At 40.8% G+C, this 563,006-nt stretch overlaps 17 protein-coding genes across 37 annotated transcripts; 6 read left to right on the top strand and 11 right to left on the bottom strand.

The window, feature by feature from the left end:
* The first annotated feature begins 1,068 nt into the window (after positions 1-1,068).
* On the top strand, positions 1,069-3,845 carry bloc1s2 (biogenesis of lysosomal organelles complex-1, subunit 2). The gene is made up of 5 exons (XM_082524001.1): positions 1,069-1,346; positions 1,576-1,692; positions 1,853-1,972; positions 2,072-2,176; positions 2,767-3,845. Exons 1-5 carry the CDS (start codon positions 1,097-1,099, stop codon positions 2,796-2,798), a joined length of 624 nt encoding a protein of 207 aa, XP_082380127.1. The 5' UTR covers positions 1,069-1,096; the 3' UTR covers positions 2,799-3,845.
* A 99,593-nt stretch (positions 3,846-103,438) lies between these two features.
* On the bottom strand, positions 103,439-132,162 carry plpp3 (phospholipid phosphatase 3). 2 transcript variants are annotated; one of them, XM_082524600.1, is made up of 7 exons: positions 131,536-132,162; positions 118,821-118,978; positions 115,788-115,880; positions 114,986-115,173; positions 114,830-114,887; positions 111,132-111,308; positions 103,439-105,525 (listed from the first exon to the last, which is right to left on the bottom strand). In XM_082524600.1, exons 1-7 carry the CDS (start codon positions 131,672-131,674, stop codon positions 105,397-105,399), a joined length of 942 nt encoding a protein of 313 aa, XP_082380726.1. In that variant the 5' UTR covers positions 131,675-132,162; the 3' UTR covers positions 103,439-105,396. The 2 variants fall into 2 exon arrangements, with proteins under 2 accessions (XP_082380726.1, XP_082380727.1); XM_082524601.1 differs by lacking the exon at positions 118,821-118,978 and adding an exon at positions 119,360-119,514 and having other exon boundaries at positions 131,536-132,159.
* Positions 132,163-134,855: 2,693 nt separating this feature from the next.
* On the top strand, positions 134,856-148,392 carry prkaa2 (protein kinase, AMP-activated, alpha 2 catalytic subunit). Its single transcript, XM_082523753.1, has 10 exons — positions 134,856-135,046; positions 136,253-136,394; positions 138,208-138,301; positions 140,467-140,611; positions 142,164-142,251; positions 142,450-142,674; positions 143,069-143,231; positions 143,403-143,741; positions 143,873-143,999; positions 145,004-148,392. Exons 1-10 carry the CDS (start codon positions 134,947-134,949, stop codon positions 145,252-145,254), a joined length of 1,674 nt encoding a protein of 557 aa, XP_082379879.1. The 5' UTR covers positions 134,856-134,946; the 3' UTR covers positions 145,255-148,392.
* A 298-nt stretch (positions 148,393-148,690) lies between these two features.
* LOC309700278 (uncharacterized protein) lies at positions 148,691-158,335 on the bottom strand. Of its 3 annotated transcripts, XM_082523752.1 has the most exons (21): positions 158,261-158,335; positions 158,069-158,158; positions 156,543-157,711; positions 156,261-156,430; positions 155,205-155,393; positions 154,825-155,107; positions 154,602-154,720; positions 154,447-154,475; positions 154,298-154,332; positions 153,967-154,135; positions 152,096-152,255; positions 151,840-151,963; positions 151,703-151,737; positions 151,539-151,614; positions 151,385-151,419; positions 150,615-150,684; positions 150,474-150,533; positions 150,347-150,366; positions 150,113-150,158; positions 149,472-149,564; positions 148,691-149,372 (listed from the first exon to the last, which is right to left on the bottom strand). In XM_082523752.1, the coding sequence occupies exons 2-20, from the start codon at positions 158,075-158,077 to the stop codon at positions 149,474-149,476; spliced, it is 2,889 nt and encodes a 962-aa protein (XP_082379878.1). In that variant the 5' UTR covers positions 158,078-158,158; positions 158,261-158,335; the 3' UTR covers positions 148,691-149,372; positions 149,472-149,473. The 3 variants fall into 3 exon arrangements, with proteins under 3 accessions (XP_082379878.1, XP_082379877.1, XP_082379876.1); XM_082523751.1 differs by having other exon boundaries at positions 149,448-149,564; positions 158,069-158,298; XM_082523750.1 differs by having other exon boundaries at positions 158,069-158,297.
* A 2,737-nt stretch (positions 158,336-161,072) lies between these two features.
* dab1a (DAB adaptor protein 1a) lies at positions 161,073-394,008 on the bottom strand. Of its 8 annotated transcripts, XM_082523995.1 has the most exons (18): positions 393,608-394,008; positions 256,528-256,584; positions 215,093-215,376; positions 197,688-197,827; positions 195,924-196,022; positions 183,474-183,605; positions 178,703-178,822; positions 178,207-178,245; positions 177,698-177,760; positions 176,269-176,322; positions 171,842-171,988; positions 170,062-170,124; positions 169,847-169,943; positions 168,585-168,991; positions 167,769-167,964; positions 167,518-167,666; positions 166,020-166,116; positions 161,073-163,056 (listed from the first exon to the last, which is right to left on the bottom strand). In XM_082523995.1, the coding sequence occupies exons 3-17, from the start codon at positions 215,160-215,162 to the stop codon at positions 166,036-166,038; spliced, it is 1,857 nt and encodes a 618-aa protein (XP_082380121.1). In that variant the 5' UTR covers positions 215,163-215,376; positions 256,528-256,584; positions 393,608-394,008; the 3' UTR covers positions 161,073-163,056; positions 166,020-166,035. The 8 variants fall into 8 exon arrangements, with proteins under 8 accessions (XP_082380121.1, XP_082380119.1, XP_082380120.1 ...); XM_082523993.1 differs by lacking the exons at positions 256,528-256,584; positions 393,608-394,008 and adding an exon at positions 243,795-244,082; XM_082523994.1 differs by lacking the exons at positions 256,528-256,584; positions 393,608-394,008 and adding an exon at positions 219,055-219,157.
* Positions 331,611-335,976, bottom strand: LOC309700421 (sterile alpha motif domain-containing protein 3-like; the record flags this gene model as incomplete). The annotated part of the gene is made up of 5 exons (XM_082523936.1): positions 331,611-334,715; positions 334,948-335,154; positions 335,445-335,609; positions 335,700-335,784; positions 335,969-335,976. 5 exons carry the CDS (start codon positions 335,974-335,976, stop codon positions 334,413-334,415), a joined length of 768 nt encoding a protein of 255 aa, XP_082380062.1. The 3' UTR covers positions 331,611-334,412.
* Positions 394,009-437,582: 43,574 nt separating the features above from the next.
* oma1 (OMA1 zinc metallopeptidase) lies at positions 437,583-448,037 on the bottom strand. The gene is given in 9 exon segments (XM_082522804.1): positions 437,583-438,979; positions 438,981-439,084; positions 441,058-441,207; positions 441,616-441,690; positions 441,835-441,963; positions 444,825-444,932; positions 445,038-445,211; positions 445,387-445,615; positions 447,334-448,037. Coding segments are annotated over 9 exon segments (1,539 nt in total). The 5' UTR covers positions 447,672-448,037; the 3' UTR covers positions 437,583-438,747.
* Positions 448,038-449,019: 982 nt separating this feature from the next.
* On the bottom strand, positions 449,020-454,777 carry mysm1 (Myb-like, SWIRM and MPN domains 1). The gene is made up of 20 exons (XM_082525544.1): positions 454,655-454,777; positions 454,408-454,480; positions 454,262-454,332; positions 453,815-453,889; positions 453,638-453,722; positions 453,397-453,495; positions 452,675-453,197; positions 452,361-452,595; positions 452,150-452,280; positions 451,965-452,068; positions 451,795-451,872; positions 451,624-451,706; positions 451,478-451,532; positions 450,781-450,831; positions 450,613-450,687; positions 450,325-450,513; positions 450,089-450,221; positions 449,788-449,893; positions 449,600-449,657; positions 449,020-449,485 (listed from the first exon to the last, which is right to left on the bottom strand). Exons 1-20 carry the CDS (start codon positions 454,708-454,710, stop codon positions 449,189-449,191), a joined length of 2,577 nt encoding a protein of 858 aa, XP_082381670.1. The 5' UTR covers positions 454,711-454,777; the 3' UTR covers positions 449,020-449,188.
* A 1,550-nt stretch (positions 454,778-456,327) lies between these two features.
* suco (SUN domain containing ossification factor) lies at positions 456,328-498,536 on the bottom strand. 6 transcript variants are annotated; one of them, XM_082523086.1, is made up of 24 exons: positions 498,279-498,536; positions 479,089-479,203; positions 477,215-477,316; positions 475,823-476,142; positions 474,908-475,048; positions 474,358-474,544; positions 473,295-473,406; positions 472,757-472,884; positions 472,439-472,506; positions 472,227-472,334; positions 470,701-470,806; positions 469,299-469,319; positions 469,008-469,063; positions 467,902-467,993; positions 467,569-467,634; positions 466,357-466,440; positions 464,321-464,390; positions 462,813-464,204; positions 462,575-462,662; positions 462,330-462,434; positions 461,219-461,373; positions 460,909-461,000; positions 460,081-460,136; positions 456,328-459,631 (listed from the first exon to the last, which is right to left on the bottom strand). In XM_082523086.1, exons 1-24 carry the CDS (start codon positions 498,329-498,331, stop codon positions 459,065-459,067), a joined length of 4,284 nt encoding a protein of 1,427 aa, XP_082379212.1. In that variant the 5' UTR covers positions 498,332-498,536; the 3' UTR covers positions 456,328-459,064. The 6 variants fall into 6 exon arrangements, with proteins under 6 accessions (XP_082379212.1, XP_082379213.1, XP_082379214.1 ...); XM_082523087.1 differs by having other exon boundaries at positions 460,081-460,133; XM_082523088.1 differs by lacking the exon at positions 469,299-469,319.
* A 1,015-nt stretch (positions 498,537-499,551) lies between these two features.
* tmed5 (transmembrane p24 trafficking protein 5) lies at positions 499,552-503,810 on the top strand. Its single transcript, XM_082524351.1, has 4 exons — positions 499,552-499,883; positions 500,859-500,956; positions 501,044-501,224; positions 501,848-503,810. The coding sequence occupies exons 1-4, from the start codon at positions 499,683-499,685 to the stop codon at positions 502,064-502,066; spliced, it is 699 nt and encodes a 232-aa protein (XP_082380477.1). The 5' UTR covers positions 499,552-499,682; the 3' UTR covers positions 502,067-503,810.
* A 2,880-nt stretch (positions 503,811-506,690) lies between these two features.
* pigc (phosphatidylinositol glycan anchor biosynthesis, class C) lies at positions 506,691-508,778 on the top strand. Its single transcript, XM_082523749.1, has 3 exons — positions 506,691-506,804; positions 507,434-507,665; positions 507,761-508,778. The coding sequence occupies exons 2-3, from the start codon at positions 507,438-507,440 to the stop codon at positions 508,415-508,417; spliced, it is 885 nt and encodes a 294-aa protein (XP_082379875.1). The 5' UTR covers positions 506,691-506,804; positions 507,434-507,437; the 3' UTR covers positions 508,418-508,778.
* Positions 508,779-510,448: 1,670 nt separating this feature from the next.
* On the bottom strand, positions 510,449-531,082 carry dnm3a (dynamin 3a). The gene is made up of 21 exons (XM_082523524.1): positions 530,277-531,082; positions 526,695-526,768; positions 526,140-526,289; positions 525,833-526,036; positions 525,096-525,194; positions 524,131-524,291; positions 523,912-524,054; positions 523,696-523,831; positions 523,230-523,297; positions 523,002-523,140; positions 522,815-522,901; positions 522,638-522,708; positions 522,482-522,542; positions 521,855-521,881; positions 521,048-521,161; positions 516,328-516,437; positions 513,583-513,694; positions 512,780-512,941; positions 512,280-512,503; positions 512,035-512,184; positions 510,449-510,838 (listed from the first exon to the last, which is right to left on the bottom strand). The coding sequence occupies exons 1-21, from the start codon at positions 530,435-530,437 to the stop codon at positions 510,805-510,807; spliced, it is 2,487 nt and encodes an 828-aa protein (XP_082379650.1). The 5' UTR covers positions 530,438-531,082; the 3' UTR covers positions 510,449-510,804.
* Positions 531,083-531,277: 195 nt separating this feature from the next.
* On the bottom strand, positions 531,278-535,860 carry mettl13 (methyltransferase 13, eEF1A lysine and N-terminal methyltransferase). The gene is made up of 9 exons (XM_082523085.1): positions 535,604-535,860; positions 534,051-534,323; positions 533,501-533,969; positions 533,214-533,413; positions 532,926-533,115; positions 532,520-532,684; positions 532,201-532,413; positions 531,970-532,101; positions 531,278-531,754 (listed from the first exon to the last, which is right to left on the bottom strand). The coding sequence occupies exons 1-9, from the start codon at positions 535,754-535,756 to the stop codon at positions 531,462-531,464; spliced, it is 2,088 nt and encodes a 695-aa protein (XP_082379211.1). The 5' UTR covers positions 535,757-535,860; the 3' UTR covers positions 531,278-531,461.
* Positions 535,861-535,968: 108 nt separating this feature from the next.
* On the top strand, positions 535,969-539,728 carry itpa (inosine triphosphatase (nucleoside triphosphate pyrophosphatase)). The gene is made up of 8 exons (XM_082523031.1): positions 535,969-536,065; positions 536,317-536,374; positions 536,465-536,529; positions 536,606-536,679; positions 536,771-536,802; positions 538,915-539,027; positions 539,108-539,184; positions 539,381-539,728. The coding sequence occupies exons 1-8, from the start codon at positions 536,003-536,005 to the stop codon at positions 539,514-539,516; spliced, it is 618 nt and encodes a 205-aa protein (XP_082379157.1). The 5' UTR covers positions 535,969-536,002; the 3' UTR covers positions 539,517-539,728.
* Positions 536,813-538,366, bottom strand: LOC309699849 (uncharacterized protein). Its single transcript, XM_082523032.1, has 3 exons — positions 538,032-538,366; positions 537,834-537,951; positions 536,813-537,702 (listed from the first exon to the last, which is right to left on the bottom strand). The coding sequence occupies exons 1-3, from the start codon at positions 538,137-538,139 to the stop codon at positions 537,560-537,562; spliced, it is 369 nt and encodes a 122-aa protein (XP_082379158.1). The 5' UTR covers positions 538,140-538,366; the 3' UTR covers positions 536,813-537,559.
* An 8,824-nt stretch (positions 539,729-548,552) lies between the features above and the next one.
* rangrf (RAN guanine nucleotide release factor) lies at positions 548,553-550,078 on the bottom strand. Of its 3 annotated transcripts, none has more exons than XM_082525490.1 (2): positions 549,973-550,078; positions 548,553-549,847 (listed from the first exon to the last, which is right to left on the bottom strand). In XM_082525490.1, the coding sequence occupies exon 2, from the start codon at positions 549,832-549,834 to the stop codon at positions 549,253-549,255; it is 582 nt and encodes a 193-aa protein (XP_082381616.1). In that variant the 5' UTR covers positions 549,835-549,847; positions 549,973-550,078; the 3' UTR covers positions 548,553-549,252. The 3 variants fall into 3 exon arrangements, with proteins under 3 accessions (XP_082381616.1, XP_082381615.1, XP_082381617.1); XM_082525489.1 differs by having other exon boundaries at positions 549,952-550,000; XM_082525491.1 differs by having other exon boundaries at positions 549,965-549,989.
* Positions 550,079-551,245: 1,167 nt separating this feature from the next.
* Positions 551,246-562,365, top strand: vamp4 (vesicle-associated membrane protein 4). Of its 4 annotated transcripts, none has more exons than XM_082522991.1 (9): positions 551,246-551,472; positions 552,160-552,297; positions 553,091-553,192; positions 557,342-557,388; positions 557,702-557,752; positions 558,664-558,764; positions 560,428-560,507; positions 560,923-560,974; positions 561,071-562,365. In XM_082522991.1, the coding sequence occupies exons 2-9, from the start codon at positions 552,295-552,297 to the stop codon at positions 561,094-561,096; spliced, it is 462 nt and encodes a 153-aa protein (XP_082379117.1). In that variant the 5' UTR covers positions 551,246-551,472; positions 552,160-552,294; the 3' UTR covers positions 561,097-562,365. The 4 variants fall into 4 exon arrangements, with proteins under 4 accessions (XP_082379117.1, XP_082379116.1, XP_082379118.1 ...); XM_082522990.1 differs by having other exon boundaries at positions 551,246-551,529; XM_082522992.1 differs by lacking the exon at positions 552,160-552,297 and having other exon boundaries at positions 551,246-551,529.
* The last annotated feature ends 641 nt before the right edge of the window (positions 562,366-563,006 follow it).

Raw genomic sequence — 563,006 nt, 5'->3', positions numbered from 1 at the left:
AACAATAATTTTTCACATTCACCTGGTCTTACAAAAAAATGACGTACTGTAGTAAAGAAAGGAAACCCATCAGTGGGATGGGTTACTTTAGTTGTGGCATGGTAAGTAAAATTATATATATATATATATATATATATATATATATATATATATATATAGAGAGAGAGAGAGAGAGAGAGAGAGAGAGAGAGAGATATGTGTGTGTGTGTGTGTGTGTGTGTGTGTGTGTGTGTGTGTGTGTGTAGTAAAAAGTTCAAAATTCCTGGACTCCTTTTTGCGATGTTTACATTCCCAAGCCATGCAGTAGGCCAGTTCATTTGACATCCATTCTCAAACTGTTTAACAATAGTGTCATTTTCACTGCTGGTGTAATTATAATGTATGGCCGTCTATTTTGATTAGAAAGTAAAATAAAAATGAAAAAAGACGTTCTTTTTTTTCTAGAAAAATGAGCATTGCAACAAAATTTGAGAAACCACAGAAATATTATAAAGTATTAACAATCTTAAAATTTTGACCTACCGTGGTTATTTTCACAAATAAAACTTTTCTTCGATTAAATTTGGTGTAACCTTCTTAGGGATCAAAACACTTGGTTATAATCATGGGACGAAACATGATAAAAGGGCTATATGTAAGTTTTAAAATGGTGGCAGCTGAAGGAACAGATAATTAATTGTGAGGATCAGTTCAGATCAGACATCAGCTCATACCACCAGCACCTTACTCTGAGAATGGTTTAATTAGAAAAACCCAAGCCCAGGTTAGTTTTCTTTTGTTTTGTTCAGCAAAATGCTTTCAGACATTAACTTAGACTTAGACTTAACCTTCTTAACTGAACATTAACACGTGAGCAATGAATGTTTGAAGATATTGCAGTTTATAATAAATTGCTGTAGTTTATAAAAATGTATAATAATTTAGTTTTGTTAAATAAATAAAATAAATATTTTTTCAGGCATAAGTGCCTGATAAACCATGTTATTTAAAAGTCCAACTTTTTTTTTACATTTATATTAAAGCTACAGAGGATACCCTTTAAATACCGAAGAGCCGTTTACTAATGAAGGGCGTGGCTTTGCCATAGAGCGCGAGAATGGGAGCGGCGGCTGTTGGTGGCGGGCGTGCGTCACGTGAACGCTCGGCTCATGTGACAGGGGAAAATCAAAACAGGAACAAAATGGCAGCAACTGGAGACGAAGCCGCTGCCATGGACAGCATATCCAGGGCACCATCGACTCATTCGGCGACTCTGAATCCGACCGCAAGTGATAGCGGTCAAGCAGAGGGCCCGGGGGATGCAGCGGAAAGCCTCGCAGCCGCTCCGAAAAAACACGGCACAAACAGTGAGTCCTGGTTTCTTTGCACTTCCCTAGCTAATGCTAATATAGCATACAGTAATCCAATTATTTAGTTTTCTATTTGTGGGTCTTACATTGTCTGCTCTACATGGCATCCTTCTTATTTGTGTAATGTGATTGTATTTTGCGTTATTTCATTTATATTGTGGCCACATTTAAGTTTGCAACTGGATTTAAAAGCTGCGCTGTGTTAATGCTGCTGCATTGTTTTCAGGTGATGGTGGTGTGGAGACAGCAGAGGAGGCTGTGGAGCCTGCAGAGCCCGATATAAACGAGTTGTGCACCGATATGTTTGAAAAGATGGCCATCTTCTTGCAAGGAGAACTAACAGGTCTTATTTTTTGAATATTGGAAACACTCGCATTTTCTTTTCAAAGAATGAAACAGTTATATTCTTAAATGTCAAAGCCATAGGGCCAGTTGCTGATGTTCTTTGCTACTCGTATTCATTCTTACCCATTTTTCTCTAAATGTTCTCCCAATCTCCTTAGGCACTTGTGAGGATTACCGTCTATTGGAGAACATGAACAAGATTACTAGCTTGAAGTATATGGAAATGAAAGACATTAGCATTAACATCAGTCGTAACCTACAGGATCTTAACAACAAGTGTGAGTACAAAAAACTAAAAAAAACTAGCCCCATAATTTTCATCTGTTACTGGAACTTGTAATATAAGAAGACTTGTCTGGTGTGCATGTTTTCTTTAGATGCAAGTTTACAGCCCTACTTGGACCAAATAAACCAGATTGAGGAGCAAGTATCTGCACTTGAACAAGCTGCTTACAAATTGGATGCATACTCCAAGAAACTGGGTAAGACAGTTAATGACAGAGGTGTAAAAGTGTTTGTTCTGCACAGAGGACAGGATATCTTTTGACACAACATAACTGAATCAGAGTCAAGGATGTTCTAAAAAGCACATCTTAGGTTAATTAAAATCAACAGCTGAAAGCAAAACACATTTGGGGCAGTGTTATCCATTCTTTACTATTATAATTTTTAGATTTCACTGGTGGCTCTACATTTTTTATCTTTAAATGTAAAGTTACTTTAGGAAAGTAACTTTGTCATTGTTTGTTTTGATTTCACAGTACCATCTTTCTTTGTTTTAATTTGCTATGCCTAGTGAACATTATTTTTTTGTTGTGTCTTTGAGAGCACAGTCAAGGTGACAGTGTAGGCTCTTTCTGTATCTGTTGGCTGTTGAGGTTATTATTTATGGTAAAGTCAGCACAATCGTGTTGGCAGCTTCCATGCCAATAGATGGCGCTGTGTCACCACAAACAATTCCTGACCTAAATATTGTAATGTTAAGGTCAAACATTATTTGATTGTTCAGTTATAGTGCAATGTATTTTTATTACAGTAGAGTGAGAAGTCATCCCTTTCTTTATCTTTATAGAGGCCAGGTTTAAAAAACTGGAGAAGCGATGAGGGGGAAGAGGCGGTAGACTGAGAGCTATGGTGCCTTCCCTTTCACCCTGCCTTGCATTCTGTTTTCCCTGCCAGTGGAGCCAGGACCTGCAGGGAGGATGTGAACTGAGACTGAAACAACAAACAGTCAGAGACACTTTGACACGTAGAAAATACCAAGGAGGAAGCAGCTGAATGCACATGAGTTAGTAATCCAGTGTTTGACTTAGATTTGACTCCAATATCACGCAGCCAAGGTATACAACGTATACCCAAATCCTTTTGCAGATTTTTTTTTTTTTCTTTTTCCCCTTTGTAGAATAAAAACTCTAAATAGACGGGCTATAATAACTGCGAGATGGAGGATATATTTATTACTAATCAGATAGAAATTCAATGGAGTATTCAACAGCAATGTTATACACAATTTACATGGCAAAGCATGGTCACAGATGTGTTTTAAGAATGTGTTGGAATCCCAGTCTCCTTCCTTGGAAATTGTCTGATTACTGAGCCCTGAAAATTTCATTTGGTAGTTCTGATTTAAAATGAATGGTATAAAAAACCTTTTACACATTCACTAAAGACTTCAAGATGTTTACCAATGATGAAGCTATTGTATAGAGGGCAGTTGATAATGATGACACTTTGACCATGGAGTTTGAAATCTGGAGTTTAAAGGCATTTAATATGACTGGCTTTTTTTTTTTTTTTTTTTTTTTTTTTTTTTTTGGAATAAATTATGATCTGCATATCATTGCTTGATTGATAATACTTTCCTTACAACGGTACTTATTATTTTGCTTTATAAACATGTACATGAGGTGTGTATGTTTTGGGTGTTTTTGTTTGTTTTAAAGCTAATGTAATGACGAGGGGAAGGGAGAGGAGAGGTCCTCTTCAAACTGGTGGAGAGCAGCTTAATAAAAAAAAAAAAGTGATGGTAGCCAAGGAATACAAAACTCAAGTGTAGCAGTTTATTTTATTTTTTACAATAAATAAATGTGGAAAAAACAAGCTAAAGTCCAACTATATATTATAAGTATGGGTGCAACAGTCTTGAAACAAATGCTCTAGTAGCAGCCATCGGAAACCAGTCACCTGTTCTGTCTCAGGACCCAGTAAAAAGGCCTTCACCTACTGGTGTTGGCCAGAGGGGCCGATGGCGAGATATGGCAGCCTCGCTTCTGTCAGTCTGCCCCAGGGCAGCTGTGGCTACAACTGTAGCTTACCTCCACCAGTGTGTGAATGTGGAATTGTACAGCACTTTGAGGGCCCCGAAAAGCGCTATATAAAATGCAATCCATTATTATTATTCAAGGGTAGAGCTCCTTGGCATACATCTGTACTATCGATCCTGTTGGTCCCCTTCCTCTGCTGAAGCTCTGCTGTCTTCTTCTTTGTGCCTCATATGCACCTGCTCTCTTGACTGTCCTCACCTCCCATCTTTTATGCAGAGTGTGCACTGTTGATACTTTGTTTAATTAGGAAGATGTGAGAAGAAAGTAGAAACATTTCAAAACAAAAGCATGCAAAATATGAAGGCTATAAAACATTAAATCTTTCACCTCATGACATAAACAGTGAAAACAGGTTCTCAGATGAAATTTGTATTGACAGCAGATGGCGGACTTGTACCATGATAATGCTCTAAACTAGTACATTGTTGACAAATTAGATATAGTAAACTGTAATTCTGGAAAAACTGACCCACTCCTGAAGGAGGTTTGAGTCACAAACTTCTCAAATGAACTCTGGGAAAACCAAGACCAACAGAGGGAAATGGATGACACACACTTGATAATTCAAAGGAAAGGATGAATGCGTGACTGAAGATGTGTGTGATGCCCTCTGCCTCTTTTGTTTCCTCCTTTAAATTAGCTCTCCCAGAGCCGAACAGAGCCATGTTTGCCATAGGCAACAGATTATCCAAACTGATAGAACCTCCCTCTGTGTGTTGTTTCATGCACACATATTCATGCGTGTGTGTGTTTGTATAAGGGCTAATCTAAAACAGGTCTCTGTCATTAGTCCAGTTGAGGCCCTGGCGCAGAGGGAGCCCATTATTCAAACTGTAATGTTATTTACTGTTGCACTGTGATCCTTCCATCTCTCCCTTTCCCTGCCTTTATCCAGGACCCTGGGGCATAAATTCACCTCCCCTCCCAAAGGCTCTCAAATCAGGTCTATTAGATGATTGAGAGTTGTTTTCTGAAGGCTAAATGTGAGTGCCAACAGGCAGTCAAGCATAGAAAAGAACATACAAATCACGAACCTTATAATATTAAGTTTGTAAAAATATTGTAAAAGCTGGCTGTGCTATAACATCATAATTTGGGTATCACATGTTCTGTGCTAAATGTGTGGATTTAAGACTGGACAGACATAGCATACAGAAAAAAAAGAATTCATGTAATGTGGTCAAGCATATACCCTAGGCGTGACTCAACCATCCCCATCCATTTTCTTCTGCTTATCCATGGGGATAGCATCGTGGGGCTGGAGGTAATCCCAGCTGTCACAGGGCAAGAGGGAGAGAACACCCTGGACAGGTTGCCAGGCTGCCATAGGGTTAACACAGAGAGATAGATAGCCAGTCACGCTTACAGCCAATTTAGACTCATCAATAAACCTAACCACACTACCTGCATGTCTTTGAACTATGGAAGGAAGCCACAGAACATACAAAACTCCACCCAGCAGCTTCTTGCTTTGAGGCAACATTGCTAATATCAACCAGTTAATTAAAATGCAAAGGAATTAAGGAACAATTATATCACATTTATATTTTCCAAAAAAAAAGAGCTGTTATTCCAAGGTGTTGCCTTAGGAAGCAGTAAAACAAAAATATCTGACAATATTTGGAAAATGGTAAGAATAAATGGGTGAATGTGTAAGAGCCTCATACTTGTAATAACTACATTTCAAATTCTTCTCATCTTTGTGGACACACAAATACGCATCCATGCAATGCATTTAGTGCAATCAAACTAAATGTATGTGCAATGTAACTTGTGCGAGATGTTGGTCAGTATAATAAAGGATAAGCTTATAATAATCCATTTACATGATGACTTACACTGTTAGTTGCAGAGTTAAATGACTGCATTGATAATGCCCCCGCATTATATCATTCTGCTAAATATAACGCTACAGCCAACGAATGGTTAGCTTATCATAAAGAATAACATGAAAGAGAAAAAGGAAGCCTGGCTTGTCCAAAGTTTGCAACATTTGCCTGTAAGCACTCGCAATATAACACTCATTAGATAACAAGATCAGACTATTATGAATTGAGACTTGAGGAGATTAGTGCACCTGAGTAGCAGCCTTGCATTTATCCAAATATTACAGAACAAGTGTCTGTTTCTAAACCTTTTTTCAAAAATCAGTAAAATGTCTTTTATTTTTTTCATCCCACCTTTAGAAGTGCATATTGTGTTACATATCGTAGGTTACTTCAGGCAGGCCATAAAACCGCATTCAGTCAGCTAATCTCATTGCCTGCATAAATATGATCACAGTTCAGCTGATACCCTTATACTCGTCCAATTTGCAAATCTCTCATAATGACTTCCAGCACATCCTGGGTAGTGTAGCTGAGTGTCAAGCGACAGAGATGACATTTAGCACCTTCCAGTGTGAGGCCATAGCTCTCGGCCGGAAAAAGTTGAGATGCCTCTGGGTTGCTCAGGGGTTGCGGCTCCAAATAGACAAGTTAAAGTATCTTGGGGTCTTGTTTCACAAGTGAAAGTAAAATGGAGTGGGAGATCGACATTTGGATTAGTGCATAGTCTGCAGTGATATAGATGCTGCGCTGATCTGTTATAAAGAAGAGCTAATCATGAATGCACAGCTGGTGATTTACTGATAATAGCAATAAGATCCCAGATAAAAGCAGCACCAATGAGCTTCCCCCACAAAAGTCTGGGCTCAGCCGCAGAGACAGTATGAGGCGTTGGGTGTTCAAGAGGCGCTCGAGACCTAAGAGCTGCCTGGGCTGTCCTTAGGTGAGGTATTTCGGGGGGAAGAACCAAGGGCAGAGCAGATATGCTTGAGTGATTATAGCTGGCTTGGTAATGGTTTAGATGGAAGGATGGATGATTGAATTGCATTCTAGTCAGAACACAGTGGCTGCACAACTGCAAGCCACTTTGCAACCCATCTTACTTTTAGCTTCTTTTTTTCATGATGTCATCATCTGTCTTCTTTTTTGGTCTTGCTACTCACTGTATGCCTGTGGTGGAGGATGAGGCTTTTAGGGCTGCAAGGTTCTAGAACAGAACCATGCAACCAGGTAAACATTATTGCAGATGGAGATAACAATCTTCTTTTGATTATAGTGAATAATAGTGGGGGTTTTTTTTAATACAGAGCCAGGTTTGCTCTTTCCCCTACTTCCATTCTTTATGTAAAGCTGAACTGATACTGGTTATAGCTTCATATTCATTGTAAATACTTGTCAGTAATATAAATCTTCTCATCTAACTATCAGCATTATATTTTATCAAATGTCAAACTCATCATTTAATTGCTGATTTTAGACATGAAATTATCTTGACACTCATTGCTGTTTGCGTTAGGTGACCCTCTTATATTTACAGTGTTACTCAATAACTCAGTCATGTGTTTTGATCAGGATTTTACTCCATACAGGTCCAGAGTGAGTATCTTTTACTACATGCTGTGATGGGCTAACTCATACTTTATTAGATTATTGTAACAGCAAAACACATGCTTTTAATTTTTTTCACAAGAAAACATCTCTTTTCATTCTCCTTCTCTTTTGTGATTCCCATCCACAATGTAAATGCCGATTCCCAGAGTTGTAATACACCACAGACAGCAGGGGACATGGTGCAGACAATGAGTCCTCAAAAAATATGCTCTAAAATTGATCTTGCAAACCTCACAGCTTTTCCAGCATGCAGGGCTAAAACAATGCATTACAGATGTCTTAATATATGCAACCTATATATCAATAGAAAAGAAACATAGAAGGATTTTTGATTGAATTACATATTAGTAAGATTTAATCCATTTAAAATATTGGTTACACAATACTGGAATTGTTCAAATTCATATCTTCTGAAACGATATGGCCTCAATCTGAAAGATCTCAAGAAATTCCCAGAAATGTGCCTGAGAAAGCATCAAACATATGTCCATCATCAGCTGAAGCAAAGGCGCTGTTTTCTCCAAGAGGAGATTGGGCAAGTTAACAATAACAGGGCAGGATGCCACACCACAGTGTTGTGTAACTGACAAGCAAGCACAAAGTTTGGGAAATGTTGCCTGTGTTCATGAATGAGAGTGAACAAGGACACTCAGAAAGTCATTTTCAAACCACATTTGCTCTTTGTTTTTAGGCCTTGCTCAAAGTTAGCATTCGGCTTAATTGGGCAGTGTCAACAAATTTACTAGTATTGAGAAATGTAACTTTATCCCTTTGGCTTTTGCTTACTTTCACACGCACACTCTGATGAGATAAACAGCCCCCCATAACTGCACTGCAAGGCGTTTAAATACCCTTCTATGCTGCTGTAAAGCAGACCCTTTAAAGTCAGCCAGCTAGCTGAAGATAAAGAGTTTTATGTTAACATTCATTTCAAAAAATCCAACAGATCTGGGAGGTATTTGGGTGCAAATACAAGCCACATGTGAGATGTGAGGGACTGAGTCAAACTTCAAAAACCTTCTACCAAAAGGGCATGAAAAGCCACATGAGGTCAACGTTTGGCATTGCAATCATTCACCTACTTCTGCTGCTCACACCTTTGTCATATAATGTGCACATGTGAGAATGCAAAGGGAAAAAAACACACACAAAACCTACACATGTCACATCTGACCTCACTAAAATTCAACTCCAAAAGCCAGTGTCTGTCAGGTATGTAGTTCTTGGAAACACACCAACCAATGCTAGACAAATGCAATCCATTCTGATTAGACCAAAAATGTCCACGCTATCCTTCCATTATTGCAAATCTAAAATGACACCAGATGCGACTGTTGCACAAAAACATAGCTGCAACGTTGTTTTGAATGTGAGGCAAAACCCAGCTGTTCTCAGTAGGTAGGAGACTCATGTTGTCAGAATCTGTTTCTGGCGTCAGATCACGCATTGCTCCTGGCAGCATTGAAAGGAGGACCGAGAGAATCTTTTCCCTGCAGGGCGTCATAACTAACACCACCTGAGGACAGTTTGATTTAATCCTGCTCAAAATGTGATGTTAGTTCAGTCCTGGTGCACTGACGTTGTTTGTGTTCCTGTTTTGACTTTCTATGAAGAGTCTTCCTTTCATGCTCACTGTGTTCAACACCATGTCTAAATTGATTGAGCGCCTTTAAAGCACCGCTCAAACTCTTTGGCAGCACAGTGTTTTTCTGTCATTTTCTGCCATTTGCACAAAGCCCACACAGTCATAGCAGGGTGGCATTTGATACACAAAACATGTCAATCCTTTGTATTATGACATTATACATTCTTATCACAATCTTTGCACCCTGTAAAAGAATTTGAAACAATTTCATTCACCACTAGAAAAGCACATACAATTCCACAGACTGGTATTTTGTACCAACTATGGGTCAAATGACTACATATAATCTAAAATAGTGTTAATCAGAGTGATTAATCTACAAATAATTATGCCCTAATTCAGTTCCTCTAAGCTCTGTGGACCCTTATGATTCACCTCCATGCTGTTTTGGTGCAGCCTTACCATTCCCACCTTCTTAATTTTTAGCTGGACAATTTGTAGGAAAGACTTACTGCCCATTTGTGTTTAGCATCAGGTGACAGACAACGCTTCAGTAAGAAACATCAATATAAAATTGAAAGGGTTTAGACAGGAAACTGTTTATTAACACGTCTCAATTTTACAATTATGTCATTATTGTTCTTTTTTTATCTAAAAAGTGACTTGGGGTTCTAACTTACTGTAAATCTCAAAATGTCAGTTTGTGCTTGTTGTTATAGCCTTTGCATCATTATATTGACTGAGACATCTAAGACCACTGTGGTTGAGTAATAAAGAGGGTTTATGGCAGACAGTGGCTTTCTTTAACAAGTCTCATCCTGTTTATCCAAATTACAACGTCAATAGTTCACAGTGTAAAGGTTTCTCCAAAAGGGCTTTTGTGTGTGCGTGTTTTGCTTTCAGCATGTGTGCATTAGCTCATCCAAATGAGTAATAAGTGTCCAAAAGCCATAAAAGGACATTGTTGACTCATCTTGTTAGTGGAGTGCTACAGGCTGTCCCAAAATGAGACATTTGGAACCAGAAAATAACTTCCACGCAAAGACCTGCTGCTCTTTCTGTCCAGCACAGGCACATAATAAAACGTATCCATTACAGTATAAGCAGGACTTATTTTGCACATACTTAATCTACATCAACCTTTGTGCAACCGTTAATCAGATTTGATCTGATCTGACCCAGTTTCCCAGCTCTCAAATTAAATGGGTAACAAATCGCATACATACCACAGTGCGAAGTGACTGCAGAGAGGCCAAAGCAGAAAACCGTCTTTGTGCCATACATATACTTCAGAAAGAGCTTTAGCTCGTACAACTGTGAAATTAATATTTTTTTCTATGTTTCCTCATCAATATCACTGATGTGTGGCATCCCATTCAGGGTCGTGGCTGTGAGCTTCGTAATCATGCTCCATCAATTCTGTCCAAGGCCAGCTGGTTGTCATTCAGTCAAAATCTTCAAAAGGTAAATTTCAGTCCAGCATTTAGAGTGTTAAGAGAGTTTCCTTCAAGTTATTAATGACTTGAAAAAGATATAACTCCCTGGATTATATGAATCATGGTTACTTCAATGAAATTGCCTTATTTTGTTTTTATTTTGTTTTGTCATGCAATATTATACCATCATTTCTGATCATTCTCTTCATCCATTTTTTTCTGTTTATTATTGTTATCTTCTGGCCTTCAGATCTGAGATTATTCACAGAATTTAAGGTCAAGGCTTAAGAGACCCAGTTACTCCTGCTATTTTCATTGAATTTCACAATTGCATAGATAAGTGGCTGGCACACTGGCAGACTGTTTATCAGTGTTGCTTCACTGCAAGAAGCTGCCCGGCTCTTGAGCGTGATGCTCTCCCTGTGCCAGCATGGGCTTGCTTGTGCACACCAGCTTCTTCCTACAGTTCAAAGAAATACATGTTAGGTCAACCGGTGATATAATACTGAGGTAGACAAAGTGTTTGTAGGGTATGGAATGAAGCACTGTATGAAGGTATGGTCAAAAGGGGACTCTGAGTATTCAGTAAGACTAGAAACAACAATATATAAATCCAAGTAGACTATATTAACAGGCTTAAAATCAAAGGTGGTTCGGTCGCCATTGTCTCTCCACTTTATTAAGTACTGGTTCCAGATAGTTGAAAATCATGTTAAAATCTTCTTTGTTTTTCATCAAACATCCCTTCAAATATCAAAATATTTCCTGGTATGCAGAGCTTATTTTTCTCTCCTTTCAAAAAAAAGAAAAAAAGAAGATTTATTTACATCCGAGAAACCAAGACAGTGACCAAGGACAAAAAAATTTTCTGTTTTGTGTTAACTATGAGTGCATGCAAGCAGTGTGTGAGATAAATTCAACAGAACAATGAATTAGACATGCTTTTATTTCCCGTTTCTTATGAGGAACATGAGCAGTAACTGAGAGAGAAGGCCGGTGGACAAAGTGTACAAAAACACAGAGGCTGTGACGAGAGGCCTTTTGAAATATATACTTTAAGGTAAAAAAAAAATCAAATAATTAAGCAGTTAAATCAGATCTTACCCTTGTTATTATTTTTACCAGAACATAATTTGTTTAAATTATATGCATCAGTCATCTGAAACTACACTGATCACTCATCTCTCACCACTCTGTGTGAATTAGCTTTGGCCATTTGTCCATGCTAAGTGCACCAACAGAGCAGAGTTAAAGGTATCAGGCTGCAATAATATTTACCTTAATTTCTCAGAGAACAAAAAACATAACTGTACCTGGCTCAGCTGGGCTACCTGGTCAGTTCTGCTGTGTGTGTAGTTCTGTAGCAGGTGGTGCTAGAAGAAGAAGAAAGTGTGTACATTATTGTACTTTATTGAGCCCCGTGGGGAAATTGCTCTCTGCATTTAACCCATTCACTCAGTGAAGCAGTGGGCAGCCACTGGGCGCCCGGGGAGCAGTGTGTAGGGACGGTACCTTGCTCAGGGGTACCTCAGGGTAGCTGTTAAGGGGAATCGAACCCCCGACCTGCCGATCATGGGGCAACCACTCTACCTACTGAGCTATCCCTGCCCCCCATCCCTGCCCTACAGTAACTGTGCTAAGGTCATGGTGGAGTCAATACTAGTCTGCCAAAAAAATCAGGTGGTTTCTTCTTGGTCTGCCTCTCCCACTTTCCTAATGGATTTTAAATAGTTTTGAGACATCATGTGACACAAAACAATCAGCCTGTGTGTGAGTACTGTCTCCTTTAAATCGTCAGTGTCATAACAGCTCTAATCTAAATATCATCGCTAATCTGTGTTTAACAGACTGACATAAAAATAACAGATATAGCTGGTAATACGTGATATTCAAACAAGGCCTCTTCTAGGGAACAGTCACAGCAATCTTACCATCATCAAGTTACTCCAGTTATTTAAGAGGCTTTGTTTAACATGTCACATGGCAGTATAATGTGACTGTGTTTTTGAAGTGTGGTTTCTTGGTTCCTTTGTTTATTGCCCCCAAATCCCCATTATCCTATCAGAGACTGCGAGTACATGGGGAAACTGCTCACCACGTTCAGTTAGGAAGAGTTAGGCCTTACATCTGGATCTGTGATACTATTAGCTTTGAGCATTTGTGAGGCTGTGCAACAACCAACACGTTTCATCCTGAAGCAGTTAAATCGGCCTTTGCAAATCACATGTAACTAAATCTCCTTATTTACCCCCATCTAGAATCTAGCTTACCACAAGTTATTATTACGATAACAGACAATAACCGCCTAAACTTCGATATATACAGCCAAACTGCCTGTAGTTCCTCTGTTCTTTCTATTTTGAGAATAAAAAGGCTTTACCTTTAACGTTACAATAAACACAAACTTTTCCCCCATTGTTGCCTCAAGTGTCATTAAAAGAGAGAAAAAGCAAGAGGGAGGTATGATTGATGGCTTTACCCCCACTGGTTTTGAGATTCATACTCTCTGTAACAGATCTAACCTATAACAGATGTGTGAGCTGTGTGTATCTGTGTGTGGATGTGTGTCTTCACAAATGAGAAAAAGAGAGAGACCAGCCTCTCTAGGCCTTTCTGTATTTCCACATCACCCGTTCAAGGATAGGTTTAGAACTTTACACAACTTTCTGTCTGATTTAAAAGAAAATTCAGGCAGACATATGCATATGCTTCTTCGTCCTCGTAAGATTGCTTGTTTACTTGCTACCTCTGTAACAGTCCTGGCTCTGTGTGAAAAAGAAAGCAAATAGGCATTTTTCAGGAAGTGTCTGACTGTTTCCTTAAGTTTTGTTTAGAGTAACCAAACTATCACAAGAAAATGTAAGCCCCTTGGAAGCTAATGATTTGAACAAGAACAACGATTGATACCTTTTTATTAAAGGCGATATACTTAAATAAATCAAGCTGACACTACATGGTTGTTTTCATCATTTAAAAACAATGTGTCAGTCGAATTGAAAAAGCAAATAAACCTCGATATTAAGTACCAAATCAATAAATTTAGAAAAAGGGGTTCCAGATTGAGAATACTACAGCCAATGAGCTTGACTTTCTCTGGACGTGACGGGAAAAGACTGTATTATGTAACCCGTTGACATGTAGTGTCTGCTGAGGTCTTTGCTATTGAGGCTTGCAGAGACATTTTGACAAAATCTAAAGAGTTATTTAAGGCCTCCATAAAACTAACTAACTAATCCCTATCCCAATATAACAAAATCCAAAAAGGTGTTCCATATTTCAAATGAAAATTTTGGCCTTAGACCAGAAACTTGGCTTGTTATCAAAAGAAGTGTTAGAGAAGCCCAAAACTTTATCAATGGATCTGCAGGTTTAGTTAGTTGTTGGTGTCAGGGTACATGCGTCTACAATGAAAAAGCAATTGGCTGAATCTCAAAGGCATACCAAAAAAAATATCTTATCCTAAAAGAACATTAGAGTGACAACAAAGTTTGGCAATGGACATGAACTTCAAGAGCTCTTGGAATAATGTGCCCCAGACAGATGAATCAAAGACAGAGTTGTATGGCCACAGTTTTGTACAAATCAAAGAGTGTCACGGTCTGGGGGGCAGACCGTGGGGGATGTAGGAGAAATAGGACCCAAACGCTGGACTTAATGGAATGAACAGTGGGTTTATTTACAGTGAGGTAATGGTACACCACACATTGAATCTCCAAAAGTGCTCCCTCGACTCCCGTGACGTGTCTTCTCCCAAGTGCTGGTATCCCGTGCTCTCTGCCCCTGTGCCTTCACACACCCCGTGTGTCTTGCAGTCCTGTGTTCCGCTGTCCTCCTGGGGAAAAACACAGACACAGCCGTTATGGCACCAACTCCGGCAGGCATACACTTTAACAACACTAGAAACACTGACATGGAGTCTAACTCAACGATCCTGCGCCGGAGGAAGCTCCATCGCTCTGTTAAGTAGCTCCCCCGACGATCCTGATCAGAAGCAGGTGTGTGGTAAGCTAGGCGTGACCAGCAGCTGGCAGGGCCACACCCATCAGGCCTGCAGGTGGCTGTCCTTCATCCTCCAGCCTCACACACACACACACACACACACACACACACACACACACCAGCATGGAACACAAGAGCACAGTGCAGCAAACGTACATCCAATACACTAATAACAATAAAGGTCCACACTGTTCACGAACCCCGAGTCCCCGGCACCGGGTCCGTGACAAAGAGAGTTTTTTAGGGGAAAAATCCCATACCAACAGCAAAGTATTGTAGAAGAAATGTTATAGTTTGGGGTTGCTTCACTGCCGGAGGGATGGGGCAGCTTGTAGTCATTAATCCAACCACGATTGTTGCATCATATCAAAGAGTTCTCGAAGGTAATGTTGAAGCTGAAATTGAAGTATCTAACTAGATTGTGCAAACAAAGGGATTGCTCAAAAAGAGCATTACATCAAGCTGAACTGTTGCAGGTGTATTTTAAACAGGCATTACATGCAATAAAACTCTCAAACACATCACATTTGAATGGACTCCACATGAAAGAGTGGTTTGAAATCAAGCCAATGATACATGCTGGTGGACAACTATGGAAGTTTCAAAGAGGCGCAAATGTTTCCAAATATGTCAAAAACTTCGCATTTACATAAAGATTTTCAAAGTTATATTTTTGGACAGTTTATTTTTACTGTGTTTTATTCTGTTGGCCATTCGCGTAGCCGAGATCCATGTTTAGATGATGAAAAAGTGGGTTTGTTGTTTGATAAACACTTCCTGTAAACACAACAGTATCCCATTGGAGAGAAATATGTTGTAATGAGCATGTGGCACATGTGGATTGTAATAATTTCCAGGTTAATATCTGCCAACAATCAAGCCATTTCCACTGCAATGCATTTAACTATTTAAGTAGCTAGGACAGAATTATTCCTAGCATGTTATCTCATCTATTATCACAGGTTTCCAGGTGGATCACGGCAGATAATCAAAACATCCCTTGATAAACCACAGTGGATTTCTGGTAGATTATTCTGAAGGAAAGACAAAGTGGATACCAAACATCCTTATGATTCTAATATCAGCAAATAAGTAGGGAGACAAGGAAACGGCTATTTTGAGAGCAGCTCAAAGAACCTTGTTGTGTGTGTGTGTGTTAAAATAAGATTGTTTATGTATGAGACCGTTCCATAGGTGTGTCCATTATGCCACCGGTGACCCTCACATTCCCTCCTGTGCAACATCATGTCACTTCCCTTCTTTGTTTCCCCACTCAAGAGGACCTTTCTAAAAATGTCTTTTTGTTTAAAGAATCTCAACAGCCCTCCTTCCTCCTTCGCTTGGCAGTTTTGCGTGTATGTGCTTGTGCTTCTACATTCACTGTACCACATATAGTTGGTCCCAAAAACAGGAACTGTTGAGATGCAGATGAGGATGCTGAAGGGTGTGTATCTTCCTCTTGGGTTTCTACTTATGTACAGTTAAGGATCTACATTCAAGATTTAGACACCAGGGACCTGAATATCCCTACAGCCTTTATTTAGAATGGCATTCATGCTTTAAACATTTTGTACCTCGCACCTCAGATGATTCATCTTTACACAGGGTAACCTCTGGTCCTGACCACAGCATTGGACTCCAAGTGTCTCTTGAGACCTTTTAGCAACTGTTCATTTAATTTGGATAGATATGATGTAATGGTCTCTTTGGGATCCCCATGCCTATGTTGAGGTGTTGCAGCAACAGCAGAGTAAAGCTGTATTAAATTGCCGTGGGATTTCATCAGTTAAGGCTGGTCACATTTGAAGAGACTGAGCCCTCTCATAAGTACTGAAAATACACAAAAACACACTCATTTATTTGAAGTCAGAGAGAGGAACACATGTGTTTCTCTTCAGTGGAAAGTGGCACTTGTCCAGGTAAATTTGTCACTTCCAGTCTTCCAACACCAAAGCATCCCTCTTTGTAGTAGTACAACAATAAGAATCTGTAGTGGTTAGGATGCACCAGGCTGGCGGCGCTGATAAGCGGACCTCAGGGGACCGGTCTGGCATGGATGAAGCAATTCCGTCTCCTACCCTCCCCAGAGGGACTGCAGCTTCACAGGGAAGAGGACATGAAGATTATAAGAACCCATTGAATATGGATCTTATGAATTTGTATGTATGTGCATATTATAGCTTGTTATGCTTTGATTAGGATTAATTGTCTTTTAGCAATTCATTTGAGTCCGTCTTTAAATGCCACTGTTTACCGGGCTGTGATTTTCTGAATTCTGCAGAACTTTTCAAGCATCTTTAACTTTTTACTCTACATGACCTGCTCAGCAACCAGTAGGCAAATAGAGCTAGCTAAACATGCATGGCCCTGAGGGGCCAAACGGACTGCAACTTAAGAAAACACCAGCAATAAAAAAAAGCGCTGCAAAAGCACACAAAACACAACGGAAATAGGAAAAACGACAATGGAAATTGTATGAATCATGACAAAACACACCTACCATGTTTTGGGTTCCTGCAACTGGTCCGTCGGGTTATTGTCTCCTATTTCTGTTTTGTTTTTTCTTATTTCCGTTGTGTTTTGTGTGCTTTTGCAGTATTTTCTTATTTCTGCTGTTTTCTTAAGTTGCAGTCCGTTTGGCCTCTCAGGGCCACCGTAGGAATACAGCTCTTTTCACTTCCCACAATTCATGCGCCCATCAAACATAGCTTTCCAGGGTAAAGGTTCTCTGCTAAATTTGTTGCACCAAAATGTCTTTTTCACTCCTTATAATACAAATACTACTCGTCTGATCTATTTTGAGAAGATCCAAATCTCCTGTAACAAGCAATTTTCCAATGTCTGGAAGTAGAGACCAGAGGATGTGCAATAGTCTCCTTCTCAGACCACTTAAATTACAAAATGCTGATAGGTTTTCATGGATTTCTTTTTTGTCCAATGATGTTAAAGACATGTTGCTTACCCCAGCTATCTATGCTGAGTGATGTTTTAAGACACAGGATACAGTTTTCATTGTCAGTGTCACCTTGTTGACCCAACCATCCAGCAGGGCCTCCATGTTAAGATGTTTTACAGCACCATAATGTTATGCTGCTTCCGCCTTTGCCTCAAAAAGAGAAAAGTCACGATTGATTTATATTTATGGTTGCATTTTGCTGTTGATTGTCCTACACTTGGAAATACTCTGTACTGTTTGCTGGAAAATCATTCATTCAACTCAAACGAACACTTCATCTTTGTAGATTTGTATTTTCTTAGAAGTTGGAAGTATATGCAGAATATGTTGACAATGAAAAATGTACATGTATTTTTCTGCCTTTAAAATGACAACATTCAAGTATTCAGTACTTAAAGATACTGTAACTTCTGTTTCTTGATCGCCTCTATCCTTTGTCCCTTCCTCTTACCACTTCAAGTCATTTCAAAACATCTTGCTTTCTACCCACTCTAAGTTGACCTCCCACTCAGCTTATTAAAGGACATCACAGTCCACTGCTCGAGTTGCAGGCTTGTGAGTTTGTTTTCCGGTATCACAGATCTGCTCTGTCAAAGAGAACGGTAGGAGCCAGGGAGGCACCACATTTTGCTCTTAATACGGATGTCTGCTTCAAAACCGAGTGACAGTCCCACAACCAACTATCATATTGAATACAGAATGAGAATACCATATGGTCTGCTACCAGGGATGAGAGGAAATGAGGAGGGACACAGACAGTAGGGAAACAGACAGAGGTAAAATGAAAATTAAGGGAAGTGAAAGGCGGACTGAAAGGAGAACACTTTTGCTGTGTGGAGTCTTTTTGAGTTGAACCAGCAGAAGTCTGCTTTGAAGAGAGCCCTCAGGGGCTTTGAGTGCAGATAAAGGGAAAGGAGAGAAGAGGAAATAAGTGTGTTTATTCTGTGTGTGTTTGTTGTTTGAAGATCAGTTCAGAAAGCCAATTTGACACATCATTGAGGCTGTGCTTCACTTGGCATTTGAAACAATACTGAATCTCACGGTTTGGGCCCTAAAGGACCCCAGCCAGTGAACTGACCTCTTGATCAAACCATTTACTACCACCCACTGCACTCAGATCAGTTACTTGAGACCCCCACTAGGCCTCTTCTAGCCAGATAGGAGTGTTTCATTCCCTGGCAATCTGCTGTTTTACTTGTCAGTCCAAACTAAACACATTTCAAAAAGCAAGGCCAGCACACAGGCATTGTCACACACCTCACATACACACAGTTTTTGTTTGCCTGGCTGTGGATCAGAGCACATCAGTACTTCAGCACTAATACAAGCCTTTGGAGAAAATAGCATCCTGTGGCAGCACTGACTCCAGCCCCTCCATCCACAGCAGTATGATAACTCCAGGCAAGAACCCAGATATACACAAAAACACACACAACCTATTTGCACATAAACACAGCCACACATAAAGCTAGCAATTGGCTACCATACACCTCAACTCTCATAAATACAGAGGGCCCCTGGGCTTTGATCCTTCCTGGCCAACGAAAGACTGACTAATGACTTAACAACAGAAACATGCGTTAACAGCTTTTTCTGACTCTTCTAATGTTTGCCAGGTTCTGGTAGTCATTGTGCTTCAGAGGGCGAAACACAACCAGGAGACTCCAGCAACATGTAGCATACTCTTAGTTCAGTATTTCACCTGAGTGTCTTAGTATAGCACCCTCTACTCTTATTACACACTTTCAGGCAGTGGGGCTGATAGAAAATTGTTTGAAAACTCTGCTGTCATTGTTTTAAAATCTGTTATGAGACTGAGACTTGGAAGGAGGATTTGCCAGATCACAGATTGTGGTTCATGTCTAGGGATAAGGAAAATAGTGTCAGGTTTGGCAGACAAGTCGTTACTTGAAAATAATCTTTGCGGAAAAAGGAAGAAACTAAGTCATCTTATGGGATCTGTTCATCCAGATCTTTTACTCTCTGTGGTATTTCAACCCAGGTGCTGAGTCGAAATGACCACTATTTTTCAATATTAGTAATTAATTTTTTTATACAGTGCTAATAATAATGAAAAACTGCATTTGGACTAATTCATGTGATTATATTGCTTGTGCTCTCTGTAGCACCTCTGCTCTACTCTCTTCACTTGTACTCTTTTATCACTCTGTTCTTGGCATGATCGAACAAGTCGTTAACCTTATCTCACAGCTCTCTGGTGGTTATACGGCTCTGTGTTTTCTCTTCCAGTACTGTTCTGTTGAAATCTCTGCAGATTAATGTTATACTATTTATTGTCTCTCTATGATTTCATTTTCTTTCTTTGCTGTCCCCTCCCTAATCAGACTCCCTAAGTACAATTCTGTCAGAGGTTTCCTTTTGTTCCTTTTGGTGTCACCAAGTGCTGGCTTATAGAGATTCATTGGCTTTATCTGTTTATTACTGTAATGTCTTTTTATTACACTGTCACTGTCATTAATTATTGATTTCAACTGGATTTAATTAGTTTGCCAACACCAGCGTATCATTAATCCTGTCAAGTAAGATCTATATTCATAGCTCTAGAAAGCAGCTGGAATCTTCTATTTTAGAAGCACCTCCATCAAATGCCTCATATTTGTAGTTTTTTAGTGTGTGTGTGTGTGTGTGTGTGTGTGTGTGTGTGTGTGTGTTGGGGTGGAGTGGGGTGGGACAGGACAGTTCTTCTTGTTGTTTTGGGTGGAGGGGGGGAAGCTGTGACTCTGGGGTCAGGAGTCTGACGTCACTGCTTTGCTGGTGTTTGACAGACAGGATTTCCTATCAGCAGGTTGTTTACCTGGTGCCCCGTGTGTCAAAGAGGGCAAGACCAGCACCTGAACCCTGGAAATTATAACCCTGTGCAAGGCATCTGGCCTTTTTTGTGTGTACATCCAGAACCACTGAAATACTGGTGAAAGAGTTTAAACACAGTTTGCTATCTGTTACTTTAATTTTCTTAATGCTGGTAAAATATGTTCTTTTTTTTCACTCTTTAGTGAGTTGGGAAAAACAGAGAAGAGAAAAGTAGAAGTCTCCCCTCCTCTTTTCAAGCTTTGCACCCCTACCTCAGCCCTTTGGTACCAGCAGCAGTTCAGCGCTGTCACTCAACATAGGCAGGAGTCCTCCATGCACACAAACACCACCATGCTTCCCCTCAGCGCTCACATTGCATACACCTGGTTTAAATTTGTGGGGTCAGAGGTGAGGCATAGATGGATCATTATCATAGGTCAGACGTGAGGCAGGCAAAGAGAGTGGAGAGGCAGCTACATAACAGAAACACATACAGTGGATCTTACAGAAGTTATTCCAGGCTCTAGGGCCACTATTTTGATTGATCCTACTCAATTAGCCAGCATGTACAGTGGGGCAAAAAAGTATTTAGTCAGCCACCGATTGTGCAAGTTCCCCCACTTAAAATGATGACAGAGGTCAGTAATTTGCACCAGAGGTACACTTCAACTGTGAGAGACAGAATGTGAAAAAAAATCCATGAATTCACATGGTAGGATTTGTAAAGAATTTATTCGTAAATTAGGGTGGAAAATAAGTATTTAGTCACCTCAAACATGGAAAATCTCTGGCTCTCACAGACCTGTAACGTCTTCTGTAAGAAGCTTTTCTGTCCCCCACTCGTTACCTGTATGAATGGCACCTGTTTGAACTCATCATCTGTATAAAAGACACCTGTCCACAGCCTCAAACAGTCAGACTCCAAACTCCGCCATGGCCAAGACCAAAGAGCTTTCGGAGGACACCAGGAAAAGTATTGTAGACCTGCACCAGACTGGGAAGAGTGAATCTACAATAGCTTGGTGTGAAAAAATCAACTGTGGGAGCAATCATCAGAAAATGGAAGACATACAAGACCACTGATAATCTCCCTCGATCTGGGGCTCCACGCAAGATCTCATCCCGTGGGGTCAAAATGATCATGAGAACGGTGAGCAAAGATCCCAGAACCACACGGGGGGACCTGGTGAATGACCTGCAGAGAGCTGGGACCAAAGTAACAAAGGTCACCATCAGTAACACACTACAACGGCAGGGAATCAAATCCCGCAGTGCCAGACGTGTTCCGCTGCTGAAGCCAGTGCATGTCCAGGCCCGTCTGAAGTTTGCCAGAGAGCACATGGATGATACAGCAGAGGATTGGGAGAATGTCATGTGGTCAGATGAAACCAAAGTAGAACTTTTTGGTATAAACTCAACTCGTCGTGTTTGGAGGAAGAAGAATACTGAGTTGCATCCCAAGAACACCATACCTACTGTGAAGCATGGGGGTGGAAACATCATGCTATGGGGCTGTTTTTCTGCCAAGGGGACAGGACGACTGATCCGTGTTAAGGACAGAATGAATGGGGCCATGTATCGTGAGATTTTGAGCCAAAACCTCCTTCCATCAGTGAGAAATTTGAAGATGAAACGAGGCTGGGTCTTCCAACATGACAATGATCCAAAACACACCGCCCGGGCAACGAAGGAGTGGCTCCGTAAGAAGCATTTGAAAGTCCTGGAGTGGCCTAGCCAGTCTCCAGACCTCAACCCCATAGAAAATCTGTGGCGGGAGTTGAAAGTCCGTGTAGCCCCAAAACATCACTGCTCTCGAGAAGATCTGCATGTAGGAATGGGCCAAAATACCAGCTACTGTGTGTGCAAACCTGGTAAAGACCTATAGTAAACGTTTGACCTCTGTTATTGCCAACAAAGGTTATGTTACAAAGTATTGAGTTGTATTTTTGTTATTGACCAAATACTTATTTTCCACCCTGATTTACGAATAAATTCTTTACAAATCCTACCATGTGGATTCATGGATTTTTTTTTTTCACATTCTGTCTCTCACAGTTGAAGTGTACCTCTGGTGCAAATTACTGACCTCTGTCATAATTTTAGGTGGGGGAACTTGCACAATCGGTGGCTGACTAAATACTTTTTTGCCCCACTGTATATATATTACTCATCCTTTCCTATCATCAACTGATAAGACATCTCCCACTGAGGGCATTAGAGTGTTGATTCGTGGAAATGTTGCAACAGTACGTATCACGACGTCACCTCCCTGGTGACTAAACTTTTGGCAATGAGTGTTTAATCCTGGAGTGGGCAAATGTGAGGGACCAAGCAGCAAAGGCATAGAGGACACAGGAAAAATGTTTTTAAAATGGGCTTTTTAAAAATTTTAACCCCCCAAAAAGTTTAAAAAGATAAAGTCCAAAATATAATTAGCGGGCCGATAAAAGAGGTCAACTAAATATAACTCTGTGAACTTCCAGAAACTTAACCAAACAAAGAAGACACAACTTAACTCACAAACTGACCTAAAAAATAAAGACACAGGAGGGTAACTTTTATTGGCCAAACCATTTACACACAATAGGGGGAAACAAAACCAAAACAAATACTAACTAAGCACAAAATAACATAACTAAACCTAAAACACTGACAAGCACTTGGTTGGTCTGCTGCTGAGCAGGCATTGTGTTTTCAAAGTCCTCAGCCCTTGGCCACACCTTCTGCCCAGACAGGAAACAGCCACCTCCCCAAACCAGGTAACTCAAAGAAACAGAAACATAATTAATATAACAAAAAAATTTTTTTAAAAACCACACAATACTATTATGTGCGTGCTTCATAGTATCACAGTTAGGTTTAAGTGAAGACATATTACTGAAATAACTGCAAACGAAACTAATGAGGTGAATGTATGGACTGATTTTACCCATGTGTGGCTGATGCCATCACAGCAACAATGCCCCCCCCCCCCCCCTCCTGTAATTTCCAATGGTAATTCACAAATGCAGGCAACCACATGGACTACCTGATAATATCACTAAACAAACATGACTGGAAAAAGGGAATAAGAATTATTTCACAACTTAAAAGGTTTTGTTTTTGATTTAACCATATACTGGCTAAAAAAATAACATACATGGTATCATGTGCCTTTGTTGGAAAAGTTTGGATGAGTTTTTTTCCATGCAACAATAACTGAGGGATGTTCCTGGTTATCTAGATCTCATTGTGTGGATTAGTTCTTGCCAGAATGATCTCATAAAGAAAGCACTATTTCTGTATTTATTAGCTTACATAACTTGTGTAACCTTTCCAAGAGCACATGTGTGTTATTTATTTTGTCTTTTGTCTCTATTACAAATGTAATTCAACCCTACTCAGCAGGTTTATGGAGACTCAATCCCAAGGTCACTTCAATCCATCAGTTCTTGTGTAAGAGCTAATGACAGCACCACAGCACTAGATCACTAACTTGGCTTATTCAGAAGGTTGTCATTGGAGTTCAGAAATGTTTCAAGATCCTATAATAATAATGATGAATGTGTTTGTATTGATGCAATGAAGCCACACAAACTTAGCAAAAAAAACAAAAGGGCACATGTGGCCGTCTTACCTGTAGATTTATCTGCATATAATCTAGACCTCCCGTCATTTCACTCATAGCCTAATGTAGCTATAACTTTTTAAAAGTGAAGTTTAAACTACACCCATTTTTTAAAGAGATTTAGGAGGTTAGAAATGAGCCAGATGATGGAGCTTATTCACTTGTCAACCTTTTGTGTTGTCTGCACAGACTCAGTGCTGTAAAAAAAGAAAAGTATTTGCCTTCTTCCTGATTTCTGGAAGAAATTTGTCACACTTACGTGTTTCAGACCATCAATAAAATTTCAAGAATTAGACAAACATAACCTGAGAAAAATACAAAATGCAGTTTTCAAGTAATAGTTTGATTTATTAAGGGATAAAACCTTTCCAAACCTACATGGCCTTATGTGAAAAAGTAACTGCCCCCTAACTGGTTGTGGAATGAAATAAAATGTAAATGTTTCTGATAAGCAGTGCTGGTCAAGTTACTTGAAAAAAGTAATCAGTAACTAATTACTGATTACCTCACCCAAAAAGTAATCCTGTTACTTTACTGATGACTTATTTTCAAAAGTAATTAATTACTTAGTTACTTTTTAAAAACATGATTTACAACCTGAATAGGTAATAAAGCAATAGATCTTTCAGCCCAATTCTACTTTTTCTACATAATCCATCATACAAAATGTAATCAAATGGAAAAGTCTCTTTTTAAAACTTGTTTTATTAGTTTTAATCTTTTAACTTTATGCATCAAGCAAAAATTTAATTATATGCAACATTCTCTGACTGGAAGAAATTTGTTTAACATTTAAACCTATTTTCTGCACATTCCAGCACATAAAATAAAATAGTTTTTTGTGTTTACACTCACCCTTTCAAATAAATGCAAGTGAAACACAGCAGAAAATAAATAAAATCAAAGACTAGCAGTCCTGTTGCTCTATTTTCACCTGTATAGCAGGAGTGGGGCAGGTGGATGTTTGCCCTGGTGCAGATGTGCCGCAGCGGTCAGTGGAAGAATCCGCGAGTTTCTCGGTGAATTTCACATTCCCGTGGCAGCGTACTTGGTGCTTGCTTGGAAGTTTAGGGGGGGTGGGTTTTTCGCTGTAAAATATATTATCCATTGTTGATCTTCACACGGCTGTTGCCACAAACATCGCACTCGCTTACGTCATTGTCATGAGACACTCTCGCAAAAAAAAAAAAAAAAAAATCAAAAATCATAGTTTTAGTAACGCAGCACGCTTATGGAATAGTAATCCCTTACTTTACTCGTTACTTGAAAAAGTAATCAGATTACAGTTACAAGTAACTGTACTGTTACTGCCCATCTCTGCAGATAAGTGACAATGAGTCTTTCACATTCCTTGCTGATTTGTTTTTCTCAGGCACACAGGAGGGTTTTTTAGCATGAACGGCCAGTTGAAGGTCATGCCAAAGCATCTCAATCAGGTTTAAGTCTGGACTTTATAGGCCACTTCAAAACCTGAGAGCAGGAACTGATGGCCGGGCATTTTCTTTCAGGATTTTCTGGTAGACAGCAGAATTAATGGTTCCATCAATTATAGCAGTTCTCCAAGTCATGAAAGTTCAGTATAGCACAGTATCACCACAAGATTTGACTGTCGGTATGATGTTCTTTTTAATGAAATGCCAGGTTAGTTCAATGCGAGATGGAAAAGGACACAAACCTTTAAGAAAGGTCAACTTTTGTCTCATCTTGTCATGGCTACTGAACGGACTCACGCGCAGACAGTTCTTTCTAAGAGAACAAAAGGAGATTTATTTACAACAAGGATCACCTCAGTGCTATATATATGTACAGTGAGTTGGGAGGGGGGTCCAGGGCTCCAGGGAGAGAAGGAGGGGGGGAAATCCACACACACGCTTCCTCTTCCCCACAGTCACCGCCACAGCTCCTCTGCACACACGCACTCCTCTTCAGCCGCACTCGCTCCAAAACTCCACACACGCTGCCACACCCGGGCAGGTCCCGTGATTTGGTCCAGAAGAGGGATATCTACGCACAGAAGTTAACGTTAGTTCCACAGCAAAATACATACAGTGGATTCTTTTGAAAATGCCAAGAGCACGAACTCAGGAGGTTCAACGTTCCAGCGGTGAGCTGCTCTGTGCCACTGCCTTAAATAGCAGCTGGGGAAATCAGCCAGATCAGCAGCAGGTGGACACAATCACACAGGTGCGTCGGCCAAGAGCAAGAGCCCGTAACGAGCTCCATCCAGGCAGAGAGGAGGAGGAGAGACAAAGAAAACAAAAACGAACAACAACAACAACAAAACCTGTAGCCAGCGTGAGCCAACCAGAGAGACACGGGGACCGTGACACATCTGTCTAAAAGTCTTTAAGTTCATCAAAATATTTATTAATAAATGTCAGACGAGCCTTTATGTTCTTTTTGGTCGGCAGTGGTTTTCACATTGGAGCTCTCCCATGGAGGCCATTTTTTCCCAGTTTCTTTCTTATTGTTGAATCACGAGCACTGATCTTAACTGAGCTAAGTGAGGGATTCCTGATTGCTGTTCCTGATTTTATCCATTTGTGGATAATGGCTCTCAGTGTGGTTCAGTGGACTCCCAAAGGCTTAGAAATGGCTTTGTAACTATTTCCAGACTGACAGATGTCATCGAATTCATTTCTCATCTGTTCTTGAGTTTCTTTAGATTGTGGCATGATGTGGTGCTTTTTGAGATCTTTTAGCCTGCTTCACTTTTTCAGTCAGGTTTTATTTAAGTGATTTCCTTATTTCAGCAGGTCTGACATTAATCAGGCTTGAGCAAAAGTGAACTCAGCTTTCCAAAAAAACGTCTTAAATCACAGTTAATTTATGATTTAACAAGGTATCCATCCATTCGCCTCCGCTTATCCTCTTCAGGGTTGCGGGGGACGCCAGAGCCTGTCCAGGCTACACCCTGGACAGGTCGCCAGTCTGTTGCAGGGCTAACACATAGACAGAGACAACCATTTACGCTCACATTCACTCTCGCATTCACACCTATGGGCAATTTGGTGTTTCCAATTAACCTATCCCCACTGACTGCATGTCTCTGGACTGTGGGAGGAAGCCGGAGTATCCGGAGAGAACCCACACAAACACGGGGAGAACATGCAAACTCTACACAGAAAGACCCCGGCCTGATGGTGGAATTGAACTCTTGCTGTGAGGCAAGACTTGCATAATGTTTTTCCCCCTAATAAATGAAATTATTTAAAAACTGCATTTTGTATTGACTCATTACTTAAAAATACCCACACTGTGTGAATGTGACAGATGAGATATATTAGACAGAAAAACAACCCCCCATTTAGCTATCCTGACACAGTGATCAGGTTACCTCTGACCTCCAGCTGGATCGTGTGTCCGGTCCAAATTATCCTGACCTCATCTTAACCTCATCCTGGGGTTTCTGTTCGGCCCTCATCGGGACCTCTGACCTCCCTGTGGTACAGTATCTTATCTCATGTTTGGAAGCCCTTTTCATTTATCTGTTACAGTCCTTATTACATGATACAGTTATGCTGCAGAGACCATGATGGAGGAATAATGGTGTATAATTACACTGTGTGCCCAGTGAACAGATTATCTCATAGGAGATGAGTATATAGCAAGTTAATACCAGCTTTCTATGACAACAAGAGTTCAACACCAACAGGCACATACCCATATCTCCTATGACAAATTTACAAACAAAATGTATATTTTTCCCTCTTCACACTCTCACCTCTGATCTGTATAATCATCTGTTCATATAAAAGGCGTGAGTTTAATATAACTTTGGTATAGTTTACAAAACTTTAGTAAATCAACAGAATGGGAGAAAAGGACTAATAAAAAGTGGAACAATGGATAGTGAAGAATGTGAGGAGGGAGATGAACATTTAGGGAAAATAAGGAGGAGGAGTAGAATTGGCATCATGACAGGACGCAGGTGTGTTTACACTATGAGGCAGTGTTTCTGTGAGATTAGCACACTTTGGCAAAGTATATCACCAACAAAGCCTCAATAGCACTCACAGTTCTGACCCCTAACTGGCTGACACCTCCACTGGGACCACACTGCTGGGAAGCCCAAGACAACTGGCTACCCCCCATGTGTGTATGTGTGTGTGTGTGCTGACATGAAGATAGGGAGAAAAGACTATAAAACAACATATGAAATCATGTTGACTCCCTAGCTGACAAGTATTTTATCACATACAGCCTGAGGCCTGTTACACTCTGGCTCTTGAGAGGGAGCCCGCAAAGAAGGTAACACTTAGTTTGCTTTGCTCATTAATGCGACATAAGAATAGGGCCATTAGATTTAATCACCTCAACATGTGGAGTGGAAGTCATGTCATGTTTCTCGCCATGTGGCATTATTGTGTTAAAACTTCAGGACATCATTACAAAGGGTACCATCTGACTATGGTTATGAAGCACACGTTCTGTAAAGCATGCCAGCGTTGTGATGAAAGCATCACTACATCAACAAGAGCAGCCAAAGACTACATACCCCCACCAAGGCTGAAAAATCCCCTTTCCACCAGTCTCCAGATCAAAAGTCTGGCGCCACATTTGTTTGGGACATTGTCTTGAAAAAAATCAACATCGTATGTTTTTTGATATGAGCATATGAAAAACTGGACATTTCGCCTGTTATTTAATCTGATATTAATTTTAATCAACCAGAAAAGTACAGAAGTAACTGTCTATGGTTTTTGAGTAGTCCTGCTAAGAGCTAACCCAATATCTAAGCTTTCTTAGAGGAAATTAGGAAAAATAAGCTGTTAATTTCTGAATCCAATAATAAATAAATCATAAAAACATATCATCAAACTAAGATAACTCAAGTAAATATGAAATGCCATTTTTAAAAAGATAATTTCATTCATTACGGAGAAAAAATATATCCAAACCTACCTAGTTCACTTTCACCAGCCACACCCAGGCCTGATTACTGCCAGACCTGTTGAATCAAGAAATCACTTAAATAGAAACTGACTGACAAAGTGAAGTAAGCTAAAATATCTCAAAAGGCACAACAGCATGCCACGATCTAAAGAAACTCAAGATGCCACTGACATCTACGAGTCTGGAAAGGGCTAGTTCTAACCCTTTGGGACTCCAGTAAAAATGATGACAAGCCACAAATGGAGAAAACTTGGAACAGTAGTGAACCTTCCCAGGAGTGGCCAGCCTACCAAAGTTACTCCAATAGCACATGAACGACTCATACAGGAGGTCATAAAAGAAGACAAAACGACATCTGAAAAGCTACAGGCCTGACTCGTTCAAAAATTGCATAGTCAAGAGAGTTCCAAGGCAAAAACAAGTGCTGACCAAAACGTATACAAAGGGTTTTCTTACATTTGCTAAAAACGTTTTGATAATCCTCAAGACTTTTAGATTGATGAGACAAAAGTTGACTTTTCTGAAAGATTTGTGTCTCGTTAAATCTGGTGTAAAACACACATATGGCATTTCATAAAAAGAACATCATGGTCAACACCCAAACATGGTGGTGGATGTGTAAAGGTCTGGGGCTGCTTTGATGCTTCAGGACCTGGGTGACTTGCAAAAACTGATGGAACTCTGAATTCTGCTCTCTACCAAAAAATCCTGAAGGAGAGTGTCTGACTATCAGTTCACATCCTGAAGCTCAAGGACATGGACATGGATTAAGCAGCAGGACAATGATTAGAAACCCACCAGCAAGTCCATGATGATTTTGGAGTGCTCAAGTCAAAGTCCAGACTTTAATCCAGTAGAGATGTTTGGCATGAACTTAATCCAGCTAATAGTTAGAGTAAATGTTGTAATTTGGATAATTTGTCATGTTAGCCACAATAACATTATGTTGGCTAACATCAAGCATTTTATATTTTAATGCATTACTTTATGTGATCTTTTTTATTGCCAGAGTCAGATCAAATCAGACAGAATTATTTTGTGGCACACCCCCTCAACTTTGATTTCCCATTCAGAAAGTTGTAGCAGACCAACAAAACCAGTTGGCAATCCAAGATGGCGGCACTGAACATAAATGGTTGTAAAACTGTAAACCTTTAGTCTGTGCTGCCACTGTTGTGCATTTTTGACTTACTTTGACTTACTGACTTACTCGAGATCCAAGTTCCATGGTAACTGGAACACAGCGTAATTCTTACAAAATACAATGTTGGTCATAATCATGATTATATGGTGGACGTGAAATAGAGTTAGTGCGTTACAAAAAGGGAAACAGTTATTGGTGTAATTGGTCAGTGAAATATCAGGACATTCAGGGCATGTGCAATATTGGGGTTTATCCAGTATAACTGATATTGTCCTCTGTTGTCCATTCTTGTTGTCATTGTTTGTTCTAATATGATGTGATCACTGTTTCTGTCCTTTTCTCTATATACATGGTCTGTAAATAGTGTCTCTGTATGTTTTTACTAACTTCTGTGTTACACCAACCTGCCAGAGGGTCTGCAGATGGAAATTAGCCAAAGGCTATAATCTGGCATATTTACATTTGTTAAAAAGTTCATTTTCTATCATCTACTGATTTTGGTATCAAGAATTGTGAAATTTCCTTTGCACAGCTGTAATGTGCTGTGAAATCCTCAGTGTTACAAATGGAGCTTTATTGCCGGACAGACTAAAGTGGTATGGTTGCTGTTCTACATTGAGCATTCCTTTAATGAGTGACCATTACTTTTTTACCATTTTGTTTATACTTTCTCTTTATGGATAATAAATCCATCCATTTTCTTCTGCATATTTGTTCAATCAGTTTGAAAACACTTTTGATATCAAAATAGATATAATCAATCTTCCCATCATGTAAATGAATGAAAAGTTTGCAGGAGTTTCTGCCACACAGAGGGATGCAGCGTGTGTGGGGAGTCAAGTCCACTTCCACAGCTGCAGTTTATATCTAAGATATTTCCCTAACCAGAGTTACCTTTGAAGTACAGCAGGAAGCTTACAGGAAACAATCCCACTACTTTGTTAAAATCTTACAACACAGGCTTTCCAAAGTCCCTGAGCTCATTTGCAGAAGTGAGCTTGCTATAGAGAAATACTCCTACTGATGAAAGCATGTTTCTGCCATTGAGAAAATCATCAGATGTATAAATTTGATATACTCCCACCCGGTAGTTCATTTGGTTTGGAGTGGAAATCTTAAAGGGAGAAAAGAGACAGCTCAAGAGATCTGTCAGTGAACTCTGCATCCTGAGTAAAACTGTTGAGTCTTTTATTGAAGCAACAGGAAAGCAACAAGCGAGTAGGAGACAGTTTGTCCCAGAAAGAGAACAGTCAGCAGTTTGTGTTAAGGAATCAATGGGGAATCTCTGTAATAGTAAAAGACCTCCGCTTACATCGCTCTTTTTAACCTAGCAGCACTATAAAGGGCTTTACAATATATGTCCCACTTCCCCATCTGCACACATGCTCGTCAACTTGAGATTCAATGTCATGTTCAAGGACACTTTGATACGTGGTGAGGCAGAGGATTGTACCAACTCACGATACCACCCGAGCTACAGCCACCCTGCTCGATTTCCTTTCCTTCTCAGTACCTACCCCTGAGGGCTGAGGTTATGCCACATCTATACACGTATTTTCTTACAAAGCTAAAAGACTTTTAACTTCAAAGTTAACTTTGATATCAAAGAGTCACACTCAGTATTTTTCGAATTTTCTTGTAGTTTCAGTTTGGTCATGCAGAAGAATTCGGTAACCTTCTTGGAGATCTCAGCAGGCAAACTTTTCTTTCCTTTTGTTTCATGGGTGTGATTATAAGAGGGATCTACAAGATTTCTTTCTTTGCTTCCAGGCAGCAGAGACTAATACGATAGAACAAAGGGTGTAAAGTTGCTTAACAGTTAAGTGTTAACGGGTTCAAGCTGAATATGAATCTGTTATGCAGGATAAATTGGTCTGCTCTCAATATTAAAGTTGCTAAACTAGTTATGACCTTCAGACAAAAGATACAATTGCTGCAGAATACATTGACTCAATAAGATAATTGCTGAGTTGCAGTTAACTATACAGTGATTGTTTTAGCACTGTTTTTTTGATGATTGCACAATGAGCAGCTCATTCTATAGACAGACCTAAACAGTGGTTGTCTTTCTAGTGTGTTGACTGTGCATCTACTATGTAGAAATTTAAGTGGAAAGATGTGACTGAGAGAATTTTTACTGCTTCTTGATCATGTGATGCAGTTTGTCTGTTTAACTGTGACATAATCACTTCTGGACCTTTCTGCGTTAACCTGGCCTGAACTCAGGAATGTACAGTTCTCGTTAAAACGCGTCAACAAAAAGAGAGCACAAAATTATCACGGACTATTTATGGAAGTAAACACATGTGCACACAAGTGTTTTAACTCTGATTACATTGTGCCTGCATGCATTCAATCTTGTTTTCATCACAAACACATCTGCGCATAGGTGCCCGAACGCTCACTCAAACTCATCTGCATGCTGATCCAATCGCTTCCTGCTAAAACACACAAACAGCCACACACGCATGAACAGAGCTTTGAGGCTTCAGGATATGGCCTCTCCAGGTTTAAAGCCTGGGTTGTTTTTCTTGGCACTGGTTACAGCAAAGCCTGCTGGGGGATATGGAGCAGCTCAGTGGCGCAACAGAAATGGCCCTAGGTTCGGTTCAGAAAACACAGAAATGCACAATCGATGTTATTCAGTCCATCTTCATCTGTAAAAGGCTGAAACAGAATCAGACACAGTGCTAATGTGTGGATTGAGTTTGAAGAGGAAGGACACCACATTACTGCTCAAGGCCACCCAAACCTTCCAGTCTTTATGTTCTTGTCTGTTGGCAGGGGTTAATCCCAGTCCTGTTAGTACAACTCTGTCTGACACATATGAGCTTGATGGTAGGAAACACATGGATAGTAAGACAATAGACAGTGGCAAAAGAGTCAGACAGACAACAGCATAACTATTCTCTGCTGCGTCACAAAAAGAGCAACTTCCCTCCTCTCTTTTCCCCTTTTTGTTTTTTGCCTATTGCCTAATGCTTACCTATTTGCTTGCAACTTGCATACCTGCATACCTATAATGATTCTCTGTACTCTGTGCACCTTTAGTTTATCTTTCTGCATCCTACCTTATCTTTTTCTTTGTGAACAGTCTCTTGGTGATGACAGTCATATATGTAAGTTATTCTGTGTGTTGCACTTGACTGGTTCACTGTGAATGAAGGTGTGTTTATTTTGTAACCAGATATGCTAGCAGTATGCATAGTGACTCATATTTACAGCTGGAATCCCATATATGTTCTCCATATAACAATGTATAAAATGATGCATTTTATTTCTAGAGACAGGACATTCAGTCCTTCTGTGAGTTTATTCCAGATGCAAATGCATTGTTTTAATTTGCAGTAAAATGCCTACAAAAGTTTGACAAAATTCTTGTAGCTTAGTGTCTGATCTATTTTTAATGCAAGTATGCAGCCAGAAAACATGTGAGCCATTCATGATGTTGCACTGCAAGCTGAACAGCAAAGGTTTATGACAGTTTAAACTGTGTGGTAGCCATCAAAAATACTTATAGTAAAGATTTGGGTGAGTAAGTTTACTGTCAATCAACTTTGCAAATGCATAGTAGAAGTACATACATTCTTGAAAAAATATTTACATTTAGGGCAAAGACAACAAACTTCTTAAATCACTTTCAAAAAGATGTTTGTCTGAATGCATTTATGTCTTGTTGTCCATTAAAATGAAATGCACGGCTCTTTCCTTTCCAAATAAGTGCTGAGTGGTAGGACTTGCTTCTAGAAGGATCTTGACTGTTACTGTTCAGTGAACTGGTGAATTAGAAGCAGCCTAACACAGCCCTTTTAAGCAGTGCGTGTTAGAACCAAGAGAACTCATTAAGAGAAATAAAACAAGGCATGAAAGTAGCTGCCACTATTCATAAATTACCCCCTTATCTCTCAGTGGAGTTCCTGCGAATCAAAAGCTACCGGCCGCTCGCTGATTGACTTTTGAAGCACTCCCCTCACTAGCAACAGGTCACTTGGCGTCCTTACCGAACATAGACCTTTGACATTTTCAGCAGAAGGAAACCTTTAATGGACTTGAAGTGCGGTTTGTAAATTGATGAGAACCTTAATCACAGCCATGACGCCAGCAAAGAGCAAAACAAATCTCTGATTCATCTTCAGTAGTCCTGAAGTAATTGTTTCAGAATGCTTTGTCCTTGAGCCAATGAACCCAGGTTGAATATATATTAAAAAAAGAGGCAAATGTGGAGCAAACATAAGTCCTTGTCTGGATATAATATGTGTATATGATTGAATAATCTCATCGCACCTTGTGATTGTTTTGAAAATTATAGTGTTTCTTGCGTACGTATTTATGGAGGCTTGTTTGTGTGTGCTTTTATTGAGCAAGTGTGGCTGCAGGGTGTAAGAAAACTCTAAACTTTAATAACTAACAGGCCTGTGTAGCTCGTGGCAATCGGGGGAATGTTTATTTTGATGGATAAGCCAAGAGCGACCAGCTGGTTTTAGTTGGGAACAATACTGGAGATTCAGCCTACATGTGGTTTTGATTTGAGCCTCCCTCCTCTTCATATTCTCAATCCCCTTTTCTCCATCATCTGCCTCTCTCTCTCCACAGGCCACTCTTGCTTGTGTCTTAATTTCCTGAGAATCTTGCCACCCCCCTCTTTACCATCACTCTCTGTTTTTTTTTTCCTGTCACTTTTTCTTGTCTTTTTTTTTTTGCTCCCAGAAACGGGAGAGCAGGTAGGATACCATCTTGACCTTGCTTATCTGTCTGGAAGCTAATGACCTTGAGTGAAATGAAAAGTGAAATAATTATTGTTTTCATAAGAGAGAACAGAAAATCTACTATCTGCCTAGGTTTCCACATTTAATTGTTTATAAAATCAAATATTATGCACCACTAAGCTCCTTTATGCTTATACATTCACTGCCCATTTTAACCATCCTATTGTGCTACAGTGCTGGGTGTCTGACCTGCTCTAATTTCTTCTGGTTCACCGTGCAGCCTGTGGTCATATTCCTCTCACGCTGTGGTCTGCCTGTGGTCAGTGGTCTCCTTAAACAGGATCTACTAAAATGCTTTCCCCCCTCCAATTTCCTGTTTTAAACCTACAAGCACACAAAGGCACAAACATGTAAACACAAGCCTGCATGAGGACATGCATGCATGCATGCATGCACGTCACATATGGCATGTGAGGAAATTTGATTCTGCGGTAAGGCCATTATAAAACAGGGTATGTCAGACATCAATTAAACAGCTTCAAGATTTCCACCCTTCTTTTTTGAAAATCTACCTGTAAATTGAATGGCCCACCAGTTTGTTCCGCGATAAAATATCAGATGTTCATAACTTGAGTTATTTCTTTATTTTTCCTCACTGTCCAATAGGTTCATATTTGTGATTCTGGGTTAAATTTTTTAAGCAATTATTGGTTGGACTGAACCTTTTGAATGTTTCCTTGAGCTTCCATCAAAATAAGTTACAACCTTTACAACTTTAGTTACATAACACTGCAGTTTTCATACAAACCCAAATGTAGTCACCAAACTAGAACTAACTCAGCAGAGAAGATCTTGTTAAAGAAAACCCATTCCCTTAGTGTCCACCTAATTCTGTATGGGCATCGAGACTGACCAGCAGGAGTCACTACATTAACAACAAGAGCGCCAGCTTCAGCCCAAAAACCCCAGTGGGATCCATAATTACTCAACAATAGGTTTGACATTAAAGTTTGTGCTGACAGATACATTCTGACAGTTTCATGTTGAGCAGGAAAAGCTCTGGCAAAGTCTGAGCCATAATCCTCCACACACTTTTTGATAGGCGTGCATGCATGCATGTGTGTGTGTGTGTGTGTGTGTGTGTGTGTGTGTATGTGTGTGTGTGTGTGTGAGAGAGAGAGAGAGAGAGAGAGTGAGAATTTGAACACCACTGAAGGTTCAGCTCACCCTTACTGTACGCACCTTTGGGATTGGAGAATTAGGTTTCATTGGAGCCATATTTGTGCCGTGAAATTATTGCTCGAATGTTTTAAATTAAATTATATTTTGGGTCAAGTTAAGCCACGATAGAGTGAAGTCAGACAAACAGCCTCTGGGTCCAGATCACACACACATAAACACACACACACACGAAAAAAAGTCAAAAAATCAGATTACGGTATGTCATGTTGCTCAATCTGTGTTGAATTAGTTAAGCATTCATTACTGAATTAAGAGTCAAAATGAGAGCAAGCAAGTTTACAGAGGGAAGAAAAAGAGGGGAGATATGGGGTGAGTTCACCTCTGGTGTATTTCGTGAGAGCTTATTATTTGGCTGAAAAAAAGCACAACATGAACTGCTCCACTATTTGTTTATGTTCTTGGCTATGCCTTTGCTAAGCCAGTTTAAATACCACCCTGCCTCTAACAAAAAATAAATAAATAAAAAAAAATCATGCACAAATATACAATATATGCTCACATACACTCGTGGAATTTAAGTCTTTTAACTAATGACTAAGTTTATTATTAAGCAATCAGATTGAAGTTTGATTGATTCTCTTTCAGTGTACCAACAAACAAGAATTTGATTCTGATTGAATCCAGATTCCATGTGGATAAAACAAATATCTTCCAATAATGTTTCCATTTTGTGGCTTTTTTTTACAATTCTGAAGAAGATATCAAAGTGTGTTTTAATAAAAAAGAACATCTGTAAAGGATATGCAGCACTTTCTATTGCATTCATGTTAAACATAACACAGTAAATAACAGCAATAATTTGTAGCTTTCATCTTTACATTTCATGTTGGAAACACTGTTATTGAATCTTTCCTAACTATATCAAGAGAATCGCACAACTTAAATGTTCCAATAATCATTCCCTTATTTGGTTTCTATAGCTGAAGGCAACTCTTTAGTTGTATTTCTATGATTAGAGCTAATATGTAGGATTCAATTAAGTGTCAGTTAAGTGGTTCACCTTTAAAAATGGATGTAGTTGGTGCCTGCTTGGCCTTTACAAACATCACAACCAACAAAGACACCAATAAAATCCCAGTCAAATTATTTTTTAATGGTAGTATTTGCGATTGAAGTTCTCTCTTTTGTTTAACATGTGTAAATTGACTCTGCATAGGTTTCCTATTATAACAGCAAGTTTGCTATATGTGTACCTTTGTAGGTCTAATAACATGCAAATGATGCTGGCACCTTTACAGGAAATGGTGTTAATCCCCAAAGCATTAAATATATAGCTTGACATTTGGAGACGCATGTTTATTCACTTTATTGCGGAGAGTGGAAATAAAAAGAACCACTTGTATGTAAGCTTATTATGAAATTAAAGGCTGCAGTTACAGTAGTCTAATAACCTGGAGTCTTCCTGTACAGACGCCAGGAAACCACGGTGCACAACCAAAAAATATCCAGGCATATAACTGCAATTGTAAATTCACAATATGCTGTTTATTATGCTTAATTTTTGAAAAATGTATTAAACAATAAATATAAAAAGCTTTAGTGATGATGACAGGTGGGTGTTGTTTCTTCTGGACCTGGTTAGCATTCTCTTTATGCTTCTATTTTTTGTGGTGGCTGCTGATAGCTAAATGCAAGAATTATCAGATTCCATTAGTTCAAAGATTTATAGTTACTTTCTGAATAGTTTATTCAGCTTGTCCAAGTGTAATTGATCATGTTGGTCAGATTCAGTGTTGGGAAAAATGTACTGAGATTATTTTTATTGCAACAAGTAATGCGAGATGTTAGTTTTGCAAGTGAAGTGATCAAACGCAGTCTGTTACTGTTAAAAGCTGAGCACATGAAAAGGGAATTTGTTCTTAATTGCTTGTACTTATTGGCAGTATAAGAGGAAGGCACCCAATCCTGTCTTTGTACGCTAGTAGCTCAGCTAGTAAAAGTATATTTGCAATGTGATTTCTCCATTATCTTGAATTTGTAGCTGTAAAGTATCAAACCCACTGGAGTGAAATGCAGTTATATCTGGTGATAGCACATTTCCGTCAACTGTAATGCGCTTTACTTCAGAGTTAATGAAGCACCTGCAAGCACCTGCAAGCTAAGGCCAGCTCCACAGCACAGATGGCAAAGAGGAGAATGGTGACCCAGCTTTTGGTTGACTCAAGGCACCACTTAGGGGGAGCTGTGCGAGCTTCTTTTTGGTTACTTTATGGAGGAGATAACGCCAATATCCACAAAAGGTAAGGTCTGTATATTACAAAATGTAAATGTCTGGCTTTTCCAAAATTGTAACCAAAATGTGGAATGAACTGCCCGGTTCAAATGCACTTCAGCGGGTCAGTAAGTGAACACAACCACAATCACAGGGTCCAGATTCCAGTTCTGCTTTACTGTCTTCAGTCAGTGATTTGTTTATAATGTTCCAGGCTGAGCCGTTACTTCTGTACAAAACAGTTGATCTATGCACTTAATGTTACATTTGCAGCAACACGTTATTTACCAAAAAAGTAAACACAGTAACAATACTTGAACGTTCCCTTTATATGACTCATTTTCTAATGTGTATTTGTTGTAGTTTTGTGTTAATAGTTTATTGTGCTTTTATGTCACTGAATGCTGTAAATCTTGTTTGTGCATTTAAGAATGTAAAAGCCCAACAAGGGTTGGAAATTAGCTTTAGAAATAAAAGTTAAGTGCAGCACATCAGTTTCATGCTCTTTTTTGGAACTAGCTCAAACTGCATTGTCCCTAATAAATAAACAGAAATAGAAATAAATCTGGAGGCTAACCAGGTTGGGAGACTAGTCTGAACCTGCTGATTCAGAATTGTCCGTTTACACTAAAGATATAATAATACAGATGTTTTTCCTACATACTGAACACCCCTGCAGCTTTATATTGAGCACACAGACATTATAGTGCTAATGACTCAGCTCAGAAATAGTACCAAAATATTCCTAAAAGTGTGTTACATAACAGAGAGCTATTGGTCACTCTCCTGCAGTGAGTGGATTATTAAGTAACCACAGACATAATTAGAGCACAAAGACTGTACAAACAAAATATTATACTGGCCAGACATAAAGGCCAGTCCACATTCGACTGCTTATGCATGGTCTAAGTTGCCCTGTTTTGTATAATTGTTTCTGCTAGCGTCTGCAGTAAATCAAGATGTTTTTGTAGACATTTATTCACGCAAATCAGTGAAAGCTGACTAAGTCTTTGCGATCACCCAAGTTAGATAATCAATCATTTTTGCACCACAGGAATATTGTGTTCAATAGGACATATAATCCCCTAAACATGTTGTGTCATTAAACTTAATAACCATGGATTTTCAAAAGTTAGCTGTTATGAAAGATTGATTTCAGTCTGAATGTGGAACCACTGATGGTGTTTAATGTAGAATACATGATGTACCTTTGAAATAAGCTGAAGATAATGTAACTGGGCAGATGTCATGGGAAGAAATAAATAACACTAGCGTTGGTTTAATCTGTGCTTCACAATCAAAATGTGTTTCATGGGAGCCACATGTCACGATCTGGTACAGGGATTCAACGCAGAGCGGTAAGGTATCTCCAAGGTGTGGTTTATTTACAGTGCAGTGCAATATATGTACAGTGAAGGGATCCAAAAACTCCGGGGGGAATCACAGGGTAACTCGCTCACGTCTTCTCCGCTCACACTCACACACTTTCCCGTAGCAGGGAGGTCGCAGGTCCGGGGGGGGAGATCTGAAGCAGACGAGAAGGCAGGTCACCAACAAATCACAAGTCACGGATATGAAGCACAAGAGCTGTGAGAACACTAACGTTAGGGGTACAATCATCCAGCGACGAGAGGATCTGTGTTCCAGCCTCAAATAGTGCTCCCGGTGATGATGGGTGAGTGTTGTCAGGTGTGTGTGTGGGCCAAGGGCGGGAGCCCACAGTGAGCTCCGCCCAGGCAGAGAGGGAGAAAACAGCAACAGCAATTGTAGCCTTGTGGGGCCGACCGGGCAGGCACGGAGACCATGACAGTACCCCCCCCTCAACGGGAGCCTCCCGGTGACCCACCAGGCTTACCTGGATGCCTGCGGTGGAAGTCCCGGAGCATGGCAACATCCAGGACAGCAGCTCGAGGCACCCAGGAGCGTTCCTCTATCCCGTAGCCCTCCCAGTCAACCAGGTACTGAAAACCCCGACCCCGGCACCGGGAGTCCATGATGCGGGTGATATTGTAGACCAGCTGACCATCCACGAGCCGGGGGGGCGGCGGGGCCCTGGAGGGAGGGCACAACGGGCTGGAGAGCACCGGCTTGACCTGAGACACATGAAAGACATTGTGAATGCGCATGTTGCGCGGCAGCTTGAGGCGGACAGACACAGGGTTCACAATGGCCTCAACGGGAAAAGGGCCAATAAACTGAGGAGACAGCTTCTTCGACTCAGTCCGTAGCGGCACAAAACGGGTAGCCAGCCATACTTGTTGACCGATGGTGTACACGGGGGCCGGTGTCCGGCGACGGTCAGCGAGGGTCTTGTTCCGCTCCTTAGTACGGAGCAGGGCAGCCCGAGTCGTCCGCCAGGCACGACGGCACCCGCGGAGGTGAGCCTGTACAGAAGGAACGGAGTGCTCACCTTCGATGGCCGGGAGCAAAGGTGGTTGATAGCCCAGGGACGCTTCGAAGGGAGACTTGCCCGTGGCGGAGGATGTGTGGCTGTTGTGGGCGTATTCGATCCATGGAAGCTGTTCACTCCAGGTCGATTGGTTGTGCGAAGTGACACAGCGGAGGGCAGCTTCCAGCTCCTGGTTGGCCCGCTCCGATTGCCCGTTACTCTGTGGATGGAAACCGGAAGACAGACTGACCTTGGCCCCCAGTGCGGAGCAGAACTCCCTCCAAACACGGGACGTGAATTGCGGCCCCCTATCCGAGACGATGTCCTCGGGGATCCCGTGAAGACGGAACACATGGGAGGTGAGGAGCCGGGCCGTCTCCAAGGCCGAGGGGAGCTTCGGGAGGGCGACGAAGTGTGCAGCTTTGGAGAAACGATCGATAATGGTAAGTATGGTGGTGTTACCAGCGGAGGGCGGCAGGCCCGTGACAAAGTCCAAAGAAACATGGGACCATGGTCGAGCTGGTGTAGGGAGAGGCTGCAGAAGACCCGGTGGAGGGCGGTTCGAAAGCTTATTCCGGGCGCAGGTCGAACAGGCGGCTACATACTCCTTGGCATCCCTAGTCATAGCAGGCCACCAGAAGTAACGTCGGAGGAACGAGCAGGTGCGGAGGACCCCAGGATGGCATGAAAAGCGGGCGGTGTGAGCCCACTGGAGAACCTGAGAGCGGACAGCTGAAGGAACGAAGAGGCGACCAGGTGGACCAGTGCCAGGATCCGGTTCGGTCTCCAGCGCCTCTTGGATGAGCCCCTCGATCTCCCAGGAGATGGCTCCAATTACGCAGGCGGCCGGGAGGACAGGCTCAGGGTCCGAGTCCTCCCCAGTGATGGAGAATTGCCTGGACAGGGCGTCTGGCTTTACGTTCCGTGTTCCTGGCCTGTAGGTGATAGTGAAGTCAAAACGAGCGAAAAACAGTGCCCACCTGGCTTGCCGGGAATTGAGACGTCTAGCCGAGCGCAGGTACTCCAGATTCTTGTGATCCGTCCAGACGATGAATGGTTGTGCTGCTCCCTCCAACCAATGTCTCCACTCCTCCAGGGCCAGCTTGACGGCCAGAAGCTCCCGGTCCCCGATGTCATAGTTACACTCTGCTGGGGAGAGACGGCGAGAATAAAAGGCACACGGGTGCAGCTTACAGTCCATCTGTTGAGACAGAACTGCCCCAACCCCGGAGTCCGACGCGTCCACTTCCACAACGAACTGCCGTGTAAGGTCCGGTTGCCGGAGTATGGGAGCGGTGGTGAACCTGTCCTTGAGCAGGGCGAAGGCTCGCTGAGCGGCAGAATCCCACTGGAAGGGAACCTTGGGAGAGGTGAGTTTAGTGAGAGGGAGAGCGATTCTGCTGAAATCACGAATGAACCGTCTGTAAAAGTTGGCGAATCCCAAAAAACGTTGCACTTGGCGGCGATCAGGAGGAGTAGGCCATTCCACCACAGCTCGCACTTTCTCCGGATCTGTCCGCAAGTCCCCCTTCTCGATAATGTGGCCCAGAAAACTCACAGACGACACGTGGAAGTCGCACTTCTCCCCCTTCACAAAGAGCCGGTTCTCCAGAAGGCGTAGCAGGACCTGCCGGACATGGACCTTGTGCTCCTCGAGCGTCTTAGAAAAGACCAAGATGTCATCTAAGTACACAAACACACAACGGTTAACAAAATCACGAAGGACATCATTAACCATCGCCTGAAACACCGCGGGGGCGTTAGTCAGCCCAAACGGCATCACGAGATACTCAAAGTGGCCCCGATGCGTATTGAACGCGGTCTTCCACTCATCCCCCTCCCTGATGCGCACCAGGTGGTAAGCGTTGCGCAGATCCAGCTTGGTAAAGACGGTCATGCCCTGAAGCAGTTCAAAGGCGGAGAAAAGCAACGGCAAAGGGTATTTGTTCTTAACAGTGATCTGATTAAGGCCCCGAAAGTCAATACACGGCCGCAGCGAACCATCCTTCTTATCCACAAAAAGAATCAACCCCGCCGCCAGCGACTCCGAGATGTAGCGCTCCATAGCATCCCTCTCAGGCCGGGAGAGGCTGTACAGGCGGCTAGACGGCAGCGGAGCTCCAGGAAGAAGATCGACGGCACAATCGTACGGGCGGTGCGGGGGAAGGGACCGCGCCCGATCCTTACAAAAAACATCCCGCAGATCATGATAAACCCGCGGAACCATCGAGAGGTCCGGGGCGTCCGACGGCGAGGCCGTGGGTGGGAGCGAAACGGGGGAAGCCGCAGCCCGGAGGCAGTTCATATGGCAGGCCACACTCCAACCTAGTACGGCACCCTTCTCCCAGTCGATATGCGGGTTGTGGAGGACAAGCCAGGGGTGACCCAGAACCAGCGGAGTGAGAGGAGCCTTAAACGAAAAAAAACAAATCCTTTCTGTGTGATTGCCAGAGAGAGATAATGAAAGGAATTCAGAAACATGAGTGATGTCAGGCAGGCGCTGGCCCGACAGTGCGTGAACGCGGAGGGGGCGTGACAGAGGCTCCAAGGCGATGTTCAGTTTGGCGGCGAGTGAGGTGTCAATAAAGTTCTGCTCAGCCCCAGAGTCAATGAGAACGGAGAGAGAATGAGAAACAGTCCGAACACGCAGAGTAGCCGGTAAAAGAAGTCTGGGGAGAGGGCTTTCACTCGACAGATCGCCCACCAGCACCCTCACGATCACTGGTGAGCGCGCCCTTTTGCCAGCGTTGGGCAGGAGGAGACAGAGTGGCCTTTACGGCTGCAGTAAACGCACTCACCGGAGGCAAGGCGGCGCTGGCGCTCCGCGGGCGACAGCCGCGAGCGCCCAAGCTGCATGGGCTCTTCCCCATCCCCGGCGTCGGCGTCACACAACCCATGGGCCGCAGTAGGGGTCCCACAAAAGTCCAGCGGGGCATGCCCCGAACGCGCGCGTGCGCTCCGATGTGCGCGCACCTGATCGTCCACCCGCATACACAAAACCAAAAGCGCATCCAGGGAGGAAGGTAGTTCTCGGAGCATAAGTTCATTCCTTATTTCCTCATTAATATTAGTGAGCAATGCACTTTTAAGGGCCTCTTCCCCCCATTTCGCCTGTTCAGCCAAGGTAGAAAAGTCAATAGAAAAATCAGCCATGCTGCGTTTACCTTGTTTAAGCGCAAGCAAGCGCTGGCCGGCGGTGGCAGTTGTGGCTTTCCTGTCAAACACACCTTTAAACTTAGTCAGAAAGTCAGAAAAGGTGATGTCCGGCTCCGCCTGAAGCGCAGCTTGAGCCCAGGTTAGAGCACGGTCCTGGAGTAACTGGACGATATAAGCGATTTTAGCACCATCAGTAGAAAAGGCTTGCGGTTGCTGGCGAAACTGAAGGGTACACTGAGTGAGAAAACCAGCACATTTATCAATCTCTCCCGTGAAAGCCCTGGGAGTAGGGAGGAATCTGTCAACGTGAACAGGTGAGGGAACAGGTGGCGCGACACTTACAGCTGGAACTGGCGCCTCCAACGGAGGAGCGGCGACCAGAGGAGCGGCCGGTAGCGGTGTTAGCTGAGCCACGGCCTGTGTGAGGTTCGCGAGCTCTGCTCGAAGGTGAATGAACATCTGCTCGTGGCGTGCCAGCATCGCGGCCAAAGTGGCGAGGGTGGGAGTCGAGACCGCTGGGTCTGCTGAATCCATTTCCGTGGCTGGATGATTCTGTCACGATCTGGTACAGGGATTCAACGCAGAGCGGTAAGGTATCTCCAAGGTGTGGTTTATTTACAGTGCAGTGCAATATATGTACAGTGAAGGGATCCAAAAACTCCGGGGGGAATCACAGGGTAACTCGCTCACGTCTTCTCCGCTCACACTCACACACTTTCCCGTAGCAGGGAGGTCGCAGGTCCGGGGGGGGAGATCTGAAGCAGACGAGAAGGCAGGTCACCAACAAATCACAAGTCACGGATATGAAGCACAAGAGCTGTGAGAACACTAACGTTAGGGGTACAATCATCCAGCGACGAGAGGATCTGTGTTCCAGCCTCAAATAGTGCTCCCGGTGATGATGGGTGAGTGTTGTCAGGTGTGTGTGTGGGCCAAGGGCGGGAGCCCACAGTGAGCTCCGCCCAGGCAGAGAGGGAGAAAACAGCAACAGCAATTGTAGCCTTGTGGGGCCGACCGGGCAGGCACGGAGACCATGACACCACAGAAGGTTCCTATTTCTGGAGAGGCTTCCATCTCTTGCTCTGCTTTCAATAATGGAGTTTTCTTGGCATGGATTACTTACTCCTAGAATCTTGTCCTCTCTGTTTTTGTTCTCCACTTGCTTTTGCCCCTTTGTCTCTGCTTCTGCTGCATGGACAGAGAAAGCGGAACGGAGCGAAACAGTAACAGGACAGAACGTTCCCGATGGTGTTGCCAGCTCTCCGAGAGGCCTTGAACCTCTATGTGGGGCCGTGATTTGTGACTAGGGGTGGGTTTTGATAATCGATTTATCGATTAAAATCGATTCTGACTTGGATAATGTGATATCGATTCATTAAAATCCTGAATCGATTTTTTAATATAAATTTATTTTGCCCAAAACGCCAGAATCTCAGGTTAAACCTCACAAAATTTAAACAACCACCAAACAGCTAAAACAGTAAAAGAGAGCAGGTACACGGATTCTGCACAAAGACAAAGCGTGGATCAGAATCAGTGAGATGTCGCCTTTCTCACCCGACGGCACGGACACAGTCGGGCCTGAAAGCCGACAGCTCGCTGATTCCGATGTTTCGGCGGGTCCACGCTTTGTCACGGTCCTGGGTCTCCTGACCCAGCGTTTTTAGTTCTTTGTGATTTTTGTATTATTGTACTTGTGTGTGATTTATTCTATGGCTTCTAGTTTTGATCCCTTGCCCTTCATGTCTCTCTGTGTCCCCTCTGTTCTGTGTAATTGTGTGTCTTTGCATGTTTGAGTTTCTTGTTTTCTGTCACTCTGCATTGTGCATTATGTTCTCATGGTTGGTTTTTTGTTACTCTCTCTAGTCTAGTCTCTTGTGTTCCCAGCTGAGTATTTCCCTGTGTATTTTGGTTCTTAGACCTCTGCCTTATGGTTTATGTCTCTGTATTTCTTAGTTGCTGTCTCCACTGTGTCAAGTTCGCGTCTCTGTGTGATACTTCCTGTTTTACTTTGATGGTCCGTGTCTCATGTGAATGCGTCCTGCTTTGCTTGTCTCGTCAGTCCTGATTTCTCCCAGCTGTGCCCTCCTTCTGTGTCTCATTCCCCTCGTTACTTCCCAGTGTATTTAAACCCTGTGTTTCTCTGAGTCAGTGTCGCGTCGTCCCTCATGCTGTGTGTGGATCTCCCTGTGTCTCCCTGTGAGTTCTTAGTTTATGGTTTCCCAGTTTAGTCTAGTTTTGTATGTTTGTTCTACCAGCAAATAAAGCTGTGTTTTGAGTTCACCTCCCCGAGTCTGTGAGTCCTGCATTTTGGGTCCAACTCCTGCCTGCCGCACAGCGATTCATGACACGCTTTGTGTTTACGGCCTTTTGCGCTGATTCTAAAGCTGTTAGTTTTATCTCTCTCCAAACAATATTGACCGAACCAGCAGCAAAAGAAGATCCAAACTACGCTTCACATAAACATCGTCATGAATTCCCTCTTAGTTTTGCTGTTTTGCTTCCAACACGATAAAATCACACTTCATGCACATCTCTCTCTCTCTCTCTCTCTCTCTCTCTGTGTGTGTGTGTGTGTGTGTGTGTGTGTGTGTACTTCAAGAACAGTTTTCCGTCTAAAAATCTGTTTTCTGCATTATTCGCTTGCTTGTTACACACAAGTCTTCCGTTGTTTACTGCGCTGTCGGCCGCTGTTTTTTTCCCTTTTACCTACTTCCGTAAAGAAAACCTAATTTCTGCTGTTCAATAGGCTTCTGAACAAATTAAAACTTTTTAAAATTATACAAAATGCAAAACGCTTAGCCGTGTCTCTAATAAAACCGCTGTAACTTCAGAGGTAATGTTCATATGTTGATTAATGGTTTTCTTTCGTTTTTGATGTACTGCAGAATATTTTTATAAAATCCCAGGCCAGGAAAAGCACCTTCATGTTTTTCTGTGTTTTATCTTCAGCTGCTTTGACACAAAGGCATCTGCTGTGATGCTCACACCTTTGATAAAGACTTACAAGTGTCAGCTTCCTTTTTATAGATACAAAATATGTAAATGTACTGATCTGAATTATAATATTTCTGACTGTCTGAGGCAAAATTTCCCAGATTCAAATCGAATCGTGGATCGAATCGATTCGGGACCTTGTGAATCGGAATCACATCGATTCTAGAAATCAGTGACGATACCCAGCCCTATTTGTGACCCCTTAGTGTTTGGCCTTTTACTATACATGCATGCATTAAAGCTTTATTTTCATTACTGATGTGTACTGTGCATAACCTCCACCCCCTCCACATGCATTCACAGTATTGCACTCACATTCCTAAAATGATTTAGCCTGTATAAATTAGTGGGTCAGATTTATTGCTGCAGGCATGTATGCTCAGATGCCAGGGGTCAGGCACATTAACATATAGACACACAAAAATACATTCCAGTAATTGCTGAAGCTCAGGAATTCATGATATTGTCATTTGGGCCGTGTCCACTAATAAAGCCAAATCAAATTTTCAAAAGTACTGTCAAGAATATTTCACTCAGATCGAGTGGCATTCATGGAAACCATGGTTAAGTACTGACATATTAACAATAAAAGAGTGTGTGCAGGTCAAGTTTGCGCTGACCTGCGTCTGTGCAATATTGCATCTATTTGTTGTGGGAGTCTGGATTTATGTGTGAAAACACGGGCAAATTCTCTCTTACAAAATAATGCATAAATGAGAAAGGTTAATAAAATAAGTCAACAAGGGAAGTCAGGTCTGCAGGGAACAAAAAATAGGGACCACATTTAGGCCTTGAGGTTGAGTAACATGAGTGGTATGTATGAACTCTTAATCTGTCAGTTTAGTAAATGTTCAGGGTTAAATCAAATTTAGTACCTTTCCTGGGGTCTCGATAAAGGGGGTTTGCCTGGGGCCACCATAGCACAAGTTTCATGTTGGGAAAATTGCATTTGGATTGCTTTTCCCCCTTCTGTCAGATTTTTGGCCATTCATTTTAAAGACACTCGTGTCTATGTTCCATATTTTTTATCATCACATAGTGAAAACAATGGTTAAATCCTTCTGTACTTGTACTAAAATCTCCTATACATTACTTGTTACTCATCTTAGCCTTTGAAAAATACTGTAGTCTTTCAGAATGTAATTATTGATTTGACACATATTTGCATTTCATGTTAACAGAATCAATATGTACCCCTTTTTTTGTTTAATGAATTAACTATTTAAGCATGTTTTGTTGCAGTAATTGGGCTTAACAGTTTTGTCTTCTGCCAGCTGCATCATGCCAGCAGTTTCTGTAGCTTTAGGCTGCATGACTGTTGTCTGATCAAAGCCTTCCCAGCAATCATGCTTGAAAAGGTCCCATTCTCTGTCTCCCATGAATCACATAAGCTTGCAGGGGACAATAATCACACTCATGTGTAAATATTTGAAAAATCAATGAAAAACCAAATGGTAAAAGGGATAAAATCAAGAGATTTTACCATCTTTCATGAGCATTTTGTGAGTGCTTTGTTCTTTGTGTTTTGTGGAGCCTGTCAGTATTTCAGAATGCCATTTAAGAACACAACTTTGCTTTTCAGACATTTTGGTAATCGAATTTAAATAGTGCATGTTTTGAATGAAAGAAAAACAATTATGAAGAAGATTTCAAGTTTAAACCTATGTCGAGCTACAAAATACAAAATCTGAGTTCCCACACAAACATAACATAGACGAAAAGTATTACAGTGCTCCAGAGACTGGGACACAGCTCAGTTTCCTGTAAACTGATACAGATTTTTACAGTTCTTGCTTTAGAACTTAACAAATCTCAGGTCAGCTCTAACTTTAGTCTTTGATGGTGATGTTGCTGTGCAAAGTTGAGGATGATTTATGGGCAATATTTTAAAAAATGGTATGACTTCTTGAACTTTCCATGGCTCTTTGCATTTTCACTTACACAAAAACTTCAGGCGCACCTTTTTTCACACTCTCTGAGATTCAGCCCACCTTGCACCTCTTTACTCTCTACTGAAATTAGGTCACGACTACAAAAGGAGAACTCCTCCAAGCCAGGAGGCTTTTATCACACATATTTATATTTCCTCTTTGACTGAACACCTCTGGCTTCAAAAATGAAACTAACAATAAGCCTTTCTAAATTCATTAAATATTACATCGCCTTTCCATGCACCCCCCTTTTACTTTTTTTTCATGCTTCGAGATCAACATCTAAAAACCTCCACTGGACAAATAAAACTATGCTTTCCCTGTAAACCTGTTGAACTCCCAGCATATTAAGGAAACGTTCTCCAGAATCACAAATAATCAATGTTTCAAATGCCTATTTAACTTTTTAGTTAACTGAGACTTCCATTGCATTACAATGTGTATACTCATGTATCACAAGAAAGGTGCATGAGTGAAGGATTCATCTACAGCATAATAACTAAGGTTTTCAGGCAGCAAGAGTCCAGTGGCTAGAGTCCAATTAATTGAAGCCAAACCTCAGTCTTATATGCAACTTGTTTTTGGTTTAGTGTTAGCAACCACAGTTGTTGTAGCTAAATGTCACAGTAAGAGCAAGGAAAACTTTCTCATGAAATATCAGTGGCATTTCAGCACACTTCCAAACACTAGAAACAGCATAAGCCAACACCTAAGGCTCAGTTAAACAGCTAGATCCCTGTTAGTCTGCTGCCACTGTGGGAAAAAGGATGGGAAGCAATGATCCATGGTGATCCGCATGTGTGTGTGTATGTGTGTTAGAGATAGACAAACTGAGAGAGAGAGAGAGAGAGAGAGAGGGGGGAGAGAGAGAGAGAGTTGTGCATAAAGTGGATGACAAACACTCATTTTCCGCCCTGATAGTCAGAGCAGTGGGAACTTCCTGTCAGCGGCACACTCACAGAGCAGCTAATACCCAGAACCAGCCGCCTCACACACACATACAGCCCAAGAGGCCACTTAGCACCCATATAGGAAAATCTCCAATTAACAGCTTTTGTAATTGCACTTACAATATTCTGATTTTAATACAGTGCAGCACCCCTAACTGTAGCATACATTATAATTACATTAATATGTCTATACCATGATTCTCTGTTGTTTTTGCCTGTGTGTTTATTCCTTGTAGACTTCCTGACACCACTCTGTCACACTTCACCTTTCCCCCATGTAGTATTTTCAGTTTCTTTCTTTCTCTTTTTGTCATCATACAGTTTTTTTCTGTCTTATTTTTTAGATTTGCCTTTTTGCTACACTTGGTTAACAGTTCATTTGCTTTCCAAGCATTGCTTTAGTTTACCGTGGTCTCAGAGCCAGACCATAACACCGTGTAAACAAAAAAAATAACTATCTTACAGACATAAAACATAACAGTGGCGTATGTCTGTTTCATTTTGCCATCCTTAAAAATTTCCACATTGTCCAAAGCTATCCAGTGTGTCAGACTGGAATATGAAGAGAGTGTTGAGTAAATGGTAAATACATTGGTACTTACATTAGCACCTTTCTGTATTCTGTATTCAGCTGAGCACTTAAAACTTAAATTACACACACATTTGTACAATATATGTACACCTAAGCGCTTTCAATCATTCACACACACTTATTCACAGTCTGATCGAGACCCTGGGATACTTTGGTATGTGGACTCGAGGAGTCAGGGAGTGATCCACTCTACCACTCAGTAGAGGGTTTGAGATGCTGGTGCTCCAGTGTGACACACGGTGGTTCTGAATGTTGTTTAAATCGTCTTTAACAATGATTGAAATGGTGCCTTGACTCACTCAACTGCAATAACATCGGACCAGAGCATGTCTTGACGAATTTGAGACTTGTCTTGGAAAAAACAGCATCAGTGTGGAAATTCAGCTCTTTGTGGGTGAGTTTGGATGACACCCAGTTGTAAAAGAAAGAAGGTGAGTGGGGCAACGATCATGTGTAATTTCCCAAGCACCCAACAGTCGAAGTAGCTGTGGGTAGTATTTTGTAAGCTTGCTCTCAGTGGAAGACTGTAAGAGCACATGGTGCATTATATCATGGGCTGACGCAATTTATTGGTGGGTGGTGATGCTGTTTTGGGTCTAGACAGACGGGTTAAGCAAGGGGGGAAATCAGACCCTGCTGTGTCACTCTAGGATCAATGTGTCTGAAGAACTAAAAATAATGAAATCACTTAAAAAAAAAATCTGGCTCTGATTTGATGTTTTCTCTGATATACTGTGTGAATATATACACACACACACAGTATGGCACACCACATGCTTACGCTCCAAGTCTATAGGGGGTGATTCAGCATAAATCAGCGTCAACTCATGATGAGTCTGTGTGAACCCGTTTCCACACCAACCTGTGTAAAAAAAAAAAAAAAAGAAAAGAAAGAAAAAGATCACTGCTGCTGTCTTGATATTCCTGAATGTTATATTTGATCATCCAGCTCTGTATTTAACTGACATCATGCAGTTACACATGCTGTTTGTGTTGTTGTGCATCCACAGAAACAACGTAGGAACATAAGGTATGGAAAAGCTCTCTGGCATCAAACTTTACATGAACTGTTTTATACCTCCAAAAGGTTTAGTTGCTGAGTGTGGAAAATGTAACTATAAAACTGAGAAAAAAAAATGTAATATTCCATTTTAGACCTAACGGTCCAAATTCTAAACCGGACTGTGTCTAAAATATGGATTGGCCTCTGGGTTCACTTTGAAATTGTCTGAGCCATGCAGTTTTTCTAGTCGGCAGCAGGGAGTGGCTCCTCTTAAGGCCAAAATTATAGAAGACTATATTGAAAATGACCTAACTTTTCATCTCATTTATGAGCTCCTACTGAATATGGTCCCAAGTATTAGTCTTAAATCTTCTTTTCAGAAATTATGATTCCAGTTTGAGGAAAATAAACAGCAGAGGTTGATGCTATCCTGTGACACACAGGTAAGCGGCAACCTCTGCAGTTCTTTGAATGGCCACTGGAGGCTGGCTACAAAAGCAAGGCAGTCATCATAGACTCCTGTTAGTTTAAGTAAGTATTGAAAAAGCGTGTTTACTGACTGATAAATTTAAAATTGATTTATAGTTACGGGTGTGGTAGCTACAAACTGGACCTCTCGTTAGTGGTTGCACGGTGGCCCTGAGATGCCAAACGGATTGCAACTTAAGAAAACACCAGCAATAAAAAAAAGCTGCAAAAACACACAAAACACAACGGAAATAGAAAAAACAAAAAAAGAAATTGGAAAAAAAAAACAAAACAGCAAAAGCACAAGGGAAGTGTTTCTGGGGAGACAATAACCAGTGCTTGTGCTTTTGGAAATCAGTTTTTTCTCTTTCTGTTTTCGTTTTTTCTATTTCTGTTTTCTTTTTTCCTGTTTCCATTTCTATTTCCGTTGTGTTTTATGTGCTTTTGTTGCATTTTTCTTATTGCTGGTATTTTCTTAAGTTGGAGTCTTAAGTTTGGCCTCTCGGGGCCACCGTAAATATGGCAGTAAATATGCATCCATCGTGATAAATAAATATAAATATGTAATAAAAAAAATCAGTCAGCAGCAAACAAACTTTTTGAGCATAATGCTGAATTACCAGTTGTACCTATGGCGCCAGATGTTCACTCTCTCCCCTGTTCTCAGCCTCTCTTATGGGGAATGTATATATTATACCTGCATATGTATCACTGCGCTGGGAGCCACATTCTCTCCCAAAATCCTCTCACATGCTCTTTTGTCACACTGAGCTCCTGCTATGAATTTTTGCACTTCTGGGACCGCAATTTATGTGTCTACGCATTCATTGTTATTTAGGCCAAAGATTGCCACGTTCTTTCCATCATCTTAGGTGCACATTCACACATGCCTGCATAGACAAACACACACACACACACACACACACACACACACACACACACACACACACACACACACACACAGAAGTCCTAAGTATTGGATGGGAAGAGTTTGGAGTCTCATAGTCGGGCACGGTAAATCCATCACTTGTGTTTGTAAAAGCGCCCCTGCATGCGTGTGCGTTTTGTGTTTCTTGATATGAGGTGCTCTCTTGCTGCGCACATACACACACTGAGTTTCAATCGAGTCCAAAAATGGGAAATGGTTTTTTTTTGTTGCGGAGCGAGTTGCAGGTATTTTCCACTCCGGTTTCAGGCAGATCCAGCTTAGTCTGCTGGATGGCCTGATAAAGGCACTGTGACCCACTTAGAAAGAACTGATGGCAAACAGCCTTTGTGTTAGTGCTGCTCCTGACACCAAGCTTACTGCTCAGTATATAACTGTAGCAGCAAATGTTTTGAATACCCATAAGTATTGTAGCAGGCACAGCCCCAAGTGCAATAGGTTAAAGAAAAACATCTGCAATCTAGGTCGTGTTGCAAGCACAAATTGCAAGTATACAAAAAAACAAACCAAAGAAACAAACTTAAAGGTATTTGGTCAGTGTCGTATACCTGAACTATATTATCCAATATGGGTCTATGTCTTCGTGTATTCAATTTTTTTTCTCTATATCACAGCCAGACACTCACATGTGGGAGTGTTAAAAACTGACTCTTCCTCTTACTCTGCATCATAGACATCAAATTGGTACAAGTTTGCTATTAAAATGATGAAGCCATGTTACTGATGAACAAAAAGTTTCATTTAAGCTTGCGACACTTGGAGTGTGTGTAACGTTGATTTGCGTGCAGTTTGTACAGACATCAAACATGTTTTTCAGCTCTTAAAATTTCTTGTGGCTATCTCTTGTAGTTATGAAGTTTTGGGAGCTGGTCAGGCAGAAAGCCTTGCACTATTTAAACTGTTTAAAATAATCAAAGCCATTTAAGAATAATAAAGCCAGAGGTATTTCAAACATTTAAAGCTTGAATGTGACTGTCAATATCAAACGGTACCAGTAAACCTGCTGCTACCACTATACGCTACTACTATTACTAAGTGGAGCAGAAGGAATAAACTGTTTTCACAGTTAAGACCCCCACTAAGGCTACTTTTGACATATGAAATACTGGTGGGTTACACCACAATTATTTTTTTCAATTTGTGAAAACATTTTTTAAGAAAAACAGTCCCTTGCCTTTCTGCCCACTGTAATATTTCTCAATCTCCCTCTGTGGGGCCTTTTCTCACACATTTACACTCTGAACATTTGCTTCCTAAAGGTTAACACTGAGAATATTCCCCCCCACAGCTTGTGGATTAAATTAACACATGGCATGCTACTTTCACCAGTTTTTATCCTCAATTCGTCTCCTGTTCTCCAAGTTGGAGAGCAAATGTGTTTGGATATAATGTCGCGTAACGAGGGTAAACAGCACTGTGGCTTGAATTTACAATTTCTGGATGTCTGAGGTCTGAGCTCGGGCCATCTTCTGACCAGCATATAGTGGAGCTGTGTTAATTTGCCAAATTCATTTCATTAATGAATACGTGGCCTAAAGTTGCAAGTCAATCTAAAATTGAAGCGCACACAAAATAGTTTGGCATCCTCAGGGATAAATACCTATCATGTCATCCGCTCTAAACAATTTTAGACAAGAATACCAGGGCTGTTTTAAAAGAAGCTTACAGAGTCCAGTGCTGGAGAGAAGAGAGCTATGCATAATCATAACTCATGACCACCCCGGTCACAGAGTCACAGAGGAGCAGTTATATCCCTGCTTAGACATACCTTAGGAAATGTGATTTAGAGTTATTAGCTAATATGTATCATGGGACGCCACAAAAGGTGCTAAGAATGTGGAAGGCAGTGAGTCAAGCAAAGTTATAAGTAGAAAAATCACATGCAGGGTGTCACAGCTTTTTAGAGGGATTTAGGGGAAGTCCAACTCTTTCCCCTTGTCTCATTTTTCCTCCCTCCCTCCTCTATCCCTTTCTTTCAGCATCCACAGTTCAGAGATACAGCTTGGTCAAATATTTACAGAAGAATCAGATGTACGTTTTCATGTGCTATATAGTATGGTGTGTGTGTGTTGCACGTGTGTTAATGCACAGCCCCCCACACACAGGCCCAAGCACACTTGTTCAATCCAAGTTTCACTAATGTGTGTTTTTCTAACGGGCCTCAGAGAGGTGAAGTCATTACATGCGGCTGGTGGTCACTGTGTGAAGTCAGGTCATGAGAGGAAATTTCAGCACCATATCACCTAGACACACGTGCACACATATATATCTGCAAGTCTTTGAAGAAATGTCTGTTGAGGAAAGTCTTTAAACCTTAAACACAGTCGGTACTTTGGTAGGTGTGTGTGTGTGTGTGTGTGTGTGTGTGTGTGTGTGTGTGTGTGTGAGAGAGAGATAATTGGATTTGTTATATTACTTCAGGGTGTAAGGGAAGCCACTTACTTAGCAGTTTTTCAAATTTCAGTGCCACACTTTCATCCTCACCTTCCTTTGTGAGTGATGTCCAGGAAGGTGCATTAGAGATGAATGCACTTTTTATTTTGAAAAGCACACGCACACATCTCAGGTGTGGCTGCAGGGAAAGATAATAATCCTCAAGTCCAGCGTAAGAAAAATAGACTTTTCTTTTCCTGGCAATTAATTGCATAAGGGCACTTAATAACCAGGCATGTGTAAAACGTCAAATCCACTTTGGAAATGGAAGACTCATAAAAACATCTCTCTGGTATGATGTGGCCTTTTAGATAATATTCTCTCCTCGCTTCTTTTCTCCTAATTTTCTTCACAAAGCTTCTTTGTGTTTCTTCTCATCAGAGAGGGATGCATTCCCTGCTGGCCTGAAAACCTGCGTTGCCCCTCCACCACAACAATCCACACATTATTGAGCCATTAACACTGACCTCTGGCTTTATGGACGACCCAGACCTCTCATAGGCCAGAGGGGGGCTTAGGGGATGAGAGTGGGGGAGATAACACAGTAGAAGCTTTGTGAGATAAAACAAAAGCTGTGTTCAATTAAAAATCAGCTGAGCATCATTGCTGCTTCTTTGCTCTTTTAAAGTGGCTATGGAAGTTTGCCAAAGCAGTACTGTATTGTGCTAAGAAACAATCTGATTGGCTGCTCGTTTTTCTTCTTCTTCATCTTTTTTGGCCAGCTTTAAAAAGTGATTTAATTCATTTAAAAAAAACCTTTTATTTAAAGTTTAAGAGTTGATAATGGTGTCCTTCCCAGCCCAAGAAGATCCTGACCTGAACAGTTTTAGGCCAGATGTACTGATGTGTCCTTTGTTTTAAATCTGGCAGACCTCAAGCAAACGCTCCAGTTTCTAATGGGTAAAAGAGCATTCAGGTCAGAGGTCAAGGGTGATGGGGTCAGAACCTTTACTGTGGGAATTATTGCCATGGGAACTGCAATGTCCCAAGGGCTAAACGATTTCCTGTTTGTTCTGGAGCGTGTCTGAAAAGACAGGATAGACATAGTGATCTAAATCGCTAAATTCTGTTTTGAATTCACCTCCAAACAGGAACTGGATCAAACCCTAAGCTTGATGCTCCTTTGCAACCCACCCTTCAGCAGGGAGACCAACCCACCAAGCAAAGCAGCTGTACTCAAACTTTATCACTGTTTAAGACAGTAAAGTAGTGAGAAAACTACACAACCATGCAACAAGAGGAAACAGTGGTTTGGAATATGAATGTAAGCATAATGTGCTTTTGCATATTTAAAGTATGTGTGGTATTCTTCAAGTCATCAAGGCAGAGGAGAGCTGTATGCATCTATCCTGCATTTACTTCCCGCAGAAAAGACTACAAAAGAAAAGCTGCTGATTCAGAATAATTTAGGCTGATTGGTGCATCCATAGTGATATCACATGATTGGACGATTAATATCTGAGAACCATAATTGATGAAACGCCACTTTGATAAAGTCTAGAAGTCAGGATCAACAATTGAATGTGTTAAGTACTTGCACTGCTAAAAGCATTAATGCATCCAGGTCGAGTTCTCGTTAAATGACACCGCATACACTGTTTGTGGTGGTCCAAAGACTACAATCTAAGGCTAGAAGCTGATTTAGCTGAAGTATGGAGTACCACTGACAATGGGCAGAACACATCCTGTCATCACATACGAAGTGAACATACAGCAAGCATGCATTTGCGTTCCCCTTCTTTGATTTGGTTTATATACTCTGAGTTTTTGTGTTGGGAAATTGAGAGGAGGATTTGTTTTTGTAGTGTGAGTCACATGGACAAAAGGGTAACCAAACACAAAACCTCAGTGAGGAAGTCTTAAGACACAAATGAGACATTCCAGCATAGGTTGTTTAATTGTACATTCTCATTTCAGTGCACTGCTGTTGCCAACTGCCTGAGATGTTTTGCAACAACAATGATGGATTTCCCTGACCAGCAGCTGGTGTCCATGCTTAATCTTCCACCTCTGTGTTTAGATAGCAGAGTTATTGTGAAACTGGGAAAAATTCTGAACATAGTCTTCAAAAGCCAACAAACACTACAAAACATGCTGGCTTTAATTAAACTAGAGTGGTTGTAAAAACGCTGCACTGTCTGGTCAGTGAGATTTGAGAAGATCCTGTCTCAAATCTCACTGGGGCCCACTGGGGTTTCCTCAGGTAAATGTCAGGGTCTCATTTTTTGCTGTGTTTAGGAAATTTTTACTTCTGGGGTTTTAGGTGAAATCCTGTTTTAAAGATTGCACAGCTTTGTGAGTGCAGAGGACAATGCCTGTGTCTAGATGCCTGTGCACAAATTAGTACACACACTAAATGTGCATACACATGTGGATGTGAATGTGTATTGTTTTCCTCAGTATGAAAGTCTCTTATTTGTTCAGTTACAGATGCCAGAGAATAAGGATTGGCATTGTCTTTTAGCTTAAATTGTTTTAGATGTGCACTATCCCTGTTTGTCAAAAATGCATTAGGCCTGTCATTTCCTGTGAATTCAGCCCACAATTTTATAAATATTTAATTTATTAATTACCTTAATTTATTTACCTGTATATTTATCGGTGCAGGAATACCTTTCATTATTTGAAACTACGTTGCAAATTCAGCATTATGCAGCAGCAGCCATGCCTGATACATTAATTTTAATATGAAATGGATGGCATCAATACTAATTATTTTAAGATGATGTAAAGGTTTTATTGATGCCCCACAGAAAGACTGATGGGCTGAATTAGTGTTTAAAGGCCCGCTATATATTTATGAGGTTTAAATGAGGATCCAAAGCAAACTGCCTTGTGCACTTATTTCCAGTAGACGCCACTCTGACTCACACACCAGCAAGTTCCATTCATGCTGCCTTCAGGGCTCATTGACAGGTGCAGATGCACACACACGCATGCACACATGCACTGCAAGCTCAGCTGTTGCAAAGAGCAGTGGTTTATGTCAGTCAACATCGTCTGCAGGCATTCATTCTAGAAGGCATTCAATTCCAAGTCACTCTTGGATTGCTCTCCTTGGAGAATTTTAGTCAGCTCAGCCATCAAACCTCATTCTGACCCATGTGGAAATAGCTCATCAATAATCCTGAAACTTCTGTCACTGAAGGGAATCCAAGGTCCATGCATGCGTAATCAAGAGTGTTCGACACACCTATTTACCTCATCTGCTCCCTGAGTGTCATGACAGTAACGGCAACAATGTGTGGCTTGGACTATGGGCCAGGTCTCCTCTGAGTCACCCCATGGACGAAATCATAGTGTCTCCTGCAACCATCAAAAACACATTACTTTAGATCCAGGGTGACTGCTGTGATGTTGTATTCATGTGGACTGATTCTGACAGATTCAGAGTCAGTACAGATCCAGATTGTATGGACTTAAGTGTGCCAGGCACGCACACCTTCTCCACTTACTCCTGGGTTAAAGTTCAGTAATGTAGGCAATGCTTTGATCCTCAAACCCGGTCACTATAAATGATAGTGACAACGACTCCTCCAAATCCTGCCAGCCTGCAGTGTTGCCAGGTACAAGTAGCAGATACTACGTACGCTATAGCTACACACCTGTCTCCCTGCTCATTGAGTGAAACAGGATAATGTTCTTTCCAGTATGATTAACGGCTGCAGCCCTAAACTTGGTGTGCATCTATTTTTGAGAAGGGAGTGGCTGAATATGTGAAGAGACAAACTAAGAGGTTAAGCTAGAAGTACTGTAACAGAACTGCAATTAGATCTGTCCTCTCTGTATCTTTTAGCTTATTTGTGTTCATGCAGATACTTAAAGTATGTGTTTGGAGTGATCCATCCATCCTCTAAGAAAACTTCTTCATGAAAACATGAACCAGTTTTGTTGAAAAAACTGACAACAGCTGGAGCTGGCACTTGAAGCTGGTTCCAAAAGTCAAAAGTCAGTGACCACAGAATTCATTGTTAAAATGCTTTACTAAAAAGAGTTTATTGAAAAAGCCCTTACACAGACTGGTACACAAAATCAGTTTTGGTCTTCATGCATAAAGTTAGATGGGAAAGTGATGGAAGGTACATTCATTCAGCCTCATCATCAGCCTAGTAGTAGTTCTCACTACTTTATAGTTTACTGGCAGTGAGGATAGTTCCTGTGAATCAACTTTTCCCACTCAATAAGATTTACAAGCACAGAAACCATACGTAGAGTACTAATGAAAATAAAGACTGTTACAAAAAAGTGCTTTATCACCAAGTTTTACCACAAAAACACAAAACGGTGAAAAGTCCATGACCCAGTTTTCCATAAAATATGAGGAGGAGGACAAAGAAGCCAGAGATCAGCGTAAAGCCAAGTGAAATCATGCCTAAGTTCCTTTGGCATGAAGTGGTCTAAATCCAAATCCAGCATGTGGATTGATTTCAATACAGGCATCACATATGTTACCATGTCTGTGTTATGCATCTGATTTCAGCCTAGCCATTCATGTATCCATCCTTTATTTATTACCCATGCACTGATCATGTTCAGGGTCACCAAGTGGGTTGGAGCCAATCCTAGCATGCATTAGGTGACAGGGTGAGTACACCCAGGATGGATTATCAGTGAGTCTGAGGATGTGCATATAGAAAGTGCCACATTAGATCACTGCTGGGCCTCAGCAGGCCTTCTGCGTAGAGTTTGCATGTTCTCCATGTGTTTGCATGGGTTTCTTCCAGGTCCTCAGATTTCCTCCCACATGGAGGTTTAGTGAACTGGAGACTCTAAAATATCCTCCTGTAGGTGTGAACAGAGCTCCCAAACATTACGCTGAAAAGTTAAACCAGGTCAGTTGCTCTTCTGAGAACTAATTAATTTTCACAAACATTGGTGACACAAATGTGCCACTGATGAGGCCTTGGTCAGGGAATGGCCATGATTCCCGTAAGTGTTTTGAAACCACCTGCTGCTGCCAAATATCCCACCACCAAAGACAGCTGTGTGGATGTGCAGGCCTTACCTATTCATGTTTATGTGCGTGCATGTGGCTTTGCACTTGCTTTTGTGAAAGTCTGTCTAAGAGTATCCAGCTCACACATTCCACTTAGATAGAGTCAGTGCTTTGGAGGAGACCCTGCTGCCTGGACTATCGAGTGTGTCAGAACTGTGAGGGAAACAAGAGAAGAAAAAAAGAAAGTGAGCGAGGCTGGCTTTCAGTGGAGCAGTTGGTCATATGCCACACACACACAAACATAAAGCCCCCCTACAAAAACTTAGCTGGATCCTGGAGGCAATTTCCTCCTTTGGTTTACCCAGAAATCATGTAATAACTAGAGGACAGCCATTATTTGCCTCTGACACATGTACAGGTGGACTCCCCCACTGAGGACCCCCAGCCCTGAGCCCAGAGGACTTCTCTTGAAAACCTCTTTCTGATCCCATTGCTCAAACCAGCGTTGGTCTCTCAGAAGCCCTTGGCCTGGGAGGCCTGATTACACGCTCAGAAGCGGATAAAGGGGCTGGATCTCCAGTATTATTGTGTATGTGCATGTGGTAAACTACAACACTGGTCTCCACATGTGTTCATAATGAAAGATTCTTATTACCTTATTACATCAAGGTCAGCATTCGTCATTATTTTCAGCTTATCTGGAAAAATCACATTCATCCCCAACAATGTCAAGCAAAGCACAGAAGCCACAGAAAGTGCAGCTTGCACTGTAGCAATATAGGGATCAGAGTCACAAGATGTTAAGTGAAGGACACGTTCATGGGGATTCTACGTCTATAGTAAGACTTCCTGACAAACTTGCAATTGATCACACTCCAAGCATTCAAGCGATGTTGAGGCCTCTGAAGTAATGAGTCCCTGGGTGGTTGGCAATCCAGCTTTCACCCTTTCAGAGTGCATTTGGAGTTTAAAATGTTCAGAGCTGCACAGCCAGCCTGTTTCTGAACCCAGTGGCATTAGCATAATGTTGAACGATTTCAGCATATCTGAAAAGTCAACAGGGATTTTTCAACTTATAGTGAACTTTTGAACTCTTGTTACCTTGAATTTTTCTCCTATCCACCTCTGGTTGTGTGTGTGCGCACACACTTATTCACGCACATTCACAAACTCTGGTTTCCTACCTGCCAATTGACTCTCCAACATCTAACCAAAGAGCCAAACCGCAGCACAGCAGCACGTTCTCCTCCCGGGAGTGTTGGTCTTTGATCTGCATGTTGTCGCAGCTCATGGGGAACATAGACACAGACAGAACCCAGAACAGGATTTTTCTTCATGTTTTTACAGCCCTGTGAGAGAGACAGGATTCTTCCAACATCAGTCTGCTGCTCTATTATAAAGCATATGAGTATGACACCAAAATGAATTCCAGTTAAGTTAGAAAACATCACAAAAGTCAAATGTAACTATATATCAGAGGACTATGTCATATTCATTTCCAGTTTTATTTCACACATAAAGTCCACTGTTCCTATCACTTCAGTCTTTTATCCTCTTTTATTGGTTAAACTCAAGTCGTAAATCATCGGTTAATTTGCAGACGCAGATTTCGTAACATTACCCTTAAAATAAATTTTATGACCTTTGACCATAAAGGAGAACCGAAAGGAGGACGATAAATGGCATCAAATTATATATTCTGAATGCTTTAAGTGTAACTTAATGCATCTAGGCTTGAGGCTCCTATGTTGGACATTACATCACCTAATTAATATGGGCGAAACCGTGCTGCATGCTCACTAATGTGACAGCTTGATGACTGTGTTCATGCATGCGAGTTCTGGGTGTGTCGAGTAGATTGGCTCCAGCTGAGACCTTGAGTGCTACAACTTATATAATACGGTGGTAATGATGTTATTCATATCATTGATCTGCTCAAGTTTCATTTGAAAGTGAAATTTTAAAAAAGCACGAGTATCTTAAACTAATAAAAGGCAGGAATCGTGACGTCTCACAAAGACATGTTTCACTTTGGATGGTTTACAGTGCCGTTTTTTCTTACAGAGCTCATCTTAAAGTTGCAGTTAAATTCAAAACAACTTCAATTTGGATGGAAAACAGACTCATACTTCTTGGAAGTCAATTACACTCTGTGACCCTTTTTTGCATTTCCCCCTCCATCTACCCCCAATATCCTTTTACCCACTAAACCTCCTGCTTCTTTTTCTACTCAGATACTTACATTTCCCCCCTTTTCACCCTCCATGCACCCCAATGTTTTGTAAAGATTGCCAACACATGTTTCAGAAAGGGATACTTCAACATGCCTGGAAATAGTGCCTCCGGCTGAGATACATGCTGAGCCTCTGTAGGTTCGTGTAGCCTTGGCAGCTCCACCTCCCACTGATCAGTGCTTTACCTTTACATCAACATGACAGTAGGCCAGCCTCACCAGGAGATCTCTGCTTTCTGTCTTTTCACCTCATCTATCCATCCCTCTCTCTTCTTCTGCATCTATAGGCCTTGGATGATCCAAGTTTATTTTTCTCTGTATGCACTTTCACCTAAAAAATCCACCTTCCAGTTCTGTCTCCTTCCATCATGGCATTCATCCAAAAGAAAAATCCAAAACTAAAATGTGAAGTGCAAATAATTCTCGTTTCAGGCGTTAAATTTCCATCATCTAATTGTAGATGATTGCGTGTTGAATCCCATGGAAGACTAGAGTTACAGCAAAGACATTTGTTCCTAGTTAAAATGATATCAAACAGATCGGTGATCATGGATGATATACTTTCCAATTCAAGGCACAAAAGATATGCATATACTGGTTTGTTTTAAGTTTTCAAAGTTAAACAAGTTTTGAAGAAATCAGTAGATATTCTTGGAAGGTTGTTGATGCGAACAGCTGGTTACACTCCATAAGTTGCCTTTCATTTGCCTCACAGTGTCAGTGAAGAGAGGAGACTGGGGCAGATGAATGGGGCAGATTATCCTATGAATTACTGTTTGAAACAACTTAATGTAATTATCTTTAAAACTGTAATGGCACCAAAGAGGGCTGTCTATCTAATCTTTCAGAACTTCTATTGATCATAGTCCGAGTACCTTTGGAACATCATTGTTGGTAGCATGCAAATGTATTTACCTGGTCAGTTAGGGTCCATTAAATATAAATACTTAAAGGTACATAACCTTTATTGTGTATTGGCTCGTTAAAAGAGAACAAAAGTAGTCTTGTATTTATGTTTGGAATTTATCTTGGTGAATGATGTAGAGACTGCAGCACAGAACAGCCGATGAAACACTGCCAGAGGAAACATTATCATCTTGTCTTTATTTTGTTTATTTATTTATTTAATTATTTATTGGAGGATGCTAACAAAGCTGCCTCTTTGTTTAAATTTTGAATAATAGTAGTTCCGTTTTGTTGTTTCTTTAAAAAAAGATTTACTTTCTTAGCTTTGATTCAAAAACTTTTATGCTTAAGCGACTGACGATAATGCGGCTTCGTTTTATAAATGTTTTCTATTAAATCTGTAATTAATCCGCAATATTCACTTGTTTATGCAAGTTTATGCACTACCAGGGCGTGTTTGATAACCACCCATGGTTCACTAAAAAGACAATCATTGCTGAAAAATGATAGAGAAACAAAAATGTAATTAACAATTTGCTATATTAAACATTAGAGAGGCCTCCATCCCTCCTTTATGTCGTCCACCCCATTGCAGCGTCACGGCAAAGGATTCAGTTAAAGCAGATTTTACCTGCATCAGAAGCTCATGGCTGATTTGTTTTGCTTTATTCCATGAGCTTCTCCTGGCGTGAACGCTTCCGAATCCGCTGAACAGCACCAGATGGAGTCATATGAGCTGTGATATCTGAATGACACAGGATGAGTCATTGATAAATGAGAGACCTTGTGTTGCTCACTTGCACTCTCTGTGTTGGTTTCCAGTTTTGTGTGTGTAAAATTTTTGCCCCTGGTTTGAATTAAAGACTTCCCAACACAATTGAAACAATGCAGAGTTCCAAGCCAAAAATGTGTAACACGTCCCAGTTCTTGATTTCAGCAACACACAGAAACATACACGTGCGCTAGCGGCCATGGTACATTGGTTTTATATTTTACAGCTGATTGCAGTTACCTCTTGTTAGCGTGCCTTAAAAGAACAAAGAGAAAACAGAACAAGCGCATATAATTCAGTTTAACATGTAACCTCTAATGGAGTTGACTCAGGCTTTTTCCATTTTCCTCCTTCACATATCATTTTGCCAAAAAAAATAAAGTTGCGAAACTGAAGGTCATTTACACTACTCTCCATCCAATAATTCACGTCTCTGTTTTAGATCACTCACATATCACTTTACGTGAGCCTTTTATTATTTTATTTATGTATAAACCTATGGTGGATATGGGAAGCTGTGACACTCAGTAAGGTAAAGCCTAAATGGGCAACAGACACTGCCGATTATCCCTTGTGGAGATGAGGATAATATTGTGTAATATAGGCAATAGGTTGTTGTGGCACTCCAGACATACGGTTAGGCCCATTATTTCTGGTCTTGCTAGCAGTGTGGCCTAGATCTAGCAACATTAACCTTCTTATAGCGGGCCAGTTCGCATCTTTGGCCTAAAGAAGGAAAAGCACATGTGGAATTAATAATGTCGTTGATAGCTTTATTCCATTTAGGTAAGCCCAATCCAAAATCTGGTAGGTCCAGGTTTCCTGAGCTGCTGCATGGAACAGGCTCATTCTTAACACTGGTCACTTTAATTGTCCTTTTCCTCCTTGTCATTACTAAATGTTGTGAAAAAGGCCTCTGTTCATGAAAAAGGGTGCTCGGAGGATGAGTCCGAATTTCTCGTACTGCCACTATGAACTTCCATTTATGGCCACTCTAGACAGAGAATCATGAAATTTGAAAGATGCAGTTATTATCCCATCTGTATGAGTTTTAACAACGCTGGCGACCTTCTCACTGTTCATGGATACAGTTTATACCTGGCAAAACTGGACAGCTCAAAGTCCTTCAACAGATACTTAAAATACATCTTTATCTGTGTCTCAAGTGATCACTTTTAATCAGATCTTACTTCCCCACACTATATGTAAATCATTTCACTTATAATTTCTATTTCCAAAGGCCAAATGTGATGTTTTTTAATGGCAAGAGGCAGCAAATTCCCAGAAGAGGAAACTGAAACAAACTGGGTCTACTCTTTGGCATGTTCCAGGCAAGCCACAATGCCAAGATGTTCATATCTCCATATATCTGGGGTCTTTTTGAGATGTAAGATATCCAGTTAAGTAAGATACACATACACAGTGCTAACAGCAATTGGACACATGCAGTCCAGACCACCTGCTGATGTGATCTGAGAGGTTTAACCTCCTAGGACCTGGCGTCCACATATGTGGACATCACATTTTGGGTTATTTAGACCAAAATACTCAATTTTGCTCTTCAAGGGCCTGATATCTACTAACGAGGACATTATACTGCTACTGTTCTATTGAAATTTTAAACGAATATCCTCATATGTGGCTCTCATTTTTCTTTGAAACAAAAATTAGGTTAAAAAAAAAATCTGGTAATTCTTTGTTTTTACATTCATCAGGTCCCAATCAGCCCAAATATCAAAGAGAAATTAAAAATGTATGCCATGGAAGAGTTCGGGTCTTAGGAGGCTTTAATCTTCGATGCATCATCACCGTACTTGTGATGAGATCTTACAATATGTTAATACTCGGTTGAACCCGACATTTCGTACTCAGGAAATGTACGCAGGATATCTACCACTCTATGCGTCATCCTTTTATTTGTAAGCTTTAGCACATTTTTATGGTTGTTTCATCCAGAAAAAGAGGCATTCTCATGATACTGACTCACTGTTTTGTAATGTAGCAATCCCAGATGTTGGTCCAAATGTTTCACTTACACACTGAATCTATGTCATGGGTAGAAATCACTGTTTTTTGTTTTAAAATAAAGTTGCTGTACCAGAATTCAGTACAGAACAAATATCAGACAAACTCTGCTGGAGCAGGAGCTTTGTGTTTAAGCTTAGTATTACCTGTGCAATGACGGCCTGGTTAACAGAGTATGGCCGTAAAGAAGAAATACAAGTTTTCTTCCCTCATTCTGTTGGGATTTTTCTTGGTGCAATCTTTCAGGATGTCCACATTGACCAATTAAATTCACCTCAAAGATTTACAGGACATGCTGCTATGGGGAAGGTTCAGCAGAATTGCATGCATGCAACAAATTTACACAGTTGTCAGTGTAATCTATGTCTGATGCTGTGTGAATAATCTGTACAAGCTGTTCATGGGACGGGATCCCATCCCATAGAGATGGTCGTGTAGCATGCTGGTATTTTGACAAACTGTGCATCACTAAACGTTCAATCAGCTATTCACATGCAACCCACTTTACTCCCATCCCAATCTTTCTCTTGCTTAAATGCTATGACTTCAACCCCATCCACCACCATTCTCCACTATCAGCTGCATATCTTGGTGCTCATCATAACTTTGCCCCTATAAACCTGAGAGATTAGACTGGTCGTTATGACATCCAGCCATCATCACCTCTGTTTGTTTAATCTCAGTTCTCCTCCCAGAGCTCCTCTCTGTCTCTCTTTCGCCTCTCGCTGTCTCTCCCAGGACTCGATCTTTGACTCCTTTGTGGAGGTCTGCAGCACAGCCCCTCTAAACTCTGCAAAAAGACACCACAAAAACAGAAAGCAGAACAACACACATACAGACTAGGATAACCAACACACAATGTAGGTCTTCCCAGAGGATTCAGGATGTTCTGGCTGAACAAACACATGCTTGTTTATGCTCTGAGGTGGTGGTCAGCAGTTTTGAGAGATTCAGTGACTTTTTTTTTTTGGTCTAAAAATGATTTTGATGGACAAAAAGCTGAGTGTTAAAGCAAAGCAGATCAAATGGGTGTTTGAAGCCTTTTTTAAACCAATTTGTCCACTATATACATAATACAGTTGCACAACTGCCGGAATCTGAGACTGATATGACCATATCAGGTGCTGACCAAATGGTCTGTGCTCTAGGGTGCAGAAACATTACCCAAACACAAGAGCTTCCGGCCTCCCAGAACCCAGAGTAGAGGAGTGAAGAAAACAACCAGCATCTGAGCTGGGAACGTTCCACAGCACAGATAGTGAGGACAGTTTGATCTGTGACATCTGCAAAAGACATCCTGCAGACAAATTCCAAAAAACAAACAAAGAGAAGAGTGATGCAAGGGCTGTGTGACTGCAGAAGAAACATACTAAACAATAGTAAGTCAACAACATTAAGATAAGTGCATAATGCACTTCCGTTGTATACACACACACACCCACGTGCAGTCATTTGCATAAATATTGTATATACACACTGAGGCACCGATATCAAGCAGCAGTAAATCATCTGCAATTTGGTTTGACTGGTCTAAACCAATATAGCTGGAGCCAGAGAGACACTGTGGTTATCCCCATTGGAGTTATATTCCAAGTAGTAAACATGGGGACATACCACACTCCCACAGAATGACCACCCACCTCTGTGTCCTCCATCAGGACACTGAAGATATAGAATACACAACAAACTGCACAGTTTTGAGCCTTTCTTACATGAAGCCTCTGTGTTTCTGGTGTATATCATTTACAGTACTGTATATATCAGATTGCCAGAAGGTAAAGGCTGAGAGAAATGTAGCAGGTGACCATGGTGTGACCTAATGCACATACTTTCTCTTTGAGGCCCTCGGTCACAAATCATATAAAGCTCGCTCTTTCTCCTCCTCCCGACCAGCCTGTCTGTCTTTCTGTCTAAGAGAAATGGAAAGAGTTTGGCCTCAGTGCTGGCAGACCATGAAAGCACCTGATTGCATGGTGATAAATTTTCCCAGCTTCCCTTTTTGAGAACCTGCAATACCTTTTTTTTTTCACTCTCACTATTAAGATGAGTTTGGATAAGATTTAATAAACTGTATGGCAAAACTCTAAGGCAAGAGTTTGAACCGAGACATTCCAGAATATTTTGATATGTTCATTAAAGGCAAAGTAATTCATCCAAATGTTTTGCTAATGTGCTAATGCATTTTGACTTTATAGACAGCATTGCTTTTAACCAGAACTTCTAACTGGATTGTTTTATCTTTACAAAGAATCATTCTGGCTTGCACTAAATTATGCGTAATGTAGATGTAGTCTATAAGAGGATCAAAGATCACACCGACCAGATGAAAGACCAGCCAGAAACAAAGTCATTTTCAACATCTGCCAATTGTTTGCTTCTTACTTTGAATGCTCACATCTTGCCAGTGGCATATGATTCACCAATTAAACACAACACATGTTTTTTGTTTTAACATTTCCAGTAAGAGCTAACACTTCAATATCAGCATAAGCTTAAAAAAGTAGAGCACCTTATGTAAGACGACTTGTGGAGAAAGAGGAAACTGATAAGCTGGAGGTATGTAAATAAAAGTATGAGTACATGGGAAAAAAATGATGTAATATCAAAAAATATGTACGGTTAAAAATGACCATTGCTAGGCATGCCTCTAAAGGTATGCGTGGATTCCTGTCTCTGGTCTGCATCAAGCCTAAATCTTTGACTACTTGTAACAAGCTTAAAAGACCACTGGAGCATTCTTGACTTTATATATTCATAATGATAACTTTTATTCATTAGGTTGCATATAAGAGAAAACAAAATATGTTCTTGTTAGTAGCTCCATCAATATGTGCCATTGTCGACAATCCACAGAGGATAATCCAGGTCGTCAGCCTGCAAGCTCTGAATAAACATGGAAAAGTCATGTATGCTCACGGATGCACATGGACGAATGCAAAGCTATATCCCAGACAACAAATGATTTATGTGACAGCTACAGATGTAAGAAAACCACACATCCAATATGAGTCACAGCACCCGCCGACAGGAAAAACTAAAACTAAAGGAGACATGAAGAGGAAGCTGACGGCCATCAAGGAAGAGAAAGAGGATGTACCCCCGCCAGTCAACTGGCACAGCCATCAAACCTTCTCACAGTGCCAGGAACTATGCAACTGCCTTCACTGGTCATCCCAGGACTATGTCCCCTCCTCTCTATAAATAACCCTGTCTATGAGTCTATTGTTCCTGGAAGAACCTTCCCATGCACCCCCTCACTAACAAAAAGAGAAGAGCAAACTTTCACCCCACTGACTGGCCATGTGTTTGCGCACTTGGAGCGACAGTGTGTCTGCCCTGCAGGTGGGAAACTAGAAGTGGAAGTGTGTCTGAGTGGAGTTCATGAGGTGGAGGATTTAGCAGATAGTGGGAGACAGACCAGAGAAATGAATCTGCTTAGGATGCTTCCAGCAGGGTCAGGTGGATGATATTACAGAGAGGTGTTTGCTGCGCAAATGATAGCTGCCATACCACAGGAGTCTTTCATAGCAATCATGCCTCTACAGCTTTCTCTCCTTCTTTGCATTTGCCCAATGTAGAATGTATACATCCTGCTGCATTCTGTCCTCCAACACAAAGTGCTGAGTTTGCTGACTTTATTTTCCCATTAGTCTTAATGGCAGGCTCAGAGAGACATGCCTTCCATTAACTTGGTTCAGGATATACCCTAACACTTTAATAGCTGTTTCTTAGATCTTATTGAACAGTTGAATTTCCCCTTGTCCTAATTAGCTGCCATTCAGAAGATACTGAGCGTCTTGCCTGGTGTATTTATGATGCCATCCACTAGATGGGGTGTTCTGGCCTTGCAGTGCAGTTATTTATTAGTCCAGTGATCAATAGAAGATTTAAAAAAGATAGTACAGTGGTTGACTTACAATATCATCAAACTAAGCTTTTAAAGGAAACATTAATAAGTGATGGGATATTACTGAATTATATAACAAATAACAAACAAATAATAACAAACCTACCTAGTCTAGTCTACCTGTCACAAAGGACACATTGAAAATATTTGAATGTTGTAAATAACCTATTCTGTAAAGCTGGAAGTGTTTTGTGGCGTATCTGACAACACTGTGAGGAATCTAAATTACTGCCACATTTATTATAATTTCCCTAACCCACCCACTCCTCCTTTTTTTGTCTCTGTGTAAAGCTCAGAGAACTGAGATTGAACCCTGTCACATAAGCCAACTCGGATTTCTTCAGATCCACTCATGCTGTTGTTTGTGTTTTATAAGCAAATGTCCAGCTCAATTCAGGGTTCTTAGATGTTCTTAAGCTCTGTTCTGTCTCCTCTGGACTCCTTATGGTTTGCGAATGGAGGCCAGGATGAGGCATACATCTGTTTGTAGGAGTAAGAATCCGGCCAACAACTATGAGCAGTTCACTTTTAAAAAATGCATTGGAAGCACATTTGTAGCCTCTATATGTGTGCATATACAGTTCTAGCATGTCTGATGTGTTTGCATATAAAGTACATGTGAGTCACATTGTGGGTGTGGGTATGTAATTTCAAGCCTGCATGTTCATTCTGTATTCTTGTATGATTGCAGACTCTTGGTTTGGGGTTTGAGTTGTGTTTATAGCATGTGGTTCCCCTTTTCCCAATCAACCAGAGGTCTTTACACTGACAGTTTTGGATTCATGAGCCTATTAGCCACCGCACTCAAACTGATTATCCTAACTCATCTTTAACACTCAGAACCTCAAAAACCCTGCACCCCTTAATGCTGGGGCCTTAATTTAGGACCATAAAACATGGTGTCCCCCAAAACCAGTGTTGATATCATGAGAACTGTGAGAGTCAAATGAGGCAAATGACAAAAATGTTAAAATACCACACTTGTATAAATTGATTTTTATTGCTTGTTTGGACCACCTTCTTCTGTGATCTGATTCTTTTTCTCTTCCCTGGCAGCTATATTCAGCATCCTTTCCCCAAAATATCCACTATCTGTCCAAACCTTCTCCGTCCTACCTCTCTAACTTTGTCTCTAAACCAGCTGTCCCTGTGATGTACTCTTTTCTGATCTTGTCCATCCTGTTCACTCACAATGAGGATCTGCAGCTCTGTCAAACCATGCATCATAGCAAGTGTCACCACCATCTCGTAAACCCTCCCTTTCAATCTTGCTGCTATCCTTCTGTCACAAATGATACCTGTCTCCACTCTCTCCATCCTTCCTCATACAGTACCAGCTTCTTTTCTTGGCATCCTGTTATATGCTTTCTCTAGAGCTACAAACACACTCACAAAGCAAACATTGTATCTGTAGTGCTCTTTCTTAGCAAGAAGCCATAAAGCTGCTTGCTGATCATCTTCTTCTTTACCTACCTTCAACAGCTCTTTCCCGTAGCTTTGCCAGATCCATCTCTCTGTTTAGTCAATTGATACAAATCCTTTTCTCCTTCCAAGCCTCCAAGTACTTCTGTCTTTGCTAACCTCTTTCTTTAAAGACTTTCTTGTACTTCCTATTTCACCACCAAGTTTTCTTATCCTCTGTCATTCTCAGTGATCCACATGTTTGTTTTTGACAAACATTTTACACCAGATGTCCTTCCTGATGTAACCCCCAACTGTGTGGGCTTGAGACCAGCAAGTTAATATTTTCAACACCGAAGGTTCACCAAACCAGATACAGAGGAGTAGAAGGAGAAAAAGCATGTAAGTGCGGGTACAAGGTTACAGGACATGCTGAAATATAAATCTGAACTGTAAGCAGTCTGAACAACACTAACACACGAAGAAGGTTAAAAATCAGATGGCAAGTGGTGATGAGAGCCAGTTTTAAATACTGTCACTGACTGGAGATGGGAAGCAGTTATGCCTGCCTGGATCCTCCTTGGAGCATGCCCAAGAGGAGACAAAGAGCAGGTAAGTCTGGAACTGCAACAACAAACTGGGGGCCATGATGTGTTGTTTTAAAATGTCCAGCATCCTGTTCAGTTTATCCATTAGGCTGATTTTACTTTAAAGTGACCATCCCATTTAATATCTCAATAAATTATTATTTGGCCTTGTTAACCAAGTCTACTGATTAGTACCAGTGTTATCCAGCCATCTAAATATCCAACAAAGTCAGTTTTAAAAACAAAAATAAAACAAGGTGTAAATGGCCAGAATACCAAATTCAAAGCTTCAAGGCTTCTGTCAAAAAAAGCAGCATTTCTGATCTACATATAGCAACTGTGAGCCACTGTTAAATAAATAGTATCGACTTTGGCAACTTCAATTTAAACAATTAAATGCAGGAGAGCTTTGTGTGTTTTAGACCTTTGCAGAGTTGGTGCATTTCAAAACACACCTAAACACACCTGCCAGTGGAAATTCCATCTCTGTTAAGCAACCTGAGCCGACACCTCTATTTATGTGTGGCTGTCACACATAGATCAAAGTGAGAGAGTAGGTGGAGAGAATGTGCCAGGGTTAAAGAGCCTGTTATTAATACTTACACATGTCAAACTACAGAGTCAAAGGGAAGTAGTGACGCGAACAGCATGTGTGAGATCAAGAAATGTTGAATGTTGTGCAGCTATTAGCCTGAAGCATGAGGATTAAACATTTAGATCCAAACCATATTTTAGCTATGACTCTAATAGACATTCTCCGATGGATAAATATAACACATATGTATTTCATTTCCTAGAACACAGGAAACAGGAAGTTCCAGACAGGAAGATAGCGTGATGGTCTTTATCCCGGGTTGAGTGCCCAATCCAAAAATATAAAGTGGCCGGATGTTGTGAGCAGACCTCTCCAACCAAGAAAAGAAAACTGTGCTTCTCATTTTCTCTTCAAATTTATATCCATTTTATGGTTTGCTGTGACCTAAAACTAGAATTTCATAAAGCTAGAATCACATACAGTCCCTAATTTGTTCCTTAATCCAGTTGTGCTATAACTATTTAGAATGTACTGAGTGAACAGGAAGCATTAATGTGCATCCCACCCCCTCAGAATGAGATTATCTCTCGCTTTGTGCCATCTATTCATTTTTCCACCTCCACCCACATAGCCTCATGATTCTTAGCTCTGCAGCAGTCCTTAATATCATCCCACTCGTGGATGTAAGCATGCACGGAACTGTCTTAACTGGTTAACGTCTACTTCTTTTCGCATTCAGCTGTATTGAAATCTTTTCCACTTCTTCGTTTATCTTTGCAGTTTTCCACCCCTCTGTTTTTGTTCACCCACTGTGGCTCAAGCTAGCACTCAGAAAACTACCGGTGTTAAAGTTTTGTTAGTTCACAGCGGTCACCACACCCCACATCTTTCTCCTTCTCAGCCTCACTCTTTTCCTGTGGAAATGGGATCGTTTAGTAAGAGAGGAGATAAGCTGAGTGGATGAGCTGAGTGAAGGCCTTTTGTGCAAAGTGTGACGCACACAGAGCTCCTTTTTCCTGACAGCACCCCTGTGCTCTGCTAGAGGAGAGTTCACAGGTCAGATTAAGATTTTCTTTTCATTTATCCTCCTGTCCGTCTCTGTTGTCTTTCCCCTTGACTCTGACATCTGCATTCAGTATCTCTAATGAAATATCTTGATGATTGCAGGGCTGCAGATAGACTGCCGTCTCGCTATCACTCCCACTGATGCCCTTTTGATCTCCAGTGCATAGTCTGTCGAGGGAGGACGATGTTTCCTCAACACCTTTATCTGCCCTCGCCATTTTCTGAATTTATCTCACACTCCCCCGTATCCTCTCTTCATCACTCATACAGTCGCTCTTGCCTTCCCATATTTTTCATAATATTTTTAATTTCTACAAGGTAATTTTCCTCCTCGACTAAGGAGCAGTTTCTTCATAAATAATAACTGGACTGGAATTTTTAATCTTGCTTCGTGGTCATGGTCTTGAAACAGGGGGTGGGAAGTGAACTTCGACATGCTGCATACTGAACCTTTGCCAGCTAATTTAAAAAAAGAGAGAGAGAAAAGGATCTTGACAATATAATAGATTTTCATAGAGATTTTGAGAGGTTGCATTCTCACACCACTTTGAGTCCGTCCATCCATCCATTTTCTCCTGCTTATCCGGGGCCAGGTCGCGGGGGCAGCAGCCCAAGCAGAGAAGCCCAGACCTCCCTCTCCCCAGCCACCTGCTCCAGCTTGTCCGGGGGAACACCAAGGCGTTCCCAGGCCAGCCGAGAGATATAATCTCTCCAGCATTTCCTGGGTCTGCCCCGGGGCCTCCTCCCGGTGGGACATGCCCGGAAAACCTCACCCAGGAGGCATCCTTGTCAGATGCCCGATCCACCTCAACTGGCTCCTTTCGATGTGGAGGAGCAGCGACTCTACTCTGAGCCCCTCCTGGATGGCCGAACTTCTCACCCTATCTCTAAGGGAGAGGCCAGCCACCCTTCGGAGGAAGCCCATTTCCGCCGCTTGTGTTCGCGATCTCGTTCTTTTGGTCACTACCCACAGCTCGTGACATAGGTGAAGGTAGGGGCGTAGATCGACCGGTAAATTGAGAGCTTCCCTTTTACACTCAGCTCTCTCTTCACCACAACGGACCGGTACAGCGTCCGCAGCACCAATCCGTCTGTCGATCTCCCGCTCCCTTCTCCCATCACTCGTGAACAAGACCCAGAGATATTTAAACTCCTCCACTTGGGGCAGGAACTCGTCCCTGACCCGGAGTGGACACTCCACCCTTTTCTGGCTGAGGACCATGGCCTCAGATTTGGAGGTGCTGATTCTCATTCCCACCGCTTCACACTCAGCTGTGAACCATTCCAAGGCGAGCTGGAGGCCATCACCCGATGAAGCCAACAGACCCACATCATCTGAAAAAAGCAGAGATGAGATCCTGAGACCACCCAAGTGAAAGCCTTCCGCCACTTTGCTATGCCTAGAAATTCTGTCCATAAAAATTGTGAACAGAATTGGTGACAAAGGGCAGCCCTGGCGGAGCCCATCACCCAGCAGGAATGAGTCCGACTTATTGCCGGCTATGCGGACCGAGCTTTTGCAACGGTTGTATAAGGACTGAATGGCCTGTAGCAATGGGCCAGACACCCCATACTCCCAGAGCACCCCCCACAGGACCCGAGGGACACGGTCGAATGCCTTCTCCAAGTCCAAAAAAACAATGTAGACTGGTTGGGCAAACTAACTAACTAACAGGTGCACCAAATCTCAGGGATCCTGGTATTCATGTTACTGTCATACATACCACCCACCTAAGCGCCACTGATAGCAGTCCTGCATTGCAGAAGGACAATGCTTCCCATCATACTGCTCAGGAACATCTCCAGGAACACAACAAAAAGAGTTCATCCAGACACAAGATGCCAGAGGTTCTAATTGAACTGCCTGAATAAGCCTGATGCGATATGAACACATGTTCATATATCAGAGTCTAGAGTCCATATTCATGCTTATGTGTGACATTTGAACTTTCTCATTGATGAGGAGATATGTCCAGGTCATAACAGCTGTTTATCAGCAAGTGTGTGTCAGTTTTGATGTTAACTTGTCATTCTTTTGGTTGAATTATATGTTCCCATGCATGGCATGCCAGTATCATTCTTTCTCTTCTTCTGATGCCCACCCATCTGTGTAAAATCTCCCTCTCCTTGTCCTTGTCTTTGCCCTCCTTTTCCATCTCCCCCTTCTCTTTATTCACACAGGAATGTGTAATATGTGGATCAGTAGACGGGGTGTGTAATATTCCCGCTGAGCACCGGAGAGAAGGCCAGACGAGGGAGAGGTGGTGAAAAACAACCCCTCTGCCACCTCGACTTATGTATCCCTCATCACCTCGCTCCCTGATCCTGTGATCATCTAGCAGCACCAACTTTTATTGCCTTTTTCCTCCATGCAATCAAAGTCACAGACAGGTACGCTGTACAGCAAAATACGCAAATGGTCTTTTTTTGACCAAGAGTATCTGCTCCAGAGACTGTGTTACTCAGGGGGAATGTGTTTTACCATTTCATCCACGAAATCACTTTAAAATTGAAACGGGATGTGTTTTTGATTTACCGGAAGATAACAAAGGGCAGGACTTCGGGAAACAGGGATTTATAGAGCGATAGGATGGAGGAGAATGCTAAGAAGGAGCAGTTGTTGGCTCAGTGAGTGGATCGTTATGGTCAGAACACACCTCAGGTCTGAATTTCTTTTTTTTTTATTAAGTTACACATAGGCAGTGTGGAGCAATTGAAAGTATAGACTTACCATGCAGGCCTTGCAGTCCCATGACTGAGAGGGGGAAACTAAAGGAGGGGGATGCTAGAAATGAAAACGAAATTTCTTCACAGTTTGGCAGCCGTGCAGATAAAGAAGAAGTGAGAGAGAGCAAAGAGGTACAAATAAATGAGGCACAGAACTGGGAGCAGAGCGTGCAGCTGAAAAGCTTGGCATGTGTTTCTGATAAATTATCACTCACCTTTGAAAATACACCTCACATATTTTACCCGTACAAGGCTAGATGGTGTTTGATGCATGTATATTTGTGCACAAACGACTTCGGCAGGAGGCCAGTTTTAGATTTTCTTCTTTTGTGAAATTTCGACCAAGTCTGTTTTGTGAGGTGTTCTTTGGACTTCACCTCTCAAGCCCTGCTAAAATTACAATGACTACATGAGCCACAGTGCAACTATTAACGTTTTAACATAGGAGTATGTTGATGTACTTAACCTTTGAATATAGAGAAGTTAAAGTATGACAGAAGTTTCATTTCACATAAACTACTCCCCAAAAGCTTGGGATCGCTTAGGGATGTCCTTGATTTTTAAACAAAAACAGATTTGTGTTCATCAGATATATTCAAATTGATTGAATATGTTACAAATGACAGTTATAATTGATTTAACCATTTCTCATAAATAACAAGGATGTTAATGGAATATCCATTTAGACTAACAGAGCTCTATTTTCAATATTAATCACATGATCCAGCACCATGCCCTGTTACCTGATGAAAGTTATTATGTAGAAAGTATAATAGGTCTTCATTAAAAAAGAAAAAAAATAGTAGTGCAAAGTAGCATAACTGAAAACTGTTGTCATGATTAAATAATCCAATTAATTTGGTTAGCCGTGGATTGGTAATTGGCCAAAGAAAATAAAGGTTCTTGTCATGAAATGCAATGTGAAGAGTAAAGCACATGAATTCAGACTACAGAGGCTTATTTGATGAAACAGCAAGCCAGCAGATTATCTGGCTGATAAAGTCCAACTTAAGTCCAAAACAGTAAATATACATGCTGACAGGAGGCCAATCGGGGAGGAGTGGAAATAACTTTAAGGCCGGAATCAGCTGGAACGAATCAAAGACAACAGTGGAAGTAAAACAAAATACGAGACACAAATGACTGTCAAAAGCAACAGGAAGTACCAAACAGACATAATCTAATAGAGACTTGACAAGATACAGGAAGACACTAGGCTACTAAAACACCAAGCATCAAAAATAGAAATAATTGAATATCTGAATATTTAAATAGAGATAAGATAAGATAAGATAAGATAGAACTTTATTAATCCCTCGGGTGGGTTCCTCTGGGAAATTCGACTTCCAAAAAGCACAGCAACGACCGAAGTTACAGTTACAGAATTGTTATATATATATATATATATATATATATATATATACACACACACACACACACACACACACACACACACACACACACACACACATATATAAATACAGAGACAAATATAAATAAAATATACAAAGGGGATAAATAGAATAAATAGGAATAAAAAATAAAAATACAAGTGAATTGCACATTTCAAGTATTGAGTCTATTGCACTGTTGACTATTTACAAAAAGTATTGCACAAGGTATTGCACAGTGAGGTGAAGAGGCACTACAGCTTAGTTGTTCCCCCCTCCTTTGTCCTCCTGTTTCCCCTCCCTCTCCCCTCCAGAGAGGAGTTAAACAGTCTGATGGCGTGTGGGACAAAGGAGTTTTTAAGTCTGTTAGTTCTTGTCTTGGGGAGAAGCAACCTGTCACTGAACAGACTCTTCTGATTGTTTATGGCCGTGTGCAGAGGATGCCCAGCATTGTTCATAATGTCCATCAGTTTCTTTAATGTCCTTTTCTCTGCCACTGTCACCAGAGTGTCCAGCTTCATGCCGACCACAGAGCCAGCCTTCCTGATCAGTTTCTCCAGCCTGCATGAGTCCTTCTTTGCTGTGCTGCTCCCCCAGCACACCACAGCATAGAAAAGTACTCCAGCAACCACCGACTGGTAAAACATCCTCAGGAACTTCCTGCAGATGTTAAAAGACCTCAGCCTCCTGAGGAAGTACAGTCGGCTTTGGGCTTTTTTATACAGGTGCTCTGTGTTGCATGACCAGTCCAGTTTATTGTCCACCCACAGCCCGAGGTACTTGTACTTGTTGACCACCTCCACCTCCTCCCCCTCTATCTGAACCGGCAGTGGACCTTCTCTGGACCTCCCGAAGTCCACAACCAGTTCCTTAGTCTTTGAGGTGTTGAGTTGCAGGTGGTTTGTGTGACTCCATGCGACAAAGTTCCTCACCAGACTTCTGTACTCCTCTTCCTGATCATCCCAGATACACCCCATGATGGCCGTGTCATCTGCAAACTTCTGAATATGGCATAATTCAGAGTTGTAGCAGAAGTCAGAGGTGTACAGGGTGAAGAGAAGAGGGGACAGCACAGTTCCCTGTGGTGCTCCTGTGCTGCTGACCACAGTGTCAGACGTGATGTCCTTCAGCCTGACGTACTGTGGTCTGTCGGTGAGGTAGTCGGAGATCCAAGCCACCAGGCAGGGGTCCACCTCCATCCTGTTCAGTTTTTCCTGAAGCATACAGGGCCGGATGGTATTAAAGGCACTGGAAAAGTCAAGAAACAGTATCCTGACCGTGCCTTTTCCCCCATCCAGGTGTGAGTGGGCTCTGTGTAGGAGGTACAGGATGGCATCCTCCACTCCGACACCCGCCTTGTATGCAAACTGTAGTGGGTCCTGGGCATGTTGTACCTGTGGTCGGAGGAAGTTGAGGAAGAGCCGCTCTAGAGTCTTCATAAGATGTGACGTCAGTGCCACCGGTCGGAAGTCATTCAGCTCATTGGGCCGGTTCTTTTTGGGGACCGGGACGATGCAGGATGTCTTCCATAGGGCGGGCACTCTCCCCAGTCGCAGACTGAGGTTGAAGACTCGTTGTAGCGGCTCCCCAAGTTCAGCAGCACACGCCTTTAGCATCCTAGGACACACCTTGTCTGGGCCTGCTGCCTTTCTGGGGCGAAGCTTCCTCAGTTGCCTCCTGACCTGATCCACTGTGACACTGGGAGATGTTTGGGAGGAGGGGAGGGGGGGAGATGTCTTGCTGCTGAGAGAGGGATTGGAGGAGGGGGGTGTCATGGTGTCAGGAAGGGGGGGAAGCGAGGGAGGCAGGAGAGTGGGGAGATGTATATATTATATGCACTGAAAAAATATACATAGAATGTGTGCTATGCTTTCTGTACCACAGTTTTTGCACCATGACAACGAGACAAATTCCTTGTTTCAGAATACTAAAGATATGAAACTCGGGTTCAAAACTCAGGACCACAGAGTTGGCAGTTCTTGGAAATGAAGGTTATAAGCTGAAGAGTTCATACACAGGCATGTACTATTCTCTGCATGTACTGCATGCGTTAAATTTTGGCTGTTTCCCATCAAAAACAGTTTTTATTTCTTTCAAAATAAAAGAACACCAATGACTTCTAAAAAACTGATTTAACGTCATTTATTCTTGAGCTGCAGAACTCAGATAATTCAGACATTTTAGTAGCTAAATGCACTGATTCTTCAATCAGCAAGGCAGATAACATAATTGCTAATAAAGTTGCTAAAACAAATAATCAACTTTTTAAATGTGATCTTGCATTAGTTATTAATTATTCCATTAATGATTTGTGACAAATGATTCCATTTTTCATTTTTTGTCCTTTACTATCTTTTTAATGTTAAATTACACAAATGGTTGAAACTCATGAAAAGTTGTATAAAATCCCAAAATTTGGAGACGTTGTGTAGTTCCCGTTTAACATTCTAACTGTGACATTTGATCCGGAGAAGGTGAAAGGTCATAGATAAACAGGGGTAAATGTCAAACAGGGTAACTTTAGTTTAACTAATGGCCAACAAACAAAAAAGCTTTGACAGTGAGCTGACCACAGCTCATCCCAAACAGTAATCTGTGGGTCATGGCTCCCCCTCCCTTATCTCAAATCATAAACCACAGAAGCAATTTAGACAGAATAACTCATCCACATGAACGAGTTATTGGGGGGCTCTGAGATTTACTCTCACTTAATCAGATAAGGATAAAAAAAAAAAACCACACAGCCTCCTCTGGAACTTTCAACATCTTTACTGATTTAGAAAACAGCCAAGCACATCAATGAAGTGCTGTTACTGGGTGAAATCATGAGTTCTGCATATGTCCACAACCTCAGCCACCATTAAAATATCCTTACAGTAAACACAGTAACATGCAGGTGGAAGTCCAAGATGTAGGGACCTTTAAAAGACTAAGAAAAAATGTAGCCATAAAATGATATCTGTTTGCCTGTCTTAGACTATCACAACACACTATGGTAGCACTTTTGGCAAGGTTGGACTATGAATGATTTCACAGAGTTTTCCTGGTAATGTGATACTGCTCACCAATGGCAAGGTCAGAGAACGAGCGCAGCGTTTTCCCCACAAAACACAAAATACAGAGAAAGGTTTATAGATGTAATGCTAGAGCGGCTATAAATAATGGAATTCTGGCATTTGTGATCCTTTGGTCTGTACTTATGTCAATATGAAGAATAATGACATCACTTTAAAATAACAGCAAAATATAAATAAAGCATTAGGAGTAAAATTACTCACAATGCAGAAAGGCACTTGCATAGCATTATAACTGAAGCAATAATATGCTTTGTTGTGTGAGATGGGGCTGATTCTAATTAAATTAACATATGTTAAATTATGAAGTCTGCATATTTATATCTTTTAAATTTGTTGCTTTTACTCCATAATTGGTTGAAATATTGCGTATGTACTGGTGGGTGGTTTTCTTTTTTTTGTTGTATCAAGTATCATAAATAATCAAAATAATATCTACAGTTGTGAAATGAGTTTGAAGTAATATGAAATAGTAACGCGCATAAAACTGTAAAATACATTAAATGAACTGTGAGGTTCCACAGCTGCTATTGTGCTTTCTTCTGATTTGAAGATCAGGTCACTGATTTATTAGATTTGTTTTTATTTAAATTCTTACGCTTGTTATTTTATTGTTCTGTAATCGAGACAATGAATTTCTTTTTTTGCCTTTTATTTCAAAAAGCAAGCCTGTAATAATTAATTGCATGAGATGATCCCAATGTAAGTGTGGACTTCCCAAAGTTTGGGATAAAATTCACCAGTCATGCAACAGGAATTCTGTCTTGGCTGAAGAAAATGTGTCTGTCTGATGCACTCCTCCGGGTATCTGTTTAGTCTCAGTCTAAGCAATCTGGCATGATGATGATGAACTCTTACACACTGAAGGGTCAGATGTATCAGCGTAATGACGGTTGCTGAAACACGCATCATGATTCCGGCTCACTTGGTGAATGTTTTGTCACTGTAACTGATGAAAACATTTATGGTAATCGTGGATCCTCGAATCTTTTAGATGGCCTTCTTCAGACCGGAAAGTTCCCTCGACGTACAGTAAGTTCTGTAAAACTATGTGAGTTCAAACTTCTGTGTTTACTCTGTTCGCATTTTTCTTGTCATAATATTAGCCAAGGCCCTTTAGGAAAACTTACTGTGACTTCTTTCCTTAGTTTTCTGACCCCATTTTACCCCCCAGTGTTCAGAGGATGACCGGGACAGGGAGACAACGTACTGCTGTTGTTTCAGTTCCAAGTTCATCTCATGGTATTCATTTGCCCGTCTGGTCCTTATTACGTGCACTCGCTTTGGCCTGCAAGGTTTATTATATTGTTGTGTTTTAGTAAGATGTCTTTAAGTAAATTGGAACTAAATGACATTTGCGTGACTGTGTGTATGTAGGACCACAATCAGAAACCCTTCTCTCCCTCCCAGCGCCCAGCCTCCTCCACCTCCCAGTGGAACCCATCTTCTCTTCATCATTAATAACAACGGACACTTCTCAGAAACTGGAGAGCCACATTTCTATCCCTCTCCCATCTCATCCTTTCTTTCTCTACTTCTCTTTAATAGCGTGAGAGGGTGCTTGAGTTAAGTTTCAGTGTTGGGAAAGCTTGCTTGTGCCAGATCGAGTTTAACACTGAGCTAATCTTGGAGGTTTCAGAGAAGGAGCAGCGAGAAGAGACTGTTTGGAAATTGCAGCACAAACTTCACAAAACACAAAAAGACATAGTGTAAGTGAAGCCAGAGAAACGCGGAGGGGTGAATACGAGCGTGGTTTTCCCAGGCTCTGAGTGTCAGAAGTAACAAAGTTCTGGTCTTCACCACAAACACGGGAACCGCAAACACATGCAACAAACACAAAGAAGCAAAACTATTCAAACACTGGTAATAAAAGAAAAAGAAAAAGAATAAGTAAGTAATATAAAAGTGTTTCTAACAAATAGTTTGATTGCGTGCAAGTTCTGCTGAGGATAAAAGTGCAAATGTCTTGTTAAACAGAGCCGCTTAGGTCACTAGGGTGGTGAACTTTTGAGGTCTTTACACAGCGACTAGTTTCATCTACGGTCTGAGTGGTTTGGCAAGTAACCGTTGTGTGTGTTTTCTTGAGTATTCGTATCAACAGGAACCATCAAGCAGCTATTAACGGTCTAATTACACAAACAGACTGATGCTGCAATATTTACAGTGGAGTAAACTTACACAACACCCTCACACGTTTTAAAGGAATGTGCAGTGACAGCTCCTCCTACTGTAATTAGGCCATAAACAGAAGGATTACCAGACCCAATTAAAAGTAAACCTCAGTCTCTGTCCGCACATTCTACAGCTGCTCTGTGGCAACCCGCAATTCAGACAGGAAACACTTAGTGTACGAATTCTAGAAGCCAAGTAGTTTCATGTGTCGTGGATGTTCTCACAAATGAGGAACCCTATCTGCTGTGTGTAAAACGTCTCGCATGCAAGACATGTTCAGAGACAGGCCTGTTTTTAATGGTGCAGTTGAAGTTCGGGTGGAGTTTGATTGATGTTTCTGCATGTAGAAATGCATGTATTTACATGTATTTAATTGGAGAAAGTGTCCCATGTTAGAAGGCAGTTGTTTACCCAGTCAACATTACGGTTTTTAGTTGAGCAGCTAGACAAGCTAGGTTGTGCAAATGATACCAGTACAGTCATGCAAACATGGCACCACACACTTTTCAGCTCTAAGATTTTAGATTTCATGTTATAAGCGTGTAAAAGGTTTTAAATATCAGGATATATCAGTGTCTCACATCACTGAGGAGGAAGTTTGGTCTGCCTTTGTTTACAAGGTTGCTTCAGTTCACTGAAGTCTGTTGTAAGATTCTGCCACAGTGTTTCAGTCGGGTTCAGGTCTGGACTTTGACTTGGCCATTGCAACACCTTCTTCTTTTGTTTTTCAGATATGCTGTTGTAGATTTGCTGCCACGCTCGCTGCCATTGTTCTGTTGCATGATCTAGTTTGTGCCACGCTTTAGCTGTCAAACAGATGGTTCACTTTTGATTCTAGAATTGTTTGTTATACAGCAGAGCTAATGGTCGATTCAGTGAATGCAAGGTGCCCAAGTTGTGTGGCTGCGAAACAATCTCAAAACCTCAACCCTTCACCACAACTCTTTACCAACTGCTCACAGTTCAATAAGGATAGATCAATAGAAGAAACTGGACTTGAGTTATGATGTACAGAATTCATTTTGAGGTATTTGGTTGTTAGACCCCGATGGCCCAGAACAACAGAACAGAATCTCAGTGGTGATAGAGATTAGGGCAGGATCCCCCGGAGTCTAGATGCCGGTGGTGGAGATGAAGATGGAGGCTTGAATGGAGCCTGAGTGATGAGAGGCGGTGATAGGGAGGAGGTGGTTGTACGGTGCTGACTCCAAGGAAGAATGACAGATGGGTAGTGAGATTTAAAGTACACAGAGTGAAGGCTGATTGGCCTAAAGAAGGCTGGCAGAAAGCTGATTGGACTAGACCAAAGGTGTCGAACTCCAGGCCTCAAGGGCCTCAAGGGATATCACCCTGGGTCAACACACCTGAATCAAATGATTAGTTCATTACCAGCCTCTGGAGAACTTCAAGAAATGTTGAGGAGGTAATCTAGCCATTTAAATCAGCTGTGTTGGATCAAGGAAGCATCTAAAACCTGCAGGACACCGGCCCTCAAGGCCTGGAGTTGGACACCTGTGGACTAGACCCATGATCTCACAATCAGCTTGACAGCGTGGCATGTTAACACACACCTGAATCTTCCAGACCAGCAAACTTCCAAACCCTCTGTGTTTGTAGAGGTGCTCGAGCTTATGAAAAGTTAGTCAAGTGCATGTGCTTATCAGCACCTGTCTGCTTTCTACATACCTTCTTACTTCCTATGAAGGTAGTAATTGTTTACTTAGTTTGTATGAAGTACTTCTGTATTTCGGCTCAGTGTTTGTTAAATAAATAATGGCACAGTGTAATATGTCATGTGCCTGAGGTTGCTAATACCAGATAAATTATATCCTCATACCCAAAAACAAGAGGACTGAAATAGGGTGTACTTTCATTTTAACATGACTGTATAATCAGATACAGTTTAAATAAACTTAAGATGAGCTTAAGATGTTATTTACTGAGACTGACATTAGATTTTTATCATTAAACAGCACAGACACCACATATTAACAGAGAGAAAGCTAGTATAACGAGGTTCATAGAAAAAAATAACTTGGTTATGTAAATAAAATAAGATAAATGTTTTAGAAGAAGATCTCGTCACCAAACTAAGCAACCCATAGTCTGAGTTTGTTGTGGCCCTCACTGTTCTGATGAGTTCTGTAAATAAATGTAAATCTATCTCATTTATAGATTATTGGTTTTAAAGATTATGAATCCAGCAAATGTGCAAAAATGGGGAAAAGAGAGCACACATCATGGAAAATGTTGGCTTTTTTTTTTTTTTGACATAATGGCATGCCTCAACATCTGATCGTCTTTCATTTCGGGGCCTGTGGAAAAATGTGGTATAACCGAATTCATTGCTGGATCAATAACTATAAGCAGCATTGTCCCTGAGACAGTGGAACATCCCCAAACCACATTTCCACCATTGTGCTTCACAGCTGGTATGAAAAGGTTATTGTCTGCCTTTGCCTGAGACAAAAATATCTGCTGTTACTGCAGCCAAAAACCTTTGTCTTTGATTCATCTGTCTAGAGTTCACTTTTCCAAACAGCCGGATCTTTGGCTGTATGTTCATTGTCAAACTTTGGTTTCGCTCTCATGCTCTCTAAGGTTTTTCCTGGCATGCCTCCCATGCCAGTCAAATGTGTCACTTTCAGACACATGATCTTTGACACCAACAGATGCGGCTTTACCTGCATGATGATGAAGTTGTATTTCTTTTTACATTGCAAAAGGCCTGCTTTTATGTTTTGGGGGGCATGCCAGTCATGGACAAATTGGCAGTCATTTGAAATTTCCACCACTTTTAGATAATTTTCTTTACATTGGAAAGAGTTATTCTATTATATTTTAGGACATATTTTTTTGGCCAATTCTTAGGTAGTTTTAGCCTCCCTTTTTCTGAATGTCTTACAGCATGATGGCACCACCCACTTCACTAGACAAGACCCACAGCAGTTTAAACAAAATAAGACTTTTACTTGTGAATTATTGCCACCTAATGTGGAACCCAATCTCCATCCATTTTCTTCTACTTATCCTTTTTTTTTTTTTTATTATTTATTTTATTTTATTTTCACTTGCTACACACTGGACAGACATGACTGGGGGAAAGAAAAGGGAGAAAGAAAGAGGGAAAGAAAAACAGCGGGGAAGAGGAACGGTGATAAAGGGCAAAAAACAAAAACCAACAAAACAAACAGACAAAAAATACATATATCAATCACCTGGATCACCTGTTGAGAAAGAAAAAAGAGAAAACAAGCAAAAAAAAGAGAGCAATAACAACATCATCGCGATGATCTATGTGAATATAACAGTAAATACTAAATATTGAATATTATTGTGCAGCACGTAACACTGACAGCGCACAGTGTGCTTTGAGGTAGCAGCCAAAAAGGGTGTAGTTTGTGTCTGTGAGCACCCGTGTGTACACCTGTGAGCATGAACACACTTGTTTTTAAAAGGTTCCTTCATGTAATGATCTGCTAGAGGGTGTGGGGAGGCCATAGCCCCATCCTCCAGCGCATGAAGCAGGTATGGAGAAGATCCAGGCTCTAGACATCCAGAGGCCCTCAGAGCACAAGAGACCAAGGAAGACCAACAGAGGGGCAACTGTGCCACTCCCCCAGAAAGAGCTGAGGAGAGCCCCAGATGAGGGGTCACTCAGCAGCTGCGGAGCAGAAGCCAGGGGGGGTTGCAGTGACGTGCCCGTGAGCTCCGCCAGCAGCCAGCTGTGCCAGAGTGACCGAGCCCCAAGCCAAGAGGCCGAGGGCACCCCACCCCCAAAGGGGTCCAAGCGAGCCCCAGGCTCCAGGCCCCGACAAGCAGCCACCAGGAGTGAGCTGGTGCGTACCTGGACGCCCATCCCCGGACACAAAGAACCACCAATGCACCGATGTCTGAGGGTGTCTGCCACTGGCAGGGGAAATGGTGGGGGGAGATAGGCCTCCATACCTTAGAGGGCCCGAGATGTTCCCAGAGAGGTGGCGTCTGATACCCGACCTGACATATAGACACAGACAAACAGGCACACACAGATACAGACATCCATTCCCACCCTCATGCACACATATACAAACACTCAGCACTTACCCAACATGGAGACAGACATAAATAGACACTGTACACACAATCACACTCCCCAAGCGTACTCTATACCCCAGCTCTAGGTACCCTTGCCCCTGGAGTGGGAAACTGCACCCAGACCCAGGTAGTGTTACCCTCTTCCCTGGGGTGGAGAGAAGCAGACCCCTCCCCCTTCTACTTATCCAATTCAGGGTCACCGGGAGGGCTGGAGTCTGTACCAGCTTTCTGTGGTGAGAGGATGGGTATACTCTCGATAGATCATCAATCTGTTTAGGGCTAATAGAGGGGCCAATTAAGAATCGCCACTCAACCTAAAATGCATGTCTTTGGGCTGTGGGTGGAAGCCAGAGTACTGAGAGAGAACCCACAGGGGCACAGGGAGAACCCAGGAACTCCTTGTCGTGAAGTGACAGTGCTAACCACCACAGCACAACTTAATGTGGAAACCTTGATTATAATTTTCAAGATTTCAAGGTTTGATAAATGTAGGGGTGTAGTCCATGTATTTTTAATATATATAATAATAAATTATGAAAAATGTTACAAGCACTGTTTCAACATTTAAAAATGTCCTCAGATATGAAAAAAGTTATCCTCTTCTGTTTGAACATATTTTTTTCACATCACAGGAGATAACTGTTGAGAAATATCACAGATGTTTTATCTTAAAAAATACTTTTGCTGGAGTATGTGTTTGCCATATGTTATACTTCAGTTGACAGGGACAGTAAGTACATGATTTGCAGTACGGTTAAATGGCGCTTCTCACAATACAATTGTCATCAGGCAGTCAGACAAACAAATGTCGAAATGTTTTACACAATTTAAATAGACAGTTTGTCTGGAGAGGCATTTTGCTCAGACAGTTTGTTGCTATCTTGTTTTATGGCCAGCTGCAAGAAAAAGGCAGTGACATTCAGATGTGTTTAAATCACTCTGAGCCATGAGATTCAACAGACTTACTGCAGATCGCATTCATATTTCACCTCGCCGGTCAAGCTGTATAAATGGTGCTTCTGTGAATAAATATTAAAAAAAAATCAAACACACACTCTCTCCTGGGAACTTGGCCCACATTCTGCTTGAGTTTAGCTGCTCTCCTTGTCAGAGCTATGTTTCCCAGCTCGAAGGCCCCTGCTTCTGTCTCTCTGTGTGTCTCTGTGCTTCTGCGTTTGCTTCTCTTCCTTTAGGTAAGAGCCACGAGAGCTCCGACTGAGTCCTGCATATAGAAACTGCATGTCCGTATGTGAATGAAGGATTGTGGGTTGGTGACCAATGCTGCTGCAAAACGGGGTAAAGGAAACAGGACTTTACCCAGCTGGATCTGGGCCCTAACCTGGACACACACTCAGCATAAACCTTCAGATTCCTCAAAATGGACACATGCTGTTCTGTGTCAATCCTTAGCAAAAGCATCCACCCTTCTTTCTCTCTAACTTTCGGGTCCACATCTTATTTCCTAAATTTCTTATTTCCATCAATCAGATGCTTTCCATATTGTATTACACTATGGATAAAAATCTGACAGTACATTTCTGTGTTCATAATTCCATCAACACCACTGGCTGAAACACAAACCCCGAACGATTACAGAACCTCGGCTATGTTTTGCAGATAGACGCTCACTGTTGTACCTCTCTTCTAAAAATCTCTGTAAATACTGATGACAAAAAATTCATGTTTAGATTCATCACTCCATCAGACCTGTTGTCTCAAATTTTTAGTACAGTTCTTGTGTAATCTGACAACCTCAGTCATTTCTTCCCATTTCTCTTCATTAGGAATGGCTTCCTGACAGCCATCCTTCAAAGGAGATGATGAGACTTCAGCAATGGATGGATCAGCTGAAGAGCCAGATGCATATGTCAGGTCCTGTGTCAGGTAGATTAGTCACTCTTTTTTAAGGACATGACTTTCTTCTCTTTTTTGTTTGGCCTGCAACTATTTATTTTTTCTTCCACTCATTAAGTTTTCTCAAAACTTTCAAGGACACATTGCAAGTCATGCTAAAGTATGTCAAGCTTTCAGCTTAAATCTCGTTGGTAATCATCTTGATGGTGCAAAAGTACTGTTTTATGCCTGTTACACTGTTTAATCTTTTCTATTTAATGAAGATTTATGTTAGATAAATGGGAAGAACCGCCTGTGTTAAGTGCCTTAACCACTAAAAAATGAAAAATAAAAATCTGAAAATGGTTAGGTACAAGGACTTCACTGGAATTTTTTTTTTCAAGAAGCAGAAAATGTCCAAAGAAAACTTTGAAAGACCTCCAGAAAGCCTGGAGAACTGTTGCTCAAGACCACTTAGAAAAATATTCCAAGAAAATCTTGCTGCTTAGAAGAAATATATAAAGAAATGAAAGGTGGGTCAAGAGTTTTACACAGTACTGTTGAAATTTTCAACTGATTTTCAAGAGATTTGGTTTGTGACAAATGCTAGACATGTGTTCACAATAAGAGGTTAAAAAATGAGGGTTTTTCTTGTCTCCAGCATTTCAACGAGTCATCTGCTTGGTCATGTCAAAGTTTGAGTTGAAATGAGAGACGCAGACAATTTATTTGGCTTCAAACTTTTTCTCTATGCTGTGGTCCCTGAATGAGTTCCAACTTTTGACTTACAAAGGAAGTTCATCTGAACAATGCTGCTGTTCAGTTTTTTTCAGACACAAGTTCAGCCCCGTTTGTGGTCACTCATACGTCGTCTCACCCTCCAACTGCACAGTCACCATTTTAACACTGGCACCAAGGGAACAATGCAGCATTCTCCAACAGGTATAGAAACAACAACATCAGAACAATGGGTATCTCCACTCAGACACGGTTTGTATCAAACTAGAAGTCAAGCAAAGAAATCGAAACAAGGTTTTTTGAAAGTTTTTTCCCGAATGTCTCATCTTTTCAAGCTAATGCAACATCTCTGTTTGTATAATCTGGGCTTCTCTGAGAACCTATACTGATATACAGTATCATTGATGTAGTGTTTGAATAACAATAATGCCTTGCATCCCAGCCATGTCAGCTCGCACCAGACACTGATGGTTGGTAAAAATTGGCCTTTACTCAAAGTTGTGCTAGTGTCATGAAACACAAAACTCCAGATTAGGACCACTTGACACATACAGCAATGTAGCTAGTTGAGAAATATAATTTTATTGGATTTTACTGATATATTGCCTTAATTAAAATGTTAATCTTTGTCTGACATAAACTTGTGTTAGCCTAATTTTAGTGTCCCTGAATATTACTACATATTAAAAGGAGGATTATTTATTGTAATAAATTAAATTCAACACATTGGCGCCTGTTCAAAACTTGAAAGCTGCTTCATTAAGTTATATTGTCCTGCTGCTGCTCCGCTGCGTTTCAAACAGAATGCGTTTTAATGTGCTTAAGATGACAGGAAAATCACTTTTCCCCCCTTTCCCAAAATAAAAACATACGTTTTCAGAAATGAACCTCCTCAAAGAATGCTCATTGTGTCCAACAAGAAGATAAGTGGGGTGGCTGTAGCTCAGGTGGCAGAGCAGGTCAGCCACTAATCAGAAGGTCGGTGGTTCGATCCCAGGCTGCATCCTGGCTGCATGCCAAATATCCTTGGGCAAGATACTAACCCCATGTTTGCCTACTGGTGGTGGTCAGAGGGCCCGGTGGCGCCTGTGTCCGGCAGCCTCGCCTCTGTCAGCGCGCCCCAGGGCAGCTGTGGCTACAATGTAGCTTGCTATCGCCAGTGTGTGAATGTGTGTGTGAATGGGTGAATGACTGAATGTAGTGTAAAGCGCTTTGGGGTCCTATGGACTAGAAAAGCGCTATACAAATGCAGGCCATTTACCATTTACCAAGATAAGTCTCTCGACATCCAAGTTGAAAAAGTAAAGTGACATAGCTTACAAAGAATTGGGTGCCAAGTCCATGCAGCATCCACACGAGTGAATAACTAATACAACACAGAATGATAAGTAATCATCTCAGTACAGTTCAGCCTACCAAAATATGGATGTTTAGTCACATTCAGACATGCTGGATACCTTTTGGTGTCATTTTTGAACATGTAGGGTTAGTCATGATAACCCTACAAGTCATGATAATTTCCTAAACTTAATCAGCTAGTTGTCATTTAGTTCTGATGCCTAAATCCCCTTGTTTAAAGTAATGACAACTGTTTCTCTAGCCAAGAATAATACATTTATAACCGTCAGTGGTGGGATGTAGCTCAGGACGCAGCAGGTCATCTACTAATCCCAAGGTTGGTGGCACTTCATTATGTTATGTTGTCCTCTGCTGCTTTTACTTTTCTGAATCTGCCTCTTGCTTGCAAAAACACTTTAGGGAAGGGCAGCACTAGAAGGTTCTATCACCGGATGAGACACCGTCTGTATTGTGTTATATGTTTTGTTGAATATTTTGCTGACATAGCAACAATGAATGCTAAGCTAAAAAAAATATTTATGGGTGTTGAGGACCCAAACAGTGGAGGGCAGCCACAGACAGAGACAGACAAAGTGACAGACAATAGATAATAGACAGAGACCTGAGGGGAGGAGTTGGGTCACAGCAGGAAGCCAAGACAGACAGACAGACTACTTCGACCAGATAATGTAGGTCTGCCCTTTCTCTGCCCTCTTCAGCAGCAACAGCCATAAACAACTCTTTACCTTTTATCCCACTGCTCTCTGCTCTACCTGTTAACCCATGAGCTCTAACATATAGTCTTCCATCGTGATCTCTGACCTTTTCTCTTTAAAGGTCATGGTCAGTGTCCTGCCGTTTGTCTCCACTCATTTTGTTTTTATTTCTTTAACTTTTCTTCACGCTCCGCGGGGACTCATATAAAACATCATTTTATTTATGACATTCTGATACAAACGTTTGTAACCCCCAATCCATCCCAAGATTCTTGCTTAACCAAATCTTTCATTAAAGGTTGCTGGGAAATGAGCAACACAACGTCACAGGGAGACGGAGGGGATTGCTGTTGATGCACCACTTACGTTCGCAATCTCAACAGAGATTGAAACCAGATGTCAGGAAGACAAGTGGGAGTAAGGAGGAGGAGGAGGAGGAGTTAAAGGACCAGCGCTGAAGGTAGATGAAGGGCAGGAGGAAGAAATAACAATGTGTAACCCGTGAGTGGCCTGTTTTCAGTCTCGAATACCATCTGCATCCTTGAAGAAAGCAAGGGCGGGAGATCAAAGGAGAGAAATCTGCCACACTTCATAAATCTGCACATTTTCCAGGTTTTAATAATTTTCTAGTTTCATAACATGAAACTTCAGATCCTTTGAACAGTTGTTACCACACATCCCATCGTTTTAACAAATTATCTCCCTTAGTTTTGCTCTTCTTCCTCTTGTTTACACCATCTCTTCTTTACTTTGTTGATTTGGCTTGGTTTCTATTTTCTTTTCGCTGCAAAGACAACTGCGTGCATGTAAGAGAGCTGATGTTCATGTAACTCGTTCAGCACAACAACACACTGCAGATGTGATTCCTGGCTTCTGTGGACTAGAATATTTTCTTGGGAATTACATTTTTTTTCTGTAGAAAACAAGCCACCTAATGATGGCTAAATCTTTTAGATGATGACATAAATAAGGTAGTCAGGCTTTGGATACTACTACAGTTTTACATGGAAACATACAAACTACTGACCTTCCAGTAAAAAAGACTGCCTGTGGGATAAGCTGCTTTTCAAATAGAATGCTTTTTAATCTGCTTAAGATGACAGGAAAATCCCTTTTTTCCCCCCTTTTCCCAAATAAAAACATACGTGTTAAGAAATGAACCTCCTCAAAGAATGCTCAGTGAGTCCAACAAGAAGATAAGTCTCTCGACAACAAAGTTTCCACCCTCCTAGTTGAAAAAGTAAAGTGACATGCCACAGTAAAGTGGCATCCACACGAGTGAATAACTAATACAACACAGAATGATAAGTAATCATCTCAGTACAGTTCAGCCTACCAAAATATGGATGTTTGGTCACATTCAGACATGCTGGATACCTTTTGGTGTCATTTTTGAACATGTAGGGTTAGTCATGATAACCCAACAAGTCATGATAATTTCCTAAACTTAATCAGCTAGTTGTCATTTAGTTCTGATGCCTAAATCCCCTTGTTTAAAGTAATGACAACTGTTTCTCTAGACAAGAACAATACATTTATAACCATCAGTGGTGGGATGTAGCTCTCTACAGAGCAGGTCATCTACTAATCCCAAGGTTGGTGGTTTGATCCCTGGCTGCTCCAATCTGCATGCCAAATGCCAATAATACTAAGCCCAAGTTGCTCTCCAGTGCATGTACGGGAGCCTCAATGTGTGTGAATGTTACAAAAAAAACCAAACATTTGTGTAGAAAAAGCATAGAAAAAAAATGCTTGTATGAATGAGTGAATGAGGCAAGCTGTACCGAATGCTTTGAGTGCTCTGGTAGAGTAGAACAGTGCTATATAAGAACCAGTTTATTTACTGGTGTCCCTAAAGACACATTGTGTATATAAAATAACATCAGACTTGCTCATTATCTATGTGATGAGCGACAAGATTAATCAAACATTTTGCAGGCTTGCTTACCATAAAATTACTTGCCTGTTACACAGTTGGTAATAGGCAAGCAAGTTGAAGCTCTGTATTTTTTTTTAAACAGCCAAAAATCATTTTCCCATCAACAACAAAGATAAGACACATCTGTAAAGGGACGTCAGCAACAGCTGGGTTTTACTCTGTCTATAGAAATGTTTATTTTTAAAACCATGGGCAGTTTGGATTTGTAAGAATTTCTTAAAGCGATGAACAGTGATTTTTAGATTCGTGAAACATTCAGAGTAATAATAATATGGAATCTGACCAGTTGCTTAAATTCTTGATTTAATTTAATTGATTGACCTTTATTATTATTATTATGTATTTATTTTTATTTTATTTTCAGTTGTTTCAGACGGGACAGACATGACTGGGGGATAAGAAAGAAAGAAAGAAAGAAAGAAAGAAAGAAAGAAAGAAAGAAAGAAAATAGAAAAACAGAGGGGATGGACAGTTAGAAAGGGCACTTAAAAAAAATCACCTGGATCACCTGTTGAGAGAAGAAAAAAACAGAAGAGAAATTTTTCAGTCGTTTTGTACCGGGCCGCGAGAGTTGAGGCTCGGGTGTGAAATATATGGTCTTCAGGGTTTTTATCGGTTTTCATCGTTATTTTTTTTAATCGTTTTTATCATAAACTCGGTTTCGGTCTTTTCCCGTGCGTTATGAATAAGTCTTTTTTGGGTGCCGGTACTGGTTTTATTTTGTTGTATTTATCCGCGACACCTTGGAGGCCAATCCAATATTGGCGGACATAAACCGGTCCGTGGCGCACGAAAGGTTGGTGACCGCTGCTTTAAGTAATAATTTTTTTAAATGGCACATGACCAATTGAGGCAGTGAGCTATCCGTTTTTTATTTTTCCTAAAACCAACTGAAATGTCTCGTGTAGACATGCGTGTTTTGCTTTAAAATGTAGCTGGGTTTGGTTGCAAAAGAACAAAACACACATAAATACACAGAGAGAAGAATGTGTGAAGAATGCATGAGAGAGACGAGACATGCTATTGTTCCAGCACAAACAGAGCAATTAACAACATTCTGTTTGTGTCAGGAAGAAATAGTGCGGTTTAACTTTGAGGGGGAAAGAAAACAATTGAAATAACAATTATCTCGAAGTACATTCTCATTTGTTTACAATAATTACCACTATTTAATTATGCCTATCAATTTGACAGCAATCATGCTACTGCTCCTGACATACATGTTGCAGTGTAAGCATTAACAGCAAAACACAGAAGGTAATAAAATTCACATTTGGAAAGTATGTCTACTTAATAATATATCAGCCTGTCAGCAGTCATGGCATCGGAGGAGTAGACTATTTTTCTCACTTAGAAATCGAGTCGTTCAACATGTGAAGGCAATAAAGACATCAATGACATTGTCTCTCAGAGAGGCCATAAAACACTCATTGACAGTTATTGTTCAGGCTCTCAGAGGAGACATTATCTTGTTGCTCTGGAGGCCTCAGAAAGACAACAAACCCCCATTTGGCTGTGGACAGTTTACAACCCTGTACCACACCTCAGGATTTCTGTAGCTGTGTTCAATTAAAGTCTTCAGCAGGGATGGGGAATGTGCAGTGAAAATGGTGTCTCTTTTATCTTTCAGTTTGACTCACTCTGTTTTATTACGTGTAGCATCTGCACACGTCAGGGGGCATATGCAAGTGTCCTGTCCTTGTGGTTGAACTATTTCTTGTAACTCAGATACGTAAGCTGTGGTTTAGTAGTTACGGGGGGGAAAAACCAAGCAGAGACATATGCAAGCTGACGTCTACCTAATCTCCTCTCTACTTCCATACTCCTCACTTGATCTGCATATTTTGATAAGATTTAAGAAACTGTCAATTGGCCACCGCAATCCTGCAATTTTTTACCCTGGCAGTCACTACGAGGCATACGTGTATATGAAAAAACAAAAACACTTTACATCAAAAACATTTGGAACCCCTTTGAGCAAACAGTCTTAATCACATATGTTGGGAGAGTCATCTCAAAAAACTTCACCAATTTTCAGAGAAATTCAAAAATGACTGTTTAGCCAAGCTATGAATAACAATACATACAAGCAAACATACTCATGCATGTGTGAGACCAGATATTCATCAGTGTTAGAGGACCTGTGGGAGCTTTCCCAATTCTGTCCCAGTCTAGTGCATTCCAAATCTTAACTCATCTTTGTTGCCCTGTGTCTGTAGCAGAGAAAGACATATTGATACTATAACTGGGTCACAAGCTACTTTACGGTAAATGGTCAATTACAGATTTCACCCTAAAGACACACATATTCCTGTAAATTCCTGCAAGAGAATATCACAGCTTTATGAGTATGATGGATGGACCAAATGTCTGGAGCAGGTACTCAGCTCTTTGTCAGCAAGATGCATGGTCCCTGGGCGCTGACCTCACAGTTGGCTCCTAGCAGGATGACACAACAGATACAAAAATGCTGCACAGACGCACACTAACACGGATGACCAGTAAATCAGGCAGCAGCCTCTGGATCACAGCCAGAGGTACTGAGCTATGTTCTGATTCCTAATAAGCACCCCGTGGCTCCACACCGCAGGAGAATTCCTCTGTGGGTTCTGTTTTTGTGTGTGCATGTGGCAGCACACACACATACAATGAAGCGTTTATGGGTTTCAGCAGAGTGTTGCGTGAGCAGGTGAACTGTAAGGGTTTAAGCAAGTTTGGCTGTATGACAAAATTGTTTTTCTGGCAACCTTGAAGAGAGAAAAAGGCTGTTAGCCTAATTCTATTTTGTGCATTTAAAGGATTATAAAGGCATGCATCTTAGTCATCCAACCCCATTTCCTTCTCAGTATTCACTCGTCTGCCTTCCTCCTCTCCATTCTTCTCCATCTCTTCAATCCTTCTTCTCTTCTAAAGACACTTGACAGGTGAAAGCTGATTCTTGGTAGAAACCCTGCCTCTGCATACACTAGCTGTCTGACTGCATCAGAGAGTGTTTGCCTGTGTGCGTGTTTGTGTGTGCGTGCACGCTCATTTTAAAAGGCCAAGATGTCAGTATGTTTTTCCATTTAAAGTTTCTCCACCAGTGTTTGGTACAATAATTTCTGTCTCACTAAGAAAAAAATGAAAGTAACGATCAATAAAACTTTTTCAGCTGTAAAGATCATGTCTTGTAAAAAAGTTCAGAGCAACCAAATCCCGCTGCTCCTTTTTTGACCTGTCTATTTGTCCACATGGGCCAAGAAAGGGGGCAGATGGGAGGGGGAAGATGTGTTTTCCATACAGTGTGTCACAAGTGGAAGTAAGAGTACTAAGACAGTGGCATTTAGGTTAGGAAATAAGGCCACATTTTTAAGCGCAAACCTAGAAATTGGGATTTGTAAGGACGATGAGAAATGTGGCTTTCTAACGCATGCTGAGAAGAATTTTGGATGAGAAACAAGGAGCAACAGGGGGAGGAAGACACAGAGGCCTTTTATGTGAAGATGACATAATCACCTGTTGCCTCCATGTACAGCTGACATCTGCGAAATTTATTAACTTTCTATCCTACCCTCTCCTCACGCTCTTTTTCCATCCAGCTCCCTAACCGGGCACAGACGCTATCTCACATAAGGGTAATTCTATTGTGTGCGTGAAAAGAGCAGATACTTTCATGTCCATGAAAAAGTGACATTTTAGAAGTAAGACAGAAAATTACAAATGTGTGTTTTAGAATCTATTATAGTCAAGTGTGTTGACAGTTGCAGCTGACAGCCATAGACCTGGGGGCTAACATGTTTTCAGTCCAAATGCCATTAGGACTGAAATGCCACATGCATTTAAAGCATGTTTAACACCTTCACAGCATACCTGAGGACTGTATTGTGAAGTGAGTTAAACATGCCCACAGTATTTAATCTGGATTCGCTCAGCATTATGAATGTGTTTTATAGGAAAAGCACTGCTAAAAGTGTGTGCTGTAAGTGTTTAGGTCAGTAAGACTAGAAAAGTCATCAGGATTATTTTATTATTATTTCATTTAGACAGAGGTGTGGACTCGAGTCACATGACTTGGACTCGAGTCAGACTCGAGTCATTAATTTTATGACTTTAGACTTGACTTGAAAAAATGTTCTAAGACTTGGGACTTGAATTGGACTTGAACCGGTTTACTTGAAAAGACTTGATATTTCACCCCAAATATAAAATTTAACACGCATATTATATAGAGATTGAAAATGTGACGTCATTCACGGGTAGAACCGCAAAGGATTCTGGGAACTCGTGGCAAGAAGTACTAGCGCACGCAGGCTTTCAATTAAAATCAGTTACACAGCGATAAAAAGAAACACAAAAATGTCAAGAAGCTGTTGTATTATTAACTACAATAGCCGGTCGCATGACAGCCACGGGAAGCCGACGGGTAAAGAGATCGGTTGTTATCGGATTACGACGTTTAAGAGAAATTGTTCATGTTTCCGAAGTGACAAACAGGCGACGGATGGCCTGGATTGCAGCCATTCAAAGATCAAATATAACGTCCCAGAACACTCCAGCTCACAGGTTAGTCTGCTCCAAGCATTTCCACAAAGGTCAGTCTGCTGTTGTAGTTAATACGTCATTTTCATAACATAATTGGTGATATAGGTTACAAGCAAGTCTGGCGCTGAACAGAAATTGTCGCGCTATGCTCCTTTGTTTATTGTGCATAAATAGTGAATTGTCCTGACACAATATTGCGTTTCGCTTCTGTTATTATGGTACATTGACAAAAACATATACTTTTATTCACAGGATAAAACAGGTTTTTTGTATCACTAATTGCCCAGTACGATTACAGCATACAATATTATTGTCACTGCTACATTTCTGTGATGCTACCAGAAATTATTTCCACTACTAATTAATTACCGTTGAGCTCAAAGGTCCTATTAATAAACGGTTAACGAATGTGTATTTATGAAGACGATTTGTGAGACTGGTAAACTTATGATACGTACGATGGTCTTTACGTTCTACACGGTGCATTTCAAGGTCCTGTACCCATCCGGCGGTAAACTGTACCTGGGCTTGTTGCAGTGACCGGAAGTTACTAAACTTCATGAGTGTGTGCACTCACTCCAAGAACCGTATGCTTATAAATATGCATATAAATATGCTACGATGAGATAGCTGACTTCATCTAACTAGCAAATGTTGTCCAGGCTACGTTGGTGATGCAGTTTTTTTTTAATGTGTATGATATTTTTGTCATGCGATTTTAAAGCCGGTCCTACAACCGCATCCAAGAATAACATGCAGCTTATCTCAGAACTGTCGGTGAAAATTATTCTTGGAGCTAGGTTTAATTGAGCTGCATTCTAAAGAGGTGCAATTTCACAATTTGTGTATATTTTCTAAGTTCACTATTTTGTCATGTGTTGAGAAAAACACAGATTTAAAAATTACATGGTCTAATATTTACATTTAGCATAACTGCAACATGCTTTTTTTCGTTTTTTTTAATGACTCGAAAGGACTTGAAATTCAAAATTTCAGACTTGTGACTTGACTCGGACTTTTACACCAGTGACTTGAGACTCGACTCTGACTTGCCTGACATTACTTGAGACTTGACTTGAGACTTGAGGATAAAGACTTGAGACTTACTTGAGACTTGCAAAACAATGACTTGGTCCCACCTCTGCATTTAGATACAGGAGAATCTAGTGGATTGTTCCATCAGCAGCAGCCTTGGTGATGTTTAACACCCTGAGACTATTAAATATAATACAAGGAACATAAACAGAAAACATGAGAAGCAAGAAGAAACAATCTCGTGAGCACAAAGAGGGACCTACACGCTAAAGGCTGATTAAATACTAACAAACAGAAGGTGAAGGAGACACAGGTGGAAGCTACTGAGAACAATTAGGGTAGGGCGGGCAGTCACAGAGGAAGAAGTCGCACTAATGCAAGACATGAATGAAAACCAGCCTTGAAATTAAACAGGAATTAACCAAAAGACAAAATGACTCACGTGGGGGAACGGGCACTAACAGAAAAATGAGATAAGGGATGTCGATTTAAGTAAAACTAAATCAAGGTATAAACCACAAAACACAGGATTGCAAAACTGAAACCCATCACTGTAATGACAGTAGTAGCAACAAAAACCATACCATGAGACCTTAGCCTGCCTGCTGTAGCTGTGCATTTGTGACTGGTTTTGCAACCCCCTTCAAGACCCGCTTCTGCTTTCCTGTTTCTGTCATAATGTCGTGACTCTCCGCCTCCTGAATGTATGCACGAGAAAGGGTGGGGAAGTCCCAGAACAGAGCTGTGACACCCACTGTACACTGCTGGAAAAACCAAAACCCTTTCTTAAGTATAGCTGTTTTCATTAATATTAGCAATTAAGAGAAAGTACAGCAAAAAAATTCTGAAGGAAACCGAATGTACCAGGGTGATGACATATTACACTTAAACTCACAAATATGGGTTCAGAGGAAAATACTCCCAAAGTCACTAGGATTCATTGTCTGAATGCCTGAGTGTCAGTGAGGTATTTGAGATAAAGGTCAGACAGTCTCAAAGTAGTGTGCAGTCTGTACATAATATGGAAACTCAATCACTGTTGAGATCTATCAGTCTGGACCAAAGTTGTGGCTTTACTGGCAGATGGATGTTTTCATCAAGGCTAAAACCCTGTCAAACACAAACAAACTGAATATTTCTCAGCAGAGTTATGCACTGATTGCCCATATATTGCACACTTATCTAAAACCTTAAAAACTGGAGCACAATAAATAGGTTAATCCATTCTTCCGGTCTGTGTCAATTAATGCCAGAATCACATCGAGCTCCATTTAACACTCACTGGATTGAGGTTTCATCAAAAAAGTGTTAAATTATCTCCCCAGCTGAGACAAAGACACAGTGTTCTAGTCTAGGATCATCATCATAAAAACAGGGTATTAATCCTAGATATTAATCCTCATGCTGGCTCCACATGTGCCTATTGAATGATAGCTTCATCCTTCACTCCACTGTGGCCTTATTTTAATCAGTGATATGCATGTAATATTGTAGATTTATGAAAAACTGGGTTAATGCTTCTTCTTGTCATTTATTTAGAGGCTGCTCCATTTTGCCCATTATCAGTGTTTTGGGGGGGGGGGGGGGGGGGGGGGGTTAGGAGATATTTGTTATGAGAAGCTGTCTCTGGCACTGAAGCGCAGGACTGGCAGGTAAAAAAGAATGTTGTTGCTAATGTACTGTCATTCATTTTCTTATGTTTCAGAATTTTTGGAGGCAGGAAAGTATTCCAATAATCATTTTCAACTCAGTGCAGTAAAAACTCTTAGCCCTTTCTCTTTTTTATTCTTTCTTATACTAGTTTCCCCTATGGGTGTGTTATATTATGTCTACACGCCTCACGTGTGCTTAAAACCTGCAAAACAGACACTGCCTCAGTGTAAACATTTGGCTGCGGGGAGTCCTTTACATTTACCTCAGGGAAGTGTTGCCCAGGTCGCTCTTCTTTGGCCGGTCAGCTCGTGTGTTTCCCCGGACTCAGTTCCCTGCAGAGAAAAGACCCTCTGAGCTCCAAGCTTGCTCAAGGCACTCCTGGAGGTACCACCCTCACCGCAGCTCTGCTCCATCGCCCTCACACACTCTCTTGAAACATTCAAACCAAACCAAAGCCACCTACAGTAGCGCTCTTGTTGTGATGTGATGCTTTTTATATCATGTGTGTCAGTGGCCATTTTGCTCAGGGCATTTTGACTGTGACCACTTGATTGCAAGAAAAGAAGTCTGTTAGTAAGCCCTGCTTTGGATAACCAGTAGAAAGCCACTATAACCACTTTTACACATTCTGGTTCACAATTATAAATTGAAAATGATTTCTCTCACATTGCTGCCTTACTTTACCTACCAGTAAACTGCTTTCAGTGCGTGATGTCTTCTTTTAGTCATTCAGTACACTGCATGTGCTTGCATATGTTACCAATCTGTTATAAAGGAAAGGTTCTCCACTTCAATTACGCTGGAATTTCTAACAAGGTCCAGCAGTGCAGAACAAAGCTAACTTGCTCCTGGCAAGTGCCAGCAAGCAAATAACTCTTATTCTCCACATCCAAGTGTATCCAAATATAGTCTAATTAGCTTTATAACTCAAACAGGTTTCATATTCCATCATTTTTCATAATTCCCTGTATCGATGCTGAAATCTGTGCATCATTGAAGTATAAACCTTTTGGAAACGGTGGAGGGGGAAAAAGCCTTGTTTTTAATACAGCCACCACACATTATTGAGTTTATCCAAATTAGGTTGTGAAAAGCTTTTATAAGACATTGGGTGGAGATATTTCTCAGCCCACAGAGGAAGACGTAATCCATTTAACAAGAGTTACAATGTCAACATTACCAAAAGGGTTTGACGTTCCAACAGTGATACAGAATTGTTCGCGTTTTAGAGGAGAGTGGGCGTATCAGTGATTACTTACTCAAGTAAAACAAGAGTAAAAAGCACTTACTTATTATTCATGTAAAACATGAGTAAAACATGAGTAATAAGTAAAAGTAAACAGAGCAAGAAGGATGTACTACAGCTTGCCATGGTGAGGTGACACACACCCAGCACACTGAGAGAGAGGTACAGATCTGTGTAATGCCTTGGCCTCCCTGTGACAGCCCTCTGCCAGTTCTGCAGTTCTGCTCTGCTGCTGCCAAACACGACCACAACATGGGCCTCTTCGCCTCAGCAGCAGGCGCTCTACTATTACAGCCATGCATGGCTGACCCCAGGTCTACCAGCTGTTCACCAGCAGTATCCATTTGGTGCTATATTCTTTACAACCGACCTCAGACCAGCTGTAAGACAATACTTTACAAGACACTGAGGGGGGGAAATGCATGCCACAATAATGATGACATCAGTCAAGTGATGGCTCTGAATAATTGCTTTTCAACACTTTGGTCTCATTTAAGCACCAGTTATGCACTTTCTTTCTTTCTTGTTTTGTTTGTTGGCCATGTTGTGCATGAAGAAATCTGTAGCCTTTGCATTAAACACATATTTCTTCTGTCAAAAGCACACAGTGTTCTGCTCTACTCTTTTCTCTTTTTGCTTTGGAATAAACACAGACACGCACACGCACTTGATGACGCCAGCCTCTGAGGTCATGAACTCACAAGCACTTCTTCGGCCTTTTCTCAGCGTGCATTTTTATGTTGTGCCTGCATTCATGCAGAGTTATTGGCAAAAGAAAGTGGGCCAATGGAAGATACTGAGTATAACCTTAAAGGTGAGTCACTGTCTTACTGTGCACCAGCATTGATGAGCAATACCTAAATTGGTGGTGAAATACTATTTGCAGTAAATAAAAGTGACATTATGAAGTCACAGAGAGTTGGGGGATGGCTGCAATCACAGCATTGTGAGGCAATTCAAGCAATTAAATATCAGATTTTCCAATTATAGGGACAGATGGGTATCAGCTTATGTGTGCTGGCATTGAGATCAGCTATAATTCATGTAGCAGGACTGCAGTTTAAGGCAATTCATATCAAAATCAATAAACTAATTCTTGGTTAAACTACTCATTATCAGTGTCATTCACTATTATTATATATTACATGAATTGCTCCTGACTTGTACTTATATAGCACCTTTATACTGTAACCAAGCAGCCACTACTACAAGCCTCATACTCCCATAGATGTCTTGGAAGTAATTTGGGGTTCAGCATCTTGTACACTTAAGTACATGGAGTGGAGGGCCAGGGATCGAACCACCAATCTTCTGATTAGTAGATAATCTGTTCTACCCCCTGAGACGAGTCTTCCTCTAAATGTGTTTTCACTGACAAATTAACACTTCAACAGCTTCTTTTCTCATGGCTGGCCTCTCTGAAATGCACATGGTGACCCAAATCTTTACATAATTTTAGTTTATAGTCTAGTGAATGTCCAGTTCTGGGATACATCAGGAAATAATGGAACAGCTGACTCACATAGTTGCCTATGATGGATGCAGGAGAAATTGGCAGGTGTAAGAACTTGAGGATGGCCAGATGACTCAGTCTGGGCAGATCCTAAATGGCAAGCCTTGTGAACTGCCAATTTCAAATTAAAAAAAAAAAAAACATCAAATCCATCTGTCAGGGAAAACATACCAAACTCCAAAAGTGTGTTCATATGAGCTGTTTTTTTTATTGAAAAGCACATGTAATAAAGCAAAGTACATATAGCAGAAAAAACACCATTACTGCTATTTATTTTGTACAAAAGAGGACAAGACAATACAAAAATACTATGAATTTTAATACAAGTAGGGGGTGTATTTTTTAGCATATTACAAATGTAACTATTACAATCTACAATAGTTTATTTATCTAAATACAAAAATCTGTCAATCGATGCTTTTAAGCAGCATTTTGTAAAGAACACAGGTCTGTATAGTGGATATATCTAAACATGTTAAGAAACAATATCTTACAGGGTTAATTTTAGTGATCTATACATTATTTATATATTTATAAAAAAGAGAGAGTAAAATGATAGGACGGACTATACAATGAGAAAGATGTGCAACATGGCGGAGTGTGTTGTTGGAGGATATCTGAGTTGGCTGTAAATAAAAAGGACTTCTGTATGCTGTACTGTACAACTGTTAGTGATTACACAGGACAGGCTATAAACATACAAGGTTAAAGATGCTTCTTAGCAGAGAATAAAAATATTAGATCCACAGTTTTTATAACTCACCTGCTCTCAGACATACAGTGGAACACATTCACGCTTGTCATTTGACACAGTTTATCAAGAGGGGGCTCCTTTTCACAGGGCACATTCAAACGAACACACGCAATCACACTGACAACAAGCACAAGCATACCAAGATAAGAATGCACACGCACATGCAAACACTCGCACACACACTTTGAGAGACAGACATCCACTGCCAATGAGTGATTGAGTGGGTGAGAGCCCCTCCCTGCCAGCGGAAAGAGCCCAAATCATCCCAAAATAATGTGCCAGCTTTGCTGTAAATCACCCTCTGTGCATGGTAACAGACCACACCCTTTCATTCCACCCACCTATCACCTTCTGGTTTAGGAAGCTACAGAGAATAGCCCCATCACCAAGAAGTGGTGGCACAGCCACGCCTTTTGTACAGGCAGGCGGGTGCTGTGAGGTCTGCCCCCATCCTTCCATAGAATTTAACCCCCTTTACTTCATCTAACTCTCAAAAATGCAACATCCCGGGCTTGGGCCACTCTGAAATCCACTAAAAAAAGCTTGATGTGCTGATCTGGAGACAGAGGTCAATGAGGTCAGAGGGCCTGACTTTCCAGGGCCTAAGATTTGAAATAAAAGGACTCCTCTGTAGCCTGTTATAAAGGCCTACTAAGATCAGTGTGTGATCCATACAGTGGACTGTAGATACAGAGTTTCTATTATGAAAACTATGTTTCCCCCACATATGAAGTCTAGTATGAAACTACCAACCTGGGTTTGTTTTGCTTCTCGGAGTCAATATTTCTGTCTCATTATGTCAGCATGATCAAGATCTTTTCAGACAGACATCTCAGGCAGCAAGTGGTGATAATGGACAATGGAGTTAAAACAGTGCTATAAGTTATATTTTTCTATATTGTTATCATTTCTACGCTGCTAATTATTGCAGTAATTTCCTTCCCTTAGGTAAGGAAGTTGTTTTCCTTTGCTGTTCCAAGGCCACAGAGAGTTTGGGGAGGAAGCTTCACTGGAAATCCCTCTCTCCCTAGGCAGGGGGTTTGCCTTTTTTTCCACCCTTAGCTCTGTCTATCAAGTTATCATCTTCTTAATTAATTTTGTCTTTCAGCTTCCAATTCTTTTTTTTTTTTTGTGCTCAAAAGGATGGGCTCAAATGCTGATTAGTAGTTATAGTAAATAATAAGTCTGGATAGTGAGAGTGGACTCTGAAGTGCAAATCTCAAATCTGATACCCTAGTCCACAAAGTGCCTCCAGCTGGGGCACTGCAAAAGGGCGGAGGATGCCATTCAACAAGCAGCAATTGTCTCTTGTCGCTACATTCTACTGTCCGATGGGAGGTGAGCAGTGCTGCGATTGGCTCCTCAGTCACAAGACGATGTGGGCTCCCTCACACCATGTTGTGGTGGTTGTTTCTCTCAATGATGTCAGATGAAGGGAGCAGCTCCTTCTTAATCGGGGAGGGCGGGGGTGTGGCCGGCTTCACCCTTGGCTTGAACAGGTCTGACACATAGAACACCTGGTGGACACAAAGTGAGATAAGATGTGAAAAGAGAACTAAACAAAGATTGGATTGTGTGCAAAAAAAAGTTTCGCAGTGCTGGTTTAATGCAAATGGCACACAGTGAAGGACAGCCAAGTTACTGTTTTAATTTACATATACCGTGTTTAACTTATCTCATTTGATTTGACTATGCTTTAGTCAGTCTTACAGAGGCATTTCAAGGATGTCTGATTCCAAGATATGTGTGAAGTATTACATTTTATTGTACAGCAGAGAAGTCAGCCCTCTATTGGTCGGATTAAGTTGTAGAATAGTTTCTAAAAGTGTAGATTCTGGTACAGGACCTGAGCTTGAAATATGGGAATGAATAAACGGTCTGGCTTGTAGATATCTGAAAAAGTGTGATGCTGGTAGACTGTATTTATTACAAAGCTGTTCAAATTATTCTAGTTTGGCTGACTATTCCACTTTTGTGACACTCCATAAATATATTATCCTGATAGAAGGTTTAAAGACATGGACACAAACAGGCTAAGAGGGGAAAAGTCATGGAGATGTGGAGATGGGCGACTTTAAAGTGGCAGTTGGAGGGGTGAAATTAAGGAAAAGGCTGTTAAAATTCACGCGAGCAGCTCATTCCTACATCTACTCTGATCACATGCTGACCGGAAGCTGGATATAAATATAAATGTTTATTCTGGTCATAAACAATTGCTTCAGTGGGGACTGGTTACTTCTAGTTCTAGTTCTGTGACAAGTGGCATCATCCCAAGTAGAAAAATAAAGCATATCAATCCCCGCACACATCATCATGCTACTGTCAAACAACCAGCCACAGGGTAAAAGACAGATTTTTACCAAAAAAAGTACCTGTAGCTTTTCAAAACTTTACAAGGAAAAATTGCTTTTATAACCCACTAGCTTAAAAATTTTAAGTGCTAAAGTTGTGTACCACTAGTGCTGAGACATTTGAGTGACAGGTAGGGTGCTATCCAGGTCCCTAGCTGTCTTTAAGCTTTATCACAGCTAATTCAAGCCTCCAAACTGAACCTCTTGACTGTGTTTGTTATTCTGGTGCTTTCTATTTTCATTTGAGTTCAAGGCTCCAGTTTTGGAGACTGAAATTCTAGTATTTAGTTTGCATGTAACTTAGCATGAATTAGCAGGTATCTATGTCTGTGCAGTGCACGCATACAGTCTATGTATGCACCTTAGAACTACATCCTTTCATTCTTGAAATCAAGTCTTCAAAAGAGGTGTTCTCGAACCAGTGACTACATACAATCTATGCTCGATACAAGAATATTAACATGCACATGTATTTTCTTATGGGCGGGATGTTCTTGAGAAATGTTAAAGTGAATTTTGCATTATATCTTGATGTCCCAATGAGAAGTCAGGGGTATCTGCAGAATGCAATGTGGGCATCGGCTAGAAGATGATCTGCTCCTAAACCCAGGTTTTTTCTTTTTTGTTGGATGAGGAATGCCCTTTGTGGTTAAAAAGCATCTGTAATCTTGATACTTTTTAGTGACAAGGAACTCCCTTCTGCATTTCCTCCACCATGTTCAGTCCCAGACTGGCAACACTGAGTAATCTGACTGAAGGAAGTGATCTTAGTATTGCTCACTCTAATATAGGAGGGATTTAGGAGGGCAGGGATAGCTCAGTAGGTAGAGTGGTTGCCCCATGATCGGAAGGTCGGGGGTTCGATTCCCCTTAACAGCTACCCTGAGGTACCCCTGAGCAAGGTACCGTCCCTACACACTGCTCCCCGGGCGCCCAATGGCTGCCCACTGCTTCACTGAGTGAATGGGTTAAATGCAGAGAGCAATTTCCCCACGGGGCTCAATAAAGTACAATAATGTACACACTTTCTAAAAAAAAAAACAAAAAAACAAAAAACTAATTTGGTGGTGAATAAAGGAAAGGAGAAAAAAAATAAGAAAAAAAGCTTTTCATAAGATCACAATGACATCATATGCCAAACAGGAAAATGGGGCAAGAGTGGACAGGAAGTGGGCCCATGGAAACTCTAGCCCACTGTATCAGTGGATTACCGTTTCCACTTACACGGAGCAGAGGTCAGTCATGAGCAAAACTGGCTTCAGCTGTGGACTAACACACACAAATACATGAAAGCACACACACATAATTGGCAGGTACAGCAGCTTTTCCTTCCATGATGCCAGTCCGGGCCGAGTGAATGGCCTGTGCGATGGAGTCCAGGGGGGAGAAGCTCCCATCAACACTAAACTATGTAAAAGGGAACCTTTACTGGGAACCAGCAGTACAAGGAAATAAAATGAATATTTCCCTCAGGGATTTTACATGGATTGGAAATGATGCTGTCATATGGAAATTGTCTCAAGGGACAAACAGTAGCCAGTTTAGTGTTCATCTGGGTTTTCTGCCCAAAATACTTGACATGCAGTCACTGATCTATTTATAAAACAAAAAGTGTCCCATTCTCCGCTATTTAAGCTTGATATTTCCAGACTATAAGGACACTTAGCGACATTTGATAGAAGGGCGATATGTAGAATGACACCTTCATAACAGATGGGTGCTTTCATGGACTTTAAATGGCCCTTGGTGTATACAACAGTTGGTTTGGGCACTGTGTCTTAAATGCCATATTATAAATGCTATGACTCATAGAGTGTTAATGGATATGCGGCCATACAGCTGAGGTGACTCAGAGATATGGGAAACTTTCCATACTTATCATGGGGATTTCTCATGGCCAGCTACATCAGGCCCTGTTGCTACATGATTCAAGACCAATCACACTTGACCTTGACCTACCCTGTTGGAAGGCTTATCATGACCACACCACTTCCTTTGCATAATATACACTAATGCACCTAAAGCATCTAGCCCCATTGTGCTGTATAGTGCATACACAGCAGTTTGGTGTTTTTTCGTGACAACTGCATAAAAAAAAACTTTTGTACTTTTAATCGCATATCTTTACACACAGTTAAAAGCAGAGTCACACAGGAAGTTAGCTAAGTCAGTGTCTTCTATTACTTAGAAGAACCTGACATATATAAAATGTTTTTTATTAGTTTGCATGCACATGAAATCAACTTTAATTATATTATAACCACACATTTTCCATTTACACCAGAAGAGTTCGGAGGAGCAGCTACAGCTATTATACAACTGCATAATTCTAAGAATGTTATCAGTCAATGGCATCGTCTCACACTTCAAGCACGTATCTTACTGTAAATGTCCCTGAACAGATAAAAATTACAGTGTAGGCTATCTGGTGGCACAAATAGAATTCCAAATTTACATTTAGGTTATATCTGTTTACTTCCTGTTTCTATATGAGTTCATCGGGACCACACAAAGACTGCTTCGCTCTCTGAGCGCCTTGGTTTGTTTTTTCGGGGGGAGTTTTATGCCTGACCTGACGCCTTTTCGCAAATGACAACGAACTTAGAAAAACAAATAAACGCTGCCCCCTTCTTCCTTCCTCATCACAGCTGGTTCTTGTTGGATTCAGTCGCCTTGACCTTTATTACAACTCATATTGAAAACTGGGTCACTGTGTCTTATAGTAAGTACCAGGTGAGACAGTAATACTTCCTGTTGTGGTATTTTTAAAAACTATGGGTGTATTTAACTCAGAGACTTTATCTGTGTGCACAGACAACAGGGTTTAAAGCAGCACTTTACTTACAGTAAAGCACAAAGTAAAGTCTACAAAGCCACAGTATAACACATCACTACATCTGAATGTGTCCATAAACATTTGAATTGTTCATTTACCGGCAATCAGTGGGGGTGCACAGCGATGAAAGAATTAACTGTAGCCCATAACAATAACGTCCCGGCACAACACACATCTTTGCAGTGAGTCAGCTAAATTTATTTGGAAAGGAAGATGCTGTTTCACAGTATAACAGTATAACAGACTAGCAAGAAAATCCACTAATTCGTCTCATTTTTTCTTCACTTCATCAAGTCAGACCTTTGCGTATCATGAAGTGACTGGAAAATCACATTTTCATGTTGAAAGGTTCAGACTGGATTAATGGACTGCATACCATGAAACTCCTAAATTCTTTTACCTTCTTCATCATGATTATTCTTCATTTTACATTTACAAAAAATGATTAAACTTGTGTAGTTTCTAACTTAGAATCTAAAGATCTTAAAACTTTCTGCTGGCATCTGAAAGCCACACAGGCTTTACATCTTCTCTGTCCTGCCTCCACTCATCTCCTATCAGGCGCTTTCTGCTCCACTGCTTACTGAGAGGCAGAAAGCGCTGAAGTAAAGTACTCACAGATGTGTGTTTCTACTAAAACCTGGCAAATCAGAAGAGGCGTCACGGATTGTAAAAGTAACCTCACTGCCTTAATCGGCAGGGGTTTGACTGTGTGCGCATGTGTGTGTGTGTGTGTACATTATATGTGTTGTAAGTATATGGACATGAATAATGTGTCTGTACGTCTGGATTAAGCTGTCTCTCTTCATGCAAAAGCAGAAAGTTTGTGGGATAGTTGAGTTGGATTAAACCCATGCTCATCCCAAGCCAAGATGTCAGACAAGGCTCTTCTCTAGTCACTTTCCTCCCTTCACTCCTCCCCCAAATTTGCCAATTCAGAGTTCAATGCGTATATTTCTAAAAAACATAATTTCTTTACTTGTCAAGGCTGATGTCGTCAGAAGGCTGCTCCCAGCTGGAGGAGAACTGGTTTCGCCAGGCCATTACAGTTATTGTTTTACTTGCTGGTTTCTGCTCATGAATTCTAATCCAGGTATTGAAGGACTGTGTGTTATTCTCTGTGTGTGTTTGTGTGAGTGTCTTTGTACATTTTAGCTCTGCCAAGGTCTGCTAGGCGCCACTACTGAGGTCTTGCTCAATCTTATGAACCTAACTTTCCACTTTGATGATTTGGATCCTGTCGAAAGGTAAGTGTGTGCGTGCGCGTGTGTGTTCACGTCTGTATTTTTGCCACAGGCAACAGAGTTTAGCTGAGTCCTGCTGTGCTGATAGAACCAGAGCCACCAAATAAAAAACCCAAATAATTAACAGCCTCATTCCTGTTTCAAAGGCTAATCCTCTCTCCCCTCCCCTCTCTCTCTTTTTCTTTTTACACGCCCCCCCCCCCCCCCCTTTTTTTTTCTTCTTGACCCAAATTCCATTTTCCTTGGCTCCATCTAGCTTAGTGTAATGACGAGGGTTATGAAAATCATCTGGCAACTCCTGTGACAATATGTCACTAAAGTAGCAAGAATGGCTGTAGAGTATGGAATCCCACCAAGAGGCAAAGATTCACTCCAACACACACACTCACGAACACACTTCTTAACTAGGGCTTGGCTCCAAGCAATGTGTTATTCATTAAAGGGAATCAGATTGTCCTCACTTCATTGCCTGCTCCGTTTCTCCTTTTACCAAAAGCAGAGAGAAGAAAAAGTGGAATAAGGAAGATAAGTTGAGGCAAACTTTATTTGAAGACTGCTTTGGTTGTAGGATCCACAATGATCAGTTATAGAAAAGGTGTAAATGTCAGACACTCTCCCTGTTTCTAATTATGTAGCATTTCTCGTATGTCTCAAATCGTTTGAATGTATTGTGTGGTGTTGTGTGAACTCACTATGCAGTAGGCCACCAGGGCTCCCTGCACAAATCCTGCCAGGACATCGGTCGGGTGGTGCTTGTGGTCGGACACGCGTGATAGGCCAGTGTAGAAAGCCATCATCAGCAAAGTGAACTGGAGCAATGGGCGGAGGAGACGAGCGCCACGCCATGTAAACCTGGACTGTATGTAGAACTGGAAGCAAGGAGGAGAGAAGAGAAGAACCAAATTTAATATGCAAAACTGTGCACATGCTCTGACATAAATTCCCTTCGACAAACAGAAAATGTTCTGTGTATTTGGTGTAAAACATATAACCTAAATTATCAGAAGGCAGTAATAAACCCTCACACACACCTGACTAGTTTTCATAAAAGACACTAAACGCTGCCTTTATAACCCTGCACCTGTGGTGTCTGTGTGTGTATATTATTACTGTCTGAGAGGTCTAGACTGACTCAAAGTGGGCAGGCGCTTGCCAGATCCGTAGAGAAATACATACTGTCTTCTGAAACACACACACTTGACTGCATGAGACCCGGACATGACTGATTCATGGTTCAAGATCCCAGCTGTAAAAACAATACAACCACAGTATGCCACTGAACACACACACACACAAATACACACACACACACACACACACACACACACACACACACACACACACACACACACACACACACACACGCATATATATATACATACCATGCCATGCATGCTTCAACACTTGGGATGAACTCTTTACCCTCTTATAGTGCAAACAGAAGACAAAACGGATGTACCCCCTTACACTCCGCCTGCAGCCCATTTTCTGGGTCATGATGAAGACAGGGGAGAACCAAAACAGGAAAAACTAAATCCAAGGCCACTTTCAGTCACTTACACAAGAGCAAAGTCATACACGCTCTTGCTCTTTTTTTATCCACTTAACATGCACAGCGGTGAGGTCAGCCCAGGTTCCTCAGACATCCTGTGTTTCTCCACCACTCATACCCCTGACTTCCTGTCTCTCACAACCAGAGACAGAGGGCCTGGGAGGGCGAGCCTCAGCCAAGGTCTACCCAGCCTAGACCTCCATACTTGTGTCCTATAATCAGTCAGTCTAACAATTCCTGCAGACAGTGCCGGCCTGCAACCCCCAACCACTAGCCCTGGTAGGTGTGGACATAAAGCTCTCTCACATTTCCTCTACGACACCCTATCATTGTTCTTATCCTTACGATAGCTGAGGAAACGATCCCTCCCATCCCTTCTGTTCTTGTTCTCCTCCTCGCTGGCAGGGATGTTTAGACTTCAGGCTTCCTATACAATGGTTGTCAGGTAGTGAGTTAGAACTACTGATAAGAGCTTTTGACTGACGTAATGCACCTATGAATGAAACCTAGCTAAAAAAAAAAAAACAACTTTGCACAGCCTGTGAACCTTTTCAGTTTAACAAAGTTTTAATGAAGGATGTGGGAACAATAATGAAAACTTGAACTTAGTCAAAACATGAGATATTACAACCTACCAGTCAGTGTGCCCATATCTAATTCGAACACACTGAGGTAACCCAAATAAGCCAGTCCAAGCCTGGTTCAACACACTAAGTCACACAAAGCATGTGAAAGCATTCATGATCATCTAAAATAAAGTTCAGTGTCTCGTCTTTAAATCCAACATGACCTCTGCCTTTTTAACCGAGTCTTGTTCCCAGAATTTGTCTTGACTAGTTAGATATGAGGAAAATACCAACAAAACACAACAAAAGGAATAAATTCCCATGACAGATGGAGCCAAAAGCGACACAAAGTCTGGTGGTTTCTAAAGGAATCCAGTAAGATCTTCTCGCCTTGTCCCTCTTGCACCAATTCAGAGTGAATGTTAAATTAAAAAAAACATGAACAAACACAACAAAGTGAGAAAGAATTAGAAAGCAAGGTCTCGCTTTACATGCGTGCCCCATTCTCCTCTTTTCTTTTGGTTCACACCATGTTGTGGCACATTAACACAGCTGTGGTTAGAGCCATTTTTAACTTGAATACAAATATTGTCTTTTATTTAACCACCAACATGCATTCTGGCCCAGAAACAGTGAGATATCGTATAGTCACAACTAACTCACGCAAACACTTCGTTTTCTCATTCTGAGAATACGCAGATGTTGAGTGTGCATTAGCCAAAACAAAAGATAGTTCAGTGGCACACACAAATGCACGCATATGCTTGTTTTCTGTGGCTGTGGTGTTGCTGAACAGCATGCCATGTGGTCTGCGCCAGTTATGGGTGTGCTGTCTCTGAAGCCTATGATGCTGTTAAGGCACAGCTCAAACCACATCAGTCAGAGATGCAGCACTGAGGCATGCTTGTCAGGAAATTAAGTGCTTCAACTTCACTAAATGCCAATTAGCAGATGAATTGAGGTTGTGAGAAAGAGGACGAGGTGGCAGCCCCAATGTGGAAATGACACTTTCAAAGTGGAAAGCGATGAGTGAGCGAAAGCACCAAAGAAAAGAAATATGTATGCCACTAGAGGCTTTGATGAGGAAAAAGGCAGCCTTGATAACCTATTTTCACTAGAACGGTTGTGCAAAAAGCAACATTTGCATATGAAGCTGTTCCATCTTCTATTTATATTCTATTTATTTAATTGTTTTAAGTATTGAGTATTAATCCCTGACATTAATTCTTATTAGCTACCACGTGTCCTCAACTGTCAAACTTCTATATTCTTCATATTCCTTTGGTTTTAATTTAGAGTTTGGCTCTTAGTGACGTCTACAAGAATGCATATTTAGGCAGACTTCAAGAGGGGACTTCTTTGAGTGGAAAAGCAGCAGTTTCCTTTTACCACTGCGTGGGCCTACTTTGTGGTCTTTGTTTCAGGACGGTTTTGTATTCAAAAACATCAACTACAAGCTGTTCTGCCTCTTTTCAACTCCATTCATATTTGGACTGATGCTGGCAGTCCTGAGTTTACCACAGCTGGAACATTGGTCTTTGACTAGTGTGTCACTGTGTGGTCTGGATGCAGCACATCTCCATTCCCTTGCTACTTTCCCCCTGCGTTTTATGCAGTTCTTTTCCTTCGTCTGACCAGAGTGCAGCTGTAGGTTCACCCAGAGGCTGGGAAATACCCACAGCAACCTCTCACTGCACTGCACTGCAATCCACTATAATACATGGGATATTCAAGTGTCTTCACTCTGAGAACCAAGACCACCTGGTAACCAGGCCAGCCAAATCCAAAACACTGACTCTATTCTTAAATCCCTGTAGCATACAAGGGACATTAAAATTTGTGGTCTGTAAACAAAGGAAGAAAGGGAGATGATTGGGATGTGTGTTCGTGTGTGTGTGTAGCTTGAAATGCCTCTGGGGTGCTAAACCCTACCAGACACCCACAACAGGTGGACTGAGAGAAAGATGTGGAAAGGGATGAGTGAGAACAGGAAGTATGCATGCAACTGTTTTGAAGAAAACAGGTGGAGTGCATCCATCCTTCTCCCCAAGGAATTAAAAAAAGAGTATAAAAATGAGTGAGGAGATGAAGAAGAGGAGGTGGAGCAGTGGATAAGAACAATGTTTTTCTCTTTCTTCAAGCAGTAAATCCCCTAATCAGAGCCCAGCCTTGTTTCCATAACTCCATCTATGTGCAAATCATTGTTTCTCTGATTGTCAGCATATGTGTGCCTGCATGAATGTTAGAATATCAGAGCTTGATGGTTACTTACACACAGGTAGAGCATGGTGAATAACGAAAACGAGGCATGTCCTGAGAAGAAGGATTTCCTGTGGAGAGAAACCGTAACTTTTAAACTCTGAAGGAGTACATTAATAAACATATTATATTCTGTTCATACTGTGTGTGCATCGTTGTTTACACAAACCTAGCTTCCTGTACTTCACTCTCTTCCCCAGTGCAGGTATAGTTGGTGATGTACCCCAATGAACAGTTAATAGTGGAGAAATTTGGTCTGCAAACATCTAAGAAGTGGGGTCTCATCCGACCTACAGACACCTTGGCAATGTCTGTGAATGACTGGCTGATGGCGCAGCCAAAGAGAAACACACCTATCTGCAAGATGACACACAACAGTGATTAGATAAAGCAGATGACTGTAACTGATTGTTAGATAAGAACTGTCTCCATTACTGTTGCTATGGTTTTAAGACTTCTACACTTACACAGCACAAGTACCTAAAACAATAATGCTGGCAGATTTATCGTACACAGGATATGAGTTTTTAAAATGTAGCATGCTATTCTAAGACCAAAAATTTTGTGGCTGATGTAAACGTTGTATCGCTAACAGATTTTAACAGCTGTTACTAATTATGTCTTCTGAGTAATTCACTACACTCAGTACTGTTTTTGACTTCCTCAAGAGGCTGGTCCAGAGACCACAGAAAGGTCTCATATCACTTCAGTTATATTGCACTGAAGGTTTATAATATTTTTTTGTGTTGATGCAAAAAACATGTTTCCTATCCCACTTTTGAGATAATGTTTTAGTTCCTTCAAAACATTCAATAGCTGTTATTAGAATTTACAGTCGACTATGTGCCTTACATAAAAATTACATACATACAATGTTAGGTTTGGCAATAAAATTGAGATGTTTAAAAAAATGCTTTACTATGTAAGAAATTATTAGAACACGTATGATGCCAGTCAGATGCAGAGCTGACCTGCTTGTAGAGAGCTGCAACGTAGGGATTCCCCACAAATGACTTGGTTCCTTGGTGCAGCTGGTGAATCCTGTAGCATTCTCCAATCACAATCTAAAAGGAACATTTTTTTCAGATACAGCACACAACACTCATTACAATTTTTTTAAGACGTTGCCGAATCAAACAGCACTACATTAGTTTCAGACACATAAAACCATGCAATAAAATTGTAACTTTTGAGTTATCATGCAGGAAATCTAACTCAATTCCAGGTTGAAGTAACAGAGAGATTATGAAGGATGTAACAGACAGGAAAGACAGGACAATAAATGGTGCAAAGTCACACATAAACAAACATAAAAGATGAGCATGGCCTGCCTTTCCCTCAGGCAGTTTGAATATGATGTGAATGTGAGCAAAGGTTCAATGATATGATCCGGTCTTCCACGTCGGATGTAAAGAATAAAAAAAGAAAGTGAACGTCAATGAAAAAGGAAAACAGGTATCTATATAATTTTTTATGGAGCTTTAGTCCAGTGAGCTAATTGTGAGTCCTGTGGTAGTCTAACCAGGAAATGCTGAGTAGAGGTAAGGCCCATTGAAAAGACCTCATCTATACTGAAGGGGCTTGCGCGCCAAGTCATGCCTTGAGGCACAAAGATGTCAATAAGTCTGTACCACCTGGGTTCCTGGACTAATAGACCAGTTGCTCTTTCCTTCTTCTTCCCACAAAAGGCTTTAGTCTTCTGATTAATTTCTTTAAAAAGTATTTACCTGCACATCGTTATGCCTGCAGACATTGTGAATGTAAACAGCACTATGTGCACAGATGAATGTGCACACATTCACACTGCCTATGGCAGTCTTTCCACACAATGTACCCTCGTATTATTAGCTTCTTTTACTGTGTACATGTACTCTTTGTGTGTGCTGTTAATCTTGACAAACACATCTATTCTGGGTATTAGGTGCTCAGCTCAGCTCACAGCCAGGCAAAATAAACGTGGTGGTGTACTGTATGTTTGTCTGTGCTATTGTCATTGAATTACTCAGATCAGAGGTGGAGATTAAAACCACAGGAGGCTAATACAGGCCACAATTGTTTATTTTTGTTGCCAGCATTCAAATCTCTTCTCTTGTTTCTACCCCCTGTCTTAGTTTATATATCTGCTTGTATAGAGCATCTCTGAGTATCCCAGAGAATCTAATCTTTTTTTTTTAGATCATCGTTATGCATGGTAACTCATAACTTCTAACTGTGGAAACAGAGTCTGCCAGACATGAATCTGTCTGACCAGCAGGGCTATTGGGATTTTCCTTTCAACAGAGATAAACAAGAGACCCAAGTGGAATCTGCTACCACTGCATGTATATATGTGCATATATGCGTATCCATGTGCCTGTGCCAGCATGGGAGACAGCGCGTGTGTTACAGGAATGGTGTCGGCATGGCAGTAGACGCCACTAATGGAATACAGCTGTGTAAGACACGCCAGCTTTGCCCACACGTGAACATGTGAGGGAGCTAACTAACACAAGAACAGGGTCCTGGATCCAATAAGCAGAAGAGCTGAGCTGGTCCAGCGTGTACGTGCGTGGGCGCCCACTAAGTTGATGGCACAGAGGCGACAGCGAAGCAATGTTTCAGTCTGGGAACTTATGAGGGGGCTGTGCCACATAGGAGTCTGGGGGCTGTAAAGATCATTTAGCTTGACCACGTGGCAGTAATTGTCATGCACCCCACCACAAGTCATTATAACATGTTTCCACTAAACTTGACCCCCTCTAATCTGCTGGCACAACACCAGAACCATTCCCGTTTTCTGGAGCACGGTTCCAGTCATGGGAATTTCATGCTGTTGCTAACTAGTGAGACGCTCGAGGCTACCAGTGTGGTAGCGAACAGAGCGCTGACATATTTACCAGTAGTAATGTACAGGGCACAGAGGGCACGGAGTCAGCCATGAGAATGGAGTAAGAGCTCATAAAATCTCTTTGGTATTTGGCATGCAGGCATCAACACACATATACACCAATATACACTTCCTAATATCGCTTGGGGGGCCTCTCACTACCGACTGACTCACTCACTTAGTAAAGTAATAAAATGCAGGCCATTATAAATGGCTTGGAAAAAGCTCCTGAAGAATGAAGTATTAAGAAGAAAGCATTATAGAATGGAGGGGGAAACAAAAAAGCACATTTAAAGGAAAAAACTGGAGAATTTTAGATAACACTGCATGATAAAAACAAAAATTTGATGAAGGCTCTATGTTAGGTTTGGGACTATGCATTTTGGTTTCTTAATGATCGTTTTCTTTTGTCTTATGCTTTAAATCCAGCTTCTGTCTGCTCTACCTAAAACACTGACTCACTCCCCACCAAGTTCAAGAAGATCCCGTGTTAAAAGATGTAGATATTTTGATGAGTCATCTTTATATAATCTTCATTCCAATATTGACCAAAATGCATTATTTGTTGCAATAAATAAGCAGCCCCACCGATCTCTGTACTTACTGGGGATATTAACCGGATATCAATTTTGCTCCATAGGAAGGAATCCACACCTTGAGACATCTGGTGTATGTTCTTAGCTCTCCAGTTGACATTGTGAAGCTACAATCTGCACGATTATGACTTAACAAGAGAATACCGCCTATTTACTATTTACAATACTGAAGCAGCGCGGAACTTCCGTTGGTCTCTGATAGCTGCCTATGGCTCTATGTGAAGAGCCACTTGTGACAGGGCCAAGGTGCTAATCCGGTCCAGACGATCTGATTTTTCTTTACTTTCAAAGATCTTTAGTGAAGATCTTAGTTCAGTTAAACTATATTCATAGATTAAAAATCCACTGAGCTATAAGACCTTTTGCTTTTTGGAATGTCAATAAATGTATGATGTTTCCAGAGCCAAAGTTAAATAATTTAGACCTCGACGTTAACCAAAATAGCCATAATGATGATTTTTGTCACAATTGAGTAACCCTACTATGACGTATCTAAGAGTTTTACAAGGATTAAACCAAGGGAGGTGTAAAGATCGACTTACGGAGAAGATGCCAATAAGAATGCCAACACCACAAAGCACAGCATCACTAATGGTCTCTCCCTCTTTTCGCGGGTACCGGATGGACTCGTCCGAACAGTAAAACCCGCGCTGGTACGGCTGTATGGTGCTAGTCTCAATGATCAGGAAAGGCAGGCTAGCTACAAAAGACACAAAGAGAGAAGGACAGGAAGAGGGAGAGAAGAAAGAAATAATAAAAGCACCAGGTCAGTTACACAGACACAAACAGGAGAGAACGGCGGGAGCACAAGGAGCATGCCGGCACTGGGGATCATGGGATAGCAGAAGTGGTTGGGGCTTAAGGAAGTCAGATGGACAGCTTAGAGCAAAGGAGTGACTGTTTTCCAAAATCAGATGCACTTGCAGCTTCAGAAAAAAGTTATATAAGCCTATCTAAACTTTGGTAGAGCTTATGTAGCAGAGTCACTCCTTCACAGCCACCTTCATAAACCTCGAGCCCTTCCTATTTCCGCCTTCAGAGTTTCCCATCGCCAAGTGCTTTTTATGTCGGATGGACTTACGGACACCGCAGGCAGTGTCAAGCCAACAGAAATGAGGACTGAGGAAGGTACGGTGCTTCTCTTGTAGGGGTAGTACAGGCTGGAGTCGCTGCAGTAAAACCCCCTGTGGTAAGGACGAATAGCGGTACGATGGAGTACCAGGGCTGGCAGCATAGCTACACACAGACATACACAAACACATGGATAGCTGCATGAACCTATGCAAATACATGAGCTGACTCACAGTCACATCTAATACGGGGAATCATACTGTCACATAGCTCAGTTTACTTACCTGTAAGCTGAAGAGAAAGTATCATTAGAAAACAAATTAGAAGACAAAAACCTTTCACAGGTGTGTGTGCTCACAGTAAACAGTCTGTTTACTCGACAAACTGTCTCCTGCTGCTCTAGTTGACAGTGCGACAACAGGCCATTGAGAACTGAGCTTTATCCTGTAGCTTCACTCATTCCTCACAGAGCAAACACACACTCACACTCAAGGCTATTGGTTCATTATTAAAGAAGAAAGAAACCAATCAACAGGGGGATATTGTCAATAAAGTTTGCATAGTTTTAGGGAAAAGAGTTTCAAAATATCTAGTAAAGAAAAAGAAACATTTCTGGGACATCCCTCTTGTACTACTCCTTTAACACTCCATAACAATCTAAAGAATTTCACAACTAATAACAATGCAGGGCCATGATTAGCCATTAGTAAAAATTCATTTTGATGTCTGCTTTCCTAACCAGTCTCACACACATGGACTAATATACTCCTGACAAGGGGGAAAAGAAATACACATCTCCAAATCAAAGCAATACAAATATAGGCGTGTAAACGCTGGCTGGGACTTTCAAATTCTTCTTTGAGGGATTTAAAAATGTGTGAATACCAAGAAAAACAAAAGAAAGCCCACCCAAATCTGGAACATTTTTTGCATAAGAACATGTTCTCATGCAAAATGTGAGCTATGTGTTCACAGTTACTCATAAATAGAGAGAAGTCAAGACAAGAAGGTGTCCTGAAGACCCACATCCAGACACACCAACATATACATTCAATGTCAGACTGCTCAGAAAGTAGTCCCACATGTGGTTCATGTGGTTAGCTCACATCATGGTTTCCTTTGATGTTTTGGTTTAAGATCCAGGTCTACTCATGAATGCTGCTGAGAGCCACAGCTGTCTTCTCGCCAGTGATGGGTGATGAAGATCATGTTACCGGTCTGTACTGAGGAGCACAGCACTCAGATGAACTTCACGCAAACCTCAAAACACACATTCTTGTGCATGCCTCCGAGAGAAGCACACTCAGCTTTCAGACTTGCATAATGAAACCAAAAGAAGACAGTGTTGTCTCAGGTGCTCGCCAGATCAATGTGTATATGTTTAAGCCATGTAATATAGCTACAGTCAAGAAAAAAACATTTTTTCTTGATTTTATGCTGTTTTGCTTCCTCTGAAGACAAATTTTGCCAGCAGAGTTTAAAGCGTTTTTGTATTATTATAGCTGATTTTAGTGTGAATTAAGCTCTTTTTCTCATTGACTCTCTTTCCACTGGTCAACATAGGTCAGCAGATGTAATGGTCACTGAAGCAGACACCTGCACAAACAGCATGCAGAATTCATCAGGGCACTGGTGGGCCCACACAAGGCTAGCCCAGGCTACAGTGGTGTCTGAGAACCATGTTGTGCATACAACAGGAAGAAGGAGATGTGGGTGAGCACAGAATTGCCCAGGCAAGGCAGGGCGGGACGATCAACACAACTTAAGATGAGGAGATTCCAGCGTGTTTCTGTTCATACAAGACTTTCAGCATAATCTGCCTGGGAACTTGGCTACAGATACTTTAAACAAAGTGAGAACCGTCACATGTTAACTCTAGGCATAAACTGGGGTGTGTTGGGTAAACAGTCAGCCTGGAAAATAAAACATTTCCAAAAATCAGTTTCTGGTTTCTCTCACAGCATTCCCTGTTTTTCCTGGGGTTTTGCGTTTTTCTTCCCCCTTCTTTCCTGTCTTTCTCCATCCTTCCATGCTGGCCTGCTTGTGGAGGGAGGATTCACATGCTAATGAGGAGGCATGAAAGAAGTTCATGGGCTTAACAGACACTCAGACAAAAACACACAAGCTAACCAGTGCTTAAAGGCTAAACCGATGGGAGAATACCATGGGAAACTCGGGAGTTGACCAGCTGAATGACTGAAAAAGTAAAGCGAGATTGAGCAATTGAACACCTCGACACTACCTATTGAGAAGTCATGAAAGCCTCTCTGTCTGCCCGCTGCACAGCCTTGAGATGCCAGGCTCTTTTGCGCTGCCCACCCACCCCTCCATGCTGTCGCCCTTAAAGCACCCTGTATGTTGGCATTCTCCTCATACCACAGTCAGTCCATGAAACTCTCAGCACAAATTCAAAGGCGCACCAGTGTTAACCCTATGTCACATCTGAACCTCCTCTACAAACAGTGGCGTGAAGATATATGACCCCTTTTCCCCCAAGAGCAAATGACCTTCGGGAGACCTGCTGACCCACAGAGAGAGGAAAAGTGGTGGAGGAGTGTCAGAGGAGGGAAAAACCAAGACAGAAGGGAAGGAAACAGAAAGAAGTGGGATGGGCTTTAGCAAAGACCTGTGGTGCATCACTGAATTAAAAAAAACAACTGCTTTACAAGTTCTGTCAAGAGGTCGCTTTTACGCGACGATGCAGTTCATACTTCAACTACCGAAACAGAGGAAACATTCATTTGAAGAAGTTGTGTGTGTGCTTTGATAGGAAATGAGCCTTACACACTATTAAGCCAAGGAACTGTTTTTAGCACACAAACTGGCATGTAAAGAATAATTGGGGTCTAAAAATTTCCTCAATGGCGAGCTAGAGAAAGACAGGGAGGGTCTGAAAGTATGAAGAATTCAACAGGGGAAAAAAACATAAATGCACTCACACACACATAACCAAAGTGGGTGGCTTAGTGAGTTTGGGAACAGTTCTATTTGTCTTATCAGATCCTGTCATGCACTTCTCTCTTCAGAGAACCGCTACAGACCACTAAAGACTTACCGCAGGTCAGAGAGAGAGAGAGAGGAATTCCTTTGGCTGGTTGAATCTGTGTTTATATGCAGAGGTCATGGCAGGGCCTGTGTATGTATGTGTGTGTGTGTGTGTGTGTGTGTGAGTGAGTGAGAGAGCGAGTAAGGGCACTGGACTTATTTTCCATTCGTAAATCCACTCACATGCTCACGCTCTGCTGCCTGCTGGAAATGACAAACACATGATAAAAATATGTCCACGTGCGTTTTGGTTGGGTTGGGGTTTTTAAATGTATGTATGTAGTTTTCTTTGTATGCGATCGAGTGTGTATGTGTGCGCATTTGTTTATGTGACTGAGGTTATCCTTCAGGCGTCCGTTTGATTGGCTTTGGAGCTAAATTTGGCGTAGTCAGCGAGAGCTTCGATTAGCAGGGCTAAGACTGATTTTTTTAGTAAGAAAAAAAAGGATTTACTTTATCAAAATGTTACATAGCTAAAATGAAGAATTTAGGGTTTTTAAACAGTCTTCTTTACTATATGTCGTGTTATTCAATTATACGCGGGTCCACTGTACGATTCATAACCACACTTTATTTTCTTGTTCTTGCTCTGCCCCCACATAACATAACATTCTCTACAGAAACACACCGGTCTCGCCCTCTAGCTGCCATCAGCCTAACTACACTGACCGGCTGCATTAACATCTACTGTACAATGCAATTACACCACACTATACAGTTCAAAGTTCCTTGAGACTGCAAGGCAATGATCATGAATTTGCTATCACTTTCTTTTCTTACCTTAAGCCTGGCTATACTTGGCACAACAGGAAACAATTGTTATTCCAGTGCCAGCTAAAGCTCTACATTGCTTAAAAGGTTAATACCCTTTGACATTGCACTAATATCCCTGTAGAACACCAGCGTGTATGTCGAGTCCATGGTAGTGAGGTTCCCGCATTTTGGTTCTCATGACTTTCTCACCGTTCTGGGTTTCTATTGATATTGTAATAAGTTTTCATGGCTTTCAGAAGCAAAATTAGAATGATATCGTTATTTTAGTGAGTGATGCTGATTGTCAGCAGTGAGTGTGAGAGGTAAATGGGAGGCGGAGCAGGGCAGAGGAAAAGGTATTGTAGTCTGCACTAATGGAGGATTTCCTCCTCCTGTCTCTCAATAAGCAATATGTGACTCGTTCTAAGAAGGAGTGGGAACAAGGACAATTCAGAGGAGGGTTAGAGAGGGCCGGGTCTATAGTGTCTATAGTGTCTATAGTGGGTTGTGACTCTATAGACTGAACAGTCAATCAAACTGTTTAGTCGCTTCTTCTCTGATTTTTCTCACCTCTATTTTAGCAGATCAGATAGCAGCTCCGCTCACTTCCGTAGCTGAAATCTGCATGTCGCACCAATTATTGCAACATGCCAAGTGCAAAATGCAGTCTCTAAATATGTGGTTAGATTTACATGGATTCTGCGATAACAAATTTTGGACAATTTAAGCAATCTGTGACATTTTGAGCAAATTAGTAACAGGTTAAAATGTTTTCTTTTCTGTTAAACTAAGTGGAACTTTTTAAAAACCTATAAACAACATGATCTTTGCCTGTGTGGACATGTCAAAGCATTTATATTTTTCAGGCTACTGAAGAAACTCTTAATACTTTTATAATTCTGATTTGTAAATACCAAACGACATAATCTGCATTTGTAAAATGACGTTTTAAAGTGCCCTACATTGCTAAAGAGAAGTGTGGAGAGATATTATCTTGCGGTTATTTGATATGTGTGTGAATGAGAAGGAGTGTCTTTCTTTATGAGCGTCCTTTAGTCCGGGATTGTTGATGAATGAATGCTCTCATCCAGCTGCAAGTGACATTGCAATTACACAGTGTGCATGTGCACTATAAATGGGAATTGTGTGTGTCAGTAGTGAGACTGTGTTTGTAACGCACACAGTTTGTCATAGTGGCAAATTTTCTATTAAAACAGTGGTACATAGTGTATTTTTAACTGTTTCTATTAATTTATTTAATAGTAATTCCAGTCTCAATCTTAAGCTAAGTGTTTACAGAGGACACATATTCATTATCATTTGTACTGTCACCCCTGAGGTTTTAAAAATGGCATGCCAAGCAGATGCCTCGGATGTTTTGAAATTTGTCACACATCAAACACTTTACAGTTAGGCAAGCCCACCCAGTTAGCCCTATCTTAAGGTCACTAAAGCCATGAGCAAGACTATGTGAGGCTTTCCACATATTTAGAGATAGTGTGCATACATTCAAGACAGATCCCGGAAGAGCAAAAGGTCATAGGTGAGAGATGTGACATAACTCTAGGATTATACTATAGCCTACAGGATCCAAATGTCACTGTGACGCTGTGTATTGTATCTTCGAGAGTGTGCGGTTGTGTGTGTGGCTATGTGGGTGTGAAAGTGGATTACTGTGGTTTCACTGGCGACTTCAGCCAACTTCTTTCTGAAAAAATTTTAAGCCGTCGACCACAAAGGGCTTTAAAAATGTCCTCGCAATCCAAATAAACAAACTCGGCTCCATATAAACCACCCGTGCTTTTACCATACACATAATCACTGTTTAGGAAACATACGTTTATAAACGCGTGCACAAACATGCACCGATACAGATGTTTGGCTCGAGATATTAGTTTCTTTGTTTCCACAGGTTGCTGATGTGTCTCACGCATGTACAAAGCTCACAATTACACAAACACAGACGCACACATAGATACACAGGAGTGGCTGAGGTCAGCAGAGTGGTGCGCAGAGTGAATCCCTTTTTCCCCCCCTGTGTGAATGCTGTAGCGACCGGGGGGCCGCTGGCTGAAGCATGTGCTTACTCAGAGAGATTTTATTCACAGGAATAAATGCCTTTTTACACACAGGCATCTGTTGGGACACACTCTAGGGTCTTTTACCAGCAGGCACCTGTGTGGGCAACTTCTGAGTGCTGCTGCTGGCCCTGTGTTGCTTTTGGCTTGTAAGTGCATTTGTAGAGATGAAGAGAAATTCACCTTTGGTCCACATCAGAAACTAGGGAATGCGAGAGGATATTCATAATTTGTTTTAAAAAGATCAGTTAAAAGTCATGGAGACTTATTTAATGCTTGGCTGCACTGTCAGCAAAAAAGACAAATGCACAGCTGCTCCAATGAAGAGAAACATGAGCACCGTCCAGGGCCAGATCACGTTATCTGGCTGGTTGGTTAGATGGCTGGCTAGGCGTTTCTCAACGATTGCCATAATGGCATTATTACCCCTTGGGACAAAAGCCTGGCTGTGCAGAGGAGGGCTATGGATTCTCTGAAACCTGATGCTTCTATCTCTGGGTAATGCTCCCCTGAACTTAACACAAGACTGTCTTCTCATTCCAGCTCACCTCAGCTTATACCCCAGACCATTTTTTAATAACTGTGTACACAAGATGTTAAACTGCTGCTACAGTACAAATGTAAAGCATGATGTTTTCTAGTGTTACATGGATCCTCTTCAGCCAGGGGGCTGCTCTGTATGTAAACAGGATAGAGCTCAGTGGCTGCAGCTTAGATAAGGCCTGTGCCATTAAAGATGCTGAGCTGATTACTACACAGCTCTGAGCAGATAAACACTACAGCCCACAATCCAGTCAACAATAAAGCTAGAAGCAGCAACAGCCATAAACCACTGATAGATAATAAAGCGACCTTGAGTACCCAGTAAGAAGCTTCTTACGCCCTCTCATCTCTCCCTCATTCACTTATTACCCCTCCCTTCTATTTCATCCTCCTTCAGTCTGCCACTGGTCTGTTGGTCCCTGTTAACGAAACAAAGAGCGCTGAGATGCATCAAAAGGGGTATTGTTCTCTCCGAAACAGAGAAATCGCCCTGACCCCCATCCCTGGATGCACACAGCACACACACAAATACAGAAGACTGTATATGCAGTAAGAGAAAGTGACAGACAGAGGGGCCTGTGTAACAGCAGGAAGCAGGCCCAAGAAAGGATATTGTGGGGGGGAAAGAGATTTAATGAGGCCCATAACTTCAGATCATCTGCCGCTTGCGCTCTAATTTACATTAAAGGGCTAGTGCCATTGTTGTTCATCACATGTTGACTAATAGAAGTAGAAATAGGGTCTAGAAAAACACTGGGTTAAATCAAAAAAGTAACTGTGGAAAAAGTAGAAAGTCTAAGAGTTAATATTTCCATGGGTGTAATGGGCAAGTAGATGTTTGTTGCCCACATGCAGAATTCTGTGAAATATACATTTACATTTCTTGGTGAAGGCTAAAACACAAGTTTAAACACATTCAAAATTGACTGCTAACAAAAGCTTATTGTAAGGTCCTGCCCAGTAATCCAAAATGACTTAAATAAGCAGTTTGAAAAGTGTTTATATGAGAGGGATATAATCATAGATGAGACATGAGAATGAGAGGCATTACTACACTATTGTTGTCAAAGCGTAAACTACAAGCTGGTGTCTTTGTTTTATTGTGCAATTTGTGTGCCAGGATGGCGACAGTATAAAAAAAGGTAAAGGAGATGAATGTGTCTGGTTTGTATAGCAGTGTGAACAGCTACAGGCAAATTGGTCAAGCTTATGCCTTCAGCTTGCCCACGGGAGCCACATGGGACACAGGTCTATAAATCGAGCCACACATGCCTCACACATGCTACCCACAGAGTGAATACAAAATGCTTCACCCTTCAGGCTATATGGTCCATTTAATGACAGCTCTGGGTGCCCTCTCTCTTATTCCCGAATCCCAAAGGACACACATGCACACGCTCACACCCACGCACCTCTAATCACAGCCCTGCTAAGGCACATACCCCAGGGGTTTGGTGGTTAACTCTTGCACCAACAGAAACCCACCGCATGTCACAATGACAGTCGGAAAATGTTGCAGACCTGTCTGGCATTGATGCCACTGGTGCTCTTCATCTCAACATGCACGAAAAACATAGATCTTCCCAAAAATGTGCACTTATATTAGCATCTTATCTAGGAGAGATAGTAGCCCTAGGCTTCTGTTGTCAGGGACATCTGCTGATCTTTATCTTCTGCCAGAGGACACTCGTCACCTCGTCACCTTCTTAAGAGCCATAACCTCACCTTGTCCTGAAGCCGCCAACAAACACTCATCACAGGCTGGGCACAGATAACATTTAGATATCATAACGACAAAAGTATAGTCGAGTAATCAAGCTATGTTGTGTTATGATGTGCAAAGTGTTCTCACAATAAACACTCAATCTGATTACTGTCAAAACTAAATCCTGAGACATATTCTTCTGTGCATGTCTATTAAGTGTCTGCTGTGGGTGACACATGAGTGTAACTAATGTCACACAAAGAGCATTGCAGATATTGATCATATGTGAGTCTCTTTTCTTTCTGACCTTTCACCTAATGTCTTAAACAGATCCCAATAAATCCCAGCCAAATATATTTCTAAGAACATGTTCATGGCTCCCACCTCTGAAAGACTTGTGCAGAATCCCTGAGAATATTTACCCTTGGATTAAGGTCAGCATCTTTGGATTGGAGCCTGTGTTTCAATTTCTCTGTGATAGACTCACATGCTGCTTCAATGTAGTTTTCTAACAGACACAGACTGTATAATCCATGCATATCAATATTCTTCTAATATTATTTTGTTCATTATTGATCTTTCCCTTGTTATTCTGAGACTATTATGAAGACAGAAGACTGGCTCCGGTAGAGAAGGAACACGGGGAAGGAATGGAGATAGATGTGGAAATGGACTAGGAGGCAAAAAAAAGAGACAGGATTTCATTTCACAACCACACCCACCTCCGACCGACACTACCTTTCCGTTTCCCACCCTTTCCTGAGCTCCACTATACACACACACTCTATATGCCCCCTGGTTCACTTACTCCCAAAATTGCACCAGATGTCCCATCCAGAGGCTTTGGGCACAGAGCTACAGCCAGATGAAGAATTTGTGAAATTCTCAAAAATATTTGTAGAGCGGCTCAGGATTGAAGTGGCTGAGGCCTGGAGAGGTGGAGGTTAAACCTCTCTGACTTTAATGAGAGGCTGTGTGACTGACTGCTGTAATGTTATAGCAGCTGATGGGAACGCAGGAGTCGAATACAGAAGGGTTAACGCTCCGGGGCCAGTTATGAAGCTGATTCCTCGAGGCCAAAAGGTTACGCTCTTCTTGGCTACCTGTCTGTGATTTGTGGAAAAGCAGACCGCTGAACACCTGACTGTATCAGAGCTCCAAATTTTGCAATAAACACATAATTAAACGTTTTAAAACATTATATATATAGTTTTTTGCCTCACAGATCATCATAAGGAGACAGATCGTGATCCTTTAAAAGAAGCATATATAGAGTCAATGAATCCATGTTTATGTTTTACAAAAAGACCGCTCCATCCCAAACCAGTTCTGCAGAAGCAAACACATAAAGTATAATCCCCTGTGCATTGTGTAAAACTTAATCATGGTTTAAGTGAGACTACTTTTGGATGCTTGGGTTCCAGAGGGCTCTAGTCTGCGTCTCGTTGCAAAGTGTTCTCACAATAAACTTTTTTTTTTTTCAAACAGCCAAGAGAAGACTATTGGGCAGTGAGTCGCCAAAAGGGAATACGAAATTCTGCGGTCGAGTTTGTGTATTTATAGTGAGTGTATACTGTTTGTGTGCACGCTCCTTATAGCATTGCTAAATCAACTCGACTGCTCTGTAGGAGTGGAACCTGATCCAGAGTGAAATCAGCAGATGACGGTTGCGCTCAGCTGCCAAAACTATATGCCGTAACCCTGGTCTTGGTAGTTGAGTGCTGGAGAGAATGTGAGTATGCTTTTTCAATGCCTTTCTAATCTTGCTGTACTTTTGCATTATCAGTTTTCTTCAGCAAAACCAACTGGGATGGCTTCTTCATTAAACATTTAAAGATGTTTTCTTTTGTCCTTGTGTGCAGCTATAGATGGTCTCAGATGTCTTTTATGCAGACACTCATTATCTGCGCCTAAGGGTGTGTCAGTTGGGCACATTAACATCCTATAGGAAGATGTAACTGCAGAGACTCTGCGTGTAGAGCCCAGCTGGCAGAATAGGAACTAATTAAAGGTAATGAGATACTTATCTATTTCCCAGTTTTAGTAGTGTACACTACTTTTTAGCCATAAACAGGCTCAGAACAAAAGCTATCAACCATTAAGCATTCCGCTGAGCTCTTCGACAACACACCCGCATTCCTCCTTCCTCATTCAGGATGCCCTGATAACCCTCCCTTTCTACTGATCTCTTCTCCCTCTCTTTTAACCCCCTCCCCAGTCACCCCCTCGCACCAAACCCACAACTCCCCCCAAACCCCTGAAGTGGGCCAACCAATCATCACTGAGCAGCCAGATTGTGTTTAGCATAACAAAGGAGAATCTTTGTAACCATTTGTTACTGTGTTCTTACATGCATTGTGTGAGTTTACAGGCATACATGCGTGTCTGTGAGTGCGTGTGTGTGTCCTAACAAGGCAATGGAGAACTGTCTGTAGAGCTTTAACCAATAAAGGAAGTTGGTTTGTGCAGGAAATTCAGTCCACATGTGATCAAAGCTCATCTACAGTTATATGAGTGCAGATGAAACAGTGTATCTCTGTCTGGGGTTCTTTAATAAGAAAACTAGTATAAACCCAATGGAAAACTTTGTCTGTCAGCGAGCTTTGCTTCTACCTCACAGCACTTATGTGGAGTTAATGTGCACCATTTGTAACATACTGGATGATACAATCCAGCTCCTGTGTGGTAGTGTTGCATACTTCATCGGTACTTTACTGGTTCCTTTATATTGTGCTATTGGTGTGTCTCCCACCTGCTCCTCTAAAGCCCGGTCAGCCACTGGTCCCACTTTTCGATCCCTCACTCAAATTGGAGAGGCCTTCCCCTACCACAACACATGCTTAAGCAATTATTCCACGCATTCCCCTGGACAGAGAGGGAGAAAGAGAGCCAGAAAGAAAGAAAGAAAGTAATTTGAAGTGAAGAGATCAGGGGCAGCTGGCCAGGGATTGGCAAGATTCTAGGAGTGAATGTGTAGAAGTTAAGCAGAACTCCCGTAATCCTTTTCCAAAAAAGAGAAAGGGGAGATGGGGGGAATGAAAATAGTGTGAAAAGAAGGGGGGGGGGGGGGGGGGGGGGGTTACTGGCGCTCAACACTAAAAGGACTGGGCTACAGTGACAACAGCCAAAATCAAACCAGCAAAACAACACACACACAGACACCAGACACACATACACAAAGGCAGCACACTGAATCTGTATGGGATGCCCACTGAACTTAGAACTAACACACATTAAAATTTCTGTGGGAGCAAATGAGAGCTAATGCAAAAAAAACCCTGATGTGACATTAGCTTTGGGGAATGTTTTGTGAGCTGTTAGTCAGTATTTTAATTACACTTTGATTTTTACTTCAGTCACCTTGCAACTCAGCCTATGGCCAGCTTTAGCTGGACTGATAAACATGTTCATCTGATTTGGGGTCAGATGATCATCGTTATCAGAGAACAGACTGGGGGAAGTGGTGGGTGTTGTCTGGCTATTTTTAAGGGCAGGTTAGAACACTTGAAAATATTTATGCCCAAGGCATGTTGACAACTGATCAATTACAGTGACACTCCATGGACTTTGAAATGATCAGTATATTACCCGGTGACAGTTATCTCCGATGAGAGAAGCTAGTCACCTGTCTTGACAACAACAAAGAAAAGAAGTTTTCTCTTCTTCTCAGTTTACAAACTGATTGTGATTCTGGGGTGAATTAAAGAAAATTAAAAGTGCGAACTCCTGAAATGTTGTTTGATTTTTTTTTATTCGGCACTTCCACTGCCCGGGGGTGTTGCGTTGGTACTGGATGATAAGGGGATGTAGCAGCTGAAGTTGTTTTGCAGTTACAGATAACGGGCAATACTTTTAAAATGATAATACTCTTATTGGCAGACTTGAGAAAAGGCGGGCACCGTTTATCTATTCTAAAGATGACTTTTATTGTGAGTGCAATGTGCAGAAGTTTCTGTCTTCACTTTTTTTTTTGCATGTACTCTACAAAAGCTGATGTGAGATACGCAGTTTAAATGGTAACAGAGAGGAAAGCATCGTGTAAACATATCTGTGTGAACTTACCAAGTAGAAGGCAGAAGACATCGAGCACTATTAGCACCTTCTTCTTACTGTTGTCAACACCATTGTTGTTATTTAACGTAGAGGTTCCTCCGTTCCTTGTTTCTTGAGCCATTGCTTTCTCATACATGTAATTTTGCATTTGATGAGTCCCCGTTTCAGATCAAAATCCCACACCGCACGGTCTATGAAGAAACTGTGTCAGGCTCTCAAGTCCTTGGAAGAAATGTCATGCAAAGCAACGGGAAACAAACTTCCCAACTCGCAGCTCTCTCGGAGTTTCTGATCTGTTTATGACTCGCTCTCTCGTATTTCAGTTTTACAAAATAATTAAAAGTCAGATGAGTAGTAGGCTAAATGGAGAACTGACCCGCGGCACGAACTTAGTTTTAAAAAATTGCCTGCACTGGTACTGAATGGAAAGCCCGCTCCCCTTTATCTGTCTTGTTTCAAAGACTTGGAGTGAGACTTGCGTTGCGCATCGACAGCCGCTCTTGTTATATCAATCCTTCTTCTCCTCCTCCTCCCCCCGCTCTCTTAGTTCCCACAGCAGCCCTCCTCCTCTCTCTGCTAACGAGTAATCGTCTCCATCCCTGCTTGAAAAACTTGGAAGAGTGGAGACCAGCAGTGGACTGACCACCGTTGCGGATAAACTGGTCCTAGCGGTTACTCACGGTAACAGGCGCAAAACAACCGAAGCGCTTTTGAGTTGAGACTATTAAAAATCTTTGTTCTTGGACAGACAAAATAAAGAGAATATGTTCCAGTATATAGTGCTAGAGTTTTTTTTAAAATTTTCAATAAAGTGTTTATTTTAAAAGATGAACAAAAATATAATATTGCAACAATTAAAGTTCAAATGTTAATTAAAATATTGATATTTGTTTTTCATGTGAAAAATGTGTCGAAACCTTATATATATTTGTCCAGTCTCCATACAGAGACAAAGACGGGAAGTCTGTAATTCGTGATTTTAATCCTTTTTAACTTCAGGAAATTTCTGTTTCCAGACGATTTTATGTTTAATACAAAAAAAAATCTTATAATATAACATAATGTAATATAATATGTTGGTGAGCGAACACTATTTGTTGTCCAATTTGAGAAGCTCGAGCCTTGTGTTTTTTTGTGTATTTTCATCGTATTCCCGTTTCCTCTTTTTTCACATTGTTGTTTTGTCCTAGATTCCTTTCGATGCCGTTCTTGTCCGGGCAAATGGCTATATAAATAAATATTGCTTGCTTGTTGCGTATGTTTAACAATAGGAGTAGAAAGAAATCCGAAACTCATACCAGGTATTGAGTATTGATGAATCATACGTATGCTGCCATCTAGTGGTGAACTCCACATTTTGCATTTAGGAATAAAGAAGAAAAACCCATACTAGTAATTACTCACGAAATATGAGTAATATATATATATATATATATATATATATATATATATATATATATATATATATATATATATATATATATATATATATATATATATATATATACACACACACACACACACACACGTGGGGCAAAAAAGTATTTAGTCAGCCACCGACTGTGCAAGTTCCCCCACTTAAAATGATGACAGAGGTCAGTAATTTGCACCAGAGGTACACTCGAACTGTGAGAGACAGAATGTGAAAAAAAATAAAAATCCATGAATCCACATGGTAGGATTTGTAAAGAATTTATTTGTAAATCAGGGTGGAAAATAAGTATTTGGTCAATAACAAAAATACAACTCAATACTTTGTAACATAACCTTTGTTGGCAATAACAGAGGTCAAACGTTTACTATAGGTCTTTACCAGGTTTGCACACACAGTAGCTGGTATTTTGGCCCATTCCTCCATGCAGATCTTCTCGAGAGCAGTGATGTTTTGGGGCTGTCACTGAGCAACACAGACTTTCAACTCCCGCCACAGATTTTCTATGGGGTTGAGGTCTGGAGACTGGCTAGGCCACTCCAGGACTTTCAAATGCTTCTTACGGAGCCACTCCTTTGTTGCCCGGGCGGTGTGTTTTGGATCATTGTCATGTTGGAAGACCCAGCCTCGTTTCATCTTCAAAGTTCTCACTGATGGAAGGAGGTTTTGGCTCAAAATCTCACGATACATGGCCCCATTCATTCTGTCCTTAACACGGATCAGTCGTCCTGTCCCCTTGGCAGAAAAACAGCCCCATAGCATGATGTTTCCACCCCCATGCTTCACAGTAGGTATGGTGTTCTTGGGATGCAACTCAGTATTCTTCTTCCTCCAAACACGACGAGTTGAGTTTATACCAAAAAGTTCTACTTTGGTTTCATCTGACCACATGACATTCTCCCAATCCTCTGCTGTATCATCCATGTGCTCTCTGGCAAACTTCAGACGGGCCTGGACATGCACTGGCTTCAGCAGCGGAACACGTCTGGCACTGCGGGATTTGATTCCCTGCCGTTGTAGTGTGTTACTGATGGTGACCTTTGTTACTTTGGTCCCAGCTCTCTGCAGGTCATTCACCAGGTCCCCCCGTGTGGTTCTGGGATCTTTGCTCACCGTTCTCATGATCATTTTGACCCCACGGGATGAGATCTTGCGTGGAGCCCCAGATCGAGGGAGATTATCAGTGGTCTTGTATGTCTTCCATTTTCTGATGATTGCTCCCACAGTTGATTTTTTCACACCAAGCTGCTTGCCTATTGTAGATTCACTCTTCCCAGTCTGCTGCAGGTCTACAATACTTTTCCTGGTGTCCTTCGAAAGCTCTTTGGTCTTGGCCATGGCGGAGTTTGGAGTCTGACTGTTTGAGGCTGTGGACAGGTGTCTTTTATACAGATGATGAGTTCAAACAGGTGCCATTCATACAGGTAACGAGTGGGGGACAGAAAAGCTTCTTACAGAAGACGTTACAGGTCTGTGAGAGCCAGAGATTTTCCTTGTTTGATGTGACCAAATACTTATTTTCCACCCTAATTTACGAATAAATTCTTTACAAATCCTACCATGTGAATTCATGGATTTTTTTTCACATTCTGTCTCTCACGGTTGAAGTGTACCTCTGGTGCAAATTACTGACCTCTGTCATCATTTTAAGTGGGGGAACTTGCACAATCGGTGGCTGACTAAATACTTTTTTGCCCCACTGTATATATATATACACACATCTATATATTTAGACCGTGAGGGTTAGTATTTGACTGGGCTACTAAACTCAACATAACACCCTGTTGGTTGCTCCGTGCAGGGTAGGTGGGAGAGCGCGCCTGGTTCTTGGAGGGATAATTCGCGTGCGTGCGCGCGTTTTCCGCCGTTGGTGGTTCTTCACTCTGAAGTGCCCCGCCCCCCTCTTCCCCGCCCCCCGTGCGCTGCACAGGCCAGGCAGGCAGTTCTCCCACCTCACCGAGCGAGCCAAGCCGTCGGTAACGGAGAAGATGGCAGAGAGGCAACAACAGAAACACGAAGGCAGGGTAAAGATCGGCCATTACATCCTCGGCGACACGCTCGGAGTGGGGACATTCGGCAAAGTGAAGAGTTAAGTCCTGTTTCTGTGTCATGCCAGGCTTCATGTGTACGTTTGTGCCTTCAGTTGGAGTAGTTAATGCCAAGTAGTCGCTGTGCCCCCACTCCCCTACCACCCCTTTAACGCTTCGTGTTCAACTTGCTGGTGGTCAGTGAAGCAGTTGGCGTAGTTGAGCGGTTTAACCACGGCAACAGACTGGATTTTAAACGTACTGTAGTCTGAGAATCTGACCGCTTCAAAGTCAAATTCTTTCACCGAAGCCCCCTTCAGTAGCTGCTGTTATCAGCTATGGCAGGTGATAAAACCTGGATGCATAGAGATGCACAGTCACACTCGCATTATTATGGTATATCGTTAAGTAATAAGGACTGTGCGGTGGTGGCTGTCCTTTGCCCTGTCTGGCGACAAAGGACGATTGAAGCTTACCGTTTGACCCACCGTGGGAACCTAACGTTGAACTGACATTAATTTTGCAAGCTAGTCCGATGTGTTATTCTCTGCTAGCCGGTGGTAGCTTGTTAAGTGCTTGTCAAGTCGAGCAAACCCTAAACAATCTTAAAGCTTCAATAGGATGCGTATAACAGATTATTATTAGGGTAGCCTTCGCTAGTTCTCTGACACTCAGCATGACCTTGTGAGCTTTAACTCTATGCTCACCCCGCCTGTTTCTTGCGTGTGCTGCTAAAAACATTTGCTACCATGGCTATTTCTGAACATCATCATCAAGGAAAATGATTTTGCTCACACTCCCAAACCACTAGGAGAAAATCTGTGTAAAGTCATGTGTGAAAGAATAAAAAATGACTGTGTGTGTGTGTATGTAATGCTTGCTCGTTTCAGGTTACTGCTTGTGTGTTAGTTGTGGAGCAGTTCATGCCCCAGTTCGTATCTGACTCTGAGTTTCGTGTGCAGTGTTTGGCAGCTGCAATAACAGCTTGGTTTCAGAGCCTCCAGCAGGCAGATAGCTCCAACACTATAAACAAACGCATGGAAAGAAAATAGGGGTTACAAAAGAGAGCAAAAGCTCAATATAACAAACGCAGTTCATTCACTACTTTGTGCAAGCTTCCTACGCAACAGGACTCCAAATCAAAGTGTAACCCTTTTAATCCACACCAAGCTGCTTATGTAGTAGGTTATGTGATTTATTTATTTTTTATTAATTTTTTTAGCCTCTGTGGTCTGTCTCTTTCATGTCTGTATTCTGTTGTTTTTAGTTGGCGAGCATCAGTTGACAGGCCATAAAGTGGCTGTGAAGATCCTGAACAGACAGAAGATCCGTAGTCTCGATGTTGTGGGGAAGATCAAACGAGAGATCCAGAATCTTAAGCTGTTCAGACACCCACACATCATCAAGCTGTAAGTACAGAAAGACGACACATCCGTCTGTCAGATTTAAGACTCAGACTCAGTGAAGACTGACAAGCTTTGCAGAGAGATAACTGGGCTCTCTTTTATTATTGCTTGTTGTAACGTGGGTTCTTTGCTGTGTGTTGTGGCATGCTTTGCTTGTTTACATGTGTTTCCTAGAGCTGTACTCTACTGAGCATACCCACAAGGGTCACAGGAGGTAAAACACACAAACATACCAGTGCATGCACACAAGCTTGGAGCTAGATAAAGAAATGTGCTCTGGCTAGGACAAATCTCCAGTTAATATGCTGGATATTGTTGTAATGAAGGAGCATGTCTAAATCCCTCTCTCCTCATGGATTTTTCTGTGACTTTGTTGTCCTTCTTTCTCTTTCCTTCTATCTCCCTGGCCTCTTTCCCCTTGTTAGTCCATGTCTGTCCGTCCCTCTCAACATTGTTTGTGATATTTTTAGTCTAGGGTTATGGTTAGTCCACTGTAAAACTCTAAGCAATGGCAGATATGCGAGTTGTCAGGTCATAAGCTGGAGTGCTGTGGAAGTCAGTGTCAGAGACGTATACAGTAATAAACACATGCACACTGTGTACACTTCTTGTACAGACGTGGAAGCAGTTTAACATACTGACCATGACTATAAAAGCTGCCACACTCTCAACTGTTAGAAGAAAAAAGTTATTTGTCTTAATGTTTCTCCTCCCATAGTCCCTGTGGTGTTAGGCTTCACCCAGCTTGACAGTATTGAAATAGATTGTGATAAAGTTTATATTCTACCACCGGCAACCATTCATGAAATTGTGCCTGCAATTTAACATACCTGACCTTTATGAAAGCAACCCAATATCACAGCCTTGCTGTGCCTTTGTTTCTGTGTACTAATGCTGTGTATTGTTTATGTAGACGATATAGGTTTAGACATTCCGGTTCACCCATCTGTGTCTTTGTTTTGAAAGAAAAGCACATTTGTTCTTATTTCCAGTAAATTAATCAGAAATGTCATGAATGACAAATATGACTGACTGGTGATTTTTTAATAGCAACAATGACTCCTGTGTCCTGTTGCACAAGTTACAAAAATGATCATGAGAAGAAACCTCTCCAAATATGATAGCACATCTGATAACTGCTGTGTTGATTAAAGAAACAGTTCATTTAGTTAGCTGAGTTACTGGAACATCAACTCTTGCCTGCTCGATAACTGAAGATGCCATAGGAAGGTGTGTCCTACCCCCTACATAAAACCACAAAAACTTGAACCTAAATAGAAAGTGGAATGAGAGGCCTGCAACACAGAGCAAGGAAACAAATGCATCAGATACTCTATTTTGAGAAACAGACACCCCATGGGTCCTAAACTGGCAGCTTCACTAATTGGTAACCACAAAATACTATTTCTGGGATCAGCAGTGAAGAAGCAGCTCCCGGAGACCTCCCTTGTAGGCAGAGTTGCAAAGAAAAAGCCATATATCCTTCTGCTAATGTCTTTTGCCCATCATAATCTTTTCCTGATATACTCAAAAAACTGGACAAGCAATTCAATTAAAAACATGTAATTTCTAATTAACGATTCCATTACTGACTATGTCAGGTACAAGAGTTTTAATTATTTTAATGTTATTTTGATTAAAAATTAATCTACCTATAAAAAAGGGACATGTCTAAGTGATCTCACTTTTTAATTTTTGAGAATAAAAGGTGAAAATAGAAGATAGAAGGTGAAATCAACTAATAAATGTATTAAAAGTTCATTGTAATACAACATTTTTTTTTTGTTGTTGTTTTTGTTGTTGTTGTTGTTGTCAGGTACCAGGTCATAAGCACCCCGACAGATTTTTTCATGGTTATGGAGTATGTGTCGGGAGGTGAGCTGTTTGATTACATCTGCAAGAATGGACGGGTAAGATGACATTCTTCTATTATCTTGCTGGTAGATTTCAGCCTGGCTGAGTACAGTGGTCAATGAATCATCAGAAATTCTTTTATTATCCAGTGGCATGGTTAGCTGACTAAACAGAAGCCTGACTGGTTAAACAGTTCTGACAGTTTAAAAGCAATTGTTGCATATATTTGGTAAACATATCAAGCAAAAATCTGATGATGGTTTTTTTCTTGGGGTTGTGCAGTAATCCAAGTAGACTTGCTGTTAAAAATAGCTGAGTGTATTTATACTTAACTTTGTGTTGACTGTATTTTTTCACATTATTTAAATCCACATCCTTCACATTATATATATTATAAACTGTATGGTCTTGCTTTAGCTTTAAATATATCTTCTTACTACTGTCATTTTGAGTAGGTATCTATATTTTAATTAACTTATAATGTACATTTAAACTATGTTCCTAAACATGTGCACTGTTTTCAAGTGCAACTTACAACGTCTCTCCTTGTTTTGTCATGTATACATTACATCGTATTACACTGTAATAGTGGATGCTCATGTTAAACATGGGCAAACTTTAAAAAACTTAGATGAAGTCAATTTATGTGAAAGTAATTCCTTTGAGCCAAAGTTTCATGCTTTAGATTCGTCTAAACATTTAATTTCAGGCAGTTTTTTCTGCCCTTAGCTCTGTGGGTGTCAATGAAAGCAGATGTCTCTAGAGCACAAAGCTCTACCTGTGAGCATAAAAAACATTTCTTAGATTTTCTGTTTACGAGGGGCAACCATCCATCCATCCATCCATTCGCTTCCGCTTATCCTTTTCAGGGTCACGGGAGCCTATCCCAGCTGTCACAGGGCGAGAGGCAGGGTACACCCTGGACAGGTCGCCAGTCTGTCGCAGGGCCAACACACAGGGACAGACAACCATTCGCACTCACATTCATTCGCACATTCACACCTAGTGACAATTTGGATTTTCCAATTAACCTATCCCCACAAGCTGCATGTCTTTGGACGGTGGGAGGAAGCCGGAGTACCCGGAGGGAACCCACGCAAACACGGGGAGAACATGCAAACTCCACACAGAAAGACCCCGGCCTGGTGTTGGAATTGAACTCAGGACCTTCTTGCTGTGCGGCAACAGTGCTAACCACCGTGCCACCGTGCTGCCCGAGGGGCAACTTTCTTCTGATTGATTGAGGGGCAACCAATCAGAAGAAAGTTGGTTTAAAATGAGGGTAAAGATGGCTAAAATGGCTTGTTTCAGACATCATATTAACTGATAGGTTCCACAGGCCTAGTATGACATAAATATGGTTTATTTTGAACTGCGAGTCACGAAAAGCTGCCCTAGTAAAGTCTAGTAAAGCCATTCATAGTTTTCTATTGATGTTTATGAACTTCACCTTTTGAAATTGAAGTAGCGTGACTCTTAATGGACTGCATGGTTATGCATTAGTCCTACACAGCACCTACACACAGCTTTGCAGAACGTTGCATGTCTTACCTGGTTATGTCGCCAGGGTCAGAAACATCCAGAATGTGCACTACTTCTACTCTTGTACATGTTTGTGCTATTGTTGGTCCTTTAGTCCTGCTTCTGCCAAGGAGAGCGAGCCAAAGTCACTCATTATAGTGAAGTGAAACTAGTGTTAAAAGCAATGAAACTGTCCACTGTCTTTGCTTTTATTGCTGTTTTTTTTAATCTTTTGATCTTTTTTGTGCTTCTTTCTCTTTTCATGAACTCTGTTGTCACTACCTTTTGTGTTAAAGCCCATTATCCACTAGTCCGTAGGCAGCGTTCTACAGTTTAGAAAACCAGACTATTTAAAATCACTAGCTTTTTACATTTAGCATCCACAAAGCTAGCTATTCCCTCAGGTCATTAAGGGCACTTAAAAGAGATAAATGGGCTAATTATTATTGATCTTAAATTAATTACATGCATAGAAAACACAGTCTGAAATGTTTTCCATTTCTAATAAATCAGTAAATGAATGTTTTCCATAATAACTCTAAATGTTAGTGCTTTTTTTTTTTTTGCACTGGCTCAACAAAATCTGCTAGAAATGTTTTTAAAGTTGGGTCCTGTTGCAACTGACCCAGTTGCATACTTGTAGATCAGAGGGAACATCATCACTCAGATCAGTCAAGTCCATTCATTTTGTGTCTTTCAGGTGGAGGACACTGAAGCACGCCGCCTTTTCCAGCAGATTATCTCAGCTGTAGACTACTGTCACCGGCACATGGTGGTTCACAGAGACCTCAAACCTGAGAATGTCCTATTGGATGCCAATAAGAATGCCAAGATAGCAGACTTTGGTAAGAAAACAGTTATAGCTAGAGGGGGAGACATAAAAACAAGCTTGACAATAGAATCTTTTGTAAATTCATGATAAGAGGACAGATAAAATACTGAGGTTTGTTTAGGGTGACAGAGTAAAATTACATAGTTTAAATAAAGCCAAGTGACAGCTGTTTATGATTCAACACATGCAGTAACTTTGTTAACTTGAAGAAAAATGTGAAATATAATTGTGCACCTTTTAGCTTTATTAAATGATAAGGAAAATTTCACTTGAGAATGCCTCTTATCAGTTAAGGCCTTAATTTTTGCAATTTAAGTTAAAAATCCTGATGTAATATGACCATGAAAGAGAGAAATATTTCAAAAACACACAAGGGCCCTTATGCGCAGCAGGGCGTGTGGGGTGGAGAGACATCCCTTAGCAACGGCAAGGTTTCATATCAAGTCTGGCAGGAAGCCTTGAGGCCCAGTGTCATCTGATAGGGAAGGAATCAAGGGGGGGTGTGGCAGTGGAGTACAGCAGGAGAAGTGTTTTGGCTGAGAGCAAAAAATACTGGCAAGCAGAGCAAGGGAGTGTTAAGGGACCAGGGATAAAAGATAAAGGGAAGGTCAGCACAACACAAAGGGTCTGACGTTTAATGTTTGGCAGAGACCCTGGTAGGCAGAGAGAGGCTCATCCAATTAAACGAGCTGTGTGTTTAGAGCTTAGTGTCTTGGAGAGTAAAGAAGGATAAAGGTCTCAGTAGTGTCCGCAGTGTGTAACTCCCTGTTGGGCTATGTTCAAATTTAACCTGCAGACAGGTGACAGATTAGGGGAAAAACCTGAACCCTTGACCCGTGCGAGGAGGGGTGCTGGAGATCTGTTGTGTTGTTGGGATCTTTTTGCTGGCAGGGTTTGACTAGCCCTTCTGTTCTGACCTTTTAGAGGAAAGGGTCACTAGAAATCAATGCCTTATTACTTCATCCTGGGATGAAACATTTCTATCCTGACTCCTAGAGTTGTCGCTTTAAGGATTACAGTACCCTGTTTATAGGCCATTAGTGGTCACTGACTGGATTCATGAGGATGGAAAACATAGTCATATACTGTGCTGTTTTGGGTCTTTCTGTGTGAAGTTTTGCCTCCAGAGACATGATTGTCGGTTAATTTGTGATTCTAAATTGGCAATAGGGGTGAGTATGACTAGTCTTTCTCGTTGTGCCAGCTCTGTGCTGGACTGGCACTCTGTCACAGACATGACAGATAGACAGTGATAGGTTTCACTCCCTTGAAACCCTAAGTTGAATGGAAAGAAGAAAATATATCTGTCCATTATTAGAAATTAAGAAAATTGATAGAATGATATAGGTTCACTGCTCTCCACCCCCCATCTCCACCAAATGATGAAATATCTTTTGAGGGTACTTGAACACCTTAAAAGAGTTCTAAAGCTGAAGCTGTTCTGGTGGCAGCTGGTCGCTCATCTCCATACTAAGATGCTTTGTTGTTGTTATGCTTGTTACTGTAAGAATAAAGACGGAGAGATATTAATGTTCTCTTGCCATTTAACTGGGATTGTCCGACAGGACTGTCAAACATGATGTCAGATGGAGAATTCCTACGAACTAGCTGTGGCTCACCCAATTATGCAGCTCCAGAGGTCATCTCAGGAAGGTTTGTACGTCTATTTTTTGTGTGTGATCATACAACCAACTATTTTTTTAACTGCCTCATGGGATAAGTCATAAACAAACCATTTAACCATTAACCTATAAATCACTGTGGAAAAAAAGCGTTTCTGGTGGTTAAGCATCTGGCTTTTTTTTTTTTTTTTTTTTTTTTAACTGTCACATCCTTTCATCTCTCTGTTAGACTCTATGCAGGCCCAGAAGTTGACATCTGGAGCTGTGGTGTGATTCTGTATGCCCTGCTGTGTGGCACCCTGCCCTTTGATGATGAGCATGTCCCCACACTGTTTAAGAAGATCAGAGGAGGTGTCTTTTACATCCCAGAGTATCTGACCCGCTCTGTGGCCTCGTTGCTGATGCTCATGCTGCAGGTGGATCCTTTGAAGAGAGCCACCATCAAAGACATCAGGTACTGATCCCACTGTCTTGAATCCAGAGGCCTCCTTTAGCTATATTGTTAACACTTTTTTATTAATATTATACTGTATGTTTCTCTTCATATATCATTTTTTTTCTTGAAAAAAAAAAGAGTTCTTTAACTAATGTTGCCACAAAAGAAAATGCCATAGCTTTATAACTCAAGTTATAGCTTTATTTTCTTTCCTCAATATGTCAAATATTTAGTTCCCTGTCCACTCTTTTATAACTGTTAGCTCTGTAATGTGGCACAGGATTATTTTATTACAGACTCCTCTGTTTGATAATCCAGCTTGAAGCAAGCTAAAAGTCATACCTTGCGTGTCTGATAATGTCAGTATTGAGTTTGGGATGAAGCGTTTGAGTTGATCAATGTTTTTTGATAGGGAACATGAATGGTTTAAGCAGGACCTACCAGGCTACCTTTTCCCAGAGGATCCATCATATGATGCGACTGTTCTGGATGAAGAGGCTGTCAGGGAAGTGTGCGAAAAGTTTGAATGCACTGAATCTGAGGTTGTGACCAGCCTGTACAGTGGAGACCCACAGGTGCTCATTGTCTTTGTTCTAGTACATGTTTTCTATGTTTGATAAACTTAACCTGATATATTATGAAAGCTGTAAACAACGTTTGTAGGTTTCAGTAGTATAATGGTCTGTTGGGAGTGAATTATCTTATTGGTCTTCACTTTATTTTTCGTCATCCTTCTGTTTACGCAGGATCAGTTATCCGTAGCCTATCACCTCATCATAGATAACAGGCGCATCATGACCCAGGCCAGTGAATTCTATTTGGCGTCCAGTCCTCCACAGGGCTCCTTTATAGAGGAGGGAATGCCGTTGCCCCCTGGAGTTAAACCTCACCCAGAGAGGATGCCTCCGCTCTTGGCTGACAGCCCAAAGTCGCGTTGTCCTCTGGATGCTCTCAACACCACTCGGCCTAAACCACTGGCAGTGAAGAAGGCTAAGTGGCACCTGGGTATCAGGAGTCAGAGCAGACCCTATGATATCATGGCTGAGGTGTACAGAGCTATGAAGCAGCTAAACTTTGACTGGAAGGTGCTTATACATACATAAAGCACATCACTGCAAAGAACCCCACACAAACAGAGTCTCTGTTTTGGCTGTTTTTAAAATATTTATTTATATATTTATTGACTCTTTTGTGTGTGTGTGTGTGTGTGTGTCAGGTGGTGAACCCATACCATTTGCGAGTTCGAAGGAAGAATCCAGTGACAGGCAACTTGGTGAAAATGAGCCTGCAGCTCTATCAAGTGGACAACAGATCCTACCTCCTTGACTTCAAGAGCATTGATGGTTAGTAACACATTAAGCAGGTTTCACAATCTAGTCACAATCAATACATGACTAATTTAAAACCAAAATAAAATACACATTTTCCAAATCATAAAACATGCGTGGCCTTTGTGCAGGTGTAAAGCTGCTGATGTTTGTCCTTAATTTTGTCATTCTAAAGTTGAGCTGAAATGAATAAAGGCGTGAACTGCACTTCACAAGGTTGTCTAAGAAAATTGCAGCTGTAGTCACAAAACATAAAAAAAAGAAAAAAGTTGTTTTATGAAAAAGCTCCTTTTTCATGTTAAAGCGTTGAGAGTGGGTTCAGCAATCCTACAGCCTGAGGAAAGAAACCGTTTTGAAGTGTGTTGGTACTAATGTATTACTTGCAAGATGTCTTTTAGTATCCTTTCTGCGTAGACACCTCACCTCACCGGTGCCTTTGATGCTCAGTAGATGGGTGTCTGTGATCTATTATTTACATTTAGACCATTTAAATCATCCACTGCAGAGATTTCTGGTCTTGGATTGTGCATATAATATTAACTCTTTTTGTCAATAATGAGATTAAATCTTCTTCTGAGGATACGTAACTATATTTAAAAAAATTTAACAGATTTAATATCACGTCATTTGAAGCCTAAAATATTTTAAAAGGCTATAAGAAACTTCATACATCCAATAGATGACATTATTATTTAGATGACAGATATATATTTTTATGGTTATGCAAATCAGGTGAATGAGTCATCTTGTACTTGCTTTAGCACAGAATTGCACTTCAGGAAGAGAGGACCACTACTTATTAAAAAATGCATTGACATCGTTTTTAAGACAAAATGTACCATTAGCTTTGTGTCTTTTGTTTTAAATGACCTCTTTTAGCATTTAGCACTGGTTCGAAATAGCTGGACTGATTTGTGTACTGTCTCACAGATATTTCTCACAAAGTTTAATAAAACAAAAGTTAACGTAGTAGTTACTTTATGAATGACTACTAATATTTGCTGTTGCTGTGCTTCTAGATGACATCATCGAGGCAGTGGGCTTTAAATCGGGCTCATCCACTCCTCAGAGGTCAGGTTCCACAGCCGGTCTCCACAGGCCCAGACTGAGCATTGACTCGGCAACCCCAGCGATTGATCTGCCCCAGCTCAGCTCCTCTCTCCCGGGATCCCTGTCTGGTAGCTCCCATCTGCTCACCCCACGTCAGGGATCACACACCATGGACTTCTTTGAAATGTGTGCCAGTCTGATCACTACGCTAGCACGCTGAGCCCTGCTGACTTGCTTAGGTCACTGTAACCTGGATGTCAGTGGGGTTTTTAAGCTAATCACAGATCGAGGATGTAGGGAGTGTAGATGTTTGGAGTGACTTCTTCTTTCTGTCTCTTCTCCATCTGTTCTGTTTTACTGGATTGGGGGAAGCGATTGGAAATGTAAATGGCAAGGCAGGTGTGGCATTCGCCTCGGATGAAGAGAGAGAGAATGAGGGGGTAAAATAGTGGGGGTTATTATTTCTTGTTTTGACAGTCATTGGGTCAAAGTCTTGATGTCTTACACATCAGGCTGCAGCTGAGGGGAATCTATGAACTAGTGGAGGCCTGTAAAGTGAGAAGCGAGTGGTCAGAGTTCAGCAAAGCTCAAGCTCACTGTCACTTCTCCCACAAACATCTTCGGCTGATTATCAGTTGCTGAATTTCCTTCACCCACTGTACCACCGATCAAAGGTCAGATTTGCATCTGGTCTTAAATCTTCACTGAGGCAAAGTTGTTAAACTTGACATTAAATCGTGTCAGAGAGAGTATCGCAAAATGTAAAATTCTATTTTTTTTTATTTATGTTGTTTATGAGGAAGATTTTGTTATCCTTGTATTATATTTATATTACAATCATTATGTAGCTGAAAAGTTTGACAGAGAAATACCAAATAAATTACTTTATACATCTTTAAGATTTATATTTTAGCGGTCAGACCCATATTTATTTTTAAGAGGTTTTTTTAGGCATTATAGTTTTTTAATTTAATTACTACTTCAACATAGTTTTACTTGATTTTGAATTGATTGTAGATGAGTAGCGAAGCTCTTTGAGACAGCGGGATAGTAGAATGATGCTCTGCATGACGCCGAGTATGTGTTGCATTGGTGTTGAAGACAGATGCAGACCATCTTACAAGAGTTTGGGTTTTTTTCGGGGGGATATCCAGATATATTTCAAAGCATTCAATCACCCTGCTATTTAAAGCAGTCTTTTATATGCAACACACCCAACAGATCCCTTTACATGCAAGTCCCTAATGAAGACACTTAGACACTTGCTTAGTTATCATAGGGGTGTTCAGTTCAGTCACATATGTAGTAAGCTGAATAAAGACAGGCATTATAGCTGTTTTTAGGTAAAAACTAACATTTTGTTTTATTATTATATTATTAAGCTTTTAAATTAGGCAGATACCCCTTAGAAATTGAGACAGATGCTTAATGTGAGATCTTAAAACTATTTTTATTGGCTGGTGTGGCCAGTTTTTTTTTTCTAACTTGTTAAAATACTTAAGTAAGCCATTAAATTTCAAAACAGAATGACACTGAGGAGGGCAAAAAATAGATGTGAGACGGTGTGTATCTGTTGCACAAGTGTATAAGCCACATGAACTTTTCTACAGTTGCCTTAAACAATGCAACGCATTAATTGGTATGGAGTGTGTTGTGGAAGTTTTCCATACAAGTGTGTGTTTGTGAGCTCAGATAAGTATGGTACTTAACACTGGTGTGTTTAAAGGCTCTTCAGTATAATTGTGATGTCTGGGATGTCAGAGAGGTGACAGAATCAGAAAAGTGAGTGGCGAGAGACAAACCATGACGGTTCGGCGTGGTGCAGCTGTCTGAGCTGTTATCTGTTTCAATTAGTCATTGCTGTCCAGTCTGCACTGTAAAACTCATTTGCTGTGGCCGACAGTTTGCACACTTACTGTTTACTGCACTGCAAACTTTACTGTAACTGTTGTTGCTGGTTGCTATTGATGCACGCCACCGTTCTGTAATGTCCTGTCAGATTTCCATAGTGATGTTGTGTATTGCTATAGTCAGGCATAACATTATATCAAAATCATTTATGACTGAATGTAAATTGAATGCTGGTGCTGCTAATATAAATCCTTTTCTCTCTTTCTCTCACTATGTTCTTCTGGTTTTAAACCTGCTGTTTTGATGTGGGGATACTGGACCGTTGCCTTTCTACTGTTTGCAGTAAGACGTAGAAGTCAGTGGCACTGAGGCAGTTACTGTTCTGCAGAGTGGTGTCACAGAGATTTACAAAAGTGTAAATACAGCACTTAGAAATATACACTGATATAAATATGTGCAGTAAAAAAACGAAATAACTGAAACGACAGAAAAATATTAAATCTGCAGAAATCTTTCAAAATAAAGTTGTGGAACTTCTTCTCCAACACGTCAACCCTGTGAGATGAGCACAGACAAATGCACATTTGTCTAAAAAGTGCTGCCTTTTCGTTTCACATTGGATTCAAACACCACGCTTTCCCAGATCAATATCGGGTCGCTTTTCTCACCTGGTTCTACTTGGTAGTAGACCGAGGTCTGGTTGAACCAGTGAAAGCCACTTTCTGCTACCCTGAAACCCTTTATTTACATGTTCTGTGTATTTGTTCTGTCTGTAAGCTCATACACTGCTCATTGTTCTTTGTCAAGGAGAAATTGTGTTCCCTGCTCCAATATGCTGCTGCATATACACCTTTGTAAACACTAGTCCACAGCCTTTGTCAGCCATCTATTTTACACTATTGCTGTGTCTTAAATTACTTCTCTATTGTAAGCATCTTCAGTCACATCAATATATAATATATGGGCCTTTATGCTTTAATTCCGGGTACTGATGCTCCTAAAAAACACTTGCAAAAATATGTATGATTGAAGTACTATCCAGCAGAAGTCATGGGTGAGATTTAAAAACTCCTCTGACATAACCAGTGTTTACTGTCAGGTGTAGTCTACCATCACAACTGTATGCAAATACCAGTGGCATGATAGTCATGTAAGCTAATTTGTGTTTAGTGCCAGAAGAAATGCTAAAGGGCCTAATTAAATACAAATTTCACATGTTGTACCAAAGTGAGTATTTTCTGTAGTGGGGTTCTTATGATCAGTGTAACCCTAAATACCACCGTGTGTGTGTGTGTGTGTGTGTGTGTGTGTGCGTGTGTGTGTTAGGTATGTGGGTGCACGCTGGTTGTTGTGATTGCCTGTATGCGTGCGTGTTGATACTGTCTCTATATGTCTTTCTGTCTGATTGAGGTTTGGATTTCTCATGTTATGCGTTGCATGATATTGCTGTATTGATTTGCACTTTAATGAATATTTATTGGAAAAAAAATAAACATAAAAAAAATTCCGTCTTAACGTGCTTTCATAGAGTCACACAAACTCACACCCACTACAAATGCCGGTTGCAAATGACCTCAAGTAATCATCACATTATGTTGTTTATCTATAATACTTATTCATCTGTTTATAGGGAACTGTTAGTGTCAGAGGCAGGTAAAAGCTCTATAAAAAGTAAAGAAAATTCAGTTGATGGATATCCCTCTAGAAGTTGCAGCTATGATCAATACAGAGCAAATGCTATATTTTATACCTATTATATTACACAGCATGCTGGTTATTTGGGTCCAATGAAAAAGAAGTCAAACTCAAAGGTCATATGTATTGTAGCATGAGTAGTCACATAGTCCCTTCCAAATACCACAGTTGACACTGAAAACAATAATGAGTGTACAAATTACAAATTAGCAAAAGCTTATGTGCAAAAAATACAAACACTGTTTTTAAATGCTGGAGTACTGTAGATAAACATAAACCAGGAATATTACTGGTATTAGCTCACATTACTTGCTGCTTACAGCTGGTTAATTGTTTCTAATGGATGCATCTTAAAACAAATGAAGCTTTTTCCAGTATTTCTTAGCTACACACACTTCCATCTGATAAGAAAAACTGCTGTTTCCATTCCGTTGTTCTTTCCCTTATTTCCTCCACTTTAAATATATTTTCCAATCTGGTTTTTGCACAGAAAGCAGTTCATTGTCCCTACGAGAGTTTCCAGGATCACATTGTCCACAAATACTGTGTGTGTCTGTGCAACGCAGTTCACCGTGATCACTTAAAGCAAGCAGATCAACTGTCCCATGCTGGTTCCACATTGCAGCATTTGAAAGAACAGAAGAAAGATTTCCGTTTGCCCAGATGATATAATTCTCATTGTTGTTAAATGTAATTCTACTTCACGAATGCAGTCATTGGATAAATAAGATCATAGTCCAGCAGGTAATGCTGCAGACAAATGCAGTTCCACCTGGGGGAGTTTCTGTTCAGCTGTTAAGACAGAAAAACATCATGTCATCATGGCATGTGCACAGTGATGGACAGTGAAGAGTGATTCATCCTTGCCTTGTTGTATGAAGGCCACTTTACCTTCACTCCACTCCATCGGCATACATGACAGGAGGAGGTAAAATGAGTGTATCCGGAACAAAATCTGTATCTCCTGCTGACACAGCCTCAGGCCTGTAGAAAAAAAACATGAAAAAAACTCAGTCTTTCATCTATCACCTTATATTCTTAACCCAGTAACTCATTCTTCCCTCGAAGGGAGGTAGTATGTAATTGGTTCTATTTCAATCAGCTCGAGATGATTTTATTTTGGTGAATTTCTGGTCAAGGTCAAGGTCACACCAAATGTAAAAAGTAGTAAAAGCTTTATATTACCCATGGAAATATTGGGTATATTGAGTATATGCAATATACTCTTCTGTGCTCTTCTCTTTAAGTGCTCTTGTTATGTAAATGCTGTCTGTTGCACTAAGCACAGAGGAGGGACCTACTTGAGAATTAACAACTCATTGTTCTGTCAGGAGTCAACCTGGCTTAACTTCCTGGTGGCGTTAAGGTGGAGTTAAAAGCTTTCTTTCTCTCAGAGATTAAAAAAAAGGAAGACATTTACTCTTTTCATGCTTATCAAGCTGTTCCAGGCAAAAAGGAAGGAACCCTCTCCGTCTACAGGTCGGACAGCATGTTTGACATTTTTCTGTGTGCGTTATTCTTTCTGTACTTACGTGTGATTTGCTTCTTGTGCCGCATTCACAGAACCTGCAGTGTAACCTGAAGATGTATTGATATTGCAATTTAGAAATCAGTTTATAAAAACTTTATGATAATACTTTATGAATGTTTTTTTTTTTAAATGCTTCTTCCAGCATAAGTGTATTGCCTGAAAGTGCATCAGCATTAGGTTTGAAAAAGTAGTACATTAGTGACTTTTTAAATGTGATTTTTAGGGCATTACTTACTCATTACTGGTTCATCGGTGCTGTTAAAAAGAAGAAAAAACATAAATTGAAAAGAAGCTCTGGATGTGTGTGTACATGCACGCTCGTGGATGGACAACATTGTTACATTTTTCTCCACCATGCCTACCTTGCAGCTGGCTCTACATTTTTTTGTGAATGGAAAAATGTGGACAACCTCTGAAGTGCTCTATAAGGAGAAATAAAAAGAATTATATGAGTCTGCGCGTGTCTGTATGTGTTTCTGTAAGAGTGAAACAGGTGAACTCACTGGTTGTGGGAGCTATCATGACCCATGTCACTGTGACTGTGCTGGTGGTTCACGCTAAGGTCTTTGTTTCCTAAAGACGAAATCACACAAGCGACAGATAAATAACTGTATACAAGTAAACATACAACAGTTACACCAAGGAAATAATTCCTAAGTTACCAGACCTAAGATTAGCCATTACATATTTTACTAGCAGCTTCCTGTTTAAGCACCTGCTTGTCTAATGAGTCACATTGCAGGGAATTAACGTTTAAAGAATGCCGTAATGAAAAGTCCATTGTTCATTAAAGACGTTTAGAAGGGTGCAGTTTTGTAATTTCGGTAGTTGTGAAGAAATTATAATTGGATAGAAACTTGATACAACATCCAGAACATCAGTAAGTCCTCAAGGACTTGTTTATGGACTCAGATTGAGTGTTTTTTATACTGAGGGCGCTCACACACTCGCAGTTGTGTTGCAACCTCACATAAGCCTTCCTGTGTTTCTCTGAAACAGCTGCTGCAAAATATCAAGTCTGTAGTATCTTTGTTTACTGTATCTGTTAACCCACATCAAGATAACAAATTGAGGAAATCAACATGACAAACACAAGTGTCCCATTTATTTTTGTATTGTACTGAAAGGTGACTTTTAAGTGAGTAATTCAGTAAGTGATTCATTATGCTTTGTTTAATGTATGTTTCCAGTAAACAATTAAAGATCTTCCCAAACTTGTTTTTTTCACAAGAGCTGACTGGGGAATGGTGCTGCCTAAGTTGTTATGTCTTACCCACATCTGGCATGGAGAATGTCCGGGTATGACCTCTGCAGGAAAAAAGAGTGCCAAAAAAACTGTTAATAGCAGATTGATCACCTTAACTCTTGTCCTCAATAGAAACAAGCAGTAAACACCAAAAGTAGAGCATAATTGAGCATTTACTCACAGTACAGCCTGTGTACTTGGAGAACCAGAGGGAGGTTCATCATCATCACCGCTCCACTCCTCACTGTCGTCTGTGACTGAGCATGTCAACATCAAAAATATTAAACTGCTGCTGAATAATTTCACTGTATTTTGTTATCTTGGGTAGAAACGGGAAACACTTACAGCTTTCTCCTGGTAATTGATAATGGTTTGAGTCACTGGGGGAAATAAAAATCATCTGTAAATAACTTTTTAACTTAAAGGTAATAACAGTAGTAGAAGGTTACACATGATAGCTTGTTATTGGATGAAACTCTTACTGTGAAATCATGCGGGCACCGTCTGGTTCGATAAAGTTATTGTTTGACCCGGGATGAGTTTTCCTTCCCAGCTCTAACATCTCCTTGATGTCCAGTTCCACATGGTCAACGGCGACATACCCATCTAAAAACACATTCACATGGTCGTTATTCAGTCATTTCAGATGTCATTTCAGATTATAGCACTTATGTTTCAAAAACAGGTTCTTGCATCCTTTTATCCTTTTAATCTTGATTGTTTATTTTTTTAACTCACAGCTGTTGGTGCTGTCTCTGGCCAGCCACTTTCCTTTGGGGCAGTTTGCTGTTCGAATAATGCTGATCGTGTCTCCTGCTTTGACGGGGAGATCAGTCTTTCGTCCCTTTGCAGTTACAACTACTCTTGCCTGGTAAAGGGCATCCTCCTGTCCTGTGATCTAACAAACACAGTTACATGTTAACACTGAATATTCCTCCACTTGCACTCAAATAACCTCAATAAACAATATTCATGTAGCACTTTTGAAAACAACACTACAAGAGGCTTTATACCACAAAACAAATACATGTGTTCACTAGCTGGATGGTGGGCTAATCGTGTAATTTATTCTATTAAAGAGCAGTCTCCTGACAAATAGTTTGTTGTTGTGCAGAAACACTGAGATGACTCCCATTTGCCTGATGCATGCTGTTACTCTTCATTTTAACAGTCAGAATTTACAGACCTATAGTAGACTTCTTAAGTGTCAGAGTGGGAGGAGCAGTTTATCTTTAACCTGCTGTTATGTTCACAGTACTTACTCTCGATACGTGATTTTGTTCCTGATAAGTAAGAAATGTGTATTATTTTTTACAAAGGCATCTTTCTCAAAGCCAACAGGCTTGCATTTGCTGATCTGAAGGTATTTGAGTGACAAGACTGCCATCTAACTGCCCTGTGGATGCCCAATATAATCTGATCAAGAATTGGAGAAATGAGAAATGGAGTGATGATTTACTTGAATTCCATCATCTGATTTGGGGATTGTTGTTATTGTTGTTGTTGTTTTCTTCTAACTTCTCTCTTTCTCTTTCTCTCTCATTGATCGGAGGATATTTTTATGTCTTCTGCAAAGGCAACAACCCCATCACAATTTCTCCACAGTGCACAGTCTCGTTATGAAAGGATGATGATGTCATGATTGTCAACGAGCAATCATGAGTACTGATGATACAAGTACAATTAGGGGTAGACTGCCTTTTGCAGATAGGACTTGGACCTATCTGCAAAAGGTAGATTAAAAGATTTTATACTGTACAACAATACTGTCTTTATTAGGAAAAAGCACTGTTTCAAAAGGGACATAAGTCCAGGGGGGATATGGGTAAGATTTAAAATCAAAGTAGTTCCACTGAGAATTGCATAGGAACACAATCTCAGCAAGGTAACCATTTCGCACTAATCACAAAAAAAGGTTTGACATATCAAACCATTTAGTTGCCAGATGTATGATATTTACCACAGCTAAGCTGTAAGACTGTCAAAGCATCAGCAGGAGAGGCACCAGGCTTTGAATTGATATGATTATTAAAACTGTCTGTGTTTTATCAATAGAGGAATAGAGCAAAGAAGCAGCACATGATGACATAATAAATGTTGACGTGCTTCTTACATGTACAGTACTTACAGCGTGTGACAAATGTGACATTAATCTTGTAATCCTTGGGTTTTACACTTAATGATATTAACTGGGCTGCTGGCATTTACTCCATTTTTTGTGTTTCTGGTAAAGCCAGCTGCCTGTTGTGTTAAAAAAAAAAAAACAGAGCTAAAGTAGACACAAAACCGCATTTATAGAGTTGTTGCATCTTTTTTGGGTTCATCCCTATGTTAATTATTACAACAGTTTCTGCTACAACACAAACATTAATCAGAACATGTTCAGAACAGTAATATTGTAGAAGAACATGCAGAAATAAAGAATGGCCCATAGGTGTTCTGTCAGAAATATCACAGACAAAACAAATGTTTGCTCGTATTCTGTTTGAGCTTGCACATGTTGCTCACTTCAACTCTTCCACTGCCAGGAATGAATCCAGACAGGTTTGTATGCCCGAACATATACCCCACCCTCCCCCGATGTTTCTTAACCTTCCGTGTTCACTTACCTTGAATTTCTTCTTCATCTCGTTCTCCCTCTTTTCCCTCTCTTTCTGTTCTTTCTTTTCCCGTTCTTGTTTCTCCTTTAGCTCCTTCTTCTCCTTTTCTAGCCGCTGCTTTTCTTTCTTTTTCAGCTCCTTCTCATCAGGCCCCTCTGCAGCTGCTTTCTTTTCACTCCTGAGGAAGGCAGAATGAAGAGGATCATCCAGTTAGAAAAGGACTACTGGTTAATAGCAGAGGAGAATATGAGTGAAACAAAAGCAAATCACACTCTCATCGCTAATTCCCCGGGGATAAGAGAAATTAAAAAATCTCTGGATAAAAAAAATTAGGCCTTACTTGCCAAACCTCAACGTCTTGGTTTTCTCTTGAACCTATAAGTAAGAATAAAGAATGTGGATTAATTAACTTTGAATTAAAATTGCATAAAGAAAGCTTATCTTTTTGAATGAAGAAAAATAAAGTCTTGATTTTACACTGCAGCTTACCGTTACTGGCATTGACTCAACATATGGATCTGTGGTTTAAAAAGAAGGACACAGTTATGTACAATACCAAAGATGCAACCCTTCCAGGCAGTTTCTAATATTACTGTATTAATTTGAGCACAATTCCTATTTTTCTAGTATAAATAGTTTCTTACTCTTTGGCTCTTTGCGTTTCTTGACTTTAGTCTTGACTTTTTTCTTGTCACCATCAGGTGTGGCGATATACTCGTACGCATTTTCCGTGTTCTGATAAACATCGTCTTCTGGTTGGGGCCTGCGTGGGACAAAAAGTTGAACAAACACTAATGAATACTAACTTGTCAGGGATTAAGAACCATTTTAATGAGAAATAAAACAGATTAAATTTGCATGTCTTACTCTGACGCCTGTTGTAAGTCCTGACTGAGAGCATGAGATGATTCTGGTAGTGGATTATTTTGGGATATGTCTCCATATGGTGTCTCTGTGTGGATCTCGGTTTGCGGAACATTACTGTGAGCCTTTGGCGGGTCATAACCGTCTGGAACATCTGCACCTGGGTACATCTCATACTCCAACTCTGATCCCTGCAGCTCGGGAATAGGAATGCCTGAAGCCACATTGTCAACCTCTGGGACATCAGGGGTGTAGGTCTCTGAAAACTCAAGTGGAGCAGGGATATCTGCAGAAGAAGCATAAAGGATTATGACGCATTACAAGAACAGGCCACTGAAGTTTAGCTTTTCTCTAAATTGTGAGTCTAGCACTGGTGACCACACCATTAACTCCCATGACAGGTGGAGGAATGAATTCACTCAAGTTGGCAGAGTTAGGTATGGCAGGTTCCTCTACAGAAGAATTCAGAAGCCCATTATCTGAAATAGTCATCTTGGGTGGAGGCGGGGGAATCGCCTCAGGGACAGGGTCAGGTCCCTCAGTGATTTCTTGCAACAATGGAGAGGGCTGTCCTGGAAGGAATGACATTACATATGAACATATAACAGTTTAGAAGGTTATGACTAGATATGATTGCTAAAAGATTTTGAACTTTAATCTCATTTAAGTCAAAAAGAACCATTCAACATCAAAACTACATCTGAAAGTGAATTTTCCAACACAGAAATAGAGATAGGGCAAGAAAAAGAATAAGAATTGCATATGTAAGGAAACAAAACCAGTCAAACCCACTGTGGAAGTTGTTCTTGTATAACTCTGTAGAGCAGAGCTAATGCATTTATAAGAAATGTGCAGTATAATTCAATTTTGCTACTTTAATTAAAATAAAAAACACATCTCTAGAAACTTGCCCGCTAGCTGCCTTTTGAAGCTGTACAAAACTGTTTGCTGTTGCAGAATAAAAGATTAGAAACCATGTCAAAGGTACTCATCTGTAATTTGTAACAGTAGACTTCATCATATTAAACGAGCTTGACATAAAAACCTGTATGCACAATTTCAAAAATGCAATGCAAATGAAACAGAGCAGCAGACTTCCTGCTCTTTCTGCACTGTGCTTAACAGACGTTGAACTGTTTGTCACTGCATCTCTGACATAGCAAACATACCTCTGCAGCTCTGCCCTGCCTTCTGCTAAGTTGTTTCTGGCACAAAAGAAGAATGTCACCACCTGAGGCGACCTTGTGGCCAGGTATTTTCTGCAGCTAAAACTCTAAGCTATTAAATTATGTTTTGCAGGCCTACAGCACATACCTGATGATGATGAGATAAATTCTTCTCAACTTCTTTTGAGGTGAAGTAAATCCACGGAAAAGTAAGAGGTGGGGAAGAGAGAGGGGGGAGGGGAGCTCTACTGTGGTTATGTTAATTAGACTTACGGTGGTCAATGCCATTGACTTGTGCTGGTTTCGATGGGACGGCATTGCCTGTTCGATCTTCATAATCAATGGGTGGGAGTTCTGGGAGACTTTCAGTGGGGCTCTGACACTGGGAAGATTCCTCAGGTGGAGGGGTAACAGAATAGGAGTGGATGTCACATATCAAGGGGCTAAGAGCAGGTGAGAAATTACATCTTGTTAGTGACTGAGCTGTAAACAGAGATGTTTCTTCGTAACTGCTGGAATGAAACTGTGTGTGTTCCTGCTGTTTGTGTTCTTTACCTGTTGGTCTTCTTGCGTGCATTCTGTAGAGCATTGAAAATCCTCTGGTCACCTGGTGGTGTTCTTTTTCCAGGACTCATATCCTCTGCCCTCTCCAGGGCAGAGAGTGCTGAGACTGGACGCTCTGGTTTGGGAGATGGTGGAACAGATGGAGGGTTTGTGGCTAGAGAAGGAAGTTTCTCCACAGCAGTTATAGAAATATCATCTTTCCCAATCTCAGATGTAATCTCAGGCTCGGCGGGTGATGGAGATGGAGAAGAAACCAGGGAAGGAGAACCAGAGATGACACAGCTGGGTGGAAGAGGTGGAGAGACACTGGGTGGACTGGTAATAGCTTCATCTTGGCTAGAAACAGGAAAAGTGGGATTTTCTATTTCAGGTGGGATTTCACTGGTCAAGATTGGGATTTCAGGTGGTGGGCTCTCAGGTATGAGAGGAGGAGGTAGGTTGAAGGCAAAAGATTCAAGAGTAGTAGAGGTTGGGGACATTTCTACATCAGCACTGTGATCTGGTAAGGTGGGGTTGTCTGGTAGATGGGGCTCTGATGTTGAATTAGGTATTGTTTCCCCACCAGATTCAGAAGGCACTGGGACGAGTGGAGCTAGTCCAGCAATATCTGAGCTTGGGGTGTCCAGAATTGGATCAGCTGAGATCAACACTGAATCTCGTTTTGACTTTTTGAAAAGACTGAAAGGCTTCTTTTTCTCTGTTGTGACTTTAGGTGGGGGTGCGGCTGGCACCAGCTCTGCAGTACTCTCTTTCTGAGTTACAGGGACAACCGAAGGAAGCGTCTTGTCTTTCTTATTAACTTTCTTTTGATCCACGGAATCTTTAAGAAGATTCTCCCTGCTCCCTTTGAGTGTTTTGTGCTTACCACCTTTCCGTTTCCCTTCACTTTTGTCTTTATCGTCGATGAGAGGTTTTTTGCTCTCTTTCGGATCATCTTTGAAGACCACTCTTGGGGCAAATAGTGCCTTTCTTTCCAAGTTCTCATTAATGGTGGTCAGCAGGGAGGGGCGTGCACCTGAAGGGAGGTAATGACTGGGGCTCTGGGGAGGAGAGACCACCTTTGACTTCTCTGGGAGAACAGGTTTTATCTTGGGTTTCTTCAGTATGAATTCTTCTTGTTGAAACTTGGCCCTTATGGCCTGAAAGTCAATCTGTTCCTCCTGATGAAAGTATCACACAGTACAATAGTCTCAATACAGGACCTAAATAAGGTAAATTTTATTTCTCTAACATATTTGGAGTAAGAACAAAATCCCAAATCACTTATTATTAAGAGGAGTTTAGTTCTGGTCTTAATCCGGTAAGATAAACTATGTCATCATTGTAGTAACAACGTTACAGCGTACAGAGCTAAAACTCTGTCTCACTTTACTTAATGTTGTTGTAAGCTTTGATCTTTTTTTTCTTCAAATGTCAGTTTACAGTATTGCCAGGATTTATGTCTGCTAACACAACTTTAAATATATCAATAGCATATTATCCAATCATCATAATGTTACGAGCGTCATGGGACATACCTGTTCCATTGCGCGTTTTAATATCCACAGAAACGACCAAAAAAAACCTCCTGTACGAATAGAGATCGTTCTCTTATTCAGCTTCTCATCCTGTGTCCGTTGGAAAAAAACAAAGAAATTAATTTAAAATAAAAAAGGAAGAAAGAAACTTTAAATAGTGTATTCACTGTTCCAGGTTCCTGCGTGCGTCACCTCTGATCGAGACAAATCTGCGTCCCATGCGCACCCGAGATGGTTTCAGAGGAGGAGTGCGATTGAGTAAAAAACAGTCAGGCTCGTCAAACTAGTCCTGCTGAGCATTTTACGCCACAGCACGATGACTGTCAACAGCTCTTGGATTCTTCTCCCTCTTCTTCAGGAATGTCGCCCGGCTGGCACGACGTGAGTCACTCTCATGAAACCAAGCGGATGGAGATTTTTTTTGTGTTTATTTTCAAAGTGACTCATTTTTTTAAGAATGCTAATCTCTCTTATAAGAACAGTGTATTTTGCTGTTATGAGAGGATGTGGTATAAAAGTTTAATCTTTGATTTATTAACTGTCGCCTAAACGAATCATTCAAATTAAACGTAGAGAAAATGAGATGACCGAAGAAATGTGTCAATAATGTGACATAAATACATTCTGTAAGCGTTGTCTTTATTTGGCAGCTTTGTAACTGTAGCAGACTATAGTCTCTCATACGCTTAACTCACTACCAAGTTGTGTACACTCACCGGTCACTTCATTAGGTACACTTTACTCGTACTAAGGAGGATCTCTTTTTGTCTTAATTCTCACAGATTCAACAAAAGTGCGGGAAACTTTCATCAGAGATTTTGGTCCTTACCAGCATGACCGCATCACACAGTTGCTCTATTGGACTGAGATGTGGTGACTTTAGAGGCTATTTAAGAAACCACTTTGAGATGATTTGAGGTTCGTGACATGGTGCATTCCTAATGGGAGCAGCCATCAGAAGGTGGGCACACTGTGGTCATAAAGGGATGGACAACAACAGTACTCAGATTGTACTGTAGTTTTTAAACAATGCTGACTGAGTTTGTACTAAAGAACCCAAAGTTTTTGAGATATCCCACACACCATTATACCAACACCGCCCCGAACTGTTGTTGCAAGGCAGGAGAAATCTATTTTTGATGCTGTTTGTTGTTGCAGAAATCCAGACTCATCAGTCCAGGGAATGTTTTTTCAATCATCCATTGTCCAACTTTGGTGATGTAGCCTAAATTTCCTGCACGTGGTGCCACTACTGCTGTAGTGTTTCAAGGAGCACTGTGTTCAGAGATGCTCCTCTGCATACCCTGGTTGTAAAGGGAGTTATGTTCTTTTCCTTTTAGCTCAAAACAGTCTGGCCATTCTCCTCTGATCAACAAGGCATTTCGCTTACTGGATATTTTCTCCTTTTTGGGCCATTGCTCTATAAACCCTAGAGATCGTTTTGGGGGGTAAAATCCCCGTAGAGCAGCAGTTTGCCACGTTCACTTAAATCATCTTTCTTCCTTTCAGATGCTTTTTTTAAACTTCAGGTCATCTTGATCATGTCTACGTGTCTAAAAGGAGTCAGCTTATACAATGTCCCTGATTAGCTCTGTGTGTTAACTATTAGTTGAACAGGTTTAATTAAAGAAGTGGTCAATGAGTGTAGATTTCAAGCTGTTTGGTGTACATAGCATGTCTTTGCTCAGTCTAGTGGATAAATAATATTCTTCATTCTATAAATAACAGAATGAAGTCTTTATTTTGCGGCCTTGTCCTTTGAAATGTATTGTAACTGGTGCATGTTTAAGGTGATCGTATTTGCATATTTAAATAAAACATTCCAGAAAATTTGCATTACAGAAGAATTAAATGATTGTAGGTAATCTTGTAAACTAAAAACAATTTTTGTTTTTGCAATTTTACATTGGATACCTTTTAACGCCATTTCTTTCTTTTTTTTCAGGGAAAGATCTAAGTTTTACTCCCATCTGTATGTGGAAGGTTTTTACCGCATCCTTCATTCAAAAAACTTTGAGTATGTGATTCATGGTGCATTCTATTCCTAGAAGCATGTTGAAAATCTTATCTTATCTGTTGACAAAATTTTCTCAAGTAAAAAAAATGAGCTACTCAAAATCAGATCTGTAAAAACATTTCACATAGCTGATACATTTGATAGTTAAAGATAAGGCTCATCATGTATAATAAAACGGTTGTCTTGATAGCGTTCGGTTTTTTGTTTATTATTAACCTGTAGCATCTGCCTTTAAACATGTCTGCAACTTTTTGGTTTCTATGGAGAAGACTATAGCTGTGGTGCTCTCTTGAAAAATACATAAAGATGGTCAAACTGCTGCTCATCTTTCCAGCACAGCCTGCTGCTCATCTTGGACAATTTGCAGATGTCAGTTTTGACAGCTTTCACAGCTGAAATGTTCTCAAATAAGCTGCACACAGTAGGGTTTATAGATTATGGAGTACCCAGGACACTGTTTGAGGGAAGACAAAAGCTGTCAGATATAATTTTTTAATGTTTAAGGAATAACAAGGCAATTCCATTCACCTGCACAGGTGTCAGAAATCCTACAGATAAGCATCTCAAATACCTAACTAATCCCACAACCAAATAGCACAGTGACAGCATTTTGTGTGTAAAATGGTTCATTTAAAATGTGTAAAGTTCTAGTTCAATTGAATTTACAGAACAGTGCATTAAAGGTGTACTCGTGTCTGAACCCTTTCTGTGGGTAGAAAGTGAGAAACAGAACAAGAGTAGGAAGGTTAGAGTTCTTGTTTTGCGGTTGCTTGCTAATAAAGCTTATGACAGCTTGCAATAGAGTGTAGCAGAATGTGACAGGTCATTAAAGCAGTGTTAAATTATTGCAAAATGCTGTGGCACTTGATGGTGGAGGTGGTGTGTGTGTGGGGGGGGGTCACCTCTGCTAGGCACACACCATTAGGCTCACTCTTTCTTGCTCGCACACAAAAGCAGAGGCATAAACACACGTATTAGTCATTTGGGATGTGTTTATTTGTAACAGTAATACATGGTGGAATACGTAAATCAAGATAGAACCAAAAAAATCATCTAAAAACCCACTGTAGAATGTCATATTCATAAAGATAAAAATAATGTGTCAATTTACATTAAGAAACTGTTAGCTGAGGTAAAGTTAAAATAGGTCTAGAAATGTTATGTACTCAAACAGCAACGTTTCCCTTTTTATTCAACGTCTTTGCTCATCATCTAGTTCTCAAAGTTTTAAAGTTAATCAGCTTCATAGTCCAAAAGAGTTCTCGAATGATATGGGGACTCTGGCCATAAAATAGGGAGTCATTGGCATCACAGTTGATGTAGTTGTAGCAGAGGATGCTGCAGTCCACACTCAGACAGCAGCAGTTTGGCACCTGACCAACAGACAGACAGATGGGCAGAGCATCGCTGTTATCTTTGAGACTAGTCTGGGAGAATGTGATGGAGGAGAGAAGCAGTCTGGGCTACAGTGAGTGAGTGAGACCCTGACTGTTGCCTGCAACATAAAAATGATAGTCTTGTGATACAAAAGCTCAGGACCGCGATATAGTGTTTTTGGGTGGGAACTCAAGAAGACACAGCAGGGCACGGTGCAGGCTTTAGGGCTGGAACCAGAGTAATTAATGGTTCACAACATCTATGCACAAAAGAGGGGGGGTGAGGCGAATGAAACAGACAACAGGAAAAAGAAAACATATGTTGGTATTGCTTGGGTTAACGTCAAGAGTTGCATAACTGAAGCCTTCCTATTTTATGGCACAGAAGTCCAGTGGACAAAATGGTTGTTATCATTATTTACAAAATGAGTTTGGCAAACCAACGATCAGATGCCTTAAAGCCATGTTGACTCTATATCTCCTATAGAGCTGACCCCAGCGGCTTGATTGACTTATAAAATAAAAATTCAAATTTTTCAATTTCTTCTTCTTTTTTAATCAGTATTGTACAAAAGCTATAGAGAATGAACAGTTCAATCACAGAATCTGTTTAACTTGCAGCACTTCCCTCTCAGTGTCTTTTCTTCAGCATGTCTGGTCCTCTGGCCTCTGTATGAGTCTGTCTGCGAGGAGAGACGTTTGGCAAATTACTGTGTGTATGCATGTCAGAGAAGGTGGACTGTGTGTATGTGTTTGCATGTGTGAGAGTATGTAAGCTGATTCCTGTGTGCAAGATGTATGTCGTTGGTGTGTGAGTAGCTCCCAGAGAGTCTGTTTCTGCATAGTGATCCAGCAGACACTCACAAGAATGGGGTTAAACTCCCCGAACCAGCCAAGCAATCAGAAGCAGTGATCCCAGTAACGGGCCATCCCTGATAGGCCCATTAATAGTCTAGCTCCTCCTATGGGATCTCCTCACTACAGATGCAGATTCTGTCCATTAAAACAAAAGGTGATCGTTCTAATCCCGATGAGCGTGCGTGTGTGAGGGAGTGTCAGAGACGGGGAGGCACTGCATGATTCAGTCCCTTCTTGGCAGCACAGTCTCTGGCCAGACACAGGAGGCAGAGGAAAGAGAGCAAAGGAGGAGGAAGGGAACGGGGGGGCAGAGAGGGGAGGAGCAGGTTCTATCTGTAAGGCTGAGTGTGAGTCGCCACAGGGAGAAGGGAGGAGAGGAGAAGACTGCGCAGTGGAGGGAGAACTGGATCCGTCTCAGTGATTGATATCCCTTCCTGCCTGGAGTGAATGACCAAGAGGGCTCTCCCCTCTCAGGAGGAGGAAAGACTGCAGACAGGAGGAGGAGGAGGAGGACTGTGGGAGTGTGGAAGCTCCTCCTGGGAGGTTGTTAGCTGAAGGAGAAGAAGAAGGGCTTGGCCAGGCGGGGATGTGCCAGACATGCACGCACACACGCACTCACACAAACAGAGGTTAAGGGTTCTCCTCCTGTTCTCTCAGTGCTGGTCAGGTCTGTCTTCCTGTGTGTCTCTTTATTTCTTCCCTTTGTTAATCTGGGCATAGAGAGGGTCCTTCCTCTTCTGTCAATGAAAGAAAAAAAAAATTACCACATTTTTACTTTCCTTTGTTTTTTTCAAAGGCTTGCTATATCTGTAATGTCAGTGTCTGGCCTCTGTGTTTCATCTGAGTGTTACATAATAAAAAGGGAGTGCCCGGATTTATGATTCATTCTCTCAACTGACTGAACTGCAAGTATCAGCAACCTGCAAGCCCTGACAAGTTAGCTCTAGTTTTGCAGTGGTTTGCAAGTTCCTATAACTGACATCACCACCAGGTGGCAGTAGCACACTGCATTGAAGGAGACCTTCGGTCACTTTTCCTCTTACCTCTTAGGCCGTTCATAGGTCCATCACTCTCAAAGCCATTTGTGTGCGCGTGCCTGCCTGTGTTGTTATCACAGTGTCCATGTAAATGCATATTTTCTCCCACCTCAAACTCCCTCCAGGACCAGCAAGAATCAGAGGTAGTGCCTTGAAAAACCAGTTATGAGTCATCATGTCTGCATTTCTCTCCAGCTGAGCTGGAAGACAACAGTGGATGATGGAACACCCTGCTGCAGTCACTCACAATGGGGTCGTTATTATTGTACACATAATTATAGCCAGCCACTCAATCTGCCATGTAGACAACTTGATTGGAGGCTACTGACTTTCCTATTATATTCTGGGAGACTTCTCCAGAGCAGAAAACTCATTTAGAGTTTGGGGCTGCCCACAGCTCCCCTATTAGAAGAAGGTTTAGTTGAGCAAACTGCTCGTAGTTAGGTGTGTCTCTGTCACAGTATGACTCAACGTTGGGCTGTTCTGTTTTGGAGGCTCAGCTAGATAAAAAGAAGTCATTAAAATATGTTAAACTGGGTTCTGGAAAACCATTATGTTTTTCTTTTTTTTGAATATGCTGTTTGACATTTTATAGATAAGCAACGAATGATTGAACCTCTCACTTCTACTTGTGCTTAAACTTACATAATGCACAATCTGCAACAGCTTTCATCTAAAAAAAAGAATACTTGGGTTGATGCTGGGAGGGCTGCTTTAGTTAAGGCTTTGGTCTTTGGCATACAAAGCTGTAACTGCAGGGCTGGCCAAGGCCAGACAGTCAGCAGAAAGTAGCTGCCAGCAGCCCCGAGAAAGGTGACAAAGAGGCTGAGACAAGCAGTGACAGCAAGCACACACTGCTCAGCCAATGCACCAGAGCCACAGCCCAGCGGTGTCACCCTGCATCATCTAACAGGCACTGCCATCTGAGGCGGCTTCAGCTCCTTCATCCCCAGCCGAGAGAGCGAGTACAAGTCCTCGGTGGAGGTATGAGGGATTTGCTGGCGTGGCAGCAGCCTCAAGGCCAGAATATCCGGCCTGGCTGGTACATGTGTGGACATATATGTGCATGCGTGTGGTAGGCCCTCGGCAGGGGGAGCAATGTGAGATTGGTCAGTGAACCGTGGAAGCAGGCCATTTCATGGCTGAGACTCGGGAGCGTTCACTGGACATGATGAAATCACCCCAGAAAAAACACTTACACTCCCACTAGCCTGAACACATGTCTGTCGGAGACACGCAGTGGGAGGGGGAGGACAGGACAGGCGGTCATGGCCAGCAGCAACACACTCACACAAGCACACGCATATTTTTGGCTCCAATATGAGCACAGGTGGTGACAGTATCGATCACAGGTGTGCTTGTCCAGGGAATAGCCGGGACTACTGCACAGGTGTGTGTGTTTGGGAAGATGTCTAAAGCCGATGTGATCGAGCAAGTAAACACCATATGGGAACAGCGTAATTGGACCAGGACCAAAGCAGTCCACCTACTACAGAGGACAGACTAGAAGCTTCTGGCCATAGCTGCTAGATCATAACCAGATTTCCTGCTCAGTATTCTAAAATTCGTTCTCGTACTTAAGTGCCACATCCACCTGCTGCCATGCAGCTTTCATAGCGTCTGAATGAGGAGCAAGGCCAACAGGGGAGGGAAGCTGCTTTGCCCCCCTCCTCCTCTCCCGGAGTGGGGAAGGACTTGAAGGCTCCTTGGGTTTTAATTAATGCCAATTATATCGGGGCAGTCATTAATCTTGGCGCTCCAGTATTAGCTGATGAAAACAAAACCATCACATTTTTTTCTGGTGTGAGTGCCAGCAGCTATCATTAAGGAGCCACAGTCGGGAATTGTGTGGGAGAGGACACCGGGTAGGGAGGCAGGGATCAAAATGGCTCTTTTTCTTGGAGTGTGTGTGTGTGTTTGTGTGTCATTGAATAGGCAAACCGCATATTGACATGCTTCTCATAGAACGTTCAAGCTTATGAAAGTTGTGAATTTCACTGTAGAACAAAGTGCAAAAAGTGTGAAAACATGCCCGTCATCAGTGACTGCCTGTCTATATCGCTCAACGGTTAACATTGGTGCCTGGTGCTTAAGTGACATTGCACACTGTATATAATGCATAAAATGTGAGCATACATCCTGATCAAATTAAGCCAAACAACTGAGATCAGCATATTGCACACAAATCCCAAAAGACATCCTGCTCACTGAAGTGCACAGTTTCTGATTGGCTGTCACACGCTATTGAATTTCCAAGTGAGACGTGTGCTATTTAGAGAACTGAGCGTGATTTAGGTGCACATCAGAATGACAGAACACAATGAGAGCACTATGGCCAAAGTGATGTTGCGTGATGAACTTGTCACACACTGTTTCCAATAAGTCACACATGCACAACACCTTCATCATCAACAGATACTTACAAAACAAAAAATTCCCACACATGATAAAGCATTAAAACCAAACCACACGTGTGCCATCCTTTGAACTTGTGTTAACGAGGCAATGAAAACAGGTAAAACAGTGAAAATGTAACCACTGATGCAAAAAAACAGAAAGATGCAACACACTTATGTAAGGGAGGTGCAACAGTAAATGAGAAGAAGAGATACATGCAGAGAGTTGAAGGAGTTAAGAGGGGAAGGAGAGGTATTGATACCTACCTTGCCCTGCTGCTATCTAGCTCCCAGCCTCTGGACTGGCCTGATCTGGGCTGGGCTCTGCTGTCTCGCTGGGGCAGGGCGACCCAGAACCACATGCCTAAAGAGTGGAAGACGGAAAGGAAGGAAGAGGAAAGGGTGGAAAGGAAGGTCCATGGAAGAGTATAAGAAGGAAATAAAGGGAAAACAGACAGAGAAGAATAAATCTGAAGGACAGAACGCTTGATTGATAAACTACAAGAACAGAGCAAACAGGAAGCAAAGAGTAAAGCTGTTAATGCTCTGAAGGAGGAACACAGACACTTAGAGTAGAAAACCACAGCCCATCGCAGCTTTTCCTTTTATAGAAACTTCTTTGCAAATACACACAAACAGTAAACATGCACTCATTTACAGTGGTGTGTTATGAAAACCTTTGTGGAGTTACTTCTATTGATCCACTGCTTTTTTTCCTAAAACACTTCTGCTTTTTGCACCTCAACCCACAAAAGGGTGGGAGGTTGTTTTTCTGCGTTTGCTCCATCTTTCCAGTCCTCTCGCTTTTTTTTTTTTTTTTTTGTAACCTTTTCGCCGCACTCACTCAGTGTCGCCACCAATGCACATGTCTTTGGGTTGGTCAAAGCTTCTGTGTCTTATTCAGGGCTGGTGACATTTTCAGCAGTGTGAAAGTCCTCTATTTTTTCAATAATAGCTGGATTGGAGGCATAAAACTAATGTTTCACGCCTGGGGAGTGAAGGACGAGAGGGAGGAGAGAAGCAAGCTTGAAAGAAACAAAAAAAAGAGTAATTGGAAGACAGGAAGAAAATGGCAGGGAAAGAACTAGAAAAGTCTTGCTTCTTAGAAGGTCACAGATTCTACAAGGACTTTGGTCAAAGGCACTCCCTAAGAATCTGACGTTCTATCCTTCTTTCCCCCATTTTCTTTCGTTTTATCTTTCTATTTTCTCTCCATCTTCTCACTCCTCCTTAATTTCACCCATTTTTCTGCCCCAGATTAAGGTGCTACAGGTAAAATAAATATTAATTGCCCCTGGAAGAAGAATTGGGGCACTACGCTTCCTATATCTCACCACAGATGAGTCTGTCCACATAGAAGTAATGATGTATGGATGCTACCTTGCTGGTATTAATAACAGCTTAATGATGTCTCTGACAATTTCACCAGCTAATTTAACGCTGTGTTGACCATGCACACACTCAACCCAATACTCATGCATGCTACTGCTCATTTTTCCACAGTAACCCACACTGGACGTGCACATTTTCATATGCATTGACACAAACACCAACACACACTCTCACACTAAAGGACACAACAGCGTCGGCCCCCTAATCAGCGAGAGTGATTACCTGGCCCGCCAACACGGCTACAAAGGCTATTTATCAGCAGATCTCAACAAGCTGTGCAGGTTATAGCAGCATAAGAAGTGACTTATTAAAAAGGCGCACACACTTGGCTTACTCCAAAAATTTCTCACACACCAAACCACACCACACTTACAGCATCTTCCTCTCCACTGCGACTGGGACTGCCCTCTGCCTCGCCAAACGAGTCGTCGGTGGGGGGGTCTGTGGCGTCGGTGGGGGGGTCACTGACGTGAGAGGCTGAGGATTTTGAGGGAGAGCTCTGCCTGGGAGCTGGGGTGGGTGCTGCAGAGGAGGACAGAACAATTAAGGCGTAACTACACGCTGGATGGTGATAAGAGAAAAAGCGTGTTACACAGCACAGACAGACACGGAGAGAGCGCTCACGGGAGTTGGTGGATGGTGTTGTGGAGGTGACTGGTGTCAGATTCATCTGAGAAATGTCAAAGTCATCACAGTCATCTGTGTCCTGGGCAGTGCCCACACGGCTGAAGTAAGTGCTGAACGCCTCTGAGGTTCCTGTTAAACTGGGCTGATCAGCCTTCTTCGAAGGCATGGCCGGAGGCTTCGCCAGCTGAAAATCCTAAAGGAAGACAGAGACTGGTCAGCAAGGTTAACATTGAAAGTGTGGACAATCAATTAGTGACCTTTGTTTCAGGTTACTGTACAAATCACTGCCTGTTTTGCAGCCTTTTTATTGATGAAAACACCACCAGATTGGGGAAATATGTTCTCTCATAGATGAGATTTTACAAGTGAAAAATTCTGATATGAATATGTATGTATTTACACTACAGATTAGTTGAATCCGAAAAAATGTGCATTTTTGATGTGTTTATATGTGGCCTAACTATGTGAACCAAAATGTATTTCCAAAAATGTAATTTTTTGGAAGCCTTTAAAGGGTTAAATGAGGCTAATTTGCTCAACATAGCTAAAATGATCAAATACAACCCAAATATGTATGACTGTCCATTTGTATGTCCCACTTTTATGACTCTTTGCACCCTAAGGCTTGTTTCAGACTTACCCAAGCAATTAAAAACTGGTCCCAGACATAGTGCAACTCTAAAAAAATACTTAAATTAGAAAATTAACTGTGATAAATTATTCAAGGAGCAAAAACTAATATTTAGTTTTTATTTTGAATGGGACTATGAAGACTATTTGTAAAAATCGTCTCTGTATTCATCAGTTCCCCACCTTGAACATCTCCTTTCCCATCTTCTTTCCTCTCTCCCCATGCTGTGGACTCGAAGATGCTGAAGGGGAAGGAGCTGAAGCGCTGGCTCCAGTGCTCGAATGGCTCTCGCCGGCTGGAGTCACAGTCGTGACGGGGGTGAGAGTCTGGAACATGGCGGCGGGCAGGGTGCCCACAGGCTGGGCTGGGAGGTAGGCTGTGGGGGGGAAGGCTCCTGCTGCCATGGCTGCCCACTGCTGCTGGGTGGCAGGGAAGATGTTGGCCTGGCCCCAGATGAGAGGCTGGCCACCTGGCAGCACCTGGGCTACCGGGCCTAGAGGAGATTGGACCCCGAAGGCCAGCGGAGTCTGGGCAGCAAAAGCCTGCTGGGACCAGTGGCCAGGAGGTACTGCTCCCATCGTCACATAACCTGGTTGTGAGTGGATTGAGATAAGTTATTTCATTTTTTTCTGCGCCATTTTAAAAGAGTAAGAAAAGAAGACAAAAGAGAAAGTGATTCGAATATCCACAGTGCATAGCCTGCTTTTCCACACACAAACCTGCACATGCATCACCAAAGAGTGCTGCCCTACTTTTGCCCGCGGCTAATGCAGTGTCTCTTAATGGTCATGGTGAACTATTATAATTACCTCCAGAATGAGGCAGAGTCATTATGAAAAGGTAGAACTCAACACACTCATTAAAATCACTCAGATTCATCAGTAAAAGCTGTTTCGTATTTCACACTCACTAGTCTCCTGGCTCTAGTCTCTGCTTGCTAACTACAGTGGAGAAAGTTGACATTTAACCTTGGCTGCTCTGACACATGCACAGAGAACTGAAAAGAGGAGGCAAGCAGAGGTGATGAGGGGAGTGAATAAAGAGATGCAAAACCTTTATACCAATTTCTAAATACACAGTAGCTCTGTGCACAAAGAAGTCTTCACTACAATCATCGCGGCATGTTTTATTACTTTCCCCCGTCTGACGCAGTTGGCTCAGCCACAAGTAAATCAGCAGCATCTGAGGCCGCGGGATAATAATGCTTTTCATATTCAACACACAACCAATGCCACCTTTTCTCCTCTTTCTCTCGTCTACGTTTCGCTTCTACTCCATCGCTCTATATTTATTTCAGCACAACCCCTTTTCTTCTCTTCTTCAGATGCCCCCTGCATCTGAATCTTCTTAGTCTCCAGTTTGCCTTCATGTCTCTCCTGCTGAGCTTGTTACCCACTGGCTTTTAGAAGCCTTGTATTTAAGCAGAACGTAAACAAGGTCTTACCTGAGGGCACAGACGCAGGATTGAAGGGAGCAAACAGTTCCGTGGGAGGCTGCAAGCCCTGTGAGGGGTCCAGGGTGTTGGCTGGAGAGGCGGGAGTCTGTGCAGGTTGTGGTTGGAGGTCAGGCGGACAACGAAAAGGAGACAACTCAGTGGAGATGCCGGTATTATTTCAAAAGATGTAAATCACAGACTGTGTATGTATAACGGCTACTCACAGATGGAGAGGTGATGTCAGGAGGCGTAGACATGTCTCCAAAAATTTCTAATTGGTTGATATTCTGAGAATTAGAGAAAGCGCATAATAGCAGTCAGGCACAATCGTGGGAATATTAGACTACATGCAATTTCTGAATCGCTCTACATTCCAGTGCAACGTGCATCATACACCGCATGCGACGCGACATTAGCTCGGTATGTTAGAGCTACCTACCTGAGGACTTTGGCAGCAACAGAAGAGGTAAAAGAGGGGTGTGGAGAGATGGGATAATGAGATGAAATGATTGATTATGATGGCATACCTACCAGGAGTTATCACAATCTTTGTCATCTGCTTCAGATAAAGATTCTTTCCATCAGTGGATCTAAAAGCAGACTACCACACCCTTTAATATCATTATTGTAGCAGCGTCGTCTTTTGGACAAGTCATTAATGTTTCCTTCTTGTGGAAGATATGTGGCATGTCCCAGAGGGAATAACTATCGGAGACAGCAGCCTTTGTATTCAATCCGGATTGGTTCTGTACCGCTCTGTTTCCTTTCACAGTTTCACATGATCCTTCACTTTAGTATCTGCCTCTTTTTTTGCACATTATTAATATCTTTAGGCTGGTGGCAAGTGAAGGATAGTCTATTTTTAGTTGATAAAGGAATTTAAGCCTTGAACACATGGTCAGAGATTAGCATAAATCATGGATGCAGATAAATTCTTTAGAGATAATGAATGTTCTTAGAATATCTTCCCTTTTGTTCACTCTCCTGGGTCACGCATAGACCACAAAGTTCTTTTTACACGTATCAGAAAATGGATCTGTGAGCATGGTGTTTTACATTATGAGTCTAGAAGGCTTTTTTTTTTTACTAAGAGGGATAGGAAGTTGTAATATATACTACGGCTGCAGCAGAGTTTAGCAAAGCAGACAAAATGGAATCAACAAGATAAGCCAGATATCCAAGATAGACAAAATAGTGCATTCACAGGCACTGATAAAAGGATTTCCACTCACAGAACACATTTTAAGAGTTTTTCTAACTTTACAATAAATTTCCTCTGGCATTCATCAATGAATCATTCGTCAATGACAGAGCCCGTGCTGATGTTCTTTAATGTGAAACCACATGCACGGGGAAAATGTACTGCAGAGAGTGTTCAAACAGCACAGGAAGTTGAATATTTATAGACCTTCTGTCCAGTTTCCATTCGCTCAATATTCTTTACGTGTGCGGCGGCGGGTTGGTGAGGTCAGGTTGCTGTGATTATCATAGTGTTATGAATGCTTTATTAATGTGCTCGGAGCCGCGATGACCGCTGCTGTCGGCTAACCCTGCTGACCCCCACACCAGTTCTCTGACAGACACTATGACCTTTACGTCTACTCCGCCCTTAAAGGACCTCCGCTCTGAGCTAAGTGAGAGTTTTTCTCTCTATTCCATTGGCTTGTCCTCTTTCACACATGGACACCACGGCGGCATGAATGCATGGGTGCACCCATGCGGCTCTTGACTTTACTCCTGCCTGAACCTGGTTACTATGGCAACAACAAGGTTGCATGTTTTATTCATAAATGACAGAGGTTAAGAGTTGGGGTCACTTATGAGTACAGAAGAACAGAGTTGGAGGTACAGACGAGGATGCGAACACCAAAGATCATCTGAGGACGTGATTAAAGAGTAGTTCACGGCAACTAACGCTCAGGACAGTATGTTCCCTGTTTAGAGCTTTGAACATTGCATTAGTTTGAACTACAAAGTGCATGTTAGTATACTGTAACAACTTACCTGAGTCACCATATCCAGGTCTAAGTCTATCATATGTGACTGCGACTGCTGCTGCTGTTCGGTTTGTTCTTGGTGAAGGGGTTGTTCATGAGAATGATGATGTTGATGATGGTGATGGTGGTGGTGGGGTTTTCTTTTATGTCCATTCTGCAATCACAACCCCAGAGTTAGATGGCAGGTGGGATGAAAATGTTCTCGCACACAAACATGTTAGTTATCTTTCATACACGCTGAGAGAAAGAGGAGGACAGAGGGAGGTGGAATGAGTCTCTTTAAAGAGAGGAACATGATGGATTGCAGGTGTTCTAGTGATGCACACACACACGCACGCACGAACGCGCACACACACACACACACGCAGTCACAGAACAGTGTTCTTCTTGTCTGACTTAGACCAAGTGAAGATTTAAAGAGGTTTAAAGATCATCCCTACCTTTTGTCTAAACTACAGCACTGAGCTGGGGTTTAAACCCTATTTGTGTTTCTGTAAAGCCTGCTCCCATGCGTCAGGAACCACAGTGTGAGACTGACAAGCAGGCAGACATAGAAAACAGAGCTGGTTTAACTAACATGCTTCATGTGAGAGCACAGTGAGGGAGTACATAATTGGAAAAAGCCCATTTGCCATTAAAAACCTATAGCCGGGGAAAATGTGAAAGGGTCATACCAACACACTACTCCCATGTATTTTGCACTCCAATCTGATTGCACAAAACAACTACATTTTGTAGGCTACAGCACAGTGATGGGCTTTGCGGTTCCTTTCACCAACACTGGCACTAAAAAATGACGTCAGATTGGTCTGGCAGAGCTATAGTATTCACTGAATGACAGCAATCGTGAATGTATTATTTTCGTTGCAGGAAAGCATGAGATATGGCCAGCAATAGTTGACAGTGAAAAGAACAATAACAGATTGCTCAATACTAACCATATTAATTTTTATTAAAAATCTAAATTTTAATCCATCTGATGTTTTTTGGATGGGTGGAGCATATTTTAAATCATGCAGGCTCTGCTGTGTTCATCACTTAAAGCTCCACTCTGCTGCTGCCTATTTCTCTCCATCTTTCTTCCTTCACTTTCCCAGTCTGACCACCCTCTCTCTCTTTTGCCCTGCCAATTATCCCTCTGCGCCCATTATACACTCTCGCCATCTCTTTGCCTGGCCCTTTATCTTTATCAGTACTGCCGCCACCTATCAATTAGCCGTCTCTAGGGAAACAGTAATTACCTGTGCACATGTGTTCTGCATACAATTAACGCATCCCCTTTAATTAACACCACCTTGCTGATCCCCTGCCGTGTGACTGATCACATTGGCACGCACCAAAAAAAAAACCCTGCTGACCTGCCACACGCAAAGCCACACACACACACAACGAAACTCATAACACAACCGGACACACAATGGATAACAATAACTAATTTTTAGAGCTCTTTTTCTCCCTTTCTGTCTCACAGGCCACCACACACACAAACACACACAATGTAATTTATAGAGCCCGACCAATATGTATGCCAGTATCAGTTGTTTGGTGATATATAAATAAAGAAGGCAGAGAAGAAACGCCCATCAACCGTGTTATGAGTGTTGCCATTGGATAGTTTTTCCATCATCTTCCCTGTTGGGAATACTTGTTCCAAATGCCACAAAATCAACAACAAGCTAAATATTTGTGATGATGTCACTGATCATGCTACTGAAGCCAATGCATGAGTGCCAATATCTGCAGTTCTGCAACTTTCAAATTCAGGTTGATACCAAAGTGAGTCAATCTCCTTAAAGTCCAGTGTTAAAATACCCAGTTTTAACACTGGAATAAACACATTCACAGCCTTCTACTTCGGGTTTCTATCACTCATTTCCCCCTTCATAATAACTGCAATTACCTAACAAAAAATATGCCTTTCTGTGTGCTTAACATACAAACAGCACAAAGTCTGCACTTCAGTTTTATTAATGGCAATCTTGTGTTTTACTAATAAGTCACCAAGTAATCACTTGTCCATCTTTTATAAGCAGTCTACAGTCATATTCTATTAAGGTAGTACAGTGTTTGAGTTGGCCATGATGTGTGGTGGAAATACACTGACCTCTGCATGTGAACTCTAAGGTGTTGAGGGCTGCTGTTGATTCAACAGACTCGCTCAGGTCCCAGAGGGTCAAGGGCTCAGTAGATTGGAATCGCTTTATGTGTGCGTGTGTGTGTTTTATTGATTTGCCATCATTTAAGACGGTGACAGATTAAACAAGAGAAGAGACTGCTTTAGACAGGAGGTCACATTTCAGCCGATGAGATCATTTCATCTAGGTGTACTGTGTACATCGATGTCATGTTGCACTGTTGTCTACTGTCAGTCCCTCTGAGAGGACGGTGAATTTCTATTGTCAATAAAATAAATATTGAATCCACTACAAATAACAAACCTGCTGCTGTGTCTGGTCACTCAGCTACCAACATTTCTGCCATAGACAGCAGAATAAGAAGATTACATCCTAATGTCTATGTTTACACATTATTTCAACTTTATTTTAGCAACACTGAAAACCAAGTTGTCACTTCATATAACCATAAAGTTTCCCTTAAATTCCTTTCACCATAATAACTCCATATTTACCAAACTGGATCTGTAGATCCACAGGTAGAGCTCTTTTTGTGATTCCACGTACCCATCTGAAAACTAATGAGAGCTGTAAACTCCAAACCTGTGGAACAGCTTACTTCTCTCAATTTGCACCCTTAACTCTGTGGTATCCTTTAAAAAAATCATATTCAGACAGGGTCATGTTTTTGTGTGTGTTACTTGATTCAGATGTGTTCATTTTGACTGTGTTTTTAACACCTTAATGTCTTAAAAGTGCTATATAAATAAACCTTACTTGGACATCAGGAGCGTGCATATATTTACAATATGATAAGATGGCTAGAGTTTGACTTCTGGTGTCACACTACTGACTGAAGAGCAACATGCTCGAAACATTTAATCCACAGAGAGATCAGCGCAGCAGCACTTTTTAACCCTTTGATGCCCGGATTTTATTTTTAATTTAAATGAAAGTATCTGCAAATTACCCTACAAGTTGTCTGCCACAAAGGAAATTAAAAAAAATTCTCTGGTCCATTTATATTTCTGTGATCTATGCTCACATTCCAACTGACTGGGAAGCACAAAAGACTTGAATCTGGTTTATTTAAGCCACAATGGACTGACTAGCCCAATTGGTTGCACAACAAGAGAGAAATATTGGATTTGTTCACGTTCAGACACCTGCCAACACAAAGGCAATCCAAATAACAGCATGTGTTGTGGGCTGGGTGAGGAGAGAACAGAAATACTATAGTGCCTGTAAGCTTCTTACTAAATCTGGGGATAATATACAGCCAGAAAACTGCGAGACTGATTTCAAGACTACCAAAATTCATAGAGTGAGATCGTCACTGCCAGTAGTGACGTTGAGGAGTCCAGTTTAGCAATCTATTACAGCAGTGGAATACACAAAGAGATTTCAGGCACTGGTGGTGAGCTCTACAAAATAATTAGAGCTAAATGGGAGTGTGTGTTCAAATAATATAAGCTCAAATACTCATAAACCAAAACACACACCAGCAGATCAACAGCTTGATTATTGTGAGTGTGAAGATTTTAGTAGATTAAATCAGGCCGCAATATAACTTCCATCTTTATGGGCAGATAAAGAGCAGCTGAGGTATAGCACAGCCTGACAGTGGTCAAGGTCATCTTTCATTATAACTACCGGCAGTGTGAACAGAGGCTTGCATGTACACACGCAAACAGGAATACAGATTTCCACTGCAAACATTCACTCAAAAGGCACAGACAGGGTGAAAAACTGCTCAACAAAGCTCAAGTATATTTTAAATATATGATGTCATGCACATTTACAGTCAGACGTAATAACATCATTTTTACGAAAATATAACAGTGACAAAATACGTGATCAGTGCAGTCTGGGATAACATCATGCAAGCTTCATGACTGGCCAAGCCACAGCCAAGCATGCTTCACTGAGAAAGCTGACATGACACAAACATCCAAACACACACATTATCCCAGTTAACCATAAGGAGCAGGCACCACGGGGCACGAGGAGAACGGCACCAGCCACCATAACTACAGCACAAGCAGTACAATAGCACAGCACACTGCATGAGGCACTGGATCCCAGCAAACCTCTCAGGGGAAAATTAGACATACTGATCACTGTGTGGGAGATATATTAAAAGGAAGTAGAATAAAATGCGAAATTAGAGCTTCCACATGACCGCATGATGGGAGAGCGCTGAAGCAGAAAGGCTTTCCACGTTGAGTAACACGTGGGACAGCTGAGAGGTTTGTCTGAGAGGGGGAGGCAGGCTGAGGGGGGTGGGAGGTCGGGCACGGGCATACACACGGTCACTCACTGGGTGTCGCTTTGGGACGTCATAGACCCCTTCCTTCTGCTGACTGGTGGGAACCTATACAATCGACCAATAGATTCAGAGAACAGCCAAGAGAGCCTGTTACCTCTGGAGTAATTAAGCAATAAAACTTTACACTTCATCACTGTTCCAGCACTGCGACAAACTGGATGCCAACACAAAACCCTGTAACCTGCCTCTCCTGGAATCATATCAATCACTAGTAAAGTGTTTGTGTGTGTGCAGGGATAATCAGAATTAAAATCTTTTGAGTGAGAACTCATTTACTAGGTTAATCAGAAGACTATCAGCCTGTGGCGATGGTCTCTCTCTCTCTCTAATAAAGAATGGATAAGGCAGCTTATCACATCCACAGACATGTAATAACTCACATTGTCACACACATGGAGACATGTAATATTTCTATGTCACACAGTCAGATAGATCTGAGTCTGTGTGTAATGAGAAGAAACAATGAGCAGCGATAGCAAAATGCTGATATGTATGAATCCTGAGATTCCTATGGTTTGATTTCTCCTACAGTGGCACAAGGCTTGAAACAAAGTTTTATTCTTCCCCAGCTGGATGTGCTCTAATCAGAGTGGTAAATGAAAAACAAAAAATAGCACAGAGGAAAAATGTGGATATCTATCTAGCACAGCCTGTCCCATTCTTTCTCCTCCTTTCAATGCCTTGTTTACTTCTTTCACATGTTTATTTCCAGAAGCTGCCATCTTTATTCATACATTAGTTCCTCTGTGGCTGGAGGCTGGCTGAGCCGCACGTTTTTTACGCATGATGTGTGTGTGGGGGTTTGTTTGTACGTGTATTTGTTTGCGTACGATTGTGCACACGCCAGCGCTCCCTCTATTTCAATCCATTTTATTTAAAGATCAAACGAGAGGCTGGTGATTAATCTTTCTTTCCCCCGCTTTCTTTCATCTTCTTGGGAAAAGAGGGAGGGGAGGCGAGAAAAAGAGGAGGGGTCTTCCTTCCACACACACAACAGGAATAACCTCCACATCCCCTCCACGCGCACCCAACCCTCCCCCTCTTTATCCCTCGGAGGTCTACCCACATCTCTGAGGAGTGCACCCAGAGAAAGCCTCATCTCCCAGGAGTAGCTAGCTTTAGCTATCAGGGCCCTCTGGAGAGTGTTGGCTGGTTGTTTGCCTCAGATTCTTAAAGTCTTTATTTCCTGTATCTACAATTGCTGTTTTCATGTGTAAAAACGGCAATTAATTCTATGAGCAGGCCACAGTATATTTATCCCATTAAAGAGTAATGCAGCTTGTACCGATTGGACAGTAAGTAGGTGATTAAATCTCTGTAGCTTAAACGCTTTTAGGAACTCCCTGTCAGCAGATTAACCACAGTAACTGTAGTTTAAAGCTACATAAGACACAAGCAAACAAGATGAGCTTGTGAGTACCTGATAAATGCTCTCTTCTGATTGGTCACGGATGGGCTCGTGTCCCGCCTCAAACACAATGTACTACAACATCAGCAGCACGGGAAAGAGAGGGGGGAAAAAGAAGCAGGAGGGAAATTGGAAGATAAAGAAACTGAGAGAAAACTGCAGAGGTGATTAGTCAAACAGCATTGTCAATAGGTTCTCATTAAAAAGCAGTTGAAGAAGAGATCCCAGTGACACACGGAGGAGGCTTTAAGCAGTAATAAATACCCAGAGCAACTGAGAAAACAAACACATCTCTCAGCTAATCATGCACCCACAGCTACAGACTCACGAACACACAGATATGAGTGCTTCCTACTGGCTCTTTGTATACATCGGCAAACCCCTAAACAGCGTGTGTTGTGCTTATTACGAAGATCTACCCAAACAGGAGCTGTCTCCCCACAGTGCACACAAAGAGGAGCAAGCTGACTGGCTAGAAATGCAGCAGGTGACAGCAGCAATGGGATTGGTCAAGAAGTTACCTGGTAGACAGGGTCCTCCAGATCCTCCTCCAGTATTGTCTGCGGATGAGCGGCGGCAGCAGGAAAGAGAGGGAGAGATCAAACGGGGAGGAGAGAGGAGCAGGGGTGAGAAGACAGAAGAGAGGGAAGAGGCGGAGAGTTAAGCCGGTGAAGTAGAGAGAGTAGGCGGAAAGCACAGCGAGACATAGCGGCTTCCCAGCATTCAGATAATCATTTGGCAATCATCAGAGAACGAGCGAGACAGAGAGATAAAGAGAAAATTAAACAGGAGACGCACAGAAGACAGAACAGAGGAAGGTGAATAAGCACAATGGGCAGATGGTACCACTGATGAAACCTGAAAGTGGGTGCTCCGTATGTTACTCTTTGATGTTTTTTTAAGTCTTACCTGACTCATCTGTCAAGAGTCTCTCACATGAACCTCATCATACTTATGGCAGATGATTAAGGAAATTGTTTAAAAGAAAAAAAAATACCAGAGAGTTGAGAAGAGTACCTGGTACACCGCCTGCTCACACTGCTTGTCTTTTTGGGCCTTCTTCTCCTTCTCCTCTCTCTGCTTTATGTCATAGATAAGCTGGAACAAGTCCCGCAGGTCCAGAATCACAGGTTCAGCCTAGGACGAGGACACATTATCCAACCATTAACACAGGCACACACATTAACAGGAGCACAACACCGATCAGAACTCAAGAACTGCATGTTCATTCTCGTTATGTGATGATTAATTTCCCTGCCCAACTTCACGACAGGAGTTTAAGGCCATGATCAGACTGACATGAACAGTGCGGAAAAAGATACCACCTCATTCACTTTAATGATGCAGAGGCCTCAGGCCAAAACATTTAATCTGTCCCATCTCACTGTCACTTTATCACACACCCTGCTTTAAATTCTAACAAGTGCACATTTCTCTTCAACTTTTTTAGTAAATTCTGACTTTTAAGACAAGTAAAGGTGATTCTGATCATTACCCTTGCAAGTTTTTCAGATTTGCATTTGCAATTTGACAAACATGCACAGAGAAGAGGCCTCTTCTGTGTCTCTACTGAGCTTTCTTTTTGAGTTATGAAGCTTTCCGTGAAGATGTGAGTGAGTTTGACATGACCCATTAAGAGACCCTGATCGCTGACTGTGACCCAAATACAGAACAGCTGTTTCTGGAGTAAAAGGTGGAAGAAAGCACATCAGTCAGGAGTGTGACCAAGAGCAGGTTCTGCTTTTTACCTTCACAGGGTTGTGCACTCTGAGGTAATCCTCCAGACTGAGGCTCTACTGTAATGTCTTGAACCATGTGAGGGACAACACTCACCGGAAACACCTGAATTGTGGTGCCAACTAATTAGATGTGGTTCCCCAAGACTTATCAAAGGGCCACCACTTCTAGACACTAGAGGACATCCAGTATGCATTGCAGGAAAACAAGCACAACTGGTTAGAACAGGACCATAGAGTGATTTAACTTAAAAGGAGAAGTCATCTAGGATAAAAATCAGGTTTCTTTGCATTTTACAGACAGAGTCGTGCAACATTTTAAATGCTCCTTGTAGATTTAACTTGTAATTCTGTAGATACATAGTAGAGATAAAAAAAAGAAAAAAAAGAATAGGCATTAGAAACTGCTGTACGGGATCTGACAAGTTTTCATTCTCAAAGATATATTACACAAAGTGCTCTTCTTTGATTATACTTCAACTTCTACCTACAGAAAGCTGATCCAGCAGAATACACCCTCATAATTTAAATTGCCCAAATAAAATTGTAACAGAAGAAAGACTAATTGTCTAGCTTTTCAGGAATCTTTTCACAGTATAAAAATAAGAAAAAATGTAATTCAATTTTGTTCATCACAACATCAGTCACTAGTGCTGTGGGATACTGCAGATTTTAGTATCGATCCGATACCAAGTAAACCAAGTGCTGATACCAGTACCGATACTTTTAACCTGTAAAGGCAGCTTATGTTCGGGAGACAGTGTGTGATGACTTAAGAGACGGCTCATCACCACTAACTCACTCTGATTTTTACGTTCTATAATACTTAGTTATCACAACAAAACACATCTTCCAACTTCTCTAAAGCGTTTTGGGTCAAATTCTGTTGTTTGACATGTTTCATAGTGCGTGTTTGAGGTGTATTGTTTAATTCCCCCAAAATCTATAATTTAACACAATTCAGTGGGCTACTTACTGAAACAAAGTATCGATCCTATTTGGCTAGTATCGATCCGATACCAATACCAGAGTTGGTATCGACACTATCGATATTTGGATTGTTCCGCCCACCTCTAACAGTCGCCTCAAGGCGCTTTATATTGTAAGGTGGACCCTACAATAATACAACAGAGAAAACCTCAACAATCATATGAACCGCTATGAGCAAGTGCTTTGGCGACAGTGGGAAGGATGCCAAAAATTCTGTGCCACTTTTTTTTCTGTGCCACTTCAAGTAATTAAACACTGACCTTGAGGCGTAAGTGACGTAACTCAGAACACGTAAGTATGTTTAAGACATTGCTGTCTGCACACTTTCATGGAAACGGGCAGGGGGTGAACACAGTCACTGCATGATCTATTGCTTCACGCAGCAAAAATTGTAGCCTTGTGTTACCTTTGTACCTCTTTCCTCGAATGAACAAAAGTGGTGACAACAAACCAGCGAGATGACTCACAACCTATAACTACTGTCACAGCGCAATAACAAAGAGTCTTATAGTACAACGGTCTTTCAAACCTAATCAATTATTGACTGGAGCTATGCGGAGTGCAGCCAGAGTTCATAGACTGAATGTTGTGCAAAATGTAGTTCTATTTTAGTGTTGGCTTTCTGCAAGATATTCTGAGCCGAATAAGGCACATGACATACACGCTGGGGTAAACTTCTCTCCCGCTGAGCCAACACTGAAACATACTGTCACTCTTTTAAATTCAGATCCGTTTTACATTTGACAATACGTGCTCTAATCCTCACTTTCTCTTGTGATTTCTCTCCCATTCTTTTTTGCTTTTCCTCGATCAAAACCTCAAGGTATGAAAAGAGAGTGAGCAGAGAAAATCACTGAATTCTAAAAGTGCTAATGCAGAAAACTTTGAGGAGGAGTGGCCTGCTCATAGGACCAGAGAGATGAGATAACCTCAGTTCAGCACAGATGACTAATTCATAGCCTACGGCAAACCTGATAAATGATTCCAACAAAAAGTAACGATAAAGACTTTTACTGCAGACACAGTTCTAATAAAATCTGCCCGGATCAGGATTTTAGAGCAGAAGATGAGTCTCCAATTCTACTAAATATTAATGCAAGAGATTCACTCTCATTGCCCAAATTGAATTCTGCTGTTGGTTGTTAGCGGAATATCTTGAGGATATTCCTGAACGTATTTCTTGGTGAACTGATTTTTGTTAAACCTGTCTTGTCTAAATTCAATTCAATTATTTCTGTTTTATGAAATTCAGAAAATCGTTAAATCTGGAAGTCATGTTGAAAACCTTTAGGAGAATTTACACGAGGAAGCATGTGCATTAGAAAAATGATCAGAAAAATAAAAACGAGGATGTGCAAAAGTGGACTACTTAGAGAAAAAGACTCATGTTGTTAACTTTGTTTAAATAATTTCTATGGGCTCAAAATAAAGGATTTACTGGCTAAATCTGTTACTGTGTCATAAATTATGTAATACATTAAACTACATTTGAACTCTCTGTAGCCTCTCTACAAATTGAAACCTAGGTTTTGAAACAACAAAGCGAGTCATGCTAATTACAGCTGCAACTTTTTTAGAAAAGTTATAACAATGACTGACAATCCTCTATTCACAATTAGAGTCTTGCTATCTTCACTAAAACTGGCTAAATAAAACATGTCTTTCTTGTCCTGAGACTTTGATTTGAGTGGTAAGCCAATTACTTTTGAACGCGACCTTAAATTGGCCTGTTCGGAACATCTTTAAGTCTTAGTCTTCATGACAACAGAGACACTTTGTTAAGTCACATCAAAGCAGTTACTTTCCAATTACAGCCTCGGCCATGAGCTCTGTGCCTCCATCCCTCTTATTGTCTGCTCCACAACTAATAGTCTGAGTGTTAGTGATGGCTGGTTCAAATCCTGAAAATGGAAGTAAAACATAATTATGACCTTTCCTCAGGCACACATCAGGCAAAAGGCAGCGTAGCTGACGGATGAGAACTTACCGTTGTGCTTCACTGTTACGCAGGGTAACATTTTCTGAACAACTGTTTTTTAATGGAAATGCGGCTGCTGTATTTGTGAGTGCAGACTGGCGCATATCTGTCTCAGTCAAAGAGCCACGGTTCATGGCCCTAGGAGGATGGATATGCCATTAGGGCTGGTGACACACACTCAAACCCTCATCGACTCACTATGGGAAATCAATATGGCTACAGAGAGAGCCAGCTGAATCCAGACGAAACAAGCCAGGCGCATACAACAACAGCAGCAACAATCATAAAAGGTCTGAAAGAAGTACTCAATATTATATAGAGTATGCCGACGCAGAACCGAAGCTGCGCTGTTCTGAACACACAAAACCTAAAGCTGCAGATCTACTCGGTAAACAGTTTGTTTGATGAACAGCACAAAGCGACATGAGCTGGTATTCAAGGGTCCTTATCTAAATGTCAAGAGGTTCATGTTACTGAGCAAAGAGCCTGATGAATCATAAATTAACCTAAACACAAAGAGAGCTGGGCTACACAACGTCTTTTTGTGTCGTTGGATGAAAAATCCATAAAATACCATATTGTTATTCATGCGGGGTGAGAGGAAACTATACTGAACATCCTCTGGGCTCTGTTTTCAGTTTTAGAAAATCTAAATCATGACCAACAGTTCAGAAGCGCCAAAGACTTCAAGCTATAACAGTGGAGTAGGACTGTAACATCAGCACTGGCCAGCATCACTTATTTACTATGTTTAGATTAGTGCCGTCAGCGTTAATCTCATTAAAATGACATTAACGCCATAACTGCATTAACGCGGCAAATCTCTATTAGCGAGTTAGTGCTGATCGCCCCGTGCGTGGGGCTGCAAGGCATCAATGCATTAGCGCGGTTAGCGCGGTTAGCTCGTTAACGCGTTAGCGCTGTCCAGCCCCATTCACGTCATTTTAACGAGAGTAACGCTGACAGCACTAGTTTAGATATTTCCAAATGTAAATGTCGGAAGAGCTCAGAAAATGGTGAAGGTGAAAGGTGGGGGTTTGGGTTCATTTTCCGCTTATTGGACTGAATGTACATAAATACTAACCGACTGCGCGGTTTTGATAGCCACAAAGCGGTGGTTCCCTTCTTTTCCACAGACATAGCCAAAGGCTCGGTGGTCCGTGATGTCCTTGGCAATGTAAGAGATCTCATGGACAGCATGGTGGTGTTGGAGGACCTGTAGCAGGGAATGACATAATGATACAGATGAGCTTTAAATTGTAAAGATGCAAACAAAAAGCCCTGTATTTACATATATATATATATATGTTTTAAAAACACATAAGAAGCAAACTGACTCTACGTCTTTATAAAAAGCAAGTTTATTTATTCTTTGTTAAAAATTTAACTGTCTGCTCCAAACCAGTAACTGAAAGTTAGGATGCACTCATCTATACTTCCAAACCATGTGGGAAGCATAATCATCTCATGTAAACCCCCTTAAGTATATACTCACAAAAACACACAGTCACACGGAGACCTTGTATCCTACATTAAATTGTTTCTAGCTCCCCTGCCCTCTCTAGTTTAGTCTGGGTGGGGAGTGCCAAGCTGGCATTGCCTGTGCCCCGTGGCAGATGGCACTGTTTTTTCCGAGGACAGAGGGGGGGATCAGTGACAATCACAGCTCGGCAAGCTGTCGACTTGATCACTTCATCTGTGCCCTCACTCACAACACGCACAAACACAAACACACGCTCACAATTCACAGCATAATATGCAATAGCCCCTCTGTTAGTCACACTAAATGTCTGCTTTGTTGTTATTGTCTATGCCAGATGCATGCTGGGAGCAGAGACACAGCGTCAACATAATAACCCAGTAGCCCTTGAGTGCATGCTAGGGGTTGGAGCCTTATACATCAGAGGCTAAACACACACATCTGCTCTCTCTGAAGCTACTCCAGAAGTGCGACATGGCAGAGTTGAGTCAGTTTTAAGCAGTTTGATTTGTATGAGCCAAAAATGACACGGGACCTATGACACACAAACACACACAGAGAGACACCAACCACCTCAGCAGAAACAGATAATCATTCTGTGAGTCATGTCTTCTAAATTTAATAATTGGAGTAATGATTGTTATTATCACCTCTGATTGACCTGAAATTGGCAGCTAAGGATGTACATGTGCACACACACACACACACACACACACACACACACAGCTCATTTGCAGAGGTTATTGAATTATCTCTGGGTGGGTGGTGCGGTGACAAAGAGGGACTCTGATTCAAAGAGAGCAGAGAATTAAATGACTGCATAAATTCAATTGCTTCACTTTGTCTTGGTAGCAAGTAGAGCTTAGACAGTAGAAAAATACATATAATCAATACCAGCTTTTTTAATAAAAAGCTGAAAACGTTCACAGAAGCTTTGGTCTAGTTAACGTCACTTTTTTAGCATTAAAAACATATTACTGACCTCCCTTTCTGGTTTTAGGTTCTCTGTGTGCTTGACATCTAAGACAAGTACAAAGGTGAAAGTGCCACCTTTCAGAAGAAAATTTAGTGCAATGGGAAGACGGCTTCCTCCCACCGTCCAAATGGACGGATGGGAAGATTCAATAAGTTATGATAAAGTAGCGGACCTCGGTTCTATCTGACATATCTGCCAAACTCTAATTAGAGTAGAAAAATAAAATCAAAACTCTACTCACAAAGGTAAAACAAGTTAAGATGCTGGTCGTGGAAGGAAATGACAAATTGAACTTTACACATATAATTTCAAATTTTGTCAAAACACCACTGAAGCTCCAAAACTAATGATGGAAATATTCAACACTTGATTTCACTTCATGAGACATTTATGCCAACAAGACTGTTACTAGCATTTTTATGGTGGTTTGAATGTTTTTGTAGTGTCATGCTAGAGAAAAGGGTAGAAAAAACAATGTGACAATGCTGCTTAAAAGCATTGTTTTCTTATCACAGGTAGTCGTGGATTACTTTGTCCAATCTGCCTGACTCTGCATGGATAAGCTGGATGTGTGTTGCCATAACTGTCCTCTGGTGGATAAATTACATAACGTGTGTTTCTCCCATTTCTTTAATTTTTCATTTTCATTTATCAGCTTATATACTGGCTGATGTCATCTAATGTTTTGAACATGGCCTGCTTTAGTTGGATATAGATGCTCAAACACTGCGTAAAAACAGGTGGATTCAAAGAGTTGACACTGGGTCTGAGGTCTGCTTTTCTCGCTGTTGATATGCTGTACCAGTCTCACAATCTTTCACACACAGCGTCGGTGTCTCTGAGGGACTGTGGACAGCATGCCCTTCAGCAGTTGCTGGCCACTGAACCAAGATATTCCTTGTTATTCTGGGAGTGAAGAGGGGAAACAGCAGGATACTGTCTCTCTAATATCTCCGATCGTCACATCTCTCTCTCCTGGAGGGGAGACATCATCAAAGGGCCTGTGGAGGCCATCCAGCCTTAAGCCAGTAGGAACAACATGATGGGAGATTAGCAGTTAAACTTAAAGATTTAATTAGCTTTTTTTTTATCAGATTCAAATCAGGTCTGGTTATTTAACCCAGGTTTCTTTATTTCTTGCTTTAATTCTGTAATATACGTGTGTGAAACAATATTTGAACTGAATTAAACATGGAAATAACTCCATTAGCTTGTCTTTTTTTTTTTTTTATGGCCTGTCCCGTTTGGCTCTTTTGCCATCAGAATTGTTGTCTAAAGGCAAAGAAAGATGCCCAACGGATTTACTTTACCAAACTGACCATCCCAGCCTTGCCGTAATGGTCCATTTGATTCACCTTTTATTGTTTATTTTATTTTCACTTAATGAATACGGGACAGACTTGACTGGAGGAAAGAAGGGGAGAAAGAAAGAGGGAAAGAGAAACAGCTGAGAAGAGGGACGGGGGAGAAGGGCAAAAGACAAAAACCAACAGAACGGGCAGAGAAAAAAAAATGCATATATCAATCACCTGGATCACCTGCTGAGAAAGAAAAAAGAAAGCAAGCAGAAGAGAACAAGAGTAATAGAATAAACAACATCACAATGATATATGGGAATATGACAGTAAATACTAAATGTTAAACATTATTGTGCAGCACATAAGATCAACAGAACACAGTGTGCTTTGAGGTAGGAGCCAAAAAGGGTGTAGTTTGTGGGTGTGATCACCCGTGTGTACACCTGTGAGCATGGACGCGCTTGTTTTTTGTTTTTTTAAAAGGTTCCTTCATGTAATAATCTGCTAGAGGGTGTGGGGGGGCCACAGCCCCGTCCTCCAGGGCGTGAAGCAGGTGTGGAGGAGATCAAAACTCCAGACATCCAGAGGCCCCCAGAACACAAGAGACCAAGGAAGACCAACAGAGGGGCAGCTGCGCCACTGTCCCGGAAAGAGCTGAGGAGAGTCCCAGATGAGGGCTCACTCAGCAGCCGCGGAGCAGAAGCCAGGGGGAGTTGCAGTGACGCGCCCGTGAGCTCCGCCGGCAGCCAGCTGCGCCTGAGTGACCGAGCCCCAGGCCGAGAGGCCGGGGGCACCCCACCTCCGAAGTGGCCCGAGCGAGCCCCAGGCTCCAGGCCCCGATAAGCGGCCGCCAAGGAGTGAGCCGGTGTGTACCTGGACGCCCATCCCCGGACACAAAGAACCACCAACGCACCGATGTCTGAGGGGGTCCGCCACTGGCAGGGGAAGTGGTGGTAGGGGGAGATAGGCCTCCAAACCTTGGAGGGCCTGAGATGTCCCCAGAGAGGTGGCGCCTGACACCCAACCTGACATATAGACACAGACATACAGGCACACACAGATACAAACATCCATTCCCATACTCATGCTCTCATATGCACTTACTCCACACTCAACCAACGTGGAGACAGACATAAAGAGACGTTGTACACACGATCACACTCCCCAAGCGTACTCTACAAACCGGGTCTAGGTGCCCCCGCCCCTGGAGGGGGGAACTGCACCCAGACCCAGGTGGTGTTTCCCTTTTCCCTGCGGTGGGGGGAGGCAGACCGCCCCGACTCCGCAGCAGCAGGAAGGCTCCACACTCCAGACCGCAGTCGGACGGCCAACTCCTCCTCCTAGTCCTAGCCCCCCTGCTCCAGCAGGTCGCAGAGAACGGGGGTGAGAGAAGACTCCGAACCTCCCTCCACCCGCTCATTGTAATGTTGATGCATGTGTGTTCTAAGGTGCATTTAAAACCCAGGAGGGCATGGAGCTACCTGCCAGAGAGCAGCAGGTAAGCGCATGGTCCCTCCTGCTAGCCCTCAATGTCTACGTGTATTTAAAATTGAGAGGTGGGCAACGATGCCAGGGGTGGGGTGTACACCCTGATGGTACTTTGGACTCCGTGTATCGTGCCCACCCCCAAGATCCTATATGTATGTGTAATGAGAGTGTGAGTAATGTGAATGTCTAAGTTGTGGGATAAAATTGAGGCAGAGGCAGCCAGAAGGGGACAGGGGGGGGGGGGGGGGGGTAGCCTCCTCTGCACCCTGGTGACATACCCCTACTCCAAGGCCCTGCATGTGTGGGTGGTTGTGGTGGAGCGGGAAGAGGGAGGCAGCTGGAGATGGGGAGGGAAGGAAGGGAGGGGCAAGTGACCCCTCCCTGGGGCCAGCTCCCCCGCTGACCCCAGTAGGCACCCCCATACTCCGCGACCCGCCAGGGAAAGGGGGCCCAGGCCCATCCAGACCGGGCCCAGTGCAGCAGCGCCGCCCCGCCCCACAGAGCCCGGGACAGTCCACCCAACCCCACCACAGAGAAAACTGCACCCACCCCACCATCCACTCATCTTCCAGACTACATAAGACAATAAACACCCAGGCTGAGATCTTCCTCCACCTCTCCTGTATCTCCCCCTCCTGCAGAGGGAGCTCCTGAGGAGAGGAAAGCTCCTGCAAGATGTGACAATCTCCCTCACCAGTTGAAGAGCCCCCCAGGTGGCTCGACGCACCGGCGGCACCCTGCTCCAGGGCTGGGCCCCCATGCACCCACCCACCCACAACACACCAACCAGGACCCAAGCCCCCGAGGCCCGGTCCGGGTCCCAGCCCAGAGACGGAGCGCCCCCAGAACCTCACGCCCATCCCGGACCCACCCAGGGGCAGCCAGGCTACCAGGTCAGTAACTAGGGCTGAACGATATATCGCATTTGCGATAATATCGCGACATGATCAAGTGCAATTTTCTAACCGCAAAGGCTGCGATTATACTGCGATTATAAGGCTGTCCAAATTACTACCATATCCCAGAATTCATAGCACGGCCCAGCCAAACTCCAGTTTCCAGCAATGGCGGCCGCTACTAAGTTTTAAAATTACTCATACTAATCTTTCTGGGTCACAAAATAAACTTTTAACATATTTTCAGGCGAGAAAGTAGTTGTGTAAACATCAAATATCTGCTCGGTTTATCAAGATATCCCATATTTGCAAAAGTGCTTCGACGTTTTCAGAGGCGTCTGCTACCCACCAGCTCGACAGCTAGCCGGGAGCTCGAGGATTACTGATGCGGCCGAGAACGGCACAACTCCCGGCACATCATTTTCAGATCACCGCGGAGTTTCGCTGCTCGGGTTAAATGTAATATATAAGTCACTTAGACAACCTAAAAATGTTATTGTTGGGCTTTTTTCAGTGTTTTGTTTGTTCGTGAGTAAATCGGTTTGGCTGAGATTAAAGTTATTAGATTAGATAAAATAAAACTTTATTAATCCCCCGGGTGGGTTCCTCCTTGGTTTTCACACAGCTGACTAAACGTCAAACAGAAAACTTATTAAACAGAAGTATGAGACAGTCGAGAATTTACACCAGTGTCTGGTTATATTTTAGATAGCAAGAAGCAGACGGCCGAGTTTATTAAACTCCACCGAGACAGTGGTGACGCTAATCAGAACTAGCCTTCTGATTAGCTAATCAGAAGGCTAGACCGTCCAATTTCACGCCTTTAAACTTTAAAGGCGTGTTTGTGTGTGTGTTTATACAATTGCTATTATGTTTGCACTTTATGTGTAATGTTACTGACTGCAGAGATCAGTAAGATGTGTGTATTTTTTATTTATTAGTTTTATTTATTTAATATTATTTTTTAATTGAATGACTGTCTAGTAGTTCACAGATGTCGAAAAACTGAGTGTGGTAAAGCCACTGATTTTTTTTTATGTATATTTCTGCAATCTGCACATTGTACTGACTTTCATTTTAATGTTTACACCAGGGTTCCTTGTCAGCACTTTATGCTCAGATGTTTGTAAGCTAAAAATAAACTATTGTGTATGTTCAAATATACTGTTGTGATTGAAGAAGTTAAATAAAAATGTCAGTCATCAATTCATGCATCACCTCATGTCATCATAACAGAGGTCTGTCTTCCAGGAAAGAACAGTTTAAAATTAATGTAATATAGTATTGGCCATACTATATGATGTATTGCTTGTCTTTGTTTAATAATACAGAAGACAAAGACCTTAAAAAATAATCGCATATCGCATCGCAATCGCAATATTGGGGCAAAAAAATCGCAATTAGATTATTTTCCATAATCGTTCAGCCCTATCAGTAACCCACGTCCGTCAGCACAGACCCTCCCCTAGCCCCGCTGCACGCAGCCGCGAGGAAACAGTCACCGGAGAGCCAACAGAGCCCCTAACCGGACATGACCGCTACCCCGGGTTGAGCCCCCCAAGGAAGATGCCTCCGGGGAACCCCCCGACGCCCTAAGCCTGTCCCTACCCCCACACCAATCACAACAGTGAAGGCGGGACCAAACTATGACCCCCCACCCCCACTAGGTGATGGAGCTGATCAAAGGAGCCCAGAGCAATTGATCTGATGTGGTGGCAGAGGCTGTATCAAGACTAATGTAATCTAATAGATAATTTCTATATTGGTTAGAATTAAGATTATTTTTATTTTTCCAGTTCATGAGGACAGTTTTCTTGGCTATGCATAGGGCAGTGAAAACCATATGGGCGATATTCTTTTCTGAAGTGACATTATCTAAGCTGCCCAACAAACACACTAAGGGGGAAGTTGGAATGTTACATTTCAGACACTTCGATAAGTCTTCACATATCTCGCGCCAAAACTTCTGAACTGGTGGACAGAACCAAAGAGCGTGGATATAATTGTCCGGTGAATTGGTTTGGCAGTGTGAGCAGTTGTTGGTAGACGTAAAGCCCATCTTGAACATCCGATGACCTGTATAGTGCACTCTATGTAATATTTTGTATTGAATTAATTGAAGACTGGGATTTCTAATTAGATGAAAGGTTTTTAAGCAAATCTGAGACCAGAAGTTTAGGAGTTTAGCTTGTCTATATAGAATAAAGTAGCACACTTTTTACTTTTTGAGCGTATTTTTTGAGAAAGGCCATTATTTTTCCTTTGTTAGACATTAATCACGGTGAGCTGACTTAGGTTAGCATGGTCTGAGAAGCATGCATGCTGGGTTAACTGGTTAGTCTTGTGTGTGGATCTTTGCGTGTGAGTGATTGTCTGTCTCTCTATGCTAGCCCTGTGATGGACAGGAGTTCTACATCTCACCCTGTAACAGCTTGGGATAGACTTCAGCTATTCCACAACCACCAAGTTGGACAAGTAAATAAATTGAATGCATATAAATCGTGTAACTTTTATTTATGTATTATTTTGTAAATTCAAGTACATTCTGAAGATCTGGCGCCATGTTATCTGGCCGTAGCCATGCACCTGCACTACTCTGTTCATAATAGAATAAAGGCTGAAGCTACAGCAGGAGATTGAAATGATCAGAGCACTTGTGGCCTCTCTGTAGGTGTGTTTAAAAAGTGCTGGCGGCTAATATTAATAAACCAGAGCACAGGGTGTAGCAAACTTTCATTCGCAATCACTGGTTTAAGGTCACTACATCAGAAAACTGTATGAATATAGAATCAAAGAAAGAAGCATGATACTAATTTTAATACTATATACGCACAGTTCATCATGCATTGGCTGAAAATAATGGATCATGTAAGTGAAATTAAAAGGACACAATACTGAGGTGTTTTTTTCCTCAACTAAAGGCACTAAAGATGTGACTATAACCATATTTTATGAAACAGATTTTGAACTAAAAATCTGTAATACTAATTAGGTCAAAGTATTACTTCCCTGTTAACTCTGACTATATGTCAAAGTAAAACTAATTAGGTTAAGATATGCTCTGACAGACATAACCCCTCTAATATGCTAAAATCAGGCAAGCTATGAATTAACACTGGTGTGTGATTTGTGATGTGTACCCACCCCTGGCCAGTGTCAATCAGATCACATATAATCCTTAATGTGTGTAAGGATTTCCCTTTTTTCTAATCTTTTCCTAAAGTACTTTTTAAGATTAAAGCATAAACCTACATGTCTTTTTCTATTTTTTGCATTTGATTAAAAAATAAAAAGCAGCGTCCTGTGCCCACCTCTACACTGTAGATCAAGAGAGTCCACTGTTTTAAATAAAAAGAGTTTCCGTCAGATGAAAAATAATTGCATACTTGGAATTTCAGAAATTTTGATTATCACTGGTGGTTTATATTTCTTTTAAATATTTGTTTTTAATCAGCTACATTTATTATGGGAACTTCATATTAAACATTAAATTGATTTAAAAAGCACATCTGCAGTGATTCTTTAAAGTTTTGGAAAAGCATCTGAACATCAAACATAAAATAAATGTATTTAAATTTTAATTGTAGAAGGAAAAGAGGGATGATGATGATATAACAAATGTGATTTTCTGTCTGAATGCTTGTTTTGAATAGATTCATTGTGACATTTATAAATAGGAGCCCACTCGTAGAATATATTATTATGTAAATGTAGTATATGTTTAGCACAAATGTAGGGTATTTGTGCCAAACACAAAGACAAATCAGTACAGAAGGATGGTGGATACGTGATATAGCTGGTGGCATATCAATGACAGCTTAGAGCACGAGTCCAGTTTATTTTCAACCCGGCTTAGTTTCCATTGTGGCTCCTGCTGAGTCTCCTGCTAACTTTGCATTTGTGTACAACGAATGCATGAGTGAGGATAACATGCACTCTTGTTTGGCCTCATTCTTAATGGTGAATTAGTTTGTAGTTACGTTGTGACCACCTGGCTTCTCTCCAACAAGAAGTCAAGGACCATTTACGCAGACAATGTTCAACTTCCACGTGAAAGAGTCTGGATGTGAAAAGGCTGAGTTGTGTTTGACAAACAGATGCCAGAGCTGTTGGAAAATAGAGTTCAGGGACACAGAAATTGCTTTATCAGACCTGTTCGCTCTTTAACCACACTGACAAGGTTTTAAGGCAACAGTGGGGAAAGATGGTTGCATACCATGTTTAAAGATGTTCGTGATAAACATCAGAGCAACAGATCTGTTTGATTTCTTAGGCACAGTCTGACCTAAAACTTGATCTAACCCTCTGCCTTCCAATGTAAAATGGGCCAAGTTCGAATTCCAATTGGTGCTCACAACCTTCCTGGTGTTTTGCCAGTGGAGCAGTTTTCTTACCGCATGCTTAAAAATGATCGAATACCAGCTTAAGTTTGGTAACATTACAAGGCTATAGGTCTATTTTCGTATTAAAACCTAAAAAGAATTTGTCACACATCAGTCAGCACATGTTCATAGATAGTTGGGATTTAATACAAATTTTGATGTCAAAAATCACATTCCTGTATCCCCTGTTTGCCACCTTTTCTCATCCTTAGTGTAAAACGATTAATGATGAAACTTGTTCATTGAAAACAAGCACTGCTTAATTCACAGCCACCCCCCCAAGGCTCATCCTATGGCCTTCTCTAATTTCAGCCCCTTTCATTCCTCTAGCCCCACAGACCAAATAATACTATAAATTGGGTAGGTCCATTCAGTGACAATATATCTGATAAGACCCAAATGAAATTTATTGAATTGTCTGGACGCCAGTTGTTTGTAGTCTTTTCTACTGGCAGAAAAGTTGATCTTTCTGATTTCACTCTCTGAGGAGCAGCGAGCAAACTAACCATTTCAGCAATTCACTCATGCTAGTTTTTCATCTGCCTTGGTATTGTCTCCTTTCTGAGACTTGGCCAGAGGGGTTGAAGAGGGTAGTAATGCACAAGTGTCTCTATGTATATGCACATGTGTGTGTTTTAAGAGAGAGGCTGACAGGAAGAGAGGCATGCTGGCCTGCCCTCTGTTAGATTAATGTCTCCCCTCTTATTCTCCTCCATCTCAAGCACCACCTCCCTCCATCCTGCACGACCTTCCCTACTCCAAGAGAGAGGCCATCCATCCATTCGTTCACCCATACATCCATCCGCCCATCTGGCTGACTGATGCACAGGAGGGGAATGAGACTGTCAAGATCCCTGAACCTCAGCAGAGTCATTCTCTCTTTCTTCCCGTCTCCCTCTCTCCCTCCCTCCTTTGCCATTAGGAGTGGTTGAAGGGCTGATAGTAAGGACAGCATATCTCTATAGTTAATATTAATGTGCAGAGACAGAGGACAAGGTCTCCCTGTAGAAAGCTTTACTTTGACATATGCTTACTGATTCTCCACCTATCCCTCTAACTCTGTTTCAGTCTGCTTCTGCTCCTCAATCACGCGCTTCCTCTATTTATCTTTTTCACATCCTTTTTTCCCCTCCTCCTTCCCCTTGGACTTTTCTTGCTTCTTCTCCTCCCAACTCTAGCTCTCTACTTCTGCATCTATCACTCACTTTTCTATTTAGCTCTTGTTATCCTTCAGTGTCTAAATTTTGAGCCATCAAGAAGAGAAATACGATAAGGATTATGAGTGTTATAAGAAGAGGTACAAAGGATTGAATGTGCTTGTATTCAACATGGCTGCCACGTGGGTGGTCGTTGTTTACTGAGTCTTGCCTGTCTAATACAAGGTACTTTTGAATCACTGCTGGGTACACACACATACAGTGTCAGCTCATTCCGGCTCCCGACAAAGTGTAAATCTTAGGCTTACCGTGTCACCCACTAAAGCTCGGTATGGAGCGGCGAGCTTTATATTCTATCTAAACCAGTCTACATTCACAATCAGACACACTCAGAGCCAGACAGTGAAACAGACAGCTCACGCTGCATATGTACACATCAAAAAACAGTTGCTGTATTATGTTTAAAAAATAAGCCTGGTTTTCTGGAGCTGCCAAGATGAATATAAAAACAAACATATGGAAAGAATTGCTGCAGCACAACTCAGCCAAACACCTCAAAATAACAACATTAATTCGTTGGGACAGATTTTTACACGCTTATAGAATTTAACTCTTTTCCCACATAAAGGCAATATTTGATGACTTCCTCTGGACCCCTAACGAAAACATAAACAAATATCAAAAAGGATTTGGTTTGACAACCACTGCAATATTTTCCCTGTTTTTCCAAGGGCAGACACCACCCTCATTAACTTTTGATGCAATATGAGAGAAACTTCTTTAAGGGTTACTCCTAGTAGGCTTTCAAGGGGTAAAGAGTTAACAGGGAAGTAATTCTGCATTATTAGACACAGAAAACAGGGGAAAAAGGCCACTTTAGTCACCAGAGGACCCATATTCTTGGAAAGGTAGATATTATAGTTCTTGATTAAGGATACAATGACAGGTACCACAGGTTTGAGCCTAAATAACACCAATCAAATAATCCTAAACAAGCCTGGTCATTTTCCCTGATTTACAATCATATTTACTCTGCAATGGCATTTAAAGAACCCTGTGTAGGTTATAGGCATTACCTATTACCATAGATGGAATATGGTAGTCATAATTATAATAACCTGCAACTATGTTTTTGTATGCACTTCCAAGGAATCCGTTATGTGCAACGGCCTTGTTTCTACAGTAGGAGTAGTAGATTTGAGCTGGGAAGCAAGAGGAAGGAAGGTCCATTAAATTTGTTCCAATGCAAACCTCCACTAGAAGCCACTAAATCCTACACACTGGCCTTTCTATAACTACATTAATCTTCTTCTCTACTTGCGTCTGCTTCAAATTTATCTACGGGTTGCGGGTACTTGCCAGTAAATTCAATATTACACTTCTTGTTTTATTGCTTTTTTGCATGGATTTAAGTAAGTCTTAGATCTTATCAGCCACTGGGAAAAACGCCTAGCAAATTAAGTGATAGAGGGAGAGTCAGGGTCAGTTAACAGACAGTAAACAGAGCTAAAAAATGAACCAGGGGATTGACTGAAAACAGTCGATGAAGTCTGGACAGATCATATCGGTTAACCAAAGAAGAAGCCATGTAAGATGGAAAATGCCTAATCCTGGGGCATAATATAAAACCAGTGTAGTTGCTGTTTGCACACAGGAAGACAATGGGACGGCCATGTTCTCTCATCTACTGAGGCCTTGTTCTCAGGGTTTCAATTAGGGCCTCCTGATTTCCCCAGGGGCCCCTCCCTCTTATGGAGATGCCTCATTAATAGATGAAACACAAGTGCACGGACACACAAACACACACACAAACACAGACCCACAAGTAAAGAGAATCAAATTTGCTTCAGAACTTACCCCTGACTTCTCATCAAAGATTTTGATCCCTCCAAAGGAAACGGTCAGGAACACCTTCTGTTTGTGTTCTCCTTTAGACCGTGCTGCTGCAGCTATTCCCTGAGGATGCACACACACAGAAACACAATCCATACAACCATGTCAGAAGCAGTATAGAAATGTACATGCAGTTGCCAACAACTGTCAATAAAGGTAATAACTATGTGTTTGAAAAATCAGCAATGAGTTTCATATACTGGCATCAATTTATAATCTTTAAATTATTTGTGGCAGGTTTCTCATTTATTCTCATCCAACAAACAACACTTTACTATATTGTGTACCAGGGCACCATGCATTCTTTCTACAAAACGACTAGGGATGATGTGAAAGGAGATCGATATCAATTACTAGTTTATTGAGAATGTCAGAAATGTTATGATAGTTTTTATTTAATAATAAAAAGTTGCTTTGCTTAAAAATAGCTTGCTGCTGAATGGAACAACTTAATTTATATAACTTGTTTAAAAGCTTTGGGAACGTGCTTTTAACACAGTACAACTGCTACGATGCACTCAGCATACAGTCAAACGACATACTGATTATTTATAGCTGTAAGTATATGTAAAGGTTTAAGTTTCTCTCCATTTTCACCTCGTCACCATTTGCATAGGCGAGTCACAAAAAGAAGACAGGAGAGAAGCAGGATCACAAAAACGACAGATTCCGAATAGAAAAGGGAGGAGCAGTATGAAAGAAAAGGTGGAGAGATCAGAGAAAAGGAGTTGATGGATTTTCTGTCTGAATAAATGAGGAGGAGGGAAGCTGTTTGATCAATGAGCTGTCGGTCCTCTTCTCACCCTTACGGGTCTCCGCTGGATAGAGTTTTCACTACACGTAAACAAAGCGTAAATGTAATTTTCTCAATTCAAATATCTCCTGCAATATGATTTAAAGGGAAATTAATAATGAATGAGGCACTCTTCACTCCGACAGCGTTTTCAAACTCTTTCAGCATACATTTGTAGAGACAAGATGCAAAATCTAGGTTTTGTTTAAAGATGCGACTTCTTGGGGAAAAATTTCAACATTTTTTATGTAACAGAATTTCAAAGCCTGTTTTTCATAATTCTGCAATCAATTATTTCAGAAAACAAGGTCGTTCATTAGGCCTGAATAGAAAATGGCCTATTTTTCTTCATCTTCATCCTCACTCATGTCTCTCTTTCACCTATCATCCAAATGATTCCCCTCCTATATGCCATCTCCTCGCTGCTAACTGCCCCATCTGTCTACCCCTCCCTCTAATTGTTTCTGTCCTTGCAAATGAGACATTCATCCCAATCCCCTTCTCATCCATATGGCTAACCTCCTTTACTTCCTCTTGCACTGATCATCGTCATCCCTATAAATTATAACAACCCCATTTTCTATCCTTCCTATTCAACTTCTCGCTTATAGCAATTTGCATAGAAAGACGGCAACAAACTCTATATGCATCCGCACACCGTCAAAAGCGCAGTAATGCTATGATGAACAAAACATGCATATTTAAATGTTGAACTTCAGAATATGCATGAAGCTGGCAACTGATGTCTTTTGTGGGTCACAGAACTACATGCAGCTGCAGGCTGTAATATAACATTAATTCTGGGTGTTGACGTCCTCTGGTTTTTTTAATTGCTCGCAACTACCGTGGAAAGTTTGTTTTAACAGCGAGTTTAAAATGGTACAATTAATTTGTAATTTGAGACAGATCAAGAGGAGGAGAAATACTCTTCTTACCTTGAGCTTCATCATCGAGTCCTGGCAGAGTTTGTCTCCACGGGCGGCGGTAACCTCGTCCAGGCCAATGAGCTTGGCCTTGTAGCGGACGCCATCGCCCTTAAAACGCCTGATGAGAGCTGTCTCGCTGCGATCCTGCCCTGCAGACACACATACACACTCACTTTGCAGTCTACAGTACATCTTCAAGTCAAGGACCTCAATCTACCTCAGACCAGTGCTATTACCTCAGGATCATCAATCACACAAACCCCAGAATACTTCAACAGTAAAGAAAAAAAAAACCCAACTATGGTATAGTTTAAAGCCACTAATGTCCAAAACTAACTCAGATCACATGCACTGAACTGTGGTATCATATGAATGATAATGGGCAGTACACTCATTGACGCTCAGTGTTTGGCAGGATTAGACGAAACTCTGACTGTTCACATCTTTGGCCATTTCTCATACAAAATAATGGTGTGACATTTCCTCCTTATCTCCCCCGTCTCCAGCAGTCCCTCGTCTCTTCTCACTTGCTACTGTGTACCAGATTGCCAGCACTGTGCGCATGTATTAGTAAGTGTCAGCGATGGCGTGCATGTGTTGACCTTGCTCTTGTCCAGGAAGTCTCTGTGTTATCTCCTCCAAACCTCTTTACACACAATACAGAGCACAGAGAGAGGGAGAGAGAACAGTTACTCATAAGGACAAACTCTTTTGTGTCATACTCTCTCATTCTTTCTTCCTCTCAGTTTCTATTTCTCTGACCTGCAGCGTGCACGCACACACCAAAAGTTGTACAGACAAACACCAGAGCATCTCTGCATGTCTCCATGTTCTGTTTTTGAGTGTGTATATGCGAGACTTTGAGTGTGATTCTGAGAGAGAGGCATAATGATAATGCAGCATATTCAGATAATATATTGAGGCATTAGTTCTGTACTCTATAAGAGCGTGACTCTTGGAAGGTCACAGCCGGAGTGATGGAGAGGTCCCACTCCTCCTTTCGTCTTTCTTTCACACTCCCTCCATTCACACCGAGTCCCTACAGCGTTGCAGCATAAGAGAAATGTGCCCTTTTAAGACCATCACGTTACGTGCAGCTATTGAATCATTTTTGTGCAACACAAACCTCCCACGACTTCGTTTGTGTGCCCTGACGCGAAAACAAGCGAACACGAGTATTTTTTAAATCTGCATTTGAATCAATCAATCAAATGATTTAACAAGTTGGAAAGTATTTGAGGACAATTCAATATAAGGCCTCGTTATCACACGATGGTCGGTTAGCCTTTGTATTAATAACCCTGCTTTGTTAAAACCGCAAATAGAAACGTCCAAGGCTGCCACAGATTATTTTGTGAATATTAATTTGTCTAAGAAGCTTCATCCTATGGGAAGAAAAACTTGACAAACTACAAGAAAGGAAAAAAAAACCCCACTTACACTTACTATTTTCCATTGATAAAAAAATAACATACACATAGAGAGACACACACTCAAAGGCTGCAGATGAACTCATCCCTCTGAATCATTTAACAGACACACTCAGTCACACTGCTACTTGGAGTAAATCACAACTGTCTGTCTCATAGTCCTAAGAGACAAAAGAGCCGAAGAATATCAGTCCTTATTTTGAGGAGAGTAAGAGAGAGCAGCTCTCTCTACTGTGTCACGTCTCAGCATATCTGAGATCAAAGTAAGTGACTAAACCTCTGCAGGACTGTGTTGTTCAACAAGGAGATGTTCATTTTGGAGACATTTAAATATTGCCTTCATTAAATATGAAACGATGCTGTAAAACGAGCGCGCACACACACACTCATATAAGTATGTTGACAATAATACTCTGGTAGTGTGATGGCAACCCCCAGATTTCCACACCCACTAGTTCCACATCATCTCTTCTCACTGTGACAATGACATGAAACATACTGCACGAGCTGTCTGTCAGGAAACATTCACAAAAAAATCGCTCCAGATCTCAAAAAGTGTCAAAAACCTTTCTTCACTGTGCAACAAACTAACAACTCTCTGAAGCTGAGGTTTGATTAATACAATTATTTTTTTAGAGGGGGAAAATAACAAACAGTGAAATAAAACACATTCTTTTTACTACAGGACTAATTACTTGATCACAACTGCCCCATGAACAAACAATAAGATTTATTTTCAATTCAGCGAATAAACTGAATAATATTCAAACACTGACATGCTCTAACAAGGCCCGACACTCTTGTACTTGTTTGTGTCGTGATTCTGGTCACAGTTTCAGATTTTTAACACCTCTAATCCAAACCTTCAATTCCAGTAAGCAAAAGCGTTTGCACTGGTAGGAAACCAAGTACACCAGGCTGAATGTGAAATCCATAAAGCGCAATTTAGAAAACATCCACAATATTCCCACTTCATGGCGTGTTCACAAAAATCACTGAATCCTAAAAAAATGTAGCATGTGTGTTCCTGACAGAGAAAGTGGGGTCAAGTTCAAGAATATAAATCACTTATCAAAGAAAAAGGTGGCACTGCAGCAAAAGCTCGAGTTTAAGTATTCCTCTATGTAATCTCTAAGTAGATTTAATGAAGAGCCGGAACAAGCTCATAGTGAATATTAAGATGATTTAGCCAATTTTAAAGCCCTTAAAGGAAAAATAAAAAGGGGTTCAGATGAGTTTTATATCATACAATTAGAGCAACTTTATTCATTTAATTATAAACCAAATAAACTTGATTTTAATGTTTCAGTGAGAGGATTAGTGAAAAACACAATTTGGTATTTTATCTTAATTTAGACTGTTTTGTCAGATACTGTATAATTTGATTGTACTTTTTATGCCCTTCTGAGGATCCATTTGTTCATTGTTATAGCAGTCCACACTGTGTAGGACTTCATCTGTGTGTATTTATATGTATGAGAGTTAAATAACACTGGTTGTGTCCAGATGACTCTGTCTCACTGGAACAGTGATTTTCATTTGAGTTTGACATTTAAGACATGCTTGCTCCATCTGCACCCATCACCATTACTGCTGCTATACTTAGCTCACAATGAAAGGACGAGTGAGAGAGTGAGATAGACAGAGAGTGAGAGTGAGAGAGAGAAGTTGAAATAAAGTCAAGATGGGAAAAAAGAAAGGAAAAGGTAGAGAGGGGTCCAAGGTTACCACTCCTGCTGAGTGGTTTATAATATTACCTTTTGGGAGCATGTTCCATGAAAGACCTCCCTCTGTGTGTGTGTGTGTGTGTGTGCCTGTCTGTGTGCCTGTGTGTGTGTGTGTGTCAGTCAGTGGGGGAAGCATTCAGTCTGCTGTAATTAAATGTCCGCTGTTTCTATGACCCTGCTGAGCTTCAAACACAACTAATGAAAGAATCTTCCATTTCATCTGTCACGGCTGCTCCACAGACACACAAACGCAAACTTGTGTGCCTGCCTCACACTCGCACACAAAGCACTTACAGACTCACGCTCACACGCATCCCACCTACCATACCATAACACTAATGAAAGAAGCTTTTGGAACATCAATCACGGCTGCTCCACAGGTCAACAAACACACAAAAACATGCAATCTTTTCTCAGATCTGTGCAAACTACACTGCAGTGCTACGCTGCTATCGCAATATCTGGAATTCAAGTTTTTACGCTACAGTCAAGCGCTGCGTATCGAGTGTACGTGTGTGTTTGCGGTAGCACTTGGTATGCAGGGTTTGTTCATAACTGTCTGTCTGAAGCAACAAGCAGAGAGGGAGGGAAGGACATAAAGCGAAGAGCAAAGGATGGAAAAACGTGATGGATGGATGAATGAGCGAAGCCTCCATTGGATAAATGTCAGTCAGGTTTAGAGCGATATGACAGGCAGAACCTCCCTGACTCACACACACACACACACACAAACTTTCACATGTGATAGATGGCAGGTGACTGCTGGTACAGTGCGTCTAGCCCTTCAGGAAAGCCCCTAGCATCGCCCCTGGCAACTGTAACCTTTCGCCTCCTGTGCGCCCGTCCATCCCCGTCTTCCCCCTTTTCGCCTCTTCTCCCAACCCTTCTTAGTCTCTGCGTAATTCCACCTCTTTACATGGGTGACATATTGAAATCTTATTTACTTAAATATTTGCCAATGTCTTTCTTCCTGGCAAATCAGGTTATTACTGATTTTTTTGTAGTTTTGGCTGTCACTCATTTCAATTATGATGACATTTTACTTACCAGAGCGACTGTCTGGATTTAGAAATCATAGCTAGAATGAAGTCTGACAGGTCCAAGACAACACGGATCATCTATTGTAATAACAACACCATATAAACCCAATGCACCAAAATCATGATACTGAATCCTCATCAGACAAACTGTGCGCAATCAAAGCTTCTTAAGTGCGCACGGTCTAAGTGGACCACAGCCAGATTACCTGTGGGTTTGTTTACAAGTTGCCTAACTGTCTGTCTTCTAGGTACTTCTCACTTTATCAAGCTGTATCAAATGTATGTTAGACTTACAGATTGATGCAGATACATTCTCATGTATCCAGGCCTGTCACAGATGTATGCAGGGCTCTCCTCAGCAGTGCAGATTTTCATTCAAAAACATTCTGATCATCCAGGCTTAAGGCTGGCAATGAGTGTATAGGTTTTAAGTGTAAGGCCAATAAGGCATAACAGTCTAGTTCATTAATTTCATTAGACGTTAGAGACAGAGGCTATTAGTTTGAGACCACTGAGTAAGAATATGGGAGAGATGCGGCACCTCAATAGCAAAGAAAAGTGAACTCAAGACTTTATTTGATTTCTTGCTGTAAGAGGAGGTTTTTTTGGGCATCATGTCATCTGATATTCCTCGGAAATTAATTAGCTACACAAATGTTGTTGCCACTATCACGCATTTACTTTCATAAGGCCAGCATTGTTTGCAGTGGCTGGTAAAGTGTGGAGCTTGATTCACTGTGCTCCAGATGAAGAAGCACCCAGAGGCTCTTAACTGCAGCTGGGATGGTTCCCAACAAACACTCAACAGCACATGAGGGAACCCGGCAGTTACTCTCCAATTAATCCTGCTTCTAAACCCTGCCGCTGAATGTCTGTGTGCGTTTGTGTCAACACGTGTGGGGTTTTGTGCTTTCCTTACCTATCAGAGACTTGTTCAGATGAAGCGCTCACTCATACCCAATCTCAGACAGACTCTTTTAAATCCACAAAACAGTATGTGCCAAGAAAACAACAAGTTTCCCCTTCAGCTCCATGCTTAATTTTGGCAGATTGATTTGGCACACAAAAGCTCACACTTGACTGAGTATGCACATAAGCGCACGCTACAAAAACACAACCATAGTAGCTGAAGTGAAATAGCAGCTGTAAAATGAGATGATGAAGCACTGCGGCCACTCAATCAAATAAATGAGCGCTGCGCTTTTGCTCATGTACGTTTTTCGGTCCCATTTCCAACACGACTGCGGCTGTGTCTGCCAAATGAAGTTGCTTCTTTGAACCGTTCGTGTTGCGAATGATCTTGATAGGACTGATTTGTGTAATCAGTGTGACTAACTTAGCATCCATTCTTGAAGAGAGCTGCTGCTCACCTGTTGACTATGAACCACAATCATGAAAGGAGATTTCAGAGGGAGCAAATAAGATTAAACAGGTAGAGCGGTGTCTCCCCCCCCCCTTTTATCTGAATTCCTTTTTTCAGGGTCCGTTTTGTGCTTCCTTTCCCCCACTCTCACCTCTCTCCCACCCACCTGGATGACAGGGACGCAGTCAGAGACCTGAGCTCCCTGCGCATGTGTGTTGCTGCACATGTGTCCTGAGGCATCCAGCCATCCTCGCTGGCAGAAAACACAGAACAAATTAGAGCTGAAAAATAAGTTAGGGACAGACGGAGCACATTGCCCATTACCACCACACAGTCAGACACTCACACCTTCTGTCAAGGTGACTTTTGGAAAAGCAAACAGAAAAAAGTTTTGACTCGATTGTATGGTGACAGTTGGGAAAGACACATGAGACCTTCAGATAAAATCTTATTTTTATGGCACACTTTATAGACACATTTATGGTAAGTTTACTTATTTAATTTTTGAAGATCATTTAAATCTGCTGTATTTACTTCTGTAGGGGTTGGTATAATGAGGTAATCCCATATTTCCCCTATCATCATTTCTATAACATGAAACATAACATTGCTGAATTTATCAAATTTATTAGACCACAAATTGTTTTTTGTTTTTTTTTAGAAATCTATCAAAAGCAACTAAATTCACTCAATTGGATTTATATTTTACCTATATTTGAACCAAGACACTGGACTTCTCTGAGAAGTCTAGTAGAACATTCAGCCGCATACGTTTCAGTTTTTCTATTTAAGAATTCAAGTAAATTACTGCAATTTTGCATCTTATTAAAAATAAATAATGATGTGCTTTGCAATTTTTCAGCTTTTTTTGTAAAACAGTAAATCTGAAATAACATAGATAAAAAACAAAAACTATATTGATGGCAGCTTTGACATAAGCATTTCATTGGTAGTTGTCTAATGACTTCTAATGACTAGTGTCTTTTGACTGGATTATTTATTAACTAGAAAATACTTTTGTAAAATATTATTTTGAAACCATAGTTCTTAATTCTATCACACAGTGTTTGGGTTGTTAAGAAGTGTTTTCTTTTATTTGAGCACACTGTCCTTGGACTAAAATGTTTTTTTATTTGCTTGTTTTTTTAGACCATTGAGCTTTTTATAAAGCCACATTGTAAATGCATCTACCTGACTACAGTTAATTTCACTCAAGGTGATATAATCAACAGAATGAGAGAGACGTGGAAGGAAGAGTTGAGTTGCATACAGGAGTATCAACTATTAGCCGTGATGTCCTTCAAATCTCAGGACTGTCTTTCAAATTTATAAAAAAATATTTTTATAAATTTGCTCTCATGTGATGTCTCTTGTTTTTGTCATCTCTTATTGTTTTCTAATTAATGGTGTGTTATTTATTCTCTTTTCTTGAGAAATTCTTTTTGTGCCAATTTGTGTTTTCGATTTTTCAGGACAATGGGTGTTTGTTTTTTTTTACGTATTAACTTCTTTAACATTACTCAGTTTTAATTCAGTTTATTATCTCTCACTTTCTGTTTGGATGTAGTAATCTGTCAAAGCACTTTGTAAACCCGGTTTCAAAAGGTGTTATATAAATATTTTATTTTACTTTATTAGAAATACTATCTGGACATTATATGATCAGGAAAAATGGACAGGCCCTGACATCACCTCATCTACTGGGACTATCCCAGCTTGACTTTGTTTCCTACCGGAAACTATGGTATGCTCAGTTTTTACACTCGCTTGCTACTAAAGCAAAAATCCAGGAAAGCTATTAATACACTAAAAAATAGCAAAAGCAGCACTGGTCTCGCCTCTATGTTCACAATCCTGTCAGGATGATTGCATGCTTACTGACAAACCTGTGTTTTAGGTTCTTTGTAATCCTAAAAAAGTATTTAACTCTATGTACTCACTATGCTGATTAGAAGTTCTCACAGATCTTCCTTACCGTTCATTTTCACCTCAACCTTCTCTATTTTCTCCCTGTTATGAATTAATATGATACCTAAACTAACATGAGGCTATGAGTCTTTTTCCTTCCCATATCTCAGTCTCTTTTCCCAACTATCCAAGCAGTCCTGTGTATATCTAGAAATCTTGGTAGTCAAGCTCTTTTCTCTCTCTGGCAGTAATTAGAAGGTAATTGTTCTCGCAAGCAAAGGGGAACCTGAAAATGTGCATGAGTGTGTGTGTATGTAACTGTGTCTGTGAACATGCATGTGCGTGTATGTTTTCTGATATCTGTGTATCAGGGGTTGGTGTGTGTAAACATGCAGCTAGCATCCTGTCATGTGAGATGTTGAAGCTGTTCCACCCACAGAGTGCTTCAACGAATGCACCTCAGCAGCCGCTAATACACAAGCAGTCGATTCCACGAGTGCAGAAATGTTCACATCCTGCTGCAGAAGAACAGGTAGCTCTCCAAAGTCCTGCACTATGAGCCTCCACAAAATACCTCCTTTTATCAGAAGAAATAGAGAAGGCACCACTTACTTTTTTGTCATTGTTGTTCTCCTTGTCCCTTTCGTGAAAACACAGACACAGGTAGGGATGGGTATCGAAAACCGGTTCTTGTTGAGAACCCGTTCCCACTGTTTCAATTCCTTGGAATTGTTTGCCATTTTTGCAAACGATTCCCTTATCGATTCCAGTCGCCCCGAATGACGTCACCACGTTGCGGAGCATCATTTACCTGGCAGGGCGCCTAAGCGGCTTAAACGCTCAAAAGTTTGGTTATACTTTACGAGAACGGATGACTACAGGGCAACTTGCAATACTTGCAAAGTAGAGATTTCATTTAAGGGAGGAAACACTACGAATATGCAAAAGCATTTGCTCACAAAACACACGATGACCTTAAATGAATGTCGTGTTTTTAATTCCGCTCTGGACTCGTGAAACTCAACCCAGCAGCAGCGGTAACGTTTGCACGTCCTCTCCCGTCAATGCGGCAGGTAAATAATCAACTAACAGTGCATATTATGTTAGCGCGAGCTGTCTTATTACAAAACCTGCCATTACTGTGCATTTAGGTGACCATGATGAGACAGACAGAGTCTGGCTCAGATGCTGGCAGTTGTCGCTGCAGTCTGCCGGCAGCGTCTCCTTTCAGGATAGATGAATGTCACCGAGCAGTGACTAAGTTTGTGGTAGAAGGTTTGCACCCATTTGCCACAGCAGATGCCACGATTTTCGGTAAGTGAATGTGTTTAATTGTAGGCAGGGACATTACTGGATATTCTTGTGTAATTGCTACTGAATAATTTATGTTATACTTTGTTATTGCTACAGAAGAATATTTATTTTATTATTTGACATTTACAATTTTTTTTTCCTGGGGACCCTGTGACACCCCATTGAAGAGCCGTAGGCTGGATCTCTTTAAGATCTCACTGCTGGGTTTGTAAGGCCATGTTACTCCTAAATTTCTATTTTGTTCAAAGAGAAGATATAAAACAAAGTTCTAAGCTAATCAACCTTAGTGTTCTCCTTTTTTAAAAAGAATTGATAAGAGAATTGATAAAGAATCGAATCGTTAAATAGAATCGAAAATGGAATCGGAATCGTGAAAATCTTATCAATACCCATCCCTACACACAGGTCAGTGAGTTCAAGCACTAAAAGACAAATCTAAGTGAAAAGTGGGAAAACTACTTGTTTCTTAAATTCCGCATTCTGTGTGAACAGGAGGCGTGTTTGTAGGAGGATTGTGAACATCTGTGTGTGTGTGTGTGTGTGTGTGTGTGTGTGTGTGTGTGTGTGTGTGTGTGTGTGTGTGTGTGTGTGTGTGTGTGTGATTGTCGCTACTGCTTTCAAAGCATTAGGAAACACAGGTAACTCCTCAAAACACAGCAGTCTTCCTTTCATGCCAAAACGAGGGTGCTAGAACAAAGCCTTCTCTCCTCCCTGTGATATATCCGCCAAAATAGGGAATCACTTGAAGTTGCTGTCCTTCCCCTCTCTACTTTTCTGTGTTGCATCTTGCTTAATGAACCCTCTCCTTTAATTCTCTCAGCCAGAGTCCTGGAAGAGAGGATGGAGTAAAAGAAGACTGGCAAACATTATTCAGCCTGAAAAAGGAGAGGAAGTTCTCCCATCTGTTAGATTGTTTCTATTACTGTGTGTAATCTCCTCACGTTGTCATCAACTCTTTTAAGTAAAAGAAGATTTCTTCTCTTTTTTAAAACTAAATGACATGTTTTTCCAGCAAAAACAGTAGAAACAGAAAGGAAATTTTAATTTTCTATTTTTTGTCAGATACATTAACAACAAAGAAACATGTAAGGAGAGATCTAAAAAAAATGCAGCGACTGTGTAGTTAGAAAGTATGCATCTGCTAGCATTAAACTTCAAATGTATCAGATCATCTGATCACACAAATTTCAGTCTCTTATGTGACAAGATATTTAATTTGCATGCTTCGTGTACACTGGGATTTAAATGTTTCAATTGCACTTCGTATTATCCAGGAGTATATACTTAATGAAATTGCAAACAGTAAGAGACTAGTAGTGATGTGGCACCAGAGAGCATTGAAATTTGAAATCTAGCTACCTGTAGAGACAGGAGTAAAAACTGCTCATAATATAAAGCTGGTGGGTAACAAAGTATCAAATGCCAACTCTGAGGTGAATATCAATTAAAGCAATAACCAATGGGAATGTAGGCTACAACTAACACACATATAATGGAGCAGGAAATGTATAAACAGGATTACCCGCAAAAACACAGCCAGGAAAGTCTACTAGGAAACTGTTACAAAGGAAAGGCCTATAAGAAAGGGGCTTTTTTCCATGTCGTGCTGCACCTTGGCTTGAAAAATGTGCTTCAAAAGAAACATTAATGGAATGAAAAGTGCACAAAGTGATAAATTATGCGGAAAAACACCAATGCATAGTACCCCAAGCTATTTAGCTGTAAAAAACTTAAAAACTTACCCAGCTCGACCAGTTTAGATGATATCACTGTAACTAAAACATCTTAACCAGCAGAAGTGAATACACTACCAAACTGGTACACCAGACAACCTGCAATCAAGTTGAGCTGAAGAGAGATTTTAGCCATATCTCCAAGGTTGTTTTGTCTTTCAGTACAAATCAAAATGAAAATAATAAATGTGACAACACTTGTTCTCTTAAATTTCCTTTAGAGACACAAAATGACATACAGCGTTAGTAGGAACACACTGTAAGAGGATTACATGTACATGCACCTTTTGCAAAGCAGATTTTTCAAACCCATATTCTTTACATCTGCTTGTCTTCAACCCTGTGTTAGCTGCTGATGTGGTGCGTGTCTTGCCGTATACCACCACCAGTTGATCAGTGGAATAATGCGAAATTACTCTCAGGATAGTCGATTATCTGGTTTGATGGAGTGTGCAGAAAGTCAAAGACAAACAACACGGGGACACAAACATGCTGCTGTGCAACAATAAAAGGTCAAGAACTCCATAGCAAACCTTTAGCTCACTTATAACCCCTACAAGAGAATGAAGTGACTGAGTTATACTTTTCAAACAAAGTAATAATTTACAGCATAGATTTAGCTATATTTTACAGCATGTCTCTTAAATGAGCCTTAAACACACTGCGTTATGAAAATGGAAATAGAAAACAGCAGCCTACCAAACCTCTAACAAATAAGAAATGCCCTTTCAGCACACAGTCCTTAAACCAGCACAGCAGGGTGAGACTATCGGCCTCTATTAGAGCCTGTGCGACATTGGGACATTTTCCTTTTGTGCAAATTATGAGCAGGGAGCAAACTGTTGCTATGGAGACAGTAGTTAGTGATGCGGTGAGCAAAGCCACACCAACTTGTGTGGAGGAGAGGACTAAGCTGAACATACTGTGAGGATCACAAGCTCCTGCAGCCACACACACACACAGTCCAAGACTCAGGAAAGCAAATAAAAGGCTTTTACCGATATGTAATTTTCTTTCTGAGTCAGGCATTCTGAATGATAATTTGGTGTGGTCACATCTTAAACCTTGGATGAAGCTTTTTGAACACTCAGGAATAAGGGCAGAAGAGCGTATCATTGAAGCTGCTGCACAGTTAGAGGATGTGGCTTTGCTGAGAGGAATGAGACACCTGCTTGGGAAAAAAAAAAACCAGATCACATCTCACCACCCTTAGTGCCCCTCTTAAGTTATTATAGGGAAGAAAAAAGTGGATGGATAAATAGAGCACACGTTTTCCAGGGATAAAATGATGAGAGGGGATGACAGGAGAGGAGATAGAAGAGGCAATTACCTCTAAATATAGTTTTAGTGCAAACTGAGAGAAAGGCCATGTTTGCAAAGTGTGTGTCACTATGTGAAAGTGAGTGTTGTTTTTTTTGTCTTATATCCCCAAGTATTCACTATTGGCCTCCAATGACAACCACAACAGCAGACAGCCAATTCAATTCAATCTCTGTCTGATTGGAGGGAACAGATCTGATTACCTCTCATAGAAGGCACACACACACACTCAAAATGCCGTTGTTTGTGCTCTAAGATTCCCCAGGGAAAGATGTTAGAGTAAATGGCTGCGGTGATTGTGCCAGATAGACTGGATGTGTGCATAATATCCACACGAAGAAGATAATGTGTTTGCTAATCGCACACCAGAGACAAGCAAACACACACCCACACAATCCACACACACTAACACAAAGGCTAACAGCTGCACAGCTATAACCCTTAACCACTCTTTTCATGCCGGTGGCTGCCAGCTACACTGTAGAAACACCCTCCCACACATCCAGCCAAATCCCGAATCGTGATTTTTCAAAGTTGTGATGACTGCGAGTTTTGACAGCAGCGGAAGTTATTATAACTTGATGTCGCATTAGGAAAGACAGACATGCACTAGTCGATGTTTTATTTGAGCATTTGATAACGTTATGAATGCAATACCGCAAATGAAAATGACAAAACTCTGTATAAGTATAAAAGTCAGTTTTGTAATGTTTACATGTAGCGGTTAGGAAACGAAGCACAATCAAATCATCCAAATGATTGATGGTTACGTGCCAATGCGACTGCTTTTGAAAGACAAGCTTAAGAATGACAGTAACAATTTAGCAACATTTGACAAGCCGCAAACGTTCATTCACGAATCCGACAATGACCACACTTGTTGGAACAACAATACGGGCACAACGCCAGCTTCAAAGAGAAAACCAGAGGGTTTTTTTACGATTTTAAGTTTTTCTTCCATTTAGCTTTATCAAAAGGCAGGAGGCAACATGAAAATTGATGCTCCATCAACTGTGAATAAACAATGCAGACAATTTGTTTTTGTTCAATGTTATACGAGTGACTCAACCTACTCTTGTTTTGACAAGAAACTTTAGATCCTCTGGTGGGTGAACCAAAAGCATAGCATGCATTCAGTACCCATTTACTAACAGCTTAAATCTATTCAGTAATTATTTTAACTGCACTGCATTTTTCACAACTGCATCGTTGTTGAAAGGCTACAGCGATGTAATGTCAGAATGATTTGCGGTAAAAGGCGAAAATGCAATTCAAAGATTCTCCAGAGTTCGGCAATGGTACATCACACTTCATTAGCAGGTGGGCGCTGAAATGTAAAAGTTTAAAGTGGAGACAAAACTGTCTGCAGCTGTTGGCTCTTCACAAATGTCAAATTGGCTTGCTGTTCTAATTTGACATTCACATAAAAGTGTTTGTACTGGCAGACTGTCAACTCCATGTTTTATTAATAATGAAGAATATCAAAATGAGTTTCTTAAAAAAAAAACGTTGGCATACTACTGGAGTCTGCTCATCCCCTTAACGTCAAGGTTGGAATCAGCAGAGAGGGAAATAAACAGCGTGCAAAAATGTGATACAAACAGAAGAGGAGGGAGGCGATAGGAAAAAAAAATCAGAGGGGAATAGCAAGGTGGAAAGATCCAATCTCTCTGGATTTATTAGGGCTTAATAAAGACAATTATGTCTACTTCAGGGATCAAGTCTGACCAATAAGACTGACTAATTTACTGTTAGAGTATCACAACTTGGCAATTATTTCACTACGGTCATGTAAATGCTAAATATCAAAGGTTATCTCTACCCTGTCATAGTAATTCAATAAAACCTTCTGCTAGGGAAGAAAAGAGCTCTTAGAAAAGTGACCCCTGAGCTAGCAATAGAAGCGTAACTGCACTTGTACAAAAAACACATGCGCACAGACCCACACACCGATCACACAACATCTGTGATAAATGTATGACACATAGCAGTCCCACAGTCTTTTTCATTACATTCTTCTCCAAAGAACTCAGAAACAAAGGCCCGAGATTAAACAGCTCTCATTCGCAATGACTCATTAGTCTCACTCACTCCTCACTCTCTTCATGATCAGTCTCTGCTCTGTGTCTCACTTATACAGGACAAGGTCATTTAGGAGTCTGTGGAGTGGGAGAAAGAACGATGAGAACGGGAGAGGAAGGACATTAGAGGAGTAAGGAACTATCCTTCAGGGATTTTCACTACAACAAAACCACTATTTACACCCTAATGACAACCATCTATTCTGTGGATCAATTTTCATTTAAATTCAGCCACTCCAGAGGGACAGAAACCAGAGGACTGGACAAAAACATGTATATGTTCTGCATAAACACAGGTCTTACACATGAAGCACATTAAGGTTTCCTATTCCAAAATCATGCCCGTTGCTTGTGTGTGGTATATGATTGCATTTGACTTTCATCACCCTGCTGAGAGTGTGTGTGTGTATGTGTGTTCATGTCTGTTTGTGTAGATTGGGTGTGCTTGTGTCTGCCTGTTTAGAAGAAAGACCCAGATCAGAAGAGAGATGAATGAACCAATCTCAACAGGTCTGTGGCTGAGCAAATTCTACATCCCATTTGTAAGAGAGACATACAGATAGAGACGAGTTATAAGGTGAGATATATGTACAACTCTGTGTGTGTGTGTGTGTGTGTGTGTGTGTGTGTGTGTGTGTGTGTGTGCGCGCGCGTGTGCGAGAGAGAGAGGGAGAGAGAGAAAGAAAGTGAAAACCCTTAAGTCTCAATGCTGAAGGCAAACCATTCATCTTCCCTCTCATATGCTCTTCTGGGCTTCAATCCCAGTCCCAGTGTGTGTGTGTGTGTGAGTGTGTGTGTGTGTTCGCATCTTCCAAATATGGAGAGCAGTCTGAATGATGAACATGATCTCCATTGCAGCAGAACAATACTATTTCTAAATAGGACATGAGAGGCATTCAGTGTTCCCTCATACACTGTGTATGGGGGAACCAATGCTTGTTTGCAGGGGCTCAGGCGCACCATGTGCAATGAGGCATCTGCTGCAGGTGATAGCGAGTGTGTGTTTCTGTGCAGTTGCGTGCATCCATTAAGTGTCATTCCCAACGGCGTCCAAAGTTTTTGCTACATCAATCAGATGCTTATTCAGAGAATGCTGGGCGTCACTCTTACAGTCGGGCAGGTGGCACCGAGCAGCTGGGTGATGGCTGCCAGCCTGGCCCCTGGCATCACCTCTGCTCTGAGACCGCCCAGGCTTGCTCTCATACACCTGCTAGCTACCTGCCTCTGGAGCTTTTCACACCTGGATATTTTTGCTTCTCACCAAACACAACATCCCAGCACCTGTTTAGTGGAAGCCTACTGTGCTACACCACCTGTTAATTAACTATGAACGGCAGCAGCCCTGCATTCTGTATCCTAATCCACAAAGACACAATTAATAAAGAGAAAAAAGTAGCTCACAAAGCTGTGTTTGCATGTATATGAGTGTGTGTATAACAATCATTTCTAGTCAGGGCTGCAGGTACTACCTTAAAAAGTAGTGATTTATTAAATTCAGAGTAGTCTGAATAATAATTAATACGAGATTAAAAGGTCACCTTTTTTCAATTCTAACATTTTACATATCAGGGCATAATAAAATGAATCATCTGTTCCTTCCCAGGTCTTACATTTTTTTTTTAAATGTAAAAACAGCACATAACAAAATTGCATCATGTCATTATTTATGTCACAGAAATGAACCCAAAATGCAGAAGCCACATGTGGAAAAACTAAGTACACCCTTTACTTTTTCTTGTCGGTTGATTCCTGTAGAAACAGAAAGTACTGCTAATTAACTGCACCTCATTAACTGATAATCAGCAAGTGTGATCCTCTCCATAAAAACAGAGGCTTTGGCAGTTCGCTGGTCTGGAGTATTCAGATGTATGTTAACACAACACAAAGAAGGAATGACATCAGTAATGACCTTAGTGAAGCAATTGCATCACCACATCAATCTGTGAAGGGTAATAAGGCCATTTCCAAACAATGTGAAGTTCACAATTCTATAGTGAGAAAGATAATTCACAACTGGAAAACATTCAAGACAGCTGCCAGTCTTCCCAGGAGTGGACGTCCCAGCAAATTCATTCCCAGGTCAGACATGCAATGTTCACAGAAACTGCAAAAACCCAAGAGCCACATCTCAGACTAAACATGCCTCAGTGAGCATATTAAATATTAAAGTTCATGAGAGTACAATTAGAAAAAGACTGAATGAGTGAAGTGTTGTCAGGAAAAGGCTCTTATCTCTAAAAGATTGGAAAAGCTGCATCTGAATGGACTCAGGAACAATGTCCTTTGAACTGAGGTAGTGATCTCTTGCCATAATCCACAGCACCACTTTTTATTAAACCTGAAGCGTACCAGGACAAATGCCTACTGTCAAGCAAGTGTGGTGGAGAAGTAAAGATCTGAGCTTGTTTTACAGCCATATGACCCAGAGTAAACCATGAACTTCTCTTTATATCAAATTATTCTAAAGTCAAGTGTGAGGAAATCTGTCTGGCGGCTTAAATTTGGCAGCAAGACAATGAACACAAGCACACCAGCAAATCTATAACAAAATGGCTAAAAATAAAAGAAAAATTAAAATAAAACACCAAAAATCAATGTGTTGTAGTGGCCAAAGTCCAGATCTCAACGACATTTGTTTAACAAATGGATGGGATGTACTTAACTTTTCACACACTTCTTCTGAATTCTAGCCTAGTTTTTGTTAAAAAAAAACAAAAACAAAAAACAAAAAATAAAACTTCAACATATTACAGCTATTAACTGTACATAAATCATGGACCAGTCACCATACTGGGACACATTGAGGTCATACGCTGTTTTTTTGTGGATTCCTGTTTTTAAATCTCAAGTTGAGCATTTGAAAACAGACAGGTGGCAGATCTGATCCAAACACTCAGGACAACAGAATTTTAGCAACAATAAGTCACTAGATAGCCATTCTTTATGCCATACCCAGCTTTACCACATTTTACTTTAAATGGGACCAGAACACATATTATGGTGTATTCGATAAAACTCAAAACTACCAGCTAAGATCAGAAACTCACTAAGTAAATGCCTACTGAGGTATTAAATCAAACCCAAAAGAGAAAAAAAACATCCTACACTGTCTGACTTCTTTTTATAACCAGAGAAGTCACCCACTGCTGATGATTATAGAGAAAGCAGACTGAAAGCACCTCCGCAACGGTCTTACTTTTCAGAACCTCGGGCTATGTCTATTTTTTATATACAGTCTGTGGTTACTTGGCTGCCAGTATTGTGCATGCTGAGTCACTTTCATTGTGCTTTTTTGACTTTAATGTCAAAATGCTGCTATGATGAGGGATTTCTCTTGTGATGTGAAACTACTTTCATGTCACAAGAGAAAAATATTTTTTCTCTCCTTGCAGAGTAATCAGTGAATTAACCACATTACCCTTTCAGTTACTCATCAGTTAAATGATGAGTAAACAGTAATATCTTCAAAGTTGTTCCTGACTTTGATGCTGCACTTACCTTTCCTCTTGGAGTCCCGTCTTACGCTGCTGGGCCTGACCGCTGGTTGTAGCTCTGTCTCTGTTGACATCCTCAGGCTCCAACTGGTTTAGACTCCGCTCCGCTTGGCTCAGCTGGGATCGGCTGGGCTCCGAGGGTCCAGTTCACAGCGTCAGTGCCGGCTGTGCGTGCGTGGCCGCCGGGTGTGTGCGTGGAGGCGCCAGGTGTGTGTGTGGGCACACAGGCTCATGGGAGAGGGATGGGCTTTAGCCCTGACACAACATCCTACACACACCCACAGAGAGCTGGAGGAGAAAAGACAGGGAGAAAGAGGTTGGCGTCGGTGAGGTTGCGCTTACTCTTGGCAGGTGAGACCTAGAAAGAGTTCTCAGCAGGCATTAGAATGACTTCGTCTCTGATCTGCTTTGAGAAGATGTTGCCAATGGTAACAGACTAGAGAGACCTCCACTACACTTTCTGCTTTCTATCAATAATGTGCCTCAGCAAGAAATTTTCTTGAGAAAATGTTCTTCCTCTTGAAGCCAGGTAACCAGGAGTCAGATTTAAAAGTACTAATAATGCATTCAAACGTTTACACATGACGTAATCTGTTAGATCATTATTATGTTGGTTTTATCTTCCTATACTCCCCAAATGTTTGGCTATGACATGGGAAGTCACTAACCTAATGTCAGACAGGGTAAGAAACACAAGTGTTTTCAACAAGCAGGTGGAACCAGCAAAGTAGTATCGACAGAATATCTATACCGCTTTATTTGCAGGTAAAGCCAAGCATGAGTTCACCTCCAACATGTTGCAACAATCTCTTATTGCACAGGAAAACTCTGTTTGCACAAACTAAAGGTTTCAGGAAGAAAAATTGTTAGACCCGGTGCCTGTGATAGCAACATCTACCTGCCATACCGCATGCCGCAAAGATAGAACAGTAGAGCAGCATTGGCGCTGCTCTCGCTACTTCTATGACAATGACACAATGCTGCTGGTGAGAGGAAAGAAAAAGACTCACTGGGGATTTTATTTCTCACTTTGAGTCTGAACCAAAAGTAACAGGAAATAACAGCAGGGGAACACGGTTAACCTTGTTTACAGCTATGAACGATTTAATGACCATAAGTGGACCCATACTTGCTGAACAACAAAAGATAAAACAATTATAATTCACAACATTTGCTTTACTTCTTCATAGTTCTGCTAAAGCTTCCAAAGTGTTTTTATTAGCTTGAAAATAATATGCTCGGGTTGAAACATTGCTACAGCACCCTACAGAGCTGAACCAGGAAGTCGAAACAGTGATAGAGAATTATGACAGACAATTTGCTCCCTTTATCTTTTCTAACAGGTCAATTTTTTTAATATTTATGCATTCTGTATCCTGACAGCAATTATCTGATATCTTAGCAATTAACTTGAGGGTTCCGGTGTTATTATTACGAGCACGAACAGAAGCTTAAACTAACAAGACCAAGGTTGTATTAATTTCTTTTTAATGCTAATTCCAGCTGCCCTTCTTAGGACTGACAGGCCCCTTTGGCCCCAGCATTTTGTATTTTTCCTGCCCATCTGCTGCTACTTATTCCTAAGTGTTGACTGGCAGTGACTACCATAACTTAGCAGCCAAAAACACTCAGATTCACACTTTAATGCTGTTGTGTGAATGCATGAAAGCACGCTCATTTACATGTGCACACAAATCCAGAATAGCTTTTTTTTCTTACTTGGAGATGGTAAAGCACAAAGACGGGCAGCTGCAAGCTGACATGCTACATAATGAATCTGACTACCTTCTGAGCTGCTCTTCCAATCTTCTTAGAATATAAGTCTTGACCTCTCTTTCCTTCTCCGTCTCCATCTAACAGTGGCCGAGTGCCGATTTAAACAAAACCAAAAGACTTGTGCTTCTTGGGGAAGAGGGAAATCTCTCTTATTCTATTCCTCCCCCTCTCCACGGTGTTTTTGTGTGAATAGGAGGCCCCTGTAAGCCTTGGGCAAGAACAGATGAATTGAGAGGCTTTTAATTTGCTGCAGACAGAACAGAACAGAGTCCATTTAATTCTGCCAGCAGAGGCCATGTCGGCAAAATGCTGACAATATTCTTTATCTGGTCCAAACACACTGGAAAAGTGTGAGTCACTCCAATTACAGGCATTATCAGCAGCACTGTTCCACCAAATGGATGGAGAGAGAGTGAGTATGAAGAGAGAAGGGTTAGAGGGAAGAGAAACGAACAGAGTGGAAAAAAAGTGAGGGGTGAGGAAACATAGAGCGGGTGAGAAAGACAATGAGCGAGGGGTAAAAGGGGAGAGAAAAAAGCCCAAGGAAGTAAAATCAGAAAAGAAAGGATGGGGTCTGAGCAGCTTCAGCTTCAACCCTGAACATGTCCCCTGTCCGTCTCTTCTCCTTCCTTTTTTTGTTCTCTGAATTTGTTCTCCTCCTTCTAGCTGTGAAGTCTTTCATGAAGCATCTGGAGCTTGTGTTTAAAAAAAAAAAGAAGCAGTCTGTTAATCCTCAAACTGGACCAGAGACGAGGCAGTCCAGCAATTCTCACTGCACACGCACAATCTACAACCAAACGCACACACAAATAAGACCTCGTAGACAAGTTTCTGTAGTGCAACTTTGATTTCACAAACAAATTTAGACCAACTTTAAACTGTGAAATGGGTTCACAGTTTACATCCTGTCTGCAAAATTACTCCTGTAAGAGAACAACTCACTTATTTAAAGATGTTCTACCCATCCAAGCATTACAAGCAAAACAGCCACTACTTCACTGGTGAAAATGAGCAAGAAACAGGATTGTGAGACTGAAAATGAAAAATCTGCTGCAGCACAGCTCTCCAGACATATGGTTGTTTCTCTAGAGACTCGGCGAAGAGTTCTACATCTTAAGCTACCGTCCCTGGAGAGGAGAACAAGCTAATTTCTCAAAACACAGTCCATGTCTAGCTTCAGCTGTACAAATTCCCTGCCTTGAAAGCACGCACAGATAAAGTGAAGGAAAGAGCAGCACCATCAAAAGCCATCGTGAACGCTGTAGTGGTGGTTTGACCTGGAATCAGCGCGCAAGCTAAATGTAGCAGCAGAGCAGGATGTGAACATGGCTTAGTGTGTCTGGATTTAGACAGCAATCTGAAGCCACGCCAGAGGAGAGGCATAGTGCAGGCAAGGAGGAGAAGGGAATGAGCAGTAAATTGGACGTCCGTAAATGGGGCGCTGCCAACAGGCGCTAGCGGGAGATGTGACGATCTGCATGTGTGTGCACGCGCTTCACTGTACTGTATGTGTGTATGACTTCATAAACAGGATGCTGCCAACAGGAGCTTAATGCCCAGAAATCATCTGCAGCTACAGGAAAGTATGCCAAGTTAGTGGAAAGAAAAAAAGAAAGGAAGAGAGAGAGAAAGGGCGTGCTCTCTCTATCCACCTCGCCTTTCTCCCACCTCTCACTCTTACAGGGTAATTGTGTTCCGTCCATCAGGCTCAGAGTTAGATTGCTGGCTCCACTCATTCGGCTCTCCTGCCATCTCAATAATGAATAATCATAAAGACCCCCTCTACACTACTCGCACACGCTGTTCTCAATACTTGTGCTCTGTCCAGCCTACGCGCACACTCACACTTTATCAGTGCTACCTTTGTATCCTGACACCATTGCACCGAGTCCTTATCAGCAGCACGCTTCTCCTCTGAGGTGTATTCGTTGATGAATAACAATGTTGGTACTAAAGGTCAACCAAGTTACATTCTGCTAGGTTTCAGATGTTTTTACAGTGAATGAACGGTGTTCGTTTTAACCATATAAAACAAACAAAATCACATGTAGTTTTAAAGACCCAAACGGCTACATACACCTTTTAAATGTCAACTGACAGAGCACACCATCAAGCCGAGGAGAGAAATAAATGTCAATAAATTTCTGTTCTGTCCAGAAAAAGTATAAAACTTAAAGATATAAAACCTACCAGTTCATGAGCCTTAGCAGATAAAAATATATAGTGTCCACTCAACTTCGGTAGTCCAAAAAGCTCAGGAAGACGAGGCGAGGAACAAAACAGTGGAGCAGAAATGAAGGAAATGAAGAGAAGGAAGGGTAAAAGATCAACTAATAGAGGTTAGAAGAGAAGGCGTGCCTATTGGTGTATGATATAAAAGGTTGTTTGCACTTCTGTAAAAAGACTGGGAGAGTGTGGGATTAAAAAAAAGAGCAAAAAACATGAGGTCTGGACTAAAGTCCAATGCTATGCAAAGATGCTGCATATCACTGCACTTTGTCCAGCATATAACAATAAAAGAAGTGTACTTTCCACAATCTAATCTCCTTTTTGATGAGGGATTTGTGCAGACAGATATAAAGCAATGATGAAAAGAAATGCAATTTCCTGATAAATTTTGTATCAGGGTAACTTCATAGATAATAATCAATAAATCATTAAATGCTTTGGACATGTAAAAGTTCATCTGGCAATGCAGAAGTAATGCCAGTGAAGTGGTTGCAGGGATAGTTGCAGAGGCATACTGCACCGTGAAATCATCTGTGAACTCCTCAATGATCAAATTCTTATCATGAAGCAACTTTGGCACTAGGATGTTTTATCAGCATGATGACATTTTTATTGATCTAAAACAAGACTGTAACCTTTAGCTGATTAATCAGTAACAGCATTAGCCGTTTTTGTACTTCGTTTTTATAGCATTATCTAGTGATGGATTTTCACATCAGGAAAATGTTCCCTTTTTGTCTCATGTAATAGAAACCAAAAATATTTTGGACTGTTGGTTTGGCAACATCACCACCTTGATACTTTGAACTATTGAAAATATGGTGAGGATATTCAATATTTTCTGACATTTTATAGGCCAACCAGAAATTCATAAATATGATGGAAATACTCTTGAGCGACAGCCTTGATCCAAAATTACCCCAATATCATCAAAAGATGTCGATTTTTAATTGCTTTTTAAAAATTAAAGCTCACTCTAGCTACTTGTGCAGCCACATATTGCATTTGTTAGCATTATCCATCCCTGGTATCATGGGTCAACACAGTTATCACACGCTGAGAAGCAACTGTCAAAATGCATGTGATCACCGCTCACCACGTCATAATGAAGCTAAAGTATTATATAGCAGCTGCGTGGTAAAAGGGCATTTTTGACATTGATCTAAATAGCCAGTCCACCCACGCTGCACATTAGCCTAGCTGAATTTCTGAGAATTCCTTTTGGGGCTGGGGGAAGAAAAAGAAAAATTGCAATTCCAACAGCGGTTACATGACAAAAAAGAAGGCCTCAAAATTGTTACTGCAGCTGTCTAGTGGCTGAAACACCAGCCTGGAGTTCTATAAGAACAAGTGTGCCTCTAGTTCAGCAGGCAGTCAGCCAGGCCACCATTCAGCACAACAACACATTGCAAGAGACACGGGTTCTGAGCTGCTCTAGGTGCTCCACATGGCTCCCTGCCTGCATGAATGACTAGAAGGAACATTCAGTGGGGGTCTCATCAGGAAAAGGTAAACATACACACATGCACACAATCACACACACACACTTTCCCACCCACAACCTCTTGCCAAAAATAGAATACCCCACAAGATGACAGGCTCACTTGCACGTGCATATCACAATTTAACACAAAATATACACATACGGATACAAACGCGCACATCATCTTAACCTAACCTATTTACAGACACAGGGCTGTAGATATCAAAGGGTTGTGCTTTCTTTTGGGATTTCCTCCTTTCTCATGTTTTAAGGGGAAATAGATGAAAACGAATCCCGTTCTCCTTGCACCTCCCCTGTGTATGTGAGTGTGAGTGTCTCCTCTGACTTGTTAATGTGCTACATTTTAAATTGGTCCTGCTAAGCAATGTGTGTAAGACTGTCTTTTTCATGCAAAGAGGAACCAGCAGCTTTTCCGACAGACTGTGGATATGCCTTTATCACCAAACCTGCACTCTGATTCCACCTCTGTGTCTGCATGTCTGACTGACTGATCCTCTCACTGCCTCCTTCATCTCTACTCCCTTGTTCTACTACAGCAACCCACATCATTCTCAGCTTCTCTATTTACACATGCCCAAACTATTTGCTGATGTGTAAGGTTGGATTTACGGTGTGACATCGTTTAGTAATGCATCCTTTTATTTGGTTGTGCTGTGGCCTTTCTCCTATTTGTCTCTGAAGCGGTATGACTTCAGATGGCCTTCACACAGGCAGACCTGCTGGATGTTATTTCCCATTCCCAACACTAAGCAACATGTGGAAGTGGAATTGTAGCTTCATCCCTCACAGGAATGATTCAGTGATTTATGGTTGCTTGTAGTGAAAAGAAACAGGCAATTGTCAGCAATATGGAAATGGATTTTCACGAATGACGGAGCACAGTGCAAACATACACCATACCCCGTGACTACCATTTCCCTGACCCCTCAGATACAAAAAAATATATAACTTTTATTCATTTTCATGGGGTCTTTACCTATTTAATTTTATGCATCAGTGGTGGGTGAATGAATAAATAAATTGTGTATACGGAATGACAGAAGGCACAATAAAGAAGTGCATAGGAGGTTTTGCAATGGAGGTAGAGAAATGAACCATGCTTGGCTAAATACTGGCATAATTTAGAGTTTGGCCCGTTGCAGTCAGAATATCCCCAGCAGCTCTAAAGCCAGAGGTCACTCTTTTTTTCTACAAAACCATCATCACTGCATTCTGGTGCTGGCCTGGTAAAAGTGTCTACTCAATATGATTTAGATCCCTTACAGCCCCTCTGGACGCCCATCAGCAGAGCCTAAAGTGAGTGATGGATTTGCTACATATGTGGAGTGGAAGAGAAGAGAGGAGGATTCTGGTGCATAAAAATAGAGCCAGAGCCTGCTGGAGCACAAGAGTAAGACTTAATGAGGGATGCAATCATCAATTATTCAAAACACTTAATCATGGTGTCGCACGGTGCTGTTGCACAAACACATGTGCGCACACACACACACACACACACACACACACACACACACACACACACACACGGACATACCACAGGCTTGTTAAACTGTGCCTCTAAAGGCAGACATTGAGAGAGAGATTGATGGATGTAAAGGGGAATACAGACATGGGATTACTGTTGCTTTATTGTGTATGTGGACATTTTCTCCTACAAATATTACACAATAAAAAAAATAGGATGAAACCTCTCCCACTGCTTATATACAAGTTTTATTATAATGACAATTATCTCTTTAGATATAATCAATAAATTGGTCTTAGTACTGTAATTGATTCAATATATTAGTTATAATGTATTAGCTACTAAAAATCTGCTGTAGTACCAGCAAGTGCCAGTAGCTGGAGACTCTTACTCTGACATGAAAAGAAAAAACTTATCTGACTGCACTCCAGTTGAGCTATTTGAAGGAAAACATCTATAATGCTAATAGAAGCCACAGCTGAATATATAAGTTGCAGATGTCTATGGGGGATTATTTTGCAGATGCCCGCGCAGAGTCAGTCGGACCAGTTGGACCAGTGGATACCTGCTGATGTGTAAACTGTAACAATCCTGTCAGAAAACTGAGAGCTTATGTTGCAAATGTTCACATCAACTTTGCCTTAATTTCACCCATTTCCAACACTTACCATTACCAGCACAATAATGTGATGAACTACCAGAGACATTGGCCCGCTTTGTCTATGAATACATTTCAATGGAATACTGGAAAAAATTGACTGACAAAGGTTGTGCGATATTATTTGTGGACATCTGTTGGATCTGAACAGCTGTCTCCAGCAGCTGTACTGACATTAACTATGATAAACAAAGCACGATCCCATCTTGCAGATACCGTATGCATATTTTATATTAACAGTTAAAACTATTTGATGTGAAGCCATGAGGAGAATACAACTTGAGCACTTCATCACCATTAATAGATTAAAAATGGTTCTGACTGTAATTGTTAGATATGGCCAACAAATCTAGTCAGATCTAATTTATATCCTCCACTGAAGCCATAAAGTTGTGTAGCCATTTGATTTGATGTCATTTTTTTCTTGTTCAAACTATGGAAATTGCAGACATTTTGCATACTCTGTTCAGAGGCACCTGCCAGCTGGTTGATTTAACATTAACCTAGCTTACCCCTGCTACATGCTGCTCATCTCTCTAGGTATTTCAATCGAGTTGACTGAAGTACAGTAAGAGATTTTCAAGTTTGATTTATGCATCCATAGCCACTTTACAGGTTTTCAATAACATCAACAACACACAGACTCCTGACAGATTAAACAGTAAGTAAATGATTGCTATTATAGTGTTAGATGCTTGAGAAATTAGCACATGTAAAGAAGTAATTTTGATACATTTTGAACAGTGCTCCTGGTTGGCACTGGTCTGATCCATGATGCTACAATATGCAACTTAAAGGAGTAACTAATCTGCTAGTAAGTATCCAAGTATCGATTGTTTTTTAATAACCCAACAGGAAGCTGGAGCTACTGCGATGGACTGCAAAGAACCAAAAACACATCGGGCATGGTCATAATTAATGTGGATCATTACAGTATTTTCATATGCCCAGTAGTGGTACTCTTTGTAGCATCTCACGAGGATGTTTTAGTTCTTGTAGGTGTAAAATCCCAAAGTTCTGCCTAATCTCTCTACTTGCTTTTGAGTCAGAAAGGAAAGACAGGATACAGAGAAGGGAAAGAACTAGATGTTTGCAGAGCAGAGAAAGTAGAGACTAAAAGAAGCTAAGAATGCTTCAGGCTAGACCTTCAAAAGTGACATCCCAAAACTTCTTCAACTGCAAGCCGCTGGCGAGCCTTAACTCAACAGCTCACTGCCTGCAATTCGTACCAAGACACACATCTGGAGAATTTTACGAATGTCTATGTCAGTCAATCTGTCAGAGCAGAGCAGCAGGAACAGATTCTCCACCTCTGGTCTCTGAGGCCAGTTAGTGCGCTGAGGGAATGCCTAGGTTGAACCCCAGGAAGAAATTCCCAAGGGGGTAGAAACGCATCTCCCACCTAGCACTCCCCTGTGCTACCTTGTACCGCTAATGGCCATCAGTCAGTTACAGCTCCTGCCTCCTGCCCGTGTGTCTAATCGCCCACGCACACTGTCACAGTCGCCTGCCCTTCCAGTTAATACAGACAGCCAAACAAAATCAATCTTAACCGAGCGTCCGTGTTTGATAAGGCCTTGTTGTTTTTTATGGACTCTGACAACATGATCCGCTCCCACCCACTTCACATGGGAGTAACAGCTCCAAATCTAGCACAGCAGGTTGGCTATTTAATACTTTCATATCTTACAGTTGTTATGTACTTTCTGGAGATCCATCCATCTTTCTTTCACAAAGACAGACATGCACATGGCACACCAAGCCCAGATAAAGAATACAGCATCCACTGATGTCATCAGCCTGAAAGTGAATCACAGCAGGATTGTCATAGTCAGGACACAATTTGCATAATTTCCTTCTTTGAATTCCCAACTCTTTTGAACTTGTGGGCAACCATTTCCAGCCAAACACACACACAAGTACACAACTATGACAACGTGCAAAAATCTCTGTGAAAGTTTCCTGGAGGTGAAAACTTTCTGCCAGCTCTTGAAATAGCCCCTTTTAGCACCCCGTGGTCTATTGGACTGCTGGGCTGTCTGAACACTCACAGAGCGGAGGGGCTATTGGCATTCACTTCCCCACGGGGCTCGGAGTCGATACAAAGCTCTTAAAACTCAGAAAATGCTGTGTGTGTTTCTGAGAGTGAGTGTTTGTATATGTGTATATGAGACCGAAAACAGAAGAAAGAAGGAAGGGATGTTAACATTCATGTAAAAGTCATGCAAAAGAAGCCGTGCAATAGTTAAAGACAGATGTTCAGCTACACACACAGACAGTATCGGTGCGAAACATCCATGCTTGCTTCTGTATGTGCAACCATTTTCACACAAACACTTTGATGTCCTTTTTCACTTGAAGCACACAACAAGAGACGGACTACTTCCGATGAATTCTCACTATCTACAAGACTCCATTCAGTTTAGATGATGGTGCTACCAGGGTAGCAGGTAGAAGAGAATAGAGGAAGCAGTACACACGACACCCACTGAGTGATTTCACAGTTGTTCTCATACTGGTAGAACTGGGCATAATCTGATATCACACAGGCTTTATACCAATATAGCTGACAGGCTAAGAGACGACTGATGTCCGATCCAAATGCATCGGGCGTTTGCATTCTCACACGTTTCTCTGTCACGTCTTGGTAAACATCTAGAAAAGTTCAGGTCTGCAAGTGCACGTGTGAAAATGGCTTATGTGTATGTGGCACAGGTAATTATTGTGTGCTTAAACAGAGCTCCACCCCACTGGGCCTCAGCCTCTTAGTGTCATCCATCATGGTGATGCTGCTAATGATACCAATACATACACCAGCACAGAGGGAAGAGGTGGAAGGAAAGCAAAAGGGGGGGCAGGGAGAAAAGAAGAGGAGAGTAAAAATGGTGATGCAAAAGGTAAGGGAACAACAAGAATTCTAATATTATTATTTTTATGTCAGTTGGGTTACATAAAGATCATTGTCACGCAAATAAAGCGAATTTTAATTTACATTTTCATTTGAGAGGGAAGGCTGAAGAGGAGGAGGAGGGAGAGGAGAGAGAGAGTGCTGGTAGAGAAGAGGCAACCAGCATGAAGAGGGAAGGAAATGTGCTGTCACAGGCTGAGAAGTGGAAGATAATCTGTGTGACTGGAATAGGCAATCTGATTCTCCCTTTCCTCCTCCTTGCTCTCTTTCTCTCTGAAACACACACTAAAACACAAACACACACAGTGTATACACAACACTGCCCGCTGCCAAACTCACAGAAAAGCTGAGGCTGACTGTGTGCCCTGCATGAACTCCATTGCATCTGTGTGGATTAATATCACAGCCAGTAGATTCTACTTCAGGAATAAGACACATAAAATTAATTGTAGCATTTGCTTCTATTATGAGAGAATAAAATTTGAATGGAAACGTGAAGAAGAAATATTCTTATTTTTAGGATTTTTGCACCCTGAAAATACTACCAGTGCTAGATTGGACTTTTTTAATGTCTCACTGAATTTATGTGGTTAAACAGGAAAGAACACCTACATTCATAAATGTCTCAAAATGTCACATTTAAGTCTTACAACGGCAGAGCTACTGAACAAGAAATTAATGTTGGAGTAGTGCATTTGAAAGAACAAAAAGATAACCACTCAAGGATTTCTTTGACTTGCTGGAATACAAATGTGATTATTTGATCAGTTAAAAGGCTTTTTTTTTGTTTAATTCTACTACATTCTTAAAAAGGTCTCTCAAATCATCACAAATGTTTAAATATTTAAAGTTATATAAGCATCATAATACTAAAAATTTGGTTTTACAGTATTTAAATAAATACATGCATCTATTGTGCATGGAAATCCCCTCCATAGCATCATAACAGTATATTTTTTAGGTCAATTTTGATTGAAAATTTGTATTTTCCAAACCACCTCGACTACCTCACTCAGAATTCAGCTAGATTAGTCATGAGAGAGGCTGTGAGGAAAAAGGCTGGAGTATTTCTTTCTTCCTTCTCATCTCACTCCCAAGACACGTTGTCCTCTTCACTTCCAGGAGCAGGATGAAGGCCAGCGGGGGTTTTAAATTAGCCTATCAGATGCCTCCACCAGCTAAAGGAGAATTCTGAATATACTAATAGATAGGAGATTAAGATATGTAGCTTGGGGCACAGCCACATCTCCACACACATTTATATTTTACAGACACACACACACACACATTCATATACTCGCAGACATACACTAAAACCTTTTTATTCAATGATTACAGAGGACAAAATGATCATTTCAGATCTCAAGAGCAGAGGCAGCTTTTCAGAATGTTACGGTGTCTTTGATAAGGATATGGGTAATGATGAGGATTATTTCTTATGTGAAGCTGGACGAGAAAAAGAGATAAAAAAGATGCAGATGTGAGTATGTATAATGATATACAGAGAGCATAGAGAGAGGCTCACTAGATTACACAGTACTATCTGCTCCAGGCAGAAAGCACAGGTGAGGAAATCCCTCCTTTTTTTCGCTCCTTCCTCTTATGTCCTCCATCTTTCCCTCAGCCCTATTCCCGTTATCGCAGCTGTACACAAACAGGTACAGCTCCCCTGACCCGGCAACACCCCCTAAATCTCCCTGTCCTCGATCTGCTTTAACAATCTACCCATGAAAAATATCATTCCTCCCTCTTCTTTGTCTTCTCCTCTGTGTTTCCCTGTGTGTCTGATTGCTCATCTTTCTTCATTGCTCTGCCTGCCTCTCTCCCAGGGCTTGCCATCTGTACAGTAACAGGTGTGCTGTGTATGTGACTGATGTGTTTGTTACCTGTAGCACTGCCTGCAGCCACAGCCTGCATGGAGAATAGCTGCTTCTATCTGACCTACTAGGTAATGCTCTGCTCTCTTTTCACTAATCCTCCTCCCGTGACTCCTTCGGATGGCGACAGAGTAAAGAGAAGAGTAGGAGACGAGTGCGTAATGAGTTAAAGAAGCAACGGCAAGCTGTTGTGTATTTGCATACGCATTTCAATGAGGCTTACCAGTTGTGCTGTGGCAGTGTGTTCACCGTAGTAGAGTTTGGGTAATTAGTCCCACCAGTCTGTGGGTGTGCATGTACATGTGAGCACATATGGGTGTGTTTGTGTGGTGTGGTCTCATTAGTCACACAGGTGAGTGATTAAATGCTCTGCAACACCTGGAATTGTTCCTCGTTTCTTCCTTCCCTCCCTATTCTGCTGTTGTCTTAATTTACAGCAACACCCTTGGGAATCTTCCTGCCCCAGTCACAAAGCACACTTGAGAATGGCTCCACAAACTTAACGACAAACACGTCAATGCTTAAGCCATCCGATGAGGTGTGGCTGTTTCAGTATGAGGTGTTTCAATAATTGCCACAGTCTTAATCGTCCATAAAGAAATCATCCATTTATATAGTCCAGATCACCACTTGAAAAATGGCAAAAAAAAAATCATATTTTGAATGGTTGGATCTTCACAAGGTTCCAAGTAGAGCTTCAACATGCAACAAGAAGAAATGGGAGTGAGACAAAACGTTTTTTTTGAGCTTGCAGTTTATTGAAAATAACACTTAAACTGAAACAGACCGTTTTACAGCCGATCAAAAGTTTAGGACCACATGCCTTTAAAAGGCCAAATCTGTGCAAAAATGTGGACTCATTGTCATTTCCTGTCAGATAGTCATACTGTCATGATGTTTTGATGGCATAGGTAAAAAAGCTTTCCCATTCTAAATGTGGTTGGGTTGTTGAACTGAATAAGCAGGGTGTCTACAGTAAGACAGTTATTTGGAATTTCTTAAATGATCCTAAGTGTTTTGGAACAAAGAAGTCAAGTGGAGGACCCAAAAAAATTTCACCAGCACTGAGCCGGAGGATCCAATTAGCTGTCTGTCAAGACACTGGACGATCTTCGACCCAAATTAAGGCTGACTGTAGCCCCATAACCATCAGACGCCATCTGAGACTGAAGGGCTTCAAAAAAAAATTAAAATTAAAATTAAAAAATTAAAAAAAAACTCTTCAAAGCCCTCGTCCCTTTGAACACCACAGAACTGACGGTTTGAACTTTCTTCCAGCTTTCAATGTCCCATGTTTGGTGCTCTTTTGCAAAGTTTTATTCTCTGATGAGAAAAGAATTTAACATTGATGAACCTGATGGTTTCCAACGTTACTGAAATGACAAGGAAATCCCACCTGAGATGTTTTCTATGCGCCACAGTGGTCCCCAGACATAATGGTCTGGGGTGCTTTTTCCTTCAGTGGAACAATGGAGCTTCAAGAAGTGCGGAGGCATCAAACAGCTGCTGGCTATGTCCAGAGGTTGCAGAGAGCATCCCTCATGACTGAGGGCCCTCGTCTGTGTGGTAACGATTGGTGATCTAAATCCACTTGAGAACCTTTGGGGATGGATGGCAAGGGAAGTTTACAAAAATGGACAACAGTTCCAGAGAGTAGATGTCCTTTGTGCCGTCTTCACCACTTGGAGAAATGTTCCTACTCACCCCGTGGAAATGCTTACATCAAGCATGGCGCAACAGATTATTGAAGTGATCAACAATAAAGGTGGAGCTACTCATTACTGAGTTCATGTCTGGAACTTTGATTTCTGTGTTGGTGGGGTTATGGGTTTTTTTTTGGACATGTGGTCTTAAACTTTTGATCAGCTGTAAAACAGCCTGTTTCAGTTTAAGCGTTGTTTTCAATAAATTGCATGCTCAATGCTTAAAAAAATGTTTCGTCTCACTCCCATTTCTTTTTGTTGCATGTTGAAGCTCTACTTGGAACCTTGTTAAGATCCAACCATGCAAAATTAATTTTTTTGCCTTTTTTTAAGTGTTCTTAAACTTTTGATCGGGACTGTCTTAAACAATACCGTGTAAACAGTGTAGTTTTTATAAGAATTTGTTTTCACAAGTGTGGAATACAGCTGTAGAAATGAAATCATATTTTAACCAATCTGTAATAATGTCCATCTATCCTTTAAAGTTTGGTACTTTAAAATGATACTCTACAGGAACTGACTCAGTTTTGGAGCCAACTTCATGTGGCCAGTAAATTTCACTTTTACATTGGCTTTATATATTTATATCAGCTACCGTGATATCACCCACTGATTTCTGAAGGGTTGAAATAAATGTTTCAACTATTTCTATCTTGGTGGCATAAAAGCAGAAGTGATAACGAAGGATGGCTCTGACTGTGAGGTTATCCAACACCGAAGTTGTTTTGTTACCGTTTGTGCTTCTTCACTGCAACATTGTACTCAAATCGCTTTAGTGTTTAGCTCAGTAATTTGCTGAACTTCAGCTGTTTCAACCCCCCCCCAAAAAATAAAAAAAAGAAGAAGTGCTTTCACTTTTCTTTTAGGCTGCTGGAGTGATGTAATATAAACTTAGTTTGCAGCGGAAGCTTTAATTAATGCCCACGGTGAGCTCAAGGGTTCTCTAATAAATGTTCTCATCACTTCCATAATTTATTAGCTGCCTATTTTATACAGTCCAGCAGCGCTCAATAAGTGTGGCTCTGATTCAGTTCCTATTTGCAACACATGTGAACTCTTTTGTAATTTGTATCATAATCAAATGACAAATAACTATGGCAACAGTGAATGATCATTTTTTAAAAATGATTGTGTCTGTGAGAACATTTTTACACGTGATATAAGAAGCTCCCCAGAACTTAAAACTGGGTCATCCTAGTTACTTCTTGGTTCATTAGCCCTGTGTTACCACAGCCTTTAAAATAATGTGATAGTATTTAAGACTTAATCCAAGCTGAAGGTGTTACAGATTACTGTATGCCTTTTATGAAAAACAGGATTTGGGCTATTCATGCATGAAATCAACATATTAAAATATCACTGTGTTAGATGATCTGGTGGAAGGTTTTAAGAAGCAGCATACACATTAAGTTGGAAAAATTGGGTAAAAGCAGCTGTGATTAGAGAGAAGGTGAAGGATCAGGAAGGAGTCCTTCAGGATATTGATGGGGTTATGGATACTGGATCATACTCTCAGCCTTACGTCCCGAAATTCTATTGGAGCACCAGAGAACCAGAGCACACGATCAGCTCTACACCTAAGATTTATTCTCATATGAACTTTGGAGAATTATGGGATATATTGTTTATGTGACTGAGTTCTCCGAGTAACCGTCAAAATGGAAGGACACATTCACTTCAATTTTATACAGCGCCAAATCACAACAACAGTCGCCCCAAGGTGCTTTATATTGTAAGGTAGACCCTAAAATAATGGACTGATTCTTATATAGAGCTTTTCTACTCTCCCGGAGTACTCAAAGTGCTCTATACAACATGCCACATTCACCCAATCACACAAGCACTGTTTTCTAAAGTTCTTAGTGCTTCTTAACTACCATTCATACACATTCATACTCCGATGGACGCATCAGAGAGCAATTTGGGGTTAGTATGTTACCCAAGGATACTTGGAATGCAAACTGGAGGACCCAGGGATCGAATCACTAACCTTCCAATCAGTAGATGACCTGCTCTACCTCCTGAGCTACAGCCACCACCAATAATACATACAGAGAAAAACCCAACAATCATGTGGCCCTCTATGAGCAAGCACTTTGGCGACAGTGGGAAGGAAAAACTCCCCTTTAACATGAAGAAACCTCCGGCAGAAACAGGCTCAGGGAGGGGTGGCCATCTGCTGTGACCGGTTGGGATGAAAAAAAATGATGCTACTTTGCTAGGAGTGAATGTACCAGACCTTTACCTGTCTCTTAGACACTGGCACAAGACCTAACACAGACCTTATACTAGGGAGTGGGCAGATTACAGACCTGTTCATCTCTGAAGATCTGTGTTTTTGAACCACTGTTGTGCGACGCCTAGAAAAGTTCCGGATTACGCACACGTGTGAAAACAGCTTAAGTCGATGTAGGATGAAACATGTTGAACAGAAGATCACAAAAGGAGAAACCACACAGACAGTCATTTAATATACCATGCAGGGATCCACAGCAGCAGGAAAAGAAGTCACATGGCCAGTTGTATGTGGCTGCTCTGATATTATTATTGCACAAGTGTCCCTGAGGGCTGAGGTGTGATAGATGTGTATGTAATAAATTGCAGGGGTCAATCCACTCTGGTGAAGAGGTCCGCACTCATGGAAGGCCACCTGATAGACAATACAGGTTTCAAATATTCCCTTCAGAACACATTTCCATTCATTCCTCTGGCCTGTGTTCATCAGACAAGGGATCATTAAATTGTTCCCTCAAGAGAGCTGTCATCCAAGGCAATGTGAGGGGATCACGGTAAGAACTCATTTGAGGGGCGATTTACACCAAAGGCCAAGGTAAGCGTCTGTTTTCTCTAGGTGACCACAGTCTCCAGAGAGAAGGGAAAGAGAAGGATGAGACTGTAGACTCATCACCGACTCTAAAACCCATGTTGTGCTTTATGAAGTATGAAGCAGTAAAATAGCCCTTCCATTCTTGGTCTGCCAGCTTACATTTATAACATGGCACAAGAAAGTATAAGAAAGAAAGATAAATGAAGAAATCTGTTTATAAGTACAATCTATTCTACAGTACCAGTGCTATTACCAGCTGGCACAGAAGACTGGGGCAATGTGAAGCTGCCAAGTGCAGGAAAAATCATGTGTGCTTTTGTTAATGACAGAAAACCACACACCAAATATGGTGGCACACTCATTCTCGAACAAATTAACAACTTCTAAATGAGTCTCTGTCAAATATTCCTGTCAGGTCCCACCACGGCTGGCATGGCTGTGTGATTGAAACCATCACCTTTACGGTGCGAGTTTTATGAGCTCACGTGTGCATATAAATACACACAGTCACACACTGTGAACTTGACCTCAAGGCTGAATGGGTGGTCTTTTAACATCCTCATTACCAAAAATTACTTATCATACTCACCAGCCATCAGCTTCTATTGACAGAGAAGTTATTATCTATAAGCATATCCAGCTAATTGAAGGCTTCCTATCTAAATGCTCATACTGAGAATGGATGCAGGGGGGGAGTATGTGTAAAAATGAGCAGGAGAGTGAGATAGATGGAAAGAAGGGTCATGGCCTAGGGGTAAGGGAGCCATGAAATGCACCATTATATTGAGATATATATATATATATATATATATATATATATATATATATATATATATATATATATATATATATATATATATATATATATATATATATGGGTGTGTCTGTGTGTATGTGTCCACCAGTCCAGTCAAGTGTGTCTCTCTGATAGATGCTCAGTTCAATTCGATCAAGAAGCACAAATGACCTGTGAGCAGGTGATTGAATCCTCCATTCGTCCTTAAAGAGGGTCCCTGACACAGGCACGCACACACACACATACACGGTTGCAGCATCACTAAATCTGCTAAATTCACTTTCGGTGCATATTTACTGCTAATACTTATTCACTGGATCTTACATCCAAGTCCAATGCTTGGTTCGTTTGCCGAAGACACTTTTTAAATTGACAGTGGATATGCTGAGTATCTGTTAGATAAACAGATTGGCAGTCCCACTAATTCCTCTGAAAGTAAACACCTAAATCTGTAGTTCTATACACCTTTAAGCAGCTTTTGCTTTACCGATTTGATTTACTGGTCACACACATAAAAACTATGCCAGTTCATATAAAGCACTACCAACCCACTAGTTCACACAAGATGTTCTTTCCCTGAGTTCAGTGTGAAATTGAAAAGCCAATACCCAGCCAAGGAAATACTTGTTTTTCTCAGCAGACCAGTAAATACTGGACTTAAATTGCACAGGTGGAGGGGAGACTCAAATGGGGTGCCCATAGTGCTCTGTTTCTGTTGGAAAAGAATGCAACTGTTTACTGACTGCCAGTGGCTTGGCCATAAGAAGTTAATATAATATCAAAGCTCCTCCCGTCAGACTTTTTTTAGGGTCTCCTGGCTTGCAGTTTTTTAAAACTGCTTTATGGAGAATTAAATTCTTTTAGCTTTCATAAATTAAGAATGCATCTTTGTTTTCATTTATTGTATGCTTGTAATGAATTTGCACACAGTCACTAATACTAAACCACAGCTTATTCAAAAGCACAAAGCCATACTAACTGGCTATAAGCTGATTTGAGCTGTAAATTTCAGCAGTCAAGTGAGGACTGCGTCATTTCATCTCTAATGTGTATTTATGTGTCTGTGGGTCAAATCCTCTTACACGAATGCCTGTAAACAACATTTAAAAGTGGATAAAGTGCAAATTGTGGTATTGGAGGGATAATGTTTAGTCATTAGAAAGGGGGCTGATGTTCCACGTACAAGGGAATTAGCAGCTTTATAGATCATAATAAAAGTAATAAATCTTATGTACAGGATACTTTTTGGGGTACTTAAAGACACAAATAAAGATTAAGGTGTAAACATGCATTACTGCATTGTTTGTGAACTATAAATTATACCTACTGAACATAATATAATAGTGACAATGCTGCAACTATAAAAAGTATACTTTACTGATTTTTTTGTGTGTGTGTGTGTGTGTGTGTGTGTGTGTGTGTGTGCCAATACTGTCTGACAATATCACTGTTTGCTCTAGTTAAAGTTTATAGTTGTGCTGTGATTGGGGATATATTTACATGTAAAGTGATCACTCACAGAGATGGAACAAAACATCTCTTACTTATTTCTCTCCCACAGTGCACAGATTACAGTCTGGGTGCTGCTTGCTGGTCTGTCCAGTCAACATTAAATCTGCTTTGATACAGTGGTGTAAAGCAAAGGTGATATACTTGAATAAAATAACATAGTATGGCTCAGAAGCCAAACACTGACCAGTCTTTAACATTCTTAGCTTTCTACACTACAGTTTCATAAACTGTGTGTTTTAAACTCCCTCAAAATATGTACATATGTTTTTCTTGAGCTATTACATTGGGTTTCAGCAGTACTTAAGATCTTCATACTGTTAAAAGGTCAACTTCCAGTTCAATTTAAATCTTCATACAGATGAGGATCATCCCCTGAAAAGCTCTTTTTGTTTACTGTTATTGTGGCAAATCAAATCTATCTTTTATTTATCTGGTTAAAGTACGTTATTCCCAAAGACCTGGTCTTTCATAAATGTTCCACGTCAGTTTGACGATAAGCTGTTCTTTTTAGAACAGCAAGGGCTTTTTTATTGCACGCCAGCCCTGCGGGTCAAATTTTATGTAATCCAATTGCAAATTAGGGGTGAGAAACTGTCAAAAAGATCATATGAAAATCTTTTGGGATAGAGGACAGATGTAATTGTGTCACAACTACTCAAGCCTTTGCTTAGCGTTTGTTAAGTACGAAAGTTTAGTCTTATTTACATGAGGCAGGACTGTAAGGTTACCCACCCTTACTGCAGATCCATGTATTTTGATACCAACAACTGTAATATTTACAGTCAGTCAACAAAACTGCACTACTAAATCTGCCAAACGTCCTTACAAGGGAATGGTTTCTTCCAAATATGTTGGAGATCTTTAGATCTGAGCATAATAACACTACACACACCACACATCCTTGACCTCTGATCGGGATTCCTGATTCTTATGATTTAGATTTGAAGGTGCAAAAACTGCACAGGTGAACTTATTTTTCCAAATGTATGAAATGTCATTTTTAGTTACTTAAATCATTCAAATCAATTCAAAATATCTATTTTTAAACGTCATTTGTTTGATCAGATGAAATGTTTGCTTGTCTATGTTTTTAATCTGTCTAAAATAAAGATTTCCACTTACTATTTTTACATGACTGCTCAATTTTTTTTCCAATCTTTCTGGAACATTTTATCTATTTGGATTCACATTTAAACTGAAGAAATTCTGACTGAGCGGCAAAGAAGAACTGATTAATTAGCACCACTGGGTTAGCGTCCGTGGGTGGTGCCAAGTGTGATATCTCAAAAAAATAAAAGATTTCTACATTATCGAGCTCCGCTTTCTTTTTGCAATAAAATATAAACTGCCTTTTACAGCCTCAGTGATATGCATGCTGCAAATCTCCAAAACTCGAAGCCACCAAGACAATCCTAATGACATGGCAAACCTTAAGGGCCTAAGAGTAGCCACACGCTATGATTCTGTCACATGATGCCCTATTTCAGTTCAAGTCATTATAATGAACTACAGTAGTATGCAAAGATCAACACAAGAAAAAGCAGCATAAAACATGCAGTGATTCTTTGCGATCATTATTGGCACAATATACCCTCTACTGACACGAGTATTGTTTTAAATTTACCCTACTTCTTTAGTTATACTCTGGTTGCACCCCCCCACTCTGTGTGTGTGTGTGTGTGCGTATGCGCGTGTGCCTGGTTGATGAGCAAAAAGAAAAGCAGCATGCATGGATTAAATTGGGATTTGTTATGGTGAAGTGGGGGCTTAGTGGGTTCAGTTTTGGAACTGGTGCATGCGTGCTCAGGAATCAAGGCAAAAATATTTCTAAAAAAAAGAAAAAAACCATACATTTAAATCAGATCTAATTAATAGATGTTAAAGAGCAGGCCTCTGATAGAAATCAGCCGCTGTATGGTCTGATCTGCTCTGAATGTGGCAGTGAGTATAAGAGACGGCTGATTATAAAATCTTTCTATAAGTTCACTCTCCCGTGCGGCTCCCAGTTAGCTTAATCTAACAGTCTGTCTCAAAATAGGCCACATTTTGTTAAATGTATATAGCCAATGTTACAAAAATAAGCATTTTACATCTTACAGACAGTTATTAACCCTTTTACTCATAGTGGTCACTACAGTGGATAGCTGTTTTCTTGTATTTGTGTCAGTGTTGATGGTATACTTGCACATAAACCACTACATTGGACACTGATGTGTCACTCCATACCCTGTCACCCACTGGTCAGCCAGTGTTGTCCACTTAAGTAGACATGTAAAAAACTCTTTGAAAAATACATGGTTGAAAAATGAAGCTCCAAAATCTTTTTTTCATGCATAGAGATGAATAAAAATATTTAAGAAAAAAATGAAGATTGAGGTTGTCATAATTCATACATGAAAGGGTTAAACACAAACATATTTAAGTCACATTCTGACCTATTTCACTCCCTACCTTTCCATCCATCCATCCATTCCCTCCGTTCAACTGACATAAAAGAGGCAGAACTAGCTTAACGGGGCGACCGTGGCTCAGGGGGTTGGGAATCGCATCTGTAACCGGAAGGTCGCCGGTTCGATCCCTGGGCTCTCTGTCCTGGTCGTTGTGTCCTTGGGCAAGACACTTTACCCTACTTGCCTACTGGTGTTGGCCAGAGGGACCGATGGCGCGATATGGCAGCCTCGCTTCTGTCAGTCTGCCCCAGGGCAGCTGTGGCTACAACTGTAGCTGCCTCCACCAGTGTATGAATGTAAGAGTGAATGAATAGTGGCATTGTAAAGCGCTTTGGGTGCCTTGAAAAGCGTTATATAAATGCAATCTATTATTATTATTTAGAGAAACCACCTGAGAGCACGAAGGCAAATCCTGCAAAATATCCCATAACTGCAATTTGCAACATTTTCACTCTACATTTGCAATTAACCTAAGGTTGTAACACTTAATTTTATTTTTGTACACAAGGTCAACATTGCAAACCCCTCAAACAACTTTTTTTCATTACAAAATGAAAAAGTAACCGATAGCACATTTTCTACAAGTCTGTTTGTTCTTAGATGTACAAGTTGTTGATGAGTCAGCACAGAGGATAAACCGTTAAAGCTATGCAATTAAATGACCACTCACAGCTCTGCAGAATCATTTACACTAGTAAGCTTCACCCAACCTCCTCTGAGCTTCTTTTCTTTGATGCTTCAGTTAATTTTTTTTCATGAATAAACATTTTGTCTGTTATCATGATTTTTTTTATGAGTTTTCCTATTGAGTAGTATCTACAAACTGAAACGATTTTTGCAAAAGATTGGCTATAAGTACAACACATAAGTGAGAAAAAGACATAAAAAAAAACACTGGAGCAGTTTTCCTGCTGTGAAATTAATACTGTATGCAAAATCCAAATCCAATTTTGATCATTTTTATGCCTCCACTTGAACTGAAACTGAACCTGGTTTATGGGTTGAGCAGATTTCATGATCCATGAAACTAGATAAGACTCCATTCAGTGTTTACAAATGTGTTTTTGTGAAGCTGAAGTGCTGAGCTCCATGAGCTGAAGCAGGAGGTGCATGTGTGGCACGCATGAGTATATGCTAGTGTGGCAGCATACTTCAGTTTTAGCTCTGCAGGCTGAACGCAGGAGCATCTGGGCACCCACCCTCTCCTCTAAGCCCAGCAAGCACTATATGAGCCAGGCACCAGGTGCTCCAGGGAAGCAGCCAGTGCTATGGTTCCAACCCAGAAACAACTCTTCTGTCCTAGACACAGATGCCAGACTCTACCTCCCATTTCATCTACTTAGAACAGATGTTTAGCACGCAAAGCAATCCTAACATGTCCTACGAGGAATTTAATTAGGTTACCAGCACTTTGTCTTTCAGACAGGGTCAGACAGGATATAGCACCTTTACATGACTGGTACACAGCTTCCTGCTTTAATAAGTAAACATGCTATGAAACATCACTGTGAATTTCATGGAGGAGACGGTGTATGATGATGGATATTGAATTACGCCTAATCTTTACAAACACCAACAGTAAGAGAGAAACAAAGAAGAGAATCATGGGACGGTTAAAAATTCATTAGTGAGCAGCAACAGAAAAGCGCAGATGGAGAGAAATCATGAGAAGGGAAAAGAGAGAAAGAAATAGGAGGAGAAATACAAAGAGGCAATTCTCTGAGGAAAACATCTTTCCACTCCTGTCTTTGTCTATTTCTTTCTCTAACTTTGTTGCAGTCTCCCAGTGAGTGTGGAAGTCAGTGGAGCCGATCCACAGGGAAGAGTCACTTGCAACCCCCCTCAGCAAATCTAAGGGCCCACTCCCATGCTCCCTTCACACCATAGACGCATTCATTATCTATTGTATTCTTTGAATAAAGAATATTGTACAAAACGAGGCATCTCTGCTCCTTTGTATATGCCTGAGTAAAAGGCAAAGCATCGCAAATTAAAATGTAATTTGCGATGCTTTGTTTGTTGTGCTCTCTCCAGCACCTAAAATGTCATAAGGCGCATGTAATACTGCTGGGGTCTGCTGAGGCATAGAGCACCGTACATCACTGCTGTGTGTGTGTGTGTGTGTGTGTGTGTGTGTGTGTGTGTGTGTGTGTGTGTGTGTGTGTGTGTGTGTGGTTTGAGGGAAGGGGGTGGTCAGGGATCTTGACTTCTGTGGAAATTAGAATGTAAGGCGCTGAATTAATTGAAGTGTTAATGTGCTGTGACTTCAGTCTGTGTGTGTGCCCGCGCCCCCATGTGTATGTGTGTCTTCACCTCCTGAAAATGCCTCCTATAAAGTGCTTTTGTTTGCTGTTAAAACTCATTAACAACGTGAACACCTTTGTGATTTTACCCCAAAGTGGCACTCGCTGGAAAAAGAAAAGGAGGACCGATGTGTAAATCAAGGACGGGACGGGGGGGATTCAATGTGATAATGATGCTGAGAAATGCTAATGTCGATGTGAATGTAAGCAGGGAAAAAAGAGGAACTCAAGAGCCTTAGTTCCATAATCAGCATCTTATCTGAAACAAGAGGATCCCTGAAGCTATGCTACAGAAAGAGAATGATGGAGGGAGAGAGAGGGAAGGAGAAATAATGAAATACAGACTGAGAGATAGGGTAGACCCTGAACAGGGCAGGGATGCAAAATCAAAAACAGATTAAGAAAGGACGAAGTAATGATAAAGAAAGGGTTAAAAAGGACTCGATAAGATTCACCAAAAAGGTTAATAGCATGGTTGTTCAGTTTTTTTGAAGCAGAATATGTTTTGTTGGTCTGTAGGAGTGACTCTGTGGTTCATCCTGGACTACAAACTTTCCTTGTGCACTTTAAAACAGGTCAGTTTTACAAAGAAAATGTGTCTTTGTTTCCCCACAGCAAGCTATTGGTGTGAAAAAACCTCTAAGCCTACAGATATGCATTATCCCAACTGACCTGTAACAGGTACGATCCAACCCATACAAGTAAAAAGCGGAAATAACAGACAGCATTCTTTTTTCCTACTGATCCCATTTCAGAGCAAAGCAGAGGATGCTAAACCCATAAAGCAGTCTTTTTGTGGTCAAATATAAGGACAGTGAAAGTGCATTGTTGTCTCTGCAGATGCTAATCCCAGTGCTGTGGACAGATTGCGAGTGTTTTAAGAAGATTACAGACTGCAGAGGCAGATTAGTTGGCAGCTTAATCTGAACCTCTGGATGGACTGCCCTGCTCACTCACAGGCCCTCTGTGGGGGTGTGCATACGTGTAATGTGCTTTAGTGTGGCTGTTTGTGTTCAAAAGGTAGTCATGATTGGTGGTAATGACAGCTTTGTGCACATACGGCTTAAAAATGTGTTTGTCTGGGTGGATATTGATTTGTCAGACACAAACACACTCTCAGTTTTCTTCATAGTTAATAAATGGCAAGAAATAGGGTACATACGTACACATAGAGTCCCAGTGGGCTGTAAAGATATTCTCAATGCTAATTAAATGAGACTGCGATCACACACACACACATGCAGAAAGTGGATCAATGAGAAGGGCACCCAGCCAAGAGCCACTCAATTCTCCCCCCTCCCTCCATGTGAAACAGTGGAAGCCCTACTGAAAAAATACCCTTACTTAACATGTTGCCACCTGTTTAATATACCACAGAAAAGTAAATATAAGAATGAGCAGGGTTTTATTTTATTTAAGATTATACCTTTGACAACGGTTTAAATCTAAGAAAAAGGGAGGAGTTCGTCTTAAAGTTCTTTCAAACATAATATTAGAAGCTTATAGTGTAAGGAAATCAAACCCGGCTTTCGGCACTGAGATACTCCAATGAACTTGACTTAATTTACAGTTCTACAGGTGGAAAAGCTCCAGTGACCGTAATGCATTAATTGAAAGGCAGTGGCTTCCTAAGAGAGAGGCTGTGTAAGTCCCATCTGGGGTGTTTTAGACAGTCTAAAAGCTATCAAAGGAAAACTGTTTCCTTTGGCAATAGACAAAAAGACTTGAAGAAGAGCTGTGTGTAAAAGCTGGCATTGCTTTGGGAAAGGTCAAACACAAATTTCATTTACACAATTTCACCTTTGAACTGAATAATATATTTGTTTTTGGGATAATCTACCTAGGAAGCAGACCAAACTAGTACATGCATATTAATTTTACTACTACACAATCTTAAATTCTAATGAAACTGTCCCTTTTTAAACATACTGGTTCAAAATAGACCCAAGAGTAACTAAACCTGAGTATGAACTAGTCCTAAAGACAATATAGAATTGGGAATTATTTTGTGTTGTGACATAAGATATAAAGCTGGGGGGGGGGGAGACACTCCCCTCAAGTTTCCAGGTCAAACAGGAAAAGAAAATAATGAAGGCAGGGAACTTGATGAATGTTAGTTATCTACATGCACAAGTATAATTCCACTGCAGCTGCCAGCTCATTGTTTTCGCCACAGCTAATTTAACGAAATGCCACTGAGACACACACAGCCTCTGTCACATCCAGCAGGTAACTTGAATAGGCTGTCACTTTATTGTGATGTTGAATTGTATCCATAGCAACAAGTGTCACTGGGGTGCCTCAGCAAAAAAGGCAACAACGTGAATTATAAGTCAAGCTCTGTTCATTACAAAGAACAAATGGACTAACATACTGTATGCTATATTACCTTTACTCCTTTCACCTCTCATGATGGTGCTTCAGTATAATAATGTGAAACATAACTAATTAAAAAATACCTCACTATGTATTATTTTTTGGCCAACACAAAAACTTTGTGGTCTACCCGCCTGCAGCTAAAAGCAAATTAAGTTGTACTTGAACTAAAGCTCAGTGATCAGCAAACAGCCAGGTCTACACAAAGGCCTCAACATTTCTCTGTGATAGCAGTCGTACCATTTAAACTTCACACGATGCACAGTTAAAGCAAGACCTTGAGCTCATTGCAATCCTTTTTAGATGGTGCTTTATTTTCTGACAGTTTGTGATTTTATGCAGTGATTTACATGGTGTCGCTAGAGTTTCTGTAGATCACAAAACAATGGGGTGAAAAGAAGGTTTTCCAACTGAGATACAAAATCAGCTACAAGCCAGCTTTTACAAAGGCAGTGAGACGCTTTAGGAACAGAACAGTAAGCTCCAGCTTCCAAAGATTTCATGACTTCAAGACTACATAAACTTAGAGAACCCTTTTCTCTTTAAGATTTAGTCCAACATTCATTCAGGAGCGTTGTCTACCATTATCGAGTACACATAAAAACTAAAATTGCAGGACGCAGCCTGGGTTCTGAAAAGTGACTGAGAATAGGCAAAAGGGAGGCTGTACATGGGACAGACGGAGCTGAGAATTGAAAGAGGAAGAAAGAGAGCCTTCAACAGTGTTTTCTTTGAGTTTCCTCACAATACTCTGAGGGTTTCTATGACAACCTGGAGTCGCCAGCTGGGTCTATACAGGCAGAAGTAGGTCTGTTTGGCAGAAGAGGAAAAAGTATCCAAATCCTTTACTCAAATCGAGTAACTCCAGTAAAATAGTCTGTCACTCAAACGTTTAGAGCTAAAAGTAGCATGTCGCAAGTTTTATTTAAAAATTGGCACTGGTCTGGTGTGGGCATTTTATCTGTGAACTAACAACAGGTATCAGGAGTGGCATAATAGGTGAAGTGTTTCCATCTGAAATGCAGTACAGCAGAGCACCATAAATTCAAAATACTCAAGTAAACTGACAGCACCTGACAATAAAAGAGCAGTTGTTGGGTAAACATATACACGGAGATGGGCTTGGGTTGGACCAACCATGACGCACTGATATTACCATATCCCTAATGACTGTATCGCAAGAAAAATATAATCTGAAACATGGGTATAAAACAAGTATTCACAATGGCATAAACCAGTTACACGAGCTACATCAAAGCAATACACTACGATGTATATAAAGCTGATGCAGCTTGTGCGCCAGACAGGGAGAGAGAAGAGAGTGAGGGTCTGCAGAGCGCCACGGTTTCATGATTAATGCGGCTTTTAGCTGCAGCGGATCCTGCCCCCCCCCCCCCCCCCCCCCCCCCCCCAAAGCAACCTGACCGGGTTGCCCATTCAACTCTCCTCCCCTGGATCTGTCGCCCTCTCTCTTACCCTATCAACCAAAACCTAGTGATTGAGGACCATCTGTAGCTCACACACCATTGCATGGATTTCTACACTTTCACTTCATCAACAGAATCTCATCATGTTTTGCGTTTCAGTACATTTCATACCCCTTCTATTGTGAGACAGCCCTCTAAAACGTGGACAAACGCCAATACATCAGAAGACCTCCATACACAAAAGAGAATTAAAAAGTTTTTTTTTTATAAACTTGTTTATTTAAAAAAAAAAAAAAAAGCTCAATCACAGTAAGGTCACAAAAGACACGTAAAAAAGCTATCTTCAAGAAAAATCCCACAAAGTATAATACGGTAACTATAAAGTCAGGGCACTCCTATGTCAAATTTTGCCCAAGTGGGGTAGGAAACACGTGTGTTTCAGAGAGAGAAAGGAATAAAACTTATGGTTTCGACACTTTATAGTCGTTAAGCGCGTAAATCTGTTGCGGAATCTCCGAGTGTGGGGACGCCCCGTAAAACTACACACGCCAAATGCACCAAACCGCTGTCTTCCCTCCCGCTTTACAGCACACACACAGCCTCCCTCTACTATTTCTCTGAGAGGGTCACTCCCCCCACAAGCTTCAATCCACACACACACAAACACACACATACATACATGCGCTAAAATCCCGATGCAGCAGCAGCAGCAGCAGCAATAGATAATTCATTGCAGTGTCAGTGGCAGAGCACACAGAATCCACAGGCTTCTGATCACATTCAACTATCACACAGCGATCTAAAAAGTACACGCTGGCAGGACCTTACGCACAGGACGAAATTTGCCACTTGTTCTGTTCGTTTCCATTCGGGCTGTTTGCATTGACGCACTTACCTTTGCACTACTGCGAAAAAGAGCACTGTTAGTTCCCATTTTCAGAAAAGGCTTTAGTCTCCATTCATTCCCGTGAATCCCCTCCTGGTTTATTCAGACATCCACAGTGTGTTTCAGCAGGGAGAGTAATCCAGTTTTCCATGCCGGAGAGAGCGCGTGCGAGCTTCCTTACATCTTTTCCCACAATCCTTACAAAACTATGCCAGGCTTCTTTCAGCGCTTTTTTTCTCCGCTCCTCGGTCCTATGCCCCCCTCTTCTTTCCTCTCCCTCTCTCTCTCTGAGGTTGCCTGGTTACCTCTATCTGTAGGCTGGTTCAGACCGCCGGCCTGCAGCCAATCACAAGGCTGGGTTCATCTTAACCCCTCCGCTGCTGAACTGTCCTGATTTCCAGCTTTCAAGGAGTAAGGGGAGATGGGAGGTAGGAGTGAAGAGGAGAAAAAGAGAAGCACTGGGTGATGGTGAAGGATTTAAAAATGTCTATTACAGAACTATAATGACCACAAAAAAAGAAAGAAAAAAAAGTGGATGAGTGTGGAGGAGGAGCTTACTGGTGGATTTAGGTTTAAAATGAAGACACGTGGAAACAAAGTCCTTGTGAATGGAGAGGCTGCATCACTGTTGGAACAGACAGCACTGGATGTAGCTTAGAGGCAAGTTTTAAGATGACTGTACTGTCCAAAATTCACCATCATCACACATCAACTCTTTTTCTGCACACCAAGTATTGCTGGCATACAAAACCCACTCACCGAAACATGAATGCACCAGCCAGTCATCACCCAGTCATTCAGTACAGACTATTGATTGGTTAACCACCCACAGTTAAGTCATGCAGCCCAAATCATTTCTGAGTCATGCACTTGGCAGATTCACCATGGTGTCTAACCTTCCTGCTCAGAGAGTGGGAGCACACACTTAAAGTTTTCAAGTTCAAGTTCAAAGTTTTGAAGAAATGAAAGAAAAGTGTCCTAAAGACAGAAAATACATCTTCCTTAATGTTGTTGATTAATTAGTATAAGAATGACAAAAAAAATGTAATTATAAGAGTGATGCAACTATACTGAGCTGACTGAATCATATTTTTCAGCTGCATGATTTTCCTCCAGTCTCCCATAAGCCTTAATCTTGTGCAGCCTGTCCTCATTTAATCCTTCCCTTTTACTTTTTTATTCCTGCACCTCATCTTCTCTCTTTCTCCCCCAGTCTCTGGCCTTAAATCATCATCCCCTACTCTCAAATGTGTTGCGCTTCTGTGGGGAGTTTAGGAGCTTCAGCACGGACACGATTCCTCTGATCTCTGCAAACACTGGAAGACACTCGGCACTCCTCCACCTAAAATCTCTTCCGTGTTCAAACAAAGATAGAGGTCTTTATTTTAATGTAAGAGTATGACACGAGCATAGTGTGGAATATGTTAAAAATACTACTTAGGAATAAACAAAAAGGTCTAAAAGTATTTTTTCCAGACAAATTAATTTCAGAACATCTTAGCATTAGTTTTTGCCACTTCATACGTCATGCGTAGCATGATCTTGCCATGTTTCGAAAACATTCTTGCAATACAAATAATGCTAGCTTTTATCAAAGTAACCCAGTTCAGAGAATGATCAGGAGACTGCCAGTTCCATGATGCTCAGCATAAATATGAACCTACATCACATAGAAACAAAGCAAATGGCAGAGCATTCACTCACTCAGAATGTAATCCATCCAGTGAAGGTGAATGTTTCCAACAGCATGCTTAGACATGGACACCCATGCGACGAAGCTCACGGTGCCCAATTTCTGTGTTGATGTTAACGCTATGAGACTTTTGGAACTCAAAAGTCATCAAAGTGTTGGCGACTGGCCGGGCCTCGGGGGCTTGGGTCCTGGTTGGTGTGTTGCCGGGGTTGTGGGCGGGTGGGTGCATGGGGGCCCAGCCCTGGCGCAGGGTGCCGCCGGTGCGTCGAGCCACCTGGGGGGCTCTTCAACTGGTGGGGGAGATTGTCACATCTTGCAGGAGCTTTCCTCTCTTCAGGAACTCTCTCTGCAGGAAGGGGAGATACAGGAGAGGTGGAGGAAGATCTCAGCCTGGGCGTCTATTGTCTTATGTAGTCTGGAAGATGAGTGGATGATGGGGTGGGTTCAGTTTTCTCTGTGGTGGGGTTGGGTGGACTGTCCCGGGCTCTGTGGGGCCGGGAGGCGCTGCACTGGGCCCCGGTCTGAATGGGCCTGGGCCCCCTTCCCCTGGCGGGTCGCGGAGTATGGGGGTGCCTACTGGGGTCAGCGGGGGAGCTGGCCCCAGGGAGGGGTCACTTGCCCCTCCCTTCCTTCCCTCCCCATCTCCAGCTGCCTCCCTCTTCCCGCTCCACCACAACCACCCACACATGCAGGGCCTTGGAGTAGGGGTATGTCACCAGGGTGCAGAGGAGGCTACCCCCCCCCCCCCCCTGTCCCCTTCTGGCTGCCTCTGCCTCAATTTTATCCCACAACTTAGACATTCACATTACTCACACTCTCATTACACATACATATAGGATCTTGGGGGTGGGCACGATACACGGAATCCGAGTTACCATCAGGGTGTACACCTCACCCCTGGCGTCGTTGCCCACCTCTCAATTTTAAATACACGTAGACATTGAGGGCTAGCAGGAGGGACCATGCGCTTACCTGCTGCTCTCTGGCAGGTAGCTCCATGCCCTCCTGGGTTTTAAATGCACCTTAGAACACACATGCATCAACACTACAATGAACGGGTGGAGAGAGGTTTGGAGTCTTCTCTCACCCCCGTTCTCTGCGACCTGTTGGAGCGGGGGGGCTAGGAGGAGTTGGCCGTCCGACTGCGGTCTGGAGTGTGGGGCCTCCCTGCTGCTGCGGAGTCGGGGCGGTCTGCCTCTCCCTACCGCAGGGAAAAGGGTAACACCACCTGGGTCTGGGTGCAGTTCCCCCCTCCAGGGGCAAGGGTACCTAGACCCGGTTCGTAGAGTACGCTTGGGGAGTGTGATCGTGTGTACAGTGTCTCTTTATGTCTGTCTCCATGTTGGTTGAGTGTGGAGTAAGTGCATATGAGAGCATGAGGGAGGGAATGGATGTTTGTATCTGTGTGTGCCTGTATGTCTGTGTCTATATGTCAGGTTGGGTGTCAGGCGCCACCTCTCTGGGGACATCTCAGGCCCTCCAAGGTTTGGAGGCCTATCTCCCCCCACCATCACTTCCCCTGCCAGTGGCAGACTCCCTCAGACATCGGTGCGTTGGTGGTTCTTTGTGTCTGGGGATGGGCGTCCAGGTACACACCGGCTCACTCCTTGGCGGCCGCTTATCGGGGCCTGGAGCCTGGGGCTCGCTCGGGCCACTTCGGAGGTGGGGTGCCCCCGGCCTCTCGGCCTGGGGCTCGGTCACTCAGGCACAGCTGGCTGCCGGCGGAGCTCACGGGCGCGTCACTGCAACTCCCCCTGGCTTCTGCTCCGCGGCTGCTGAGTGAACCCTCATCTGGGACTCTCCTCAGCTCTTTCTGGGACAGTGGCGCGGCTGCCCCTCTGTTAGTCTTCCTTGGTCTCTTGTGTTCTGGGGGCCTCTGGATGTCTGGAGTTTTGATCTCCTCCATACCTGCTTCATGCCCTGGAGGACGGGGCAGTGGCCCCCCCACACCCTCTAGCAGATCATTACATGAAGGAACCTTTTAAAAAAACAAGCGCGTCCATGCTCACAGGTGTACACACGGGTGATCACACCCACAAACTACACCCTTTTTTGCTCCTACCTCAAAGCACACTGTGTTCTGTTGATCTTATGTGCTGCACAATAATGTTTAATATTTAGTATTTACTGTTATTCCCATATATCATTGTGATGTTGTTTATTCTATTACTCTTGTTCTCTTCTGCTCTTCTGCTTGTTTTCCTTTTTCTTTCTCAACAGGTGATCCAGGTGATCGATATATGCTTTTTTTTTTTTTTTTTTGCTGCCCATTCTGTTGGTTTTTGTTTTTTGCCCTTCTCCCCCGTCCCTCTTCTCAGCTGTTTCTCTTTCCCTCTTTCTTTCTCCCCTTCTTTCCTCCAGTCAAGTCTGTCCCGTATTCAGCAAGTGAAAATAAATTAAACAATAAAAGGTGAATCAAATGGACCATTATGGCAAGGCTGGGATGGTCAATTTGGTAAAGTAAATCCGTTGGGCATCTTTCTTTGCCTTTAGACAATAATTCTGATGGCAAAAGAGCCAAACGGGACAGGCAAGAAAAAAAAAAAAAAAGTGTTGGCGACTTTTACGCATCGTGTGCCTCAGCAGTCAGCAGCCCTCCTCTGTAATTTTATATGTTCTATCACTTTGTGGTTGAGTTGCTGTGGTTCCTAAACAATTCCACTTTGCTATAATACCACTTACAGCCACTCGAGGAATATCTGGAAGGGAAGACGTGCAGCAGTGACATCCTCTTACAGTACCACATTCAGATTCAATAAGCTCTTTTAAACAACCCAGTCACTATGGTTGTCAGAGCAGACTGCATGGCTAGGTGCTTAATTTTATACATCTGTGGCCATTGGATTGAAAGCCCCTCAACTCAAAGATTAAAAGGTGTGGACCAATATTTTTCTCACATAGTGTATCTTGCAGCATCATTGTTTCTCCTGTTAATCTCTGTAAAGAAAGCCTTCCATTGCTGTACCCTTCTGTTCCAATTCATTAACAAACTTTTCCAATTATCTACTGTCACTAGAACAGTTAAATAGGGTTTGGCCTTTGTTTCACCTCCTGAGAAGGACTTTAGCGACTGCTGCTTATCCCAGGAAATCATTACTGAGTAGTCTTCTCTTTACAGGACTTTCAAATGTGCTTTTCTATCTCTGCAAAAGGCTTATACACATGATATTGTGGGTAACGTGGTTTGCTTGACTGTGCTTCGGATAGAACTGGTGCAGTTTTCACAAAGTGTTTTTTCACCCAGACGCATACCCCTTAGAAAACTTCAGTCTGGCCGGGATCAGATGCAGAAAAAGTCCTTTTTGCTTAGAATAACAATTTAGCTTCAGACTTCTTCACTCTTCTTCCTTTAGTTCTTAATATCACTGTTCCTTTGAAAAGAGATATATACCCCACCGATGCCTACACATAGATTTACACATATACTAACACATATATTTATTTAAGTGCAATAAATTCTATATCTTTTTGGATTATTTCAAAGTTTTCTTCAAAACATGCAAATTAATGGTCTCCTCAGATAAAGAAAAATCTATTCTAATATTTTTGGATCTAACTGTTTGAGAAAGTGAAGAAATAGAGAGGACTGCTTTATCTGTTAGATCAACAAAGAACGATTGGATTACTCTCAAAGTATAACTACAGCCATTACTTAAGATGTGTTCAGACTAGTGTGAGACTAGCAGAGACTAGCATTAATAATCTAAATTAGGCCAGAACAAAGGTACAGATATGATGGTAACAGAAGAGTCTCCTAAAAGAAGAAAAAAACATGGATATATTAAAATGCATATTCCTGGTACAATACTTGGATTCTATTTTTGGCTATTGCCATGAAATATAAATGTTATCACCATCCACAATTGTTTTTTTATAGCCACTGCGCAAGTTTTAGCTTCTAAAAGGGATGTCAATCGTATTTCATCATCTCACAGAAACCTCAAGTAACACATCCCCATGAACGCGACACCCTGTGTTTTGATTTTGGGGTTTTTTGTCGTATATTTTGTTGTCTCATTACTATCAATCCTTCATGTTCTTTCTATGATTACTGGTTAGATCTTCAAGCCAAGAGATACTGACATTTGACCAGGAGTGACAATGTGATGCTGAGTGACTGAATATCGTGCAAGCTCTGTGGTTATAAAATGGGTAAAATGTTAGTAGCTCTCATGAAGTTCACAGGGACATATTTATATTGTTCATAAATCTACTCCTGTGCTTCTAAACCTCATTTGAATAATAAATACTCCTTCTCCACCTCACATTTCTCCCTAAACTTTTCACCCCATCATATAACCTCATGCAGTGCCTCACCACTCTCTCCTAACATCATCCTTTCGCTCCTTGTGCTAACTGTAGTCAGCTCTCTCTATCTATGCAGAGCCCTCCTCTCTATCTCCTTCCCACACTTCAGTATCTCTGCCCGTTTTGCCGTATCATCCTCCCTCAGTATCTCTTCTCTCGCTTACCTTTCTCTGCTCTCAGTCTCTGTCCGTCTGTCTCAGCTTGGTTGAACAGATAATTCCTCATGTGGGAAGTGCTGGGAGTGTTACTTTAAAATGTATTTCAGTACATATTGCAGAATATATTCATTTAAATGCTATCTTTAATGTATTGAGTCAGATTGCTCAAAGTGAACAACATATTTAACGCTTTGAAATTTGTACTACACTGATGCCAGAAAAAGAGTTTATCTAATGACGATGTTTTGATTAGCGTTTACGTAGCACCAAGTTCCCATAAAAACCAGATAAGATAAGAATTAAACTAAATTTATAGTTCCACAGAATATTTTGCTTTCACTTTGCTGCATTACAAAAATTAATCTTAAAATAAAAATATCAAAAGGTTACTGGCCATTGAACAGAATACAGGTTTAAGGTACCTCCTAACTGGCTTCACCTTTCAAACTCATCACAGCTTATATAGAAGAACAAAAGAAAGGCAACATATTTTTTTTAATCTGGTACAGTATATTTTGTCAAACAGTTGGGGAACAGTATTTCTTTCAGCTTGCAAAAGTCACTGCATGTCACTAGTACGCAGTATAAGTAGGTGCAGTAGCAATAGATAATTAGACCTGCATTCAACTAAACTATAAGTATTCTTTATGATGACAGCAGGCTTTAAAAAGTAATAACTTCATGTACTCTGTTGATTGAAGAATGTAACTGTCTGTTAATTACTAGATATTTAGATTGTAACTTTGACTCATATTTTGTATTCTAAATTCATTTGACTTGTAGTGTACCGTGCTACAGCCAAGCACTGGATGTTGCTAAATCAGTAGATAGCTTTCTCACCTTCCACTAACACCTGTCACATACTCACGCACACACACATAACCATTCATTCCCGTGGACACATACAACTCTTTTAGGGTAATCCATGGGAATGTCCAGATGGATATAATCTGACAGTCAGCTCCAGTGTACTGTTCAAAAAGAATATTTATTTCAGAGGATTAGGATTTCTCTAATTCACACATATTCAGCAAGGGGACAAAGAAAGAGATAGGAGAGGAAAAAAGAAAAATAGGGACAGAGACCAAAAATAAAAAGGGAAAGAAAAAAAGAAGCGCAGAAAGAATGGAAATTTGTGCATATTATCAGCAAAACTGGTCAAACTCGTTAAAGGCAACAAAAGCAGCTCTCTAATTGCCTGAGCATAGTTCTGCAGAGCTGAACTGATGTAAACGCTACACAGTACAGTGGTACTATGGACAGTCAGTTCAGCAAAAGCTTGGGTAGAACCTTGAGGCCTCTAACATGTTGACCTGCTATAATTCAGATTCAGGGTTAAACATAAGCTGTGACTGGGGATATTTCTGCATAGAAGGTCAAACCATATCTTATCACAACTCAACAGAGATGTGATGTCAGTGGTGTCAGTTATAGATGCACTACCATCGAGATGGAATAACCCAACCCAACAGAAAAGGAGTTGAGTGATTATTATTTGTGTGTCTGCTGAACACAAGTTGTTTCACTTGTTAAAGAGCCAATTGTAGCCATGTGTTCGAAGTCTTGTACCTCTATACTGCAATCAAATATGCCCACTGTGGTCACATGACTATACAATAAAACTGTTACAATCACTTGACACCTATGAATGACACAGTCTCCTCTGACAAGGCATCAATATGTCTGGAGGTGAATTTGAGAGACCCATCTACACAAGATGGGTCTCAACAAAACAAGATTAAGTGATGAGCCAAACGTACACACAAGGATACAATGACCTATCTCATCAACTCTCTCCTGTATTTCGCCACACATCCAGAGTTGTGTGCGTGCGAGTGTGTGTGTGTCAGAAAGAAGGAACTAAAAAGTGAGAGGGATAGCAGAGGTTGATGGCATGGAGATATGACACTGGAACCCCTTCTGAAGATGAAATATCACAGTTCAACTGCAGCTATCAAAGCATGCCACTCTTCAATAACTCAGATGTATCAGGATATCAAACACCTGACAGATGTGAAGGGAGGAAAAGAGCATGTGGAGATGAGGAGAGATGGCTTTTTGAGATGGAAAATAGATCAGAAAGGAATATATATATTGACTGTTATAGAAATATCCTACTAATGGTTGGTAGGACCGAAAAACAGCGCAGAGGCACTAATCATGGCAGCATAGAAACAAGCTCTGAGCATGAGATCAACAGAGGCTGGGGTCTACCACACCAAGCAAGACCCCAGGTGCAGGCGGTGCAAAGATACCCTTAAGATAATTCAGCACATAACAGCAAGGTGCACGATGCGAGTAGGCAAGGCATACGTGGAATGCTATAATAAAGTGGCTGGTATAGTATACATGAACATCTGTGCAGAGTATCAACATGGGAAATGCCCCCTAGAGTGGTTGAGAGAGGAGCTTGACAAGAAGTGGAAGGTGAAGTGACCGGTGGTGTCTGTGGTAATCTGAGCACTTGGGGCAGTGACCTCAAAGCTGGGTGAGTGGCTCGTATGTATTCTCATGCACTCTCAACACCAGAACAAGGTTGACTCGAGTAGTTGACTTGGGATGATTTGGTTTGTGTGTGAGCGCGTCTGTGCATGTGCACCAACCTGCAGGGGGTTAAACACAACAACGTGAGGCAGAAATGTCACACATTTATGCTTTTATCAGGATGTGTAACTTTGAGGGCTTCTGCCTCTGAAAGCTTCCATCATATTTCATCATGTTTCATTAAAACATTTGCATATACAGACATGGGAATCTACACACATAGATGCCCTCTAGCTACCTTGAACGAGGGGGGGGAAAGGGTATCCCATCCCTCTATAATAACAGCTATGAGCCCTACCACCATCCTAAACTCACTTTACTTTCAGTCTAGACACCCTAAACCAGGTTTTCAGATTAGTTTATATCTGTGATACTAATGTTATGTTATGGATTGATACCAATTCACCAGTTTTACTCGTGGTGGTGGTGGGGGCTTTATCAATAGGAACAGCTGCAAAACATGTGAAAAGACAGTTAAAAGTACTTCATATATTCATGTACTTCATATATTCTAAAGTTGTTAAGTGGGCCAGATTGGAGTCTTTGGCAGGCCAATTTTGGCCCCTGGGCCTTATGTTTGACACCCCTGCATAAGAGTTTTCAAAAAATTAGAAAATAAGCACAGAAATACACAAACCCCATGCTTAAATATTATATGCATGTATATATGTATCATAATAGGAACATAATTTGGGCCTGGGAAGTAATTAAAGAAGGTTATTAGCAGGAAAAGATTAACAGGATTTTAAGTGACAGGCGCAGTGGTGATAACATTACCAGCAACATTAGCATGAGCTGATGTGTTTTGTCCATGAATTAAGTTGTCAGTGAAGCTTTAATTTCCATCAGTTTTGTAGACTGTTTTGCAGCTCTGATTTATTTTTCTGTTTATTTGTGTTCATGAAAATTATTCAAGAAAAAGCCTTTTATTTGATTTCTAACTGAATATGGAGCAAACATATTAAGCACCTGCTAGTCAGACATTCTCCTATACTGGCAATGTGTCTACTGCTGTCTGCTATCTCAAATATTTCTAATATACACACAAAAACAAAAGCACATTTATAGATATTGTGTTTTTAATGCAGTTTCTGATAAATATAAAATACTAATTTATGGTTTTTACATTACATGCTTTTTTAAATACTGACAATGAGCAAATATATGTAAAAAAAAAAATCGTCAGTTTTTATACCATTATATTGGCATACGATTGCAACCTCAAGCTGTACTGAAGAGTTAAAATGCTCACTTGTTAGTGAGTATCCTATTATAACAGGTGAAGTTTGGATAGTCAAGCTGACAACAGTTTTAGTGCATGCTCAATATTGTAAATAATGCAGAATAGGCTGAGTCTCATGGATGTTGTCTTCATTCATTTTTACTGGTTCAGTTACACAGTAGTACTCAAGCTTTCTTTGCTTCCCTCTGTGCTTGATAGCTTGTCCAGTATGTCTGGACATGTGCAGATGTAGGCATGCAGGCGTGTATTTAATGTGATAAACACACCTTTTAGTTGAGGTCACAAAAAAACAACAGGTTAATGGTTTGCTGCTAATTGCTTTTTGATTGCCGAAGTTAATTACTAGACACACACTTCAGAACAGGTTTCCTTTATAGCACTGGTATTAACCCCACAGTGTCTTTCTCACTCTTTTCTGTGTGTCAGATTCAGAAAAAATGTCAAGTGACTTTATAGATTAATATAAAATTTGCTTACACTGTTGAATTAAAAAAAAATGCAAATATTGTGCTTTGTGACAGTAATGAAAACACATCCCAAAGTTGTTTCAGGATTATGTCTCTTGATGGCTCTGCTAAGACTGCCTTGTCTCTTTTATTTATAGCATTTTCATGTTGCCTAGGTTTACAAACCTAGGCAGGTTTAAAAAATTGCAGAATAGAAAATGGTATTGGTTTTTAGAATGCCTTTTCCTTTTGATGCTGTGAAGCACAATGCTGAAAGCAAGGACACAGCAGGAACTCCAGTCCTCTGTGTTTTCTGAGGCTACACACTATTGCTAACTGCATTACTTTAGTAGATATGGCCAGATACACAGCTGATGAAACTCTGTACCCTCCACCTCAACTTTAACTCAAAACACATGTATACTTGTGTTTCAGGGAGAAATTGTGTTTCTGTGCCAGTGTGAGTCAACGTGTACTTTGGTTAGTGAGTGAGGGATGCCTGGGGCTCATTGCTCATCTCAGTGGGTATAAATAGAAAAATTGAGAGCCAGGAATATAAGGGCATCATTGTGTGTCTGAGGGGGGTGAGAGAAAAAAAAACATCTAATCTGATAGCAGGTGGATTCAAATCTAAAGAAATGTTAAATTTAACAGCAGGTATAATTTGTCTGATTGAAACTATATTCAAATTGGCACCAGCTAAATAACCTGGGTCAGTATAAAGTGTAATGTTAGCATCCAGAACTAATTTTTCAAAAGCAGGCTCAGATTTTTTGCAAAAGGTGCCTTCATGACACTTTTTCCCCCTTCCTCTGGGTTTTCTTGGGTCATTCATTTTTCCTTTTTCTTTTTTTTTTTTTTTTTGCAGCAGCAGACTTTTGGGAATTGGCCACCACCAACCCAGCAACAGCTCCTTGAAAACAGTCCAGACATCTAAACAAAATAAAGATTTAGTTAAAAACGTGAAAAGAATTGAGACATTTTTGCAGGACACTGAAAAGATATTTAGAAAAAGACATTCCTATGTGTGGTACAGCATGTGAAAACCTAATTTCAAAACTTCTATGCTTTGCTTCTTCTTATTAATTTTTATGCTTCCAAAAACTTTGAAACTTCTAAATTAATATGTAAAAAACAGATGCGATTTATCTAACTTTGATTATTTTTCATGAATTCTTTTCTTGAAGATGTCAAACTATGTCTGTTCTTTGAATTATCATATTGTAGCACATTCGTAAACAATTAAGTGTTGATTAAAAGCTCTATGAAAAACTAGGTTTACAAGAAACCGTCAATGGATCACATTAAATACAGCATCATCGCGACAGATTGAAAAGCCGTCCGCATTAACATTTTGCTGGCTGGCTATCCAGGTTGAACTCCTCTGCATGTGTGGAGTACTGAGGGAGGGGAATGTTTTAGGATGAGGACCACCTTCACTGTGCTGTTTATTTACAGTTTCATGTATCAGAAATTGTTTGATAAACAGCATTTTTTGGTTTTAGTATTGAAAGATATTCCATTGAAGTTGAGATAAAAATGGGAAATGATGGAACGTTGTTCTTAAATACATGAGTTCTTCGCCGTCTCTTTGGCTGATTTTTATCCATGCGACATCAAGTATGTCATATGACACATTGCTTACCAGTTCACCACTGTTCCACCTAAGCATTTGGGAACAACACTTACGTGTACTTTTCATAGTTGAAAAAAAGATAAGCTGCCATTAGTAATATTTGTACGTGTACCTGGAGCCGACATTGTGTGGATATCAGATCACAACAATTCACAACCAAACAAAATAAAAAACAACAACTAGTTGTGTTCTGTACACATATTAAAATTTCAGTTTTGAAACAATGTTTAACCCATTTCTGAAAGCTTAGTACCATTTAGGCATCTTTCAGCCCTATAATCAATGGAAAATTACTGTGTGTAAGCATGAATTTATGGTTAAAATTATAGTTCTGTTTAGGTCTCTGTCAAAACTCTTCACCTTTCCATTTACTGCCACATTTAAAAGCAAAGGGGCATATTTTTAAAGACTGTGAGTGGCTGACCACATTTAGTCCAGACAACAACATCCATGGATGTCTGATGCTTTATTGGGGTACTAATTTGTCTATAGCATTTAGTATGAGTTTACACTACTGTTAGCTTCACACAGGGTATTGTATTCACACAGACACTAAAGTGTATTACACAGTGCATAGCGTTCTGTCAAAGTGTCACATTTTTGGTCAACTTTCTGAATAAAAGGTAGAATTGAACAAATAAGATGAGAGGGCAGCGCCTCTCATAACGTGTTAAAAGCACACAAGTGTGTGTGCTCTCAGAAGTGAATGCATACCTTAGCGTCACCACACCTGGTGTCCATATCACTGCTCCTCAAAGAGGGAAAATGCACCTGTAGAAGAGAGCGAGGGAGAAAAAAGGAAGGGGGGAGAGAGGGATACAACATTAAGAAAAAGCACTTGTCAGGTAACCCATTAGAGTACCATTACAATACCAATCTCTTTTCCACATCTTTCCCTTTCACAGTGTGTGTGTGTATATAATTCTCCTTGTGTGCCTCCAGTCACCAACGGGGATATGAGATCATTACCTGTCACTGCGAGGCTAATGTCATGCACAGCCTCAAAACACACATATACACACATAAGCGTACACACAAGCAGACTAAAGAGAATAATGTGACTCTGCCTCAGTAACAAAACTACGGTGACCGCAGGGCTCGTCTCCATTTGGATAAGGCACGCTGTTTTACAACCTGCTTCCAACACCGGCAGATGAGAGAAACAAGAGGATAGAGAGAAGAGGGAGAAATGATAGAAACATGAATTGAGGGGATTCTAATTGGAGACATGGTGGGAACGAATAGCTCGCTCTTTCTGATGGAGAAAAAAAAAACAGATGAGCTGCACTAAACCGGGAAAAAGGTACAGCTGCAGACATAATGTATGCCTCAGAATACGCTCATTAGCAGTCGTGGGAATGTGAATGACAGATGCAGATGGAGATGATGGGAGGGGTGGAAATGGGTCAGAAGGTGGAGATGACTGTCCTGGCCTCTAATTAACTTTTCCATCAGCCTATGGCTCTTACTTCCTATTATCACCACTTGCTCCTTTACTCCTACTGCAACCATATGACAAGAGTATGTAAAGGAAAAAAGGCAGGAACATGTGTCTTTGTCTACAGTAAAGAGACTATTCATTTTCATACAGAAATATGCCTTTTTTAACTCTAATATTCAACATCATTACAGGCGCAGAGCAGGGATTTGAAGCACAGGTTAATGATTCCAGTTCAGATCAAGAGTTTCCATCCAAACTTCCCTCACAAAGAGAGGCTGGGTCAACTGGTCAGCTTTTTTTGACATGCAGGTCCAAATGCAACATGCTGACTTCATCACCATAAAATATTTCTCTGCATTAACCTGTGGAGACATTTGTATGTACCATATTTTTCGGAGTATAAGGGCGTACTTAAAATCCTTTAATTTTCTCAAAAATCGACAGTGCGCTTTATAATCCAGTGCGCCTTATGTATGTATTCTGGTTGTGCTTACTGACCTCGAACCGATTTTATGTGGTGCATAAATATGTTTTAATACGACATTCGTAAGCTACGAAGCCGCATCGCTTGGTGGATCGTCGGAGCATTACAGCTACCGTAGTCAGGAGCCTCGCAGAGTAATCTGGGACCAAAACTCTGTCCGCTTCAGGTCCCAAAGTCAAACGAACACTGTGGCATCACTGAGAGTTAAAAACTGTCTAAATCCTTTCATCTTTAATAAAATGATCAGCGTTGCTGCTTTACCAGGTGTAACAATTAAGTTTAACATCCAGGCATCCATGAAAACTGAATTTATTAAATTTAACGGAGTTAGAAGTTAGCAGGAAGTTAGCTCGCTAGTGTCCACCTAAACATGATATACCATGTTCTGACTGAGAGATTTTTGAAAGAATTAAAACATACAGCTCTGCTATCACTTCCAACATAAATGAAGACAAAAAAAACAAACAGCAGTGACTTTTGTAGGGTTACTGAAGATGGACTAGGTGGTCTATAATGATGTGCTACATGATCACTAGCGACACAGCTATGTTAGCATAACATAAATACTGAAGCTGGAGGATGAACGCTAACTTTTGTCCACTCGACAAAAGTTAACGTGAGGGTTCTCGATGGTTAGGCACAAATGCAATTGCATGGCAGGCTGCTGTAAACGGACCAAACTTCAGTCAGGAGAACAACTGAGATAATCTATCCACAAAACACGGTTAGTCATTAATATACTGCAACAACATGGGAATAGAGCAGCTGCAAGAGAATTCAAAATTAATCAAACAATGATACGGAAGTGGAGGAAGCAAGAAGAATGAGTTGAGTAAAGTTTGATTTATCTGACTGTTTTATTTCGCCTAATGCGCCTTATAATCTGGTGCGCCCTATGTATGAAAACAGAGCCCTTCATCGACAGTGCGCCTTATGGTCCGAAAAATACGGTATATTCACACAAATACAATTACTACATACACCTTCAAAGGGAGGCATGCGTGGGACTTCCATCATATAATTTTAGTGTAGAATGATGAAGCGTTTTGAGTCTTCAATTGCTTTGTGAATCTGGCAAATTATACTATTAATACCCAATGACTTCTCAGCATGCTTATTTTAAGATTTCAATTATGAACAATAACATAATTTCAAGGGTAGTATTATTAATTTATATGAAATCTGTAACTCTCTCTTTATCTCTGTGTATGTATGCATTCAGCCCGTTATTGAGGCCAAAAGAGTAATTCACATGATCTACAATACTAAACTATATAGTTTATTTTCTTGCTGCTAAACTGAAAAAAATAAAGACAGATAGGTTTATTCTATTTATTCTTGCATTGTTTAGATGCACAAACAAAAAAAACTGTGTCAGGACTTGTTTCCTCCCCCACACTGAACTACATATGGTAATGCTGTGATTCCCTCTCTCCTCAGAGTCTTCTTCTACTCCAGTCATCTCCTGTTCCCATTTAATTGTCTCTTTCAATCTAATTTTGTTTTCAATTTCAATTACTTAAACGTCACATTAGCAACACTGCACAGACACAAAGAGTATTAACAATGCGATTCACAGAACGTATGATTTCATTCTGTCTCCTTCACACTCTCGCTCTCTCGCCTCCCAAACATGCACACCGACTACGTGTCTCCCTCATAATCATGTTGGAATCATGAGGAAAGACATAGGAATATAAAATATTAACTGCACATTTATTCTAGGCAAGCAGAATATGAAATAAATTAATCATGGCGTACAAGGCTGTCTAGATTCTTATCCTTTATTCTTATCTGTCTTCATGTGCTGTGATGTGCGTCGCAGGAAATTAACAGTGGCCAATGACAGCGACCAGTGTGTGCACCATATGTATATATGTGTAAGTGTGTGTGTAAAATGATCTAACCATTTCATATCTATTACTAAATGCAGCAGCGCCACTTGTTCTTCTCACATTTTATCTACGTGCAGCGATTTTTCCTGTCCCCCAACCGACCCAAACCAGTTAAATCAGTAATGCAATGCCTTCTGTGGTTTGAGTACCTTTGCAACACCTGAGAAAATTACTCTGATAACGGCATGGTGGTTTCTTCCTGTTAAAAGGGAGTTTTTCCTTCCCATTGTTGCCAAGTGCTTGCTCAAATAGGGTCGTTTGGTTGTTGATGTTGGCGGCACCTGGTTTGCATCTTCCATGGGGTGGGTTCCATGTGATGGCGAGCTTAGGCAGTCAATGTGGGGGTTGACGTAGAACATGGCCTCCAAAGCGCACACGCCGCTCAGTCACAATGTCCTGGAGGGGACGTGTGGCAGTTTGACGGTGTACTTCTTCGTTGGTGACATGGTCGCAGTAGGAGACCCCCAGGATCCATCTTAGCCATAGCTGCTGGGCCACATTGAGTCTTTTGGTGATTCTGGCTGATGTTTTCCACGTCTCACAGGCGTAGATCGCGGTAGGTATAACGATGGAGTTGAGCAGGCGAATCTTCGTCGCCAGACCGATATTTGAGGTCGACCAGGTCGTCTGGAGCCGCTGAAAAAACGCACCCGCTTTTACAATTTGACACGTAACCTATCCTCATGACCTTGGTCTTGTTTCCATTGATCCGTAAGCCCACCTTGGCTGCCTCTTGCTCCAAGCATGATGTCATAGTAATAATGTTTTTCTGGATGTCGGCCAACAAAGCGATGTCGTCTGCGAAGTCGAGGTCATTCAGGCGTGTTGGTGGATGCCAGGGTATCCCAAAGCCATCTTGGTCCATGGCACTCCGCATAACAAAGTCAATGACAAGAAGGAAGAGGAAGGGAGAGAGGATACACCCTTGCCTCACACCGGTCTCGATGGTGAAGAAATCCGTGTAGCCCTCCTCTGTGCGAATGCAGCAACTGGAATGAAGGTATAGAGTTTAGAATATTTTGACAAACTGCTCAGGGATGCCATATGACCGGGCAAAATTACACAGGGAATCTCGATGGACACTATCAAATGCCTTTGTGAAATCGACGAAAGTAATTGAGAGGCGGAGGTTCTGGTCCACCGCTTTATGGAGTCTTCGGAGGAGGACAATGCTAAACACTTTGCCTGGAACAGAAAGGAGTGTGATTCCTCGCCAGTTGTTGCAGTCTGCCAGGTTGCCTTTTTTGGGGAGCTTTATAATGACTCCTTTTCGCCACTCTTCTGGCACTCGCATCGATGACCAGGATGAATTGAAAAGGTCCGTTATTTCATTGATGAGGCACTGTCCGCCGTGCTTAAGCAGTTCCGCAGACACTATGTCCAGACCTGGCACCCTGCCATTTTTAAGGAATTTGATAGCAGCTGCTGTTTCCTCGGTGGTTATGGCCCTGAATCAGTACCACCCACCCCCACCCCACTAGCTCATTAGTCTTTAACACTCCCGACCAAGCCAACGACTTAGACATGAGGACAGATGCCATAACCACTGAGGAAACAGCAGTTGTTGTGATTTAGTGCAATATAAATAAAACTGAATTGAATTGGAAAGAATCCCTGTGTTATTTGGTTTTAAATAAAATACTGTTTTAACTGTTAATTAGCGCAATTTTTATAAAGTTTCTCTATTTTTACAGACTTGAAATTGATCAGACAAATAACTGATAAGCAGAGGTGGAAAGTAACGAATTACATTTACTTGTGTTACTGTAATTGAGTAGTTTTTTTGTGTATTTGTACTTTTTAAAGTCATTTTTCAAGTCTGTAATTTTACTTTTACTTAAGTATATTTTTTATAAAGTATTGTAGTTCGCTACGTTTTCAATCACACCCGTTACTGAGTAAATAAAAAAAAAAAAAAAAAACATTGCGCTTCGGAAATACTGCAGGGAATGATGGGTAGTAGAACAAATTGGCGCTAAGGTCACGTTAAAGATGGAGTCTTGACATCGGTGTTACAGATCCAGTGAAAAAAGAAGCCCCGTCGAATTCTGCTGACCCTGAACTCGAAGAAACGGATGTGAAAAAAAAAACACAAGGTATATTGGTATAATTTACCAGCGGTAGCTATGTAATGCATTGATGTCTTATTAAGGATATCAAAAAACTTTCTCTCAAACTTAACACTGGCCTGCCTGCCTCAGCTGCCTTCGAACGTCTCTTTAGCTGTGCTGGACTACTGTTCACTGCAAAGTGAGCAAGGATGAACTCTACTAACTTTGAAAATCAACTGCTCCTCAAAATTAACAGGAAGTTCAGAGAGTAACACTCTAGGATGGATACAAAGGAACTTTAATCTAGAAGTACAGTAGGGCAGGGCCATGTTTAAAAAATTAAAAAACATTTTTAAAGCAGCTGCCGTTCAGTTCAGGATTTGTTCTCTTATTTGACAGTTTAGAACACATTCTCATGTGAAGTAATGATATGGTTTTGTATTGAAAACACTGTGATACCTGACAGTTTGGTTGATTGGTTTGGTGACCATTATCCATTTTCATGTATAGACTTGCAGTTTAACTGCCACTGCACTTTAATTTGTAAAGTTTTTCTTTTCACTAAAAAAGAATTACTTTGAGATTTATATCCCACTGTCTTTTTTTGCACTACTCGGAAGCGGCTGTCCTCCTGCTGACAGAAAACTATGTAACTTTTACTCTGAGTACATTTTAAATGAGCTACTTTTTACTTTTACTTGAGTACATTTTTAGACAGGTAATTTTACTTGTACTTGAGTAAAATTTCAGCAAAGTAATAGTACTTTTACTTGAGTAAAATATTTTAGTACTCTTTCCACCTCTGCTGATAAGCAGATTCATAGCCAGGTGTCACCTTTCTTTTTCCATTACAGATTGAGTTGAATATGCATTAAGGATATTCACTGTTCACATTAACTCTTAATATACCATTCCAAAAGTGTTGATGCAAAGAAAGAAGGCTAAAATAAAGCAGATCTTTTAAAGAACTAGATGAAACTTTATTTATTTTTATAAAGAATGAATGCACTGAGCACACCAGAAATACCAAAGGAACCTAAAGACAACAGAAGACAAGTAAAGCGAGGACCACAGAATTATTTCCTTGGTGGGGGAAAAATATTCACCAAGTCATGAACATTCTAAGGGAAGCAGGGCTATTAATAATTTACTACAGGTAACCAGTGTTGGTCAAGTTACTTGAAAAAAGTAATCAGTAACTAATTACTGATTACTTCCCCCAAAAAGTAATTAATTACTTTTCAAAAGTAATTAATTACTTAGTTACTTAGTTACTTTTTAAAAACACGATTTACAACCTGAAGAGGTGATAAAGCGATAGATCTTTCAGCATACAAAATGTAATCAAATGGAAAAGTCTCTTTTTTTAACTTGTTTTATCAGTTTTAATCTTTTAACTTTATGCATCAAGCAAAAATTTAATTATATGCAACATTCTCTGACTTGAATAAATTAGTTTAACATTTAAAGCTATTTTCTGCACATTCCAGCACATAAAATAAAATATTTTTTGTGTTTACACTTAGTCTTTCAAATAGATGCAAGTAAAACACAGCAGAAAATAAATAAAGTCAAAGACTCAGCGGTCCTTTTGCTCTATTTTCACCTGTAAAGCAGGACTGGGGTAGGCGGAGGTTTACCCTGGTGCAGGTGTGCTGCGGTCAGTTGAAGAATCCGCGAGTTTCTCTGTGAATTTCCCATTACGTCGTTGCGCACTCGGTGCTTGTTTAGGGTTTTTTTTCGCTGTAAAAAGAAGTTTTCTTCCCACGCACAATGGACGCTAATGGTTTTGTCACTTTTTATGGAATCAAACTCAAAGTAAGGTCAGTACTTCCATGCTTTAAACGCTGCACGCTCATACTCTCTCCCACAATCGATATGTGATCCATTGTTGATCTGCACACAGCTGTTGTCACTAACGGCGCACTCGCTTACGTCACTGTCGTGAGACATTCTCGCAAAAAAAAATCACGGTTTTAGTAACGCAGTAACGCAGCGTTCCTATGGGAAAGTAACGGTAATCTAATTACCGTTTTTGCAATAGTAATCCCTTACTTTACTCGTTACAAGTAACGTGTTACTGCCCATCTCTGCAGGTAACACTCAAGACCGAGAAAGGCTAGATTCCTCAAAACATCTAGAATAAGAGTCTTTGGACAGACATAACTAAGACTAATTTGTACCAGAATGAAGAAGAGAAGGGTGCAGAGAAGCAAAAGATGTGCTCATGATCCAGTGAACCAAATAGTTTGCCAAACCCAGAGGCAATGGGCAAGAAAAGCTGCGAGTGGAACCCAGCTGCTGGTGATTTTTGGCAGGTATACACTCATAAAACTAGAAGGATGAAGTGTACAAGGGGTGGCTGTAGCTCAGGAGATGGAGTAGGTCATCTACTAATCAGAAGGTTGGTTATTTGATACCTGGCTGCTCCACACTTGGGAAAGATACTAACCCTAACTTCTTCGATACATTAATTGTAGTGTTTCATAGAAACTTTGGGCAGCTTCTAGTGATCAAAACAGTTGCAAGGAGGTTTTCAGTAACCCTTTGCGATCATTTTCATTTTCTCAACAACTGCAGTTTTCCCTAGCAACCACTGGTTATCAGGGGGTCCAGGGGGGTCGATGACCAGTCTCTAGTGCTGCATGACTGGGGCTTTAGCAATTGATTTCACTGCAAATTCCAGCGACCAATTGCAATACTCATTTTTCCCTCATGACTGTTGTCATCAACTAGTTTGTCTGGCTGGGGTTTTAATTCTTATTTATCCTCATGCCGCAGTTCCCGAGTTTATTCACTGACTAAAAGAAGTCCTTTTAGTTTCTCTTCCTTTAAAGGCCATTCCTACTTTAATAACTTCTGAATGACTGCTAAGTGTAAACAAAAGACTTAAATAGATGGTGGGTGGGTCCGGTCTGGTCTCAGTGACATCATACAGAGTACAGGGTATCTTGGTCTTCTTTCTTCACTAAAAATAATTTAAAATGTTTGTGTACAGAGACAAAGTTAAAACTGTATCATCCAACTACTTAAGTCCTCATCATAAATCTAACATTATTCATTGTCTTCCCCAAAACACAGTATTCATAGCAACAAAAGTTTGTCCAAAATGACAAAAAGTATCCCGAGGAGCAGGAAGCTACTTCATCATAGCTAAAGTTCTGTTCCAGCAATAGTTTGCTTTAGAAATTATTCACTTTTAACCATTTTCTCTGTTTTCATTTCTTTGCTGCCTCTATCTCTCTATCTCTCACGCTTGATGGCCCCCCTGCATGCTCCTAATAACCCATGATGAGTCCTCCACACTTGAGCACCCTCCCATCAGACACCCGCTGAGACACACACAGACACACACACTCTACCCCTGTGTGTCAGACTTAGAGGGGTGTGGATGATGACAGCCATCAGCGGGGCAATTAATGGCCCCATTCCCTGGTTACAATACAAACAAAAAAAACAACATTAACCAGTATGGCTTGATCCTAACGGAATAATTATCCAAACATGCTGCTCTCCACTTGGACCTGGAAACTCAAAAGCCCAGTCTGCAGTGAAGCAAGACCATGGTGATACAAACAGACAAAGAAGTGTAGAGAGATATAAAACAGTGAGGGAGTAGAAGAAAATACACACAATTTATAAATAAGAAGGTTGAAAATTGCAAAAAAGATGAATACACAGCAGTTGGGCTAGCTAAAACGATTGATCTGATTGTTTTACACTTAGAGAAGGAGCAACCAGGAACAGAGAGAATACTAGAGCCCAGTTTGCATGGAGAAAGTGGTGCAGGTAAGATGTAAAACCGAGAGGGAGGCGTAAAAGAGAGATGGACGAAGGGAGGGAGAACAGAGAGGTGTAGACACTGGATCATGCCTGTAGCATACTGATGCTGCTTTAAGGCATGCAGTCAGCGTGGCCTTGGCTAAGCAACCAAGCATGTGCTGCAGAGGTCTGAGCTGCCTCATAACTGTGTATGCACTTTTGTGTATTGTTGATTATCGTGTGTGTGAAATAATATAGGAGGAAAAAGACACACCAGTGCGCTTCTGACCTTGTATGTACGTGTACATGGGTGTAAATGAGTGTATGTGCACCGTGTGCTGCAGTGGTGGTGGGTTGTTCATTATGCTGTGCATGTCTCCTCCTGCAAAGCCTCTGTTATCACAAGGGGCCACAGCAGCTTTGTTACGATACCAGAGTCCCATAAGAACTGCTATGGCATATTCTGCTCCCCAAGCATTCTGGAGCTCCAACAGAAACACAGACCACCATAAACATCTCACACAGCTTCATGCAGGAGCTCCTGCTGAACAACATACAAAGACATAGAAATTTCTCTGTTATTGTTTGTATTTTTATAAATGTTAATTAGCAAGAATCTTAGGACTGCTGTTTTTCATATATTGTTTATTTTACTCAAAGCTTAATAATAACTGACTGCCTATACTTAGGAGGAAACAAAACACGGGCAATAGTTTGCAATATATATATTCTGATAACTGGAAATACCCCATAGGGTTTAGGTGAGGAGACATACCTGGGAAGTGTTTGCAGGAGGACTTGGACAATAATCTGCTCTATTCACACATGAGTACAATCACACATTACATCAGTTTTGTGTAAGACAGTTGGTAGGGTATAATATTTGAATATCCTATCTGACTGATTCACACATTTGTGTAAAGGTTTGCCGGTTAATGTCTCAGAGTTGCAGTGCATATGTGAATCGAGCAGCAAGACAAAAATGGGTATTGGGGTGGGTTGGTTGTGGGGGTGAATCGCATGTATCTATGTCATTCCATGTGCTAACATCAATTTGAATTTGAAATTATCTGTAAAATGGGAGGAACTCATATCATACTGACTGCTCCTCACTGGAAAGCATAGCCAGAAGGCTGTGTATTTGGCTCTGTCTGGGAGAAAACGGGAGGCCTGTTCCTTTGTGTCTCACTCGATCCCTCAGCTTCACCCGTCTCTCAGAAAGTGATCCAGAAATGGATTTAATTCATTAGCAGACATGATAGCAGCTTGCAGGGGGCAAAAAAGTGTATTTCTTCCATTTCTAAAAGTGTGCCACATTTTGGAAAAATAGAAGGAAACTATAAAAGAAAAGAGAAAATGCACAGCAATGTTCTCCTCCATGTTTAATGAAAGAGAATGAGAGGAGCTGTCGCTCTATGGCTCCCACCGCTCCTCCACAACCTGATTACTGTCTGATGATGATGGCACTACTTCCTGACATCTAATTGAAATAATTGTGTGTAATCACTTTAAAAGACTGGCAGGAGACATGCAAGCAATGAGAAGTAGTTAAGAAAGGCAACGGCATTTTAATTGAATCTTCCCAGATGCATCTGATTACATCAAACAAGTGTAAAGCCACCAGGAGAAAGCCAGAGACACAACAGTGGCACAGTTCAATTGAGAGATGAATAGTGGAGTAATGGGTTTAGAGGCTGAAAGAGAGCAGGGTTTAGGTGGATATGCTTCAGCCATTCTTTGGTACTCGCACACTTTATCCCACATAATCTGTAAGAAATCTTCAGAGTACCGCACTGTATCCAGGTTGACTTTCCTGGAAACTGATCTTTAATACAGTATTTCACATAAACACCAACGTGAGGGGGATTCTAAAAAAAAGAAGAAAATTCTCTGAGAGCACCCAAAAGCCAATAGCTTGTGATGACAATTTAAAGATGCTTGGGAGGTTTTGTTGTAATGATATTACAACTAAAACGCAAAGTCCAGACCTATATGTGGAGTCTTCACTGCTTTGTGGGCATGTGCACCATGGGGCCACTCTGTGGATTTCTCTGGGCCCATAACACACCAAGAGCCCAGGCTGGGGAGAGCCTGTCCACAGCCATTTCCCTACTCTTTAATCTCAGCAGCAGACTGGAGAGAGCAGCGCTGCACATTCCATTAATGTAAAGTGGGGCTTGAAGGCCCGTAATTTATTGGCTCTGCAGACTCGCCTCCCTTCATCTCACTCATACTGGCTCCCAGCCACCAAATACTCCCCCTGATACCCGCCAACATGCAGCACCCTGTGCTCAGCGTTTTACGCTATTTCACCTTCTTTCTCCCCTTACCTCTCTCTCTATAGCCATTTTCCCTTCACCTCTTTATCTGTCTCTTTCACTCTTCTTACACCTTTGCCTTAGTATTTCTCAATGGCTCTCTTGCTTTACATATCACCATACATTATACATGTACAGTAGAGATTTGCTCTGGAGAACCTTAGTCAAGTTTTAAAACTGTCATTCTACACTTGCTCCAAAAGAATTTTCTGTGAAAGGGAGCCACGGATAATTCCTTTATCTAGATCTGCATCAGTCATTCAGACGGTTAGTTTAATTACCAACAGTCGAATCACAGAGATATCTGCAGAACAGAAGAACCCTCTACTGTGAGAAATTAAGTGTGAAAGAAAGAAATGTGGAAAAAAACCCCAAAAAGACAAGAAGCAAAAAATAAAAATAAAAGTGTTCCCACTCATTGATTTTCCTCTTATTCAGCCCCACAACCCCGCTCCTTTCCCTATTTGTCACGATCTGTGCTGCTAGAGCAAGGATGTCCTCCTGACCATTGAACTTTCAGAATGTAACAGAGCAGCAGACTCTGCCAGCGGAGACAAATAGGTCGAAATCGGGGACAGGCACTTGAGTGAGGGGATAAAGAAGAGTTGAATAGCAGCCTAACTTTATGAAAATGATGTGACAGGTTTTTCTCAGTGAATTAAGAGTTGAACATGATTTATGCAACTGCTATGCTGACACTCGCACACAATAAGAGAGAAGGAGAAAAAGAAACAGAAGCCATTTTCAGATATTGGTAAGATTGCTGGTTTCTTTATTCTTCCTTACAGTTTTATTTAGATATGCCCACCACACCAATATCATGCATTATAGGCAAAATGTGGCAGTACAACACATAGTCAAAACTTTCTTACCTTGTTCCCAATAGTTTAATAGTTTTTTTGATAATTAAACAAGTTAGATTTTATATGTAGCTATGGCTATGGTGTGTCCACACACACTTTGTACACTTTTGAAAAGAAATCAGGTAAACTGTAACTCCACCCTTCAGCCATCTCATCTGTCCAAAAGAAGGATTGCAGTATTATTTGGAGTTAGAGCCTGTCTTCATTTTGTGGCAAATTCTTTAAAGGTATATAGGTAATTATAATTAAAGTTCCTGCTTCATAATTACATATTTACCAAATGGATCTTGCCATTGTCCGATGCAACAGTTAGGTAATTAACTCAGGAAAAAGACTTCTCTAAACAGCTGGAAGAAACAAACAAAGTTAGATGCCAATAACATTATGTCAAAATTCAGAATACACTCCTTATCAGTGACTCTTGTTAACTTTATGCAGCTAAAGACTTAAAGTAGTATTTTAATTTGTTTATTTAGGTCTGTAATACATTGTGAGTAAAAACTATATATATGCAATGTTTTAGTAACAGAGGAAACTACAGTGTTTTTGCTTTTGCTAATTGTGTTTGGTCATTTATCTTTAATTAAAATCAATTTAAAATTTATTATTTCAACATTAAGCAAGCTGGTTCTTTGCTAAACTAAAAGTTGTCATTATCTACAAGTAGTTTAGGGTAGCCCTAAACTGTAGTTTACACATTCTGGGTGTCTTTGTGGTGGTGCTTTTGGCTTCACTGAGCCCTCCGTCAGACCTTTGATGAGCTAATCTGTTAATTCTGAAGCTCTGATGAACAGTTTATTTCTAAACAGACAGGGAACACTGCACTATTAAACTTTAACTGCCAGCTATCCATCTGCTAATTTCATGGACACTCTTCTATGAGATGAAGCAATGGATTATGGAGGTAAATTCATTATGGACTATTTGAATTGATTTCTAAGTTAAACTAATTGTTTTGCATTTTGTGTGTTGAATGTAAAAAGTCTCTGGTGTCTATTATATCACTTAAAAGTTTAGTGTCAATTTGGGAAATGTACCATCTAATTAAAAAGCCAACTTTTATGTATGAAGAAAATCAATATGTTGATAGTGAGTTAAAGAACTTTGGCAAGCTATTTAATGAAGGAATTTCAGTAGTGCTGTTTGTAGATGCATGTTTATTTTACTATAAGAGATTTGTATTTACATCAGCCAATATAACATCATAGTTAGGTTACCTTTTGTCATGTTTGGGGTCATTTTATATATCCTAAAAGTGCAATGCAATAAGTGTGTGCACATAATATTAACCGTTTTTTTTACTCTCTTGTAAGAGTCCAAAGAACAAAATGCTTTCAATCTTTAGTCTTTGTTTTTTGTGAAAACATAGCTGAATTTGTCTAACATTTATATACTTCTACAATGGGTGATACACACAATAAACATAAAAATGTGTAAACATAGTCAAAAGACAGCTCTAACACTACCTTTCTGCCAGTTTTTTCTACTTTTGGCTCTTCAGAATATCAGATGGGATATCCGAAGACCATCACAGCTCTGGCTGTAGCTTGTTTCAGACAGTGGATGCATTGAGGTGCTGCATCATGAAAAAAAGTCCTTTTAAGCAGTCAATCATGCAAAACAATCTCATGGAATCCAAGAATAAAAAAAATGACACTGGAAACAATGGAAATGAACAATTCCTTTAAGCACTGTCCACATATAAAGCAAATCACTTATTGTGTTGTCTCTTCCTGGGAGGAGATACAAATTCCTCGTGGTTGCATCAGAAAGGGCATCCAACATAAAAATCTGCCAAATCCAATACGCAGAGTTACCTGCTGTGGCGGCCCCTTGAGAATAAGTGAGCAGCCAAAAGTAGCTTCATTTTTTGGCCATTATAAACTCATATTTGGTTGCTAGTGGCCATTTCAGGCTCTGATTACATAGGTAATCCTCTTGTACATTTCTGATCTCATCATAGGGTCATCGGTGATGCTCCCAAATGCATTGTATTGCTACCAATTACTTCTAATCATTACAGTTTGCCGGATTTCATTGACATTCAGCGGTCTCTGGTCGGCACATCGCTGCTAGTCTCCCTAATCTGTCTGCAGCTCCCTTTAAAGTGGACCTCTTATGTTTTCCCCTATTTCCTTTGATGTTGATATTAAGCATGGAATGTTTACCACAGAATGTGAGCACAGAAGCTCCAGCCACCTGCTGTTCAAACCTATTTGTGAGGTGCAGCCAATCAGAAGAACGTTCAATTAAAGCGAGGGTTAAATAGCTTATTTGAGATAGTGGATGAACTGTGCAGCTGCACCAAAATGAAGTATAATATGAATAAACATTACTCTGAACTCTAAATCATGCAATGCTATTCCTGTCCACGAATGAAAAACTACAGAGCTGGAAATAAGCACTAGCTATTGTTAGAATAAGTCATTCTCAGTCAAAAATTATAAAAGTCAAACTCAAATTATAAGAGACACGGTGTAGTTTAATGGTGCTTAATTACAGCTTCAGTGGTTTAAATATATGCATTTTCTCCCATTTCAACTGTTCGAATGCATGTGAAAAAGTATCTCTACTCTCTGTCTTAACACCACACTTTGTGAACTCACTAAGTGGTAGTTAAATGAAAACAAAAATGAATACATGAATGAATTAGTGACACTATCAAGTAAGCAAGCAATGCAATATTTATGAGCTGATTAAACTGTGTACGTGGTCAGAGGGGCCATGAGAGAGGTGCAATAGGCCAGTAGGCTGCCTCTTACTTATTCATGCTAGGGGCTAGACGTCTCTACCCGTAAATTATTTAGACCTTCTCTTTGTGTGTCTGTGCGCGTGTGTGTTTGAAAGCAGTGTGTGAGTGAATTACTGAGGTTATGTTTATACAGCCATGGCAGGGATCTTTTAAGAGGGGTCACTGGGCATGCCGTTGAGATAACATTGTTATATTGCCTGTGTGTGTGTGTGTGTGTGTGTGTGTGTGTGTGTGTGTGTGTGTGTGTGTGTGTGTGTGTGTGTGTGTGTAATTCCATCAGTGAGGGGTTTTTCATTTAGTGAAAGGATCCTTGGGGACATATTGTGGACAAAGAGGCCAAACTGATACAGAGATAAGGACTACATGATGCTGAAATGGAAGGGCCACAGAGGAAAAAAAAGAAAAAAAAAGGAAAATGAAACAGGAAGGAAAAGAGAAATGGGAACTGAATTTCTGTGCAGTTTCTTACATGCTGTGTATTTATGACACACAATTCCCTTTCACATATCCCTGTTCGCTTTACAGTATTTCCACCTCAGAGGGAATGATTGCATGGGTGCATTGTCAGTTCTGACTGTAGGGGTCCTGAGAGAGGTGCTGGATGGGTTAACATGTGAAATAGCTGTGCTAATCGCTATGCTAATTGCATTTCTGAACGCATGTTAGCACACTGTGAGCTATTTCACAGCAAACAGTGATGGGCTAAGCTGTGAATAATGACCACTTCAGCTTCTGCAAGGATACGTAAGCACTGGGCTCCTGATAGAAAATGTAAGTGGGCGGTTTAGAGAGAGAAGGGAATGAACGGTGATAAGGAAAGAGGAGAGGGGGTGGGGAGAAAAAGAGAAGGATGGACGGATGGATAGAAGGTATGACGGCTTTCTTCATAATTTCTCACATCTGTCTCGCCACACTCAAACCCTGAGCAATATTCATCTGACAGAGGAGACAGCTCTTACTCAAAATGCATGTCGTGTGGCTGCACATCATGGATGATTTACTCAACTGCCTGCTGAAAAAGCTCTGTCTCTTCAACAACAGATTCCTGTTATGTTTCTTTTAACAGTGGTACAAAATGATGCATCGGAAAAAGCCCACGTTCTTTAATTTTGAAGTACTCGCACATTCAGTAAAGCTGACATGAAAGAGTGTTTCTGATAGTTAAAGAGTTTTTCTCCCATTAATCTCCTTTAGCCTTGCTTTAAAGCTGCGGTGGGACTGACAGTAGCATTACATCAATAAAACACCCTCCACATTCATTAAAACAGGCCCCGGTTTTTGGTGCAGGGAACTCCATGTGCTCTAAATGGAGTAACCATGCAGAAAAGTTAGAATATCATACACTGATATAACATTAAAAAATGCACCACTGTACAGATTGATGGTTTCTGATTGTTTGGCTATTTTCACTGTTTTAATTCAATAGCGAACATAAGTCAAGACCAAAAAAAAAAGCAACAAAAACAGTATACAGAGCTGTCAAGATCTACCAGCCACACGGAAAATAAAAGAAGGTCACAAGTATTGTAGCTGAATGTATGAAAGCATTTTGTGTGACACATTTAATGTGCTTTAATGTGTGAATGTGCTAAGACCTTTTTTTAAATCACATTAATTAAAGTGCTCCTGAATCCATAGGCAAGAGTGCAGCTGGGCATAAATGAAAAACAGTTGGGTGAAAAATCTACCATGTGTGACTGCATAAAGAAGACTTGTACAAAGGTTTCCAGTAAATCCTCTGAGGTCTTTTGTCATAAGTGGAAAACTATCCTGAACCCTCTTTTGTAGAAAAGTCAATGATAATTTTCTTTCTTGCCTGATTGTCAAGATTGATAACAATTTATTAAAACAAAAATGAAATATTCTGATTGCTCTGGGTTACAGTTGGGATTAAGTACTTAGACCTCAAACAGTTAACTAACAAATATTTGCAGTTATGGATGAGGCTGGCAGTTAAACATCAATTTGTCTGAGGGTGAAGAAAGTACACAGAGACTTCAACAGTTTGTATTTGTAGCTAAAAATGAAATCTGCAAGCACAAATCAATCCTACAAATGCAAATATTTTTTGCATCACTTCCTTCTTTTAGGCTTTTAGCAAACATGCAGTGACAATAGTACTATAGTTTTAGCATCTCATCAAACCCGAATGACACAGTAATGTGTTGTCAAAATTTATATTAAAATGATATTAGCATACTGATTATATTCTTGTAGTGAGAAAAGTAAAAGCTATACTAAACAATTGTAGTTAACCAGAGAATATACAAAAACCCCAATATGAGTTTTCAATGGCTGAATTTTATAGTTGTAGTCCTGTTTATTGTTGTTGGGTGGTGACCGATTTATTAGTGGGAGAAGGGGGTAGAGAATGGGTGGAGGAAAGGCTTGGATACTGCTGAACATATCTATTTTTTCATCTTGCTGCTATATGGTCTCCATGGTGATCATTATGGATGGGAGTTGGACCCTTTGCTCCTGCACCACCTTAGCAGAGGTTTCCTCTTGTCACACTCTGGTCTCCTTTATATATCAGTCCCGACTGGCTATACTCTCCCCAGAGAAGACCTCATCTCAATAATGACATATGCCCCATCTCTGCCTCTTGCTATTCTCATACATTTTCCATTTTTCTACTTCTTCTGGCCCCACCTCCCCGAAGATCGCCAACCCTACTGGCATTCCTATTTGCTCTGTTTCCTCTCTGCATTATGGCCAGGGAGTGATATTAAAGACTGCAGAGTGTCCTACACCTGGAGGAAACATGTCCAGATGCTGTCTTCATATTAATACCCAAGTCAGGATTCCTCATGGGCACAGACATGTGAATTCACCCAAGGGTGTCTACAGTCTAACATATTCTGAGGAAAGATTTTTCTCCCACAATTTTAAAGCAGAGCAGCTAAAGCAAACACTTACATATGTAGAGGTACTGCTAAAGCGCTATTAAGGAAAGCTGTGTCACTGCACACACAAACAGCCAATGTAAACAGACTAATGTTAATGAAAAGGGGCAAACTCACTTCTTATGGGTACCGTTTAGCCTAGCATTTAGCCTCGTACTGAGGTAACAGCCACTGTCACGGGAATGCTAATGAAGCCAAGGAAAACAAAGCCTGGTTAATGAGAGCTTAGAGATAAGAGAGCAGAGGCTAGGACACACATGTACACAGATACACACACGGCTCATACCCTTCTCCTTCGACACTAATTAGACAGGAAGGACTATATGGGGAGGAAGAGCTAACTAACCGTCCACATCAATACTGCATCGTGCAAGCCTGTCTTGGCCATTGGCCTCAAAGACCAGGAGAGAGGCTGAGACATAGAGGGGGAGGAGAAGAGAGACAAATTAGAGACAGGGCAAGACATGGAGGGCAGAAAGAAATGAATCTGCAGGAATGAAAACAAATTCATGCAAACATCTGTTTAGATGTGAGCTACACACAGTTAATGCTTTTTTAACTACTCAGACATGAGACTGAAAATGTCAGTAATGGCAAGGAAGGAGCACCTATGCTGGAAGTGGGTTACAAAGTGGCTTGCAGTTGTGTAGCAACTGCAATTGGGGTAAAGCAGCTTAAATGGTGCCCTCTATGAGATTTACCAGTTAGATGTGTAGGAGGGTGTCAGCTGAGCCATCAGCTAATGTGGGGTGGGAATGAGATCAGCTAATCTCCTGAGATTGCACTGAGCTTAACTTCATGGCTTGCCTGAGGCAAGACGATGCTCAATATATCGTTCGGCATTACTGGGGACTTTACAGGTGTCCAAATGATCTATGTCACGTGCAGAGATGTACATTATCACAGATGCTGTCTTTTTAAAGTTGTAATTCTAACAAGCTGAACGGCCCTGCTTCGCTTTACCCTGTAGGACACAGCACCAGTGATTCCCAAAGAATTTTGAGAGTTTGCTTCGTCAATCCAAAAAATTTCCACATAGTCTCAGTATATCACCAATGAATTTTGGCCCAGCATCACTACACAGCACCGCTGCACTCTGGCCATGTAGCATATGGTCACATTAGAAATTTAACTTTCATTTGTGTATAGTATTTAGGAGGAAAAACAGTGTAGGGAAGCGATAGAGGCAGGCATAATTAATATGGTAAGAGAATAGATGGAGGGACATAATTAGGAATCAAGGATTCAGTAAAAAATGAATGGCTACTTTGACCTATTATTCCATTTCCTTGCTTTAAGGAATAGCACAAATTTAAAAAATTGCACAAACATGTGCACATATTTAACTGGACCATCTGCATTGTTTTGGATGATCACAGTGGACCGCCTGTTCCAAAAAGGCATGGGTCAAATTTTTTGTCCCAATCCAGACCTGCCCAAGAGAAATGTTGCTAGTATGGCTAAAAAGGTCAGCAATGTTTTGGACCTGACAATATTAAAACCTAAAGTAACAGTTTCTTCTTTACCCGTTGTGGGTACCACAAATACACTGAGCAGGAAGGGTGATTAAGAAAAAGAAAGAACAAAATTGGATTAAATTTGGATTTGAACAAAGTCAGTGTTTGGTTTTGCATAAATACATCAGATCTCGATGAATGACATATTCAAGTTGTAAGGCTTTACTGAGATGCACTGTATTATTTCCTCCAAACAGAGCAACTTGACTTGACACCAAAAATCAAAAAGGTGCGCCCTTAATTTTTTGAGAAGTATACACAGACGTATCCTCCAGACATCCTTTCCCTACCCCCACCAAGCACCCTCTCACCTCCATCTCCTTCCAGACCCTGTGGCTTTAACACTCAGGGAATGCTAACCACTGGGCTTTTTTCCTCCCCAGGCTTGACCTGGTATTGCTGCCACTCCTCTTCCATAAGCCTGAGGCAATGGCTGAACTTAAATTAGGTTACAGATGGAAATGGGAAAAGGTGCAGTAACAGTAACACAAGACATACAGAACGTAGAGAAGTGTAAACTTAATAACCATCAACCTAAGATCTGGGAAGTGACTAGCACTCTATCTCCCTCTTGTCTGAATCTTTCTCTCGAGCTATCCATCAATCACATCTCCATCGTCCATTTTCTTCCCCTCTGTTACATTCCCTCCCCCTCTTTTGCAATCTGTCCCTTTTTTATATCTGTCTCCCTCTAATATCTCCACCTATTTTGCACTCTCTTATTCACCATTTTTCAACCTCTCTCATACAATCAATCAGTTCTGAATTACTCATTTACTCAGTGCTACATATTCTCTCTGCCACCGAGGACTCCGTTAATTTTCTTCCCTCCTCCTCCCTCTCTCTTCTCTCTACTCTGCTTGATAGAATCAGATGCTATTTGTCTATTAAGGGGCCACGGGGATATTTAATAAAGGGCCTGTAATAACTGTGTGTGGTTTCATATGTGTGTGTGCAGTAGTGTGCATTTTTGACCGGGCAGGCGAATATCCTTCCATTCTACACCTTGATGAGGAAATTAACATGTCCGATATGGGGGCTGATGAAAAGTCATCTCGACGCCAATGGTGAATGTCGCAGTTAATTTTCTATTTAGCTACAGTAACCCTAACCAACTCTAATTGATTAGGTGATCAAAAGTAATTGGAATTAGGCCACAGCTATGGATTCATTTGTCTTTTATGAATACTAATTGACCCCAGACTGCCCCTTTGTCCACACCTCCTCTATTCTCCGGTTCTATTCCTTTCCACTGCGACACTTACAAGTCGTTCTACATTCTTCCCATCTTCTGTATGTGTGTGGATACACTGTGTGGCTGCCTCAGCCTGCATATGTGTGATTAAGTGTGCCGCAACCTTCTATGTAACCTGATGTGCACCTCCAGAGAAATGTAAATGCATGTCGGGTCCATACCACAACAACTGGCGTGGAAGGTTGCGGTGTGGAGACTGAAGGAGTTTCCAGTTACTGACAGCCATTATGTGTAACTTTGTGTTTCTGTGCTCTCGAGCACTCATACAAACCAATAAGTCCATTTATGAAGCAAATTGTCCAAGTGAACAATGCATGTCTTTGGAAATTACAGTTAAACATGTAACCACAAGTCAACACAAACACACACAGGTACATACACATGCAGGTAAGCAGGGTTCAACTCACTGGGTTAGAGAGCAGTAACACATTAATGAGAGAAGCAACTTCAATAAAAAGCAAATTGTTACTTTAACCTGATCAGAAAGATATATTGATGGTAAATGACTAAATACTGAACAGGCTAATTTTTCCATTTCTCCACCAATTAGTTATTGATCAAGCTGAGGAAATTTGCAAGAGATTTTTTTAACTTGGCCTTATTACCTGTCACGCACGCAGATAAGAACATTGGCACAGGCACACAACTAAACTGAAACCTTATCACTGCTTATTTGGTTTCTCTAGCAATGTGTTTATGGTAGAAACACAGAAATGGAAGTAAGAAAAAATAAACACACAAACCTCTGGCAGCCCTGCAGTGGCTGAGGCTATAAGGCTGTCATGGCAACCATTCTGAAGAGGTGTGACTGGTCAAGGGAACCAAATACAGAGAAAATACTTGCAGAGAAGTGATACGTAAATTTGCAACAGATAACATGAACATGTAGTTCAAACAGGGTGTACACATACGCACACATTTTCACATAAGAAGGCCAGTAGTACCTACAAGTTCTCTCAAGAGACAGAAAAGATCCATCCATCCGAAATATGGCATTCCACATGTCTTTTTCCCCAGCACAATTTTCCCATTTTTACTGGGTGATTTGGAGGCAGTTCTAGGCCAGAGCAGATATAGCCTACTATTGAAAATAAACAGATAAAAAAAAATGGAAGAATTAATAGTCTTATAGGGATGGAGTAAGAGATGCAAGTGCCAAAGTAACCCAATTTGGGCCTAAATATCTTTGATATCTGGGTTAAACTCCTTTTGCTTGGGGCAGCAACTCCCTCTCAGAAGTGCCAACTCTCCCAGAAACACATGTTCTAAGTAAGTGTACCATAAATAATGAGTAAATGGACAAACACAAACTGACAAGCCAAAGCAAATATTAATTAGTTATAGCCAAGGACTCCAGGAAGTGACAAGCTGGTGTAGATTATCAAAAAATAAATAAACAGGGAAGAAGAAGAAAAAAAACACACACTGAGATATTTAATTAAAAATATGCAAATATACTCACAGTTTGGAGGTTATCAAATTCAGATTAACAGAAATATCTCTTCTGACTACATTTCAAATACAGTCTCGCTGCACATTTGTCACTAGCTCCACTGAAACAGAGGGGAGGGTTTGAAATTGGAGAGCTAACACAAGGTTCATCTTTGACTAAATGACAATTGCTCTGGCTCTAGTAGTACAAGGACAAGAATTAACATCAACGTTATTAATTATAATTAAATTGATCCAACTTCTTAAGCTGACTAATGAGAAAATGATAACTGACAAATGCTTTTTTCCCCTCATAGATCAAAACTGGTGTTTTTTGATATCATATACTTATTATTGAAAAGAAATACCATACATCATCTCTGTGTGTATTTGTAGATTTTTATAATTGTGTATATGTCCAAGGGTGCACATAGATGTGCTGGATGTTTTGCTGCCACAACACAAGAGCAGTGTGATCATATCACAAGCCCCTTCGAACCCAGCAGGTCCCCTGCGCCCAATTAGAGAGGAGAGAAAATCAAACCGGTCAGAGGTTGGAAAAATGATCCATCACACTGACCCCATGTGTGTAACATACTCTATATGTAACATGTCAGGCTATAAGCTGAGCTAATACATCAGCTAACACATTTGTTGACCCAGAAATTCCTCAACAATCCCACTGTGACTGGAACATTTGAGCTGTGAATTGTTTCGCAGATTAGGAATGACAAACCTGTCAGTGTAAAGTGCACTAATGTTAATTTTTATATTGATGATTTTATTTTATTTCTTTCTTCTGTGGAGACAGTCATTAATTTAAAGTGGACACTGCACTGTTTGGCTTCATTTATACCGGTGAGATGAGGTTAAGATCTATGCAAATCTGCTAAAGTCATTTGGTATCCACAAGGAAAAGGCGGCACTCCCCCTGCATTACCCTAATTAATCATTCATTCTTCACATCTGCATATTTATAATTAGCTGAGCCTTAGCCACAGCACGTGAGGGAGAAAGTGGAAGTTACTGAATAGAACAAATGTTAAAAGAAGTGGGGGAAAAAACTGAAAAACAGCCATCTATGTGGCTTCTTAAAGAAAAAACCCAACACACTTTTGTTCCAGAGACTTGAATTCTTCTTTGGTCTCTTGACGCATCCAAATAGCATTGCCGCTAGCAGTTAGCCTGTGACCGTTCAGTGCCATCTGAATTAGCACTTTAGTCTTCTGGTTACTCAGAAGAAGCAGTATGCTGTCAGAGGCACAGCACCAAAGACTTTATGGCCACAGCTGACAGATTCCAACCTCTGCCCTATTAGTGAACTGGGAGTCTCTGTGCTCTCTTCTTGCTGTCTCTGTGTGCCTTATGTGAGAGCCTTGATTAGGGCTTCAGGGAACCAGGAGACAGAGAGCACAGTGACAGACAGAGGGGGGAAAAGGACAAAGAAAAGAGCACAAAATAAGTGGTAATATCAGAGGGAGAAGAATATCAAGATATTCCAACAATTTTTTGCAGTATAAATAGATATGGGCTTGAGCTTTAGATACATTTATATATCTCTTATACACACTGTGGGACTTAAACAGAAACATGAGACAGAATTAAACTTTCAGAATATTGGCAGGACAGAAGAAATAAAGGGAGGTGAAAGCTGACATACAGGTGTAGGTGAAGAAGTACATGAAAAGCATATATTGAGAGGCAATGTAGCACATGGTGAGAGTTGCATTCTGTATTGTTGGTGGTGCAGATCAACCCCTTCTTCTATCGTCTGCTGGAATTCCCTGGTGTAAAACCATAGGAGCAGCAGGAAGCAGCAGGAGTTAGAGGTGGGGTCACTAGACCAGCAACTGAACTGACTGAAAATCTGAAAACATGCTGTTCATAGCTGTTATCACAGTCACATGACAGTTTTCATTTTCACATTTAAGTATTTCTACTGCAGATATGCAGATATGTATAACACTTCTGAATGTGTGGAAATTCTAAAATATTTCTTGATGTAATTTGTCTTTATTATGTTACAGAATCTACGTGAAACCATTCAGTTACTTTTTTTTCTAGTTAATGGGTAAATTCTTTTGGTTATGGAACAGAATATTATAGAAAAAGGAGTGTATGCCTTTTATTACTTTATTATTGAAATTCACAAAATAATTCATTTACCATTGAAATCGGTGATATACAAGACCCAAATGCAGGATGTAATAGGCACAATTAAGGACCAAAAAGCATGATTTAATATCTATTTTTAATTCAAATAACAAAATTCAAGGGGTGAACAAAAAAGACTAAACACAAGGTGTTCTTCTGTGCCTCCACAGAAAACTAAGAGACACAGAAGAACACAAAAGCAGCACATTGTTAGGAATAAACAGATAACTTGATAAAGACCCAGGACCATATACAGCATATCCTAGAGGACTAACTGGGGATGACAAACCAGAGGGACATGAGATGCAGATGAAAGTAATCAACAGGTATAAACAAAGGAAGACCAAGATAGGAAGTAAAATCGATGCTTGTTTTATGTTTGAGTGTGGGTAACACGATGGCAGTCCTCGGACAGTCTACCTGAAGAGAGTGTTTGTTGTGAGTGGAGGCATTCTACACAATATGTGGTACAACCGGTCTGTTGGCTACTCTTGTTTGTGCTATTTTGGTCTGTCAGCTAACCGTGGAGAAGACAGAACAGCTAACATACAAACAGTTGAAGTGGAAACCGAATATTAAAAACAATGAAGAGTGTCAACTGCAGCCAATGTCAGTGCTTTTCATACAATATTTTTAATCTTTTTTTTTCATGCTTCTCCTGTTCCTGATGAACTCTGCTCTTGCTCCCCTCCCTATTCTGGCCCACTTGTCAACCAATCAGCATTCAACTAATTCACTGGTCATCTGCATCCAGCGACGTGCAGTTGGGATTTTAAAGGACTGCATGGGAGCATGTTTATGGTACGTGAAAACCCCTTTGTATTCTCTGTCCAAACAAAAATGCATACACAGACACTAAATTACACTTAACACAGGACATGAAAGTAAAAAGGAAATTTCCAAGTTAAATAGGAAAAACTAAATGAGACAGCACCAACATGAAACTAAGCTTTTGGGTTGATTATACTGCATGTAGTGTCTTTTACATATTGTATGCAAATAGACTATGTTTTCAGTATTTATATTTTTGCGTTGTGCTACTACGTTGTGTTCTTTCTTCAACTTGATCTATTTTCTGTGACTTGATTTAAAAACAGTGACAGAACCGGAAATGCATAGGCATATCATACAACGACTGTACTTAACAGGTCACCCCCTGTCATTGTGGGCTCTGTCGATGTGCAGACTTCATTAGTATTTACACCACTTATTATACTATGGAGTAGTCCTGTTCTATAGACCAGGAAATCTGACCAGGAAATCTACAGCCCAGTGCCGTGGTATTCACTGGCAATTTACTGTATTGTATTGTTTAGGTATAAGGAAGTGATGGCAACAACATTTTTAACTGCAGGGTGTGTGTCTGGTCTACAGCCTCCCCCTACACGGTGAGCGAGGTCCCAAAGATTAACTAGAAACTTGGTGAGGGGACTAGCGGCAGGGAATGTGTTTAGTGGGAGTAGGGGTAGGAGAAGCTGGCTTGGTTGATGACTGGGTGGGCTGGCTGGCTGATGAGCGGAAAGGCTGGCTGTCAGTGTGAGCCTGTAATTGAGGGTGGGTGTGAGGTTCCCCCCATGGATTCCCTATATGCCCTGACAGCAGTAGAACAGTACATGCTGCTCACATGAAGCCCTAGTAATCATCATCTGCTCCTACAGACCTCAGTCCTGTACATCTCTCTATCAGTCCAACTGCAAAGACACAAAGCCGTGCATTTACAGGTAAAACTACAGAACAAGAGAACACGAGATCCAAAACTTCCGTGCATTTTGCTCTATTATGTACAATTCAGAACTGAATGTATCAACAGTGTCTGTCTGTCTGATGTAAGGTGAAGTTGGCAGCCAGTTTAACAGACTATTTTCTCTGAGTAGATGTAGATGACCTATACAAGTCACAAAAAAAGACACACAAAGAGCCAAAAAAAAATCCTTCGCTTTCTATTTCGATCCATAGCTGAGTGGTGTGTTTGGTAAAGTGTAGTTCCCCAGGGAGTCTGGGCCTGTGATCCGGCGGTGCTGCAGGTTGAAAGGAAACTCACATCAGCCAGTGCATCAAATCAACCGCATCCGCATCAATAAACTACACTTAAGTGTATTTCAGTTCGCACCAGCATCAAAAGTCTTTACAGATGTCTCTTGCTTTCTGTCCCCGTTTCTCTACCATCATCTATCACGTTTTCTTTGCTAACAAGGGTGCCAAGGCAAGAAACTTTTATATAACTGTCATTCTCTTTCTTTTATTGTCTTGCACTTCATGCCCTCTAAAAGTGATGGGATTTGTGGTTCGCCCTTGATGTATTAGCTTCAGTTTACTTTGGGTGCCACGTTTTGTCTGGTCGATTGAAAAGCCAGGGTGTCCCCTCGCACGCAAACACACACACATATCACTGCAGTGGCTTTCCATGTAACTCACTTTGAAAGTCTCAGAACAAATCCTCTGCATGGTGGGTCACCGAAGCCCCGAGGACCCCCTCGCACTTGACATAGCTGCCCGCAATTGTGCCTTGCATGTAACCGTACTGTATGGTGGCAATGCAGGCTTTCTGTGGGGAGCACAGGAGTAGCAGCGAGGTCAGGTTTGGACAGAACCCGAGACATGCTCCACTGAACCAGACAGATGAGCTGCTGTCACTCTAATTGGTTGCGGAGCAGAAATGAAAACCCAATACACTACACACATATTAATGCCAGCTTTAAGGACAATAGGGGCTGAAGGACCACAACAGCAAGTAGACAAGAATTAATGATAGCCATTATGGCTGCCAGCAACCACAAACTGTTAATTTCAAACCAGGTTTTTACAAGATGGGTAATTAATGTACACCAGGCTGCATCTTCTGGCATGTAATATTTCTGCTTTTAGTGTAACACATCTGTCTGAGCTTATTTTTTAGATCTCAGCTCCCACCTCTAATCTGTCTTGACTATAGCTTTGGGCTTTTTGGCAAAAACATTTATGTTCTTTTGGTTTAATGCCTTAAATTAGCCCACATCATGCTGCTCTTAGTCTGACCTGTTTAATGCATCTTGACACCGGCAATTCTCTAACAAGCGTCTGAGTGTGCAAAGACACGGGCTGTTTGATTCCTCTACGCTTCTCTACTCCAACAGGGAAGTTCAAAGACTCGTATTTTGGTGAGGATATAAAAAGGAGTGAGGAAGCCCGGGAAAGGGAGATAGAGGAGAAAGAGAATGTTCTTTATGCTGATAGTGAAAGGATTTTAAGTAGTCTGTGTAAAGAGGTGATGTTAATTGCCACCGATTCCTCTTCTTCTACCTTTCTCTCACTCAGTTTTCCCTTGTATGTTGTCTGGCAAACAAATTTGCACCAGCAGCACAAGGAATTTCTATGTGCAATTAGATAATATGCAGCAGAGCCACAAAGACTGAGCTCTGAGTCAAGATAATGGCTAGAAAAAAGGGAAAATTGCATCGGATGGCTTCTTCTTCTCACCTGCAAGGAAATCAGAAACACAAACCAGCAGATGAACAACAAAGACAATCATGTATATGTATGTTTGCATATATTTATGAAGAAGAAGAAAAAACACAGGAAGAGGAGACATATCCAGAGGCAGAAATTTACAAAGGAAAAGAAGAAAAGAAGTCCCGAAGACGTGATTTTGACAAGTGTACGACATTCACCCACTCTGACAGCTGACTTGGTGAGAATGACGTTGGTGATAGAAGAGGAATGAATAAACTCCTTCTGACACAGTGATGAGCCCTGACCTTTCAGGAGGAGGAGGAGGAGGAGGATGTAGAGAAGGGAATCTCACTGTTCAGGGGGTGGCTGGATGACACAGACACTGGGTGCCCTTGTACACATTTGTGTTTATGCATGTGTGTCTATGCCTCAATGCACTAGGGTGCACATTCCCACGCTTTCAGGTATAGTATTTAAGTGTTTGTGCCAAAAAGCTACAGCTGCTTCAAAAATATGACATGGATATGGTGAGACAGAGGGAGAGGAAGAGCAAAGGAATATTTAACCCTGCTCAGACATTGTTTTTTGTGTTACCAATGCCACATAGTACCCCAACAAAAGTGCTTCAATTTGAAAACAGTAACTAAATACAAGTAAACATGATCAAAACTATGGATCTGCTTAAATGTGTATAAAATAGAGGAAAAAAGTCAAGGGCAAAGAATCTTTTAATGAAAAATTCTGTCTTTTTAGGTAAAATCTGTTCAGCTCCTAGGCTGCCTCTTTGCTTCCATCTCTGTTTCTCACTGTCGCTTTCCTTCTTCCCCTCTGTCTCCTCTTCTGTCCTTCCGGCTGGGAGAGACATAACAGCTAGTGACAGAAGTTAAGTGATTCCCAAACCCGCAGTTCGCACAAAAAACCAGAAGCAAAACACTGTCTTGCACATGGATACTCATCTACACACACACACACACACACACACACACACACACACACACACACACACACACACACACACACACACACACACACACACACAAATAGAGGAAGAAGAGAGGAACACACATCAGATTATGAGACTGCTATGCAACTTAAACTGTTCAGTCCTCCAATGTATGTAGTACATCTACATGTATCTAAATGAATTTAATATGGTTTATTTTGTTTGCATATGCATCCATTCTAGTTTTCCCAGCAACGCATTAAAAAAAAAAATTTTCTATAACCTCTACGTTGAATGTTGATTCTTCCTCTGTCCATCTCTTGCTCTTTTCCAGTCTATTTTAATCTAGATATCAACTTCAAAGTTCCACTCACCACAGAGCGAGGTGTAGGAGTAAACGTCTAGACTAGCCAGCCAGAATCCTTATGAGCCAAAGTAAAAACCTCCCTGTCAGCAGTAGATGTCATACTTTTAACATAATCACATGCTTACATGCAAATTCATACATGCACATACACACACCATCCAACTCAGGCTGACTGCAAGCAGGAGGTGAGGAACGATCAGAAATAGCAAAACGGGCATACAGTCTCTTTATAAATGTCAATTTTGTGTTGACTTGGCAACCCTGCTGCCATGATCAAAGACAGGCGAATAACTAGCTGAAAGTACCTGACAGCTCAACTTGTGCACGTCACAGATGGGAGAAACTGCTCAGGGAAATAAAGTACAGATGGAGTAGAACTCTGTTTCTTGAGAGACTTTGCAAAAAACGTAGAAATATTTACAAAATAGTTGCCTCATTTTTAAATAACAACCTTCCAGTTTATCACATTACTGATGTTTGGTGAGCCCAGTCGTTTAGCGTCATTTTTCAACATGACATGTAGTCCAACAGAGGTATTACGAGCCCCTCAAGGTAAAAGTGTGCTGCTGCTCACTTTCACAGGACGCACAACTGGGGTAAGCAAGGAAATGGCAGAGAAGCTTGTAGAACATCTGCTATGTTTTACTTTTCACTAATCAGTAACCTCAATAGCTGAAAAATTAAGCTAACATCTATGTCCCAAAAACTGCAGTTCTACTGGATATTACAGGGTGTGCTTTGCAATAGAAATAATGCTTATAGTCTGATAGCAGAAAAATGTGTTGCTACACCTAATAATGCTAATACCAGAAGTGACACTATTTCACAACTACTAGTTTTCCTGTGAGGTACAGCCTACCCCCCACGGTCATTTTTTATTGCAAAAATGGCAGAAGCCAACATCTTCTACATCCATCTTTTACGTACAGTCTATGGTTTTAATGTCTGTTTAATAACTGAAAACCTTCCCCCCCCCCCCCCCATTAGCCTAAACAGTCAATGCTGCTAATGGTTAACTCAAATCAAAACACTGACAGAAGTCAAAAACTGAAAAACATGTGAAAATGTAATCTTACATATGTGAAAATGTAAGATAAGAGTACACGTGTGCTCACTGAGCAATAAATACGAGTGAATATGACACACCGAATGCTGATAACAAAGCCCAAATACTATAAAGTGTCTGTTTTTACCCACTGTGCTAAGTAATACACAAGTAGGAGCATTTTAAGCAATTAATCAGGCTTTTACAAGCACAGTCCAAGCTTTAAAAAGGTTATTTGCCTAATAGATAAAAGTGTGTAGGGAATTAGTCAATGAGCTGAGGTCTGTACCCCTGTTAAGAGCTTTGCTCTTTCCTAGTAAAACCCGTAACATTACTGATCATCAGCTCCCAGCACTTAGCAAATAAAAGACCAAAAATCCACAAACAAACAAAAATTAACTACTTTATGACAAGTCAGTGACAGCAGAGTTATATGAGACCAACAACAGCAATATATGAGAGTCGGAGAGAAAAAAAAAGAATTTATTGGTTGCTTTCATGTTTGAAGATGTGTAACCAAAAGAGAAATGTTCCAATATTAGCTACAGAGATATACAAAAATTCTCATATGTTTATCTGTAAACTGTGTGGGAGAAAAAGAAAGATTACTGAGCAAAGATGAAAATGTACTCTTCATTAGAGTTTTATTAAAACGCAGCCTTAAAAATTATTGTGCAAGGTTTTTGAATTTTAATGGCCCCTCACTGTGATCTGGATTGCAATCTGGTTGTGAACATTAAACAGAAGAAGAGATGAAACGTAAGAAGCGAGCAGAAAGGCAAACTGAGAAAAGAGATGGAGGAAAACAAAGAAGAAAAAAAAAGAGACGGAGAAGGAGGAGAAAAAGGAAGAAAAATAAAATGGCAGATGGTGAAAACAAAGGATTAAAAAAAAGTTGGACAGGACATGCCCCAAATTAGTCTTTTAATGATGGGCTGATGTGATAAAAAGGGGAATGATGACATAGCCGCAAAGATCTGAATACGCGATTGAGCAAGAGAACCAGACTGGGATGCTTCAGATGAAAGAGGGAAGAAAGAGCGTGTCAGGTTAAAAGCAGTAGCCTCTCTATATCTGTCTATTTAAGTGTCTACAGAGTATCTACCCTCTGCACCTCTCCTCCGCCGATTCTTCTGTCTGCATTTCTCTGCCTTCAAGTATGTCAGACAGCAGACTCCCAGTTGCTGCTGTAAAGTGTCACACTGATGTCTGTCACATTCTGATGCCATATCCCTGTTGTGATCTTAATGTCTGAATGACAGCTGCTTGTCTTTGACACACAAACACCTACATATGCACAAACACACATCTGTGGTGTCTACCCTGAGTTGAAGTGCTGGGCAGACTTGGCCCATACTGATAAATACAGCTAACAATAGAGTCTTCCCCCTTTATTTTTTATTCACAATAAGGATGCTGAGTAACTCCTCCATAGATAAACAGGGTCACTTCAGAAGTAGGATACAGTGACTGCCGTGGCCAATAACAAAATTATAATACACATTACTATGTATTGTAATGGCACATGTTAGTGAAAGATGATAACTGCTGATGAAACATGTACTATATATAAAAGATGGACTTAGTCACTTTGATGTAATAATAATAATAATGGATTGGATTTATATAGCGCTTTTCAAGGCACCCAAAGCGCTGTAACAACCATGGCGGTGTTTAAAGAAATCTGTAGAAGTCTTGAGGTGAGTGTTTTTGACCCTGCCGTCTTGCCGTTTTGAATCCAGACATGATGTGTGAGAGTAGATCTGACTGAGAACCCGAGGAACACTGCACGCTCTTTGGGTATCAGCTTGTCAGTCTCAGTACGCCAGCGTTAACGTGTAACCTGCTTTCTCCTTCTAGACATAAAAGGGCCAAAACCCACAAAATGAAATTATTTTTGTTAATAAATACTAAAACTATTGATTGAAATCCTAAAAGCATCATGAAACTTTTTACTGAGGCCACAAAGGAAAGGCAGTTTTCACATAGACTACAAGCAGACTTCTGAAAATGCAGTCAGCCTGCATTTCTACACTGCCTTTACTTTTCTGACTGATGACTCTGCTGTAAATATTGTTGTGTGCCTATTGGAGATATAAAAGTTGAGATATATATATATATATATATATATATATATATATATATATATATATATCTATATCTATATATATATATATATATATATATATATATATCTATATATATATAGATATATATCTATATATCTATATATCTATATATATCTATATATCTATATATCTATATATATCTATATATCTATATATATCTATATATATATATATCAATATATATATCAATATATATATATATATCAATATATATATCAATATATATATATATCAATATATATATATATCAATATATATCAATATATATATCTATATATATATATATCTATATATCTATATATATATATATATATATATATATATATATATATATATATATATAGATATATATAGATATATAGATATATATATAAAAATAAAAAAAACACCCAGCACGCCCCTGCGGGCGGTTTATCCTTCAAGCTCGGGTCCTCTACCAGAGGCCTGGGAGCTTGAGGGTCCTGCGCAGTATCTTAGCTGTTCCCAGGACTGCGCTCTTCTGGACAGAGATCTCCGATGTTATTCCCGGGATCTGCTGGAGCCACTCGCCTAGCTTGGGATATATATATATATATATATATATATATATATATATATATATATATATATATATATATATATATATATATATATATATATATAAATTACTGACAGCATTTTCCAGATCCCAAGAGTCCAAAAGGTCACATTGTGCAGCTATAAAAAGTTTGGGATTCCTAGGACTGTCTAGTTCAGATAACTTTGCTGGTAAATGTAATACACTGTGTAAAGACACCTGCACCTGCAATAATACACCGTGCAAAGGCACCTATATTTTTCTTGTCAACAAATTTTGACAAGAAAAATGTAAGTAGAGAAAACAATTTGTTTGATCTGCTAATTTTACAGGATTTCTTAAACTCTTGAAAAAAAATCCCAAGAGAGAAGCATGAAAATTAAAGGTTTACAACAGTCTTTACTCATTTTATTATAACTCTCAGAGGAAAGACACATAACAAAACCATGTATGCACACGTACAAAGGAAAAATAGTGAATAAATGACAGGAAAACATTTGGCCTCATAAATTCCTGAATGGCAGTAATTGTGTTTTGGAGCAGAGTGACTGACAGGGTTTGAGTGGCAGAAATGAGTGCGGTGGAAAGGTCGTTTAGCTCGTTATGAGTAGCAGGTAGCGGTGGTCTGGATGCGTCAGTTGTGATTGGACCATTGAGTTGCAGCCTTCTTGATTCCTCTATTGTTTCTAATGTAGGCCTACACTGAGGGATTTTGACAGTTTCACGCACAGAACCACTTGTGTGCGTGTGTGCATGTGTGTGCTGACAACCTCCGGATGTCGTGAGTCAGTGTTTCAAAAGGCTCATTGCCGTTTGACGCCCACATCTCTGGGTAAACGGGTTTGCTTTTCAAATGTCAGATCTTGGTGGGAGAGCGAGGCGGCCCTCTGACGAGACTATGATTGTTTTTCAAGAAAAATGGAATGAAGGGAAAGAAAGAAGGAAGAGTGCAAAGGGAGATGATGACTGCTTTCCATTATTAGCCTGACTCATTCTACTGACGGAGGAAATAGGGAGGCTCTCCCGTTCTGCTGATCGATCCCTCTTTTCTGGGAAGATAGCCAACACAATAGGCTCTCTATCTCTCCATCTATCTATTGCTTTCTCTGTATTTTCTTCCCGTGTTTTTCATCTGTCCATCTGTCATTTGGTTTCTGTTATGTTTTCTCAGATAATTGCTTTTCACTGACAATAATTCTTGAGGTGAATTCCTTCGCCAATGAACAAATTGTCATAAAAAGTTATAAGTTCCTATATTACAGCGCCTGTGAAATGGAATCCAGAGTTCAATTCATGGTATGTGATAAAAGCAAAATACGAGTGGGAGTTGCACAAGTTGAAGGGTGAGGGTGTGTGTCATTTTGATGGTGGTGCATGCCCACCGAAAGCCAGTGGCTGATTATACATGCTTTAAGGTCACAGCCGTAAAAGCCAAGAAAGCACTGATGAAATATGATTTGAGTCAAACATATTTATTACTAGACTTGCTGTAACTTACCACGAGCACTGACATTTAATTGAAATTGCTAAGCATGCGAATCTAAACAGCAGTACATCTCTTTGTATTTAATGTGCTTTTGCAGTATAGACAAAAGAAAAAACCTACAATATATTGGACTGGATACGAGCCATCATTGCTCACTGATAAAATAAAATAGTTGCACTGCTGAGCTCATAATGGCACTTTTAACTTCACAAGACATTGGAAAAGTAAAAAAAGAATCTTTACAGCAGCAATGCCCTTTTGTATTTTTTTTCTGCGTGGTCGTTAAAGTTTTTTATAGAGTAATTATGGACATTATTTCCTAGCAGAAAAAAGGTTAGCATTGACTAAATAAATCTCGAGAGGTGCTTAAGTACCCAACCAATCGGCAGCACTGATATTTGTACCATCTTTTAAAATGTCCTCAGCTGCAACAACTTGAAATCACAATCAAAGTGTAGAAACGTATATAGATTAGATGACATTAGGGCTGTTCGATATAACGATATATATCGGATGACGATATAAAAACATCTATCGTTTCATTTTACGCTATCGTTTGTTTCGTGGTGTCGCAAAATAAACTGTTTACGGCAATATTTTTTCATCGTTCAGATGGTCACTGTAGTGGATATATTAATTTCTTAAAGTTCTCTCTTTCTCTTATATTTAATATAACCACACTACAGACGGACAAGCGCCTGTTTTTATGCGTTGTCGTTAGCAACAGCGACGGTAACACCTTCACGTGTCCACTTGTTTATGTTCCACATAAACCTTTCACAATAAAGCTAAAGATCCTGTTGAGACTTTTCAAAATAAACTGAATCACGTGAAAGAGCAGATTATTTACAGATGAGAAGTAAAAAAGAGCCGCCAGGTGCTAAAAAAATAAACCTTAGACTCAAACGTTAGAACAGGCTTTTCCCCGCAGCACGCCGTGTAATAAATACACTGTTACAACTTATGTCTAAATGCATCGGTTAAAACACTCCACTCCGGGTAAAGGACGCCCAGCTGGAAACACTTCACGCAAGACGAGCTGCCCGAGATTCACAGAATTTACAGAAAATGTTACATTTTTGTGATTTATATCGTTATCGGACGATAGATGTCTTATATCGGGATATGAGATTTTGGTCATATCGCACAGCCCTAGATGACATTATGATATTATGGACAAATAACACTGGTTGATGGAAAACCTCCAAGGGTTCACAGAAAAATTAAATAGACCTTTAAAAGAATAAATTGGTCTTTAAAGACATAAATAAGCTAAAAGTAAGTTTAAAGTTATGTCTTGACCTTACTCGGTTATTCAGTACTCAAAATGTTACTGCTACCAATAGTTAGATTGTTTGTCTGTTTGTTAGCACAATAACTGAACAATTTATGGACAGATTTCCATTAAGACATTAAGACTTTTTAATGGAAGTATAGACTTGTCAGCTACCTTATTAGGTCGACCTTGTTGCCCCGCTACTTTCCTTCAGAATGGCTTTAATTCTTCCAGCAACAACGAGATGCTGGAAACATTCCTAGGAGATTTTGGTACACATTTTGATACATGCATGATAGCATCACACAGTTGCTGCACATTCATAATGGGAATCTACTGCTTCATTGCATCCCAAAGGTGCTCTACTGGATTGAGAGCTGGTGACTGTAGAAGCCATTTGTTTACAGAGAACTCATTGCTGTGTTCAAGAAACCAGTTTGAGATGATTTGGTCTTTTTTTCTTTTTAAATATATATCTTTTTAGACTTTTATCCATTATTTGATAGAAAAGACAACAAAGCTGGAAGAAGACATACAGTAAATAGCCTCAAGGCAGATTCAAACCCTGACCTCTGTATTAACCTTGTAGCATTTGGTCTAGGAAGCTTGGAAAGAAAAGGGTCTGGACTTCTTTAAGTTGCTTGAAGACGTTTCACCTCTCATCCAAGAAGCTTCTTCAGTTCTAAGGGTCAAATGGTGGAGAGTCCCAGATATAAACCCAGGGGGAGTTCCCCCCCCCAAAGAGGGACAAAGGACCCCCTGATGATCCTCTACCTAATCACATGAGCCACTGATATATGTAGTATATGTACGTAGCCTCGTTCTTGAATTATTGCATTCACAAACTTATAATAATAATAATAATAATAATAATAATAATAATAATAATAATAATAATAATAATAATAATAATAATAATAATAATAATAATGGATTGCATTTAAGAGGTGGCACGGTGGTTAGCACTGTTGCCGCACAGCAAGAAGGTCCTGAGTTCAATTCCACCATCAGGCCGGGGTCTTTCTGTGTGGAGTTTGCATGTTCTCCCCGTGTTTGCGTGGGTTCTCTCCGGGTACTCCGGCTTCCTCCCACCGTCCAAAGACATGCAGCTTGTGGGGATAGGTTAATTGATTAATCCAAATTGTGAATGTGAGTGTGAATGGTTGTCTGTCCCTATGTGTTAGCCCTGCAACAGACTGGCGACCTGTCCAGGGTGTACCCCGCCTTTCGCCCTATGACAGCTGGGATAGGCTCCAGCGCCCCCCGCGACCCTGAAAAGGATAAGCGGAAACGAATGGATGGATGGATGGATGGATTGCATTTATATAGCGCTTTTCGGGGCCCTCAAAGCGCTGTACAATTCCACTATTCATTCACTGTGGAATGTGACTGTGATACGCAAACAGTTACATTGCGACGGATGCATCTGGGTGGAATTTGGAGGTCAGTATCTTGTCCGAAGACATTTCAACATGCGAACTGAAGTGTCAAGCTGGCAACTGTCTAAGTGGTGAACCACTCTACCTTCTGAGTAAAACCCACTGGCTCTGGAGACAAGAGTTTTGACATTTTCTTTTTGGAAACTACAAAGAATTTTTCACAAACAGTAAAAAAGTACCCAGGAAATTACTTTTTTACTCGTTGTTATTCACCTGCTGTCTACTTGTGATCACTAATTACAATAAGCTAAATCATTTATTTCTGTATGAGAATAGGAGATAATGGAGATAATGGAGTCTCCATGCTGGCAATGGCGTTGGAAATTCTTCTCAGTGCACCTGTGGATGTACAGTGTGACATGAATATTGGTCACATACCGCTGTACTTGTATCTAATAGTGACATATTCTATCTGCTGAGGAGACTTTCTAAAGAATTCATGAGACAGCTCAGAGCAGAAGGCCCATCCCTCAATGTCAGAGATTCATCATCCAAACAGACATGCACATGCGTGTGCACACAATCGCTCAGCGAACTACTTCCAACTTCATAATGCAGACTGACAAAGCCAAATTATGGTCATGCAGACAGTGGAAACTTAGAATGAATCTGAGACCCAAGAGAATCCTCAGAATAACACAAAACCCATCTAAGACACAATCATGTCATCCCACAAATCTGTACAGAAGTGTGTGTGAGTTTGGGTGTGTGACTACAGCCTTCCCATGTGGTCAGTCCAACATAGACACTATTGTCACTGACTGAGCTCCCTGTGATATGGAGGTGCTGACAGGTAGCACTCCGGTGGGACTTGTGCGACCACAACAAACTAGTGTGGCTTACACACACACTGGCATACACACACACACACACACACACACACACACACACACACACACACACACACGTGACATACTGAGAATCTTGGCGACAATGTGGGTTCCTCAGCACATCAATAATGCAGCCCCTCTGACAACTGGAGGAATCAAACTCCTCGCTCCGTCTCACTCTATCATCCTCTCACTCTCTCTCTTTCTTGCATTCTTGTTCCTTGTGTTGCCACTTTTCGACACATCCATCTCTGCTCACTTTGTTACTCACTCCTCTGCTACAGCATGAGAATGGAGCGTGAATTAGAAAGCAGGCAACAGGAACAGCCAAGTTGCTTTTTTCAGACAACTTTGCTGGATAGTATCAAAAGTGACAGTAACACATTAGGCCTCATGGGATCAAAACAACTGAAATGGATATGAGGGCTTATACTGTATGTCACATTTGCGTGTTATTTGTTTGGGGTGTTAGCTGCAGGCATATAGTTTGGTCGTTTAGCTAGCTTGTCATATCAGCCTCAAAAACAGCAATGTACAAGCACACATACACAGGGAAATGTCTGTCATAATCAAAGAGCAGCGTCTCATGGTGGCACAGCAGCCATCTGTAGCCATGACAGATGAGAAGTGCTGGAGACACTGGAGTCTGTACATACAGACACACAGAGAGCAGAGCCGCAGGCCTGCTGAGTTTTGATGTCACTACAATGGCTGTCACCAACTACCATGCCATTGTATTGCCACATAAATCTGTATTGTCTGCTTCCCTGTGTGTGTGTGTGTCTCTTTTGCCCTCCATGTTTCATGCTTGACTGTCCCTTTTGCGCTGGAATTTTTGTCAGTTTAAACTAAAAGACAATTCCAGTTTAGAACAGCACTGGTCTTATTTAAGCCATCATTCATGTAGGTAAGATAACTGTGTAATCAACATAAGAATGCAGCATAAAAACAACACACCAAGCTTCCTATGAAAGTGTTGAACAGGGTGAGAAATGCAAACATTTACTGCAGGAGAAAATGACTGTAAACAAAGCAGCAAGTAACATGTTTTAGAATCAAACACTTTTTTTTTTTTACCATGAAATAATCTTAAAAACAGCAAAGTTAATGTTTTCCTTGAGGAAAAACAAGACAACAACGACAAACTCCAGTTACATGCAAAGTTCATAATGAAAAAGGAGTCCCAGGCTACAAGCAAATTCTGGCCCAGGACCTTGTTGCTGTGAGGCAACAATATTTTACCGCAGAATGAAGTGTTTTATTAAATTACAATCTCTCCAGTAATGACTATATTGTAATTCTGGGCTAGAATTGTAAGCGTTTCCAAATGGCTAAAACACAGCAAGCCTTGTACAATCAAGCCTAATGTGATATGTTTTTCCCTCATAAACCTGAAACTTTAAAGAATGTAAGGGTTTTTTTTTTTTACAAATTAGAGTTCAGAATCTATCCCCCCCCTCAAAATATTAAACCCCACCCCAGAATAATGTTACTAAAGTTACTAATGTGAGTTTCTGTTCAATTGTGGTACTCTGGTTTTGATTTTTTGATTTCCTTCATTCCACACTTCCTTGCTAATGGCTGAGGCACAGTCAACCATGCAACTGGTCAAATGATGCATGGCTAACACAAGACTCTGTCCTCCTTTCTCTGAACAGTCATTTTAAATGCTATACCTGCTATCCAAATGGATCTGACAAGCGTTCACACAAACACACACACACACAGAGACACACACACACATCACAGACATCAACTCATCCATATAATGCTGACAGCCAGTATTGCTCTGCAGAGAGATATTACTTAGCTGTATTGCATTGCTTGCACTTGCAGTAGAGAAAATCATATTACTCACAAATGCCATTTAGGTGTGAGACTGTGTGGCTGCTCCACACATGCTGGGTGCAAAGAGTTTCTCTCTCACCCGTCTTTCTGTGAGCAACTGCTTCAGTGCGCCACGCGCCCCTCAAGAAAGTCAACACTGCTGTTCTGCGTTGGCACTGTAGTTGCAGTGTGGCAAACTCTTTTTTAAGGTTTCAATTTTGTAAGGTCAACAATTTTTTTTAATGCGACTACTACAAATTAGCACAAAACCAGTTGTAGGCAAGTTTTATTTCATTTTTGTTGTTTGATTTTCTTTTTCTTTTTTTTCTTTTTTTTTAAAATTTTGTCATGAGCTTCTCTGGGAAATCTGAAGTGGGTAGACGGAAACTGCACACTTCCCCTTGCCTTTAGGAAGGAAGTGTCACGCGTGATGCCACAATCTCCTCATAAACCGGGAAACCAGAAAAGAGGATTGGAGCATGGAGAGAGGACAGAGACACCCTATTTTTGCCACTCGCTCCCCCACCCGCCCCAAGTGTTGGCAGGACTGGGCGACAGAGGATGAGACTGTTTGCCATCTTCCCGAGAAGCGCCTCTGTCTCTCTCTCCCGGCGTCTTTTGGTGTTCCATCGCACTCTGTATCTCCTCAAGTTGTTGCGTTAACCTTCATCATCCATCTTTTCTGTGTTTTGCTAACCTTCCATTTGCAAGTCTAATGTCAGGCCTACCTGGCTGCCTCCTGCATGGCTCCCGGCTGTATGCTTTCCAGGCACTATGACAATGTTTTCCTCAAGCCCCATTAGTGCCTCCTCACACCACTAACAGCCATGCAGCACACAGAAGGATGAGAGGGGGGAGGAGTGAAGAGGAGGATTACAGAGGAGAGCTGATAGAGGAGGAAGGGGTAGGGGTTGGGGGACTGGGTGAGACTGGGGAAAGCAGCCCGCGCAGAGTGGTCGGCCAAGTAAGAAAAACGGTGTAGGGGGATTAAGGGAGATTGAATGGGGGCAAATGGGAAAATGATAATAAGAGAAGCATAGAGCGATGCTGGCGGGGGAGGGAAGGGGGAGGAGTTTGGATTAGGAAGAAGGTTGAGGGGTGGGTGGGATGTGAGGGGGCTGGGAAATGCGGGCTCTTCCAGTATGGCTGTTTAGCAAACATAATTTGCATAGAACTGATGCGGATGGAGTTCTGTGTCACAGTTATTTGCATACATTTGCATAAAATTAATCCCCTTCCCAATCTCTGCAGCGATTGTTTCTGATGCAGAAAATAAGTCAACAAAATGAACTAACGCAGCCAAACAAAGCAAACATATTGACTCAGACGCATGCTGGAAGAGTGCATGGGAGGGCTGCTGTATATGTGAATATTGTGGCAGAGCATCTGTGTGAAGCCATCTGCAATGATTTGAGGTCATTTAGCAGTTCTTTAACAAAACAAATATTCTCTTATGGAAAACTATTCACACTCCACCTCCCACTCAACAAATACTACATGTCTATTTAAGGGCCAGACAGCAAACCTTCTTTTTTTATAGTGATTTCTTTCACCCCCTCATTTACAACTAATAGTTTTGGGTGATCTGCTGTTTAGTCCGATCATCCAATTATCACCTCGTGAGACTGGCAATATCCTGGTTTGATCGCTGGAGGGGAGATTAGCTAACGTATCTTCCTTATGTTGACTCACATACTGTATTTTTCACCTGCCCTCCTATGCTCGTGCGTGCGAGGACGGCATGGAGCAGATTTTGTTTCACTCAAGGTGAAACAGAGAGCAGAGCTACCACAACTGGAAATCCACAATTAAGGATCTAATTTATTTTATTTGTTGCAATTTAAATACAAACTAACAGAAAGAATAACCCTCTATCCTCTATCAACTTTTTGTGATTTTGTGATGGACCAACTCCTGACACAAATGCTTACATTCATTTTGACTACTGTGGACAGTAGTCTTGGTTCTATATAGGATTTTAATATGAATTTAATAATAATAATAAATATCATCATCATTATCATCATCCCTGTATATATATTAGTTGGAAAACAAGTCCAGTATCATCTCAATTGCAGTTCAAATTTAACTTTATTAATGTTATTATCATTGATTGGCACCATTCTCACGTCTATAGATTTCCAAAAATTAGGTCCCATCAGATTTCCTGATTAGAGCCAAGTTCAAACTATGCATGGAAGTCCATGCTTGCCATATTAGTTCAACTTGCCATGTTGCAATTTTTAAAATTAAGGCAAAGTTAAGTTAAGCTAAGCTAAATGTTATCTTAAACAAAACTGGTACAGAGTAGTCTTTAAAAGTATAAAAGAAGAAAAAAATATTTACAATTTCCAAACTGCCTAAATGTTTCCATTGCCCCCAAACTCAAGAAAAAGTGTTATTACTCTGCAATCTTTTGCTACCCACTGTCCACTGAGAGTGGGTGGAAAGAACTATGTTGAAACTTTATGTATTGATAAAAGTTTCAAAAATATAAGATTCAGTAGAATCTTGTCTTTTCAAAGGGAAAACTTAGTACCACATAGTATACAATGCTACAAAAAACCACAACAAAACACCATAAAATGCAACTGAAACCTGTGAGCTCCTTCAAGATGTACCTGTTGCGTATCTCAATATCAAACTAAGATCACACAAGCACACATTCAAGGACAAATGCGTATCCTTGCAATCAATGCTGCAAGGCTTGGTGTGAGGGGAAAAGGAAAATAACAACATAAAAGATTCCTTCACTAATCATTTTATCCTGCGATCAATCCAAACTACAGAGCATGAAATAATGCAGATCCTGCTCTCAGGCCAAGTGGGCATTGATCAAACACATTTGAATGGTTTTGCACCTGTGCTGGTTTGTGTGTGTATACACACACACACACACACACACACACACACACACACACACACACACACACACACACACACACACACACACAGACAGAACCAGAATGACAAAGTCTGTTTATGGCTGTGTTTCTGGGTGTGTCAGTCCATCTGTGTGTGTGGCCATTGATCAAAGCAGTGCCCTGGTTTGCCGTTGAGGAGAGGAGCCAATTGATCACAAATGGCTGTAATTGGAATCTAAATAAGACCTGCTGCATTGATCCCATGTCAGTTCTCAGCTTCTGGCTTCTGTATATGCTTTTATGCTGAAAGTCAGCCAGTCCACCTCCTCTAAGCTTCTTCCACTGGCACGTAGCACATTCCCCTACAAACAACCTCCACCAGCAAGATAAGGGCTAAATTATGGGATCTGCGAGTTGCCTGGTGAGAGGAGCGTTATGAAGACAGAATGCAGCAAGTAGCAAATGGCCTTTACACTGTTTGTTTGTGTTAGTTATTGTGTGTGTGTGTGTGTGTCTATAAATGGTCATTCATGCATACCCACAGGCATAGAGAGAATAAGAAGCCACAGTTTTAACTCTCTGTCAGGTGTTTAAGATGTATTTGTCTGTCATCCACTGGAACAGATAGAGATGAGAGATTCATTTATATATATTTACACATAATGGAGACATATAAAAAAATGTCATTTAGACTGTTTCTGTATTCGAGCGCATTATGTCGTTTAAAATTGCATTAGCATTGCAAACAAATCCACATGAACTCGCCTGGAAGCAAACACGGTAGAGTGCTGTCACACAAAACAACTGTATGCAAACATGCTTATGCAATATCACAGTCGAGGTTGTGCTGTGACACCAAATATTATAATAGCTGTGATTACCTGTGGAAACAGAATCACAGCTGTTCCGATACTCACTATAACAACACAATCCCAAATGGGATATTGATTTTTTATTACTGTTTTTACAAGCAACATTTTAATCAACATACCATCACAGGCCAGCAGCTTTGTATCATGTATATACAACTATATGTTTCCATTTACTGTGCTGCTGGTGGCTCCTTTGGTGGCATGTGTGACCCCAATGATTTAGCTGATCAAACTGTGTTGCTTCATTGTTTCCTGCTCTCAGTAACCTTTTACAAAACTTTCAGACCTCAAAGCCAAACAGGTTTTGTTCAGTGAATTTATTTCACATAGTACTCACTCAGTTAATATGAACTTGATTCAAGCATCTTCTTCAATCAAGTCATGTACCAGACAGCTTCTGTATAGCAGTGCTCCTGGAGGTGTAAATGGTAAAATGTGTCCCTGCCTGCATCACTGGACACCCTGGGTAAAAACCTGTGATAGTTTTTGTACTACCAAAGAACTATGATAAATCAGAAGGTGTATGTTCCCAGCTCTATGCAGGCTGGAGATACACCTAGTTTTGTTTGGCAGTTTTTTGAGAGGCTACCAGGCAGCAGAGATTTCTTCTTCAGACAAAAACCTCGTTTTAACACCAGTTTTTAACAAGTGGGTCTTTGTAAATGTTTGCTTCTTCGGTTCATGTCATGGTAAAGTCTTTTGTTCCACCCTCACATTCTAAATGAATAAATGAGTATTAGATTCTAATTCCACACTTTACTCTTGCATCCAAGGTACAACTCTGCAGTTTACCCTGTTCAGTAAACTTTTTGGAAAGTCCATACTTAGTGCTGTTGTCCACTAATTGCACCAAGCCTGCAATTAGTGGACAACACACTATCCCCTGAACCACACTCTCCCTTTAGTTTGTCAAATTTTGTTTTGACCTTAGCCTCACCTAAACAAAACCACAGTCGAAACAATGACAAAATGTGTGAATAACATGAGAAAAGAAAGCACAGACAGACAGGGGGAGAGGGGCTTTCTGTTATTGTTATTGTTATTCAAGTGTTTTGTGGAAAATCTAAAATACTGCATTTTGTGTTGGACACACACACACACACACACACACACACACACACACACACACACGTCTGGTTTACATTATAATATTACAGTTGAATATCACAACATCAAGAGAGCAGGACATGGACCTTTTTGGATATTATATGAAGTATTTATAGAAATCTGTGAAGATGGATTTTATTAGGACAGTTGTGCGTTTGCATTAGCAGGTGTTTCTTTGTGTCATACATGCATATTTTATTTTTCTTAATTTCTGAATTTGTTGAGTCGGATATACATTTCTTCATGCATATGTTGATGAATGACAACTATGTACGCTAACATTCAGATCTGTGTGTGTGTGTGTGTGTGTGTGTGTGTGTGTGTGTGTGTGTGTGTGTATCAGACTGTCTGGCTTTTCCTCACCCGCAGCAGGAGAGCTGCTTGAGCCTTAATGACTTTGTTAATTACTGTGTTTAGAACGTACATCTAATGAGCGTGTGTTTTACAGCAGAGGGACACATGCGTGCGCTAACACAAATACATTTGCATACACATACAAGTACCAGGAGGAAAAAAGGCAGATGGATAGGAGCATTTAGATGGTGTACACGTTTCTTTGGCGATAAAAGCGTGTAAATCGGAAAGCAGCGTATACTGTATGCTGCATGTATATCCTGTATCTGACTGTGCTAAAAAGTGTGGACCAGCAGGAATGATGCTGCTGGAGGCATTTCTCAGTGTGATGTGAGCTAGCATTCCGGTACATGAAGAGAGAGATGAGCTGGAAGTGAAGACAGTTCTGAAAAGTCTGCCGTCTCTGCTCCCCACTATCTGTTTACACACACTTCCATTCGCTCTCCAAACTCCTGCTGTCAGATTCAAGACTTGTTCTTCTGAAATGTATGTTGTTGTAAGGTACTGATCCATCCAGTCAGATATTCCAATTGATGTCTGGGCATTTTCAAACTACACAACTGGTTTGTAATGAGTCCCTGAGGGCTTTGCGGTCATAAAAAAAAATAAACAAACAAAGAAGGAAAAAACATCAGCACTCAGAAAAGCACGATTCAATTCCAGTCAGGAACGATAAAACATCAACAGTGGAGGTATGAGGTTTTTGTCTGACAGCAGCATCATGATGCAATGTTGCTACACCCACTGCTGTTCTGTAGACAAAGCCAAATCAATCAGATTTCCACAGCTGGCGTTAGATCAAGTAATGCTTCATTCCTCACAGTCACAGAAGCTTGGATCTGCAGCTCAGTCTTAAAGTATTCATAGAGGCAGAAGACCAAACGGGCCTTTATATTTATTTATTTATTATTCTGTGCCACCTGTGTGTTTCATAAAGAGTAAGCCAATCATCAAACACGGAAATGATCGGGAACCGCAATTAATTGTTTTCCCAAACATCTGAATGTGGTCAAAAAAACAAAAATCACACTGGGATCTTCAAAATGAGAGAGGGAAAAACAAATACACAGAACATTCAGAAAAATAATGAGTGTATAAGCAAGACAGATAAAACAAACAAGAGTTGCACAGCCACAAGAAAGTTTATACTGTGCAACAACAAATTCTCCCCCAAAATGTCTACTCAACACAAAAAGCAGAAGCAACTCCCCATAATGTTTTAGATACAATCATGAGTCCCATGCACCGCATTTATTACCCACAGTGTTCCAGCAGAAAACTCAAGCTGAGACAGTATATTCCAGCTCTCAAATCTCTTGAGTTCAGCACCAAGGACAGCTTCTCTGCTGCTGCCTGCTAAGAACATTTCCTCTTTTTGAGGATTTGTAGAGGCCAGATAGGCTTATTTATAAACTTGAGAGCCTGGACAATATGGGACTTTGTGAAGTGAATTACATTTTCCAGCATGACTAGTTCTGACTTAAAACCTGTAAATGTGGCATGCAGGGGAGGTTTTTTCCAGTGCAAAAATGAGAAATTTAGAATTACTTTGAGTCTCATGTGATTGTACTGAAAACACACTGTTACCATAAAATCCTGCAAGAAATACTGATGGCCACTCTGGAGCCTATGCCACAATTTATTTATTTATTTATTTTAAAAACAGCCCAAAGAGGACATATTAGAGATTTGTGTCATTCACACATACTACCACATAAAAGTGTTTGTTTAGGATCAGTCACAGCTTACAAGAGTGGGAGTGGTAAGAGAAAGTGATAAGAAGATGCTCACCTGCTCCAGCTGTTCCAGGAGAAGCAGTGAAGAGAAAAGGAAATAGTAGATGAAAAAATAGGCGATGCATCTAGTGTAATTTCGGCTCCAACAGCATTTGTTTTTTACTGACTCATTATTTGTACACTACAATTTGTCAGACACAAACAGTGCATCAAAACAGAAGCTGAAACTTGTAAATATTTGGTAGTTTTGTTGGATAAATGACTGCAGTAATTAAAAGATCATGTAAAATATTCTGTCAACCTTATTGTTTGTTGAACTGTTTCAGTACAAGTATGACTGCAAGGTATAGATATACAGTTCATTAGGTACACCTGCTCAACTGCTTGTTAAATATCTAAATAGCCAGTCACAAGGCAGATATTTCTTTAGACATGTGGACATGTTGAATTTCAAAGTGAGCATAATAAAGGGAAAGTTACAACCAAGGTAGGCAAAAGAGCATCTTTGTACTTGCATTTTAAACAAATCAAATCTTTAAACAGCAGAAATTTACAAAGACTCACCAAAATTGGGCAACAGAAGATTACAAAAGCATCGCCTGGACTAATGAGACTCGATTTCTGATGCTAGATTCAGATAATGGGATCATGAGGAGGCATGAACAACATGAAGGCACAGATCCATCCTGGGTTCTACTGACAGTTTAGGCCGCTGCTGGTGGTGATGTGATAATGCAAAGGATATTATCTTGGCACACTTTGTGCCCTTCAGTACAAACTGAGCATCGTTTAAGCATCACAGACTGAGTATTTTTGCTGACCCTGTCCATCCCCTTTTGACCACAGTTGACCCATCTTCTGATGGCTGATTCCAAGAGGATAACGTGCCATACCACATTCAAAATATCTCAAAGTGGTTTCTTGAACATGACACTGAGTTCAATTTACCCAAATGGCCTCCTCCATGAGCAGATCTCATTTGATATCATAAGATGTGCAGGCGAAAAATCTGCAACAACTGTGTGATGCTGTCATATCAATGTGGACCAAAATCTCTGAGGAATATTTCCTTTTTAAATGTATGCCACAAATAAATAAGGTAACATGGTGCACCTAATAAAATGGTCAATGAAGGTATATGCATGTAATAGTGAAATCATACATAAAAAGCTCATTCACGGGTATTAATGCGGTCACCCACAGAGGAGAGCCTGATAGAAATATTCTCAAAAATGGATGAATGCCAGAACTGCAGCAGAGGTACATTATTCCCTGAATCACCCACTCTTTACACTTATGCACACACACACACACACACACACACTTTGCCACACGTTCATCCACATACTCATATGTTCACATTCTCACAAAAGCCTAAATGCATACTCATACATACCCACAATCAGTCATCCACTATTCCACTTTGCTGAAGCCATAAAAGTGTGCCCTTTCTGCGTGGCGCATTGCCAGCCACTAACAGCACATTACCAGTGTGTGACCCCTGCATGTGCTGAAAAAGGAAGTGTTTAACCTACTACCCTTTTCTGCTGATGTTACCTATCTCCTCCTATGTTGAATATGGACCATGCACAGTCAACGCCTCGCTTTATTTGTGAGGAAAATGTTGAAAGAATGTGGCAGTGCGTCTATGAAAATTACGGCATTTGAAGCAGCACGTGTGCTCCGTCGACTTAGTTTTTTTTCTAAGTGTGTCTTTCTATTCCCATCTGCAAGATGCAATGGATTCATTCCTGCTGTGGCGTTCTATCAGAGAGAACATCAATCTGCTATAGTGACATTTAATCCCAAGCCTGGGCAGGTAGAGAAACACACATATATTCACATGGCACAAAAAAACATGCACACAGAACAAATAGGCACACACACGTAAACACACTATCAGGAGCTTGAAACTCACACACAAACACAAATCAAAACCAGAGCCTAAACCTGCGGACTCTGCGTGAACACTGTGGATCCTGCAGTGCGATGAGAGAATGTGAACTCAACTGCTACAGGAAGACAAGCTCTATATTCAAGAAGGAAAAATAAAGCTATGAAAAAAGACAGAGGTAGAAGCTTTGAGGGAAAATGTTTCCCGCATCAATCTATTGGTTTAGACTTTGACAGAATGGCTCAGAGACACAGGTGGTCAAGAAGAACAAGGGGCTGATGTATAGATGTCTGTGGTCTGTTTTTCACTGTCAGCTATCCACTGAACGCTTCAGCCTGCAGCTTTTCCATCACACTGCTCGGCAGCCACACCCATCTCTCCACATCTCAACACCTGTCAAGACCATTTTCACCTGTTTTTACTTTTCTCATTTTTTCTAGCTTGTCTCCTATATTCCATCTCTTTTTTTTTTTTCCCATTTGATTCACCTTTTATTGTTTATTTTATTTTCACTTACTGAATACGGGACAGACTTGACTGGGGGAAAGAAGGGGAGAAAGAAAGAGGGAAAGAGAAACAGCTGAGAAGAGGGACGGGGGAGAAGGGCAAAAGACAAAAACCAACAGAACGGGCAGAGAAAAAAAAATGCATATATCAATCACCTGGATCACCTGCTGAGAAAGAAAAAAGAAAGCAAGCAGAAGAGAACAAGAGTAATAGAATAAACAACATCACAATGATATATGGGAATATGACAGTAAATACTAAATGTTAAACATTATTGTGCAGCACATAAGATCAACAGAACACAGTGTGCTTTGAGGTAGGAGCCAAAAAGGGTGTAGTTTGTGGGTGTGATCACCCGTGTGTACACCTGTGAGCATGGACGCGCTTGTTTTTTGTTTTTTAAAAGGTTCCTTCATGTAATAATCTGCTAGAGGGTGTGGGGGGGCCACAGCCCCGTCCTCCAGGGCGTGAAGCAGGTGTGGAGGAGATCAAAACTCCAGACATCCAGAGGCCCCCAGAACACAAGAGACCAAGGAAGACCAACAGAGGGGCAGCTGCGCCACTGTCCCGGAAAGAGCTGAGGAGAGTCCCAGATGAGGGCTCACTCAGCAGCCGCGGAGCAGAAGCCAGGGGGGGTTGCAGTGACGCGCCCGTGAGCTCCGCCGGCAGCCAGCTGCGCCTGAGTGACTGAGCCCCGGGCCGAGAGGCCGGGGGCACCCCACCTCCGAAGTGGCCCGAGCGAGCCCCAGGCTCCAGGCCCCGATAAGCGGCCACCAAGGAGTGAGCCGGTGTGTACCTGGACGCCCATCCCCGGACACAAAGAACCACCAACGCACCGATGTCTGAGGGGGTCCGCCACTGGCAGGGGAAGTGGTGGTAGGGGGAGATAGGCCTCCAAACCTTGGAGGGCCTGAGGTGTCCCCAGAGAGGTGGCGCCTGACACCCAACCTGACATATAGACACAGACATACAGGCACACACAGATACAAACATCCATTCCCACCCTCATGCTCTCATATGCACTTACTCCACACTCAACCAACGTGGAGACAGACATAAAGAGACGCTGTACACACGATCACACTCCCCAAGCGTACTCTACAAACCGGGTCTAGGTGCCCCCGCCCCTGGAGGGGGGAACTGCACCCAGACCCAGGTGGTGTTTCCCTTTTCCCTGCGGTGGGGGGAGGCAGACCGCCCCGACTCCGCAGCAGCAGGAAGGCTCCACACTCCAGACCGCAGTCGGACGGCCAACTCCTCCTCCTAGTCCTAGCCCCCCTGCTCCAGCAGGTCGCAGAGAATGGGGGTGAGAGAAGACTCCAAACCTCCCTCCACCCGCTCATTGTAGTGTTGATGCATGTGTGTTCTAAGGTGCATTTAAAACCCAGGAGGGCTTGGAGCTACCTGCCAGAGAGCAGCAGGTAAGCGCATGGTCCCTCCTGCTAGCCCTCAATGTCTACGTGTATTTAAAATTGAGAGGTGGGCAACGATGCCAGGGGTGGGGTGTACACCCTGATGGTACTTTGGACTCCGTGTATCGTGCCCACCCCCAAGATCCTATATGTATGTGTAATGAGAGTGTGAGTAATGTGAATGTCTAAGTTGTGGGATAAAATTGAGGCAGAGGCAGCCAGAAGGGGACGGGGGGGGGGGGGGGGGGGTAGCCTCCTCTGCACCCTGGTGACATACCCCTACTCCAAGGCCCTGCATGTGTGGGTGGTTGTGGTGGAGCGGGAAGAGGGAGGCAGCTGGAGATGGGGAGGGAAGGAAGGGAGGGGCAAGTGACCCCTCCCTGGGGCCAGCTCCCCCGCTGACCCCAGTAGGCACCCCCATACTCCGCGACCCGCCAGGGAAAGGGGGCCCAGGCCCATCCAGACCGGGCCCAGTGCAGCAGCGCCGCCCGGCCCCACAGAGCCCGGGACAGTCCACCCAACCCCACCACAGAGAAAACTGCACCCACCCCACCATCCACTCATCTTGCAGACTACATAAGACAATAAACACCCAGGCTGAGATCTTCCTCCACCTCTCCTGTATCTCCCCCTCCTGCAGAGGGAGCTCCTGAGGAGAGGAAAGCTCCTGCAAGATGTGACAATCTCCCCCACCAGTTGAAGAGCCCCCCAGGTGGCTCGACGCACCGGCGGCACCCTGCTCCAGGGCTGGGCCCCCATGCACCCACCCGCCCACAACCCCGGCAACACACCAACCAGGACCCAAGCCCCCGAGGCCCGGTCCGGGTCCCAGCCCAGAGACGGAGCGCCCCCAGAACCTCACGCCCATCCCGGACCCACCCAGGGGCAGCCAGGCTACCAGGTCAGTAACCCACGTCCGTCAGCACAGACCCTCCCCTAGCCCCGCTGCACGCAGCCGCGAGGAAACAGTCACCTGAGAGCCAACAGAGCCCCTAACCGGACATGACCGCTACCCCGGGTTGAGCCCCCCAAGGAAGATGCCTCCGGGGAATCCCCCGACGCCCTAAGCCTGTCCCTACCCCCACACCAATCACAACAGTGAAGGCGGGACCAAACTATGACTATGAAACTCACACACAAACACAAATCAAAACCAGAGCCTAAACCTGCGGACTCTGCGTGAACACTGTGGATCCTGCAGTGCGATGAGAGAATGTGAACTCAACTGCTACAGGAAGACAAGCTCTATATTCAAGAAGGAAAAATAAAGCTATGAAAAAAGACAGAGGTAGAAGCTTTGAGGGAAAATCAATCTATTGGTTTAGACTTTGACAGAATGGCTCAGAGACACAGGTGGTCAAGAAGAACAAGGGGCTGATGTATAGATGTCTGTGGTCTGTTTTTCACTGTCAGCTATCCACTGAACGCTTCAGCCTGCAGCTTTCCCATCACACTGCTCGGCAGCCACACCCATCTCTCCACATCTCAACACCTGTCAAGACCATTTTTCACCTGTTTTTACTTTTCTCATTTTTTCTAGCTTGTCTCCTATATTCCATCTCTATTGTTTTGGTTTTTAAGAGGAAGTCGTTGCAATTTCTCCAAAAGTACTTAGCGTTTCCCTCCACTGATGATCACTTCTTTTAATGAGGTCATTTTGAGAAATCCTTACATCTAATTATATGTGTGGATGTTTTTGCACATACAGCCAGACAATGTGCACACTTATTGTATCGCTGAAATAAATGACAATACTCCTGCCATCATTAGCAGATGCACTGACAATTTGCTTGTCACAAAGAGAGAAATAAAGGAGTAAAAGAGCAGAGACATGAAAATCTGTTAAAATTCGAATGAAAGCACAAATGCAAAGGGAGAGGAGCTCTATCACAGAAGGGCACAACACCAGCAGGGCTCTGAAATCAATTTTAATTAGTACTTTGCATCACCTAGAGTCATACATTTTTGACAGCACTAGAGAAAGGTCTGTCAGACAGCACGGCCTCTGTTGTCACACGCGGCAACCTCCTCACTGCTCCCCTCACAGAGCTGCCTCAGTAGCAATCCAGTCATTGTCATTTTGAAGTCTTTCACCAGCAGAGGTGAAATTAATTAAAGCTGTATCACTGTAGCCCTGTCATCAAGATTTCATGTTGATGGGGACCAACAAGTTGCTGTATAAACCTAACATGTCTTTTTAAACTGTCTGAGCAGCATAACCTGAGCAGTCATTTTCAGCTGTGGATGATCAACTTGTATTCAGGTAGCTTCCAACTCTCCCCAAGGATCTCTTCTACTAATCCAGAACTGTCTCAAGGATCTTTCTGCTGCCCTGTTTATGTTCTCGACGCTCTCCTCTCTGCAACTCAAGTGTCACCGTGCTAACTAAAGGTTTTCAAAGTGACAACACTCTACAAATTTGCATAAAACCTCATGGGCTTGTAGCTTCATGTTTTCTTTCCTTCTGAGGTAGTGGGTCAACAGGAAAATACAAGGTGTCATCTTCTCAAAATGTAACTAATCATCAGGACTGCTAACTCCAAATTTCCTGTAGCGGAAAACGACCTAATGTGCTTTAGTGTTTTAGTATGAATATGAGACTTTGAAAAGATTGGATTTTGTAGTTACACAATTTATAAGTTGTCAGACAAATGTCTTTTACATAACATACAATATGCTCTATATATGCCAAAAAGAAAAACAGATTTTTTTTTTAAAGCTTTCCTCTGACAGAGTAGGGAAAACATCTTTCACAAGCTGGTTGTAAAGGTGGCTTTTTTGTGATCTGAAAAATGCTGCTTTGACTTGACACACAAAGCTGCCAATCAGCTTTCCTCTGTATGGAAAGAACACATGAGGAAAGAAAAAAGATAAGGTGTCAAAATCAGATCATAGTTACCTCGATAAAAGCCCCAACCAAACAGCAAGTTGAGCATCTAGTGCTGACTGTCAAAAGTGCTTATGTAAATCTACCACTTGTTATTGTAAAAAAAAAAAAAATATGGTTTCATTTTTTCCATATTTAGTGAGTTACTTTTGTTTATCTGAGTTGATTTTTTCTATCAAAGATTCGAGATCCGCTATATGTCATACATCATGTCCAATAAATATCTGCAGATGACTATATCACAGTGTGATTGCAACGCAATTAAAAACACTGACAAGTCAGAGATGTGTGATGTTTCCCTCGTAGAGTGACAGCAATCCGAGTGTGGAATCTGTTCCACTGTGAGGAGTGACACATCACATGATTAGACAGCATGCTTGTGGCAGGTGCCACAGGTAAACACACGCAAGCTTGCACACACACACACGCAATGAGTGAGAGAGCAGGTTTGGGACTAGTTCTCCAACTGAGTTACAGCACAGTGTAATAAAGGGAAAGCTGCAGGCGGCTCATTCCAACCCAGCAAACTCCCCTTGAACATACACAATACTAAGTCATTACTAATAAAGTCTCACAACCGAAACACACAGACCTACTACAAAACTCCACAGCAGCTAACATTTCATTAAAGGGCAGGTGTGTGTGTGTGTGTGTGCGCCAGAGAAAGAGAAAGAAATTCTTGCCCTCAGGCTTTTCCTCTGATAAACAGCTGCATTAAAAAGATTTCACCCTCATGGACACTCGTAATGATTAAAAAAAAAACCTACAGACACACATGTGTAGAGACAATACACATACACACATGAACAGCACAGAGGGTTAACCCAGAAAAGACAGGTCTAAGCACGTGTTCTCGTTGGGAGAAACCATTACTGGTGTGCTGTTAGGTATCTCTACAACCTGTGATGTAAATACCAATGCTTGATTGTATTTGTGTAACATGTTTATAAGGGAGGCACCCACACTTTTAGATGAATTAATAAAAAGTAACATAGATATTTTGTGATAAGAAATAACAAAGCCATTTGTCGCCTCTCCAGTCCAGAGCAGAATAAGAACTAGTGTCTAAAAATACAGAGATTCTCTGGAGAGGACTATAATGGCCTCTAGGACCGCCATAGCAGTGACCTAGTCAGTCTGTCGGTGGGGAAACTCACAGGAAAAGCCTGGCCTGATTAGCATCACTCTGAAATGAGAAGTTCGGTGCAGGGTTTGTGCGTGAATGATAAAAATAAAAATATAAAAATGCTGAAATATGTGAATGGGAAAAGCTAAATACAGATCTGCTGAGGCTGATAAACACAAAGTTTCATTGGCTGCTGCCAGTGGGCGCAGACGACAAGCCGAGATGAACATGCAAACCGGCTGAATACAAACAGCCAGTAATAGTATTTATGACGAGGGGGGAAAAGTCTTTAACGCATTTTCAAACACACTCACGTAAGTCTATAGACAATGCTATCACAGACGAGCCCTGATAGTATTCATGAACCATCTATTTAGCAGCCATGTATATGTATGAAGTGGGGGCAGAGAGACTTTGGGACAGGGGAGCCACTGAGGAGGACATTTAGTCTCTTTATAGAGACTGTCACCAAGGTCCAATCCCCCACATTAGGGACAAAATAGTCTTTTTTTGTTGTCAGCGTTTCATTTCAGCTATCTATCGAAGCAGTTCAACCTTATATGAATCACTGTCATCTTTAATCTCCGTCGCATCTCTGGAAAAAAAAATACGGTAAGTACCAACACAGTGTTTACCCCCCCCCCCGAATTCTCACACATATTCTTTTTAAGCAATCACACAAGCCCTCTATTAAGGTGTTGTTAAAACTCTGTAACACATAAGCACTTTGTCGTGTTGTTTACACACTTTTTAAAGACGAGGTGCAAATTGAAGTGGCGCTGCTTTTTCTCTGCAAGTCTGGCACTTTCTATGAAAACAAAAATGAAACGGCTAACACATCTGTGATTATTAGCTTTTGTGGGACACAAAACACGGTTAGCCTGAGATGTTCCACTAAGCCTCAAAACGAGGAGATCAGAACACAGAAACATTTCATTAAAAAAAAAAACAGAAATGAATCCACATGAATCAAAGCACTCTGTTTCTCTGACTTTTTCTATCGCACACAAATACACACAAGACATTTCCACAAGGCATTTGCATATCACCAGTCTATTCAGGTTCTATTTCAATATGTTCTTCTGGAAGGGTCCTCTTATTCCAAAGTGGTCCTTGTTGCAGAGCAATTAGTCTATGAGCTTTTAAAACAATGGACCGCATGTCATCCCTGCTATTCATCCTGCGTGTTTAGTTGTATTAAAATACACTTGAGATTAAATTATGCTCTTTATTTCCATTTTTTTCTACGCGGACTGACCTTCAAATGTATCATCACAGATCAGAGCCCAAAGCTTGATAACATTAATAGATCCTTTTTGGCTATTTGCAAGGAAATTACAAGCAGCACAATATTAGAGAGAGAAAATGAGATATATAATGAAAGTCTGTGACAAATTTGCTAGGGCTTGGTCCGCTATTTCAATCCCTTCAATTTAGTGCTAGAAAATAAATTGGACTTTAAGTTGTATTGGCAACAAAACAGATATCCTCTATTCCAATTTATTTACTATGCTCTGAGAGTAAATAAACATATTAAAAAATAGTCCCTGCCAGCCTTTAGAGGTTGGACTGTCCTTCTCTAAAATAACATTTTTAGGCTGCGTGCTGTAAAAAGTGTATACAGTCACAATAAAAACCAAAGCACACCATTTATCAATTCTAAGGTTTTACACATCAGGACATACAACAATTATTTTCTGCTTACTACATCTTAAAATCTGGTAATTATCCTATGTTATTATTTAACTAAATCAAAATGCAGAAACAATATGTGATAAACTAAGTATGCCCCATGAGTCATGCGCTTATAGAACCACCTTTAGCAGTGATAACTTGAAGTAGTTTTCAGTGAGGTTTGCAGGGGTTTATGCACAGCTCCCTTAAGGTCGTGCCACAGGTTGAGGTCTACAGTTTGACTAGACCATTGGTAAGACCTTGACTCTTCTCTTTTGCAGCCATTCTGCTGTTTTCTTGATTTTCTGGTGAATTTGCAATGATGAAAAACTGGAAATTTCTTGAATGCTTACTTATGAATAATCTTTCTCACTGTAGAATTCAAATTGTTTGAAAATGGTCTTATAACTGCTTCCAGACTGTTGTGTAGCAACAAATGCTCTAAGATTACTGCCGATGTCTCTCCTTCTTGGCATTGTGTTAACACACAACTGAATGTACCAAGCCAGCATTCAGATACTTTTATGGAGGCAATCACATTTTTTCCTGGTTGCTACTACCATCTTAATTCCTATGAAAGCAGTAATAGTGCATTTAGCTTTTTTTCAACAGACAGTTTCTGCATTTTAGCTTATTTGGCTTATTTTGGCTGTTGCAAAGATACTGATATGTAGTGTTTTAGTTTGTCAGAGGTTGTCTTAACCTCATTATAAGACCTGCATAAGACGAGATGATTTTTTTATTCCCTGATATGTAAAACTTCTAAATAAAAAGTGGGTGGAATTTCATTATAATGACTGTTTAGCAGTATACAGCCACCAATAACCTCACCTCTTACTCCTTTTACCCCATCGCTATTCTCTGCTGGATCACAAATCTGCTCCCCATCTCAACAGGCGAATCAATACCCAGAGCAACAATTAAAAATCTGACTCCAGCATTTAGATGAGACCAGTATGTAGCTCTAAGAGTGTGCTGCTCTCACTGCACCCCTGACCCCTCAACCCCTACCCTATGATCTTAAATCTGATTGGCTGAGTCTGTTAAATATAAAAACCTTTCCGCACAAGAATGCTCACAGAGTCTATGCCAACACTCTTTCACATCCACACTATAGTAGATTCAATTTATTATAAGTTACAGCCGTTACATTTCCCCCAGTTTTCTTTATTTGACTACTTCACATTTTTTGTCAACACTTTTCGGTCTTTGGGTATTTTCATTCTTATATCATATGTTAACAAAATAAGAGAGTGGAACCCCGACTTACGAAATTAATTCGTTCCCGAGGGTCTTTCGTAAGTCGAAGCACCCATCGTGCCTTTTGAGTGAATGATAGGCTATAGGCTAATTGTTTACTGCAACAACAATACGTCGTTCAAGTGGAACAGCAAAGTTCAAGTGGAACAGCAAAGCACAAGTACAAACACCAAGGGGGTTGTCACATGATTCGGAAGGCATTGTGGGCTCAGCCAATCAGAGCCAGCGGATTTTGTTATGTGGGCATTTTGCCGTAACACAGGCAGAAATATTGCCGTTAAGTGCCTTCGTAACTTGAATTTTTCGTTAAATGGGGTATTCGTAAGTCGGGGTTCCACTGTATTACCTTTTGTAAGCTAAGCTCTGTGTTCCTTAATAAGTTTATTCAAATAAATACAATTTGAAAAAGTTAAAAACACGATACACTATGATGAACAGCATAGGGAAATGCAGCTTTGTCTGCAATAAGCAGCTTTTCATTTACAAACCAAAAATAATTTTTGGGACGATGACTTAGAACAAAAGGAGCGTGTCCTTCAGCAACTTTGTTCATTTCTCCAAGGTTGCCCAGTGCAGTTTTCAAAGATTTACTTTATAAGGCAGTATTACTTTGATTTGCTTCGTTTTCAAGCTCATTACTGCATGTTAGCATTTCACAATTGGAAAACCTAATTATTTGAGGGAGCTGAAACCAGAAACCATGTATACTGTAAAAATGTTTTTAAAAGTAGACATTTGGTATAAAGTAATAATCAATCAAACAATTAAATACCTGATACTTCTATGTCCATATAGCCCATTAGTTTCAGAAAACGCTTTCTACTGTCCCAGCCATAAGCATTATAACTGCACGCTTTGTAGTGACATTATTAGATACTACAAAGCTTAGTTAACTTTAACTTTGGCCTCCTTGTCTTTGTTTAGGTGTCTCATTTCATTCTTAAGTTGCCTTTCATGTTCTCTCCATCTCTATAATTCCCATCCAATGAAACAATGAAAGGCAAACATATAATAGGTCGTATTTACACTAAATTTTACATTTTCTTTGTTCTCTAAAAATGATGTTTGTTTTTAAATACATGAACTCAATCTTCATCGTTGCTTATCACCTTCTTGATGAGAGGGAGGTGATGTGCTGCAACATTATCAGCTGGTAATTGTGTTCCTGAATCAGTAATAAAGAGGAACCACTTTTGAATCACAACATGCTGTTTTTAAGAGTAATTTCCAAAGCATGTTAACACATTTTAGGCATTTACGTAATTTCACATTATTATATCCCTGGCCCCAAGGGACATAACTGCAACCAGGGAGGTGGCTTTGCCATTAAGCATTTGTTGTTTTTTTAATTGTAATATGAACAGTTTGACTATCAGGACCTGCATATCCACCGACTTGTTTATTCTGCCTGATTCTTAAACAAATCCAGCACCTTTGCAGTCACGAGCCCACAATCATATACATCTATATACATGAATGCCCACAGAGATATTGTCTTGGCATATTGGCGAATCCTCTCATCTTCTTAAACAATTGATCTAACCTATGTGTACCCGCACTCTCCCAAACACACACAAGCTTCCACGCACACATTAGTAACTGATGACTTGGTTCAGGTGATGCGAGACTGGCTGGGATAATCCCAGTACCTTGTGTAGTCTCATGGGAATCGCAGAGGTAGCTGCAAACAAAGTGACATAGCCCTCGATAGCGCTCACGTAAGATTTTTGTAAACACAGAGATGAAAGAAATAGACAAAAGTGTCAAAGGTGAGGATGCAGTATGGCGTTTTCTGTTGGGGAGGATAGAAGAGTGCAGAACCAATAAATCTGTCGGAGGTTTGGCTGTCTCAGCCTCCTAAAACAGGCACTAAATACAACACAATACACTGGCGCACATACAGTCAGTGAGCCTTTCTCACTGCATGTCTCTCCAAGGACATGTAACTGAATCCATCTACTACGAGCTTCAGATGTTACAAAACATGCCGTAGCCTTGAAGCTCATTGCTGCATCCTAATAACCAGCTAATCCAATCAGGTCGGGCTAACAACAGACAAGTATCGGGGCAAAACTTTGATGCTTTGTCTAGCTGATTTCGACTCGTATCGCTTGATGAGTAGGAGAGAAGGCTAATGAACAGCTACTCAAACTAAGATAAATTCTTCTGTCTCTCACACTAACTGATAGTGCATACATTGTAATTTATGTAATATTCTATACCGTTCAAGCAAGGCAGAATCATTAACCGCACCATTACATCTAAAGATAACACGGACAGTTTGGTTCATCCACCAGTCGTTTGCCATCTGTCTCATCAGGCTCTGTGGAACATGTACACACACAAGAATGCAGACATTTGTTTATGCCTGAGTTTGTGTTTATGCATACGTGTAAACACTTGTGCATGTTTAAAAACGGCACGCAGAATTTACCAGATTTTCTTTCTCCGATAGCGTGCGGCTGTGTGTGGTTTGTGTAGAAATTAATAAAACAGAGCAACAAAATTTTATCTTGCTGCTATTTGGGATGCCCATCTGTTAACTGATCCAGTCATAAAACGCTTCCTCTTTGACATGCCAGAACACAACAACAGGAGAACTGAATATGGAAAGGTTGCTCTCCGTCTCACCCTCCCTGCTCATTTTTTCCTCCCTCCTCCTCTCACCTCCCATCATTGACGGACATCCTCTGTTCAGAACTACTCTATCGACCTGTAAGTTGATGAGGCAGTACTGGCTACAGCCCGTGCACAATGAAAGACACACTATAAAATAACACACAATGTAGCAGGGAACCAGCTCCGGTAATAGCTTTGCGGTAGCAAACACTGAGCACATACACACACACACACAACAACGCTTCACAGATATTCATAAGGATGCAATGGCAATTAGATTGCTGTCAGTGTCGATGAGAGCGCCTTTCTTGAAGTACAATGTGTGGTGCAAGAGAGGAGATGAGATCTGTCTATAAACCAGTGAGGGGAAGGATTAAGGAGAAGGGAGGGGAGAGGAGAGGCTTAAAAACAGGGGTGTATAGTGAGGGAGGGACCAAAACAACACTAGAGATGTGAAAAAAAGGAAAGTGATAGAAAAGAGTGTCTCTCTGTTGTTCAGACAGGTAAATTTGTCTCCTACGCAGAGCCTTCACAAACCCACTCAAAAGACTTTCTATTGACCTTTATGGTTCCTATAGCAACACAGAGCACAGGCCAGAAGTCTTATTTAAAGTAATAAATTACAAAAAACCCACTTCATGTTTTACTGATTTAAATGGAAGATTATATGTAAAGATGAAAATACAAGGCTCTGAGAAATGATCTGACCTCTGTTATACTAGCACCTTATACCACTGACAAAAATTGTGAGAGCCCCAACAAACAGCTATAACTTTATATCAATTATACTATGACTAACGCACACTGTATTCACTGATTTCTAGCACTGTTTGTGTTTTTTAAAATAAAAATATTATCCTGTTGCTGCATGCTGGTTGGAAATGCTCAATGCAATTAATACCAATTTATGGTGGTGTCAAAGACTGTATGTAAAAGATGGACAAGCCCACTGTAACATTGCCCAACCCTTTGTCAACTCTCGATTGACAGTTGGTGATTTTTTGGTTAACCAAGTATGCTGGTCTTTCTGAGAAACTAGATACTCCATATTCGTACACTAGCACTGTAGACACACCCAAAATTATATCCTGCTTCGTGATCTGTTCAACAACACAGTTTAAAAAATAGAGCATTATGTGCCAGTTTATTCACTTTCTTAAACGCTTATCTAATTTAGGATTGGGAGGGTGGCTGAAATTGTGCAAAGGAGGGGTACACGTTAGACAATCTGCCGGCACAATGGGCATCATGTTGGATTAAAACAAGCCACGAAACTCTGAAAATGTTTACTGGAGTTATAAATCAAGTGAAAAGTGGTCATCAGAAACAGGTTCAACTGGTACTTCTACCCCAGCTTCACTCTTCTGACCCAGAAGCTACATCCATGGGAATTTAGTAGCTGGGGAACTGTACCCATTCTTGGAAGCAGTTCTCCAGTAAGCCAACGGTGTGCCCTCTGTGAATAATGACGGGAAATTTATGTCTACTATTGATTGCTTGAAAGGTTTCTATAACCAAAAAGAGAGCTCGCTATGAAGAGGAAGAACCGCAAAAAGAAAAAGCAAAGAAAAGGAGAGGAGAGGACTGGTAACAATAGATATTAAAATTCATTTGTATTCATATTGTATGTATTTATGCACTTTGCAGCATCTTTGAGGCTTGTGATGCACATATACTACATCAACATCGTTCATTTGTTAGCATGTTACAAGTCTAAAACTCTAATTTGTGCATATAGTCGAACTTATATAAAGATGACTCTCTTTCATGTCCCTTACATCGATCTCTGATTTTAATATCAAATCTAGTTTCCTGTAGCAGTTTGCTAGTTAACTTTGGTTCTGAGCCTCACTTTGATGCCATGTTCTTTTTAACAGCTGATTTAAACTTCAAACATTGTTTGGGTAAAGTTAATGAGATGCAATAAAGTAAAGCAGCTTAATCCACAATATGACTCTCACTATCAAACTGAAGAGGAGGAAAATACTTTACTATAATTGGTTCATTAGAATTGGCTGAGGCAGTTGGATATTTTGCACACAGCAAATAATCCATCAGGGTATCCATGTGCGTGTGTGTGCACATGGATGGACACACTAATGTGCAAGTATGTGCTGTATATAGAACCACACAGAGACACACATTAATACTTCAAAGGGTTTGGATTTTATAATCCAGTCTCTTGTTATAAGGAAAGGCAGTTCTTGCTAACGATTATTTTACACACATGCTAACTCTGATACATCTGGTCGCTTTTATCTAAACCATTATGCTTGATGCATATGAGAGATTAAAAGCAGCTTAAATCATTGCAGCATGTGAAGTGAATATGCATTTGATTTTCAGTAAAATGGGAGAAAATTATAAGGATACGTTTAACATCTGCACTGTGAGGCAAGACTTCATTTGTATCAGAGTCAAAAGAAGCAAAGACACTCAGGATTCAGCTGTTCCCTCTCATACATGCTCTAGGGGTTATTGTTGACATCCTCCTGTGAATTAATTCGATTTCGAAGACAGCGTTAGCATTGATGAAACTGGGTTAGCATCGACGTTAGCATTCAGCAGAGAACAAACGTCATGATTACCAAAGCACAAGCTGCAATTGCTAACCCCATTTAGATATACAAGGGCAGCGCTAACCTCATTCAGCAGCATTATAGCAGCTAACCTTATTCAAAGTGAACCTCACATTTTTTAAAACCATTTAAGCATCCACACGAAGTTTGCTAATTGTACTCGGGGGCTTTTTAAATGAGAACTTTGTGACAAGGTGTTTTTTTTTAGTTCAAATTGATGCAACAAGATGTTTTTTTCTGTTTCCAATCCCTCAGATAAATTAATAATAACATTTCCTGTATCTGCATCTGGTTTTTGTTTTTGTTTTTTTCATATCAAGCCAAACCTACAGAAAAGCACAGACACTGAGAACATATCATTACATTCGAGTACCACACATACACAGCTTGGTACTTGTCTATTTCATTTCCGACTGCTTCATTTTTTCCCTGTTTTACTTTCCCACTTTTTAAGTCCCTTATCTTTTTATTCTCTTGCACTCTCTTCCCCCCAGTCTTAGCTTCACATTTTTTACATTTGAGGTGACTTGGCATTTGGCCAAAATGATTGCTTTTCCCATTTAATTCAAGCAGCCTCTGTCTCTTCCTCTCATGCTCCCCATCCCATTCACATTCTTAGAAAGACATACGTGCTGTCCATAGCTATTTCTGTGGTGCCACATTAGGAAGTGACTGTAAAATATTAACAAACAAGCCCACACAAAACACATAATGTGACACCATCCATTAGTCCAGGAAAGGAAATAAATGAAAGAGAAGCCAGCAGAAGGCATATAAATGATGAAACCATTTCTTTTTTTGTTTGATTAATACACAGATGTGTTTATCACAGCATTCTTGTTCTCCTCTGACAAGTGTTTTGTCATTTGTTCTTTTATTTCCTTCTCTACACTGACTCTTATAAACTCGAGGGGTCTTTGTGTGTTTTGTAAAATCCCTAATAGGTATCACAAGACTATGCAAACATATAAGACACCCTTCACATTTATCACAATAGTACATCTAAATTGTACATTTTGACCTCCCTACTTCAACTGAACTGCTATTGGGATAACTGTGAATTATCCACAGCCACAGGGACCAAATTGGCAGCTCATTCAAAGCTTTTTATTGTTTTTGGACTTCATCCAAGTAGGTTTGCATGAATCACAGTTCAAAACAATCGTTATTTAATCTGTACATTCATAGTCAAAACATGCTATTTTAGCTCTTCCCTTAAAGCCAGCTTCCTCCTGAATTAGAGACTTTCCTAGTGTTTCTTTTCATTCTGAGAGGCAAAAAACTAGTAGATCATAACTGGTATAGAAGTTCTAAAAGTTAATCGTCAAACTATTAAATTACATATTTTCTCTTTCTTTATGGGAAATGGTAACCTGCCAAATCCATATCAGACATGTTAGGTCCTCAATCCATCATTAAAAAGATTGTTGCACAAATTACAAGACAATTGAACCTCATTACTGTCAATTTTATTCTGTTTTAAAATGCATTTATACCATCTTCCTGGACCATAAGCAGAATATTTCATGACAGTGTGTAAATAGATTCATCAAGAAAACTGTATTTCAATCTGTGAGCATGACTTACTGTCTACTGACTGTGCATAAGGTGTCCTCTGGCACGTGACACATCAGCTGTAGCTGATGGAGAGAGAATAATGATGATAATCACCTAAATTTTTTTAACATTTTTTGCAACAGAGTGTCTAAAGATATTAGTTAAAAAGGGTTATTTGCCAAGTTGCCTGTCATGTGTAGACACAACACTGCCTCATTCCTTGAGCTAGGTGCCTTTTTAATCTTGAATGATTCATAGATCAGTGTTAGTTTAACAAAAAATAAGGGAAAAAGTAGCCAATGCCCAATGAAAGACTATAAAAGACATCCAAAAAGCTCTGAGAGCTATTGTTCAAGGGCACTTTATTTAAATTACAACAAAGTCTGGCCCCTTGGAAGCAAAATATAAAGAAATAAAGGGTGGTTTAATACTTTTAGACAGTACTGTATGTCTAAATTGTATGACATGGCCAGAATCATAATAGGGATTCTTTAAACTTCCATATTAGATGACTAACATGGCTGGCTTTGTAACCCTGTTTCCAGGCATAGAGCTCAGCTCTGTTGTATAGACACACCCTTTCCTTAGGTTCTCCATATAATTTGATTTAGCAGCCCAGTGATTGGATTAAAAGGCTGACATTGTTGTCCAACCTGTAAAAGTCATGTCCATTAATTTGCTGCACACACACACACACACACACACACACACACACACACACACACACACACACACACACACACACACACACACACACACAAAATGAAACATTATGTGATGCCAGTGATAATCTCAGCATCATCTGAATAATCCCCCTACATGGTTGCATATTAATGCCATTCATTTGCACACAAAACAAGAGAAATATTCCAGTGTGGAAGAATACTCGCACGCCCACCTTTAATATTTACCTTGATCTAAATGCAAATGTATTTAGATCAAGGTAATTTCTATGGTTGCAGGTTGTACAGCATGAGGCCTGGGTGATACAATTTCACTGAGGCTGATGATTCAATGAACTGCTATATAGCATGATGGCACCTTACAATTATTATTATATAAAAGTGATGTTTAAATTACTAGCCATTTACTCCATTATAAAAAAAAAAATTCTGATAGCACAATAAACCTAAAATTGCTGGAGTCATAGGAATCTAGCTAGCAATGGGGTCATAGGACAGAAAAGCTTTGCCTATAACAGCCTCAGTCTGTTCCTCGACAATCAGTGTCTCACCCATGACATGATGATTAGAGGCAGCTGCATGTAAACAAGTGACTGGTGTCTGACCCAATCATCTCTGCTCACTGTCCTCCTTGCACATAAACATAAACAGTTTAGCATATTGGAAAAGCACAGGCTAAACAAGACAGATGCCAGTTGGACGAATGAAACAACAGCTATTTGGAGACAGACAGTATATAACAGTCACATCTATTTCTGCTTCTCTTCTTGCGCTCTCCCTCCGTTTTCTCCTCTGATACACAGTCTTGGCAGTTCCCCCCACCGCAGTCTCCCCTCCCACTGCTTGACAGAAGAAGAGTGGCAGCCATTTGTATTGCTGTTAATGTGAGTAAAGGCGTGCATGCTTGTGTTGGAATACATGTTTGTACGTGGCATACGCACTGCTGTAAGTGCATGCGTGCAAGCGCATACGTTTGCAGTGCCATTAGTAAGAACATCATTCAAGCATTATATCAGCCCCCAGGGCCACATGAATAAGGGTTCTGTAGATTTAACATGGTGCATAGAGAGAAAGACACACATACATAAAGAGCACCTGTCAGACAACCTGAGTTGAATTATTTGTATGCCTGTCTGTTTGTCTAGGTATGCACTGCTGCATTTACTCTTTTACAGATTTCTTTTTTTTCACATTTCACAAAACGTGCATGCTTCAATTTTTAAAAACAATATTAGATGAAGATAACACGTTTTCTGGAAAGTTTAGTTCAATTTTAACAACCACATCCTGGCCTGATCACTGCCAGACCTACTGAATCAAGAAATAGAATTTGTATAATCTCAAAAAGCAGCACATTATGCCACAATCTAAAGAAACAGCTGACAAACAAAGTTATTGACATCTAACAGTCTGGAAAGGGTTACACAGCCATTTCTAAGGCTTTGGGCCTTCAGCAAACCTATAAGCACTGAATAGTGCTTAACCTTCAAACGTGTGGCAGTCATACCGACATTACAACTGACAACTTATCCAGGAAGTCACAAAAGAACAGAGAACTGCAGGCCCCCCACCTCGATTAAGGTCAAAGTTCATGATTCAACAATAAGAAAGAGACTAGGCTAAAATGGCATCAATGGGAGATTTCTAAGGTGAAAACTGCTGCTGACCAAAAAGAATATAAAGGCTCATCTTTGTTTCCTGTTACATAAAAAAGCATCAAATGAACAGTAAAATAACAGGTGGCAGTAGTGTGATGGATTGGAAGTCTGTTCCTGCTCCGGGACCTGGACAACTTCCAGCAACTGATGGAACCATGAATTCAGCTCTCTACCAGAAAATCCTGTAAGAGGATGCCCGGCCATCAGCTCATGTCCTGAAGCTCATGCACTTTAGTTATGCACCAGGACAATGACCAAGAAATTGACCTAAAACACACCAGTAGAAGCCTAGTCAAAGCCTGTAATTAAACCCTGTTATCTCTATCTCACTGCAAAGGGTGGCACAACCAGTTATTAGTTTTAGGGGGCAATTAGTATTACAAGTGGGGCAAATGTGCAAAAAGAAAAACGAAATCAGGAAGGGGGCCTTCAATGTTTAGGGCCGCAGGGGGCTGCTGGCCAACCCACACAGAAATAAAAGAACATAGACACTCAGTGAGAATAGGAAGGAGCTGAGTCACCATACACCCACTGCCTGTCTGCTTATGCGCTGATTAATAGCTCTGATCACAGGACCATCAAATGCGTGTTCAGGTCTCACCGTAGGCAATGTTCACTTCTCTCCATAAACTTTTGATAAAGCACTCGCAGAAAGAAACACGCCAATCTCAACCAACTCTTTGTGGTGCACAGTCACATAAATCAACTTCAAGATGAGAAATTACTGGCTGACCAGTTTGCAAAGGTTAGATCATTTTATCAATAAATATGATTATTTAAAAAAATTCTAATTTTTCAGCTAAAAGAGAACCATTAAGTTGTCATTAGTTAACTTGTTAACTTTTTTCACAAGTAGTTTAAGATTTCAGCTCTATATGTAACTCTTTAAGGTGCAGTACTAAACACTAAAAGAGATATTTCCCGTATTATAGCATTGTTACAACAGGGATGTCTTGCATTAGCAACTTCAAATATTTTTTTATTCTACATATAAATATAATCTCCTATGAAATTTAAAGTAAATGCTGCTCATCATACTATTAGCAGCTGAAAAATATACAACATGAACACACAACGCCACACTGAGTTCACAGTACATTTGTGTTTTTTCAGGATGAATTACAATAACACATTTAAAGTGAACATTTGAACTAATGACCTTTGTCTCCATTGTACTTTCTGTTTAGTGTTGAGTACCAAATTTTATCATACTAACATGCTCAATTAATGGATGGAACAGTTGCTAAACATTATATTGCATACTTTTTTACTTATACTATATAGACACGCCAGCACTCTTGTCCATAAGGGAAATCTTTGAATTCGGATGTTTTCAGTCCCATCGCCACAGGTGTATAAAATTAAGCACTTAGCCATGCAGTGTGCCTTTATAAACAGCATGTAAGCATGGTGTTATAATGGCATGCCACCATGGCAGCAAGTCAGTCTGAGAAATTCTACAACAACTGTAATCAGTGTTACTGAAAGTGTTTAGAAATTAAAGAAACTCTGCTACAAAGTGGCAGATGAAATGTAGTTAAGAGTATATCACCGAGTGCAGAGACGCACAGTGCATAAACATTGCCAACACTGTGCTGACTTAGTACCTGCAGAGCTGTATGCCTCCTTTGGCATTAACATCAGCACATAAATTGTATACCAGGAGCTTTATGGCACAGATTTGCCCGTGTAGATGTAATCTGGAGCTTAGACCAGTAATAATACAATAAAGCATTGTCTGAATTGTGACCTTCCTAATCTTGTTTCAATTCTGCACCTTCCTGCAGGGTTCCTCCATTCCATCCTGCAATAATCATGCTAAACACGAAGTTAATTTATTCTGCACATCATATGTACTGAGTCTTGAATGGCTTGCTACATCCCAATCCCACTGCAGCTTTCTAATACAGGGCTTTGTAACCTTAGCTTTACCAAAACCCATTAAAATTTACATAATGTCTAAAGATTTTTGATCAAATAAATGGTTTTTTTTATTATTTTATCTTCTATATTGCAGAAAGTGACATTCCAACAGTAACACTATGCCAACCCCTTGCATAATTCACACTTGAGAAGTTTAGACACATGTAAAAACCATAAAATAAACATGAAATCTCTACCCTCAACATCCATACACTGAAGCGTGAAGTCTGTGTCCCCATACAGAGAGAAAGTTAGTCATTTGTAAAGCTGAGGATAGATGCCTCATGGGTTGTCACACTATGAATAATTCAGCTTCACATGCTAATGCTGTTAACCCGGTCACTTCAACTTTATGCACACACAAACTTGGACACACATGTGCATGAACACCCAACAACAAATCAGTCCCCACTGACATATATCTCAAACACTACGCGTACAAAGCATGCACACAACCACACACATTTCCTTCTATTCCTTCATAAATGCACACAAACTCCAGCTGCTTTATTTGTCTGAGTCAATATTTTCTTGGAAGATGGCCTGAGGTGACCTTTGACCTCGACTTTGGTGAGGTCAGCTGCTTTCACCATGGAACCTAGTGACTCAGGGCTTTTCTGCTTGTTGCTTGGTAACAGAGCACAGCGGCCGAAAAACCCCATCTCAATCCAGACATCCACTTGCTCTCTCTTTTTATCACTTCATTTACACAGTGATTAAAGGATTGGAACAGAGTAAGAGGTAAAGAGAAAGCAGAAATGGGGTTCTTCTCTAATTACCAAGTGGCTTTAAAAGGGAATAATACCACATCAAGTTTGTTGGAAAGATTGGGAGCTATTCATCACTCACTCTCTTTTAGAAATCTTGACATCTTTCCCTCTGCTGCCATCACTCGACTACATTTGGTTTCATCATTAACTTGTTATCCCTGCTGAGATACATGAGAGGGAAGAAAGAAAGAAAAGAAACTAGCACATCCCACTGGGAGTAAGCGAGGAAGTAAAAGAACATGAAAGAAAGATGAAATATGTGAAGAGCGATGCCATAGAGAATAGATGACCCCCCTCACCTCTTTTCTGCAATCTTTTTCTCTTACTTCCCCTCGCTACTTCATTCTACTTTGCCTGGAAGACATAGCGAAACTGTGTGTACAAGAACGCAACTATTCATCTTTCTTCTTTGTCCCTCTGCAGGACATACATATTCATTTAAGATCCCAGTGAGTGTGTCTGTATGCATGCGAATGCCCAAATTCATGTGTACGTGCATGTGCAACCACTGCGGCAAGTAGCGGAGTAACAGGATGCATAATCTACATTATTCAACTCAGTTAAACATCATAATGACTTGGTATCAGCATGTAAATTGGGAATATGACAACAATCCCCAAACATGCAAATAAAAGAAGCTGGGGAGTTAATCCTTCCCAGATTACACATTTCAACAGAGACAACAAGCGACTAAGAGAGAGGAGTACAGCTTGGTCTTGACAACCATACAGTTAAGACCCTAAACAGAATTTTGAGAAGAGTTCCAAGTGCTTATGCAAACAACAGGTAGCTTTCTGCTTGTTTGTCCCTCTTTCTGTGTCTTATGTAAGCAGGTGTGTATACCGTATAATCTTTGTGCTCTTGTGTACAGTGATTCGCTGTGACTGTCATCGCACTGCGGGGGGTACCGTGTAATAATGGGTGTAACACCACCCTCGGCTTCAGTCCAGACTTCCACTCTTAGACTTCCTGTCTGTGGGAATCAGCACTAATCCTGGCAGCTACTGTTCTACACAGGTCTTTCACAGATTTCCTTTATCCAACTTCTTTCCAACATCTGATTGTGGTGGACAAGTGACTGCTGTTCACTTTCTCTTCACAAGCAGAAGCAAACCTCCAGGCCAGCCCCAAAGTGTGCAGAATTTTATCAATCCCACATTTTTAGAAATAAATGAGGGAACATATAATGCACATAGTGTAGATTCCTGAGACTAGAAGATATTGTTACTAAATAAATATGGTGGAACACAAAAAGATCACTGTATCTATCTAAAGAAGAACCGTATACATCTGATGCAACAACTATAGCCAGGATATAAAGCATAAGATGTAAGATTTCAGTGTGTTATTTCTGTCAAAAATCAGGAATTCTTCTCAAGTAAGACCTAATATGTGTGTAAACATAAAAACACACACACACACGAAGAGGAAGCATATAATTTATTTTTGAGGGGTGAATCTGCTCTTAGGGATGTGTATATTGTTGTTCAGAAAAGAGGGCTTTCATAAAGATGCAAATTACAACTTATACATGCAGATGTGGGTGCACAGCTAACAAAATAAAAAGAGCGTAAAGGCCCAGGGACAGCGACTGGCTGGATGAGTTATAGACAGGAGCCTAACAGCCTCAAGCAGAACTACGTTAATATCCCAATGGCACCAAAAAAAAAGGTTCATCTTGATTAGGCACACAGGTAAGCCTGTACAGAAGGAGAGAGACAATCATTTAGATTGACAGGTTCCATTGTAGGTGGGCTGTGACAAATTTGCATGTACTGTCACGGTGATTTCACACAACTTAACCTGTATTCCTCCCTCTGTGATGGTGTAGAGCTGGGAAAGAGGGAGGTCTGATGAGAGGAAACACTTGCAAATGTCTCTTGTTTGAGAAGCAAAAATCTCAAGGGAATCCTCTCTCTCTTGTGTACTTCACTGCGTGTGTGTCTGTGTGTGTGTGTGTGTGTGTGTGTGTGTGTGTGTGTGTGTGTGTGTGTGTGTGTGTGTGTGCGTGTGTTAACCTGTGTCGCACACTGAGGAACTGAAAGCTTGCAGGAGTACTTTCATCTTTTCGGTTCTTTGTGGAAAGGTGGCAATTATAATTTTAGTGGAGGTGACAACACTTTGCAATTGTTCGATGTGTGTGATCTAAAATAAATGGCATTCTTAAAAGCGGCAGTCAGCTATGGGCCACTTATGAGCTCGTCTTGTCAGGTGGGCATGAGTACGAGTGGATGAGGGGAATGAAGGGTGAGGAGAATAAGAAGAAAATGAGAAGAAACAGGAGTCAGTAAGAAGGAGACATGGAGACAGAAGTATTGTTAACACACAAAACTGTGTTAACAATACTAGGCTAAAATAAGAGGATCTAAAAACTGAAAGCAGCGGTAGAAACACAGAATTCAGGTCTGATCTCTTTCCCACTACTTGAATCAGTAAGCAGCCTCACAGACTTTGCTTCTCACTGACTGTCAGGACAGTTCGGCAATCGGGCAAATGCATTCAGTTTAATCAGATCAGTCATTGTGGAGGAGGTCCTGCCTCCTTTTTGGTTGTGTTGAATAATGACAGAGATTTTCATCATATATGACTAATCAGTGTTGTGTCATGGATACCAGGCACTGTATGGTCAGTATTAAGTACTGCAGAATGAAGTCTCCATTCCCGCAGCCAATAAATTTGAGCAAACAAGCTATCTTATAGCCCACGCAGAGCTAGATGTGCATTACTATTTATTTCACTCACATCATTACTCAAAAATTAAAAAGCAATTATCACATATTACTTGTGACGTTTTTAAGAAATGCATTAGTTACCGAATCACTCCCAGGAGAAAGTAATTTGTTACCTTATAATAAGTATATTGTTAACTGATAATTGTGTGACAGTGCAAGACAGAGTCCCACCACACACCTACACAAATCCCTATCCTAATGAGGACACACACAGAATATTTCTCATAACTCAAAGCCAACAGCAACATTGAAAAGCTTCTCACATGCTGAAGCTCAGGCTCTGGTTGTTTGGCTGAGGTCGGGATACCCTCAGTTTTAACATCACTCTGGGGGGTTTTTTGCAACTAGCTTTGTGTTAACATGGTGTTTTCGCAGCACGCAAAGAGTCGATGTCCTGTTAGCAGCATTTGGTTTTTGCTTGCACTTTACCATCACCTTCTTGTTCTTTTGTGCAGTAAAAAAGTAATGTGCTTAACTCCACTCCACAAAGGTTGTAGACCCCTCGATCATTTTCCTCCTATCAGCACAACAACTGAAATCAGCTGATTGTAGCTTAAGTATGCAAGTTGTAACTGTAATATGACTACAGAACTGAGTGAAGAACTGCATTACATAGTTACACTACAGAAAAGTGTAATGTGATTACAGTAATTTTATCCTATTGTATATTTTATTCAATTTTATTCTACTGTATATAGTATTTTATTCTATTCTGTACAGTTGTGTACTGTATTTATTCTTATTATATTCAAATGTTTGCTATATACCTTTTGCACTGTCCACTTCCTGCTGTGACAAAACAAATTTCCCACGTGTGGGGCTAATAAAGGTTATCTTATCTCTTATCTCATTACCACATATTACTGTGCTACATAAACACACCACAAGAAAACAGTCAGCAGTTGGACTACTGGCAGATGGGAATGAGCACCAGGGGATGTTGGGTGAATGTTGTATCCATTAATATAACAAGAATACGGAGTAAGAGTCAGTAAGATGGAGACAGTTTTACTCTTGCCTAGCTCTACTGTTTCATTAACTTTAACATCTCCAAAAGGCGATGAACTTTTAAAAACAACAAAGAGAAGAGAACAGCAGCTATGGATGAGCTAAAATGGGTGAAGCAGCAATGCAATCATTCATAAAATAAGGCTAAAAGAGCAATCACCCACCGCCCAGAACAATCTGATCTTTAAGCTCAACTGAACTGAAGTAGTCTGAATAGATTACAATTACAGACCCTGTTCAACAGTTTTCACAACTTCTATGAGCATCAAGTAACAAAACAAAAAAAGTCTGAAGTTCCATGCTGTGACCCCATCATCAACCTCCCATAGTTTCTGCCTTAAACTACCGGCTGACTCAAACACTCTGCTTAAATGCCCTCCTACTCAGCTGTTCCCTTCATCCTTCCTATGACAACATGCATAAACAAATTCAAAGTGAACTAAAGTCCCTCCCTGAGCACTGTCCACCATATGGCCTGAGAAGAGAAAGTTTTAGCATTCAATTTCCATTCCAGCACATTCATTAGTATTCATGAATATGTAAATCCAACTGTCCCAGTTGCCAATTGCGATGTAGGCTCCCACTGGGAGGTGTCAGCATTGTCAGGGGAGGGAAAAAAAGCCAACGCCCTTCCGGTTAGTAGGACAGCGGATGTGTGTGTGTGAACCTCAAACAGATGCTCCTGTATATTTATGACCCATCTGACTGCTGTCTCAGGAGTGCTGGGAATAAAAGCCGCCCCCTAGCATCACCCATACAAAATCATACACAGGCACTTTGACTTACACACACGGGGGATAGCGGGGTTTTGAAGGACTTGTGAACAACCCTAACAGACCTAAAGCTTACAAGGTAAAATGCAAAATAAATACCAATCTCTCGTGAGTGTGAAGAATAATGAAAGAAATGAAAGGGTGTGACAGTATCAAAGGCAAGCTGAGGTACAACATTCCATAGCTTACCTTTTACTGTGGCGGGAATAGGAGAGAGACACGGAGAAAGACACACAAATACAAACACGCACAGTCAATACATATGCAGAGTTTCTCTGCAGGAAGTTGCTATGTCAGCAGCTCGAGTGGCTCCCTGCAAAATGAAGGGTAATCTCTAGGTAGAGAGCGCTTAGGGCACGGAAATACACAAACACACACATCCTCACCCATTCCGAGGGAGTGTGGGGAGAAAGCAGCTGATAAATGCTTCAGCACGGTAAAAAAGGGGCTCACTGTGGACACAAACTTGACAGGCCTTCTTGCAGAGTCAACACACCATGGAGTCTATTCATGACTACAGTGGATGCTGAAATGGAAAGCCACTTATCCACAATACCGACGAGCAATTTGATGGAGGAGGAGTTTCAAATGGATGTGGCAAAGCCTGGATCTCTACGCCCTAGAAAAGAAAATTCCAGTCGCACACACAGGTAAGATCTGAGGTTTACAGCAGAAAGAAAGCAGTGAAACAGCTCTGGCCAAAGTCTGCAAGCAGGCCTGCTGAATAATCTTGCAACTACCTGACAAGGTCGTGTAATTTGGGATGCAAGTTCACTCCACTGCAGCGTTATTAAATGAACAGAGTCAGTCACATAAAAAAAGACCAATTTTCTTTCTATTTAGATTAGTCACAAGAAGATAAAGACAAAGGTTTTTAAATAACTATACTTTTTCATGTAGTATACCCATTTCTTACATTTCTTTTTTTTTAAATCTGCACTATCAAGTAGTAAACAGAAATCCATGTAATTAACCATTTAAGTTTTTAATCTTGATTATTTTAGTAGCGCCAGGAAAAAGAATACAGAACAGACAGTGAACGTCTCTAAGGCAGACGGCATGACACTGGGGACATGGCATTACTGTGGCAAGGTGTGCCATAACTAGGTTACTGCTACAGTGGTGGATATATGGAGACAAATGACAATGGTAGCGGTAACTTTATTTGTTGCTGTACAGTTAGGTCTTCCTGGATGACTCCCTGCACTGCACACTGAGTGACTGGAGGGGAACATCAATCTACCTGCACACAGACAGCCTCAATGTAAATTGTTATTACACGGTAAAAATGTCATGATATACATGTTTAAATTTAATTTCAGTTCCCTGATGGAGGATGATATAATCCTAATGTGCTAGCAGCTCTGTACACTCTCAGAAATAGGGGTACCAAAGTGTACCAAAAAGGGTACAAATGCTTGTCGCTGGGGGTGTTCCTTTTTGAAGGACATTTCTGTACCCTTTTGGCTTGGTACATTTTTGTACCTTATAAAGTTGTACCATCTGAAGTACAATCATGTACTTTCCTAAGACATAAATGTACCTTCAAACTATAGTACAGAAATGTTCCCTTGAAAAGGGTACAATAGGGTACCTATGAGGGTACCCCCCCAGCGACAACCTATTTCGTACCTAAAGAGACAAAAATGTACCCCCAATAGTCCAAAATATTTGGTTATTTAACTATTTATTTTCGATAATAGAATCACATCAAAGCATTTAAACAACCACAGGAATACATCCTTGATTACATTCATACATTGCCATAGGACATGTTAAGAAAAATACATTCATTTAAAAAAAAGTAAACAATCACATAAAGACATTAAACACCTGAACACAATGTTTTGACGGATCACAGAGATGTCATGTATTTAAAAAACTGTCCACACAAATGTTTTGCTCTACTTCATCAAGCCAGAATATATATATGTCATATATATAGACAAAGTGGAAAATGTTCTTGCAATCACGTCACACAGAATACCTCAAGGACACAAACAGTCTATCATCAACTAAATAGGTGTCTAGAGCTTGAAAATCTAATTCATTTCCTGGATTGAACAGGATCCAGTCATTGTCAACTGCCACTTGGTAAGCATGGAAATGACATTCATAAGTGCGAGGAAGTAACAGTTTCCCACACAATACCCAACAAGTATCAACATTCAAAATATACTTGATTTTAAAGAATATAGGTATGGCTTCAGTGTGTACATGGCCAACTACAAAAACATCCTCAAGTTCATATTTGACACTGCTGACAGATATAGCAGACACACGCTGAAGCACTTTATCCTGAAAATGCACATCTGTAAAACTTTTGTTCATTTCCAGAGCATTCTGTAAGTCACCTGGCAGAGATGAAAATGGCACACTGACACTTGTGCTGAGTGAATGTTCAAAGTCAACAAGCAACCTACCTGAAGAAAACTCCCAGCACTGTTTCATTTGATGACGATTGCTAAGAGTTGCAGTGATGTTTACAAAGTTTTTGCATTTACTCGCTATATTTTTGAAATATTGATGCTTGCTTTCATATCTCATACACCATAAAGGGCGAAGAGGACCATACATCAAAATCAGCCTTGGGTAGTGAATAAGGTAGTGACACTTGGGTGTTAAAACATTTCCAAAGACTTTTGTAGTCATTTCAAGAAATTCTTGAATAAGCAGGTTTAAATGAGCAAGCTCATCTTTTCTCACATTTGTAGCCATTACACGATCTACGATTTCTGAACATAATAAGAACACATGCCAATATGGAGTGCCAGGTGGAACATGGGGAGCCATTAAAAAAGGCAAGAGCCTGAAAAGGCACCATTTTTGACTGGCTGATCCAACTATGTTAGAATTTCGAAGCATCTTTTCCGTCAGTGGCACTGGTCTGTTCGGCTTGTCATTCCTCCCAAACTTCACATTTTTCAGCTCATCATTGATTTCATATATGGTGATGTGCTTTTCCCTGTGAGCTTTACAAATAACCAAGTTCATTACCAAAGGAATAACCCCCTCCAGCAAGTCGTGCATTACATCTGGGGGAAGAGACTGGGTCACATCAAAATAAGGCAGTGCATCAAATGTACAGTTACCATACACACCGTACAAAGCAGCACTCTCTGGGTTGTTTTCCACACAGTTTATGTGGTACTCATGTACTTTGGTTGTTCTAATAACAAAATGGTCCTCACAAAAGTGCTGTTGTATCTCCGAGTGCGAGGCCATACAAAATCGGCATATTCTGCCTGTATTGAAAGACATTGAGAAACGCCCAATCATATGAGCAGAAAGGTTGTCGCATGAAATGGTAGCAAGAGCAGCATGAACTGTGTGCTCTACTTCATCGACACAGATAGTGAAACCCTCTGTGGACAGCATCTTCAAGTCAGTTATCAAGGGCTGAAGTATAGTTTCAAGCCCACACTCTTTTAAATGTGAATGGCGAACCAGTAAGGCTAAATGAATGTGACTCAACTTTGAGCGATGTTTTCCACTTATGTTTCCTATAGTATAATAAAATGCACAGATTTTGTATTTATTTCGTTTTGCACCAAGTGGGTTCACAATTTCAAATTCATCTTCATAAAAATGAAGTCTTAGAGCTTGAGGATGGTCTTTGAAAAATGAGTGGTCTTTAAAATACATGCCATCTTTGTAATCAGTCAAAACATCATCATCTTGATTTCTGTGGTTATCCAGAACAATTTGTTCCCACACATCCTCCACCTGACAGTATTTGTTTAATACCTGTAGGATTGGAACATACGAATAACTACCAATTTTCACACCAGAATGGTCTCTTACTGTGTAACTGATAGGTTCTGTCATGTTCATTTTTGATTTGCAGTGTTCTTTTATCATAAATGGTGAACGAATTGAATCACATGCTTTCTGGAAAAAATCTGAAGTAGACAAAACCTGCTCAAGTTCTGGACAATCACTGAGGCGGAAACCATGTTTATCCAAATGATAACGAATAAACGAGTCGTAGTTTTCTTTAAAAAAACACAAAAGAAAACTAAGATCATCAACGATGTCTTGCTGAACAGAGTGTGGAAGGTTATTTTTTTCAGTACATTTGAGAATAAAGCTAAATAAATGATCTCCTAAATTATCAAGCAAACTGTCCATACTAGGTGGTGTGGGCTGCTGAACTGTGTGCGTCTCGTCTGAACTGTGTGTGTGTGGGTCTTCAACCTCTTTGTGTGCATGGTTTTCAAATCCATCTTCAACTACCTCAAGGCTATTCAAAACAGAGGGTTTGTGTTTGCGATACACATGGCGTCGAAAAGAGTGATACTTGGAAAAAGCTGCCTGGCAGTCATTTATTCCACAAGTGATGCTGAAATGAGGCTCATGTGCGTGTACTAACCCAACATGTATAATCAACTTCCTCAGAGTAAATGCCCTTTTTGAACATTTTGAACATTTGTGGAGTGGGGGCATATTTAATAGAGTTGGTTAAGTACCCTGGCGACACTTACTGGCAGGGGTTTGTCTCCCTGGTCTCCTATGTTGACAATGCAGTTCTGAAGAAAGACAAGTGTTTTCTTGAAGTATGCAGGGTAGGTCATGTTGAACATGAAGAAGGTGGAGAATGCTGAGATGTAGGCCTCATCCAGCGAGACCTTCTTCAGTGGCAAATCCTTGGTCATTTGAAGAACATTTTGAAGAACAGCAGTGAAGTTTTCGCTAAAGCGGCGACAGATGTTGTCTTGGCAGGGATGCATTAAATCAACCTCATAACACAACTGGAAATGAAAAGAGCAGAATAGACAAAAGAATGACATTTTACATTGAGGATTTAAATTTTTGACATGTTTAAAGACACAGACTGGAGATAAATGTAAAGTGCTTTAACCCGTGAACAAAAATTCTAAAGATAATGAACAGATCGATTAATCAGTTAGTACAGAAAATAATAATCAGATTTAGAGACAAAAAATCATTAGCTGTTTCCCCAATCATCTTAACAATTCTTACCCCTGCAGATGTCCCCAGGAATGGATATCTCTTTAATAGGTCCACAGTACACATTCCTTCAGCTACCTCTCGACGTCTCCATGCAAAGGTTTTTGTCATGCGGTCTTTCACCAGTGCTGTGTCAGGATGTAGCTTCTTGTGCTGATCATTTAGCACCTTGATATGAGCATCAACGGAGGCTGCATCTTCCCCCACAAAGCACGAATCCTTTGTCAAAACAGATATCAGTATTATCATAAGTAAAATCTGATAAGTTAATGTTACTCGAAATGCGGTAATTTGTACACCAAATGCTTTGAAAAAAATGCAAAAATGTTGAATAGGAATTGCAAGTTGAGCTGACTTTTGTTAAATCAACTGTGAAGTTCCTTTTTCTATGTTAATGTTATCTGTTAACATGTTTCTTTCAATTAATGTTTACTTTTAGCTTTACAGTGAACATAATAAGACTACATATGTTACCTTAGCTCTTAAAGGCTGAGGGTGTGAGGACTTACGAGAGAGGGCTTCAGTCTCTTCAGACAGGAGCTGCTGGATTCCTCTGTGGTCCGATGTTTCTGCGTGCGTCCAAACTTTTCTTTAACCCGGTTCACTTCTTCGTTGCTGATTAGGGGAGCCCGTTCTGCTTTGAACTTTCTCTTGAGTTGGCTGTGCCAGGTGTCCTAGTTGTTTCAAATGTATATAAGTAGTTAATTATGCTTACTTTATATTAATATAATCTATAAAAGAAACAAAAAAGGAGAGGTACTCACATAACCATTTCCGTGTACATCTCTTAAAGGATACTTCACAATCAGGGCTTTGATTACCTGGATGTAGTCTGAGTGGGTTGGGTACCTGTTTCAAACATAAGAAAGACAACCCACAGTGCACTGATTACTCTTATCCTTTCCTGGGGGCTTTTCTGTTCTTCAATTCTTCTAATCATATTGTTATTACCGTAAATAGTATGTTGTAGACCAATGTCAAATCAATGTAGCTAAAGTTGATTTTAATTTTTTAAAAATGGGCGTGGACAAACAGCCACATCTCTCCCAAACTTAATAACATAATAATAACAATAAGCTATCATTGTGAATCTGTCTATATTCCCCAAAAGGAAGTTACAATTAATTCTCTTGATTAATTGTTAATATAAATTAACTGGTAATATAAAAATGTAAGTAAGTGTACTCCCTGCACAGAGCTTACAGCTCTCATATTCGAAAATCCTACTAAGTAGGTGGAATGGTACAAATGTGTACCTTCCATTGTTTAAAATCCCTTTGAGCGGGAAACAAGTTAGATGGGATAAATTTTGCTTAGAAAACGATTTTGTTAATAGCTATATTTACATACTAGCATGTTTTGAGAAATTATTGATTTTTTTTACATTTTTGTACACGGTTCGACACTATTTATTGATAAAACACTCGAATACGGCGGGCAGACAGACGTTGAACATTCCACCAACAGTCTAAATAGTCCACATTTGTACCTTTCTTTGTTTAAAACTTAGCTAACTGCTAGCTTTCGCCCATGTTAAATCTAGCTCTTCGGACTTTTGCTAACTCTACTGTAAAATTACACGTTGTAATTTTTATAAAAACACAAAATCACACCCGACTTACCTCTAAATCTTTGCGCCTCGTCGTCTGACACATCAATGCCTTCTTCCATCAACCTTTTAAGGAGCTCCTCCGTGGATAACCCCCTGAGAGTCATTTTCTGTGTCAACGCTAGTCAGCGCGGAGGCGGAGCACTCATCACTGCTGCCTTTTCGGCCTTTGGGATTAATGCGCGTTGCGAACTTGACACATGAAAATACAACATTGTGGTATTAATGCGCAGTTGTTTAGAAACCGTTATGCTGTCTTGGCGAACTATATTTGTAACTTACAAAATGTAGTCACCGTAACATAAAAATCTGCTTGACATTTTAACTTCCAAAGAACCTCGGTTTAACTTGATGTTGCAAATTCCATAAAAACCTCACAATTAATGAACAATTCTAGGATGTAGTTAAAGCAAAAAAGTAAAGTCCAAACATAACAGTAAAATGATTTCACGTTTTTGAAAGATTTAAAACATTAAAAAATTATAACTGGAACTTAATAAAATGGAAATGGACCAGTTTTTTTTTAACATCATTTGGTTGTGCCTGCATGTCATTGTGTGTGTGTTTTTTTTTAAATATAATTTAACATAACTTACACAAAGGTAGGTTACAGATATTCTTTGCATCATAGGATAATTTACGTACAGAGGAGAGGACCAACAGATTTGATTATAACATGTAGCTTTTATGAGCACACTCACATCTCATATGAATTTTACAATTAACCAGGCCCATCCAGATTTTCCCATGCTGACCCATTACCACATTCTGCCACTGCAGTACAGGTCAAAATGGTACAGATTTGTACTTTATTTCAAATTGAACCTTTAAAGGGGCATTTCTGGACTTTTAAAGACCAGTATTGTACTTTTAAGGGAACATTTTTAAAAAAATGTACCTATAGGTACAAAAATGTTCTTCTCTCGTACCTCTATTTCTGAGAGTGTATGTCACTAAGCCATATTGGACAACGGCTGTGACAATGATAAAACCAGCCAATATAAAATTCTATAATACAACTATAAAATTTTAATACAGAGCCAATTTAAATTTGTTTTTATCATAACATGGACACTGGAATCAAGTGATACAATGATCAATAATTCAAAAATATTTTTTTCATCTCTGAAATAACATTCAGTTTCTAATTACTAATAAATATGCCTAATTTCAGTTACTACTCCCTCTTCTGTTCAGTATGTGCTTCTGAACGTGTAAAGGCAACAATTCACTGCACTAAAGCAAAAACTGAATCTGAAACCAGATAAAATTGAACATAAAATAATTAATTATAGCCTCACCTACTGATTTAAAGCTTTTCTTTCACAAACACCGAACAAATTGTCATTTGCTTAAGTTGTTTTTCCTTTGCTGTATTCAAATCTGCATATTGGTGTGCAGCCTAGTTAAGCTGGAGTGCATCGATCGTGGCGTAGAGGGAAAAGAAGAACGTTTTCCACTGAGGAGCTTTGATCGAATACAGTGCAAGGTTATTGACAAACACACACACCTGCAAGCATATGTTATGTACACATACATAACATGCACTCTACTGGTAGCAGTCTCACCTGAAACAACCATATATCATTACTGACTACCAACTATGATCAATACCCAATTAACATGGTCTAAATATGGCCCATGGAGCAGATATCTCACACACACACACACACACACACACACACACACACACACACACACCAGGTGCACTTGTGAAGGCCTTCGCATGTGCATCTGGTGAGATGGAATAGACATACTCCATCTTACTAGAAGGATTTTCAAGCTGGAAGTCAGTAGGTGTTGGGCTGTGTGTGGAGGTCTGGCATTCCTCACAGGAGAGCAGAAGTAGAATAACACATCTCCGCTTTGTGAAAGCTTGACGGGTGTTACCGGCTAATTATTCCCCCAGCTCCTTCCTGCAGTGTCACGGCTATAGCTTCCCCTTCTCAAACAGCTGCTCTGCTAATTACCTCTGGTGGCAAGTACTGTAGTCTCTCTCTCTTGCTCTGTCTGTCTCAATTACCCACTCTCTTTCTCCTGCTCTACCTCTCCATATTGTCACAGTTAAGACACAGAGACACGAAGCTGAGTCTGAGGGGCAACTAATGAATCTATCCCATAGAGAAGTTGTGTTCTTCTGCCAGCATGTGACAGTAAAAGCAAAGCACGCTAGCAGGCCTGAACAGTGTGATGCAGAAGCTCATAAAACAAACACGCTTTGTAGAAATAAATTTTAATGATTAATTATCCAGGCTAAGATGAAATGGACTTACTTTTTTGTGGCTTTGTGTATTTGCTCCTGCCTGTGTCAACACTCTGTATCCCGTTTGTGTGAGCTGACTGTGATGACAAGCTAAGGCGACAGGATTAGTGCACCCCTGACTGTCATTCATACGGACTAACACATGCACAAAGGAACACACACCGGCTCTGATGAACCCAAACATGCATGCAAAACTCACAAATTCACCTACTACCTACACACAAGCAAAGACGTATCCAGGTTAATTGACTTCTCTTTTAGCTGTGAGACATTCTGATGGAGTCAGCACATTCATAGGAGAAAGCAGAGAGAGATGTAACAAGAATGCCTTTCTCTCTGTCTCTCTTTATGACTCGGAAGGATTATTACATAGGACAAGACCTTTACAGCTGTGGTGTAAATATGATAATGAGGTGTACACAAGAGAGGATTACACTATCCTAACTCTCCCATTGGTCTAATCCAGGTTCAGATATTTGCATAACACACCTGAGTACTGCATGCATCCCACCAGCACAACACTGATATGGATACAACAAGTAGTATATGCAGACTGTTTACACTAACATAAGAAAAGAGAATTGAGAATTGCCAGTAGGGGATTTGCAGCAGCGCCTTTGTAGCTGAAATAATGCTGAATCAGAATGTGCAGTTTGCTCTGTGATACACTATCACTTGCTGTGCTTGGAGCGTTTCAACAATTTCAAATGAAACTGCACAGAGTCCATGTAATAAGCATAAATAATATTTGAATTGCATGCCGCATATAAGCAGATTACTGTATTTCCAATAATAATAATAGTGCAGGCTACGCCGTTGTTGATACACTACAAAGTTATATGACATCTTTGCCACACTCTGCTTTCAAAAAGAGCCTATTATGGTCTGCCATGTTGGCATTTGCACTGTAGAGGAGGGAAAGAGCCGCTTCATGGCGGCTTTAAAAAAAGGGCCCAAACAGCCCAAGAGATGAGGGAGCATTCTGTGGCTAGAAGATTTGTACAGTAAGCTGGTAATTGAGCTCTATATTTTGTTGGGTGTTAAATTCTAAGACCCGCCAGGCACCCTATCCTGCAGCCTTCAGAGTTATGGAGGATGTAAAAATCCATACCTGGAGACTTATCATAAACAGTCCAGCTCTGAGTAAGGTCTAAAACACGACAGAGAGAGCTAGACTCCATCGTCACTGACAGCGATCCAGCAACAACAACATCGGCACCATTCACCTCTCTCCATTACTTTCATTCCATCCTACATCTATCTATCCATCCATCTATCTTCACCTCATCTCCACCCTGTCAAAGCAGTGGGGCTGTATGTCAGCCCAGCATGTGTGTGTGTGCACACCTCTATGCTTGTGTGTGTATGTGCGCGTGCATGCGTGACAGAGCAGGAGTTGTAAGTCACGGTTGTCTCCTGCCTGGAGAATCGTGTTATTGATTGGATGCATGTCCTAGTGGACTATAGGTGGCCATGACTGATCACATGCTGCACAGCATCAGGGGCAAGGCCGTCAGAGCACCTGGGATGAAGGACTAAAGAGTGATAAGAAGGGAAAATGGACAAAGATAGCTCAGAAGATTGAACTTGTTAAACCAAATTATGAAAAATCTGCAATCCACTCAGCGTCACTGTTTATGTGCTGAGGTTTTCGGACATTTACCTCTAAGGCTGGGATTACACTTACTTCTGGCCGCAAAGGCAGTTATCTGCAGACACCACAAACATGTAGTTGTTCTTATTTTACTACTTTGTAGTCTGCTTGGAGTCTACCTGGCTGATAAACACAGAGTAGATCCACTTTAATGTCCTAACACATGAAATTGGAAGATCCATGGACACGTACTCAAAGGCTTGCTCACACCATCTGAAGACAAAATTTACATCACATGGACTTTTGCAGGAAGTGGAAAACAAAAGACTTCCACGTCACCCTTTACAGAGTATGCTTTTTTCAATATATGAATCCAGAATTATTAACAGTGGCGTTTATAAGCTGATAGCTCATATCCTGGTCACATTAAAAATTGTTGAGAAAATATGTTGAATCTATACTTTTGTTACATCAGCCAGACAATTTAAGATACACCATAGAAGTAGAAAGAGAAGGGCATAAAAAGGCAAAGCCAGTGTGTGAGGGAGTGAGAGTAAAACAGGAGGAGGCATACTGATATGAGGTGGTGCACTCAAACGGAGACTGATAGGCTTGAAGGTGAACCAATCAATTATTCTCCACTGTCAATAATTCAGAGTAGACCAGGGGTTCTCTGTGTATGTGGACGACCACACTAACACATGAAAAAAAAATACACACACGGCATCCAGCCCAGCCCTCTGATTTGATTTAAGATGACCAGTCAATGTGGATTCAAGGCTTCAGACGGCCGAGATTTTAAATTATTGCTCAGCTTAAAGACAGGGGATGAGCAGTATTTTCTCGGTCCATACCAAAGCCCTCTTATTCCAGTTCACCCTCTCTTACCCAGCTTTTCTCATCTTGCTCTAGGTCTCTTCCCTCTTGATGAGTCCCAAGCCAGCAATGCAGGAATACAGGCCCCTCTTTGGTGCCACCTTTACTGTTTCACATTTACCATTTCTCTCAAAAGCTATGCACTCTCTCTATTCTTCCCGCTCTACCTCTCTTTCCACCTTACTGTGTCTTTGTCTTTCCTTCTGTGCTCTCATACGCACTCGCAGACCCATGCATGCACACTCACATGGACACACACTATCCATTTCTCTGTAATTGAAAAGATGCCCTGGCTGTTTGCCACACTACTAAAGTGGATCAGATGGCAGAATATCCCTGAGGTAGTACATCTCCAACAGAGTGAATTAAAGAGAAAAACCTCTCTCTCTCTCACACACACACACACACACACACTATATCCCTCTATCTTTCCTTCTTTCAGTTCCCCTCGCTTGCCCACGCACACTCACACAGTCAAACACAGTGAGTAAGGCTGACTGTGCCATTCCTAATATCCCATCTCTCTCCTTTCTTTGTTCCAGCCCTCTATTACAATATGAATGGGTCTGTTAAAGTGGAATTGGACCATTTGTCTTGTGTGAGTTTCTTCTTCCTGACACAAGGACTAGAAAATGACTCCTCAGCTATTTAATAACAGGCAAGAGTCTGAGGTCTTGGAGATGAAAGAAAACTGGGGAAAAGATTTGTTTTCTCCCCAGCTGAGACAACAGAAAGTAAAACTATAACGCAACGTCAGTCCTCAATCAAAATCTCCACCAAGAACAGCAAATAGTCAATGAGGAGTCAACATGACTAAAATCACCCCTCTACATCACCAGTGGGGTTTTTTTCTTCCTAGTATTTGTAGCTTGCGTGAAACCTGGGTGAGATGTGCGTCTGTGTGTATGACAGCTAAGCTTATCACACCAGTGAGCGTTTAAAGCAAAAATAGGCTTTGAGCTGTGAAATAGAAATTGAATTTTAAAAAATTACATTAGGTATAAATGAGAATTTTAACAACGTGGACGATTTACACCTGGTTCTCCACCTGGCATCTCGCATTTTTCCAAATTATTTTAGACATAAGCCAAAGTCAATTAAAAACTGTGTGCTCTCATGCATGATACCCATGACCGGCAGGATGCAAGCTAGCATGCAATTGGTTGATAGAGCTGGCTAATATAGTATGCATGAAATTCATAACACAATATTAAAAATAATATTTTTCATATGATCTTAAAGGTCCAGGTAAAATCTATTTGTTTATATTATATATGTAAGTTGCTTTTGTTTATTTTTTTTCCAAAATGAACCATTCGTGAATATTAAAATGTCTTTAAAAAGTTAGATTGCTAGGCAGTCTTGCTACCATGAAGCCAAGACGTGACTATATTTGGCTGAGTCTGGCTAGAGGGTTTTTTTGTTTTTTTTTTACATTGTTTCTAAAGAAATTTCACTAGTAAATCCAGAAGATGACAGCAAAAATAAAATACTGATTCTAATCATCTCTTTAAAAAGCTATATCTTACTTAATAAGTTTAATAATTCTAAAAAAAAAAAAAAGGCCTGAAAAAAATCTTTTTGAACTCTAATGGATTTAGATAAGGCAGAGTTCGTTCTTGGCCATGCACGTTGTTCAGACTGAAACTGGATATTTTGTTTAACATGGGTGGACAGGTGATGGTGAGTCTTTTTTTTTCTTAAGACTCTCTTTGATATAGTTTGTGTTCCCTTTCATAATGATACATCTTAGATGTTGATTTATAATTGCTGAAGAAAACCAACACAGGTAGTGGTAAAAATTTAGTGGATAATACTGAATCATTTTCTTTTCCTGGGCTGTTTTTTCCTCCTTTGCATTTTTCAACATTGGGTTTTAAACCAAGCTCTCGCTACAGTTATTGCCAGTAATAATTCAGCTTGTTTCTGGTGGGTGGTGGATTCTGCCGCAGCTGCTGTTATCAATTCTGTTCATAATTTTTATAGATGTGGTTTCTATGTGCAGCCAAGAGGCAGAGCACTGTCAGATTCGGTTGTCTAAGGACCCTGTGTCTGCTTTTTGGAGAAATGTGGTTCTGCTGTTCGTTGTGGTGAAGAGAGAGCAGACCATGAAGGGAAAGCTGTTGATTTACCAGCTGATCTACGGCCAGACCCTTACCGTACAAGTGGTGGCTAGCGAACAAAAGAATGAGATTATAGATACGAGAAGCAAGCACCCTTCAAAGATTGTCTGGGCTCTAAATTACAGGGGCGGGGTTCAGTCATTCATAATGTGATCTGATTAGAGGTGCCCCTCCCCTAAATCCAAACTAGTCAGTTGATGTAGTTCAGAAATCTACTAGAATGCCTCCTGCATGCCTTGTAAATGAAGTGTTTCGAGCATGTCACACTGGGAGAAGGCCCCAGGCAGATGTTCGAGAGATAACACCTCAGTGTCCTGCCAGAAGACTTCGAGAAGGTGGTTAGAAAAGAGAGGTCTGGGAATCTCTGCTTAGACTGCTTGCCCTGCAAAGCCCCATACAGATAACCATTAGAGGATGGATGGAAGGATGGAAAATATCCAAAGAACTGACAGTCACAAAAAAAAATACAAAATAATTATATGATGTAACGTACAGCATAAATCAGTGCAAAGAGGTTTTGTGTGAAAGTGTGCGTTTGTGCATTGTATTCACATTTCTAACAATATCAGGGCAGCTGCCCTCTGTGTCTTGGTTCAGCAGACAACAGGTCTGATTGGATTAAGACACTCTTCAGTGGATTAGTCATGTCTGCTGTAATGCTGGACACAGAAAGAGAGAGAGAGCTGTGTCTGATTCTGTGTGTGATTCAATCTCATAACTGCATCTGTGTGAAGCAAAAAAGAGTTTAATCTCACAACTAATACAAATAGGGTTTTATCACAACCTGTGTACATGAATGAAATCCCAGGATAAATACTGATGATCTACAGTAATGGAGACTGGCAGCTCATTTTGTTTGTGAATGTACCAAACATCCACTGCTTAACTGAAAATGCACCCTAATTGCTGTAATAAATAGCTAGGAGTATTGTAGGCACATTGCTGTCCTAATGTGTATTTCTACATTAACTGACAGACATATTCATCAGAACCATCACTGAGATCATCAAACATCATAAAGAAATATGAAATATGTCCCTCTGCCTTCATCAAATGCAGTTTTAGTTGTCACAGTGAAAAATATGTGTATGATGCTGATTTTAATAACTCATAAAACATGATAATTGACTCAGTTTAGAGTTTGTGCCAGGTGGCTGAGTGTATTTCAGCTCAGAGAGAGAAAATCCACTTCATGCACACTGCAGCTCCTGACAAGAAGACAGGATGAGATAATATTTCTAACAGACTGAAAATGTTCTTCCATTGTTACATTTGTGACAGGAAAGTGTTAGGTATGTGTGTAGTACGCCCGTGTCACTTGTCACACAAAGTATTTTGAGTCAATTTTGGATGGCACGCTGCTGCAGCTGGTTATTAATTGTGACATAAAATGTCCTGAAATAAAACATTTATGAGCCATAACCATTATTGTAATTTTAAAAGAAAATTTGAGTTTTGCTGCCTGCAGAACAGTTACTACACACTAATCTTTTTGTACCAAAAGATAACCAAGTTTCTCTATATGTAACATTTTTTTATACTGTATTAAATAATGTGAATTGTGTGCATGGCTGGGTGTGTGTTTGGCACAGGTAGTGTATGTGTGTGTGTGTGTGTGTGTGTGTGTGCGGCCAGTGTGTAGTAGTGACTATAACCTGCCCTTCCCTCCAGTCCTCTCCTCCCAGCTGCCACCGTGGAGCAGCCTGCCTTTTAATTACCTGCACCACGATAAAGGGAGCGAGAGAGGGAGCGAAGGGAGAGCGAGTGACAGACAGAGAGGCAAGGAGCGAGTGAAGCGTGACATTCCAGTGTGCCTCATAACCTGTAAACTGATATTGTCTCTGAATGCAAACCAAAGCGGAGATGTGAGGAGGGAAGGTGTGATTTGGGAAGGTGGAATTGGAAAGGAGGAGGTTCTGTATGTGTGTGCGGTAAATCAGAGCAAAGCGTGGCTCCCAGTGTGCAGCAGATTGCCTCAGCTCACACCACTGCCTCCGCAAATTAATACCATTGATTTTCCTTTGCCTGGTGTCCAACACACACACATACACACGCACGCACACCTAAACGCACACAGAAAAGGATCCCAGCTGGCCCGAAGGTAGGCAGAGGATAATGGATCTGTGGATCACAATGCTGGAGGAGTCTTTACCAGCTCCTTTAACACACACACACACACACACACACACACACACACACACACACACACACACACACACACACACACACACACAAACATACACACACTAAATGAATGATGGGATACAAATGAAAGGAAGGAACAAGAAAGTGTCAGTTGTGATACCTCCCTTAACACAGGGACTGGCAGGGATACAGAAGCACGCACACACGCTCACATTTGCACACACACACAAACACACACACACACACACACGACAGTGAAAGCATTGGAAGCCTGCCAGACGAACGAAGCCAGAAGCAGAGGGATTGTCAAAGTGTTTTGAATGCTGAGAAATATCCAAACAGATAACAAAACACATATTAATACTAAGCCGGAAAGCTGAGATGACTAGCATGGAGCATATGACACTGACTGACATACAAATCAGCCAGTATGAGATGAAAACAAAAGGGGAATGAGAAGCTAGACAGAAAATAAGACTGTTCCCATCTCTCTCCTTCGTTTCATTGAGCTTCCTGATGAATGCAGCTGATTGCAGTGACTAGAGGGCAGCAGGAAATTATCATTAATAATCCCCAGCCAATGGTTAACCCTGTTTCCCCTCTATTGCATCTCCAGGCTCATCTATTACTACGGGAGTGTGTGGGTGACCGACCACTTTTTGGCCTCTTCTTCAGATCAATTCGCAACATCGGTGGACACAAATGAGTCAGATGGGGGTGGAGTGTTTAGAGAGAGGAACCAATCAATCAAATTGATCAGTCCTGATGCCCCTTATGGGCAACATAAGTAATACATTGTGTATTACATTGTCATACAATACATTGTGAACTAATTTCTCTGAACACTAACCCTCATTCTGAAAGTTGCCTTTGGCAACTATGTATTTAGAAAATTGCAAGAATTTTTTAATACTGTTACAGTTTTATTTCACCAGTAGCTAATAATAACTTTTTGTAAACTGTTGAATGATTTCAACATTACCCTGGTCAGCGTGTCCAAAAAACATTTACTCTGATTTAACTTTAATCACATTTTGCTTAATTACAAAATATTTCATGCTTTGTACTGTATGAATGAATGAATGAATGTCACTTTCATGAGAAAAATATAGTAAACTTATTTCCTCTAGCATTTTCTAAAATATCTGGTGAGATGATGTCAGAAAGAAATTACTGCAGTGCCATCTGGACAAGCTTTATAGAGGTACTCGTTAATCTCAGAAACAATGAAATATTGCAGTTTGTTTTTTAGAGGTTCGGTTCGCAAATGCAAAAAGACATTTTATCCCTGAAGCGTGGGGTAATTAAGAAAGCTGTGGCAAAAGCAAACATCTAGATTTATATCAGATACAAACTTACTGATATGAAATAACCCGATTTGTCTTTGTCTTTTACAATGCTCTCAATTATACCATTTATTTGGGCAGTTGTTTTTGAGCATCATCTAAATTCATCTTAATTTTTAATACTTCTAGGATATAAAACTGCATAAAATCACCAGTCTGATAACAAAATCTATTTAAAAGGTTTTCCTGTGGAAGTTGTGGAAGTTAGACCTTTACTACCATCGGAGTAGAAACTACACAACGACCTTCTTTAACCTGCTTATAGTGCAATTACAAAATAGTTCTTTTTAGCACTCCTTCTCTTGCACACTAGTGAAGAAGTGTGCATCAAAAATGGTAAAGAGTTTTAAAAATGTCAATGTCTATATTTTTGCCTGGTGCATGAGCTGATTGGTTGATTTGTCATCATAACATGTGTTTTCCAATGATAGTCTTAGGTAAGACTAAAGTTTAGCCAACCGGTGCCATAGTAAGACTAGCATCATTGTCAAACTCTTATTAAGTGAACTGTGCAAGGTATGCAATGGACCTGTGCATTTTAAACAGCCAATATTAGATTTAATTTTAGAAACCCTTGACCATTTAGAGACAAATGGATGAACAGTTTAAACTTGGTCCACTCCATGATTTAAGCACAGTGAATGAATCTGGGTCTCTGAAGTTTACATGTTGCATGCTCGTGAGGGTTTCCTTCATCTGCCTTGCCCTTGGACCAAGGTACTGCAGCTTGCAGCTTGAGTTGGATTTCTACACAGAACCTGTCCACTTCTCCTAATGCTTCTCCTGTATTTTTAGACCATCTCCCTGTGGCATCCTGTTCTGCCATTTTTCTCAGGAGACTCGATAATTTGCATGACTCTTAAATATCATTTATAAATGACTGTAATACAACAATCACCAAGTTTTGTATGTTCATCTAGTATTACCCAAGTTCCAAGGCTGTCTATGACACAGTGTAGACACAGTCCACACACTAAATACAATTTCAAACCATCTGTTGAAGCCACATAACCTGATTCAAGCAGTGCATACAGCTAATCTCTGCGCAGACAGATCAGTTGGATGCTGAATGAATTAGCTGCTATCTTAACTTGTTAATTGGACCACTTCAGCTGTCTGCGCTGCGAAGACTTTCTCTTTAGTAAAGTTGGAAAGATATTCATAAAACATGTTTGAAACATTGCGCAAAACACAAACAAAAATGTGCAAGGACTATCTACAAAGCGCAACACCTGAAAAACTGACATAGAGTACAAGTATACAATTAGGCAGTGTAGTCAGGGACTTTCACCTACAATGAACAGGACAGCAATTTAAAAAAAATGTTACTTTTACTTTTAACTTCTGATAAATTGGTGAAAATGGTGGTAAAAAAATTGAATAATTTCCAAAAAAATTGTAGAAATAGTATCAAATAATAAAATGAAATATTAATATAGTGCATCAATAATAATAAAAAACCCTTGGCACTTGTAGGAAAAGCTTCATCACAGCTCAACAGGTGATCCCTAAATACTCACAAGCTCATAAGGAAAGAAATTAAATGCTGACATAAAAAAATTCTAATTCAGACACATCTGGCATGACTTTAACGTGAATTATATGGTAATTATGGCCCAATCAACATTTCCCGTTGCAGACTTGAAGACACAAACTCAGTGTGCATCTTCTTCTGTTTCCTGAGATCTTGGATGAGAAAATGGCTGCATAGCATAGCCCATGCATTTATGTGTAAGCCACTGGTCCACTGCTGCACAACTGCTCACGCTCCAGCATTGTGCAAGCCATTATATGGAGGTGGAGTAAACACTCTCTCAGCAGAGTTCATCAACCAGTCTCTCATCACTGTGCAAGGTCACCCCCTCCCTGAGACAGTCCACTGTGTCCGCGTGCGTGTCTGTCCCAGGTCTCAGAAACCTTGGAAACGAAGTGGAACAGAGCATTAGAGCTGTAACAATAAGGCGGCCTGTTGAGCATGGAAAGCTACAGTTGCTGCCGTCGGCCTGTCTGAATGAGCATATACAGTTAAATACACACATAAACGTATGCACAACCACACACAAACACACTCCTGCCATCTCTAATGATGATTTATGCCCGGCCTGGAAGGCAGGCATGCATAACTGTAACAGTCACAAACACACACAGATCCACTCACACATGCACTCTCAGCTAAATACATAGGGATGCCGCATCTTTCCCTGTTGCTCTCTCACATACACATCCTAAAGAAGAAAAAAATGACAAGATGGATATGCTCTAACAGCAGTGCGCACAAGGGAAAGTGCAATGGAAAAAAAATTATATTAAAAGATGGAATGAATGAGAGCTGAGGAAAAAAATATGAAACGGCATAGAAGCAAGAGAGAGAGTTATCTCCCTGTTGACTACCACAGTCTAAGCTCATTTACCATGTACTATCTCTGATAGTGCTGTAGCTGTCCAATCTCGTTCTAGATATTTCCTTGGAGAAAAACTGCTCATTTTGCTCTCCTCTTAACGCAGACTACACTAAGTTCCTGGTCTTATTGAAAACACATTTTCCACCATAGATTTTCTCTGCAATGTTCAGCTTTGTGTTTGTGTGTCTGCAAAACAGAAATAGTATGCATTTGCTTAAAAATCCTGTTTTGCAATGCTAAAAACAGCAGCGAAAGAAACATTAAGGTAATAGGACATCAAAAACAGACATGCACATATTTTATAGACGTCCACATGTACACCCTCGCATTTTTTTATGCACACAAGATCCCTGCTGGTGAGGTCTCAGTAAGAATAATTAGAGCGGATTTCAGATGCTTCATTCATGCTGTATTTTCAGTGATATCAAAAGGCCAAGACAGCTCTGAAGCATTTCTGTTTCATCACCAATAAGTCAGCTGAGGTTACAGGGGATCTCTGCCCTGATCACATTATGCAGCCATGCAAACGAAGTTAACCTACAAGGTCATAAAACTGCCTGAAGATACTTAGTAAATAGCACAAGGATGAATTTCCTAGTCTACCATTTTCCTTAGAACAATAAAAAGGTACTATATGTGTTCACTTGTATAAGCCTGCCACAAGATTTTGGTCTGATCTACAAAGAAGAAATGTTTATAGAGTCATTTACAATTTTAATTGTATCCATCTGACATTTTAAGATAGTCTGGGGCAAACACTTCCTCAGTATTCATTGCATTCATCGCTAAGACTTCATTAGCTGGCGTCAAGTTAAAAGCCTGGGTAACTCACTAGCTTATTTAACAGAAGCACCCATACTGGTGTTTGTTTATGGAGCAGATGTTACAGACAGTAAATGTTTGTCTTCGAATGTACAGAGAAAGATGAAAATAAATGCAAGTGTGGCTTGTTGGTGCGTTGGTTGCACTTGCATGACAGCAAGAAGGCTGTGCTTAGCAAGAAGTGTTAAGGAGAAGAACTCCGAAAAATAAATGGAAGTGGACATCTTCTAGGGCCATGTCCACACTAATACATTTTCGTTTGAAAACGCATTTTTTTCTCTTCGTTTTGGCCTTCCATCCACACTGAGACGGCATTTTGAGTGAAGGAAAACGCAGCGTTTTGAAAACGCTCTCCAAAGCGGATACATTTGAAAACGCTGTTTTTGCATCACAGTGTGGACAGCGAACCTGGAGCCTTTTCGAAAGCGATGACACATTTTAGTCATGTGACGCAGTCATGTGACCAATTAAACTAAGATTAGGAGGGCATTACACAGCAGTTCTCGTTTGGCTCTCGGCGAAGGCAGTCGCACTTTTCTCCTCTCCTCCTTCCCCTTATCTTCCCTGCTTAGCCTCTTGTGTCCTTGTCTTGTCTCGTGTGTATTACTTTCCCTGGAACACTCTCTCACAGTCTGTTCTCTAAAACCTAAAAGAGAATTATGGATTTGATCAACTGGTCTCTGAATGCTATTGACACCCTTTTCTCAACGAGAAGTCTGGCCTCGGGAGAGCCCGAGTGCCCTGGAGGGACTTTCCCTGCCTACACGATGGACGGGTGGCAGAAATGGAGGATCGTGTGCCTGGTGGGACTGTCGATCAAGGACGCTGAAGATATCTACCTATTCGGAACCATGATGACAGGGTTCTTGCTGATCGGAGCTGGCTTGGCCCTGGTTTATATAAGAAAAATCAACAACATCAACATCATAATGCGGATATCCCCTCGGCGCCAGCTGTGGGCTCAAGGCTGCAGCCGAACAAAAACTCCCTGATAACGACTGTGTGTTGACTGTTCTTTCCATTCCATGCAAGGCCACCTGGGTTGGCTGGTAGACTGTTTACTTAGCCTGGTAGGGCGAAGGACACTGTCTCAGCTGAACTATGGACACGCACACACATACACTTACACTGATAAGCACTCACACATCCCCCCTCCCATCCAATGCCTTCGATGATTGTTGCCTCCTGGGAAAACGAGGCGGGTCTGGGCCCGCGCTGGAGAGACGGCGCAGTGGCAGGATGGCTGCTGTGTTGCCTGGGATTACTCCTTATCCCCTACCCAACCCTGTTGCTGGTCACGTGCTCTATAATGTTGTACTGTGGACATTATTTCCTGTTCTCATGCTGTCCTCCTATAGCCCAGCATGAGTAGAGGTCTCTTTTTTACCTCTTGTACTTTCCCATTGTAGTGTATATTTCAGTGGTTTTTCTGTAATGCAACCGTTCTCTGACTTGTATCCCCATGTGATGTCTGTGTTGTGTGTGTAAGGTCGGGGGGCGGGTTCATTCCACTGCAGACAACCTGCCACTGCATGTGGCGAATAAAATTTGAACTTGAGTTGTTTTGTTTGCGCTCAATTTTGACAGCCCTATTAAAGATTAATATCAGCACATGCTCCAGATAGCTTTTCTTCAGATTCTTTAATTCTCCCTCGCTTTTGCAACTTTGTACTTTTCTGTTACTTGCAGCAACAAGTCCACCTCATTGTTAGTCCATTTAAAAAACTCGGTGCTTTTTCTCAACATTTTGGCGCGTCGTTTCAAATAGCCGGAAAGTAAATAAACGGCAGACATAAATGGGGCAGGTCAAATCGTCTTGCGTTTCACGCATGCGCAGTACTGGAACGTAAGCGTTTTCGGCCATTTCAATGTGGATGCACAACTCTGTGAAAACGACTGAAAACGATAGCGTGCACGCGGAGCGTTTTCAGATGAAAACTCAGTTTTCAAATTTATCCGGGCTAGGTTGGACGTAGCCTAGAAAACCCAACCTGTAATGGGTTCTCATGTTTTACAATTACACTTGTCCTCTTAGAAGGGAGGGTCACTACAAATCAATACAAAGTTGTTTTGAGTGATCACTATTATCCTCTTACATTTCCACCCTGATGGGAGTGACAAGGCACAATGGGTGAGTGAATGGCTGCTAAATTTGATGATGACAATGTAAATGCTATAGCAGTCGTTCCCTTCATGTGTATCAGAAATACCTGCTGTCTGCTGACCTCCATCCCTACGGATTATAGAAATAAATTACCTTACCTGTTAGCACCACCTGTTAGTTTGTGTGCCTAAATTTATATTTAGTTCAAAATCAAGACTGTATGTCAGCTCAGAGGTGGCATTCACCCTGCTACAGGCTTGGCATGACATTTTCTAAAGACACATATTCAGGTGCACAACAATAAAAACCATGAATATAGCTCATCCTGCACTGAGATGATAGCAACACTATTCCCATTTAAAAATTGTTCTAAATTTGATTTTGGTGAAATGATGAGAGAACTTTGTAATTAATTTCCATTGCAATGTAGGCTGTAACTGACGCAATTACATAATACTTAAGCACATGCCTGAAATGTGATTCATGTTAAATGGGATTCGCATATAGTCTGAGGTTTCGAGGAAAATTATCACCCTCTCATCGTGGCACATAAAGATACAGATGGTGAACTTTGAATGTGTTCTTTCTTTTATAGATTACAGTGTCAGTTGGGAAATTAGAGAAACTCACTGAAACTGCACCATCTGTATCTTTGCACTTGGTGTCAAGAGAGTTATTAAATTGAGGCAATTAAGCTCATTTCAAACTGGGTGAATACATTTACAAATTAGACTTTATTTCCTTTTAAATATCACACCTTTGCACTACCATGGTGAGAATCAGTACAGTATAGCTTTTATCTAAACACATATCATATTCATACCTATAATAGGTGTCCTTCCTTATCAGAGAAAAAACAAAAGATCCAACCCAATGTAAAGAAAAAAAAATTTTAAAATTAAAAACTGTCCCAATTTTAGTCAAATGAAAGCGCTGGCTTCCTCTTAACCTATTCCATTATGCAACTGGCATAGTGAAAGATGATTAAATTATGAGACTGCGGGATCAAATGGAACATTAACCTTGTGTACATGGTGTGTTATATTCTCTTCTGAGGTTTTATTCCTTTTAAGAAGGTTGCTTCTTATTCTGGGATGTCGTATTCCTACAAACCTTAACCTGAGTTTTAACTGCTGTTGATGTTGGCCTGTGCAGGAATCTCAGATCTGTGAGTGGGTTCCATATGACATGTAGCACTAATTCTGTATATGGTTTACAGAATACAGTTAGTAAACTACTGGTCCACTGCAGCACAATGCTCACACAATCTCTCATCACTCTAATCACTAATGTATTCTGCATACTACGCCATTTACAAAAGAAGCTATTAAAAAAATCTACACTTCTTTATGCATTAAAAAGCATTTAAAAAATGCTGCACATTATGAGGAAAATAGCTCCAGCGACCCTTAAAGACCAGTACTACCGATGCACCACACAGCACCAAAACAGTAACCTATAAGGGCATTCGATGAAAACATCTTCTTTCAAGGGCAATGCTAGATGTGTAGCAAAATTTACTACTCCAAGTTTAAGAAAATTCAGTTTGATATTTTGGAAAGGAAATGTAACAAATGCATTGTTAATTAGGTATGTTGTGCAAAGTAGAAGCAGTAGAATCTCCACTGACAGAAATTTCCCCAAGAATCAAACATATGGTGAATGTTTTCATTTTGTTGTTGTTTTGTTGCTGCATGAGGATTACTGCTTTTTGTAGCCATAACTACTTGTCAGCCTATCCTCTTACCCCCATTCTGCTCACTCTCTGTCCTTCCTATTCCTTTCCATCTGTTTTCCCCTCCTTTCATTATCTCCCCTCTGCTATCCTCCTTCCTCTCTTGGTCTCCTCTGTGCCGAGCAGTAGTGTCCTTGCAACCCCCTCAATCATCCCCACACAGGGAGAGTTGGAAGCAATCCAAGCGCAGTCCCTTGAGTCCCAGCTGGGTGACTTCCAACCCCACTCCCCAGGCTTCACTCTAGGCCTGTGGGCCTGAGAGCTGGCAGCTCAGGGAGGCTATTGTCGGGGAGAGATTAACCACACATGGCAGCTATTGTGCAAAAGTCACACACACACTTTGACATATACAGAGCCACATATTCTCTCAATATAGCAGCTTTTGTTTAACATCTATGAAGATGTAAATTAGTACAAGGTAGATTACAAAGCTATAGCTCTGTAGATTCTCCAGCTAATATTATATAAAGTGAGCAAATGTCGTGTGTGTTACACGAGTGGTGTGCACACAATAGTACACCACTATTGTGTGCACACACTGTGTGTCCAGTGATTAATTCTGCTAAGGGTATTGATTTTCTATTCACAGGTATTCACAAGTGGAAACATATCTTTATCAGGCTCCCCAACACACAAACTCACTTCTAGTGTCAAATTCATGTGAATCTATGTGCTTGTGTGGTTTGATCTGCCTTACTTACACACAGACATAGCATGATACACTGTAAGCAGCTCAAAACAGCTTGTTTTCAGTACAACATGCATGTTTCCATGCAAATATGGAAGGGAGTCCACTGAAGCTGTGACTTGAGCACAGATAATACTTACACACATGACACATTCACGATGCTAATTCCCCCCAAATAAACCCAGCAGCCTTGGGACACGGATGGAATGATGGCAGAAGAGATATGGAAACGAGGAAGACGGTAGAGAAAAGGATGAAAACCGCTGTGTCCCACATATATGCGCCACACACTCCCTCCCTCATTTACCACTTTTCTCCTCCCTTTTCTCCGATTAATGCCCCCTCCCCCCCTTCGCTCCCTTCTTCTCTGCAGTTTCTACACCCCTCTTCACCCCTCTGCCTCCCAACACCCCTCAACAGAATCCCAGCAGCAGCTCACAGGAGAGGTGGCACACTTTGAGGATAAATTTAGAAATGAGGTGCGATCCCAAGGCCGGCACAGAAAAGAGAAAAGTAGAGACAACAGACATGTATGTCTGATCACATGCACGCACACCAATGTCTCAACATGCGGATCACACATGACATGCTGCACAATGCTACTACTCAGGCTACCACTAAGGGTGGGGTGAGAAGAGAAGAGACAGGTCTGGCCTAGTCATACTCTCTGTTCAATGGGTGGGAGTTGTGTGACATGGTCTGAATGTTAATGCCCGAGCTGACTGGACCCCCTGAAGAGAGCGATAGAGAGTGTATGGGAAGAGGAGGGAAGGAGAGCTAGTGACTTTGGGCTGATGGGAAGAAAGAGGAGGGAAGGAGGAGGGAAAGTGACTTTGAGGTAGTGAGAGGACTCTGGGCTCCTTGAGTTCTCGGGTTGAAAACTCATCTCATGCAGATGCTTACTTGCAAGCTCACCCATGGACGCACACACAGACACACACATACACTCACACAACCCAGGCTCAGCGTGCAACAGTTTCTCTGCTTCACTGCTCAACCCTGAACACCTCTATCCTCCCTTATAACACCCATGCTGCCCTCCATCGCTCTCCTCCCTTTTCTTATCCAATCTTATTATTACTATCTCACCTCTCTTTTAAACCATTGCCCCTTCCCACTACTCAGGTTCCTTCCAATCCTGTGAAATCCATTCGAATACCCAACTCCGTCACAAATCCATGTATTGTACTAACATTGCCCAGTGAGAAATAAGAATAATAATAAAGCTAAAAAATAAAAATAAAAACAGGTTTGGGATTTTTTTAATGCACCAGTCCTGAGTAATGATAGTACAATAATGAATCTGTATATTTTTGCTGTCAATTATATATATAAAAAAAAAGTTTTTGCACTTGAACCCTTGAAATGTTAAGGTTTTAGGGAAATTTCCAGTCATTTGAATATTTGCAGGTAGGGCTGGGCGATATGACCCAAAATTCATATCTCGATATTTTTTAGCTGGATGGCGATATAAGATATATCTCGATATATTTTTTTAAAGCCATAAAGTAAGAACAAAAAGAGAGTTCTTAGTCAAAGCTGTGTCCCAGATGTCACACAGGCACTTTTATTAACATAGAGCAGATGTACATAAAATTTACTCAAAAATAAATTATGAGCATTTATTAAATAATAATGCTCCATAAATAAAAGAAAACAATGTTGTTTTTGTGCATAACAAAAAGCTCACAATTGTGCAGTCAAAATGTAAACTAAAAGACGCTGAGCACAATAAGCTGCTCTGTTCCCAACTTCTACTGCGTGACTGACAGCCTGGAGTTTGAAATCCACTTCGCAACCACGTCTCATAACAGGTGCCATTTATGGTCCTTATACACAGTAGGGTAATATTACGTTGAAGCACAGTACGTATCACTCCGCGAGGCTCAGCCGTAATGCTCCGACAATCCATCAAGCGGTGCAGCTCCGTAGCTTACCAAAGTCGTACTAAAACATTTTTTGACAGATTGCTGAGCGCCGTGTTCCACATAAGATCGGTTCGCGGCCATCAAGCACAACCAGAATTCATACATAAGGCGCGCTGTCAACTTTTGAGAAAATGAAAGGATTTTAGTCCGTGCAGCACCTCTGGGCTGCATGGCGTTAGCGTGGTTAGCTCGTTAGCGTGGTTAGCTAGCTAACACATTGACGCCGTCCAGCCCCACGCACGGGGCGATGCGCAGTAACTCGTTAACGGAGATTTGCCGTGTCCATCTTGTCGCTTCCTGCAGGTGAAGCGATGGGGGAGGAGGGGGAGTTGTGTTCAGTGAAGGAGAGGCGAGGCCGAGTAATGTTGCGTAAAGACGAAAGTGGACGAAAGAGAGGCAAACTTGCGGCTCCACAAGTATAATTATAACGTAACATAGACTATATCGATATAAACGATATTGTCACATCTTATATCTCGTATAAAAATATATCGATATGTTTTAAAAACTCGATATATCGCCCAGCTCTATTTGCAGGGTATGCTTTATTTTTTAATTTGAATATATATATACACATATATATACTATGTCAGCTTAGCTATGTGAGAGAGAGGAATATCATGTGTTACACTACAGTTGGTTTCATTTTTGCTATACCCAAAGGGCTAGCAACAAATCTAGCAACTTTCTGGACAGTCAGCCAGTAATACAAAGTGAGCGCCGGGTCTTGATTTGTCACTTTCTCTGTTGTTCTTGTCATTTGTAACCATGATGGTGCCCGAGGGAAAAATTAAGAAAGAGATGACTTCTAACTTCTGCTTGATAACATTAACGCAAAGATACCTTGTTTTTATAGAAAGCTCTAAAAACAGTATCATCTTTCAAAATTTTGTCACAGAAATTGTTACAGTTAGTAAATGTAACATAGACCCTTTGACCCAAGTAAAGTTTAATCCAGAGAGAATACTATAAGATAAGATAAGATAAGATAACCTTTATTAGTCCCACACGTGGGAAATTTGTTTTGTCACAGCAGGAAGTGGACAGTGCAAAAGTTATGAGGCAAAAATTAGAATACAATAAGAATAAATACAGTACACAACTGTACAGAATAGAATAAAATACTATATACAGTAGAATAAAATAAAATAAATATACAATAAGATAAAAATAGAATACAAATACTATATACAACTGAGTAAAAATACAACGATGACAGAAAGGATTATTGCACTTAGTATTATTGCATATGTATGGATGTGTGTGCTTGATCAGTTAAAGTCTTTATTATGGAGTCTGACAGCAGTGGGGAGGAAAGACCTGCGAAATCTCTCCGTCCCACACCGTGGGTGCCGCAGTCTCCCACTGAAGGAGCTGCTCAGTGCTGTCACAGTTTGCTGCATGGGGTGGGAGATGTTGTCCATCAGGGATGACAGCTTAGCCGCCGTTCTCCTGTCACTCACCACCTCCACTGGGTCCAGAGGGCATCCTAGAACAGAGCTGGCCCTTCGGATCACCCTGTTCAGTCTCTTCCTGTCCCCAGCAGAGATGCTGCCGCCCCAGCAGACCACACCATAAAAGATAGCAGAAGCCACAACAGAGTCATAGAAGGTCTTCAGGAGTGGGCCCTCCACTCCAAACGACCTGAGTCTCCGCAGCAGGTACAGCCTGCTCTGCCCTTTCCTGTAGAGGGCGTCTGAGTTATGAGTCCAGTCCAGTCTATTGTTCAGATGAACACCAAGGTACCTGTAGCTGTCCACAGCCTCAATGTCCATACCTTGGATGTTCAGTGGTTGCAGTGGAGAATGCTTGTGCCTGCGGAAGTCTACCACCAGTTCCTTGGTTTTACTGGCGTTGATCTGGAGGTAGTTCTGCTGGCACCAGTCCACAAAGTCTTGGGTCAGACCTCTGTACTCCTTGTCGTCCCCATCAGTGATGAGGCCGACTATTGCAGAGTCATCAGAGAACTTCTGCAGGAAGCACTGGGTGGAATTGTGGGAGAAGTCTGCAGTGTAGATGGTAAAGAGGAACGGAGCCAGAACCGTTCCCTGTGGGGCCCCCGTACTGCAGACGACCCTGTCCGACACACAGCCCTGAGTCCTCACATACTGTGGTCGGTCGGTGAGGTAGTCCAGGATCCAGGTAGTGAGGTGATGGTCCACTCCAGAGTTCACCAGCTTGTCCTTTAGAACCGAGGGAAGAATGGTGTTGAAGGCACTGGAGAAATCAAAGAACATGATTCTCACAGTGCTTCCAGCGCCTATATACTATAGGCCCCATATAACCTATAGTATTCTCTAGATGGCACTGTAACTGTTTGCATTTATACTATTTATACTATTACTGAAATGCAGGAAAGAGGGAAGACTTAACCCTTTAGGATTCAAGTCTTGAATCAGATTCAAGTCCAATACACCGAATATTCCCATAAAGTTAGTCTCTTTGTTCCGAAACCATGTGAATTTTGTCCCTTGTGCAAATGATAAAGGAACAGAGATACCATCACTTAAATAGTGCTTGTAAAATGGGCCTACCACTGGGCTGATGGTTAAAAAAAAGGGTTAAGAGCCGAAGGAGTCTATGCATTGATAGAAAGGGCTATATAAATACGAAAACATACATTGTAACGCATTGTTAACAAGCGAGATACAACTTCCTATCACTCTACTGTGTTTACACAGCATATTAGTGTAAAGGGTTGTTGTAGTCTCTGTTGCTAAAGCTGCTTATCAGTGAAGGTGCACATCAGGCTACAGCGTAGACTGCGGTGTGTGGTATACGGCTTTATTGTAGCTATGCTGTAACCACACAATTAATGCAGTAATACAAATAAGCTTAAGTCAATAAAGCCTCCATAAAACACACATTTTGCCCCAGCCACTGACAATTCTTTAAATTAGACTGCTATTGTATCAATCATAAAATATGAAATAGACTCAAATGCAGGGATCACACAGGAGACCGGGTAAAAGTTCAAAACAAGAGTCTTTACTTGAAAGCCGGAGGTCGTACACAAGAAGTCACTCAGTATAACAACGAATTCATCTAAAAGATGAAGGCAAAACGCAAACACAGGAAAAACTCCATCAACACTGGGACTAAATAAGTAAATCATAACATGGAGTTAGTCAAATGTCAAAAATAAGGAACAGGCAAAAATTTAAAGTTATAAGGGCTACACCAGCTACAAAGCTTAGTTAACATTTAGCACAAAGACAATGTCCTGATCTTTTTTAATTTAAAGTATATGATGGGTCCTCTATCAAAATACGTTTAATTTTCTTTTTATAAACCTTGAAAATATTTTAGGGGATTAGGACCTGCCTGATGGATGAGACCTGCCAGTTAACACTGACTAGTCAGCCAGTTCCTGAGGTGACAGACCACTCATATTGGATAACAAAGGTGTTAAGCCAGTTTCCCCACCACAAACAAATTCCAGTTATGGACCTTAGAGATTATTTTGTCACAATACAGTAACGCACAGTTTTATTCTGTAATCAACAGTCCATCTGAGATGCTGGAGTCAGCAAAAATGCTAATGCCGCAGTTACAAATACTCCTATCCACTGGACTTAGTACAGGAGACTGAACTTGGCATACTCTCGATTGGGAAAGCCCTCGTATATCTAATACTGCAATGTTTTTTTAAAACACACCAGTGTTTCAGCATCAGGCCCACATAAAAGAAACTGTTAAACATTAAAGCAAATTAAAGTACTGTCTAAGCACTGGCTGAAATGCGGGTGGCAATTAGGCACCATTAAAGATAGTGTGTATATGCAAGCATGTGTCATTGTGCTTTCATCTGCCAAACTGCAGCTCTGACTAACAATTAATGTAATACAGTTGGATTCAGAGTCTGCCTTGTCATGGTAATGTGTTTGAAGGCTGGAAGTCAAAAGCAATTAGAGAGATAGCTTGAGCCCCACAGCTTCAAACGCAAACTACTACACACAGCGACACACAGGACTCCACTTGCTGCTAAAAAGACATTTATCTGTGGAATTTTGTTACAGTGCAGCAAGTGTAATTTGATGCTAGAGTATCTCTGTGTTATACAAAGAAATATGGGCTTTGGTGACATCTATCTATCAGCGATTTGTGACAAAGCAAATCAAAGAAAATAAATCAACGAGATTAAAACAGACCAAGTTGACAGAATTTAAATAAAAGCAAGAGAGCAAACTGGAAGAAAAATTGAAAAAAATTCATTTAAAACTATATTTGAATCTGACTGAGTGAGACAAATTGTACAAGAGGGGTAAAAGCAGAAAATGGGGAAGAACAGAGGAGGGATTACTTACACTTGGCTTTTGACAGACTTGCTGCAGGAATAAACACTATTGGGAGTGGTACAGATCAATAGTCTCACTGCTACAAACACGCACTCAGAGAGCCTAGTGTGGATCAATACACCTGGTGCAACAGCGTTCCAGTAAACAACGTTAATGAACACATCTGTATCTAGCAAATATCTCATGCAACAAATCGCTACATACAGTAAAGTCTCACACGCACTGAGTGTAACAAACAAGCAACAAACTATCACAAAGTCCCATATAACCTGCTCCAAATGTTTCTGTTCACACATACACAAACACATTAAGTGAAAGAGCCTGAAGATATGTGGATGGACAGGTTAGTAGGTGTATGAGGTCACCCTGAATGACAAAGCACACTATACACACATACTCACATGTGCCTGGAGACATAAGTGATTGCAAATACACATATGGACGCTTATATATCCAAGCTGAGGGCCACATAAATCACAGACAATCAGAATATAAATGTGAGCCAGTTGTGCAGGACAGCATGCAAAGCAACAGTAAGCACACCGCAGTGCACACATGCACAGACACATGCGGCATACATGTCAATACACACACAGACTATCGGAAGCCCGGTAGAGAAGAAATACTGAAGCATCATGCAGGGAGGATTGAGTATGGTTGGGAGATCTGCTGAGTGGGAGGGTGAGTAAAGCTTAAATCCATTTACACAGCATCCAGGAAAACACATTTTACAGCACAGATGGCGAAGGACAACCTTACCGACTACATCTATGTGTTGCACACCGCTGAAACACTCCATATTAAAGAGAAAAGCATTTCAATGGCAATTTAAAAAGCACAATATTACACATCTATATAGCTATCATTAATATAACCGCTAAAATAAAAATACAAATCAGGCATTTTTAGCCTGCAAGCAAAAGAAAAATATGACTTTAGACTCTCCATTACATAAGATGTTGCAATTTACACCAGATAGAGACATAAATAAAATCAAAACAGAAATCAGATTAGATCTTGACATTTTCTGCCAATTAAAATTCAATTTCACTACAACTAAGCCTATTTCGTATTTCTCACCCACACACCTTTAAAACATTTACAAAAACACACAAATCTTTTCGTGGGTAACTTAGGTGTGTTATGTTTATACAGACAGGTGACAAATTAAAGAAAAAACACCATAAACTGTGCCAGCTAAATCCATCTAAACAAAATACAGCTACTGAATCCCCTCACTATAGGGTTTAAGGTGTTCCTTTTAAATTATTACCCATATGTATGTGAACAGTGCTGTGAAAAGGTCTTGAGAAACTCCTCATTTCTTCATATTTTACTTTCAGGGAGTCAGACTTTCTTGCCTTGTTTTGTAAATGAGCTTTAGCTATAGTTCAACAGGCTATTTGAAGGTCTTCCATTTCTTGACATTGGCTACTTTTTCACTGATTTCAGTCCAGTCCTTGTACCTGACCATTTTCAGAGTAAATTTTGTTTGATAAGCTATTTAACAGTGACCTATCATTCAAGCATAAAATAGTCACCTAACTGAAGGGACGAACCAAAAGTTATTTATATACATAACAGGCAATTTAGCTAAAGTCACTATATCTACGCTAAAGAATTCCCTGTTATGTGTGGGGGGAAAGAAAAACTTGGTTCGTCCCTTGAGTCAGGTGCTTTTGTTATGCTTTAATGATTCATAGGTCACTGATTAGTGCCTTAACAAATGCCTACACATAACAGGTAACCTAGCTAAGATCACTTTGTCTTTAGTCACTTTTTTCTGTCACAAAAACGCATAATAATTCCCAAAGAGTTATTAACAAAAATGTAATAAATCTTGTGCATGGTATGCAGTGTGTCTTAAAAAAAAAAAAAAAAATCAGAAAGCTAGATGACTGGAGACCTAAAAAGCTATTTACATCAGATGGACAGTATCTGAAAGTCATGTCCTTAAGACAGTGAAAAATCCAACAAAGACCTGACACAGGACATGAGAGATGGATTTAGCGCTTCAGTTAAACCATTTACTGTTTGCTGAAGTCTAATCAGAAATAGTCTCAGTCTCAAGCAAGGAAAGCGTAGAACAGAACAAACGAAAACCAACATCCAAGAAACAAGACTTCTTAAAGAAAGTACAAGAGAGCCAGCCTAAGAGTTTAGGCTATGTTGAAGAGTAAAGGTGGTCATACCAAATATTGACTTTCAAGCTTGTGCAAACTCTGTTTTACCTTATTTCCAATTATGTTTGCATGTTTTAATAAATCCATATAGCTATTTCCCATTTTCCAAGCAAAATATAAAATAGTGAAGGACGGCTCAAGACTTTTGCACAGTACTGGATATGCATGTCTGCATCTATCTGTAGTATGTGCATTATGGCCTAATAGGATCTGGAGAGCAGTTAATTTTTTCCAAAACCAATGCTGTTTTTGGCTTTTCTGGTTCCATTAGGATCAGGATATGAATATTAATAGGTGCTTTAGCTGGCAAGCTGAAAAGGTGGAGACTAATATATTCTGCTAATGATACAGAGTGGAGGGAATGTGAAGGTGGGGCTTCAGAGAAAATTAAATGTTTGTTGGCTGGTGTTCAAATTAATTCACCTCAATGTATATGCACTCTCTCTCTCTCTTTTAGCAAATCAAGGAACACAGATGTGCACCGGTTTTAGTGAACATGGAATAACCAGGACTGACAAACAAGATCTGGTGACAGGGAGTACAGCAGATGGGATGGTGTGATTCTTATCTCGCCAGCCTCACTTTAGGGCAGGCGAACATATCGAAGGCACACATATATGTAATATTTCTGCTTGAGAAGACTTTTTAAAGGGGAGATTTTAAGATTTTATATGAGAAGAAACTTTTCTTGTATGCAGCATATTAAAAATTCATTTCTCACAAGGTGCGCTGAGCAAAATCTTTAACAAAAAATGGAGCTGCTTGTTTATGCGGTCCAACAGTTGCACTATCAGGTCATAGCAGATGTATACAACACCGGTCAAATTCACACTGCAACCGCGCTTTCACCAGAGATGGTTCCTGAAATAAAGCTGCCGGCCAGAGACTGAGCAAAAATGAAAACCAATTCCACTGATATAGACAGAATGATATCTCAGACAAGGCCTCCACAAATAAATCAATACAAAAACCAATGCAACAAAACACAAAATCACAAATGTTTCTTCTAAAACTGCACCATGTTGTGCTGAGATACAAAAATACTTGCTGTTATTTCTTGCTTCACTTTCAAAGAGCTTCCTTTGAAGGAGTTTGCCTTTGCTAAATCGTCATTACTTTAATAAAACAGCTACAATAGGAATTTCAGTTGAACTGCAAAGAATCTGGTTAAACTGAGGTGTTGACTCGTACTGAACAAAACTAAACAGAAATGAATTGAAAGTCGTTTCAGCGATGTAGTGTCAACAATAGCTTATCCTCTGCTGAAGCAACTGTCATACAAAGGGATTGAGTGCCTCTTTCTACCCCCTATTTCTCACTCCGTCTCCACTTTCTTTCTTCTTTCTTCTCTGTCCATCTTTCTCTCTCAGACACTCACCACTCAGCTCTTTGAATTAAATGCGATGCTATTAATCAAAACTCTAGAGGAATTATTGTGTGTTCTGCACACTTTAACTGGGACTGTGCTCAAATAGTCCAAGAAATTACCTCTTTTTTCTTCTTTTCCTTCAGGCACATTTATTTTGACCTTGACAGAAAATATCAGGAGGTCAAGGCCTGCTGCAAAGGACAATTTATCAGGACTTGGAAACAAAAAGAGCCACAGAGTTCAGAGACTATGATTGCACCTACACAAGCCTCTTTAATAATATGAAAGCACGTTGCTGATGTGGGTCAGCTATGGAAAAACAATGCTTCGAAGAGGGAATGCAAAAAGTGAATATTAGATACGTTGTCACAAGTGTTCTTACTGTGTTGTTTTACACAGGCCATATAAACAAAAAACAAGGGTGAAAAATTCATTACCAAGGTTGGTATTTGAAAGAAAATGCAATATCTAGGTTATAAAGTAAAATGAAATATGAGTCACGCTGACATTAGCTGTTTTTTCTGTCCACTCATATTTTCTCCTCCCGCTAGAGAGATGATCGAGTAATCGCGTAACGCCTGCTTTTATTAAGAATGTCTGTGACAAGTCAAATTAATTCATGTTAAAATTTAAAGGCTGGCAATACAGCAACTGCAGAAGCTGAGGACATAACTAATGCGAACTGAGTTATGATAAACCTTAAATTCACTTCGGTAATGTTATTATTGCTCATAATTTTTATTTATACAGATTAAAAAAAATAAAAGAGGCTACTTCATTTTTCACAGCATCTTTTCTGCCTGTGGGTTTAATATATCCTCCCACTGAAGAGTCAAAACATATCAGCAGGTTATGAAATAGAAAACAGTTTTACATGGTCTGCATCACTCGTGAGTCATGGTGATCATTTGTTTTCATAAAAATCTGGATGTGTCACTGTGAATTGTGGGATAATGGCAGATCCTTTCCCTTCATAAAACAGAGTCCATTTTCCCTGTGGTAAAGTCCTGTAGACCATTTCATAAGCAGATACATGTGGGTCATGTTTCCTAGGCCATTCAATTGGATAATATTTGAGTATTTATACAGATTTTTATTTATTTTTTTGAATGTGGAAATATCTGCCATTTCAGTTTGGCGGAAAACATTTTTTATGAGACAAAAATACTGGAGAAATCCAGTTCAGTGATTCCAGTTAGAGAAGGTGAGGCCTAGCAGACAACAACTAGCTCTGGGCCTCTGTGTAGTGATGCCACATCTGTTAATTAAAGTGACCACATCCCTGATTCTAAACATAAAGGCCAACATTTTTTTATACCAGGCTGTAAGTAACCCTTTTAATGTTGTAAAGTTGGACTTTTTAAAATTTGGAGTATATACAGCTCAACTGCGCTTGTCCACTTTATTAAGAGCTTTGGTTGTGGGATTGAATTTCCTGTTCACCTTCTCAATTCAGGTTTCCGAAAATCCTTATAAAAGCATTTTAAGCCTTGAACCAACCCAACCAGCTACGAGGTAAATCATGACAAAAAATCGATCCAGTTGAAAAACAAAGAAAATACAAAATGTTACAAGTCTGTGTACATAATTTATTACCAGAAAGAGAAGTACTCATACCCATAAACCCAATACAAATCCCAGAATCCACAGGTATCAACCAACCTTCTTTGTGTGTGTAGTAAAGCAGCAGTCCCCAACAATATGTCCGACAACATTTTCACCAACCGGCCTTTAAGGTGAGGTGGATAATTACTACAAAATAAAACCAGTACCGGTACCAAAAAACACATGGAGAGAGACCCAGGGAACCGAGTTAACCATAAAAACAATTTTAAAAAAATAACGATAAAAAAAACAATAAAAACCCTGAAAACCACAAATTTCACACCTGAGCCTCAACTCTCGCAGCCCGGTACCAAACAACTCGTGGACCAGTATCACTCCACGGCCCAGAGGTTGCAGACCGCTGTAGTAAAGTACAGCAGAGTTATCGATATGGTACAGTGATTTGTTCCTGTCTGCAAACACAGACTCGGTGGTTTCTGAAACTTAGCTCTCACTAAATGACCTGACCTTCAGGATTAACAAATTTCCATGGCAACAGTGACGAGATAAGAAAATAACAGACATTCAAGAATTGTGGTTAGAGTAGTTCTTCTTCTATAGAAGCGCACACCGTCATTTCACAATGCCACTATATATAGTCTAATTTGCATGGTTGAAATATTAAGAATCATGATCAATAGAAATGGAAAATATCAATAATATTTTAACTTTTGGAACATCACTGTTGAGCACTATTAAGCTTGACCCGTTTCTGGAGCCTGGCCCCTGTGGTCAGCTCCAGAGATTGATGGTTGCCTCAGACACACAGTTCATTTGCATTCAAATGTAAAGGCACAACACTGTCAAAACAGTAATATCAAGTACCCAGGTTTACACAGTAACTTGTGGACAATACTACTGTCCTTCTTGCTGGAACAGGCCCAACTGTTTAAAAAAACAAAAACTAAAAAACTACGAGCTAAGTACAGAGACTGTTTGAGAGGATACCAATCACCATACCAGGAAATTTATACTTCATCCAACCCTACTGCAAATGATTAACTGCTTCTACATGAACTGCCAAGGCTCTTTAGCCCCTCACTGTCACAACATGTATGACCAAGCACTTTGGCCTGTGATTTGTGATCTTTGTGATTGCCCTGCTGAAGCTGAGCCATTGATGGAGCATTTCAAAATCTACAAAAAAAGCACACACAGGCATATCTTCTTGCTCACACAGGCAATTCTTCAAAAAAAAAAAAAAAAAACCCTGTTCTTTTTGATTTAATGAGGGAAGACATGAAACTCTGCTTAAAACATCACAAGAAGCAGCCCCAAGGCTGCACAAACACAAGGACACACATTCTTTCATGCACACACACACACACACACACTTAAAATCTTTCCCTCTCTGTCCTCATGTTCATGGTGTCACTCATAATGAAGTATATTTTGCATCATGAAAAAACAACTCCTATATCACTTGAGACTTGCAAATTCACAAAGTCTGTACACACAACCCACATCACACAGTGTACGAGAGGGGAGTCCTATAAGCAGTCTGTATTTAATAAGAAAAGCAGACAGCAAGATGAGGGAATCTCATGGCTCCTCTTTTCATGCCAGCTCACATATTAAGACTGGCAGCTGGTTAAATCTACCAGCCTCTCCTTGCTTTCACACATATCAAGCAGAGTTTAATCACACATAATACCATATGTGCACAGATTAAATGCAACTACTGGCACATCAAGAACGCTGCTTTGTGTTAACTGTCAAAAATGCTTTAGCATACAAGAGCGTTTAAATGTGTGCATATACATTTTGTATCTGTACTGTATACATTCTTTGCATGCGATATTATGTGCTAACGTCAGTTTGACATTTTCTGAAGTGCTGTGCTAACACTACTGTCTGATTAAAAAAGTAAGGCAGTCAATTTAGGAGTTACAGAAAAAACTATACAAAAACCTTTCTTTCTTAACCAAACAAAAGTACCAAAAGACATGAGCAGAAGGTAATGAGTGGCAAATAGGAAGAAGGGAAGAAGACAGAAAAAGAAAAAAATCTGGGGTGCAGGGAGCTATAGGATGAGGCAAAAGAGGCAGAGGGATGGGATAGTGGCATGACTAACGGGAAGGATGCAAAAGAGTTTTATCATTCTCCTGGGTCTCATTAATTCTGCCTAATCAGATAATATATTGCTGAGGAAACACTTGTGCGATATCCTGCACAACACGCGGTATACATCCATATGTGTATATGTGTGAACTACCCACAACCTATCAGTGGTATTCTTTGCAGTTTCCTGTGCTGTGAGATGCCGGATGGTGGCCTGAGTTCAATTATTATCACGAGGTTTTCCTACAGTGAGGCAAAGTGAGTCATGGCTGTTCTGTTTGTGTTTTGCCCGTGGATAGAACAAGACAGTCTGGATGACCCTTCGAACACGGTCCTCTCACTGTCTGGATAATCTGTCTGCAAACATCCTGCCCAATCCTAACCCTAGAGGCAACGTGATCTGAGTAAGAAACATAGGCGAAAGAGACAGAAGCTCAGATATTAGGAGACAGAGACAAAAGAGCCAGAGTTCTGTTTGCAACTCACACTCATCTGGCTTTGTGGCAAAACCGTTTCATCTTCCCGTCTGTGTTTTCCTCCCAGTCGCATACAAATACATGTAAGATTCCTGAAGTGGTCAAGCTAAGCCAAACAAGAGAAAAGTTCAGTACTAAAGATCCTCGTGGATTTCCACCTTATATACACACTATTCAAAGGACCTGTGAAAAACAAGCAAGCAGAAAAACAAATGTGCACAAGTGTATAAATCACATGTAGGGGAGACCGGGGATAGTTGTAACATTTTTGACATTTCTGTCTGTAAATTGAAGCTCTTTTAAGGTAGTGGATTCAAAATGTAATGCAAAGTATTTACATGTCTCGGCTATTAAATAATGCAGCTATTTTCTCTGCAGCACAATTACCCATTGCATGGTATGGTCTCAAACACAAAGAGTGAAATGTTACAATTAACCCCATAGTCTGGGTTAGTTGTAACACATCCTGGGGTAAAATGTAACACAATGAAATAAGGGTACTAACAAAACATTAACATGTAATCTTTGTTTATTCAACACATGAATGCACTTACATCCATTTATGTAGCTATGTGTGTGTGTGACAGAATGCAGAAATCTAGCTTTTGAACATATTCCAACCCCCCAAAAAAAACATATTATGGAATTTTCTGCAACTGAATATTTCATTAATTTTGGTTGGTCTTCCTTGAGTTTGGCCTCATTGGATCAGTGGGCATTATAACCTACAACTCTTGCACCAATTTTGAACATAACAATGAAGCTGAAAAAATGTAGTTGTTCACCAGCATCGCAATTCCATTACTTTTTATCATGGCTTACCTTGGTGTGGTTTGCAAAGTGCTTCAGAAAGATGAGGGAATCTGTTTCTTGCACCCATCCTGATTTATTTCCACTACCAGTACTTCCTACTGGTCCATCTCTGACACAGTGGTCTGCATAATGTATGCGTGGGAACACAAACAGTGGAGGAATTGTGTTGCCAATGGCATTAACCGCATATACAAATGCGACCAGTGAACCTCTCTCTGCTGATGTCGTTGCCCCAACTTGTTTAATATAAGTTAAAGTAATAGTGTGGCAAGTTGTAACATCTGCATTATTGTTACAACTAACCCAGACTGTTGCTGTTACAACTGACCCAGACTCCTATAGCCATGAACTAGCTAACATTACAGCCAACGGCTAAAACATTAGCACTAAAGACTTACACAGAATATATCCCCATAGACATACAAATAACATAATTTAAGTTTGATGAGTTTAACTGCAAAGCAGATAATGCTATCACAAATTGAAATAAAGTAGAAAAACTTACTTTTTGGCATACAAATTACTTTTTTTCATGTTAAATTGTCTGTGTTTGACAAAATGTGCTGATTTTTCACGTGTGATAGCAGAACTGAATTGGGCATGCACAGGATGAGTCACATCATTTGAAACTTAGCCCTGATTGGAGAAATTGGAAGTGTTACAACTGACCCACGTTACAACTATCCCCGGTCTCCCCTACACGTGTGTATATACACACACACATGCATGTATGCACACTCAGGCACACAAATCTTTGTTCTTCCGAAGCTGTATCCTTTCATGTCAAAATGGCTGGCCTTATTTGTGGGGAGTCAGACCCCTGCTGAGGTTGCCGCAGACTGAACCATTCCAATCCAGAGCAGGGGGAAGGGAAGAAGAATTATTGATGACAGATGAGAGATGGAAGCTGATACCCATTTGTGGAGAAGGAAAGACTCTGTAGATGGAAAAACTTGGGGGTTAATGAGCTGGAGCAGAGAGAGGAACAAGGGAAGGAAGGATGCAGTTGGGGGATGTGGAGCAGAATCTGCTTGTAGTGATCCTGCACCCGAGTGATTCAGTGAATACACTAGGGAATGACCCTTTAATTCTAAGCCAACATTTAGCTTGGTGCGCACACACACTATCACCAGGGGGGTACATATGTGAAAGCCATGATTGATATTCTGCTTCTGTCTGCAAAAACTCTGATAAGTAAAGAGTGCACAGGGGGAGACAAAAAGAAAATACTTTACAAATTAATTCAGAACACTAACATCAAAGTGTCGGGATGTTAAAAGTAATAACAAAAATATCAATTAAAAAACAACAATGCTGTAAATAAAGTAGAAACATATTTCTGAAATAATACATTAAATATTGTAGCCTACAAACCCACATACACTCTAGGCTTAGAGGGCATGAAATGGTTGAAAGATGACCCAATTAATAATGACACACACATACACCCACACGCATGCACACAAATGTATGTTTAGCAGGCATGTAAGTGTTCAGAGCAGACCCTATTAATTCAGCTCATTTAGCCCCAGTCCAGCCATTAAATTTAAGCCTACCCCAAAGCTCACAAAGCAACACCATGGCTCAACCCCCACAGCTTCATCTTCATCAGAAATAGTAAATGTCTGAGAGAAAAAAGAGAGGCAAAATAACCTCTCCCCCTTCTCTCACACATACACCATTTCTGTTATTTATGTATTTGCTTATCGACAGTACACCAATTTTTCTGCCTGTTTATAAATGGGTAAAATTCCAGTAAAGGGTGAGAAGCAACAGGGCAGAGATGGTATCGGTTTTATGGCTGACACCAGGCAAAAATATATCTGAGTATACCTCCAGGCTGTACAAAAAAATGCCAGAGTATAATGTCTCCAAATACTGTCTAATACCCTGGTCACAATACCGGGGCACGCAGCCAGAATCACAGCTTACTACAGACATCCAGCAAAAGCTGTGTGGAGAATAACTCATTAACATTTCCAAACCACTGGTCCACTAGACAGTAAAAATGTGTATTTCTAGAAAAATGTTGCTCGTATGAGCTTGATTACTGACCAAGTCAAAGAGGAAATGAGAGACACAAAGAAACTAGCAGGATGGGGGAGGCTGGGTGAGGGTGGAGGGCAGCAGCAGACAAAAATTAGGATTAGAGTAATGTTCATCCCCCTTTCATGCTGTTTCATTAACGCACCTCTGAGGTGCTTTTAGAGGCTGTTGGAAATAAGCCGATTTCCCTGCTCAGGAGGGCTCGCCCACTACACATCAGCACCACTCAGTGTGTCACACAAATACAAGCACAATTTACTCTCTCTGTCAATCATGGTTGAAGTAAGCAGTGCAATCTGCATACAGAACCACTGGCTGACTGGTAGTGAAATTAAAAAAAAACAACAGCAAAAAAAGTCAAATATCACAAGGGGTTGAGTCTGATTGTGATGCAGCGCAGCTGATGTCAATTCAATTAGTGTGAAAGGAGACGAGCATGTCAGACTTATCTATGGCCTTTAGACTATCTGTGGGCTTCAGTAAGATAAAGCTGGTGAACAGGGAGTAAATGGATTAATATGTGGAGGGTTGATAGCGAAAGGCAGTAGAGCTATGAAACCCCAGATAGTCATGGAGATAAACTAATAACTAAGATAAGACCCACACATACAATAAGTCATAAGCTCGAACAGTTCACAGGCTGCTATTGGCAAGCTGGAGTGAGGGCAACACATTCATCTGCCCCACCCCATCAACAGAATTAGAGAGGGGAGAGGAAAAGACAGAGTGGATGTTCAAGCAAGGGGCTAGGGGACATACTAATGTCCTCATCTTTTCATTAAACCTTGGTTAAAAGTAGTCGGCAATAATGAAATCACTTCTTCGAGACACTTATAGTAACCCCAAGGAGAGAGAGAGAAGTAATGAAAGAAATGAAAAGAAAGTGGAACAAAGGCCATAGGATGAAATATGTGCATTCAGGAAACAGTACAGACAAGAAAGAAAGTAGGTTATAGTAGACATATAGGATACGTGCGAGCAAGTTAGGAACGTTCTCAGCAGGACTGAAATATATATTTGTGTGAAAGCCAAAGTCTCACATGAAGTCTGCCAGCAGGGGGTAACTTTGGAAGGTGGTAGTTCAAAGTCACACAGAAGATATACAACAGATGATCTACTGAGCCGAAAATATAGAAAAACAAAACTGGTTTTACACTGCATCAACACATCTGTGAATATTATCCATTACCACCAAATAACCTGCAGTATTCAGAATAATGCAGCACACAAGTATAGTACAGCCTGAGTGATTCAGCACCACGGACAGCTCCAGCCTCATGGGGTGACAATCTCAGCGCAGTGTTTCCTAAGTAACTCAAAGTCTCTAATCCAGCTTTACCTTGCCTTAAAGGGACAGTTCACTGAAGGATTTAATTTACATATTTCTTCTACTGGTAGGTAATGCTATTCATCTATCTAGATTCTTTTGCTATAGCCTGGTATGGAGATATTGGCTTTACAAATGGACGTCAAAGCGGTGCTGTGGTTGGCACTGTCACCTCACAGCAAGGAGGTCCGGGGATCGAATCCAGCACTTGCTGGGGCATCTCAGTGTGGAGTTTCCATGTTCTCAACAAGATTGATTTTTTTTTAATGTAAAAGGAAAGTGCTTCAAACTGAAACAGGTGGACAAACAGCAGTACATGCCATGGGAAATAATATGTAAATTTAATTTTGCTGTAAATTCTTCCTTAAAGCTTAATTGCTGGTTGCCCAATGCAGTTAATGGGCATGGTTCTAAATTGCATTTAGTATGCAAGTTTTAAAAAAAAATAATAATTTGCTTGAAAAAGCTACTCAAACTGGGTCAGCACCTAATTTAATTTTATATAACAGCAAGTGAATTTACTTCAGGCAAACACAATCTAGACTGGAAGCTTAAATTAGGAAATATACAGTATATAATATAATTTTATCAAGAAATGCTGAATTCGTTTTCTGCAGATAATCACTGTGATGAGCTGGGGTTATATAAAAACAAAATATACACAGAGTGGCACGAAAACAGCTGCTAAGCCACAGTCATTTGGTGAAAGATCATAAGGGATTGTGATTCTCCCAACTTACAGATGGCAACTGAAAGACACTTACTCATGCTAATTTACAAGCATATAAGCATTTCTGTGTGTTATGTGAGCTTTTAGTTTAGTTTAGTTGTCTGTGCGTACCATGTGTGCAGTATGCGCCATCAGACATTAGATTTCCATTTATGGAGAGGTTGGGGCTACACTAGATGACTGATGACTACTCAGACCACCTAAAATAATTAATGTGCAACTCAGTGTTTATATGGGTGTTAGAGTGTGTGTGTGCACGTGTATGCAGAACAGCTTCTTCTCGTGGGCTGTCAAAACTCTTAATGCAAACTAAGGGTGTGTAAAGACTTCCCCAACACATCCACCCTGACACTGCTGTTGATCATCTATGTGCAATATCTCAGTCTTTCCATGTTCTGTGCAATATTTTTGGCTCATGTGCAATTATTTTGGTCCCAGTCTGTTTCAATGTTTCCTACACATACACCATGTATATAGTTCCACTCACATATGTATACATATACACTGTTTTTTATTTTGTTCTATTTATTTAATTATTTATTTATTTTCCGCCTTCGTTGTATATTGGTTTCTCTTCTTCTTACTTTAGCACCTTTGTGGTTCAGCTACCCAATTTCGCTGTGCAAAAAACTGCACAATGATAATAAAAAGCTCTAAGTCGAAGTATGTGTGTATGTATAAATTAAAGAACATATTAAAGAACCTCAATCTGTAAATTAAGCATGAAAACCTGGACATTTGTGTATGTGTGAAAGTATGTGTGTCTGTGACAGTAAGTGAGACATTTCTAAACTCTCTAAACGAGAAGTGAAAATGGGCCAGGGTCTCATTTGTGTCATGAGGACAGTTGATCTATTATACACTCACATTCACCAACAAACACATGCACACGGCTGGAGGTGTTGGCTGCCATCAAGAGGCTCATTTGGATAGCAGGCACTGGCTCGACTTCAGACGTGATCACACTAGATGGGGATCACATTGTTAATTACCTGCAAAACCTTCCAAACACAGATAGAAATGCTTAGGAAGAAACAAACAGGCCCACACAAAGACTGAGAAAAAGGAGCGTGATCATAAAGTAAAAAACAAAGAAGGAAAATGCTGAGGTATTTTGCCATTTTAAACTCCCCCCACCAAGCTATTCTTTTCCCCAAGCATCATCATAGTTACAAAAATAGTCTCTTGTCTTAATAAGTGCAGGACAACAATTATCAGTGCTGACAACTTCAAATCAGTACAGCCTCAACTCTGCTTTTTTATTTCATGTTAAGTTCTGGTATAATTTAAGGAGGTTGGTGTGAAAACCTCCTCTATGATGCACAAACAAAAACTGAAATACTCTCATTACAATGTAGAACGTCTACTTTAACAAGTCCAACAGAAAAGTAATAAGACTGGGCTATTAGAAAAACACACAGGGGTGGTGGCAGCTCACCATCGAGGCTTAGAAAAATACCAAAGGAGCACAGTGCCTGATAATGCAAACCCTCACTGGGGTCTTTACTAATCAAACATAATTATCCTTGTCACAGTGTTCTCAAACACACTGATAATCACATTGTCAGGCACGCTCGTGCATGCACACACGAGAACACACCAATCCTCGACGCCTACATGGAGATCTTCCTATTGATTCTGTTGCTCCTCTTTATTAAAATGCACGCCTCTGAGTTCAAGTTGATTTTAGAGTAAATAGCCCACTCTCTGCCCTCTACTATTCCAACTGGCCTTTTTGTGCCCTTTAATCCTTCTCATATCTCCCACACCATTTCATTCCTCCTCATGTCTAGTCATAGTGATTTCTTCTCTTTCTTCCCCCTCAAAATTTTCCATTTACATACATTCTCAACTCCCGTTTTCTCTCCATCGATTATGCTTTCGTCAAGCTCATCTACCCCCCCAATATCCTTCTTTGTCCCCCTATCTCTGTCCTCTTCTCTTCTAAGTCACATTCTCTATTTCCAAATCCATCTTCTTCCCATCAAGCTTGTCTTCCTCCCCCCTCTTTCCATACATTTGGCATTTCACCCCCACTGTAAATCGACCAGTCAGTCACTAGTGAGTGGAACAGTAAAGTACCTGCTCAAATGTCATCAGCATCAACTCTGAATCTCAATCATCTCAAAGTGGATGAAAGAAGGGGCTTGTAGGGGAGGGGGGTATGGGATTGGAGCACTGAGATAAAGCTGACAGCACACTTCATTGGAGAAGGGGGGGGGGGGGGTGAATTAGGTTACATTTTCTCCATGTCATTTCATTTCTCCTCCCCGTCTCCCCACAATCCTATTGTAGATATTAACTAAAAAGTGCCCGGGTGTCTCGCCTGGAGCGCAGCCTGGTCCAGGTGACATTTTGACAGAGTGGCCTCGGGCTTGTTGTGCTAAGGTTTGCTGTAGCTCTGCGACTACACAGATGGGATCTATAATTGTGGTTATTTAGCCAGTTAGCTCTTGCTTGAGCCTGTCAGGAAGCACGAAAGACACTTCTGAAGACGAGTGTCTGTTCAAAAAGCTATTGTCTGGTATTATAGCTGGAGGTGACAGGGCTATTAAAATGCACAGAGTCTGAGCACCTATATGTGTGTATGTGTGCACGTGTGTGTCTCGCAGTGATGGGTGGAGAGAGGTGTCTTTGGTATAATCCACTCTGTGACACAAACCTGAGTGCTCTCTCTCTCACTCGTCCCTGCTTTCTACCTTACGTCTTCCTCTCTCTACCATCTGGCCCTCCCTACTTCTGTCTCTCCAGAATAAATCTTTAATGGAGGTTTTATTGTCCCTGATCAGCATTCAGCACTGTGCTTGTTTATGCAGGCTCATCTCTCTCTCTCAAACACACACACACACACACACACACACGCACACACACGCACACACACACACACACACACACACACACACACACACACACACACACACACACACACACCTCACCTGTCCCTCCTTCTGCCATGATTGTCCTAATTTCGCATTCCTGCTCTTTACGTCTTTCTCGTCTGTTCTTTTCCTCCTTCATCACATTCACAAATCAGTTTAACTTCTCCACAAAGAACTCATTTTTGTTTCTCTATTTCATCGCTTCCTTTTTTGCCATAATTGCAAAAATGAAAACCATTGTAAGCTATGCTTTTCGCCAAGGGTTGTGTTTTTTTTCCTCCCAAGTGGATGGGAGCAAAAAGGTGCAATGCTGTGAATGTAAATCCTGATTGGGGTCTTTACTCTGTGGACCACGAGAAGAATGTTTGTATAAAACACAAAAAAGACAACGACAGGTGAGCCTGGAGCTATGATTGATGTGCATCCAGCTGAAGTGTGTGTGTCTTTACACTGGCATGTGAGTGAGAGTGTGAAAACTACGCATGTATTAAAGACTGAAAAGGTAAAACTGTGGCAGCGTGGCTCCTCTGTTCACAGTGGGACAGCAGGGGAATTACGGTATCGCTGTCCTGCAGTTTACACACACACACACACACACATACATGCACACACACTGACACACGCAGAGTGCCTGAAAATGCAGTGGTTGGATGTACATCAAAGCATTACAAGGACAAAATGTCCCTTTGTGCATCTGTGTGATTGTGCTATTCAAAATGAATAATGTTTTGTGTCTTCTATAGTCTTATAAACAGTATGTAACACGGATACAATATATACAAAATAGTGAAAGGTTTTCAGCTTTTAAATGTATAAGGTTGCGTGTTTTTGTGTGTGAACATGAGTGTGTGTCTGTGCAATTCACTGTGAAGGATATATTTCGACCTCTAATAAAAGTCAGCATATCTATACATTACAATCATTGCCATTACCCAGGTGACATACACAAAGTCACAGTCACACGCGTCCAAGCATAAAGGCGCATGTATATGTGCATTCGCTATCACCGGTGTGCACTCCACTTTGAACTTATAACCACTGACATACCTTCAAAATATTAATTCATGTCGTATGCGCTTTCTTTACTATAATGTAAATTATTAAATATATAAGACTTGGGCTTGGTCAGTGTAAAAGAACGTTTAGGTTAAGGTCTGGTGAAGGTTAGGATCTGACAAGCAGCAGTTATGGTTCCGGTAACAATCCAGAAAACAGAATATATAATTAAGTGTGTGTATCTGTGTGAGAGTGAGTCGCTCAAATGAATACTATGAATGGATGTTTCACAGATATGGACTGACAAACAGTGGTGGAAGGAGAAGAAGAGCAGGGGATAAATGGAGAAAGGGAGGGGAGAGAGGGAAAAGGCAACCTTGCTGCAGGGAAGACTTCTGCACAAAGGCTCTCTGTAGGGTCTCTGTCCAGCACATGTGAATACCCCAAGGCTAAGTACTCACACATATAAGCAGTAATATATACGCATGTAGTCACATACATATACAGACCGAAAAACAGATTTCACTGGGGCGGAAAAGAAACAGGAAGCCCAAGGGCAATGTCTTCTTCTTTAACAAAGAGGCATTTTATAACTTTCAAAGAATATGAGGAATACCTTACTCCAGAAAAGGTCACTGTTGCTTTGCAATAGCATTCAATGTTGCTTCCAGCTCCTAACCTTAGCCTTGCTTTCTTTAATTTTTGCAGTACACTGACATCAGAATATCTTAACCTGAAGACCTGAAGGCCCTACACAGTCCAAGGCTAAAACCAAATATTTTCCAGTCAACTAATGCTTTAAATTTGCTCTCCAATAGTCAGAGTGTCACACTATAAAACAATAACATAACATTAAGCGTTGCATTGCATTGCAAACACTACTCTGAACACCACACTGTCTCAATAACTCTAATACACAATTGATTTGTCTTTAAAGGGATAATGTAAATATTACTTTATACACTCATCAGTCACTTTATTTGCTATATCTTGCTAATACTGGGTTGGAGCCCCTGTTCTTTCAGAACTGTCTTAAGTCCTTGTAGCACAGTTTCAACAAGGTGCTGGAAAGATTTCTCAAAGAATGTGGTCTGCATTGACATGACAGCATCACATATTCAGCCCTCTCGTATTCCACCACATCCCAAAGGAGGTTTGTTAAATTTATTTATTTTTAGTCTGAATTTTTATCTGGACCTAACTGAATACAATCTGGTGATTGTGGAAGTTATTTAAGTAAAGTGACCTCAAACCAGTTTGAGATGAGTGCACAACTCAGTTTTCAGTGAGTTGTGCACTCAGAGATGCACTTGTGCTTACCTTGGTTTTAACACTTGGCCATTGTCCTCTGACGTCTTCCACTGACACAGCATTTTTCCCAGCAAATTACAGCACACTGGATATTTTTGTCTTTTTGTGACAATTCTATGCAAACCCTAGAGATGGTTGTGAGGGATGATCCCAGCAGATTACTAGTTTCTGAAACACTCAGACCAGCCCATCTGACACAACCAACCAGGCCACATTCAAATAAGTCATCCATCTTCCCAATTTTGATCTGAATTGTTCGTCTAATTCAACTAGATGCATTAAGGCGCTATCATATCAGATATGATTGGTTTATTAGATACTTGTGCTAACGAGCAACTGAACAGGTGTACCTAATAAAGTGGCTGGTGAGTGTAGCTGTTTGTGTCTCCATTCTTACAGACAGGCTTTGTAATGTCCATGGATTGTCCTCACTGTCAGCTCTGCAAACGACATAATTCTATATTTCACTTCATTTGTCTGCCTCATTCACAAGGCTCTTCGATTTTCAGCCATGTCTTGTCACAGTGAAAGCTGCAGCTGTCACGGTACTGGGTCGTGTTTGAGTTTTTTTATGTATCTTTTGTATTCATTTGTGTTCTAGTTTAGCTCATCTAGTTAATTTCTAGGTTGCAGTTTAGTCCTTTGTTTTTTAGTTGTTTCTGTCATCTCCCCCCGTATTGTCTACCTGTCGTGTTTCATGTCTGCGTGGTCCTTGTTGTCAAGTTCGTGTCATGTCTATGTCTCCATGTTTCTTGTTTTATTTTTGGAAGAGTCTGGTGTTCTTTGTTCATTGTATTTAGTTTCACTGCCCCTGTCCTGTCATTAGGTTCACGTGTGTCAGCTGTTCTTCTTCATGTGTTTCCACTTTCCCCCGATCATCCCTGTGGGTATTCGTGTCGTCTGTGTACCTCCCCTCTGGTCAACTTAAGTGTTTTTCAGGATTCTGTGCAGTTCTTGTTAGCCATTTGGTTTATGTTGTTTTTCATGCATCTGCACAGCATTCTGTTCACAGTGATCATAGTTATTCCTGTCAGTCATGTTAGTGTTTTTCCAGTTTAGCTTTCTGGTTAGTTACGGTCTCTGTCCCTGTTACGTTTTGTCTACTCCCCTCTGTATCAGCCCAAATAAAGGCTTGCTTTCAGTTTAAGTACACTCCCGTCTCCTCACCTGTGTTCGCACCTGGACCCACAACACACACCTCCGCACGGTCTGTCTCCACACACCGTAACAGTAGCAAACTGCTGGCACAGCCACTATGCCTGCAGGGAGTGGAAAGAGGGCAGTGCGCACGCACACAATGGTTCAACTAATCAGTTACTCAGCTAATTGTTTGAGATGTGATCTAGACTCCGTTAACATATTATACTGTGGTGTTTTTGCCTTTACCTCATCCACTACATTCAAATGCAAAATGATCTCACTGGGCATCATTACATGGATCTATAGTAAGTACACCAGAAGAGAAATAATGAAACACCATCAACCAGGCAAAGTGGGCAGCAATCCATAGGCCCCAGACCACCAAGGGCTCCAAAAGACCCAAATTTACTTGATGTTTATTAGCTTTGGGTAATTTAAATAACTGCACAAAAATTACCAGTCAATTACATCAATTCAAGTGGCCCATGCAGTGTTGGTAATTTTATGCCTTTCTCTTTTTAAGGGCCCTGAGTGTACATAGTACACATACCTAATTAAAGTGTCATTTTATGAAATTAACACAATAGGGGACACCAATCAATTTTCACCCAGAGCCACCTCCTAACAAGTTAATCTGGTCCTGTAGGCATGTGGACTGCTGTGTGCACATGTGGGAGAACACACACGCCATAGTAAAGTACACAGATCTATACACCTTGGCACATATACCCTCCTCCTTTCATTCTCACCCTAACTGGGTCAATCCACCATCTATCTACTCTGCTGGGGGAGGGAGGAGGAGACAAGGGTTTGCTGAAATGGAGGAAGCAAACACCAGAAAAAGCTGCCTCACTGGGAATGATTCCACTGCTGGTAAATCTAGGACAGCTGAACAAAGGAAGTGAGGATGGAAGGAGGTAAGGAAGGAAACAAAACAATAATGGGTACCAGAGTGCCATCAGAATGTAAAAGTTAGAAAGTAAAAAGCATAAAAGCACAAGGTGAGGCAATGATGAGAGGGTAGAGGGCAGGATGAGAGAAGAGAGAGGCTGTGGAGAGGACAGTGGTTTCATTAGTGAGATTGATTAGATGAATGGAGAAGCTAACAGCCTCTCTGCTCTTTAGCTAAATGCCATCTCTGGGCCTATCAGCACCGGCTCCAACAACAACACATAAATTAGAGAGAGAGAGGAACAGACAGAAAGAGAGCACAATCATCATCATGAAGCACACACAGCAGATTATGTCTGCGGAGGTCTGAGATCACGAACAACAGCAAACAGCTGATCACCTCATTTCTTTGCAGGAATGCAAGCAACGGCATGGGCATGCTTTCTGTGCATCTCCATCTGTGTTTCCAAATGTGTTTGTGAAAAGGTGGTTGGAAAACTCAAGCCTGCCCCTGATTTTACTCACTTCACTAATCTGCATACTATGATCGCCCACACTTACACACACAGACACACACACACACACACACACACACACAATTACTAATGACATTCACCCATCCTGAGGGCTTCTTTCTAAAATGTTGCCTTTTACATGGAAACCTAACAAGTGTGAAATTAGAAAGGTTACCAAATAATTTGCACACACACAATAACAAAGCGTGTGGCAGGAACTGGAGCTCAGATGGGGAGGAATTCCTAATTGAAAAAGCCTCTTCCTTCCAGGAGTCTGCTGCTGAGGAAAGACAGCACAATAAGGTAATTAAAAAAAGTCTGAGTGATGCGGCAGGGTTTATCTCAGGATTGTCACACGCTGACTGATAGGAATTTACATAAACAAATCATATTTTCTGCCTTATTAACTGCATGTGAAAATGTTTTTGTGAAGTAGAAAACCAAATACTAAGAACTACAATTAGTGTGTAGAAAAGCCTTCTTCTTTTTAATCCTCCCTTCTTGCTCCTTTGTCAGGAAACAGCTTTCCCACTGAAGTGTCTAAGTATGGTGCAAGGACATTCTCTACAGAGATCAATACAGTACAGCTCCTGATATCGTACAAGGCCATGCTCCTAATCTAATGCAACCTCGCGTTAAGCATTATTCTTGTTGAATTTGTAATTAAAATAAAAGTTGCTGTTGACATTTTAGATTTCTTCCTATATGCAACACAAATGTACACAAGTGCAGATATATTTCCCACAAGTTTATCGGCTTTATCTACTCCTGAAACTACCTCAGCTAAAAGGAATGCACCAATCAATGTAATTCAATAATTCTACCTGTGCTTTTCCTGCTTTAGTCAAACTGTCTGCTGTTTAACAATTTTACTCTTTCCAATAAATCCCCCGTGCTCTCTACTCCATCCTCATCCGTTTCACTTCAGAATATTTACAGTGCACGAGCCTCATTGTCTATTCACACTGCTTGTCATTTGAGTAGTCTCAGTCTGTCAACCAGGTGATGTTGCTTCATTCATCAATTTCTCCAACTTTATGAAGCAAACAAGCACAGGGACTTCAAGCAGAATCTTTACACGACAAGTTTTCTCTTATTTTGTGTGAAAAATCAAGTGTTTAAAGTACATGTGGTTTAATAATGATACCGACAACCTACTGCGGTGTACTGTTGTATAGACACATATTCCCAACCAAGAATATACCATATACCATGAAATATAGGTTAATTACAGGTACAAACCTATATTTAAAGAGGGATGAAACCACTGTGACACCTCACATTGGCTTCTGAATTGTGAATTTTAAAGCATGCACTTTACTGTCCTCATATTAATGCATTCATTTTAGAACTTTATTCACCAAAACAACGAAACACAAAGTACACACGGTTCGATATTTTTTCGATACAAAAAAATATTCATGCCTTTTTAATTTGTCATTTATTAAAATTATAAATATATATTTTAACTCAAAAGTACAGTTTTTAAATGTAATGTTGCTGAAACAACATAATAATAAAAAAAATAAAAAAAAATCTATCTGATCAAGAAATCACTCATCTTTGGAAAACAGAGTTTATTACAGAGAAATGGCTATTTCCAAAATAAAAGCTATACTATACGCTTCTTCTGGGCTATATTCTCAGCAGCATATTAAACATATCAGGTTCCCATAAGGAGAATCATGTGCTAACGGCTGTCTAAATGACTCGGGTAAAGTCGGGTAAAATGACATTAACGCCATAATGTGGCAAATCTCCGTTAACGAGTTACCGCGGATCGCCCCGTGCGTGGGGCTGGACGGCGTCAGCACGTTAACAAGCTAACTGCACTAACGCACTAGTTCCCACCAATGTAATTGAGCATTGCGTGGCACATCCAACATACTGTTTTACTTTTGTCCATGACGCGCTTACCATCAGGGTCATACTTCACATGAAAACCAAAATAGTTCCAAACGCCAGATCTGAATGAGGGTGGGGGAGGTTCAATTTCGCGTTGAGGCATTTGCTATGTTGCAACGAGCGCTCGACAGTGCAGCCTAGGCGGAGTAGTCGAACGCAGATCCACTGAGCTCTCAACACAGACAGCATTGTCAGAAAGTTGATAAAATAAATTTAAAATTTTGTATTGTTCAATACATATGCGTACCGAACCGAAAGCACTGTATCGAACGGTTCAATACCGATACGAGTATTGTTGCACCCCTACTATCTATCTATCTAAATATATTTGCTGAACAACATGGAAACCTCTGGATACAGCTTCAAGTAGCAGCTTTCAGTACATCTGCATTGGCTTCAATTATAATTCATCAGAGGTTTTAACTTTTAATGACTTTTATTAAAAGCTTTTGATCCCAGATTGTCTTTGGCTTACGAGAAAGTGTTTGTGAGAGAATAAATAATTCGATTTTCTTTATTTTTTTAAGGATATGGTTAATTGCAGAGCTACATCAGCTGGGTGTGAGACAGGGGATATACAGTAACATCTGCTCGGAGGCACTGACAGTCACCAGTAGGCTGACTCTCCCCAGCTATCTTCACCTTTCTACTTCCCCTCTCATCATTTTCACTCAGGAAGGAGCACAGTTTGCTCTATTAAATCTGTAATGAGATGCAAATACGATGCAAATCCCTCCCAGAGGAGTGGACTGCTGCAGGGAGGCTATCTGATGTCAGCGTTCAAGAGAGAACCACCGCCTCAGGAAGAAACACAGAAGAGAGTGGATGTGTGTCTTAAGAGTGTGCACATGTCTGCAAACGTATCGGAGATGGGGAAAAGGCAAAGCGGTTGAAAAGCGGCTAGGGCATTGATTGCAGCTGTAGAAAAATGTTTTTGATTTATCTTGGACACAGGAGCAGAGTGGGACCTTCAGTATCACTGCATGGCAGAAAAATTCAGTCGCAGAAAAATAATACCCTCAATCTGTCCTCTGTACAGCTCCAGATAGGAGGCTGGAAGAGAGAGAGAGAGGGAGGGAGAGAGAAGCGAAGCCAGAAAGAAAGAAATATAAGGGAAAAGATGGAGATTGGGAGGGGGAGTCAAGGATGCAGCCATGCCTGTTGACAAGAGAAAAATACACCTTTCAGAGAGAAATAAAGCTTCACCTCCCTCACTGCTGCATTCCCTCTGACATAGCAACTCATCTGGCCTCGCCACGCTCACACCGCAGAAAGAGAGGAAGGGACAGCGAGGGAGGGAAGGAGGAGGAGGAGAGACAGGAACCAACACAAAAAAGAGAAAAGGAACGTACATCAATCTGCTTTTCTCACATCAGCGGTGAAACTATGTTTGCCTCTAACACACACTCACATCATTCTTCCAATGCGTGCACTGTTGTATTGAATTTTGACCTACTACATCTATGCTTTTCAGAGATATGAACCTTGAGGCAGACTCTTGGCATCAGTCCTGTGCATGTGCTCTGCCTCATCCACCTCACTGTCCAACTGTCCACCATCTTTTTTCCTTCCGTACCAGTTAAAGCTAAGCCGTGGCTCAGAGATAAATATATAAAGTTGAAGCTGGACACGAACATACACTTTCCATCTCTCTCCTCACCCTCGCACACTTACTAGAAAAAGAAAAACCCAAAGGGACCAAAGATGGTGATGAACCTGTTCTATTTTTAGCTGTAAACATAAAAATAGCATGTTTAAACCCCCAACACAGTAGGTTTTACTGACCCAGTATGACACATTTATGATTTACAGATGGCAATGATTTAATAGCACCTAAAGTCTGTAAACAGATATCTGCTTATGAATATGCAGAATCTCGAATGTATTTTCAGCAACATAACATAATGACTCAGAATAAGTATGTAAAATAAGGTTATTGGATGGAAAATTTAAAGCTCTGTTCATCACACAGCCACAAAGTTAAGTAATGTTTCTAGTAACTACATATATACTGTTTTGCATATAGTCATGTGGAGAGAGCAGTGACCAGCGAAGTGAGTTTCATCATTTAAGAGGGACATATGTGCATGTCTATAGCTACATTTCTCACAAATATTTTGTTTTTATGGAATATGTAGTTAATTGTGACTCTATTACACCTACAGGGCTGTTCATTCCAGTATTGGCAAAAATATCAGAGAATGGTAAGACACTGCAGTGTTATTTTCAGCATTAGGGCAGAAATAAGAGGGCGTAAAGGAAAGGATTTTGGAGACATTCTGATCATTATACTCCCAACATACCTATTTGGTCTTTTCACCTTCACTGTCAAACCCAGTGGTTATAGTTGTGTATTCAAAGCACACAATCTGCTGCACTACATTGCATTGAATTGCAAAGGACAACTCACACAGCCCGAACGGTGCTGTCAGACATGGCATCGCAGACAGCACGAAATGCAAAGTACAGAACAAGTCTGACTACACATAACTGTGCAAACACATACGCACACATTCATACATGCAAAAGCACACTGCTGATGTCTATTCTCGTGTGGATCTGAAATGTAGCTAAAGCTCTGCAACTCTAGCATATACTGGATTTAATGCGACAATGCTCAGTAAACAAGGTGAAAACACAGTAAGATAATGCAGTAACACTGTGAAAACCACCCGACCGTCACATTTTGAATGACACACCTAATGCTGCCCTGCACCTTCCTCTCTTCTATTTCTACTCTTCCTTATAAGCAGTAATGAAAACCCATTAAACTGCTTTGGACTGCAGTCTCTTCCTTTTTCCAGGCTGATAAAGAAGATGCACAACTCTGAGTTGGTTCCTGGGTCCATGGTCGAGTGAGCTGCACTCAGACACCTGCTGCTCATTAACGACAACAGGCAAAGGTGACCACTTCAATCAGGATATTAAGACTGGGAATGAAATGGGCAGAGAAGGTACATCGGGGGGAGGACAAAAAAAAAATGGAGGAGACGATTGAGTGTTTTTCTTTGGCTTTGTGCCCAGATGCGGTGTTGTGTCCCTCACCCAAGCTCAGCTGCAAATTTCCTAGCATTCAGGTGTGTGTGCACGCTTGCCCTGTCCACCTGACATCTCTTAACAGTAATAATGTATTCCCTCCTATTAATATGTTATGGATCAGCGAGTGTATTATCGATCGGCCAGCTCAGCTATATAGTTACCCTGGTCCACTGCGCCCTCCACTTTCTCTCTTCACCACTGAGGTATCTCCTGTGTTAAACCTCCTGATAGAATACCCTTTGTCTTACAACCTTTCCTCACTACTTTTCTTCCATTTAATTTTTTTTTTTTTTTTTTTTTAAACAGGAACTCAGAAGTGCACACTCATCGTACTTATCATCTTGCATAAGCACTGATCAATAAACAGGTAAAAACAACATACTCTTGACCTTTGCGCTTGTGGGCATTGCACTAAAAAAAAATCTACCAACTGATGATTCAAGGAATATAATAATGATGAAATTTACTGGTTCCAGCTCAAACCAGAAGAGTTTGGTGCCTTAAAAAAGAAATCTATATTTGGATTGAGTACCATTTGTTTACCAATCATTGTTCACTGCTTGGACTGACAACATACAGGCATCATCTTGGGTTCAGATTCCGATTTCATAGACTTAACTGAAAAAATGAATCTACAGGGTGGACCATTTATATGGATACACCGAAATAACATGGGAATGTTTGGTGATATTAAAGTCCTGTTTGTGGCACATTAGTATATGTGAGGGGGCAAACTCCTCAAAATGGGTGGTGACCATGGTGGCCAATTAGAAGTCGGCCATCTTGGATACAACTTTGGTTTTTTTCAATAGGAAGAGGGCCATGTGACACATCAAACTTATTGGTAATGTCACAAGAAAAACAATGATGTGCTTGGTTTCAACGTAACTTTATTCTATCATGAGTTATTTACAAGTTTCTCTTTGTTCACAGCCATTGATTGACATGTCGAAGAGGTTAACACGTGAGGAGCGGATCGAAATCGTGTTGATATCTGGTGAACGCAGTAACCAGGTCATTGCAGAAGATTTCAATGCAAGACACCCTATGAGACCACCCATCTCCCATGCTACAGTTAGCAAACTGCTTGCTAAGTTTCGTGAAACTGGTTCAGTGTTGGATTTGCCAAAATGTGGACGCAAGAAAACTGTCACTAATGAAGAAACATCAGTGGCTGTCCTAGCTTCATTCAGCAAGAGCCCACAGCGTAGCACTCGCTGCATGTCACTGGAGAGTGGCATTAGTCAAACATCCCTTCGGCGGATATTAGCTACTCACAAATGGCACCCTTACAAACTCTAACTACTGCAGCATCTCAACGAGGACGACCCAGAACGGCGCACAGAATTTGCAGAATGGGCAAAACAAAAATTGGAACAGGACCCTCAGTTCACGCAGAAGATTTTATTCAGTGATGAGTCAAACTTTTATGTGAATGATGAAGTTAACAAACAAAACCATCGCTATTGGTCTGACACTAACCCACATTGGATCGATCCCTCCAAGACTGTTGGAACAACAAAAGTGATGGTTTGGTGTGGTATATGGGGTACAACGATAGTGGGTCCATTCTTCATTAATGGAAACCTCAAGGCCACTGGATATTTGAAATTGCTACATGATGATGTGTTTCCCTCTGTATGCACTGAAGCTGGCACGTTCCCTGAGTTTTTCCAGCAAGATGGTGCACCACCACATTATGGGTGCCAGGTCCGAGCATTCCTAGATGAACAGTTTCCTGGAAAGTGGATTGGTCGTCGTGGGCCAGTTGAATGGCCCCCAAGGTCTCCCAATCTGACCCCCTTAGACTTTTATCTTTGTGGTCATCTGAAGGCAATTGTCTATGGTGTGAAGATAGGAGATGTGCAGCACCTGAAACTACGGATACTGGATGCCTGTGCTGGCATTTCTCCTGCGGTGTTGCTATCAGTGTGTGAAGAGTGGGAGAAGAGGGTGGCATTGACAATCCAACACAATGGGCAGCACATTGAACACATTTTATAAGCGGTCAGAAACTTGTAAATAACTCATGAAAGAATAAAGTTACGTTGAAGCCAAGCACACCATTGTTTTTCTTGTGACATTACCAATAAGTTTGATGTGTCACATGGCCCTCTTCCTATTGAAAAAACAAAAGTTGTATCCAAGATGGCCGACTTCTAATTGGCCACCATGGTCACCACCCATCTTGAGGAGTTTGCCCCCTCACATATACTAATGTGACACAAACAGGACTTTAATATCACCAACCATTCCCATTTTATCACGGTGTATCCATATAAATGGCCCACCCTGTACATTAATCAATATTTGTTTAGCTGGTGAAAAATATCAGTAATTAAGACAAAAAAAAAAGAGAGCAGCCTTCATCATTTGTATATGGTGTAAACTCAAAAGAGAGGGAGAGAGTTATAGTTAATAGTTAACAGTACACATTTACTGCTTGTAATCTATCAATGAAGCTTTGTTTTAGACAGTAGGTAAAATGAGCAATTCAATGAAACGTATCACAATTACCTGTGTAAAAAGAAGACAAATAATCAAAATGTTAATTAACAGTGAAAATAATGACTAAAAATATCCCTATATTAATTATTATGTAAAGAGAAAAATTCTCCTATAATAAAGAGAAGTATACTCTGCCAATACTGTAATCATCTCCTCTCCAGAAAGAAGACAGTATATGTGTTCACTGACGCAACTAACACAACATATTCCAGCACCATAATTGATGTTTACGTTTCTACTGCAATGCATTTCACTTACACACTCCTTTGGATCAGTCTGAAAATTAAAAAAACAACAACAAAAAAAAACAATTAGCGTGCATATTTATTGCTGCACCAACATTATTTCTAAACGTCAGTCTCGGAGGGAAGCCAACCCTCTGTTTTCTATTAACAGGTTTTGTTCTGCTCCAATAGTACTTTTCTAAAAGTCAATGCTGGCTCAAGGAGTCCAGAGCAGAAAGTTCTCAAACTTATAAACAGTTCTCACAAGTAGAAATGTACAAAGCACTCGAGGTTAAACAATTATTGCATTACATTTAGAGAATGGACCAGCCGCAGACTGGAACTGGACAATTTGCAGTATTCTTTTTTTGTACCAATACCAGCACCTCTCAAAATATGGAAAATGAGACCACACTTCATCTATATACAGTGGTCCTTCACTATAACGCGGTTCACCTTTTGCAGCCTCGCTGTTTCGCAGATTTTCTTTGTGCAATTATGCACAAAAATAAATACTTTTAACAGCACATTGTGTTCTGCGTCATGATTGGCTGTAGACCACTGTCAATCAATCTCCTCCATGCTGTGTCTCCTGTACAGTACAGAATGTGTTCTGCTTGTCAAATTTACATAAATCTTCAATTGCCAAAATTCTGCTTCTGAAGTGCTGTACTGCATGTTTATATGTTTTGTCCCCAACGAACACAACAATTTCGACGAAACGTTTTGCAGCATCAAAGGCACCTGCGATAGCACCAAAAGGGCAGAGGAAGATGCTAACCATCTCACAAAAAGTTGGACATCTGGACATGCTAAAGAAAGGCAGAAGTTACTGTATTTTTGGGATTATAAGGCGCATTAAGCGAAACAAAACAGTCAGATAAGTCATACTTTACTCAACTCATTCTTTTTGCTTCCTCTACTTCCATATCATTGATTCATTAATGTTGAATACTCTCTCAGCTGCTCTATTCCCATGTTCTGGACCTGAAAACAGGGTTTGATCTTTGTTTCATTGTATAATACTGGACTTATTTTTCTACCAAGGTTTGAACTTTGAGGGTGTTTAAACAAGAGAGAAAAGTGTGAAAATGTTCATGCCTGTCTGAGAAAAGTGTATAAAGTGTGTAGTGAGGGGTTTTACAGCCTTAAAACATCTATAATAATTGTAAAAAATAAAGCTGGCTACTTCACGGATTTCACCTATCGGGGGTTATTTTTAAAACGTGACTCCCACTATAAACGAGGGACCACTGTATAGCATTATTTTAAGGCTTTTTTAAATGCAACTTCAATATCTGTAAACTCTTTGCCACCTACCTTGGGACATTACAGTTTTCAAAATACATCCAAAAGAAATCTAAACTCATAACCATAAGCTATTAAACTGCATCACTCCCATACACACACCAACACACTTCACGCACACCAGGACCCATGACATTCATAAGAGGAAATGAAAAAGAGCTTTGTCCTGTCCTGGGCACTGCCATGCAAGACAGTGATTGTGTTGAGTCAATGTGATTACCTGGGAGTCACTCTCTGGAGGGAAACGCTGCTGAGTTATCACAGTCTTATTATTCCCAAACTAATATCATAGCCTGCCAATCACTTGCTTGCCTTTCTTAACCACATGCTGACACGTGTGGTGTTGCACACATACTGTATGAGAGGCATAAACACACATAGACAGGAGTACTTTTAAACCGAAATGCATCCATATAGATCTGCACATGGTGAGAAGTAATAGAATGCGCAGAGAATGAATGAATGCACCCAGACACACGTACAATCACTCAACCACACAGGCTGCAAGCCAGCAGACATTCACACGCAAACTTCCTCAAAGGGCCCCAGGGTGAGGAGAATCGTCCTCTTCATCTGAAGTAGGGAGGAAGCCCATTGGCCAAATTAGATTGTGCCATTTCCTGACGGAGTTAAGCATCAATCTGCAGCACTGTGCAGTGATTCGCAGTGACCTTGGCCTATCACAGCACAGTGTCTGGGAATGCTCAGAGAGGCTCTTAATCAGACCTGGGGCCTATGATGACATTACTCAGCCTTTATCTCTCTACACACGTCCCACTGTTTCTCTGTATGTCTGTCTCCCAATCTGCCTATTCCATTCGTTGCCTCTCAGCTCCAGGATGAGGAGGTGGCTCTACAGCTCAAATGGACGCTTACTTAACCTGACCTCTGGATGTAATCCTTGTCCATTGATCCAATTCTACGCTGAGCGTTTGCCCTCACAATGCTGACCAAACACAGAAAACGTTTGCCCTTTCGTATCAAATCTGACCTATTTCACTCATTCCACTCAACAGGTACATCAACAGGTCAGTTTTTGCATCCCGTCCAGCATCCATCCTCAGACAACACATGCATAAAGGACCATCCCTTAAGCAATACACACTCATCCTCAATCCAGGGCTACTGCAGGCCATATGTGAATGATGAGACTGTGCTGAGATGGAGATAAATGAGCCTTCATTACAGCCATGATAGCACAAAGCAGCACCAGAGAGAGGGATGGAAGAAGAGAAGCTTTCTTTTTTTCATCTCACCCTTCCCTCATTTACCACGACCAAGGTTCTTAACACATAAAGGACACAAAAGGACACAGTACATTTGATAAATATGTGCATTCATAGAGCCGTCACCTATATATACACATAAATACCATAAAAAAATGTGCATTTATATTGCTTATTTATGCGCCTTCACATGTATTTACAGTTCTTTAAAGCAAACTTCATCCATAGAGTCTATATAGCAAACGCCTACGTGGTAAATGGAATTCTCTGTCAGGACCTATCAAGGAAAAGCTTTGCCTTCACATGGATAACACACTTCTGCAAACATACACACATTTGTGTACGCATAACTTTCTCATTCCCACAGCCATGCTGCATGCCAAATGAATACAGTAAAAGCATACCGTTTTAGGTACATTTGGCCCATTTGATGATTGAAAGAGATTTGTAAAATCCAAGATATAAAAAGCCTGTCTCTTTGTTGGCAGACAGTGTAAGGAGAATGTAATTACATTTTTCCTCTCTTGGTTTAACAAATGATGTTCTGCTGTACGAAGGGTACAAAGTTATGAGAGCTGCACAGCACCTGTACGCACATTCAGACACACTTGTACACAGAAAATGTAGCACAACAAACAATGTGATATTACAGCTGCCAGTACAACAAAATAGACCTCTGTTTTTTTTTCACACAAAGTAATATTACCACTCATATCCACTCTACATCAGCGCCAATTTTCACTGTGCCAATTTTGAGCTATAGAAATAGAGGAGCAAGCCAGAATTTTAATAACCTCAAGACTAGCAAAAGCCCAGGAGAGCGTACGTATATGTGGAAGTAGATAAGTGTGTGCCGGCTGCTGAGTCACGGATCCGTCTGAGCCAGTTCTCAATAGGTCAAAGTCAAGATGTTACCTAAGAAAGACATGATGGGTTGTCAAAAAGGAAAAAGGAAACGAAATAACAGATACTGAATGAGACCATCCTCAAGGCATGCAGACCAAGCCTTTCATTCTCCCTCATGCACCCACAGTACGTCCCCTTAGGCCTCAAGTTCAGGCTTTGGCTGTTGAACAAACAAATGCACACACAAAAGAGACACAAAAGAAATTACTGATACACTCGACTGGCTCTAAGCCAATCGAATGACTTGCATATTCTGTCTTGGATATCCCCACCTAGCTGAGTGTACAATGTAGAAATTTAGTGCTAAAAACGTCCAAAATGAGTGATTTAACTTTTTAAAAATGAGCTTGGAGAAGAGGTTTTCTCAACATGGGCTCTGCAGCACTGATCCTGTACTGCTCAGGTGCCGCTGAGCAAACATGACAAAATGAATAAAAGGAAGGTGTAGCCAGAAAGAGAAAAAGCACCACCACTTGGCTATCCATCATGCAGCATTGCACCTTATGACTGAGGTACAGTCACTCCGCTCAACTAATCTGATATCGGCTCAAAATATTTTCAGCTTTGTACCTTTTTATCTGGCAACAAGTCCTGTAGTGAGACAATACTCTAATACATTTAATCTTTTCATAATGAACACTCCTACATATCAGTACCCCAAAAAATAACTAATACTATGATATTACTGTACAGAAGTACTAAATTACATTAATTAAAAGACGCACAGATGCTCCCAAATATCTGTGAGAGCATACTTCTCTAGCCTGCAACCTTGAGGCAGCGCCCAGCCCAAAGTGATGGATATTCTGATACAGACGTTTTTCTTGCCAGCCAAGTCCAAGCCAGTGAGAAAAAACACACACACAAACACGTCTGTCATCCTCGCTGAGCAATGGCTGGCACAACATACATCTCCCTCTCTCTCCTGTTCCATCCATCTCCAGTATTCTCCATTTATATTTCCTCTGCTCTCCTCATATCAGCATCTCTATATCTGACTTCTGTAAGGATGTATTCATCTACAACATGTCACAGAAGAATATCTCCCTCTTAATGCTTATCTACTACTCTTACAACTCCTCTCCTGAGCTTTGTACTTCTTAGTTAACTTGAACACTTGCACTGAATTTCAGTATGAAAATAACATGCTGCTGCAAAGAAATAAAGTCTATTTAACTCATATAAGGTATCCTCTCTACTTAGTCACTCACAGCCTCCGAATACAAATTCAAACACAGAGCAGACTCTCTCTTACTCATCCCTTTAAGTGCTGACACACACCTGATGGATCCTCCGCTTAGTCCCGTTCCTCCTCCTCTGCTTTGCCACCACACCACGAAGGTCACTCCCGGCCCACTGTCGCTCTTCCTTCTCCTGTTTTCCTCTCCTCTTACTATCTGTCCTTCTCCTCCTCTCTCTGCTTTGGTCAGAAAGAGAGAGAAGAAAATCCTTCCACAGACAGGAAATCCTCAGCTAGAGACAGAGACACTTAAAGATTGTAAAGCCTAGCTGCCGCTGAAATACACAGGAGCTGCTGACTGACTGAGCTGTTAAAGTGCTGGAGGGAGGCTAGCGTGGCTACGATACGGTCTGCACCACAGCAGTGTACAGACACATGAGCAGCCAGAAAGCTCAGAGAGTCGCTAGCTCAAAGCTCACCGCAGCAGAGCTCCGAGTCAGCAACCTAGCCCCCCACCCTCCCCTCCTGCCTGGCTCACTCTTGCTCTGCCGCTGCCCCCCTCCTTTCCTCTTGCACAGTTACCACATTCCACCTAATAGCAGAATCCTCTCTTCCTCACTTTCTTCTTCATTTAACTAAAGTATACATCACTCTCATCCCCAGCTCAGGCATTTCCCTTCAATCAGACAAGAAAATCCTGCAGCTGAGATGTAGGTAAAATCTTATCTTCTCACTAATATATCTTCAAGGCAAGATTGTGTTAGTGAACACAGGATGAAAAGGACACCTTAAAAGCACCAAGAAGAAAGTCAAAAACCTGTTTCTCTCTTTTCTTCTTTCGGCTCCTCCCTTTAGGAGTTATCACAGTCGATGATCTGCCTTCATCGTACCCTATCCCCAGCATCCTCTTCTGTCACACCAATCCTCTCCGTGTCCACCTTTACTAGATCCATGAATTTTCTCCTTGAATTGTTTACCTCTTTTCCGCATGTCTGGCTAACTTTGTCTCTGAACTACTCAACCTGAGTTGTCCCTCTGATATATTAATTTCTCCTCCTCATCCCCAATAAAAATCTTATCACCTTGACCATTTTGTAAACCCTCCCTTTCACTGTTGCTACAATCCTTCAGTCAAATGTGTTTAACTATACATTTTGTTTCTTTTTGAAACAGCAACATGCACCTACCAAGCAATCATCTCATGCGAACATGTCCATAAGACCATTTTCACTCTTTTGCTAAAGGTAAAATAAAGATTAAGTTCAAGTTTGGGAGTTTTAGTCACCTCTTCAAGTGATTTTACGCTCTTACTTTGTTCTCTTTTTCTCTACTATAATGATTACTTGTCAGTGAGTGAAATTTTAGTTGGAATAAAAACCTGCAGACTGTGGGCTGTCTATTGATTGTGAAGTTCTCTGTCTGCCTTTAAAGAAATAAAAAGACATTTCATTTAAACTTGGCCAGTAACCCCTTCAAGTTAGTTTCTTTCCAACTGCTATTTTGTAAACATGTTCTGAAAATCTCTTCTTACAACTTGCACTTGTGCATTTGTAATGTGCGCTGGATCTTCTTCAGTGTGTCGAAACAGCAACCAATCGACTTCACTTTGGGGAAAAGTAGAAAGTTGAGTGGAGCCAAATTTGGCAAGAAGGTCAGTTGGTGAGTGAAGATTCAATTGGTGCGGCCAATGGAAGCATGTAATGCCACTCTTTGAGTTAAAAATGCTCCGTCAAATGTCTCATAACAATACAGTAAACCCTTTGGGCATCAATTCACGGTACATAACCCAGTGCATGTCAAAAATTGATGAGCATGCTTCTGAATGATGTTTCACTAAAATCTTCTGTTTGATCTGACACCAATATCAGCAACAGTCTTAACAGCATTACAGTTGTGTCAAGAAGATGCTGCTAAAAAAGTACTGCCCAAGCAGACTACCTGGAAGAAGAGATCAGCCAGATCTAAATGAGACAAGATTTTCATTTTTTATGGGCATACTTGTAGAACTGTATGATCACAGCTATTTGTCCATACCCCTAGCTGATTTCTACCAAATATTTTTTATACAAAGACAGAGATACAGAGATGAAAAAAAAACCCCAAAACAGTTCTGTTCAGCTCAGATACTCTTTTTTTTTGCTTACCTTTTAACACAAATAAGCAACATACAGATCACAAAAAACCATATACAGTCAAGAAGACAGCAATAAAAGAGGGACACAGTGGCCCCAGATTAATCTAAATCCACACACCACCACCTTCACCCCCACTATTTATCATTTAAAGTATTCATCCTCTCCAAACCTAATGCCCTGACAAAGACAAGCTTATTCAGCCCTCCTTAACACACAGATTAGCCACAGACAGACTACACACACTGAGACCCACATAGTGGAGTGGAAAGAGATGAACACATAAAGAGTGGGAGGGGAAGTCAAGTGGAGCATTGCCCATTGGGGAAAAAAAGAGCAATCCAGGAAAAAGAGACTGCAGTCACTGTATCAGAAAGGCTCACTTTGGACAGGTGTTGGAAAATCAATAATTTACCAAAATTCTGTCTGTTGTTATGACAGGCACTAAGCAGTGCAGTACAAAATAATACTGCAATATCTTTTGTTTTTAGAGTCACAATGTCAATTATGACATCATACATTTAACACCATTTCAAGGCAGGAAACACTATTTGAGGCTTTGAGGACACACAGTGACTACAATTTAATTTAAACCTCAAGTGGTAACATTGTGGTATATGACTTCAGTCTTAAGTAAACTAAATGATTGTTTCTTACTGACTGAAATAGCATTTATTTTGGAAACTAATTGATAGTCGCTTTAGCCAACACAGTGAACGCTAATATTTATGCCTAAAAACAGCAGTTCTTTAAAACGAACATCTAGACATCACAGAAAAAGTAAGCATGCCATGCTACAAATACTGGCTCGTCTATACATTTGTTCATTTCCTAACATGTCCCAGCCAAGTTGCACACACGTAATTTTTGGACGATTTGGGGAGAATTAGGTCAGAATATTTTCCACAGCTCTCACATGTTGCACACAGTCGGTCCGCTTTAGACAAATTCGCACCACTGGGAATACTATGTGCAGTTTAAACAAGGTAGCTGCCTGGGTAGATTGTGCAGGACACACGGCACCCACTCTCTTAATGTAAATGCAACACTCGGACTATCAGTTGCAATATTCTTCGCAATCTAGCATAACACTGCACTGAACATTTGATCTGTCACAGGCATCTCTGTGGCGTAGGTACTATAGACAGAATGAAAGATGGACACAGACATCAAGATGTCAGCCACTGGTTTTGAACTTCAAGCTTCAACCTTAGTGTTTTGGAATCCTTTTTACTTTTTGGCATCATGGAGTGCTAAATAACGCTAACTTGGTAGGCAAGCTGCCTTAATTAACTATACAGGTGCAATGCAAAAACAGAAATATGACCTCATTAGTGTTGAGTGACAGACTTATAAATTACTAGATTTAGATATTTCACTCACTAAAACTGCTGCACTTCTTGGACGGTGTAGCGCTCACACTAAGCCATATTGTGTACCAGATAATTCCAGATAAAAATGCTCCAAAAGGCACCAACAGCATAAACACAGCAAAGAGGTCCAGTTTAATAAGTTAATAGTGGAGGCGAAATCTGGGAGAAGCTGATCAGCTTTAGGTATCTGAATTGGCACACCTATCAATATGGCTATCCCCCTAGAGGCCAAATGAGGCTGTAAATGACCTTTTTTTAATGCTGTACAGTTGGGCATTTTAATTTGGGTGTTTATAGAGATTTGGAGTCAGCCTCAGTTGGCACCTAGAGGAACGGCAGTTTTTGCCACTTAAGCATTAGCTTAATTTTTTAGCCCTGGAGATTCCCCATTTGGTAAGCACTGCAGCGAATGTATGAAAGCAGCTTTTTAGTGTGAATATGATAATTAAATAAAATGCAAAACATATTTTTATTAGTATTTTGCTTGGGTTTTTTTTTTAAACATAATTACTTTTTAAAAGCTTTCCGAGCAAGTGAACAGCACCTCTCATCTGTTGTTGGGCTCACATCCGATTGAGTCTCCATAGGAAACACTATAAGCAGGGAAAGCCACTTTTCATGGGAGCAGAGAGAAAATAAAAAACTCATAAAGAGTCCATCCCTGAGCTCTGCCGGCTTGTAGAACAAACAGCTAAAAGGATATGAAATAAAGCCTTCACTCAGTCTTCTCTAAAAATTTCTTCCAGCCCTCTCTACCCTTTCTCTGTCTCTCCATCAGTCTGACTGTGCTTTCAACCCTCACTCTCCTCTCTCATCTGAACAAGGACATTCAGTACATCACCACAAAAAAATGTCATCTCCATCTCCATCTCTACTCACAGCTGTTGCTATGGTCACAGCAATAGACCTGACTGTGCTGCCTCACTCCAAACTGAATGAGTGCTTATATAGGATGTGCTTCTGCCCTTACATGTGTCAAAACTATGAGAAAACAAACATGTATGCACCTGCATCGTTCTTCAATGGAGACCAAACTGTTATGAGGAACCACTTGAGCAGTCAATTGACAGCTGTCGAGTGTTGCCATAGGGGCAGATTGATAAGCAAGCGTGTTAACTGGCATTTGACATAGAGGAGATAGATTACGTTTAGGTAATGACTAGCTGAGTGGTATTTAGATGTGGAATGCTGTTCCATCTCCCTGGCACTGTCACATGCTCATTAAGAGCATTAGAGCATGTCATTAACATACACACATACGCTCACTAAAGCGTAACATTAAATAGATTTAATTATTTAAGTTTCTGAGTCTCTGAATAACGACAACAAGCTCACAGTGCATTCAACTTCCAAACAAATGACTCGTCAGTACATTTCTAATTAGTGCAGAGAAGAGGAAAAAGATTGGTATTAACCTGGGCTTACTCATTCTGTGTGTGTAAAATGTGTGCGCATATGTGTGTGTATTCATTCTCAAGTAATTATATTTCCAGGCAGTGCTGAGTAGAGAGGGGCAGGACTGTGTGTATATTCCATTCGGCTTATCAGACGTGTCCAATCCTGAGGTAGATCAGATCGAACAGTAAAAGCTCATTAATTACGGATGGTTGCTGAGCGACAGAGAAAAAAGGCAGTGAAGGGGGGGTGAAGAAGCAAGGTGAGGGGACAGATGGGTGAGAAAAAGAGGGTAACATGCAGTACTGGAATGCTGAAGCTGAGATATAATAATTAGAAATCGTGTTCTCATCGTCCTCTGGTTTGAGGAGTCAGCAAGAACCACTTTGGAGATCAAAGGTTAAATGTTGCCAGTCATCTCTGTTGATGGAGGTAGAGACTAAACGCTGTGTGATCCTTTCCAGCATATGAAGGAGGATCACACAGCATACACTTAAAGAACGTCAGATTTCAAGAAAATGTTGTTATACAGAAAACTGCATTTGTGGAAGATATCCTTGAAATAAAATTTCAGCTGAGTTTCACTATAAGATTATAATTCTGCAAATTTGCAAAATCATGCAAATTCTTTTCTTAAGAGAACATGATTATCTGAGAAACGGCGATTTGTGAGTCCTGTTGTGATGCCAGGGATGAACCCAGCCTCTAATAGGTAATACATTTTAAAATGTGTGTTGTGATTTTTAAAGGATAACTAAATGTTACTTACCATTTTTTACTAAATGCAGCAGTTATTTCAGGTTAAGAATAATACACAGCCTATCCAACCAAATAGGGAAAAGGGACATAATGTTAATGGTAACCAGGAAAGAAGAAAACACTAATCAATTTTGACTTAAATGATTTATAAGCTTTTTGAATCTGTTGTAATATAATATTTAAAACCCCTTTTCACCTACTGCTTCTGCATATAGGCACAGGTTTACAACATTACAGCTTCATTAATGGCTCAGTCTAGAGTACTAACACAATCGATATCTTTGCCTCATTGAACACAGCACTACACATATCACTCCCTTGTATTGCAGCTAGTAATAAGACATTACCCAACAACTATTTGGTTTGCAGGAAGGTAACAAACTGTTTCTTACATATTAGGGTGTTTTTGCTGTATGTGGCTGGAAATAGTAGTCAAAATTACTACGCATCTGAAATTAGCCAAAAGGCAAAGTCATTTTGGTTCTTTACCCTCCAGCAGTTATTTTCTACCTGGTTCTAAATCATGAATTCTGGTCAGTATGAGGATTTCCAACAGCTCTTCCAAACCATCTGTGTATAACTGTCACTGCTTACCAGCCTGACACTATTATATGCCTTTTACTATACAAACTATTCAATAATTTCCTGCTTTTTACACTTTTATTGCTCCACATTATTAATTTATATATTACAGTTTACAGAGGACCTACTCACACACATGATAGGAGCAGCACAGTGTAAGAATTAGCAGTAGTTTCCCTGCAGCTGGTCTAATACACACACAGAAACAGACATGTACAAACACAAACATTTGGACCCATGTACCTCAATTTTCCATTAGCTGGTCAGACCACCTCCTAAATGAACAAACATAGCAGATGATGAGCTGCTGCAGCAAATGCATATATATATATATATATACACACACACACAGCACGTGAACATGAACACATAAATGGCAGTACATAAACCAATTCCTATTCGTCACACCCACCTACAGACCAGAGATAATCATAAAAAGTAATTGGTACACACTCTTGAATATATTAGTCCTTGATTTGGGCTCCATTGAACTCCCACATATTCATTCCACGAACTGCCAACGTGGCAAAGCGTGCTGCTCAACATTTGCATCTTCCCCTGAAATTTACCTTAGGATTTTTATATTGCAAAAATATAGATAATAATAATGTCTTTTAATGGCTTTAGTGAGTATTGTCTTTTTGCGTCATGCTCTTGTATAAATGGATCTGATATCTTAACATTTTCTTCGTCTACTAACTGTTGTAGATTAATGTATCACTGTTCTGATTAGTCAGGAATATGAAACTGTAATGGTTTAGAGTGTGGTGCATCATTTTCATTCAGCCATAACATGCATATGATGGCGACTCCTCACAGTGTGGGCTGTGGGCTGTATGCTTCTTTGGAAATTATATGAGGCACAAAATCCAAAGGTCTGCACAAGCAGCCAATTGACAATCAAGTCACAAGTGAAAGTAAAAGTATAGTAGGCTCTCCAAGTTTTCCCTCCAGCTACCTTACTGGTAAGGTTTCTATACTGGCGGTCTAGGGTATCATTCACCTGCTGCTTTAGACTGAATCTTATCCTATATAGTCTAATCCCACCATCTTAGACGGCAACAGCAGTTCTTCATCTTCCCTGGAGATCCAATGGAAATTGGACGGCTGCTCAACAAGAACATGCAGAGGATGGGGAACAGGTATGTGTGCTGTTCATAGTAGCTGCAGTGCACATATGCACCTCAATTTTCTCTGACTACTTGGACACGTACATCATATTCCATTTTGGTGCTGAACAATAGGGAAAAAATCTGCATGTTTCATTAATGCGTGTCCACACCGTGTAAAATCTGAGGTAAATTAGTCATATTTTGCAGGGAATGTTCTGAAGAGAATCACAGCACAAAGGAGGTTGAAAAAAAGGCTACAAAGCTACAATAGCATCCATTTATTTATGTCAATTCTACCCAGGCATCATAACACATTGCCCAATGATATATTGATATTTTAAAATGCTATGTGCAGCAGATTTAAGTACCTCTCAGCAATAACTCCCCAAAAGAGCATCTCTGTTTCCCTCTATTTAATCTCCTCCTTCCTCCCCCTCCTCCACTCTTTTTCCCAGTGCCTTCTGCGATGTCTGGGTGTCATTAATCTGATGGTACTGGAGTGGTACCCATTACAGTCGCAACACCTCAAAGACTAAGGAACTGGTTGTGGACTTCGGGAGGTCCAGAGAAGGTCCACTGCCGGTTCAGATAGAGGGGGAGGAGGTGGAGGTGGTCAACAAGTACAAGTACCTCGGGCTGTGGGTGGACAATAAACTGGACTGGTCATGCAACACAGAGCACCTGTATAAAAAAGCCCAAAGCCGACTGTACTTCCTCAGGAGGCTGAGGTCTTTTAACATCTGCAGGAAGCTCCTGAGGATGTTTTACCAGTCGGTGGTTGCTGGAGTACTTTTCTATGCTGTGGTGTGCTGGGGGAGCAGCACAGCAAAGAAGGACTCATCCAGGCTGGAGAAACTGATCAGGAAGGCTAGCTCTGTGGTCGGCATGAAGCTGGACACTCTGGTGACAGTGGCAGAGAAAAGGACACTAAAGAAACTGATGGACATTATGAACAATGCTGGGCATCCTCTGCACACGGCCATAAACAACCAGAAGAGTCTGTTCAGTGACAGGTTGCTTCTCCCAAAGACAAGAACTAACAGACTTAAAAACTCCTTTGTCCCACACGCCATCAAACTGTTTAACTCCTCTCTGGAGGGGAGAGGGAGGGGAAACAGGAGGACAATTCTGTAACTGTAACTTCGGTCGGTGCTGTGCTTTTTTTGGAAATCGAATTTCCCAGAGGAACCCACCCGAGGGATTAATAAAGTTCTATCTTATCTTATCTTATCTTAAATCAATGACTGATACATGGGGGTGTATGTGTGTCTGCATAGCTTAAAAACAAAAAAAAATATAAAAAAAAATTCCAGCAAAGATTTATATTGTGATGTTCACTGTCTTTTGATTCCTCTCTGTGCTTTGCTGATGATCTTACACTACAGGAGGGCCTAATGAGTTGATGTGCCCTCATGAATAAAGCAAGAAAACCTGCACACACATATGTATGTGCATGGACATACACACAAATGACTCAGACTGTTTGTTTTAAAAAGTGAACAGTGTGATAAATCACAAATGCTGGTTAGAAGTAAATATTTGCATGTGCTAATTGGACTCATTAATGGCACAGATATGGGGGGGTGGGAGGGTGGGGGTAGGGAGCGAAAAGAGATGAGTGACTACTTAAATATACACCACTGATCAGCTATCTAATTGGAGCTTTGTAATGCACACACACACGCACACACACGCAGCACTGTTTGTGCACTGGTGTGTCAGGCTGTAGGAGAGGAATGACTAATACCTTTCTTAGACACACATGCGGACACACGCGCTCGCACACACTCCGGCAAAGGCTCTTCACTGAACCCCCGTCTGCAAAGAGGCTTTCAAGTAAATTGAGTTTGGGTTTAGGGTCCTGTTTATATTAATGAGTCCACTGCCGGTTGAGTTAGGCCCACTGCTCTGTGTTATTACCTGCTTGATAATGAATGCCAGCTTGACTAGCAGCACTCAATGGAGGCTGCCTCACATAGCAGATAATGCTGCAACTTGCCACTGGCTTGCAAGAATAGATTAGCTGCAATCTCCCAAGACTAGAAAATGATAGCAAATAGTAAATGTGGGCATTTACTGTGTAACCCCTTGCACCTTCAAAGACTTTTACAATTACTATATACAAGACCTTGATCAAACAGCATTAGCAAATAATTGAACACATTTGTTTCAACCATCTGGAAATTGCAGATTGGTGGAATCTTTCTTCACGGGACAGTACAGCGAGTTTAAACTATTTTAGAGGTAATTTGGTAAACATTTTGGTAATTACCTTTTCCCACTATGGAAAGACCCTAACTGATATTATCTAATAGGCTATAAAAGCACAGCTATTGTTAATAACTAATATTAACAATCCCTTATGATTAAGCACCTGGCAACAGTGGGAAGGAAGAACTCCCTTTCAATAAACAGAATATCTAGAAGATCAGGGAGTGACAAGTATTTTTTTTCCAACCAGCTGTGGGGTGAGGAGAAAGATTTATCTAAAAAAAAAAAGTAAAAAGGATCCATGAACAACACGTTGGTCATAATAAACAGCTGATGCAGCTTAAATTAAGTAAACTATTTAAAAAAAGATGGGCATTTTTAGCCTGCCCTACACTAGTGGCCAATGTGGCAGGCACACAGCAGATGTATAGAGCAGAGTGTTTAGGAAGAGCACTCTATTATGTGGATGGTTATGAAGATGGCACTTAAAGGAATCAGCTGATCATCAGCTCATCTAGATGGCACAAACGACTTCATGCTCCTGCTTAAGACCCATACTATGAGCTCCATTTTAGCGTTTTAATTAAACCACTGGGCACAATAAACTGTGGCTTTATTCTCTCTGTACTCACTGTTTCTCAAGTGGAAAAATGTGCTGCAACATTGTTGTAGCAACTGCTCTTTCCACCCATATGTTTAGAGAATAACAAAGTCTTTTCTCAGTACAGTTGAATGTTACTCTAGAAAAAAAATGAAACCTAGGGGGAGAAAAGTGAAGTAGCACTTTGATTCCAGGGACTTACTATGTATAAATATACAACATACATCTTACCAGGACAGCTGTAGACAAAAATGTCAATGCCTCCTACAAAGGATTGCAACACTGCACAGTTTCTTTTATTTTACAGGCTCAAAAGAATAAAAAAAATCAAAATATGTCTTTACACTCCCAAGGGTAGTGCCGTGTTTTTCTATGAATGCAGTTTGATAGTGAACCAAAAGCCAAGGTTATAGCAGAATAGTGGTTCAAAACATATCTGCATGCTATGGATGACAAACAAATCAGCTTTAATCCACATTTTTGTACACCACACTAAGAACAATCGCAGTATGTAGACAGCCATAAAAAGCATGTCAAGCAGATATTTTTGAAAGTAGTCAGTATGATGGACAGAGGTTGGTGGTTGTCATTTTCATGAATTCCATTTGTTCTGTCTTTCTTGACAAGAATTTCATATCCAAGCCCCTGGAGTCACTTTTTTTTACACTTCTGTGAACTGCATGAATTCACAACCAAATCGAAAACAGCCGGCTGTGTGTGGCTACTAATAAAAAGCTGGGTTGTAACCCAGAACTTTTGCCTTTTATTTTACATCAGCTGGTCATCTAATAAAACAGAAATGCCATGAGAATGAATCTTTAAAAGGTTAGAGTGCAAGGCAGAGGCTCTTCATAAAGCTCGTCTGACTTGGAGTTCAGCCTACAAGCTGAAAATGTTGTAAGCCAGGTGGGATGATTTTTTTTTCCTGTTGTAGTGAGCTGTAGTAAGAGTAGCCTATAGCTGGATGTTTGAAAGGCTACTAAAGTCTGTCTGCAGCTGCAAACAGTGAAATCCACAAGCTTTGCTCAGCATGAACAGTCAACATTCTTCATGTGTAGCGATTGTGAGTACGGTACCCTGCGGGTATTACATTGAACTGGCCTCTCAGTGTGTATATGTGTGTGTGTGTTGTGGCGTCTCGGTAGTCTGCTGGTTCTCTGTGAGTGAAGCTTCAGCAAGCTTTAATAATTCACCAGTCTCTTTTAGCTCCCAGACAAACTCAGTTTTCACCAACAGGGGATTCAAGGAGCAAGCACAGAGACAGCTCTGATTAACTAGAGTCCAGTCTCACTTTCTCTCTCTCTCTCTCTCACACACACACACACACACACACACACACAGAAAGAGAGAGAGAGAGAGAGACAGGGGCTTCTAATACAGTTCTCTGATTTTACTACCACCAATGCTTCCTTCAACAGCAGCCCATGTAGCACCAGCAAAGAAAAATGTCATACAGTGTGGTAAATCTGCATTTTAATGCCTGATTCATCTGAAAAGGCTGACAAAGACTGTTCTAGCTCAAAGGTTTCTCTAGACACAAACTTCTACTGCTTGAGTTAGTAGGACACTGCCATTGTTCACTCCATCCCTCAGCATTACACACAATTCAAATGAGACTCCTATTGAAAACAGCACTGACCTATTCCATGCGTGCTGTCAAATTATGTTGTTTTCCGTTAGCGGTTAATCATTATTTCCTATTATTTTTATATTACACCGAGCTAAATTTGACTCTGTCAGAGCAGCAGTTGGGATTTTTATTAACATAATTTCAGAAAGTGTTGCACGACCGTGTTATCGTTGTATCCCATCAATAACATTATCCAAATAGGGTTGAACGGGTGGAATGCAGGGCAGGCTCCATGATAATCATAACTACGACAGAGAAAGACATCAATTAACACACATTCAGGCCTACAACTAATGTATAATTACCATTCAAGCTCAACTGTGGGAGGAAATTGAGGAACCTGGAGAAAAACTAGTGAGAAACCAGAGGAGACCAGGCCTTCCAGAACATGCAAAAAGACCCCAGATGACCAGTGTATTCAAACCCAGAAGCTTTATGCTGTTAGGTGACAGTGCCCTCAGACAAACTGTATAAAATGTAAACCAGGCATAATGTTTGACGGGCAGCTACTGGAGGATTATTTTCCCCTTGGCCTTTGCTCCCACCAGTGGGATGTATCCTGTGAAGCAGGCAGCATCTGAACTGGAACACAGCAGTAAAATACTTGCTACACAGAGGTTGTTGGTAACCCCACAAATACAGGGGTTCACATAAAGTTATTTTTCCTTTCACTAACTCAGTTTATACTCTAACATTAAAATGACCCTCTGCTCTCAATTCTGTACACAGGAAACAAAAACAACCAAACTCCCAAAACCACAACATGCTGGAGGATAGAAAAAAATATGGGAGATAGAAATTGCAGAAGCTTAAAGATAGAGAGAAACATAATCAAGACTGGTGATGATTTAAAAACACAAATCACATTTTGTTTGCTTTGATTTAAATTTGACAAAAAATGTTAAGTTCTGTCACATATCTCCCAGTAATTGCTGCTCATTGCCATAATGAAGACGGGAAAATTAGCTGCACTTAAACAAGGACAAAAAACAAACAAAAAAACAACAGCAACACATCAGAGATCAAGCAAGCATAGCTCAAGCAGAAACAGTTGGCAACACGGGTAATAGTCAACATCAGACTGCATATTAATGCTTGATGGAAGCAGAAAAATATGTCAGAGCCTGAGGGGCAACCAAAACATACGATCATCCTAAGCTTTATATGCACTTAATATGATATCTGTCCCCTCCTCCCCCTTTTGTTTTCTATGGCAATATTACTATAAAATTCATGGTTTAAGCTTTTTTTTTAGTCATATAGTAAGCCCCCCAGCATCTGCATACAACAAGGTGGAAAACTACTTTTTCAAAACGACATTGCAAACATAGCTAAGCGTAAATATTACAATAAACGTAATTAGTAGAAGGCTTGCAAAGTGATAGCTTACTAATGGAAAATAAAAGGTTGGAGGTCCATAATGGCTTACAGATCCTTGAAGGCCTAAGGCGGTCACTCCTAGGGGTGGGTTTTGATTATAGATTTATCGATTAAAATCAATTGTGGCTTGGATAACATGATATCGATTCATTAAAATCCTGAATTGATTGATTTTTAAATATAAATTTATTTTGCCCGAAACGCCAGAATCTCAGGTTAAACCTCACAAAATTTCTAAAACCACCAAACAGCTAAAACAGTATACATAATAAAATAACTGTACAAGAATACAACATACCTAATAAAATAACTTAGAGTATTGATAGCAAACACCAAATATGAATTAACAAATAACTCTCATGCTGTATTAAAAGCCAGTAAATAAAAATGCGTTTTAAGATAAGATTTAAAAAGATTTACAGTGGGAGCCTGTCTGATGTATAGGGGTAAATTATTCCACAGCTTAGGCGCTACAACTGCAAATGCTCGATCGCCTCTATGAACCAGTCTCGACCTTGGTACAGCTAAAAGCAAAAGATCACTTGATCTAAGAGATCTAAAGGGGGTATAAGTCTGCAAGAGGTCAGACAAATACCCGGGAGCCTGTCCATTCAGGGCTTTGTAAGTTAACAATAAAATTTTAAAGTTAATTCTGAAGCGGACAGGGAGCCAATGAAGAGAAGCAAGCACCAGGGAAATGTGTTCACATCTTTTAGTACGTGTCAGAAGACGAGCTACCTTTGATAAAGTCTCACAAGTGTCAGCTTTCTTTTTATAGATATAAAAAATATAGATATGTACTGATAAGTGATCAGAATTATAATATGAGGCAAAATTTCCCCGATTCAAATCAAATCGAAACCTTGTGAATTGGAATCAAATTGATTCTAGAAATCAGTGACGATACCCAGCCCTAGTCACTCCTACACAAAGCAGTTTTTTCAGCCACATGAAGAAAAAAAGCATCATGTTGCAGGTCCATAAATATATAGAAGGTGAAGATGTTCTGCTTATGCTACATGAATTAAGTTAAACCACTGGGGCTCACTACAAATTCACAAAACAACTTAACACAATGAGTTTCTTTTAACTCTCTTCTGAATAAAATGCACAAATACACACACACACACACACACACACACACACACACACACACAGAGAGACACACTAACGCAGAGACTTGACAGTGATCAGTATTGAAAAGGCTACATTGTAACCCCATGTCTAATTTCACAGATGCTGAACAAATTGTCCTCTAACCTAAAGAACGTGTTCGTGCGGGTGGTATAATTTGTGCGACTGCGTATGTGTGTGTTTGTTTGTGTGTGTATTCATCTCAGATTCAGACAATGTGAAAATGTCAGGGAGGCGTGACGAGAGCACAAGATGCAGGGGGAATGTCTATGTGATTGTGTCTGCTGGTACATCTTGACACTATGCAAGCCAGCGTGTGTGTACGTGCGCGTGTATGCACAAGGGTGTGGGATGTAGCCAATACAGTAGATGATAGGTTTGTAGCTTGAACCCATCCGCTGGAACGTTAAAGGCAATATAATTACACTGCAAAGCAAGACACAAGTAGGCAAGCTTCTTCATGTTTCTCGTGCACGGGAGAGAACCGGACAGGCACCGTTCCTTCGCTTGACCCCAGTTGCTCTCGTCCGTTCTCCCGTACCACTGTTCTTTTATTGAGGTTACATGAATATGCATAAGTTCATTAACATATGACGTCTACATACACACAAAGAGTACCTTGCCTGTGTGTGTGTGTGTGTGTGTGTGTGTGTGTGTGTGTGTGTGTGTGTGTGTGTGTGTGTGTGTGTGTGTGTGTGGACTGCTGATCAAAGGGTCAAACATCCTTGGTCAGGAAGAGGGTAGCCTCCCCCTCACCCTAGATGGTTCATCCTAGATAACACGGTGAGGAAGTCCTGCAGTTCATCTAAACAAAGAGCACTTAGACTAGAACAGACGCAACTACGTTAATCCTACCATAAAACAATAAGACACGGTATGACCTCTCATGCTCCCAAAGTGCTGTCTAATACACACAAAGTTTGCAGACTATCAAGGATCAAAACCTCTACCAATCTACAACTAATTACAAAACTCTAAGCATATATAAGTAAATATTTCTAAGCATAAATGACAATCAACAATACAAATCTAACAGTAGAAGAGTACATCTCTGCATTAGGCTGCAGTGCAGAAGAGCCAACATAAACAAACACACACACGCACCTCTTCAGCATTCAAAAGTCGTCACATATCTGTTTGATGCAAGCTGACAGTTTCACTTCTAAACCGATTTACAGTGAAATGACACTTACACATCCTCACTCTCTGCTACAGCAGCAATGAATAGCCAAACACGTCACTTTCCCCCCCTAATGCCAACATGCTAAAATGTACATTGCATTTGTGTGCGTGTGTACGTGCATGGGATGTCTCTCATATACTCGCAACCTACAAGTATTTGTTGCATCTCATTCAAAGAAATCCTATTTCCTCTTCCAAAATTATCCGAGTAGTTATCTGACGTGGAGAGTCATCTATACATTTCTGATATATTCATGGATATTTAAATAAAGCAGCATCATAAAAGCCCCGCAGAACTATCCAAGTGTCATAAGAGTTCCAGCTTGACTTTATTGCTTTTGTCAAATGAATGTGTGGGGAGTAGTTTCCAGCCAAATCTATTTACTCCTAATAAAAAACTATGTCAGCTCAGGAGCTTACCTCAGTGACCACAACCAGTGCAAGGTTTAACCTTATTACAAACAATAGCTCCCCGATGGATATCTAGCAGTATGTGAAACGGTACTCCGTGTGTGTATCTGTGTGTTTAAGTATGAGTGTGTGTTTAGGTTTCCTTTTTAGTGGGGGTGTATCTTTGAAAATACAACTTACACACATCAATCCATCTCCTCATAAATGGACTGTCAGAAAAAGTTGTTTTTGTTCAAAGAAAAGCCAGATAGGAAGCAGGAAGGAGGCAAATAGAAGAAAGCGTGCAGAAAAGAGAAAAGAGAGGAGAGATCAAAAAGAAACTGAGCACACAGAGAGAGCAGTGGGTCTGATTGTGCAAAGAGTTTCTCCCTGCTGGGTTTAAACCCAATCTAGAGAATGCACAGCTGCCAGAGACCCTGATAATTAAATGATTCTGACATTGTTTTGTCAAGAAAATCAGGTTCAATAATCAGATATTTAATTGTATGGAACAGATTCTGCTATGACAACTTGACTTCATAAAAAAACTATGTGCAGATTACACTAATTTGTTCATGTGTTCAGCTCACTGTTCTCCTCAATACATGATGACAACACATTGTGACAGGTTGATCTTTCCCAGCCCGTTTCCTTCCCACCCACACGATCCATCTGCAAAAAGCACAGAGGCAGTCCCTGAATGTTACAGTCAGATGACATTTATGGCATGACAGGACACTTTTAACACATTCCCCACTGTATGTGTATGTGCTTATGGGTGTGTGTTCACATTAATGCGCGCATGTATGTGCGTGCAAACCCAGGATGTGTTCCCGTCTGGTTAAATGTGACATTTCCACGGATAGCGCTTCTGAGGACAAAGCCTCATTAAAGGTTATCTTTTAATTACGAGAACAACTTGGGGTCATAACGAGGTTATAATGCCCACTTCTCCCCTTGCTTTCACACACAGAGTGACACGCCGGCGTGTTAAGAGTGGGATGTTTTGTCCGACCTGATATCAGATGTGAAACCACTCAACTTTAAAGATCAATCACCACAATAGCCGTATTGTCCTTTCTGTCCTTTCTAACGTCAGTGTCCGCAAAAACATTTACAGTACACACGCACATCTATCAAATCCTCAAACTGATAAGCACATAAAGCTAAACCAAATATGGTCTAATAGTTTAAAGTAATGTCAGCTTGTGAAATAAATTCTGCTCTGTGCTTAGTGGTATCCATTGCATCACCAGACTGAGTTTTAGGCAGGAATATGAAACTGTTAGAGACAGGCTAGAGCATCAGCGTGAATGTGCTAGAGTAAGGCTGCAGCCCTTTTATCATGCAGAGTGCATGACAGACAATTACAAGAGAAAAACTGGAAACTTCAGTATGAATCTTAAGCTTTGAGAAGTATGTAAAATAAATTTGAAACCTTTCCACAACTTGGTGTCTAAAAACACTTAGTGTGCAAAGATTAAATATAAGTTTAAAGCAGAAAAGGTTATTTTCCTGATATCACAAATATATGGGCTGCTGTAATTTGTTATAGACTAGCTTCGACTAAACTAAATTAGTGTGCACAAAAATCACTAATCAGGATCATAAGCACCACTCAATTTTATCTATTTATGCATTTATTTTTATAGATAAGGTATCTCCGGCATATTTCTTAGCTGAAGCACCTCTTACTCTGTACAAACCTAAAGAGCATCCATTAGCTTTTCTTACCACAGCAGCTGAATTTGAATGTTGTGTAAAAGAGCGTGATACTTGGGAGATCTGCTGGCTCCTCAAGTTAAAATGTACCCTTTCATAGCAGCAGTTTCTAAACACTTGACATAGCTCAGACTCTACCATCAGGTTCCAGCTGTTAATTCAATGTATACTGATAATGGTGCTCTTTAGAGAACATATAGTCTGATACATTTTCTCACTTTCCAATATTCCAGCTCAGACCATCACTACGTGATGTTCTTGTCCATTTATGGCCTCCAGTGTGGTACAGCATTCATTATAAACAACACTGTCTAAAAACAAGTCTTTATGCCTAACTGCTATGTTCTCAGCAGTTCTTTGGACTCCACAGGCAACATTAGTTTAAAATACTTGTATATATAACACAGTGCTTTTCATATCTGTCTCAGTATTATTAATTTGTCTGATGAAACCTCCCTCAATAAGCCTTCATCTGAACAAATTTGTCTGTGCTTTGAATCACTCGCTGTTGGTTTCATGGTTCAGTGATCTCATCTGGGTTTTTGTGAAGTATGAAAAGGTTTTAAAGGCTCAATTGTTATCTTCAGAAAGATCTCTTGCTTAATAATATCGTCAAGTAGGTTCATGTATCACCTGGCAAACTAAATACAACCCTGTCTAGCAAACTACAGACATGGAAAAATCTTTAAAAGAACAGAAAAACTAAACGCTTTCTTTAATCACATCATACCAATGCCAGTCTGAAGAACAATGCAAAGTGTGTCTACACTCAGTTTACCCAAGTAATTCAAGTATGACTTGAAAATAAAATATGACAGCTGAATAGCACTGAATTATGCAGCCTGCATCGCTGCTTGCCTTCAATGGCTTCCTATAATACTCTGTATAGTGTCTTAAAGTGCTTTGTTTAATATCCATATAGAGGAGTGTCAGTGCAGACCTGTCAACTTCAGATGGTGTTTTGACAGCCTATTTTTAACCAAAACACAAATTTAATACATACGTTTAAATGCTGTCTTGAACTAGAACAATAGCACTTAGTGGTGGAACAACAGAGTGTTTCAAGAGCATGAAACACTTGCTTTTCTCACTCAAATGAAAAACAGAACAGTTAAGTCCCACACGCACAAAAAGGAAAACAATTAACGAATCTCCAGCGACTTTGTATTGCATGATTTCAATTCTGAATTCATGCAATACAAATCAAATTATTCATGCAACACAAGTCAATTCTTTCTGCTAGCAAAAAAAGAACTAATTGCCTAAAAACATGCCTAAACTGTGCCGGGGTGTAACAGCACCAGGGTAAAGAACACACAACTAAGTTTTTATAAGTTGCCAAATCAAAAACACATTAATAAGATATGAGTCGCACCGTCTGCGAGAAAGGTAACCTTCATGTGCAACAACCACTTTGTCAATACGTCCAGCCCTCATTTGGCCATTGGCTTTCAGCAGCAAGTTTAACGCATTAAAGATATAATTTTCTTGGCTAATTCTGATTTTTGATTTGTGAGTCTGACATTAAAGGTGACCTCCCAATGCTGATGTTTTCTGATTCCACTATAATTGGTAACATATACAAAAAAAAATCTTTAATGCAAAATGTTATTTTCATAATGAAATAACCTATTAAATGTTATCATTTCCCCCAAAATGCAATAACTCTTTCCCCCATACAGTTTTTCACATTTGACGACCTCCCCTGTATCCTTAATGACCAGTTTTCAAATCTCAGTATATGTCAATAAAGACAAAGTTTGACATTAGAATGGTTTCTGGGTTATTTCAAGGGTAGCTGCATAAGCGGAGACCACCCTGACTCTAACTTCTGATCCACACGCATCAATTTTGTTCCATAAAACGACCTGGAATACATTTAAAAAGGAGCTTTAAGAGTTACTTCAAGTGGTAAATAGTTAAATTACAGGATCTAAAAAAAAAATGCTGCCATACTGTATATATCGACATTTACCTAACATATTTTACGTTACCAAACAAAAGCAAAAGATTTATATGAACAAAAGAAATGTGCTTACATCATTTTCCATTACGTTTATAATTTCACCAGGTAACAGGACATTGACTCTTTTCTCTTTTTTACTCATCTCCATAATTTTGCTTGTAAATGCTTTGATGTTCTGACTGCTCATATCGAAACTGCTGGCGTACGGGAACATTATACTCGCTGTTTACTGTACGACAAAAGTGGCATCACATCCACTGGTGCAAGCCATGTTTTGGTGTCGTTTCAGCTGGTCGAGTACTTGTGTAACCCCCGTGTGTTTTGCCATTGCAGCACATGGGCTATACAGGAAGTATAAATACATTTAGGTGTGCGATGACATCACGGTCAGTACATGATGCAACCAATGTCTAGTGGATAAAATGGGCCCTTACAGCTGACTCTGATTTCTGGTCAGCTTTAACTAGACCCACTTTCATTTTGTTAGCTTCTTTAAAACATCCATGTTCAGCAGGGTTAAGGGGATTTACCACTTTTAAAACATGTCTTAAAACCAATTTACTTACCTGCACCACTATGTGCGTGTTGTACATGTATGAAAAGGATCATAATCAGACATGCGTAAGGCCAACCAGCCAGTCACTCAGTAACTGGTCTGGACTGAGAACACTAAATCCGCCAATTCTGGTCCCTGGACAGTCGATCGGTGCATCTCTAGGCACTCTGGTCTCTATTGCTATGCTGTGCACTGCACACATTGCTTGTGAACCACGCCATGACAGCAGATAACAGTGCTACTACGTTCATTGGTAGCTAAGTTTGATCTATTTTGGCAGTATTTGAGCCTCAAGAATCCCTTTGAGAAAATGCAAAACAGACACAAGAGGATAGATACAAATTATAAACAGGTACCAAAGTTAAAAGAATGACAAAGCTCTCTAATAACACTGGAAGATCTCCAGTTGTCTTTGTCTTGCTAAATGCAATAGCAGACATTCCAAGAGCCTGTTTGATTTGAGCTTTCTAGGACCAACTGGCTCCATTCCTCCATGTTAATGTAATCATATTACCACACAGGAACGCTTTTGTCATAGGCTTCTGTCAAAAGAGTAATGGAAATGCTCGCAGGCTTTATATAAGTAAGAAGGAGAACAGGGTCTAGAAAAAGAGCAGAGCTGTGTAAAAAGCCTATATGCAGGACCTAATTTCATGCAATCAACAAAGCCACTTTGTGTCAAACCTTTGCTCTTTTTAAATCCTGCCTTTAAAGAAGCTGCAGGCCTCTGAATCAAGACTTGGACATGCCTCACCGAGGCTTGCAATTTCATTTCACACTGAATAGAATTAGCCAATGGACCAACCTTACAAAGTGGCTTTAAAAGATTTTAGTTCCACCCCAAAACACTCAGCATGTGAAGATGAGAGTATGCGCATTTCTGTGAGTGCATGAGTGCATCAGACAGAAATGTGTAAAAGAAATAGATTCAAAAAGGTCATGACTAAAATGTCTTTTTACTTTAGACAATTACCTAGGAATGCTCCACTGCAGGGGCGGCCTTTAATATCAATATGTCCATTTCATCTGAAGCCAAGCATTTGCCTCCCACCATGACTGCAGAGAGAGAGTGACTGAACACCCAGGAGAGCAAGACTGAGGTAACAGCCTCGCTACCTGCACCTCTCTCTCTTTGTGTTTCTCTGTTGGTGTCTGTTGCTCTCAGTCCAAAAATTTGCTGTCTTTTAGCTTTAGCTCTATATTTCCTAAACACACTAGTTATTAAAACATAATTATTCCAATTACCCTCTTTTTAACCAGCATCGACTTTGTTCATATTTTTGATTATGCACCAGAATTTCAAACCTCCTAATGAACTGAGACACATCGCATCTTTCCCTGCAATTTCCACTGTGAGTTTGTTAGATTAAGATGTGATACATGAAAGAAGGACAGAGATACACAGAGCGCAAGAACAACAGGAAAAAAAGAGTAAACTGAACCTCTGTGTTTGCTGCTTTGTGGTTCTGGCTATGCTCCAACAGGGCCTCAGGACCCAGTGTTGCAGTTCTGATGAAAAGAGCTCTGCAGCCCCACTCTTCTCTCACTGTTTCCTCCAACCATTTCTCCAGTCCCCACAGCCCCCCAGCCCGCATCATTCGCCTGTACTTGTTAGTTTTCCCCACACCTCTTGCTCCCTCCCTGCCTGTACCCTGCCATTGTGATCCATGTGTTGTGCTCCTGCAGAGACTTGCTGAGGCAGCAGAAAGAGGGAATATTTACAGATCAGTCAAATGGGGTTGAGCTCTGCTCCTATACTGCACACTCACAGTTCCTCGTCAATCACTGCTACAACAGCAACGCACAGCCAGGGACACTGCTACACAAATACAGGCATTTTAGCCACTCTGAATCTGAGCACACAAACATTCTCACTTACCAGTCTGTCCATACACATATTCAAACCCTTCCAGGCAAGTTAAAAAAAATATTTATTTTTTATATATGTATGTATGTATGTATGTATGTATGTATGTATGTATATATATATATATATATATCAAATCAAATCAAATCACTTTTTATTGTCACATCATATGTGCAGGCACACTGGCACAGCACATGCGAGTGAAATTCTTGTGTGCGAGCCCCACAAGCAACAGAGATGTGCAAACACAACAACACAAACGAGCAAAATACAAGAATGGCCAACCTGAAACTAATAAATATATGTACAATATATAATAGTGTATGCATTTCTGGATGTGTATACTAAATATTTTCCTACGTGTGTGTGTGTGTGTGTGTGTGTGTGTGTGTGTGTGTGTGTGTGTGTGTGTGTGTGTGTATACACATTTTTACAAATTAAATAGTAAAATAATAATAATAATAATAATAATAATAATAATAATAAAATATATAAAATATACAGAGTTGAATATGTGCAAAACAAGTGGCATTTATATACAGTGTGGAGTGCATAATGTTGAAGTTCCAGTAGTGAAGCTGAGGTGTCTATGACGTGTTCAGCAGTCTGATGGCCTGATGGAAAAAGCTGTCTCTCAGTCTGCTGGTACGGGACCGGATGCTGCAGAACCTCCTTCCTGATGGAAGCAGTCTGAACAGTTTATGGCTGGGGTGACTGGAGTCCTTGATGATCCTCCCCGCTTTCCTCAGGCAGCGCTTCCTGTAGATGTCTTGGAGGGAGGGAAGCTCACCTCCAATTATCCGTTCAGAGCACCGCACTACTCGCTGGAGAGCTTTGCAGTTGTAGGCGGTGCTGTTGCCATACCAGGTGGTGATGCATCCAGTGAGGATGCTCTCAATGGCACAGTGATAGAAGGTCCTGAGGATGCGGGGGCTCATGCCGAATCTTTTCAGTCTCCTGAGAAAGAAGAGGTGCTGCTGCGCCTTCTTCACTGTTTTGTTTGTGTGTACTGACCACGTAAGATCCTCAGCCAGGTGTACGCCAAGGAACCGGAAGCTGCTCACTCTCTCCACAGCAGCGCCGTTGATGGTGATGGGGGTGTGTACTTCTCTGCACCTCCGGAAGTCCACTATCAACTCCTTTGTCTTTGCGACGTTGAGGGTGAGATGGTTGTCTTGACACCAGTGGGTCAGGGCGCTGACCTCCTCCCTGTAAGCTGTCTCATCACCGTTGGTGATAAGACCCACCACTGTAGTGTCGTCCGCAAACTTCACAATGATGTTGGAGCTGTTAGTGGCTGTGCAGTCGTAGGTGTAGAGTGAGTACAGGAGAGGGCTCAGTACACACCCCTGTGGAGCACCAGTGTTCAGTGTGATGGGGGATGAGGTGATGCTGCCCAGTCTGACCACCTGGCGTCTGTCAGACAGGAAGCTAAGGATCCAGCTGCAGAGGGAGCTGCTCAGTCCTAGATCCTGCAGTTTCCTGTCCAGCTTCGAGGGAACGATGGTATTGAATGCTGAGCTGTAATCTACAAACAGCATTCTCACATACGTGTCTCTCTTCTCCAGGTGTGACAGGGCAGTATGTAGTGTCAGGGCTATGGCATCATCAGTGGACCTGTTGTGGCGGTATGCAAACTGTAGAGGGTCCAGTGAGTCGGGTAGTGCAGAGCAGATGAAGTCCCTGACCAGCTTCTCGAAGCATTTGCTTACGATGGGGGACAGGGCTACAGGTCGCCAGTCGTTCAATGAGGAGATGGTGGAGGATTTGGGTACAGGGACGATGGTGGCCATTTTGAAGCAGGCTGGGACTACAGACAGAGAGAGGGAAAGGTTGAAGATGTGCGTGAACACTCCAGCCAGCTGAGCCGCGCATGACCTGAGGACGCGGCCGGGAATCCCGTCCGGACCAGTAGCTTTGCGTGCGTTCACCTTCCTGAAGCACTTCCGCACATCCTCCTCAGACACAGTGTGCGCACTGACGTCATCCGCGGTGCGCACACTGTCCGGTCTCATGGTGTTCGCTGTGTCGAATCTAGCGTAGAATAGATCCTCACACAGAGAGGCCGTGGTCTGCGGTGTGCTGGTTTTCCCTCTAAAGTCTGTGATCGTGTTTAGTCCCTGCCACATACTCCGAGGGTTGTCAAACTGTTGCTCCACCCTGTCCCTGTACTCACGTTTGGCTGCTTTGATCGTCTTCCGGAGTTGGTAATGTGCGTGTTTGTAGTCCGATGTGTTCGCGGAGGCAAAGGCGGTGTTCCGTGCCGCCAGTGCCGCGCGAACATCTCCGTTAATCCAGGGTTTTTGATTTGGGAAGGATTTGACTGTTCTGGATGGGACGACATCTTCCACGCATTTCCTGATAAATCCACAGACTGAGTCTGTGTATTCAGGGACACTGGTCAGTATATATATATATATATATATACTGACCAGTGTCCCTGACCTGCACTCAATCTACAGCAGGCGGTGCCGGACCAAGGCCAGGAAGATCGTGAAGGACCTCAGCCATCCCAACAACAGACTGTTCTCTCTGCTGAGGTCAGGAAAGCGATTCCGCTCCCTGAAGACCAACACAGAGAGACTGAGGAGGAGCTTCTTCCCGCAGGCGATACGGTCTCTCAATCACACCACCACACAGTACTGACCCACACATATGGTTCTTACACACACACACTGGACTTTCTGGACATTGTTTTTGCACACATTGTTTTTTTGCACAACACTGGTCACTATATTCTTCATTTCCGGTTAATACTTGTACAGCTGCTGTTATTGTGTATATATTTATTTATATTTAGATTTCTTCATACATTCTTATATAGTTCTATATTGTGTATTTTGTTGTACAGTTATTTTATTTTCAACTTTAATTTATATATTTTATCTTATTCCTTCCCAGTTAAATTTACCCTTCATTCTAATTTGTGTTGTACAGTTATTTCATTTTTAACCTTAATTTATATTTTATTCCTTCTTAGTTAAATTTACCCTTTTTAATTTTTCATATTTATTTCCTATCTTATTCATAGCCTTTTCCTTTTTTGTTTTCTTTAGGTCACGAGCAGTTGTCCAAGCATTTCACTACATATCGTACTGTGTATGACTGTGTACGTGACAAATAAAATTTGAATTTGATATAGATATATATAGATATATATATAGATATATATATAGATATATATAGATATATGAAATATACCTTGTTAGAAAGCTTCAAAATAATCTATACCTTCTCCTAGGGCAGAGCAATATGGACCCAAAGTCATATTGTTAGGCTCAGTGGCAATACACCATAGAGCCATGTGAAAATTAAAGTTCACAGGGTCCAAGTTTAGACAATGCACTACTCAGAGAAGTTCATGACAGTTCCTGAGTACATGAAAAACCCTAAACAAGTACGGCTTGTTGGGAAGGGTTGCCCCTTCTCTCTAAAAAGAACATGGTAACATGACTTAGGTTTGCAAAGTTGCATTTCAACAAACCACAAGGCTTTTGGATCCATATCCTTTGGAAGAGACAAGACCAAGGTGGAGGTGTTTGGGAAGACGGTAGAGCACCACATTTGGTGAAAACCAATCTTTGTGGTTTAAAGCACAAAGACTTTATACCTACTGTCAGGAGGGATGATGATTAGGGCTTGTTTTATAGCCACACAACCTGGGCACCTTGCAGTAATTGAGTCGACCATGATTACATCAAGCTATTGCTGGTGGTTCTACAAAATGCTACACAATCACGGGGTGCACTTAGTTTTAGCCTAGAATCACATGAAGCATGACTCTTAACATCTGTATACATATTTGTCGCCTCTTTTAATGGTTCTGGAAGCAGCAGTAACAAAAACTCTGTTAACATTATAAAGTAACAATACCAACTCTAAAACATTCAATTAAATTCAATTCAGTTTTATTTATATAGCACCAAACAGTTGCCTCAAGGCACTTCATATTGTAAGGTAAAGACCCTCCAATAATACAGGGAAAACAGAGAAAACCCCAACAATCAGATGAACCAAAATATTAAAAGGTGATCAAAGTAAGACAAAAATTAAGGTGTTAGGGGAAAAAAAAATCTTCTACTTTGGAAACATAAATACATTCAACAAATTCCTTTTTTCCCCATGAAAATCATGTTTGACTTGTGAGCGAGTCAGTGTATTGCAAGCATCCGTTGGGTAAAATAAACAAGCTTAAGAATCTGACCAAGCATTAGCTGGTATATTTCAGTCAACATTGAACATGTAGTGAGCCGCGGTAACCAGACCAACTGCTCATGCTCTAAAAATCAGCCTCAGCCAAAATAAGACTAAAGGTCAGAAAATGCTAGGTGAACTAGGACAACACATTCACACTATACAGGCCAAAACATGAGCGTATGCCCACTTTCATGAGTAAAAGTGAGAGACATGCAAGCCTTACAAGGCATTCACTGCTGTTTTAAATGGGTGATTCTTATGGGGTTTTTTTTTTATTGCTTTTCTGTATGGGTGATGCCTCTTGGGAATAAAAAGATGTAGCTCACTCTTTTATCTTCACTCAGGAGCAAATACTCTGATTCTGCGTGTTCACAGCAGGGACCTAATCAGAACAGCACACGTTGAATGTAGATGCAAAAAGATTATAAAGATGCAGGCTGGAAAAAAAACAACCTAAAGCTGCATGTGTGTAACTTGTCAATTCTGCTTTCATGAGTTAAGTTCAAAGATTGAACTTAACTGTCTGAACTGAACTTGACTATCTGATCTGTTATTGCCAAAGCCAGAAAAACAAGCTACAATGTAACACAGCAAACTGAAAACCCATCGTTTCTTTCTACCCTTTCTCACTCTTTTCCTGTTTATTCTACAATGCCTTAACTTGTGGATATGTAAGGGATGAATCACTAAGTCCAATGAGGGGGGGGTCACAGACAATGCAGATAAGCACACATACACACAGTAATGCACTGCTCTGCTCTAAGCAAACAGATGATGCTGCCAAAGAGAGGTGTTGCGCCTGCTAACTCTGTCAGCCCAACAAGGTCAGCACTGAAAACACAGGCAACGTGTGTGCCTGTGTGTGTTTGTGAATGTGGACTTTTTGTGTGAAGTGTGTAAACAGCATAGGAGACCTTGACATCCACTTTCCAAATCTACTACCCAGCTGGGTAGAAGCTCTTACGCCCTGATCACCCTGTTGCTGTGCTGACACCCTGTCAATTAATTTGACCCTCCCCACCCTCTGGCCTTGTTACATTACAGCACCTCTTTGCCCACCTCTCCCACCTTGGTATCTTTGTACCTCACCTGCCAGTAGGGTCAACAAGAGCCATAATGTCAGCAACTAGGCTGGCATCAGGGTAACACTTTGCCCAATGATGATGTCACTCAAGGATAAAGAGTCACACTCAGTGTAGCAGCTGTGACCTATTCAAAACTTTATTTCATGGATTCATCACATTTAAGGTCATGAACTTGTGCATATCCGATGTGACACACTCAGAGGCTTAATGTCACACTTTAATGCTTTTAAATCATACTTAACACTAATTGGAAATGACATTAGTTATCAGTCATTTTAATGGTCATCCTCCAAACATCCTGCTTAATTTATGTTTAGCATATCAGCAGTGTAGCTCGTAGCACATAGGTTGACTGGGTCCACCTCCTGACACAATGACTGAAGCCAATTAGAGTCTGCTGTGAATAACTACTACCTTACATTTCTGTGCACTTATGCAGTATGGATGAAAGATGACAGCATGGCACCAAAACAAAAGTTTTCTCAATTATAGATTAAGCTCCTTTTTTTTGCACATTTCCAATTTATACTGAAAAATATATATATCACAAACCATATGTTTCAGATGAATTCAGAAACCAATGATGTAATTTAAAGTAAAAATACTTTCTGACACTCCCTGGGCATGTTTCGACCACTCTTTAAAGATTATAGCCCTAAAAATAAGTGTTAGCTTTCTCTAGCACTCCACCCTTGAGTACGGGGTGCAGTAAAAATGATGACATTCCCTACAAGTTACCATAACAGACTAGTTATTAGTTTAATATAAATATAACAGCTGCTTTATTATTAGGTACACCTTGCCAGGACCCTCATTTGCCTTCAGAACTACCCTAATTTGTTGTAGCAACAAGTGCTGGAAAAAATCCTCATGTTTTCTTAGGTCGTACTAATGTGATAAGATCACACAGTTACTGCAGATTTGTTGTCTGCACAATCACGATGAGACTCTCCTGTTCCACCAAAGGTGCTGCATTGGACTGGGATCTTTGGGTACAGGGAACTCAGTATGCCATCTTGAGGATGTCTACACGCCCAAATGCTGCCAAATGGTAAATGCCCTGTATTTGTATAGCGCTTTACTAGTCCCTAAGGACCCCAAAGCGCTTTACACGTTCAGTCATCCACCCATTCACACACACTATCACACACATGATGGCAAGCTACATTGTAGCCACTGACAGAGGCGAGGCTGTCGGACACTGGCGCCACCGGGCCCTCTGACTACCGCCAGTAGGCAACGGGTGAAGTGTCTTGCCCAAGGACACAACGACCGAGACTGTCCAAGCCGGGGCTCGAACCGGCAACCTTCCGATTACAAGGCAAACTCCCAACTCTTGAGCCACGATCGCCCCAAGTGATTGGCTGATTCGATTTTTTTCTGCTAATGAGCAGAACAGGTGTGCCTAATAAAGTGGTCAGTAAGTATAGTCAGGCCTTATAAAGCAGACAAAAAGAAATCAGAAATATAATGAGCTTTGATCTGTAATTTAAAACTGAAACCATTACAGTTAAACAAATTATTTATGACTTCCATGTGTTTTTTAACCTGATGTTTGCAAATTACCATTACACACAACTCCACAGTATTGATATTTTTCAAAGGGTAAGATCTTTAATTTCTTTCACACCCTTCAAAAACATTTAACATTAGCACATTTGTGAATATGGAGTGTAACAGACATCTTGTTATCAAACATGTTGCCTGAAGACACACTGACCTGAGCAGGGTGGCCATCTGTATGGCTAGTGCTGCAGATCTTTCGTTTATTTTGGTCTGTTTGAAATGAGCCAACAAAGTCCATTTCTTCTCTGCAGACATGAACTGTCGGGAATGTTGAAAACCTCATCTCTTTCTGCTCCATCTACATTGTGTGCCTCGCTGTCTACTTGACTGTTGCCTTTTTTCTGCTGTCTTTATGTCTATTTGTCCATCTGTCTGTGTTTCTCATTCGTTTTCAGGAGTATTGGAGAGGAATGCCTCAAGTAAAAGTTGAGCCAACTCTGAGCCAGACGTTAATAATTGAGGAGGGCAGGAGGCGAGAGAATGGCTCCTGCAATATTCATATGTCATATTGACTTGACTGCCAGCCACTCGCCCATGCACCCAGTACTTATGAAGTCTCACAGATGACTGAGGATGCAATGTTGTGTCCTCCCCCATCCCCTGCCTCCCTACTATCCCCCTTTTCTTCCCACTATACATTTTCTCATCTCCCGTCCATATGCCACCTCCTTTTTCTCCACCCTCTCCCTCTCTCTGCTGCCTCTCCTCTTGTCCCCTTCTCTTTCTCTCTGCCACTTCTTCTCATCCCCTTCTCATCTGCTGCCATCTCTCTGAAGATTATGGCATGCCCATGGGCCAAATTCAATTATAGGCCAAATTAAAGAGATGCTTCTCAATTCCCTTAACAGAAAAAAGGAACACACACATGCACCAGATATGCCAAGGCTACAATCATACACATACACAAAACTAACACAGCACATATAGCCCACCACATCCTGCCCACTCAACACATAAACAAAAAGGCAGATATATAAATTTCCCAAATTTTCCAACATAATAAACCATTGACAAGTAAACCGACAAACTCATTTCAGATTGTGTTCTCAAGTTCGGCTCCCTCTCCAAGTGTTGTTACATCACTGACAAAGCTTTCCCACTGTTTCTCACTCAAAACCTGCCCTCTCTGCTTCTCCATCTCTCCAGGCCTGAGATGTAGTTATTAATGAGCCATATTAATCATAACATCGCTGTGAGTAAGAAGCCAGACGCCTGACTGTTCCAAATCTAGGAGGACAATCTGATGAATTAGACAGCAAAGCAGGGAGAACCATCGTTAGTACCAGCCGTTTCCATTTTAACATCAGCTTTAAAATATCAAATCCTCAAAAAGAGTTGGGGCGGTTCTGAGGTCAACCAATTATCGAGCGCCGCAAGCAACACTGGCTGCCTTTCAACATGATTAGATCTGAACCCACCAGAGGACATCCGGTCCACTTGTTCTCTTGTATAAAGAGCTAAGATTAAAAAGCTCCGAATGAAATTTAAAAACAATGTTTTTGTATATGCTGTAAATTCTGCATCTGCTGCTCCAAGAGTAATTTCGGGAGTGAGATGAAGAAGAAAGAGGGACGTGATGAGATGAAACCCGTGCATCTAAAAAATAAATAAATAAATAAAAATAAAAATGACAACATACATTTTGGTAATTTGCATTGTTTTTGCTCGGAGGGCTTTAAGAGGCGGAACAACTGTCATGACTCCCAGGCCAATAAAATCCACTGAAAATCTATGAGAACATTTATTAAAATGCAGAATTTGTGCATGCATTCCTGAAAAACAATTTTTTAATAACACACTTTTTTTTTTAAATAAAACAATGAAAGGATAAAAACAGTACAGTGCTGCTACAGTACAGAGGCATGCCAAATAGAGGTGTTTTAAAGTCCACTTATTTGTATTTGTCAACTTATTCTATATTTTTTTTTAAATTAATTTAGTAATTTTATCCATCTGGGATAATGACACCATCCACAGTCAGTTCATTCAGTTGTTGCTACACAGCAAGTGCTGCAATCTTGCTGAAGAAGAAATGCTGCTCGTGCCACTATTCTGTAGAAAGTCCTACCATCATCAAATGCTCTCTGCAGAAAGAGACCCACAAGGAACCTGTTTTATTGATAACCTGTTGCTTATACACTAATAAACAGTATTATGTCATTTAAGACAGTATCTGCACTTCCTGTTGACATATATGTACACCTAAGCACACCCATTAAAAACCCCAACGCAATGAGAACACAACCACTACAGTAAAAATCCCTCCAGAGTTCAAATGCCTTACAAGTCCTATGGTGGTAATGCATGTGTAGCATTCTGCCCAGGTATGCAGGTATGTGCACGTGGCTGAATGTGCTAGGTGGGTGTTGCTGTGCATCAGGATAAAGGAATAATAATAGTACACCAAGCTGAACAAATTGTGCCAACGTGAAATAGCCATAAACCAGCATCTGTCCATACTGTCCTTCCTGAACCAGGTTTGTAACGTTAGTCCACACCAACACCCAGTTAACCACACACACACAGACAATCAATTTGTTGAGCACAAGCACAGTGCAGTAATAAATATGCAAATAACCACACAGTTTGTGTTTGGGCGAGCATCTGTGTGTGCGCTAAAGGAAACAAATAGTACTCGCAAGGAGAGTAGGCGTAAGCTTTTGTGTCATCCTGAGCTGAAATAACACACGGCGAACAATGCCCAAGTTTGCACCCAACACGCTCAGACAAAAATGACCTATCCATGATAGGGACTGTGTACAGATGGATCAACAAATACAAACGGATCAATTGGAAAGCAGTACTATCCACTTCCCCTCCAGCCCTTAAGCACAAACACACTCTCCATGACTGTGACAGTGGGATGGGAGAGGGGGTGTCTGTCATTGTCCTGTAAGGGGATATCTGAGCTGATGTTGGCGACTTATCCACACTCTTCATAATCCATTGTGTGTCTATTTTTGTGCGTGTTGGTGTGTATGTGTGTAGCCGACGAGGCCTGCTGTTGTTGATAAGGGCTGAGGGCTTAGTCCTCAGTCACAGGGACACACTCGGAGCATTAATGAGCCCACAGCACAGAGGAGAGCCTCTGCCAAAAAGGTCTTTATCAGACACTAGGAGCCTGTGTGTGCATGTGTGTGACAGAGAGAGAAAGTGAAAGGGGGAGATTCCCTGTGTGTGTGTGGGGGGGGGTGTGTGTTTTAACACAGTGCACAGTACTTTGGGTAAAAGTCCTGATGATCAAACACTCTCCCTCTTCACACACACAGAGCACTGCCTTAGTAATAGCCTGAAGGTGAGGCTGAAGGTTGAGATGCAACACACAGCAGTCCTGTCTGAGAGGGCACATCCATCACATAGACAGCTTAAACTCAATGCCTGTGTATGTATGTGTGTGTGATATCACAAGTTAGTTAGTTGGGTAATAGGGTGATTCTGTTAGAGCGACCCAAGCCAAGCAACAAGGTGAATGAATGACAGGGTATTATATTGGTTGTCAACGTGGGGCGGTGGATAAACGTCAGAATCAAAATGAAGACATGGACAGACTGACAAAAGGAGGGAGACACGGCTGCCAAGAAGAAATGTCTGGGTGTTCGTTTGCAGCAGTCGGTTTTGTGCACAACACAAAAAGAACAATATTTCTGCACAGTTCTCATATACACTAGTACAACAGCAAGAGATGGGTATTTCAAAGTGTACACAGAGCCAGGGGAGAAAAAACACTCACCTATGCACAACGCTGCAGAAAAACTGTTGTCAACTCCAACTTTGTGATGAATGGCTTTTCTTCCACTCTCCTTCTGATTTGTCATGTTTCAATAACCATTTGCATTCGCAAAGCCACCAGCATTGTGGCTGATCGGACACACCCCTCTCACACACTCTTTACACTCCTGCCATCTGGAAAAAGGTACCGAAGCATTCGGGCACGCACATCCAGACTGTGCAACAGCTTTTTTCCACAAGCCATCCGTCTCCTCAGCAAAAAGGGACTGACTGATAAACACGCACACACACACATACACTAACATTATCACTCAGCTTAACTCAAATACCTCAAAACATTGAGACTGGACTGACTAACCAACACAAAGCGCAAACACACTGACCTACACCACCAAACCATCGCACACACCAACCTGTAAATGCTCTTTTGCACAATATTATTACTAGATATATTATATATTCTTTTTTTTTTGCACTAACTTGTCTTGTAGCACCTTGGTTCCTGGAGGAACGTTGTTTCGCCTCACTGTGTATTTTTAAACTGTATATGGTTGAAGTGACAATAAAGTTGAACTTGGAACTTGGAACCAGGAGGCATTGCTTTCATCTGTGAAAGGTACAAAGCAGAAGGAGGAAGGATGGTGACATCAGGCAATGTGATGTATAGTCTCTGTTAAGGACCTGGATTTTGTTTATCATTTAGTTTTGAATTATTAAGTAGAATCAAGAAATCAATCAAATAAGCAGCCAATCGGTCTGTCGTCCAAAGAGAAACAGATGAAAAGAGGACCGAGCAGAGCGAAACTTGAGGGAGGTTTTGAAGAATTTCAGGTTTAGGACTGTGCATTAAGAATTTATGGGATCTAAGTGATGCTGGTTTGAGATTACAGCAGGGGTGGGGTTCATTCAGCTGTAGAGTAATACTGGCGCTTGGCAGCGAGGAAACTGCTGAGTTGTGTGTACCATTTCACAGTGGGGAGTATTTCTCAGATATACACACACAAGAGGAGAAAGTTGAAGCAAACCAGTGGGGGGCAGAAAAAATATTTGGTATATAAAAATTCTACCTTCAGGTAACAAGAGCACCTTTGAAAGTGGGTCAAACTGAGTAGCATACCAATTATGAGATTTAACATGAAACCTGTCAGTGACATTTTTTTTTTGTTTTGTTTGATACATCTGGTCACACATGGCAACTTCAGCTGTCTGTCTTTAAACTTCTTATTTTTCTCTGTACGTCTATTAATGTGTAGAAGTTATTTATAGATATGATATCATTGTAATTCACATTCTAATTCATATTATATCAAACTGAGTGAATAAAAAACGACATACATATATTAAGAGAAAATCACTATATGGGGAATAAACTGATGTAAATTGTGGCAGAAACCTACTCTAGATGATTCATTAGATACTGAGATTACTAAACTGGTCATGCATCTGTACTGCAGCCTGCATGCGAAAGACACCGAAGCACATATGCTCACATAACATGTCTGGTTCCTTAAGCAGCGTCTGTCTGCTTCCCCAGCCCTCGAGTAATAGCAGCCATTACCGCGCCCATGCAACATGAGCGCACACTCACACATTGTCCAGCAGGTTATTACAGTGGCAGTGTAGCTTATTACCCTGCCTCGGCACCACTCAATTATTCAGCCTGAGTCTACAGGGAAAGGACTTGCAGCTCAGTGTGCTACTTACAATACGCCTAAGTAGGCCAAAGAGACTGACTTAAGTATGACACAGAGACGCAACAAAAAAAATCACCAAAGTAAACCATGTAGAAATTGGCAACTGCAAGATTACATATTTTCCAAGCTGCTTTAGCAATTCGGTTCATGTGTGTGTGGCTTGTTTTCCTCGTGCTGATTTCACTTTATGGACAAAAAAAGCAAGTCATTCTAACATAATTTCTTACATTTCATGATAAAGACTGTCTTTAGGTTTGGGACTCAGTATTAGGTTTAGACATACCTGGTTGAGAAGGTTTAGGAATCCAAATGATCCCTCTTTACTCCTTGAAAGCCTGTTAGGAGTAACCCTTGAAGGGCTTTTCTAAACCAAGCAGTTTCTGTTACATGTCAGGCATACTTATAGAACAAAATAGCTGGGTTTGCATTAGATGTTAGTTAAAAAGAATGGTCTAATTGTCATCAAACAACATCTATATCTGCCGTTAAGGGCACAGGGGAGGCAGTCAAATATCATCTCCTTATGAGGGAAAGAGTTAAACAACAACATGACACAAATCTCACATCACATTTTTGCCACATTTGACCTTCAGGATGGAAGTAGTACTAAAACTGGAATATCCCCTGTCAAACAACTTTGTCAGACTGATTATATTCACACAAACCACAGAGGTCGATACAACCTTGTTTCATTCGTCCAAAGTTTATTAAATATTTTTACAATCTCGTGGAGAAATATAGAGACGAGAGAACGGGGGCAGAGGGGGGGAAGAGAAAAGAGGGAGCAGATCTATTTTAGAGTAAGCTTAAGCAGAGCTGTGTTGAAATAGAAGCCCTGACCGACCAAGCCATGATCTGGGGACTTATTAAAGACTCTTATTAAAAGTTAAGGAAGGCCCTAAGAACCTTACAATAAGCGAGGGGGTGAGTGAATCACACAGTGAAGGGGATGATGCGTGTGGCAGGGAAAGGATTGTGTTTAAGCGCTTTCCATTGCTCTCTCTATTCCTTCCTTTCCTTTTTCAGTCTCACACACACACACACACACACACACACAAACCCCAAGACCCTCTTTCTTCCCACTCATCTGCAGTGAATCCTCCTCACTCTCCAACCAGGTCAGCTATATAAAGTCCACAGTTTTAGCCTAATTTCTGACAGCCTGAAGACTTTATACAAACACAATGCGAACACACAAAAGCAGTTGCGTGTGCATGTGCAATTGCTGGTTATAGATCTGGGAGCAAATCCTTTTTCCTGTACTGTTTGGCAGTGTGCAGCACAGTCATTGAGCATAACACAGCCCTGATGCAAGCTGATTTCGTTTGGTGCAGTCCTGTGTAACTGCAGCCTGTCCCGTAGAGAGTAGAGGGAGTGCTGTACCACCTGCTTATTGATCAGTTAAAAGATACGGCCTACTAGAGCAGGGCGATATGGCCAAAAATATTTATCACGATATATATTTGAAAATTTGCGATAACGATATAACTGACGATATAATTGATGCGAGACAAAATACAACTCCACAACATTACTAACGCAAAAAGACAACCTTCCATTTATTTTCACTTAAATACCAGCTAGCCCAACTTCAGTAACCCTATAAACGTCACTGCTGTTTAGTTTCCTGTCTTCATTTATGTTGGAAGTGATAGCAGAGCTGTACGTTTGATTTTTTTCAGAAATCTCTCAGTCTCTCAGTCAGAACATGCTAGCGAAACTAGCGAGCTAACTTCCGCTAGCTTCCTGCTAACTTCTAACTCCGTTAAATGTAATAAATTTTGTTTTCATGGATGCCTGGAAGTTAAACTTCATAGTTACACCTGGTAAAGCAGCAATGCTGATCGTTTTATTAAAGATGAAAGAATTTAGACAATTTTTAATTCTCAGTGATGCTGCAGTGTTCGTTTGACCTGAAGCATGTGGAGTTTAGGACCCAGATTACTCCCAGATTTAAGAGCATCTTAGTCCGACAATAACGACGGCCGCTTGCATGTTCTGCAAAAAAATGTGCTTTGTCATGTATCTGACGGACAAACACCAAACCAGTTCCACATCACTGAAGTTGCACCATTTTTACAAACCAATTCTGGTTCATTTGTTTCACTCAACAATCGGCCATGTGCGTATGAAAACAAAGCCACTGCGCATGCGCGTTTTACTCATATTCTATCGCGATATTTCATTTTCCTATCGTTGCATAACATTATACCGGTATTACCGTGAACGGTATAATATGGCCCAGCCCTACGGCCTACAGAGTTAAACATCAAATGCCAAAGGAGGTGTTGGTGTTGAGCTGACTTTCTACCTCCCCTGGAACTGAGGGGATGTGGCTCAAAGACCAGAGAGTGAGCGATAACCTTAAACAACGGGTGACAATAAAGAAAAAGTAGCATATATGTGTGCTTACTAAGTCTTTCTCTTTCCCTTCTGTTTAAATACTACCCATCTACCTATTGTCAGTGCTTTGTCCTTCAAACCAAAGGAGGCAGGAAGTATAATGGAAACCATAGCAACGAGACAGCACTGCTTAGCGTGAGCAAGGATGGATGAACCTATGGATAGACGGGTTTTCTGAGAGGACAGCTGAAGGGGAAGTGAACTGAGAATATATGCTGAAAAAAATAATATGATTCTCAACACTGGTTTTCCACACCCTCCCCCTTACACATATGTCTGAATAACACAGATGTACATTTACAGACACACACTTCAGCATACACCGTGTGTGGAACTTCACTTTCTTGGCAGATCTGCAGGACTTTGAGGCATAATGTGAGCCGGTGCTTTGGTTTAATAAGGGCTCTGTGGGGGTTTTCTTCACAATTTCCAAGTCTCAGCTATCAAAGTTACTCATTAAACATATACAGCCCACGGAACTAAGCTGGACTCAAACCAACAGAAAGCACACAGTTATTCCCAGTCACAGAGGTTTTGGCACTAAGTCTGTTTTATGAACCTTAGCTAAAAGCTTGCAGTGGCTTACAATGTTAAGCTAGTTTCCCCCCGAGCACCAAGCTGGAATTATAATGTCAAATTTAAAACAAATGTCACTAAAAACAAACATACAAGGATTAATGTGAATTTATTCTAATTTATTCCAGACTTAATCCCTCATAATATCCCTCTTAAGTAGCTGTAAGCAGACAAATGCACACAAGCTCACACGGGCAGTAATACCTGAGTCAGGCCTCTTTTCCAAAGTAGCCATCACTAGGAGTAGACAGATAGCATGTCTTTCTTGTTCATTCTGTCAGGTGATACTATGCATTCGCATTCATTGTAAAGCCAGAAAACAACTTTGAGAGCATCTTTACCCTAGAAAATCTAACATGCAGCATGTTTTAGCCAAACAAAATCATGTAGTGGCAGGCTTCAGCATGTGGTATCTTCATTTTTTTTTTTTTGCCTTCATAAATGTTAATCTGCTGGAGGTTTACCATGTTTATAGGACAATTAACAGCATGTTTAGGTAAATGCATTAGCCAACTGTTTATTTTAACCATGGCTTTTTTAGAAGACAATTCTTAAAATGTTGCCTCTTTTCGCCAAACTGAATTAAAATAAATTTTTCCTTATGTATTATTTTATTACAAACATGAATAATTATTTTCCTTAAGTTAAAATAACCATCTTACCTTTTGCTAGCTTGTAACTCTCCACGGCTCCAGCTGAATTAACGCCAAGACATGATGTGCACAGTGCTGCAACCTTATGGTAAAAGAAGGAAATTATCCCAACTGTGCTTCTGAAAAACATTTTTAGCAACTAACTGACTATATTAACTAATAATGGACGCAACTAATGCTGTAATTGTAGTAAAAACAGAGCCGGAGACCTACAGTAAACTCAGGTGGTTTCTCTTTGACTGTCCCAGTTAAAATCTCCCTGCATTTCTTGTTGCCCTTGTTAGCCATCATTATTATCTGAACTTTATAAATGCTGTAAATTAATGGCCTTTTGGTAAACAGCGTTAATGTTATGAGTAACACGTGAGTAACATTAATACAGAACCCTGACTAAGAGTCAAGGCCTAGAGTAATTATGGCCCATGGGTACCAGCATGTATTGTTGTACAGTTCACATTTTAGGTGGACTTATTCAAATACATTATTCAATTCATCACCATTGGTGACAGTATTAATATTACAGGAAACTGTTCAGAATCAATGATTACATTATAATTTTTGTACCGTCATATTATTACTGTACCTTTATGTATTGTACTGTGTACCACAAAAAAACATGTATTGAGAGGCTCAGAGATTTGGGAGTTCACCATATGAAAACTTTCCCTAAAAGCTGTGTTGAAGGTGTTCTCCTGAAGTGGAAGTCATCAAAACACACCTGCTGGGCTTTCCAATTGCAGCTTACTTTAGGTCTAAATGCACAACTGCTCCGTCACAGTTTCTTGAATTTGGCTGACACTGACTGACAGTGTTTTGGTCTGAATCCTACTCCCCCATGTTGTTTTGATGGATTCACAGGGATCACAGAGGAGGTGAGAGGAAGTATACAATGCACTACTGCACTGACGGACACAGATATGGAAAAGAGTACTTTGGTTTTTCCTTTGATTTATACCAGTGGACCAAACATTTCTCTATTGAGAGATGGACACCAAAATATTCAGACTGTGCCTTCAAACTCATTACAAAAATAGCAAGTATTAAAGAAGGAAAATGTAGTATTTTGCATTCACAGCTAAGTTTCAAACCTTTTTTTCAGTATTATTACTTTTCATTGCCCGCCCACAAATGGACAAAACTGATTCATGCTATTTATTTTTCCCATTTCCCATGAAACAAAGTTTTACATTTACCCTAAGTTGTGACTTGATGCACTCCACCAGTGAACGCAACTAGTGTCAAAGCAGCTGAGGAAGACTGATTTAAACAATTTCATCTCATGTCATTTCCACATCCTCTAGTCTCCCTCTGCTTCTGCAGTCTTCCTTCCATCGTTCCATTCATTAAACTGGCCCCTCTCCTTGTTGAAAGACTGACAAGAAAGCTGGTTATTCAAATTTAAATCAACACTGACAGAGAAGCAGATGTAAAAGGAGAGAGGGGGGTAAAGAGAGCTACAAAGCTTGTAACCTGACGTTGTTAGTATTAATGTGATTCCACCGCAAGGGTTGAGATCGATGCAGTCAGATGAGGGACTGTGTTAACATCCTAATCTCTAATAGCATCAGAGCAGCCAGACTATAAAAACCTCCACCAGTTCAGCTATGCACACACACACGCACACAAGCATAGATCAAGATGATAAGACAGACTGAGGGGACACAAGGAGCCATTAGAGGAATACCTGCATTGTGTGCTGAAAGAGCATACCCAGATAGCCCTGATGACCCCATACATGTTCTTCACTGCTGTTCACAAAGAAGCTCAGCTCACTGGAACCCACAGCCCAAAGAGCATGTAAAAAAACACCAGATTGATTCATTCAGCTACAGTATTTACTGTGTTATTTTAAGGAGTATCTGAAATCGAATATTTCAGCTGTTCTGTGTGAGCAATGCAGATATGAGCTTCAGATATACAACACTGCAAAAGTTTTCATTTACTTACGTTTTGCTTCCAAGGAGTCAATTATCTTTTAAAGAGGTCTTCAACAATAGTTCTCCAGCCACTTAACACTGATCACTAATCATTCAGGCATAAAAAAGACACCTAACTCAAAGGACGACCCAGTCATGTGTCTACACATAATAGACAACTTAGCAACTGATTTTGTCACAAAAACACATTATTTTTTTCTCATTTCTTTAGTTGAATCTATGAGAAATAACAGAGATAACACAGTTTGACAGGCATAAAATAGTATTTTTGCACCAAGAAAGTGATTCCCAAAGTGCTATAGGTGAAAAACTTGGCAAATCTCAGCATGGTGTGCAAATTTGAAACCAGACAAATATAGGTCATAAAGAAAGAAGTAGTAGGCCTTAAAAAATCTGCAGCAAACAAATAGTATCTGAAAGTCATGTTCTTAGGATAAGAAATCCAACAAAGACTTGGCATGGGACCCGAGAGATGCATCTGGTCATTCAGTTCATACTTTTTACTCTTCACCAAAAGCTCATCAGAAATGGTTGTAGTGGAAGGATGGCTGTCAAGAAGCCAAGAAAGGATTTTCAACGAAAGCCAACAGGGAGAAAAGGCTGGTTTGCAAAATTACACAAGGACAAGAACTGGACAGAAAATCAGTCAAATCAGTTCTGAGGGAGTGAGGAATCCCAATTTGAAATGTTAACTTCAAATCATCAGTATGTATGGAGACGGTCCAGAGAGTATCTAAGTAATAAAATAGAGAAGAGGCTCTGCCATGGTTTGCATCTTAGGGGACTTTGTCAAAACTGATGGAATTATGAATGTAGAATAGTACTGTCAGATTCAGGATATAACACCGTATGGAAAGCGTCCAAGTGGCAACAGCATGACAGCTTTTCAACATGACAATGATCCCAAACTCATTGGCAATCCAGGAAAAGTATACCTGGATGGAAAAAAACACAATGGACTATTATCAGTCATTGACTGGCCTCCACAAACCCAACGATCTCGACATTATTAAAGCAGAAAACAGCCAAAGACGAGCTTTGAATGCCCTTTAAGAATAAGAAGCCTGGAGAACTATTGCTGAAGACTACTTAAAAAAATTACAAGAAATCTTGCCTAAGAGAGTTCAGGCTTTGTTGATGAATTATAGTGATCATACCAAATATTGTCCGCACTAAATTTTTGCTACTTTCTGTTTACATTTATGTTTGCAGATGTTTCAATAAATCACTCTACCTATTTCCCACTTTCAAAGCAAAGTATAAAGAAATGAAAGGTGACTTTTGCACAGTAGTGCAACTCATAATGAAGCTGCACTAGACAAAATTTGTATGTGGGAGAAAAGAGACTATCATCAACCTACTTAAACAACTCCAGGCTGAGAAAGAACAACTCTTGCCTTTCTAAGCAACATGGTTTTGCCCTATTTGCTAAAAATAAAATGTTGGTGGCAGACATATTCAGAGAAGAGAGAAAGGCACATAAAGTGACAATTTTAAACTGGGAACGAAACACAAAAAATCCTAATAGCACCATAATCATGTCATCCAAAAGTGAAAGATGAACTGATTAACTCTCACTGATATTTAGAGCTGTATAGTAAATACACAAATAGTTTATATAGTTCATACTTGTGGCTTCTCCTGTAATATGCTCAGATTGCATAACTACAAAAAGCATATGAGGAGTTTAAAATAGCTACTCTTTTTGCTAAGATCACATTCAGCCCAACACTCTGCATGCCACACGGCCCAAAAGAGAGTTGGAAAAGCCTTGGGCTATTCAAACCCATTTCCAAAACTCCTGGGACACTAGGTAAACAAAGTAAAAAGAAAATAGAATCATTTGAAAATCAACATCCCACAACCAATTAGGTCAATTGGCAACAAGTCAGCAACAAGACGAGTCTTTGGAGTATAAAAGGAGCCTTCTATGAATAAAGATAGCAAGGTTTTCAACACTCTGTGAAAGACTGCAGGGAACACATTAAGAATTATGGTTTTTAGCATAAAAATGCAAGAAATTAAGAAAAAGATCGAGTTTTAAAAAGTCAGGATCTGTGAAGTCTGTGACATCAAGAGGCTAGACAGTGCCGCTTCAGCCTAAACGGTGCTGCTAGCTCACCAATGTCTTCTTTAGGGAAGACATTGCTTTTTTCAGCAATCCACATTCTGCATATAACACAACAGCACTGCTCTGCATTAAGAGCCTGAGCTATAAATGGGCCCACAGAAAATATGCAGCGTACAAATTACAAAAAAGCACTATTTTCAAATAACAAATTTAGGTTTTAGGTGATTTAAAAACTGCCACATTCTGTTTTTATTACATTTATACAATGTCTAGCACTTTTTTTAATGGCTCATGTCGACAATAACAAAATATTTTAAAAAGCGGTCTTTACTTTTCTATGAGCCTCATTGCTGTAAAACATTCCAAATCTAATTCTGACTCATTAGTAAGCCTCTGGGGTGCTCCTGTCTCATACTGCAGACACAACCTCTGAGACTTGAATGTGTGCATGTTTGAGACAGCGTCTTTAATTACCCAGGTAACACATCCAGATGCTCCATCACTCTGGCAATGGCAGTGATTAAAAGGAGTAAAATATTCATTTCAATCAGACACCCACATGCCACATGTATAATTAATGTGCAGCGGAAGGACGCAGCAACTTTTACACCAGCGACACACATACACACGCTTTTCCATCACCATATTCCCTCTGCACATAACAGCCAGCTGCTGCATTTGTGTGTCTGTCTTTGTCGGGGCGGATCCAAGAAATGGAACCGTGGATGAGCCACTTCGAGCAATACTCCACAGGGAGGTCAAAGGTTAGCCAGACTGCATTCTGGGACATCATTCAGCCACCTACACAGCAGATGTGTTGTGTTGCTCTTTCACTGCCTTTACTCTCTCTGGGAGTGTTTTTGTTGGGAAAACAGCATCTTTAGTTTGCCACTTATCAAGCATTCAGCTTTCTGTGGTGTGGGTGTGCTGCCTTCACTGTTCCTTCTTCTACTTTTCAACAGTTCTGTGTTTATGTCAATACCTCAAAATACCTGTGAGCGGTTTGCAGAGGTCTCAGAAGCTGTCTGATGTCTCTAGTGGGTGGAAGACTATACAAACTCAAAACAATGTGAGACTTAAGGTGAATTTACAGACATAAAGTAGACATTTGATTTTGAACTTAGTTTGTGGAAAAGATCTTATCTGCTCAAGGCTGCGCATGCGAACAGAGAAACCACATCGAACAGGACTTTCCCATGCAGGATTCGTGCTGCATGTTAAAAATTAAACATCTGATTTGCATGTAAATCACCCCAAAAGATTCTCTCTTTCACACACTTGAAATGAAATCTTTTCTTTTCTCCTGTCAATCCCCATGGTTCCAGTTTGTTTTCTATTTCTGTCCTTTCAATCCATCTGACTGCTGTCTCTTTGTTTCCCTTGATTAATCCCTCTGTCAAAGTATTGTTTAGACTCCAGCAGTAGGCTACAATTACTCAGCGCAGTGTGTGTATTGTATCACGCTCATTACAATTACCTCTGGGTGTGAGTGTGTCATCTGTTGCCTGCTCATGTTCCAATTTCTCTGCGAGTGGGGAGGAAGCTGCATCCAGCTGCCACAGTGTGCATGCAACAATATGACCCTGAAATAGATTATCTACATTATAATGAATGGGACCTGTGTATTCAAAAGTCCATAAAAAGGTCAAAATTGCCAAAAGAGACAACTTGTGTTCAGCAGCAGATAGTGAAAAGGCCCATACTCCAAAGCTGTTTAATACACATAATTTACACAAAATTGATCTCGTATTCAAGAAGCTACAACTTGTAGCAGTTGGCAGACATTACAAAAGAGCTGGGATGAGGCTGACTGATGGATATCCTAGTAGCTTCCATTTGATTACAACTGGCTTTGCATAATGTGGTCAATGAGATTTCAAAACTTTACATCTCTCTGATCAGCTGTGAACAGACAGCAAGGATATTCCCCAGGAGCCAAGCATCAATAAGTAAACCGCTGCCGCCACACGCACACTTCAAAAGAAACTCATCTTTCACCCCAGAATCTAATTGGTTGGTGTGACGATGCGAGGCGTTTGATGTTCCCTTACGTAATGTCACACAGGCAGATAATTTTACGCACATCCATATTACATTTCTGTTTGTTTAGCTGTATGCGCCCCTTTGATCGATGTCAATTTATAGATTTTAGAATAAAGGAGAAAAAAAGAAGAGATATCCAAGTTTGAATTTTATTCGCTAGTCACCTGCAAACAGAATACATATCCGCTGAGTTATGAATGTGAAAAAACCAATATGTGCTTTTCATTGGCTTGTTATGGACTGACCACTTACTCTAAAGGAGAAACCAACCCTAATATAGACCTACCCTGTGTTTTACCCTGTAAGAGAAAGCCTCCACAGCAGGTGTAAGACTCCCAACTGTTGTTTTTGGAGGCTAGTTCAGGTTCGGTGCCTAAAAAGCGTGACACAAATGAAATAATTTACCTCCCCACCCAAAAAAAACATAGTAGTATCATTTTTGATTTCACAGTGTAACCAAGTGTACCATTTCGTCTCCGCGCGCACGCACACACACACACACACACATAAAACATTACCAAGATTTGAACCATAACTGCCCTCCCCTCTTCACAGTATGTCTTCTCCCGCAGGCTGTTGTTGTAAATATGAATGTTTTCTCAGTCAACTTGCCTTGTTAAATAAGATTTTACAAAATCCCATGAAAGATTTCTCAAAGCTTGACGGCTGATATTGGCATTCCCGTGCAGTGCGCTGTGTTTTAAAACCCGCAAACAACCCAGCATAAATTTACACCATTAAGTCCCCCGGGCTAGAAAACAGATAAAGTGCTGTGCGTGTGGCATGAGAATGCAGTAGTCATAATGAGAATGTAGATGTCCTCTGGATGCCATGGACGCTGCCTCCAACAAGCACACGTAAGTGCTTACTCTCGTCTGTTGCCGTGTGTCAATGAATAATGCACATATTAATCTGGCAATGTATGGAAGCTAATTAATTCAGTATTTTCCTATTCAAGGTTATCTAATTAATGTGGTATCTTTGTAGTCATTAGGCATGGATAAAATTCTTGATTTATCTTCGTCAGCCTTTTACCTCAATTTTCTACTGATTTATATAATGACCCGCAGTCACTTCCTTTGTAAAACAACCGCCAGCTCCACCCTCGATTGTGGTGGTATCTGCAGTCTCTGCAATGGTGGGTGAGAATTTAACCCTTTTAGCACCTACACACTCAGGTGCATTTTTTTTTTCAATTTAATAGACAATAAGAGAAAGGTTGCTAGCTGCAGTTCATACTCCACTATAGTCAGTCAAGTTTATCCAAGGAAGTTGGTGATGATTTAACACCCCTGTCAGCTGGTGCTCTGCAATACGTGCTGGGATCCCTCCTCTGCAGCAGTAGCAGTGGCACGGGCTGCCATAACTCTCTCTGGAATTGCAGCTGGGACCGGGCCTTTGCTTAAATGATCTGCATCTGGGGAAGAAGGAAGTGCAGTTTGGGCAATGAATGCTGCAGGCAGTCTTGTGGGGACTGAGGTGGGGCTGTGGGTCAACACAGGTTTGTCTCCCCTCTCTGGCCCTTCACTCCCTGGTGTTTTTCAGCAACACACGGACGCTCTTGGAGAAAACATCACGAGGATCAGTAGCAGGCAGAGCAGGACAGACGCATCTTTCCCTCAGCTCCAGAGCCTGAACAGATATAAAGCAAAAGGACAGACACACAAACACTTTAAGCAAAACAAAACAAGATTAACCAGGGCTGGTGAAAACTCTATGTACAAACTAAAATGCTAGCTTACGTGCAGGCACATTAAACGTAATTCATGCAAAGTCACATTTATAGTTACCATCTGACACCTTTCAAACAGTCATGTGCCCTCCTGCTTGTCAAAAGCTCAAACGCTACAGCAGAGTCACATTTTTAAAGCCTCCTTTGGACTTAAGTTTTGTCTTAGTTTTTCTAAATCTGACAAGTGGAGGATCTGACTTGAGCGACTTTTAAATTATGCCCTAAAGCATACCTGTTTTAATGTCTACTTTACTCTTAATGGGATCTTAATTAACTGAACGAACCTCGTGCTATGCTAAATCAGTCTTAAAACTAGCAATTAAGAGCAAAAACTCATGAGGAAAGTGTTTACTGAGGAGTAGCATCGTTTCCTCATAGACTTCTTTTCACAAACAGATGTACTGCCCACTACTGGCCATTTGAAAGAATGCAGTTTTGATGCACTTCTGCACTGACTTGGAAGCTACGTCCATCTTTTATATACATTCTATGGTTTTATAGAGAAACAGAAAATTATAAAGTGTCTCTGAGTAAAAGACATGGAAGCAGCTATTGTAGGCCAACATTAGCATGAAAGAGCCATGTAACTAGCTTGGCTAAAATGGTTATGGTTAAAAATATTCCAGTATGTGACAGAGCTAATGGAAACTTCAATCACACCCCGGCCGATAAATATATTCTCTCCGTCTGTCTCACACACCTACGCACATCCCAAGTCATTAATCTCTCACTTAGCACCACCTACAAGACTGAGCACATACGTGTACTTCCCACTCAACAGGCTCTCCCTCTCATGTTACCGGTGGACTTGATGTGCTGTGCTTAAGGATGATGAGCGCGCTCGTGGAGGTGGAGTGCCCCCACAAGAGTCGGGTTAGGTAGCTTGAGGCTGTCACCCTTTGCAAGGTTAAAAACATCACATTATGCATCGCTTTCACCAGACTGAGCTCGGCTGTTAACTGACTCATACATGCTGCTATGCTGGATCGAACAGTTAAGCATTGGAGGTACCAGAAACCGAGTCTTCTCAGCACCACACACACAAAGCAGGGCAATTAATCCCCAAACAACAGTCTTCATCACTTCACTGCCTGTGGCTACAGCCTGGTCTCGACAACAACTGCTGCTAGAGGTCAATCTACCTCACAGGGATACGACCGGGTGCACGAGCACATACACAGAACATGCACATATTCAATGACATAGGCACCTGATGGACAATTAGTGGTTTACCCATCTGTTCGTCTTTGTGCTTGGAGCATCTGACAGTGCTCCAACAGTCCAAATAACAGTCAAGGTTAACCTCACTGCTGTCTAATACATAGATTATTAATCCACCTTTCTGCTAACACTTACACGCACAGAAAAAGTTGTGAGGACTGTGGATGCTGACAGTCCTCACAACTGAAACTGCTGTCTTAACTGGTTGTTGATTTCCTTATAGACTTAAGATACCATTGATTGGCTGGTCACACTGCCAACACTGAGCTGCTAATGTGGGGCTGTTTTCTTTCAGGCACTCAACTCAAATCCTTCAAGACATTCAGCTAAGCAGACATCCAGGCCCTGGCACAGCAAAATGTTTTTGCTGTCTTCCTAAAACCCCACGTTTCTCCTTCCTTTCTGCCCTCCTCTCCATGTCTGCAGGTGGATTTATATCTCTCCAGACGCTTCATTAGTTCCATTAAGAATCTTTCCAACAGCTCCTAAAGCTACACTGTTTCTCCTGAAAAACAGAAAGGAGTAGGGCTGTGTCCCCACACAGGCCTCACAGATTTCTTCACTTCAAAGTTGGGACAAGCATATGACTAAGAACCGACACAACAGTTTAGGGGGAAACAATCTAAGGAAAAAATACTGCGTGTGTCTATACCTCTGGTATGAGACGGTCCAGCTGAGCGACTCTGTTCCTGTGCGATGGGTGTGTGGACAGCCATTCAGGCAAGGTGGGCTCTCCTGATAGTTGGTCTCTGAGTTCCATCTGCTGCCAGAATACAGGTCCTGCTCGCACATCGGCACATGCCTGTAAATAATACACACACCTCAGAAACACACACAAGAAGTGGCATCCCACTGTTTTGTTCTGAGATAAAACTCTTCACTTTAGTTTCCTTTGACAACAGTGCCCCCTAGTGTCCCGTGGACAGATTGTATGATTGGGGAACATTAGAGGAAACTGAATGAGGTTAAAATAAAGAACAGTTTATAAAAAGTAAAAACATTTTAAAATTATTCCTGAATTTTTCTTTCAATCTCAAGCTCCAAAAAGCTGGATTTAACACTTTTCCTCGAGTCATTAGCCTGGTTGCATGTTTTTAACCCTAAAAATATCATCGGAGTGAATGCAACCAACGAAAAAACACAGGTGAAAACACAAAAGAAGGCACCGCTTGAGCCAGATAAATGGTGACCAAATTGGTGACAGTGATACCTTAGCAGCCAATTGCAATCCGACTTGATCTGCCTCAGCCTCCAGTTTCCGACTGAAAGGGCGTTGAAACAGCAGCTAGAAAAGAAAAAAGCAGATTTCTGTGTAGGTGTGTAAAAACTACAAGATTATTGTACATTTTTATCTTCCAGTCATTTTTTTAAACTGCTGTAACTTTAATACTTCATATACATTTTCAGATAATGAATATTAATTCCTCACCTCTCTAAGCTTGCCCTGTACCCAGTGTCCCAGCATTGACAGGCTGTCGTGAGGACACATGGCCCAGATGGCTATCAGGAGAACAACAGACAGGAGCTCCAGGACATGCGACATACTGGCCTGTTCTGCCTGTGGAGGCAGTGAGGGAAGGAAAAGAAAAGGAAGGAAGGAGGATAAAAGAGAAAAATATAAGAACAGAAAAATAGAGGTAAAAAGTTTTGGGGAGGTGATTGAGGCTGCTGAAACATATTGATTGTTCCCATCTATTTTAGTGGAACATTTACGCTGTAACAGATTTAGAGGTTTTAACAGCCAATCCAATAGAGCACACCTACTGGGTAATACCAAGCCCATCGATGCTCATTCCCTTCATCTAATTAAAATCTCCTTCAAGCATTTCCTCTGAGGACGTTTAAAGTCTTGAAATACCCACAACTTCATTAGACACTTTTTTAGAACAAGAAGAATGGGCTTTAAAGCTGGAGAGAGAGAAAAAGACAGCCATCTGCGGAGAATTAATAAAGCACAGCAGTGCCTGAGGTCACTTTGGTCATCACAGCACCGGCAGGATTAGTGACTGTTTGGATGTGATTGTCACCGAGTCTTTTATCAACGGCTGATGCAACAAGACTGCAACAGATGCCACTTCAGCTGATATGATACTTCCGAGACAGAGCAGAAGTGATGAATAGTCAGGAGATCTCAGTGTATAATGCAGTATATTCTGCACCTGTAGGGGGTCCACATGCATATTTTACAGTGCTGTGTGGAACCTCCAAGACTGTGCCAAGGGCTAATAAATGACTAAAGTTTGTTCTTGAGCAATATTTGCACTTTAAGTGTTTTCAGTGACTCATTCACTGCAACATCTGCTGCTGATCAGCTAAGCCTATTAGATGTCAGCATACTGCACAGGTCTTTGTGCACTGCAGCACTTCAGCCTCAGAAGCTAAACAGGTGTGAGGTTTGCTGCATTCAACTGAGTGCTTGTCTGTTACGGAAGAGTGTGCACTCAATGCATGAGAGAAAACATACAATCAAGGAATTTGTTTCTGTTAATAATACCAGTGGCAGGCGTAATTCTTTGCCTATTGTATAACTCCACTTATAATAAATAGTTCCAACTAGGGCTGGGCCATATTATACCGTTCACGGTAATACCGGTATAATGTTATGCAACGATAGGAAAATGAAATATCGCGATAGAATATGAGTAAAACGCGCGTGCGTAGTGGCTTTGTTTTCATACGCACATGGCCGATTGTTGAGTGAAACAAATGAACCAGAATTGGTTTGTAAAAATGGTGCAACTTCAGTGATGTGGAACTGGTTTGGTGTTTGTCCGTCAGATACATGACAAAGCACATTTTTTTGCAGAACATGCAAGCGGCCGTCGTTATTGTCGGACTAAGATGCTCTTAAATCTGGGAGTAATCTGGGTCCTAAACTCCATATTCTTCAGGTCAAACGAACACTGCAGCATCACTGAGAATTAAAAACTGTCTAAATTCTTTCATCTTTAATAAAACGATCAGCATTGCTGCTTTACCAGGTGTAACTATGAAGTTTAACTTCCAGGCATCCATGAAAACAAAATTTATTACATTTAACGGAGTTAGAAGTTAGCAGGAAGCTAGCGGAAGTTAGCTCGCTAGTTTCGCTAGCATGTTCTGACTGAGAGACTGAGAGATTTCTGAAAAAAATCAAACGTACAGCTCTGCTATCACTTCCAACATAAATGAAGACAGGAAACTAAACAGCAGTGACGTTTATAGGGTTACTGAAGTTGGGCTAGCTGGTATTTAATGATGTGCTACGTGATCGCTAGCAACACAGCTATGTTAGCATAATATAAACAGTGAAGCTGGAGGACGAACACTAACACTTTTCCACTTAAAAAGGTTAACGTTAAGGTTTCTGACAGTTAGAGACAAATGCAATCGCATGGCAGGATGCTGTAAACGGACCAAACTTCAGTCAGAAGAACAACTGAGATAATCCATCCACAATACGAGGTCAGTCATTAATATACTGCAACAACATGGGAACAGAGCAGCTGCCAGAGAATTCAACATTAATGAATCAATGGTACAGAAGTGGAGGAAGCAAGAAGAATGAGTTTAATAAAGTTTGATTTATCTGACTGCTTTGTTTCGCTTAATGTGCCTTATAATCCTGTGCACCTTATGGTCCGAAAAATACGTACTGCACACTGCAGTTTAATGTTGCAAAGCACCTCTTTTTAACTTCAGTGGATATTATACATGGTTATGCTCAGGATATGTCAGCCCATTTCTACTGGAAATGCCTTTTGGTTAAACTTTCAGCAAGGCATTTGCATTTGCACTGTTACATTTTTATAAAGCTTTAATGTACATAAAAACCAGCTTCTTGTTTAAGTGAAAATAAATGGAAGGTTGTCTTTTTGCGCTAGTAATGTTGTGGAGTTGTATTTTGTCTCGCATCAATTATATCGTCAGTTATATCGTTATCGCAAATTTTCAAATATATATCGTGATAAATATTTTTGGCCATATCGCCCTGCTCTAGTTCCAACATCATTTTAACAATCAAAATAAATGCTTTTTAAGGTCCATTTAGGACTTCAAGAAATAAGAATTAAGATCCAATAATGTCAAAATTATGCACTATTTTTAGGCTTTTATACACAAGCCATTTTCAACAATTCAACAATCCATACAACCCAGTACTTCACATTATATTCTTTCCCACACATACCAGGCTTAAACAAACCATTTCCAAAGTTAATACCTTCAGCAGATATTGGGGAAATATGAAATATTTTAAGGTCTTATTTTTCTTGAATTCAATTTCAGAGTTTAAGACTTTTTAATGATCCAGAGAAACCCTGTATTAATTGTAAAAAATAAACCTATTCACTCTCAAGGTCAAGTCTTAAGGTAAATTTATGATGTGGAGTACAAACTATGCTATAACAGCAAACAGTCCGTGGAGGGTTATGTACTTACAGCGTGTCCCAGTAAGGCATGAGCCATCTCGTGTCCCAGTATAATAGTGAGCTGGTGAACATCTGCAATGGCTTCCAGCATTCCAGTAAACATGAAGACATTTCCATTCTACTCAAAGAATGGGAAATAACTTTTTAATCTTTGTAGGTGTGTAAACACTAGATTGCACCTTATAATAGTAAAATTTTTAGTGTTCAGCTTGTCTTTACTTACCGGTAGTACAAAGGCATTAACGCTGGGACTTTGCACCACATGGACAGTCCAGCTGATGTCATTCACTTCAGGGATGTCCTTGTTCCTTTGTGCCAGGTGCTGCACCACCCACTTCACCACCTGGTGACGAGGGTCAGTGACTGGAACAAGCAGCTCTGCATACTCCTCCATGTACTGAAACACAGAGATGACAACAAATATTTAAGGAAGAATTTCATTAAAAATGACATTTTTTCCATTTAACTATTCACCTTCTTACTTGTTGACTCAATAAATCTTCTTAGAAATGTTTGTGGAATGGATATTTGTGATTTTCTCACAATGTCACATGCAACACAACGTCTCTCACCGCATCTGAAGTCAGAGCTGCCATCTCCATGTAGTTCTCTTTACTGAACACAAGAAGGCGGGTCCGTCCTGTCAGGGGGGACTCGTCAAGGTGCGTTAGGAGGAAGAGGGCTACAATCATAATAGCGACACCTGCACCCCCTGCTATTTGCCAGCGCTTCTGCCATGCATATTTGCGCACCAGCTGCTGCCGTTTGTCTGGTAAGGCCACCCACCACTTCCTTATGCTCCTGTACAAAAAGAGGGGCTTTAGTGCTGCTGTAAATCCTTATGTAGCTCAGGCAGTACATTTAACACCTTATTCCAACAATTAGAACTAAATTAATTATCTGAAGCATGTTTAAAAAAAAATGCTCGGAGAAAAAGCCTGATGAAAGATTAGCAACCAAAGTTTCCCATAATAATGTAAGATAATAATGCAGAACAATAACCTCTTTTCTTTCCAGAGAAGCCTAACCTCAAATAAAGTGCCAAAACGTGCATAAATTCGGCAGGTAAATTTTGTAGTACTGCTCAAAGGCCAAAAAAAATGCCTGCTCTCTATTCTGTTGGAGGCAGGGAGGGGGAGACAAAATAATGTCTGCTATGTCTGCTAAATGATACCATCACAGTCACTCGGTTTCATGGATTACTTTGTACCAGTTAATTAAAACATAAAGCATGGAAACAATTTAGACAGTAATTTATTTGTTCTTATTTAAATCCAATAATTAAAACAGTTGATAAAACAATTAGGAGCGTGTTCATTATTTAATTAAACATTAAGTGTTGTTAAATGATATTATGCCTTAAAGCAAAAAGGATGCTCAATTTATCATCTGTATTAAGAGCTTTTCTATTGACACACCTTATTAAAGTCTTGCTTTTTATTTACATTCCAAATTTAAAATGTTACATCTATTTGAATTTGTAGACCATTATAGACTATAGTGTCGTATTTATACTGATTAACCACTTCAGTCTATACTTTTTAGGGGGGGTGACACATTGGTTGTGATTTTGCCCCTGTACACCACCACACTTTACTTAATATTATTTAAAAGATTAAGTTATGTTTGAAGTGCAAACTTTCAACTTTAATTCAAGTTGTTTAACAAAAGTCTTCCATTAGCTGTTTACAGCCAATTTTATCCAAGTTCCTTATTGTCAGAAGCACAAAAATAGGTAGACGACATTAAAGTGTAAAATTAAAAGATGCATTCAAAAGTGGAAATACAGCAGATTTTCAAAAAGGTGTAGACCACTGGTTACAGAGATCTGTCAAACATCGTGGAGGCAATGTTATGGCACGGCAGGTATAGCTGCCAAAAAATTACTAATTAGAGTTTACTGATGATGTGGCCACAGATAGAACTAGCACATCTGGGGTCTAGAGGGCTATACTCTCAGCCAAAGAAGGATTTTCATCCAAGCTTCATTGGATTCACAATATTCTGCCAGCCTTTTATCGGAGACTACAGCCAAGGAGCATCACAATCAGCCAGCATGGTAGCACAGTGGTTAGCCCAACTGCCTTACAGCAAGAAGCTCCTGGGTTTGAATCCACCATATGACTTGGGTCTTTCTCTCTGTACTCCAGCTCCTAACCCCAGTCTAAAGACATGCAGTTAGTGGGGTAAGGTTCATTGGAGATTACTTGGTGATGAAAAAGTCTGTGGTGTATTGGCCTGCCTCCTTGTCCCCAAATTGGACAAGGAGCTACATAACAAAATAATTGATACTGTGTAAAATTATTATTCAGAAGAGGGGGCCATGTATAAAAATGCCTGTAATTTCTAAATATTTATTGCAATTCTTTTCTGAAACCCCTTAAATAAAAGCTCAAAGACTGCATTTGAACCCTTAAATTTTTTACAATCCACTGTGGTGGTGTTCAAAGCACAAACTACAAAAACTGTGTCTATCCAAAAGCTTGTGGACCTTCCTGCAAACACTATGTTTTTCCTACCTGCCCAGTATTATAGCCATAATCTTTTGCAGAGGTTTGATTATCATCCAAATGAGGGGAGCAGGCAGGGCCCTCAGGCGGGCAGAAGTGTGGAAGTAGTGTCCACATGGGGTCAGGACAGGACCACAGGGAAGAGGAGCAGTGGCTTTGGAGTAAATCTGATAACTCGTTGTCCGTCCAGTCAAAGAAGCTCTCAAGCGTACAGATGTGCTTATGGTATTTCGCCAACTGCTCTGAGGGTAAACAGCTCGTGTGCATACCCGGAGGTTCCCGATAAGATGCGACGAAAGCAAACTGAAGTGACAGCTCCTGAAAAGACTTCCGCAAAGTAGAGCCATGTTTTAATTTAATTTGATTTTTTAATGATACAATTTTTTTTAATTTATACGAGGACTGACCAAAAACAGTCAACGCAATGCGGTTATCTCATCCTAAAGGTCAAAATAAATCCGGTAGTGACACCTGGGGAGCTGCTCTCAGCTGTCAATGTCATCGCTAGAAGTGAAATTTACGTACACGTAAATTTGGTTATTGGGGGGAGCCGCGGAACTCTGAAATGCCTTCACCAGTCCAAAAGTTGGTTTTTAACACCATTACACGCTGAGCTGAAACACATTAATGCCCGGTGAGCCAAAAGGACGCGCTTTAAAATTACAAACTAGCGTTAACTGTAGTTTCTGGAACGCGCGCTCCTCCCAAATGATTCCACCTAGAAACAGCCCCGTTACGAACGTTCCGCACACACAGCTCAAAGTTATATTATAAACGAGCTAAGCGTTATATTATAGAGCTGGAAGTTAACTGAATATATTTACATGTTAAGTGTGTGTCTTTTTTTTTTTTTTTTTTTTAAATCATACCCAGGCTACTGCTTTTAATCCACCATAGTTTGGAGGCAAATATTCTACTTTGTACTCAAGCACATTTATTTTCATGTTTTACTATTTAACTTTTTTTGCAGTTAAAATAACACACATCAACTAATAAATTATCCTATTTTATTGTAGAGGTTCCCAAATCGTGTGCCAGATTAATGCCATAACTACCAATCTCAATAACTGTCAAACTTCAGACATGAACACAAGTGTGTGAAAACCGCTGATTATGTTAACCAGTTGTGTATATAAAGTATTTTTAACATTAGCTCCGGCTTCAACATTAAAGTGAAATAAACCACTGATTGATCAATGATCAATCAATGTTCGATTGCTTCATGGGATTACTTTGGCATCATGAGCACTTTCACTTTTGGTATTTTCAGTTTATTTTGATCCTAATTTTAACATAAATGGGAACTGGAATGCGGGTTTTTCACTTAAGGGTATTTTTACACTTTAGTGTAACTATCCATCCATTTTCTTCTGCTAATCCAACTTAGAGTCACAGGTGGGGGCTACATCCTATCCCAGCTGCCATAGCATGAGAGCCAGTGTACACCCTGGACAGTCCATCATACACATACAACTAGTTTAGAATCACCAGTTAACCTAACCGTACTACTGCCTGTCTGATTATCTGATTTATCAAGAGCCCCTTTGAATGTCTTGGCCACCACATGTTCTAAAAACATAGTACTGTCCCCTTGGACAGTAAACCTTAGTGAGGAGTAAATGACAAAACTTTAAACATAAATCATTAAAATATATATTCATGTGTTGCACTGAACATTCATAAAAAGACCTGAAATATAAAAATAGATTTTTATTTTGATGTCAAAAAGAAATCTGTTAAACTGAGAAAAAACGTTCATGATAACTTCACTGACAAAAACTATCTCACACACACCCAGTAATGAATGCCACAATGTATTCACAAAAGGTGTCATTCACTATTAAGTATGCTGCTGTATGGTTATTCACAGTAAATAGTCATGTTCGGTCGACAATACAGAGCCTAAATGCAACACGGTGCTGCCAGTAGTCTCAGATTCTTCTTGGTCCTTCTCTTCCTCTGGGCTGATCGGCTGATCAAAAGTTAGTTCGCCCGAGTCCACCAGCTTGGATGAGATATTTAAAGGTTCTCCTTCTTCAGAATCAGGCAACTGCTGCTTGGAAATAAAGTCAGATTTGAAAAGGGCCTGGATCTGGGTGAGAAAGGAGTCTCCCACCTCATCTGGGAGGGGTTCCAAGTATCTCGCCAGTGATGCCAGCATCTACATGATGAAGGTCGTGTAGTTAGGCACACATTAAAACTGTAAAAGCAGCTCAAAGTCACTCCATAGAGTCACTGAAATTTGCAAACTGGGAGGACTGATGGTCGAACTGACCTTCTCCAAACATGTGAGATGGGAGTCTCTCCGAAATAGTCTGTCCATCTGCACACTCCTGACCAGCCATGGCAAAAATGAAAAATAAAATGCTTAGACACACCACCCAAAACAATTTCAATAAAATTTAGGATCAGCTTTAGGGCACCAGTTCAAGATTACACAATACAGTCTTGTGTCTCACTCACCCTGGTGCTTGAGAATATTTGTGGATGATCCACTGAGCCCTCCTCATCGTCTGCTCCCAGTCCGGGATGTCTTGTGATGACAGGAAGTCGAATCTGTACGGCAGCTCTGGGGAGGAACAGAGGCTGAGAGACTGAGCCAGAGGATAAAGTGTGTTACTGCGTACACAAAATCACTGACCTACATTGTCAGCTTGATTTCAAAGCCTCTTGATCTTAACTGTTTTGAAGTTTGAGTCGTGTGTGTGTGTGTGTGTGTGTGTGTGTGTGTGTGTGTGTGTGTGTGTGTGTGTGTTAGACTTACTCTGGGGGCCTGAAGGCTCCTGGTTCTCTTTTACCAATAGGCAGGTAGTCTGGGAGTGGGGGGAAGCATTAGCTGGGTCATATGGGCTCACTATCATCCCAATAAACGGGGCTCCACCACGTGAAAAATAACTCTGAAAGATTAAAAATAAATAAATAATAATACCAGAAGTGAAAATAAAACCAGAAGTTCACAAGTAACTCATGTGCAAACTTATTTCATTCAGTCAGTTTTACCTGGAATTGGTGCTGCGTGTTTATGTCTCGCAATGAAGGGTTAGGGTGGAAGGAGGGATGCGAGTGGTACCAGCCCACTACACTGAATCCCAGGGATGACAGCACATCACAGGCCTGTGTCTGAGACACTGGATCCATCTCACACTGCAGACCTGTGCTCACACTGTTACATGGCTCTGCTGCACAGATCTAAACACAGATTTATTAATCACAAAATATAGTTTTCTGAATATAATGTGATTAGAGTTTTATCCTGTTTGTCACATTGGTTCAGACTTCTTGACCTACCTTCAATACTTTTGCTTCTTCATTAAAAGTTCCACCTAGCAGACCAATGACTTCCCCCCTTGACACATGTGCATGCTGATTACAGAAAAGTTATCTGTCAGTATAGGTAAAATCTGTTGTACATATATGAAAAAAACGAATCAGCTTGTGACTGTGTGTATAACATACCATATCCATGATGAGAAGAGTCTCAGCACAGACTATAACCTGGAATGGTTCCTAGGGTGATCAGTAAAGAACAGCTTAGAATAAATGATGACTACTTTGGAGAAAGGATCCTCTTAGTTTATGCAACAAAAAATGAAGAAAATATAATCTTATTAGATATAAGGTATATCTAATAATCCAGTCACCTACTCCTTATCCAACATAGGCTGGGCTGAAGTATATTACAGCTGACATAGGGCAATGAGCACCCTGGAGAGTCTGCCAGTCCCTCACAGGGCCAACAACAGACACACTGACATCACACTGAATTTAGCTTTGCCCACCTAACCTGGGATGTGTGCTTTCAATTGGAGCAAAGGCACCATTAGAAGTCCTGTGGTGGTATTCATGTGGATGTAATTTTGACATGTACCACCCATTAACTGCAGATTAAGCATTCCCCATCCCCATGAAAATGGCTCTCCCTCATTAGTCTACCCCAGCTGGACTAATTACACTGAAAAATCTCCTGAAGAATTTCTCAAGAAACAAATAGTCTAGTATCCATTCTGTATCTGGAAGATGCAACAGAACAAACCTGATCAATAGAGGCCACGCAATTAGAGACACATCCATGATTTTTCCGGGTTTTTTTTTTTTAAAGTGGTGTGGTTAGTCAGTGTATCGGTGAAAAATCTTGATAAGAATGATCACTGACCTTTATATCCTCTTCAAAATATCTGCAGGGAATCAGCTGGAAGGGGTCAAAAGAGCTGGTGGATAGAGTGGGATTATAAACATCCACATCATAAACCTCCTTGTGCTTATAATTTGGTACATTTTGCATCAGTCCACTGTGCTCACCCTCGGTATCTGGACATCTTGTAAGGTTTAGGCTGCTTCTTCATCTCCTCTCTCCGCAGAGCTAATTCTTCTGCACTTAGATGCTGATAAAGAAAAAACACAGAATCAGTAAACATATTAGTAAGAATGTAAATCGTAATTTGATTAAAAGTTGTTGTGCAGTGTCCATACCTCATATGTCTGTCCCTCCAAGTCTTTAGCATCACACCAGTTCCCCCAAATGTCCCGCACACGCCGCTTCCTGGTTCGCTACAACCAGTCAGAAGTTACAAGTCAAGTTCTGGCATGCTTAAAATTTAAATGCTTCCAGTGTCAGAGTCTATTGCTTTATGGGTACCGACCATGCTCTGCAGCCTCTGGGCGAGCTGATAGGCCTCCAGTACATCTTTGCCTTCCTTATGCTTGGAGCGGTCCATCACCTTTGGACGATTGTACACAGCTTGCTCTACAAAAAGGAAGTCAGAGCTTTAACATCAAAAAGAAGATAAAAATTCATAAATCAGAAGACTCAGAGAAATAGACTTACCGCAGTTGAAGTTGATTGCTCCAATGAGTTCCAGATAGGTGTGTATTCTCCCAATGCAGTTGACATCTCCACAGTTCTTTAGACCAGGGCGGACCGATGTCTTGTTTAGGTACTTGGGCTTGCTCTTCAGCCTAGTGGACAAAAACAGTAATAACCACTTTCTGTGCAAAGTTGTGTAAACAAAGTTATCGAACATGTAAACTTAGTTTACCATTGATCCAGGATATAGTTTCTAATCTTCAGATATCTTTCAGGGGTTTTTGATGGTCGCCCCTCAAAGAACTCTGGGATAGCCTGCTTCTCATCCTCGGTGATGGTCTCTGTGTCCATCTCTATTTCTTGTTCGGGGGCCTTCAGCTCCTCCTCTTCATCATCTTCATTCTCCTCCTCCTCCTGGTCATTGTATGGTCTATCATTTAGATTCTTCTCAATCTTGTCTGAAGAATCTAGGACATCATAATGTGTGTCATTAATTTTTCCTATGACAGTGAGGTAAATACACAAAGCACAGTAAGTGTGAAGTACCCATTCCATCACTGTAAGCTTCTTCCAGTTGAGCAATGCCTGTTGAGAACATCTGCTTTGAGTCTGCGTGAGGCGGTGTCTGACAGCTTTGTGGAAATACCGATGCCATCTTGTTGACCTTCTCATCTCGCTCTGTTACTCCAGGATCTTCTGAGCAACCAGGGAAAGATGAGGGTTGAAGACTTTGCGGAGAAAGAGAGGTGTGGCTCGGTTTTTCCTTCGTCTCATGGATGCTCTCTACCCCACTCAGACTTACATGTTCTTCTGTGGGGCTTTGACTCCCAGAATCTGTTTTCTCCTCAGGCCCACAGAAATCACTGCTGAGGACTGCCTGTGGTTTATTGCCTTCTTCGTCATCACTCAAGTCGTCAGTGATGTCTACATCCTCATCCTCATCGTCAGAAAGCTTCTCTATGCGGACAGCGTTGGCAAGAGTAGACACTTGACTGGAGGTGGGCTGAGGAGGTTGTAGGTGTATTATGGGAGCTACAGAGGGAGCCGCAGGACCAGGATCTGATTTTGCCTGAAAAATGTGTACACAAAAGTTTGTTTATTCTTGATTTTTATTTTCCAACATACCATTGCTAAGGACTCCTTCTGGTTGCATAGAGCGTATGTAGTTCGACTAAATTGCAGGTTTATATCTGCAGATGACTACAACTAAGCTTACATAACAGAAACCTGTCTTGTGCTGTTAGTATAATCCAGGTGGACTGTCTTACCTTATGTTTAAAATACTGCCTGGCGTAACTCTTAACCTGAAGAACGGTACGGCTTTCCATAAGCTTAGCAATCTTAGTCCACCTTCGACCAAACCGAGCCTGTAGAACAACACACCTCGGCAACTTGGACAATACACACAATCTGACTCACTTAAAACAATTATTAAATCCATCAAAGGCTGACCTTCCCAAACAGAAATTACATTTCAGACACAAAAGTTAACTTGCAGTGTAAGCATACCAGGCCTTCCTCAAACAGTTCTTTCTCCTGTTGGGACCATCGAGAGGATGAACCAGCAGACGAAGCTATGTTCTTGGCCGGAGACCTGTCCACACACAGACAAGTTCATGAATAGCAAGGAAATGAGGAATCAGTGTACTGCGCTCATCATCAAGGCTGATGGAAGAAATTACTCACTTTTTCACTTTGTTTTTTTTGTGAGGATCACTGTGCCAAATGTGGTCAGGAATCTCCTTACCTGTCAGGTAATATCTTCGATTATAGTTGAGGACAACTGATTTCATAACCAGCAACAAAATTAGTATTTAAACTATGTAATCAACACAATATAAGGAGCTTCAGCTACTGGTTGAAACTAGGTTGAGATGTTTTGGGTTACTCCTGCACTAACAGGACAAGTGAACATAAAATAATATAACATATTCCCCCACTGTAATTCCATTTACTGTAAGGTCAAGCGTTACATTTTTTTCTTTTAATTTGTCATCTGTCCGTATGTTTACATTAGCCACAGCATGGGGCAGTTATTAGGTAATCCGAAGCTTTCCCAGCTACGTCCTGTGATTCCTGTAGTTAACCTCAATGCATCACTATGCAGTGCGTTTAAGGTCAGTAAAAGGATACTGTTCCTCTAGCAGCATCCTCTCTATCACCTCTCTGTTCTCCGGGCTGATGGAGCTGTCCAGCTCCCAGGGCTGTACAAAGGAGAGACGGAGAGTCAACACGAGCACCCACAGCCAGAAAAACAACGGAGCTTGACGAAGTCATACCAGTATCCAGGCGCTGCTCTTCCCTGTAGGCTGCATGAACTGCTCCTGCACCAAACCTCCTCCGTCCATCTCCCTAAAACAGCGAGGAAAGAAGCTGTGATCAGCAGAGCAGATGCCTCCAGAGCTAATCCCAGCTGCTGTTATCCTGCGCCAACATCCGGGTCACCGCTAACTCGCGTAGACCACAGCACAGAAGCCCACCAAACAGCACAGCCATCAATTAATCCAAATAAACAGGCGTCATTACCCAATATTGTTATCAAAGTCGTCTCCTTCGATGTCAACATCCACCTCGTCCTCCATGTTACTCGATAAACGTAAACAGCAGAGAGAAAACAGAGAACGCGCACTGGAGGAGAACAGAGGCCAGTGTGACTCACAGCGACACCCTGTGGCTGGATGTCGTTTAATATGTTTAAAGTTGCTTTACTGCCACCTTCTGGTTTAAATTCACCTTAAAGTGGGTTTATTATGCTTTTTTATATTGGACGCTTATTAAAAACAAAAACAAAAAACGTTGCTATCCTTAAGTTCAGGCTTCAGAGTTCTCTAATTGCTCTTATTTTTCTCTTGGATCTATATGATGTCAGAGACATATTACAGGATATCATGAGCACAACAGTCCCAACTACCCACCCTTAAACCTTCTGTTTAATAGCGGCAGCAAGTCAGCCTTAAAGGGAAGCTGTCCCTGCAGTGAGAAGAGGTAAAAATGGTTCATTTTAGACCGCAAATCATTGTGATGCCCACCGCAAGATAAATAAGTAAATAAATAATGATGAGCATAAGATGCGCACTTTAATGTTCAGTTGTATTACACTTCTAATTCATCAAATTTAAACATATACTGCTGTTACATATGTAATATTTTATATGTTATTGATATATTTCTTCCCCCAACATAATAAAGATGGATAGTGATTCCCTAGAAACTCATAGGAATGAGTAGGCATAAAAGCCCGGGGAGGGTTCAAAGTCATTGACGAAACAAACAGCTTTAAATATGAGGATTCCTTTTAAAACTTACATTCATTGTCTTCCAGAGGTTGAGAATCCTTTCGGATACAGCATATCCACATTTGATGATATCTACAGCATTTTGATATGACCGAATTCTGTTTCCCTTCCCTTAAGATACTCTGCTAGACTTTTACCACAACCACCTTTAGTTTTTACTTCTTCATGGATCTTCACTGACTTGGACTATGCCATTTCTTTGCCTTGAGACTGTATTGGGTTATTATCCATTAGCACTATAAAGCTCTTTCTGATTGGTTTTGCATCTTTTTGCTGAACGTAAGGAGAGAGTATAGCCCCGTGCTACTTTTGTCAGCAGTCACATCAGTAAACTAATGATCCATTTACTGTGGCAGCTATACACACACCCATGACACAGCATTGCCCCCACCATGTTTGACAGATAATGCAGTATCCTTTGTGTCATGTGGCGTTCCTTACCTTCGCCACATTTTGCTCTGTAACCAGTGGTTTACACCTTTTTATAAAACCTTTGTATTTGCATTTATGAAAGCATCTTTTAACTGTAGATTTTGGGGATATACCATTCTCTCTGAGGGTGTTACTGATTTGGTTAGATATTGTGAAGGGTTTTTCTTGCTGTTGCTAAGCTGGACAGCGTATTCATTCTTTTTAAGAAAGCACCAGATCATTGAGGTGGTCGCTCCTGATACTCATTTCATCATAAAAGAACAAAACAACAGGTGTCACATGGCTATTAATTTCTTTTTAAGCCAACTTTCCAATTACTTTTGAGACTCTGAGGATGGGATTCTATGAAGTACGTGTATACCCAAATCTGTATACTGCTATCACTACTTTTCTTTAATAAATGTTTCCTGCCTAGGGACAACAGAAGTGAAATAGCAATTTTGCTAAAATCTGACATGAAACAACTCCAACTGAAAGACAAAAAGAAACAAAAACATTTTATTTAGAAAGAATTCACAGTTTCTAATGGCACTACAGTTTTTTGTAGTAACTCACTCCTGCTCAAAAATACTGTGCAGCTCTTCAGAGTACTCACAGAGACAAAGAGAGGGCGAGAGAGAGGGATAGAGAGAGAAGGTAGCACTTGACATAAAGGGTAGAAAAACAAAACGGCATAAGGAGTCATACAAAGTGCACACTGAGCATTTAGAATTTCTCTCCAAGTGCTTTCTTGTTGTTTGCTGTGTTATGTGTTTAAATCGATTTAAAGTAGTCTTTTTCATAACACAGACCCACCCACACACACACACACACACACACACACACACACACGAGACAAGAAAAAAAAAAAATCTCGCATGCGTACAGGTTTACACACAAACATATTACACATTCAAACAGGGATTTAAAAAAAAAAACAAAACAAAACAAAAAACAAACAAACCACCCTCTGGATTTGCTCGGCTCTTGGAATATAAGTAACCACATTAATAGTGTTCTGAATTGGATTAATCTTTACTGCGTTCCCTTTTATTCAGCAACAATTCATTTCTTCCTCACAAACGACCGCTGTCATTCGATGTGGGGCAAACACATGACATCAAAAAAAAAAAAAAAAAAAAAAGACTTAAAAGGAGTGTACGACCACAGTAAGAATGCACAAGAAAAAAAAAAAAAAAAAAAGCAAAAAAGCTAGACAGAAAAGCAGGCAAGCAGAATGAAAAAGCATTTGAAGCCAATAGGAACATGGTAGAGTGGTTAATCAAAGCAGGCATATTTAAAGTTTTCTTCACAGTCACAGACAGAAGTCGTGCACAGGGGGTCAGAGGTGACATTTCTGGATAAAGATATGTAAGGAAAGAAGAGCAGTAGAAGCTGGTCAAAACAGGTAATGACACTCATATGGGATGGTAGCATTAGAAGAAAATTCTGTCAAGACGTCCAACGCCAACCATGCAGAACCTCTATGAAATTGCATAAATAGAAGGGGGAATAAAAAAAAAAAAAAAAAACCTCTGTTAAATTTATTCTTTAAAAGCAAACAAAAATAAATCTGCAGCTTCCTGCAGTGTTTTTGCTGAATTGTTATATTGAATATACATTAACAAAACAGCCAGGGTAACATAAAATCAGTTAGCCAATCCAGCAGAGATGCTGAAAAGGCAGACAGAAGACAGCACAGTACTACAGTCATTGTTATAGCCTCTCTCTTTTTTCTTTAATAAAAGCATCTCCAACTTTCCAGCAGCTCTGAAAACACACAGAAGCAGCAGCGTGTTCCCAACATACATGTAGCCTTTAACTGTTATTTTGTTGGATATAAAATGCGATTACTGTCCGATATTTCAGGCTGAGCCAAGTACAATTAGACGACGTTATAAGGTAAGAAAACGAAAGAAAGCAAATGTGTTTGAGCCATCCACCATGACTGTATGTGTCAGTACCACTGAGTAGTAATTCTATGTAACAAACTTGCATTGAGCCACTGTGACGCTGCAAGACTGGGAGACTGGCAAACCAGCGACTAGGTTAGAAAATTCTCTGTTCATTTAAATAAATAAATAGATAAATAAAGCTGATCTGTCAGACCCATCTGCAAGGTCCACGAGAGGGTGTGCGTAAACATTCAGCTCTGTTACCCAAGGTTACCCTACAGTAAACTGTGCCCTTAACAGGAAACACTTTGCCCCATACTGGCTCTGACAGCAACTCAAACAAGCCGAACCAGCAATGCTAAGAGAAACATGGCTCAGTTACAAATGAAAGAACTATAAAAGTAATGAAACAATATATTACAGCTTCTTGCCTCTGAGCTGTTTTATCACAGTTACAAAATCTAATGTGACAGCATTTTTGGGCCCAGCCCAAACTGAGCAGGGTCTACAGGAGCTGGACTGCTGCTACTGTATTTGTTTTATGAAGTTAATTGAGACACTTAAAAAAAAAGAAAAGAAAAGAAAAGGGCTAATACGCTCATGTAGACTTTTCTTCATTCAGCTCTCGTGGTTGGTTTGGAACAAACTGACAGAGACAGAAGGCGAGAATGAGACGGTTTTACCCACTGGTCCCAAACAAACACCTGCAGTCATTTAGAGACTAAGGCAGGATGGAAAAGGTTAAATGATGGCAATGAAAGACAGGAGGAAATAAGAATAAGAGAAGTCATTTGTCATGCTCCACAGTCCTCTTATAATGACATATTTCATCCCAAAGAGCAGCCTAATACTTTTCAAGGAACACGGAGTTGAGACCAGCACCTCTCCTCACTGTGCTCAGAGTGGGGAAATGAATTCACTGGTGCTCCACTTTCATGGGTAAATGTGCTTATCCAGTAGAAAAATGAAAATAAAATAAAATCTCTCAAACACACTTCAATAGTTTTGACTCTTCTTGGTGTTTCACTTCCTATCACAGTGTCTTTTTGTGCACATCAACAACTGTTTACATTTCACGTTTTTAAGAGTTAGAAGGTCTAGAACAGATATAAAGGCACATAACCGTAAACGGGTCTTTGACAGGAGTGAATAAGAACTGAATGATGTTGAGCTACTGCTGCCATAGCCAATTCAGTTCCACGGTGCGCCTGGGTGCTCATGGGAAATGTGGTTCTTTGGGTTGTGGTAAGACCTCTTCTGTCTGTCATGTCTGCTACCGTGTAGTGTGTGCACAGGTGTGAGCAGATAATCGTGTAAAGGTGACGCGTGAGGATTCAGACATGTCCGGTGACGGCTGTCACCCCGATGGTCCCGACACTCATCTCCTTGTTTCCCTTCATAAGCTGCTGCAGGCTGGGCAGAGAACCAACGCTCCCCACTGGCATGTGCGGGAACTGCAGCTCGGTCTGGCGAGACTTCCGCCGCTTCGTTGAGCGCTTCTCCTGACGGGACTTAGCAACCGGCTGGCTGAGGGGGAAAGAAAGGTCGTGGCCGTTGCACACGCCATCAGCGGGGAAGACGGGAGAAGGAGGGGGGAGCCGGCTGGCGTACGACTCCTCAGAATGGGTGGACGAGCTGCAGCTGCTAGTCTCTGAGGGGAACTCCTTAGAGGCGCGACGGGGCAATAATGGGCCCTCCTGTGGTGTTGAAGGGGGAGGAGGCAAGGGAGGAGGAGGTGGAGGAGGAGGAGGAAGAGGTAGGGGGCGTGTTGAGGATGGTGGCGCAGGGAGACACGGGTGGAAGCTGTTAAACTTGGGATCCCCGTTAGTGAGGAGAGCAGAAGGATCGAATGCCTTCAGAGTCTCAACTTTGTCCAAAGACTTTGCCTTGCAGCGTTTTTTCTGCAAGGTAAACATAAGAGATGGAGAAATTACTTAAGAAAGATCAGCAGAAAACTAAACAACTAATAACGTTAAGTCACAAACAATAGTCGGAGGAAGGTGGGAAAGTTCAAAAGGGAATGATGGAAATGAGGAAAACAAAAACATACTACTCAACCTGCTTATCTAAAAATATTAAAAACTTGAAGCGAATAAAGCTGGCAGTACACACACAGACACACAGACACACACACACACACACACACACACACACACACACACACACACACACACGCGCGCGCTAATGGGTATTTCGCCAATTCTTTCCACTGCTCAGCTGATACCTCATCTCATTTACTCCACAAAATAAAGAATTCCCTTTTCTAAAACAGACGTATTAGAAAGACTCATTGAGACGAGAAAACACAGTACTTGTATACGACGGCCATCACAGCCAACAGACACTGTACCTTTTTCTCTGGAGAAAACCTTAGAGGTTCTACAATGTACAAGTCATCTGGACCTACTGGGGAGGGGAGAAAGGGGCTAGGTTAATGATGGAATGGGATACAGGAATACGTACATGTAATAAGCATGAAGCGACCTTGCAAGTAGTTTTAAAGATGAAAAGGCATAAATCCATATTGTAGTAATAGCTTGTTGTTAAAACAAGATTTGAAATCATAGAAAAGCAGGTGTTGTTTTTATTAAGGAATACTACTTGCAAATGTCTACCATGAGCCAGCAAAGCATTGTGCTCTATTATTACACTCCTTATGCCTGCATGTGGCAAGCTGGCAATGACAGCCTCCCACCCTCAAGGGCAAACTCTCTCTCTCACACACACACGCATGCACGTCATTAGGGGGTAATGAACAGCAGCGGGAGTTTAAGGTTTCAAGAGCTGATACTTTTATTGCTTGCACCAGCCTTTCCTTGTGGGCGTGTGTTGCTTTAGGCAGTGGCAACAAGAGGGATATCAGTCACTAAACCTGGCAAAATGTCTTAAAGCAACAGCAAAGGTACAAAGAGTGAGCGATGGAGAGAATGAAGCAAGGCTAAGTAGTGTTTGGATGGGGAGAGATATGTGGCAATAGACGCAGTGATCAAAAGCAGTTAGCCTGAAAGTGCCCAAAGGCAAGATTACATGATGTTTGCAGCGTGACTGTAGTGTCAGATCTCAATGCTGCTTATGTTTCAGTTGGAAAAACAAAAGGAGGAAACATGGGTAAAACAAAAGTGTGTTGGAGGAGAGATTTTTGAAAAGTGAATGGGCACGTAGGAAGAAGACCTCTTACCTTCTGTAGAGGACAGGTGAAACGACTTGGAGCGAACAAGTGGGCAGGTCACCCTGCGCTTCAGGCTCATGTCATCGTAAGAGGAGAAGCATCTGATAAGGGAGGGAAAAATGACTGACATTTACAAGATGCTACATTCATTCCTTGATTGTCAATCTTTCTACAGTTAGTAGCAAGACGGGAATGACAGCAACCGACAGACAACAGCTTCAGTATTCAGTCTAATACGAAAACACTGAACAACACTTAACAAATGTCATAGCAAAGCTTCAGAAATAAAATATCCTATTCATGCATGCGGGTGACAAACCTCTTGGGACTGGGGTAGTGGTTGCTCTTGGGAAGAGCAGTAGAGTTGGTGCTGGGGCCGGGGGCCGAGCTGCGGCAGCACTGCAGACACAGCAGGATCCCCAGAAATAGACACAGAACCAGAGAGACCACCAGGTAGCTCTGACGGTCAGATACCTGCAGAGGACGATTTCAGCAGTCAACAGTGAAACAATGCACAACACATCAAACATTCAACAGCTACGTCGACTTATGATACCGTGAGTGGTCCTTTTCCCCAGTTGTGATGTTTTGTACCATGTCCTCCGTGACCTTACTCCAAAAGCACTTTTAGTTTGGCCTAAACACTGTATGCAAAAGGCCCAGTGAATTTATATAATTAAAAAATAAAAATAAAATTTAAAAAAAGAGAGAGAGAGAAGGAAAAACCAGGACAAACTACCCACAAATTGTTATTCTAAAAAGGATACACAAACTTTATCCTCTATCCTTTTTAATGTAACTGCATTTAATCATGTGGGCTCAGAAAAATGTGCCTTGGTGAAAAGTCAAAGCCAAACATGTTGAAATATTCAAGTCAGAAAAATGTTTTCCACTCAAGTCAAACTCTGCACGTGTTTTGGAAGAAGCAAAAGACTTTAAATAAACAACAAAACAAAAAAAGTTAAAACAATACATGATGGCCATGAATATTAAGGTTTCACACAGACACTATACTTATGTGAAAAAAAAAACTACTTAAATTGTCTGTTTATCTACTTATAAACAAACTTGTAGGTAAAACGAATGTTATATTCCATTATACTTAATTTCACCTCTAGTTACTCTGGCTGGTACCTACTATCTGGCATACTCCATTTCAGATGGATTTCAAGGTCCCGACTACTAAAATCATTACTCCGAACATAAAAATCAAACCTGGACTATATCTGGAACAGCAAGAGATCTGACAACAGATGGTGTTTAAACTACATTATGTTAATGAGCCAGAAGCATCATGATCTATTTTCAACAGGAAGAATAAATCTTTCTCTGAACACAAGCAACAAGGTTTTAAGCCAAACACAAAAAGACAATTCTGTTAAAAACTAAGCAATAGATAGTCTACTCAGCAATCAACGATAGCAATATACCTCTCTCTGCAGCTCGCTGACTGTAGCTGTGAGATTGAGCATCAGTTTAGTGACGTTTTCCAACTGACTCTGCAGGACTTGGATGGACTCTGTCTGCTTCTGGTCCTGAAAATATACAAAAAAAAAGAAAAAAAAAAAGAAGATATTAGTCAGCACAGCTGCTCAGGTGTCAGTAGATTGAGTAAATAAGACTCTTAACTGCAAACATATTTTACTGTGATTTAAGATGATTAATGCAATGAGACCTGTTCCTCAGCAATACGGGAGGTGTTTTGCAGCTTGATGATGGTCTTATTGAACGCTTTCTGCATCTCTTCCATCTGTTTACGATATCTGGAAATCACAGATACATATAAATAACTTCTAATAATCTCTCCCAGATTGCAAATATCTGAAACAAATTAGGGCAGTAAAATCTGTACTGAAACTTTGCTTTTTGTTGCAGTTTAGATTTGAAAAGTTCAACATGGCCAGTGGTTTCACCTCTGGCTGAGTTCCTCCAAGTATCTGCTGGACAGACTCATGTTCATCTCCAGAGCTTTGATCCTGTTGTTCAGCCTCATGAACACACTCTCTTTCTGGCTGGATCCGTGGACTGCGCCTCCGTTAACTAACACGCTGTTCCCATTCACTGCTCCACCATTATAATCTCCACCGTTCTGCAGCTCTGCATAGAAGTCTGTAGCCGTCCGCTGAGCGTTGCCATTACCACTAGCGTTCAGCAGTTCCTCTTCTACAGTCTCTTCCACCCGATGAGGCTCTCCTGTCTGAGGAAGTGAATCAGCCTGCTCCCCGTGGGTCTGGGAGGCCTGAACATTTTGTCTCTGCGAGTCCCCGCTGTCTACGCCTGACTTAACTGAGTCTGTGTGAATGTCATTTGAAGGCAAAGCTGCTGGCAGCTCAGTGGGAGGGGAGATAAAATCCTCAGGTCTTGAAGCAGTGGGAAGAGGCTGAACAGGCTGATCTTTGACAGGAGGAACCGCGACGACAGGAGAAGCCGTCTCAGAAGATTGAGATAACGGGGGAGTGCTGGCAGAAAGCGTGGGGGTGACGCTGCTGGCGTGCTGCGTCTTTGGGATAGAGACAGCTTGGAGGATAGGAGTGGGGACAGGATCTAGGGTTGCGTCTTTAACTAAAGGTAACAAGTTCTCCTTTGGGGTTGGGGTAGGCTGTGTTAGGGAGCTGTGGCTGTCTGAGAAACTCTGAGGGGGGATGGTGGAGGTTCTGCTGGGCTCTAGGAGGATGTTGAGCTCGGGAGTGTATGAATCAGGTGTGTCAGTGCTGAGAGGCGTGTCAGTGGTGTACTCCTCACTGAGAGCTTTGCACTCATTTTGCCCCTTCTCAGGCACCTCGAGTTCTGGAGCTTTTTCTGTGAGAGGAAGGGGTTCTTGGATAGGTGTGGGGGCAGGAATAGGAATCAGTGGAGGTGTGTGTGTGAGGACAGGTGTGCTCACAGTAGGGTGAGTCTGTGTTTGAGTGCTAAGCTGCCTCTTCTTAAGGCTGCGCAGTCTCTCCTTGGCCAGCCTGGCAGAGCACCAGCGATGGAGCAGCTCAGGCAGAGTGACCATGCAAGACAGAGAGAGGGAGGAGAAGGAGGTGAAAGGACAGTAAGCCTGGCTCTCCCACTGGTTCCTGTCTGCCTCCTTCCTCATCTCCTCCTCGCTCTTTTCACCTTCTTCATCATCCTCTCCCTCCTCCTCCAATAGAGTAACAGTTGACAGTCTGATCTCCTCATCCTCTTCCTCCTCCTCTACTAGAGTGACAATCTGATCCACATCCTTATGTGGATCAGATGATGAGTGGGAAGATGTGGAGGAGTCACTAGAGACAGAGACCTCTTCTGTTGTAGGTTGTTCTGGCTTTGAAGGTTGCAGTCTGAAGAAAAGAAAAAACAAAAAACATGCTTTCTGTGGGATTTGGAGTTGAAAAGCTCATCACGTGGAACTGAATTCAATTTAAATGAATAAAGGTATATCTCTGATGGCTCTTACACTGTGTGTAGGGCCTCAGTTGGTTTAGCTGACTCTGTGCTCTCCTTTTCACCCCCCTCTGTTGCGTTACCTGGGGGTTGGAGAAACACACAACAATTAACAAACACAGCACAGCAATAACACTTGGCTACTGTTTTTAAGATTGCGTAGAACCCTCTAACTTGGCAGTGGCTCGTTTCTTTCCACCCTCTTGTAGGAGGGACAGTGTAGGTGCACAGTCCCTCCAGGCTGGAATGCCCATGTTTAGGCAAAGGGAGAAATGCTGTGAACCAGTCTGTTCCAGTTTGAACTGATTGTGTCTCTCCCAAATTCTGCCTCACTCAGTGGGTGTAAATGGGAATAAAAACAGCCACTGTAGAGAGCAAGCAGTAAAAAGACACTATAGAGTTGTGCTAATAATTGAAAGGATGAATTTGTGGGGTTTTTAATGTATTTTTTTTTTTAATCAGTTGTCATAACCAACAGGTCTAAATACAATGAATTTTTAAAAGCATAAAGAAACATAAGAGCCAAATCTGTTAATAGATTCCTCCCCTCTTTAAGTCAACCACACTAGAGAAAAGTTGTCTAAGGAGTCATTTTGATAGCGCTCTGTGTGGTAGACAGAACTAGAAGAAAGCTCAGCGTCATAGGCCTAACTGTCTTAATTTAGCTGAGCTCCTTGCCAAGAAGAACTGAAACAAAGATGGCCAAAGTTCTGCTGAAATACCGCTAGGGACCTCCTGCTAAGAGCCAAGTAAACATCTGGCTCTCTTAGCACATATACACATGAACATTCAGTCTATGCATATGTTTGCACTTTAGCCAAGGAAATAAAGTGACCCAGTTTTTGAAGCAGTTAATCTAAACAAGATGTGGAAAGACAGGCTGGCTGGAGAACGCGAGGAAAAAGGCAGTCACACAGTAAGAGCAGAGTACAGGAGTGAAAACACAGCATTACAGTTTGCTTTATAAGTGTTAAATACATTTGAATTTGTTTTTAAAGGGATTTCATAAGATAACGCTATACGGTCTATAGAAGAAGCACAACTACAATTTGCTTTCACATTAAGGAAGTTTTCATCTAAACCTCAGGAAGGTGTGAAACCTATTATGTAATCTGGACGTTTCTTAACCGGAATTTCCAATTAGCTTTTCACACGTGCACGCACCTTCACAAAACAAAACCTGTTGGATGGATGATTCATGCTCAACAATCTCAGTAAAAGTCTTTTATAGTGCTGACTCGGAAATCCCTGCTCCATAACACTTCATACAGATAGACCAGTCATATTACCTCGAGCTAAGGTGTGGGAGCAACATGCAACAGAATTCAAGTCAAGGTCTTTTCTAACAAAGGGGAATATGTGAAGAGGCTGAGCCATCAATGTCAGATTGCTGATTAAATCTGACCTGCAGAGGTGGACCAAGTATCTCTTAGTATAGTTACACAAGTAGTTTGCGAAACATGAGTACTAGACCATTTTTACATGTACATTACACACATAAAAAATGTGCCCCTAATCAGCATGTGTAACGTTCTCCTGGCAATCTGTAGTTTAAATCTGTAATTTACTTTAACTTTTAAAGAGACAGTAACAGATCACCTAAATGTGATGTCTATAAAACAGGAAACTTGAGTTTATCAGCTCTTTATTGGCAGTTGAATGGGAAGCCAAACAAATTTTAGCTTATGTTACACATGTGCATGGATGTGTTTATACTTTGCCTTACACTTATGCTTAGAGCAGTGCAAATATAAGTTACTTCAGCGCCCATTTGGGCTAACCCCAAAATCAGTATGAATGGATTTATTTTGAGGTTATTTTTTTAAGAAAATTAAAAATGAAGCAATATAAATACTCTGATGAATGTAAGATGGCTGAAAATGTTGACTTGTGTATGGTGTACTGTTCAAGTGTTGCATGTGAAAATGTGATGGTAGAAAAATAACCCCCCCCCCCCCAAAAAAAAAAAAAAAAAAAAAAAAAAAAAAAAAACCCAGAAAAGTAAACTTTTAAAAAAGGTCTAAAAAGTGGCCTCTGAGAAATCAGTACCTCCCGTTTCTGCTCCAGTCTCCAGCTCTGGCTTTCCTCCCAGCACATTAGCAGCAATGTTGTTTACCATGTTTAGGATGGCATCTAAAAACAAAAACAAAGAAGAAGAACATCCACGCAATGCATTTATTTTCCATGACATGAGATTTCTGACTGACAGCAGCTTCAGGCCAAACACATCAAAGCCAAACCACATATTGTGCCATATGTTTTTGCTTTATTTTCTTAACCATTCTCTCTGATGACTGTATTCTCCTTCTATATTATGTCCCCTGGATTTACTGTCATGAGTTTTATTTTAAGCCTTTCCTCCAGGGTCCATCCACTCTGAAGCCCTTTTATGGTTTATGGTTAGAGCTCTGAGACTTGTGTGCACGGTACATTTTCAGGGGTGCACCGTTCCCCTCCTTCGCTAACTCAGGAGACAGAAGGGCACCAGTGTATTTGTGCATGTGTGTGTGGTTTCCGGAAAAAATAAATAGATAAATAAAGCCAAGCAGCAAAATTTATGCAACTCAAAAAGCCCACAGTGTGTACGCAGGATACCAAGTGGGTTAAAATACTTCAAGTTGAACAGTATGTGAATGAGTTCATACCCAACAGGCCATAAAGTTGGCTGCTGTACCAACAACTGTATGAGGTCTGAGATAATTGAAAAAACTGTGTGCACTATGACTGGATACAACAGTATTAAAGCCAAACTTGCACAAATCATAAAATAGTTCTTCTTTAACATAGGATGGAAACACCAGATTACTGTAGCTGCAGTTTGATGACATGTAACGAAACATTTTCATTAACATTTTTCATGACAGTTGACACATTTTCTTATTCCTTTTTTAAATTCGATCAGGTAGGGCTGTCCGCTTTTGTGCTGAAGCCATCTGACCAACAGCAAAAGCTCGGCCCAAACTGGGTTACGTTACAGGAATATAAGATACAGAGCACAGCAGCAAATATTAAAAAAAAAGAATCAGGGTGCAACAATGGTGCCAAGTCCAGACCTCAATCTGACTGAAATGGTGTGAAGGGACCTCATGAGGGCTGCGCCAACATGAAGAATTCCCCCTTAAAGATGTGAGACACTGATCTTCAAGTTATTGCCACTAAAAGTGGTTCAAACAAGCTAGTGAACCAGCTCAACTGCATAAAGTTCTGTGAAAATCTATTTTTCACGACTGCATTTATAAGAACGTGTGTATGTGTACATACTGGTTGCTGAACCAAGCAGGTTTTTGGAGGCCTTGTCTTCTGTTGGTTGGTAGCCAGGAGGATAGTCTGAAGAGAAACACGTGGTAGCAGTTAAAATAAAATCATATTAATTGGAAAACAAAAGGCAAGAAATCGAAGTAATGTATTTGGTAACTACTTTGAAGAATAATGTATTTTGGCTTTTTGAGCCTGGTATAACCTATAGATTTGTGGCACTGGTTTGCACAATGATGAAAGTACAGTATGAATTCATTTAATGTTAACACATCCATTTCTGGTCTTTTACATACAAATTTGAAATTTGTGCATTTGAAATCGACGTCAACATCTTACCATAGTCCTCATCCAAATACTCAAGTCTCTCTGAGGGGTACTGAGAATCTGCTATCTCCTCATACTCCTCCACCATGCTGGTACCAAACACCCTACACAACACAAAAAAAAAAAAAAAAACAATACGTTACACAAACAGACCTACAGAAAAGGTCAAGAGTTGAAATTACCACACAGCGGAGGCAGTGGAATTTTTTGATGCAGCTCTAAGAAAACAATGCCAGTTGAGCACATTTTGAGATAAAAGATAAAAACTCACGGAAACTGAACAATGTGTTGGATATGGACGCACAAGTGATGACTGTATATAAGAAGTACCATCTGAGGGAAATTAACTTAAAAAAAAAAAACAACACCAAAACAATCTTTTTTTTTTGTTTCTTTTTTTTTTAATTCCTTTTTTTCCCTTATTGTGATTGTGCAGTTAAAGTCTTTAAAGTGGACATTCTTAAGGAACCCTCATCATCAGACTCACTGTGCAAGAAAAGGCATTTTAGCTGTGTTACAACATTCAGAATTTAATCTAAAACAACAACAACAACAACAACTATTAAGGTGGTGCCTAATAAGTAAACAACAAAATCTAATCATAACAGACCTTTCATGATATAGCGGCGCTCCTGTAATTACAGCTGCCTGGATAACAATTTGCATTGATGTAATAAAATCAAAGTGTTTGTTTGTCAACACTGCTTATGATAAAGGCGGTTGTGTTTTAAAAGACAGATTCCAGAAACTTTCAAGATCTAATTAAGTAAACTGGAACAAGACAAGACGATAAGACTGTTCTTCTTCTTCTTCTTCAAAAAAGGAATGGCATAACTGTTAGAAAATATTAACTTTTATTTGGTTTTATTAAATAGTGCTTCTTACAATGTGCATAATTTACCCAATCGCACAAGCACTTTTTCCTATGCTTTTTCTATATAAACGCATTGTAAAACAGTTGTGGTTAGCATCCTGCCCAAGGATAGCTGCCATGCAGAGCCAGGAAGCAGCTAGGGATCGAACCACCAACCTCCCAATTAGTAGATGAGCTACAGCCACCCATGGGTTGATAAGATTAGAGAAAGGTCTAGAAAGATAAAGGAAATTCTTTAACTTACCTGATAAGACTGAGGGGACAGAAGTGTTCAGATCCGAAATGAGAGAGAAGTTCAACCTGCAGGTACAATAGTTAAGCTATTAAACAGTATAAAAATATGCACAACTCCATGAACCCACAACCCACCAAATTAGTAGAACTGCCAAGCTTTGACAGTTTGTGCATGTTTTACTTGTTTATTATCCACATGCATTAAAGATGAAACTCTACTCGCCCATTTGAGTATACAAAAAATAAAAGTGTTCTTATTTCAGCCCATTATAACCTCTGACAGAAAGAGAAGAGTGCTAACCTTTATGTACTTGATGAACATCTGATGCGAGAAGAAGACAAAGAGAAGGAGAGAGAAATAAAACAAGAAAAAGAAATCAGTAAGAGCTGATTCAAGCTACAAGGAAGTCAAGAATCTGTGTACGGTTCAGCTCTCTTCTACGACAAACACACAGCTGACATATGCAAGATCACCATTCTGCAACAGAACACAGGCAAGACACTAAACAGATGTTTCTAATAAGCTGCAAGAAAGACACAAGCAAGACTGAGGGAAAGACAGACAGACTTACAGGCTCACTACTCATTAAAAAAAGAAGAAAAAAAAAAGAATAAGATGCTCAGGAAGTAGAAACTAAAAATAGATGAAGCTGAAATCTAAAAAAAAAAAAAAAAAAAACAAGTTTATGTAATAGAAACAAAACTGGTTCAGAATAGATGTGAATCAACAGTAAGCTCCTACACAAAACACCCACGAGTTACATAAAAAAGGATAATTATCCAAGTATTAATCACCTGCTTAACAAGTCTACACTGAATATTTATTGGCAAAAGTGATTGTAAGGAAAGAGACAGTTTAGAAGAGCACCGATTTAGATCACACTTTCAAACCCATTTTTATAGATAATAATGGGCTGTTGTGTGAAAGCTCACAGACATAACTACATAGCCAACCTTTAACACACTTAATCAGAAAGAAGCAGATTTCATAAATACAATGGACAACAAATTTCCTTAGGAGGCTATGTGTATGACAAAAAAGAAAAAAATGATAATAAAGTGATATCCATCGATGAACACCTTGCTTTGTTTGTTACGCTGCAATTTAAGCAGAAATGAGGCACATCTGGTTTGACTTACGGATGGAGACAGAATCCCAGATATGGGAGCATTTAGGAATCTGAACCATGAGCGTAGGGACAAAAATTATTTTAATGCTTCTTGTCTGTTTAGTTTTCCTTAACATTCAGTGGCAAACCTAATGTTTAACCATCTGAAATTTAAATTCATTTTAGTGGAAACTACTGTAAGCGCCCTGAAAAAGGATCACGGCTTAATATAAACTCTAGCGTGATGTAAGTACAATCCACACAGTCCAAGACGGCCAGTCGTGACGCTCACATGTTAAATACAATCAAAACAGTCGTCGAGTTCCTCTACTATGCAATTCTCACATGTAAACAGTTACGCCCTCACAGTCACCATAATTTAGCTATTCAAAAGATGACTGCCCTGATGTCGTCAGTAACTTTCTATTAAGTCACAAGACACTCCCTGGACCTACACCTTTAACTTCTGTATATAACCATGTCAGTATGTGTGTATATCCATGTCTAAGATTTCTAATATACCACTGAAAATGGGGACATTTTATGTATACTTTATGATATGTTATTATTCTATCTGCAAGTAAACAGGAGTACCTTCACATATTTAGCATAAAGCTGTTCATCTAGTGGGAAGCTCTGGACTATCCGTTCATCGCGAGCATGGAAAGTTCCCAGCTTTACCCACTTGTTGGTAGGATATCTGCAACAGAGAGAGGGGAAACGTACGATGTGAATGTGAGGAAGATCGATTTTGTAACATGTCATCTGGCATGACCTCACAGGGTGGATACAAATGTCATTATATTCATGCCATGTCTAAGAGTGGCAATTATCGGCATTATGGAGCAAGACAGCGCTAGATATAAATCTTTAACAAAGACAACACAAGCCCTGACTGCACTAAATTTAGAGGTGATAATACTAGGGGACAAAAATGAATGCAAAACTGGTTAAGAAACTGCTTTAATTATAGAGTACTGGCTTTCCCCTCATCTCTAAATGGGTTATGGTGGATAGCTGTCAGTTTCTTGCTAATATTGTAGGACCTTTACCTTACAATATAAAGAGCTGTAAGGCAACTGTTGTATTTATATATACACCACCAGTTCACAACAGACTTCTTCTAGGAGGAACTGAATATGATCCAGCCAGTGATGATAGAAAGAAAAGTACTTGATTAAAAAAACAACAACTAACAAACAAAAAACATTTAATATTAATTTATTATGAGCAAAAAATAACAAAAAAAAATTATGCAAAACTATTGTGAAACTTTATTTAGCCCCAGTGCAAGTTTGGAAATGGGAAACATGAAAGGTCTCTATATGCTTAAGTTGGTAACCACTATCTATGTCCTTAGCTAAAAATAAATAAATAATAAAAATTTGGTTTTTAATATTTTTTAGTGACACATTGAGCTTTCCTCTTCCTTCGCTCATCTACTGACTTTTAATTTCATGTGGAAATGAACTGAAAATATACTACTTTCTATACAACACTAGAAATGTAGATGCAAGGCCTATGCAAATCATTTGAGCAGGTTAGTGCAGCTACGCAGCTTGTGAGATGCGTGTTTGTGGGACGGCTTGAACCTTGCTGCAGCGGTACATAATTTCGTTTTTGGCATGGTGCCTGTTTGTTTCAGTTTTTTCCCCCTACACCTGAGGCGCATGGCTGTCAGCAAAACTGACAGTAAAAAGATCTGTTGATAGTCATACTGACGTAGCAATAAGCAACATTACATAACTGAGTTCGTGGTATTAAAGGGGGGGCTTTAAATGAATGTTAGTCCTAACAGAATCCCAGTGTGGACAAAAGTATTATGTCAGTAATTTAAAAGAACATATGAAGCTTTGTGGTTACTATTTTTCACTGCTTGTCAATGCAAATACTACAAATATCATGGTTAAGATAATGAAATGAGATAAAAAAAAAAAAAATTTTAAAAATCGATGCATGAACATGCCGTTATGAACAGGGGAAGTAAATGGTGTGGCATGGGGCTTACAGAGCTTTGTCTGCTATAACTGTCTGACAGCATGCTGAGTGTAGTTTTTCAATTGCACACTAGCTTAAAAGGACAAAAAAAACAAAACAAACAAAAACAAACAAGTGAATACCTGTCACTGATGGAAACTAGAAAGTCTTTGGGTGTAGATGAGAAAAGCTCAAAGTTTGCAATGTCCAACTGCTTCACTTGAATAGGCTCACAGAGTTCTATCACAAACCTGTAGAGAAGCAAAAAAAAAAACAAAAAAAAAAATAATTATTATAAAACTTTTAAAGCTAAAAATTGGGCTCAGTTAAACCCCACCATTATTGTGGGACCCACCAAATTTTGTTGCTGCATGGATTCAGCATGTATAAGTCCATATTCTCCATGAGAATAGCAGACGTGCTCTGAAAGAAGAAAAAAAGTTGAATTACAATCCTACCATCACCCCAACATTGTTAATCTTGCTTGTTTCCTTATACAATTGCAGTCAAAATGTGACAAAAATTGTTTCATGCGTGCTTAGATGTCTGGTCTCAGCTTAAATGCTAAGCGAACAAGTATAAAGTCATTTGACACATCTGTTGACACATAATGACAGCATTACGTGAGGATTCGCGTTTGTGTGTAGGCGGCAGAGCGTGATGTGCGACTAACCTTGGCCTCACTGTTGGCAGAGAGTATCTTGGCTCCACACTCTACAGAAGCGTAGTTATTCTTGAAGTTTTTCTGGACCTTCTTTGTTGGATGGGGGCTGCTGCTGGTTGAGGTATGGAGAGACTGACCTGGACAGAGAAAGCACTACATTAGGTCTTTTCGAGAGCCTTGAAAATGAGTGGTGCCAAACCGCAAAGAATAGACATATTGCACAACATGCATAAACACATGCTCCACTGACTGCTGCACACAGTGTGCATAGCGTGAAAAGGAAGGGGAAAAAAAGAAGGAAGCTATACAGGAACAGAACATAAGGAAGGATGCAACCGAGAAAAGACCCAGCATACAAACGGGTAGTAAGTAGTCTTCTTTACAGAAGCAATGGCATAAACATGTTGTGTCACAGTCAGATTAACATCAGCAAGCTATTTTTGAGGTGCCTGAACCCAAACTTAAACAAGAACTTAGTTGTTCATGTGACGTGTCTCTAGTCATCCCTGTACGAGCTGTCTCGTGTCTGTACAATAAATCCACATACTTTTCTCCTTTTCCACCTCCATGACTTGCTTCTTCCATTCATCAAAGGTAGGGATGTCCTCTTTGCTGGGCACAGAGGGATCAGTCTCCCTGGGAGCGTTTGTTTCCCCTGTCTGAAACATACACACATATCCAGAATGTAAATATCAGACACCAAAAAATATGCAAAAATATTTACATGGTGGAAGAAGTGAACCTTGAATTTCTGTTAACAAGGTTAGTTGGCATCAGTGACTCACTAAGCAAGTACCTTATTATAAAAGCATAGCATGTGGTAGAACAACTAAAAGATGCCCATCCTCTATTCGTGGTAGTAAAGCTAGCCCGTGGTGACTGAAGCACTGAGATGCACTGAGCTGTGATTAATATTTTGATGGATTATGTAAGTGCCCCTTTGAGCTTCACAAGACAGCCTGATTCTGAAAATCCACAACTCAGACAGCCTCTTATGTAAAACACCCTAACAGCCCAACAAGAGTCATTGCCAGCCACATACAGATTAGTCATCAGATCTCAGCTCCAAATCAGCAAAATGAGGTACAAATACACTATGAACACAAGCCCTCCCGTCCTCCGAAACTAAATACTTTCCCCAGATACAATCGTCCTTCAACCATGAAAAAGCAACTGACAGCAGGCTGACTCAACATTTTCAAACTGAAACATTCAAATGTTGCCCTTTGCTAGAACAGATGTGCATGCTGAATATTTATAATGTTCATGGCCACCTAGACGGCAGGTTTCGGAAAGTTTTGCAGTCTGTGCGGACAGGTGGACTTACTCAGCCTCAGGCCACCGATCTTATTATATCCAAGCTCAGTGCTCATGTCGTTGCAGTTGTTCCAAAATAAACTTCTCCCTCAGATCATATTTCAGGAACATCTCACCTGAAATAAGGACGTTGACTGTACCTTGGTCTAAGTTTTTTCTCCCACCACGTGTCCAACTGTCAAATTTTCCATCATGATACCAGCAGTTTTGTAATGCCTCAAGCCATATGCTACATGCGATTTGCTTCTTTCACAACAGAAATAACAATTCCCAAACACCACAAAGCCTCTAACCTGCTGTTTTTTGTGTTGGTGGTGTGAGGTGTTGCCCACTTGTTCCAAAACAGACAGCCCATCTTCGAGCACCTCACGCTGCTCTTGTTCCTGGTCCACTAGGCCTGGAGTCGACTGAATTTCTGTTTCAGGACCAGAGCTGTGCCTCTGATCTGTCTGCTGGTCCTCTGTGACAGCCTCATCCATGCTACATCACAGAGAGGGGACCAATGTGGAGTAGAGGGAACAGAAAGAAATGGACAGGGGAAGAATAAAGGAACAGAAGGGCATGGAATAAATATAAGTTTAAGGCTATGTCAAATATGTGAGTTAAAAATAATAATAACAAAATTGAATTTGACGTTTTTGTTTTTTTTTTTTAAATCCTTGGTTGGAGCAGGCAAAACAAAGAAGGGAAATTTTAAAAGAAAAAAAAAAAAAAAAAAAAAAAAGCAACATTAAGTAGAGAGCAAGGCCAGCGGTTGACGGTTGGGCACAGCAGAGAGGTGTAGCTTGTACCTTCATTATCAGTCTCTGTGCTTTGATTGGCTTCTGGTGGTTAGAAACTCACCTGAGGAGAGGGCTGCCAAAAGGGGAGCTTTCACAGGTTGCCAGTTCGGGGGGAATGACCCCGCACTGTGAATCAGAGTGCTCAGCAAAGACAAAGCTGTCTACTGGGAATTCATCTCCTGCACTGGCAACCCGCACTGCACTGAGGGAAAGAAAGGACATGGCGTTTACCACACCTCCTTACACTGGGGAAGGTAGACAGGAGGGTAGGGTGGAGGGTAGGGTGGGGGAGAGGGCGGGATGGGGACAATGGGGAGGAGATAAATGACACAGAGGCATGAGAGCGGGAGGGAGAGAAAAGGAAGAGGGGGGCAGAGTGGTTGGCTGCTGCTGGTGGCTAGCTGATTAGGACTTGAAATGCTGATTGAAATGCCCCAGTTCTGAATACAGAAGATACCATGGGAAGGACATGTTGTTGTTGTAGGAGATATTTAGACTAATCTGGGTCAAAGTTCCAGGTCCATAGGGATGATTCTCTTTATTTTTTTTAAACTTCCATTACAAAAACCATTAGAAAATAAATAAACAGTCCCTTGCTCCAGCACAATGCTCCATGAAAAATAACTGAAACATCCATGGGGTCAGATCTTCTTTAGACTCATCTTCTAGTGTGTGATGAGTCACTTTGCGTAAATAATTGTGAAGAAAAAGCAACTGAGGGAAACATAAGTCAAACAAAAATACCAAAACACATTTGCAATGTCTGACATGACAATAGTGGCACTGAAACGGATTACGTTAGACCTGGACTGTCGTGAAATTGGCTTTAACCTTAAGAAGAACAACATGTTCTATGTTTTTTTTTTTAGCGATGTAGGGTTAGAAATTCAGTTCTCCAATTTCAGTTTTGTGGTTATAGCCAACTTCTCTTGAAAGACACCAGATCATTGGCTTGATGAAGTGAATCTGAGCTTACCCTGTGTGGGTCAGCCCAGCACTCTGTGAGGTAGGTTTGTTTTCAGCTTCATCGGGGGATGTGTCTGGGTTTGAGTCTAGATTGGGAATTGGTTCACTTGAAGTCTCTGCTGGGGTATCTGTGGTCACTTGGCCCTGTGCTGGAACTGGTTCTGGAGTGGCGAGCACTGGGGCATCATGGTCGTGGTCCTGTGTGTGAATCTGCAGGCCCAAGTCAGCCTGGGGATCTGGGGTAGGTTCTGGCTCAGGGGCAACAGGTACAGTATCCGACTCTGGGTCTAGCTTTGTCTCTTCCTCTCCAGCTTCTTGTGGCTTCACAGTCTGGTAACAGAAGAAAAAGTACATTTCTGATTAGGGCTGTTCGACATAACGACATATATCGGATGACGATATAAAAACATCTACAGTTTCATTTTACGCTATCGTTTGTTTCGTGGTGTCGCAAAATAAACGTTTACGGCAATATTTTTTCATCCTTTTGATGGTCACCGTAGTGGTTATATTTATTTCTTAAAGTTCTCTCTTTCTCTTATATTTAATATAACCACACTTCAGACGGACAAGCGCCTGTTTTTATGCGTTGTCGTTAGCAACAACGACGGTAAAACCATCGCTGTCCGCTTGTTTATTTTCCACATAAACCCTTCACAATAAAGCTCAAGATCCTGTTGAGACTTTTCAAAATAAACTGAATCACGTGAAAGAGTATGCAGAGTATCTACGGATGAGAAGCAAAAAATAGCAGTCAGGTGCTAAAATAAATAAATAAATAAATAAATAAATAAACCTTAGACTCAAACGTTAGAACATGCTCTTCCCCGCAGCACGTCGTGTAATAAATACTCAAAGAAAATGGCTGCCTTTACAACTTATGTCTAAAAAAAAAAAATATATATAGTTTCATGCATCTAAAACACTTGACTCCAGCTACATGACGCCCAGCTGGAAACACTTCACGCAAGTCGAGCTGCCCGAGATTCACAGAATTTACAGAAAATGTTAAATTTTTGTGATTTATATAGTTATCGGACGATAGATGTATTATATCGGGATATGAGGTTTTGGTCATATCGCACAGCCCTATTTCTGATGCAATTTAACTGCTCACCTAGATCAGTGCCATCAGATTAAGATCAACATTATTTATCATTTTCCTTTTCCAGTTCATGTGTTTGTGTCCCACATACATAATATACTTTTAAGAGTTTATGGTGCACACTTAAAAGCTGAGCTCTGCCTCACACTCCACCTTTAAGGTATTTACAACCTCAATTTCCCTTTTTATATTGACACTTTTTCTTTTTTTAAAGCCTGCCTTAGTATCCTGTTCACTGTAACTTAACTTTTTGAGCGATACTCTGGAAAACGTCCAATAACTGATGTGTCTTTTTACCTCTTCATGGTGTATGCTCTGTTTTTGTAGTTTCTCTCGTGCTGCTCTCTCGGTTTCTAGCCCCATATCGTATGATGTATCTGTCTTCCACTCTTCCACCACCTAGGAGAAAATGAATAATAAGAACACAGGATAAGAAATACAAGTTAATGACATTACTGGCATTGTTACTAGATTGAGTTTTATTCTAAAAATTAGTTTTTTTGTATGTAAAAATGTCAAAAGCAAAAGGTCTTTCCACCTGCTGATGTGAAAAAGCCTTTTGTCGATGGACAAAGGCAACATTATAAGGCTAATGACTGACTGCCAGGGCTGCTGGCAGAGCTGTTTGTTGTTGGACCTCAAACAATGATTCTTTTTCTTCTGTGCCCACAAATGCATACCAAAACTCATTCACTTCCCCAAATGATCATTCATTTCTGATACTCACTGACACATGAATACAGAGAAGCATTTCAAATGTTTTTAAAAGTGAGGCGATCTACAATTTTCCTCGTCCTACTTCGAATGGCTGCAATGACATTGACACACTTTGTATGAACTACTTTCAGTTTAGACAATATTTAGCCATGAAAGCCTGAGAAAACATGTAGCGCTTTGAACCCATAGGGCAGGTCCTAACCTAAATCACATCAACCTCTATGACTGATTCTGCAGAGCAGACCAGGTTCTGACTGCGTGTAACTGGGCTGGTTACTCAGCTTTGTGAGTAACCATTTACCTGGATTTGGTTCCACTTTTTGTCTATTTTTTTCTCTCCAAAATGCAGTGTCATAACCATCGATTATTGTCTGCCAACTACTCAGATTGTCATTTTATTAATCTTATCAACATTTGATGGTGGCAGATGGAACAGGACGTCTTGGCCTGGATAGCCACTGACTACACTTTGGATAGTCTCAGGAAGCTATTTTTTAATGTGTTCCCAGATAAAGTCTTCTGGTTCTCTTTGTGCTTGTTAAGTCTGATGTAATTAGCTATTTTCAGATCCAAATACTCTTTTGTTTGCCTTAAGCAAAGATGTTCAGAGGTACCATTCATGTTTAAAAACAGCCCAGATTCACTAAACTCCATTAAAGTGATCAGCTGAGCCGTTCTTCCAGATGTTAGAAGGTATTGGTAAGCTATAGTTACCTAGTTGATGTATAAATATGGGTTGTGATTGATGTAAAGAAGAAAAAAGTAAATACTAGAAAGATTTTGGAGGGTTTTACACTAGTTGACACATTTATCTGCCACTCAACAGCTAGCTGGGTATCTTTAGGCTATTATAAACATCGCAACACTGGCAAAGTATTAATTGAAATACAGCACTTGTGAGCCATCAGATCACAGGAAGAAGATAAAGAAAATAGGCAATAAAAGCTCAGAGTGTCTGATATGATCCTACCCAAAAATATATATAATTATTAATTGCTGGAGGGATACTTCGAAAATGCTCCCTAACCTTATTTGTAAAACAGGAATTTTAGTTGGGCAGACAGTGATCCACTTCTGACGGACCAACATATTGGTCTCCAGGATATCAGTGAGTTTTTAAGCACTTAAAGGTGTACTCCATTTAAACACTGCTAATTGAAGACTTTCCTACTCAGAACAGCAGGTCACTGAAATAACAAGAACCTTAGCCAAAAAAGAAGGGCCTTGGAGCGCAAAACTGGATCAATAGGTGCCAACTTAGCAAACACACCAGCCCATTTTTCGTCAACGTTTACTGGGTCACTAAAGTTCATGACCCAACTCCCACAGGTAGAACTTGGTGTTAAGATGACCGTTTCTGTTTTTCACATTAAGAACGATTATACAGGTCTCCAAATTGTAATCTGTTACAGTCAAAAGCTGAGATACATGAAAAGGCCAGAACTTCTACACACCTTGTTTTGCGTGGAGTCCTGCTCCTGCTCGAGGCCATCAGGATCTTTCTCCTGTCGAGGCTGACCTGAGCCAGACAAGCTCTGCTCTGAACAATAGACATGTTGACTAGGGTACCTGAAAGACAAACAAGAGAAGATTTGTTAGAACATTTATAAGCCTTTATACACACACACACACACACACACACACACACACACACACACACACAAAAAACAAACAAACAAACAAACAAACAAAACAAGGATTACTATAGAAATACTTAGGCTAGCCTAAGTAGCCTTGGGGGAAAGAGCCACTCACACAGTTAATTAAAGCACTGACTATAGGAGAACAAAGAAAGCTTCAAGTACAGGAGAGCAAAAGTAGAGATTCAAAACAAGGGCTAAAACCAAAGGAAGGAGTCCACATTAAGTTACAAGGAGAGAGAGACAGGAACAGAATTGCATGAACAAAACAGGGTAAACCAAATTCCTTTTGTCATGTGTATTCTTATAAGCTGCTCAAGGCAAACTATTTTCTTTGATTCAAATTTGGCTTAGGATATTGCTGTAATTCTTTTAGCCATCTGAAAGTCAAGTGAAAAAAAAAGTGTAGCCTGAGCACTTTCTGCACTGCTTCTTCATGTATCTTGTTGTCAAACTACTAATGCCTATCAATTTAAACACGCAGGTGTTCTACACCAGCTGTTCTGAAAATTTCGCTAATTCGTAGCTCTTAATGGTGTCGCATTAAATCACCGACTGTGAGGAGAATAAAAGTACTTTTACTGAATTGACAAAGTTGCAAAGACACACACTATTGTGGTTTTTTTTTTTTTTTTTTTTAAATTACACAAGTTTCATACTTCAGGTGAAATGAGCATTTTGTGAGATATTGAGATTCCCATGACTCGCGGTTATGTTCACCAACGTCCACCAACCTGCAGCGTGTTCAAACTCACATAATCTCAAAAATTACTGGGGTGGGGTGTGTGTGTGTGTGTGTGTGTGTGTGTGTGTGTGTGTGTGTGTGTGTGTGTGTGTGTGTGTGTGTGCGCGCGTGCGACTGGTGGTGGGGGGGCACGTTAACCTTATATCAAATGAATGTCAACTTCAACAGTAAGTTAATAAAAAGGAGTTCAAACAAGGATGGAAAGGTTATGAAACCACAAGACCAGAGCTAATAAAAGGCAAACAAAGCAAGAGACCGAACAAAGAAACAAGGCAGGGAGGCGGGAAAGATAGGCACAACTGTTTCTCAGTTATTACTATATTAGTGGAGTAGAAATGAAAAGCAAAATGAAACAAGAGGTAGGTCTCAACTGTGTTAACAAGTTAACTTAAGCCATCTGTCAGTTAGTTGATATTATAACAGGGTGAACAAGTTAGTCAGCATACAGACTTTGAGCCATTCATTTGGCTTATAGATTTAGTTAAACTGAATGGCTTTAGCTTTAAAGAAAGAACTCACACATTTGGGAAGCAAAACAGAAAACTTAAACTGATTAAATAATTTAGTTCACGTCGGTGAAAAATCAACAAACCGTGTCAAAGCTTCCAATGTAAGAAACCACAATATGGAAACTGCCTGCTCATTTAAACTAGAGCTCATGTGCACTTATGAAAGTAAGCATACAAAGCTCAAACCTGAAGCATAAAAAACACCCATCAGTAACTGTTGCACAGACAGACAGAAAGACACAACTCTACTCGCAAGTGCCATGTGATCCTCAGGCTGAAACAGTTAGCCTTGAGTGCTCAAATGTCAGGAGAGAGCGAAGCACATGGACAATCATGTTAGCGCTCTGTCAGCCTGGCTGTCAGGAGTAAGGAGATGCACAGTGAGCAACATACGCAATCACTGACAGACAAGCATCTGTGCAAGTCAGTGTCCTGTCACTCAGAGAGCCCTGCCATCCGTATATTCTATGTTTGAAGAGACTAAATAGACAAGACCAAAAAAAAAAAACAAAAAAACAAAAAAACAAAACAAAAAACATGAGAAGAACATCTTTTGAAAGCTTTGACCCCTCTAATATAATCATCTCGGGCACAGACATTCACCAAACCTTCGGTTTAGGAAGGTCAGGCAATAAGAAGCTGGCTTAAAGGGATGGTTAAATTAGATTGTTTCTCTTTCAGATATTAGAGAAACTGAGGTCTAGTGTCTTTGGTGGCAGGCCCGATATCATCAGGCGATATATGCTTTTTGCTGATTTATCAGTAACAGCATTCATCAAGTGTACACAAACACTTGATGCAGCAAAAACACAATCAGCAGATCTGAGCAGAGTTGGGCAGAGTGTAAATAATTACATAAATCTAAGGGAAATCTGTTCATGCTTTATGGTGATCGACTGAATTCTCACTTTAAAAGTGAACAAAATAAATCAATAAAAAAAAATTAACAAACCCACAATCAAATATCATTATCACATCAGTATAATAATAAAAATAATATCATTAAAAACAAATGCTATAGTCAGTCAGGCTCTACTGATGGGATTCACCAAGCCCCAGTATAACACGGCTGATGCCAACATTTGGTGATTTGATAAAGTGCTTTTTTTCCCCCCATATAACTGAATAACATGTTATCTACAAGTCCTTACAAAAATAAATGCAACAAATTTAAAAGGGGATCAATTTAGTAATACAACAAAGCCATTGTTAATAAAGATGACTCAGTTTATTACAAAATGAATCACAGCCCAGTCTATGGTTTTACCCCAGTATATATATTGGGCAGAGGAGCAAAGTGTTATATCTGTGCCAGAGCTCAATTCTAAAGAGTATTAAACTCTAAAACCGAGGAATTAAATTTACTATTGGTTTAGAAACCGGTTGCTACACAAGCATATTTTAACCACATTTGTTAATTGTCATTTCATTTATTCAAGTACTACAGACATCTTATCTTGTTAAACAGAAAAATTTATAGATCGCTCTTAAATTAAAGTCATACAGACTCATCGACTCTTTTGTATGTGGATTGTTCATGCTTACAAGCATAGCCATCTCCAAGCCAGCAAAAACCCTGACACAGCTGTCAAAATGAAATGATGAAATATGTGCACGAACGTATATGTGTTAACACCTCGTAGTGTAAGCGTTCCCCCAAAGGTGATAAAATGAGCCACAAAGCCAGAGGGGGAACCCTAAGAGCCAATCACTAGACAGACACTAAGGAGTAAATATGGAGCACAAGCTAATGTATCTTCCTGACTAAACTTAGATCCATAGCTTTAAGCTATTTTGTGTTGCGTTTCAAATGTCTCCTGTGACCCCTTATAACTCAAACACACATGAATGTAAAGGGAAGACCTCGCCCATTCAGTGACGTCACGATATTATGTAACAGACCATTAGCATATCTTGAGGTCAGCGTGGCATCCATGTATGCAACAGGGATGATTAATGGTTTTATCCTAAAATACTTTTAACTTCAATTTTAAACAAACATGAACGTTCATGAAAATATTGATTCGTTACCTAATAATCACGTGCTGACTAAAGAGCAGAAAAATCATTAAAACACATGTTTAGTCAAGTCAGAGCTACTCCATGCCTTCAAAAGCTAAACCAGTGTTTCACACACAGACACATGAATCATAGATGCCCACACAGTCAAATACAGACTCTTTACCCTAATATCAAAAAGGAACAAAATGTACTCAAAAATCTTCTGAAAAAACAAAAATTCCAGGAAAATCCATGCCATGTGCCTGACACCAACATGCCAATTCATTTTATTTTGGATTATAATAGACTTCTGTTAAACTTTTCAGGCTACAGCCACCTCAAATCGCTTACCAGGTCCTTGCCTGCAAAACTCTTCCATACTCTTTGCAGTGATGGTTTTTGTTCCCTTATTTCTCTTCCTGTACATAGTCGTAAAGCTTGTAGTGCAAGCTTTTCCTAAACCAATCAACTGTTGCATTGCAGATCTATTGAATCACATGTGTGTCGAGTCAAGGAAATAATCTGACCAGTAAAGCAGAATCAATAATGGCATTGCTAACAATCAGTGAAAACACATCACGTCAACATGCAACAGCTGTGCTGTGCAGCTTCCTTTTGGTTGCTTCCACCTTTTTAGTCTTCGTGACTTATCCAAAAATCATTTATAACTTGAAAGTGCATGCGTGGCCTGGAATTACACAGAGACAAGCAGTCGATCATGAGACGGAAGATAAAAGAGGTTGTGTCTGAGTTAAGAGTCTGAAAGAAAACAAACAATCAATATAGCAAAAATAGGAGTAAGATGAAGTAATAATGTTATTTTCACTTTCCCTCTATGCATGTATTACACCAATTCAGAAGCTGAAATACAGTGCAAACCCATCAATTTAACATATAAATTTTAAATGTGCATCTCACACCAACTGTACTTTTATTGTTATAGAGGAAATAGAATAAGTGACAGGTACCAGATAATTTTGGAGTCTGAGCTGTCTTTTTAAAACAAGATCCTGTGTGGTTTTGGTCAGAAACCTTTAGCTATAAGACGCCTGCAGCTTTGTCCTGTGATTTCTTGACTCTGCATGATCTGCTTACGTAAAGCCGTTCTACAACTGCCACAAAGCCTTAGAATAATTTCAAATTTTGCAAAGATCGGACATCCTCTGGATACTTTGCCAAGTTCTGATATGATTATTTCCTTATTTTTGCCTGATGAAACCTAGACTTTTTCACTTTCAAGTTTCAGATAAGGTCAAATGGAAAAAGTAAAAAAGGTGACTTCAGAAGTGACTTTGCAGCTGCTGCTTCTGTGCAAAGCATGCTCAGTGATGCATCAACTAAACACTGCTTGTTATCATTTTTTAAAGCTATCATTCAATCTCTCAGATAAGCGCCCTTGTGTAAAATGCAGATGGGTGACAAACAGATCTCACAGTACAGTACACGTCTGTATAGACTTCCTTGATCATGAATGCAAATCTCACAATCATCCCCAATGTGACTCACTGGGAAAATGTTTAAAGGGAAACTTGCAAAGTCATAAATGTGTCTAATCAAATGAAAAACATTCAAATACAAAGATTAATAAATAACCTCAATTCCCCCCCAAAAGTGGGACACTGTGTAAAAGGCAGGTAAACATTTGCTAAGTTTTCTAAGTTCAATTGTGAATAAAATATGGGTTTACAATATTTACAGATGATTGCGTTCCTTTTTTAGCTTTACAGTGTTCTGCTTTTTGAATTGGGGTTGTATACGGAGCAATTCAAGAGGACAAAAATATGCTGTTTGTACTGAGACATTTAAACCCAAACCAAAATGTCAAACAAGTGGGAGGCACGGTTGGCCTGGCTCCATTCATTCATGGGGATGATGCAGAAAGAGCCGATGTGAGAGTATCAGCTTTGGTGGTATACTGTGACCTACTTTTTAAAATTCAAAAGTGCATGCAACAGTGGGAGGGGGAACATAGTACCCACAAGTGAAGAAGTGGGGAGAACACTGCAACACACTGTATGGCATTTATTACATACCAGTAGTGGGTTAACCTCAAGAAGGACGAGCATGAGTCAGCAGTCGGCAGAGTCTTCCCCATTCTGCTTCTCTTCTTGTTTCCTGACCGAACTCATACGGTCCTAGGATTTTCAGTAAGTCTTTTGCCTTTTGCATATTAGTCTCTAAAAGCAAGAAATATTCCTAATAATGATGAAGATAACACTTTATAGCCAGATGCACAGAGAGGCAATAGCTACATGTCTGTGCTGGTTCCGAGCACACAAATCCCCTGATATTTCCTGTTGGCTTTAGGCGCATTCAGAATCGGGAGACACGATTCAGCCTCATCGAATCAACTGTACTATACTAACTGACTGGGTTGACACAGGAGACAAAACTGCAGAGGCAACAAAGCGAGAACTGTTTAATCTGCCGACAACAAGTCTAATTTTATCACCAGCTGCACGGCATGCAAAGTGCCCTCTGATCTCTTGTCACGCAGGAAGTTTTCCTTCTGTCTTAAAGATTTCAGACATATTGATGTACGCCTATGACCTTTCTCCTCTTTCACCAATTAGTTTTTTTTTAAATGAAATATCAATAACATATACAAAAGGTCATCATCCTGCCCTGTCATACAAACTGATCTTGGTCCCAACATGACACTGCAGCACATGTAGCCTTCAACGTCAGTCACAGGAGATTAGTTGCCGTCTTTCGATTTCCTGACCTAAATCTCTGACCAGCTTGTTGCTCTCCATTACATAAACTCTCCCTGACACACATATTCATTTTAAATAACCAACAGCATGTGATAAGTTTAGAAATCCATTAAAGAAAAACTTTCTATTTTGACACAAACAACAAGTTAAAAGGAGAAATGTCAAATAAGGTTAAATTACTCAAATTACTATGGTTTTAAATTCATAATAAAGAGCAGAGTGAATACTACATTATTTGTCCTGTGTCCACAGGGAAAGGAGAGTCTTGTGATGTTCACATTATTCCAGATATGAGGGGAGTTGCTGGCTGGAGTGAGTTAAGAAGGAAAACCATGTCAATAACAGCTTAAACTTGAGTTCAACTTTTCTCTTTAAATTTGACTGTAAAGCCAACCCAGCCTAACCACACACAGAATTTTAAAAAAAACGAACAAACAAGAAATTCAAAAATCCCAATTGCTGAGGATTTATTTTCCTTAGCCACAGAAATTGACAGAAAGACACACAATGTTTTACTTTCACACTGAATAGAGACAGGAACATGGGAGAGGTAAAAGAGCTGAGGAGAGAATCCAGGATCCACGTGGCCAGAGGTGGATTATGGGGCGTGGAGATGTGCCAGGGCTTGCCTGGAAAAGTAGGCCAGAGCATCTGCCAAGCAGACAAAAACATGCCGTCACTGTTTGGAGGAAAACAGAGGGCAGTGCCTAAAGCTCGGCCTTAAGAGGACTGACCATGTTTGCGTGTGCAAGTTGGAGTCTGTGTGCACGCCAGTTTTGCTCCACATTGAAGCATGAAATAACGGACAACAGCAGTTTGTTCTAAAGCTTGCTGATCCTCCATAATCCTCTTCACTGATGCATCCTCGTAGCCACCAGGACAGAGCGGCTGAACTGGAAAACTGCTCGCTTCCCAACTCAGAGAGTTCTTAACCAGGGTCTAGCTGCAGCACATTGCTGGTATAAGCAGGTGTTCTGGCCTGGTTTATTGACCGCTGGTGAAGTACATCAGGGATCTTCAAGATTTTTCATTTTCAAGCACTACATGGTCATGCACTAGTTTACACAGCTCCTTGTTCACATGATTCAGCCTTGAGAGCTCCGAGAGTTCCTTATCACTCGCGTCACGCAACGAGAGTGATAAAATTCTTTATCAAAGATGATAAAGAATTTTCCTCACCGCTGACCGCAAAATTCTTAATTTGCTTTTTAAAATACTGAATCTCCCTTTTCTGATTATCTCCAGTCTCATGTCAGCCTTTTTATAGTCTTTATGCAGACTACATTTTCTTTTTAAATCTTTTGATAATCATTTCATCTTTTTCCTCATCTGCGATCATCAAACTTGCCATGCAATTTAACCTTTCCATGAAAAACCATGTCAAAATTTGTACCCTATTTTGTCACCTATAAGGTGACTGATAACTATCACTGAATGCATTTTTCCCCTCTATATTCAACACTTGTCAAATGCTCATGTTTACTACCTAGTGCTGCAGACGCATTAACCTGTAAACATTAGCAATGCTGCATTTTTCTTACTGCCTTCCTCCGCTTGGAGTGACCCAAGTTACTGTAATGGGGTTTGAGTACTGGGTTCATTTGCCTAAGTGCTATAATGCTATGTGCTGACTTGACGTTTTGGAGGAGTAGAGGCACTGCAATATACTTCAGCCATTAAGAATAACTAGCCCTGCCTTCTGACACAAAGATACAGGCCTGTACTTATCAAGCATCAGATCAGATCAGAAAGCAGTCACACCTGACTCAGAGGGTGTTGCTTCATTTACTTACTTGCCTAATTTTTGCTTACAGGTTGAAATATCTCAGTCTTTTCCTTAGAATCAAAGTGGAGTTCGCAGCTGTCCTAATCTGTCAGGATTTCCCAGTAGCTGGAAAGTAAAAGGAAAAAAAGTCTGTGCAACAACTAAGTGAACAGAAGATTAAATTAAAGGACAAATTGGAAAAAAAAAAATCCCTGCCAGACTAATTGCACAAAAGCTTTAACGCAACTAATGGATATATAGAAAAGGTGAAGGTTAAGCGTCTGTTAACAGCTAACGAGGGATCAACCAATTTAAATCGTAAAACTGCTTTATGATAACCCAACTAAGTGTGGAACAAAATAATACTGAGGAAGTTGCAACAGTAAATAATGGAGTCTAATGGACCATTTAGAGCTAGTTTTGAAGGAGCAGAGCACCAGTTAGGTTATCTGGTCAATGGGCTATGATTTTGTTTCGGCAATGTGTCCATCATTAACCAAGCCACAATTCACAAATTTATTAATGGCTACACCTCATCAAATATTAGTCAGACTATAATCAAGTGTACACACAATAAAGACATGATGGGTCCTCACCCAAAGTGTGCTCTAAGGCAGCGGTCCCCGACCCCCGACCCCCGGACGGGTACCGGTCCGTGAGTCGTTTGGTACCTGAGCCCGTGAGAGTTGAGGCTCAGGTGTGAAATGTATAGTTTTCAGGGGTTTTTTAAATCAGTTTTCAGCGTTATTTTGTTATCGTTTTTATCGTTAACTCTGTTTTCCTCGGTCTTTTCATGTGTGTTATGAATAAATCTATTTTTCGGTACCGGTACTAGTTTTATTTTGTTGTATTTATCTGCGACACCTTAAAGGCCAGTCTGTGAAAATATTGTTGTCATAAACCGGTCCGTGGCGCCAAAAAAAGTTGGGGACCGCTGCTCTAAGGTCAAGGCCACATCAGTCATTTTACAGGCACTTATCCATTTTCACAAGAAATACTGCCTTTCCTTGAGTACTTGTCAGATCTTAGTGTCTTAACTTAAAACGGTGTCCCAAGGTCAACAACAAGGTGACATCTGTGATTTTATAGCTAATATAATGAGAACTTTGATTAATCGGGTACCAGATGAAACGCATCATCAGTGACGTTCTGGTTAAGTTTTAATCATATGTGCCACTTTTATTATTCAATTAACTGCATTTATTTGAAAGCTGTCTGATACGAAAACGGACGCTGAGCCAAAATTTGCATGTCACAAATGAATATTTAAACTGTATTAAAGCTCAGAGTGATAAAGCTTTTATTCTGCATCCCTTAAAACAGACGTCAGACTTTAACGTGTACGTGACAGTTTGTTACATAACGCCAAAACCTCATCCTGTTCCTTCTCAATATCACATAATTACAATTTAATAACACACTTGAGTAGACTTTAGATCCTGAAAGGACACATACGCTTATAATCCAAACCACTTTAAAGTATTTGTGAAACTTGTCTTTATGATTTATACGGATCACTCTGAGTATACCAGCACTGTGACGCACCTTCAACATTTACACAGGAGCCTTTATCCAGGATGTAGTTTGAATAAACAGACACCTCTATTTGGGAGCTATCCCATGGTGCACCAAGTAGGCCAAGTCACCAGCACTGCTGCTTCTACAGGCATAATTCACTAAACCAGCCAGCAGTCTACTGATTTTATTAAAAAAAAACCTGGGAATAAATCACAAATAAATTAATATATTTTAGAGGGGAAAAAAAAACAAAAAAAAACAAAAAAAAAACAACATAACTGAAAAAAAAAAAGACAAAAAAAGTCTTAAGTTTTAGTCTTTACTTAATTTGGTAAAGCAACCAGTTTGAGGCTTTGGTGAAAATGCCTATTGACAGTGACACTTCTACATGCATGACTGCTTTTATTGTAAAACTGGTTCTTAACTTCTGATAAATGCCACTCCTATCATAAAAACAGCTAAAACTGAAACTAAAAAAAAAAAAAAAAAAAAAAAAAAAAAAGACTAAAACAGGACTCTGGAATCCAGCTGCAAATAAAATGAATCCAAAATAAAAGAGCTACAGTAAAATGCAATAACCATTTTAACACCAGTTGGATAAACATTTTAAAGTCACGCTGGCAAAGACTGTTTGCGCAAAAACACCATTGAGCACCTAATTTTAAACACATTTGCAAAGACAAAGCCAAATAAGATTTGTATTTTATTATTCACAGATTTTTTTTCACCATCATTCACGTTTCGCTTAGTTCTGCGATCTAGTAAGAAAAATAAAACTGCATAAACGGAAACAAATGCATGCAGCCCTTTGTCACATATCCAGATTGTTTAGTATGATTTTGTAGATAAAGTTATTTTTATTCATTTTTTAAATAATTCAATTAATTGTTGTTGTTGTTTTATTATTATTATCATCATTATCAATAAATGCAACCAGTTTCCCCTATGAACATTAAAACTTCACACTGAAAAACCTGCAGAAAATGTTTGCACTTTAGCATTCATGAACTGGATACTATAATTGTTACTGATTAAATGCCTAACCCAGGGGTTTCAAACCCAGGGCTCCAGAGTCTTATGTGGCTTTTTTGTCCATCTGGCTCCCTATAAGTCTGACACAAAACTAAATTAATATAAAAATGATCCTTTTAATTTTGCTGAAATTCAACTGCAGTGGTTAGCATGAATGCAAACACATAAACAGCTAGTCCTGAGTGCTACTAACCCAAAAAGTCAAGGAGAAAATTGGAGGATTTAACGGTGTTTTTTGGCTGCCAATGCCCTGCTCCTGCTGTGTTCCATATATGATGTATCATACATCAAAAACATACCACACTGAGTTTTGTATTATAATCAAATAGGACTAAACCTAGTAAGGGCATTTTATTTAAATTTCCACTGAATGATGATGGCTTATAAATAAATATGTCTGTCTTACTTCAGCCTCCACATTTCATAAATATGTTTATACTCATTTTTATAAGATTAAGGAACTATATGAGGCCAAGGAAAACTAATTAAAAACTGAGCTGACACCCATATTTACTGTTAAACACCACGCTTTAAAACTATTATAGCCAAAAATAAACAAATCTCTACTAGAGAAAAGATCCCATTAGCAGCAGTGACATTGTACATTACTGCAGTCGTCCCACAGAGGCTTGCCGATGAGACATCAGGACCATCGACCCAGACCAATGGGACTGAAAGATGCACTCATGTGATATAATCCAATTTGATAGGAAAAGCCACTTTGCCAGTGAGAGTTAGCATGGGTGGCTGTGGATACAACAATACATGTGCATTCTTGGCCTGCATGGATACATCAGCAAGCACAGCAGGAAAACAAAAACCCATTAAAAATTCAACTTGGCACAAAGTGTACCAAAGTGCTGCAGCGTGGTGAAACATTTACATCTGTCGTAGATGTTTCACTGCAAACTGGACCCTGTAAAAACCCAGAAGGGAGCCAGGTTTGAAAAATAAAAGACTGGAAAGTGACAAGTACTGTGATATGTTGTCTGTGAAGGTTCTCAGTCATCCAGGTCATCGTAGTCAAAGGAGCTTGCAAAGAAAAATGCTGTGATATGTTGATTTTTAATATAATAACAGCTTATCAATCAATTTGGATTCAGTAAAGTAAAGACGATTTGATGATATTCTCTTAATGTACAAGCTCCAGCAAAACATCTCTTTATCTTTAAAATTGTCTAAGCCTTGTGGGGAAAAAAGGCCTCCTGCTGGGAATTGCCGACAGACACGCTTCATGCATTAGAAGACCAAACCATACCAACAAGAAAAAGGGACAGAAATGGTCCCACACACACACACAAAACTCATGCATGAGAGCCTGTCAGTAGCAGCTAAAAGGTAAACAGTGAAGAGCAGTGAGTGAGAGGGGGAAGGGAGAAAAGAAGAAACAGAAGATTTTCACAGGGCGGAAAAAAGTAGTACCTTTCTCAAAAAGGGCAAGAAAAAGCAAAGGAAATTTATACACCAAACTTGGGAGTATTTACTGTATACAGCTATTACAAATGACCTCAGACCCATAACACAACTGAAGATAAAACACATCTTCTATGAATTATTTTAGACTTATTATATACTTAGCATATACTTTCAAATGTTGTAAATTATTTGCAGCATTAATTAGTCAGGAATCATAAACAATGTAACCACAAGAAGAAAAGGAGATCTAGTAAGAAAAGCAAGTGAAATGAATCCCCTCCCTAACCTTTACCATGCCCTTGTGTCATACAAGTAAACACATGCAGTGATATTTTATTAGTTTTCTGACGTACATCTCCACCTTTAAAACCTTTCAATCTCCACCCTCTGAATACTATTCTCCATCGCAGCAAACAGTAGTATTTTCTTTCAAACCACTGACAAAGCCTCAGGCTGTTGGCCCGTATTCAGCGCTCACTGAACGACTTCCCAGAAAATTATTATGTTTGTGAAGAAAGATTGTGCAAATACGTTCCTCCTCATATCATCAGGTCTGAGATTAAAAAAATAATAATAATTTAAAGTTACGCATATATGTATTGTGCGTCTTAAATACAACTGAGGGACATCACACTTTGAATGTGATTACTAAAATCTTTTTTAAGTGACGGAAGTGAGAGATCAAGACAAAAGCTATTTTAACATAAGCTCTGGAAAATGTCAGGAAAAATCACGCAGTACCCAAGTCTGAAGTTGCTCTGATTGACAAGTTGACAAGTGAAGTTGGCAGATTGACAACAGCAAAACTCATTATTACAATTATTCTGGCTACCTGTAAACAATCAAAAACAAATGGACTGGTGGTTTTTAAAAGTCTAATTTCAAAGGTGATTTTTTTTTTGTTAATGATTCAAGTGTAAAGCAAATAAATAAAGAGATGGTGATGGGCATAGATTCATCCAGATGGTTGCAGACAGGGACAACAGAGATCCAACCAGGTGGCTTTGTGCACCTCAGGAGACCTGCATAGAAGCCATGGGGAGCACAAGAGAGCCAGCAAGTATCAGACACTCATGTCACAGAAAGCAGATCAGGTTAGAGACCACTGGAGCTTTGGAGACAACAATCAGGTGAAGGCAACCGTTAATGGACAGGTTTACCTAGATCTCACAGACCTTGTTGATTAAAAGGTTCTCTTTCCAGGCATGTTGGCTTGATCTTAACAAAGGAGAATCAAAACTGCTGTAAATGAAAGGGCTGCACATAACTTTTAACACAAGACAAGACCAACGTAAAAAACAGGGGTAAAGTCTTAATGCAGATTGCAACTGATGTGGACATTTGGGTTTTAACATGCAGCAACTCTGGGTAATGGCTAGAAAAGTTCAGGGCAGTTTTATATAAACCACATCAGACCATTTTGTCTAGCACTGCCTTGGTGGCACACTTCACAGTTGTTGACTGCTAAAAGAAAAAGTGGCAGCAGAAAGCATTAGCATACAGAGGGGTATGCAGCTGGGACATGAGAAGGCTAGAAAGCAAGAGAGTTTTATGTGCTCATCAGGCTCCATGGCCAGTGGGCAGGAACAAAGGCATGTGCTTTAGTGCCAGTCCAGCTCTGTCTCCTCACATAAAAACTAAAGCAACCAGCCCGCAGGGCAAGACCTTGGTTCAACAACAACAACACAAATTTGGACTGTGTTACTCAGCTTCTATTCTCTGGGCTTGCAGTAGAGACAAGCAGAGACAAAGTGAGATTACCTACAGCTTCCAAAAATCATGCATTCAAGCTGCGCATTTTGGCTGTGAAAAACAAACGCATTTTAAAATGATCAGTTTAAAAACAAATTCAGAAAGCAATTTATTTTATTCAATACTGACTGAAATAAACAATGATCGAGCTAAACTTCCTGGCTCTGTCCTGTTTTTGTGAAAAACAGAAGCAAGAGATGGATTGTGTAAAAGGTTTGGATTAAACTCAAGAGAAAAGGCTGCGAACAATAGTGCCTGGGTTTGGTTTGTAACATGAAAAGGATGACTCCAGATTTTTCTGGCTTTTAGGTCAAATGTCATGTTTGCTGTGATTTATTTATTTATTCCCCCTCTTTAGAAACCTGTTCAGTTACATACCTCAACGTTTTAAAATCCAGCATTTGAAATCAATAGGACCTTAGCTGAGATAAACTGCCTTTTCACTCAAAAATTAAGTGAAGGGTAAGATAACAAGTTAATGGAAGCAATGAGCAGGTCTCCAGTTGGCATATTTCATGATGGAATCCCTTATGTTACAAAACAAATCTATTACTTATATATATATTCCTTCTTCCTACATGCATAGATTTAGCAAGTTTTGTTTTTATGTTTAAACTCAGTCATTAAAGACAGTGTAAATAGCTTACCATAAACCCCCAAATTACTGTACCAAATAGTCAGTGAGCAGGCGCAGGCAGTAGCAATGTTTGTATACACTCAACCTAGAGTCCCTAGAGTCCAACTTCTATAAAGAAGAAAAAAAACAAAATAGCACACCACTATGTAAACTTATAACCCTTAAAAGCATCTTTGCAGACCATTCTTTTTCTATTATGCAAGTTGCGTTCACGTGGACAGATGAGCAGGTAACACATGTATGAGCTTATGACATTGTGCTACATTCTTTGAATCACAGACGCATCACAGTACAGCCACAAGCCAGCTGATGAAATGAGAAGCTGCGAGGGGGTGAGCTACGAGAACGCCCAGTAAGCATTATCGTCTTCTTTCAAGGCCTCCTTTGTAACCTTCCGATTTACGGTCCAACCAGCCTCCCATTTCCCAGCTGAAACAGCCAAAGCACACAAAGTTTTCACTGTGACATTTACTTACAGTTCCCAGTATGGGTGCTCCGTGAGTGTGTACTCATGGTGCATGTGGGGAACATAAGGAGGACTGTATTATGTAACAACTACCCCCACCAAAAAGGAACTTTTACAATGTGGGCAGAACACAGTTCTTATAACAAGAATGTCCACAAGCTATATCCTGACTTCCTTCTTTGTAAGGCACTCAGAATCCCTAACAGCAAAATTTGACAGAAACTGGAGCTCACAGTGAAGAAATATGTTTTTTGTACAAACGCTCTATTAAACTTATTTCCACTTCTTTCATTTTGTTCTAGTAGCACAATACTGTATGAAAGTGCTCCAAGTAATCCTCATTAATCTTTTACTGGGCATTGGTGAAGCCCCTCAGTTTACCCACTATCCGAAACAAGCAATTTTAGCACCTCTCATTTTAAGAACACATTACACAAAAGCCAAATTCCTTCTGATTGGACGCTTCTTGAAAACACAAGGTACGAGCATCAGGTGGGTGAGATTGCAAGTTGCATTTGCTAAACGTCAGTAAATCCTCACTTTTTAACTTTGTAAAGTTAAAGCCTGAATCGGAGCATTCAGAGCAGTCTGAAGCCTGACACTCTGTCTCTTTCAGCTTATATAGAGTGAAAAGAAAATGATCTCATCTTATATTTGTTGAACTACTGCTCATTGTGAGCAGTCTATTAGGTTTTCTTCCTAGCAAAATATTTGCACTGCAAAACACAGCCTCACCCTCAGAGTTGCTCAAGGACTGGAGCTGTGAATTGGGATTCACTAGAAGCAGAAGGTAACTTAAAACCCACACAGTCCTCACTCTACAGGTGATTTAGGAAAGTAAACGGGTTGGTCTTGCATGTGTTCTCCTTCTAGGTTAGCACCAAAGCAAATGAACAAACACGTCTTTTGGCATCACAAGCAGATGCAAATAAAACACCAAAGCACCCTAAAGCAATTTTAACTGCACTAATATAATGACATATAAAAGTCCAAGTTAACAGCACAATTAAAAAATAAATAAATAAATAAAAAAAATCATAAAAAAAAAAAATCATAAAAGTCAGTAGATTAAAATTCAACACGATCAGCACACAGCCCAATTTAAATGAACATGTTCAAAAACTTTGTATGTTTTGCTGATTTTGTTAACAACTGGATGATTAACAATATCTACACTCTAATGGAATATAATAGAAAACCCCCAACTGATCACTTGGTTGCAGAGGTATCTCTTAAGTACTAATCAGGTTATATAATAATTATCTTTCTATGCCATCCTTCAGAAGGACAGAATGAGATGGTGACAATATATGCAGTAAAGGGCGTTGAGTACACACCCCAAAAATTAAATAAAGAAAACCTTTTGTGGATCTCGGGTAATTTTCCAGAATATACAACTAAGAGAAAGATGCCAATTGTCTAACAGAAAGTCAAACAAGTTCTAACAGTTTCTAACCTGGAATAATTTAATTGTGCTGTTAACTTGGACTTTTATATGTCATTATATTAGTGCAGTTAAAATTGCTTTAGGGTGCTTTGGCGTTTTATTTGCATCTGCTTGTGATGCCAAAAGACGTGTTTGTTCATTTGCTTTGGTGCTAACCTAGAAGGAGAACACATGCAAGACCAACCCGTTTACTTTCCTAAATCACCTGTAGAGTGAGGACTGTGTGGGTTTTAAGTTACCTTCTGCTTCTAATGAATCCCAATTCACAGCTTACCAAATTTCCCAGAGGAACCCACCCGAGGGATTAATAAAGTTTTATCTTATCTCTCTCTTATCTTAAATGCTGAACCACCAGACTCAGACAACATTTCTGCGCTAAAGTTAGCATCTAAATAAGAAGAAAATACATATCTGGTGAGCTATCATTACAGATAATCATCCTGGAAATATGCAGTTTCATGCAAACGGTGTCAAGAGCACATGCGCACGCACACACACACACACACACACACACACGCTCCCCTCCCCTCAATGCTGATGTCAACAGTCTGAGCTAGCTTATTGTGGGCACAGTAAGATCCCTTTTGCTGACCACACGTGAAGGGGCAGCATGACACATGCAGAACACTTTGTTGTGCTTCTCTGAGTACTGCAGCATAGAGATGTACTGCCAAGCAGCTTTAAAACACCCTATAAAAACAGGCAACAATTCAACCACAAACACACACACAAAGAAATAAAATAAAAGCATAGATTTTGATCCATAAAAGAACAACAAAAACAACATCAGGCTAGGTCATTTGAAGCAGGACAAGCAGAGTTATTAAAAGCATCAGGTCAATGATCATGACACACCTACCCATAGACACTTGTTACCAGCAATCTAATACAGAGCCCCCTTTTCAAAGCCTAAAAATCACAGCTGCCTTGGAGACCATCGGATTACTGCAAGGATCACATTCCCCATTTCTTTGCTCCTACCAAGACGTGTGAGAGTTGGCAAGGAGGAGTGAGAAGCTGCACGCTAAAAAGGGTTTGCATTACTAATGAAGTTTGTACGTGTAGCAGCATTGTCATTAGTTTGTGGGAAAGTGGAAAAAGGGCCCATTAATATAGGCAAGCAGACACTTGACTTGCAAGCAGCAGGCCTGCTGGAATAGTTAGCTTCCTTGCTATATAATATGTTGGGTCTTTACAAAAGAATATAAAGTGTGCTTAAAATGACTAAATTAGGAATTTATAAATAACAATTCATCATCAAATCAAATCTTATTTGTGTAATAGCTATGAAGTACCAGGTTTGCAATCCAATAACAGCTCTTGTTTGCTTGTGCCAATATGCAACTCTTTTTCAAAATATGCAACCCTATGAAGGAGCTACAGTACACTAAGTGCTGGAGTGCAAGTTTTACTTATTCATGAAGACATTATATAAGACGAATGCCTGACATGATCCATAAAACATGACTACTAAAATTCAGTGCTTTAAGGAAATAAGGACAAACATGCTTCCTTTAACACTATAGTCAACAGTGTGAATCAAATAACCATTACAGGAAAGCAACCAGAACCATTGCTGGATCTTGGAACACAAATATTAGGTGATTATTTCCTGGAAACGTACTACACACTTTAAGTAACGTGAAATTTTCTTGTACAGCTTGGGAGTTTTAAATTTCCGCCTCTACCCCAAGGGAGGCCTACGCCACACACCATGTCTCTCGGCTGTCTTGGGAACACCTCAGTATCCCCCAGGAAAAGTTAAAAGCTGTGCTATACCCACAACCTGAGCACCGATAAGCCAAAGAAAACGAATGGGTGGATTTTCACGTACATCAAATGTGTCTTTATTTATTTATTTTTTAGGTTATTTAGTCTCCTAAAGAGCAAACTAATCTACATTCTCAAATAAAGTGAGACTGACATATTTATCACAAAGAAATTACCAGAATGGCAGAGAAAGCTGGACAGCTACCTGCTTCTGAGTCACCAATCTGGATAAAGGTGGCACTTTAGCCAGACTGCTAATCCCATTCCACAAACCCTGCGTACTGTTACCTGCTGCATGCCTCCGAGATTAATACAACTCATGAATTTGTTTAATCTACCAGACCTCTGTGCGCACATACTTTGGAGAACAACTATCATTTTTAGGAGGGGAACTTATTTACCAGAATGTAATAACAGATCTCCAATATGTCGCTGTTAAATCTATGTTAAGTATGTAGAAGTTCGGTGATTTTACAATGATTTTACAATAAGCTAGCTCTTGCGAGTATGGTTTTCTCTGTACAATATACAAAGACACATTGAAGTTTTATAACTGTAGTAACTTATAAATCATTGGACAAACAATGGTAGCATTTCCTTGATTTAGCTGCTTTTTTGTTTCATTTGACAACATACATGTCATCTCGAGTTTTTATGAGCCGGTCAGACTGACTGGTCGATTTCAGGATAGCAGTTGATGCCCTTATGGATTTGGCATTGGAAAATAAACAGTCATGAAATATAGTTTAAATCAAGGGGAGATGGACTGAATTTTTTTAGCATTAAAAAGTTTAGAGATAAAGAGTTTAGTTGGTCGCCTCCAGCTTGCCTTGGTGGTCACTGATGTTACCTGACAAGTAGCCCGACTTCACTGGTTTTTAGGTTAGCTAGCTATGCCGCTAGTCAACAGCTGGCTACCAAACCTTCTGACATAATTTAAGTCATTTAATAAATAAAGCTTATCAGTAAGTTGGGTACAAACAAAACAATTTCAGAGCTGTTCTTAGGATAAGAAAGTCCAGAAAACGCCACAGATTGTAACACGTTGTTAATGTTAGCTGTGTAGCAGGGGCATTGATGACTGACGGATATTATGCGGCAGAAGACACCAAGCAAAGCTACGTGGGGACGAGCATCACAAAGCCTGCTCCACCTATTGTTAGGACTGTGTTTTGCCTGACATGTTGATTATAGTGAGGATGTAGAATTAGATGTCGATGAAAGCTTACCAGCACAGGAGAGCTACAATGAGGCACACCAACAAAACGCGCAGTCTCTTCATTATCTTCCCGCGGGGACCAACATCCTCGCTCCTTGGGGTTTTTCTCCTAATGGATCACGGCTACACAACACACCGAAGAGAATCTTTAAGTACCTGTGTTAATTTAAACATGAAAAACAGCAAATCCCACACTTGAGGGGGTGCTATTTTTCATTATGCGGACCAGCTGTCCGCCTCCTTTTAGGCTCCTGTGGCCACTGCTGTTGACGAGTAGCTGGATCTCGCTATGTTCAACCCCCGCTGAAAAATCTAACCAATCAAATAAGCGTTGAGAATTCGTAGCCCAATGAAAAGGCGTTTAGCGACACTAGTTTAATTTGAAAGCCCCACCCCTTTCGATTGAGGATGAGTTGGTAGCTGTGGAGCAGGACGCGTCACCTATTTCTTGATAAGCAAATCACTTAAGCATGCAATAGTTAAAGTTATTGCTCAACTGTGAAATGTGTCGACGTGAATATATAGTCCTAGCACTTTTTAAAAAAATGTAAATTAACTTACATTCATTCAAATATGAGGTGTATGAATGAGGGTGAGTGAAAGAATTTGTACACTGTATACTTCCTTCTTCACCACTGGAAAACACCTTCAAGTAGTTAAACCCATAAATATTTTTAAATCCTGGAAAATGGTTATCGGTGTTTAATGAGAAATGGGCTAATTATTTTTTTCTGCCGACATAATTTTTTATATTTATTATATATCATATAATGGGACATTATCTTAACTGTAATCTTATCCGTTTCTATTGTATTTTTAGACTATAAAGAAACAAGAGAACAAAAATATCTGGTTCGTTAAAAACACATTTTACACTTTTGCATGCTATTAGTCACGTTCCTACTTTAGATTTTGTTTAAACTCTGCTTTTAACAAGTTAACACTTCGTCACTTACACGTTTGTGGAAAACAAAAAGATCAAAACAAATACAAGTCTTGGTTTATTTCATTTACCACATAAAACACATTTAAAGTAGGGTGGTTTTCTACGTACGCTCATACCGCATGGAACAATAGGACTACAAATCCCAAAGTGCAATTCCATTGAGGCCCTGAATAATTTGCCTGACTTTTTTAAAATTGTGTGTGGTTTATTTCACATACTTAATAAATACAAAAAAGTACATACACCAGATGCTTGGATCAACAGTGAAATAAAAAGGTTTTTTTTTTTAGCAAATTATAAAACACATTTTTTAATTTTTATTTCGGCGGGGTCCTAAGCTGTCGCCAATCTTCAGAACATTTCAACTAGAAGTCAACTTCGGGCGAAGGTAGCTAACAGCCGCTGACTGATCAGCACTGTGGCCGGCCTCTTTAATCACATTTCTGGGTCTTTGGGACTTTTAGGGTCATGGCTTTGACCATGAAGATGGTCCGGCTATTTTTGTGTGTCCTGTCCGTGTTTGTCTCACTGGTCTCGGAGAGGTTAGTGGTGCTGGCTGCCTTCTCTCAGTCTCTTGACAGCGACTTCACGTTCACTCTGCCCGCCGGTCGAAAGGAGTGCTTCTACCAGACCATGAAGAATGATGCCTCACTGGAGATTGAATATCAGGTCATAAAGCCTCATAAAATAGGGATGTTGTTTTGGGGTTTGTATGGGGTTAGCTGGTCAACCCAAAACTTCACACTGCTATCTGCCAAATCAAATCAGCGTTGACATATTACACTTGTGAAACCTGTTGATTAGATCTTTAGTTGTGGTACTTATTCCAATAATGGAATAATTAAGGCAATTTAGCCAGGTACACGTTTAAGGTATTTATGCTTTCTATATCTAACTAATGTTCTACTTTTATTTCGAAGTGTTTTACTGGTAGCTATTTGCTTTACAGCTTTTATTTGACTAATGATTATTTTATCAGTTAAGCTACCGAGCAGTCCATACAAGTAAAGGCGTAGAGATATAAAAATAATCATTTTACTGGGTGCCAGAAATTCTAAAGGTATTTCTCAGTATTATATTCGCAATGTTCAGAAAATAGTTGAATTTTAAAAAGAGCTCAAATGGAGTCCACTTAAACCAGATACAGCAGTAAAACTTAACTGTTACATTAAAATTTGGGTGATGCTTTTAAAACTTTAAGTATAATGTAATGATTTCGATAGTAGCTATTTTTACTTGTAACGGAGTACATTTAAAAGTGTTGCATTTGTACTTTTACTTCAGTACAGGATGCGAATACTTTCTTCAGTTACATCATTCAAACCACATGCAGCCTACACTCGTTTACTACTGTTTTAAATCCAGAGCAAAAGAAGCAACAAGTAAATTGGTCCACACCTTGATTTTCATATTGTTGGGAACCTGTTTTGCAGGTCAGTGTGCAGGTTACGCAGAGAATCGGAATCTATTCTTCCTGTGTGACGTCACAGAGTTTTAATTTGTTATTTAGCTGCATAAATGTCAGACTCCTTACAAAAAAAACAATATTCCTGACATCTCATGTGTTAAAACAAGCATTAGTAAGCCACAACAGATGTGAATTTCTCAAGGGTTGAGGGCTGATATGAATGCTTCCATCCGCAGGTGTTAGATGGTGCAGGCCTTGATGTAGACTTCACTGTCTTCTCTCCATCGGGCCAAATGCTATTCAGTGACTACCACAAGTCTGATGGTGTCCACACGTAAGTAGCTCCGATCTTCTATTTAAAAACTGACATTAATAACTCAGGTGTTTGGGGGAAGATCTTACTGCTTGTGCTTTCTTCCAGCATAGACACTGAGGAGGGAGACTACATGTTCTGCTTTGACAACACGTTCAGCTCAGTCTCTGAGAAGCTCATCTTCTTCGAGTTGATCCTGGACAACATGGATACAGATGAAGACCCAGATGACTGGAAGGAGTACGTCCAGGGAACAGACATCCTGGACATGAAGCTGGAAGACATTATGGTGAGAGTTGGTCTTGTTTGAATAAATTCAACACATTCCAAACCTGTCGTTTTAATAGATTTGAATGTGTGAGCTTTAAACCTTAATAGCACTGATAGATGGTAGGTGGTTAAATTAGATTCAGAGTGTGTTGGTTTTATTCCCACTTGCATTTTTAGACTTTGTCCCTCTGTTGCCTGAGATATTTCAGAGGATCATCCAGGATGACACGGGGGGTGCAAAGTGACCGAACACACTGCCAACAAAATAGCACATAATCCATCACCAACATGTAAAGTTACACGAAGTGTGTCACAAGAAAGGACAATGTCATGAACTCTCACCTACTGGCTGAGGGCGGCCAATTGTTTCAGCTTGCACCACTCATTTGCTAAAAATAGCCTAAATTTGTGGCATAAGTCACATAGCCTTGTCATCTTGGTAAGAGGTAGGAAATTTGTCCCCCAGCTGTTGAGGAAGTAGTTTTTTCAAGGAGGAAGGAACACCATTTCAGACTCACTCTGATTACCTGCTTTGTTTTTGTTTAACATTGGTCAAGTAAAATTTACATAAAGAGTACAGTGGATCTATTAGCTTTCTTCTCAGATTCCCTCAGTATGACCTGCTTTTCTCCTCTCCTTCAGGACACCATCAACAATGTGAAGGCTCGGCTGGGAAAAAGCTCTCAGATCCAGACGCTTCTGCGAGCGTTCGAGGCTCGTGACCGAAACATCCAGGAGAGTAACTTTGAAAGGGTGAACTTTTGGTCAGTGGTCAATCTCATTGCTATGGTTCTGGTCTCGGGGGTTCAGGTCTACCTAGTCCGCTCGCTGTTTGAAGATAAACGGAAAATTCGAACATAACACAACCTGAAATGGAGTGAAACAGAGAGACTGACACAGTTGCCCACAAAAACCTTATGGATTTTTTCAGCTGATTTCCCCTTTTGTGACTTTTAATCAAGGATATTATATATATATATATATATGCACACTTACACACACAATGATAAAGAGCCAATTTACCACAGTTGTTGCTCTGGTCTTTTAAGTCGTTGCAGCTTGAAGGAAACCCCAGGTTTGGAAAAACTTATGACTCTCAACTTTACATACAACCTAGCTCTGTCTTTCTTGAAAAAACATGCATCTTGTTTGATAGGTCCCCCCAACTGCTGTAGTTCATCAGTGATAGAAGCACATTTACAATGCAACTATTTTTCTAATGGAGCCAGGCCAAATGCAAAAATGTCTTCTTTTTTTCTTCCTTTTTTAAAAAAAAAAATTAATTTCAACATAGGTTAAGCTAAACTAGATGAAGGAATGGTCTGGGGCCTGTTATTTCTGTCAGATAGGAGTGAGAGGTGCTGCCAGTCTGTTAGTGTGTCTTCCCCTTACAATAAGATGCCTTATTCATTTGGATTTCGCTCCCAGCCTTTTGCCTATTGGTGAGGCCTTTGAATACTTTTCTTATTGCCACAAATATTTATGTTGTTACAATTCAGCCACATATTCCCCTTCATGCCAATACTGAAAATACAGGGCTGCACTGCAATGCTGCTCTTTGGCACCCAAAAGACCGCAAGAGAAGGAAACGGGCCATCTCCAAATCTCTTTATAACTACTGCCCCACTCTCCTCTGCCATGATTTGTGGACTTGTGGCCTGAATGGCTGCCAGCCAGCGCCGCCGCTGTGAAGCCTGTCTGCTGCTGCTGGGTGTCTACTTACAGCCACCTACTGTGTGAAGATGTTGAGCCTGCCCGTCTCTCCTGTGACAGAAGTCTATTTCTATCTGAGTGACATCTGGAAGGTCATTGCCACTACTTCAATGCACTGGTTGGTTTAATATGCATAAACTATCCTTTGCCTTGTGGTTTTGTTTGTTTTTTTTTGTTTTGTTTTGTTTGTTTGTTTGTTTGTTTGTTTGTTTGTTTTCCTCTTTTCAACATACTTTTCCAGGTCCTTGCACTGCCTCAGATCCCACAGAACCCCATTTTGGCAAACAAAAATGGGTCCACAGTCTACACGGTTGGAATAACACCAGTTTGTTACCTGTTACTTGTATTGTATTAAACTGCTACTGCGGTTGTAGTTTTTATTGATGTTTATTCATCTCCACTGTGGAACCCTGGCTGCTCACTACCTTGGCTCGATGCTTCATGTTGCAGTCTTCTGATTTTTGCCTTGTGCTGTAAGGTGAAGATCATACAGTGAGTTTATGCCTTTGTGATTTACACTATCTTTTGTTAGAAGTGAATAAAACCAAACTGAGTAGACTAATTGGTTTACAGTTATAACATTTTGCCACACGGTATGTGCATATGTCAATCACAAATTCTTTGGATGCCTGTAATAATATTGGATGTCTGGTTGTGAGAAATGGTCATCATCTGCCTCAGTGTCAGTGCTTTTCCTTATTCTCATGTATGGTTGCTGTCACTGGTATTTACATACTGTATGTCTGGATTCTAATAAGTGATGTATTGGTAATAAAAAATATTTTTTGATCAATTTTTAACATGCTTTCAGAATTCTACAAAAACAAAAGAACAACGTTTTTTTTTTTTTAAGTATTTCTATGTTACTGAGTAATAAAAGTTTGTGTCTACAGCTTCATTGTCTTTGAGAAATGTTTTCTGTCATAAAACAGCAGTGGGAGAAGAGGGAAAGTGGCATCATATTTATTTAGCTAATATCCTGCAGTTGAAAATTTCTGCAGATTAAACAGCTTCACCTTTTTTCTGACCTCTGCATTCTGTTGTTATATTCCCCCCCAAAGAGTGTGATACTGTGATTCAAATGTAGATTTAAAAACAGAAATTATCTTTGTCATCAATGCAAAGCCATTATATTCGATGCTCAAAGTGAGAAATTTTATTTTTTTTGGTTAGCATATGCTAATGACAGTAACATCTTTCAAAAAAGGTGAGACAAGGGCAACATCTGGTGAAATGTTCCCACAGGTAATTAGGTTTATTAGTAATAGGGATGGGTATTTTTTAAAAAAAAGAGCATCCCGTAGAGAAGTGTCAAGTGTTTCAATAGGCTTAGGAATACTTTGAAAAACTACTGCATGCAACCGTACAAGGTGTGCTGCCTCTCTTGGCCCAGGACATTTAAGAAAAAGAGATTTAAAAACGTAAGACTTCCTGGCTAAATGATAACTGAGCTGTTATCAAATCATTCAAAATTTTATTTGATCTTTTTCTTGGTTGGTGTATTCTTCAGGCTAAAGAAGACCATCTGGCTTAATCTCACTGTACTGTTAAAAATACCAGCATCTGTGACAGTATATAGGGGCGGTCATGCATACAGCAAGGACAACTTGTGCATCTGCTAAACAGATTTTGGCACACAACAAATGCTGCCATCTAGATGATGTCTGTTTCAGAGAAGGCTTCCTTAGGTCAGTAAGACAATGCAAACCATGTTCTGGCTGTATTATAGTAGCTACATGGCAACCAGCAGTCCAGACCAGTCACCAAAAAAAGAAAAATACAAATTTACAACAGTTTCGATAATTATGGAAGTTAAAATGCAACAAATCAACTTAATATTTATTTATATATATATTTAAAAAAAAAACAATTTAAGATTCTCACTTGGAGCATTTGATATGTTGTAAATATCATCTTTTTCCAAAGCATCCAAACCTTTTTTTGAAACAGCGTTATGAATAGACCTTCTTTTACAATCATTTCGACATGTTTGTGCATACAGTAACAAGCCTGGTTTTACTGCATATGAGCGGGGTGTATAAACCAGTTATGCAGATGCTTGTAGAATACCTAGGGTATCTGTAAGGATAATTTACCCTGCCGTGAAGCTGCTTGGCTTCTAACATGTCCTTCGTGGTGCGGTGGTGCAGAGATGTGATGATCAGACATTCTTGTAGTGTAGTAACACAGGCCCTTCCAAAGTACAGTGAATGTAACACGGTGGGAAGAAGCAGAATGAAAACGTTACTGCGACTTACTTGCTTTAGTCAATCCACAAAATATCACGTTTCATGATACTTACGGGCCTATCACACCCTGTATGCACGACCGGGTACTCATGGAAACACCGTTATGAAATGATTTCCTCTGTAAAGTCAAATATAGAACAGATGTGGCAAAGATTAAATCATAAAGTAATAATACAACAACATGAATTTAGTGGAAAGTGGAAGAGTAGAGAATGTAGAAACCTTGTTGGGAATTAAATGTTCTTTTCCAGGGTTTCTTTGTGTTGGCAGAATTTACCGTGGTGGTCGGCGTTTGTGGCTCCTTTGACCCCGAGCTGGAGCTGACATGACTGCTGGCTGCCTGAGCTGTTGTCAGGGAGACATGGGGCTGTGGTCTACACTTTGAGAAGCTGTTATTATCACGATACAGATGAGCGTATTGATTAATATCACAATCAACAAGACAAACAATTTTAAAATTGACATAAACTATTGCCACTCTAAGAATATTTTCCTAGAACTTTAAAATGCCTGATTACCTTTTTGAAGCCACTTCGGTCTGTGGGTTTGGTCTTATAACTTCAGCACAGAATGGGCTACGTATGTTCAGCACAGGCAACTTGCAAAAGAAAAAAAGGTACTGTCATAAAGTGGACAGACAGCGCCAATGTGCTTTTCAAACAAAGCACGGTTATTCACAGATACCAAAGTTGACTTTTGAATCCTGACATATTAAAAAAAAAATCAAAATCAAGGGGCATACCCTTTCAGACTGGTGAACGCAGATGAAATTCATACACAGATCTACAATTTCATTTTCAGCACAGGCGCGTGGCATGCTAACCACAGATTATTATATCAGATCGTAAGGTTCCCTGCAAAGATGCACTCACATTCATGAAGAGAGCAAGAGAAAACTATATCCAAACCCAGATTTCATATACGAACATTTATCATACTGTATACAATAGGCAATTCTAATGATGTTAGTACCAGTACACATGGGAGTAGAGGGAAACATTTAGCATGCAGACTTTCATGATGCCAATCTGGTATAAACAATTTTGTTAAAGAACTGAGTCAGGATATGTGGGGAAAGGTGGAAGAGGAGTTCTTACTTCCCTGAAATAAGTAGAAAGAGAAATCCCAGGTTGTGGGATGAGCTAAATCTCCACATTCCTAGCTCACTCCCAAATATGTTCAGTGGGCTGGCTGTGAATGTAAAATATCCAAGTAATAACTAGAAACAACCACTGAAGCAAATACTCACTTCAGAGGTTGATTAAATACCTGAGAGCAGAGGTAAATAAACTGTATTTATTCTTTACACCTTGCTTGATTATAATTTTTTTTTCCTCATTTAGGTGGATCCATCATATTATTATTATTATTATTATTATTATTATTATTATTATTATTATATCGTACAATATATATAATAAGAGGTCTTGGACTGTATTAATGACATGTAAAAATGTCAAGAAGAGTCTGACCAGCAGACAGTAGAGGGCAGCAGCACGCCAGTGTAGCTACTTCAGAGAGCGCCAGAAGAAGAAGAACAGAGTTCTCCAAGAGGTCGCTGCAGCTAAAGCGCTTTACTTCCGGGATACTGTCAGGATGAGATTGTAGCATCGGCGCTGAGTAAAACCATATTCCAGGTAGGTGGAAAACACCTAAGAAATATTTTTGTAGGTATTTCAGTTAACTCAGCACATTATTGTTTTTACACTCGTGCGTACCGGAGATGCGCGGGCTTATTGTCCCTTTTTTAAACCGGAAGAACCAGTAGTTTTATAATAGACAGACTCAGACTTGACAGCAAAGAAAACGCTTCAAATGTTGTTCAGATCCAACATTTGTTTGGCTAACAGAGCTGTGGGTGAACTACCTAAAAACAACATAATATTATATCAGCTTTAGAGCTTTTGAAGTCTTTTTATGAACCCAGAAAAGGACCCTGGTTGGCCTGCTACTTTAAGCCTTGTCTGTAAGGCTTAATATGTTTAGTAAAATAATGATAAATTTCCCTAGCCACTTTGAGTCAAGTCATGTCACAAAACGGTAGTAACTTTAACCAAAGGGCTTTCCAGTCGTGCAATATTCAGAAACATAATGTGTTTATAATGGGACATTACTGGGTAAGCAGTGCAAAAGACTACGAGGAAACCACAAATAATGAAAACCACATAACAAAGATTCCAGGTATGACAGATCATTTAAGTAGTGGATAAAACACCCCTGCTGGTCTCAAACTCTCCACCGTCTGTGTTTTGTGTGTTGAAATCAGGGTGATGGGGCCAGATGGTGCCCCAGGTCCAGCTGTGCCATGGCGTAAGGTGCTGTGGGAACGCCAGCCTTTTCCAGATAACTACGTAGACCAGCGGTTCTTGGAGGAGTTACGCAGGAACGAGGGCATCCGGCAGTACCGTTACTGGGCTGTAGTGAAGGAAGCTGGATTTGTAGGACAGCAGCTGTCTTGTGTGGCCATTTTTATCACCCTCTGGCTCTACATGGAGCAGGTACTGCTTTGGGTCCCCCCCCCCCCCAATCTTTGAAGCACAAAGTGTCTTTACCAAATGGAGCGGGTTATTAAAGAGCTCTACTTTCTTCACAGGGTCTGCTGCTGCCTGAGACGTTGCTGTGGTCCAGCCTCATCTGTGCCCTACTGGGTTATGGACTTCATCAAGCCTTGACATCTCGCGTTGAATCATGTGGTGAACCCCGCACTCATCTGGCCGATTTACAGAGTGCAGCCATTTTCCTTTCCTTCACCTTTGGCTTCTCGCCAGTTCTTAAGACACTAACAGAGTCTGTGAGTACAGACACTGTGTACGCCATGTCTGCTTTGATGCTGCTGGCCCATTTGGTGTCGTTTCCTTACGCCCAGCCATCGCCTCCTGGAAGCCTCTCTTTAAATGCAGCTCTGTTTGCCTCGGTGTGCCTAGCCTCTAGGTTACCCGGAGCTCTGCACACTTTCGCCATGCTAAGCTGCGCCCTGCTGGTGTTTGCTCTGTGGCCCTGCCTGCTGCAGACGCTGAGGGAGAATGCCCCTGGCCATTTTACTGGGGTGTGCATGGGAGTTTGCATTGGAGGGATAGTAGGTCTGGGGTCTCAGACGCTGGGTGGAGCTGTGCTCTTAACCCTGGCTTTAGCAAGTGTAACACTGCTCTGTCCTTTCCTGCTTGTCAGGCTGCAGAGGCACAAAGACAACATTCATGGACCCTGGGATGAGGCTGAGATTCGTGAGGACCTGAGCCGCTTCCTTCACTAATAAGCAGCCTAGCACAAGCAGCTCCTAAACAAACTGATATTAAAAGTGTAACTGAATTTTATATGAACCAATTCACTGTCATAGTGCTGGTTTCTTGGTGCTGTGCATGTAAAAGGACTAATTTTAACTGTTTTGTTTTTTTTTATCACTGGTTCATGTATGATTGGAAAGCAATGACAAACTATTATTCTCTTCCAGGTAGTATGAGGATGGTTTTTAATGTTCAAGCTGCTACTGTTTTGTAATTTACCTCAGTTTGTGCGAAAGGTCTCAACTAATAATATGACTTGTTACAGGATGTTAATGGTTTGCAAATCTCTGTAAGAAAAAATGAAATCACATATAAAGGGCTGTAATTCCATTTTCCACAAATTATTTGTAAATATTAGAAGACTTTTAGGATTTCATTGTGTATTTTGGTAATGAGAGTATTTCTTCAGTGTTATTCAATACAATACTACAAGAAGCTGTTTTACCTGCTACACACTACAAGCTTAATATAAGACATAGCCGCAGTTTTTAGAGTTACCATGTCCCTTGTTCACAAGTCATCAGCACAGCAGGTTGTTCCTAGTGTTTGATTTGGCAGATTTTTACACCAGGTGTCATTCTTGATTTAAAAACCCTGGAAGGGATTTGTCTCCTTCCAGGGTTAAACCGGGTTGCGTTCACTTCAGCTACTACACAGTGGAGCTACACACCCCATATAATGATAACTTCATGAATCTTGTAAAATATGGTACTTTTTGGGGGGGTCATGTTTCAGTTGTTATCAAACTTTCTGTCCTTTACTATTAAGGTGTTTTTAATAAAAAAAACAACACACATACACACAAAGGGATAATATGTTGTAACATTGTCGCTGTGTTGTGAATTTAAATATGGCCCGAAATATGAAATGTGTCATGAGCACTGAGGTAAGAAAATGTAGACGTTTTCTACAGTCAATGAAAAAGATGAGGGTCTTTCATGTCGCCTTCCGTTCAAATCCCAATCAGTGACGTCACATCCGATGAGCAACACCTGTTGACAAGGTGTTTTCGGTCGACAGAGAGCAACATGGCGGAAGTTTGCCTACCTAATTTAGTCAAACTTCCATTAAAAAAACCAAAAACAACTTTATGCTGATGACCTCCCAGTTTGCTCAGCACACAGTGTGAAACAGACCGGGGTTCCTCTGTTTATTTTTAATTTTTGGCTCAGATTAAAGAACAACTACATGGCGACACATTGTCTCCTCTTGCTTTTTGCTTTAATTGCAACATGTAAAAAACAAAAATTTGCTGTAGAAACTACACCAGAACTACTGCTATATGTTGTTTAGGAGCCTCTGTGTTAGCAGCTAATGACCAAATAAGTGAGCTATGACGGCATCAGCGGGCACTAGTGCAGCCGACCTGGCAACAATGCGCGGTGGTCGCTAGGTGTCATACCTTCACTTCTTTCTTTGTCCTGGTGCGACGTTTGACGGCGGGCTTTGCAGCTGGTTTTGACTGCAGTGTTGGCCCCATGGTCTGAACAGCGCAGCAGGTAAGATGTTCAGCCGAGCTGCTTGTAGCTGTGCGGCCTCCTTCGAAGAACTACAGTAGAGAGTGTGCCGTGGTAACAACGCGTCACAGGTTAAAATGTTTATGTTTAGTTTTTTTTCCTTCGTCTTCCAGTCGGAGTTTATTTACACACCAGTGAGAACGCATACACTTTACAAACACGCACACACACACACACCTACATATAAACGGGTATTATGAACATTATCTTCAAATTGGATTTGAAGACCATAGCTTTAGCTTTACAACTAAAATTATTTAACGACTTTACTGGAGACCACTGCAACCCCATAAGGTAATTTCTAAGGTTTTGAGTTAGCTGGTTTTAACACCTTGTAGGCCACTGAACCCCCCCCCCCCCCCCCCCCCCCCAAAAAAAATAAATAAATAAATAAATAAAATAAATCAGCATAGGGTTCTGCTTACACTAATGCTGATCAAGTCAGCGATAGCTAGCTTCCAAATAATGACAATTGCACATGCATTCAAAAATAAAATACCTGTTTATTCACGGAAAATAGAAACAGTGCATGTATATTCTTTTCAGTATAATAATTCAGATTGATATTTTTATCTACAAAAGGTTCAGGCACTTGAGAGAAGCCAGCAGACAGTTGTGCACATTCCATCGTTTGTGGCCGTTGATATTATGTACAAAACAGGCTCAGGATGGAGTGAGTTTTGCAGACAGCAGCTCCCAGAGGAGACAGAGAAAAGCCCATCATCGTGCTTCAGCTGTATTATACATCATGCAGGTCAGGAGTGTCTCCGGGTAGCAGCCAGCTGCAGCTGAAAGGACCATGGGGGCAGATGGGTAATGGAGTTCAGAGCAGAGGGGGCTTATTTCACACTTGGGATTGCTGGGGGAAGCCTCCTGGAGACAATATTAGATCAAAGACATTACTATATGGTTTATATTAGCAAAGTTTCTATAAAAGTTTCTCTACATTAGATCTTATAACATCTTTCAAAATTTGAAAGACTTATGCATGATTTTGAGGACATGGTATCTCTGATGGGACGGTGCTGTCTCTCACTGTAGCTTTCTTAATCATCCGCATTTAAATTTCTAGTTAATCTGCAGAGAGGTACAGTCTGGGGCTAAGCAGTCAGGACTTTATAAGCTTTATACATTCAGCCTTCCTAAATAAATAAAGGAATAAGATAATTCTGAACCCTGGATAAAGATGTTCATGAATTAGGAGATGCCTTATTATTAGCAAGGAGTTGATCCAAGTGTAGCAGTGCCAGCTGGGGCTTTCAGTTGTTCCTAATTCCAAGTTATAATTTACATATTTCTATATTTCTTTACTGTGTTTTTATTTGCCCGTAGCTCCACACATGATAGGCTAAATAGACTTTATAATGATGAGAAAATGCACATAAAGGCAAGACTCATAAAGCTGCATAGAGCATACAAGTAGAGTACAAGTACAAGACTGATTACAGTAAGATCGTGTCCCAATGACTCTATATCTATAGGGGAGCCAGACAAGCATTAGGCTGGATGGAAAGACTCAGGCAAGGAAAGAGAGTGTATGAGGGAAAGAACCTAAAGAACCATTGGAGAGCACAGAGGAAATGAGGCAGAGAGAAAAAGGAGAGACGGGCCAAAAGCAGGGGAGGAACCAGTGAAAGAGGAGAAGTAAAGAAAAAGTTGAAGAAAAAGAGGTACGGGCAAAAGGAAAAATAATGGTTATTGCATGAGGGAAACTGAGGAAGGCAATAAAACAAATGCATGCTAGAAGAAAAAGGGGGAATGAAGGACAGAGAGAAAGATGAAAAGTTGACAGGGCGCTCAGCCTGTTGTATCTGGCTCCAGTAGAAAGCATGCGGAGGTCTTGTCTACTGAGGCTGATGGGAAGGAGAATATGAGAAACACATTTTCCAGCAGACCCCCACCCAGCTCAAATAACAACTTTTTCTAACCCTGTGCCTTTGTACGGGAACATTTGATTTTGCATGTGTGCGCATGTGTATGCATAAATGCCAGGCTTGGCGAAGCCTAGAGGTCATCATTTATACAACAGGTCAGGTTTCATGGGCTAATCTCTCTGGTTTCACAGTCACCTTGGCACCAAGGCTGGGGTACGATTTTGTTGACTAGTGTGCTGCCGAGAGCCATTAGGGGAGCTTTTGGGTCCAGCGCTGGGCACCCGAGGAACAGGTGGAGCATGGCTACGGATCCCAGGCTTACCACTGGCTGCAGTTTTAGGGAGGCTTGGCAAGAGAAGCAGAAGACGAGAGAAGCTTAAGTGATAGGTTGTACAGATTTGTTTCAATGAATCCATCTATGTATATGTGTACATTTGCACCTGGATGGTTTTATCCAGGAAGAATCCACAGGTGGAGGCAAAGGGGTAGTGCAGGTAGAGGTGGAGATTTCTCCAATGGCAGCGAGCGCCTCCTTCAGGGCAGCATGCTTTTGGAGCACTTCAACTCGGTGCTGTTGCTGCTCTGGTGACTCATCCATCAGAGCTGAGCATTCTCCCAGAGCGTAGAGTTGGGCCAGGAGCTCAGAGCTAATGAACTCCTTAACCTACAGAGAGGGATTATAAACTACTGTGAGAAGTTAAAATGTAACTTTGTGAAGTGGTATTTTATTCTAATTCAGAAAAACGAATCTATATTCTTAATCGGTGGCAAAAAATGTTTTTTTACCCCCTGAAAGTTTCTTTTTTCTGTTGGTCAGGATATGGATCAAGTGGAATTTCAAATTTCAAAAAAACAAAAAATGTAGAAAAAAAAGTGAAAAGGATTTGCTGCACCAAAAAAAATAAAAATAACAGTTAAAAGTGTGGTCTGGAGAGCTTACACTGTTAATCATGAGGTGCATCATGGTCTTTGGCATTAAGTCCCTGACCATCTTATAGATGATGCCCATGTAGGAATCAACCAGGTTACTAATGGTCTCCACTTGACGTTCCAGCTGGGGGTCGGAGAGGTTTTCAGGAGGTCCATTCCCCTGCTCATCCACCTTAGTAAAAAACACACAAGTTGGGACATATACATACATCTTAACACTATACAGACAACCCATTTAAGCAATAATCTACAGTGTAGTGTGCCATGCTACAGGGACTGCTGATATACCACAGCTAGTAATTTAATACAAATACAGATGTGTAAAGAGACAAAGCTTTCTTTTATATTTAGTGGCCACATCTATTCCATGTTAGTAACAAGAAGAAACACATTTGATAGGATAAGAACAAGGAGAGTTGAACACAAGGAACAAAAAAGAAGGAGTCAAGGAGGAATGGGCAGAAGAAAAAAAAAAGGGGGAGTGTGTGAGGGACGAGGAACTGCTGATTAGAAACAGACCAGAACACACACACACACACACATATTGTAGTGACATCATGGACCAAGAATGCTGTACTAAAGAGCCAACGACAGAGCGGGATGGAAGGGGTGGGGGACTTGATTTTTCTCTTTGGCAGGGGGAGAGAAAGGGGAACATGGAGAGAGAGGGGTAAGGGGTTACAGACAGGGTTTAAGGTTAGCAAAGCCAATGAGTGCATATAACTCAAAGGTAAGGTGCAGACAGGTGCAGTTCCCCAAAGCTAAGGTCAGGACTGGGTTTAATTACGTTGAATTAGGGGTCAAAGTACTAACAGCAACTTTCTCAGGGTAGACTCCGGCCCGTAGCAGAGAAGCCTTCCAGCTGTCCAGCTCCTCCTGAGAGTTACAGGCCAACTCCAGGCATTTGTAGTCCTTATACACATTCCTGCAATTCATTACAATCCTGTCAGAAATGTCCAAAAAATATACAGCAATAACACTTTTAACTCAAGGGAGCTTTCTGCAATACGGAGTAATATACACAAAACCTTATATACGTTGTACGGGAGACTGGCCCAGTGCTTACCTTACGGTTAAGAAAATATACAGTTCGTACCAAACACATTTTCCGATGTGTTTCATGGGAACTCTGATGAACGTATACAAGACCTATTATCCATAACAGGAACTTTAACCTTTTCTTGTGAACTCTGTGTAGGTGATTAAGCCAAACATTTAGTTATAGTTGCGAACTTATCAGCTAGGGTGTAGAGTGTTTAAAAGAGAACATCAAGGCCACTTGGACGATTTCACTGTTTGTGTTCGAAATTCTTTATATACAAATATTATTTACTAAGCCTCTGACCCAATCTGTACACAAGTGAAATGTTACTGGCACAAGGATGCCTTCATGCGCTAACCCACAGACTGTATATATATCTTTATATACAGTCTTTGTGTGAAACAAACATAAGTAGCATTTTGTTTGTACAGAAAAAATAATTTCTTGTGTTTCCATAACAAACGTTTAACAGTTTTATTGTTTGTCAGTCTGGGTACCGTATTATTCAGTCTGCTTTGTAAAGCAATGTGCAGTGTGTCCTGCAAATATTTCTCGTTCATGCTGATAAATTTGTTTGTAAAATCAGCCAATGGAATCTTTTTAAATTTACTTTGTTTAAATGGAGCACTGGCTGACCTGTGTCCCATTACTGCATCCTGTATAGTAATAATAAAAATATAAGTATACATCAAGTGATACACGGGTAACAGAAGCTATCAGGCTCTATGTAAACTGATGTGTGTCAGGTCTATGTTACACTTTCAAGTAGGCAACCCTCCCCGTGTAACATGTTGGACACTTGCAGATCTAAAGGGCATAAAGACAGACGCAGACACTTTCAACTAGATTAAAACACACACAGAAACATACACGGCACCGATATACACACATATAACACATACATCATTTATTGCTTCCCAAACGCAATGCTTCACACGACCTTATTCACGGCAGCTTATCTCCTTATCATCATCATCACGTATTTTTTCACCGTGATTCATACCCAAACTCAGCTTGCTCTCTGTTTGTCCTCTCACGTCCCTCTTCACATCATCTGACATCTCAACGCTTAGTAACAAAGTCAGAAACAAGTAAAGAATCTGGAGCAGGCCGTGGCCCATCTGTTAAACATTTTTCTTTAATCACTCGATTGTTTTTTTCCCCCTTTTGTTGTTCCCTCCTCACATTCAGAACACGTAGCAATTAACCTCAAAAATGTGAAGACTGTGTGTGAGAACAACAGACAGCAGAAACTGAGAAACTACACTGTGGTGACAGAGAGGTATACAGAGCGATGAAGAAATAGGCTTTTAGTTTGTGTGCTTATAACTGGGCTAGTATGGGTGAGGCTAATAAATCAGGGTGTGGTGGCTAACAGACGGGGAGCCGGGCCAACCATGACAATACTGGAGTGCTATTACACTAAGATCAGGACACTGAACATTCGTTTACACCAGTGAGCGCATAAGAAAATTGTTCTCTATGTTGATTTATCACTTACACCAACATTTGTTTTAAACGGCCTTTTTTTATGCTCTCTCCTCAGCTCACTGGGAGCTTTTTCACTAATCTGAAGGAATTTCTGCAGCGCTATGACTGCTTTAGATTTGAAGAGTTTCCTGAGGTTTTGATTACTGTCAGACAGGGACAAAGCCACACACACAAATACAGAAAGAGAAACAGAGTGAGGGCGCAGGAAAGGGGGGTAGAGGGGTTGGATTGGGGGGGGGGCGCCACAGGACAGACTTTGACACATTCCTGGCCCATTGGCTCTGATACTCTCTCTCTCTCTCTCTGCTGCTTTCTTTCTCCCCCCCAACCCTTCCAGTTCTTCCCTCTCCCTCCTTTTTGTGGTGAGTCGAGCAATTCTTTCCAAACAAGAGCAGCCTCATCTCTGATCCAAGCGCTCTGGCTTTGATTAGCTGCTTAATGAGCCTGCCGTCGGTATGCTGTGGTCTATACGCATGCTCTTTGCAAAGGCACATACACACATGTGGAAACACACACACGCACTTTTGAATTCAGTTTGTGTGTCCGAATGTAGCATAGCAAAGCATTATAAACAAAGCCCACATGCTCTGGTACAATCAGCCAGGCTTTGGGTCAGCTCCAGCTCCTAAACACTCTCTCTCTCTTGCCTCTTATGTTTTCCCTTTGTCTCTCTGTCCTTCTCAATCTGTTTCACACCCATAAACTTAGCAAACCCAAAACCCAGCTCTGCCCTCAAAAGCCTGGCATATACTTAGAGAGCAAAAAAAAAAAACGGCATCCGCTCCAGTACCCGCTGGATATCCCTTTTGGTTCCGGTGGCAAAGTTGAATGGAAGAGGTCGGCGGAAGGGCAAAACGCCACTCTGACATCTCCTCCCTTTCCTCCTCCAACATGTCCACCCTCGTAAAATATCACAAAAGTTTCATCGAGCAGGTGACAAGAACAGAACTCCCTTTTCTGACTCACGCATTCACTCACCAAACAGGCACATATGAAAAAGCACACGCCTCCAACCACACACAAACCTTAACTCTGTGTTGAAGATAGCAAAAACATATTTGCTGGACATGAAGCCCTTTTCCACGTCTCTGAGCTTTAAGTTGTCCAGTGGAAGCATGTACTTCTTTTCCTTCTCCTGAAAAAAGACAGAATATGAAAAGATAAAATTTTGACATTGGTATGCAGAGTAATATACGACACCATAGAGGCAATAACAGCGTTGATAGCAAAAACCACCAGAGACTAAGGCCAGTTTGCATGTGTCTGGTAGTAAATATTTCTTAGCGTGCACCTAGAGAAGAAAGTGGAGCCAAGAGACATGAACTGTAATGGGAAAAGTGTCAGAAGGCAAGGCGAAATGGAGATGTGGAACATTGTGCTAGGAGTGCATCCGAGTTCATATAAGATGATGTGTCTGACTGTCAGACTGACTCACATTAACAACTCACAAACTAGTTCAGGAGAATCAGTGGGGGAGGGGGAGAGTTGCCATAAGTCTATAGTCTGTCATCACCATGGGGACTTATGAATGACGGAGAACAGTTGGAGGAGTGGAGCGGCTAGTGTGAGGAGAACCAGACAGTATGGAGGCAGGATGCAGAAAAGTGAAGCAGGGAGGGAGGGAACGAGAGAAGTAGTATGAAAAAAAGAGGTAGAGAGGCCGGGCCACATGTGAAAGTCATTACTCAGACTCAAGCTCTAACACAACATTTCTCCTAAAGTCAAGCCCTTCCCCCTCATCTCTCTATTCTCCAGCCTGCTCTTTCTGTCTAGCCTTTGAGAAAGGGCCTTCCATAAAGCCTGGTTATAGGTACAGCCATGGATGGATGGAGAGTTCAAAGAAAAAAGTGACCACCAGAGTCAGAATACCTAACGCCAGAAGAGCATTTTTTAACAATGTGTAGATTCGAATATGTGCTCATGCGTTTGATCATGTGCACGAATGAAATGAGAGGCGACTATTCTGGAAGTACATTTTGGTCATCAGTCTTTCTCCCAGTGCTTCCCTGAACCCTACGACTCTCTTCCTTTGCTCCTCTTTCCTTTTTTTTTTTTAACAAAGGGGCCCACTTCCTGTAACAGAGGTTGAAAAAAAATGACAGAACGCGATTGGCGCTCATACAGCAACATCTGGGATCGCTTTAGACGGAGAGGGAGGAGACCGGAGTGAGTATAGGGTGCTCCGATGGGGTAGAAATAGAAAGTAGAGATGAGAAAGAGAGGAAGCGGAGGGATAGACATGGACAGAGGGAGGTGAATTTCGCAAAAGTAGACAAGGAAATGTTGAGGAACATAGAAAGCAGGAGCGATTGTGAAGAAGAAATGGGGAGAAACTCCAGACCACTCCAAAGTTGATTCCCCCATGGGTCCCATCAACCCATATATGGCTGCTAAGTTCCTCCCTAACTCTCTCTCCTTCTCTCACTCCCCTTATTTCCTTATGCCTTCCCTGAGTGAACAGGCAGATCCCTGGCTGAATGGGTGAATGTGCCACGTCAAGACTGGATACTACATCGGGACACAGCCCTGCGGACGACCGAATCAAGGTACACTAACATGTCTGAAGGAGAGATGCCCATAGGAGTGGATGTCTGATGTGTGTGTCTTGCCCTACGACCCAGCATTGGAACCGGATAAGAAATATGAGAAAAACAGAGGAAACCTTTTGTCAACTCTCCAACGCCTCATGCAGGACTGCAAGAAAACAGCCAGAGATGGAAAAGGCAAGGCCGAACACAAACGAGAAAGGGTCCTGCTCCGTCATCCCAGTGTTCAGACTACCTGTTCAGGATCTTACTGGTGTACAGTAGTCTGCACATTGGTTAGACTGTGCAAGGAAGTGCATCAGCAGCTTATACTAATGCCATCTACAAATACACAAGAGAAGATGAAAACTGCACATAGTCTATGCTGGCAAATATAAGGTCTATTATTTTGTGATGTTTCTCGCTTGCAGATGTGCAAGTGCCTTTAAATATGCATATACTATCACACGATTTCATATCTTTAATCACTGTGACCAGCTTTATACTAAGTTGCACAATCTCTCATCCATTTTGTGGTATTTGTCAGCTTGAATTAACTGTCTTTGTTGACTAGTGAGAATAACACATGTGAAGTATAACTTGACTGTTTTTCCTGTCTTTTAGGGCTGCAAACTAAGAAGGCTACAAATCAGCTAATGAGCTGAGCTTATTTTGCGCACAGCAACTTCAGAAAAGCTCTAACCTAACTTTTTCCACAGATTGCCTCACACATTTTGCATGTGCATCTGCTTTGCAATATGATTGCTCTTGTGGTTAAAGGACATTGTGGCATTGCTTTGTATACACATTTGTGTATTTATGTGTGTGTGTCGTAATCGCAGTGGTGTCAGGGTGGTCGTGAAGGATCATACATCAGAGCTGCTGTGTCTGAAGCTATGTCCCCCCTTCCTAGAGGCTAATGGACCTGAGATAGGCCTCACATGCAAACACATAGAGGAGTGCATGTAGATTAAATGTATAGTCATGAGCCGTCTGTTTTTCTTCAGCTCCCTGGTGGAGTTCTGGCAGTTGAGGGGTGAAGGAATGTTCGTCTGTTCAATGTGCTGTGAAGATTAAACTCTGAACGGTTAAGCTGCACTTTCAGCATGAGGTCAGTGCAGGGTACATATATAATAGAATGAAGATGTAATTCAAACAGGTTAAAACTGTGTGCATGGAAGCAATCAACACAGAGATGATGAAGGGAGGGTGGCAGGGGAGTTTTGGGGGGTGAAGAGGGGGGAAGAGGGGTTTTTGGGAGTAAGACTGTGGAGTAGTTGAGAGGAGAGAGGGGGAGTCAAAAGGGGAGGTCTGCAGTGTAGAAACAGCCATGTGGGATTTCTCTGGGCAGATCTTGGAAGCTGGTGTTTGGACAAAGCTTCAGATTTTCCAGCCAGGAATGTGCACAGTCCCAGGGAGACTGCCAACCACAGAAAGGGGGAGAAAGAGAGAAAGAGGGTGAGACAGACAGAGAGAGGGAGAGAGAGAGAAAGGAGGAGTAAAAGGCAACAGAGGCAAGAGAAAGAAAGAAAAAAATAAGTGTGTGTGCGTGTTGGGGGGGGGGCAGCAGTCAAAGAAAAAAGTAATGTGTGGAGGTAGTGTGGGCGGGGGGTTATGAGAGCGGGAACTGTGAGCTGTGAGGGAGAAGAAGCAGGAGTTTGGCTTATGCGTCTGTGTGTATGTCTATGTGCACATAAAAAAAATCAGTAGATCTCATCTCCTGTGATACCATGGGTGACTTAAAATGCACATAAACGAGTGATAAACATGGTGATGAGGTGCAGAGATTAAACAACCATAGCAAAAATGTATAAAGATTTTTTTTTTTAAATTTTAATTCTTATAGTAGCTTTAATCCATGTAGTGAAGCATACATGTCTCATTTTGATCATCAGCAGAGAACCAGCTTGCTGCTCTGATGTGGTCGACAGATGATTACTTGCCTGCAGTTGTATTACTTCTTGCCTGTGTGCAAAAAAGGCTTTGTATGACTGAGTTGATTTGCAAATGCTTAGTAAGGGAATGACAGCAAGAGGAAACCTAAAACACTGTGTGTATAATATGGATGCCTGGGGCTATGTTTGGAACACAGCGTTCAAGCAATCCAGTGTTTATCTGAAAAGTGACCATGTGTCTGTCTGAGTGAGTGTATATTTTTCTCCACTATTTGCATGTCACTTTGTTTACATCAGAGTCTGCATGTGTACTGTATACTGTATATACAACCCTGTCCACTGAGTGCGTTTGTGTGTGCATGTGTGTATGTGTGTGAGTCTCAGTTTGGCTTGGGGCAGCTCCAGCTGTGTCAGAGTGAGCCGCTCCAAATGCCTAAACTCCCAGAAGAGGAAGAAAAGGGGGGAGCAAGGGGGAAGACTGAAGGGAGAGCAGCACGAATGGGAAGGGGGGTGTCAGAGGAATGAATGGAGGAAATGGTGGGGTTCAATTACAGGTCCAGGTGGTAGGAGAGAACAGCAAGAGTTAGCTGGACAGAGAGAAGGGGGTTAAAGATGTGCTTTTAGTTGTGACTAGAATGATGTCACTGTTTGTTTAGCTTAAACCTTCAAACTATTTTAGTGTGGTTACCAAGAACAATAACTTATTTGTAAAACAATCAACATACTGTTGCTAAAAAACACTCAATTCTCAGTCTGTCAAACAATGTCAAAGTTTCTTTATCGCGTTCACAGTCACAAATGTTAACTATCCAGCCGTAGAGTTTTCATCCAGATGTGAATGTTTACAGGTGCTTGTTTCTATCCGTAGAGAAATGCTCCAATGTGTTTCCCCTTCTCTGATCTCTTTCCCTCTACTCTGCCCTTCCCTCTTCCCATGACATCAGCTGTGACAGGATGAGACTGTTGTGGTGTGTCTGCCTGTCTACACTTGCTGTGCAGACCTTCTGCTCCTGTACAGCAGGCACAGACAGGCAGACAGATGGCAGCCCCACTGACATCAGAGCAGAGGGCCACTAAGATCTCTGCCACCTACTTCTTCTTTTTTTTAAGAATGTGATCTGAACAGATGAACAATTTTACTTTGCCTCTCTAAAATGAACAATTAACACACTATTTCAAGCTTAGTTTATTTATTTAAATAAACTGATGATGGCTTAAGTGCATTTCTGTGTTTTGGACTATATAAATAAAATATTTGAAGTGTAATTCATCTTGATAATAGATATTCAATTCAGTTTGTCATTAAATAAATGTGAAGGCCTTACCTTGTCATCCTTGAACCATGAGAGGTTCTCTGCAGAAAGTATGAACCAGTATTCCTTGGCTCCACCTTTCATGATGCCAATGTTATTGATGGTCAGCCAACCCTTGCGTATGACCTGCATCAGTCAAGGGTAAGAAGCTCAGAAGGCAACACAGCAGACAATTGTTCACAGCAAGGCACAATTCACATGAAAGCATGAAAAGCAGGTCATACAATGAGAGCAGATTGTGCTGACGAAAACAAGAGTAAAAGTCAAACAGCTGACACTGGAGGAAAAAAATAACATTTGTGCGGGTTAGACATTTGTGAGATACACAGTGATGCAATCAACAAAATATTTAACTGAAAAACAGCTTGCACAGGTGTTTAAGAGAACCTAAAAGGGTAAAGACGGTCGAGCAAGCACAGAAATCAGAGCCTGGCTGTTCAAATTTGGGAGAAAACAGGAAGAGCGGTCAAAGGTGACAGACAAAGGCACTGTAAAGGAAAGATGTGTCAAGTTATAGGAAATGAGACATATTATACCAAGATAACATATACTTCCTGCAAATGTATATTTTTACAGTGGGGGACTGTGAAAGAGAAATTATAAGATTAGCACAGACTGAACAAGAAAAAGAAAAAACACTTTCTGAGAAAGTTGCAGATGATGAAAGATGTGATTATTAAAGCTACAAGGAGCCATTTTGCTGTGTTTGCTGCAATCAGTAGCATGCCAACCCACAACCCTTAAGCTTCACCGCTGTGCACACATATTGCCAGCAGAGGCAGCAGTGAGTGAGAAGATTTAAAGAAACGGGTCTCCTACTATTAGACTTGAATGAGGCGCCACACCCTAGAGAAAAAACAGGAGATGAAGCAGCAACAGAAAGATGGAGTTAATTTTTTCATTATATGACAATTTTTGGGGATGGCGCCAACAATGACTACATTTAACAGTTAACTATTAGCAAAGCATCACTCGGGACTTTGAAAATAAATTTTTTTTTATTTACCTTTGAAGCTGTGGTTGAAATTTACTGCTGTTTAGCAAATATTAACAACACCACATATCAATGTTCCAGTTATAGTAGAAATGTTTTTTTTAATTATCACTGCTAAATCAAAATGTGTCACATAAATATGTCTACATATAAATCTAATAGAAAAAGACTAAAATGTCTTATTTTTGCTGTGGCACACAGATATGCTATGTGCCACAGCACATAAATTAAATGCGTTTAAAGTTTGAATTTTGTTTGTATTTTTGCAGATTCCTTGTACTGATAATAATTAATAATAATTAAGTTGTCAGGAGATTTAACTCAGACAAAAGTAAAGCTAAGGATCAATGGACTGGTTCAACTGACAAACTGTCTCAGAATGCCTTCATTTGCATTTTAGGGCTGCATGATCCCTGGTTCATTTTATTAAGCCAAGCCATTTAGACTCTCACCTGTTTTCCTCCAATCCGTGCAGCAATCTTGGTATTGGTGTGATTGTGCATCTGGGGGGAACTAAGATAAATGAAAAGCAAGTCTGATTTAATATAGTGTATAATTAACGATGCTTATTATTAGCTAGAAATCTTAAAGGTGATGTGGAGACTCACTTATTGAAGCCAACAAAGTCTTCATGTTTGGTATTTATGTAGGCTACCTGTATGTCAATAAGCAACATGACCTGGACAGTGCGAACATATGTTAACTCATGAAATAAAACAATACACAACATAAGAATGCAACTGAGTAATCCAAAACAATTCATCCCTTACACAAATATGGATTACCTGGTCTCTGCATTTAGTCTCTAGTTCTCGAATTTCAGTGGTAACAATTCTTTCTGTCTCATCTCGCAGCTTGGGAAAGGAACTGAGCTACAGAGTAAAAACAGACCACAAATGAGATATGACACAGTTACTACACCACGAAGTGTAGAAAGCAACACACAAATACATGAAACAAGAGTATTTATACCTTGTCGATACACTGGTACAGAGTGGTGGTTAGTTCCTGACTGACCATGTCAATAAATTTAACACATGGCCCTTTTAACCTCGATATCTGTTTCTTTACTATGGCTTCAAAGGCCGTGTCAGGGGTGAACAAACCCGTCCTGTAGGGAAAAAAATATAAGATGTTACAGTAGAAAAACAAAAAAAGACCAAAACAATAAAATCACTTGACACTGCTACTGTACTGAACCTGACACCATGGGTGTTTCTGATGGCATAGTTGATTTCCGTCCGCAGCTTCCCTTCATCAGACCCGATCTTAAGACATGCAAAGATGCACAGTACTTCATAAAAAACAGCACTTGGCTAAGGAGCAACTTGGTTTATCATTACACTTATTAAAGGAAATGCAGGTGCCCGAAGAACATAAACCAATCACCAAAACCATAAACATCATAATCCAAACAAATAAACAAGGCACCCACACACACACATGAAATGATGCCAATCATATATATATAAAATCTCTGTATTATTCTAGAAGCTATGAACCTATTTCTTATATTTGTAACTTTGTAATACATTGTATTATTTAATTTTGTCCAGTCTATAACTGTTCTTATTGTGTTGGATCAACTGTAACCACATAATTTCCTTAGGAATTAATAAAGTATTTTGTTTCTGATTCTCATTCTGACACACACACACACACACACCTTGATTAGTTCATAGGGGAAACGTTCATGGAAGATTCGATTGATCTTAGCTCCTCCGGACAGGTTGACGGTGTCTACTTTGTCACCTGAGCCCTCAATCAGCTTCTCAAAGTCAACAGCAAAGCGCTGAACTAATCTAAAAGACAAACATGCAGGCTATGAAAAACACAGAAATATATATACATAGAATATGTATACACAGAATGACTGACTCACTGTAGCAATGTCTTGGTCCTTCGTGCGGGGTCATTTGGATTAAACTGCATGTAATCTTCAGCTTCTTTCTTCAATGCCAGAAGCTGGCTCTGCAGATGACTACGGAAGGCTGGCAGTGTGTCCCGAATGTGGTTTGTGAATTGCTGAAAACAAATATTGTTAGTAATAACACAAGCACATAATGTAATATTTCTCAGTTTAAAAGTTCACATATTGAACCTGGTTGAGTATTCTTTGTAAATAAGGTGTTCCCATTTTTTCAGACATGTGTTTGTAGGCTGGGTGGGACAGGAAGAACTCCTTCTCTGCCCTCAGAGCTTCCTTAATGTCCTTTTTCCCATCAATGTCCTTCTGACTACGGTTCACCACCCCTATGTAACCTGGGGAGAAGGAGTTGAAAGGGAAATTATAAAAAGGTATGTAAGGATAAGGATGACAATGTGCACTAACAGGAAGGAGAAATTACAGGCCTCTGATGTAAGATGGATTCAACTCGCATTTTCTGGAGGGTGCCTGGGAACTCTTCCCAGACCACCATTTGTTCCATTATAACTGTAGCATACAAGCAGGAAATGTGTGTGTTTCTGCAACAGCAGGGCGGATTGTGAGGGGCAGGCCAAATTGCCTATTTGGTACAGTAATAGATGTAATAGCACTAGGCTTCACATCTAATACTTCAGCTCAATGCTGCTACTGGCGGAATTATTTCAGAGGGCTTCCATGGCTAATGCATTAGTGCTGTAGGAAAAGCATGAAGCAGCCAGCACCTGGTGGTGCTTTAGCCAGTCTGTACACTGCCTGCATTGCCCAATTCCAGGCCTCTGTCTCTTCCGCTCTCTCACAGACACAAATTACAAACTTTTCTAAGCTAACAGCTGGGCTGGTGCCTATCAGTTCCCACTTGTCAGACTCTACACTTCTGGCTGATACACAAACCAACACCATCAATAATCCATTTCTTACTCTTTATCTCTTGCTGCATACATAGAATACATGCACATACACACACACACTGAATGGGAGTACAGTGATGTCACGTAAAGAGCTAAAGTTATCTTTGTGCTTGGCTGTGAGTGAGCTTGTGGCTGGTAATAAATACACAATGATTATGTCAATCCTCTCCAGAGAGTCTCTATTGCGATTTGATAGCACACTGAGCAAGAACACACACACAAGCAACACACCTCTGCGTAAAGGAAGCAACTTGTTCTCTAGTATTTGTCTGGCATTTGTTCCTTCATCCATCAGGTCCAGCTTGGTGATTACACCTATTGTGCGCAGCCCTAAAGAGAAGAGAAAAAACATGCATATTTCCATACAAATGTGAATAAGGAATATAACATCCATCCATCCATCCATCTTTTATTAACAACAGAGCATGAAATTTTTTTTCAAATGGTTAAACTGAGAAAATGTATGATTTTAAGAAAAATGAAAGTTATTTTAAATTTGATGGCAGCAACACATCAACTCAAAAGAGTTGGGACAGCAGCTTGTTAACCATTGTGTAATATCCCCTATTCATTTAACAACAGTCTATAAACATCTAGGGACTGAAGAGAGCAGCTGCTGGACTTTTGGCAGAAAATGTTGTCCCATTCTTGTCTGAAAAAGGATTCTAGGTCAACAGTCCCTGGTCTTCTTTGTTGTATTCTTCAATGTGCCAAATGTTTTCAGCGGGTGAAAACTCTGGGCTACAAAGCCATGCTGTTTTGATACATGCAGTATGCAGTTTAGTATTGTGTTACTTAAGTATGCAAGGTCTTTGTAAGGCCTTATGTAAAGAAACAATTCCAAAATTCTACCCATCTTTACTTTTAATAAGCTCTTACGCAACATCCCAACTTCTTTGGAACTGGTTTTATATTTTAATAATGTCACTATTTAAAAACAGCAGGACATTCACAGTCATGGGGCTTACCTTGAGGGTCAACATCTTTGGCCAGTTTAAGTGCATCAGAGTTGGCCAGGTCAGTGTTGGCAGGTGTGACAGCCAGGATGAGACAGTTTTCCTTACAGATGTACTGCATGATCATGTCTCGTACCTGGTACTCTATGTCTGTTGGCTGATCGCCTACAGGCACTTTGGTGATGCCAGGTAGGTCTACAAGAGTCAGGTTCAGCACTGTACACATACAAATAAACACACATGGACATAAGGTTTGTTTAAGAACTAGACCAAAAGTAAGTTAAGCGGGGCAAGTAAAACACAAGGACCTGCACAGTACCATGTGGTGAGTGGATCCGTAGGTGGATGGGAACAGGAGAGATGGCTTTATTAGATCCCGTAAGTCTGTGTGTTTCTGTCTCGATTTCCTTGCGGATCTCGTCAAAATCTGTAAACTTCTTTCCCTGACAATGTAGAAATTCACCATACTCTGGGGGAGACACAGAGCATTTGAATACATGCAGCACCTAAACAATAAGAGGCTCATAATATCATCTTAGCATTACAGTATCTTTGTAAAAACTCTGCCTAGTCCACCAAATCTATAGCTGTTCTTAAAATTAGTCAACTGGCTAACACAATAACATAGCACTAACTTTCAATATAACCAATTTTTCTTGCAACTGTTTTCTTCTAGCAGCTGTCTTAAAATACTTTGACTGTTTCTGAGAAAAAATAAAAATGCTATCCATCATGCCAATCCTCTTTTTTTTTATAGAAAAGGGCAATAAAAAGCAGGACTCTATGAGGCACAGTCATCATAAGACGCCATACTGCCATCTGGTGCCAGTTTTAAAGAAATGCTACGGCATGACATCCCTATGAGCTCTCTTACCTGTGTTATCACTTAGCAGCTGGAGAATTAAAGGTCTCCGAGTAACAATTCCTGAACCCCGCGGAAGGAAGTCTCTGTTAGAGGAAAGATAAAAGAATATACACATAGATGTGCGTATTATTACTGGTGCTGATTCATCTTCCCCGCCACCACCAAACCAAATATAAAACATTAAGTTTACCATACCATATTAATAATTTTACATACTTTGCCCACAGATATGACCATTAAACTGAAAGTATTTAGGGAGTACCTTTATAGCATTAGACACAATAGCACCCAGTATTAGGTTTAGTTCAGTTGCCATACTGCTTAAAAAAGGGGTGTCACACTCACTTCAGTTCATGGACCTCATGTGTTTTGTTGGTGCTCACCTGGGCCGGACCAGTAAAGCAACTGCATAACTTTAATTTACGTTACTGTACAAATTGTCAAGATCTAGAAATCAAATTTTCAGTACATGTGTATACCTATGTAGTAAAGTGAAGATATACAAGACACTACAATTTTAACTTCCCTGGTCTTTGTAAGCCATCTGCTGGGCCAGGTTTGAGCCTGTGTTTGACAGCCCTGTCCTAAAACATCAGCAACGTTCTTGTTACCAAGACCAAGAAAATGATTAGCATTTAATCCGCTGAACCAGATGAAGAATTGAGGAATAATCAGATATGTAACCTGGATGGTATTAACCTGGCCTCTAGTAATACTGTAAAGAGACCTATGATTTTCACCACTATATGTCCTTTAAGAGACACAATAAACTGATATATAGGACTGCCTTCTTTCATCTCTATTGTTACTTCTAGGCTGCACTATTGTAATTCTGTATTGTCACTCCCCCCAAAGCCTTGAGCTGATCTAAAATTCTGCAATAAGAGTACTAACATGGACTAGAAAGAGAATTTCTCCCATATCATCTCCTTTTCACTAACGCTCTTTTAAATCCAGTTGAATTTAAAATCATATTATCCCATATTATCCAAACCAAGCACTTCTCTGTCAGACTGCAGGATTACTTGTGGTTCCTAGAGTTTCCAAAAGTAGAATGGGAGGCTGAGCCTTTACTGCTAGGCTGTTCTTCTGTGGAACCAGCTCCCAATTTAGGTTCAGTAGATAGACTTAAAGCCTCCCTTTTTGATACAGCTAACAGTTTCCACTGAATCAGCTGACCCTGAACCATCCCTTACTTTTGTTGCTATTAACTCAGGCTGCCATGGGACTTTCCATGAGGAACACAGTATTTCTTCTCCACTTCCCTTTTGTTCACTCCCAGTGTTTTTTTAATATAACTATCACATGTCATAAATTTTTCTACCCTCTCCCATAGTTTGTGCTTTGTCCTTTTTGTTTCGTGGTCTTGCTATGCTTGCCTTTTCTCTCTTTTTTCCCCTCTCAACCCCCAACAAGTCACAAAAGATAACTGCTCCTCCTTAAACGAGGTCTCTTCCTGTTAAAAAGGAGATCTTCCTTCCCACTGTTTCCAAGTGCTTGCTCACAAAGGATTGTCTCATCATTGGGGTTTTCTCTCCAATATTATAGGGTATAGCACCTTACAAAATAAAGCAGTCTGAGGTGACTGTTGCTGTCAATTGTTGCATTAAAACAGCATGGATTAGATTGGGTAATAAAGCTAAATAAAGGGTTAATTCTAGAGAAACCAAATGCACCGGGTATAAATAACACTCCCTTTCCTTTTAAAATCAGATTCAGGAAGTTTGTTTTATTACATCCTGTCTTAGTTTAAACAGCTGTTGCAGTCATTCACAAAAAGAACATACTCATGTCCAACAGGTATGTTACAAAATATCAGGACGTGAACAGCCTGCTGCTGGAATGCCACAGATTATTGCATAGACGGCCTACAGATCAGAACAATGCATAGGCCTCCTACGGCTAACAAAGCTTTACTGTCTCAGGAAGCTTGAAGACTATTGACTTAATCATCAGTTTTCCTTCCGGACAGGATAGAAGTACTTGGTCTCCTCATCACACACCAAATGCTCTCAGTTGCATTTAAACTTTACCCAGACAACACTGTTATTCATAAGCAAGCGAGGATATTTTTAGGACCTTGAAATCTGTTAAAGGGCAGAAAAAGATGAAACAAAACAAAGCTTGTTTAGCTCCACCTTGGTGAACGTAATGACTTACAAGATAGCAAGAATTCTGCTTTGATTGTGTTTCAGAAGTCATATTAACTGTCACCTATTCAGTGACACCTCTCTATGAGATAAGCTGCTATACTGACTACTTACATACAGACCCTGACATGCCCGGCATCCACCACTCCAGACTAGCAACATAGCATTTAAGACTAGAGTTGGATGGATGCCATGATGTAGAAAGTATGAACACAGGCAGCTGTATTAAGTTTTCCTTTCACTTTAGGGAAATCATGCATTTCACAGGCCCAACCTTGAACAGTTTTGACAACAGAAAAAACTCACCAATTGTATTTTAATACAATTAACAAGTTATTTAAATAAAAAAAATACATATTTTCTGACAACGATGCAGGCTGTTGACGATGTTGTTGATGATAATCTTAATCAAAATTTGAATTTATCGCTTCAAAGACTTGTTACCACTGATTTTCAATCCAGTTCTCAGTATTTTCCACCTGTTTCCCTTCATTGGGAATGGCTTATTGACAGCCACTTTTCCACTAAGATAATTTATGATGAAGCTGCAGTGAACAGCGGATGGATCAGCTGAAGGGGCCTATCATCTTGTTGGTGCAAAAATACTACTTATGCCTGACAATCTTCTTTGTTGTTTTTTGGAGATTCAACTAAAGAAATTGGACGAAACTGTGTGTTTTTGCAACAGGCTGTTAGCAGCAAAATACCCAAAGATACAATTTAAAGTGGATTCTTTGCTAAGTTGTCTGTTATGTGTAAACACAACACTGGTTCATTACTTAGTTGCCTTTTTGATTCTTCAGTGATTTTTAGATGTGTTAAGTTAAAAAAAGAAGACAAACAATACCTTTGAAAATAGTCAGAAATTGACAGAAAATTGGTGGGGAAAAGACAATTTTCAACAAAAGAACATTTAAAAAAAATTACAAGAAAGTCTGGCTACTTAGAAACAAAAAAATGAGCTGTGGGTCAAGATCACAGTATTTTCTGTATAATACTGTGTGTATAACAAGTATATACTGTAATATATATAAAATGATTTAAAGTACTGTATATAAAGTGTATACAGTACATTTTTTGCCATGCCAAACCCGAGTAATGTGTCCCCAGTAGTCTCACACAAACGTAGTCATTACTCCACATTAAGCTCACTGGTTTATGATCAGCCTAACTAAGTTGTGACAATTTGATTAATTAATGGTGAGTATAGCATTTGGTTCATGATGGTTCATAGATTTGGTATGACTCAAATAATCATCATCAGTTATAACATTGTAACTTCACCGTTCTTTAGTAAAGAGTGAGTCACTTAGGGGAAAGTCATGAATATGAAACTTGTTCATAATGGTTATGACTAATTTGTAAAAGATCTGTTACAAATGAAAATGCTCTCTTGGTATCAGTGGTCTCTGTTGTATAGAGATGAGTATCTTTGGTTTACCTGCCAACAAAGTTTTCCAGCACGGAGCTCTTGCCTGCGCTCTGGCCGCCCACCACAGCAATCTGGGGCAGGTGGAGGCTGCAGCTTTCCCCCACGCTGCTCAGGGCATCTCGAAGGCGGTTGACCAGCGGAATTAGATCCTCCATCCCGCGGTTGCCCATCGCAACGGGAGTAGCTACCTGTCCAGCTCCTGCCAAGCCTCTTTACCTCCGCTTCTAGTCTACACCACTTGATAAAGTAACTATCATAGTGAGTGGCTGCTGGTAACCAGAATTATTATTGCTGTTATTAAAAACTGCAAATTAGAGTTTTCTTGAAGATCGGTGTGAACTTTTAAAGATCCGCAGCTTTAAGGAGTCGTTAGTACGGTCTGGTTAGTGTGTCTGGGAACGACGATAGTGTCCACATTTGTACTCACGCCCCTCTGCTCTCCGAAAAAAGCTCTTCGAAGTCATTTTCCGTTGTTTTAAAACTCCAGCAATTCGTAACGGGAGTCGCTTTCCTTAAACTCGGGACATTTTTAATTAGTTAGTCACCGCTCACCGTGCTATGTCTGGTCTCTGTTCAGTAGAAAACGCTCTGATTTGACAGCTTACGGAACCGTTTTGTGCGCATGCGCGGTAATAAAGAAGTTTAACTCAGCAGCCCCCACCCCTTAAACAGGAGATAGACAAACTTCACAGCCAGTTATGAAGGTACCCCGAATTAAGAGAGCGCACGCGAGGATTCACTCCTCCAGCTATTTAAAATCCCACGTATCCAGTGTGGGGAGGTCTGCGCTGCTCCCCTCTCAACACTTGCAACAAGAACCAGAGTGTGCGATTCATCTACTGTAAATAACGCTGCTGCATTCTTCACCAGAGCAGGGAGCCAGCACTGTGCAGTGCAATGGAAAACAGACAAGTAAAAGAGAAAGTGAAGGCATTTAGTGGTGAAATAATGCAGTCCCATCTATGACATCTAACAGCATAGTTAGAATAGTTTCAGTACCACTCTACTACTTAAGTTTAAAGGATAAAACGTTTATTTGTGACTGCTTATGTTACACATGTACACTTTAAATGACATTGTACTGAATGGCAAAGTCAAAGCACTTTTTCCCATATTTTAATATGTTTGTCGTACAATCTCAAACACTGTCCCGACACGTGGTTAACCTCAGCCCTCAATGGTCACAAACATGCTTCACACTATTCTCAAGTCTTTTAGCAACTCTGCAATGTCTATATGCGGCCTACGGCTGGGTTCAGTCCCGCTGGAGCACAGTGCACTCTGCAGATTCTTGGCTGCCTGGTTTAAGGATGGCAAAATGTGGGTGGCGTCCGTTGTCTCCTTTTCACCACGAGTGCACAGAAGGACTTCATTTATCTCTTCCTCGATCTTTCGAGACAGGATGGTGGGAAACACGCCGCTGACACGCTCAAGCACGCTTTTCCTCAAGGCTGGGTCTCGACATGCAAGGTTCAGTATGAACAGACCTGGCAGGGAGAGATAAAGAAAGGATATTACTTGAAAACTAAGCACATAACTTTGATAAACTGTTTGTATCAAAAAGTAACATGTCATATTTGAGACTGATAAAAGTATGGCTGTTTATTAGTCTATTTTATTTTGGTTGCAAGTGTCACATCAATTTAGCAAAAAAGATAAGATTTAAGCATAAGAGATAAAGTATTTTAAAATGATTCTGTACCTCTGGGAGTTAGCAAGTTACGGACTTTCTGCAGGATTGGGGTTTCTACAAAGGCAGCAGGAGGACAGCTCATACCCAGAGTGCTATCTTTATTGTCTACATCAAACATGATGGCATCAAACAAATGACCACCTAGAGAAAAGGAAAAAACATACTTTATTTTTAATACCGATGAACCATTATATTCACTGGATTACTTTTAATTGCACTGTAATCCACACCCTCACTGACCTTCTTTTTCCAGTGCACAAATGCGTTCCAGACCATCCCCAAGAGTGACAGTCAAACGGTCATCTGGTTGAAACCCGAACCATTGTTCAGCCACCTCCAACACAACTGGGTCTAGTTCCACAACTTCAATAGTTACATTGGGCATAAAGTCCCGCAGAAACTGTGGAAGGCCTCCTCCACCGAGCCCCACCAGGAGCACTGACACTGGGATGTCTAGGAAGGATTAGGGAATGAAGTTTAATTGAATGTGATATTTTAGAGCAACTGAAGAATGATAAATGCATGAATTACATGATAGGTTCTTCCTACATACACACACCTTTGTTCTGTGGCATGCCCACGCCAAGCATAGCAAGACAAGCCACCATGACTTCATGGTGAGCACAGCAGAGGAAGCCACTGTCCACAGTCATGGAGGTTGAAGATGCTACTGGAGCTGCTGATGCCTTGGCCTTCCTTTTGTTCTTTTTCTTCTGACTTGTCGCTGCCCAAATACAAAACAATAAAATTAAGAGCTGTACAACTTCAACATCTTCTGTTTTTTCCTTTTGCGTTTTGGTTTGCTCAGTTTCATGCATTCTGGTATTAACTGGTAATCTCCCTATACTGTATGTCTGTGCATCATTGGTTGTGCTCAGTAGGTTAATTATTTACTTGTAAAAAGACCATTCATAAAAAATACTTTATTATTAAGTGAAACAAATCAGGAAAGTACAAGACATTACCTGTATTTGATGAGACCAGACGGCTCTCTGATTGGACAAGGGCAGCATTAGACAGGAAAACAAGTCGGCGATACAGTTCTCCGTCCTCTCCTTTGACATTCTCCACGCAATACTCCCCACTCAGCTGACTCACTCCCCTGCTAACCTCCTCTCGCCAGCCAAGGTCACCTCCCACAGACAGAAATGGCACCTGAAAACAGGGAAAAGAGCACAAAGGAAAGTGCTTCTTTAGACTGTTAATATTTTACATAGCATGTTTTTAAAAAAGGGATGCTTATGAGTGGTTACCTGGTGGTTGGCTGGCATACCCGGGGGAGCCAGGTCCATCACCACTGGTGAGAGTTCTGACTGGACAGCTTGCATCTCTGTGTACTCCTGATTCCTGTGCATTGATACAATAACCAAGCGCCGAAAGTTAGCACTGGCTGCTAGCTGCCTCCGCCCCTCACCAGAGCTGTAGAGCCAGGCTGTCTCACTCCCTTGAGGAACTGACAAAACAAACAACAAATCAAAGGACTAAATACACCCAATTCCATTAGAAGGCAGAAACTTGATGAATTGAAGCCTGGGCTCACCGATAAATATAGCAAACTGGTTTGCTCTTGGAACCTTAGCACCTGGTGGAGAATCTTGTATTGTAAGAGTGTATCTGGGAAGGCCGGTCTTTGCATGGCAGAGCGTGAGTGAGAGGTTTGAGTTGGCATCAGTGTTCGTCCGGAGCCTCTTTCTCAAGACGGAGTAAGCCTGATGCTCCCTCACAGCTGACAACAGTTCAGAAACATGCGTGTGACGGACAGGGGCTCCATCCTCTCCGAGGCACATCTCAAGAATGGGTGTGGGCATAGGCTGACGGAACTTGGTGCAAACCAGAACAAAAACAGGCAGAGCAAACGAGTCTTCCTCTGTCCTGTTTTCTTCCTGCAGGCAGTGGAGCCTCACTGCCCAGCCGAGCTGAACAAAATGCTCCACAGCCAACTTGATCACGCTCTCCTGAGCCAGTGTCACACAGACATAACGACCCCCGACACTTAGCACACGACCCACCTGGAAACACAAGAAAAATACAGTGAAGTTCATGCAGAGGTGTATATTGATGATGCACAGCCTGATCAACCTGCTTCTCACCTCTGTGAGCATGTTCCTGGCCAAAGCTCCTTCTTCTTCAGATGCCATAGCATCTAAGGTGCCCTTGTCCAGAGCAGCCTGATAGCTTGCATCCTCATATGGAGTTTTAGTAGCATCCACCTGATGGAAGGTAAGGCCTGGCCTGCGCTCAGCATTTCGCTGGTTCATGTTGTTGACCACAGTCTCACTAATGTCTATATTGGTCAGATGCTTGTAGCCAACATCATACATCTGTTCACTCAGCTCAGAGTTACCACAACCAACCACCAGCACCTGAAGGACAGAAATAAAGCCTAGCGGTCACTTATCAAGGCAAGAAATATACCAAGGCACAATCAGTGTTAGCAACACCCAAGTATATAAACATTTCAGGAGGTGGATGATTTGGTAAACTTTTCTTCTTTGCTCAGCTTTCCTATTTAGGTGTCATCAGAGCAGATGACCTGCTTCCATCTCATCCAGTCCCTCACATCCTCCTATGTCCACTTTCACTACATCCATGAACCTTCTCTGAAGTCTTTCTCTTTTCTTCCTGCCTGACAGCTTCATATTCAGCATTCTTTGTCCAATATATCCACCATCTCTTCTCTGTAAAGGTCCAAACCCGTCCTTGCTTCTCTGACTTTGTCTCCAAACTGCTTGACCTGCGTTTTTCCTCTGATACACTCAACTCTTCTGCCTCCAGCTCGGCCTCCTATCTTTTTGTTAGTGCCACTGTCTTCAGAATATACATCATAGCAGGTCTCAGTCCCATCTTGTAAACCTTCACTTTCATTCTTGCTTTCATAATTCTGTTACAAATTACCCTGAAAATTCTCCACCCCACTTCATCTCTCTTGTTCACTGTTCATTGCCCCCAACTTTTTAAACTTGCAACCTTTACGCCTCTTCCTCTTTACACCTATCTCCCTCTCACTCACAAACATGTATTCTGTCTCGTTTCACTGACTTTCATTGGGCTTCTATCCAGAGAATACTGGATCTCTCAAGGCTCCCTCCCGTCTGCATCCCTACTCTCACCACAGGTCATGTGTCTGTCTGTCATCTGCAGAAATTCCTGCCCGACATCAACGGTCAATCTATTCATCACCACAGCAAACAAGAAGGGGCTCAAAACAGATCCCCGATGTAATCCCACCCCCACCTTCAACCAATCTGTCACCCCTACCGGACACCTCATATATGTCTGCATTACCCTACCATACTTCTCCTGACTTCCTCACATAGTACCACAGTTACTTTCTTGACTCCCTATCATATGCTTTCTCTAAAGCACAGTGCTACTCCTTCAGACCTTCTCTATATTTCTCCATTAAAACACTCAAAACAAACATTGCCTCTGTAGTGTTCTTTCTCTTTATAAAGGCATACTGTTGCTTGCTGATCATCAGTTCTCTCCTCAATCTTGATGATCTGGCACATCAGCTCTCTGTAGTTACTGCAGCTCTGCATATCACTGTTGCTCTTGAAATCATGTGGCAAACTAAATTTCTTAATGCAGTATTAAAAGAAACAGTGAGTGTTTCGCCAAACCCCTTCGTCACCCAATTTACCTTATCTTGGACTTTGATGTATTTGTGCAGCACACCGCACAGTTTGTTGTAGTCTCCATACCATTCAAAAGCCTTCTCCCCTCTCTTCTTAAAAAACTTCTCCCAGTACTCAGCAGAGCTGAACTCCTCGGCGGTGCGAGGTAAAAGACTCATGGTCGTCTGTGATGGTTCAAAACGTTGCAGATTTTACCGTAACTTTACCTACAGCCACTTCTACACATGGCACTTGGCTCTGATTTCCACCCGGACAACATTGCTTCCAGTACCGCTTGCTGATTGGTGGAGTGCCCCTACAGATTTAACGATGATTGGCTGAGGCTTTCAGAGTTGCTGTTATTGGTCGCTGCATATGTGGAAGTGCTCGGTTCGCTGTTGTTAGTCATCCGGGTTCAATTCATCATGGCGGTACCCGCTGGAAGGTCTGTGGTTTTCGTGACAGGGAACGCAAAAAAACTTGAAGAAGTAAGAAACAAATACTTCATACCTGAGATGGATTGTATGTTTACGGTCGGAGTGGCCTTTCTAATCCGTTCCAGGAAGAATAGTGTTCATTTAACGGTCCTTTTCATGCTGCATGTTGAGCTAGCTAGTTAAAGTGAGATTGAGACTGGAGCAGTAACTTAATCCAGAAATCCCTTGTTTCGTTTGCCACAAAAAGGCCTCACAAGATTTATGAAGATTTATGCTTCGTCTGCTTGTTTGTGATCCATCAGGTCATTCAGATACTGGGCGACAAGTTTCCCTACAAACTAGTGGCGAAAAAGATCGACTGTGAGTATCAAAAGTAACACCACCGGCTAAAGAAAAATAAATACATTAAAATTATGTGGTCATTGCTTTTGCAAAATTTTCTTTATGCAGTGCCTGAATACCAGGGAGAGCCAGATGAGATCTCCATACAGAAGTGTAAGGAGGCTGCACGACAGGTACAATATAATACCACTGCCATATCACGTATTAATTAAAGACAGTGCCTTAACACCCCCGCCCCCCCCAATTCAGATTGATGGACCAGTCATAGTAGAGGACACCTGTCTATGTTTCAGAGCTTTGGGGGGATTACCTGGTCCTTACATGTAAGTCAACTATCTAAAGTATGTATTCAACGGTATCATCTTACATAGTGATAGTGAGCGTCAATTTTAAAACAAATATCTGTTTCCATAGTAAATGGTTCCTGGAAAAACTCAAACCAGAAGGTAAGTAATGAAATAAATGCTATCAAAATGTGTTGTTTAAACAAACGTATTCAGAGCTTGATGAATGCTTGATAATCAAGTTAGGAAATCCCAGAAAGTTGATTCAGTTCATTTGGGCAGATTGCTTTCAATTGGAGAAACCTGTCATCCCTTATCCAGATGACTTCACTGCAGGCTCCCAAACCTTATAGACAGTACGGTTGCATAAAGATCAGCACCATTGCTTAACAATGACTCACGTGACCAGATATGCCAATTAGAATTTTCTTCAGAAAAACCAAAGAACTGCTGGCTAGGCATGTTGCACGGAAGTGTTACCTAAGCAGTAGTGATGGGCAGATGAAGCCCCATGAAGCACTGAAGCTTTTCATCCAATTGGTTCACCCCAACGCGAAGCTTCATGAAGCTTCATTTGCTCTAGCAGGACACCTACTGGACGTAAAAATAATAGCTGGCATGAATTTGAAGAGTGTGGCATTTTGCACACAGCCTGTAAATGTCAACAACAAAAGGAGTGTGTAAAACATGTATATTGTAGTGATGGCAGTATACTGTGTATATTTATAGTGGCAGTATGGGAAATGATTATTTGGAAATGCTTGAAATGGAAATGATCATTTACTGTGAGGTGTGGTTGGGGTGTGGACAGTGGTTGTGCTTTTGTAACGTTGAGGTATGGACAGCTACACACTGAGGCTTTGAGCCTCAGTCCTGCCTGTTCACATTTTATTCTGTAAAAACTAAATTTTCACTGCTTTTATGACATTTTAGTGGGGAGAACATAGCTAGGATTTAATGATTTAACAAATCTTTTGAATCCTTTGTCCTCCACAATGCTAAATGGCTGGGAGTCCTCAATCACCATGCTGACCAGGTCTTCATCTATTTGAGATTGTTCTCCTGAGGAAAGACAATAAAGATAAAGCACAAATATAAATATCACACACGTAACTTATAACAGTTGTATAATATTGTTATATCATTTAGTAACATTACTGCATCCTATATTATCATTGCATTTGATGGCTCACCTGGTCTTGCTCCACGATCGGTGTTCCCCTTATTCTCATGCAAAGCTCTGTAGTGCCTAAGCATGGATGAGGTGTTGCTGTTATATCCCAGCTCCCTGGCACATAGCAAACACTTCACCTTGTACAAAAGTCAAGACAGCTCAACATAAATTGTATTGCACCATCAGTATCATGAAAATACATCTTCTGTAGAAATACCTTGTTGGGAGGAATAAGATCAAAATGTTCCCACACAGGGGAGGACATCCTCCTCTTCTTAGCTGGCTCCATTCTCTCCTGACTTTCCTCACTCTCATAAACCTCCATACGGTCTCCAAACTCTCACTAACCGCAACTCTCCATCAAACACCCACATTTTTGAATGAAGTCTGAGGGGTTTATATCGCTGTCATATCTCGCGGCAAAGTTCGAACCACTTCATGAACCAGTCACGTGGTACAGCCGGGCAGCGAGGCTTCGGACGTCATCATTTTCAGCTCCTCCCATAAATGAAGCAAGCCTCGATACGCGCTTCGCGGAAACGCCCCCTCCATTACTCGACACACGCTCCGAAGCCTCGATACAGAACGTCCCATCACTACTAAGCAGGCCAGAACTTGGCAGTCTACACTTACAAGCCAGAGGCCAATCTTTTGATGAAGATGTGCAGATTCTGGACAGGAAAGAATGAAGGTTTGAGCGAGGAGGGCATTGATATAAAAATAGAGGCCCCCTTCCTCAGTTCTAAAAGTAAATCTCCTACCATCTTACAATGCCGTGATTGGAGCCATTCCCCAGTTCTTTGTTAGTAGTACTCATGGCCATTCATATTTGCATATCAGCAGTCATCAACTGATCGTGTGGCTCATTCTTATGCAAGCACCTTAATAGTTAAATTTTACAATCTGTTTATAAACCTGCAGTCAGCTGATACTGAAGAAGTCACACGGTCACTTCACATAAACCAAATCAACATTCTGGTATTATGCAGAGCTTCTTTAGAAAAACTAGTCTTGACTTTTGAGGGGTGTTGTTTTTTTTTTTTTTTGTTGTTGTTGGTTTTTTTTTCTCTTTAAATTATTCTTTTTAAAATACGTTTTAGGCTTGTACAAACTTCTAGCTGGATTTGAGGATAAATCTGCATGGGCTCTCTGCACTTTTGCGTACTCTGCTGGGAAAGATGAACCCATTCAGCTCTTCAGAGGGAAAACAGAGGTCAGTCTGTCTCTGTAAATCTGTCCTGGTGTTTGTGCTTTTGTGCGTGCATTTTGAATTGACTCCTGTGGTATTTTCAGGGGTGCATTGTAGAACCCAGAGGGCCTCGAGACTTTGGCTGGGATCCCTGTTTCCAGCCAGATGGATATGACAAAACGTAAGCAAAACAATTTGCATTTCCCCCTTTCGACCAACAAGGGGAGCCAGAGGTTAACACACTGCCTCTGCATTATCAACCATACAAAATCCTTTTTGCTTCATGCGGTGCACTTGGGATGAAGTATTACTGTTATTATTTAACATTTGTATCAAATAATAATTTTCACTACTAATTTCTTCTCACTTCTCTGCAGCTATGCTGAACTGCCCAAAGAAGTTAAAAATTCAATCTCCCACCGGTACCGGGCGCTTGCTGCCATGTCTGAGTATTTCTCGCAAACCAACAATACCACACCACAGACCAAGAAGAAGAAAAAGGAGGAAGACTAAAGATAACTTTTGCTCCAACTTCAGGCTTTGAAGTTGCAGTATTATGCATCAAATATAAAGGGAGAAAATATTCCTTAATAAGACACTGTTTGTTAGCCCAGAAAAATACAAAAGATAAAACATTTTTGATGCGTACCCGTAGTCTCTTAAGCGGGCAAAGTGCTGCGTAATATCTGTTTTCTCTTATTTTTTAATAAATGGTTTTGAACAAATGCAATAGTCCATGTGAACATTTCTCTTTGAATATTACCTCTTGGATACTCTGAGACAACCTTCTGAGTTTTTGCTTCCAAGGACTGACAGAGATAGACTGAGGAAGAGTATAATTCATAAAAAACAAGAGCTCCAGGGTCCTGATGAGAGCAGCAGACTCCTCTGTGGCTGAGACTGGCTCCTGGATTTGGGGAGGGAAGCACAGGGCTAGAGTCCAGAGAGGGGAGGGTCCCTGAAAGGGAGAGCGGGGTGTTCAGTACAAACACCACAGTGATAACAAAGAATCTTGGGTTATAAATGACCCATGAAGTGAAAGCCTCCAAGCAGGAACTATGCATACACCTGTGACTAATATCTCCCACATGTATTGAATCAGTGATGCATGCTTCCACAGCAGTAGAAGCATGTGTCTGCTTCTACTGTTACCAACTGTTTAATCACTTGAATCAGTTGTGTATTGTTCTCACTTATCTTTCCTACATGAAGCACTGCACACTGTAAATTTTTCCCATCTAGTTAATAACATTGATAATCAGTAAAAGTAACAGTTTCAGAAATAAAAGTGCAAACACAGGACCGACCACCCTGTTTCCCTAGACCTCTGACTCTCATTTGGGAGTTGAAATAACAAGTTGCAAAAAAAAAAAGAACATGGGAGCTGTTTTGTTCTCGTCAGGAAACATTACCAGTTTTTCCCAGAATACGAAGTCTGCCTGCCAGGCTTCAGGTTACTAGAGGTAAAAGACAAAACAATTACTGTAAGTGCTGAAGCATTAATCAAAGCCCCACTGTCTGTGTGAATGTTGGATCATTTGAAAGGTATGATAAGGGCATGATACCTAAATTTCAATACACTGTCCAAGCCTACTAACAGGAACAATATTCATGATTTTAATATGATACAGTTTTTGGCTGATAATGTGTTATGTCGTCCCTGGGGTCTATTTATGTAGATTTCTAAGTGTCTTCAGCCTCATATGTAGAAATCTCACAATATATTTCATTCACTCCACTTTACTTACTTTAGTACTACTTGCAGCTCATTTTTTCTTGCCTTTTTTGTACTAAAGAGTGTCTGCAGCACTTAAAAAATCTGTTTCCAAGAAAAAGAGTTCTACTCCTGGTACCATCCAAACTATAGAGATTAATAATGCTAAAGTTTCTGAATTTTCTTAAAAAGCCATTCAGATTTAAAGTTTTTGGACAGAGTTTTAAAAAGAAATGTTATAATCCAGATACTGATTTCTGGAATAGGAAAATAAATAAATAAAAATTATATATATATATATATACACACACACACATATATATACATTAGGGGTGCAACGATACACAAAATTCACGGTTCGGTTCGGTTCGATACTTTGGTGTCACGGTTCGATATTTTTTCGATACAAAAAAAATGTTCATGCCTTTTTAATTTGTCATTTATTAAAATTATAAATATATATTTTAACTCAAAAGTACAGTTTTTAAATTTAATGTTGCTGAAACAAAAATAATTAAAAAAATAAATATATCTGATTGAGGAATCACTCATCTTTGGAAAAGAGAGTTTATTACAGAGAAATGGCTCTTTCCAAAATAAAAGCTATACTATACGCTTCTTCTGGGCTATATTCTCAGCAGCATATTGTAGCGGGTCAGGGCTGTTCGGGGTTCTGTTTGTACAGTTATGTTTTGTTTATGTTGCCATAGTGACGGGTGACGCCCTCTTGCTGCGACGGTGTGTCCTTCCGGGGTCAGAGGGCGCCCTGTGTGTTGTTGTTGTTGCTGTGCGGTTGCCGCGCTGAGCAGTTAGCTAGCGGCAGTGTTCTTCTGCAGATGTCAATAAACGGCTGTGCTCCCTGGCTAGCTCACGGGAAGCAAGACCAAACAACACCTCCGTCTCCTCGTTGTCTGAGCTCGCCACATTGGTGTCAGAAGTGGGATGATGGTGGCACCCCATGTTCTGACCCGAGTGACTTTTCCCCCGCCTGTCGTGACCAGCGGTGCGCCAAAAGAAGGCACCTGGATATTTGCAAAGTGAAAGCAAAAAACAAGCGCAAATTCAAACGCGATTTCAATATGTCACATATTGACAGTGGCTCACCGATGCCAATGACATAATTACCCAGCTACATTTCCGAAAGAATGCAAAAGCATTGACATATATTTTTCCTTCCTACAATAGCCCGACGGGCAGGGCAGAGATAGATTTTGGTAGCCTGACTGGAAAAATCGCTAGCCCGATTTTGCAAGCCCTGTGTTACAGGCATGGCCCTTTAAGGATGAAGCCTGATGGGAAATGTATTCGGGATGTGTGTAGCGGGACTGCCTGGTGTGTGTGTGTGTGTGAAGAGAGAGAGCGGAGAAGGGGAAAAAGTAACGGTTAGCTACAGAAGAGACGGAAAGAAAATAAATAAAAGGAATATAATAACTCCCTCGACAGCCAGAGTTGTGTCGGCGATGCTCGCTGTGAGTAAACTGTTTCAGCCCACTGTACGCTGTGTTCGTGCCTTAGAGAAGAAATAAAGTTCGGTGAAGCAGTTTCCTACGCCTCCTTCGATCTTTTTGCTAGCGGAGTTGACCTGTATAGTAAGCTGTTGCGGCTACGAGTCAGTTACGGAGCCTTCAAGTAACTGCCAGAGGTTTCCTTACTACGGTTCGGGGCCGCGGATCTGGCGCGGTAACACCTGTATCTGATTGAGGAGTCACTCATCTTTGGAAAAGAGAGTTTATTACAGAGAAATGGCTCTTTCCAAAATAAAAGCTATACTATACGCTTCTTCTGGGCTATATTCTCAGCAGCATATTGTAGCGGGTCAGGGCTGTTCGGGGTTCTGTTTGTACAGTTATGTTTTGTTTATGTTGCCATAGTGACGGGTGACGCCCTCTTGCTGCGACGGTGTGTCCTTCCGGGGTCAGAGGGCGCCCTGTGTGTTGTTGTTGTTGTGGCTGTGCGGTTGCCGCGCTGAGCAGTTAGCTAGCGGCAGTGTTCTTCTGCAGATGTCAATAAACGGCTGTGCTCCCTGGCTAGCTCACGGGAAGCAAGACCAAACAACACCTCCGTCTCCTCGTTGTCTGAGCTCGCCACATTGGTGTCAGAAGTGGGATGATGGTGGCACCCCATGTTCTGACCCGAGTGACTTTTCCCCCGCCTGTCGTGACCAGCGGTGCGCCAAAAGAAGGCACCTGGATATTTGCAAAGTGAAAGCAAAAAACAAGCGCAAATTCAAACGCGATTTCAATATGTCACATATTGACAGTGGCTCACCGATGCCAATGACATAATTACCCAGCTACATTTCCGAAAGAATGCAAAAGCATTGACATATATTTTTCCTTCCTACAATAGCCCGACGGGCAGGGCAGAGATAGATTTTGGTAGCCCGACTGGAAAAATCGCTAGCCCGATTTTGCAAGCCCTGTGTTACAGGCATGGCCCTTTAAGGATGAAGCCTGATGGGAAATGTATTCGGGATGTGTGTAGCAGGACTGCCTGGTGTGTGTGTGTGTGTGTGTGTGTGTGAAGAGAGAGAGTGGAGAAGGGGAAAAAGTAACGGTTAGCTACAGAAGAGACGGAAAGAAAATAAATAAAAGGAATATAATAACTCCCTCGACAGCCAGAGTTGTGTCGGCGATGCTCGCTGTGAGTAAACTGTTTCAGCCCACTGTACGCTGTGTTCGTGCCTTAGAGAAGAAATAAAGTTTGGTGAAGCAGTTTCCTACACCTCCTTCGATCTTTTTGCTAGCGGAGTTGACCTGTATAGTAAGCTGTTGCGGCTACGAGTCAGTTACGGAACCTTCAAGTAACTGCCAGAGGTTTCCTTACTACGGTTCGGGGCCGCGGATCTGGCGCGGTAACACCTGTATCTGATTGAGGAGTCACTCATCTTTGGAAAAGAGAGTTTATTACAGAGAAATGGCTCTTTCCAAAATAAAAGCTATACTATACGCTTCTTCTGGGCTATATTCTCAGCAGCATATTGTAGCGGGTCAGGGCTGTTCGGGGTTCTGTTTGTACAGTTATGTTTTGTTTATGTTGCCATAGTGACGGGTGACGCCCTCTTGCTGCGACGGTGTGTCCTTCCGGGGTCAGAGGGCGCCCTGTGTGTTGTTGTTGTTGTGGCTGTGCGGTTGCCGCGCTGAGCAGTTAGCTAGCGGCAGTGTTCTTCTGCAGATGTCAATAAACGGCTGTGCTCCCTGGCTAGCTCACGGGAAGCAAGACCAAACGACACCTCCGTCTCCTCGTTGTCTGAGCTCGCCACATTAGTGTCAGAAGTGGGATGATGGTGGCACCCCATGTTCTGACCCGAGTGACTTTTCCCCCGCCGGTCGTGACCGGCCGGTGCGCCAAAAGAAGGCACCTGGACATTTGCAGGACTTTGTGTGGGGCAATGGGGTCGTCGGGGACGACTGACCCCTTAGGCGGGGGCTATGTAGCGGGTCAGGGCTGTTCAGGGTTCTGTTTGTACAGTTATGTTTTGTTTATGTTGCCATAGTGACGGGTGACGCCTTCTCGCTGCGACGGTGTGTCCTTCCGGGGTCAGAGGGCGCTCTGTGTGTTGTTGTTGCTGTGCGGTTGCCGCGCTGAGCAGTTAGCTAGCGGCAGTGTTCTTCTGCAGATGTCAATAAACGGCTGTGCTCCCTGGCTAGCTCACGGTAAGCAAGACCAAACGACACCTCCCTCTCCTCCTTGTCTGAGCTCGCCACAATATTAAACATATCAGGTCCCCATAAGGAGAATCATGTGCTAACGGCTGTCTAAATGACTGGGGTAAAGTTTGTAACATGCATGCTTGTTGTTTTTGTCTGCTTCCACTTGTCTTTGCACTAGGATGATGTCGGCGTAAATGTGCAGTCATATTCGTTGTGTTCCCACTAGTGCTCCGTTATCGAGCTACCCCTGCGTGGGGCTAGACGGCTAACACTTTAACGAGCTAACTGCTCGCTAACACACTAGTTCCCACCCATGTAATTGAGCATTGCGTGGCACATCCAACATACTGTTTTACTTTAGTCCATGACGCGCTTACCTTCAGGGTCATACGTCACATGAAAACCAAAATAATTCCAAACGCCACATCTGAATGAGGGTGGGGAAGGTTCAATTTGCCATGTTGCAAGGAGAGCTTAACTTCTGTCTCGCTAGCTTGCCCTGCGCTCGTCCTTCTGATGATGCTGTCTGTGTTGAGCGCTCAGTGGATCTGCGCTCGACAGTGCAGCCTAGGCTGAGTAGTGGAACGCAGATTTACTGAGCGCTCAACACAGACAGCATCGTCAGAAGGAAAGTTGATCAAATAAATTACAAATTTTGTATTGTTCGATACATATGCGTACCGAACCGAAAGCACTGTATCGAACGGTTCAATATCGATACGAGTATCGTTGCACTAGAGCTGGGCGATAGAACGATAACGATATGTATCGCGATATAACTTTTACTCGATAGAGAAATTAAGCTATCGCGATAGACTTCACCGCTCTTGTCCTCAAAAAAAAAAAAAAAAAAAAGGTCAGCCAATCCAAATTAAGTAGCGCAGAGCCGAACCAATCACAGCCGCAGCGTCACGTCGCGTGACTTGTTACGTACAGCACAAGTGCCAAGCCGCACGTGTGTTTGTTTGGGAAGCAGCCAGCGGGTAATGGAGCCAGCGCGTAATGGAGGAAATGAGTGTGCCGACTAGAAAAATCAACCGAGCGTGACCGAAGAGAAAACAGATGATGGTTCCAATGCCGGAGAGATTGTCGAACGGAAGAGCCATAGAAGTTCCGTAGTGTGAAGGTATTTCGGCTATTTCAAGTCTGACAAAAACAGAGTAGCGTGCACTGTAAATTGTGCCGAAAGCAAGTCTGGAAATACAATAAACTGGTGCATGCGTCACACTGTGCACCACGTTATTGTTTCGGTGAAATGAATTTCTACAATACTGTTACTGTTAATTCTACTCTCTGCAGTGTTTAAATGCTTACATATACACACAGTTACTGTCCCTCCACACTTACGACTCGGTTCTGCTTCTATGCCCCAGCTTTGTTTACTTTTTCCCACCGATGCTTCTAGACTTCTGATTGGCCAACATTTAGGCACGGTTAGGAATCTAGCGCCACCTGCTGCTTTGGCATGTTCATAGCAGCGTTTTCCTTCATTTCTGCCTTTATGTGTGGACGGGATTATTTTTTAAAACGAAAACGGAAAATCTCCGTTTTCAAAAATACCCGTGTACGTGTGGACGTAGCCTCAGTCTCTGACTGGAAGCGCTAATTCGTCATTCGGCTTTTGTCAGACTAAAGTAACTGTTAAAACTGTTTGAAAAGCTCAGCTATACAACAAGGAGAGATTGAGAATTTCCTTTTAGTTCTCAGTTTATTTGATATTGACAAAAGTTAGTCAGTTTTGTCTGTTCTTCTGTAAAACAAACTAAGATTTATTTTTAGAATTAATATTTTGTTTCTAAGTGGAATTGACAATTTAGTAGTCTGTTTCGTTTGTCCTATTTTGAAACTTAAACGCTTTAGCGGCTGCCTTTTGTGTAGTTTGCAATATTTGCCTTTATTTATCTGAAAAAGTCTCATGTTCCTTAAGTACATCTACCCTGTTGAACTTATTATGGGAAATAAATATTTAAATCAAAACAAGCTGCTGATTATTTCACATTTTACTTGTGAGCAACGGCACATTTAAATCTTACAAATATAGTTATTTGGCTTATATCGTGATAGATATCGTTATCGCCTGATATGAAAAAATCTCATATCGCCCAGCTCTACGTTGCACCCCTAATATATATATATATATATATATATATATATATATATATATATTGATCGTGGCTCAAGAGTTGGAAGAAAAGTGTCCGGCAGCCTCGCCTCTGTCAGTGCGCCCCAGGGCAGCTGTGGCTACAATGTAGCTTGCCATCACCAGTGTGTGGATGACTGATTGTGTAAAGCGCCAATTTTCCATTTACATATTTTTACATATTTTTCCATTTACATATATTTACATATATTTACACTCCTGAAGAAATTCTATGACTCTGTTGTGGCTTCTGCCACAACAGAGTCATAGAGCAGCTCCTTCAGTGGGAGACTGCGGCACCCACGGTGTGGGACGGAGAGATTTCGCAGGTCTTTCCTCCCCACTGCTGTCAGACTCCATAATAAAGACTTTAACTGATCAAGCACACACATCCATACATATGCAGTAATACTAAGTGCAATAATCCTTTCTGTCATCGTTGTATTTTTACTCAGTTGTATATAGTATTTGTATTCTATTTTTATCTTATTGTATATTTATTTTATTTTATTCTACTGTATATAGTATTTTATTTTATTCTATTCTGTACAGTTGTGTACTGTATTTATTCTTATTGTATTCTAATTTTTGCCTCATAACTTTTGCACTGTCCACTTCCTGCTGTGACAAAACAAATTTCCCACGTGTGGGACTAATAAAGGTTATCTTATCTTATCTTATCTTATCTTATCTTATATATCTATTCTTTTTTTTAAATTTGTGACTATATTTCTTATATTTCAATTTCCTTTACCATGGCAGAAACAGACAATGGTTCTTTTGTTTGAAACGGACTCTCACTCATGTGCATACGACAAGCATTGCAAGCCAAAAACCTGGAGACTATAGAACTTGCCCAGGAGCCCGTCAGTAGTAGGCTTTTTTCCAGGCACTGAAAGCCCATGGTAGCTGGAAAAGCGTCTCCTGACATGACCTGCAAATCAAATACCTTTCCCCAAAGCCCTCATGGGGAAACACAGGATGTTTTCATTCTTTATTACAAACAGAACCAACACAATGCTTATTCAAGGAAACTTGCTGTTCTAATAAGAGAGTATGCTTTGGTTAAAGAAGGAATGTGCTGCTTAGGGATCACTGAGAGGAAAGGACGCCTGACTTTACGAGATTCTTAATCAGTCGTGGTTGTGCCAGAGGAGAGGGAGGGCTTGATGTGGCACTGGGGAGACAGACTTTACTTCATTTTTATTTGTTATGCACGACTCACCTGAATTCTCCTGCTGTGACAAGTTTTATTTAACAGCAGATTCAAGTTAAAAATATTTTTTTCTTCCTACAATAACACGTGTACCTGGAAAAGGCTTTGATTATACACCACATGACTTACAATGCTGAAATCTAAAAAAAAAAACTGACTGCAGAAGGACACTTAATAGAGGCCATATTCCACTCTATAAATTTGGTTTCACCAAACTCACTCTTGAATGAAGTGTCTCCAAGGGATTTTAGGGTTCAGACTAATGAATTAATCCACCATGAGGCCACTGGTGTGCATGATGGAAACAGTTGACCTAATACATATTCCTGCTGGGACTGCTCCTCTCCATTTTCACTGTTTATGACAAAACCATGGAGCTCTCTGTGGAGGCACAGAGGGCTCCATGAATATTTTCCTGTTTTTAACTTCTCCAGAGAGATGTTGGGATCTAATTTTAGCCAAAACCTTCTGACTTGTACAATGACTTTTGGCACTACCACTGTACTGTAAAAACAGCCAGTATAAAGAGCATATCAGAAGCTGAGTGTTACAAACTTAAAATCAAGTAGTCCTAAGGGGAAGACTGCGATTTATACATAAGAATAAGGTATTTCTCTTCGTTAGTCATTTCTAATTTACTTGTGTCTTGTCTGAAACAGGTCTCTCTTGTAAATGAGACACTGAGTCTCAATAGGACTACCTGTATAAATAAAGTTTAAATAAAATAAGTAAGTCTGCATAAAACATGCTTGAGTACAACAGCAGTGTTTTAGAGTAAAATACAGAGAGAATGAGACAAATAATTCCAGACATGTATAATAAAGTCATTAATTTTTTCAACATTTAATTGTTTTTGTTTCAGCCCTTAAATTAAAGTTGATTTTGAAATTTTATCACCTTGTAAACATTTCAAGACCCAACTGTACCTTTACGTGGAAAGGAAATGTCTTCAAATGAACGATAACTTGCTCATATTAATCCAATATGTGAGATTTACTACAGAATATAGTGGCATGGTACATACCAATCATTTGAACTTTAAATAAAACTAAACAATAGTTCAGTTTTTAAATAGAACAAAGCATAACAGGGACTCCTGTGTTTCAGGGAAGAAGCATGACTGCTGCTCTCTGAAAACTTTATTTGCATCAAAACATACATCTGACTGTATCTCAGCCCTAAAACAGACCATAGCATTGACGCCATGGATAAAATATTCTTAAAATATGTAATTAACTACTGAACTGATTGAGAGATTTAAAAAAGTTTAACTATGAGGTTATTCAACAAAGCATTTCCCCCCATAATAGCACTTTTTAAAAAGATAGCAACTGCATTATGGTATAGGGGGAAGGTGGCTTTAAATAAAGGGTCTATTCCACCGGGGGAGATGTGTTGTGTGACATTTGATGCAAACAGAATAAGCTCAGAATTTCAAAAATATAGTCTATAACCAGCCTGCCTTTTAAAAATGTTGTTAATGTCCCCCAGGGAGAGAGACACCACATCATAAAAGTGGACTTGCTCTACCCGAAGACCCCAGGGTTATGCAGAGTCAGAGTCTGTACGAGGTGCTGGAAGTCCTTCACCATCCAGGGCTGTTGGTGTGTCCCCACTGCACAGGCACTGCTGCTCTCAGGGCTGATACTCTGCGGGTCATTAAATGTTATGAGGACATCTGTGGAGAACTGCGGCAGACGGAACAGGCCCAAGTGGATGGTCACTGAATTCCTTGCTTCTTCATTGAACTTAGAGACGCACTGAGTCCCAGACAGCATCCACGCAGTGCTGCACTCTGACAGGGACAGCTCAGATTTGGGCAGAGCCACAACACTGGTCACTTCAAAAGCCCCCGGCTCCAGAGCTTTGTTGCTACCCGCGATGTCCTCAAAGTGGTACCTGGCTGCATCCTGGTCAGCCACCTGACCCTGGTACTCCACCAACTCGACGATCAGGCTCTGGTCTGTGTGGGCGTGGGCAAACACCTCCTGGTTGTCCGGGATTTCCCTCAGCTCGCTGATGTCTGTGGCGCTGTGAGGGATCACAGCTGACAGGGCTCCTCCAAACAGAGGATGAGCCTCGTTAGCGCTGCCTGCTGCACTCTGCATTTCTCTGTGAAGCCTGTAAACAGAAAGAAACACCACAGGTGAGACCGTCTCCACCCATATAAACACCACCTACTTAACAAAAATTGTAAAGGAAAAAAAAGAAGCTTATAAACACACATCTGCAGCTCACCAACTCACCTCCCACTGCACGCTCAATGTGGTTCCGGTGAAAACTTAATCTTCTTCTTGCGCGTGTGGCTTTTTTTTTGCCATTATAACAAACACGCTGCTGCCACCTACAGGTGTGGCAGACCTCGACAGAGACGATTTCGCAGAATAAACTTAAAAAATAAAAATCTAAAATTTCTGATTTTGTTTTAAAGCTCATAACATACATAGCAAAAAAAGACAGAAAGATATAAGTAGGTTTAATTCGAACATTTAAATGCTGAATGTCCAAATGACGTGGACGTTCAACAAAACAAAGTTCCCAATATATTATTCATCTGCATAAAAGTAACACAAATTTTGTGCTAAAAGGATAAGTATAAACTTATATGATCCCACTCCTGCTTTCTGTTTCATAGCCAGATTCAACTTTCTTTCAAATTACCTGGAAATGACACAAATGACAAATGACACAAATAAACAAAAGACTCCCTTAACGAGGTAAAAAGATGGATAAATTGATTTACATTAATTTTTTTGTTGCATGAATTGATTAGGTTCATTAATAATCAGCAGCCATAACTATGCAGTTTCCACAGGTCTTTTGTTCCAATTTGAAATCAGACTTTGCCTTTATGTGATAAATTACACCTTGGATACGGATTCAACTTTTTTTTCAACTTTTTTTGGGAGGGTGGATTGTACCTTTAAAAGATGTTGGGTATATTAATTATGTTTGGTCTCAATTGGATTTGTGGAAAAGAAACGACTCAGTCTTTTCCTTTGTGAGTAAAAAATAACGTATTTTTTGTTTGAAAATGTGAAGTTGTCAGTGTTATCAGCTCAACATTTTTAAGCAACCCAAATGTAACAAGGAAGAAAGCATGTACAGAAAGAGCGGAAGAACCTGTCTATTTATAGATCAGCTAAAACTTATTTTATCGTATTTATTTGAAGAAACAAGTGGCAATACCCTTGGCACAATTCTCTGTCTCAGCACTGGTGATTGTTTGCAATAAATAAGGTAAAGGCACCATAAATACATTGGTAAAATTATTTGTTTCTTTGAAGAGACCAGATTTTTCTTCTTTCCAAAAATATATCACTTTGATCCCATTTGAACTTTCTGTGTAGAAGTGGAATATTTACTGCATAAAATAATAATGGATTGCATTTATATAGCGCTTTTCGGGGCTCTCAAAGCGCTGTACAATTCCACTATTCACTCACTCTCAAAAGAACGTAAGGTAAAACATTTTCCGCAGGCCGTCAAACATCTGCGGCATTCTCTCCTCCTCCTCCACCAGCTGTTTGTGTTGATTTCCTGGTCAGCTGATTCAGACCGAGCAAAGATAGGACGAGGAGAGCTGACATCCACAATGATCATCGTGTTTCATGGTCATTGATAGCATTTGCGATGAATCAAACAGATCCGTAAAGTCGCATTAAGCCTTCGTGTTAATTTCTGAGTTTCTGTGTGGAGGAGTTTACCTGCTTCGAGCGAGCGGCGGATCCTGTGGAAAACAGCAGGTAGCCGCGTTAGCATCCTTAGCTTAGCTTGGTAGCTAAGCGGCCTGTTTCATACAGGTAAAATAATAAAGAAGAGTGTAACTAAGCTATAGTAGCTTTTAAATTGTTTTTCGTATTGTGGAGTTGAAGCTTCATTGTTAATTAGGTTGACAGGAATATTATTTGCTAAGATTTAGGTTGTCAAATAGCTCGACCTGCTAAAGTTGTTGACGGCTGTGATATAATGTTAATTAGCTTATGAGATTGTGAGCTTGAGTGTTCAGTTTTACTCCTTTGCTAAACTGAGGGACCCTTAAAGCTATTACTTTACATGTAATAGAAAAAAGGGGGGGAAATCGGCCAAGCTAAGGGTTAACCCCTAACCCCAAGCCAAGCTTTACTCATCTGGTATTCCTCCCTTGATAGAAATTGATTGTGGGGTTGATTTTTCATTCTTCTTCTGTTTGCGTAAAGTTGCAATCAATTAATTGATTAGGGTCATTAATAATCAACAGCCAACATTAAGCAATTTCCACAGGTCTTTTGTTCCAATTTGAAACCAAGCCTTTCCTTTATGTAATAAATTACTGCTTTTCTTTCTGTTTTTCTGTTTTTTAAAATTGACTCATCCTGCTTTCCTGCCTGAGCCTTAACATGTTACATAGATGTAACTCTGGCTTCTTTCTCTTCACACTATTCCTGCTTCAGATCTGTCCCCTGCCTCTCTTCTCTGTTTACTGGAAAGCTCTTCTCCTCTCCTGACCGCTGAAAGGCCCAGTTTTCCAGCTGCAGTGCCAGAAAAAGAATCTGAGAAAGCCACTGTGTCAGAACTAGCTGGATTCAATGGTATAAGTTGTATTGTTGGGTTAGCAGAGGTTGTGTGTGTGTTTGTGATTATATTACCACTGAGGGTCACATGTTGTTTAGTTCAGTGTCACAGAGGCCCTTTAATGAGGCATCTGTGTGTGTTTTGTCTCGCTCTTTGGAGCATGAAACACCCAAACACAGACTCCAGGGTGCATAATTGGAAGAACAGCATGTTTTCCATTTCCGTGTTACATGGAGAGCAATGATGACATTTCCTTTCATATCTAGTGAGACTCAACACCTGCTCCACCAGAAGGATTTGGATTTAAAACAGAAAATAAGATATCTGTTTTTGGACTGTTTTAAAAAAATATTATGTTTCTTGTATATGAGAAGCTGGAAACTCAATATCTGATCCAACATCACATCCAATTACTTTGGGGACTGCAATAATCAGTTATCTTGAGCTACACTCTTGAGAGTCCTAAACCTGATACAGTAAACAGGCTATGTAAAGTAAAATAGCTCAGGTGAATAAAATAGAATACAGATATCATGCATTAAAGTGGCTCAATATATCCAGAACAATAAGAGTGAAATAAAGTAGCTAAACAAACAAATGGAGTTGTATTGCTGAACCGTGAATTCACATTTAGTCATTTATAATGTTTAGATTCTCAGTATGTTTGTAAACTCTGCATGTGGTTATGTCTGTAACTCCTTTCCTCTTACCAATACTGAAATCTTCTCTATTCAGGTATCTAACTCTGTTTTAAGTTCTCCCACAGTGTGGTAAAGCTTCATTGATGATTTTTCTTCTCCTGCCCTACAGAGGGAGCCAGACCGGGAGGAGCAGCCTGAAGACAACATGCCACCGAAGTTTAAACGACACCTCAATGACGATGAGGTCACGGGATCCATTCGCAGCGAGAGGGTGAGACACAAATAGACATGAAGGAGCTGGTGCTTGGCATTTGGGTTTGCAACAAATTGCATCTGCAGTTAGAGAAGTAAAGTAGGACATGTAGTATATTTTCTTAACCACTTATACCATTCATGGTTGGAGAGAGATGGAGCCTGTTCCTTCAGATGTTAGGCAAGAGGGTATTGGACATGCTGGACTTCTATCTCATAGGGTAACACATTACTTTTACTGTGGATTGACTGATTGAGCCCATCCTGAGCAAGAAAAAGCCCCGTATCAGATGTAGATTTTTCCAAGTTTATTTGTCAGATTAGTCATAATGGAAAAACAACAAAAATAAGGGGAGAGAACCAAAGCGACTTTTTTTAAGGGGTGAAGCTTTAGAAACTGCTACGGCCAAATGTCTGGTTCTCATCAGGTTGATCACCCCGTCCCACGCACCTGCACCTCCCCTGTCCTCCCTCCTATTCTTTATTGTGTTCATTCCTCTGTGTCATCCTGTTTGCTGTTGTGCTGAGCTGAGATCAAAGCAAAGCTTACCGGGAGGCTTGCATAACAAAATAACCTCCCATGCTTTTCCTTCAGTGCCTGGCCTCCTGTCTTACAATAATTGCTAACAGTTTCCTTCACGTCTGCTGTCTCAAATGGAAAGAAAGAAAGACGTTTGTACAGAAGGAGATTGTTAGTGCCTTAACTTATAAAGCATTTTATGATCATATGGCCACCATTCCCACAGATTTTTTGCAGATGCCGTGTTATTTACAGGAGAATAAATTGTATTGGCTCGACATTGACTGGCAGAATTGACACTACAGTGCATCCATAGGCGCCGCAGTTATTAGAAGGTGAATGCCATGGCTGAAAGAATTGAGATTTTAACCTTGGTTACTGCTAAGGTAATGAAATTCAAATGTAATTGATCTTTCTCATAAAAATTTCACACTGTTGGGTTTTAATATCGATTACCTTTCTTGTGTAGTATCTAGTAGCAGTGGATAAAGTCCACCTGCCTTCAGTCCAATAAGAAACAGACTCGTTCTCTTCTCCTGTGAGAATTCAATGCAGCTGTCCTCACTTATTCTTTATACTTAACAATTTACACCAGTGCTTTTTGACCTGATTACAGCCAGCAGTGGCTCAGACTTGTCGTCACTGCAGGGATATTGTGGCGTAATTCACCGTAAGATGCCAGACAGTTTGTCCCATCCTTTTCTTTTTACTTTTTTATCTGATCTGTAAATTTTTATGTTGGATTCTCAGCATACTGATTGTCCATCCATTCATCCATTTTCCTCCACTTATCCGGTTCGCTGGGGTAGCAGCCTAAGCAGAGCCACCCAAACCTCCCTCTCCCTATCCTAGTCCTCCATCTTATCCAGGGGAACACTAAGGTATTCCCTGGCTATCTGAGAGATATAATCTCTTCAGTGTGTCCCTGGTCTACCCTGTGGCCTCCTTCGGGCAGGACATGCCTGGAAAATCTCACACAGGAGGCATCCCAACCACTTCAACTGGCTCCTTTTGATGTGGAGGAGCAGCGTCTGTACTCCGAGCCCTTCTTGAATATAAAGAAGAGGCCAGCCACCCTTGAGAGAAAGCTTACTTCTGCCACTTGAATTCACACTCTCATTCTTTTAGTCACTATCTAAAGAGCATGACCATAGGTGAGGGTAGTGATATAGCATAATGATCGTCCTGCTCTGAAACCATTTCACTCCAGTGCTTGTGTAATGTAGTGGCTGCTCTCACACATCACATTCTTAGATCAACAGACTTGAACTTTTATTGCTGCACACTGTGACGACTGCCCACCTGGCCAGTAATAACAAGGCACCAGGCTGGAAAACAAAATCTGGGGAAAAGTTAATGGTGTGCCTGAATTCAGCCAGTCATGCAACAGAAGCTTGGGTTTGTATTGAGCCTGTCTTAGAAATAAGACAAGAAAACACATCGGGTGTCTGTTTTAGTAGTCACATAGCTCTTTGTAAGTAGGCAGTGTGTTTACACACACATATTGGTTATGTGTTCCTCCAATTATTATGCATTATTTTAGTGATGCCCTTATTTTGGGTCATCACTAACAACCTCTACTTAGAACAGATGAAGGAGTTTTTATTGGGCTTTGGCCAGCAGAAATTCAGCTTTTTTTTTTTTTTTTTTGCTTTTCAGTAGAGATGGCACGATACCACTTTTTTATGTCCGATACCGATACCGATATCATAAATTTGGATATCTGCCGATACCGATATGAATCCGATATAGTGTTTTTTAATCAACAAAACTGTTTTTTAAATATCTTGCTGCATTTTGTATAAGTTCATACTCAAGTTTAAAACAACAACTACACTAAAGCTATTCTGTTATACCTGTATGCAAAAAAAAATATTTCATAGTTCAGCAATACTGATCAATCTAATAAACTTAAACCTGCACCATCCTCCCTATTCTGGTATTTTAAAGAGTACTTAGCATAAATATTAAGCAACCTAACTAATAGGGTTCCAACTCCCAGCAACAACAAAAATAAAAAAATAAAAAATAGGGAACCACCCCTCACGCTCCACCTCATGATGCTTAATCGACGTAATCAACCTTAATTTGATGCAGTGTGAAAAAAAAAATACACAGAAATCAATTATTTTTCAAGAAATATTAAATAGATTCAACATCTTTCTTCAACAAAATTGCAGACTGCACAGATGGTACCTTCCCAAAGGAAAAAGTACTATAGCTTACTAGGGTGTATATATATTAGACTTAATAGTTACTATATACAGTAATTGACTTCTATTCATTTTACATCAGATTAAAACTTTGGGTGTCAGATAATTATTTATTAAAAGCTCGACATTTTAAATGAGAATAAGAAAGAAAAGTATGTCTTTGTGCCCCCTTTTCCCTGTTAATGCCCTATCGGCCCCCCTGGCTAAACTTTGCTAGATCCGCCCCTGCACAGTTACCAGCGTCAGCTACGTAGAAAAAGATCCTCGAGTAGAAAGTAATATTAAATACATTCTAACAACAGCTGATCAAGCTTAAACGTGCTGCTGTTGTTCAGCCGCTGGTTTCCTCTTTCTGGTGCAAAGTGGGCCAAAAGCAAACAAGAGAGACAGACTCGCGACAGAAAAGCCGATCAGCTGATCCGTAAGCAGTTTCATGATTGAAGTAGCAGCAGGAGAGGCAGTCGCTTGTTAAGCTTAACGCAGGAATGCTTTACAAACATTCAGAGATGGACTTACACACTTGCTTTACTTCTCTCGGGATAACTTTGTCGGAGATGAAATGCCGGGTTGCTAGCGAAGCTCCAAATGCTATCCAGACCACCGACAGGTCCCGCATGCCACAGCCGCTCTATCACGTGATGCATACTGCTCCGACGTGCTAACGTTCTGGCGTGTTGCAAGTTTTGTGAGGTGCTTTCCTGATATTTAATGGATCGGATTACATTTTTTATTTTTCTCCGATATCCGATCCAGTAATTTAGGTCAGTATCGGACCGATACGTAATATCGGATCGGTCCATCTCTACTTTTCAGCCACCATACAACAGCCTGATATTGGAGCCCTTTGTAACTTTGGCCCGTTGTAGCATGGATCCTGTGGAACTTGAATTTTGTAGGATGGGGCCTGCATTAGTCAGACTTGTTGTATTCCTGGGTGATTTTCTTGCAGTGTGCTGGGGATTATTATCCTGCAGTGGGCTGCTATGGGGTTGCGCTGTTTTGGCATCAGTGTTTAGGCAGGGTGTTCAGGTGTGAAAGTAACATGTTGATTAATTGCCAGGACCCAAGGTTTCCTAGCAAACAACTGCTTTTTAACAAGCTGATCAGTTTGACTGTATTTAGACAATCTGTTAGTGGTTTTAATGTTTTGGCTGATCGATGCACTGGGCTAATGTTGTATTCACTGTATTGACCTTCGAAGGATAGTAAGTCAAAGACTGTCATTGATCCCTAAAGCAGCATTGTGGCCTTTTGGTGAATAAAGTGCATCCAGTTTCTTGAGTTCTCGTCACCAGGACTACTCCTCAGCAATCTGCTCAGGCTTTAATATTGGTTATAGACTAGCGCTCTGACCAAGTCCCTCCTTATCCAAAGTAGATATCAGGCAGGCAATAGTCCCAACTTCTGTGACCTCTGACCTTTTTCTCTTTTACAGAGGAATTTGTTGGAGGAGGACTCTGATGAGGAGGAAGACTTCTTTCTGTGAGTGTTTGTTAATTAATTTATTAATAATACATTAGATATTTAAAATTAAGTTGCATTTCAAACAGTAGAGCATTAATTTGCTCAGATGAATCAGGTTGTGAAGATGTTATGTTTTTCTGACATATACTGACCAGGTTTTAGAGCATGGAGAAAACAACCAACCACCAAATTGAGAAAGTTTAATAGCCAGTCTAAAGTTGCAGCCAGTCTATGGGAGTAATATTGATTGTTAGAGCATAGTACACTAACTAATCAGCACAATTCATGCTTGTAGTCTGTACATTTGACTTCATCCATGCTTGTTTTTCAGGAGAGGGCCAACAGGACCCAGGTTTGGACCTCAGAATGACAAAATCAAGCAGTAAGTACAAATGCATACCTCATTACAACAAAGAATCAGAGGTCAGAGTAGTATTTCCATTACTGGTTTTGATATTGGTGTTATGTAACTATGGTTCGTAATGTTTACCAAAAGCTGCTGGTTATTACCAGATTGTGTAAGAGAACCCATCATGTGCAGGTTATTGTGTAACCTTCTCAGGATGTCTCAGTCCCTCTGCAGACTAACAGAGAACAGAGGAGGTCATTGTTTAGATCGTCTCGCACTCTGACTCGTTTCTCCACACTCCATTCATACTTTATAGTTTGTTATTGTTGTGAGCATATGAAACTAGATGCCATAGCTGCACATTTGACGAATGTTAAATTCACGGGGCTCTTGAACCTTAACCGCTGTGGTCACTGTAGTTGTTTATGTGTCATGATGGCAGCTCATACTTCTTTTATGTCTTTCTTTCTTGTTTGTTTTGCTCTGGCTTATGACTGTATACTACCTTCAGCATGCAATCAAGCTGAAAGCCAAGTCTGATAATTTACTGCAGAGCTTTTGTTTGAAACAGTCAGTTTGATTGTGAGTGAGAGCAGACAGTTGTTATAGAGAGAAATTCCACAGTTTTATATCATTACTTTTCCTCCCTCGTGAGTTTCCTTGCCAACTTCTTTCCGCTTGTTAACCATGCAGGCCTCCAAGTGGTATTACTCTAAAATAAGGGTGACCTAAGGGTAATGTGAACTACTCATGCCATACTCAGTTATGAGTAGTATAAATAAAGGATTTGAACTTAATGCTGCAGATACCTAACAGGTGCAGACAGGTCACGCTGAGGCTGTCAGGCTTTTCATTGTCTGCCAGCTGGACAAGGCCAGACATAGAGAATCTTTCTACTGTACCAAAATAAGACCGGTCCTACCGTTGTGATTCTGTGTCCTCAGGGTGCAGTCGCAGGTCGACGAGGTGATTGATGTGATGCAGGAGAACATCTCCAAGGTGATAGAGAGGGGCGAGCGACTCGATGACCTGCAGGACAAGTCAGGTGAGACACACCAGCCACCGCGTGTGCATATTTACCAGACATGTGTGCACTACTCAAGCATGAAAGGCAGGAAATACCATTACTATTATTGTTTGTTTTAAGGTTTAGTTTCCAGAAAGACCCTACAGACTTATTTTATTTTGGGTTACCTAGGTATTTAATAAATTTGATGCTATGTGCATCAAATTCAGAAGAAAGTCATTTACTAATGAGGCTTGGACATTCGTAGCATGCAAACAACCTTAAAGTTGAATGCCCTCAACTTTAACGGTAATGCAAGCATGTGGTTAGCTCTCATTACAGTGTGAGACTAATTTAGAATAGTTTTTAACAGATGTATTCAACTGGTAAGAAGGTCCAAAGTCAAACAAACAGCCAAGTGTTACTGTGCACTGAAGATATCCTACCTTTACATTGTGTCGGTGTGTTAAGTAAATTAAATGGAACAATTTCTGTAAACCTTAAAATATTAAATATGTTTTGGCTCTTAACAAGGATAAAAGCATTAACATTATGCAAAGTTGCTACTGCACACACTCGGGTGTGCAGTAGCAACGATGGCATGTGAATAGGCTTCATACATGCAATGTTAAAAATACCTTGCATGCATCCTTGTGTAACTGTTTCCAGGTATGCAACTTAAAGCGTTCGACAGGTTCTGTGCTCTTACTGCTCTTTGTTGGACACGCACAGCTCATCTTTTTCACCGCTAATGAAAACACATTGCTGCATTGCACTTGTTGTTTTTTTTTTTTTGTTGTTTTTTTTTTTTTTTTTTTTTCCCCTTTTTGGTGACACACACACACACACACACACACACACACACACACACAGATGTTGTACATTGTACTCCAGCTTAGGTCTATTGTGTTGACCAGACAAGCAAGACAATGACGCACATCTGGAACACATCTTTGTGTGTCTTTGATGTGAGTCTTTGTGCATGTGGACATGTCTGTGTCTAATTGTGGCTTCGCTGTGCCTGTCGCCCTTCAGCCTTCCTTCTGCGTTTACGTGAGAAATTTACAATCATGTAATCGACACTAGCAGTTTGCCCTCTGACCCATGTGCAGGTAGTCTGTGGTTAAATTCCACAAGAGTCTTTTTAGAAGCCTGAGCACTGCTCTGTAGTGGTGACAGGTTGTAAACATGGAGATGGAAACAGCAGAGACAAAGACTTTAAATAGGGACGCAAGCTTAGATAAGTAATACAGTGCACACTAGGGAGCTCAACCCTACCTTCATGTTATCATGCATAAACATAAAGTTAACAACAGTATCCAAGAAACAGAAAATCGGCGGTGCGGGTGAGTCGTTTGGAGAAGGGCTGGAGGAAATGTGTTTTTGCTCCATTGTGTTTTAATGTGGGAACTTGTACAACAATTGATGCCAATAGAGTTGGTTTTAAAAAAAAAAAAGAAAAAAAGCTGTTTAGAGGAGTGACTTCACCATCACAGTTAAGTCTTACATAACTCCTACACATGCACAACACCGAGCCAAAAAACTTGAGTGACCCTATCCAGTTTGAAAATGAAAACAATATTCAGCTTATTGTTTACTTTACTAATAAACAGATGTCCTTTTTTTTTTTTTGTCCTCTTCGATTTACTTCCCTCCTCACGTGTCCTTCACTCATCTGTGCCGTAATCATGTGATGTTGCAGAGAGCCTATCGGACAACGCTTCTGCTTTCAGCAGCCGAGCCAAACAGCTGCACAGGAGGATGTGGTGGAGAGATATGAAGGTGGGGCATCCATTTCTTATTTAATATATATATTTAAATGCAACACAGATAACATTTAAATATCTGCTCATTATGGAAATGAGGAGGTAATCTAGCAAATCAGCTTGATTAGCAAAAGTTTTAAGTTCTGTAGTTATTTGTAGTCTGCAAGTAGCTATTTCCAAAGTTGATCTACAAATAGGCAAAGCATTGAACCCCATGATAGCGCCCTTCATTTGGATAATGAAGGAGAAATTATACAAATTATATGAACATTTTACATATTAATGAATGCCTACATTAACTTTTAGTGTTATTTTTAATGCATTTAATGAGTTATTTTTTGCATGTATTTACGATTATGACAGTTTTTGGTCCTCCACGGGAGATGTTCACCGTTGTGTGTTCTGTGTCTAATGTGTTGTTTCTCTCTCAGATGAAGATGATTATTGCGCTGGTGGTGGTTGCTCTCCTGCTGATTATCATTAGTAAGTATTATACCAAATACATGAACAGAGTGTAAATTTACAAAGTGCGCGGGACTTCTCTCTTACTGTTACTTTTTCTTTTCTTCTCTTCATCAGTTCCAGTGATTCTTCGATATCGCTAGTGACTTCGGAGGAGGATGGGAACAACCTTCCTCTTCCTCTAGCTACCCCTGCACACAATCCTCCACTCCAGCTAGGGGGCGGCAGCCAGCTTCCCACACCCTCTTCAGTATCATCCTGTATACCCTCAAGGATCTGGTCTCTACTTTCCACTTAGTACAGATCTTATCACTGTATTCTCACATAAATCTACAGTGAGGTCGGTACTAAGGCTTGGTTTGATCCCCAACTTGAAACTAAGCTCCAGAAATGGGACACATGGGGAAAAAATGGGGAGATATTCCACCAGTGCTGTTTGGGAGAAACCTCTCAGCCCTCTAGTCAATGTGAAGGAGTGCTCCATTCCATGATACATATCGCATGCAGGACGTGACAACAAGTCCTGCATGTAGCATCATATACATCGATATTGTAAAGGCAGGGAATCGATGCCAACCATCTCTTAGTTTAGCCAGTCTGTTTCTGCTGCAGCAGTCTTATATAAAGAGGCTGTGAACTTCCAGCAGATAAACCTCTGATGTCTGCCCACGATTTCCTTGTGTGCTCACTTACTCTGAGGCTTGGACACTGAGAATGTTTTCTGCCCATCACAAGGTGGGAGAACATCTGAGGTTCATCTGTGGGGTCTAAAGTGGTGTTTCTTTCTTAATCATTTCAGTGGCTTTGACTGCTTTCACTTTTCAGGTATCTTTCCTCGTTCTCACAGAAACACGAGACTAGAAAGGAACTACATGTATTCATACAAGAACCTGCTCTGTAACAAATATCACCATAGATTGTTAGTGTACAGAAGAACCATGTCAAACCAAAACACCAAGGTTATGAATGTCTCCTAACCATTCTGTTCTCAGATGCTGAGCTTGGTCACAGCTGTCAAATTTGTTTTCCCGCTTGTGACATTACATCATCTCTCACGCTGCAGATGGTTCTGTTTGGTTTATAGGCTGCTTCTGTCTTTTTTCTTTTTCTCCACCGTTTTCGATTTTTTATTCGCTCAAGTGTTTAGCTGCTGGTGTTCCCGTCGTCGTTGGAGGGATTGTATGGTTCACTGTATGGTTACGTTATAAGGAGGGGGGGTGATTTATGTGGTGAAAGCTGAGCTGTGAAACAAGAGTAGGTGTAACTGTCTGGAATTAACTCTACATGGTCTTTTTTTTTTTATTTATTTTGGCTGTAAATATTGATTCTGTAATGATGTATAATACTCTGGCATTGCATTGGAAGACTGTGATCCTTTTTTTTGCTCTGAAATAAAATGATTTTAAAGGGCACTTGTCTGCTTTGCTGTGGTCTGAACTAGTACACTGTCTTATAGGAAGTCAGAATAGATGAGTATGGATGGAAATGGGGAAATATGTATAGAGGGGGAAAAAGTAATTCTCATGCTGTACCTCCACTTTGAAACACCCTTAACTATCCTCATGCTCACAGAGCCTGCAAAGTCCTTTTATCTCTTCTCATTGCCCGACAGTTTTATTGGCTTGTGGCTTTACTGGCAGTTTGGCGTCCCATGATGGCACTAAAGTTGGAGGGACTGGAGCTCGTGAGGTGTTATTGTTCTGACAGACGCGCTGCCTCTCGTTCCCTGGACAGTAGACGCAAACGCACACTGACAGGTCTGCCCTTTACTTAGCCAGCACTACCCAAGTCTTCTAAAGGAGGAGGAATTAAATTGGCCCATAGGGACCTTGCCTTTTATTGATCATACGCAAATGGCATTCCAGTTCGTGCTCATTAGTGATGCACACAGTAGGGGGGATGACTTAATTTCAGCTATGAAGAGGAGAGAGGTCATTTCATGTCATGCACTTGCCTGAATGTCGTTAAAGCTGTGGTGATAAAGGTGCATGTTGCTCGATGGTAATCACAGATGCTGTAAAGTCCTGGCTGTAAAAGCTGCTGCCCTGTCAAG

The sequence above is a fragment of the Aulonocara stuartgranti genome (genome assembly GCF_965226115.1).
Source record: "Aulonocara stuartgranti genome assembly, chromosome: 23".
NCBI classification, from domain to species: Eukaryota; Metazoa; Chordata; class Actinopteri; order Cichliformes; family Cichlidae; genus Aulonocara; species Aulonocara stuartgranti.
The sequence above is the reverse complement of the archived record's forward strand: the minus strand, read 5'-3'. Positions and strand labels throughout refer to the sequence as shown.

Bases quoted from the DNA above. Each gene is read 5' to 3' on its own strand.
- bloc1s2 (XM_082524001.1), top strand. From the start codon at position 1,097: ATGGGAGCGGCGGCTGTTGGTGGCGGGCGTGCGTCACGTGAACGCTCG. The intron at 1,693-1,852 runs GTCTTATTTTTT...CAATCTCCTTAG, and splicing joins CTTGCAAGGAGAACTAACAG to GCACTTGTGAGGATTACCGT. The intron at 1,973-2,071 runs GTGAGTACAAAA...TGTTTTCTTTAG, and splicing joins ACAGGATCTTAACAACAAGT to ATGCAAGTTTACAGCCCTAC.
- plpp3 (XM_082524600.1), bottom strand. From the start codon at position 131,674: ATGCAAAATTACATGTATGAGAAAGCAATGGCTCAAGAAACAAGGAAC. The intron at 111,309-114,829 runs GTAAGTAACCAT...CCTTGCTTCCAG, and splicing joins TCACCATGCTCTACCTGTGT to TTCTACATACAGTCCAGGTT. The intron at 105,526-111,131 runs GTGAGTTCACAC...TGTGTCCACCAG, and splicing joins CCCTGGTGGCCTACTGCATA to GTGTTCTATGTGTCAGACCT.
- prkaa2 (XM_082523753.1), top strand. From the start codon at position 134,947: ATGGCAGAGAGGCAACAACAGAAACACGAAGGCAGGGTAAAGATCGGC. The intron at 140,612-142,163 runs GTAAGAAAACAG...ATTGTCCGACAG, and splicing joins TGCCAAGATAGCAGACTTTG to GACTGTCAAACATGATGTCA. The intron at 142,252-142,449 runs GTTTGTACGTCT...TCTCTCTGTTAG, and splicing joins CCAGAGGTCATCTCAGGAAG to ACTCTATGCAGGCCCAGAAG.
- LOC309700278 (XM_082523752.1), bottom strand. The intron at 156,431-156,542 runs GTAAAGAACACA...ACCTGCTCTTAG, and splicing joins GCACGCAAGAAGACCAACAG to CCCCTTGATATGTGACATCC. The intron at 150,685-151,384 runs GTAAGACATAAC...TTTCGTCTTTAG, and splicing joins ATTCTCCATGCCAGATGTGG to GAAACAAAGACCTTAGCGTG.
- dab1a (XM_082523995.1), bottom strand. From the start codon at position 215,162: ATGTCAACAGAGACAGAGCTACAACCAGCGGTCAGGCCCAGCAGCGTA. The intron at 197,828-215,092 runs GTAAGTGCAGCA...GTGTGTCTGCAG, and splicing joins ACGGGACTCCAAGAGGAAAG to GGCAGGATCGCAGCGAGACA. The intron at 196,023-197,687 runs GTAAGAAGAGTA...GTGCATCCTCAG, and splicing joins ACTCGATGATGAAGCTCAAG to GGAATAGCTGCAGCAGCACG.
- mysm1 (XM_082525544.1), bottom strand. From the start codon at position 454,710: ATGGAGGACGAGGTGGATGTTGACATCGAAGGAGACGACTTTGATAAC. The intron at 450,688-450,780 runs GTATGTTATACA...TTCTGTAATCAG, and splicing joins CTCTTCTCATCATGGATATG to CATGCACATGTGTCAAGGGG. The intron at 449,894-450,088 runs GTAAGTCTAACA...GTTCCTCCCCAG, and splicing joins GGAGCCTTCAGGCCCCCAGA to AGCTGCCGTACAGATTCGAC.
- suco (XM_082523086.1), bottom strand. From the start codon at position 498,331: ATGAAGAGACTGCGCGTTTTGTTGGTGTGCCTCATTGTAGCTCTCCTG. The intron at 469,064-469,298 runs GTTAGCACTCTT...TTGTACCTGCAG, and splicing joins TGTTCATCAAGTACATAAAG to GTTGAACTTCTCTCTCATTT. The intron at 459,632-460,080 runs GTACAGTGTCTG...TTTACCTTGCAG, and splicing joins GGTTTTCTCCAGAGAAAAAG to AAAAAACGCTGCAAGGCAAA.
- tmed5 (XM_082524351.1), top strand. From the start codon at position 499,683: ATGGCTTTGACCATGAAGATGGTCCGGCTATTTTTGTGTGTCCTGTCC. The intron at 499,884-500,858 runs GTCATAAAGCCT...TTCCATCCGCAG, and splicing joins CACTGGAGATTGAATATCAG to GTGTTAGATGGTGCAGGCCT. The intron at 500,957-501,043 runs GTAAGTAGCTCC...GCTTTCTTCCAG, and splicing joins AAGTCTGATGGTGTCCACAC to CATAGACACTGAGGAGGGAG.
- pigc (XM_082523749.1), top strand. From the start codon at position 507,438: ATGGGGCCAGATGGTGCCCCAGGTCCAGCTGTGCCATGGCGTAAGGTG. The intron at 507,666-507,760 runs GTACTGCTTTGG...CTTTCTTCACAG, and splicing joins TCTGGCTCTACATGGAGCAG to GGTCTGCTGCTGCCTGAGAC.
- dnm3a (XM_082523524.1), bottom strand. From the start codon at position 530,437: ATGGGCAACCGCGGGATGGAGGATCTAATTCCGCTGGTCAACCGCCTT. The intron at 526,769-530,276 runs GTAAACCAAAGA...TTCCTCTAACAG, and splicing joins CTGGAAAACTTTGTTGGCAG to AGACTTCCTTCCGCGGGGTT. The intron at 522,902-523,001 runs GTATAAATACTC...TTTACTCTGTAG, and splicing joins TGTACCAGTGTATCGACAAG to CTCAGTTCCTTTCCCAAGCT.
- mettl13 (XM_082523085.1), bottom strand. From the start codon at position 535,756: ATGAGTCTTTTACCTCGCACCGCCGAGGAGTTCAGCTCTGCTGAGTAC. The intron at 533,414-533,500 runs GTGAGCCCAGGC...TTGTTTTGTCAG, and splicing joins CCAGTTTGCTATATTTATCG to TTCCTCAAGGGAGTGAGACA. The intron at 531,755-531,969 runs GTACAGAATCAT...TCTCCCTGCCAG, and splicing joins TAACTTGCTAACTCCCAGAG to GTCTGTTCATACTGAACCTT.
- itpa (XM_082523031.1), top strand. From the start codon at position 536,003: ATGGCGGTACCCGCTGGAAGGTCTGTGGTTTTCGTGACAGGGAACGCA. The intron at 536,375-536,464 runs GTGAGTATCAAA...TTCTTTATGCAG, and splicing joins AGTGGCGAAAAAGATCGACT to TGCCTGAATACCAGGGAGAG. The intron at 539,185-539,380 runs GTAAGCAAAACA...ACTTCTCTGCAG, and splicing joins CCAGATGGATATGACAAAAC to CTATGCTGAACTGCCCAAAG.
- LOC309699849 (XM_082523032.1), bottom strand. From the start codon at position 538,139: ATGGAGGTTTATGAGAGTGAGGAAAGTCAGGAGAGAATGGAGCCAGCT. The intron at 537,952-538,031 runs GTATTTCTACAG...CTTTTGTACAAG, and splicing joins ATCTTATTCCTCCCAACAAG to GTGAAGTGTTTGCTATGTGC. The intron at 537,703-537,833 runs GTGAGCCATCAA...GTCTTTCCTCAG, and splicing joins CGATCGTGGAGCAAGACCAG to GAGAACAATCTCAAATAGAT.
- vamp4 (XM_082522991.1), top strand. The intron at 560,508-560,922 runs GTGGGGCATCCA...TTTCTCTCTCAG, and splicing joins TGTGGTGGAGAGATATGAAG to ATGAAGATGATTATTGCGCT. The intron at 560,975-561,070 runs GTAAGTATTATA...TCTCTTCATCAG, and splicing joins TCTCCTGCTGATTATCATTA to TTCCAGTGATTCTTCGATAT.